The 490921-nt window shown below is 41.1% G+C and overlaps 4 protein-coding genes across 5 annotated transcripts; 2 read left to right on the top strand and 2 right to left on the bottom strand.

The window, feature by feature from the left end:
• The first annotated feature begins 48834 nt into the window (after positions 1–48834).
• On the top strand, positions 48835–124211 carry LOC126175107 (kelch-like protein 12). Its single transcript, XM_049921661.1, has 13 exons — positions 48835–48884; positions 48966–49195; positions 49282–49404; positions 53875–54176; positions 71457–71628; positions 87524–87721; positions 88360–88472; positions 91882–92036; positions 92893–93069; positions 95949–96095; positions 98806–98913; positions 113525–113685; positions 123802–124211. The coding sequence occupies exons 2-13, from the start codon at positions 49010–49012 to the stop codon at positions 123835–123837; spliced, it is 1878 nt and encodes a 625-aa protein (XP_049777618.1). The 5' UTR covers positions 48835–48884; positions 48966–49009; the 3' UTR covers positions 123838–124211.
• An 18207-nt stretch (positions 124212–142418) lies between these two features.
• On the bottom strand, positions 142419–187912 carry LOC126175110 (palmitoyl-protein thioesterase 1). Its single transcript, XM_049921662.1, has 6 exons — positions 187735–187912; positions 187536–187645; positions 187324–187451; positions 169083–169241; positions 156323–156599; positions 142419–142544 (listed from the first exon to the last, which is right to left on the bottom strand). The coding sequence occupies exons 1-6, from the start codon at positions 187862–187864 to the stop codon at positions 142419–142421; spliced, it is 930 nt and encodes a 309-aa protein (XP_049777619.1). The 5' UTR covers positions 187865–187912.
• An 18327-nt stretch (positions 187913–206239) lies between these two features.
• LOC126176724 (galactoside alpha-(1,2)-fucosyltransferase 2-like) lies at positions 206240–394445 on the bottom strand. Of its 2 annotated transcripts, XM_049923893.1 has the most exons (8): positions 394267–394445; positions 378212–378393; positions 330478–330628; positions 329970–330068; positions 326238–326566; positions 317175–317328; positions 291737–291961; positions 206240–207711 (listed from the first exon to the last, which is right to left on the bottom strand). In XM_049923893.1, the coding sequence occupies exons 2-8, from the start codon at positions 378274–378276 to the stop codon at positions 207475–207477; spliced, it is 1260 nt and encodes a 419-aa protein (XP_049779850.1). In that variant the 5' UTR covers positions 378277–378393; positions 394267–394445; the 3' UTR covers positions 206240–207474. The 2 variants fall into 2 exon arrangements, with proteins under 2 accessions (XP_049779850.1, XP_049779851.1); XM_049923894.1 differs by lacking the exon at positions 378212–378393.
• A 73783-nt stretch (positions 394446–468228) lies between these two features.
• LOC126175111 (striatin-interacting protein 1) lies at positions 468229–473177 on the top strand. The gene has a single exon (XM_049921663.1). It carries the CDS (start codon positions 468323–468325, stop codon positions 470705–470707), a length of 2385 nt encoding a protein of 794 aa, XP_049777620.1. The 5' UTR covers positions 468229–468322; the 3' UTR covers positions 470708–473177.
• The last annotated feature ends 17744 nt before the right edge of the window (positions 473178–490921 follow it).

A 490921-nucleotide genomic window follows, 5' to 3' on the forward strand; every position in this document is an offset into this window, starting at 1 on the left:
AGAAGCAGTGTTCGACCAAGTAATCCTTCACAATTGTTCTGAACTTGTTTAAGTCCATTATTATTTTTGTGGATTTGGGTATTGCATGGTACAGTTTTGTTACCAGGGTGGAGGAAGGCTTTCTGTAATAGCACTGTGTTTTTCTGTTGTACATGTACATCATTTATTTGTTTTGTGTGATAGATATGTACAGATTCATGACGGGTGATACTTGGACAGCCGCTGTTTAGATTTTCTTTAATAACAATTAAATTTTCAAGTATATAAAGACCTGAAAGTGGTAGTATTTTATTTCTCCTAAATAGTGGCTTGCATGATGATCTTTGATCTAACCCTTCCATTAATGTAATAATTTTTTCCTGCAATGTAAATGATTTCTGACTAGCTCAACAATTTCCCCACAACACTACACTATGAACATTACCAACATATGTGGTCCTGAGTTTATCATGTGACATACAGTTTCTTATTACTCTCATTACAAACCATGTTTTTCTCAATTTTTTGTTCACATAGTCCACGTGTGTATCCCATTTCATGTTTTGTTGAATCCATATACCGAGAAATTTTGTACTCTGTTTTTTTCAATTTTTTGTTCACTTATTACTATAGGAGGATTAGCTGGTGTCCTGTTCTGGGTGGTGGAAATAACCAATGCAACAGATTTTTCCAGATTTATAATGAAACTGTCTTTATCAAAGTACTGTACTATCTTCTCTCTTCAAAGTTTTCTTTGCTACTTTCTGTAATTAAGATGTGGTGTTAGGAACGAGACGTGGGCAGAAGAGGTCAAACAAGCGAGATAGGCATAATCATTAATCACCGCTTAGACAATTTGTTCAATATGTGCACCAGAGACGTCGGCGAGATGCTGTAACCGTAGAACGATGTGATCAATAGTTGTTCGCAGCAGTTCCAGTGGAATCTGAGCAACGTGTTCATGTACAATTGCCTTCACATCAGGTAGAAACCGAATGCGTTCCTGGTAAAAGTGTTATTTTAGATACGCCGAGATCTTGCAGGCCATTCATCTGGAAAACCTCGGAGATAACACGTTCGTGGAAGGTTAGATTAAACAGATCTTACATTGGGCGAGTGGCGGTAGGTGCTGCCCCATCTTGCCCGAAAACAGTGGTTTCCACACAGATGCGGTATGGCGAAGCAGGAATCGCATACTGTACATAGACAAATGTAATGTATTGTGGGCAGGCAGAAGTGGACGTGCGGTTCTAGGCGCTACAGTCTGGAGCCGAACTACCGCTACGGTCGCAGGTTCGAATCCTGCCTCGGGCGCGGATGTGTGTGATGTCCTTAGGTTAGGTAGATTTAATTAGTTCTACGTTCTAGGCGACTGATGACCTCAGAATTTAAGTCGCGTAGTGCTCAGAGCCATTTAATGTATTGCGAATACGTAGAAAGAAGGATCCTTTACTGTATGATTATATGATAGCGGAACAAGCAATGGTAGCAGTTACTTCCGTAAAATATCTGGGAGTATGCGTACGGAACAATTTGAAGTGGAATGATCATATAAAATTAATTGTTGGTATGGCGGGTGCCAGGTTGAGATTCATTGGGAGAGCCCTTATAAAATGTAGTCCATCAACAAAGGAGGTGGCTTACAAAACACTCTTTAGATCTATACTTGAGTATTGCTCATCAGTGTGGGATCCGCACCAGGTCGGGTTGACAGAGGAGATAGAGAAGATCCAAAGAAGAGCGGCGCGTTTCGTCGCAGGGTTATTTGGTAAGCGTGATAGCGTTACGGAGATGTTTAACAAACTCAAGTGGCAGACTCTGCAAGAGAGGCGCTCTGCATCGCGGTGTAGCTTGCTGTCCAGGTTTCGAGAGAGTGCGTTTCTGGACGAGGTATCGAATATATTGCATCCCCCTACTTATACCTCCCGAGGAGATCACGAATGTAAAATTAGAGAGATTCGAGCGCGCACGGGGGCTCTCCGGCAGTCGTTCTTCCCGCGAACCATACGCGACTGGAACAGGAGAGGGAGGTAATGACAGTGGCACGTGAAGTGCCCTCCGCCACACACCCTTGGGTGTATTGCGGAGTATAAATGTAGATGTAGATGTAGACGGTACATCTGACAGGGCCTCTAGACGTATTCTCGTCAAAGAAGAACTGACCGAGAATAAAGGAGCTTCTGAATCCACACCTAACAAAAAAATTCGGCGAGTGCAATGGCTCTTCGTGCACAACATGCAGTTTAACAATTCTGTGTACTCGCTGCACACTGCAGGGTAAAATGTTCCACATCAGTCTACAGAATATTGCCCAACCACATGTCAACTCCGATCCGTGTCAGAAAACGAAGAGTGAAATCAAAGCGTTGCAGCGGATTATGAGGTTTCAGTTGTACCGTCTGAATCTTGTGCGGGTACCGGCGTAAAATAGACCGCAAAACTTTCCGTACTGTTGACCCTGGGGGTGGACAATTTTCGTGACGCTGCGCGAGCACCAGCACTACTCGGGGCACGAGCTGCATGGTCAGTTACAGGAACAGTGACCTCGTCACAAATGGCTCAAATGGCTCTGAGCATTATGGGACTCAACATCTGAGGTCATCAGTCCCCTAGAACTTTGAACTACTTAAACCTAACCAATCTAAGGACAGCAAACACATCCATGCCCGAGGCAGAATTAACCTGCGATCGTAGCGGTCGCGCGGTTCCGGACTGAAGCGCCTAGAACCGCTCGGCCACATCGGCCGGCCGCGACCTCGTCAATAACTTCTACCGGTACAGGACGCTATCCTCTTCCAGGTGCCATACAAAGCTCACCTATTTTTTCGGATTTCCTTATCACCATTATTAGACAACTTAATGACATCGGGTCTACTCAGAACTTTCAATCGTCGATATCCTCTGAATGAAGCACTGTAATTCCTGTCGTTCACATAAAACATATATAAATGATCTAGTAGAAAGTGTCAGATGCTCTTCAAGGCTACTCGCAGACGATGCTGTTGTCTATAGCAAAGCAGCAATGCCGGAAGATAGTACGAATTTGCGGAACGACCTGCAGAGAATTGATGGATGGTGCAGGCTCTGGCAGTTGACCCTGAACGTAAATAAATGTAACATATTGCGCATACATAGGAAAAGAAATCCATTACTGTACAGTTACACTACTGATGACAAATTGCAGGAAACAGTTTCTTTCTTTCTCTCTCAGGGCCTCTGACCCGCTTCAACGCGGGATCAGCTTTGTTACGACGGAATTGGCAGTGTTAATTGCAGAGGGTGGCCGGATGCCCTTGCTGACGCCACGGCGAACCCCCCGGGACGTAAGTAGTGTTCCCCAGCTGTCTGCGTCTACTGTAAATCGTGAAATAGTGCCAACGTTTGCAAATGTCTGTGAGTCGTGTAACTGAGGCGGAACCTGGGGACCAGCCGGGTATTCACTTAGCGGGATGTGGAAAACCGCCTAAAAATCACTTCCAGGCTGGCCGGCATACCGGCCCTCGTCGTTAATCCGCCGGCGGATTCGATCCGGGGCCGGCGCGCCTGCCCGAGTCTAGGAAGCAGCTCATTAGCGCTCTCGGCTACCCAAACTGCCGGAAGCAGTATCTACCGTAAAATACCTAGGAGTAAATGTCCAAAGCGACCTTCACTGCAATGACCACAGAAAACAGATAGTGGGAAAAGCAGACTCACATTCATAGGAAAAATCTTAAGGAAATGTAATTCATCAACGAAAGAAGTGGCTTATAAGGCGCTTGTTCGCCCGATTCTTGGGTATTGTTCATCTATGTGGGATCTCTGTCAGGTAGGACTGACAGAGGGGATAGACAAGATCCAACGAAGAGCGGCGCGTTTCGTCACTGGACCGTTTAGTTGGCGCGAGCGCGTTACGGAGATGCTAAACCAACTCCACTGGCAGACGATACGAGAGAGGCGTTGTGCATCACGGAGAGATTTACTATTCAAATTTCGGGGCTTCACTTTTCAGGACAGGAGTCGGACAACATATTACTTCCCCCCACATACGACTCGCGTATTGACCACGAGGAGAAAATTCGAGAAATTAGAGCCAATACAGAGGCTTAACGACAATCAGTCCTGCCACACACTATTCGCGAGTGGAACAGGGTTCGACGGTTCAAATGGCACTAAGCAGTATGGGATTTAACATCTGAGATCATCAGTCCCCGAGACTTAGAACTACTTAAACCTAACTAACCTAAGGACATCACACGCATCCATGCCCGAGGCAGGATTCTAACCTGCGACTGTAGCAGCAGCGCGGTTCCGGACTGAAGCGCCTAGAACCGCTCGGCAACAGGGTTGGAGATATCAGATAGTGATACCGAAAGTACCCTCCGCCACACACCATTAGGTGGCTTGAGGAGTACGATGTAGGTGTGAAAACAATTTCACCATTTGGAAGAGCGCACGGCCCCTCTTCTCGACATCCACACTGTTCACGCAACTTATGGCTTGTCACATAACAGCGTGGATGTCATACAAACTGTGTACACCGCCAAATTTGGACCTGGTGGTCAAAATCTGAAGAAATGTTTTTTCCAGTTTTGATCGCTTCCGTGTTAACGTGTGAGCATATTTATCAAATTTCGCTGCCACCCGATAGTTACAACCCATGCTAGACGTCCGTGAGTAACTTCACTTTAATTATAACCGTCCGCTACCTGGGTGTAATGCTTCGTAGCGATCTGAAATGGAAAGATAACATAGGCTCAGTCGTACAAGGGTTGGACAAAAATATGGAGACATATTCGAACATACATGCAGATGCTAGTTAAGCCTGTGTTTTGCGCTGATGTGTTTGATCACGGACGGCATCTGTGCGATCACCTCAGTGCTCAGGACAGTTTTCTGTGTAGTTGTGAGTGCACTATCTCGCAGCTAAGTGAATTCGTGCGTGCTCAAATTGTTGGTGATCGAATGGTGGGTACTTTCGTTAGCAAGGTAGCCAAAGTGTTCGGTGTTTCAAGAGGCACCCTATCGAAGAATTATACCGCATGCAGGGAAACCGAATAAACTTCATCTGCTAAGTCACATGGCGGACGAAAGCGGGTGTAGAGCCATCATGACGGACGGCCATTGAAGAGGACTGTGACGAAAAATAAGAGGACGGCAGCTGTAAAAGTCAGTACAGAACAGAATGTCCCACTCGCGAATCATGTCAGCACCAAAACAACCCGAAGAAAGTTCTATACGGTGGGCATTGCAGGGCGAGCAGGAATTCCAAAGCCACTCACCACTGATCCAAATGACAGAAACAGGAAAGCGTGGTGACGAAGCCGTAAGACCTGAACTATGGAGTAATGAAAAAAAAACTTGTTTGGTCGAATGAGCCTTTTTTCACACTGCTTCTAACTTCTGGCTGAGTTAACGTCCCAAGACTGAAACGTGGCGGTGGTTTGGTGATGATATGGGCAGCCATATTCTGGAATTCCACGAACCCTTGGTTCCACTGCAAGGTCGCATTACTGCCAAGGGTGATTTATTTATTTATTTAACCAGGCAAAATTAGGGCCATCTGGCACTCTCTTACACTTAACAAACACTACTGGCCATTAAAATTGCTACACCAAGAAGAAATGCAGATGATGAACAGGTATTCATTAGACAAATATATTATACTAGAACTGACATGTGATTACACTTTAACGCAGTTTGGGTGCATAGATCCTGAGAAATCAGTACCCAGAACAACCACCTCTGGCCGTAATAACGGCCTTCATACGCCTTGGGATTGAGTCAAATAGAGCTTGGATGGCGTGTACAGGTACAGCTGCCCATGCAGCTTCAACACGATACCACAGTTCATCAAGAGTAGTGACTGGCGTATTGTGACGAGCCAGTTGCTCGGCCACCATGGACCAGACGTTTTCAGTTGGTGAGAGATCTGGAGAATGTGCTGGCCAGAGCAGCAGTCGAACATTTTCTGTATTCAGAAAGGCCCGTACAGGACCTGCAACATGCGGTCGTGCATTAGCCTGCTGAAATGAAGGGTTTCGCAGGCATCGAATGAAGGGTAGAGTCACAGGTCGTAACACATCTGAAATGTAACGTCCACTGTTCAATGTGCCGTCAATGCGAACCCTCATGATGCTGTAAACAGAACCTGGATTCATCCGAAAAAATGACGTGTCGCCATTCGTGCACCCAGGTTGGTCGCTGAGTACACCAGGCGCTCCTGTCTGTGATGCAGCGTCAAGGGTAACCGCTGCCATAGTCTCCGAGCTGATAGTCCATGCTGCTGCAACGTCGTCGAACTTTTCGTGCAGATAGTTGTTGTCTTGTAAACGTCCCCATCTGTTGACTCAGGGATCGAGACGTGGCTGCAAGTTTCCTTACAGCCATGCGGATAAGATGCCTGTCATCTCGACTGCTGGTGATACGAGGCCGTTGGGATCCAGCACGGCGTTCCGTATTACCCTCCTGAACCCACCGATTCAATATTCTGCTAACAGTCATTGGATCTCGACCAACGCGAGCAGCAATGTCGCGATACGATAAACCTAAATCGCGATAGGCTACAATCCGACCTTTGTCAAAGTCGGAAACGTGATGGTAAGCATTTCTCCTCCGTACACGAGGCATCACAACGTTTCACTTGGCAACGCCGGTCAACTGCCGTTTGTGTATGAGAAATCGGTTAGCAACTTTCTTCATGTCAGCACGTTGTAGGTGTCGCCAGCGGCGCCAACCTTGTGTGAATGCTCTGAAAAACTAATCATTTGCATATCACAGCATCTTCTCCCTGTCGGTTAAATTTCGCGTCTGTAGCAAGTCATCTTCGTGGTGTAGCGAATTTAATGGCCAGTAGTGTATTTTACACTGTACATATTACAGTAAACATGTTACGCTAAATCTGTTGTTGTTGTGGTCTCCAGTTCAAAGACTGGTTTGATGCAGTTCTCCATGCTACTCTATCCCAAGCAAGCCTCTTCATCTTCGAGTAACTACTGCGATCTACATCCTTCTGAATCTGCTTACCGTATTCATCTCTTGGTCTCCCTCTACTATTTTTACCCTCCACGCTGCCCTCCAACACTAAATTGGCGATCTCTTAATGCCTCAGAACGTGTCCTGCCAATCGCTGCCTTATTCAAGTCAATTTGTGCCACAAATTTCTCTTCTCCCCAGTTCTATTCAGTACCTCCTCATTAGTTACGTGATCTACCCATCTAATCTTCAGCATTCTTCTGTAGCACCAAATTTCAAAGGCTTGTGTTCTCTTCTTGTCTAAACTGTTCATCGTCCATGTTACACTTCCGTACATGGCTACACTCCATACAAATACTTTCAGAAAGGACTTCATAACACTTAAATATATATTCGATGTTAACAAATTTATCTTCTTCAGAAACGCTTTCCTTGCCATTGTAACCCTACATTTTATATCTTCTGTACCACGGCCATCATCACTTATTTAGCTGTCCATATAGCAAAACTCATCCACTACTTTCATCTAATTCCCTCAGCACCACCTGATTTAATTCGACTACATTCCATCTCCTACTTCAAGTGTCTAATATAATTCCCTCAGCATCACAGCATCATCTGATTTAATTCGGCTACAATCCTTTATCCCCGTTTTGGTTTTATTGATATTCATCTTAGTTTCCTTTCAAGACACTGTCCATTCCGTTCAACTGCTCTTCCAAGTCTTTTGCTGTCTCTGACAGAATAAGGTCAGTGGCAATCCCTCTAAGTTTTTATTTCTTTTCCCTGGATTTTAACTCTTACTCCAATTTTTTCTTTTGTTTCCTTTACTGCTTGCTCAATGTATAGATTGAATAACATCGGTGATAGGCTACAACTCTGTTTCACTCTCTTCCCAACCACTGCTTCCCTTTCATGCCCCTCGACTCTTATAACTGTCGTCTGGTTATTATATATGTTGTAAATAGCCTTTTGCTCCCTGTATTGTACCCCTGCCACCTCCTGAATCTGAAAGAGGGTATTCCACTCAACGTTGTCAAAAGTTTTCTCTAAGTCTGCAAATGCTATAAACGTACGTTTGACTTTCCTTAACCTATTTTCTAAGATGAGTCGGAGAGTCAGTACTGTCACGCGTGTTCCTACATTTCTCCGGGATCTAAACATAGGCGGCTTCTACTAGTTTCTTCGTTCTTCTGTGAAGAAGCGTGCTAGTAGCAATGGACATGGAGAAAGGAATGGACGAGGAACTGAAAGATGAATGTGATAACACACAGTTAAATAATATGAGGGAGGAGAAGGTGGCGTGATTCGTAGAGAAAGGAAAAGAAAAAGAAGCGTTAACTGGGAGAAGAGGGGAGCGCCGGCTTTGGTTTTTGGCACAGACGAAGTTGGCCATATACATCAACCTGCACAGCCCTGTGTCCTCAGTTCCTAACCGAATCCAGGCGGTTATCAGGTCCAGGCGCAGAATTGCTTGTAATGATGCTTATAATGATTGCCCTAGGGGTGACTAATTTTTTGTGCAGCGAGCTTACATCATTAATGGCGCTTGTACACATTACAAAGGTTTCAAGAGTCCACACAGCCAAAAAATCCGAGGGTATGAAGATCGTGGGACCGAACTGACCAATCAATTGAGCACTAAACGTCTGTGTGAGACGTTCTCGGTCATTCAGGAAAAAAATGGGCCGGTGGTTCATCATGGATGAACCACGTCTTCAGCCATTGTTAGAATCGTACCTCCTCTAGGGGGACAGGTGAGGATCTTTCAATGCCATGCACCAGCGAACCTGTTTGCTAAAATGTAAAATCCAGTAATCTATGCCCATACAGTAACTGAATATCAGCGCTGATGTCTTGCTTCTTCAACTGCGTGTGATTTTGCTTCAGCCCACACATTTTTGTTCGTTATGAAATTTGTCAGTCTCATCTCAGGTGAAATGACCATCGTCTGTGAACAGTATATTTGTTGTGAAAACTGGACCTTCAACACATCTTTGCAACAGCCGTTGGTAGAACTGCATTCTGGCAGGCTGATCTTGTGGCCGAAGAGTTTGGACACACTGCAGATCAGGGGTGCCCAAGAATTAGGCTCGCGACCCATGCCCCAGCACGAGTGCCACAACACTCACAAGGGGAATGTACGTACTCTCCCTCACCGATTAATTCTCGTTGACAGTGTGTGTAGAGCATGGCTAGAACTTCAGTTAAGTAAAGAGGAAGCGGCAACTCTCAACCGTTTTCGAGAAAATCGAGTATGAAAGTTTTAGCTATGCTTATGTGTACTATTGTGTGGTCACTAATACGCAAGGAGTCCGTAGCCAAGTCTTAGTTTCATAAGAGCAAGGTCTCTGGAAAGAATCTCACTGCTGCCCTTTTTTTTTTGTTACTACGCAGCACTAGCAACAGCCTTGATATGGCTGTCCAAATTATCAGTATTTAATGATTCATTTATTATTTAAATAATATTTATCCTGAAAAAAGGAAAACAAAATATTTTTGTAAGGACATTGGAAATAAAAAAGGACACACGACCATTTTGAATCAAATCAGTATAGTCTTTGTATTGACATTGCTGCACATGCATTTGTGTCACGTGTGGAGCACTAAACGATGATAATGATCGTAGAAACATGTAAAACAATAATTATTTGGTCATACAGAACACGTAATCAACGCCAAGTTTTTGCATGAGCATGGTTTTTTTCAAAGATTCTGCTGCACAACAAACTTAGTTTACTTTCATAAACGTTTCATGGCGGAGTACCACGCATATATGAATTTATCACCGAATATTGGTGCAGATAACTGATGGTGTACGATTGATTGAATTTTTATGCAGTTTCCTCTTGAAGAAGCGACCTCTCTAATGTGTTCGATGACGTACTAGCAATTTTTTTAGTTACTTTATAAGGTTTTTCATCTGTCTGTAAAAATAAACGTCGCAGGATAGCACCAACGAAGTACAATTTGGAGGAATTACTTTAATACTGCTCGCTAGCAGACCCGCTCTATCTTGAATAATTTTGTCGTACAAAACCGGCTTCCTTTGCCGTCACCATGAATCGAGGAGCAAAAGTTGTTATCTCTCACGTATGCCTTCATGACGTCAGTTAGAAATTTCCTGTATAGTGCTGTTGTGAGTTTACCGAACTTTGAAGATGTTATCAATATGTTTTCGTATTTGCGTGCGTACTCATCAGTTGCTTCTTGCACCGTTGGCCCAAATGAGCCAGTGGTCTCTTGCAAACAGACGAAGACCATTGGTAGTAATTTTCCAGATAAGGCGACAGCATATTGCCCAGTGTGCGAATGTGTCACCCTGTACATTCCTTCCACAAGAATCAACTTTCTCATGCGTTCGGTGAGAGTTTGGTCACAAGTTGATTGATACTGGCACCCTAGAACAAACATTCACAAGTTAGCGTATTATAGTCTGTAAAAATAGTAATGCTATTGATGTAAATGAATCAGGTACTTTTATGCTGTTCCTTATCTATATAAACGATTTGGGAGACAATCTGAGCAGCCGTCTTAGGTTGTTTGCAGATGATGCTGTCGTTTATCGTCTAGTAAGCTCATCAGAAGATCAAGACAAATTGCAAAACGATTTACAAAAAAAATCTGTATGGTGCGAAAATTGGAAATTGACCCTAAATAACGAAAAGTGGGAGGTCATCCATATGAGGGTTAAAAGGAATCCGTTAAACTTCTGTTACACAGTAAATCAGTCAGATCTAAAGGACGTAAATTCAACTAAATACTTAGCAATTACAATTATAGACAACTTAAATTGGAAAGAACGCATAGAAAATGTAGTGGGGAAGGCAATCCAAAGGCAGCGTTTTATTGGCGGAACACTCAGAAAAATGTAACAGATCTACTAAAGAGACTGCCTACACCACGCTTATCCGTCCCCTTTTGCAGTAACTTACTGCTGCGCTGTCTGGGATTCTTACCAGGCACGATTAACGGAGTACATCGAGGAAGTTCAAAGTAGAGCAGCACGTTTAGTATTTTCGCGAAACAGGGGAGAGAGTGTCACGGACATGATACAGGATTTCGGATGGACCATTAAAACAAAGACGTTTTGTCATTGCGATGGAATCTTCTCACGAAATTTCAATCACCAACTTTCTCCTCCGAGTGTGAAAATATTTTGTTGACGGCGACCTACACATGGAGAAACGACCATAATAAAATAAGGGAAATCAGAGCTCGCACGAAAAGATATAGGCTTTCGTTCTTTCCGAGCGCTATTCGAGAGTGGAATAATAGAGAATTATTGTGAAGGTGATTCGATGAACCCTTGCCAGGAACTTAGATGTGATTTTCAGAGTATCCATGTAGAGGTACATGTAGAGGTCTGATCAGAGTTAATAAGAGAATCTTTGTCGTATTTTGTCACGAAGGCTCGAGTCTGCATTCGAAAATTTGCTTCTGCATTAAGGACTTCCTGCAGTGGAGCGCTTTCCTTCGCGGATATAAATCTTTTTTTCTCTCTCTTTTTGTCCTCTGACGAATCCGCTGTCTTCGTTTGAGAGCACAATTCACGAATCAGAAGCTTGAAAACTTAAATCAGGAAACTGACTGGCTGCAGCAAGAGCGCACTGTTGCCGGTTTCTCGTCGTCACCTGTTGATTACATTCTAAGCTCCTGTGAAATGATTATAGGTCTACGAATCAATTGTTTTAAGTTGTTTACGCCTTGTTGCATCTTGTTTTATGTGTCCTTCCAATCTATTCAAGCCTTTCATGATTCTGAGGCGTGAAGCTCCCGTTATACGAAGAGCGGCCGAGCACCACCCTGGATGCTCTCGCTAGGTTGACGATCGTAATCTTGTAAATACATAATCACGGTCCATTTTCGACTGCTTCTCTTCGGCCTCGTAATAGTCTGATCAATATCAAGCGAGTTCCTCATTTTCCTCAGACATAATCTCTTCATCGATGTCTTGGTGGACTGTTAGTTCGCCTTGTACCACGAGTTGTTTCTCCGCTAGCATTTCGAAAATTCCTCGAAATATTTCTTCTCGAATTTCCATGTGTTCTTGTGCAGAAGATTTCGAAGCGATAAGATTGTTTTGGAGAGGGATCTGATGTTTGCACACAAGTGGCGTTTTTAATCGTACTTTTGAACTTCGCTGTCAAGCGATTCGGCTCCACAATCAAGTCGAGGTACCAGGCACATCAGTACACTTACTCGTAAAATCAGACGTCTTGGAGCATTAACACGTAACTACCTCGGAGGCTAACATACGAATGTTCTACGTGTTTGTAAATGCTGTTTCTTTTCCTTCCTCAACCAACCGATAGTTGTTTGTGCCCATGCAACTGTTTCTGTTGCGCCAAAACTTAACTGCAAGATTACCGGGAAAATGGGTTCGTACGGTGAGTCGTGCCGTACTTGTTCCTATACCGGGAAAATGGGTTCATGGTGGGCTGAAACGTACGTGCAGGAATACGGTTATGATGGTAAACTACTTCCACAATGCTAGAGAAAAACCCGAGTTTTCAAGGTGAAGATTATGTTAACAACAAATGATTCCTTAGATATGCTGCACTATTATAACCTGAAGAGCAAAGAAACTGGTACACCTACCTAATATCGTGTAGGGCTCCCGTGAGTACGAGAAGTGCCGCAACACAACGTGGCATTGTCTCGACTAATGTGTGAAGTACAGCTGGAGGGAACTGACGCCATGAATACTGCAGGGCTGTCCATAAGTCCACAATCCGCTGGAGATCTCTTCTGAACAGCATGTTGCAAAGCATCCCGGACATGCTCAATAATGTCATGTCTGGGGAGTTTGGTGGCCAGCGGATGTGTTTAAACTCGGAAGAGTGTTCCTGAATCAACTCTGTAATAATTCTGGACGTGTGGCATGTTGCATTGACCTGCTGGAATTGCCCAAGTCCGTTGGAATGCACAATGGACACGAGTGGATGCAGGCGATCAGACAGGATGCCTACGTCACCTGTCAGAGTCGTATCTAGGCGTATCACGGGTCCCATATCTCTCCAATTGCACACGCCCCACACCATTACAGAGCCTCCACCAGCTTGAACAGTACCCTAATGACATGCAGGTTCCATGGATTAATGAGGTTGTCTCCATACCCGTACACGCCCCTCCGCAACATGTTTCCAGTTGACAATAGTCCAATGTCGGAGTCGACGGGCCCAGGTGAGGCATAGAGTTTTGTGTTGTGCAGTCGTCAAGGGTACACGAGTGTGCCTTCGGCTCCGAAAGCCTATATCAATGTTATTTCGTTGAATGGTTCGCACGTTGACATTGTTGACGGCCCAGCACTGAAATCTGCAGCAATTTGCGGAAGGGTTGCACTTCTGTCGCGTTGAACGATTCCCTTCAGTCGTCGTTGGTTCCGTTCTTGAAGGATCTTTTTCCGGCCGCGTCTGTGTCGGAGATTTGATGTTTTACCGGATTCCTGATATTCACGGTGTACTCGTGAAATGGTCGTAGTGGAAAATCCCCACTTCATCGCTGCCTAGGAGATGCTGTGTTCGATCGCTCGTGCGCCTTGTATAACACCACGTTCAACCTCACTTGCATCTTGATAACCTGCCATTGCAGCAGCAGTAACCGATCTCACAACTGCGCCAGACACTTACTGTCTTGTGTTGCCGACCGCAGCGTCGTGTTCTGCCTGTTTACATATCTTTGTATTCGAATACGTATGCCTATACCAGTTTCTTTGGCGTTTCAGTGTATTTCACGCTTCTCAGCTACATAGATCAAAAATAAAACAAATTTTCACTATTATTTAATTATTTCAGACACTCTGAAGACGTAATATAATTTCTATCTCGTAGAAATTGTCGGCATACAGATAGTTTCACGGATTTTCGCAGCCACGTTGCCACATAATCGTGACTTACTTAGTGCCATAATCGAAAAAAACGTCTTTCACACTCATATGTTGGTCGCAATATTGTAGCACTTCTGCAACCTCGGCATGGAGATGTGGAAACTCTGCCTGAGGAAAGCAATGAAGATGTCCTGGGCAGTCTTAACGTTAAAGGGATTTGTGTCTGAAATCGGAATTGCCTCTCAGATCATTCAGTTACATCTACACATGGACAAGGACGCTTCCAACAGGATCGGAAAACGGTCACGAAAACAGATGTAAGACTGGCAGTGTCCTCTAGTCGTTTAGGAAATTATGCTTTTAATTCTTTCAAGACCACAATGAATTCTTCAGACCTCGAGTTTTCTTGAGTACCATTGCGTTTAGGGAACTGTACCCCGTTTTTCAGAATCTGTTCCTCCCACAACGCGATTTTCTTTTTCAATGCGTTGCCATCGAATCAAGAAGAAGCTATGTCTCACCTTGCAATGCCTTACTGTGGACAGTGTACAGTCAGGTCAATTTAAAATGCAAGGTCTGCAATCCATTTCGGTTAATTTTCGTTCCTGTAGTCCTTTTTCCTTCATAAATGCAACAATAGCGAGATCTAATTCGAAAAATCGTTCCACGCATTCCCCTTGACTTAACCAATGTACTTTGCAGTAATATATACCGGACGTCTCTCCTATCGGATGTCAGGTGCGTTTTCATGTTGTTTTGGCAGACATTTTCTGTTTGGAATTTGCAACATGTAGCCGGAAACGTAACAGCCCATTTCTCATAAGATTTAGAAACTAATTTGGATCGCTTGATTAACTGTTAAGTCATTCGGTAGGACCCATACATGTAATTTCGCCTTTTGAGCTCTGCCTTTCCAAAGTATTGACTAAGATTACGTCCATTCGTTGGTAAGAACATTTATCGTCGATTCATTCAACTGAAATTAGCACTTTAAGAGACAGACTAAGGAATGGCAAACTTACGTTAAAAGCGATTGTAGACTTAGAGAAAGTTTTTGACAATGTTGACTGGAATATTCTCTTTCAAGTTCTGAAGGTAGCAGGGGTAAAGGTCAGGGAGTGAAAAGGCTATTTGGTCGTGCGGGTTCGATTCCCGGCGGGGTCAGGGATTTTCTCTGCCTCTTGATGACTGGGTGTTGTGTGATGTCCTTAAGTTAGTTAGGTTTAAGTAGTTCTAAGTTCTAGGGGACTGATGACCATAGATGATAAGTCCCATAGTGCTCAGAGCCATTTGAACCATTTGAAAAGGCTATTTACAACTTGTACAGAAACCAGACGGTAATTACAAGGGTCGAAGGGCATGAAGGGGAAGCAGTGTTCGAGAGGGAAGTGGGACAGGGTTGTAGCCTACCCCCGACGTTGTTCAATTTGTAAATTGAGCAAGCAGTAAAGGAAACAAAAGAAAAATTTGGAATAGGAATTAAAGTTCAGGGACAAGATATAAAAATTTTGAGATTTGCCGATGACATAGTAATTCCGTCAGAGAAAGCAAAGGACTTGGAAGAGCAGCTGAGCGGAATGGACAGTGTCTTGAAAGGAGGATATAAGATGAACACCAACAAAAGCCAAACGAGAATGATGGAATGTAGTCGAATTAAATCAGGGGTTGCCGAGGGAATAAGATCAGAAAATGAGACACTTAAAGTCGCAGATGAGTTCTGCTATTTGGGAAGCAAAATAAGTGATGATGGCCGAAGTAGGGAGGATATAAAATTTAGACTGCTAATGGGAAGAAAAGCACTACTGAAGAAGAGAAATTTGTTCGCATCCACATAGGCTTAAGTGCTTGGAAGTTTTTTGTGAATGTATTTGCCTGCGTGTAGCCATGTATGGAACTGAAATATGGACGATGAACATCTTAGAGAAGCAGAGAATGAAGCTTTCAAAATGTGGTGCTAAAGCAGAATGCTGAAGATTAGATGGGTAGATCACGTAGCTAATGAGGAGATACTGAATAGAATTGTAGAATTAGGGGAACAAGAAATTTGTGGCACCAGATGACTAAACACGTTTTCGGTCCATAGGACACTTTTTGGGACATCACACGAATTTAGTATTGAGTGAAGTGCGCGAGGGCTGGAGGGGGGGGGGGAAGGGGGTGGGGGTAAAAATGGTAGAGGACGACCAAGTGATGAATACCGTAAGCAGATACAGAAGGATGTAGGTTGCAGTAATTGTTCGGAGATGAAGAGCCTTACACAGGATAGAATAGCATGGAGAGCTGCATCAGACCGGTCTTCGGTCAGAAGATCATAGAACAACAGGACTTTTCATTTACAAACAATTGTGTAACAAAAGACGCACCAGATATAATGTATTTTATGATGTTAGAAACCTACGACAACTGTATTTGTTACACTGTCAACTTGTCATACTATTACTTAACGTACTGGCTTCTAATTGATTCGTAATTACTGTAATTCACAATATGAAGCTAATTAACAATGTAAACAAAGGGTTTACTTATGCTGCTGGGTTATATAGTGAAATTTCCGCCTACACTAAAATATAGAACACTCATATTTGAAGCAATAAACATGATAGGAATACTTGGGATAATGTTGTTTCAGTGCTGTTAACAAAAATGCAATCAATATTGTTTATCTGAATCATTTCACTTATTTTTCCATGAAAACGACAAATATTTATTTGACTCTGTATTCTACACTATGTGATCAAAAGTATCCGGACACCTGGCTGAAAATCTTCGTGGCACCCTCCATCGGTAATGCTGGAATTCAGTATGGTGTTGGCCCACCCTTAGCCTTGCTGACAGCTTCCACTCTCGCAGGCATACGTTCAATCAGATGCTAGAAGGTTTCTTGGGGAATGGCAGCCCATTCTTCACGGAGTGCTGCACTAAGTAGAGGTATCGATGTCCGTCGGTGAGGCCTGACACGAAGTCGGCGATCCAAAACATCCCAAAGGTGTTCTATAGGATTCAGGTCAGGACTCTGTGCAGGCCAGTCCAATCAGTACAAGGATGTTATTGTCGTGTAACCACTCCGCCACAGGCCGTGTATTATGAACAGGTGATCGATCGTGTTGAAAGATGCAATCACTATCCCCGGATTGCTCTTCAGCTGAGGGAAGCAAGAAGGTGTTTAAAACATCAATGTAGGCCTGTGCTGGGATAGTGCCACGCAAAACAACAAGGGGTGCAAGCCCCTTCCATGGAAAACACGACCACACCATAACACCACCGCCTTCGAACTTTACTGTTGGCACTACACATGCTGGCAGATGACGTTCAGCGGGCATCAGCCATACCCACACCCTGCCATCGGATCGCCGTATTGTGTACCGTGATTCACACCACAAACAACGCTTTCCCAGTGTTCAATCGTCCAATGTTTACTCTCCTTACACCAAACAAGGCGTCATTTGGCATTTACCGGCGTGGTGTGTGGCTTATGAGCATCCGCTCGACCATGAAATCCAAGTTTCTCAACTCCTGCCTAACTGCCATAGTACTTGCAGTGGATCCTGATGCAGTTAGGAATACCTGAGTGATGGTCTGGATAGTTGTCTGCCTATTACACATTGCGACCCTCTTCAACTGTCGGCGGTCTCTGTCAATCAACAGACGAGGTTGGCCTGGACGCTTTTGTGATGTATGTGTCCCTTCACGTTTCCACTTCACTATCTCATCGGAAACAGTGGACCTAGGGATGTTTAAGAGTGTGGAAATTTCGCATACAGACGTGTGACACAAATGACACCCAATCGCCTGACCACTTTCGAAGTCCCTGAGTTCCGCGGAGCGCCCCTTCTACTCTCTCACGTTGTTTAATTTCTACTGAGATCGATGATATGGAGTACCTGGCAGCAGGTGGCAGCACAATGCACCTAATATACAAAACGCGTGTTTTTGGGAGTGTCCGGATACTTTTGACCACATAGTGTATTTCACACAGTTCAGTTGTAATCTTCGAATAATAAAATGTTCTGTGGTAGATTGGAACAACTTCTGTGGTTGTAATTAACGGAATTACTAGGTGCAAAATTATTTGAAATGTTAGTGAGAGTATATAAGACACGCGAGAAATCGTGCAGGAGAGCCAGTAGAATGTGAGTGCTCGAGCTGAACTGCGTAACGTAATGGCAAATAAATTTGTATACACCTGAAATTTTCTTCGAGTTTTCCCATTATTAGAGAATCGTGGTGTTCTCAGGCCCGCCATCGCTGAAGAAATTTACAGGAGGGATCAACTGCAGCAGAACAACAGAAAGAAGCTAAGTCCTCGCCAACAATTTTTGTCTCAACAATCTGAGTTATACTCGTTCACCTGCACGAACTTTTATTTCCTCTACGATTTTCAAAATAAACATTCGTAAAGACTTTTACTTTGATTTACTTTTATTTGACAATTATTATTCGCAGCAAGGCGGTTACACAGCAAGCTCGAGTCAGCCAAAAAATTCCTGTTCATCATGTCTCAAATACGACGCCCAGCATCAGCGGAAAGAGACGGTTTGTTTCGCAATGAGAACAAAATGATTTTGAAATCGTAACTTTACGTGCCCATTCGATACAACGGTCCAAAATTAGTCCATTGCGATATTCGTTTTATCGATGTGTATTAACAGGGACAGTAAAACTCAAAGAATAATTACTGTGAAAAGGCAAACAAAGTGGTATAGGCATACGTATTAAAATACAGGGATATGTAAACAAGCAGAAGACGGCGCTGCGGTCGGCAACGCCTATGTAAGACAAGTGTCTGGCACAGTTGTTAGATCGGTTATTGTTGCTCCAATGGCAGGTTATCAAGATTTAAGTAAGTTTGAATATGGTGTTATAGTCGGCGCACGAGCGATGGGACACAGCATCTCCGAGGATTTTCCCGTACAACCTTTTAAAAAGTGTGCCGCGAATATCAGGAATCCGGTAAAACATCAAATCTCCGACATCGATGCGACCAGAAAATAATCCTGCAAGAATGGGACCAACGACGACTGAAGGGACTCGTTCAACGCGACAGAAGTGCAACCCTTCCGCAAATTGCTGCAGATTCCAATGCTGAGCCACCAACAAGCGTCAGGTGCGAACCATTCAACGAAACATCATCGACATGAGCTTTCGGAGCCGAATGTCCACTCCTGTACCCTTGATAACTGCACGACACAAAGCTTTACGCCTCTCCTGGGCCCGTCAAACACCGACATTGGACTGTTGATGACTGGAAACATGTTGCCTGATCGGACGAGTTTCGTTTCAAATGGTATCGAGCAGATGGACGCGTACGAGTATGGAGACAACCTCATGAATCCATGGACCCTGCATCGCAGCAGGGGACTGTGCAAGCTGGTGGAGGCTCTGTAATGGTGTGGGGCGTGTGCAGTTGAAATGGTAAGGGACCCCTGTTAAGACTCTGACAGGTGATACGTACGTAAGCATCCAGTCTGATCTCCTGCATCCACTCACGTCCATTGTGCATTCCGACAGACTTGGGCTATTCCAACAGGACAATGCGACAGCCCACACGTCCAGAATTATTACAGAATGGCTCCAGGAACACACTTATGAGTTTAAATACTTCGCTGGCCAGCAAACTCTCCAGACGAACATTGTTAAGCATATCTGGGATGTTTTGCAACGTGCTGTTCAGAAGAGGTCTCCACCCCCGCGTACTCTTACGGATTTACGGACAGCCCTTCAGGATTCATGGTGTGAATTCCCTTCAGCACCATTTCAGACATTAATCGAGTCCACGCCACGTCGTGTTGTGGCACTTCTTCGTTCTCGCGGGGGCCCTACACGATATCAGGCAGGTGTATCAGTTTCTTTGGCTCTTAAGTGTATATTACCTGTCGTTCCCTAGAGTCTGCTATTCGCTGGAAAAGACGGCCGAATGACTGTGCAGTTGGTACCCTGTGTTCTGGATTGACATCGGCTACCACGTCCACTGAGTCGATAGGTTCGATAGACACGCGCAACATCTCGTCACAAATATGGTGGCGATTGTACTGTTCTCAGGTACTGCAATCTTTTTTTCCAGCAGTCATTGTGCTCGTGTTGTTCGCTGTTTGCATCACGTTGGTGGTAGGTTAACTGTAATAACTGGTGTTTGGGGACTATGTTTATCTACAGACGATACACAAAATCTGCAGCTTTCTAAGCTCGCATTTTACAGTATAGCGAGACAGGAATGGTGACCTCTGTGAGTCTATGACTTTACACGCAGAAAAGCTTTGGTTTCTATTTTTTCTGCACAGTGACCATTGCTCAGTCTTGTTTTTTTGTGTGATATGGAGTGTCACTCATTAGTCATGCATAGACAAGTTTACGCAGCAATAATTCTTTTAAATACTTCAGGGTACCATATGTGCAGCATGTGTCATTGGCATTCTATGGATCAATCAAAATTACTTTAATAGTGACGGCCATACCGGTACTCGAATTGTGCTGTAGTTAGTATATACGAAATTTATAGTAATGTTGCGTATTCTAATAACCAGAATGAAAAATGCTCCTATCACAGTTAAAAATAGGCGAGTAGGTCCTGGGCAGAGTTGATGAAGTAAAAGAAAGGAACAAGCTTTTCGACTCATCTGGCAGCTTCAACGACATTTGAATGAAAACATCTTAGCATGTTCCCGCTTTTTTACTCGTTAGTATTAATAACCACCTCATGTAATACAATGCATCATTTCAAGTAAAGCAGCATGAAACATCATGCCATTCCCCCCTCGCCCAACCTTGCAGCTAAGAGAGCTCACTGCGCTGGGGAAGTAGGATTAACTCGTAAAAATTCGTGAATATGTCAAGATGTATCTATTTAAATGTTCTCGAAGCTGCCATGTAAGTCGAAAAGCTAGTTCCCTTCTTTTGCATCCCTAGCTCTGCCCAAGACATATTCGTCTTTTTGTGCTATGACAGGAGCTTTTTCGATTTTGGTTTCCTACTTTTACTCTAACATAATTTTGACATTAGGTTCAAAAAATGGCTCTGAGCACTATGGGACTTAACTTCTGAGGTCATCAGTCCCCTAGAACTTAGAACTACTTAAACCTAACTAACCTAAGGACATCACACACACCCATGCCCGAGGCAGGATTCGAACCTGCGACCGTACCGGTCGCGCGGTTCCAGACTGGAGCGCCTAGAACCGCTCGGTCACCCTGGCCGGCTTTGACATTAGGCTACCATAGCTTGGAAACCGATGTAAAATTTTGTTGACTTCGACGATGACTGATCCAGTATAGGTTAGAGAAACGCTCCCTTGGAATCAAGATTTGCCTGATAAATTAGCCACAATGTCGTCAGAGAATGTTCGTCGTTGCATATCAGAGATAGAAAAGGTTAATATGATTCACGTAAACTGCAGGAGCATCCAAGAACAGGTCCCAGAATTAGTATCGTTTACTGAATGTTATAATGGACATATAGTATTAGGAACAGTTGGTTTAAACCGGACTTAAATGACAAAGAAATTCTAAGTCCAGATTGGAATATTTATCGTAAGGAGAGGTTAGTCGCCAATTGTGGCGGGGTGTTTATTGCAGTAAAGAATTCGATAAAATCTAGCGAGGTTATCACGGATTCCGATCGTGCATTAATCTGGGTGAAGTTAAGTATCAAAGATCGGTCAAAAATGGTAATCGGATGCTTTTATAGACCGCATGGGTCAGTAGCTTTAGTGGTAGAGTGCTTCAGACAGAACTTGCAGAATATCGTTAGTAGTTTTCCTGACGTGCCGTTGCAATAGGAGGTGACTTCAACTTGCCAGATATTGACTGGGAGTGTCATGCTATCAAAACTGGTAGCAAAGACAGGGATTCCCGTGACATTGTTCTGGATGTCTTGTCCGAAAATTAAGTTAAGCAGATAGTTAGAGAACCAACACATGAGGGTAACGTCTTAGGCCTCCTGGCAACAAACAGACCTGAATCAGTCAACGTAGAGGACGGTATCAGTGATCATAAGGCTGTTATAGTATCTGTGAAAACGGGTCTTGCAAAGAACGGTAAGAGCTGTAGGAAGATATTTTTGCTTAGCAAGAGTGAGCAGTCAGCATCAAGTATTCGGTGATGAGAACCAAGATGTGGAGAACAAATGGAAAAAAAATTCAAAGGCATTGTGTTATATGCCTTAGACAACTTATGTTCCGAGTAAGGTCTTAAAGGATGGGAAAGACCCACCCTGGTTTAATAGCCGTGTTAGAAAACCGCTACGTGAACAAAGAGAACTTCACTTCAGATTCAAGAGAAGTAAAAACCTAGCTGACAAACGGAAGCTGAACGAAGCCAAAATGAGCGAAAGGAGAGCAATGAGAGAAGCGTTCAGTGGCTTTGAAAGCAAAACTTTGCCAGCGGATCTGAGTAAAAACGCTAAGAGGTTTTGGTCGTATGTAAACTCAGTGAGCCAAATTCATCTATTCATTCACTGAGTGACCATCGAGCGGCCTAAGGCGCTGCAGTCATGGATTGTGCGGCTGGTCCTGGCGGAGGTTCGAGTCCTCCCTCGGGCGTGGGTGTGTGTTTGTCCTTAGGATAATTTAGGTTAAGTAGTGTGTAAGCTTAGGGACTGATGACCTTAGCAGTTGAGTCCCATAAGATTTCACACACTTTTTTTTTTTTTTTGATTGATTATACTGGCACGGAAACGGAAGATAACAGAGAGAAAGCCGAGATATTGAATTGGGTCTTCCGAAAACGTTTCACCGCAGAAGATCGTAACACGGTCCCTCCTTACAATCGTCGTACGAACGTCGATATGAAAAAAAAAAACAACAATCGCCTTAGTGGTGGAAAGGCGTCAGGACCAGATGAGATACCAATAAGATTCTAAAAGATTGTGTGCAACATCTTGCTCCCCTTCTAGCAGTAATTTATCGTAGATTGCTTAAGCAACGAAGGGTACCTAGTGACTGGAAGAAAGCGCAGGTCATGCCCGTTTCCAGAAGGGCCGTAGGACAGATGCAAACAATTATAGACCTATATCGTTGACGTCAATCTGTTGTAGAATCGTGGAACATGTTCTGTGTTAGAGTATGAAAATGTCTCTATAAGAATCAGCATTGAAACCGCAAACAGAATCCTGCGAAACTCAGTTCGCTCTGTTCCTCCATGAGATCCACAGTGCTGTAGACAACGGATCTCCTGTTGATGCTGTGCTCCTTCACTTCAGGAAGGCATTTGACGCCGTCCCGCATTACCATTTAATGAAAAAAAACGAGCTTATTGAGCATAGGAGCAGATTTGTGACTGGATTCAAGACTTCCTTGCAGGTAGAACTCAACACGTTGCTCTTAATGGAACAAAATCAACATACGAGTATGTAAAAGTAATTTCCGGAGTACCCCAAGGAAGTCTGATAGGACCGTTACTGTTTACAGTATATATAAATTGTCTAGTCGAAACCGTCGGATGCTCTTTAAGGCTATTCGCAGATGATGCAGTTGCCTATAACAAAGTAGCAACGCCAGAGGATAGTAACGATTTGCGGAATGACTTCCAGAGATTTGATGAGTGGTACAGACCCTGTCAGTTGAGTTTGAACGTAAATAAATGTCAAATATTGCTCAAACATAGGAAAAGAAATCCACTACTGTGCAGTTATACTACTGATGAATAACCACTGGAAATAGTAGCTACCGTAAAACATATCCAGAGCGACCTTAAGTGGAATGACCACATAAAACAAATAGTGGGAAAAGCAGATGCCAGACTTCCATTCATAGGAAGAATCTTAAGGAAATGTAATTCATCCATGAAAGAAGTGGCTTATAAGGCGCTTGCTGGGCTGATTCTTGCGTACTGTTCATCTGTCTGGGATCCCTACCAGATAGGACTGATAGAAGAGATAGAGAAGATCCAACGAAGAGCAGCACGCTTCGTCACGCGATCGTTTAGTCGGCGCGAGAGCGTCACGGAGATCCTCAACAAACTCAATTGGCAGACGTTACAACAAAGGCGTTGTGCATCACGGAGAGATTTTCTATTGAAATTTCGAGAGAATACTTTTCCGGGGAGAGTTGGACAACATTTTACTTCCGGCCCACATACATTTCGCGTAATGACTATGAGGAGAAAATTCGAGAAATTAGAGCGAATACAGGGGCTTACCGACAATCATTCTTCTCACGCGGTATTCGCAAGTGGAACAGGGTTGGAGGGCTCAGTTAGTGGTACAAAAAGTACCCTCCGCCACCTTGCGGAGTATGATGTAGATGTAGGTAGGTTTCTGTATTGTTATTCGAACCGTGTTGTTTATATCGTGGCAACGGACAAATCTTTCACAAAAACAACAAGACGGCCATTAATTTTGTGTATTTGTCTACCTTCACACAAAATTTGAGGCGATTTACAGAAATCTGAAACACAGGCGTAAAAAAAATTCATAAAAAATTGGTAAAAATTGTGGTTTTTGCACGTAAACACCGAATGAATCTAGATTTTTGATAAGCGAGTGTTCAGTTTGTAAGTAGGCTGTTTAGGTTTTCTTATCACTGGCTGTGCTGTGTGCAGTCTGTGGCTAGTTTGCATTGTTGTCTGCCATTGTAGTGTTGGGCAGCTGGATTTTAACAGCGCGTAGCGTTGCGCACTTGGAGGTGAGCTGCCAGCAGTGGTGGATGTGGGGAGAGAAATGGCGGAGTTTTGAAATTTGTAAGATTGGATGTCATGAACTGCTATATATTTATGACTTTTGAACACTATTAAGGTAAATACATTGTTTGTTCTCTACCAAAATCTTTCATTTGCTAACTATGCCTATCAGTAGTTAGTGCCTTCAGTGGTTTGAATCTTTTATTTAGCTGGCAGTAGTGGCGCTCTCTGTATTGCAGTAGCTTGAGTAACGAAGATTTTTGTGAGGTAAGTGATTTGTGAAAGGTATAGGTTAATGTTAGTCAGGGCCATTCTTTTGTAGGGATTTTTGAAAGTCAGATTGCGTTGCGCTAAAAATATTGTGTGTCAGTTTAGTATTGATCGGAATAAGTAAAGAGAGTAATGTCTGAGTACGTTCAGTTTTGCTCAGCTGTTTGAAAATCATATAATGTAAGAGGTTTATCAGCACAGTAATTCATTAATTTTTCTAAGGGGACGCTTCATATGTCGACCCTTAGCCGAGGATACCTCACTGGAATCTTCTGATTTTCTCTTGTAGTTTGTGTGATTAGTGCAGCCTTTGTTTATTGCTAGCGCGTAATTGTAGAGAGGATTTCCTTTGTAGTTGTAGTTTTTCATTCTTGTACAGTAAAACAGTTGTGGCATGCATGTAGATTTGCACCAAGTATTTCGCAGCTGCGCTTGCAATTAACGAGATACTCTTTTCAATGCTATGTTAATGTGTTTTCTTATTTTGCTCTTCAAATTGTGCTTTTCTGTGTTGTCGTGTGAAATATCGTGACAATAATGGCGTGTGAAAAACGTAATACTAGGCTCCAAAGTAAACTGAGAAATGACAGTGAAGACGAAAACAGTGTGTTAGCGCTGCCGAATAATGAATTAACTAATGTTCAAAGTAGTAATTTGGTAATTGTGCATAGGGAAATGGAGCGGGCTGCAAATAATGGTGTAGGCAGTGAAACAATTAGTGAACAGGGAAGCATTATCGATCGATCGGTCGACAACAGCTCGCCTCAGGAATCCGAAATGACAGGACACAACCTTGTAAATACTGTAGATTCAGGTTTTGCGTCCTCGCCGTTTTCTCAAATAAGTCGAGACACATTTTCTGCTTGTCAAAATGTGAATGTTGCCGCTGCAAATGCACTGCCGAAAAGCATAGAGGAACAGATTCCAGACACTAATACATTATTATTGCAATTAATGCAACAAATGAAACAAAATCAGAGACAAACACAGCAAAAGCTTCAAAAGTTAGACACAATGGAACAAAATCAGAGACAAACACAGCAAAAGCTTCAAAAGTTAGACACCACACTTGAACAAACACGTGAAGATTTAATTACTGAGTTACATAACATTGAATCGAAATCTCAAAAAGTCTGTAATGACATAAAAACACAAATTTGTGAGCATTTTCAACCTATTTTTTCGCAGCCTGAAAATTCATTACAGAATCACTAAGCAGCCATAAAAGAACTGCAAACCATTGTTCATGAAAATCATGAGACCTTGTGGGCTAAAATTGACTCAGTTGCATCTACCGATTCGGTTACGCTACTTGCAAAAACTCAGGAAAACTTAAAGGGCACAGTAGATACTCTGAAAATTAGTTCAGAAAGACAAATGGAGGAAATTAGTTCATTATCAGAGAAAGTAGTCGAACTTTCGGATCAGCTAAATAATTTATCTACGAAGGTAGATGATAATCTGAATGACGCAAGACCGGTAGTTTTTAATGACACAGAAGAGTACGAACAAATTAGGAAATTCAAACAAAATCAGAATCAAATTAATACGCAACACCAAAGAGAAATCCGGGAAGTACAAGATCAGCTGACACAGGTAATACAAGAATTACGTATTTCAGAGGACACTCGCGCTCCAACATGGGAAGAGAGACTTAGAAATACGGAAAAGGCACAAAATAATAACACAGCACATTTCGGAAATTATGAAAGAAATTGGCAAGGTGCACCAAATTTTGAGATGGAACCGCCGACACGACGTAACAATGATCGATATGCGACTCGCCGACACGATGATTTTTACTACACGTAAATTGAAAACATTTAAGAATCCGGCAATGACATTCATCCACAAGCGTGGCTTCATCAATTCTCTCATTGTTTTCCTCCCAACTGGTCATTATAGCACAGATTAGAATTTATGTGTGGCTATTTAGAGAATGAACCAGCTGTGAGATTGCGATCGGTAATTCACGATTGCCACAGTGAAGGAGAATTTTATCATGCCTTCCTCTCAGCATATTGGTCTCAAGATACACAAGACCGAGTAAAACATAGCATCATAATGATGAAACATTTCGAACAATCTTACTTTTCCAGTCTTGTGAAATATTTTGAAGACATGTTGCACAAGAATCTGTACCGGTCAAACCCATACAGCCCCTCAGAACTCATCCGCATTTGCTTAATCAAACTACCTGAGCATTTACGACATATTATTTTGGCAGGATGTTGCAAAGACGACATTGAAGCTTTTCAGGGACTCTTACAAGAATTAGAAATTGACACTGACAATCGCGGAACGCGAAAACAGGAACACAACAATTACAGGTCACATCCGTCACAATTCCGCGATGAAAGAAATAATAACTGGACACGACAAGGCCATTCTTACAACGCAAATCGTGACCAAAACAGACACCACCCGTATGACAACCACTGGCAGAGTAAGAGTTACAGGGAAAGATCACATTTCCGTAGTAATAAATGTGACAGAGGCAATCATAGAAACAGACAATATGGCAACCAGAACTATTATTATCACGGGAGACAGAATAACTTCAGATGCAACGGTCCACCATGCAGTGATAATTCAGGGAGAAATTCTCCACCACTTAACCGACAAGAAAGAAACTACAGGAACTACCGACATGACGACGGACGATATAATCATAATGACAGACCTGAATTTCATCAGAACTGGCGAGATTCAAACAGGGCTGGGTCCTCTCGGCCAGGTGAATTTGTAGAAGTTAGGTCTCTTAATGCCAATAACGACGCACGCCAACAAAGAGATAGCAGACAATGACTCACACCGCAGGCAGCCATGTGCGCTGGCTGGCTCAGAGAAAAATAACATGAGACGCTAACCTTGAGAAAAATTTGAGCATTCTTTACCGATGTACCATATACCACATGATAATTCCGTTGAAGCTGGAGCTCTGCATAGTAGGAATAGTAAAGGCTTGCACCAAATTTCACATGTAAAACCGTTTATTGAAAGATAATCTGCTTTTTAACTTTGTCTTTGCCATATAACTTTTCACTTTACATCACTAGTATGCTTTGTCAGACTTAGAAACTGTTATCATGCAACAATGTTTTGAAGTTAACTGTCCAGTCTAGAACATAGGGAGCATTTTTAGACAGTAATTACGAATGCATTGTTACAGTGAACAGACGACACAGTATTATTGTGTGTGTACATTCTTGCTTGTTAGTTGCACGATTACGTAACGACTATAAGGCTTACAAACTTAGAACATATACAGGTACTGCTAATGAGATTTTAATGCAACATTTTGGTTTACTTGAACATACATTCTGGATTTAAAGTACTTTCTGTGAGATGCCAGATGACACAGTGGTTAGTTTATGTGACAGCTACACGATTTTATCATGACGCTACTGATGAGTGACAATTTACAATGTTGCTTTTGCGGTGTTTCTGTTTTATATCTGCACAGTTTTTCTGTATTATTCTGGAAAGGAAAACATGTTTTAGTAGTAACTTTTGTGGTATAACTACAATGAGACAGTCTTTTCCGTAGCACAACAATACGTTACAGCACAGTACTTTCTTCATCACGGCAATAAGTGCAATAACTAAGATATCTATAGGCAAAGCATTTCACTTTTGTTTATCATGAGGTAAGTACATTGACTTCTGCAGAACTTAGCTTTCGGAGGACGATAACTACGACACTTCCACAGAGATTATCTTACAGCAAGACACACATTTAGCGCTACAGGACACGCATTTGAGTGATTAATTTTGTACTTAAACCATTTATTTTTCAATATTTTTGAATTACAAAGAATGTTTTCTGCGATACATCTCATTCCATTGCTGTAATCTGTAACACCTGAGGGTATAGTTACATTAATCCTCAGGGGGTACATGCCTACATTGTGTACCATGTGTCTAGCAAGCACAAGGAGCCCTAGCTAATATGGTATTTGATTATACAACTTTACACATCGGTATCATATTCCTCTAACACAGAATTACACAGCTATCTGATTATTTAACAGAGAAAGAAACATTTTTTTTACTACGTCAGTGACAGATGTTTACGTAATTACATAGTTGGATAACTTCACACTTATGAAATTGTATTTTGTCTGTACTTTGTGAACTGTTCATATTTTTTTGGAACCATTGTGATACTATGAGAGCTTTGAATGATGTATTTGGTATGGGATCATGATTTTTAAAGTACGTTTGAGGTAGATGACACTATTGCAATGAGCAGAGAATTTTGTTTTAGGTTTTGAAATTATTGCAGAAAGCTACGACATTTTTGAGATTTGACTGAGGTGTTATGATGTTATTATTATGACGACGATGTGTATTATGCTGTTGAGGAATGTTTATTATGATATGTATTTATTATGATGAAATACTGAAGAAGTGTCGACGAATATGTATATGTGTAATAAGGTAAGGAATAATGGGTAGTGGTTAGCGACTCTGGTTTGTGAAAAAGGATGTTGGAAACCAAGAATCGTACTTTAAGAGTTATGAAATGTGTGTATATGCATAATGTGTCACAATGCCGACGAAAATTTTTTAGACACTGTTATATTTATAGAATTTTGTTTCTACACATTTGTAACGCAAATTCTCAACCTGTGAAATTTTTTTAATGAGACTGCCACTGTAGCGAAAACTGCTGTCGTAAATATTTCGGTAAGAAAGGTAAGTGACCTTGACGTAATGCGTTTTGGGCGCCCAGCTGAGAGATAGTCGTCTGACAAAAGAAAGCCATTAGGTGGAGAAAAAAAAGAGGCAATTATCCTCACTATTGACATTCCTTTGTAGAAAGCATCGCAAATACGACACACTTATTACTTGGAAAGATACTTACATCTGCCCATCTGATTATGACAAGCGTCTTTCTACGAGAGTTGAGAGAATTTCTACTAACTTATGAAATGCCAAATGATTATTGAATGATATTTTTATGCTTTACTTTGTACATAGTTGCTTATTTCATTTGATATCTGGTTTCCAGCTGTGTTGCAACATTGCTTTTATAAAATAAAATTAAATGCATTTGCTAATGTGATCACTTTCTGCCAACAGATCTATTAAATAAGAATTTTATGATCCACATTCTTCGAAAAAGGAGCACTTGGAATTGAAAGTTCTTTTCAAATACTTGGTAATTTTTTTGGTAGAGTAAGTTATCGTGATGCATCACTCTAGTGTTAAGATGTAACATAGGTATTAAACATGGCCATTTTTACTGTAATATTTTTTCTGCTTGAGCTTTGTCATGTTTAGATATAGGTCATAGCATTTGCTGCTGTTGTTTGCCAGGCATAGTTCTACTCAATTTTACCTTGTGTTAAGCTAGTTTTACTACTGATTAATTTTTCTTTTTGCTGCTCATTGCCTCATATTAGTTGTATTTGCTTTCCTAATTTCTATAATGCTGCTTGCTTTGCAAATCTGCATTTTTTGTCATGGCTGTTTGTGTTAATCGTTTTGTGCTGCTGCATTCCTTAGTTTAGAATTTGAGCTCAGTAGATTTAAGTTAGCTTAAGATGGAAGAAATACATTGAGAAGCTATAAGAAAATGGTTTGGCCAAAAAGGTATTTTGAAAGAGGATATGAACAAAAAGTAGGGTTTAGGGACAACAGTTTAGGTAGGATTTTCTTGGGTATAAACGATGAGGTAAGATAATGGAAAATAAATAACGAGGTAAGAAATATGTGAACATATAAATACAGAAAGCATGCTTGGATAGGATTTTTTGGTGGAAACAAATGTTGAAATAAGACGAAAGATCTATGGAATGAAGTTTTGGGTTGGACTGCAGTACCAAATGTTACATTGAAAACAAAACCTGGACTTTCCTCTCGTGTTATTCTGCTATGTGTTTGTGTACTCTTGTATATTTGTGTTTTTCCTGTCTTTATGTGTTTAGCTGATATGAGTTATGTTGTGGAATTTTTCTAATAATATGTTATTTTCTTTGTAAAGATGCTTAGACATCATTTATTCTGTTTTGTTTTAATGCTCATGTGTGAAGTTGATGTTTCAAAAGTTATTCTGATCTTTTATGTATTTACTTATGTCATAAGTCCTGTAACACTGATGTAACTGATGTATATGTTTATTTCTATTGATTTGTAAAGCCTGTATTACTACAAATGTTATCTGTTCAAATGGCTCTGAGCACTATGGGACTTAACAGCTGTGGTCATCAGTCCCCTAGAACTTAGAACTACTTAAACCTAACTAACCTAAGGACATCACACACATCCATGCCCGAGGCAGGATTCGAACCTGCAACCGTAGCAGTCGTGCGGTTCCGGACTGCGCGCCTAGAACCGTGAGACCACCGCGGCCGGCTGTTATCTGTATTATTATGTTTTTAATGATGTATTTTGTACCTTTGTTATTGTATTCTTATGTTATAAAATTGTAATTGACACCAGTTCATCAAATTAAGTAACTTGTAAGTCACATTTCACTGCACACATTTCTGTTGGTCATAGTATATGGACAATATGTGAGAAGTAGGGAGTGATAGTGTTTGAATGTGTGTTAATAATTCAGCAAGGGACTGGATAACAGCATTGCTGGTTCTAAGGACAATTCAAAAAACTTTGTGAGTGCACAAGTGGTGGTTTCTGGACTTGCTATATTCTCCGCAAGACTCTTCAATGGTGATTGTGCACCTGCACAGTCGCAACAGATGGCTGCTGGCCATCTCTACAAGGACTACAGCGGGTCTACACCTTTGATGACTCACCAACACCATTGTTTCTACAAGGACTGCAGTGGGTCTGCACCTCTGGTGGCCCACCAATACCGTAATCTCTAACAAGACTACAGTGGTCTGTTCTGTGATGACCTACCTACCAATATTCTTCAAAACTTCGACTGACTCTGCTGTGGGTTTGCTCTGGTGTGGCCCATTACCTGTCTGCATGTCAAGAGTCAGCACTTTCTTTCCATTGGAAGAACAACACTACTTCTTCAAGACTGCATGGAAATCCACTACTTCCGTGTGCATTTTCTTTTACTGTTCAGACTTTGAGAAAAACACTGCAATTTTACTGTGATGAACGATCAGGACTGTCTTAATGGACTGTGACAAAATTTTAGCTTTTGACCAACATTGTATCAATAAGTGTGTGCATTTGATTTCTTTGTTATTGTAATTTTGAAAAAAATTTTCAAATCTGTATTGGCCACTGCCCAAAACAATATGTAAAATTTTTTGTGGGGAATATGGGGGCTATGTAAGTAGGCTGTTTAGGTTTTCTTATTGGTAACGCCACGTAGCGCTCTGTATGAAAATCACTGGCTGTGTGCTGTGTGCAGTCTGTGGCTAGTTTGCATTGTTGTCTGCCATTGTAGTGTTGGGCAGCTGGATGTTAACAGCACTTAGTGTTGCGCACTTGGAGGTGAGCCGCCAGCAGTGGTGGATGTGGGGAGAGAAATGGCGGAGTTTTGAAATTTGTAAGACTGGATGTCATGAACTGCTATTTATATTATGAATTTTGAACACTATAAAGGTAAATACATTGTTTGTTCTCTATCAAAATCTTTCATTTGCTAACTATGCCTATCAGTAGTTAGTACCTTCAGTAGTTTGAATCTTTTATTTAGCTGGCAGTAATGGCGCTTGCTGTATTGCAGTAGCTTGAGTAACGAAGATTTTTGTGAGGTAAGTGATTTGTGAAAGGTATAGGTTAATGCCCTCCATGAACCATGGACCTTGCCGTTGGTGGGGAGGCTTGCGTGCCTCAGCGATACAGATGGCCGTACCGTAGGTGCAACCACAACGGAGGGGTATCTGTTGAGAGGCCAGACAAACATGTGGTTCCTGAAGAGGGGCAGCAGCCTTTTCAGTAGTTGCAGGGGCAACAGTCTGGATGATTGACTGATCTGGCCTTGTAACATTATCCAAAACGGCCTTGCTGTGCTGGTACTGCGAACGGCTGAAAGCAAGGGGAAACTACAGCCGTAATTTTTCCCGAGGACATGCAGCTCTACTGTATGATTAAATGATGATGGCTTCCTCTTGGGTAAAATATTCCGGAGGTAAAATAGTCCCCCATTTGGATCTCCGGGCGGGGACTACTCAGAAGGACGTCGTTATCAGGAGAAAGAAAACTGGCATTCTACGGATCGGAGCGTGGAATGTCAGATCCCTTAATTGGGCAGGTAGGTTAGAAAATTTAAAAAGGGAAATGGATAGGTTAAAGTTAGATATAGTGGGAATTAGTGAAGTTCGGTGGCAGGAGGAACAAGACTTTTGGTCAGGTGATTACAGGGTTATAAATACAAAATCAAATAGGGGTAATGCAGGCGTTTAATAATGAATAAAAAAATAGGAGTGTGGATTAGCTACTACAAACAGCATAGTGAACGCATTATTGTGGCCAAGATACACACAAAGCCCATGCCTACTACAGTAGTACAAGTTTATATGCCAACTACCTCTGCAGATGATGAAGAAATAGATGAAATGTAGGACGAGATAAAAGAAATTATTCAGGTAGTGAAGGGAGACGAAAATTTAATAGTGATGGGTGACTGGAATTCGTCAGTAGGAAAAGGGAGAGAAGGAAACATAGTAGGTGAATATGGATTGGGGGGAAGGAATGAAAGAGGAAGCCGCCTTGTAGGATTTTGCACAGAGCATAACTTAATCATAGCCAACACTTGGTTCAAGAATTATAAAAGAAGGTTGTATACCTGGAAGAATCCTGGAGATACTAAAAGGTATCAGATAGATTATATAATGGTAAGACAGAGATTTAGGAACCAGGTTTTAAATTGTAAGACTTTTCCTGGGGCAGATGTGGATTCTGACCACAATCTATTGGTTATGAACTGCAGATTGAAACTGAAGAAACTGCAAAAAGGTGGGAATTTAAGGAGATGGGATCTGGATAAACTGAAAGAACCAGAGGTTGTAGAGAGTTTCAGGGAGAGCATAAGGGAACAATTGACCGAAATGGGGGAAAGAAATACAGTAGAAGAAGAATCGGTAGCTCTGAGGGATGAAGTAGTGAAGGCAGCAGAGGATCAAGTAGGTAAAAAGACGCGGGCTAATAGAAATCCTTGGGTAACAGAAGAAATATCGAATTTAATTGATGAAAGGAGAAAATATAAAAATGCAGTAAATGAAGCAAGCAAAAAGGAATACAAACGTCTCAAAAATGATATCAACAGGAAGTGCAAAATGGCTAAGCAGGGATGGCTAGAGGACAAATGTAAGGATGTAGAGGCTTGTCTCACTAGGGGTAAGATAGATACTGCCTACAGGAAAATTAAAGAGACCTTTGGAGAGAAGAGAACCACTTGTATGAATATCAAGAGCTCAGATGGCAACCCAGTTCTAAGCAAAGAAGGGAAGGCAGGAAGGTGGAAGGAGTATATAGAGGGTTTATACAAGGGCGATGTACTTGAGGACAATATTATGGAAATGGAAGAGGATTTAGATGAAGACGAAATGGGAGATAGGATACTGCGTGAAGAGTTTGACAGAGCACTGAAAGACCTGAGTCGAAACAAGGCCCCGGGAGTAGACAACATTCCATTTGAACTACTGAGGGCCTCAGGAGAGCCACTCATGACAAAACTCTACCATCTGGTGAGCACGATGTATGAGACAGGCGAAATACCCTCAGACTTCAAGAAGAATATAATAATTCCAATCCCAAAGAAAGCAGGTGTTGACAGATGTGAAAATTACCGAACTATCAGTTTAATAAGTCACAGCTGCAAAATACTAACGCGAATTCTTTACAGACGAATGGAAAAACTGGTAGAAGCCGACCTCGGGGAAGATCAGTTTGGATTCCGTAGAAATGTTGGAACACGTGAGGCAATACTGACCTTACGACTTATCTTAGAAGAAAGATTAAGAAAAGTCAAACCTACGTTTCTAGCATTTGTAGACTTAGAGAAAGCTTTTGACAATGTTAACTGGAATACTCTCTTTCAAATTCTGAAGGTGGCAGGGGTAAAATACAGGGAGCGAAAGGCTATTTACAGTTTGTACAGAAACCAGATGGCAGTTATAAGAGTCGAGGGGCATGAAAGGGAAGCAGTGGTTGGGAAAGGAGTAAGACAGGGTTGTAGCCTCTCCCCGATGTTATTCAATCTGTATATTGAGCAAGCAGTAAAGGAAACAAAAGAAAAATTCGTAGTAGGTATTTAAATTCATGGAGAAGAAGTAAAAACTTTGAGGTTCGCCGATGACATTGTAATTCTGTCAGAGACAGCAAAGGACTTGGAAGAGCAGTTGAACGGAATGGACAGTGTCTTGAAAGGAGGATATAAGATGAACATCAACAAAAGCAAAACGAGGATAATGGAATGTAGTCAAATTAAGTCGGGTGATGCTGAGGGAATTAGATTAGGAAATGAGAAACTTAAAGTAGTAAAGGAGTTTTGCTATTTAGGGAGTAAAATAACCGATGATAGTCGAAGTAGAGAGGATATAAAATGTAGACTGGCAATGGCAAGGAAAGCGTTTCTCAAGAAGAGGAATTTGTTAACATCGAGTATAGATTTAAGTGTCAGGAAGTCGTTTCTGAAAGTATTTGTATGGAGTGTAGCCATGTATGGAAGTGAAACATGGACGATAACTAGTTTGGACAAGAAGAGAATAGAAGCTTTCGAAATGTGGTGCTACAGATGAATGCTGAAGATAAGGTGGGTAGATCACGTAACTAATGAGGAGGTATTGAATAGGATTGGGGAGAAGAGAAGTTTGTGGCACAACTTGACTAGAAGAAGGGATCGGTTGGTAGGACATGTTTTGAGGCATCAAGGGATCACAAATTTAGCATTGGAGGGCAGTGTGGAGGGTAAAAATCGTAGAGGGAGACCAAGAGATGAATACACTAAGCAGATTCAGAAGGATGTAGGTTGCAGTAGATACTGGGAGATGAAGAAGCTTGCACAGGATAGAGTAGCATGGAGAGCTGCATCAAACCAGTCTCAGGACTGAAGACCACAACAACAACAATATAGGTTAATGTTAGTCAGGGCCATTCTTTTGTAGGGATTTTTAATAGTCAGATTGTGTTGCACTAAAAATATTGTGTGTCAGTTTAGTGTTGATCAGAATAAGTAAAGAGAGTAATGTCTGAGTACATTCAGTTTTGCTCAGCTGTTTGAAAATCATATAATGTAAGAGGTTTTATCAGCACAGTAGTTCATTAATTTTTCTAAGGGGACGTTTCATAACAGGGTTGGAGGGCTCAGTTAGTGGTACAAAAAGTACCCTCCGCCACACACCATTAGGTGGCTTGCGGAGTATGATGTAGATGTTGGTAGGTTTCTGTATTGTCATTCGAACCGTGTTGTTTATATCGTAGCAACGGATAAATCTTTCACAAAAACAACTAGATGGCCATTAATTCTGTGTATTTGTCTACCTTCACACAAAATTTGAGGCGATTTACAGAAATCTGAAACACAGGCGTAAAAAAATTCATAAAAAATTGCTAAAAATTGTGGTTTTTGCACGTAAACACCGAATGAATCTATATTTTTGATAAGCGAGTGTTCAGTTTTATCGTAAAAGAGCGTTTTTTTTATTTATTTGAATCAGTTCACAATAGAATGAATTTTCCGTCTATGTTTACCTCGACTTTAAATCGTATCTCGGCAACGGATAAAGATTAGTCGATAACTAAAACTTCGTTTTGACTGTATCCATTGATCTACATTAGTGCAGAGTTTGTACCGAATAGTACAAATTTAAAGGACGTAAGTGGCACACTTCAAAAATCTCCCAGAAAAACTTTTTGTTTTTGCCTGTAATTTGTGGCATAGAAGTGTCGCTCTTAGAAGAATAAAAAACGTGTTTTTTGCACGTAAAATCTGAGTGAAGCTAGATTTTTATCGCGAATTGTCAGTTTTATAGTAAGAATGCGTTATTATTCATTTGAACAACTTTAAACCGATTTAGCGCATTCAATTCACACAGGAATGAATTTTACGTGTTACATTTAGCTCAAATATAATTTATCGTATCTCGACAACGGATTAAGATTATGGGATGACTAAAATTTTGTTTTGACTTTATCCATTTATCTACCCTAGTGCAAAGTTTGACCCGATTCATACAAGTTTAAAGTATAGAAGTGGTGTACTTCAAAAAACTCCCAGAAAAACGTGTTTTTTGCACATATTTGCATGTAAAATTCGATCGGTGCACACGCAAATTATCCCATTAGTTGAATAATAATTTCAGCCCAATTAACACCTTTTGCAAGAGGAATTCATCGATTCGTTGTTTGCCGGCCGGGGTGGCCGAGCGGTTCTAGGAGCTACAGTCTGGAACCACGCGACCGATACGGTCGCAGGTTCGAAACCTGCCCCGGGCATGGGTGTGTGTGATGTCCTTAGGTTAGTTAGGTTTAAGTGGTTCTAAGTTCTAGTTGACTGATGACCTCAGAAGTTAAGTCCCACAGTGCTCAGAGCCATTTGATTCGTTGTTTGCCTGGACACCAGCTGCGGTTTGTCTTTCAAACCTTGCTTTATATACTGTAACATAGGTACTGTAAGACATGTTCGAATGGTATGCAAATGGCCGCTAGTCCGGGCTAAACCAGAAAATTTTCATCCCGTCTTCCTAGATAAACTAGGAACGAAGCACCATTACCCGCCCCCAAATCGCGATTTTGCACATACCATATCAGACATATCTGTTATAGCGCTTCCGTGCTGTAACGAAATTGCAGGGTTTATTTTCAGACTGAAACTTTCACTCTGTAGCGGACTGTGAGCTGATATCAAACTTCCTGGTAGAGCATTTACCCAGAAAAGGCAAAGGTCCCGAGTTCGAGTCTCGGTCCAGCGCACAGTTTTAATCTGTCAGAAAGTTTCAGTCTTTTGTCTTGTTTTGATATCGTAATTATAATTAGGTGTCTTCATTCCACCTGGTAATGCTGTCTAGCTGAAAACAGCGTCGCCCACGCATAAGCAATAGTTTTAAAAAAATGGTGGTAGGGGAAGGAGGGGAATCTTGTTTCTGATTAGTCCAGAGAGAAAGAGTGGAGGGGTGAGGAGTGCTTGTCGTCGAAACTATTAGTAACGTCTAACCAAAAATGAGTCCACAGATTTCCTCTGGTGAGCGAGTATGTTCCTGCAATTTATGACTGTAGGTGTCTGCAAGTTATGACTGGTTTACCTAGGTTTTATGCTTCTTCCCTGAAAGCTTGATTTCGGTAGAAGTGTCTTTTGCGTCAGCCACCAGGGCGGAGATGATTCAAATTCCTCGGTCATTACTGCCTTCGTGTCAGTGTGTTCACGACCATATGCCAAGCATCAGTGTTCGCTGTCGCGGCTATACTCCACATCTAAGCGTGGGCTACCCTGCAGGTGATGTGTTTTGGCTGGAGTGGTTTCAGATACTGGTCAGTGGTGTATCGGAAAAGAGATACTTGACTCCCAGGAGAAGATCCATATGTCGTTCATAGACGCATTACTTTCTTGGGGAGAAGTCTGCATGGATCCTTTAGTAGTTAATAGCGGCTCAATGTAGCGCTATGCTACACACATAGCATCTTTGTTCGAAGCATCAGAATTTTACTATAATGTCACGTAATATAGTAATTTGCTGGTTACTTAGCAGGCAGTTTATCTATTGTGCTGTGTGTTTCTTATATACACAGCATCTTTGGTTAGAAATCAATAACCCTCAGAATTTTTGCTATGATATCACACAATCTAGTGCTATAGTGGTGACTTGGCAAGGGGTTTATCTGTAGCGTTGTCGTATTTCTTATGCATAAACTAACTTTGGTTGTAGAATTTACTGTAATGTCATTAATATGATGTGACTTCATTATTTCTATCTAGGTGTACACATACACTACCATGCCACACACGCTAGTAGTGAAGTGGTGGCTTAGCAATGATAAATAAATCCGTTCCATGCAGCACTGTGACTGGTTGAGAGCATCATGACATCGACAAGACATCATGTGACGTTGACGCGAAATCGTGACACAATTGTTGTTGTTGTCCACAGCAACCACAGATCCTTCACTTCGGTGCAAACCTTTGCCAGTGTCTCTAGCACCCCAACTGCTTCTGGCAGTAGAACTATTCACACAGTGTCAACACTCAACCTCACAAATCAGAGTCGACATCGACTGACAAATATTCGAGTCCTACCATACGTGACCTACTGCCAGAGATTTGAGCAGCCCCCATCCTCTTGTCCCAACCCTCTTAAGCACACGTTTCATTCTGAACTTAACTGCCGCTACAGGAGGGATTACTACATCGATCACACAATGACATGGGATAATAGCAATAATTGCTTTGTCGTCCGAACAAGACAAAGCCAGGCAAAAGCACAACAGGCCCAAAGATGCGAGCTGGTGCCAGCGCCGTAGAGACTCGCCACTTGCTCCAGTTCTACCACCGTCACGGGCGGCACTGAGGATGAAGATATCGCCTTCGCCTTGGCCAATTCGACAAGTCACAAAGATAAGTAAACCCTTTTAACTCATTTGTGTGAGTTCGTTATCTTTTTGTTGGAGTGTTTTAGAACCTTTATTCTCCTATCCCGTTACCTGACCCTCGGTCATAGCTGTGTAATAGTGGTAGGGAGAAATTGTCTTAGTGGTGTACTTCACAAAAAGCCGTTTCATGAACTCACAAATTCGGCCTACCGCAACTACAGTGGCAACTAGGCCTCCATAGCAGTAGTGACAAGGCCTGTACAAAACTGGCGACGAGTGTTTACAAAAATAATCAACATTGCAATGAATGTATAACTCCAAGTTTTGCGACAAGTAGCTCCCTCAGCATCTGTAATAGCCAATACTGATGACCACGTTTAACATATACAATATTTGTCCATCTCGTCAGTGCTTTGTTGGCTGTGTGTGGTAACATTCCCACTTATTTCTCCAGCATAAACTGCACCTACAGAAATTAATGTCTTCAGCTAGTTTGTGTTTTTTTGGCTGCTAGATTTTTTCAAGGAACTTAAATTTCCTTACATCATCTAGTGACCTACCCCATGAGAATCTTACAGTTCAAGACATTGTGTTATATTCAATTGTTATGACTCTTCTTAAGCAACCATGCTAGCATATTTATAATTCTGTGTTAGTAACAAAACAAAAATACCCACTGCAGCACAGTATGAAGTCATTTTATACATAGTGACATCACTGTTGAGGTGCAGGATCACATATAATTGGGAAGAAAAATGGTTGGAAATGAGGAACAGCTATCTTTAATCGGTAGAATCTACCAACCAGTCATTGCACAGCTCCTTCAAACCACCTAGGTGGGACGAAAACATTTTAACACGCCTCTGGATGAGATGTGTATTTATTCTCGAAGGAATAAACAAGCCGATTTGCGAACCATGGGGTGAAAAACTGTCTACAGGTTACTTATTGGAAGACTAAGTGATTTTTTCTAATTGGAAGCACATAGCGTGGTCAGGCTGATTCTCTTTTGAGTGGTGTCACTAAAACGCTTAAGTGCATTATGAAATTACATTTGACAGCACGACTCCAACTTGGAATGTTGGTTTAGCACTCCAGTTGATTCTGGCAACCAGTCATTCCGTATTTCCCATTCTGTAGCTAATTTTAGTATTTTCAGCAGGTTTTTATGTACTTTATATTTACAAACTTGTTTTACTTTATTACTGATAGTGTTTATGTAACTGATGTTATTTTTCTATTTTTTAAAATTCTATTTAATTTAATGTGTAATTTATGTCCTACAACCACATAATTACTTATGTGATGGCAGTGAAGACCGTCCTTTTTGGCTCTCTAAACTACAACACTGAAACTATCATTGCACTGTAGTGCAAATTCCTTGTCTTATTATAATCATATTATATGTTTCTCCTTTTATTTTTATGTTCTTGAAAGTTGCCTTGTTCTGTTTTGTGGGAATATTTTGATATAATCTCTCTGCCCTCCTAGTCTAATATGTCACTCAGTCTTCCATTTTCGTGTCACTCCCTTGACACTTGTATCAAATAACATAAATTGTGTCTTAGGTTACTGACTGTTACATACCTTCATAACTATCACCTTAATTAGATCATAACTCCCTTGGACACTGATTTGTAGTTGTGCTCTCGGAATGTACACCTTCAGTTGACTGTATACCAAAAGTTCCAAATAATTTCCAGGGAAAAAAATATTTCTGTCTTCATAGAATGTGATGTTCATATGCAGTTTAAATTTTAGAAAAGTTTAACAATAACAGAGTTTTGACCATAGAGAGAATTTTTCCAAAATAATGTCCCTTCACTGTAGTGGCATCTGCAGTATTTTTAATATTTTGTGTAGAATGTAAGAAACGGCTTTCCTCACAGGGGAGATTAATATTAAATAAAATATGTATATTTGACAAATCTCTTTATTGTTAGATTTCACACTCCTTGCCATATTTTAACACCTGACATAGGCAGCAGTATATCTGGATTGCAAGAAAGATTACCCATTTGATGTTTTCATTTTCCCTGTAGGTTGTGGTTCTCAGCATTCTTCCAATAATGATTTTATGTGCAGTCCTAATAGAAGGCAATCAGACATTTTTGTTGTGCTTTCTTCTCTTCTGTTGCTGGTTAATATTTGCATACTGATTATAAATAACTCTCAACCTCCTGAAGGTATAGTTCATGAAAAATTACAAATTTTGTCATGAATTACTCAGATAAGCACTCCTTACGTTACAGCTCATACAAGAAAACAAAACAGATGGCAGAACATAAAAGAGATCTAAATTGTTCAATTTTAATTGAGAATCCTTTGACCTTGTCTGTGATACTATATCTTAACTATTAACTTTCCTGTGCATCTTTATATAGTGTAATTACAGATTGTCACTAAAAATTTCTTTTTATTATTAGTCGTCATATCATATGTCATTAAAATTTTCATCTCGTTTTTCCAATACATCACATACGCTCCCATTGTCTGCTGGAAGCAAAAACCTGAGTACCTGTTGATGACAGCAGATAGTAGTTACATACCTCTCTGAATGGACAAAATTACAAATTTTTGCATGCACAGTCACAAAGCCATAATATACTGACATAGGTTTCAAGTTAGTTTTTATATTTGCAAGATATGTTTTTTCCTTTATATGTCCCTCAGTTCCACTGTGTTAGAATCACGGTCCAAGGATATAAATCTTTTGTTATTGGACCAATGATAGATATGGGGTTATCAGGGATTGTTTTTTTACTTTTTCTTCATTATTGTCATGTGCTACCCATAGTGAAAGTTAAAACCTGAATTCTACAGACACAAAATATACAAAGAACAATTATAAAATACTTGAGACTACACAAAGGTTATTGTTTTTTTGAACAGTTTTTTGTTTTTATAGGGGAGCAATTCCTGTATAAAATGTCTTTTGATTATTTATTAGGTAGAAAATTCATACATTTTCATTAGTTCTGGTTGCTGTTCCATTGGTGTACACCACACACTTAACTGCACTCATATTTGAAACTCTGCTACAAAGCCTACACTTCACTGCCAAAATCACTTTCTAACTCTTTTTGAAACTATTTACAGATATACATTATAAAATTGTATCATTTTTTTCTTTTTACTTTATCTAAGTCCTATTTATCTCTCCTTCAGTGTTGGAATAACAGTCATAATTAAGTTTGCCTTCTGTACAGACTTTACATATAAAGGTACATTGAAGTTCAATGTCTTACATTTGCATTACAATGAAAATTTTCCTATATAGTAATTACATCACATAGTTCTTCTCTGTTATCTATTTTGGGCTTTTCATTTGACCTATCAATTTATAGTGTACTCAACTGAGTAATTTTCTCTGTTATGTATGTTAATGCACGGTTTCTCATTTTATAGGGAAATGAACACATTGCATGTTACCAACTTCATATTGACTGTGACATATACAGCATCTGCAATGTTTCACAGCAAAGTAATACTCATAATTCATGCAGGACTACACTTCCACCTTTGGGAGGAGGTTCTGATATCCTATAAAATATTCTTTGAGGCATTCCATTGCCATAACAGCAGTAGCCCTATGACTTGCTGTACCATATTCTTCTCTGGAGATTTCCATCAAATCTTAACCAGTAATTGCAACAGGGACAAGAACAGGCGAATTCAGTTTGCAATTGCCAGTTAGCATACCATATTAATATGTCATATTAATGACTCCAAATTAAATAAAATAAATAAAAAGCTACAAAAGAAAGTGTGAAATTACACAAAAAATGTAAACTTAAAATCAACACATTCTCAAAAGTCTGGGATTTCCTGAGACTGATATCATGCCAGTATTGATATTGATAAAAGTAAAAAATCGTTCAGCTTCTCGATTCTCAGTGTGGCTGGGCTGCCTATATAAACAATTAAGTTTGTACAGATCTCTCAGTGTGCAAATCCTATGTACACTTACCCAGATTTTTATTTGTGATCTACATAATAAATGAAAATATTGTTTTCAATCCAAAACATCAATTTCTCCTCATTTCAATCTGTAATTACTGACAATAGCAATAAGTGTGATATACAGTTAATAATACAAATTTCTAGTAAATTTTCTTCATTAAAAAACTCTACATTGCTTTCATTACATGTCACAAAGTAGACATTCAAGTAATGTGCCAATGTACAGATCCGAGATTTAGAAAATGTTATTAGAAACATTTAATCTCCTCCAGTTTCCGAGGTGCAGTATTGAAGTTATAATGATTCTAATTTTTATTATTTTTTGTGCCTTGTTGACAGAGGTTAGCAAGTAGGGCAGAATCTATCAAATTTTAAGCTGCTTTGCATGATGACAATACGAATTAGAAGAAACTCTTTCTGGGACTAAGTAAACAATTAGTTTCAGTAATGTTGACAGAGACATTACTGGTTGTCACAGACACAAACAAAACAACACATTAACTTTGTTATCTGCTGTTGTTTTAGAAAGAAAATTTTTACTGAATAAACATACATCTGCATCTACATCTACATCAACACTCTGCAGTTCACAATTATGTGCATGGCAGAGGGATCATCGAAACACCTTCCAGCTATTTCTCTGCCAACCAACCCTCAAACAGTGCACAGGAGAAAGGAATGCTTAAATATTTCTGTGTGAGCTCAGATCTCTCTTATTTTATTATGATGATCATTCCTCTCTACATGGGTAGGCGCCAACTAAATATTTTAATACTCTGAGGAGAAGCTGGTGATTGAAATTTCATGAGAAAATCCTGCCACAACGAAAATGCCTTTGTTTTAATGATTGCCACCTCAATTCATATATTATACATGTGGCACTCTCTCCCCTATTTTGCAACAGTACAAAACGTGCTGCCCTTCTTTGAATTGTTTTCGATGTCTCCCTCAATCCTATGTGATGCAGATCCTGTGCCACACAGCAGTACACCATACACATGTACTGTGGGCAGTCTTTTCAATAGATCTCTTGCATTTTCTTAGTGTTCTGCCAATGAATCATAGTCTTTGGTTTGCTCTACCCACAGAACTAGCTATGTGATCGTTCCAACTTAAGTTAGACAACATTTTAGAGAGATAGAGGTTTTGATTACATCACCATTATATATACATATACGTACATACATACATACACACACACAGAAACACAGACATACACACACACACACACAGATATATACATATATGTTGTTGTTGTGGTCTTCAGTCCTGAGACTGGTTTGATGCAGCTCTCCATGCTACTCTATCCTGTGCAAGCTTCTTCATCTCCCAGTACCTACTGCAACCTACATCCTTCTGAATCTGCTTAGTGTATTCATCTCTTGGTCTCCCCCTACGATTTTTACCCTCCACGCTGCACTCCAATACTAAATTTGTGATCCCTTGATGCCTCAGAACATGTCCTACCAGCCGATCCCTTTTTCTGGTCAAGTTGTGCCACAAACTTCTCTTCTCCCCAATCCTATTCAATACTTCCTCATTAGTTATGTGATCTACCTATCTAATCTCCAGCATTCTTCTGTAGCACCACATTTCGAAAGCTTCTATTCTCTTCTTGTCCAAACTATTTACCGTCCATGTTTCACTTCCATACATGGCTACACTCCATACAAATACTTTCAGAAATGACTTCCTGACACTTAAATCTATACTCGATGTTAACAAATTTCTCTTCTTCAGAAACGCTTTCCTTGCCATTGCCAGTCTACATTGTATATCCTCTCTACTTCGACCATCATCAGTTATTTTGCTCCCCAAATAGCAAAACTCCTTTACTACTTTAAGTGTCTCATTTCCTAATCTAATACCCTCAACATCACCCAACTTAATTTGACTACATTCCATTATCCTTGTTTTGCTTTTGTTGATGTTCATCTTATATCCTCCCTTCAAGACACCATCCATTCCGTTCAAATGCTCTTCCAAGTCCTTTGCTGTCTCTGACAGAATTACAATGTCATCATATATATATATATATATATATATATATATATATATATACGAACCTTATTGGACATATACCATTACAGTTCAAAAGCTATAATTATGCTCATAAATCTTCATCTGGCTATATGTACAATAAATCTGTAAAACCATTATGTTGATGTACTTTTCACTGAATGTACTAATCCCTAAAATTATTAGAGGAGTTTTTACAGGGTATTTGCAAGTAACTTGAACATAGTTAGGGGCATTGTACAGACTGTAATTAATCAAAATTGGACCAGGGAAGAAAAGACATTGTAATATAAAGTTTCACTAATACTTCCTTGTCTATCTTAACATGATAATCTCAAAAAATACTAGACGGATTTTTGTGGCGTTTTCACTTGTTGTGTCAGTGTAATTAGTGACATATAGGCTACATTTCATCAAGATCAGATAATGAAAAAAAAGATATTAAGAGATATTACATAAATGTATATATGTATTTACCCTCATGCTCATAAATTGAGGATAATGCTGATACATGGTGAAACAACACTCTGGTGGGTGGTTTGCGGGTTTAAATCACCTCAGGGTATAACAATGCGGTGCATTTGACCTGCGGTCGTCGCGCGGTGGCGCTGGCAGCAGCCCACATACGCAGAGGTGTGTTGGTGCATGTCGGAGTACAGTGCAACGAGTAAGTGTTCAGACACTGCTAGACATGCTAATGGTGACTGTGCGTTGAAAATGGCTCAAAGAACACATATTGATGACGTTATGAGGGGTACAATACTAGGGCGACTGGAGGCTGGTCAAACGCAGCAGGTCATAGCACGGGCCCTCCGTGTGCACAAAGTGTGATCTCAAGATCATGGCATCGATTCCAGCAGACAGGAAACGTGTCCAGGCGCTAAAATACGGGACGTCCACAGTGTACAACACCACAAGAAGACCGATATCTCACCATCAGTGCCCGCAGCCACTGGAACATTTGTCACCAGACACACAGCCTACAGACGACTGAACAGACATGGTATATGCGCCCGGAGGCCTGCAAGGTGCATTCCACTGATCCCTGGTCACAGGAGAGCCCAAAAGGCCTGATGTCAAGAACACAGTACATGGTCATTGGAACAGTGCTCCCAGGTTATGTTCACGGACGAGTCCAGGTATAGTCTGAACAGTGATTCTCGTCGGGTTTTCATATGGCGTGAACCAAGAACCAGATACCAACCCCTTAATGTCCTTGAAAAGGACCTGTGTGGAGGTCGTGATTTGCTGATGTGGAATGGGATTATGATTGGTGCACGTACCCCTGCATGTCTTTGACAGAGGAACTGTAACAAATCATATGGCGTGAACCAAGAACCAGATACCAACCCCTTAATGCCCTTGAAATGGACCTGTGTGGAGGTCGCGATTTGATGATGTGGAATGGGATTATGATTGGTTCTCGTACCCCTGCATGTCTTTGACAGAGGAACTGTAACAGATCAGGTGTATCGGGGCATCATTTTGCATCAGTCCATCTTTTCAAGGCTGCAGTGGGTCCCACCTTCCTCCTGATGGATGATAACGCATGGCCCCACTGAGCTGTCATCGTGAAGGAGTAGCTTAAATCAGAAGATATCAGGTGAACGAAGTGGCCTGCCTGTCCTCCAGATCTAAACCCCATCGAGCACGTCTGGGATACTCTTGGTCGATGTATCACTGCACGTCTTCAAACCCCTAGGACACTTCAAAAGCTGGTGCAAGAATGGGAGACTATACCCTAGCAGCTGCTCGACCACCTGTTCCAGACTATGCCAACCCATTGTGCGGTTTGTGGTTGTGTGCATGGTGATCATATCCCATATTGATGTCGGGATACATGCGCAGGAAACAATGGCGTTTTGTAGCACATGTGTTTTGGGACAGTTTTCTCAACTTATCACCAATACCGTTGACTTACAGATCTGTGTTGTGTGTGTTCCCTATGTGCCTATGCTATTAACGCCAGTTTTGTGTAGTGCCACGTTGTGTGGCACCATATTCTGCAATTATCCTTAATTTATGAGCATGAGTGTAGTTATGTTAAACATCTCCTCTGAAACCACTGGGCTGATTTGATGGAAACTTAACACATATCTCTTACTGTCTGGAAAGAATGGGAATGGTGGTAACAACTACCTGCCTATCAAAGGAGTAATGGTGGGGCTGAAAAAAAATTTAGGGAATGATGTGCAAATATCCAGATTTGAATCCAGAACAAATGCATTTAATGACTTGTAACAACTTCACAAATAATTTTAAACCTGGATGAATTTTTTTCTCACTGGCAACCCCCTCAGTATATGCAAGGAGAAAACTTTATCACTTACTGCATTTTTGCTGTCAGTGCAGTAAATCATGCATAACATCATGATGCTAGAAATTCTTACTTCTTTGTTACTAATTCTATTTGCAACTCATTTAACAGACAGTTACCACATATGTAGCTGAATGTACCTACAAAATTATATCATTGTATGGCACTTAGGTCACAAGTTGTGAGGGAAGGAGCAGACGGGTAGAGAGAGAGGTAGAAGGAAGTGAGCAAAGAGAGGGAGTGGTGGGACGAGATGGACAGAGAGTGGGAGGGGTGGAGGAGGCAGATAGAGGAAAATGGAGAGAAGGGGGTGAACAGAGAGGGGGCAGAGAAGTTGGACAGAGAGAGGGGAAACGAAGAGATGGACTAATAAAATTGAAATAAATACATACCAGGGGACCATCAGGTATTACGTAAGTCGAAAAAAGGACAACCATTACTGTGCTTCAATTTTTCTTTGGTCTAAGAGCGATAATTACCATGTATAACTGTTTCTCCAGCTTCCCAATTTTGTGAAGTACTTGATAGAAATTACTTTATTATTACTTTCCAGAGAAAATTTTGCTTCTCCCAACTGCTTCTGTTATTGACTGATTTCAACTTGGTAACTTGTAGCACTTATATAACTAAGGAATATACGTACCCAATATAAAAACGAATTATCCCATTACCATAATAGCATGATCATCGACTTGACGATAATGTCTCACATAAATGAGTTAGGTACTTCAGTAGATAGTTACATTATTTTTCCTATGTGGACAACAGGAGAAGAAAAACTGCGTGGACGAATATATACAATGTTAAAACTAAATTGTTGGACCTAGTTACCGAAAGCAGACGTATAGACAACCTATTGTTCTCAAAAGAAACCCAGGAACAGTATAACAGCGTATGCTGTTGCTTAAAGAACTGCTGAGATTACTCTTACAGTGTAAAATTTTTCATACTATAATTTTTATTTACTTAATCACTGTAGAATATCTAGGCTTTTCTACAATTTGCTATTTATGATTGATACAATATAGAAAATAATCTTTTTTAATGCATTTTACCGGTACTTGCAAAGTATACTCTGGATTTGCTGTAATCAGGACTTCCTTGTGTGACGCTTAATTGTGGTTTCTGCGCTATCGTAACGATGCGCGAGAGCTGAATGTTTAAGTATAATAAATTCGGCTCATTCCTTACGTCTGGCTATTCGGTATAACGTACTGTGAGTCACAGAATGTGATTTTCCGTTATCATTGAACCACGTTCGCCTGTAATAGAGGTGGCCATGATTGAACGCAGAGACCCAGAGAGATGGTTGATGTAAAGTCTCTGACAAGTCCGTGTTTTTACCGGTTTGTTGTAACCCGCATACCTTATATCTTTGAGCGTAAGTGGAGGGTGGGTCGAGCATTGAATAAAATGAGAGTTGTGTTGATGTAATTTTTTTTTTTTTTTTTTTTTAGTTCTGCAGGCTGCTTTCTGCCAGACACAAGTAATGAATTAAGCTCACATTATTAATCGATATCAACAATCTATATTTGATGTCACTTTTATATAAAGACAATGGTTACAGTGACAGCAGTAGGACTCAGACAACGAATGTAGGCGTTCCACAGCATGTTATTAGTACCAATAGGCCAACCAGCCGTAGGAGGCGACGGTACTATTCCGACAAATCGTTTGCCTTACAATAATAGACAAAGGAAGCCCAGTTCTGACAGTGACAGTACGTCAACAGCTGACAATTCTGACGGACCAGGAGCAGACGAATATAAGTTCGTGGAAACCTCTCATTCTCAAGAGGTATAACCATTTGATTATACTTATTTATTGAAAGCATGCAGCGATTTTGTTTCTTATGGTGGAGTGACGTTTGTAATTGTGTCTAGGTACTTCTTGGTTTAAATGATTTAAGGAATGAGGGATATTTCTGCGACGTTAGCCTTTCAGTTGATGGTGTAAAGTTCCCAGCGCACAGAAATGTTTTGGCGTCGTTCAGTCCGTATTTTAAGGTAAGCCGGCGTAACTTGTAGTTTGTATAAATAAGATTAGAAAATTTTATAATAATAACCTACAGTAGTGTCTGTACACGTTGTTTGTTACTAGTTTGCAGTCGTATTGCGAACTTCTTGTACCTGAGATGACAACATCTTCCTTGTTTTTTCTCCCTTTATAACTTGCGTAGTTGTTTATTGGGCAGAATTGGCAGCCACTGATAACTATTATCAATGGATTCGATGTTAAGAAAGTAAAAATCTTTTTCCATAGATTAGATTAATTTTAATGGTGAAGGTAATCACGTAGTACACAAATGGTACATTGTGATACAGGGTAAGTAAGTGTGTAATAAAATTTAACATTGCGCTAAGTAGTTGTAAATATAGTATACATTGCACATCAGGAAAGAGAATATATTGCAAAAGCAGAAAGACCATAAAGGCATCTGTACAAGTGGATTGGTATTTATATTACAGTAACATTTACGTGGTAAATCATTTAAGCTACCTAAGAGCCAGTAATGTTTATATAGTATATAGCCAAGGCACAGATACAAGTATTTAGTGTACTTTCTGAAGGAACTAATGCTAGCTATAAAAGACATGGCATGAATGAAAAATATAACATTTTTGCTAATAAAGTGCTTACCTTATTCGAACACTGCTTTCCCCCAAAACTTACCAAGGTTAGAGCAAAGTCTACAAAGAAGCCATGGATTACTCGAGGAATAGGGGTATCTTGTAAAACCAAAAGAAAACTGTATCTGTCAATCCGAAACATTTCCAATGTTGATGCTATAGCACATTATAAGAAATACTGCAAAATATTAAAGACTGTAATACAGATGTCAAAGCAAATATATTACAAGGAAAAGATAGTCATATCAGATAACAAAATAAAGACAATATGGGATATAGTGAAGGAGGAGACCGGTAGAACCAGACATGAAGAGGAACAAATAGCATTAAGAGTAAATGATGCATTGGTGACAGATGTGTATAGTGTTGCAGAACTTTTTAACAAACATTTTATAACTGTTACTGAAAAGATGGGGTTGTCAGGTTCGGTAGATGCTGCTATGGATTACCTTAGACCAGACATTTCAAGTAACTTCCATAATATGAATTTGACCCTCACTACCCCAACAGAAATAATGTCCATCATAAAATCTTTAAAATCAAAAACATCTAGTGGGTATGATGAAATATCAACAAAGTTAAAGAATGTGATTCTGAGCTAAGTAACATATTAAGCTATCTGTGTAACCAGTCGTTTATCAGTGGAATATTTCCTGAATGGCTGAAATATGCTGAAGTTAAGCCACTGTTTAAGAAGGGAGATAAAGAAGTAGCATCAAATTTCCGTCCAATTTCACTGTTGCCAGCATTCTCAAAAATTTTCGAAAAAGTAATGTACAGTCGTCTGTATAACCATCTTATCTCAAATAACATACTGTCAAAGTCACAGTTTGGATTTCTAAAAGGTTCTGATATTGAGAAGGCTATCTACACTTACAGTGAAAATGTACTTAATTCATTAGACAAAAAATTGCAGGCAACTGGTATATTTTGTGATCTGTCAAAGGCATTTGACTGTGTAAATCACAATATCCTTTTAAGTAAACTAGAATATTGTAGTGTAACAGGAAATGCTGCAAAATGGTTCAAATCTTATATCTCTGGCAGGAAACAAAGGGTGTTATTAGGAAAGAGACATGTATCAAGTTATCAGGCATCATCCAACTGGGAGCTAATTACATGTGGGGTCCCACATGGTTCCATTTTGGGGCCCTTACTTTTCCTTGTGTGTATCAATGACCTTTCATCAGTAACATTACCAGATGCCAAGTTTGTTTTGTTTGCCGATGATACAAACATTGCAATAAATAGCAAATCAAGTGTAGTCTTAGAAAGATCAGCCAATAAAATATTTGTGGACATTAATCACTGGTTCCTAGCCAATTCTTTGTCACTAAACTTTGAAAAAACACACTACATGCAGTTCAGAACTTGTAAGGGGTGTCCCAAGAGTATATGTCTAACATACAATGACAAGAAGATAGAAGAAGTGGACAGTGTTAAATTCTTGGGATTACAGCTTGATAATAAATTCAACTGGGAGGAGCACACCACAGAACTGCTGAAGCGTCTTAACAAATCTCTGTTTGCAATGCGAATTTTGTCAGACATAGGGGATATAAAAATGAAAAATCTGGCATACTATGCTTACTTTCATTCCATAATGTCATATGGGATTATTTTTTGGGGTAATTCATCAAGCCAAGCTAAAGTTTTCCGGGCACAAAAACGTGCAGTAAGAATTATATGTGGTGTGAACTCAAGAACATCCTGCAGAAGCCTGTTTAGGGAACTAGGGATACTAACTACAGCTTCCCAATATATTTTTTCCTTAATGGAATTTGTCATTAAAAATATATCACTTTTTCAAACCAACAGCTCAATTCATGGAATCAATACTAGAAATAAGAATAATCTTCACAAGGATTTAAAGTCACTTAGTCTTGTACAAAAAGGTGTGCATTATTCAGGAACACACATTTTCAATAACTTGCCAGCAGCCATAAAAAGCTTAACAACCAATGAAATTCAGTTTAAGAGAAGCCTAAAGGATTTATTGGTGGCCAACTCCTTCTACTCCATTGATGAATTTCTTAGTAAAACCAACTGATTTGTATATAAGTAAAACATAACTTCTGCACAATTTCAGTGCAGTAATGTGTTCACTGAAAATTTGTGTGTGTGTGTGTGTGTGTGTGTGTGTGTGTGTAAGTATAATCTAACTTCTGCACCATTTCAGTGCAGTAATGTGTTCATTGTAAATAAGTATTTCAGTAGCTGTATTACATGTTTATTACCTTATAAATAAATAAAAAAACTTTTTTATTTTAAATTCAGTGCATTAGTATTTGTAAAATGACTACTAGTGTTCATTAAAATATGACGATCATTCCACTTGGGACCTGTGGAATGGTACATTAGCTTATTTGTTTTAGTTGTAAATATTTGTCATGTATTGTTGTTTTTCTGACATGTTCCACATCCTGGAGGACCTCCTCACTACGGATCAATTGGAATGAAAGTAAATCTAATCTAATCTAATCAAAGTGGAAAGTCAAATATCCCTCAGAAGATGGCTTGAGGCTTGGCAGGTCATTTATTGATTTAATTTCTAGGCGAGCTTAATATAAATAATGTTCTCGTAATCTAGGGTCCCTTTAAAAAAAAAAAAATTAGGTTAAGCATTCAGTGCCTATGCATAAAAATATTATGTTTCCTTGTTGTTGTCTGTGTGTGTGTGGGGGGGGGGGGGGGGAGGGGGTGAATATTTTCATTTTATTAGATTAGATTTTTCCACTCCATATTTCTTTAACATAAAGTTATCATACAGTGCAAATAGATACATGGAAGTGAGAGGATATCCACATTTTTAAAGAGTGGTCTATAAGCTGTGTGTGAGTAAATATAGGCAAGTACCATAAAATATTTGATACTTTGTTTTAGTAATCTGATTAATGTGTTCTTGTTTCATGTTAGTAGTTTACACAGAAGGGTATGTCTCAACCCAGACTTCAAAAGCTTTCTTTCTCTCTCTGCAGTTGGGTGTCCAGGATTGTTGGGAGGATGTAGAAGGTTGGTGTGCAGAGTGTCGTAGGGGTGAGGAGGAAGCAGATTCAGGGGGTGTTATGGGAAGGGCCTAAGGCTTTCAGCTGGGATTGGAGGCTATGTTGGACATCTGGGATGGGATCGCTCTGGCAAAGTTTGTAGGTGGAGTCAAACAATTGGCAGAGGCCTTTCTCCAGGTAGTCACTGAGATTCAGCACAACATTTGTCTGCAGGTTCGATCATTAGGTCATGATCCGTTTAGAGGCTGTGTGTGGCTGTCCTTTCTTCTGGTGAAAGGTTGGTGTTCTTAGGAAACGATCTGAGGAAGGATGGTGAGACCAGTTTGGAATTCCTGGAAGGTGACCAGCGTTTGGTTAAGTGGACCCCCCCCCCCCCCCCCCCTACACACACACAATGTGCTAGAAAATATTACGTGTCTTGTTGCTAATATATTGGAGTTTGACTAAATTAGAAACTTCGTTGAGCAACTCTTACTCCATTAAGAATATCTTCACAAAAACTCTTAAAATTGTTTAGGATTATTTTACAATTAATATTAGTATCGTGACATAATAATATTTCATAATTTTAAGCCATTTCATTGTATTGTGCTTAAATGATCCTAAGTTTTCTTTCCACATCCCGGAAACTACTCTCTGCAGGACCCATGGAACATGATTCATGTAGTGTAATGCAAAGGTAGGCCCAGTGCAAGAGATGGTATTGATTCCATTTTAATAAGTGGAAGATGAACTAGTTTGGTGAACAAATTAAGTTTTGCATTTAGTCCACATGAAATGTGTGGAGTAGATTTTTCCTTCTTGTATTGTTGATGTACTATTGAGAGATTTATTTATGCAGGCTATGTTTACCACAACACTGGCAGAGTCAAAGCAGTCTGTTGTGGTGGTGAATGGTGTGGAGCCATCCACAATGGCACTGCTGCTGGACTACGCATACACTAGTTCTGTCACAGTCACACGCAACAACGTCCAGTCTCTGCTCGCCGCTGCCAACTTGCTCCAGGTCCTCCCAGTCCGTGACGCTGCATGTCAGTATCTTGAAAGCCACATGGACACAACGAACTGTGTAGGAATACACTGCTTTGCAGAAACTCATGCATGCACAGAGCTGCAGGAAAAAGCTTACAACTATACGCTCAAGTAAGTGCTGTGGATTCCCTCAAAGCCAGTTTAGTGTTTCAGTGGGAAACGTGAAAGTTAAATTGCATGTCAGAGATATTAAATTATATGCTGCCATTTGTTCTACTGCTCTCTTCCACGAATTGCTGTGAAGTGTGCAGTGGATTTTTTTTTTTTTAATTGTATCATGTATTAAATTGTTTTTCTCATTTTGTTCATGGATGGAGTTGGGGGCAGACTGACTGCTTTTGTGATTCTACAAACTGGATTAAGTCCAGTGGTATATAGCATCCCCTTTCGATGCAGTCCCAGAATGATTTCCATGGGAGTTGATGGCAAATTGACTGTTTACCGATTACCTTTATTAATATCTACATTATGTGCTAGCAAAGCATAGATTCAGTAAGAGAACTTTTCGATAGTGTTTATTGTAATTAAATTGCATATTATTAACTCATATCCTATTTTGCTGGTGTTAATAAACTCACTCTCTCTCTCTCTCTCTCTCTCTCTCTCTCTCTCTCTCTCTCTCTCTCTGCTCCTCCCCTCCTTCCATCCCTTTTCTTTCTCTTTATTTTAATTTTTAGTAAGTTCCCAGACAAAACAGTACATAAAATAAGGGGAGGGCAACAACTTACCTACAGCAGATCAATGCATGTTGCAAGTTAACATGTAACAGAAAACAGCATTCACACTAGCTCTTTTTCCATCAATAAATAGCGCGCACACACACACACACACACACACACACACACACACACACACACACTGGCCTTGCTGTGTTTGCTGTTACATGTTACCATGCAGCACATGCTAATATGCTTTAGGTACGTGTTTGCCTTTCCCTTATTTTATGTAATCTTTTTCATTTTAATTGCGATACAGCTATGTTCATTGTGCTTATTTGTCACTATTTTGTATTCATTTTTCACTATTGATTTAGTATTTCAGAGGAATGACAGCTCGTCCTTCTTACTGGACTTCATTACCTTTGTTAATATTTCATAGTTTCTAACGAATACCTTTCTATTCTTTCATGTATGAGCCTCTTCACAAAACTACTCCCGTTGTTCATGCTTATGACTAATTATTTTTCAGCTATTTTGAGAGGAATAGTTGTGATGTAGTATTCATTGTAATTTTGTGTATGCCAATATACTTATCCTGTAATGTTATTTGTGAGAAATCAGTTGGTTACAAATTAACTGTTGTACACAAGCCAACAATAAAAGATATAAAAATAAATTTCTTTTTTAATGGTGAAAAGTTCATAGACAGGGATTGTTTTTGTAGTACTTATTTAGTTATAAACTGATTTTACTCGTAAGAAATAACTGTCAGGCACATCTAATATACTTTCGCAAATATCTTAGTATGTAAGCATTGTTGTTTTCATTTCTCTTTATCCAGCTTTTCAATAAAGAGGGAGGAGGTTGTGGGATAATATGTCGACACTGTAATTCTTACCTCCTCCACTCTTTGATTTGGTATTTTTGTGTATTTACACCATTCCACTATAATTCAAGAATGAGCTGTTAATAAGTAATTAAAAATTTAGGTGCAACGTACTTTGAAACATAATGCTAATTGATACACTGAAGAGCTGTCAGTGTGACACTGCTTGACAACTGTTAGACTCTGTGCAGTGTATGATTTGGGTTTTTGAGGTTCGATGATTTCATAAGCTAAAAACTGACTTTCAACACAATATGTATTGGTGGAATAATGAAAGTCTATTTTCCACCTTAACTCTTTTGCTGTTACGTGTATTGCACGCCAGTTATTACTTTTTCTTTTATCACTGTCATTTGCCAGCATGAGATGCATGGCAGCATTCCCACAGGCTTTATTGTTTAAAGGGATGATTATCTTTCATAAAGAGACTACTTGGCAAAAAGTTTGCCCTTGTTATTGATTTTGTGTGAAATATTTGAAATCGAGAAGAAACTTGAATAGTAATACCATAGTCTTTTATATTCTCATAGAGAATTTTGTTATCGAAGTTTATGGAATGGCATTGGAGGTTTCCGCAATCTTTAGAGGGATCATCTTCTTTGCTTGTGTGGTCACCACCACTCTAGATTAACTTGAACTTACTTCAGTTTCAGTTGGAAATTGGTTCTGGGAATTTTGTTGCCAACAGTTAATTTATAAAATAATTCTTTCTTCAGGGGCAGATAGATCCACCTCTTCTTGTTCTTCTTCCATGAAGTCCTATGTAGTGCCATGGATTGCATTTTCTTCTCCTACCAAAACCTTGTTATCCTTTCTACTCCCCTCCCCCCCCCCCCCTCCTCCATCTCTCCCTCTTTACCTATATCTTTTCTGTTGTGAAGTAACATATTTCTTGGTATCTACTTGCTTCTCGTTTTACATCCCTTGCATGTTGATAGCTAATTCTGATGAATCCTTCTTGAGTTCAACGTTCTTAGTTTGTATGTTTCCTCTTGATCTACCCATTGTTTAACACACACTTTCAGTTACTCCATCCACATTCAGCCGCATAACAAGCCTCACATATCTTTCCCTTTTCAGTCTGATTTCTCCTAGTGTTGTCCTCGTGCTCCTGTACAGTTCTTCCCTAGGTCTTCGCATCCATCCGTCACCTCCTGTTTCAGGGCACAGTATTTTCCTCAGAATTTTCGTAGGTGTTCTGCACCATGTCATTTTATTGTTGTAGGCCCAGTCACACACAACACTGTATTCCTCACCATTGACTTGCAATATTGAATATTTGTGTGAGTAGATACTTGTATGTTCATTTTACTCTATAAATCACTGTTGACTTCATTTTGGTCCTTTGTATTAATGACTAATTGTCTTTCTACCTGTTATATATTCTCACAGGCATTCAAATTTATCTACTTTTGCAGTGTGCCTTGTGGTGTTGATCAATCCACAGTAGTATTCTGTCTTTGCCTTCTGTAGGCAATCCTCGGTCTCACCATTTCGGCAATCTTTCTTAGGTTGTAGAGTTGTTTGTTTGTGTCTTGTGCTGTCTCACTGTTATTTTGTCCACTAGGGTTAGGCAGCCCACTTTGGAGCCCTGTTGTCCATATTTTTTCCCCACATCTCTCTTTGTGGTATTCTCATTTCCTTGTTTGTTGCTCTCCACTCTCGGGCAGTTTTTATGAATTACCCTTGTCTTTATATCTGTCAAGATTTTTATTATTAGTTTTCATGTGTAGCCCTATGTTCTTCAGGGTCATCCCAAGTGTGTTTTGACAGTGATGTATGCCTTCATGTAGTGCGTGAAGCTTACTATTTGTTGTCTGTCTTGTCTTGAAGGCCTGTGTGTTTCGAGTTGTTTCGGGGTAAAGATCCATTCTATGCATCTTCTGCTAATCCTAAAGTTGGCTTGATAGTCTCTAGCTGTACTTTGTTTGTTCTTTTTCTCTTTCTCAGGAGGAGATGTAACAGCACCTTATAGCAGGCCTCTAGTAGCGATATTCTTCTGTAGTTGTTTGCGTCCTCTTGTCCACCTTGAATGCACTTGCACTGTCGTTGCTTCTTTGGATCATGCTACTAACTTCTTTGTTCCCCCAAATTAGGCAGATAACCTCATCTCAGATGTCATTCCATCTTATTCTGTGGCCTCTCTTTAGGTCTATTATGGCCTATACAACTTCATCCCAGATTAGATGATGTGCCTTTCTCTCTCTCCCTCTCTCTCTCTCTCTCTCTCTCTCTCTCTCTCTCTCTCTCTCTGCTGTATCCAGCTACAGTTCCAGTAGTCTCTAGGTGGTTCACAATTAAACAGTATGTGAAAGTGCTCTGCAAGTCTACAGTTCTCCTATTCACATTTCTTACATACAGTTAGTTCTCTGTCCTGTATCCTGTCAGTTTTATAAGATTCCTCCCAAAAATCATGTTACTTTTTAAAAGTTTCCTTCAATCTTGTCCATTTCCTGCTTCACCCACTTCGTTGTGGTCCATCTTATTGTTGTCACTGCATCCTTCCTCACTCCTAGGAAAATGCCTATTTTTTCCATAATTGCCTGTGATTTGTACCTGTTTCCTTGCAATCCTTGTTAAGTTTTTCTTCGGCTATTGAACTTGAAATTTTAAGAGTTTTGTCACGTAATTCCAAGAATTTGTTGTCTTTGGTGCTGCACTTCGGTTTCTTATATAACTTTACATCTAAATTTATGTATACACTCTGCAAATCACTGTGAAGTGTATGTCTGAGGGTATGTTCCAGTTATTAGGATTTTCTCTCTTTCTATTCACACAAGGATTGCGGAAAGAATGATTGCTTAAATGCCTCTGTGTGTAATTAATAATGTTTCTGTCATCCCTAAGGGAGCAATATGTAGGAGCTTGCACGGAGGTGACAAGTCATGGGACACCTCTTTTTGTGCGGCATAATGCAGCAGCAGTTCAACATGGTGTCGACTCAGAAAGTTGTTGGAAGTCCCATTCAGAAATATTGAGCCATGCTACCTCTATTGCCATCTGTAATTGCGAATACGTTGCCGGTGCAGAATGTTGTGCATGAACTGACCTCAGTGATGCTCCATAAATAGTTGATAGGATTCTTGTTGGGCGATCTGGGTGGCCAGATCATTTGCTCAAATTGTCAAGAATGTTATTCTAACCAATCACAAACAATTGTGGTCTCATAAAAATTCTATGATTGTGCAAACTAGAAGTCCATGAATGGCTGCAAATGGTCTCCATGTAGCCAAACATAACGATTTCCAGTCAGTTGGACCAGGAGACCCAGTCCATCCCATATAAACATTGCCCCCATCATTATGGAGCCACCACCAGCATGCACAGTGCCTTGTTGACAACTTGGTAGGGTTCAAATGTGGCAGAGGACCCATCAGCTGTTACCGGCTGAAAACTGGACTCATCTGACCAGGCCACAGTTTTCCAATCATCTAATGTCCAACTGAACGGTCACAAACTCGGGAGAGGCACTGCAGGCAATCTCGTGCTGTTAGCAAAGGCAGTCGTGTCGGCTGTCTTGTTACCCCAACCGAGTGATGCCAAATTTCACAGCACTGTCTTAACAGATATGTTCATATGTCCCACATTGATTTCTGTGGTTGGTTCACACAGTGTTGGTTGTCTGTTAGCATTGAGAGCTCTGTGCAAATGCTGGTGCTTTGGTCTTTGTCGGCCACTGCGTTGTCCGTAATGAGTGGTAATGCCTGAAATTTGTTGTTCTCAGCACACTCTTAACTATGTGAATCATGAAATATTGAATTCCCTAATGATTTTTGAAACAGAATGTCCCAAGTTTACTAGCCTCAACTACCATTCTGTGTTCAAAATCTGTTAATTCGCATCATGTGTCCATGATCATGTTGAACACCTTTCACATGAATCTACTGAGTACAAATGACAGCTTTGCCAATGCACTGCCATTTTATACCTTGTGTACATGTACTACCACCATTTGCATATGTGCATATCACTATCCCATGATTTTTGTCATGTCCGTGCTGCTTCGTAGATTAATCACTTAAATATGTATGTAGTTCCAACATTTTGATGGGAAAGCACCGTCAACTTAGATTTCATAATATATTATTTAAAATTTTTGTCAAAGTTACATGTGATTTATACTGGTGACTAGTTTCTAATGTAGCTGTTCATTTTCAACCCAGATCTGCACTGAAGTGCTTGTCAAAGTAAAACCTTGCTAACATACTTCGGTAACATAACATAATCTTATGACAGATAGTGTGGTAAACACTGCAGCTTGATACTTTGTGCACTGTTTCACCTGTTGAAAGTATCATGGTGTAATATGTTTATCACAATATCTGTTGTAAGACTGTGTTGTTACCAAAGTATGTCAGTGAGGTTTTACTTAGATAAGAATTTCAGTGCACGTCTGATTTAAAAAGAAATGGCTACATTCAAAACTAATTACCAGCATAAAGTACTACACACAACTGTGACAGAAATTTTAAATAAAGAGTTACCATCACTTAAAGTTGGTTCTAGAAACTTTCTTAGTAGGTTTTCACAGGATAGTTTACATCTATCTTCAAGATTCTGCCAGTTCAGTTCTTTTAGCAGCTTCATGAGACTCTTTCACAAGTCAAACAAACCTATGACCATCTGTGCCACTGCTCTTTGTATATGTTCAGTATCCCCTGTTAGTCCTGTTTGGTACAGGTCCCTGGATCTAGGATGGGTCGCGCCAGTGTTTTGTGTGCAGTCTCCTTTGTAGATTCATTGCATTTTCCTAGTATTCTACCAATAAACCACAGTCTGCCACCTTCCTTACCTACATCTGAGGCTATATGATTGTCCCATTTCATAACCCCCAAATTGTTACACACAGGTATTTATATTAATTAACCAATTCAAACAGTGATTCTTTGATATTATATCTATAGGATACGACATTTTTTTTAATTATGTGAACTGTACAGTTTTACGTTTCCAAACATTTGAAGTAAGTTGTCTGTCTTGGCACCACTTTGAAATCTTATTAGGATCTGACTGAATATTTCTGTGGCTTCTCACCGACAATACTCAGTTGTAGATAACTGAACTATATGTGAAAAGTCTGAGGTTACTGTTAATATTGCAAGTGAGGTCATAAATATACAACACTGACAGGAAGGGTCCCAACACAATTCCCTGGGGTGCACCCAAAATTGCTTCAACACCTGTCAATTTTTCTCCATTCAAGATGACATGCTGAATCCTCTGCACCAAAAAATCATCAGTCCAGTCCCAAATCTGAGTTGATACCCCATATGAACTCGTACCAGTAATAAACATATGTGATACTGAGTCAAATGTACTATGGAAATCAAGCACTGCATCTGTCTGACTGCCTAGGTCCATGATTTTCAGTATGTCATGTGAAAAAAATACAAGTTGGGTTTACACGATCTGTGTTCCCAGAATCCATGCAGATTAGTGTAGAGTAGATAATGTTGTCCAAGATTATACAACAGATGAAAATCAGTGAGATAGGCTTGTAGTTTTGTGGATCACTTCTGCTACCCTTCTTTTAGACAGGTGTGACCTTTGCTTTTTCCAACTGGGTACAGTCCTTTGTTTGAAGGATGTGGAAAAGGTTATAATTAGAGTGGCTAATTCAGCTGCAGATTTGGTATAGAATCTGATAAGGATCCCATCAGACCATGAAGCTTCATTCAATTTTAACGATTTCAGCTGTTCCCCAATGCCACTGATGCTAATATCTATTTCACTCATTTCTTCTGTGGTATGAGAATTAAATTGGAACAGTTCTCTTGGGTTTACCTTTGTAAAGGAACATTTAAAAACAGAGTTAAGCATTTCTGTTTCTACTTTGCTCCCACAATTTCAGTTCCTTTCTACTCTGTGACTGCACACAAACTTTGATACCATAACAGCCTTTACAAATGACCGGAATTTCTTTATGCTGTAACTGAATCTTTGTGTTTTGTGAGAGATCCTTGGATGATATTTTGCTGGTAGTCACTGAAAGCTTCATGCATTGCTCTCTTGATAGCTAAACTTGTTTCATTCAACATCTCTCTTTCTACAGTCTTCTACTTTGCATAGTTTGTTTGCTTAGGAATTTCTTTACAGTGACTGTGTACCAAGGAGGATCTCTCTCATCATGAACTGTCATACTGGGTACATACATATCCAGTGCATGGTCATCTATTCTTTTAAACTTGAGCCGTACTTCCTTTACGTGCTCCTGTCTTGAGCTAAAAGTTCCAAGTTCCTCATTGAGGTATGGCACCACAGTTTCTTTATGTAGTTTATGAAACACACAAATCTTTGTACTTTCTGTAGCTATTCTTTGTGTTTTGGTAATCATAGTTGCTACAACTGCCCCATAGCCACTGGTACTAGCTTCAATGTGGATGTCTATTAGCTGCCATTAGGTTTAATATATTTCCTTCATGAGTGGGGTTTTGAGCTATCTGTTCTAAGTAGTTTCCAGAGAAGATATTTAGTATCATTTCATCAGATTTCTTCTCGTGCCCATCACTAATTGTAATTATCACTATTGATTGTTCGATGATTAAAGTCCCCTCTAGTGATTGTAGCATGGTTTGGGAACTAATGTACAAGCAAATGGAGGTTTTCGGTATAAAGTTTTTGGCTACATCAGGAGTTGAGTCTGGTGGTAGATGGAAAAAGCCAATTATAATTTTACTCCCTCCCCCACCATCCTTCATATTGGGTCTTGCTCAATCAATCTTGCATGTAGCTTCAATTGTATTTTTATATGTTTATCTACTGTGACAAATACACAATCTGATTCCCAGTAGCCAATCCTTTTGTAACACACTTAAATTTTCCCTAAAACTCTCACTGCTGTCAACTCTGGATTTCAACAAGCTTCTGCACCTAGTATTATGTGAGCATCATTGCCTTTTAGGAGTTTAAAATCCTGACGCTTTATTGCAATTAGTTTGACACTTAACCACTAGGATTTTAATATTCTCTCCAGTGTGGGGCATTTCTTTGGTTCTTACAGTTATACTTCTGGGTTTCCAACAGCTGTCATAATCTGGACTGGGTGGAGAGTCACATAATCTAAAAAACCTTCGTGTGCACCCTCACAGTCAGCTCACGTACCATTATGTTTGCTGAGCAGCAGTAGTTTGACGCATGACGTGTAATTGGTATCAGAATTTCTCATTTTTTCACACTATTAGAGAACCCGCAGCCTGTCTGTGAATTTGTTATGTTCTACCAATATTTGATTTTAGATTCATTTTTTGACATCTATTTCCAGCGTTCTTGATGTTGCCACAAGTACTTGCAAAATAATTGTATGTGGCAAGTCTGTTGCCTTAATATGGCTGTGGTTGTAGTAATGTACTTGCAATAACTTTTAAAAATATGCCCAGTTGTTGGCTTTTTAAAATATCCATTTTGCAGAACATTCAGCACGTGAACTTATTGAAAAGTCTTCGTTGTGGAAGGAACACTTATTTCATATGCTGTCTCCTTAAAGGGAAGCAAATCAAACATTAAGCTATGCTTTATCCTTTCAATAATGAAGGCTTTCCGATACATCAATACTCATAAGCTGAAATGTACTTCAGAATGGATATTTTAAACACCCAACAACTGGACATATTTTATACAGTCTCTATTTGGGTTTTCCCATGTTCTAGAAAAATGCATCATTTTTAGAACCAGTAAAAGTATGTCTCAAAGAAATGATTTAGAGAGAGACAGGGGTACATAAAGTAGATATGTAAACCAGTATTCATAACATTTTTTGTCTTCTTTCCCTTAATGCAGGAACACCGAGCTAAAAGCACATATAACTCCTTGAACCTTGTCATCTTATCCACTATACAAGTAAGCTTGGATGTTAGTATTCTCACTAGTGCATCTATGATTACAGTACTTTCTTCAGACATGCCATTAAAATTTTTGGAAAAAAGAACAACTGAAAAAAGTCTGTAGCTATAAATTCATTAGTGTATGTCATTTGAAGTCCAATAGATTTACATCAGGTTTTCTTTCATGTAAATTTGTTGTCACTAAAGCCTCTCCATCTGGTATGCATCTAAAATGAGACTTTCATCTGTTTCTCTTTTGATCAGTAATTTAATGAGTCTCACGAGAGTGGAGGATTTGCTTCACAAAATGAAAATGTACTGTAATAACTTGTTTCTATGTGTACAAGTTTGATTTCAAATACAATAAAAAAATCTTCTAAATCAGAATGGTTCTCTTGTACATACCTGAATGCACATGCACACTGTTGAAACTGTGCTACAGTATTGTTCTCAGTACATCGTAGTTCAGAGTCTTTATTAGATGGTAGAGCTCATGTGCCTGCCAACCGGAGCACTTAGAGCATTCTCATTGCCATTTCTTGACTGTGAAGCATGATGCTGCTGTCTTTGTGCATCATAGGTGCAAGAAAATAATTTAATTGGGTAAAAAATCTACTCACGAAGTGGCAGAAGAACACACCCTAAAGACTGTTGGGATTGGCAAGCTTTTGGAGCCAGTGGCTCCTTCGGGGAGAAGAGTTGAAGGGGAAGGAAGAAGGGGGACTGTAAAGGTCTAGGAAAAGGGGTAGATCTTGGGAAAGTCGTCCAGGTCAGGGGAGACTTAACGTATGGAATGAAAAGGATAAGTTCTTCATAGTCAGGTATGAGTGATTGTACGTATTGTCATTAAATTTTTGTTGGCAGAGACAGACAAAGAAACAAGTGTGCTTGAGAGAGTTGCAGTAACTGTTAGCTATTATAACCATACAGTAAAGAGAATTAAGAATTTGGGGGTGGGGGGAGGCATAGCTAAAAGTACTTCTCATGGACTCGATACTTTAGGTAGGAGACTGAGAAAGGAGAAGAAAATTTTATATTTAGTTAATATTGATGAACAGGTTTTCAAGGGACTGGCACACAGTTTCTATGCGACATGTTCTTCATTTTACATTGTGAGTGTCATAATAAAGGATGTTGTTTGCTATGCTACTTTTTGAGATTTCTTTCTGGGTGCCCATAGTTGGGTTAGTTTTGCTTTGGTTGAGCCTTTGTGTATGTGATTTTTTTACTCTGGTGAGAAACAAGGTAGTTGAAACATCTATATTCATTGAATAATAGGTTGTACAGACATACCCTGTTAATGTAGTCGTTTACAGACTCTCTAGCTATAGCTTAAGTTATGAGAGATGAGTTTATGCATAGGCTTCAGCTGCAACCTGGGCCTCCCCTACTGTGTGGTGGCTGTTCTCAGTGACATCCCCCACCACTACCATTGTTCCTTTTCCTGCTGCATTGTCTGTGTAAGAATGCACCAAGTTATTCTAGCGGAAGTAATTGATATGATCCACTGACAAGTTATCTCGACTTTAGCACCAGTGGCACAATTTGGTTGACAGATGGTCTCATTTATATATATATATATATATATATATATATATATATATATATATAAAATAGAGGGAAACATTCCACGTGGGAAAAATATATTTAAAAAGAAAGATGATGAGACTTACCCAACAAAAGCGCTGGCAGGTCGATAGACACACAAATAAACACAAACATACACACAAAACTCTAGCTTTCGCAACCAACGGTTGCCTCGTCAGGAAAGAGGGAAGGAGAAGGAAAGACAAAAGGATATGGGTTTTAAGGGAGAGGGTAAGGAGTCATTCCAATCCCGGGAGCGGAAAGACTTACCTTAGGGGGAAAAAAGGACAGGTATACACTCGCACACACACACATATCCATCCATACATACAAGACACAATGTCTGCTTGTGTCTTGTATGTATGGATGGATATGTGTGTGTGTGCGAGTGTATACCTGTCCTTTTTTCCCCCTAAGGTAAGTCTTTCCGCTCCCGGGATTGGAATGACTCCTTACCCTCTCCCTTAAAACCCATATCCTTTTGTCTTTCCTTCTCCTTCCCTCTTTCCTGACGAGGCAACCGTTGGTTGCGAAAGCTAGAGTTTTGTGTGTATGTTTGTGTTTATTTGTGTGTCTATCGACCTGCCAGCGCTTTTGTTGGGTAAGTCTATATATATATATATATATATATATATATATATATATATAATAGAGGGAAACATTCCACGTGGGAAAAATATATTTAAAAAGAAAGAAGATGAGACTTACCAAACAAAAGCGCTGGCAGGTCGATAGACACACAAACATACACACAAAAATCTAGCTTTCGCAACCAACGGTTGCCTCATCAGGAAAGAGGGAAGGAGAAGGAAAGACAAAAGGATATGGGTTTTAAGGGAGAGGGTAAGGAGTCATTCCAGTCCCGGGAGCGGAAAGACTTACCTTAGGGGGAAAAAAGGACGGGTATACACTCGCGCGCACACACACACATATCCATCCACACATATACAGACACAAGCAGACATATTTGGTCTTTAAATATGTCTGCTTGTGTCTGTATATGTGTGGATGGATATGTGTGTGTGTGCGCGAGTGTATACCCGTCCTTTTTTCCCCCAAAGGTAAGTCTTTCCGCTCCCGGAACTGGAATGACTCCTTACCCTCTCCCTTAAAACCCACATCCTTTCGTCTTTCCCTCTCCTTCCCTCTTTCCTGATGAGGCAACAGTTTGTTGCGAAAGCTTGAATTTTGTGTGTATGTATGTGTTCGTTTGTGTGTCTGTCGACCTGCCAGCACTTTCATTTGGTAAGTCACATCATCTTTGTTTTTAGGTATATTTTTCCTTCGTGGAATGTTTCCTTATAATAGAGGGAAACATTCCACGTGGGAAAAATATATTTAAAAAGAAAGATGATGAGACTTACCAAACAAAAGCGCTGGCAGGTCGATAGACACACAAACATACACACAAAATTCTAGCTTTCGCAACCAACGGTTGCCTCGTCAGGAAAGAGGGAAGGAGAAGGAAAGACAAAAGGATATGGGTTTTAAGGGAGAGGGTAAGGAGTCATTCCAATCCCGGGAGCGGAAAGACTTACCTTAGGGGGAAAAAAGGACAGGTATACACTCGCGCACACACACACACATATCCATCCACACATACACAGACACAAGCAGACATTTGTAAAGGCAAAGAGTTTGGGCAGAGATGTCAGTCGGGACGGAAGTACAGAGGCAAAGATGATGTTGAAAGACAGGTGAGGTATGAGCGGCGGCAGATTGAAATTAGAAATTAGCGGAGATTGAGGCCTGGCGGATAGCGAGAAGAGAGGATATGCTGAAGGGCAAGTTCCCATCTCCGGAGTTCTGACAGGTTGGTGTTAGTGGGAAGTATCCAGATAACCCGGACGGTGTAACACTGGGCCAAGATGTGCTGGCCGTGCACCAAGGCATGTTTAGCCACAGGGTGATCCTCATTACCAACAAACACTGTCTGCCTGTGTCCATTCATGCGAATGGACAGTTTGTTGCTGGTCATTCCCACATAGAACGCTTCACAGTGTAGGCAGGTCAGTTGGTAAATCACGTGGGTGCTTTCACACGTGGCTCTGCCTTTGATCGTGTACACCTTCCAGGTTACAGGACTGGAGTAGGTGGTGGTGGGAGGGTGCATGGGACAGGTTTTACACCGGGGGCGGTTACAGGGGTAGGAGCCAGAGGGTAGGGAAGGTGGTTTGGGGATTTCATAGGGATGAACCAAGCGGTTACGAAGGTTAGGTGGACGGCGGAAAGACACTCTTGGTGGAGTGGGGAGGATTTCATGAAGGATGGATCTCATTTCAGGGCAGGATTTGAGGAAGTCAAATCCTCCCTACTACCACCGGGAGTCCGCTTCCGTCAACTGCTCCATTCTCTTTCCTTCCGCTTTCCTAAAACCTTCTCGACAACTTGGGGTACAGCACCGCCTTGGCTCCGTTCCCAGATCTGCCTGCTCCGTGACCTTTGTCGATTTCCCAAGGATGGTACCCCTTCACTTGTTTATCATCGGGCATTTGCTGCTCTATGTGCACAAATGACGGAAGCCACATTTATTTACACCGATGGCTCGAAAACATCGTTAGGTGTAGGGAGTGCCTATGTTGTTGGCGACACCCCAAATCACTTTCGGCTTCCCGACCAGTGTTCAGTCTATACTGTGGAGCTTTACGCTGTTCTCCAGGCTGTCCACTACATCCGCCGCCATCAGCGGATACAGTACGTTATCTGCTCCGATTCTCTCAGCTCTCTCCTCAGTCTCCAAGCTCTTTACCCTGTGCACCCTCTGGTCCACCGGATTCAGGACTGTCTGTGCTTGCTCCACCCGGGGGGTGTCTCGGTGGCGTTTCTCTGGCTCCCGGGACACGTTGGTATCTGCGGAAATGAGGCGGCCGATATTGCAGCCAAGGCTGCAGTCTCTCTTCTTCGGCCAGCAATTCAATCGATTCCCGTCGCCAATCTCCGGAGCATTTTATTTCGTCGTGTTGTTCATTTATGGCGCGCGCACTGGTCGACACTTCCCCAAAATAAATTGCGGGACGTAAAAACTCTTCCTTGTGCTTGGACCTCTTCCTCCCGAACGCATCGTCGGGAGGAGGTAATTTTAACTAGACTCCGGATAGGGCACTGTCTTTTTAGCCATCGACATCTTTTAAGCGGCGATCCTCCCCCACTCTGTCCCCACTGCTCTCAGTTGTGGACGGTAAGACACCTTTTAATTGAGTGCCCCTATTTTACTCCGTTACGGGCCCGTCTACAGCTGTCGCCTGATATATCGTCAATTTTAGCAGATGACACGTGATCGGCCGATCGCGTTCTAGAGTTCATTCGTGCCAGTGAAATGACGTCAGTCATTTGAAGATTTTTTTTTTTTTTTTTTTTTTTTTTTTTTTTTTTTTTTTTTTTTTTTTTTTGGGGGGGGGGGGGGGGGACAACCAACCCCCTTCTGTAGTGAATTTTTAAGCCTTCCTTCTGCTTTTAGTTTCTCCAATTTTATGACTTTCGTTCCCATTGCTGCTAGTTTCCGTTTTCGTTTTTTTACTGTTTCCTAAGTCACAGACCGGGCGCTAATGACCTTAGCAGTTTTGCGCCCTAAAACCATAACAAAAAAAAATACACAGACACAAGCAGACATTTGTAAAGGCAAAGAGTTTCGGCAGAGATGTCAGTCGAGGCAGAAGTACAGAGGCAAAGATGTTGTTGAAAGACAGGTGAGGTATGAGTCGCGGCAACTTGAAATTAGCGGAGGTTGAGGCCTGGCGGATAATGAGAAGAGAGGATATACTGAAGGGCAAGTTCCCATCTCTGGAGTTCTGACAGGTTGGTGTTAGTTGGAAGTATCCAGATAACCCGGACGGTGTAACACTGGGCCAAGATGTGCTGGCCGTGCACCAAGGCATGTTTAGCCACAGGGTGATCCTCATTACCAACAAACACTGTCTGCCTGTGTCCATTCATGCGAATGGACAGTTTGTTGCTGGTCATTCCCACATAGAACGCTTCACAGTGTAGGCAGGTCAGTTGGTAAATCACGTGGGTGCTTTCACACGTGGCTCTGCCTTTGATCGTGTACACCTTCCGGGTTACAGGACTGGAATAGGTGGTGGTGGGAGGGTGCAGGAGACAGGTTTTACACCGGGGGCGGTTACAAGGGTAGGAGCCAGAGGATAGGGAAGGTGGTTTGGGGATTTCATAGGGATGAACTAAGAGGTTACGAAGGTTAGGTGGACGGCGGAAAGACACTCTAGGTGGAGTGGGGAGGATTTCCCACGTGGAATGTTTCCCTCTATAAAGGCAAAGAGTTTCGGCAGAGATGTCAGTCGAGGCAGAAGTACAGAGGTGTATAATCTCTGTGTGTGTGTGTGTGTGTGTGTGTGTGTGTGTGTGTGTGTGTGTGTTTGTTTGTTTTACGAAATTTCCATCGGTTGAATTTTGCCTGTGGTATACCTTCCATGGGATGGTATTCCTTGTCTTGTTTCTTAATAAGAAGAGAAGTAATTGTCTGTGTCATAGATTCAGCATCTAGGGCTCAGTTGTGCTCCTCCTTTTTGTCTGTTTCTAATGAAAAAATAATTGTGTTTTGTTGGTAAAAGACTCAACATTTAAAAATAGAAGTAGGAAAGAGTTACTAGCAGACTGAAGCTTTTTAGTTGTACAATGAAATTGGTATGACCCCCAGTTAGTTTCATGGGAAAAGTAAGAGTCTGTGTGCAAGCCGACCTCTACATAAATATTCTGCAAATCACAGTGAAGTCAGGTCATAATCAGGTGGTAAGTTTTAATCTCTGTGCCAAGTAACATATATTATTTCAATGTACTCACCGGCTCACAGATCTATGCAAAATTTTGTGTATCTGTACGGGGAATGCTGCATAACAGAAAACTGAAAGCGAGGCAGTATTACCTCTACTCAATGTTGATACTGATCTCTGCTTACTCTTCTTGACTATCAAGGCACTGGCAAAAGATTGTAACAACAGTCATGTCCCCTATTACTCAGGAAAGCCAAAAGAGGTGGTATGAGGAGGGGAGGAATATTGTGAACGTTGGTATTCTACGTAAACATTCATTTATTTCACATGAATAATCATTCCTGAAAAATGCTTGATACTGTCTACTTAGTTGGACTTTTAAGAATGGTAGATTACTTGGATCTCATTAAAATGGGGTACGGGCTATAACTTACCAGTACGAATATTGTTTGAGAAAGTACTTGTGCCACTGTTTTATGAGAGGGATCCCTTATGCCATCTTAGCGTATCATTGAGCGTGGAAATTGTGACCTGTAAGGGGCATGACTGCAAAACAATTTCTTACCTGTTAGCAGCATGTTCAGATCATGCCCCACCTGAATGGTGAGCTGTGGGGAGTTGACAGTGGAGTTCGGTATTGTGGCGTGGGAGACTTCATTTGTTAATGATTGGCTCTGTTCTTCCCTCCCGGTGCTTGGCTCTAGTACTAAGTAAACTTTTCAGCCCTTTGTTGATTTTACATTCCTTTCTGTATCATATTTTCCTGTGTTTAATCATAGGTCCAAAATCTCTTCCTAGTGGAGGAAATCGTTTACAGCAATACTTCGTTGTACATCATGGTCGTACTGGTACAGAAGAGAAATAGGTGGCACTGACTGGGTACAAGGTGAACTCATCCTTTCCTACAGGTGTATAGGCAGAGCAACTACATGTTATCTTTACCTCCAGCTTGTATCATTCCACCAGGGGCCTGCAGAAAAAGGTCCAATATGCTAAGCTGTCCTGCAGATTGCCACATTGTCTCTTTATTCATTAAGCCCATCCTTCCAAATGGGACAATGAAAGTTTGTCAGTGGGTTTTATCCATCAACATGGTTATCTTTGTGAGGATTTCAATTAACCTTTCATGTTAGCTTCATATTTTAATCACTTGTTCTTTAAGGTATATGGCTCAAAGGTTAACTACTTAAGTGTTGGACTAAACATAGAGACATTTGATCCTTAGTCAATCCTAGTACTTTTTCCTGGCTTATGTCATTCACCTGTGGCAGCAATTTGTTAATGTGATAAAGGCCAAATAGCATCAGGGTTTAGAATCCATGTGCACTTAGAATGGGCTGTGTCAGTCAATTCAAAGTTCAGCTGAAGACAAAAGTATACCACCTCCTCCAAAAGGACCATGCCTAGCAAAGGACCGTAATGTTCAAACCAACCTCTGGATCGAGGACAACATTACTTGGTATAAAGTTAATCACAGTTTGAGTGTAAACATGGATGTTAGATAGGTTTGATGCACACTAGAGAGTGTATGATTAATTCTGAGTGTAACACCACAGCTATATTTGAGGAAAGTTGTCTGAATGTTTTTACTTCTGTAGAATGAATATGTGACTTTCCTGGGCTTCATGGTAAAACATTGTGTCGAGTTTGGTGTTAAGGCTTCAAGAAAATGTGAATACTGTAGTAATAATTTAATATGTTCTTCCTGACAGAAATTTTCGTGAGGTCAGTCGTAGTGAAGAATTTCTAAACCTCTCTGCAGCAAAACTGGTGGAATTTGTGAGCAGTGACAACCTTGAAGTGGAGGGAGAAGACACTGTGTTCCAGGCGATCATGCGGTGGTTCAACCATAGTCCAGAGCTCAGGAGACAGGAGTTTCATAAGGTCTGTAATGCTCTGAAATATTTATCCAGAAATTATATAATTCTGTTTGCAAAACAAATAACTCTGGTACATAGCACTTGCGTGTGATCCATGAAACTTGTACTATTTACTTTTACACAACATTTGTAATATGCTTTGGGTCTTCACAAAGCTGTAATGGCTTTTATTGACAATTGGTAGATACTGCAGTTAAAGGTCTGTCTCACAACTTGTGCTGTACAGTATTAGGAATGCAACTCCATTTGGTTCTATGATAATTTATTAGACAAGAGTATGCGTGCCCACCCACCCACTCACACACACTCACACCCACACCCACCTTTTGTTAAATGTAATATGTGAGTTTTCCTCTCCTGTGCCAAATTCCTCATTCCAGAGAAGCTCTTACATCCAGTGCCCTCATTTATTTGTTGGAAATATTCCAGTCTCTGTTACCATCTGCAACTCCCTTGATGCAAGGCATGTCTCGTTACTCCAGCCCTTCTTGTCAATGTTATTGACACGTTCCTCCTCTTGTCGATCTGCAGAGAACCACCTCATTTCTTATCAGCCCACCTAATTTTTGAATACCCTTCCATAACACCACATCTCTATAACTGATTCTCTTTTCCAGTGTCCTGTACATAAACATGTTAAGTAGTGAGACAATTTGCTGTTTTCCGTTGCTTTCTATCTGCATTGTATGTTCACCTCTTCTCAATACTTTATGCAGGACGGAATACGGTGGTTGTGGCGGAAGTAATGCATCTGTTTGTAACACCGTTTGGGGCGGAGCTTGGCCTGCTGCAGAACATACATATGGTATGTGGCAGTGGTACAGCAAAATACTCCGCCAGCAGTCTTAGTGCTTACAAAGCTGTTCTGTTTGCCAAGTGATCCAAGGATAAAACAAATTGTTCCGTCCTGTTTCAGCATGTCTGCTTGAACACTAAATTATTATTGGCCTTTATTACCATATACAGTATGTCCCAAACCTTTAGAGTCAAAATTATCTATATTAGAGGATCCTAAACAGAGTGCTTTGAGATAAGAGACTAATGGTCAAAAATGAATATTTAGTTTCTTATTGATATAAACAGCTTGCACTTTATAGCAACAACTAAAGCTCATACCAACTGTTGACTGTGATGACCATCAGTTTTAACGTATGTATTACTACATAATCCATCAGTGGGACTGGACACTGGATTCAAAATGATTTGGTTCCATTGCTAGCAAATATTGTTCACGAGAATGTTGTAATTGCTGCTCCACCAGCGTTCTCTGTACTGCACCCTAGGAAGTGTGTATTTCAAGGAAAAGTTGACAGCTGTTTATTGATGAATATTACCCCACACAGTACTATACTTCTTCTCAAATTTTACTGTATTAACAGCTCCATTTCTAATTTCAATGATAAATTTCTTACATTTTGGATAACTCCTGTTACAAAACATTTCTCTGTTAAAGATTGATTAGATGTCTGTGCACTGCATACACTGCACAACACGTTAAATGTGTGTCTAAAAGTCCCTGTGCCCAGTAACACCCTATCTTTGATAAGCAGTCACAAAATATAAACAATGGTAAACTCTAATATGGACACATTAGATGGACATGTAATTTGTTTTAAATGGCACTTGTTTTTTTAATAAGCATTTGACACACACACACACACACACACACACACACACACACACACACACACACACACAGCTTAATCACTAAAGATGTCAGTGTTAAGCTGAGCATATTACATTGCATGTGTCGTCTACGATGTATGTTGAAGTAAAGGAATGGTATCTGTATAGACATTGATGCTTACTGGCTATTCACCATATGGTGGAGATGTTGACTTGCAGACACACAACAAAAGGACTGCTGCACAAGTAAACTTTTGGCCAGAAGGTCTTCTTCTGAATTAAACACCACACACACTGAGATGGCTGCTGAGGCCAGACTGGGAGCAACTGTACATAATGGAAGAAGCAATCTTGGGTGTTAGGCGGATGGGGAGGGATACTGTATTTACTCGAATCTAAGCTGCACTCTAATCTAAGCCGCACCTGAAAAATGAGACTCGAAATCAAGGAAAAAAAATTTCCCGAATCTAAGCCGCACCTGAAATGAGACTCGAAATTCAAGAGGAGAGAAAAGTTTTAGGCCGCACCTCCAAATCGAAACAAAGTTGGTCCATTTTAATATGAGATACAATTTAGGTCGAATGAATGACGATACAACTACAGTAGTTTGGTTCGAGTCGTAAGCTTAGCAGTTAAGCTTTACAAGGTAGCCATTGCTATGCGATAGGCGCTCCGTCCATATTGATATGGGTACCCTTCCTTTTTCACGTGCTTCATCTGGTTTGAATTGATTGCTTATTTTTCTTTGATATGATAAGTGCCATTTTCTTTGTTATAGGTGTTAACGTCACTCTAAGCTGAAAATGCATTACTGTACTGTGTCGTGCATTGTTTGTCGTATTCTGATAGTGCGTGTTCACGGCCTGTCGCCGCTCGCGGCATGGCTTGCTTTTCTGCGCACTACCGCGGCTTAAAAGAGAGAGAGGAATTGTCTCATTAGCGAAACAATGGCAAGAGACTGCTATTTATTGTTACTTACACTGCTGCTTTCTTTGATAATGATCAACAAGAACTAAATAATAGACTGCGTATGATAGAAGATGTTCTGAATGAGAGTTTAGCAAAAATGTTTCCCCGTTTGAAAATCTGTGCAGACGCCGCTTTAGTACATTACATTACATTCTGCACAGAAATTAGTCATCTTAGATTTAAAAATCTAGTCAATTGTCGTGCTTCATTTCTGAATGTATCACTATTAGCCATAATAATAATACAAATATAAACAAAACATGATATGTATATTCTACCGCGTTTGCTGTTGTCTCACTCTAGTTTCGTACTTTATTAGGCAGATAGGATTTAAATAAGACAGCAGCAAACACGAAAGAATACATCGCAAAATGTTTATATTCGTATTATTCTTTGGCAAAGAGAATACTGCATGTGATTCACAATTCATAAAAGTTCCTTTTAGCAACCATCTCTTCTCACAGGTAGAAAAAAATTCAGAACATAGTTAGCCATATTGACAAAAACCCCGAACAGTCTTGCCAGTCGGATTTTCGTACTACATTGAAATGCTGCTACATTCGAAGATGAACAATACGGAATTTGTATTTACTTCGTTGTTTCGTTGGATAATGTGTAATTTCTTTTTAGTGCCGCAGAGGTTTTGGCGCCAGTATTCATCTTTGTGCCTGCAAAGCAAGCCTGTGTAGCGCTACATATTTTCAGCGGCAGGGGTTAGTTGTGGTGGCACCTTCCGCTTACTTTGCACTTGATTCTAAGCCGCAGGCGGTTTTTGGATTACAAAAACCGGAAAAAAAGTGCGGCTTAGATTCGAGTAAATACGGTAGCAAGAGAAGGGTGGGGGACAGTAAGTGTTGCTTGTGGGAACATACAGGTACGAGGTGATAAGAAGGTGGGGCAGCTAGATGCAATTGGGAGGTTGTATGGATGGCAGAGGGAAAGGGGGGGGGGGGGGGGAGTGGAAAAGGAGATAGGTAAAAAAGACTTGCCTCCACCACCAGGATTGCTTCTTCCATCCTGCACAGGTGTTTGCAATCTGGCCTTGGCAGCCAGATACAGTGGTTTTTGTGTGTGTTTTTTTTATTTTTTTCTTCTTCTTCTACTACTACTACTACTACTACTACTACTACTACTACTACTAAAGCTACTGGCTCAGCAGTCTTGTTGTTGCACCTGTCTGCGAACTCAACTTCTCCACTTGGTGGCGAGTAGCATTCTATCCTTTTCATAATTTGTCCTTATTCCATCGTATTTGTTTTCATTGTTTGGTGCTTACTGGAATATTTGAAATTGATCATCACTTTTCATTTGGCAGTGTAGTGTACCAAGGAACAGCTGCTGAAAAACCAGAGTGAAACACAAGCAGTTATTGCTTGTTAGGAGGTGTTAGTCTTCCTGTGGATATGGTAACGTCTGTAGATGTTTTGGGAGACGGGAGGGTCGTGGAGAAGTGGCAGTCTGTCCAGTAGAGAACATATACACAGTCCTTTATTCAATTATTCAACTTAATTCCTCCATGAAAATGAAAAAAATCTTTAATTATCCCATGCATCTAGTACAGTCATTCATTGCTTGAGCCACAGTGTGGTTGCGGCATGGAGCGAAGCCAGGCAGCAGTCTTCTGTTTCTACGGCTGGCTGCAGCATTCCCAGTGGCATGGAGATGGCATTGCCTGGATTCAACGTGTGGATCGACACTGAAGAGCAAGGCCGGTGGCTGGTCCGGTGTTGGTATCAGGGCTGAGTAGACAGGCAGAGATCCTTTTTTCACAATCTGGTGGTGGCAGAGTTCACTATGGAGACTCCCAGCCAACGTATGGCAAGTGTCATGCATGGTCCTGCCGTGCTGAATGTGACGTAGTCACCTGGGCTGACGTTTAAATGCTGATGCTGAGCACTGAATTTGCAGAAGGGCTGCATTTGTGGGCCACTGTGAACCATCTGGAACAGCCCGTGGTCTGCTCATTGAGGACGCGTAAGTCAGTTGAGCCGGATTGGCTTCTCAAAAGCTGGTCCCGAGACACTGGTACCTACAACAGTGTCATGGAAGTCGTGCTGCTGCTGAAGGATGCTGATCAAGCACAGGTGATGGCCAGCTGCGGCTGATGTCTGTGACTTTTGACCCAGTTTCAGCACAGTTGGTATGATGATATGGGAGCTTATAACGCAGTTCGAACTGTGGCCTCCTTGCAGTTCTATGCTCCGACTTCTGTTCAAAATTCTTCTATAGTTTTGTCCCATTACAACAGTATTGCATTTAAATAGTTTAATGTTGCAGACATTGAAGCAGTTGTCATTGTTAGGCTATATACATTTACTATCACATCATCTAATAAACTACAAGTTGTCAAATGACTTACAACTACAATGAAATTAAATATTCTTTCCTCAAATATCAGTGCTGGCAATTTACAGTAGGAGGCAGCCTTTCACGGCAGGTGTTTGCAGTATGTGTACCGGGTAGTGCAGTGCGCGCTGTGTGCATCTCAGGATGCTGACACATCATGGGTGTGTTTATTAATCAGTGCACTTGGAGTAGCCTTCAGTTTCTGCCACCAGGTGAAAATATGATGCTGTAAGCAGTCAAAATGTAAAACGTTTTCTGTTTTGATGTCGATATGCTGTTCGTCACTTGACTTCTTTTGTGAAGTGACTATTGGTGTAAAGGGTTCAGAAGGTTGAGGTTTTTTGTATGAAATGGAGTAGCTATTGAGAAGGCAGTGCACTGCTGGTAAAGTTTTTATCAAAATGCCAGCAATAGCAGTCAGAATAGGAGCAATAGTAGCACTGAATTGCAGGAATATTGCCAACAGAAATAGCTGTAGACAAGTCCCATGTCAATAAATGAGCAACAGAATATAAAGAAGAAAGTTGAAGAAACAGGTGAATTAGGTGGTGCAGCAAGGAGGAACTTTAGCTCATTTTCCATGGCAGTTATTGATGAAGCTGCTGTAGCTACAGCCACTGAGCAGCAAACGTTTGAAATCCTGCAGTTAGTGCTAGAGATGTCACGAGAATTCTCTCTTTCCCAGTTAACAGTTCAAAAGATATTGTGGCGCATTTATACTGTCATCTCTACACAAGATTCAAAATGTGCACTAAATGAAGCCCCAAATAGACTGTCATGCTGTGACTGTGCCCTTAATTTTTGACATGCATGTAAATGGAGAACATGTGGCTGAGGAATATTCTTTGGGAAGGAGAGTCACATTTTACTCTGGTAGGGGCTGTGAAAGGGGTTCCACTCTGCCACATGTTGTGCAGGAACATCCACTTCACTCGGCTTATGTGAATGTGTGGTATGTTTTCACAAGCTCCCTCATTCTCGGAGATGACACATCACTGGCCTGTTAGATGTACAGTGATATTTGCACGATACAAGGACTGTCTTGTGCCGCATACAATTCCAGCTTTGCAAGAATGCAACTGTGTCCACACCACTATTTTCATGCAAGATCGGGTGACACCACACGTCGCTTGGGAGGTGAAAGATTTGCTTCTAGAAAGCTTTTGTAATGATTGTCATACCTAGGCAATTTCAAGATGTGTGACCTTCCAGATCCTGTGACCTAAATTGTGGTTGTGGGGGTACCTGAAAGATTGTGTCTATCAGGGATGTATCCCACCTCTTCTTGATCTGAAGGCTACTGTATGATGACATGTCACTCTGATGACAGTGGATATGCTGTAAGCAACTGTCGACAGTGCCGTGTTATGGGCACAGCATGTTGCTTAGTCAGGAGACACGTATTGAATACATGTTGTAACTTGTGACCAAAAAATGCCGGAACCACCATTATCAAGTGAGTGATTGTTCCTCCCCTTTTACTGCACCCACACCGCCTGTCTGCATACAGTGCTATATCCTCACCTGGTGGCAGGAAGTAGAACCTTTTTTTCCCCTCCCAGGATACTCCTTGAGCGTACCGATTAATGGACATAACAATGATGTTTCAGTTCCCCACACTGCAGCACTCTTAATACTGTCAGTTTAAATATAACCACCCAGTATTATGAGCATTTGGCCATGGTCCAAGGCATAGCTTTATGCCTAATGTTTCATCCTCCAATGCTGGAGGCATCATCAGAGGCTTTAACAACTCAGAAAGCGAAGCTCACCAGGCCAAGCTGTAAATATATACACAACGGTCAGTTCGTGATATCGACTGCTGCCTAAGATCACAGAGTTGCCCTGACATGTACTTTGGAGCTTGTTGTGGGGTAGAGTCGGTGCTGTTTGTTTTCTTTAGCACCAAGGCCCACAACTAGTCTAATTTCAGTCCTCCTCCTTTGCTGTTGAAATTGTTTTTAAGGGTCGTGTTTCTGTGGCCTCTCTGTACATCTTAGCGTTTTGATTATTAGATCTTGCTGAAACCAGTGTGTGAGAGAAATGAATTTGACAGTTTTCCATGCTAGTGCATGATCTGCTACTGCTGATTTATCCATCTTGCCCAAGCAGCTATTGCTCTCGTGTTTAAAGGCAGGTGTTAACACTTCTTTGTGTAGTCCCTCTGTACATTTGGCTGCAAGTTCAAAGGACTCTGTATACTACTAATGTGGCAAGCAACGGAACTTTCTTACTGGTTTAAGCATTGTATCAGTACTGTGTTTTCTCGATGCTTTGCTGATGCTATCTGTGACAGTTTTTACAAATTGAAGAAAACTTTCTTTTTAGTTGGTTCCTTTTTGTTAGAAGCTCTAGACCCTTTAGGATGTAGTGCCTTATTTATCTCTGCCAGAGTTTTCATTTTTTCGGAATGCTGTTCGTAAGTGATTGAGCTCATCTTCAAAGTACTGTGGTTCACAGATTCATTTAGTCCAGTCCATCATTGTTTTGGGCACTCCTGTTCTCTGCTTGGGATGGTAATTGGAATTTCTGTGAAGGTATCTCTCTGTGTGAGTGGTCTTTCCGTAAACATTATGTCCTGAAGTTCCATCACATTTTCTAGGTACCTGTACATCAAAACACCAAATTTGGCCTTCTTTCTCTTTTCCTCTGGTGAACTTAATTTTAATATCAATATTATTCAGAAGATATAGAATGGTCTCATGGAAGAAGGTCCTTTGCAGTAGTAAATGTAATCTAGAAGTAAATGTACATTGTATAAAGATTATACCGTATTTACTCGAATCTAAGCCGCACTGATTTTCCGGTTTTTGTTATCTAAAAAACCACCTGCAGCTTAGAATAGAGTGCAAAGTAAGCAGAAGTTCTGAAAACGTTGGTAGGTGCCGCCACAACTAACTTCTGCCGTCGAATATATGTAGCGCTACACAGGCATGCTTTGCAGGCATAAAGATAAATACTGGCACCAAAAACCTCTGCGTCAGTAAGTAAATTAAAAAAAAAAATTTGGAAGATGAGCTTTTTTCTCAGCCCTGAGTTTTGACCACTGCATTTTCATACATAATCCAACGAAGTAAATACAAATTCCGTATTGTTCATCTTCGAATGTAGCAGGCTAGCAGCATTTCAGTGTACTACGAAAATCCGACTGGCAAGACTGTTTGGGCTGTTTGTCAATATGGCCAACTCGACGTTCTGAATTTTTTCCTACCTGTGAGAAGAGATTGTTGCTAATATTAACTTTTATGAATTGTGAATCACATACAGTATTCTCTTCACCATAAGAATAATATGAATATAAACATTTTGCCATGTATTCTTTCGTATTTGCTGCTATCTCATTTAAATCCTGTCTGCCTAATAAATTATGAAACTAGAGAGACAACAGCAAACATGGAAGAATATACATATCATGTGATGTTTATATTCATATTATTCTTATGCCTAATAGTGATACAGTTAGAAATGAAGCACGGCAATTGACTAGATTTTTAAATCTAGGATGACTCTTATTTCTGTGCAGAATATAATGTACTAAAGAGGCGTCTGCAAAGATTTTCAAACAGAGAAAATTTTTTACTAAACTCTCGTTCAGAACATCTTCTATCGTACACAGTCTATTATTTGGTTCTTGTTGATCATTATCAAAGAAAGCAGCAGTGTAAGTAACAACAAATAGCAGTCTCTTGCCATTGTTTCGCTAATGAGACGATTCCTTTTTTTTAAGCGATGGTAGCATGCACAAAAGGAAGCCATGCCGCGAGCGGCGAAAGGCCGTAAACGCTCATTATCAGAATGCGACAAACAATGCATGACATAGTACAGTAATGCATTTTCAGATAAGAGTGACGTAAACAACTGTAACAAAGAGAACGGCACTTATCAGATCAAAGAAAAATAAGCAATCAATTCAAACCAGACGAAGCACGTGAAAAAGGAAGGGTACCCGCGTAAATACGGATGGAGCGCCTGATGCATAGCAATGGCTACCTGGCAAAGCTTAACTGCTAAGCTTACGACTCGAACCAAACTACTGTAGTTGTATTGTCATTCATTTGACCTAAATTGTATCTCATATTACAATGGACCAACTTTGTTTCGATTTGGAGGTGCGGCCTAAAACTTTTCTCTCCCCTTGAATTTCAAGTCTCAAATTTCAGGTGCAGCTTAGATTCGGGAAAATTTTTTTTCCTTGATTTAGAGTCTAATTTTTCAGGTTCGGCTTAGATTCGAGTAAATACAGTAGGCCAAAAAATACATGTAACTGCTTTCCACATTGGTGTTAATTTGTCGCAAATGGTGTTGTAGGGATTTTTCGCCCATAACAACCATTTTCATCATAAGCACTGGTTAATGTTAGAGAGAGAGAGAGAGAGAGAGAGAGAGAGAGAGAGGGTGTGAGAGTGTGTGAGTGTGAGTGTGAGTGTGTGTAATTACGTTGGCCACACAGATAGCTGCTGCTCCCCTTAATTGTTATTCATATGTACTCATACGATCAGTATTTTGGAACATTGTTTAACATCACAAGAGTAGGTGCAGGATGGTACCAGCCATACCTTTTAAGTAAATATGTCATACTTCATGGGGAATGGCTGTTGTAGACAAATATGGGACTCCAATACTGCTGCCCTGGACAAGGTCCTAGTAGAATTCGTTTGACATTGTCGTCCTCCGATCTGTTATGAAGTGTGGATGACTGTGGCATGCTTCGCTTGCCATGCACGAGATGAACAGAGAGAGTGAATTTCAGCGCCCTTACTGCCTGCTCTTCTTGAATAGCACCAATGTGCTGCCACGCTAACATCGCCCTACAATAGATGGATCAGTGTCAGATTCTATCATATTGTGAGGCACATTAGAGGATTGGAAATTAGTCAGAGAAGTGGCTCAAAGTGTGGCGATTGGGAACTTTCTCTTGCTGGTCATCTTCCCATTTCAGTACTTGTTCTGGCTTACCTCAGTCAGATGCCAATGCCCCAGTATATGAAAGCAACTTTGGCTATGAATATTTGTTTTGCATCATGTATCAGTAAACATTTGTCGTCTTGAGTTACAGAAAACTTGACTTGATTTATATACAAAAGGAATAGTTTGAATCAGAGTAGTTGGCATTTGACATCTCTCAGGCTGGACTACTGCCGTTACTGTCCCTCACTGTGCTGCCGCTTCCGTCATGCAGAGGGTGGTGCCTGCCAGTTTACAAGTAGCATTCTCAGAAGTGAAAATTTCACGTGTATCAGGAAAGTGTGTACCTCCATTTTTAATTAAAACTAAGAAGAGATTTTTGATGTGCCTAGAAAAACTAGAGATCTATGCCACACATGAATTTCAAATGATAGAAACTCCTGGTTGGAAGATCAACAATATTCGGAAAAGAATAGACAGTTGTGAAGCAGCCATTGAAATCAAGCATGTTATCTTCAGCTGCATGTTGTGCCACGAGGTGGGCTACTTCGCTCTTGGCCACAGTTTGGCAGTGGTCATCCATCCTGTTGGACGGCTGGTTGGTTGTTATACTGTGCCTAAACCATTCAATCTCTCCCAAAGGCGTAACCATAAAAATTTCTTTCTCTAGATCCCACCCCTCCTCTCACAATGACCTTCACCTTTTTCGATTCCACCAGTCCCTGTCCCTCTCAAACCTGGCATTGCAAAAACACATTTTCGTGGCACAAGCATCTTGGAACCATCTCTCCCTCTGCAAGATACTTCTACTCTGCAATCTATACTACATACGTCACATCTTCAAAATTGAATCCTTCACTCTCCAGGACCTGGAAGAGTATGTCAGTCACCATCTCTGTAAGTTATTGAACCTGCCGACATTCTGCTGCTGCCTTGGGGCACAACTATTCATCCCCTGTCCTACCCAGTGTGTTCCTCCTCGTCAATCCCTCATAGCACCCAGACTCTATTTAGTGGGTCTTTTCAAGTTACCACATCCCCCCAAAACTCTCTACCAGCACATCAAATCTGGAATCTAAACAATCCCCTAACACTATCGTGAACCTTTCCACCAAAATCCTCAACCCCACAGAAGTTTGTCTTATCCAAAGGCCCCACCTTTAGCCCTACTTCCAAATTTAACCATATTGGACTTGTCAAAGATCTACTCTCCTCCTGAACCCTGAAATGGAAATACTGCTTTGCCACCAGTCCCTCCAACCCAAGCCAATCTATTTCCAACATTGAATCCTGCCTATCCCAGTTCATAGTACCATCCAACTGTGGTCTGAGGTCCTCCCCCTCCTCCCACCTAACCACTCCAGTGTCAACTTCCATGATTTCCTTATCTCCAACTTGGCCTCATCATCATTACCCAGGTTCTTTCCTAAGAACGCTAACCTTGAGCAGAGGAAAGGACAGCCATAAAGTCTCAAAACCAATCCTCACATAATCATCCACCCTGCAGACAAAGGCTCCTCAACTGTTGTGATGAATGACAGTGACTACCTGGCAGAAACCCTCTGCCAGTTGTATGTCCTGTCCACCTCTAAACTGTAACAGAGTTATCCCATCCCATAGGTCCAATATAACCTCCAGTCCGTGCTTAAAGCCTTAGGCCCTTCCTAGAACCTCTCCCCTGAATCAGTTTCCCTCCTCACCTTTACAACACCCTTCCTACCCACCTTCTACATGCTCCCCAAAACTCGCACACCCAACAATCCTGGACACCCCATTGTTGTTGGGTGTTGTGTCCTCACTGAAAGAATTTCGGTCCTCATTGACCAACACCTCCAACATGTAGTCTAATCTCCAACTTAAGATCCCAACTGACTCTCCTCCATCCCCACCACTTTACCTCCTGGTTTCCTACTGGTCACTATTGACACCATTTCCCTATACGCCAACACCCTTCAATGTCCATGGTCTTGCCACAGTTGAATACTACCTTTTCCAATGTCCTTCAGACTCCAGACGCACTACTTCATTCCTCATTCACCTAACTACATATATCTTTAAAAAAATGCTTCTTCTTTGGATGGAAGATACACAAAAAGTCTCAGCCATGGGCATTCGCATGGCACCCTCCTATCCTACCTGTTTGTTGGCAATCTAGAGGAAACCTTCCTAGCCTCCCCAAACCCTGCTCTGATTCAGGTTCATAGATGGTATATTCATGATCTGCACTCAGGGCCAAGACACCCTATTCTTATCTCTTCACAGACTCAACATCCTCTCCCCCATTCACTTCACCAGGTTCCCTGCTTGCCATCGACCTAGACGTTGGCTTCCTCAGACCCGGAGATGATGGGTATCTTTGCCAATATGCTGGAGGTCTCACCGAAGCCTTCACAGACAGGCACTGTCCCCTGCCCTGGACCTGGTCTGCAAACAGACACTTCCCATGCCATTTTTGCCCCCCCCCGCCCCCCCCCCCCCCCCCACCATGAGCTGGCTACAAAAGAGAGCCCATTATGTCACCCAACCCACCTCAGACTGGAACAACTGAACCACATCCTTCATCAGGGGTTTGATTATCATGATGCCCTGAAATGAGGGACACCCTACCAGGATCCTTCCAATACCTTCTAAAGTGATGTTCTGTCACCTACCCAACCTCCACATCATCTTAGCCCATTCGTATGTTATCCCCAATCCCAACCACTTGCTAGAGGGATCATATCCCTTTGGATGACACAAGTGCAAAACAAGCGCAATCCACTCCCCCCCCCCCCATCCCCCCCTCCCCCCCCCCCCCCAGCATTTCCTATCCTAGGCTTATCCTATCCAGGCTTATCTTACCCACCCCATTGAAGGCTGGGCCACCTGTGAAAGGAGCCATATTGTGTACCAGCCCTGATGCAACCATTGCAAGACACAATATGCAGCTGGATATAACATGCTTGATTTCAATGGTCACTTCAAAACCCAGGCCATCTGGATTCTCCCCTCCACCACCAGCTTTTCCAAATGCTGCAGATGGGAGCTATCCTTAAAACACGTTCTCCACTCCTGAAATTATCGTGGCCTTGGCCTACAGCAACTTACTCTTCCCACACCCTCCACGCAGCAATTTCCACCCCTTTGTCCAATCTCCTCCCCCTTTTCACATTCCATCACCCTCTTTGTGTGCCACTCTCTGCCAGTGTACTCACCTGTCCTTTCTCCTTCCCTGCTCCACCTCCCCCCCCCCCCCCACACACACACACACACCACCTCCTCCCAGTACTGCACTTGGTAGTCTCTAGTCTCTGCACACCTCACTAGACAGCACTCTTTTCTCCTCCCATCTGTACCCTACTATCTCTCCCCCTTCCCTGCCCCATTCCAGACTGTTATTTATGTGACAGTCGCATTCTGGTCAGAGCTGCTGGTGGTAGCATTTTGTGTGTGTGTGTGTGTGTGTGTGTGTGTGTGTGTGTGTGTGTATGGGGTGCATGAAGTTTTCTTTCTCTCTCTCTCTCTCTCTCTCTCTCTCTTTTTTTTTTTTTTTTTTTTTTTTTTTCCCCTGGAAAAGGCTTTGGTCAAAAGCTATTAATGTGCAGCAGTCTTTTCATTGTGCTTGTCTGCAACTCAGTTCTAAGTAGCAATCAGTCCTCTTCATAATACATGAATTTGAGCTTTTTGTGTGACTCTTCTGCCCATCAAACCATAGGTTAGGTAGGTTAGAAAATAAAAAGTAAAATCTGTAAGTTGCATATTGTGAGGGTTAGTGAAGTTTGGTGGAAGGATGATCAAGATTTCTGGTCAGATGAATACAAGGTTACAAAACAAAATCATATAGAGGTAATGCAGGGATTGGTCTAATAATGAATAAGAAAATAAGGAAGTGGGTAAGATACTATAGGAAGCGTAGTGAATGCATTATCATAGCCGAGGTAGACGTGAAACCAGCACCCACAATAGTAGTACAAGTTTATATGCCAACTAGCTTCACTAATGATGAAGAGATTGAAAGGATGTATGATGAGATAAAAGAAATGATTCAGATCGTTAAGGGAGAGCAAAATGTAATTGTGATGGGGGCTAGAATTTGGTTGTAGGAAGAGGAAGAGAAGGAAAATTGGTAGGAGAATATGGAATTGAGGGGGGGGGGGGGGGGGGAGGAATGAAAGAAGAAGCCTCCTGGTAGAATTTTGCACAGAGCGTAATTTATCACTGGTTTAATAATCCTGAAGAAGACTTTATACATGGAAGAGACCTGGACGGACCAGAAGGTTTCAGATTTATTATATAATGGTAAGATAAAGATTTCGGAACCAGATTTTAAATTTTAAGGCTTTTCCAAAGGCAGGTGTGGTCTCTGACAATTTATTGGTTATTAAAACAAGAATAAAACTGAAGAAATTGTGGAGAGGTAGCAAATTAAGGAGATGGGACCTGGATAAACTGAAAGAACCAGAGGTTTTTGACAATTTGAGAGGGAGCATTAGGGAACAATTGACAAGAGGAGGGGAAAGGAATACAGTACAAGAAGAATGGGTAGCTTTGAGAGATGAAATAGTGAAAGCGGCAGAGGATCAAGTAGGTAAAAAGACAAGGCCTGTAGAAATCCTTGGATGTCACAGGAGACATTGAATTTAATTGGTGAAAGGAGAAAATATAAAAATGCAGACAATGAGGCAGGTGAAAGGAAATACAAACTTCAAAAAAATAAGATTTACAGGAAGTGCAAAATGCTTAAGCAAAAAGCTGTATGAATGAATGTCAAGAGTTTACATGGAAAATCACTACTAAGCAAAGCAGGGGAAAGGTGAAAGGAATGTATAGAGGGACTATACAGGGGAGATGAACTTGAAGGCAGATTTATTGATATGGAAGATGAAGATAAGATGGGAAATATAATATTAAGGGAAGAATTTGGCAGAGCACTGAAAGACCTAAGTTGAAACAAGGCCCCTGGAGTTGATAACATTCCCTCAGAACTGCTGGTATCCTTGTGAGAGAAAACCGTGGGCAAAACTATTCCACCTGATATATTAGATGTATGAGATGGAAATCCCTGCTGACTTAAGAACGAATGTAATAATTCTAATTCCAAAGAAAGCAGATGTGAATATTACTGAACTATAAGTTTAACAGGTAATGGTTGTAAAATACTGGCATGAATTATGTAGATAAGAAGGGAAAAACTGGAAGAAGCCACCTTGAGGATGATCAGCTAGAATTCCAGGGAAATGGTGGAACATGAGAGGCAATTATGACCTTATGAGTTACCTTAGAATGGATGTTAATTATATCTTTTGACAGTGTTGACTAGGATGCTGTTTGAAATTGTGAAGGAAACAGGAGTAAAATACTGTGAGTGAAAGGCAATTTACAACTTGTGCAGAAATCAGATGGCTGTGATAAGAGTCAAGGGGCATGAAAGTGAACTGGTAGTTGAGAAGGGAGTGAGACAGGGTTGTAGCCTATCCTGATACTGTTCAATCTGTATGTTAAGAAAGCAGTACAGGGAATCAAGGAGAAATTTGGAAGGGGAATTAGAGCTCAGAGGGAACAAATAAAACCTTTGAGGCTTGCTGATTACTCTGTAATTCTGTTAGAGACAGCAAAGGACTTGTAAGTGGTGTTGATCAGAGTAGTTAGTGTATTGAAAGGATGTTATAAGATTAATGTAAACAAAAACAAAACAATGATAATGGAGTGTAGCTAAATTAAATCTGGCAATGCTGAGGGAATTAAATTAAGAAACAAGACACTAAAAGCGGTAAATGAGTTCTGCTATTTTGACAGTAAAATAACTTGTGGCATTTTTCTGGAGTGTAGCCTTGTACGGAAGTGAATTGTGGATGATACACAATTTAGACAAGACGAGAATAAAAGCTTTTGAAATGTGGTGCTACAGAAAAATGTTGATTAGATAAGTAGATTGTGTAAGTATTGGAGGCCAACTGCTTAAATCAAACTATAATTGTGCGACGTGATTAATAATTATTTCCTAGATATAATAAGCTGTAAGACTGAAGTTCAGTGGACACTAAGACTGTAGGTTTTTGCTATTCCTATTATAGGTTCTGGAACATGTTCGACTACCCCTCTTGAGCCCCTACTTCCTACATGACTGTGTGGAAAGCCAGCCAGTGGTGCGGCAGTCTCCAGAGTGCAGAGCACTGGTCGAAGAAGCCAAAATGTTCCATCTCTTACCTGACCGCCGCTCCGAGCTGCAGACACCTCGCACACGACACCGCTCTTGTGCCGGCACAGTACAGGTATGGAGGTGTAACATGTGTTCAGCAGAAGCAGTTTTGCTACTCCGGAAGGACTACAATTGTAAATGAATGCAACTCAGGCTCTCGTATTGCTTGGATTTGAAATATCTGCTTAATGGAGAAGCTGAATCACTGATCCTACAGAACTAGATGTATAAAATAAAATGATTTTTGTGACATTTACAAGAAGAATGTTGTACAAAAGACAAATGACCTTCTTTTATAAGAATCTGTTGTATATATGTGGTAATAAATTAATCAAGAAGTTTATTGTCATAGCAACTGGGTTAGGGTAAATCATAATTTTTTGTTAGTGTACTTTTCAGAAGTTGCCAGAAGTAGCTACTTGTGCATATTTGTAAATAATTTGACCCTGTCCACATAGCTAAAGGCTTTTTTCTCATAATAGCATTCGTGGAATATGATGTGTAAATGAATGAATATGCTGAGAAATCTCTCTCTCTCTCTCTCTCTCTCTCTCTCTGTGTGTGTGTGTGTGTGTGTGTGTGTGTGTGTGTGTGTGTGTGTGTGTGTGTGTGTGTGTGTTACCATCACATTTTCCTCTGCTTCCTATCTTTGCTGTAGAATATTCAAGAAGTGGCATGCTGTTGCCCTACATTGTCAGATATTTGCTTCAGGTGATTGTCGCAGTTGGTGGTGAGGATGACAAGGTTGTCTTGAGATCAGTGGAATGCTACAACCCGGCATCGCACGAGTGGCGCACACTAGCATGCTTGCCTTTTGCTGTCAGGTATGTTCCTCCCACTGCTGCCATTCTTCCCAGTGCTGTTTGTGATCTCTTCTGATTATAAATTCTGTAAAAAATTTGATTGTAACAAAAGGTGGCTACCCACTATCAGTTTCTAAAACAGGATTTTTAGGGACATTCTAAAGCCAACAAATAAAAAATGCAATTTCATTTCTAGTTTGCACTAATTTTATAAAATTATTTCATGAGCAATAAAATGAAGCTGCGCAAAAATGAAATGGTGTGTGCACATTTGTTGAAGGAAAGCAAAAGCCTTCTCAAGCCCTGTATGGGAGTACACGAACCATAACAAGCTATTTGGAAATATCAATTGATCAACAACAGAGGTTCAGATTTAAAAGTCATTCTCTTACATTTCAGAATGTGAACATTTGACAAGAAACCCAATAGCATAAAGTTTTTCTTGTGGTCTTGAGATCAAAAGACTGTTTTGATGCAACTCACCATGCTAGTCTGTCCTGTAAAAGTCTCATCATCTTTGTGTGACTGCTGCAACCTATGTCTTACTGTAGACAAGCAGTCAGCCATTTCTTGAATATAAACTGAAATGCACGTACTCCCAGTATGTCAGTACTGGTGGTGAAGTTTATTAGAATGGTTCAGATGAACTTAATTTTTTTTAAATGCAGTTTAATAGGTGTAAATTTTCTGCCATTGTATATTTATTTTTATGTATATTGGCTGGAGATGATTTGTCACCAAACATTTTGTGAATAGTGATATATTCATCACATAGCATACATTTTCCTGTAATTTGATTAGGGTACAGGAGACTAAAAAAAATAACTTCATAGACATAAAAATACAATTTATAACAGATGGAAGTGTTCTATCATTGATAAGAATTTTTACTTTGCTAATGATAAACAACACTGTTTCTTATCAGTTTTACACTTCATGAATTCTTGTAAAGAGCAATAATATTACTATAGTGAAGTAACACATGGCCCTAGTCTAGTTACAGATCCACTTCATATCAGTGAACATGAATATTGAGTACTGTTTGAAAATTAAATGCACATCTCTCATGGATATTAATTTAGAATGTTTGTCTCTATTTGCAGAGTGATGGCAGGTTGAAACATGCTAACACACATCAAAATGTTTATTGTTATTTGTTTGAACCCTTTACTCATGAGTGACTGAGAGATATCAGTTTGTCCAGTGATGTGTTTCATTAGATTTTTCAATGTTTAAGTGAGTTGTGTTGGGAAGACATTAAATGTATATGTAGTTGTGAATATGGACAACCATCACTTGTATGATCGAATAATGACAATGAAAATTTGTACGACACCGGGACTCGAACCCGGATTTACCATTAGGCTATCTGAGCACACCTAATGGCCAGAGTCAAACCTTCATATGTCATCAACCATGTGTCTACAACCTGCACTTGTACATTCTTGCATGCATATCCAAAGGTACATTGCATCTTAATTCTGAACAACAGAGGCTCTGCAATACCATATTCTTTTGGCTGGTTTGTGGTTTAATGACTTACATACACTTTCCATAGTAAATTTTCCCATTTAGAATTAGCACCTTTTTTGCCCAAAATGCTGCACCATTTTAGTAACATTTTACACCTAAAAATCTAGGCCTACTAATGAATGAATTTCAAAAATAGAGACCTTTGGAGAAAAGAGAACCTTCTGTATGACTATTAAGAGCTCATGGAAAACCAGTCCTAAGCAAAGAAGGGAAAGCAGAAAGCTGGAAGGAGAATGTAGAGGGTCTATACAAGGGCATTGTACTTGAGGGCAATATTATGGAAATGGAAGAGGACACAGATGAAGATGATAAGGAAGATATGATACTGCGTGAAGAATTTGACAAAGAACTGGAAGAGCTAAGTAGACAACATGCCGTTAGAGCTACTGATAGTCGTGGGAGAGCCAGCCATGACAAAACTCTACCATCTGGTGAGCAAGATGTATGAGACAGGCACAGGCGAAATACCCTTAGACTTAAAGAATAATATAATAATTCCAATTCCAAAGAAAGCAGGTTCTCACAGGTGTGAAACTTACCAGACTATCAGTTTAATGAGTTACAACTGCATAATACAAACACAAATCCTTTACAGAAAAATGAAGAAACTGGTAGAAGCCGATCTTTGGGTAGATGAGTTTGGGTTCAGGAGAAATATAGGGACATGCAAGGTAATAGTAACCCTCTGACTTCTCATAGAAGATAGGTTGAGGAAAGACAAACCTACGTTTCTAGCATTTGTAGACATAAGAGAAAGCTTTTGACTATGTTGACTGAAGTCTTTGAAGAGAATACTCTCTTTCATTTTCTGAAGGTGGCAGGGGTAAAATACAGCGAGCAAAAGGCTATATATAATTGGTACAGAAATAAGATGGCACAGGGAGTTGGTGGTTGAGAAGGGAGTGAGACAGAGTTGTAGCCTATCCCTGGAGTTATTTAATCTGTGAATTGAGCAAGCAGTACAGAAAATGAAAGAAAAATGTGGAGTGGGGATTAAAATTCAGGGAAAAGCAATAAAAACTTTGAGGTTTGCCGATGACATTGTAATTCTGTCAGACTTACAAGGACTTGGAAGAGCAGGTGAAAGGAATGGACAGTGTCTTGAAAAGAGGATATAAGATGACCACAAACAAAAGCAAAATGAGGATAATGGAATATAGTCAAATTAAATCAGGTTATGCTGAGGGAATTAGATGAGTTTTGCTATTTGGGAAGCAAAATAACTGACACTCGAAGTAGGGAGGATATAGAATGTAGACTGGCAATGGTAAGAAAAACTTTCCTTGAAGAAGAGAAATTTGTTAACATCGAGTATTGATTAAGTGTTGGCAAGTCCTTTCTGAAAGTGTCTGTATGGAGTGTAGTCATGTATGGACGTAAAACATTGACAATAAACAGTTTAGAAAAGAAGAGAATAGACGCTTTTGAAATGTGGTGGTGCAGAAGAATGCTCAAGATGTATAGATACGTAACTAACGAGGAGGCACTGATTAGAATTGGAGAGAAGAGAAATGTGTGGCACAACCTAAGTAGAAGAAGGGATTGGTTGGTAGGACACATGCTGAGGCATGAAGGAATCACCAATTTAGTACTGGAGGGAAGTTTGTGTGGCAACAACATTAATCTACATTTATACTGTAGACCTGATTCAGTGTCAGTGAGGATGTTCAGTTGTTATGAAGATTACTGTAAAGGATTCTGAGTTCGTTGTTTCCTCATCTAAGTTCTGCATGGTTTTGCATTTACTGAGTTATAACATTTTCCCCCTTCATCTTATACCAGTGTGAGTTGACGATTCCTTATAATTTTAATAGAACTGTTCATCTAAGTAAAGAGACTTAACTACCAAATTTATATTGTTATCTATGGTGTGTGTGTGTTATTGAATGTGTTTCAGTAAGCATGGTTTGGTAGCATCTGGCAAGAACACTCTCTACCTGGCTGGTGGAGAATTCCCTGATGGCAATGCCTCTCGTTCTGTGTGGAGATACGACCCAATTCTTGACCACTGGCAAGAAATGGCACCGATGCTCGTGCCACGTTCAGAGTTAGGTATGTCATAAACTAAAATAATGATGACAGTTAGCAGAACAAAGTTGTTACACGTGGGCACATTTTTACTGCTGATCAGTGAGCATGCTGATGACTGTTGACGTGAACGTGGAATGACGTGAGATAGGGTTTGTGTGTGTGTGTGTGTGTGTGTGTGTGTGTGTGTGTGTGTGTGTGTGTGTAAAAATTAAACGTGTGCAGAGCTACTGAGTAACAGGGGTTCCTCACACACAGAGCATCCTAGGGCGCCCCAAGGAGCTATACCACGAAGAAGCATTGCTTCTTGGCTTTTGGCAAGATCCTATTTTATTATTATTATTATTATTATTATTTAAATTGTGGGATGCCGTAAGGTTTCGGATTCACCTGATACAATAAAATTTTCACATCCACGACCCTTAAACCACAGATTTACACATTCATTACCCTCCAATCTATGTTTATTATGCACACTATATATTATGGTAATTGCACTGAAAATTGTTATATTTTTCAACAAACTAAGATATAAAGATTTAATACAAGTGCTAAACAAAAAGATGGCAAGTGCCCATAAAATGTCGTCATCATCATCATGTCTACAGGTTAATGATCTTTACTTTTCATGTCAACCTCTTCATATGTGGAGGACATTGTTTATTTATATTCTTACTGTTGTGTTGAGGACAGCAGTAAACTGGTAGCAGTATGTAAATTGTGTCCTCAGAAGATTAGTTGTCGCCATTCAGCAAACGTAATGTAATCAATGTGATCACTTGTCAGTTATGATGAACTGGTTTGAACTAATATATCCCATATTGTTGATGAGGTCAAGGTGTTGACAAGAGAATGTATCGGTGCTTTAAATGTATTACAGGGTTAGCTATGCTCGATGGATGTGTGTATGCTGTCGGTGGATGGGAGGGTTCCTTCCGCCTCGATTCCGTAGAACGGTATGATCCAGAAAGCAATTCCTGGCAGATGATAGCGCCTATGAAGATGGCTGTTACAAGTCCAGCTGTTGTAGCGCACGAAGGCATGCTGTATGTTACAGGTAAATTTATAATTTTATTTGTCACGGGCTCTGTTTCATTCACTTTGTGAGGCAGTGTGGGCTGTTTTGGCATGGCTTTTTACTTGGCAGTAGAAAACCTGTGGCTGGGTTAGCAGAAAATGTTGTCAGAGGGTGATGCAAGAATTGTCAGAGTTGGTGCAGATGGAAGCCAGCAAGGCATACTTCCATAAAAAGCTACGGGCAGATTCTGATGCTACCGCCAGAATTGGGGTGGGGCGAAGAAGAAGAAGAAGAAGAAGAAGAAGAAGAAGAAAACTGCTAGATCAGAGCATCCTGTGCAGACATTGTCTCATATGCCATATGATTGACAGCTATTGTGAGTAGTACTAGAATTGTATTATATTGGATTCTCATTATTTTATTAGCCCACTAAAAGGACATAGCTGCATTAGTGACAGATACTGCGCTGTGGTGACAGGGTATTAAACAGTTGGAGTGTGTGGTGGTGGTGGTGATGATGATGATGATGATGATACTTCATCAAACTGTTGAATTAGAACCATGTAATAAATTTGATTATTTATCGCTGAATAGTTTGGGATACCATCAGTTTGAAATCTAGGCAACAAGGAATTTAAGTGTTAATGAAATCATGATAGAAAGTAAAAACAGTGAAGTCAGTAGTTGTTGCTGATGCTTAAACCAGCATCATGATGGAACTCCCTAAACGTAATTGTTTCAAATTGCAGTTGATTCCAGTTTCATATTAAAAATAGACAGTTCTGTTTATAAGCATAATCATTAGCATTTGAATTGGAGAAAGCTGATTTGTTAGACAGAGAGGAGAGGTTTGTTGCCACAGATATTGGACGTTTGTGTGTGTGTGTGTGTGTGTGTGCGTGCGTGAGAGAGAGAGAGAGAGAGAGAGAGAGAGAGAGAGAGAGAGAGACTTGGGATGCCATCAGATCTTGTACTGGCCATTGTACAATGTGATAGAGCAAAGAGTGGGAAGTTGCTTGATGAAAGTGCATTTGATCACGCTAATATCATTAATAGCTGGCACATGGGATACTCCATTTCATTGATCATGTTTTTCACTGCACCCACGTCAAGGATATATGAGTGCCTCAGCTGGAAGAAAACCACCACTGCCAGAGTCACCTGCTGTGGTTGATGTGTTGACAGTGGTCATTGTTAGTTATTGTGGAATTTAAGAGCAAATTCACCAGTCACACAAAGTGCAGCGGAGTACTTTTTGATTCAAAACTGGACAAAAATAATTGCTGAATAGATGTACTATCCGGTACCACCACCCTGCTAAAGCATACAAAGGCCACCACCCACATGCATCATCCCTCTGTGCATTACGCATCATGAGGCAAATATTAGGATTGGTGTAGACATCACAATGCAGTACTTGAAGTGTGGGAAAAGTCTCTTGAATGGTTGAGTCATGTCACATGTTGGCACATACTGGTATCTCGACAATATCACCAATTTGGAAAAACAAACTCATATCTTGAGCTTTCAAAACGTACATTTGCTTTGTTGACAGACAGTGGCTGTTAAAGGAAAAAAATGTTAATAGGAAGATGCAAAATAAAAAGAAATGGCATTACTTAGTTCAGGATTGTATGACTGGTAGTGCTGAGCTTTTTATGTATTTGCGTGTTTGAGGGTTGCTGGTTATCACCTCTCACTGTGATGGGGAATATGTCAACATGTTTATAGTAGTAACACTTTCTCAACAAAAAATTATCTTAAGTTATCTTTTTTTTCTTTAAAAATTCTGCTAAGATCTTCAAAGCAAAAACATGAGTATAGTAGTGGAGCCTTTGTGTGTAGGTAGTAGTGGAGCCTTTGTGTGTAGGGAGGTTAAAAATTTCTGGGTTAGTTTTCAGGGTACGGATAACTGTGTGTTCCATAGGCCTGATGTTAGACTCTCTGGAGAAGGGTTTAGGGAAGGAATGTGAGGCCAGGTTAGAAGTGAGGAATTCTTGAAAGATTATCAGGGGATGATTTGGTGGAAAGAGAGGAGGATCACAGTTTGTGGGGAGCTTGGAAGTGTTTTAAACAAGGTTTGATGTGAGATTTTGGTTGGCTGTTTTCAGTGGGGTGTGTGACAAAGAAAGGTCTCCACTGAAGAGAATGAACAAAGAAAATCCTTTACGAGTCGAGCATGGCTGGACTTGATTTTTGGGCTAAAGGTGAGGCCTTTAAAAGGTACTGAGACTTCTACAGCGCTTAAAGTTTTGGCAGAAAGGTTGGCAACTCTGTTACAGGATGGGTGTTCATGAGCAGCGTGTTTCACAGAGGGTGAAGTAGGTTTTTGGAACCTGGAAGACGGACTAAGTCATAAAGACATGCTCGGGGAGTTATGAGGGGTTGGATCAGAGTGGTAGGCTCATGTTCCACTCTGTATGTCTATGTGCAACCCATAAGTCAGTTAAAAGTGAGTTAAAAGGTGTGTTTGATAGTTGCAGACTTCATTTGGCAAGCGTATGCTCTTCGCCCGTGCTGATGTTCTTTTATGTCCTCCTCGCATTTGCCAGTAATTTACTATTTGCGTTCTAAGGCAGCAGAAATCTTTCACTTTATTTACTAGTAGCCCCCAATAATTTGTTGCTAATTTCATTTTTGCTACTTCTCAATACTTCGATCTTTTTTATTTTTCAGATCTTTTTGTATTTCCTTAATTACTTTGTGATTCACCGATTTAACAGTAGAGATAAAAGATTGCATAGATTGCTTACAGAGAGTGAAACCTGGTAACATTCGTGCTTCTGTGACAATTTTGTCAGTGATGGTGTTGAAAATTAATTAGTTGCATTGTGAGAAACAGAATAGATTTATATTTTTGTTACACTTTTAGGTGTATTCCTGTTGCTCTAGACCTTGTTCATATTTTACTTTGCTAGGTGGAGCTGTATTGGAAGATGGTGATGGAATTGAGTTAGTCCAGAGATACGACCCAAGGACAAACACCTGGACAGAACTTGCACCCATGTTAATTCCTCGCAGTGGGTCTGCTGCTTGTGTTCTCGATGGTCACATATATGTTGTTGGTATGTCAAATATATTCTTTTCTCCTTAATAATAATTAACATGTTTTCATATAATTTTGCAGTGTGTGATTCCTGTATATCTTTAAGGTTTCCTAGATCATTGAAATTCCATTTAAATAATCAATTTAAGAATTGTTACTAGATAATGTTGACTGTGTGTCTTGATATATTTGCTGTTAACCAGGCAGCCATCTTCAGTTGAATTTAAAGAAGGTGGGTGATGGGGGACAATATGCAGTGGCAAGGAGCAGTGTACCATGGAATATTTCAGCCAATAGCATCACTTAGCTGTGTCTGATTGTAGCTGGTTCTCCGTGGTGCACATGGAGAATTTAGCATTGATTTTCATGGTAGTTTACGCATGCTGAGGTTACATAGCCCTTAGGTTGTTAATTATGTGTGGTGTAACACAAACATAACATTAAGAAGTGACAGTAATAGTTTTCCAGGCTTATAAATACCACTAGGGAGAGAGAGAAGCAGAAACAGTGGCCCATTGTAGTGCTTACCCCGGCATGGCCACTTGCAGGGTAGGCAGAGGCTGGAGCTTTAGACATGGGAAAGACACAGAGGGCCCTTGGGCTCTGCTACCAAGTAGTTTCTCTCTCTCTCTCTCTCTCTCTCTCTCTCTCTCCCTCGGCAGAGTGTACCATGTTGCCTTATTCTTCCTTACACACCACTATAGTGCGCATCACAGTGTTTATATAAAAAACAAAACTTGGGGCTTCAATGAGATCCTGTTGGGATCAGTGGAAATATATTTGGCAGAAGACCTTATTAAACCAGATGGCAGCTTTCAGCTATATAACTTCATCACTCTTTAATTTTTCAACAAAGGCAAAATTATGTGCCTAGTGCTCCATCCAGCTGCAGTATCTGGGAGTAACTGTCCCAAGAGATCAAAGTGGAATAACCTCATAAAACTAGCAAATGGCAAGTCTTCTATGGAAGAATCCTAAGGAAATGTGATTTTTCCACAAAATAAGTGACTTGCAAAACCCTCAATTGATCAATTGAGAGAGAGAGAGAGAGAGAGAGAGAGAGAGAGAGAGAGAGAGAGAGAGAGAAATCCAAACAATAGCACTATGTTGTATCATGGGTTCATTCAATAAGCAGTAGAGCATTACAGAGATGTTTGTCAAATTCCAGTGGCAGATGCTTCAAGAGGCACTGTGCATCATGGAAAGGTTCACTGTTAAATTCAGAGAGCAGATGCTCCAAGAAGAAACAAACAAACGAATAAATAACATATTCCTTGAAACTTCCGGCAGATTAAAACAGTGTGGTGGACAAGACTTGAACTCGGGACCTTTTCCTTTTGTGGTCAAATGCTCTATCACTGAGCTACCCAAGCACGACTCACAGCATTACTTCTGCCAGTACCTCATCTCCTACCTTCCAAACTCCACAGAAGTTCTCCTGTGAAGTTTGAAAGGTAGGAGAAGAGACACTGGTGGAAGTAAAGCTGTGAGGATGGGTTGTGAGTCATGCTTGGGTAGCTCGTTGATAGAGCACTTGCTCACGAAAGGCAAAGGTCCCAAGTTCGAGTCTCAGTCTGGCACACAGTTTTAATCTGCCAGGAAGTTTCATATCAGTGCTCACTCTGCTGCAGAGTTAAAATTTCATTCTGAAAACATATTCCTTCTTGCCACACAGATTTTGTGAAGTGACCACAATAGGAAAATTGGAATTACATGTTCTTCCCCACTTTCATGTTCCATTAATGGATGGTGTTGGGAATTATAGTGCTACAGAGAACACCCTTTGCCACTGAGCAGGCTTGTGGAGTATGTATGTAGTTACAGAATTCCTGCCCTCTTACTCACTGAATAAAAGCTGTATGTGATACCCATTGCATTATAATTTTTGTGTGTTCCAGATTTCAAGAAGATTTATTAAACTTCACATTTCAGCAATCCACAGAGTGTTAATCTGAAATCTTAATCCATTTTCAGTTGAAGTTGAAACTACATGATTGGAGACTAAATCATATGAACTTCCATTGAGAGATGTACTTTGACAATAATTAAATCATCCCTAGTTAAACACTGTGAGACATCCAAAAATAGAATGGGAAGGAGATACACTTTGCCGTACATTGTGGGTTGCTTCTGTAGTAGGAATGTAGAGAAGTGTAACTTGGATACTTTTTGAGAGGTGCTCTGGTATTTCAGTAATAAACTTAGATTTCAAAATGTGTTGGAGTACAGCTACCTAACAATGTTTCAGATTTTTTGTGTTGGTAATGAACCATAATCAGATAAAGTTGCGTAAATTTTAACTCTCTTAATATGCTCAGATTTTTATTTAATATGAGCAGATGGTATTTATTATAATAAATGGTCAAAGCTTGTACTTCAGACAGTAACTGCTCCAGTAACAAATTTTCATTGATAAAATACTACACAATTTTCAAGGAGAAATTCCTATTGTAGACTGGAATAAAACTCTGAGTACACAAAATTACAAATTCTATTACTGTAGTGTAGAGTGTAAACTACACATCTGTACATTGTTAACAAAGTGAATTGGTTTCTATTTCTGGTATGTGGAGGACGTTGTGTCTCCTGTAACTCAGCATACCCTGTTTCTGTGGTGATGGTAACAGGAAAAGTTCGTCCACAATAGTGAGTGAGTGTGTGTGAGGAATGACTTACTTTGTAGTGTTTATATTGTGATTGCCAATATATAGTCATGTTGATCTATACAGGAGGGTGGCATGCATCTACAGAGAACACCAACAAGGTCGAGCGGTACGATGTTCAAGCAAACTGCTGGGAATTTAAGGCATCAATGATTGAAAGAAGATATAGACCAGGTAAGTGCTCAGCTTGTTTCGTTTTTCTTCACTTTTTGCATGCTTTTTGTTATATTGTTTTATCAAAATGTTAGGAAACAACTCAACCATGCAATGAATCACTCTGCAGCAGAGTATGTACTGTCCTGAAACTTACTGATGAATCAAAACTGTGTACTGGACTAGGACTCAAACCCAGAACCTCACTTTTCATAGACATTGCCTTACTTACTGAGTTCATCTACATCTACATGATTAGTCTGCAATTCACATTTAAGTGCTTAGCAGAGGGTTCATTGAACCACAATCATACTATCTCTCTACCATTCCACTCCCGAACAGCGCGCGGGAAAAACGAACACCTAAACGTTTCTGTTCGAGCTCCGATTTCTCTTATTTTATTTTGATGATCATTCCTACCTATGTAGGTTGGGCTCAACAAAATATTTTCGCGTTTGGAAGAGAAAGTTGGTGACTGAAATTTCGTAAATAGATCTCGCTGTGACGAAAAACGTCTTTGCTTTAATGACTTCCATCCCAACTCGTGTATCATATCTGCCACACTCTCTCCCCTATTACGTGATAATACAAAACGAGCTGCCCTTTTTTGCACCCTTTCGATGTCCTCTGTCAATCCCACCTGGTAAGGACCCCACACGGCAGCAATATTCTGACAGAGGACGAACGAGTGTAGTGTAAGCTGCCTCTTTAGTGGACTTGTTGCATCTTCTAAGTGTCCTGCCAATGAAACGCAACCTTTGGCTCGCCTTCCCCACAATATTATCTATGTGGTATTTCCAACTTAAGTTGTTCGTAATTTTTACACCCAGGTACTTAGTTGAATTGACAGCCTTGAGAATTGTACTATTACTATTTATCGAATTCCAACAGATTTCTTTTGGAACTCATGTGGATCACCTCACACTTTTCATTATTTAGCATCAACTGCCACCTACCACACCATACAGCAATCTTTTCTAAATGGCTTTGCAACTGATACTGGTCTTCGGATGACCTTACTAGGCGGTAAATTACAACATCATCTGCGAACAACCTAAGAGAACAGCTCAGATTGTCACCCAGGTAAATTATATAAATCAGGAACAGTAGAGGTCCCAGGACGCTTCCCTGTGGAACACCTGATATCACTTCAGTTTTACTCGATGATTTGCCGTCTATTACTATGAACTGCGACCTTCCTGACAGGAAATCACGAATCCAGTCGCACAACTGAGACGATACCGCATAGACCCGCAGCTTGATTAGAAGTCGCTTGTGAGGAACGGTATCAAAAGCTTTCCGGAAATCTAGAAATACGGAATCAACTTGGATCCCCTTTCGATAGCGGACATTACTTCGTGCGAATAAAGAGCTAGCTGCGTTGCACAAGAACGATATTTTCTGAAACCATGCTGATTACGTATCAATAGATCGTTCCCTTCGAGGTGATTCATAATGTTTGAATACAATATATGCTCCAAAACCCTACTGCAAACCAACGTCAATGATATAGGTCTGTAGTTCGATGGGTTACTCTTACTACCCTTCTTAAACACTGGTGCGACCTGCGCAATTTTCCTATCTGTAGGTACAGATCTATCGGTGAGCGAGCAGTTGTATATGATTGCTTAGCAGGGAGATCTATACGCCACACACATTCCTTCAGGATGACCACAGCAGCACTTTTTAGTCATTAAGGTAGACAAAGACTATAGCAATGACCTTCAACAGGAAAGGAACAAGTCTGAACTTATATTTGAAAGAAACAAAATTAGAATCAGTTTCCCATTTCAAATGCCTCAGATGCACAACATCCAAAGATAGCACTGTTAATCAGGAAATACTCAGCAGGACAGAGAAAGCATTCAGTTTTTACAATCAGTTCAGAAACCTTTCATGGGCCTACAAAATACAACAATAAGCAAAACCAACCATGTACCACACATACTTCTGGTTTGGAGATACATGTATACCCTACTAAAAAAAGACTACAGCAGAATTCATATGACAGAAATGAGATTCACAAGAGCTATGAATGAAATTACTAGAAAGATAAAGATCAAAACTGAGGTGAATAGGAATTTAGCCAGCATTAGAGTCCCTATTACTATTGCAGTAAAAAACACACACTGAGTGGTTTGGGCAAGTTAAGGGAATGGATGAGAAAAGATCAGCCAGAAAATATTTCAAAATAAATCTCAGATGAAAGACAGTGAGGGAGGTCCAGAAAACACTGGGCAGATACAGTGAAATCGTACATGGAAAGAGAGGGTTCCAGTGGGAAGATGTCCAGGAACCGAAGATCTATGAAGGAAGGAGGAGACAGTAAGCACTTGTACAGCACACTCAGGAAAAATGGAGCTGGGATGATTAGTAGCAATAACTATATTCCATCATTTTGAGGAATGTTGCTTGGATATAATTAACTCTTGTACCAATATTTCAGCTGACAACCTTTGTCATTCTCAAGGTGAGCAGCTAGCAAGATTTTTAAAGCACTTTACCCTGTGGAGCCAACACACATGTCAGAGATAACACTGTTGGTAACAAGAGGGTCATAGATAAAACTTGACGCCTCTAAGAGCACAACAGTGCAAGTGCAGATTCAGCAAAGCCACAGTGCTTACAAAGTATTTGGTTGATCATTATGGACGACATACATGGGAATGCCAGCCAATATTTCCTTTGATAGTGCAAATGAAATGAGAGGTAAAGTGCTTTAAAAGTCTAGCTAGCAACTCACATGGACAATGTGAGAATGATAAAAGGTTGTTAGCCAAAATATTAATTAATAACATCTTGGAGCATTCCTGAAAAAAGATGGAATATTTTATCTCTCCTGAAAACTTAAGAAACAGTAGCAATAACCATTTTTTGCCTCCTTATACCTACCAATTACAGCTGTGGCCTTTGTAGTTGTTGAAACGGTGTTTCTGCCTCAATTAATTTGTAAACCAAGGAGCATTTCCTCCTCTTCCTTCTCCTCTTTCTCATCATCTACATCTCCTCCTCCTCCTCCTCCTCCTCCTCCTCCTCCTCCAGTAACATCATCAGTGATGTGGAGAAGTCAACTGTGGGACTTTAATAAAAATTGTGGTATATTTAGAAACAAAACAATACACCAGAATGTTGACCAAATTCAGAACATGGAGCAAAAAGTGCTTCTTAGAAATTAATCTTATTGTTAACATATTAGCAGAATGGGTATAACCTTTTAGTCTTTTGGTGCTTCTGGCTGCTTCTTCTTACCTGCTCACATGGAAAAAGTTGGTAACTGCTAAAATTAAGGATTCATATTATGCTATCAAATATGTATTTCTTTCTCATTAATTTATGCATGCAGTAATGTACAATAACCAGTATTTCCGTACTGCTGTTAGCAAATAATGGTGTAGCAGCATAATATATCAGAACTTACATAAGGAGAGGGAGTAGTGCTCCCACCAAAGTTGGTAAGGTATAGTTGGCCATTGTAAGGAGAACAGTGAAATGTTTGATCAACATGCAAGTATTAAGGTAACTATGGACTCAAATGGAAATTCCTGGAGGGAAGATGACTTTTTTGCATAACATTATTGCAAAGTTTAGAGAATCAGTATTTGCAATTGACCTCAGTAAGATTTTACTGCCTACAGTGTTCATCTCGTGTAAAGACCACGAAGACAAGAGAGGTTAGGGATTGTATGGAGACTTGTAGACAGTTGCTTTTCACCCCTGTCCTTTTGCTAGTGGTACAGGAAAGTGAATGACAGGCAGTGGTAGAAGGTACCTCCCTCCATGCACTGTATGATAGCTTGCAGAGTGCGTATATAGATCTACATCTGCATGACTAATCTGCAATTCACAATTAAGTGTTTGCATCTTCTAAATGTTCTGCCAAATTGTAATCCATACATATTTAGTTGAATTGACAGCTTTATATTGGTGTGATTTCTCATGTAATCAAAATTAAGATTTAATACTTGTGTGGATGTCCTCACACATTTCGTCAGTTGCCACTTTTCACAACATACAGGTAACTTGCCTAAATTGTTTTGCAGTTGATTTAGATCATCTGATGATTTTATTAAAAGGTAAACAACATAATTTGCAAATGTTATAAGAGGGCTGCTCAGAGAGTCTCCTGAATCGTTGCTATAATTTATAGCAATGATAATAATCAATTTTTGAAAATATAAATTGGATGGATAAAAAAACCTACTCACCATGCGGTGGTAGGATACACATGTACACTGATCAGTCAGAACATTAGGACCAACAACTTACTGTCAATATAACCCTGTCCAGGTGATAGCAGCATTACCTGACGAGGAATGGCTGCTGGTCAGATACACACACAATGCATGTAGTATCAGTGAGTATGCTGTCCATGTGTAGACAGGGGAAGACGCATGATCTATGAGAGTTTGACAGAGAGCAGATTGTGATGGCCTGGAAGCTCGGTATGAGCATTTCAGAAACTGCACGACTTGTTGGGTGTTAGTGCTATGGGGAGTGTCTTCAACAGGTGGTGAAACCACATCCAGACATCGTCGGGTTGGGCAGCCACCCCTCATTACAGGTTTTGGACATAGTAGGCTGGGCAGACTGGTAGAACAGGACAGGCGGTGAACTGTGGCAGAACTAACATCAGACTTCAATGTTGGGCAGAATAAAAGTGTATCTGTGAGCACACAGTGCACCAAACACTCGAACTTGTAACGAGCGGATGACCCATACATGTTCCAACATTAACACCACGATATTGGCACCTACGATGGAAAGGGGCACGTGACCATCGGTACTGGACATTGCATAGTCTAATGAATCCCAAAATCTTCTCCTCCATGCTGATTGGAGGGCACAAATCCATTGTCTTCCAGTGGAACAGCTCCTTGATAACTGTAATGCAGGATGGAAACAAGCTGGCAATGGCTCATTTATGCCCTGGGGAACATTCACGTGGACCTCCATGGGTCCACTATACCTCGTGCAAGACACTATGATGGCCAAGGAGTATCGTACATTAATTGCAGACGAAGTACAGCCCTTCATGATGATCAAATTTCCAGATGGCAGTGGCATTTTTGAACAGTATAATGCACCATTTCACAAGGCCAGGAGTGTTGATGGAGGGGTTCGAGAAACACAGTCGCGTGTTCCAATTGCTGTGCTGGCTCTCCAACTTGGCAGATATGAACCCAATCGAACAAATCTTGAGGTGTTACCAAATGTGGCATCAGAGCTCATTGCACCCATCCCCAGATTTACGGGAATTAGGTGATTTGTGTGTGCAGAGGTGGTGTCAGTTCCCTCCAGCGGCCTACAAAGGCCACATTGCCTCCATGCAACAATGCGTCGCCACTGTTACCCATGCCAAAGGTGGGTGTGCCGGCTATTAGGTAGGTGGTCTTCATGTTGTGATTGATAAGCGTAAAAGGTATTAATGCTTGCTAGCTTTTGGAGCCAGTGGCTCTGTTGTCTGGCAGAAGGGTTGAAGGGGAAGGAAGAGGGGTGAAAGAAAAGGACTGGTGAGGTATAGGAAAAGGGTAGAATTCAGGAAAGTCGATTAGAACCCCGAGTCGGGGGAGACTTACCAGATGGGATGAGGAGTAAAGACAGATTGTTGAGGATGGCACTGGATGATATTTGAAATATGAGAGCTTAAATATGAAAGAGATGGTAATACAAAATAGAGATAATTGCTAAAACATCAAGCAGGAGCTAATAAGAGCGAAAAGCTGAGTGCATTGTCTGTGACAGAGGTGGGAGGGTGATGACAAAAAACGAAATATGTACAAAACTGAAATGGAATAAAGAAAGTAGTAGTTACTGTTAGAAATGCTGAGATGACAGGAATTGACGTAAATTAAGGCCAGCTGGGTGATGAGAGCCGAGGACATTTTGTAGTGCCAGTTCTCACCTGCAGAGTCCTGAGAAACTGGTGTCTGGGGGAAGAATACAGAGGGCACACGTGGTGAAACAGGCACCGAGGTCACGGCTGTTACATTGGGCTCTGCCTATGCTCATTCATCTAACTGATAATTTGGTGGGAGTCATGCCAGTGCAAAAGGCCAAACAGTGTTTACGTAACAGCTGGTATGACATGTTGTTTCACAGGTGGCTCTCCCTTTGATAGAATATGTTTTGCAAGTTACAGGGCTAATGTAAATTGTGGTAGGAGGGTGCACAGGGCAAAACTTGCAGCAGGGACAGTCACAGGGCAAGGAATGAAAGGGTAGGGAGGTGGGTGCAGAAGGAGCATTAGGGCTTGACAAGGATATAGTGGAGATTGGGAGGGTGAAGAAGAGTTATTCCAGATGTGGTGGGCAAAATCTCTGACAGAATGTACCTCATTTCAGGGCATGATTTTAGGAAGTTATAGCCTTGTTGAAGTAGCTAATTAATACATTCAAGACCAGGATAGTATTGAGTGACAAGAGGTGTACTCATAAGTTGTTTTTTGGGAGGAATCAACATTACCAGGATTAAATGTGATGAGCTGGGAAATCTGCTGTTGAACTAGGCTGGTGGGGCCATTAAGTCCAGTGAAGAATGATGTGAGAATGGTGGTGTATTGCTGTAAAGGGACTACAACTGAACAAATACATTTACCTTGAATGCGAAGGATGTTTGACATCAAATGGATGGCAACTGTCATAATTTAAGTACTGTTGTTTGTTAGTAGGTTTAATATGAGCAGAAGCGGGTAACTGACCTTCAGTAAGAATGAGATTAACATCAAATAAAATGGCATCGTATTTGGAAAAGGACCATGTGAAGTTTAGTTGGGAGGATGTACTTTATTCTAGGAATATCCAACAGGTCAGCCTCATCAAGAAGTCATGTGGCAAAAGATATCAATTTATTTATTTATTTATTTATTTACATGTCAAGTTCCGTAGGACCAAATTGAGGAGCAAATCTCCAAGGTCATGGAACATGTCAGTACATGAACTTACAACATAAAAGTAATAACAGATAAAAATAAATGCTCATGAACCTGAAAAAAAAGTCAGTCCATAAGTTTAAGCAAACGCTATCAGAAATATAATGAGAATCAGCTTAATTTTTCAAGGAACTCCTTGACAGAATAGAAGGAGTGACCCATGAGGAAACTCTTCAGTTCAGACCATGAAGGCTTATGGATCCCAGAAAAGCTCTCTCCAAGTGACCACTGAAAAGGTTGGCATAGGAAGAATCCATCCTGGTTCCCATGGCTTTACGCTTGGTCTGTTTGTATGTCTGCCCCTCTAAAGTGAAGTAGTTGTTGATAAGCATAAAGTTGAGCAGGAAGGATGTCACATGTGGAGTCAGGTGGGCACCAACTGAGGAAGTGTTCAGCAGTAGACAGACCATGCACATTAGGGGATGTCGGTATAGAAGGAGGTGGTGTCAACGGTGACAAGCAAGGTTTGTGGTGGGAGTGGGCTGGGCACAGTTTTCAGTCAACATAGGAAATGGTTGGTGTCTTTAATGTAGGAGGGAAGTCTTTGTACTGTGGATTGCAGGTGTTGATCAGCTAAGGCAGATATGCATTTGGTGTGTGCTTTGATGCCAGCAACTACGGGAGGACCAGGGTGATTGGGTTTGTGGTCCTTAGGAAGAAAGTGAAAGGTGGGGTTTGTGGTTTGGGTGGGGTGAGAAGTTATATTGATTAGGGTATTAGTCCTTGTGAGGGCCCTGAAGTATTAAGGAGAGACTGCAGGTCAGCTAGAATCACAAGGATGGGATCTTGATGTCAGATGCTGTATGTAGAGGTGTCAGACAGCTGGTGTAGACATTCACTTACATACTCCCGTCGGTTAAGTACCACAGTGTCACATTTCTTGTCCACTGAGAGGATAAAGATGGGAGTCATCAGGTTAGGGTCATGTTGTAGGGACCTGAGGAGGAGTTATGAAGCAATACTGGATGTGAGGAATTCTTGGAAGGCTTGTAAGGGATGGTCTAGAGATAGTGGTGGTGGACAAGTTGGGTTTGTGATTGGAACTGTTCAAGGCAGGGTTTAATGTCAGGTTCACTGTTGAAATGGTTTTGGGATTGGGTTTGCAAATTGATGTTTCCAGTTGATGTTATGTGTGAAGGAAAGTAGGGCCTCCACCAAAGCAGCATGATGAAAAGCAGGTTAATGGCTGAAACTGATAGCCTTGGATAATACAGGTAACTTAGAAAGGGTGAGTGCTTTAGACGAGAGGTTGAGAACACTGTGCTGTTTTGACTAGTTCTTATGATTCAGACTTGTTGTTGGTCTGAAAGGGAGTGGTGAAGGCTGGGGAATGTTAAGGTGGTTAGACAAGTTCAGTTTGCTAGAGAGGGGTGGTGCTTGGTGGTGTGGCTGTTCAGGGAGTTGCAGAGGGGCAGGAAGGGAAATGCCGCCATTGAGGTAGTTCAGGGGAAGGTTGGGTGGCCATTTGAGGTGAAGTCTGGCATGTTGTTGCAATTTGAAGTTGGCTTGACGAATGGTATGATCCAAGGAAACGTGAGGGGTAGATACCTACAGGATTTTGTAGAAGGGGAGAAGTCTGGTGAACTGGAAATTGGCAGATGAGGCAATAGGTCATGGATTAGCCAGGTAAGTGCAAGAGATTGCTGTATTTGAAATTGTAAAAGAGACTGATGTGGAGTAGGATTACATTCAGAAACAGGGACTTTCAATGTGAGGCTTTTGGGAGTAATTCACCGAACATGTATCTGCCTTAGTTGATCAAAAGTGCAACCCTTAGTACAAAAACTTCCCTCCTATATTAAAGATGCCAATAATTTTGTAGATCATCTGAAATCTGTGCCCATCCGACTCCTACCACACAGCTTACCATCTCCCTCTATACCAACATCCTCCAAGTACATTGTCTGTCTGCTGCAGAACATTTCATCACTCAGTGCCCACCTGATTCCAAACGTATGACATCCTTCCTGCTCACTTTAATCAACTTTATACTTACAACTACATCTTTGGGAGCTGACATACGAACAGAACAGCGTTATAGCCATGGGAACTGGGATAGCTACTTCCTATGCCAACTTTTTCATGGGTCACTTGTAAATGGCTTTCCTGGGATCCATGGCCTGATTTAGATACATTGATGACATCTTCGCCATATGGACTCATGGTGAGGCTGACATGTTAAAATTTCTGGAATCTTTAAATACATTCTCCCAATTAAGTTTCACATGATCCAATTCCAAATTCAATACCATGTTTCTTCACGCTGATCTCATCCTCACCAAAGGTCAGCTACACATTTGTTCACATTAAACCTACCAACAAACAACAGTATTTACATTTTGACAGTTGCCATCTTTTCCGTGTCAAACATTTCATCCCATACAGCCTTGGCATTCGAGGCAAACATATTTGTTCAGATGCAGAGTCTTTACAGCAATACAACACCATTCTCACCTCAATCTTCACTGAATGTAATTACCCCAACAGCCTAATTCAAAAGCAGATTTCCCAGGCAATCACATCCAATCCTGGCACTGCTGATCCCTCCAAACACAACTTAAGAGTACACCTCTTGTCATTCAGTATTATTGTGGTCTTGAATGTATTAATCAGCTACTTTGACAAGGCAACGACTTCCTGAAATCATACCCTGAAGTGAGGTACATTCTGTCAGAAATTTTGCCCACCATACCGAGAATAGCTTTTTGTCGTCCTCCCAGTCCCCACAATATCCTTGTCAGACCATATGCTCCTTCTGCACCCATCTCCCTACCCGACAGCTCCTACTCCTGTGAACGTCCCCGCTGCAAGACTTGCACTATGCGCCCTCCTACCACTACCTATTCCAGTCCTGTAACTGGAAAAACATGTTCTATCAAAGGGAGAGCCACCTGTGAAATGAAATGACATGACATGTCATGTATCAGCTGTTACGTGAATACTGTCCTTTTACATTGGCATGGGTACCACCAGATTATTAGTAAGGATTAATGGCATAGATAATGGATGTATACCAGCAGCCACACTATCATGTTGCAGAGTGTGCTCTACAGTGTGACAGTCGTGACCTCGGTGCATGTTTCACTACACGTGCCATCTATGTTCAACCCCGGACAACAATTCCTCAGGTCTGTACAGGTGGGATCTGGCACAACAACATGTCCTTGGTTCTCGCCACCTGCCTGGCCTTAATTTAATGTCTTTAGTCTCAGCATTTCTTCAGACCAACTGTTTATTTCTTCACTCCCTTTTAGTTTTCTATATCTTTCATTTCCTGACCTATATTTTTCGCTGTCCCCCTCTCCCACCTCTATCGCACACAAAACCTTTAGCTTTTTGCTGTTGTTAATTCATGCACGATGTTTTAGCAGTAATCTGTCTTTCATATTACTGTGTCTTCCTCCTTTAAGCTCTCCATGTGCGATGAAGCAAGCTGGGATTTTTTACTTCCCCTCTTGTTTTGGCATCTGCCTCCTTAAAATTCATTTTTGCACTTCTCTAATTGCCGTTAATATAAGTGAGTATAATCTGCATTTTCATAAGAGAAAGGTTGGCCCTCAGTTTTAAAGAATATAACATGAGATCTAATTTTGTGCTTAGTTTTATGTATGTAATTGATTTTCTAATTTGACTATTCCTAGTTAATACTTTCATCATAGGGCGAAATCAGTAATTGTTTCAGAACTTAAATTCTGCTGTTGACATATAAACAAATATAAGTTCTATAATAATTATAAACATTTGGAAGATGAAATACTACTAATATTAAAGTATATTTTTACCTCTAATCGAAAACATGTTAGCAAATCCAGCTCTTAATTAATTCCCAAGTAATTTTCAGTGTAATGATATCTCTTAATTTAATCATTTAAACAAATAATTCGGCCTAACCCTTGTAGTAGAAGAAACTGTTAAAAGGAACAAATTTTTCGATGTATTCAGTTAATTTAATGAGTTAAGTTTTAATTGTAATTTCTGTAAATTAAACATCGAACAATGTGAAGTTTCAGTACCTATTATTGTGAGGATATATAAGGGCCTGAATTTTGGTCACGACACAGTTTCAGACGAAGAACCTGTGTTGGTTAGAATGACAACAATGCATCAACTTAACAGTGAAATAAGTGTTACACCAATAGGCCGTGTGTTAAAACATTGACAGTGTCTGCTGCGTAAGTACCTTTCTATTCTTCAAGAACTATGAACTTTGTGGTTAGGTTTTTACTGCTCGTACATGTTCTACAGGAAACTATTGTAGCCATATGTAGATGTTTGCCTGCAAACCTATTAATGAGGCTTATCGAAAGTTAAACAGTAGTGCACTATTGTTTAACTTTCGATATATATATCAGGCAAGCACCGTCATATGTTTTCAAATCTCACCTTGTACAGTCCCCAACAATAAGTCTTCCTTCTTGTTGTGTCTAGTAAGTCTCTCCTGACCTGGGATTCTGGACAACCTTTTTGACCTAGACTCTTTTTCCAAAACCCCACCAGTCCTTTCCCAGCACCTCTTTTCCTTCCCCTTCAACCCTTCTGCCAGGAGGAGGAGCCATTGGCTCCAAAAGTTAGCGAACTGTAACACCTTTTATATGTGTGTGCTCCTGCCATCACTTGGTGAGTAGATTTTTTTTATCTATCCAGTTACTTTTTACAGATAACTTTATATGAATTTGGAACAGCAGAGGTCCTATAACATTTCCTTGTAGAATGGCAGATATTACTTCTGTTTTATTTGATGACTTTGTCAGTTGCTACAGACTGTGACCTTTCTGAGAGGAAATCACGAATCCAAGTGCGGAGTTGAGACAATACTCCAGAGGTAGAAGCCGCTTGTGAGTGTTGGTGTCAAATGTCTTCTTGAAATCTATAAATGTGGAATCAATTTGAGCTCCCCAGTCAGTAGCACTTACTACTTTTAGTGAATAAAGAACTACTTACGTTTGACAAGAGTGAAATTTTCTGAATCCTTGTCGACTGTCAGAGTATAGATCATTTTCTTAGAGGTGTTTTGTAATGTTTGAACACAGTTTATATCCAAAGTATTACTAAGTCTAGAAAGGCACTTATTCTTCAGCTTGATATAAAACTTACTACTCCTATTTATATTCAGAGCAACCAATGTTGTTGGCCAAGTTAACCATACAGGACAGTGTCTCTCCCACTTCACAGGGTGTAACACAGAATTTTAATTGTAAAACTCTGTTTTGAAGTGTTGGTCATTTGCTGAAAGTTCTGAAGTTTCAAAGCAGATTTTTGGCAACAGGTTATTAAAAAAATGGGACATATTGATGAATTGTGACAACACAAAAATGCAAGTATCATTTATTGCACACACTATATATATTTCTTGTCACTGAGCAACAAAACTTAAACTGTTTGCATTAAGTTGTGAGCTGGGTGTGATTGGTAACAAGTGCCTTGAAAGATTAACAGGATCAAAATATTGGATACATGTGTGTTAGACAGTGACTGATTTTGGAAACACAAATGACAGCAGATAAAAACCTCTGAGATTTGTGGCACTGCAGCAATGTTTGTTGTATTAGTGGCTTGTAGCGAAGTGTAAAATCACTTGTAGTAATTTTATTCCTATGATGGACAGGACAGCTGTTGAAAGCACAAATTTAGTGAAAAATGATGCGGCTAGAAAAGAGAGATGATTTTCAGTTAAAGGCTATGGAAATACACTGAAGTGTCAAAGGAACTGGTACAGGCATGAATATTCAAACACAGAGATATGTAAACAGACAGAATACGGCACTGCAGTTGTCTTTGCCCATATAAGACAAGAAGTGTCTGGTGCAGTTGTTAGATAAGTTACTACTACTACTACTACTACTACTACTACAATGTAAGGTTATCAAGATTTTAGGGAGTTTGAATGTGGTGTTACAGTTGGTGCACGAGCGATGGGACACAGCATTTCTGAGGTAGTGATAAAGTGGGAATTTCCCGTATGACCATTTCGACCATTTCACAGATGTGAATCTCAGGAATCTGATAAAACATCAAATTTCAGACATCGCTATGGCCAGGAAAAGGTCCTGCAAGAACGGGATGAAAGATGACTGAAGAGAATCATTCAACATGATAGAAGTGCAACACTTCTGCAAACTGCTGCAGATTTCAAAGCTGGGCCATCAGCAAGTGGCAGTGTGTGAACCATGTGATCTTTCGGAGCCGAAGGCCCACTCATGTACCCTTGATGACTGCATGACACCAAGGTTTATACCTTGTCTGGGCCTGTCAATACTGACATTGGATTGTTGATAACTAGAAACATGTTGTCTGGTCGGATGAGTCTCGTTTCAAATTGTATCTAGCTGATGGATGTGTACGGGGATGGAGACAACCTCATGAATCCATGGACCATGTGTGTGAGCAGGGGACAGTTCAAGCTGGTGGAGGCTCTATAATGGTGTAGGGCATGTGCAGTTGGAGTGATATGGGACCCATAATACGTCTAGATATGACACTGACAGGTGACATGTACATAAGCATCCTGTCTGATCACCTGGATCCATTCATGTCCATTGTGCATTCCCATGGACTACGTGCATTCCCACGGACTTGGGCAATTCTAGCTAGGACAATGTGACACCTCACATGTCAAGAATTGCTACAAATTGGCTGCAGGAACACACTTCTGAGTTTAAACACTTCCACTGGCCACCAAACTCCCCAGACATGCACATTATTGAGCATATATGGGATGCCTTGAATCATGCTGTTCAGAAGAGATCTCCACCCCCTCGTACTCTTATGGATTTATCGACAGCTCTGCAGGATTCATGGTGCCAGTTCCCTCCAGCCCTACTTCAGTCATTAGTCGAGCCCATGCCACGTCGTGTTGCGGCACTTCTGCGTGCATACACAATATTAGGCAGATGTATCAGTTTCTTTGGCTCTTCAGTGTATTATAAAGAACTAGATAGCCACCAAAAGTAATTGAGAATATGATGGAAAAGGCTTGCTGCAGCTTTTAGCAATAAGTGTCAACAATGGAAGAAGGTACAGGGATTATGGTTTTAATTCTCTTTGACAGAGTGGTCTTGAGAGATGGTCAGTGGGGGAAGCCAGATACTTGCCTTTACAGTACACCAATGCTGTTCTATTTGTATATTTTCTTCCAGGAATCACATTGGAGCTCAGTTTCAAAAGCACCCTTATATGATGGACTAGTTTGCCAGTAATTTATCATGACTTCGAAATGTGACAGATTATTGACTATAAACTACATAAGGAAATAAATGAGCTATGGGATTTTTGTCAGTATACCCAACTCCTTAGAGCTATCTAGGGTATGGACACACACATTATCCTTATTACTCATTTCTGTAAATGGTATAAGAAATTGAGGAGGCTCCAGCACGTAAGTTGATCAAAAAGCTCATTTGTGTGTAGTTTGCCCTAGGTAATATCCCTTGCTTAAGTCAGGGACAATGCTACTTAGCTAGCTAAAAAAAAAAGTCTACTATTAATTTCAGTGCACAAGCTGCAGAGTTTTAAACGTGTAAGATGATCTGTAACATGTGACTTCAAGTTCAGATTTTAATTTAATAAATATAAACATCTAAGAACTTACAACTTTGTATCATTTGTTGATTTACCTAGTGCTTTATTTCTGATGGTGCGACCAGGCATTGTGCAGTACAGAATTGCATGTGTTGTGTTTTATCTAATGTCACAATTTTGTCAAAGGTATTGCTGTAATTGATGAGCACATATACGTCCTGGGTGGCGAAGAGGGCTGGGACCGCTACCATGACACGATAGAATGCTACTCAGCTGTGACTGACACGTGGCAGCTGACGGGTGACATGCCAACCTCTCGCTCCTGGCTCAGCTGTGTGTCTCTGCAGGTTAGTGCCAGATACTGTGTATCGTGCAAGCTGGTAGCCACGTGCCTTGATGTAGCTGGGTGTTCTCATTGATATTGGAAGGAAAAATTGTCATACAACCTTATGTAACAATGAGACTCAAATGTTTATCAGCGACTTTTCCCACTTTCCAAAGAGTAAAATACAGCTTGTTGAGTTACTTTGTTTTATTTATTACCATCTGCAATGCATTGTTTTCGTGGTATTTGATGGGTAGAAAAGTTCTTCTAGTGTCATGATACTTGAAGGCCATTTATGATTTTATCTGTGAGAAGCAGTTATATGATCAAATAAGAACACTAACTTATTAACATGAACTTGGCAGTGAGAACATTGCGCTTGATGCCATCTTGGCAGCCAGAGATGGTGGTGTGTGTGTGTGTGTGTATCCTGATGAAGGCCTCTTTGGCTGAAAGCTTTGTTTGACGGTCTTTGTTCTGACCAACTCAGTATTTCTGCTATATGGTGAGTAGCAATTATCCTTTTCATAATATTGTCAGAGATGAACATGTCATTTTTTGTGCAGAACACGTGACAGGATGAAAGTACGACACCAACTGGAAGAATAAGATTGGGTGTTTGATGAAAAGTGCCGATACTGGAAAATGTTGTAGTGTGACAGGATGACACTTCGCAAAGATTCAACAATTCATTCCTAAAAGAGGGTGTTAAGAGTTTAAACTTTGTGGGTATCATATAACATCAATAATTAATAAGAAAGTAAAATTGACATATATATTACTTATACATTTCCACAGAATCAAAGTTTTAATCTTTCCACATTGCGGAAGTCATCCTTCAGAGTTGGCAGATCTAAACTACCTAGTGGCCAGGTCCTTCGGATATGTCAGATAGCCAGTCAAACTCAATAAGACCATCATCACATTGGTCTACCCAAAAGTGTCGCAAACATTAGTTTGACAGCTGAAAGTCTATGTCCACAGAGCAAGATATTTTCAAGAAATTAACATTAGTCCATAAATTCCAAGAAAGAAAGATGTTGAGCAACAACAGTTGCATTATGATTAATTATTTGAATGACTCCAAAATAAGTGCTCGTCAGGCAACTAATAAAATATCTGCAGTAACTTACTCATTAGATGATTATTTATGTTAGTGTTAATCTTTCATTTCAGAATAAAATTCAGTTGTCAGTTGCAAATATGTTTTTTTTCTTTGGTTTACCAATTTTGGTGAATTAATTTGTCATCTTCAGAAGCCTAAAAAATTAGGGATATTTTTAAATATTTAGCCTGCAGTTGCTGAAAATTACAACTTTGAATAAAGTAATTAATCTTATTTATTTCCAATGATGAACCCAATAATACTTATGAGTCATACATGATTGTCAGTTATCAACAGTTTCAGAACAACATTCATTTTTCATCGTGCTGTTTTTAAAAATGAGAGAACATTGTATTGAAAACTTGGTGTAACCAAATAAAATAACTATCCAGTGTTAGAACATATTAAGTTACAATTTAGTTGGTTAAATCAGTAAGCATTTAGACAACATATAAAAATAAATAAATAGGTAAATAAATCAAATGAGAATGATGGAAAAGAAGAAAAGACACTGCAAATCCTGAATGAAACAATGGTGGAGGAAATGGCTGCTAACAGCTAGTATTCAGATTGGGTACTCACTGTTCACCAGTAATCATATTTTGCAAAATTTGTAGTTAAAACTGAAAATAAAATCAATTTGTAGATAGAAACTGAAAGTAAACAAAGAAAATCTGTTTTTATTATAGGCTACAAGAAGACATACTAAACTTTCTGAAACTAGTCTAGTCTAGCCTTTTGTATAAATGGAAATATTGTTAGTGTGACAGTCTGATGGTTCTTTACTGTGATGTTGGGTGGTGAAGTAAAGTATTTTAGAGAGCCAAGACTTCATGTTATTTAATCTTGCTCACTTTATTATTTGAGCGCACTCGCCAACCTCTTCTGCTCAAACTTCTTTTCTTGAAGTACTACAGTTACTGCTGGAAGTTAATAGTACAAATCCATCATGCAGCTCGTAAAATAAATGAGAGGTTTCTCATTAACAGCCTCTCATATATGGTACTCTTGTTTACAATAATTGTGCTTTACAAAGTTGTTGCATTATGCTGAAAATCACAAAAACATTGATAAGAACAGTCCAAAAATATTTCTGTGTAATAGGTATTTTCTTGAACCTGTGAAGTCACAGGCATTGTCATGACCACTTTTCCTCTGTGGCATGCACCATATCTCCAAGGCACGGAATAAGCTGCCTGACCAGCAGATACTGTGATCATTGTACAATGTTTGTCATCGTCTCAGCATGCAGATAGGCTGTGTCCATCTATCTCATGATACATGTGCATAAATAAAACATACATCCAAACAATATATTATCTAATACATTATGAAAATCAACTTTTTATAGTGGCGTCATCATTCATTGGTTCGAGAAATGCGTGTGCAACACATGTCATCAAAGTGGTATATTGCACTACAGATTCCTCCCCTTATATGGATGATGTCATCACTACATTGACCCGCTAACCAAACAACAAATAATTAAAGTACAACTTCACTACAAGTGTTAAAAATATTATAGTTGTAATTATATCTCATTTTCAATTAATTTATTTATTCATGTTTATTAACTGCGCAAAACTCCACAGTAGTGTGGAACTACTAATCGTAGGTACATGGTTCACTTTGATTAAGTTCCATAACATTTCTACCAGATACTCACCCTTACTATGAACATGAGATCTCAGGTTACAAACATTTATTACCCATAAGGGTCAATAACAGGTTTTTTCTACAACATGTTGTGGTTTCTGCTCTTGCACCAGTCATTAATAGGACATACAGTCCAGCCGTTTAGTCAAATTGTTCATTTTTCATGTAATTGAGTACGTTTATTCCAGAATCCAAGCTTTTCTTGCCCAGCTCATAAAACTATTGGAAATCATTGGGTATGTACTATCCAAACAGAGATAGGAAGGGTTCCACAGCAGAGACTATTGGACATGGTAAAGAGGAGAACCCCAAAGATTGATACCCACCCCAGGATTCCCTTCCTGGCAGGTTCTGTGCCAGGGAGAAGGACGATGATCACCATATCCTACAGAACAGACTTCCCCAGTTTCACCCTAATGGGCCCTGAAAAATGGTCCTAAGACATCACTGTTGACGCCAAGTGGAGAAGTTAACAACATGACACAATAATAACCTTTGTGTGCAAATTCCTCCCACAGAAAATTCTTATAAACCCAACCATATTACTTACCTCCAACAAAAATTTAAAAAAAATAAAACTCCCTCTAGAACCATTTAAACCCTTTATAAACTGCCACTGAATCCGAACAGTTACATGTCTTGAACAGTTAAAAAAGATTTGTCAGCAGACATTCTGTAGTTGGTTTCCTATTTATCCGAACATGGAGAATGGCATACAAAAGTGGGACATTTGTCTCTTTACTATGTCATCTTTAAATTCGCTTATGGAACAGACCAACACGGGTAAATTCACCTACTTTGCTACTTTGGAGAAATTTTGAAAGTCATGCTACCAACATGTGCAGTAAGTGTAAAGATACACCTCTTTCCACAGATACTACTCTCATGTAAATATCCACAGTGGTACTGTCCCTTTTATGTATCTTTCTTTTCTCTCAGGAAAAGGTCATCATTTTCCTAGGTCCACCTATCTTTTGATCACACCATAAATACAGATTAGGGTACAATATACTGTTAATAACATTTACAACTCTACCTCCTCCTTTTATACATATATGTTCAGGTAACACACTCGTGCCCTAACCCTTATTCACACCAGTTTTTTAATAGTCTTTTGGTGCTATATTTGTCCTATAGCTCTTTACATACTCACTACTGTAACTCTGAATGTCCTCGTGTGTTAGAATGAATGTACTCCTATTAGATGGCACAACAAACAATATCTCAATGTTTGCCTGTTGTCTCTACACTTCATATTTAAGGGCATATCCTCCTTCATTTCCTCCATTCAATAGTGGTGGATGTAACATCCAGCTCGATGTAGAAAAAGAAAGAACTCCTCTAGGCCCTGCAGTCTCTTTGCTGTTTAAAGTTTGTTAATTTTATTGTACTAGATGTTTCTTAAGACACATTTTTTAATCATATCTATATTGTGGAAGCCTTTTTCTTTACCATTCAGTGGGTCTACTAGGAAAGCAGTTTTCTGATGTGGAATCCCTATAATTTTGTATGGACCCTCATAACAATGGAAAAACTTGCTTGTTTTTTTCTTTAATTCTGAACTGTGATGATGACCTTTACTAGCCTCATATTGTAGTTTAAAATTAGGGGCACTTGCTTTTAAATTATATTGTACTTGACATTGTGTTTGTCTACTTAATCTAGTTTTTATCTGTTCTTGTACCTTGCTAGTTGGTATTCTTCTGTTAGAGGCCAAGAAAAAAGTTTAAACAATGATGCTCTTATGAACTTTGTATTCAGAATTTCTACCAGGTAAAGTCCAGTTGACATGTAACATAATTCATTAAGGATAACATGAAACTCCGAAATCCTCTATGCCCAAGTTGTGTATTTCTTGGAACACTCAGATCTTGCATAATTCTTTTAGAGGGATTGGATTTCAGATGATATTTTGAAATGAGTACATGTTTTACACCTTCTCATGCCAAAAACCCTTTAAAATTGCTACTTATAAATTGAGTTCCATTATCGGTAAGTAAGAGATTTGGTTTGCTTACATCCACAAAATAATCTCATAAGCAACTGGTTACTGTTGTTGTCTTCAGTCCAGAGACTGGTTTGTTGCAGCTCTCCATGCTACTCTGTCCTGTGCAAGCTTCTTCATCTCCAAGTAACTTCTGCAAGCTACATCCTGCAGAATCTGCTTAGTGTATTCATCTCTTAGTCTCCCTCTACGATTTTTACCCTCCATGCTGCTCTCCAATACTAAATTGGTGATTCCTTGGTGCCTCAGAACATGTCCTACCAGCCAATCCCTTCTTCTAGTCAAGTTGTGGCACAAATTCCTCTTCTCTCCAATTTTGTTAAGCACCTCCTCATTAGTTACATTATCTACCTATCCAATCTTAAGCATTCTTCTGTAGCACCACATTTTGAAAGGTCAGAGGCTGGAAGGTCTCTTGGGGAATGGCAGTCCAGTCTTCATGGAGTGCTGCTCTGATGTTCTTTAGGATTCAGGTCAGGACTCTCTGTAGGCAGTCCATTACAGGGATGTTATTGTCCTGTAACCACTCTGCCACAGGCTGTGCATTATGAACAGGCACTTGATCGTGTTGAAAGATACAATCCCCACCTCCGAATTGCTCTTCAACAGTGAGGTGCTTAAAATATCAACGTAGACCTGTGCTGTGATAATGCCATGCAAAACAACAAGGGGTGCAAGCCCCCTCCATGAGAAATATGACCACACAATAACACCACTGCCTCCGAATTATACTGTTGTCACTATATACACTGGCAGATGATGTTCACTGGGCATTCACCCTGCTATCGGATCTCCACATTGTGTACCATGATTCGTCACTCCACGCAACATTTTTCCATTGTTCGATCATGTAATGTTTATGCTTCATACACCAAGCGAGACGTTGTGTGGCTTATAAGCAGCCACTCGACCATGATATCAAAGTTTTCTCACCTCCAGCCTAACTGCCATAGTACTTGCAGTGGATCCTGGTGCAGTTTAGAATTCCTGTGTGATGGTCTAGATAGATGTCTGCCTGTTACACATTATGACCCTCTTCAGCTGTCAGTGGTCTCTGTCAGTCAACAGATGAGGTCGGCCTGTACGCTTTTGTGCTGTATGTGTCCCTTCATGTTTCCATTCACTATCACATTGAAAACAGTGGACCTAGGGATGTTCAAGAGTGTGAAAATCTTGTGTACAGACGTACAACACAAGCGACACCCAATCACCTGACCATGTTCGAAGTCTGTGAGTTCTTCGGAGCACCCCATTCTGCTCTCTCACAATGTCTAATGACCACTGAGGTTGCTGATACTGAGTACCTGGCAGCACAATACACCTAATATGAAAAACGTATGTTTTTGGGGGTGTCCAGAAACTTATTGATCACATAGTGTACATTCAGAAGAGACTTCCTGACACATCTATACTCAGTGTTAACAAATTTCTCTTCTTCAGAAACGCTTTCCTTGCCATCACCAGTCTACATTTTATACCCTCTTTACTTCAACAGTCATCAGTAATTTTGCTCCCCAAGTAGAAAAACTCCTCTACTACTATAAGTGTCTCATTTCCTAATCTAATTCCCTCAGCATCACCTGATTTAATTTGACTGCATTCCACTATCCTCGTTTTGCTTTTGTTGATTTTCTTCTCGTATCCTCCTTTCAATACACTGTCCGTTTTGTTCAACTGCTCTTCCAGGTCCTTTGCTGTCTCTGACAGAATTACAATGTCATCTGCAAACCTCAAGGTTTTTATTTCTTCTCCATGGATTTATATTGGATAGTTTAATGGGATATAGCTTTATATATTTAGGCCAGCAAGCTATCAAAACAAAAATATAAGAAAAATCACCTCCGCCCTTTGGCAGAGAACTGAAAAAAATCATATCATGAATATCTTATTTGTCCATTATTTTCTTTAACTTTCTGATTAAGATCACAACCACATACCCTTTTTATTTCTCTGCTACTCAAATATGTTGGACACACTTTCGTAGACCAAGATGTCCATATCCCTTGTGTATGAACCAAATCAGATTCTGGACTAGTAGTTTAGGTATACACAACTTCCAATGCTATGAGTATTTATGTTGCCTTCAAAATAACGTATCCCCGTTGAAAAACATTTTATTCTAATCCCTGCCCTTCTTAAAATATCCATCTTCAGCTCATTTTGTATTTTCTTAGCTGATATCCTTACTTGATTGTTCGTCTAACTTATAGCTAACAATTTACTCTAAATATAATCCCAGGGCATCCCTTATTCATCCTCAAAGGTAGTCGTGAGAGCATATTGGCCACTAAAGTTTATGAACCCTTCACATAATTTAACTTAATCTTAAAAGATTGTAAAAAAAAAAAAAAAGTACCCATCACATTAATTTACTGTGTAATAGTCTTACTCTCCATTAAAATAATAAAGCTTGATGATATGTATATATTTCAGTCTATGATTCCCAGCTAAGGGTTTTGGAAACCACAAACTATGGATAATAATACTGTTTCTGTAGCTGCACAATTTAATTCGTGGTTATTGAGACATTGACTGGTGCAAGATATTGTATTACATTCTCCCTTATTGGTAGCCCATTCCCCCTGAAAATTCACATCCATGTCCACATTCTGATACATATGAGCCAATTTAAAGGTTTGGTGCATCAGAGGATGGATCAGAATTTTGGCTTGCAATAAAGCTTGCTTAGGAGTATATAGAGGGTCTATACAAGGGCGATGTACTTCAGGACAATATTATGGAAATGGAACAGAACGTAGATGAAATAGGAGATGTGATCTGTGTGAAGAGTTTGACAGAGCACTGAAACACCTAAGTTGAAACAAGGTCCCAGGAGTAGACAACATTCCATTGGAACTACTGACAGCCTTTGGAGAGCCAGTCCTGACAAAACCCTACCATCTGGTGAGCAAAATGTATGAGACAGGCGAAATACCCTCAGACTTCAAGAAGAATATAATAATTCCAATCCCAAAGAAAGCAGGTGTTGACAGATGTGAAAATTACCGAACTATCAGTTTAATTCGGGGATGATCAGTTTGGATTCCATAGAAATGTTGGAACATGGTAGGCAATACTGACCCTTCGACTTATCTTAGAAAGTAGATTAAGGATAGGCAAACCTACAATTCTTACATTTGTAGACTTAGAGAAAGCTTTTGACAATGTTGGCTGGACTACTCTCTTTCAAATTCTGAAGGTGGCAGGGGTAAAATACAGGGAGCGAAAGGCTATTTACAATTTGTAGAGAAGCCAGATGGCAGTTATGAGAGTAGAGGGCCATGAAAGGGAAGCAGTGATTGTGAAGGGAGTGAGACAGGGTTATAGCCCCTCCCTGATGTTATTCAATCTGTATATTGAGCAAGCAGTGAAGAAAACAAAAGAAAAATTCGGAGTAGGTATTAAAATCCATGGAGAAGAAATAAAAACTTTGAGGTTCGCTGATGACATTGTAATTCTGTCGGAGACAGCAAAGGACCTGGAAGAGCAGCTGAACGGAATGGACAGTGTCTTGAAAGGAGGATATAAGATGAACACCAACAGAAGCAAAACGAGAATAATTGAATGTAGTCGAATTAAATCGGGAGATGCTGAGGGTATTAGATTAGGAAATGAGACGCTTAAAGTAGTAAATGAGTTTTGCTATTTGGGGAGCAAAATAATTGATGATGGTCAAAGTAGAGAGGATATAAAATGTATACTGGCAATGGAAAGGAAAGTGTTTCAGAAGAAGAGAAATTTGTTAACATTGAATATAGATTTAAGTGTCAGGAAATCTTTTCTGAAAGTATTTATATTGGTGTAGCCATGTATGGAAGTGAAACGTGGTCAATAAATAGTTTGGACAAGAAGAGAATATAGGCTTTCGAAATGTGGTGCTACAGAAGAATGCTGAAGATTAGATGGGTAGATCACATAACTAATGAGGAGGTATTGAATAGAATTGGAGAGAGAGAATTTTGTGGCACAATTTGATTAGAAGAAGGGATTGGTTGGTAGGGCATATTCTGAGGCATCAAGGGATCACCAATTTAGTATTGGAGGGCAGCGTGGAGGGTAAAAATCGTAGAGGGAGACCAAGAGATGAATACACTAAGCGGATTCAGAAGGATGTAGGTTGCAGTCGGTATTGGGGGATGAAGAAGCTTGCACAGGATAGAGTAGCATGGAGAGCTGCATCAAACCAGTCTGTGGACTGAAGACTACAACAACAATTTTGTTTAACACTTCCATTGCCCCATCATCCCAGATCCATTGAGATTGCTTCAAAAGTCATTGGTTGTTCATAGACTGATCTTTTGTAAATTGGTTATAGAAGCCAGCTAATCCTATAAATGAATTCAACTGTTTTATATTTCGAGAAACTGGACAACCTTTTATTGCCTGAATTTGTTCTGGCTCACGTTGTGCGTCTTTTAATCTTACAAAACTTTTAATTCCTCTCTTCTAAAAATGCGAGTTACTTAGTGTTATTGTTAGCCCACTCTCCTGCAACCTTTTTAATGTTTAATAGGCAGAGTGCAGTGTTCTTTCTGTGTTTTAGAAACAGAGTATATTGTGATTCTTGAGTTTCTCCCGGCGTATTTGATAATCAAAATATCCATGGGTGTACTCCCGGTCTACAGTGTCCAACGGGCACAATATTTCGGCGATCATATATGTCGCCATCATCAGACCGGCAGTACACTTGTGGATATTTTGATGAGAGTATATTGTCCACTTACGCGATTATTAAATAAGTCATTGCCCAAAGCTTTAACTGAGCCCCATTTGAAAACTTCTACAGATATATTTAAACCAAAGGGAAGTAATCTGTACTGGTAAGGCTTCCCATCCAACAGGAATGTCGTGCAGGCTCTGAACCCTTGTGGAGGGGCACCTGCCTTGTATCTAGCTGTAAAATCCACTGAACTAAAAAACTTCCCTTATTCAAATTTGGACAGTAATTCTTATGTACTGACAAGTCTATCCCTTTCCATCTCGGATTGTTTATTCAGTCATAGTGTCTAAAACCAAATGAGTGTCTCCATTCTGTTTTCTAACTACTAATAAGGGGCCATTATATGCATTTAGGCTACATTCTATAATACAGTTTTCTGTATTTCTTCTTGTACTGCTATGTGTAGACTCACAAGAATAACATACTGTATAGGAAAAAAAGAAAAAAATCAAGAGGCCTTATTTTCTATTAGCCAGTCAAAGCAATAATCAGTTAAAAAGTATTGTTAAGGAAAGCAAAATTGGGACAGCCTAATTGTTTGACATTGTAGACAGCAACTTCAGGGCAATGAATGAGCAAGCTTAAGAACATTAGTCATGTTGACACAGAAATATCACATCACTTGATGACTGTGCATTATTATTGTTTGCAGGTGAAGAAGTATAATCCGGTTAAAGATGGATCCTGACAGGTGTTGAAGAGGAAGACTAGTATAAGACTGAAGAGTGAATGAAGGTCCTTGGGTCTGGTATCCCAAGTGCCTGTACTCTGCTGCCTAAGTACAGGTGTAAAATTGACAGTGATGACTTGAAATGCTTTCAATACAGTATTGCTGAATTTATTTCATTGTATTCTGTATACAATCTACTAACGTTTTTCATCATATTGATTGAATATTAGTTACCAAAGTGAAATCGAGTATGTATTCACAGTAGAATAAATGAATCTGTAATGGTAAGAATGAAGAAGTGCATGCGCACATTGCTCTATTTATTCTTTCTATATTTGTTATGTGTTCTTGTCTGTTGTGGAAGATTGTATTAATAAATGCAAAAACTACAATGTGTTGTTTGCAATGTGCAAGCAATGAGATTGTTACATATTTTTTTATGTAAACATTTGTACCGTGTAGTATACATAATTGATGTTACTTTTCACATGGCTCTCTCTCTCTCAGGAAATAAATTGTTGGAGCCAAGATATGATATCTGTACTGGAAAATTTGCCTATCATTTACAAATTAAAAATTGGAGAGATGGCAGTGGTGAGGTCCTGGAAGGTTGTAATGCTGAATGAGTCAAGTGAAATATTTACCTCAATCATTTTTTATGGAGATAAATATTATGCACAATTTTTAACATCAAAGATTTCCACTTTTGTATATATCAAATGCCCCTCAGGAGCCTTTTTTCTATGTTTGTTTCTTAAAATTAAGAGATTGGATATTGATATTATCTGTGAGTGAACAAAAGACTTGGTGTGGGGGCTAATGGAAACAGCAGGAGCACCGGGACAGTGTAGAACTCTGCACTGATTTTCCCTTGTTTCTGGTTGCTACAAACCTTAGCTTAGCACACACAACTTTGTACACTGGCCTCCTTGTCACCATTTGGACTTTCATTTCATATTTTGTGGTTGTTTGTGTACCTTTTTTGAGTCATTCAAAAATAAGTAATGACAAATTCCCCACACTTATCCTGCTGTCCCTCCCACCTTGCCTGTTCTGTGCCTCAACTATCCATCCCCAACTGAGATCACTACTCACAGCAGTCATGCCTCAGTGCACAAAAAAGACAGAGGCTCGCTCTGTGTGTGTGGTTTTTTTTTTTTTCTCTTTCTTTTTTAAGGAAAACTTAGCCTACTTTTAAATATGCCTGTCTGCTGTTCAATGACTGATGACCTCAGATGTTAAGTCCCATAGTGCTCAGAGCCAGCCATTTTGCTGTTCAATCTCTCATCTGTGTGGTGAGTAGCCATCTATCCTAATCCATATTGCTTTGCTTTAAATGTGTTGCCTAAAATTCTCTTCCACAGCAGTCGTTATATTTTGGCAGAACCCTTCATTCTTCTGAAGCACAGTAGTATAAACAATGCACAATTGATAGTATGGTGTTGCCTGTAAGCTTTTTGTTATATGTTGACTGAGGGAGAGAACGATGAACAGAGTAACCACATTTGTGAAAACTGGCAGAGTAGACATTGTGGACACTATTTCTTTTCTGAGAAGCCATTGATAGTGACAGTGATAGACAATGACGGGCCAGGAATGTTTTCATTCTAGCACTAAGAGCCTAAACAAGGCAAAGTGAAATCGAAGAGTATTCAGCAATGGCTGCTACACAGCTGCTGCACAGTATTGTTTAATTGCTGTGGCTGGATACACATGATGATCTGCTATAGGGCCAGTTATTCACCAGAATAATTTTAACAGATAACGGGAATTTACTTCATATCACAGACAAGGGTAAGAGTTCAAGTCAGAGGCAGTGCCATTGGTCCAGAATAAATGTAGACACTCTTTCGTAGTTAATATGTTAATGACATTGTTGCAGTTTTGCACAGTAGCATAGTCCAATGTTTTCTCAACAGATCTTGGCGCACATTTTCCAGTGGGTGACAATGCAGCAATGAATTAAGTAAAAGTGTTGTTTGAGCAACACAAGGCCATATTGGAGTGATACTGAAGGTATGAAAACATTATGGAACCAACCCACCAACATGTACAACAATTAATCATATTTGGGATGAATTTGAAGCTGGCCATACTGTTCAGGAGGTGCATAAGGAGAGGTCTGGCCAACTGAAAACCTCAATAAGTTCAGCTTCCAATGCTGCTGTGTTGCAACATTTTATTAGGTAACTTCAAAAATCTGTGAAGCAGGGTACACATGAAAGCATGGTAAGCTGATCAAGGGTATGACAAATTCTGAAGGCTGCAAATTGGGAAGTTTACATTCAAAGATTGCTGCATGCTATGAATGAAGATGACTGACCCGGATCGAAGGATGGAGTACTGGGAGTTGTTTGAAGACATTCTTCACAAGGACGTATGGTGTGCAGGGATGGTTATCGCTCTGACGATATGCAATTCAAACTAAACGGTACTGTAAACTGCCACACCTGCATATACTGGGCTCCTGAAAATCCTCACATTCACATGGACAAACATGTAAATCTACCGGGTGTTAATGTGTTTAGTGGTCTGTCATATGCTGCAAACATAGATTTTACCTGCCATTTGTTTAAAATAAGATTTTACTTTCAAGATGATGGCACTTATGAATACCACAGAGACGTCAGAGCTTACTTGGATGGATGATGGACAGGTCGAGGAGGAGCTGTTGGATACCTACTACAGTCTCCAGACCTTACACCTCTTGACTTCTACCTATGGAGGACCTTGAAAAATAAAAGTTTATCAACAGAAACAAGCTACGAGAAACCACAAAGGTGCCTTGTGCTGCTATCACACCAGTCACACTGACAGTTGTAGCTCGGTCAGCAGTTAAGCTGCATCGACATTGTTTAGCTGCTGATGGGAGGTCACTTCGAACACACAAAATAATCTACTGCCCATGCAAGAATTGTATGGTATGTCACTTTGTTCCATCAATATTGACTATTTTGTGTACTCCTCTCTCTATTTTGCCAAGGCAGTAAAAATAATGATAATCAGCCAAAATCACTACTTGAACTGTTCAGTAACAATAGCAGATTTTTCCCGTGGAATAACTAACAGCTGAACTTTTTCATATGACATCACATCTATTGGCTTCCCCAACTCGCATCTCTCATCTTCTGACCTAGCATTGACCTCGTGCAGATCCGTCTTTCACCTTAAACTTCATTTACATAAATTAGAAGGAACCATAGAAGCTGTGGCAGTGGAAAGTTGAGCCAAACTTTCATGCTCCAGGGTTGTTAACAAAAACAGTGAAAGATAATCTCTCCTTTGTACAAACATTTTACTGTTTCTCAAAATATTTGTGTGTCAAATTTATGCACATTTGCATGGGTTCAAGACAATTCTGAAAACTTTTTCCTCTTCAATGTTAGTATCTCAAAAATATAGTTTTGGTAGGGTTTGACAGGTTCTTGATGTGACTAAAATCACTCAAGGGAACAGAAAAGTTATTCGGCGATAGACACATATATTCATTGTTTTCTTTGTCACATAATCAATCGTTCAATATGTTTAGGCAACTTGCATTGTAAAAATAACGAACGATATGAATTTTGGTTACCTTTTCCTGACTTTAATGATGACTTGGGGCAAACAGATTGCTTTGGTTCTCAAAAGCACATGGCTGGAGTACTCAAGAAACAAGCCACTGTCTTCTTGGAAAGTGCTTTGGGAATGAAGCACTTTTGATGGTTTTGCTTCTTCTTGTAGCATTCAAAACAAGAGTTACCGCTCAATTTCCAGCTTGTATCTTCCTCCACTGAAATTTTTTTTTTTTAGTGTGTCCATAGACCAGGGGTGCTCAACCCATCGAGCGTGGTCATCTGGTCGATTGACAAGGCTTTGAGTCGATCTTTCAAAACCTATGTCCAAAATCTGTTTAAATGAACTGTTTTCGAGACATACCAGTTTGCTGACAATGAGTGATTCGCATGGTATTTGTAGGTGGTAAATCTGACAACACATTCATCTAATAGTCCCACTCATACAAACTAAGGAGTCCACATGCCAAGTTATAATTTTCACTCAGTGTTTGTGAAATGTGAATGTAGCTAAACACAGGAAAACATGCCACTTCTGTGGTGGGTGGAAAGAACAGTTTTATATACACTGCATAAAGACAGGTGTATGTATTTGATAAGTAATACCTGAAAAGGGAAATAATGAATGTCAATTTCGAACAGTTCACAAAGACTTCGAATTGGAAGCAGCTGCTGGTAGTTAGCTGAGAAGGTAGACACTTTCTAACCTTAAAATCTAACCTTCAAAGTAAATTACAATTGCAGCAGTATTTTTGTAAAGCCTGTATAAAAAGTCTCTCATCAAACATAGGATCATTTCGTGATCAGAAGTATTGATGAAAATGTGCAAAACAATTTGACAACGGCACAGTTGTTAAGGAGTGCTTTCTGGCAACTAGCGAGTCCGTTTTCCGCATTGAAAAACAAATTGGAGATAGTATTGGCAAACAGAGACTTGTCTGTCAAGACATACTGTGACAATAAAAATAGAATTAATGGCAGAAAATATAAAAAGTCAACTGATAACAGGTTTGCCGTCATGCTTGTGTTTCAGATTGTAGTTAGACGAATCAGTAGATAGTCGATTCACCTGAACTTATGATTTTTGTAAGGTTGATTTTTCGGATTTCAGTGTAAAAGACCTGCTTACAGTTTGACCTCCAAAGATGCTACATGAGGAGGGAATGTTTACAATGCATTCAAATCCTTCATTTATGAATATGATTTGTCTATTCAGAAACTTGCATCTATTACTACTGATGGCAAACACAAAAGATGTCACATTGTGTGTGAATGGCGTATCTTTATCGCCTTCAAGTTTCATTGTAACATGCATAAGCAGATGCTTTGTGGACATATTCAGTAATACATGTTATGAATAGTGTTACAAAAATTGTGAATTCAAAATTCTTGCAATCACTACAGAGAAGAAAGTTTAGAGTGCTATTAGAAGAGCTGGATACCCAGTCTGGAGACCTGCAGTTGCACACCGCAGTTCAATGGCTTTATAGAGGTATGGTTCTAAACAGATTTAGAGGACTTCACCAGCAATAAAATCTCTCGTGTCTGAAAGAGAGGAAGATTAACCACAACTGCATGATTTGTGCTGATTGTTGGATATGGCATTTGTACCTGAACTAGTAGTTAAACTTAATGAGCTAAACAAATAGCTTCAAAGGTAAAATGAAAGCTTCATAATTCTTGCTGTTATAACCCAGGAACACCGTAACTTTATTTCATGAATAAGCATAAACACATGAGAGGCAAAGTACATACAACAGGCAACATAGAAGAGACCAGTGGAGCCTTGTGTCTGACATAGGTAGCCATTAGTTCTAACAGGGGCCACAGCCAGCAGGCTGCACATGCAATTGCTGTCATACTAGCAGACCTAGTGGCCAAATTAAGCATGAACTATGAAGCAAAACACACACACACACACACACACACACACACACACACACACACTCTCTCTCTCTCTCTTAGTAGTTAGACTCATCTTCCTTTGCAAAGAAGTGAGCACTATGCTCAAATAAATTTCTTCCGCCATTCACATTGTTTGCTGAGTCACGCGACGTGCTGCCACCGGCATGTAGGGTCAGAAGTGGCATGAGAGTGGACAGATGTGGTGCCGCCCCCTCCCTCGCGTCCCGGGCTGCAATGGAGGAGGCAGTGGTGGAGGTGTTGGCTGTGACAGCGAGGGAGGCAGTATTCTGCCTTGGCCCCCGACAGCTGAAGGGGGCACCCACAGCAGAGGAGACAATTGTGAAAGCGGCAGCAGAAAAGGCGAGGGCGCTGGTCATGATGTAGGGAGACTGCCAGATGGACAGAGGATGCCAGGGCAGCAGAAAAGTCCATGCAAGGTTGAAGTGTTGTGACGCCGTCCCCTCAGCAATGCGAATGACACAGAGGCATCAACAATGGTGACTCTCGATGACTGCAGGCACCCATTTCAGTCTTCCAGTCTGGTGTCAGAAGTGTGAGCCCACAAAAGTGTTGCGACACCAGTGTAGGCGGATGTTGTGGCATTGGTTGAAGCAGATGTAGCAGAGTACAGGGCTAATGGCTACGCAACAACCCTGCTGGATTCTTTACCTCCAACTGGAGTAAACCTGTAAGAACCGAGGAACCGGCCAAGAGCCACTTGCGGTGACACACACGAAACACATTTTTTCATCTGAGTCTTCAATGTTTGTACTAGTCATTCTGCTTCCCCAGTTAATTGGGTTGGGAAGGAGGAGCTGTGACATGGTGAACACCACTTTTAGACAGAAAATGCACTGCATACAGGAACCTAGAGTACACATCAATCGCAAGGAGCCAGGTCATATTTAAAAAAGTCCCGTAAAATCTACGTGAACTATTTCCCAAGCTGACGGGGAGTTGGCCATGGCTACAAGGATGCACGCTGGAACTAGTCACACAATTTCCCCAACAATGCCTGGGGAAAAAAAAGTGTCTTTGTGGAGCAGTTGTGCCACAGCAGCAGCGTCCGGTACGAATTTGTGGTAATACACAATTTTGCCTAAAATGCCTACAATTCCTTGACGGACATGAGGGTGTGGCAATGCTGCCATAGATTCAATATGCTGGTGTAATGGCAGCACACAACACTTAAAAGCCCAAATAGATAATAGATGGTTGAAAAAACCGTGTCTTGTCCAAATTGCACTTTAACCTTGCAGACTGTGAAACAGAAAACAGAGCATGGAGTTTCTGCAAATATTTTTCTGTAGAGGCACCAGAGAGAACTATGTCCTCCAAATAGTTGATGCAGCCTGGAACTGATGCAATAAGTTGTTCTAAAAGGCTGAAATGCCTGTTGGACTGCTGCATCTTCTCCGTTTCCTTGTGAACTGAAGGCTGGGAGGAACAATTTATGAAACTTTGGATCAGGATTCTATCGGACTACCTGCAGCCTGTGAAACTTCAAATGACTGAGCTATGTTTAATACTTCTGTAACCATAGGATTTTCATACTTGTAGAGCTTCCCTGTCAGGAGTAAAACGTATGATTGCATCTCAAACCATTTGGTCTGCTTAGCGTTCCTTATGAAAATTTGTCACAAAATTATGACGAAGACAAAGTCCATGCAGTACTGCTGCCCCTGCCCTGTATGTTTTGGCAGCTTTTGGCAATGGTAAAACTCCACACGAGCAGCAATAATGGAATAATTTTACTGAGATAGGTAGAAAGTAACTTGCACATCTGACCAAAAGAAAGACTTGAAGGTTCTTGTAAGAGGCGAGCTGACAACTGATACACATGAGGTGAGATCCATGACAAAAAAGAGCCTCACACAAGTTTACCACTGTTACCCCAAATTCCTGGAAATGATGTTGCATGCATTTTTCACAGCCATCCCAGTCTTCTATTGCATCATCATACGCAGGGAATGGCGGCAAGTATGTCGTCTGTGAGGCTGCATGTGGTCATTAAAAGGGAAATAGTAACTGTCAGTGCCTGCTGTTGCTTAAGAAGAGATTTAAGCACTGCCTCCATGGAAATTAAACTCAAAGAAACGATGACCGAAGTGGAGCACATGAAGTCGAATACTGTACTCATTGCCAAAGTGTTCTACCCCAAGAACATTGTAACTTTTACATTGTTGTTGTGGTCTTCAGTCCTGAGACTGGTTTGATGCAGCTCTCCATGCTACTCTATCCTGTGCAAGCTTCTTCATCTTCCAGTACCTACTGCAACCTACATCCTTCTGAATCTGCTTAGTCTATTCATCTCTTGGTCTCCCTCTATGATTTTTACCCTCCTCGTTGCCCTCCAATACTAAATTGGTGATCCCTTGATGCCTCAGAACATGTCCTACCAACCAATCCCTTCTTCTAGTAAAGTTATGCCACGAACTCCTCCCCAATCCTATTCAATACCTCCTCATTAGTTATGTGATCTATCCATCTAATCTTTAGCACCCTATTTCAAAAGCTTCTATTCTCCTCTTGTCCAAACTATTTATCACCCATGTTTCACTACCATACATGGCTACACTCCATACAAATACTTTCGGAAACCACTTCCTGATACTTAAATCTATACTCGATGTTAACAAATTTCTCTTCTTCAGAAACGCTTTCCTTGCCATTGCCAGTCTACATTTTATATCCTCTCTACTTTGACCATCAGTTATTTTGCTCCCCTAATAACAAAACTCATTTACTACTTTAATCGTCTCATTTCCTAATCTAATACCCTCAGCATCTCCCGACTTAATTCGACTACATTCCATTATCCTCGTTTTGCTTTTGTTGATGTTCATCTTATATCCTCCTTTCAAGACACTGTCCATTCCGCTCAGCTGCTCTTCCAGGTCCTTTGCTGTCTCCAACAGAATTACTATGTCATCGGCGAACCTCAAAGTTTTTATTTCTTCTCCACGGATTTTAATACCTACTACGAATTTTTCTTTTGTTTTCTTCACTGCTTGTTCAATGTACAGACTGAATAACATCTGGGAGGGGCTATAACCCTGTCTCACTCCCTTCCCAATCACTGCTTCCCTTTCACGCCCCTCCGCTCTTATAACTGCCATCTGGCTTCTCTACAAATTGTAAATAGCCTTTCGCTCCCTGTATTTTACCCCTGCGACCTTCAGAATTTGAAAGAGAGTATTCCAGTCAACATTGTCAAAAGCTTTCTCTAAGTCTACAAATGCTAGAAACGTAGGTTCGCCTTTCCTTAATCTATTTTCTAAGATAAGTCGTAGGGTCAGTATTGCCTCATGTGTTCCAACATTTCTATGGAATCCAAACTGATCATCCCCGAATTAAACTGATAGTTCGGTAATTTTCACATCTGTCAACACCTGCTTTCTTTGGGATTGGAATTATTAAAAAATGGCTCTGAGCACTATGGGACTTAACATCGGAGGTCATCAGTCCCCTAGAACTTAGAAGTACTTAAACCTAACCAACCTAAGGACATCACACACATCCATGCCCGAGGCAGGATTCGAACCTGCGACCGTAGCGGTCGCGGCGTTCCAAACTGAAGTGCTTAGAAACGCTGGTCACTCCGGCCAGCTTGGAATTATTATATTCTTCTTGAAGTCTGAGGGTATTTCGCCTGTCTCGTACATTTTGCTCACCAGATGGTAGAGTTTTTTCAGGACTGGCTCTCCCAAGGCCGTCAGTAGTTCTAATGGAACATTGTCTACTCCCAGGGCCTTGTTTCGACTTAGATCTTTCAGTGCTCTGTCAAACTCTTCACGCAGTATCATATCTCCCATTTCATCTTCATCTAAATCCTCTTCCGTTTCCATAATATTGTCCCCATGTACATCGCCCTTGTATAGACCTTCTATATACTCCTTCCACCTTTCTGCTTTCCCTTTTCTTTGCTTAGAACTGGGTTTCCATCTGAGCTCTTGATATTCATACAAGTTGTTCTCTTTTGTCCAAAGGTCTCTTTAATTTTCCTGTAGGCAGTATCTATCTTACCCCTAGTGAGATAAGCCTCTACATCCTTACATTTGTCCTCTAGCCATCCCTGCTTAGCCATTTTGCACTTCCTGTCAATCTCATTTTTGAGACGTTTGTATTCCTTTTTGCCTGCTTCATTTACTGCATTTTAATATTTTCTTCTTTCATCAATTAAATTCAATATTTCTTCTGTCACCCAAGGATTTCTACTAGCCCTCATCTTTTTACCTACTTGATCCTCTGCTGCCTTCACTTCTTCGTCCCTCAAAGCTACCCATTGTTCTTCTACTGTCTTTCTTTCTCCAATTCCTGTCAATTGTTCCCTTATGCTCTCCCTGAAACTCTGTACAACCTCTGGTTCTTTCAGTTTATCCAGGTCCCATCTCCTAAAATTCCCACCTTTTTGCAGTTTCTTCAGTTTTAATCTACAGTTCATAACCAATAGCTTGTGGTCAGAGTCCACATCTGCTCCTGGAAATGTCTTACAATTTAAAACCTGGTTCCTAAATATCTGTCTTACCTTTATATAATTTATCTGAAATCTGTCAGTATCTCCAGGCTTCTTCCATATTTCTTGAACCAAGTGTTAGCTATGATTAAGTTGTGCTCTGTGCAAAATTCTACCAGGTGGCTTCCTCTTTCATTCCTTACCCCCAATCCATATTCACCTACTACGTTTCCTTCTCTCCCTTTTCCTACTGCCGAATTCCAGTCACTCATGACTATTAAATTTTCGTCTCCCTTCACTATTTGAATAATTTCTTTTATTTCATCATACATTTCTTCAATTTCTTCATCATCTGCAGAGCTAGTTGGCATATAAACTTGTACTACTGTGGTAGGCGTGGGCTTCGTATCTATCTTGGCCACAATAATGTGTTCACTATGCTGTTGGTAGTAGCTTACCTGCATTCCTATTTTCCTATTCATTATTAAACCTTCTCCTGTATTATACCTATTTGATTTTGTGTTTATAGCCCTGTAGTTACCTGACCAGAAGTCTTGTTCCTCCTGCCACCGAACTTCACTAATTCCCACTATATCTAACTTTAACCTATCCATTTCCCTATTTAAATTTTCTAACCTACCTGCCCGATTAAGGGATCTGACATTCCACACTCCGATCTGTAGAACGCCAGTTTTCTTTCTCCCGATAACGACATCCTCTTGAGTAGTCCCCGCTCGGAGATCCGAATGGGGGAATATTTTACCCCAGAGGACGCTATCATCATTTAACCATACGGTAAATCTGCATGCCCTCGGGAAAAATTACGGCTTTAGTTTCCCCTTGCTTTCAGCTTTTACATGAAAAAAGCATTTATAGATGAGGAAGAAAGTACATACAACAGACAACACACAAGTGGCCAGCAGAGCCTTGCGCTCTGTCCCGTATAGTCATTAGTTCTAACAGGGGACACAGGCAGCAGGCTGCACAAGCAACTGTTGTTGTACTAGCAGGCCAATTGGCCTCTAGTGGCCGAATCGAGCACAAAATTCACACGCGAAGTATGAAGCGGCAAGCACACTAATTTGGTAGTTACAGCACCTATTTCTTCTATAATGTGTTTCACATAAAAATTGACCTTTGAATTGCAAAGTTACAGAAATTAAATGTGAAACAGTTTCCTTGAATACAGTCTGATCAAAAACCAGCAATGGGTCAAGAAGCTGAAAAGAAGTAAACGGCCAGCTTTACAACAATCAAGAGAGTTTAAAATGGATTTTCAAATTTCAGGGCAATGGAACCTGTTCTAGATTTCATATCACTATCTTTCCAAATAATGGGTGTGGAAACTACCGTATTTACTCGAATCTAAGCCGCTCTTTTTTTCCGGTTTTTGTGATCCAAAAAACCGCATGCGGCTTAGAATCGAGTGCAAAGCAAGCAGAAGTTGCGAAAAATATTGGTGGGTGCTGCCACAACTAACTTCTGCCGTCGAATATATGTAGCACTTTCCTATCTGTGAGAAGAGATGGTTGCTAACAGGATCTTTTATGAATTGTGAATCACATGCAGTATTCTCTTCACCATAAGAATAATACGAATATAAACATTTTGCAATGTATTGTTTCGTGTTTGCTGTTATCTCATTTAAATCCTGTCTGCCTCATAAGCTACGAAACTAGAGTGAGACAACAGCAAACGCGGAAGAATATACATATCATGTCGTGTTTATATTCGTATTATTCTTATGCCTAATAGTGATACAGTCAGAAATGAAGCACGGCAATTGACTAGATTTTTAAATAAGATTTTCAAAGGGAGGAAAAATATTCGCTAAACTCTTGTTCAGAACATCTTCTATAATACGCAGTCTATTATTTGCTTCTTGTTGGTCATTATCAAAGAAAGCAGCAGTGTAAGTAACAACAAAAAATTGTAAGCGGCGGTAGCGCGCATGAAAGCAAGCCATGCCACGAGCGGCGACAGACCGTAAACACGTAGTATCAGAATGCGACAAACAATGCATGACACAGTACAGTAATGCATTTTCAGCTTAGAGTGATGTAAACACCTATAACAAAAAGAACTGCGCTTATCAGATCAAAGAAAAATAAGCAATCAATTCAAACCAGACGAAGCACGTGAAAAAGGAAGGGTACCCGCATAAATACGGATGGAGCGCCTGATGCATAGCAATGGCTACCTGGCAAAGCTTAACTGCTAAGCTTACGACTTGAACCAAACTACTGTAGTTGTATCGTCATTCATTTGACCTAAATTGTATCTCATATTACAATGGACCAACTTTGTTTCGATTTGGAGGTGCGACCTAAAACTTTTCTCTCCCCTTGAATTTCAAGTCTCACATTTCAGGTGCAGTTTAAATTCGGGAAAATTTTTTTTCCTTGATTTTAGAGTCTAATTTTTCAGGTTCGGCTTAGATTCGAGTAAATACGGTATTTCAAGTAAAATGAGTACTCTTCTTTTTTTGTAGTGAGAGTGAACTTGACGAGGAAATAAATTGATTTAAAAATGACATTTCCCAGCCCTAAAAGTGTAAAAGTGGTGTCGTATGTTTAATCATTTTTTTGGATCAACTTATCAGTATGAATGTGTTTTCAGTGATGAACTTAGAATAAAAATAAATAAACTGATTGATCCTCATCTTTCAGACTGTATAAGGTTGGCTCTGACAAATTACTCTTCAGGTTATTATAAACTTGCCAACAATACGCAAAGCTATCTCATTAGAATTTTTCAGTATTTATTATGGTTTATACTTTACATCTACATCATACTCCGCAAGCCACCTAATGGTGTGTGGTGTGTGGTGGTGGTGGTGGTGGGGGGGGGGGGGGGGGGGTACTTTCAATACTATTATCTGATCCCTCCAACCCTGTTCCACTTGCGAATAGTGCATGGGAAGAATGACTGTAGGTAAGCCTCTGTATTGGCTCTAATTTCTCAAATTTGCTCCTCGTGGTCATTATGTGAGGTATATGTGGGGGGAAGTAATATGTTGGCTGACTAATACTGAAAAGTGCTGTCCCGAAATTTCAATAGTAAATCTTTTTGTGATGCACAATGCCTGTCTTGTAATGTCTGCCAGTGGAGTTTGTTTAGCATCTCTGTAACAAACCTCGAAAACACTCAAAAGTTATACTGTGTGACAGTTCTATTGCAGCAGAAATGAATCCTACATAAGTTAAAGGTGTTAGATTTGCTCCAGTTACCTCTCTAGATGCAGTGAGATCATTTTTTCAGACAAAAAATGTGCTATCTGACACCCAACATGGCTACAGAAAATTTTAAAAATTTTCAGACTTTGCAATCATATACACCTGCTTACTTACTGTAAGTTCAACACCTAAAGATTGTAAAGTTGCTCAAGTCACACCAATACTCAAGAAATGAAATAGGAGTAATCTGTTGAATTGCAGACCCATATCACTAACATCAATTTGCAGTAGGGTTTGGGACATATACTGTGTTCAAACATTGCAAATTACCTTGGAGAAAATGATTTATTGACAAACGGACAGCACAGATTCAGAAAATATTTTCCTTGTGACACACAACTAGCTCTTTATTCTCACGAAGTAATGAGAGCTATCAACTGGAGATGTCGCATTCATTCCATATTATTAGATTTCCAGATGGCTTTTGCCACCATTCCTCACGAGCATCTTTTAATTAAATTGTGTGCATATGGAATATAGCCTCAGTTACGTGAGTTCCTTTCGCAAAGGTCACATTTCATAGTAACTGATGGAAAGTCACTGAGTAAAACAGAAGTAATACCTGGCATTCCCCAAGGAAGTGTTATAGACCCTCCGCTCTTTCTGATCTACATACACGACATAGGAGACAATCTGGACAGCCCTCTTAGATTGTTTGCAGATGACACTGTCATGTACCATTCTTTAACGTTATTAGATTATCAAAACCAATCGCAAACTGAAGTAGACAAGATATCTGTATGATGCAGAAAGCAGCAACTGATTCTAAATAATGAAATGTGTGACGTCATTCACATGAGTACTAAAAGAAACCTGCTAAATTTTGTTTACATGATAAATCACACAAGTCTAAAGGCTGTAAATTTAACTAAGTTCTTAGTGATTACGATAACAAGTAACTTAAACTAGATAATGCTGTGGATAAAGCAAACCAAAACTCCGAACACTTAGAAAATGCAACAGATCTACTAAAGAGACTGCTTAAACCACACATCTGCCCTCTTCTTGAGTACTGCTGTGCGGTGTAGGATCCGCATCAGATAGGACTGAAAGAAATTGCCGAAAAAGCTCGAAGAAGAACAGCTCGTTTTATATTGTCGTGAAATAGGTGAGAGAGTACCACAGACATGATATGTGAATTGGGGTGGCAATAATTAAAAGGTTTTTTCATTGTAGTTGGACCTTTTTGTGAAATTTCAGTCACCAACTTTCTCCTCTGATTGAGAAAATATGCTGTTGATGCCTGCACACAGAGGGAGAAATGATCACCATGGTCAAATAAGAGATTACAGCTCTCACAGAAAAATTTAAGTGCTCATTTTTCCCACATGCTGTTCAAGAGTGGAATGGTAGAGAAATAGCTTGAAGGTGGTTTGATGAACCCTCTTCAGGCACGTAATTGTGGATTGTAGAGTAATCATGTAGATGGAGATATAGATGTGCAACCAGTAAGTCAATAAGGCACTGTAATGCATAGGCTTTCAAGAAACATTTTCATTTTTTGGTCAAGTACAATTAGCATTTTGTTTCAAATTTCAAAGTTACCTTAAAAATAAAACATGATCTTAATATAAATATTCTGATTGTGTGATTGCCTGAATAATGCAGTAGTGGTAGTGATAGTAGTAGTAGTAATGGTTGTTGTTGTGGCTGTGACCTTCAGTATGAAGACTGGTTTGATACATCTTTCTATACTGCTCTATCTTGTGCAAGCCTTTTCATCTCCAAATAAGTTCTACAACCCACATCCATTTGAATCTGCTTACTGTACTCTTCTCTTGGCCTCCTCCTGGAATTTTTACTCCCACACTCCTCACCCTAATACTAAACTGATGATTCCTTGATGTCTCAGAATGTGTCCTAACTACTGATCTCTCCTTTTAGTGAAGTTACACCACACATTTCTTTCTCCCTAATGCTATTCAGTACCCATCTAATCTTCAGCATTTTTCTGTAACACCATATTTCAAAAGATTCAGTTTCCTTTTTGTCCAAACTGTTTATTGTCCACATTTCACTGCTGTACAAGGCTACACTCCAGACAAAAGCCTTCTGAAAAGAATTCTCAGCACTTAAATTTATATTTAACAGTAACAAATTTCTCTTGCAGAAACATTTTCCTTGCCATTATCAGCCTACTTTTTATACCATCTCTACTTCAGCCATCAGAAGTTATTTTACAGCCCAAATAGCAAAACTCATTTACTTCTTTGTGTCTCATGTCCTAATCCAATTCCCTCAACATTGCCTGATGTAATTGGACTACATTCCATTAGTACTGTTTTGCTTTCATTGATGTTCATCTTATATCCTTCTTTCAAGACACTGTCCAATCTATTCAACTGCTCTTCCAATTCCTCCGTTGTCTCAGACAGTATTATAATGTCATCTGCAAACCTCGAAGTTTTTATTGCTTTTTCCTGAACTTTTAATTCCTTCCCCAAATTATTCTTTGGTTTCCTCACCCTGTGTATACATTTAATAACAATGAGGATAGGCTTTGACCGTATCTAACACTCTTCTGAACTATTGCTTCCCTTTCATGCTCATAGAGTCTTATAATTGCTGTCTGGGTTATGTACAAGTCATATACAACCTTTCAATACCTGTATTTTACCCCTGCTACCTTCGGAATTGCAACATTGTTGAAAGATTTCTCTAAACCTACAAAAGCTGTAAACGTAGATTTCCCTTTGTTTGAGCAATCTTCAAAGCTAAGCCATGAAGTCAGTATTGTTTCATGTGTTCTAACATTTCTCCAGAACCCAAACTGATCTACCAGTTCTTTTATTTTTCTGTAAATAATTCATATCTGTATCTTGCAATCATGACTCAGATGGAAGAGTTTTGTCATGGCTGGCACTCACAAGAACATCAGCAGTTCTGAGGGAATGTCAATCTACTCCAGGGGCAGTGATTCGGCTTAGGTCTTTCTGTGCCCTGTCAAATTCTTCCTGCAGTATCTTATTTCCTATCTCATCTTCCTCTTCCATTTGCCTTCAAGTTCATTTCCCTTGTATAGTCCATTTATATATTCCTTCTATCCTTCAGCTGTCTATTTATTGCCTATTTTAGCTCTGAGATGGGGTAGCAATATGCACATAAAGGGATGGTGGCAGTATTGCCTAGACAAGATATAAGAGGGCAGTGCATTGGTCGAGCTGTCATTTGTACTCAGGTGATTCATGTGAAAAGGTGTCTGACAAGATTATGGTCAAACGATGGGAATTAGCAGACTTTGAACGCAGAATGGTAGTTGGAGCTAGAAACATGGGATATTTCATTTAGGAAATCATTAGGGAATTCAATATTCCGAGGTCCAGTGTCAAGAGTGTGCCGAGGATACCAAATTTCAGGCATTAGCTCTCACGACAGACAATGCAGTGGCTGATGTCCTAAATTTAACGACTGAGAGCAGAGGCGTTAGCGTAGTTGTCAGTGCTAACAGACAAGCAGTACTGCATGAAATAACTGCATAAATCAATGTGAGATGTACGATGAACATATATCCATTTGGACAGTGTGGCGAAATTTGACGTTATTGGGATATGGCTGCAGATGACCGATGTGAGTGCCTCTGTACCCTTGACAACTGGAAAACAGTTGATAAGAGCTGACTATAGGATTAGAGTGTGGAGCAGGCACCGTGGATCCAAGTTGTGATTTTCAAACTACAGCTCTTTAGTCAGTGAATAGTAATGTAAAATGTACAAAGGCTGGTCTAAGACATGGGTTAATTTATGCCCCAACTGTTCAAAAGTGTGTATTAAATGCCAGGCTTCTAATTGCTTCGGAACTACACAAGCGAATAATTTGAGGAAGCTATCAGAATTCAACATTTCTGTTTCCACGTGTTCTCATATGTCAGGAAATTATGCATGTCTTGGACAAAGTGGAGTACGAAGATGTACAGTAAAATAGTGTAAGAATTGCTACAAAAAATGTGTATCCAGGAACAGTGAACTACGACATTACACCTCAATGTTTGTATGCAGATGTAAGATAGACTGGCAGTATCAAAAATGAGAAAAAAAAAATACTTGAAAAATAAGTATCAACAGTTATTTCTCAAATAAGATCACTCTTTAATCATAGCTTTACACAATGACTGAGAATACACAAATCCTCCTATGTCTCTCTGAATAGATGCCACAAATGGCCCAGATTAGGGAAATTAAGAGGGTCTAGAAAGACATTTAAGTCCAGTTATCTCGCATTACTTTGTAACATACACAAAAAATTCAGAATGGAAGTTCAGTTGTGCTCCTAGGACCAGCAGATGGTATGTATGGCCTATTTTCCAACATAAAAAAATAATGCAATAAATCACCTGCTGTACACCCTTAATTAATCACTTTATATATGTTATTTGTAATTATTAAAGAGTAATAATTATTATCTACACTTTTATTACATGCAAAAACACAGGTTACAAAGTCTGTTACAGCTTTTCAGATAGTGGGCTGCAATTGTTAATAAATGAATAAAATAAATAATACATAAATAAACCAATAAATAGTATTTCTACACCAGCGTGTTACATCATATGCATAGAATACTCAATTGTATTCAAACATGTATATACTCAACAGTGACATGAAACTTATCTAAAGATGTTAATTTTTTTCTGCTGCCATATTACAAAGCAGAAACAGTTCAGTCTGTGGCTGCTCTGTCACTAGTCAGTCTTCATTTCTTCCATTTCACTAAGCCTTTAATGTCCAAAACAAAAGCATAAAGCAGTGCTTTTTCATAGTTTTCATTACATTATTATTTTCATTTTCACCAAATTACAAAAAGAGTATTGACACAGAAGCACAAAAAAATCTGATATCAGAACATCACATACCACAGCCACTAAGGAATCCAGAAGGGCCAATAATAAAACTACAGAGGATTACAAAAATCTTGAGATTAGACTACGCAATGTCTACACTGAATTAAGATGCATACAAAGTGTGCATTCATCTGCCAAGATTAACACACAAAATTTGTTCAGGATTTAGAAAACAAGTCTTGTAAATAATGAGGATTGACGTGTTCCCAAAAACAGTACAAGTACAAACTATATTTGCTTTGAGGGTGATTCTCTGGATTGAAGCAGACAGTGTTTGGGCATAGTTAATAAAATAATAAATACAGACAACATTCAATACGCATATCAGAAGAACACACACACACACACACACACACACACACACACACACACACACACAATCCAAGTTTGCACAATTATTACTGTTTTTAAAATAAAGTATACCAAACAGTGAAGTTAACTAGTTTGTTAGAAAATGATATGCATATGTGTTGAGTTTTTTTGTCTACTATTTCTCACATTCATCATTCTAGCATTCATTGGCAGTTAAAAATAAATATTTTTAGTCTACTGTACTTTTTCAGAAACTTGCAGGAAATACATCCCCCTATACTCATCAATATTTCCCTGTATCATTCCAGAAAACCATGAAGAATTGTATTGACAAACCATTCTTCACTAAACTGCAGATGATTACCATCAATTGCAATCAGTTTCAGGCGGCCCTCTTTATCCATCTGTTTTAGGCCTATACGGTCCTGTAACAATTTAAAAACAAGTGATTACATCCCACACACTACTCCAAGTAAATGTTATCGATCAGGGAAAGTTCTTAGTGGAATATACATAATGAAACGAGTAAAGGCAACAGCTCACTGTATAGTTAGAATGGCTACATTGTCCCACATGACTATGTTGTACCAGCCACGAAGCTTGAATAGGATGAGTGCTTTTATCAGGCGAACTGGCTCAGGGCATAAAGGAAGTGGGGAGAGGTACAAAAGATCGGAGGGAAGAGTGGCTAACATCTGAGAGGGGAAGGCAAGTGCACAGGACTGGACTCCAGCACTGGAGAGTTTGCTCATGTGTAGGCAGACGGAGGAATGGACAAGGAGGGTGAAATGGCAAACAAAGCAGTAGTTTTTTTAGAGGAAGAAGTGAGTGGAGTGGAGCGGGAAATGGTTCATGGGGATATGAGTGGAATTGGATGTGGGACAGGAGCTAACAGGGATCGAGACTAGGAGGATTCTGGGATCAAAGGATGTGATGTAAAGGCAATTTCCATACACACAGTTCAGAGACACTAGTATGAGGGATGAGGATGCAAATGTTAAAGGTTTGAAGCAGGCATTGTCAAGCATGCTGCGCACAGCAGTATTTTCTATCACTGAGTGGTTAACCCTACTCTTGGCCGCAGCACATCACATTAGAGTTCTATCACATGAATATCCTATTCCAGGCGTGGCTCATTGTTTCCATGCTGGGGAAGGTTGCAACGTTTATCGACTGGCGCTAACCTAGATGTTGGGCTATCCTACAAATCAGTCTGTCACCACAACCAAAATTACAGGAGGAGTGGGAGCAACATCATCATACTCTAGCCAAGCATTTACATGCCATATGTTTTTTTCCATTTCATAATGAACTACTAAATAACATGAAAAACTAAATGAAAGATAAAATATATAGGAAGCTAACTTATCCCCCAACAAATCGAACTACAAGACGCGTTTTGGAAAGATCATTAATGCAGTGTATATATTAACTTTGCTGCATGCTTGATGTTTCTTGTATTTTCATTTCTAAACTTCAATATTTTGTGTGGCCAAATCGTGGCGTTCTGATTTTGTGTGATGGAACAGGGATGTTTCCATGATGTCGCAAATCCTGTGCTGTGACTGGCTGACATGAGCTACCGGAGCATTCACCATTGTAATTTACACACCGTATTTGCCGTATTTATACTTGTGTATTACAAAAACATTCATTTTAAGTGGCATAGCACATGCAACCATCCAGCTGCATTGTACACTGCTGTGTTAAAATTGCATGTATACCGTAGCCTGGATTTACACTAGTTTGGTCCTTGATTCATGTTTACATTAGGTCTGGGCAAACCAAGTTCCTTAACTTTCTTCCTAATTACAAGTTTCAATATTTTACTTGATACCTTGCACAATGGATTCATATTGCATTGTTTCCAAACACTGATTAATGACACATCACAGCTAACAGAGATATAAAGACACAGGGATTCAATAGCAAAGTTTCAGCAACTTTGATGTAAGCAATGGAATGTGAAAATTGTGTGCTGGTTGGCAGGACACCCTTAGACTGAAATACCAGAGCCTTAGACACACCCATAAGAGCTGTACTCTGAGGAAGCCACCTCCCCCCAAACCTATGCCACGCAGAGCTAAGCCCTGTTTCTAGGTGCAGCCTTAAGATTAGCTACTACCTGTTCAAAAAACACTGTGTGAAATCGCATACCAACAGTTCTTAAAATGTTGACTGGCAATATTTAAATCCACATGGGAAATATGCAAAATGGCTTTTGATAATTTAAATTCTGTAACACGTTACTGAGAAATTTATTTTAATACATGTTTTGGGTTGGGGTGGCTCCACATCAGAGCCTGTCCTTTTCCATAGGCAGGGGGGGGGGGGGGGGGGGGGGGCGGCATGTGTACCGTATTTACTCGAATCTAAGCCGCACTTTTTTTCCGGTTTTTGTAATCCAAAAAACCGCCTGCGGCTTAGAATCGAGTGCAAAGCAACGGAAGTTCGGAAAAATGTTGGTAGGTGCCGCCACAACTAACTTCTGCCGTCGAATATATGTAGCCCTACACAAGCATGCATTGTGGGCACAAAGATAAATACTGGCGCCAAAACTTTTTTTTTTTTCCTTCTCCGCCCCGAGTTTCGACCACTGCATTTTCATACATTGTCCAATGAAGTAAATACAAATTCCGTATTGTTCATCTTCGAATGTAGCAGAATTTCAATGTACTACGAAAATCCGACTGGCAAGACTGTTTGGGATGTTTGTTAATATGGCCAACTCTACGTTCCGAGTTTTTTCCTACCCGTGAGAAGAGATGGTCGCTAATAGGAACCTGATGAAATGTGAATCACATGCAGTATTCTCTTCACCATAAGAATAATAGGAAAATAAACATTTTGCCATGTATTCTTTCATGTTTGCTGCTCTCATTTAAATCCTGTCTGCCTAATAAACTACGAAACTAGAGTGAAACAACAGCAAACGCGGAAGAATATACGTATCGTGTCATGTTTATATTCGTATTATTCTTATGCCTAATAGTGATATAGTCAGAAATGAAGCACGGCAATTGACTAGATTTTAAATGTAAGACGACTAATTTCTGTGCAGAATTTGATGTACTAAAGAAGCGGCCGCAAAGATTTTCAAACGGATAAAAATTTGCGCCTAACTCTCGTTCAGAACATGTTTTATCATACGCAGTCTATTATTTGGTTCTTGTTGATCATTATCAAAGAAAGCAGCAGTGTAAGTAACAACAAACTGCAGTCTCTTGCCATTGTTTCGCTAATGAGACGATTCCTCTTTTTAAGAGGCGGTAGCGCGCACAAAAGCAAGTCATGCCGCGAGCGGCGACAGGCCGTACACACGCACTATCAGAATGCGACAAACAATGCATGACACAGTACAGTAATGCATTTTCAGCTTAGAGTGACGTAAACACCTATAACAAACAAAACCGCACTTATCAGATCAAAGCAAAATAAGCAATCGATTCAAACCAGACGAAGCACGTGAAAAAGGAAGGGTACCCGTATAAATACGGACGGAGCGCTTGACGCATAGCAATGGCTACCTGGTAAAGCTTAACTGCTAAGCTTACGACTCGAACCAAACTACTGTAGCTGTGTCGTCTTTCATTCGACCTAAATTGTGTCTCGTATTACAATGGACCAACTTTGTTTCGATTTGGAGGTGCGGCCTAAAACTTTTCTCTCCCCTTGAATTTCGAGTCTCAATTTTTAGGTGTGGCTTAGATTCGGGAAATTTTTTTTTTTCCTTTATTTCGAGTCTCATTTTTCAGGTGCGGCTTAGATTCGAGTAAATACGGTAACCAGTCATATCATACAGCAAATTTGCTGTAACTTTTGCCTTTTGCACGGCCTTCTATATGGACATGACTATCAATCAGATGTTCATCTGAATTAATGACGAGCTCCAAATTATGGCCAAGACCAGAGTTGATCACTCAGTGGTAGAATACACTGCTGAGCACAACATGCTTACTTCAATGGCTGCTTCACTAACCTTGTCATTTGTACCTATTTTTGACACTGACACCAGCTGCTCCACACTATGTAGATGGAAATTGTCTTCATGACACAGCCTTCAATCTCGCTATCCTCTTGGCCTCAATGCCTGCTAGCCTCTTCCACACCCACTTCCACCTTTGTCCCTATGCTCCCCACTTCACTCACTCCACACTCTCACCCTACTCTACACAGTTTCCACCCTCCATGCTGCTTTTTGTAATGAATTTTTAACCACAAAAATGTTCCATCATGAATTAACATAAAAGAAACAGATCTATAGTTCTGGCACCCTGAGGGGACAGTCAAAAGTATGAAATGTTTTGTGACAGTCTTAAATGAATAATACCTTCTAGCAAACAATGATGTTAAAATAACACTGTGGTTACCAATTCCTTTCTTAAGATATACTAGCAACTGATATACTTGAGCTTTTTAATTCAGTGCACTGAATGTTCTCTTCATGTATGGGTCATGTAATCCACAATGCAAGGAAATTTTCGCAAAATGTATTTAGTGTAATGTGACAAAACATTCCCATATTCAAATTTCTTCCTATTGTTACACACACAGTCAACCAATATTCATATTAAGAATTTACATTAAATTACAATTTGTAACTATCACTCTCAATTCATCTAGTTACCCTTATCATAAAGTGATATAACAACTAAAAAAGGTAAAAATAATTCCATTAAAGTCTTTCATTTCAAGTTCATTGCCAGTATGGCTGTCATCTACATTTACATCTACATTCTGTAAGCCACCAATACAGTGTGTGGTGAAGATAATTTGAGTACTACTATCATTTCCCTATGTTCTTGTTCCATTTGCAAATGGTGCATGGGAAGGATGACTGTGGTTAAATCTACATATGAGTTCTAATATCTCTGATTTTCCTGTCATACTCATTTTACATTATGTATGTAGGAATGTACACAATCAGATTTTCAACAGCAAACCTCTACATGAAGGAACACCATTTCTCTTGTAGTGCCTGCTCGTGGAGTTTGTTGAGCATCTCCCTAACACTCTCGCATTTATTAAACAAGTCTATGATGACCCCCCCCCCCCCTCCATATTACTCCTATCTGTGAGGGACCCAAACTGATAAACGTTTGAAGATTCAGTGAAACGAGAGTTCTTTAAACCACTTCTTTCACAGATGATTTCATTTCCTTAAGGTTTTTCCATTGGATCTAGACTGTCATCAGCATTTTCTACAAGTAGTTCTGTGGGATCATTTAGATCATTCTGGACATTACTCTTAGATATTTTACGGTTGTTTCTGTTTCCACTGACTTATTGCCAGTGGTGTTGTAGCACTGGGTCTCTTCACCAGGTTCTCAGTAATATGTTATGTTTATTTACAGTCAGGATTAATTCCCAGTCCAAGCAACAATAGCTAACCCTCTGCTTTTGTTCCCGTAGTTCACTACAGCCTGCCATTGTGACCTTCCTGTAGATGACATCATCATTAATGAACACCTTCACAGAGAGTCCAACATTATCCACTACATCATTTATTTATATCATGAACAGTAACAGTCATATATAACGCCTCCTTGTGGTACAGCTGAAGCTATTTTCACGTCTCATGATTTTTTTATTGTGAAGAATGATGTGATGATGTCTACCAACTAAGAAGCCCTGAATCCAATCACATAACTGGTCCAGCACTCAGTAAGCTCACATTTTGTTCACTAAAGAACACTGTGGAACTGTATATAATGGCTTCTGGAAGGCAAGATAGATGGTATCAAACTGGATAATGTTGTCTATGATACTCTGTATTAAATAAACAAACACTACCAGAATCACAACATTTAATTTAACAATAATGGCTTTACAGAAGTGCAATATAAAGAAAATTTGTCTCAGGGGTAGTAGAAATAAATACAAAATATTATGAACTCACACATACCTGGCACTGCAAAGTGCAGTTTGTCAACATTGGTGTAAAACTAAAGTGAAAAATAAGGATGTGGTGGGGAAAAATTCTCCTATCACATGACATTTGCATCAGTTATAGTGGAGTAAGTTAAAACAGTGTAAAACTATTTCTCCATGTGGTATATAATAAAATAAAAAAGGAAATTTTAATAAAAAAATTCAAACTTACAGGACATTTTAATATAGTACATTTTAGCATGAATGATGGATGCATTATACAATATTTTAAAAAGCCAGTGCAAAATTACTGTACAAATCCTAGACTAAGAATTTACTTTCATTTTAATGAATAAGAATAGGGATATGCTGACAACTCTTACTATAAAAAGGTAATAAAGGGGTGAAAAGAAGTAGTCTAGTTACAAAATAAAAGTGCATTAATGTGGTAGATTTCAGCATGAATGATGCGTAATAGATAATAAATAAATGTTACAAGCACACTGTGTATGATACATTTTCATTCTTGTTTACATATTTTAAAAGAATGTAAAATAATCAAACAGATCTGAACTAATGAATTTGCCTTCATTCAAATGAATAAGAATAGAAGTACACTGAGCACTCTTACTGCAAGTTAGAAAATGGAACGATAAATGAAATTAGTTATAAAATGAAATTAGTTATAAAATAGCCACAGAAAAACTGATGAAAATGGAACTTAGTTATGAGATAACCACAGCTATTTCTTAGCTTACTATTAATACAATTAAATGAAAGTGTTAAGTGTCAAATGGTTCATACTGAACTTACGAAATAAAAATTAAGGAATTTTTTAAGCACTTTTTCTTTACTGACAACATACTATAGTGAGGTCAAGAATAAAACAAAAATGCACAAGCAGATGATAAATTCAATATAGTATTACTATAATAAAGCTGAACAGCCTCAGGTCTGCCCCCGGTAGCTGAGTGGTCAGTGCGATGGACTGTCAATCCTAAGGGCCCGGGTTCGATTCCCTGGTTCGGAGATTTTCTCCACGCAAATCGCCGAAGTGGCGTCAAATCAAAAGACTTGCACCAGGCAAGCGGTCTACCCGATGGGAGGCCCTCGCCACATGCCATTATTATGAACAGTCTCAACTTAACAGAAATAAGGGAAATTCTTTAAAACCTTACCAACAATATTCTTCACTGCACATCTGCTTCATCTTCGATAAATGCTTTTCTTATTAAAGCAGTTAAAGTAAGTATGTCACATTTTATAGTCCTCTCTGCAGTTTCTATCATGCAACAACACACAAAAGTAATTCCAAGTGTGTGAGTTTTAATGACACTGAGAACGAATTATCAATAAGAAAAACTTATAAGAACTAAAAAATAAATTAATTAAAAAAGCCACAGTATAGACAAAAAACAGTAATTCATATCATGTTTTTAAGGTCATTTATTTTTTCCTTACTCTGGCAGTCTAATGCTTGAACCACTTCTTTCTTTTCACGAGTCTTTTAATGTCAAAATCTCTACATTCTTGATATAGAATTTTCTGTACAAAATCTACAAACTCAATATGAGGGAATCACAATTTTCCACCAAAACATGACCACTTTCGAGCAGATTATTCAGTATTAATTTCATTTTTTCTTTCAAGCATCTCTATTTTCAAGAATAACTTCTGGATCAAGATAGACTGAACTACGTACAAAGTAATATTGTAATGGAGATTTCTCAGGAAAACTTTCAACCATTTTCAAAATAAATGACTGTGCTTCATGATTAAGGCTAGGACATTTTTCTTGGTAATCTTTTCCTCCTTAACCGTGCTAGACAAAATTTTGCCTCCAACAGAGCCTAAATCTACCTTATTTAATTCACTGAGTGAAGATGACCCCACTTCATAAGTAACAAGCTTATTTGAGAAATCAATTTTCTTGACATTCTCATTCTTCAGTAAACGAAAATTGAGAAGATAATGATTTACTTTGTGAGATGTAAAAAAATGAAGTTTTCTTTTTAATAATTTATCCTTTAGTGCTGATGAAACAACCCTATAGGAATTGGAAACTGGCTTGGCAATTTTCCGCTTTTCTACAAGCAACGAACAGAGGAATGTCATCCAAAACTTCCAGAGCATGTAATCACACACCCACTTTAATCTACAAGCCTGAGGCAGGGAGAGCCTTACCCATCTCACCCTACACGTCAAGCATTTGAACAAGCCTCATAACTGCTTTGGCCTTTGACCTATACATGCAGCCTTTCTTTTTCTCCTTTTAAGTTTGATACATTAAGTGATTTTTAAGTTTGAATATAACTGCCAAGGCAAAAACAAGAACTTGGAAGGACAGTAATTTAAAAATAGGACAAAATAAGGCATATATAAGGACTTTTATAGCACAGTATAAAAATTAAGTATCTTTAAGCACTTTTAAGATATGTATGAATCCTGCGTAATATCAGTCTGAGGAGTGAGTGGCCGCTAGAGTGCACCACCTACCAAAGCAGGCCGAGGAAGGGGCGATGCAGTAGTGTGTTTATGCATGTCACAGGCTGCAATCTATGCCGACCACCTTCCATTGCAGCCACATAACATAATAAATACGTTCATGTTCACGGAACAAGGAAGAACATCAGGCATTATACAACTACTGGACAATGTCATCATAAACATTACAGTAAGTGCAATGGGAATATTCATTCTGTCCATTAACATTCTGGTAAAGTTCTTTTCTCTTGGCAGTATAGATTTCAAAAGAACCTGACAAGAATACTAACGAACAGATCGAATTTTTCAGCTTGATATAGACACAGTTACAGTTGGCAACATTAACTTATTATTTAATTGATAACTAGTTTCAGATTACACGAACCGATTTTCAAACTGTCAAAACAAACGAAACAGTATTTTCCAAAATAGCATATCAACCATGTTAAGATTATACATAAACGTATAAGAAAGTAAAGTTTAACAATGAGCACTGCCAGAACAAACATATACCTCTGTTCACTGTTCATAGTTAAACTTGACTCTGTTACAAGTAGGTGTATAATCTCGACATGGTTTATACGCTATTTTGGAAAATACTGTTTTGTATGTTTGGACAATGGATTCAGGTCACCCAAAACTAGTCACCAATTATGTAAAAAGTTAGTATTGCAACTTTGGCTGATTCTATATCAAACTAGTTAACACAATTTGCTGTCCTGCAATTAATCCAGCATGCTGGAAATCTAGAATGAATTTTCTCATAACACTTAGTTGAATATTTATGATGATATCCTCCAGTACATGCATAATGCCTGATGTTCTGCCTTGTTCCACAAACAGGAATGTATTCATCATGTTAACTGACCTTTACAGAAGGTGGTCAGCACAGACTGTAGTCTGTTACATGTATAAACACATTTCCCCCCCCCCCCCCTTTTATAACTTACAGTAAGGGTCCTGTGCATTTCTATTCTTATTCAATAAAGCGAAGGCAAATTAAAAAGTTTCAGATATCTTCCATAATTTTACACTGCCTTTTAAAATAAGTAAACAAGAACAAAAATGTATGATACACAGTGTGCTGTCTAATGCGTCATCCATGCTGAAAGGTACTGCATTAATGCAGTTATTGTTCCTCCCCCCTCCCTCTTCCCTTTTTACCTCACAGTAAGAGTTCCGAGTGTATTCCTATTCTTATAAAGGTTGAGTCACTAACTATTGCCACCAAGAATAACTCCAAAGGTATGATAGTAGCTGAAAGGTTTGTGGGACAAAAGTTGCATGGGACAATGGGGGCCATAATATGACGTTGGTTTTTTTGTTGCTAGGTAGGGTCGTGTCAGAGATATGAAAGTCAACCTTTTTTTTTTTTTTTTTTTTAAATGGGATGCTACAGTGTGGTACTTATTTTCTGATAGCGGCCATCGTGACGAATCCAATGATGTGTAACAGTAAGGTCTTTGAAGTTCAAAAAGGTGGCATGAACATCCATTTACAGGTGTCCGAAGTGGTTGACCATTGGTATCAATGCAGTGCTGCAATCTTCTTATCATGGATTAAGTGGTATTGCTTATCACTTCGACACTTATTACAGCACATGCTCCGACAATTCTCTCTCGTATATCGTGCAAATAGTAAATATTCGCCAAATACAGCGTATCCATCTAACGTGCCATTGACATGTAAACACCATTCAACAGTTTTGCAATATAACACAAATAGGAACGGTAAGATCAGTATCGTCAAATCAAGCGAATGTGAATGATGCATTCCGTCTATTCCTTCGAAGTTCAAGTCGGTATGTTTCTCATTTAAGGAGAATGCCAACGAAATTCAGTGAGAGCTAGAGACTTATACGCTGAAAGATATCCTCAATGTACCCACCTTTCACTTCGTACATTTAAATATGTGTATGATAAATTGAGAACAACTGGATCTTTATCGCATCGGAAACATATCCAGCAAAGGAAAGTTACTAACGAGGAAACAGAAATTGGCACTCTTGCCGCTGTGGTTTGAGATCCTTGTGTTAGTTCGCGTCAAATCGCAAAGGAATCTGGCATGAGCCAGAGTAGTGTTGTTTGTTTTCTGCATTGCCATAAATATCATCCTTAGCATATCAGTCTCCATCAAGAATTAACTGGTACAGAGTGTATGCGTCACATTGAATTCTGCTGATGGGCTCAACTTCAGATTCAGAGGGATGACACATTTATTAATTTGATTTTATTTAGACAGACTACATTCACAGACTGATGAGACTACATTCACAAACTATAGAAATGTTAATTTGCATAACATGCACTATTGGGCAACTGAAAATCCATGCTGGCTGCGGCAAGTTGCACACCAAAAACCATGGTCGCTAAACGTATTGTGTGGGATTCTGGAGGACAGAATTATAGGCCCCTATTTCATCAAAGGAAATCTTATTGGTAGGAAGTACACCACATTTCTGCAAGAAACATTAGGTTTGTTATTGGAAGAAATACATTTAGGATCAAGGAACAGAATGTGGTATAAACACGATGGATGTCCAGCACATTTTTTGCTGATGGCTACAAATGTGTTGCAGAGACAATTCCCAAATCGTTGGATTGGATGCAGAGGAGATGTGTCGTGGCTGGCTCATTCACCAGACTTGATGCCTCTGGACTTTTTCTTGTGGGGTTTCGTAAAAGAGATTGTTTATAAAGACGTTCCAACTACACCTGAAGATATGCGAGTGAGAATTGTCAGAGCATAATGTGCTAAGGAATATCTCTCAATGTGATAAGGAATACCACTCAATCCATGATAGGAAAATTGCAGCACTGCATTGATACCAATGGTAATCACTTCAAACACCTTCTGTAAATGGATGTTATGCCACCTTTTTGACCTTCGTTGACCTTACTGTTACACACCATTGGATTCGTCTCAATAGCCACTATCAGAAAATAAGTACCAAACTGTAGCATCCCATTAAAAAAAAAAAAAAAGCTGACCTTCATATCTCTGAAGTGACCCCACCTAGCAACAAAAAACCAATGTCATATTATGGCCCCCAATGTCCCATGCAACTTCTGTCCCACAAACTTTTCAGCTCCTATCATACGTTTGGAGTTATTTTTTGTGGCAATAAGTTAGTGACTCACCCTGTATATTAAAATGAAGGCACATTCTTGGTCTCAGACATTTTCCCCTGGTTTTTTAAAATATGTAAACAACAAAAATGTATGAAGTACAGGGTGCTGTCAGTAAGTTTATAACTTTTTTTAAAATATATTAAAGTATGATGCACCACTTATGCTGAAATGTACTAAATTAATGTCTCCTGTAAGTCTGATTTTTTATTAATTTTTCTTTTTCATTTAATTATACATGAAGATATAGTTTTATACTGTTTTAACATACTCCTATATGACTTATGTCATGTAACTATAAAAATTGTTTTCACTGTCACATTTTTTTTTTTTACATTAGTTTCAAACAGCTGTTGACAGAACTCCACTTTGTGGTGCCATTTGTGTGAATAGTGTTCATAATATTTTGGTGTCATTTCTACTATCTATGAGACAAGTGTTCATAATATTGCACTTCTATAAAATCGTTGTAACTTTCTTTTTGTTCCAACCGAGGCCTGAAGATGATCAGCAGCACAGATTGATATTGGTAGACAGTAAATAAAGTTGTTATCCAGATGGTATGTGTGTATTAAGGGCCACTGTTCCTAAGGCATGGTGCCAATTATGAGGTACCCTGTATCACATGAATGAACACAGCAAGCCAGGTTTCACAAGATCTCTCTTTATAGAATCGATGTTGATAACTATAGAGCTGACTTTCATTCTCCAACAAGACCACAACACAAACAAAAAATGTGGTGTGAAAGTCTACAACAGACAGATGTCAGTAATATAGGGCTATAATTGTGTGTACCTGTCCTACAACCATTCCTGAAAATAGGAATGAATCGCCTTTCTAATTTCTTAGTATTTTTTGTTGCTCCAGCAACCTAAAATAAACTGTCGCTATAACATTAGAAAGTTCTTATGCATAATTTGTACAGAATATCACAGATGTCCAATCAGGTCGAGCTGCCTTTCCATTGCTAAGGAAACACAGATAACTGCTTCTAATCGCCAGACATTTGTGACACTTGCAACAACAGATTAAAATGAAATGCAACACCAGGTTTCTTTAATGCAAGTACACCAATGGACCAGAACAGTGTCATTCTTTCAAAATGACCCATGACTTCCTGAGATTCTAGTGAAGCTAGTTGGTTTTATAAACCTATATATGGCGTAAATAATAACTTTACAACATATCACAGTGGTGTAGGGGATACTGAGATGAACAAATAAATATAAGACACTTGTGGTCTAATAAGTTGGAGAAACATCCTTAAATTGAACAAAAAAAGCCACCCAAGGGAGAAATTTTACAAGGTCTTCTCACCCTTTTATGCCCCTGGCTTAGTTGTGCATTTAAAATTGTGAAACTGGTGTTCGTGTAACTTTGTATCTCGCAATTTTGTGGATTTTAAGCACAAAAAATTAATAGTTACATCTTTTGTTTCTCTTGCCTTCTTACTACGAGACTACCGTGCTTGTAAGGGTTAAGTTTAGATGGAATTTGAAACCTAATTAGTTTTTGCATAATATGTTCAAAAGTATTCTACTTTCATTACCCTCACAGGAAATATTAACGAATTAATGTTAACAAAAGCTGGCAGCTGGCAGGGTGAGAAGCTGATTTTGATTTTTGGGTCACTCAACAGTGTGGTTATCAGCGCCCTTACAAATTTCCAATCTTTTCACTGCCCACTCTCACTATTTTCCTGAATGATGAAGACAACACAAACACCCAGTTCTCAGGTAGAGAAAATCCCTGACCTGGCTGGGAATCAAACCTGAGACCCCTGATCCAGAGGCTGCAATGCTAACCACTAGACCACGAGCTGCAAGAAATCCTTGCCAAACATGTTCTGTCCAGCTGGTGGGAATGTCTTCACCATCTTTGGAGCAGATTCACCATACACAGTCCATTGACTTGATTGCTGGTTGGTTTCTGGGGTATAATGATGAATTCAGGTATCATAAACAGTGACAACTTGACACAAAAAGTTCTTTGTATTGAAAGCCATATCTGTTGTTCACTCAACAACAGCAGTACACATCGTGCTCATATTTTTTTCATGGCCAACTACCATGTAAATTATTAACTGCCATTCCTGGCAACAAATCTATGACTTTCGCTACTTTGTGCACCCTTGGTCAATAATTAGGAAAAATCATGTAATGGACTACATCAATTATTTCTCAGTTCATATGTTCAACATTCTGTGTGATTCTCATCAAAAGCTGATGTTCGATTCTGTTTAAATTTGTTGAACCATTATGTAACTGTTGTCACTGATGACAAAGTGTCACCATGAACAGCCTCCAATTTTCCCTTCATCTTGTCACGTTTTCCCATGCAAAAACAAAACATAAATCATTGAATGATACTGCACTTCTTTTGTCTCAGCAAAAATCATGAAACGCATTTTACTAAAATGGCTGCAAAATCCAAACTCAGTTATGAATTTTGTAATTTTTATTTTAGCGTTGTATGCCAGATGGTGACACACAGTAACAACACCAAGTTGGTTTAGCAATAACTTCTGTCTTTAAACACATGAGCTTTATGAACCGCTCTCATATGCTTCAGGGGAAGGGCTTAACAAGAACTACAGCATGTAATACCTAAAGTATTATGAAATTCAGAAACTATTTAGTTGAAACTGTGTACCTGTTACAAGTGAAATTAAATTCTTACTCTTTGTAATATCCTGCAACAGTGCATGTATCAGGCTTACCTCAATGTACAGTGGGCTCTCCCTCAACGAGTACACTTCTTTGGCCTGTCCTGGACGATAGAAGCCAAACCATTCTGTCTCTCGGGGCTCCACAATTGTGTCATTGTTAAAGCGCACCAGGATAAGGTTCTTTAACTTCAGTAAATTAGTTCTGTAGGTCTCGTTCAGTTGTCGTTCATTGTTTATGTCAGCCAGGAAGATACTTCTCTGGCGATACTCTTCTTCGTTCAGTGGATCATGCCAGTATTCTGCCTGTACTAATTCACGCTGCACCCAACTGTGAAAACATTTAATTGTTCAGTACCTCATCAACATTGTAAATATTTCTGACAATGATAATTATTAACAACACAAAAAATGTAAGACATTATGAAATAGTGCAGACCTAATGCATAATTGCCAAAACATTCTCTGAAAACACAAGTTTTGCAATATTAACATTTGTAATACCAATTTACTGTGTGAAGAAAAACATATTCAAAAGATGGTCTTTGGAACACTCCATTGTGACATATTTGGTGCCCACCTCTTACAATGAAAATGTCAGTGGTCCACAACATCAATGGATCTAATTAGCCACTCTGCTGTCTAGAAAAAATAATTAAAATATATTTGTACTCTACGATGAAACACATTAATGCCTAATTAGGATATATTTGAGTACTAAAATACCCAGTAATCTATTGTTTACCAGAAAATTACAAGTCAGCAACATTTTTTGCTCTGAATGCATGCAAATGATTACTGAAAAGACTGATAGTGCATAAGACACTCCAAATCTGCACAGTATTGTCATCCTGCTCTACATGGCATTTTACTCCATCATCAATGCCAAATTTTTAATTAGCCCAAGTAATAGTTCAATTCCCTAACATTAATGATAATGGTTAATACTTTGTAACCACCAATTGTCTGGATGGAAATATGTTTAACCAGTGCCAGAAGGAAAAAGACACTACAAACGTCCTGAACTAATTAACAAAAGCATTGAGCACCAAATGGAATGATCCAATGTAGACACATACATACCATCAGCAGATATATGAATGATTAGAGATGGATTGATCTATGACAACTAGAACAGCCACCAGAGTGCACCATTGTTTCACCATGTCATCACCCCAACAGGGTATATAATGGGCATGCACTGCATCAGACAGATAGTAAGTAATACTAAGAATCATGGAGGATACCACATGGGCTTGTGAGTCAATCTTACAAGAACTGGACAGGAAATGGAAAGGACATCATAGTGTGTCTGCATACAGTCAGTCGATCAAATTAAACAATATCCAGGAGTGTGGCACGTGCAGAGGTCTCATATTGGACAGAGTGGAGTTGTGGTGAATATCACAGGCATTGTCACGACTCTAGCTGATCCAAGCCTGACCCCCGTCAAAGGAGGATTGCTGTATTGTTTGTATCTCACAGCCCCTTCATATCTGCATCAGCCATTCAGGCACGTGTAATCAAATTTATATAATAATTCCATGACATTCTGTACCATTTGCCAGGGGCCACAATAGTGTCATTTAAAGTGGTGCTGTATCTGGGAAACATGAAAGGCTGAAGAGTGGTGTCACACCATTTCCCATGATGATATTTGGTTTGGTGCTGAACTACATTGGATGACTGTCATCTACAAGTATTGGTGACCTGATGTGAGGGGACACATTCTGCCAATGTTTTGGAGACACACACCAGTGTTAACCCTAGTGTCACAGTGTGGGAATCCATCATGTATAAGTTCAGGTCATAGCTGGCCATTAAAATTGCTACACCAAAAAGAAAAGCAGATGATAAACGGGTATTCACTGGACAAATATATTATGCTAGAACTGACATGTGACTACATTTTCACGCAATTTGTGTGCATAGATCCTGAGAAATCAGTACCCAGAACAACCAGCTCTGGCCGTAATAACGGCCTCGATACGCCTGGGCATTGAGTCAAACAGAGCTTGGGTGGCGTGTACAGGTACAGCTGCCCATGCAGCTTCAACACGATACCACAGTTCATCAAGAGTAGTGACTGGCGTATTGTGATGAGCCAGTTGCAAGGCCACCATTGACCAGACGTTTTCAATTGGTGAGAGATCTGGAGCACGTGCTGGCCAGGGCAGCAGTTGAACATTTTTGTATCCAGAAAGTCCTGTACAGGACCTGCAACATGCGGTCATGCATTATCCTGCTGAAGTGCAGGGTTTCGCAGGGAACGAATGAAGGGTAGAGCCACGGGTCGTAACACATCTGAAATGTAACGTCCACTGTTCAAAGTGCCGTCACGAACAAGAGGTGACCGAGACGTGTAACCAATGGCACCCCATACCATCACGCCGGGTGATACGCCAGTATAGCGATGATGAATACACGCTTCCAATGTGCGTTCACTGCAATGTCGCCAAACATAGATGTGACCATCATGATGCTGAACACAGAACCTGGATTCATCCGAAAAAACGTTTTGTCATTCGTGCACCCAGGTTTGTCGTTGAGTACACCATCGCAGGCGCTCCTGTCTGTGATGCAGCGTAAAGGGTAACTGCAGCCATGGTCTCCGAGCTGATAGTCCATGCTGCTGCAAACGTCGTCGAACTGTTCGTGCAGATGGTTATTGTCTTGCAAACATCCCCATCTGTTGACTCAGGGATCGAGACGTGGCTGCACAATCCGTTACAGCCATGCAGATAAGATGCCTGTCACCTCGACTGCTAGTGATACGAGGCCATTGGGATCCAGCACGGCGTTCTGTATTACCCTTCTGAACCCATCAATTCCATATTCTGGTAACAGTCATTGGATCTCGACCATCACGAGCAGCAATGTCGCGATACGATAAACCGCAATTGCGATAGGCTACAATCCGACCTTTATCAAAGTCGGAAACGTGATGGTACTCATTTCTCCTCTTTACATGAGGCATCACAACAACGTTTTAACAGCTTTTTGTGTATGAGAAATTTGTTGGAAACTTTCCTCATGTCAGCACGTTGTAGGTGTTGCCACTGGTGCCAACCTTGTGTGAATGCTCTGAAAAGCTAACCATTAGCATATCACAGCATCTTCTTCCTGTCGGTTAAATTTTGCGTCTGTAGCACATCATCTTCATGGTGTAGCAATTTTAATGGCCAGTAGTGAATTTGGAAAACTATGGTGGCACAACTGTACATGACACATATTGTATTCTCATGAGACATATCTTGATGCTATCTTTCCACAGTATAACACTTACTGACGCATGACATGTCTTTATGAACTGTTACACAATGTGGGGGTATTCCACTGGCCAGCAAGAGCCCACAATTTGTATTAAACAGAAAACGTGTGGAACAAAACTGGCGATCAACCGCATTCCAGAGCCAATATCCATTGTACTGAAGGCCAGTTACAACAGCTCTGGGCCAACTCATGGCAGCAGAGCATACAACACACTTCCTAACAAAATCATTGACTGCATCTATGCCCATAGGGAAGCTACATTCTACTGTCAAAGGATCAGCCAAGCACCAGTTTTGTGAATGGTTTTTCATGTCTATTGTGTTCTTGGTACTCTGTTGCATGTCCCTAGGCTTGATCCAGGTGCCAAACCATTGGGCAAGTATTTCAAACATTTGTCGATAGATGGTGCACGGTCTTTGTGCCAAGCTACATTTTCCTCTGGAGTTCCAAAATTTAAAAGATATGAGAAGTGGTTTTTGTCAGCTTGAGTTGTACCAGTAAAAAACTTAATGCTGTATTTGTGTACTTGTATTATCAAAAATAAAAATTATGTCAAAAACAGACATTTTTGAGACTGTGACTGTGCACAAAATACAAGTTCATTAATGTGAAGAAGAATGCAGCAAACAGCCATTGTAAATAATACTGTTTATTTACACAAACAGTGTCGGCACCAGTTTCCAAATGACAGGTTCACCTTCAGATGGCTGTTGACATTTATATTACATTTACTGTTGTTTACATTAGTTGTTGCGGAGAAAAACAGCCAACAACTAATGTAAACAACACCAAAAATAACTTAATATTATTATACTAATTGTATGGTACAACAAACTGAAATCTGATGTGGCATAAAAAAGATGAAGATGAAGAAGAATAAGAAGAAGAAGAAAGTGTATTATTAACCAGTGTTGGCTGCATTGCTGTCTGCTTTGTCACTGGACTGTGCTGTCACTATCCATATTTTGTTGCACTTTTTTCCATTGTTTTTTTGTTATTAAATATGTCAAACAAACAGTGACCTCAATTTCTATATCACAACGCATGTCCCCCCCCCCCCCCCCCCCTCCTCCCAGCACTCCACTTCTTCCTGCATCAAACTTGTGTACTCTTCCCACTTCCTCCACTCGACAGATGCTACGTTATACCTTGCAAGTACTACTAATGTGGGATGGGAAATGTTTGGCTAGCAGATCAATTTTACTCGGATCGTACCTAACACCTTTTAAAATGAGATTATTTACAAAAGTTTTATAAGGAAATGTCTGACCACCCATTAATTTTCATTACTTTTTCGTGACTTTGATGACCTGTTGACATCCTGTAACAGAAATGTGACATGTCATCTGAAGATGAACATGGTGGTTAGAAAGTGATTATAGTGCTATCTGTGTGAATATAGAATTATTAACAGTGGTTAGTCACTGCTTTCTTCTTTGCAAGAATCAACTTGTAAAAACTTCCTTATTGTATTGGCATCAGTTTCCTGGTATGGGACTTGGAAGTTCTTGATAAAGTATTTACTTTTTTTAATGTGTCTCATTATTTTTTGCAGTGATGTAGTGAGCAGCATAATCCTATGGTATCAGAATAACTTCTCAATTTTTTGTTACAAATAGTTTATATACGGTTTTCATTCTCCTGTCAAATGCTTGGTTTGGCACTTAGAACATTTTCCATTTCCACTCTTCAGTTACTGCACTTAATTTTGATTCACTTTTATGTTAACTGATACTATGTTCACTGGATGAATGTTGCAGTTTCTTTTGTATGAGTCAGTATTGTCAATAACAAATCCCATAATGGAATATATGTACAGGGAGGGCAGAGTTAGAATCTTGAGATACTTGCCTGAACAACGACCTATACAAAGTTCATGAAATGATATTGCAGGTCAGTCTCGCCATCCTAATTTGGCATGAGTGTACTTTTGGTGAAAGACAGTTGCCTCAGAATGTAACACTGTAGAAAATAACAGGAAGGAAGTAAGCAAAGTAAACAAGCCTTCACGTGGAGATCATTCTAACAGTGAAGATAAGAGCATCCAGTTTTGCACAAGATCTTCAATGTCATACTACCAAGAAAGCCTTCTGCCTAACCTAGGTCCTAAGAATTAAAAATGTTTGACTTCGACTGTTTAACCACCTTGGAATAAAAAAATTTCACTTTTATGACTGTTCCACGTCAAAAACTGAAAGCATTAAGTTGTGTTGCAGCTAAACATTAATCTGATTTCTGAAAACCGTGTGCCAATGTTACTGAATACTGTATTTGCTACATCAATTATAAACTATATATTAAAGACACAAAAAAATCATCCACAACAAAGGAATTATGCGAATGGGATGGAAATTGGTAGATGTACATGTAATGACAAACAAATGATTATAATTTCAGAAAAATTGGACAACTTATTCAACAGAAAGAGCTTCATACTGAGCAAGTCAATAACATGTTGGTCCACCTTTGGCCTTTATGCAAGCAGTTTTCTGCTTTGCATTGATCGATAAGATTATTTAGATGTCATTCTGAAGGATATCGTGCCAAATTCTGCCCAATTGACACGTTAGATCATCAAAACCTGAGCTGGTTGGAGGGCCATAATGCTCCATATACATCCTCAACTGGGAAGAGATCCGACGACGTTGCTGGCCGAGGTCGGGTATGCAAGCAAGAAGACAAGCAGTAGAAGCTCTCGCTGTGTACGAGTAGTCATTATCTTGCAGAAATGTGAGCCCAGGATGGCTTGCCATAAAGGGCAATAAAATGGGTTGTAGAATGTTGTTGACATACCGCTGTGGTGTAAGGAAGCTGCAGATGACAACCAAAGGGGTCCTGCTACAGAAAGAAACGCTACCTCAGACCATCCATTTCTGGATATAAGGCAGTGGGGCAGTCGAACGTCACGTTGGTATCCTACTGTTGTCCAGAGTGTCTCCAAATACGTCTTCGGCCTGGAATCTCATTGACTCGAAAAGAGTTATCTTCAGTGATGAGTCCCACTTCAAACTGAGCTCTGATGGCAATGAAGACTTGTCTGGGGATGCCTCGGACAGCAATGCGATACCATCCTAATTGTTGTCACCATGTGGTCCGACAACCAGTAGTGATGGTCTGGGGTGCTATTTCTTTTGATAGCAGGAGCTCTTTGGTTGTAATCTGTGGCAGCCTCACAGCACAGCAGTATGTCAATGATATTCTACATCCCATTTTGTTATCCTTCATGGCAACCCATCCTGGGCTTACATTTTCAGCAAGATAATGCTTGCCCATGCATAGTGAACATTTCTATCAGTTGTCAAACCCTACCTTGACCAGTAAGGTCGCTGGGTCTCTCCGCAACTGATAACGTTTGGAAAGTTATGAGCTGGGCCCTCCAAACAGCTCAGCAAAAGTATTGTGTGATACACACACAATCAAATGCTTTTGTTAAATCAGGGAACATACCTACTGTACTCAACACATCATTCAGCCCTCCCAGTGCCTCACATACAAAAGAATAAATTGCAATCTCTGTGTATACTCCCGGAAGCTAAACTCTGAGTCTAGCAGCAAATTATGAGATCTGCCACAACAATGTTATACAATTCTTTCTCAAAAACTTTTGAAAACACTGCCAACAAAGAAATTGGCCAATAGTCTACATTATTTCTTCCACCTGTTTCATAAATGACTTTCAATCCGCCAGGACACATCATACACATGACTGAGTACAGAATTAACATAGGGCACACTGATCTTCATATTCCTACTTGAAAATTTTATCATACTCATGAGAATGTTGTCTTAAAAGATTTAATAATTGATTCAATTTTCATCTCTGCTTGTTTCCCGTGTATGTGCTGTATTTGCCTTCAAACACCAGATTTCAAGAGTTTTGCATATTTAGCTGTGCAAAGAAAATTTTGATTTAAACTGCTGACTACTTACATAAAATTATTATTAAATATTTCGCACAATGTTGGTGGATCAGTAAAAGTTTAATTCTCACACAAAAGAGGTTTCACATGTCGAGCACCCACATTCTGCCCTGATATCTCTTCCACAAGTGATCTGTACAGTAGTCTAGTACCATTATTTATCAAAACCAATTGCTAATGTTATCACTACATACCTGCCTGCATTTTTAAAATGGGAATGAGACATCAAAGAAAGGGATACAAGTTCGAAGAAATGTATTATATTTGTCATAATTTGTATGTATGTAGACTACTACTTCAAGACTGGCTTCAAATGTCTGCAGTGCAAGAGGACTCACATCTCTCAATATTTTGTTTATGACTTTGGGATATGGATCTGCCTTGATTCTCTTCAATGTTACTAGGTGTGAATCATCATATGACAGGCCATTACTAATTTGTCTCACACTGTGCCCATCAACTAGAGAATGATCTATGAAGATATTGTCTATGACCATGCAGCTGTTTCCTTGAATTCCAACTGGAATGTATATTGTCTGTACTAGGCTGTATGATACAAGCAAATCCAGTCACTTTTTTCCCTGGGGAATCAATCACAAATGTTACATTGAAATCCCACATAAAAACCACCTCATGTCTTTGTTAAGAACATAGCCTAGCACAGCATCAAGTCTGAAGAGGAAATCTATAGTCTGAACAGGGGAGCTGTAGTGGCCACTAAGACTAATTTTCTTCCTGAGTATCCAGACTCTCCTGCCCAACATTCAAATATTTGGTCTTTACATATTTTGGTATGTCAACACTTTTGAATGAAACATTACACTTGGTATAAATGGGCACACCTCTCTTCTGCAAGTACCTTAAATAGAACACAAAGGAAACCTTAGCATTTCTTCACTACGTAAATTATGCTCTGAGATAAAAGTAATACCAGTGTCAATAATTATTAGCAATTCATCTACTCTACCTTTAAGCCCGCTAGTATTTTTATTAAATAAGCTTACTGCTTCTTCCGATCTGCATTCCTCACTTTTTTAACTAACATCTAACATTAAAGGAATCTCCCTCAAGCAAAGATATCTCCAACCTGGCTACATTCTAATAAATAATAATTCTTTTTATGTGTTATCACCATAATTTGGCCCTCAGTGACCCCAGATCCACCTACTATACTGTCACTTGTAAGCTTCACCAATGATCCCTTCCCAGTCCCATTCAGGTGCAGGCTTTGTCTACTACAGACTAACCTACAGATACTCCCAACTGAGTCCAGGTTTGAGTACCAATCCAGTCCAACTCACAACCTACATCACAAGTCCAGTCCCTATCAAGACTATTCTCAAACTCTCACACTGTCAGTGCCTGATTCTCTTTAGTAAAATCCTTACACAAAGCCTGCAAGCATTCTGTCATCTTACTGAGCCCATCACTTGCTTTTAAATACTGCTGACTTGTTACTGCGTACCTAGTGTCTCCTGCAACCATGGGCCTACACCACATCTATGACTGCTACCTACCAGCAGAATCCTCTTCTTCTTAGTTCCTATTTAACTTAGGTTTCCTAACAACTTGAGTTGTCTCCTTCATCTTACTTGCCCCTACAGTTACTGAAAGCTCCTCTCCACATGACTGACAGCTGGCTAAATCTGCTGTCAACATTCAAAAGCAAACTATCAGAGTACATTTTCTTCCTAAGGCCTCATTGCTGAATGTCAGTTCCCATTTCGCCACCGTCTCCTCTGTAGCATGTCTAATTATTGTCTAGCATCCTCTAACTACACCTGAATAGCATAATATTCTCAATTCCTGAACTGCTAGTGATTTATTCCTACCACATGTCCTGCAGATACAGGAGAGTAATTGCACATCTAGTTTTCTCCCATTCACATCCAATGACTTCTCCAGCTCACAATCAAACTGTCACTTTTCAACCTAACCAAGGCCTTGAGCTACATTACGGGTCAGTCTGCAAGAACATCTAGTTTCCTTTCTGCTCTCTGTATAAAAAACAAATGTAATCAATGTAACATCTGCTGAAAGAAATCATTAGATTCAGCATGCAGCTCAAGAGCTGTGGACACCATAAGTGTACTTTAGTTCAAAAGTTTATTATTATTATTATTTTTAAGAATTTGTGGCTTAGCTAAATAATAATAATAATAATAATAATAATAATAATAATAATAATAATAATAAGTAGTAGTAGTAGTAGTAGTAGTAGTAGTAAGAGGAGAAGTAGAAGAACATCCAAACCTATTACAGTTCTCGAGCTACTGCTTTCTAATTATTTCATGCACCTAATGTGTCTCCATATACATATACAGGAATAACTATGACTTCCTATGAGCACCTTTCTTTTCTCTGCTTCCACATGCACACTGGTTCATTTTTCAAAAATACTGAAGCTATAAATGCAAATACATTTTTAAATTTCTGTGACTGTTCCTTTTCAATGTCTACAATCATTTAACTGTAGTTTGGCTTCTCACTCTACAGCTGAGCCAGGGACCTACACACAAACCACGGATCTGGCCAATAATTGCTACTAAATCCATTCTGTCCAAGTTTTCCTTTCTCAAATGGACAGTCTGAACTACCAGGACAACAGCCTTTTGTTGGGTTCATATTCAGCAACATTAACTGATCTCCAGTTATGGAACTGTATTTATCTTCGACAGTTAATTCAAATTCAGAAATCTATTTGATGATGTCTTACTTTCTAGATCTCAGTCTTCTTTCCTGACGTTCCGGGTTCAATTCCCAGCTGGGTCGGAGATTTCCTCCACTTAGGAACTGGGTGTTAAGTTGTCCTAATCATCATCACCACCACCACCACCACCACCACCACCACAACCACAACCACCACTACCACAACCACCATCACCACCTCATCCTCATCGACACGCAAGTCGCCGAAGTGGCGTCAACTCAAAAGACTTGCAACAGGCAAACGGTCTACGTGATGGGAGGCCCTGGCCACACAACATTTAATTTCATTTCACCTCATCAGTATAATAATTGATTATTTTTGACATTATTACCTTGGACAGATTATCAAATTACAGCTGTGTGTATTGTTCAAAAGTGAATGAATGAAAGTCTGTGGTGAACATTCCTAAATGCTTATCTCGATTTCCAAAAAGCACTTGACTCAGTGCCACATCTACACTTATTTTCAAAAACATAATCTTACGGAGTACCAAGTGAAATTTGTTACTGGATTGCGAATTTTATGGTAGGGAGGATGCAGTATGTTACCTTGGACAGAAAGTCATTGACAAAGGTAGAAGTAAATTTGAGTGTGTCCATGGAAGAATATTGGGATCTACATATACATCTACATCTACAGAGATACTCCACAAGCCCCATACAGTGCGGACCGAAGGGTAACCTGTACCACTGCTTGTCATTTCCCCTCCTGTTCCACTCGCAAATAGAGCGAGAGAAAAACGACTGTCTATACACCTCCATATGAGTCCTAATTTCTTGTATCTTATCTTCATGGTCCTTACACACAATGTTATGTTGGTGGAAGTAGAATCATTCAGCAGACAAATCCAAATGCTGGTTCTCTACATTTTCTCAAGAGTGTTTCTCGAAAAGAACTCCTCCTTCCCTCCAGGGATTCCCACTTGAGTTTCCGAAGAATCTCTGTAACACTTATTTGTTGCACAAACATACTGGTAACCACCCTAGTCGCCCGCCTCTGAATTACTTCGATGCCTTTCTTCAATCCAATCTGGTACGGAGCCCAAACACTCAAGCAGTACTCAAGAATAGGTCACACCAATTTCCTATATGCAGTCTCCTTTACAAGTGAACCACTCTTTCCTAAAATTCTCCCAGTAAACCAAAGATGATCATTTGCCTTCCTTATTACAGTTTTCACACGCTTGTTTCATTTTACTTTGTCTTGCAATCTTATGCCCAAATATTTAAATAACTTGACTGTGTCAAGGAGGACACTAGTAATACTGTATCGGAACATTACGAGTTTTTCCTTCCTACTCATCTGCATTACCATACATTTTTCCACATTTACGGATAGCTGCCACTCATCACAGCAATTGGAAATTTTGTCTAAGTCACCCTTGTATCTCCCTACAGTCACTCAACTCCAATTACTGTAATCATTTATGTATATAGACAATAACAGCGGTCCTGTCACACTTCCTTGGGACACTCCTGACGATACCCATGTCTCTGAGGAACACTTGCCGTCAAAAACAACATACTGGGTTCTATTATTTAAGAAGTCTTTGAGCCACTCACATATCTGTGAACTTATTCCATATGTTGAAACCTTTGTTAACAGCTTGCTGTGGAGCACCATGTCAAATGCTTTCTGGAAATCCAGAAATTTTCAAATTTTTGTACCTTTATGTGTGTGTTCTCCTGCCATTGCTTGGTAAGTAGATTTTTTTATATATCCAATTACACTGCACAAATATGAAGTCATATCTTGATAAGATTTCCCAGTGGTGTAAGATTGGCAGTTTGCTTTAAATATTCAAAAATGTAAAATTGTGAGCTTCACAAAACGAAAAATAGTAGTGTCCTATGACCAAAGTATCAATGAGTCGCAGCTGGAATAGGTCAACTCATATAAATACCTGGGTGTAAGGATTTGTAGGGATATGAAATGGAACTATTACATAGGCTCAGTAGAAGATTAAGTCATGTGGCAGACTTCAGTTTATCGGTAGAATATGAGGGAAATGCAATCAGTTTGAAAATGAAATTGCTTACAAAACACTCAAGTCACCTATGCTAGAACATGTGTGTGGTCCCTGTACCAAATAGAACTGGCATGGTGTATCGAACATACATAGAAATGGGCAGGATAAATGGTTACATGTTTGTTTGACCCTTGGGAGAGAATCTCACAGATGCTGAATAAACTGAACTGGCAGACACTTGAAGATAGATGAAAACTATCCAGAGTAAACCTGCTTACAAAGTTTCAGAAAGAGCTGTAAATGACACTCTAGGAATACACTGCAACCCCCTACATAACGTTCCCATAGGGGTCATGATGGTAAGTTTAGATTACTTACAGCATGCACAGAGGCGTTTAACCAGCCATTCTTCCTGCATACCATGTGTGAATGGAATGGGAAGAAGACCTCATAATTGGTACAATGGGAATTGCCCTCTGCCATGCACTTCACAACAGTTCATAAAGTACGAATGTAGACACCTGCAGGATATTTGAGTGTGTAAACCAGTACATAATCGTAACTACTTTTCTTGTACAATGGAAATGTTTTGTTTAAGTGAGCTGCTGCCCCAGAATGTTACCCTGTTGGACTTCAGTGAATGAAAATATATAAAATTGTTATCACACTGGCTTCTATGTTCCCCAAGTTGGCAGTTCTTCTTATGGCAGTAGTACCCAAGCCCAAACCTCTGTGAAATAGCTCCACAAATCCTTTATGTATTAAACCCTCAAAGAGTAGAACTTAAGAGATTCCAGAGTCTTCATCTTTTTATTTGAAACCTCCCTTATTTTGCAATCTGTCTCCACAAGGGAAAATTTCAACTGCATCAAATCACTTAACAAAGATAACACCAGCTTTACCTTTATGAATTCTTATAAATACTGCAAAAACTGAATTTACCTCCAGTATGCCCCTACGTTCAATATTTTCCGTATGTAATCACACCATTTATGTGCCGGGTATCCACAGTTTGGAAGACCATATACTCCTTGATGTTGCCCTCCCAGTGACACAAGATTAATCATAGGAGGAGATGGGCAGCGTTGAGCAACAGCTCTCCTGTTGGCAGGGAACATAAAAAGAAAGATTATTCATAACTACTCAGGGACTGGTATTTGATGCAAGTCATGTTATAAAAAAAGAACAAGAATTATCAGATAACCTGACAGAATATTTTAAATGACATTTTTCTTTATTACATTCAGCTGGAATATACATAATGGAAGGAGTAACAACTCACCAAATCATTGAGCTATCAAGAGGCACATACAAAAGAGTAAGGCCTTTGCTGAGCTTTTGGATAAATCTTCCTTCAGAGCAAACAGAATAATCATACACCTGCACACTTACACGTCCCAGCCAACAACACTGAACTGGTATTGCAGCTGAACTATATGGTAAGTCATTACATTTACTCATTCCATTATATACAAGTCAATGACCTTTTAACTGAATACATAAGAGGTAAACATTTTGCACAAACTTTTAATCAGTCCTAACAGACATACAACAACAGAGAAAGATACATATTTTTAAAATAGTCCTCCAAAGAAATCCTGCTCCAAGATCAGATAGAATACCTTAGTGCATCAGGAACCAGGTGGAAAGGCATTCAAGACTTTACATTTGATGAAATCAGTATTACTTTTGCTGTAAAAGAAAAATCAGAATCTAATCAAGGGATTATCTATTTCTCTAAGATGAAATAGAAGTACAAACAAAAATTTATACCTGCCATGTCAATGATTATTGATGATAAAACTGACGGTGTCTCTGGTTGCTCTATGCATAACACAAGCTTACTTTCCAACAAACAACAACAACAGTTAAAAATACACAGATAGGAGTGATCTAAAATAGGAACTGTTTAGAATGATAAAGGAAACATTACAACATGATGCTTTAATGCCTGGGCAGACAACCACCAAAATCCAAAATGGGTCAGTAAACTTGTATTAGGGAACACGAATAAGAGAGAGAGATGGAAGACAAATTGAATTTAGTGAACACTGCGAAATTATCTTAAACATACAGATCAAGGTTTCCAATAGAAAAGCACCATATGTTGTTATGCAGGGTGAAGAAAAATTTGTGCATTGGAGTTTCACAGAGCGATCCCACACGTACTAGCAATACAACAATGTCTGTCACAAAATGTCATCTGACACATATTTCGGGCAGTAAATGGATGTCAAAGATTAGCAATCTGGTACCACTGTAACCAAATGTACGGTAACCATCTCTGTCACCAAACAGAGCAGTGCTGTGCGCTTGGTGCAGTGTATAGTGTTTTGGGTTAGCATGCGGGAGGTCGAGGGTTCAGTTGTGGGTTGAGGCTTATTTGTTTTTATTTGCCAAAAGTAGTCTGCGCGGTATGGTATCTGATGTCTTAATCGTCATACAGTGATTACAGTGGGTCTTCAACAAAACATTTGCAGTTATGTAGTACGTCACAGGAATGGAAGTACAATCGTTTTCACTGGTCAGCTTTTAAAGAAGCCTTTTGTGCATTGTGCACGAGAACTGTTTCATGCCACTGCATTTACTAGATTCCAAAGCTGTTATCTGTGTGCCCTACCCCAATAATCCCACAAAATTATTTGGAAAGCATGCTGCTAGCCCTAATGGTGACATAAGACCCTAACTAAATGTAATGGGCCTGAACGTGGCAATAATAACAGTTAGTATTAATCATTAATCGATGGGACTATTGGGGGAGTGTACACACAAAATAAGTTTGAATCTAGTAGATGCAGTGGTGCGAAAGAATCCACATCCATGAGGTACAAAAGTTTTCTTTAAAATCTGACCGACAAAAATGATTGTATTTCCATTTCTGTGTTCGTAGTATGCAACTGCAAATGTTTTGTAAAACATCTACTGTAATTGATGTATGACGATTAAGATGCCAGATACTGTACAATGCAGATTATTTTAGCAAATAAAAATAACTAATCCATGTCCCAGAATTGAATCCTTGACCTCCTGCAAACTAACCCAAAATGCTATCCACTGCACCAACTGCATGGCAATACTGCTGTATCCTGGCAAAGGAAGTTGCCATATATGTAATTACACTGTTGCCTGATTGCTGATCTTTTAATGTTCATTTACTGCCTGAAATATGCACAGGACAAAATTTTATGACAGACATTTTTGTACTGCTAGTACGTGAGGAATCGTGCTGTGAAGTCCGAATTTTTCTTCAGCCTGTACATGATGTGGATTATATTATCACAAGCGAGTGAATCAGATGTACAGGCTTATCACTTCCAATACGACCACAGAGCTGTATCTATCTCTGTCAGTCTTGTGGAAGAGTAACTGTGGAGTATGAAAGGTGTAGAAATGAATGAAAGGCAAGCTGACACTCCGAGTCTTCCACTAGGCATGGTCAAACAGCATTATCGGTAGTGCACTGCTCATAACAGGCATGTTCTGGCACTCACTTTTAACTTGTCACAAAAAACACGAATTGTTAAAATGCAGCCTTACTTTCTGGCAGATCAAAAGTGTGCACCGGACTGACACTTGAACCCGGAACCTCACATTTCATGGACTATGCTCTTACCAGCTAAGCTATCCAGCCACGACTTGTGATCCACCCTCACTGTTTCGCTTCTGCTAGTACATCTTCTCCTGTCTTCCAAACTTCACAGAATTTCTCCCATATACCTTACAGGACTAGTACTCTAACAAGAAAGCATATTATGGAGAGATGGCTTTGGCACAGGATAGGAACTAGTTTCCAGAATGAATCTTTCATCCTACAGAGAGGTGTGCACCATTTTGAAACAGCAGCAGAGTTTCTGTGATGTTTGGAGAGTATGTGGCAAATACTGGCACAAGTGAAGCTGAGAGAGCATACATGAGTCTGCTTGGATAGCTTCATCAGTTAGAGCACTACAAAGTGCATCTTGATAGGCATTGTTCATTGTACTGGATTGTTTAGATATAGTTATCTGTGGTCAATGTCAATGGTCTTCCTACTCAATCAGCATCACCAAAGTTACTCTCCTACAAGATATAGCGTCCCCAGTGCCATATTACGAAAAGACAATAAAGAAGACATTCATAATTTGTAAGAGATTTTTTTTCATGTAGCCGTAAAATAATAATTTCTCTGTCCAGGTTTCAAATGCAAAGAAATAATTTATGACAAAATGATCTAAAGAGGTGACAAGATACACTCTTTTGTTAATTTTTTTAGTCGTCTTTATTACTTCTTCTCTTGTTTTTTCTTGTGTGTCGACGGACATCTTGCGTGTGCTGACAAATGTAAGTATATTTGTATGAGTTAAGCATATAATATACTGATTTAATATTATTGTGCACTTTTAATTTGTAAGAGGTGATCCCGATTTCATGTCCGCCTTCCTTGAATTAACCTGCATTCAAGTAATTTACAGCTCAACAATTGCAGCGGCCGATGCAGCCAACGACGCCATTACGTGGCGATATTAACTTATGAAAAATTAGCGGAAGCGGAAAACTCGCCCGCGATTAGCATAATATTAATTTTTCTCCACAGCCGCACGACGTTGCAGAAAATACTTAGCTTTAAGATTCTTATTTTCAGTACCATAGCCGAGACCCAGAGCCAGGACTCCGACTACAATACAATGGTTCACGGAGGTAAGGAAAATACTCTCGCGCGTGTGTGGGCCGCAATTTTAATTAATAACTGAAGATTTCTTGCTTTAAAGTGAACTGACTAGCCGAGGAAATTAATATGCAAAGTTTATTACGTTGTTCAGCTTGTATGCTCATGTTTGTAAGATGCAGCGAGTCTAACATTCATTAACGTAACAAATAATTTGAGATTAATATTGTTAAAAAAGAGAACTTCAGGAAAGCATTTAACCGTAAAATCAAAATTAAATGAAATATCATTTTTATTAAGGCCCACCACGTAAGTCGGCAACAATCAAATAATAATAATCACAATAATAATATATATATTAAATTACGACGGCCGACGGACGCGAGAAAGACTGACAGAGATAGATACAGCTCTGTGGTCCTATGCAAAAGGCAAGATCCTTACTTCAAGTTCTGGTCAGGCATACAGTTCAAAACTGCCATGAACTTTCAAAACTTCACAGAGTAAAAGATTCTTTATGAAAAAAACTGTTATATCAGGAGACAAACCAAATTTGAACTAATCAGCTGTTCTGCAGCACCATGTGTGTCATAAACTAATATTTCAAATAAAGTACACAAGATAGAAAATTTGTTTACAGGTAAGAAGCAGTTGAACAAACATTTTGTGCATAAGATCTGTTGAGAGGGGTTTCAAAAAATAAGTTATGCATTGTTATAGTGGGCAAAGTAAATTTTATTTAACTCTACACTACAGCTCCAAGTGACACAGATACGTGACATTATTTTTCAACATAGCCAACAGTCTCTCTATACAACATTCAGAATGTCCTACAAATCATTCAATTCCTCAATGCTAGAAATCAGCTCCTTTCTTGTGCAGTCATTCCAGAACCACTGTGTGAACATCGCCACCGTTGGAAAATCTTTTTCCTATCCAGATGTTTTTTCACCTTTCTGAAAAGGACAACATGGCACAAGAAATGGACTCTATGGCAATGCTGCACACATTACTGAGGGTGTTGCATTGTTCTGCAGGAGAACATTGCCTTTGCTCAATTTTCCAAGTCTGTTGTTCTTTCAGGTGCTGTGCTGCAATGCCAATGTTGCATTGCACAAACTGGCAGTAATGGTTATTTTCTTCGGCGTAAACTCTGTGTACACAACTCCTTCATTGTGGAAGAAAATGGAGGCCATGACCTTCCAAGTAGGTCGCACAACTTTGCATTTCTTCTGTGGAAGCAAAGAGGTGCTCCAATCCACAGGTACACTCTTTGTTGCAAGCACAAAATGATGGACACATATCTCATTGCCCATAATGATGTGGCTTAGGAAATCATTGCCTTCCTTGGAGTAACCTTCAAGACAGTGTAAAGCTTGCATTTTTGTGTCCAGGTGACAGTAATCACGGAACCCAGCATCAGCAAGAAATCCGATACTGCAGATTATCTAAAACAGTACAATGAACAATGCCTATCGAGATGCTCATTTGTTGAGCAATGTCTGTGACAGTCGCATTTGGATTGCTGCAGATCAGTTCCTCGATTGTTTAGGCATTGTTATCTGTGTAAATATCAATGGTCTTCCTACTCAGTCAGCATCACCAATATCTGTTTGGGCTTGGTCAAACTGTTGGCAGCATTTCACTACAGCTGGACATTTCATTGCATTTGGTCCATATACCACCAGAATTTCACAGTGAATCTGCCTGCAGGTTAGACGTTTTGCGCATGTATTTCAACTCTGAAGGACATTTCCAGTTGCCATGTCATTTCATTCACACACTGTGATGCATCTGTTATCTGTACCGCAGCAGAACTGTTTCTGCATGAAACATAAAACATGTACCCTCTTCTGATAATGCACCACTCTTGCTACGCAATGGTCTTAGCACAGGATGACACATGTAACTTCGTCTCCAAAGTCCATGCATACATGTGTACTCAAAATGCTGTCTTATGTCGTGCAGTAGAGCTAACTTCTGCAAAACTATATTTTACTGTTCCTATTCTACTCATGAATGGTGCATTACAAGAATGACTGTTGGCAAGCATCTGTATGAGTTTTATTTTCTCTCATTTTCCCATCATGGTCATTTGGTGAGGATTTTTTTTTTTTTTTTTTTTTTTTTTTTTTTGTGTGGGCATGTGTGTGTGTGTGTGGGGGGGGGGGGGGGGGGAGGGGGGGATTACCTGCATGCACGTGCAATGTAAGCAATAGGGTACCCTAATCATCTTGGAATGTATACTTTCAGAATTTCAGCAGTAAATCTCTCTGTGATGCATGGCACTTCCCTTGTAGCACTGCCACTGGCATTTAGTGAGAATCTTCCTAATACCGCTGTGCTTAGTGGCAAAATTCAATTGAAATCATGTCAGGTGAATTAACAAATGGATAAGTTCTTTTGAAGAATACAGTGTTATGTCAAATATTATCTTGCTGGAACAAGCTATGTGACTGTTTTGAAGAATTAGCATCATGTTGGACATCAAATCTTTGCTGTTGGTAACACCCATGATCACTAGAAACTTATGGCAGGCATAGATTTCAAATTACACTATGTAATGAACAGTTGGAGATGATTTTCACTTTTACAGTGGTTCGCATATACTAGGCAATCACTGTTAACAAAATTAGACAGCCCCACCAGAAAATATAATTGCTATCAATCAACACACCTTCTGCTGCCCTCATGAGTCTATTTAATTGAAGTTATCTTTGATTTGTTATCAGGTGCACCCTGTCCAAAGAAATCTCTAGATGATATCTTTTGTGCAGCAGACACTAACAGAATACAAGTTCATTCAGTGGTATGATACCTGTAGCAGAGCTATGGAGTTGTGGCAACAGTCAGGATGATGTCCTAGACCTGCCAATGGTATGAGGGCGCCATGTTCCATAGTCCACTGCTGGGTTTGCAACTTCTCTTTGTTCCATATCTTCCACATGTCCATTACTGTAACAGCATTTTGCCCCAGATGGACTACAATTTCACAATACAACAGATTATATAGATAAAGGTCAGTCATCTGCCCATTCACAAGCCTTACTCAACTCTGAATGTAATATACATATATTATCATGGCATATGGTGAAGTCTACACTACTACTATAGTCCTTTGACCATTGACAGTACAATTTTTTATTAGAGGTTTTTGTAATCAACCGATGTGTAGTGTAGCATAACATCTCAGTTGGATTCAATAGATAGTTTGCTTGTGAGAAGGTAAGGCTAATAAATATGTCATGACAATAACTTTTTTTTTTTTTTCATCCACTGTGCATTCGATAGTTGGATTTATGTACCAGCTAAAACCTGTATTTTCCAAAGTTAACAATATGTTTGCTGGTTTGGGGAAGAGAATGAAACAGTGAGGTCATAGGCCCCATCAGATGAAGGAAGAATGGGGGAGGAAGTTATCCATGCCCTTTCAAAGGAATTAGCCCGGCATTTGCCTGAAGCGATTTAGGGAAATCACGGAAAACCTAAACCAGGATGGCCAGGCGCAGGTTTGAACTGTCATCCTCCCAAATGCAACTCCAGTGTACTAACCACTACACCACCTTCCTAGGTCTTTCAATATGTCTGAAGAGGTTAATTACAAGAATGTCCCTGTCCAAACCCCCACATTCTTGCAGGGGTCCCAATGCTTCAATGTGTGATCGTATCATGTGACAGTCACCATAGTGTTTACATATTACCAACAGTCACCTTGTTGATAGCATCACAGGTTAAAACTGAAAGCTCGAATCTATTTCTACTACTACTACTACTACTACTACTACTACAAGCTTCCACCATGGAGTGATGATTTTCACAAACAGCAGTGAAGTTTGAGATCTGGGTAATGTCTATCATCCCTAGATTTATTACAATGAGGATGGGTTCTTTCTTTCAGTTATAACCTCCACAATAAGTATTAAACAAGGACGAGTGTAACACCACGAGGAAAGAGCACTTCCATCCTTTGGGTCTGCTGCAGCAAAGGACTGTTCTATGTCTATGTCTACATCTGTACTCCACAAGCTGTTTTATGGTATAGGGCAGTGGGTACAAAGTGTTGCAGTATAATCTTTCTCCCTTCCTATTCCACTGAATGGGTGGTGCATGGGAAGAAAGATTCGCAGTACACCTCTGTATCACACCAAATTCCTCTAATTTCATATTTGTGATCACTAAGCAAGACTTATGTTAGAGGAAGTAATATGTTTCTTTACTATTTTTGGAATGAGAGCTTCCAGAATTTTGTGAGTAAGGCATGATGTGATGCACAGGGTCTTTCTTGTAATGTCTCCCACTTGCGTAGGCTGACCATTTCTGTGACATAGGAGTTGATTAGACAAACCCGCAATGAACTGTGAAGATCTTTCTGGAATCTTTTCTATCTCTCCCATTAATCCAGCTCATTAAGGGTCTCTGACTCAGGAACAGTAGTCAATAATTGGCTGAATGAGCATTTTGTAAGTAACATCTATCGTAATTGCAATTACACTTCCAGACGAAGTTTTTGATAGTTCCCCCTTGTGACTAAAGGGCACTTATGGTGTTTGTGCCTCTTACATTACTTGTGGATGTTGGTAATTAATTGACAATGGTCATAGTCAAAAGAGCGATAGTACATAATAGGCAATAAAAAATTGCTGAATCTTTTGGCATAAGATCCAAATTGATTGTTTTTGACATGGAGAGCACCACAATAACTTTTGCTGATCTGGTTATAATGAATTTTGTAGCTAGTTACAGATTTTGGTATTATTTGGTGAATTGAAACAACTAGATGTGCTTGTAGACTGATCTGTAGTGAAGCCCAAGGCCTAGGTCAGTTTGGGAATGTAGCAGTGTGGTCATGAGCTGGAGAAGCCAATAAATGTGAATGGAAGACAGACAGACTGGCCTACAGTTAGCATGAGACCTAGGTTATGTAGGAATGTGACAATCTGCTTGTGGGCTGGCGAAGCCAACATATCTGAACATGACAATACAATTGTTGTAACAGATTGCTATGTAGTGTAGCCCAAGATAAATATTCATCATTGCTGTAGCATACAAATGTCGTCGTAACTGCCATTTGTGTCACGTATGCTGTGCAGCGAGCTACGTTAATTTAAGTATTAACTGCATTTTTCTTACTTGTCACTTCTTCTTCTGTGTGTTTTTGCTTTTAGGAAGCTTTAATTGTCAAGTGCTAGTAATAGTGTTTCATAGATTTCGTGTTTTGAATACAGTCAGAGTCCCTTTAGTCAGCCACAGGGCCAGTAGTGCTAGTATTTGTTTTGAATAGAGTCCAGAGACAGGTAGTGCTATTTTCATTGTTTTCTACAAAAAGTGTCTAATAACCACAGTTTAGTCAACTATCAGCCACCTTTAGTGAATTAGCAGTCTAGTTAAAAGTTGATTAACTCTCTACAGTAAATTGATTTCTTAGGATGGATAGGATGTGTGACTGCTTTGTACGGATGCAGGAGGAGCTGGCCACTGTTCGCAAACAGCTGAACGTGTTGACGGCCGCAGTCAGCCATCTTCAGGCTGCTGCCTCGGAGTGTAGCGGCAGTGGGGAGTCTGGTGTGTTGCATGGTACACCCCAGGTGTTACATGCTTCACCCCCTGTCCCTGCTGTCAAGACATCTTTGCGGGTACCGGGCGCGGTTGGGCCACCCTCTCCCCAAGGGGAGTGGCGGGTTCAGCAGCGTTCGCGGCACACGAGGCAGAGGGTCAATGTGGAGGCTGACCATGTGGCATCGCCCGCTCTGCCTATGAGTGGACATGTCGCCGCTCCTTCTACAAGGTCCGAGCAGGCACACAGGGGGAGGGGTTTATTAGTGATTGGGAGCTCCAACGTTAGGCGGGTGATGGAGCCCCTTAGGGAAATAGCGGAAAGGTCGGGGAAGAAGGCCAGCGTTCACTCTGTCTGCTTGCCAGGGGGACTCATCCGAGATGTGGAGGAGGCTCAGCCGGCAGTGATAGAGAGCACTGGGTGCACCCGACTGCAAATTGTTGCTCATGTCGGCACCAATGACTCCTGCCGTCTGGGTTCAGAGGTCATCCTCAGTTCATACAGGCGGCTGGCGGAGTTGGTGAAGGCAGAAAGCCTCGCTCATGGGGTGGAATCTGAGCTAACTATTTGTAGTATCATTCCCAGAATCGATCGCGGTCCTCTGGTTTGGAGCGAGAGGAAGGCTTAAACCAGAGGCTCAGACGATTCTGCGGAGATCTGGGGTGCAAATTTCTCGACTTCCGCTATCGGGTGGAGAAATGTAGGGTCCCCCTGAATAGGTAAGGTGTGCACTACATGCAGGAAACGGCTACAAGGGTAGCAGAGTACGTGTGGAGTGCACATGTGGGTTTTTTAGGTTAGAGAATTCCCTCCCTAGGCCCGAAAAGACGCCTCCTGAGACGCGGCAAGGTAGCAGTAGGCAAAATGCAACAGGGAATAACAATATTAATCTGCTAATAGTAAACATCAGAAGCATCTATAAAAAGGTCCCAGAACTGCTCTCATTAATAAACGGTCACAATGCCCACATAGTACTAGGGACAGAAAGTTGGCTGAAACCAGATGTAAACAGTAATGAAATTCTAAACTCAGATTGGAATGTATACCGCAGAAACAGGCTGGACAGTGAAGGGGGAGGTGAGTTTATAGCGATAAGAAGTGCAATAGTATCAAAGGAAATTGACGGAGATCTGAAATGTGAAATAATTTGGGTGAAGGTCACGGTTAAAGCAGGCTCAGACATGGTAATTGGATGTCTCTATAGGCCCCCTGGCTCAGCAGCTGTTGTGGCTGAGCACCTGAAGTAACATTTGGAAAACATTTCGAGTAGCTTTCCCCACCATGTTATAGTTCTGGGTGGAGATTTTAATTTGCCGGATATAGAGTGGGAGACTCAAACGTTCATAACGGGTGGCAGGGACAAAGAATTCAGTGAAATTTTTTTAAAGTGCTTTATCTGAAAACTACCTTGAGCAGTTAAACAGAGAACCGACTTGTGGCGATAACACATTAGACCTTCTGGTGACAAACAGACCTGAACTATTTGAAACAGAACAGGGAATCAGCGATCATAAAGCAGTTACTGCATCAATGATTTCAGCTGTAAATAGAAATATTAAAAAAAGGTAGAAAGATTTTTCTGTTTAGCAAAAGTGACAAAAAGCAGATTTCAGAGTACTTGATTGCTTAACACAAAAGTTTTGTCTCAAGTACAGATAGTGTTGAGGATCAATGGACAAAGTTCAAAACCATCATACAATATGTGTTAGATGAGTACGTGCCAAGCAAGATCGTAAGAGATGGAAAAGAGCCACCGTGGTACAACAACCGGGTTAGAAAACTGCTGCGGAAGCAAAGGGAACTTCACAGCAAACATAAACATAGCCAAAGCCTTGCAGATAAACAAAAATTACGCGAAGCAAAATGTAGTGTGAGGAGGGCTATGCAAGAGGCATTCAATGAATTCGAAAGTAAAGTTCTATGTACTGACTTAGCAGAAAATCCTACAAAATTTTGGTCTTATGTCAAAGCGGTAGGTGGATCAAAACAAAATGTCCAGACACTCTGTGACCAAAATGGTACTGAAACAGAGAATGACAGACTAAAGGCTGACATACTAAATGTCTTTTTCCAAAGCTGTTTCACAGAGGAAGACTGCACTGTAGTTCCTTCTCTAGATTGTTGCACAGATGACAAAATGGTAGACATCGAAATAGACGACAGAGAGATAGAGAAACAATTAAAATCACTCAAAAGAGGAAAGGCCGCTGGACCTAATGGGACACCAGTTCGATTTTACATAGAGTATGTGAACGAACTTGCCCCCCTTCTTGCAGCGGTGTACAGTAGGTCTCTAGAAGAGCGTAGCGTTCCAAAAGATTGGAAAAGGGCACATGTCATCCCCGTTTTCAAGAAGGGACGTTGAACAGATGTGCAGAACTATAGACCTATATCTCTAACGTCGATCAGTTGTAGAATTTTGGAACACGTATTATGTTTGAGTATAATGACTTTTCTGGAGACTAGAAATATACTCTGTAGGAATCAGCATGGGTTTCGAAAAAGACTATCGTGTGAAACCCAGCTCGCGCTATTCGTCCACGAGACTCAGAGGGCCATAGACACGGGTTCCCAGGTAGATGCCGTGTTTCTTGACTTTTGCGAGGCGTTCGATACAGTTCCCCACAGTCGTTTAATGAACAAAGTAAGAGCATATGGAATATCAGACCAATTGTGTGATTGGATTGAAGAGTTCCTAGATAACAGAACACATCATGTCATTCTCAATGGAGAGAATTCTTCCGAAGTAAGAGTGATTTCAGGTGTGCCACAGGGGAGTGTCATAGGACTGTTGCTATTCACAATATACATAAATGACCTTGTGGATGACATCGGAAGTTCACTGAGGCTTTTTGCGGGTGATGCTGTGGTATATCGAGAGGTTGTAACAATGGAAAATTGTACTGAAATGCAGGAGGATCTGCAGCGAATTGATGCATGGTGCAGGGAATGGCAATTGAATCAATGTAGACAAGTGTAATGTGCTGCGAATACATAGAAAGAAAGATTCCTTATCATTTAGCTACAATATAGCAGGTCAGCAACTGGAAGCAGTTAATTCCATAAATTATCTGGGAGTACCCATTAGGAGTAATTTAAAATGGAATGACCATATAAAATTAATCGTCGGTAAAGCAGATGCCAGACTGAGATTCACTGGAAGAATCCTAAGGAAATGCAGTCCGAAAACAAAGGAAGTACGTTACAGTACTCTTGTTCGCCCACTGCTTGAATACTGCTCAGCAGTGTGGGATCCGTACCAGATAGGGTTGATAGAAGAGATAGAGAAGATCCAACGGAGAGCAGCGCGCTTCATTACAGGGTCATTTAGTAATCGCGAAAGCATTATGGAGATGATAGATAAACTCCAGTGGAAGACTCTGCAGGAGAGACGCTCAGTAGCTTGGTACGGGCTTTTGTTGAAGTTTCGAGAACACACTTTCTCTGAGGAGTCAAGCAGTATATTGCTCCCTCCTATGTTTATCTCACGAAGAGACCATGAGGACAAAATCGGAGAGATTAGAACCCACACAGAGGCATACCGACAATCCTTCTTTCCACGAACAATACGAGACTGGAATAGAAGGGAGCACCGATAGAGGTACTCAAGGTACCCTCCATCACACACCGTCAGGTGGCTTGCGGAGTATGGATGCAGATGTATATTAGATTTTTGCGAAAATTGTGACAATGTCATTAAATTTTAACCTAACAGTACAAAACAGTAGCTACCTTTATTTATCGACCATAGAAAATTATGGCTGAGCATTCTGACTCACTATTGACAACCAACTCACTATTTGTTGCATTCAGTTCCCATCGTTCAGCACGTGAGTTGTTACCAACATCAGCACAACAGCTGCCAACACCATAAGTGCACTTTTCCTGATTAGTGACTGATCGCCAGCAGCATAGTGAATGATATTAAATCTTTTATTTAATTTTATGTGTATTAGAAATAATCTCCTTGCACACTACTGCATCATCTGCAATAACCTCATAAGGCTACAGGTGTTATCCACCAGACCATCTCCCTGTATTTATACATTACATGCCATGAACAGTACCGTAGTCACACTATTAAACTACCTAAAGGTGCACCAGACATCACCTTCGATTCTCACAGTGCCTGGGTTCTGTTCACCAGAAGTCCTAAACTCGATGGCATTTCTATGCAGATATTCCACATGTATGTATTTTGTCGACTACACGACAGTGTGTAACTGTGACAAAGGTTTTCTAGATGTCAAGAAACACAGTACGAACATGAACTCCACAACCTAAGGTTTCTGGATTTCAACCACGAACAGCACAACTTGGGTTTCACATATCTGGTGATGGTGGGAACAGTGACTATGTGGTATTTATTTGTCCTTGAATTTGGAATTTAAGCTGTACTATGAGGTTGGAATAAAGAAGTCATTTTGCTACTGCACAAAAACATTCACAATATATATATTGTAAGAATGTTGTTAGGTACATCACTTACTGATAAAAAGACTGTAAAGATGACATGTTAAGTTGTAAAAGGACACAACGAAAAGACACTTACACATTACCTTTCAGCCACAGTCTTCATCAGAAATGCACACACATTCATTCACACAATCAAGCACACCTCATGCACCTCCGACATGGGTCCAAGTTGACAGAGATGGCTAATGTGTAAATGTCTTTTCATTGTGCCTGTCTGTAACTTAATGTGTCATCTTTAAAGTAAGAAGCAATCTATCTTATCCTTACATTGCTGATATACCAACCTTGACTTTCCATTATCTGAATACACATATTCATTATCTAAACCGCTTTAGTATGTTTCTCACGTTTTCACTGGTGCAGTATAACAATTTTTAGATGTCTAAAAGCCACTACTTTAATCTTCTTTGAAAGAACCCACCTGTCTTTCACTGAAACTGAAACTGAGCCAGTAGGCCTCATTTCATCTATTTTGGGGAAACCTGTTTTGTACGGTGTCAGCAGGAGGCAAACACAACAGGATAGGGGTCTATTACACATCAGCAGTTCAAATGTACAGTGAACGCTGGCACCCCTTGGGGAAATGGCAGCAAGGGGCAGGAAATGACACCAGGTGCACTCTGGAGGCCTCATTCAACATGTGGAAGAGGCTATTCCGGCAGCCACTGAGGGAACAGGGTGCAACCAACTGCAGATTGTGGCACACAATGGAACAAATGATGCCTGTCGTCTCGGCTACATGGTCATTCTTGGGTCATTCCAGCGAGTGGCAGAGTCAACTGAGAAGGCCAACCTAGTGCGAGGAGTTTCAACAAATCTCACAATTTGCAGCACTGTCCCCTGAATTGACTGTACCTTTTGGTTCTGCACCGAGTGTAAGGACTGAACCAGAAACTTCAAAGGTTCTGGGATAAGCTCGGCTGCGACTTCCTGGACTTGCAACACAGGGTTGAGAACTGTAGAGTCCCCCTAAATAGGCGAGGTGTGCACTATACATAAGAGGCTGCTACTCAGGTAGCTGATTATGCATGGGGTGAACACAAGGGTTTTTTACATTAGGCAACTCTCCATACAATCCAGATGATGATAATACTAAGGGTAAACTGCTGATCTATTGACAACAAATGGCCAGAGTTCGAAGGGCTCATGAAAAACAGTGAAGCTCACATTCTACTAGCTTAGGAAGCTGGTTGAAATCAGAAATTGACAGTGAGATTTTTGGGAAAAATTGGGTGTGTATCGAAAGGATAGGTAAATGGGAGGTGGAGGTGATGTATTTGTTGCAGTAGACAAGAAACTGAAATCCATCAAGACAGAAATTGAAGCTGCAAGTGAGATAGTTTGGGCAACACTCAGTATGAGGGGTTGGCACAAAATTATAATTGGATCCTTCTATCACCCACCAGACTCATCCCCTGATGTAACCGAAAACTTTAGAGAAAACCTCAGTTCACTTGTACATAAGTTCCCCACTCATGCTACAATCATAGGTGGAGACTTTAACCATCCAAGAATTAATTGAGAGAATCACAGTTTTGTTAGTGGTGGGCGTGATGAGACATCCTGTGGAACATTACTAAATGCCATCTCTGAACAGATAGCTAGGAACCCCACTCACAATGGAAATATATTGGATCTAACGGCAACAAATAGACCTGATCTTTTTGAGGATGTCCACACTGAAACTGGTATCAGTGACCAAGACATGGTTGTGGCAACAATGATTATCAAAATACAAAAGACAACTAAACTAAGCAGAAAGATATATATGTTCAGTAAACTAGATAAAACATCAGCAATGTCAAATCTCGAGTGAGGAACCTGAAGCTTCAACAAACGGCAGGAGTATGGACAGGAAATTTAAAAGAATAGTTGACCATGCACTGGATAGATATGTACCAATGTAGAATTTATTTATTTATTTACATGTCAAGTTCCATAGGACCAAATTGAGGAGCAACTCTCCAAGTTCATGGAATGTGTCGTACATGAAATTACAACATAAACGTAATAACTGATAAAAATAAAATGTTTATGAACCCGAATAAAGTCAATCCATAAGTTTAAGTAAACGCAATCAACAATACAACAAGAATCTGCTTAATTTTTCAAGTAACTCCTTGACAGAATAGGAGTGACCCATCAGGAAACTCATCAGTTTCGATTTGAAAGCGCATGGATTACTGCTAAGATTTTTGAATTCCAGTGGTAGTTTATTGAAAATGGATGCAACAGTTTACTGCACATCTTTCTGTACAAGAGTTAAGGAAGTCCGATCCAAATGCAAGTTTGACAGAGAGAGAGAGAGAGGGAGGGAGGGAGGGAGGGGGGGGAGGGGGAGAGAGAGAGAGAGAGAGAGAGAGAGAGAGAGAGAGAGAGAGAGAGAGAGAGAGAGAGAGAGAGAGAGGGGCCAATGTCAAAAGACCCAGCCTTCTAAACAGGAGTCGACAAGAGGTTCGTGAACTTACACCACTTATTGCCTGAACCGCCCGTTTCTGAGCCAAAAATATCCTTTTAGAATGGGAAGAGTTACCCCAAAATATAATACCATACGACATAAGCAAATGAAAATAAGCAAAGCGGACTAATTTTCGTGTCGAACAATCACTCACTTCAGATACCGTTCAAATAGTAAAAATGCCAAAATTAAGTCTTTTGAACAAGATCCTAAATGTGGGCTTTCCACGACATTTTACAATCTATCTGAACACCTAGAAATTGTTACAAACTGAGTCTTACTGTCGTTTGGTGTTAGTTTATTATCTACAAGCCATGACGTTATGTCATGAACTGCACTATTTGAAACCGAGCAAATGTTGCACACAACATCCCTTACTACCAAGCTAGTGCCATCTGCAAACACAAATATTTTAGAGTTACCCGTAATACTAAGAGGACATATCATTTATATAAATAAGGAACAGGAGTGGCCCCAACACTGAACCCTGAGGCACCCTCCACTTGATGATACCCCACTCAGACCCCACATCACAGCCATTCTCAACATTGTGAATATCGACCTTTTGCTGCCTGTTTCTAAAATAAGAGATGAACCAATTGTGAGCTACTCCCCGTATTTCGTAATGGTCCAACTTCTGGAGCAATATTTTGGGATCAACACAATCAAACACCTTAGTAAAATCAAAAAATATGTATAGAGTTCGAACATTTTCAGTTGTTATACAACTTCTAAAGCCGAAATGTACATTTGATAGCTAATCGTGTGATATAAAATGATCAATTATCCTTACATACACAGCCTTTTCAATGCCTTTAGCAAACACTGATAGCTAGAAGTAGGTCTAAAATTGTCTACATTATCCGTTTCTCCCTTTTTATAAAATGGCTTTACTACTGAGTACATTAATTGTTCAGGAAACTGACCATTCCTAAAGGAAAAATTACAAATACGACTAAATACAGAGCTAACATGTGCAGCACAGTACTTTAACATTCTGCTAGGCACATAATCATATCCATGAGAGTCCTTAGTCTTCAGTGATTTAATTATTGGCTCAATCTCCTCCTTGTCTCTATCACAGAGGAGTATTTCTGACATCAATCTCAGAAAGGCATTTGCCAAGAGAGTTATATGATACCCTGTAAAAACTAAATTTTTATTTAATTTACCTGTAATGCTCAGAAAGTGCCTGTGTATCTTGGTTGTTCATCATATATTATACTGCAGTGATGTGCCACATAAAAAATTTACCTCTTTGTACTCCCCAATGCTCACCATGAAAAGCATCTCCAGAAGCGTTTACACTTACATTTTGAGGCAGTTCCGAGATATATTTAACAAACAAGAGTTATTGGGTAAATATTTAGCTCATGTCATAACTCTGAAGTTTTCCTGTGGGATCAAATAGTCCATCATTTTTTGGGCATTCATCCATAATATTTTTAATTCTTCTTCTGATATTTCGAATGACAATTTTTCAACTACTCTCAAGGTGAGTCACTTACAAGATTTATACATCACTTTACACTTTGAAATGGCTGAAAGGTTGTCAACTGGCATATTGGAACAAGAATTAAAAATCTCCTGGGGGCAGGCCAGAAAAATGACAGCATACAGGCCATAGTTGTTAAACACCAGTAATGTTGTCAACTATTCTACTTTATATTCCAGTTAGGTAACATGGTTATTTGACTGTAGTAAATTGGGTTTTATTTTGAACTTATTTACTCATGCACAGCACATTTAAAGAGCAAGAATTAGGAATTCCTAGCACCAATGCACTTATGATGAGTCATTCTGTTATAACTTGTGGGATTCTTTTACTTCTCTCCATTTTAATAATGATCCAATTCAATTTGAATTTTCTCGTCTATCCTGTAAAGTTAAGAGTATGTGAACAATATTACATTACATATTGCAATGCGGAAGTGACTCATACAGAAATATTTCCGAATCGTTCAAAGTGTGTTACGTACTATACCATTATTTAAACGAGTTTTTTGCCATCAAAATTGTAAAACTTAGCTCTTGGTGTGATATAACTTACAAAAACTGCGCTCCTTGGGAAAAACCTATCGCATTGTATCCGTCTGCTAGCTTACTGTCATTTGCTAGCTGACTGCACACTTCTTCAATTTGCACATTTGCATTTAAAAAGAATCCGTTTTCCGTGTCCTAGAGATAAAGCGTTCATTTTAATAATGTCGTGAAGTACCATCTGTTTACAAAAAGGGGTCAAATATACAAGCCGTAACATACCTCAATTATATTGGCACCAATTTTGATACTCTTCACATAGACACCTGGAAACGTGTCTTCGATTACTAATTTTATTCTCCCTAAGCTAATCGGGTTACAGCAGCTGTCACCTGAAAAAAAATTACAAAAGAAGAGAAACGTCAATTTATACAAATATCTTAATTTTGCTCGATAATAATAGCTGAAAATTTATTCTCACCCATTCCATGCCACATTACAATTGGTTTTATTGTTGTGCCAGACACAATGTTGCAAGACGCTACTATTACTAGTATTAGCAACATATTTAAAATTCGCGTCACTGTGGCTTTCAAAAACAAAACAAACATTTAACGCAGGTTGCTTCACACCAATGATGTAACAAAATTACATACACTCGCAAAGATAATAAAGTCGTATGAGACGTGCTTTATTTTAATGATCGGTCCTCATGCAACGACTTATTTGCCCAAGTATCTCGTCACATACCATCTGCGCAGAAACTTGTTCGGATTGTAGTCGTGCGTTCTGGCACAGTTAACTTAGAGAATCCCGTTTGAGTGTTTGTTTTTCTTTCTAACAATTAAATGCTCTGCGCCACTATGATACATGGGCAAACGTTGAGATTTGAGCAAAATTGCTCAAGTCTCTAGATGCAAATCATATCTGCGCTGGCATTTTGTGTAGCGAGGAGATCGCCGCGTATCTGCTGCGCGTAATGTCTAAGTCAGCTGTTGCTCGATCAAGAGTTGATCCTTTACCTTGTTACATGTGTGAGTACATTTATTTGTGGTGGCTAAAAAGTTTGTATGCTAGAAGCCAATAAATAAAATATTGATCCTCTTTGTATACACGCTGAATTTTAAAATGGTTGATACACGTCAAAGAAACCTTGCGCCAGGCGAGATGTCCAAGTTTTTGCGCTTTAGTAAAGATATGGTATTTAGATTGCAATAACAGTTAGTGGACTACAAATTACTCAGGTATTAGTGCATTTTTAAGTTTACTATTAAAGGTATCACTTTCCTTTGTGTATTAGTCCAGAAACCGCCAAAAGATCGTATGTTCGGATTGTAGTCGCGCGTTCTGGCACAGTTAACTTAGAGAATCCCGTTTGAGTGTTTGTTTTTCTTTCTAACAATTTAATTTGAGCTTGTCCATTCACTATTAAGTTCATATTTCCGGCAAGTAGGGTAAATCTTAAGTTGTTTGATTTACAAACTTTCGCAACAGTCGTTGGTTTATATACAGTTTGCGTATTGTAAAATGTCATTCTGTTGTGATTAATTAATGGATACTGCTGTAAAGTGAGTGCGAAGTTCTTATTGGATGCGAAAGTAAACAACTTTTTACGTCATATCATACACATTAAGCTGTAACCTGTGGGCCTCATTTTTGATGCTCGTAAATAACGAAAATTCGTGTAATGTAAACAGTGTTAAGAAATTTAATTTCATTTTAAGTGTGTAATCTGTGTTACAATGCTGGCTAAGTGTTGATGTTGCCAAAGGATAGTGAAAAAGGGAGTGGTATGTGTAAACTAGGGGATACTGAAGAACGGGATACAACTGCTTTGAACAATGACATCACAAGTTACCACAGATGATGCATTGCAAATATTTAAAAGCATGGACGGATGTTGAGAAACTAATGATTGTAGTATAGAGAAAGAAGTTCGCGGACATGCATCATATGCCATGTACATCCACATTTCGAACATAATGTGACGTATATCGCTTTTTTCACAGTATAAAACTCTAGTATAAAGCGATGTACGTTACAATGGCGTGGAGTACCGAAGCTGACACTTTACAAATTTTATGTTTGTCGACTTTTCGCTAGTACTAGTATCAACTGAAGAATAGGATTCTAGTAGTAGAGAAGGCGAAAAAAGCGACAAATGTAAAATTTGTATCCTGTACTTCAGTTGACCTATATAGGTCAAATGAGGAGTAGGATACTAGTACTAGCGAAGGCGAAAAAAGCGACAAACCTAAAGTTTGTACCACATATTTCAGCTGACATATATAGATCAGCTGAAGAATAGGATACTAGTTCTAGTGAAGGTGGCAAAAGCGACAAACGTTTTTAAATTTGTATTCTGTATTACAGCTGACATTTACAGCTCAACTGAAGAATAGAATACAACTTTCATAGTTCAACTGAGGTACAGGTTGCCACTGCTACTTATGTCGCTTTTTTTCTTTCGCTAGTAGTAGTATCCTATTCTTTGCTTATAGATGGCGTTGACATGCACAATCGTTAAGTGTCGATGCAATAGTTCTGTTGTGCCGGTCTGAAGTTAGAGTTATATGAAGCTAACTGTTCTAACTGTGAGTTAACGTCTCTGATGTAGGGTAAACACTGAGTAGCGATGTAAGTCACTGTACTGTTAAGTGGCTCCGTTGGCGTCGATGTGGACTACACTGGCTAGTAACTGGAACTGTCGCTGCAGACGGCGCTTCTATAAGCGGTTGAGTTTCAAGATCTGGTGGCGCCCCATTGCAGCAGCGTTTGTGGACAGCCGCTGCACTTGTGCTGCCAATTTCGGAGTCTTCGAGGATGATGGTACCTCGTGTGATACCGAGTGCGTAACAATACCCCACCTATTATGATGCCCTCATGACCGAGGTGGAGCTACTACGCGCGCTGGTCAGCACGTTATTGTCACAGAACAGTTCTGAGGACGATCCTAGGCGCTATCACAGACTTTTTAGGAGTCGGTCTGCCAGTAGTACCACGTCAACTCATAGAAAACGGCTGGTGTGCTGGCACCATCGTCGTTTCAGAGAGAAAGCAAGGAAACGTATCCCCACCCCCTGCAGTTATGCTAAATGCCCAAAACTGGCAGTTCCATAAGTACCTGGCAGCTTGTCTTCGAAGTGACTGTTTATTAATGACCACGATTCTGGTTTGAAGTTTCTTGTTGATACTGAATCTGACTTGAGCATTCTCGCAAGATTTTGGAGGTATCGCTGCAGGCCATCCACTGTACTCTGCCTAACGACACACAACAACTCCAGCATAGCTACACTACTGGCCATTAAAATTGCTACACCAAGAAGAAATGCAGATGATAAATGGGTATTCATTGGACAAATATATTATACTAGAACTGACATGTGATTACATTTTCACGCAATTTGGGTGCATAGATCCTGAGAAATCAGTGCCCAGAACCACCACCTCTGGGCGTAATAACGGCCTTGATATGCCTGGGCATTGAGTCAAACAGAGCTTGGATGGGGTGTACAGGTACAGCTGCCCATGCATCATCAACACGATACCACAGTTCACCAAGAGTAGTGACTGGTGTATTGTGACGAGCCAGTTGCTCGGCCACCATTGACCAGACGTTTTCAATTGGTGAGAGATCTGGAGAATGTGCTGGCCAGGGCAGCAGTCGAACATTTTCTGTATCCAGAAAGACCCGTACAGGACCTTCAATATGCGGTCGTGCATTATCCTGCTGAAATGTAGGGTTTCGCAGGGATCGAATGAAGGGTAGAGCCACAGGTTGTAACACATCTGAAATGTAACGTCCACTGTTCATAGCGCCGTCAATGCGAACAAGAGATGACCGAAACGTGTAACCAGTGGCACCCCATCCCATCACGCCGGGTGATACGCCAGTATGGCGATGACGAATACACGCTTCCAAAGTGCGTTCACCGCGATGTCACCAAACACGGATGTGACCATCATGATGCTGTAAACATAACCTGGATTCATCCGAAAAAATGACGTTTTGCCATTCGTGCACCCAGGTTCGTCTTTGAGTACACCATCGCAGGCGCTCCTGCCTGTGATGCAGCGTCAAGGGTAACCGCAGCCATGGTCTCCGAGCTGATAGTCCATGCTGCTGCAAACGTCGTCGAACTGTTCGTGCAGATGGTTGTTGTCTTGCAAACGTCCCCATCTGTTGACTCACATATCGGGACGTGGCTGCGCAATCCATTACAGCCATGCGGATAAGTTGCCTGTCAACTCGACTGCTAGTGATACGAGGCCATTGGGATCCAGCACGGCGTTCCGTACTACCCTCCTGAACCCACCGATTCCATATTCTGCTAACAGTCATTGGATCTCGACCAACGCGAGCAGCAGTGTCGCGATACGATAAACCGCAATCGCGATAGGCTACAATCCGACCTTTATCAAAGTCGGAAACGTGATGGTGCTCATTTCTCCTCCTTACACGAGGCATCGCATCAACTTTTCACCAGGCAACGCTGGTCAACTGTTGTTTGTGTATGAGAAATTGATTGGAAAGTTTCCTCATGTCAGCACGTTGTAGGTGTCGCCACTGGCGCCAACCTTGTGCGAATGCTCTGAAAAGCTAATCATTTGCATATCACAGCATCTTCTTCCTGTCGGTTAAATTTCGCGTCCGTAGCATGTCATCTTCGTGGTGTAGCAATTTTAATGGCCAGTCGTGTATGTAGGTATGAAGAATTTGGAACTGAATCTAGGACTACATCGCCAAGTCAGCTGGAACTTCACCATCGCAGACGTCCCAGAGGCGATCATTGGCGCTGATCTTTTGTTTCACATAACCTCTTGCCAGATGCGACAAACGCTCGGCTAGTTGACAGCGTCACGAAGCTTGCTGCCACTGGGTTCCACTGCAGAAAAGCTGCTGGGTTCTACTGCAGAAGCACCTGTCACAGTACGAAGCTAGTCCAGACAGAATATGGCGTGTACACTGCTCTGCAATTACCCGAATCCAACCAGGCTGCCAAGCGCTTCAAAACAGATGTTGCACAATATGGAACACCATGTAGAGACAACAGATGCCTTCCCATTTCTTGCAGGCCAGGTCATCTGGTGCCTGATCGACTCGCGATACTGAAAGCAAAGTTTAATACCATTTTGCGCGAAGACTTATCAGACTGTCCAGCAGTCCATGGTCCCCCATTTTGCACCTTGTGACTAAAAACAATGGGATTTTGCGTATTTGCAGAGATTACCATGCACTAAATGCGAGAACAGTACCTTATAGATAGCCCACACCATTGCTGTGAGATTACAACCATGTTCTGCAACGCAAAATCATCTTTAGCGTCCTGGATTGTACTAAAGCGTATGCGCAAGTACGACTGGCCGAGGTGGACATTCCGAAAACAACTACAATGATAGATTTTGGACATTTTGAGAGTATATTCATGACATTCAGCTTGAGGAATGCGGGGCAGATTTGGCAGAGATTTGTAGATTCGATCCTTCAAAGCCGTCCATTCTGCTACGCGTATCTAGAAGATGTGCTAGTGTTCTTGGCTGACAAATAGCCATACCGCCAACACCTGCAAGACCTATTTAGTCGCCTTCAACATTATGGCATTGTTTTTAACACAGCAAAGTGTGTTTTCAGACTGCCAGAAGTCGCTTTTGTGGACAAGATACCTTCACCTCGTTGTCTGCTTCTGACGGAAAAAGTAAATACAATAATGCACATGCCTAAGTTCTCTTCAGTCAAAGAATTATGCAGATTCTTAGGTATGTTAAATTTTTACCACCATCACTTCCTGCACCCTACCAAATTTCATGAACCATTGAAGGCAGCACTCGCAGGACCAAAGAGGAAAGGCAGCTGTTCGATAAAATGGAAAGAGGAAATGACACTGCTTTTGACAATGTCAAACAGAATATGGCTGACGCAAAACTGCTCGCACACTCGAAACTTGACGTGCCCTAAGCTTTGATCATCGACGTGAATCAGACAGCTATTGGCACAGCACTTCAACAGTACATAGAAGGCACTGAGCAGCCGCTAGTGTTCTTTTCAAGGAAGCTATCATTATCGCAAACAAAATGGAGTGCTTGTGACTGAGATTGTTAGCAATGTATGGACCCATTAAGTACTTCTGACCACGGATCGAGATTCGTGTTTACTCTATTTCTAGATGATAATTCCTCGATCCATGTATTCAAACAGAACAGCACAGGTTGCTCACCACACCACTTCAACCACCTCGAGTTCATGCATCAGTTCTGCACAGATATTCGACACATATCTGGTATAGATAATATTGTAGCAAACTGCCTTTCATGTATCAGCAGTGTGACAAGCCATATAGATTTTATGGCATTGGTGCAGGTGCAGCAGACTGATGATGAACTTCACACTCTCATAGAAGACGCCAATTCATCACTCCAGTTGTAATTGGCCGACGTCTCTGGGACAGAGATGAAACTTTACTGCGATGTCTCCAAATGAAGACATTGTCCATTCCTTCCACTGGCATTCCGCGGGCAAGCAGAGAAGCAAAATACCCTGTCATGTCCATGCCACTCTCAGTAAGTTCTCAGACACGACAACACGCTTCGCCCACATATATCTGGACATCGTGGGACTACTGCCGCCCTCAAACAGGAACAGATATCTGTTCACAATGATTGATCAGTGTACACAATGGCCAGAAGCAGTTCTTCTAGACAATAATACTGCTGAGAGTTTAGCCTCTGCATTTGCCTCTACATGGTTAAAGAGATTTGGTTGTCCCCACTGACTGGGAACTACAATTCGAGTCTGAACTGTTCAATCAACTCGCAGGTTCGAATTCTGCCTCGGGCATGGATGTGTGTGATGTCCTTAGGTTAGTTAGGTTTAAGTTCTAGGGGACTGATGACCTCAGATGTTAATTACCATAGTACTCAGAGCCATTTGAACCATTTTTTTGTTGAATCAACTAGCCAAGTTTTGCAGATATAGGTATCACAAGACCCCGAACTACCACACAGTGAATAATGAAGTGGTGAAGTCCTGGCACCATTCATCGAAAGCAGCAATCATGTATCACAACATGTCTTGGACAACTGCCTTGCCATTAGTTCTGTAAGGCCTGAGGACAACATACAAACCGGACACTAATTCCTCAACCAGAGAGCTGATACATGGAGGAACATTGCGTCTCCCCAGCGAATCTGTTGATACAAACACGCTAAATATCAATGAGGACCAACTGAAATTCTTGCTCGAGCTTCATGAACACGTTGCACAAGTCCATCCATCGCATGCTTCTCGACATGACATGCCTTAGTGTATGTACCCCATGATATGGAGATGTGCATGCACATCATGCTATGCATTGAAGGAGTGAAACGACCATTACAGCCACCTTACACTGGTCCACATTGTGGAATACATCGAGGTCCACACACCTTGGATATTTTATGGAATGGCAAAGAGTCTACAGTCTTAGTAGGGTGATGCCAACAATACTCCATGAGGCACCACTGTCCACAGACAATCATGGACAGCTGTTAGATTGTGCATTCATCAGCACTGCTCGGTAGTCGTCTTAAGGCTTTTATACCATATCTGTGACTCGATCAGTCATTGCTTAAGCTTCAGTGTGGATGCGACCAGTAGCAAATTGTGGCATGTGGATTGAAATGCTCAATGTTATCAAAAGTGATAATTTTTACTGACTGTTAGAATTAATTATTATTTTTGACCCCTTAACAATTGATGTTATCACTTGAAACAGTCATCATAGTATCCCTGGAGGAATTATTTAATGAGATTAGCTGTATGGAAAGTTTGTTGGAAAAGTAAGGAGAGACTGTGACCTAATGTAGCGGGCCAGGAGTAATACAGGGTCGTTATACCCCATACCCAATAGAGTTTGTTGAGAACTTCAAAGAGTGGTTTACAGCTACGCCACTACCCAATCAACAGAAAACCTGCAGGTGCGAACAACACCTTATGGGAGAAACAAAACTGGTGTGGTGGGACATTACAGGAAAATACTGAGTCTTACCCAGTGCTTAAGCAGATATTTTTGGCACAACACTGTAGGTAAAACCAGCAACAATGTGCCAACTGCCAGAGGACAAGGCCTGACTGCAACGCTAATTATGGTAATGGAGCTTGCAGTCTCATTAGCATGTCTCCTAGATACCCTGTTTGAGCCAGAGGCACTTACAGCTGTGATATGCCATAGAGTACCTAACTGGGTGCATAGACAAATAATTACAGTCTTGATCTAGATGCAGCACCTCCATTCTAAAAGCTGTGCTAGGGTAGCTGGTTGTAACAGCATGTCAATACAATGAGGACTACAGTTGGATGCATGCATCTTCAGGCATACACCACAGGATTCTAACTGCTCACCTTGTGTCTCCTGAAGTTGATGTCCTTGCAGAAGATCATGCATGACCATGGTTACATTTATGAAATAGTGGCTCAAATTATCTGGGAAGATGCTGGTTTGCTTTCCAGTAAAGACCACATATATTCGTTTTAAGGATGACATTAATTTGTTCAACATTGCAATTCTTGCCACAGCTCTGTCAAAAATACAATCATGATATGTTACACTATATTCCCCATGACTAACTGCTTAGTAAGTCACAAACTTAAATCGCTAATTACTATGTCAGCCACAGTAGTTCTTAATACAATTACTTCTTAATAATTGTCATCTGGGACCTCGCACACACGATAGTTCACATTGATGGACACCACCTAACCCTATCATAAGCAATAGTGAAGTAGCTGTCTCGTACGTTTTGGCCAATAAGCGACTTGGAAAATCAACACTACCATATTAGGTCATGTTAAGCTCAGCTGCCAATGGACTTTGTGCAGTGGTAACACCAGTTCCCACCAGAACACTGAAGTTAAGAACTGTTGGCTTGGATAGCACTTGGATGGATCTGCTGAGCACTGTTGGCAAGCGGTGTGTACTCAGACTTTGTGAGGCCAATTGAGGAGCTACCTGATTGAGAAGCAGCGGCTCTGGCCACGAAAACTGACAATGGCTGGAGAGCAGTGTGCTGACTACATACCCTTCCATTTCACATACAGTGACGCCTATCGCCTGGGGATGACCAGGTGGTCGGTCGGTACCGTTGGGCCTTCCGAGGTCTGTTCATGTGGAATATGTGTGTATACACTCAGCCAGTGAGAAGTCAAAATGGTGTCTCCAAGTAAACTGGCGTCTTAGCAAGTTATCAATATTGATGTAATATGCTATCCACAGTAGGGCTTCAGACATATTGCACAACATTTCGATTTGTCCTGTGTCTATTTGCTACAAACGTTACACAGTGTGTAGAAGAGTCACTCGACCTTCTGTTGGCCTTGGACGAATTCGAAACTGATAGAGATCAGCGGGGCACATGGCATAATAATGAAGCTGTTTGCCCTGTTAGTAGAAATGACGTGGCAAGAAGCGATGAGCAACAATCTACTCCACGATACAGAGCAGTTAGCATATTCAATATGAGTGGTGGAGTGAGGCTACCCTTGTGCCACTGCTCTAATCCTGCATATGTGACAACAAGGGACAGTCCAGCGAGACACAAATTTGTGTAATGCTCCATTCTTATGGGTGGGGAATAGTAGGTAAGAGGTATTCCTCTCCTATCCAGCGGTTTTGTTCCTAGAGAAATTGTGGTATCAACGATCGATACCACACTTGTTAGGAGCTGCAGATGTCGACCGCGGTCCGTAATAGATATCGCTGGACCCGCGAGTCGCGCTAGCGCTGCTAGCGTGCTCCGCGGCTTCTGACAAGTCTCTAGCGAGCTCTCACCCACTCTTGCTCGGGACGTCAACTAGGAATGTAGCATAGCCTTCAGCTGAGTGAAATCAATCTCTAACAAGGCGCTTAGTCAAGTATGGCATAAGTAATGCCTCTCTAGATATCTGTTTGTAATTATATGTACGCAGCATATGAAGAAGCCAGTAACACAAGTTAAGTACAATATATATTATTTTTTACCAACGACTACTAGTTATTCCAGTAGTTGCAGATACAGTTTATGCAGCCAGCTCCTTACCTACTTCACTGCCAAACCCGCAATATATGTTTCTATTTAGCATTGGCCACCTGTCATCATAACAACTGACGACAAGAATTGCAATTGACCAAATACAGTGTGTCCCACATAAAACCAATATGCCTCACTTACCGGTTAACCATCTCTAGTAAAACCGCTTGTGAAGTAGCAACACTGCCTAGAAAGTTGTCTACACTGCATTTTATTTGAAAGTTAATTGCAGGTGCGTGTTCGTGCGTCAGTTGTGCGAAGCTCGTTTTGTTGATTTGTTACAGAAATGGGGTAGTCTGCATTATAACAGCAAATCGATGTTGTGGAGTGTTACATAAAGACAAGCTCCATCAAGAAATGTAAACAAATGTTTCAAGCGAAGTATCCTGGTAGGAAACTCCCCACGACCAGGTCTATTCAAGATCTGTCTGAGAAATGGAGGACTTAAGGAACCGTTCAGAAAGTGCAGAGGAATACGTGACTGACCGTGGGGACCCCTGAAACTATAAAAAGATTTCACATGGACATTATGAGCAGTCAGTAAGGAGGTTACTGGAGCAAGTTGATGTATGTAGTACATAGTGTCATCGTGTAATGAAATTTATGAAATTACAAGCCTATCATACGAGTGTGGTGCAAGAGTTGAAATTTGATGGCACGAAGAAAGAGAACATTATTGTAACTAGCTGTTAATATCAGTTGCTAACCCCTTGCTTTACTTCATGTCAGATGAGGCCTGGTTTCATTTGTCAGGTTATGTAAACTACCAGGATTGCAAATACTGGTCGCAGGACAACCTACATATTGTGCACAAGGAAGGTATTCTTTCACAGAAGACAGCTATTTGGTGTGCGCTATCCAGGATGAGCATTATTGGCCACATATTTTTCAATTGCACTGTAAACAGTGCTGGATATCTAGAGATCTTTGACTCTCTCCACGCACAATGAACAGAGACAGAGGAACTGTACGCAGTTTTCCAACAAGATGGAGCAACTGTTCACACATACAACTAAAGTGTGTTCCAATTCACTAACATGTTCCTTGAAGACAGCCTTATCAGTAGAGGCTTCTGGCCCACAAGGTCCTCAGCCTTTGCATTGTATAATTTTTATTTATGCAGCACACTAAAAAACAAAGTGTATGCTGTCACTCTTCGAACAATAGACGATCTTAAACAGAACATTACCAGTTAGCTCACTGCTACTTGATCCCGGGTGTGAGACGTACTGGTTTTATATACAGCACCCTGTAGTAAACATTCTGGTGCCAGGGCAGTGGTTGATATGATGTTCTACGATATGCACTCTTACATATGAATATTACGCTGATTCTAGTTATTTTAACGTTTAAAGCATGCAGTTCCTTCTTTTATGATGTGTACTGTGTCCTAATCCAAAAAATCCTGGTATGCATTATCAGCGTAAGGAAATATATTTTGTCATTATATAAGTTATTTTATGACAACCATCTGTAGTTTCAAAGTACATCTTTCTTAATATACAACTTTATAATGGTCATATACCTTCCAATTGCCAATACTGGCAATGATATGCACAATTCGAATTACAAGGAAAATTGTTTTTCTTTTTTTTTTTTTGAATCCACAAATAGAGAACGCGCCCATGTTGAGCTAGAAGTGCATGGAGAAGCTGAGTATAGCTTATGTGGTCTAGTTAATATGACAGCATATGTTATGTACAATATATGGTTCAAATGGCTCTGAGCACTATGGGACTTAACATCTGAGGTCATCAGTCCCCTAGAGCTTACAACTACTTAAACCTAACTAACCTAAGGACATCACACACATCCATGCCCAAGGCAGGATTAGAACCTTCGACCGTAGCATACAATATATGCACCATATGATGATTCTCATGTGTGGGCCTGTTTTATACTTATTTTAAGGTACGCTTTGCCAAGTAAAAGAGACATGATTTTTAAAATTCGTGTTTCTAATTTGGTTTATATTTCCTGTGTACATCCATTAATAAATAAAAAATATTGCGACTGCGGCAGATAGAAATAAAATAAATGGTGATCACTTCCGACTGAAATTTTTTTTGGCATTACTGCTGTCGTTCTAGCATCTCTAGTCCTCTTCATCAGTACGCCACATAAGAGCCCTCGGCTTTTCTACCTGCCAGCCAAGTTCGGGCAGGTGGATTACTAAACCTTTCGTCGACCTTTTCTGGGTACAGTTTACAGGACACCAGTAAAGTGCCTACATCAGCTATTTAAAAAAAATTAAGTCAGTAATACTAAGGTACTCTTGCATTACCGTATACTTTTGCGAAGTTTCCAACACACTGAGATACGCTTCAGTTCACGTCATTACGTGTCATCAGTAGGAAATCCGATTGGTTAGATGGATTTGTGGATGGTTTGCTGTAACTTGTGTTTCGTGTAATGGATGTCAGTGCAGATGTTTTTGAATGAGATAGCTTAATGTGTACAACATCAGTGTGCTGGTCGTTTTTTCTCTGCATTAAACAGTCTTCCTGCAAAGACATAACATACGAGGGTCGTTCAGTAAGTAAAGCCCAATTTTTTTTAAATATACGTAGACAAAGGTCCTTGTTGGTGCTTCACATTTGGTATTTGTTCTGTGCGCCGGTGAAGTTTCGAACCATCCTGGCAGATGGCAGAACCGTAGTACAGCGTCAAAATCGTGCCTACATACGACTCACATTACAAGCAGCGAACTATTATTGAATTCTTGTGTGTAGAAAAAGAAACCGTGGTGAACATCCATAAACGTTTGTGAGCCGTGTATGGCGATGTTGCAGTTGATAGGAGTACATTTGGGCGATGGGTAAAGAAAGTTACAATCTCGGGAAATGCAGAAACAGAGCTCTGTGATCAGCCACGCTCTGGATGTACTGGCACAGTCACTGCTCCAGACATGCTGAATCGTGCGGTTGCCATTATTCGTGCCGACTGGCGCATCACAACTCGACAATTTGCTCTACAGTTGTCGGTCAACATTGGAAGTGCGTCTGCAATGATCGAGACGCTCGGATATTCTAAGATGTGCTCATGATGGGTTCCACGAACGCTCACAGCGGACCACAAGATTCAAAGAAAGGTCATTTCATCTGAATTGTTGGAGCGTTTTGAAACCGACGGAGGGGTCTTTCCGCCACGGATCGTTACGGGGTACGAAAGCTGGGCGCAGCACTTTGCACCAGAAACAAAAAGGCAGTCCATGGAGTGGCATCATCCTCATTCACCACAAAATAAGAAATTCAAAACAACACCCTCCGCCGGAAAAGTCATGGTGACAGTCTTCTGGGATTGTGATGGCGTCATTCTCGTGAATGTGATGCCAAGAGGGTCAACTATCAATTCAGAGGCACACGTGAAGACTTTGAATAAACACGAGAACCGTCTCCGACGTGTTCGATCGGACAAGAATCCAGCAGAAATCTTGCTCCAACACGATAATGCACGGCCACACACAAGTCTGAGAATCCGGAAACACATCGCCATATTGGGTTGGACAACATTGCCTCATCTACCCCACAGTCCAGACCTGACACTCTCGGACTTTCATCTCTTTGGGCTGCTTAAAGATTCTCTATGGGGAAACACTTTGAAGATGACGAGAGTGTTAGTCAGTGAGTGAAAAATAGGACGTGGACGTGCTGATGTATATTGTCACCAAATTCTTAGTCATAACAATAAATACGAGGGTTGGAACTTAAATAGTGGCATCTATTTATTCACAACCGATACAAAATAATTACATGTTTTCACCTGTTACTGTCCTTCAGAGTAATCACCAACGTTGTGTAGAACCCGTTACCAGCGATGTGGAAGGCTTAGTATACCGTCAGCAGAGCCTGTTCCGTTGATTGCGCGGACTGAGCGGTCTAAAGTTATGGTGATTCTCGTGTACGACTGTGATGGTGTTATCCTAACGCATTACGTTCCTCCACGGTAGACCCTCAATTCACACTATTAATGTTCGTTTTTGGAGCATCACCTGCGACCAGCTTAGCGAAATAAGTGGCGACACTTTCTGTGCAACCCACCCATCATTTTGCACGACAATGCGCGGGCGCATACAGCGCAATCTGTGGCTGCTCTGTTCGGTCGATGGGACTGGGAAATACTGTACCATCCAACATACTCCCCGGACTTAAGTCCTTGTGACTTTTATTTGATTCCGAAGATGAAGGAACCATTTCGTGGCATTCGCTTCAGAACTGTTCCAGAGATTCGACAGGCAGTAGACCGCTCCATTAGCACCATCAACAGAACAGGCTCTGCTAACGGTATACTACGCCTTCCACATCGCTGGCAACGGGTTCTACACAACGCTGGTGACTACTTTGAAGAACAGTAACAGGTGCAAACATGTAGCTCTTTTGTATCGGTTGTGAATAAATGTCCGCAGCTCGTGGTCGTGCGGTAGCGTTCTCGCTTCCCACGCCCGGGTTCCCGGGTTCGATTCCCGGCGGGGTATGGGATTTTCTCTGCCTCGTGATGACTGGGTGTTGTGTGCTGTCCTTAGGTTAGTTAGGTTTAAGTAGTTCTAAGTTCTAGGGGACTGATGACCATAGATGTTAAGTCCCATAGTGCTCAGAGCCATTTCGTGAATAAATAGTTGCCACTATTTAAGTTCCAACCATCGTATGTTCTGAGAAAAAAAATGTCGGGCATTACTTATTGAACGACCCTCGTAATTGTACCAATATTTTCTGCGCGTTCATAACTGAACTATGCCTGCAGTATAGACTAACCACTTTGCGTCTATGCGAGCATACTTCAACATCTGACATGCTAGCCAGGGTAAAACAAACATTAATGGCTTGCTATTCTACATCTTATTTGTAGATACTAATCAACCCAGAAACATACTAATGCTAATAGCTATAAGTATAAGTCTGTAAATGAGGCAAATACTGATGTAATGTTGTTCAGTACACCATAATCAGTTAGCAATTTTATATATATATTTGAGTGCTGGGCTGGACTACGTCTGTATGAAAACCCCAGTGATATGTCAGCTGAGCTACAAGTTTACATTACCCACAATATTCAGTCAGATTTTCGAAAAGGGTCACGTAGTTGGAGGAAGGATGTGAATTCCCTTCCACTTCGGTTATTAGTCAGAAGCAAGTGCAGAGTAATTTTTTTGTTGTGATTCTAAAGAAAACTGTGAATTGAAAACGGAGAATTTCTTTCAGGTATCTCTGTGCATGGCCTGTTTGAACTCTCACCTGAGTTACGTCTTTACAAAAACCTCAGTGACAAGTTAATTGAGCTGCAAGTTTATGTAACTGACAAGATTCAGTCATATTACCGAAAGTCACATAGTTTGAGGAACGATGTGCATTCCCTTACACTTCAGTTATTACAAGTGTTACGTATCTTTTTTGGTGGTGGTTCTCATAAAATTGTGAATCGGAAACGGAGAATTTCCGTCAGAGATCTCTGTGCATGGTCTGCACTAGCTCACCTGTGTGCATAGAGTAAGGACAGACCAGCGAAAGAGTGAAAAGTGGCGGCGCCGCAATTCTAGCTTATTTGTGAAAAACATTGTAGGCAGTCTGGGGCCGTTGTTTTTGCGATTGAATTCGGGGAGAGTATAACAGGTAAATCAGGAAAGACCTCCATCCTGAGATACACAAATACTGGTTTGACTAGATATATATGCTGACACAGTTTCGATTCTTGGCATGTTCGTATTTCCTTTTTATGTTTGGGATTGTTTCTCAACGATTCAGATTATGATATGGTTACAACTGAAACATAACTCTTTGCTCGGAAGTTCTCAATACGGTTACTGGCTCTATCACATTCTTTGAAGCATATGAAGGAGCGATGATTGTCGAGTTTATTCATTAATTCAGTCGCAATGACTGCAAGCTGCTGCTAGTTGAGAGTCTCTGGGACTGAGTCTCAAAGAAAAACGTCGCAAACATTGCATGTTCGGAATGTGTCATCTGTAAAGGAATAAAATATTTAAGAGCGAGTCGCCCAAGCATTTGTGCGCAGGTAGAAAGGAACGAAGTAAATGACATCGTGGTTCCCTTGTCAGCGAGCCGTGGATTGCAATTCACTGTACGGGGTTACGAATTTGTTTTTGTTGAGGACCTAGTCCGGTCACAAAAATATGGCTCTAAGCACTATGGGACTTAACATCTGAGGTCATCAGTCCCATAGACTTAGAACTACTTAAACCTAACCAACCTAAGGACATCACACACATCCATGCCCGAGGCAGGATTCGAACCTGCGACTGTAGCAGAAGCGCGGTTCCGGACTGAAGCACCTAGAACCGCTCGTTCACAACGGCCGGCCACAAATGTGAACTTTCCATTGAAACTTCTCTCGCTATGTCTGTTTGTCAGAGAGTGTGTAAGAACTAATAGTGAGAACAAATTTAAATCTGTATTGAGTACAGTAACGCTGTACTACCATTTTTATTATTGTTTTGGAAGCAAGTACAGGAATCGTTACAGTCCAGTCGCACTGACTCAGAAGAGAAAAATAAATTTCCCGTTTGAGGAAAGCTTGTTATGGTCTGTCTGTTCAAGACAGTGACGCAAATAGAAGTATCCCATGTAAGTATAAACGAAATTAAGTGAAATTACAGAAACAAAAAGCTGAAATGGACTGCCATTTATTTGCAGTGAGAAATACAGTGAAAAAAAAACTTTTATAGAAGATGCTGAAAGTGACCCCCTGCAAGATCAAGCTGTGTGCATCTAAGCATATTCAGATACACCCAGGGTAAAATTCGGATTTCGATGGTGGCAACTTCACGACTGATGCTGTCTTTCAGTTCCTATATTGTGTATGGATTTGTTTCATAGACCTTGTTCTTCAAGTGCCCCACAGGAAAAAATCACATGTTGTTAGATCCGAGGAAGGTAGTGGCCATAAATGTTTGTTGACAGAATGTTCCTCAGCGAAGACATCATGGATTCGTTCCAGGGATACCTTAGATGTGTGGCATGTTGCTTAGACATGTGGCACGTTGCGTGAAAAAAAAAAAAAAAATGGTTCAAATGGCTCTGAGCACTATGGGACTTAACTTCTATGGTCATCAGTCCCCTAGAACTTAGAACTACTTAAACCTAACTAACCTAAGGACATCACACACATCCATGCCCGAGGCAGGATTCGAACCTGCAACCGCAGCGGTCGCGCGGTTCCAGACTGTAGCGCCTTTAACCGCTTGGCCACCCCGGTCGGAGCACGTTGCGTGAGTTGAGCACAAAAATTATCAAATATTTCCATATTTGCAATCGTGTTGAGGGCAGTGTCAAAAAATATCGGTTCAAAGATGCGTATGTCTGTTACACCGCATCAAACGCCGATTTTTTCACAGTGGAGTGGTTGCTGACAGATAGTGTTAGGATTCTCCGTTACCCACTATTTCGTGTTCTGCGAATTCACATGAGCGAAAGCTGAAACCATGTGTTATCACACATGATGTAATGGAAAGGGTCTAACAAACCGTCGTTGACGTTATTTAAAAGCCACGTGCAGTCATCTACACGTTTCTCACTGTCATTCTCCCATCACACGCTATGGCTTCAGATTACGATTTTTCAATATCCGCTGGCAACTTTTCGTACTTACCTGTACATGCGGCTGTTGGGCCAATTTACTTGAGACTTCTTCGGACTCTGAATAATTTTTAGGTGAATGTCTGCAATAACTTCTGGAGTGCGAACGGGAAGAATTTTTTGTCGTTTTACATTTTGCACTGATTCGTAGTTGCGCTAATATTTTTACAGACTTTGTATTGCTCTCTTTGTTTGTAGTGCTTTTTCCGTATACTTGACACCGAAAATTTCGCGAGTTTCCTCACTCGAACACGTTTTCACACTTGCTTCCACAATTTCAGTTCTTCCTTCTATCGAGAAAGTCATTTTGCAGACAGCAAAGAGGAACGTCTAACTTTAGCAATGAAATAAACTGAAATGCTCACAGAAGACTGCCAACTAGACTTGGAAACTGTTTCTATGCTTCGATACAGTGTATCGATACGTGGAACTGTTTCAGTGTTTCGGAACGGCTGTGGTTCACTGTTTCGAAACAGTGGTGTTTCATTCCGCCCCTGTCTCGGATAACCGCACCAGATTCGATCTCGAGCCAGACACAGAAACTGTATCGTTGTTTCAAAATAAGGCTGTTTCAGTCCACCTGTGCTTGGAACGGACTAATTGTATCGAAACAGTGATGTTTCATTCCGCTCTGTGTCGTACGAGATTCGGGCTCGGCAGGTACTGAAACGCAATATAACACTTCATGAAACACTTTCAAGATTGTCGAAATCTTTTTGACAAGCAATAGCATGAAGCTTAAGATATCCGAAAATAAAGCTTCGTTTCTAGCTGACTGTCCTATTACGAAATGGCGTAACATATGCTTTATAAACACTAACCAAACAATAAAACAACGCATACTATTCACATTCAAAATAATACATATGTGAAAATCATTAGATTAAATTACACTTTTTTTATAACGTACGCTTCTCTTTTCAAGTACAGTAATCATAATAAGAAACGCAAGTAAGCCTACAACATTTTGAATAAAAAAAGGCACAGAGTGACAGTTATTAGACATATACATAAATTTGTCTATTGTCAACTGTCTATTGTTGTGGCTGTTTACTTCGAGAAATACTGCATTCGCATTCAAGTGCTATTTTTAACTCGTCGGTCTGTACTGCAGGAGCACGCGCAGGAATGGAGAGGATTTGCCATTAAACACACATAACACACTCGTGATATTACGTTTCATTCATCTCGGTCAAAGTCATCAAATATTTGAAGTGCATATATGGAACTGGCATCAATGTGTTGTGAAAGTACTGCACCAGGTTTTTGTTTTAGTTTCATTTGGGGAAATAAATTATGAAACCGATACACAAAAATCTATTTATTATTAATTTAACGTGACCAGATTAAGACTTCCAGCCCCTCTCTTTGATCGGACCAGGAATAAAACACACATATACATAATAATAATAACAAGAATAAATGACATTATGATTAAGAAGAATACTGATTGGCTTAGCAATATCGAGCAACTTCATGTAACAGGCACAATATAGTTCCTTCACACAGTTCTGAGAATGAATTGTAAAGGTCGTCGAAAAACTCTACTGAATAGAGTTTATGTAAATGGTAACATGTGTTAAACCCATGTGTGTGCACATAGAGAGATGGGTTAGAAGCGCCAAGTAATATGAAACTTTCGTAGTCAGCTATTTTCATGGTCTGTGAATTATGTCTCCTTGTTCTGGAGCATGTCTACTATTTACGAAAACGGTACTTTTTCTAGGTGCAAATTTGCGTGCACTCTGCACACTTCACATGAAGTTTTAAGCCGTATTTACATATTATTAATTAAATATTGACATAAATTAACGAAACACACAAGCACACATACTCCAGAATGTATTATTTGTTCAAAAACTGTTGTAGCCAATAGAAACGATTGTGGAGGAGAAACGACTTTTTAAGTAAAGTGGTTTCTATGAAGTTGGACGATTTCTGTTCCAGTTTATTTGCAAATGTTGGTTTACATCTAATAGCTTCTGATCGTCTAAATTTCATGGCATTAGTCTCGATGTTCAAGTATTATCCTAGTGCTGTTTTGTCGAAACCTGCATTTTCTAACCGTGGCTGTGCGAAATTACAGGTTCTTATAATAAAATAATCTTTGTATATAAATATTCCTTGGCTGAAATATAAAGTGTGTGTGTGTGTGTGTGTGTGTGCTCGACACTATCTGTGTTTTCAAAGTTCAGATATTGTGAAAAGTTTCCTGGTGTCTGGAGCAATGTGTACCTCGCCGAAGGCACTCAACAGTGCTACACGAGGACACAGGATGATGAAAATAACACAAAATTAGTTATTATCTTAGGAAGTTGTTTACATTATTATAAAGCACTGTTAGTTTTATTTACTACAACATAGTCCATCGTTTTTTGCTGTAGGGCACCACTGAAACAGTTACTGTCAGTGGTGAAGCTGTAATGCCTGGTCATGAGCCATGCCTCAACAGCTCAGTCAGTGTGAACGTTGCCCTTGAAACACAAGGATTCAGACTTTAGAAAAACTTGGGCCTAATGTCGCAGATAGGAGGTAGGTACAACACCAGTCCGCTAAGAGTGCTCTACTTTCAGCAGTAGGTTGCTGCAGTGTTACGCGACGAGTCGCCATCCAGGCACCATGGTCGCCATCTTGTGGGCTGAGGGCCCATCCTTGGCGCCGTGGCTGGGCGCATCATATACGATGGTCCTCCCGCCACACAAGATGGCGGCTGACAGTCCAAAGGTGCCGTAGGTCATGATGAGGTGCTGGCAGGAGGACAGGAGGCACAGGTCATCTCCTGGGGAGTCCGAGGTCATCAGGAACCCCACACTGGCTGGCGAGTCCTTCTGAAAAGAGATGGGTCTCAGCTTGGTTTCTTAACATCGCTCTGCGCTAAAATGTGTGTGTGAGTGTGTACATGGGGCACGATTCAAAATCGATAGAAACAATACAATATATTTTGTGCAGGTGGCGCTACACAGTTCATATATGAAAATTTCAAAACTTTCACGAGCTTCTGATAATATAAGTCTCCATTAACTAGCAGTTTCGAGCATCTGATCATCTTCAGCTATCATAAAATTATTTACAGTAGGCTACATGGCAATGATCTTACAAATGAAATGAAAGCAGTTCTGGGTCACCACTATCAAAAGTAAAATATACTATACAGTCAATAGCAAAATGAACTCACAGAGTTAACCGATCTTCATATATTATCATAATCAGGTTCCATCCTTTTGTGTGGAGTGCACTCTACATACTTAGTACTAAAGCTCCAGCAGAACATTTCACTATTGAGTGTACTGAGGGCAAATGGCTTTTATTTAATTTGAAGCCACAATACAAATGTTGCTATATAGGCTGATGTAAATAACTTTGTAATACCTGAAGATGATTTGAGCTGTTAGTAGATAAATAATTACTTTATCAGCAGCTCACAACAATATTGAAACATAACTTTTTTAAAATAATACAAATGAAAGAAACAGCAAGAAACAAAACAGAATGTGACTGAAATGGAAACAGCAGAGAATGGAAATGGAAACACACCCAAAAAAACCTTATCTCCTATCAGCCGTTTTAATGACTGATGGGGGCCAGATTGTTGATAGTGACTAACAACGAACAAATTTATGGAGTTGGTAGCAGATTGCTTCTGTATCTACATCTATACACTGCAAATGACTGTGAAGTCCATGGCAGAGGACACGTCCTACTGTACCAGTTGTTAGAGCTTTTTCCCACTCCTCTCATGTATGGAGCACGAAAAGAATGACTGTTTAAATACGTCTGTGGTCAATATGCTGATGTATAGGAAAAACAATTACTGTTGATAGCAAAAATTTTTGTTTAAGAATGAGTACAGGATGTGTTTAAAGTACAGGTAACAGATTAAAATAAAATAAATGAATCAATACTTCCATGCACACTGCAATTAATCTAATATTGTCCTCATGATCCATATGGGAGTGATATGTAGGGGGTTGTAGTATATTCCTAGATTCATAATTTATAGCGTTTTATGGAACTTTGTAAGTAGGCTTTCTCGGAATAGCTTGTCTATCTTGAAGAGTCTGCCAGTACAGTAGTTCTTCCAGCATATCTCTGACACTCTCTCATAGGTCAAACAAACCTGTGACCATTCGTACCACTCTTCTCTATGTGATTATGTTTGATATCCCTTGTTATTCCTATCTGGTACAGGTCCCATCCACTTGAGCAATATTCTAAAACAGGTTGCACGAATGAAGCTGACTGCATTTTCCTAGTATTTTTTTTTCTTTTATTAAAATGTTACAAGTTTCACAGGACCAAAGTGAGGGGTAAACCTCCATGGTCGTGAAACGAGGCAGTACACGAAATTAACACCAGAAAAGTTAGTAATAAATAAAATAAATTTACCTAAATCCTATGTAGACGACAGGCTGCTAGTATAATTGCCACAATCAACAATATAACACAGCACTTAGCTTAATTTTTTCCAGGAACTGTTCGACAGAATAGGAGGGGTGAGCTTTGAGGAAATTCTTCAATTTAGGCTTGAAAGTGCGAGAATTACTGATATGATTTTTTTTTTAAATTCTTGGCGTAGTTTACTGAAAATTGCCGCAGCAGAATACTGACACCTTTCTGCTTATGAATCAAGGAAGTGCGGTCCAAATGCAGATCTAATTTCTGCCAGGTACTAACTGATTGAAAGCCGCTAATTCTTGGGAATAAGTTCACGCTGTAAACAATAAATAACATTAGAGCAAATATATACTGGGAGGCCAGTGTCGGGATTCTCAGAGCCCTGAGCAGTGGACAAGAGGATTGAGAAATTATGCCACTTATTGTTCAAACTGTCCGTTTCTGAGCCAAAAATATCCTTTGTGAAAGGGAAGAGTTATCCTAGAATATAACGCCGTATGTCATAAACGAATGAAAAGATTCTAGCAACAAACCGAAGCGTGCACCTGATTTGCCTACAAGAGAGCCAATGTCATCGTTCCATTCGGTATCCCTCTCTCTCCCTCTCTCTCTCTCTCTCTCTCTCTCTCTCTCTCTCTCTATATATATATATATATATATATATATATATATATATATATATATATATATGAGGCGACTGATTCCAACCGTGACGTGTTGATACGTAGTTGTAGTATACAACGTTTTTTCGTTTTGTGAACTGCACAATTTTACACTTCTGAACATTTGAAAGAAGCTGGCGACGTTTGCACAACTATGAAACCTTAAGAACATCAGAGTGACTATTACTCCAGCTTTTTTTCAGACATTACTTTGTTATAGATATCATTCGCAAAAAGTCTGAGGTTACTATAAAGTTGTCTGCAAAGTCATTAGTACACAACATGAACAACAAAGACCCTACCACACTTTCCTGTGGCACACTAGAAGTTGCTTCTTCATCTGCCAATAACTCTCTATCCAAGATAACATGCTAAGTCCTCCCTATCAAGATATCCTCAATCCAATACAAATTTCGCTTGATACCGTCGTAAGATCGTATTTTTGATAATAAGCATAGATGTGGTTCTGTGTGAAATACTTTTAGGAAATCGTGAAATACTGCGTCTTCCTAATTGCGTTGATCCAAGACTTTCAGTATGTCATATTAAAAAAAGAATCCATGCTGGTTGGAGTGGAGGAGGCCGTTCTGTTCGAGATACCTCATTACGTCTGACTGTGAGCTCAGAGTACGTTCTAAAATTCTACAGCAAATATCTGTCAAGAATACTGAACCGTCGTTTTGTGTATTACTTCTACTACCTTCTTCTAAATGGGTGTGATATGTGCTTTCTTCTAACTACTGTGCACGGTTTCTTGTTCATGGGATCTACGATAAATTAGAGTTACAAGAGAGGCTAACGCAGCCGCGAATTCGATACAGAATCTGATAGGGATTCCAACGAGCCCTGGAGTTTTGTTCTATTTTAGCCATTTCAGCTGCCTCCCAACAAGGCTGACATTAACAATTATATCACTCATCTTTCCAACAGTGTGAGAATTAAATTGGGAAAATGCCCTTAGATTTTCATTTGTAAACGAACATTTGAAAACCGAGTTCAGCGTTTCTGCTTCTACTTTGCTACTGTCGATATTAGTCCCTGTATCGTCCACGAGTGACTGGACACTACCTTTGGTACCACTGACAGCCTTTACACACCACCAGAATTTCTGTGGGTTCTGTAGGAGATAGTTCTAGAACATCCTGAAACGTCCCCTTAGAACAATTATACAAGACTGTGCTTAACCTGACACACAATATTATTTAGCGCAACGCAATCTGACTATCAAAGATCCCTGCAAAAGAATGGCCCTGAGTAACATTAAACTATACCTTTCAGAAATCACTTACCTCACAAAAAACTTCATTACTCGAACTACTGCAATACAGCGAGCGCCACTACTGCCAGCTAAATAAAAGATTCAAACTATGGAAGGCACTAACTACTGATAGGGATAGTTAGCAAATGAAAGATATTAATAGAGAACAAACAATGTATTTACCTTAATAGTCATAATATATATAGCAGTTCATGACAAATTACAAAACTCCGCCATCTCTCTCCCCACATCCACCACTGCTGGTGGCTCACCTCCAACTGCGCAACGCTACACGCTGTTCACATCCAGCTGCCGCTGCCCAACACTACAATGGCAGACAACAATGCAAACTAGCCACAGACTGCACACAGTACAGCCAGTGATTTTCATACAGAGCGCTACGTAACGTTGCCAATAAGAAAACATAAACAGCCTACTTACATAGAGAAAACATAAACAGCCTACTTACATAGCCCCCACGCTCCCCACAAAAAATTTTACAAATTTTTTTGGGCAGTGGCCAATACAGATTTGAAAATTTTTTTCATAATTACAGTAAGAAAGATATCAAATGCACACACTTATTGATACAATGTTGGTCAAAAGCTAAAATTTTCTCACAGTCCATAAAGATAGTCCTGATCATTCATCATAATAGTTTTTTTTACAAAGTCTCATTAGTAAAAGAAATTGCACACAGAAGTAGTGGATTTCCATGCAGTCTTGAAGATGTAGTGTTGTCCTTCCAACGGAAAGACAGTGCTGATTCCTGACATGCAGACAGGTAATGGGCCACAACAGAGCAAACCCCCAGCAGAGTCATTCGACGTTTTGAAGAAGATTGATAGGTAGGTCATCACAGAGTAGACCCACTGTAGTCCTGGTACAGATTGTGGTATTGGTGGGCCACCAGAGGTGCAGACCCACTGCAGTCCTTGTAGAAATAGTGGACAGGGCCACTGTAGTCCTGGTAGAGATTGTGGTATTGGTTGGTCATCAGAGATGCAGACCCACTGTAGTCCTTGTAGAGACGGCCAGCAGCCATCTGTTGCAACCATTTTGTGGCACTCACAAAGATTTTGGAATTGTCCTTAGAACCAGCAATGCTGTTATCCAGTCCCTTGCTGAATTATTAACACACGTGCAAACACTAACAGTCCCAACTTCTCACATATTGTCCATATACTATGACCAACAGAAATGTGTGCAGTGAAATGGAACTTACAAGTTACTTAATTTGATGAACTGGTGTCAATTACAATTTTATAACATAAGAATACAATGACAAAGGTACAAAATACATAATTAAAAACATAACAATACAGATAACATTTGTAGTAATACAGGCTTTACAAAAGAATAGAAATAGACATATACATCAGTGTTACAGGAATTATGACATAAGTAAATACATAAAAGATCAGAATAACTTTCGAAACATCAACTTTACACATGAGCATTAAAACAAAACAGAATAAATAATATCTAAGCATATTTATAAGGTAAATAACATATTATTAATGCCAATTATATTTGAGGATAACAGTATTCCTCATCATAGTGAATGTAGCTTAATATTAAAAGAAGAAAAAATTCTATGAAACTACACAGAGACAGGAAGAAAACAAATACACAAGGGTACACAAACACATACTGGGATAACACAAAAGGAAAGGACAGGGTTTATTTTACTGCAGTATTTTGCATGGAGATCTCCCTTCGTTCATCATTATTCCCAAAAGTCCTATCTAAGCCTGCTTTCTGTATTCTGTTCACATCCTCTGTCAAAAATAGTTTTTCTCCACTGTACAGTATCCTTTTTTTTTTGCCCAAACCATTTTCATAGAGCTTCTCAATACATTTCTTCCAAGTCATCATAGTTAGTTTCTTATATAGTCTACCCCTCTTAAGCTAACTTAAATCTACTGAGCTCAGATATATATACCAAGGGACGAGGCAATGCAGCATACATAAAACAATTAAGATAAACAGAAATGAAAAAAAACGCAGATTTGCGAAGCAAGCAGCATTAAGAAATTAGCAAAGCAATTGTAATATTACAACTAATATAAGGCAATGTGCAGCAAACAATAAAAATAAATCATTAGTAAAACTGGCTTAACAGAATAATACAAAGTCAAATTCAATAACACTATGCCTGGCAAACAGCAGCAGCAACTTATATCTAAACATGACATAGCTCAAGAAAAAAAAAACATTATACTAAAGACAACAATGCAGACAAGGGAAATGCATATTCACATCTTAATGTCTATGTAATTAAAGTGGTGCACCACAAAAACTAATTCTACAAAAAATTACCAAGTACTTGAAAAGAAAATTATATATGCAGTTATTGTTATCAGTCCCTTCTTACTATTCTTTCCATTCCAAGAGCTCCTTTTTCGAAGAATGTGGATCATAAAATAATTATTTAATAGATCTGTTGACAGAAAGTGTTCACATTAGCAAATGCATTTTATTTTATTTTATAAAACCAATGCTGCAACACAGCTGGAAACTAGATATCAAATGAAATAAGCAACTATGAAAGGCAAAGCATAAAAATATCATTCAATAGTCATGTGACATTTCATAAGTTAGTAGAAATTCTCTCAACTCTCGTAGAAAGACGCTTGTCATAATCAGGTGTGCAGATGTAAGTATCTTTCCAAGTAATGAGGGTGTCGCATTTGCAATGTTTTCTCTAAAGGAATGTCAATGGCGAGGATAATGGCCTCCCTTTTTTTTCTACCTGAGCGTCTGAAAAGGCTTGTTCTCCAGGTGTCTGACACAGCTGTGTGCCCACGACACACGTGCAGGTGGTCACTTAACTTTCTTACGGAAATATTTACGACAGCAGTTTCCGCTACAGTGACAGTCTCATAAAAATATTTCACAGGTCAAGAATTGGCGTTACAAATCTGTAGAAACAAAATCCTATAAATATAGCAGTGTCCAAAACATTTTTGCCGGGATTGTGATACATTCACGCATCTACACACACATTTCATAACTCTTAAAGTACAATTCTTGGTTTCCAACATCCTTTTTCACAAGTCAAGAGTCCCTACCCACTATTCATTACTCCTTACCTTATTACACATATACGTATTCATCGACACTCTTCCATATTTCATCATTATAAATATGAAGCATAATCAAATAACTCATATAGCCTCAGCCTATTAATCATAAACATACCTCAGCAGCATAATACACATCGTCGTCGTAAAAATAACATCATAACACGTCAGTCAAATCTCAAAAACGTCGTAGCTTTCTGCAATAATTTCAAAACCTAAAGAATATTCTCTGCTCATTTCAATAGTGTCATCTACCTCAAACGTACTTTAAAAATCATGATCCCATCCCAAATACATCATTCAAAGCTCTCATAGTATCACAATGGTTCCGAAAAAATATGAAGAGTTCACACAGTACAGACAAAATACAATTTCGTAAGTGTGAAGTTACCCAACTGTGTAATTGCGTAAACACGTGTCACTGATGTAAAAAAAAGAAGTTTGTCTCTCTCAGTTAAATGATCAGATAGCTGTGTAATTTGTGTTAGAGAAATATGGTACCGATGTGTAAAGTTGTATAAGCAAATACCATATTAGCTAAGGCTCCTTGTGCTTGCCAAACACATGGTACACAAAGTAAGCGTGTACCCCCCTGAGGATTATTGTAATTATACCCTCAGCTGTTACAGGTTACAGCAATGGAATGAAATGTATCACGGAAAACTTTCTTTGTAATTCAAAAATCTTTAAAAATAAATGTTTTAAGTACAAAATTAATCACTCAAATACGTGTCCTGTAGCGCTAAATGTGCGTCTTGCTGTAAGATAATCTCTGTGGAAGTGTCGTAGTTATCGTCCTCTAAAAGCTAAGTTCTGCAGAAGTCAATGTACTTACCTCATGATAAACAAAAGTGAAATGCTTTGCGTATAGATATCTTACTTATTACGCTTATTGCCGTGATGAAGAAAGTACTGTGCTGTAACGTATTGTTGTGCTACAGAAAAGGCTGTCTCCTGGTAGCTCATACCACAAAAGTTACTACTAAAACATGTTTTGCTTTCCAGAAGAATTCAGAAAAACCGTGCAGATATAAAACAGATACTCCGCAAAAGCAACAATGTAAATTGTGTCACACATTAGTAACGTCGTGATATAATCGTGTAGCTGTCACATAAACTAACCACTGTGTTATCTGGTATCTCTCAGAAAGTACTTTAAATCCGGAATGTATTTTCAAGTAAACCAAAATGTTGCATTAGAATCTCATTAGCAGTACTGGTAAATGTTCTAAGTATGTGAGCCTTATAGTCGTTACGTAATCGTGCAACTAACAAGCAAGAATGCACACACACAATAACACTGTGTCGTCTGTTCACAATAACAATGCATTCGTAATTTCTGTTTAAATAAGTTCTCTTGGTTCATGACTGGATATTTAACTTCAAACATTGTCGCATGTTAACAGTTTCTCAGTGTGACAAATTGTACAAGTAGCGTGAAGTGAAAATTGCAAAGACTAAGTTAAAAAGCAGATTATGTGTCAATAAATGGTTTTACATGTGAGATGTGGTGTAAACCTTTACTCTTCCTAGTACGCAGAGTTTCAACTTCAACGCATTTATCATGTGGTATACGTCGGATTCTGTAAGGTCCATTGTAGACTAGAAAGAATTTGTGACTCAAGTGTTTCTTCTTATGTGACAATGAATGAGCTTTAATGAGAACTTTCTGACCAATACATAATTTCTTTGCATTTGCTTTACCGTGTAGTTTTCTCCTTTTGTCTGCTGCAGATTTTATATTTTTAAGAGCCAAATCAATTATGTCTTTGTGTCGAAGTTTACGTGTATTCGGGAAAGGTACAAGCTCTCTGATTCTGTTCGGAGGTTCTACATTCTTCAGTACAAGAGTAGGTGGTAAAGCAGTGGAATCATGAGGCATTTCATTCAGCACATTTTGAAATAAGTGTAAATATCTGTCCCAATGCTGATGTTTTCTGTGACAATAAAGTCTGCAAAGCTTATTGATTTCTTTCATAATCCATTCAGACGGGTTACAATGTGGTGAATACAATGAAATAAAAACAGGTTTGATTTTATGATTCCGAAGCATGCGTGACCAAACAGCAGATCTGAATTGCGGTCCATTATCTGAAATGACTTTACTGACGTGTCCAACTTCACGTAAGAAATTTTTAACAAAGGCGTTGGATACAGACCGTCCAGTGGCATTACGTAATGGTGTGAAAGAAACAAATTTTGAAGTAAGTTCAACAGCGACTAGAACGTACGAAAATCCATTCGATGTTCTGACAAGGGGTCCCAAGAGATCAACAGCAGCAAATTCTTTTAATTTAGAAGGAATAATAGGAAACAACGGAGCACGATGTGAGATAGTAGACTGTTTCGCCTTTTGACAAAGTTTACAAATAGACAAGACTCTTCGAATTCTTTTTTTCATATTGTTAAAATAACAAGTCGTTCGAAGAATATGATAACATTTTCGTGGATCAAAATGTGCGTAGCTGAAATGAATATACCAAATGAGCTTATTAACAAAATCGTCTGGAATGCAAAGTACCCATAGCTTGTCATCAACAGTGCAGCGTTTGAAGAGTATGTTGTTTCTAACCAGGTAATAATGCCGAATCTGAGTGTGTGTCTTTTCATGCCATTTACTTTTGATGTCTTTCCAAATCGGATCTTTATCTTGTTCATGAGCAATGTCCTTTAAAGATGTGGTGATGAAGTTTTCAAAGGCGACTTTCTGAATGTAAAGAATACTGAAATTTTTCTCGAGGTTGCCTTCTGTGTTACTTTTCTCAAGCCCCGCCGGTGCGCGTGAGAGCGCGTCCGCAACAATGTTCTCCTTGCCAGGAATGTAGACTATTGTGAAGCAGAAACAATGCCCAACGTTTTAACCTGTCATGATTTAATTTTGAAGACATAAAAAATTGTAATGCACGATGATCACTGTATACTTTTACGTGCTTACCAGAAAGAAAGAAACGGAATTTGTTAAATGCCCAAACGATAGCTAAAGCTTCTAATTCAGTAACGGAATAATTTTTTTCAGATTTTGTTAGCACTCGGCTAGCAAAAGCAATGGTTTTCTGAACAGTAGTGTCATTTTCTATGGCTTCTTGAAATAAATGAGCACCTAGACCGACTTTAGAAGAATCCGTGCTAAGGCAGAAATCTTGTGACAGATCTGGATGAGCTAGTATTGGCGCGTTAAGTAGCGATTCTTTCAAAGAATTGAATTCCAACTGTGCTTGTTCGTCCCAGTTCCAAATAGTATTTTTTCCAGTGAGAGAAGAAAGTTTTGGTGTAACTAGAATTTGCATATTCAGAAAACGACGGTAAAAATTTACGAGACCTAGAAAACTGCGGACTTGTCTTTTTGTGGATGGAACTGGAATGGCTCTGATTGCTTCTAACTTTTCAGGATCCGGCTGAATGCCTTCAGAAGAAATAATATGTCCCAAAAACCTCACCTTTGACCTACCGAATTCAGACTTTTCCAAGTTAACTGTAATTCCAGATTCTGCAAAAATACGTAACAAACTGTTGAGGATGCGGTTATGTTGTTCCCATGAAGCTTCTGCTATTAGAATATCGTCCACATATAAGGTGATGTGACGTTTTAAGAACTCAGGTAATATGGAATTTAGCCCGCGAATGAATGCTGCTGAAGAAATGTTCAAACCAAAAGGAAGTTTCCGAAACTGATAACAAACGCCGAAGCAAAGGAAAGCTGTGTATTTTCTACATTCTGGATGAAGTTCGATCTGATAAAAGCTGGATCTGAGATCAATGGAAGACAACACTTTTACACCATTAAAATTTTTAAGAAGTTCTTCCATCGTCTGCGGCCTGTCTGTTTCAGGAATAATGATAGTATTGATTTGTCTCGAATCTAAGACAAGCCTGATCGATCCATTTTTCTTCTCAACAACATGTAATGGATTGTTGTATGAGCTTACTGCAGGCTCAATAATGCCCTCATTAAGCATAGATTGTATTTCTGTTCTAACACGGTCCCTATAATGCGCCGGAATTACGTATGGTCAAACACAAAATTTAGTATGCTCACGAACACGAAATTGGTATTGAAATCCCTTGATTGTTCCTGTTTTGTGAGTAAAAACTGTGGAATGTGCTTGTAAAATCTCAAAAAGGTCCTGCCTATCAGTGTCATTACAATTCTCAATTGTTTGAATTTTATTCTGAATTAACTCATTAATTTCAAATATGCCGTCGATATCATCCCTGTCAGTACTTGCAGAGTGATTGTTAGTGTCTAGTTCCGTAGAAAATTCCGAACTGTTGTCTAACAGAAGGTAAAGCCGATTAATTTCCTCATCATGGTTTGAGAGCCAGTCTTCAAATTTCAAAGCTATTGACTTACCTTCTTTCTCTAAACTTATTTCAGCATTGTGAAAGCTTAAGTTTGCTTTGTATTCATTCAAAAAGTCTACTCCCAGTATAATTTCCGTCGACAATAATGGAACAATAAGAAAGTTCGTAGAGAAGCTGTGGCTTTGACAAAAGAATTCTAAGTTGGTTTGTTGGCGTACATCTACACTTTTTCCAAAGATTGCACCTTGTAATTTAATCTTACGTAACGGAAGTGTGGGACAATCGTTCGATTTGTTGCATTTGCTAAAAGCTGTTTCACTAATTACTGAAATGGGACTGCCAGAGTCAAGTACTGCCGTAAATTTTACGTCATTTACAGTAATGTGAATCACAGAATATGCAATGTTGTTATGTTTTACGTCATGTTCCTGGAGTAAGATGTCTCTAATGTCTTCCATTCTTACGTAATTACTAGCTACGGCAGCTGTGTCGTCAGGTTCATAAGTACGTTTTGTGGCTGCCAGCGGTGTGAGTCATTGCCTATTGTCTCTTTGTTGGCGCGCGTCGTTATTGGGATTTGGAGACCTAACTTCTACAAATTCACTGTGACGAGAATCCCGCCAGTTCTGATGCAGTTCAGGTCTGTCGTTACGATCATATCGTCTGTCGTCATGTCGGTAGATTCCATAGTTTCTTTCTTGTCGGTCACGTGGTGGAGAATTTCTCCCTGAGTCGTAACTGCTCGCTGGACCGTTGCGTCTAAAGTTATTCTGTCTCCCTTGATAATAATTGTTTTGGTTCCCATATTGTCTGTTTGTCTGATTGTCTCTGTGATAGTCATTACCGCGGAGAGGTGATCTTTCCCTGTAATTATTACTACTCTGCCAACGGTTGTCATACGGGTGATGTCTGTTTTGGTCATGATTTGTGTTGTGAGAATAGCCTTGTCATGTCCAGTTATTATTTCTGTCATCACGGAATTGTGACGGATGTGCCCTGTAGTGATTGTTTTCCCATTTTTGCATCCCGCGACTGTCTGTGTCAATTTATAATTCTTGTAAGAGTCCCTGAAAAGCTTCAGTGTCGTCTTTGCAACGCCCTGCTAAAATAATATGTCGTAAATGTTCAGGCAGTTTGATTAAGCAAATGCGGATGAGTTCTGAGGGGCTGTATGGGTTTGACAGGTACTGATTCTTGTGCAACATGTCTTCAAAATATTTCACAAGACTGGAAAATTCAGATTGTTCGAAATGTTTCATCATTATGATGCCATGTTTTACTCGGTCTTGTGTGGCTTGAGACCAATATGCTGAGAGGAAGGCATGGTAAAATTCTCCTTCACTGTGGCAATCGTGGATGACCGATCGCATTCTTACAGCTGGTTCATTCTCTAAGTAGCCACACATAAATTCTAACCTGTGCTCCACTGACCAGTTGGGAGGGAAACAATGAGAGAATTGATGGAGCCACGCTTGTGGATGAATGTCGTTGGCAGAATTCTTAAACGTTTTGAATTTATGTGTAGTAATGAACAGCTTATAGTCAAAATCATCGTGTCGGCGAGTAGCATGTCGGTCATTGTTACGTCGTGTCGGCGGTTCCATCTCAAAATTCGGTGCACATTGCCAATTTCTTTCATAACTTCCGAAATGCCCTGTGTTATTATTTTGTGGCTTTTCCGTATTTCTAAGTTCCTCTTCCCGTGTTGGAGCGCGAGTGTCCTCTGAAATATGTAATTCTTGTATTACCTGCGTCAACTGATCTTGTACTTCCCAGATTTCTCTTTTGTACTGTGTATTGATTTGATTTTGATTTTGTTTGAATTTTCTTATTTGTTCATACTCTTCTGTGTCAGTGAAGGCTACGGGTCTTGTGTCATTCAGATCATCATCTACCTTTGTAGATAAGTTAGTGACCTGATCCGAAAGTTCGGCTACTTTCTCCGATAGTGTACTTATTTCCTCCATGTGTCTTTCTGAACCAATTTTCAGGGTATCTACTGTGTCCTTTAAATTTTCCTGAGTTTTTGCAAGTTGCGTAACCGAATCGGTAGATGCAACTGAGTCAATTTTAGCTTGCAAGGTCTCATGATTTTCATGAACAATAGTTTGCAGTTCTTTTATGGCTGCTTCGTGATTCTGTAATGCATTTTCATGACGCGAAAAAATAGGTTGGAAATGCTCATAAATTTGTGTTTTTACGTCATTACAGACCTTTTGACATTTCGATTCGATGTTATGTAACTCAGTGGTTAAATCTTCACGTGTTTGTTCAAGTGTGGTGTCTAACTTTTGAAGATTTTGTTCCATTGTGTCTAACTTTTTAAGATTTTGTTCCACTGTGTCTAACTTTTTAAGATTTTGTTCCACTGTGTCTAACTGTTGCTGTGTTTGTCTCTGGTATTGTTCCATTGTGTCTAATTTTTGAAGATTTTGTCCCATTTGTTGCATTAATTGTAATAACAATGCATTAGTGTCTGGAATCTGTTCCTCTACACTTTTCGACAGTGCATTTGCACCAGCAACATTCACATTTTGACAAGCAGAAAATGTGTCTTGACTTATTTGAGAAAACGGTGAGGACGCAAAACCTGAATCTACAGTATTTGTAATATTGTGTTCTGTCATTCCTAATTCCTGAGGCGAGCTGTTACCGACCGATCGATCGATAATGCTTCCCTGTTTACTACCTGTTTCACTGTCTACACCATTGTTTGCAGCCCACTCCATTTCCCTATGTACAATTACCAAATTACTACTCTGAATATTAGTTAATTCATTACATGGTGGCGTTAACACACTGCTTTCGTCTTCACTGTCATTTCTCAGTTTACTTTGGAGCCTAGTGTTACGTTTTTCACACGCCATTATTGTCACAATATTTCACATGACAACACAGAAAAACACAATTTGAAGAGCGAAAATAGGGGAACACATTAACATAGCACTGAAAATAATATCTAGTTAATTGCAAGCGCAGCTGCGAAATACTTGGTGCAAATCTACATGCATGCCACAACTGTTTTACTGTACAACAATGAAAAACCACAACTACCAAGGAAATTCTCTCTATAATTACGCGCTAGCAATAAACAAAAGCTACACTAAATACACAAACTACAAGAAAAAATCAGAAGATTCCAGTGAGGTATCCTAGGCTAAGGGTCGACATATGAAACGTCCCCTTTGAACAATTATATAAGACTGTGCTTAACCTGACACACAATATTATTTAGCGCAACGCAATCTGACTATCAAAGATCCCTGCAAAAGAATGGCCCTGAGTAACATTAAACTATACCTTTCAGAAATCACTTACCTCACAAAAAACTTCATTACTCGAACTACTGCAATACAGCGAGCGCCACTACTGCCAGCTAAATAAAAGATTCAAACTACGGAAGGCACTAACTACTGATAGGGATAGTTAGCAAATGAAAGATAGTAATAGAGAACAAACAATGTATTTACCTTAATAGTCATAATATATATAGCAGTTCATGACAAATTACAAAACTCCGCCATCTCTCTCCCCACATCCACCACTGCTGGCGGCTCACCTCCAACTGCGCAACGCTACACCCTGTTCACATCCAGCTGCCGCTGCCCAACACTACAATGGCAGACAACAATGCAAACTAGCCACAGACTGCACACAGTACAGCCAGTGATTTTCATACAGAGCGCTACGTAACGTTGCCAATAAGAAAACATAAACAGCCTACTTACATAGAGAAAACATAAACAGCCTACTTACAATCCTACTACGGTATCATTGAAGACTCCACGCCTTGTCCTCTCAAGAGCCAAGTTTGTTTCATTTAGCATCACCCTGTCTATAGCCCCATACCCTGCTTCACACGTGTTATACAGTAGTCTTATTTGCTTAGAAGCTTCTTTACAGTGACTGGAGGACCCCTCCCATCATGAACTGTCCTATTAGGTTCATACAGGATGAAAATTATTGAACTACGTAGAAAAAACGTAAATTAATTCCAAAAATTACACTTTATTTAACATGGAAACGTCTCTGCAGATAACCGGATTTAGGTTACGACATGTTTGATATGCCTGCCATTATTACCGATAATGTGTCGTAGACGAATAGCGAAATTCTGCATGACCACTAAAGTGTTGGAACGTCGATGCTGTCGATGCCTCCTGATTGGTTGTTTTCAGTTCAACAATGGTCTTGGGGTTATTGCTGTACATCTTGTCTTTAATATAGCCCCACAAAAAGGAGTCGAGATTGTTCAGATCTGGAGAATATGGCAGCCAATAGAGGCCCATGCCAGAGGCCTCAGGGTACCCCAGAGCCATAATGCGGGCCCCAAAGTGCTCCTCCAGGACATCAAACACTCCTGCGTCAATGGGGTCGAGCTTCATCTTGCATAAATCACATCTTGTCGAAATCAGAATCACTTTGGATAAAGGGGATGATATCATTTTCCAAAATCTTCACGTGCTGTCAGCAGTCATCGTGCCATCAAGAAATGTCGCACCGATTATTCCGTGACTGGACATTGTGCACCACAGTCACCTGCTGAGGGTGAAGTGATTTCTCGATCGCGAAATGCGGATTCTCAGTATCCCAAATGCCCTAGTTTTGCTTATTGACAAACCAATCCAAATGAAAGTGGGCTCCGTTGCTAAACCGAACCAAACAGTGAGAGGTTCCATGCCCTCTTTTGCATGTCACCTCTCATTTTCATCAATTTGATTAATGTTCTATGTCATTGCACGTTAGTAGCAGACTGAATAGGGTTATTGTAATGAATTTGTACCGAGAGCTCAAAAAATACTTTTCATTTGATTCCTATGCTTGTTGGGTTACTTTCCTGGGTGGCCTGTGCGAGGCAAGCATCGGAGGACGCGGCATACTGCATTTCTGGTTGGGGATTGCACTTCCCTGAATTCTGAGGGGTTCGTACAATGGACTTAAGTGCCCGGCGGAACGACTGACGTCAGTCGAGTTTCGCCTATTGTGTGCAGGGTGAAACGACCTGAGAGACGTCTGAATGTCGCCCCAGTTTATGTGTTTACCGTTTCGGTGCGTCCGGAATGAAGACTCCTGGCACCAACTGACTGCATTGTCCTCTTGATTCTGAGAATACTTGTGGACTGTGCCCTGCTGGGTGCGACTGTCTGGTGCCGGATGTCCGGTGGTCTAGGCAGGTTGTTTTCATATCTGGTCAGACGGCAAGTTCAGTGTCCTCAGCTGAATAGCAGAGGCATGATTGTTCAGCTTAAACTGAGGCTAGTTGACGTCATAAAGCCCTGTTCGAAATTGGAGGGAACGGTCGCTATTGGCGCGAATGATGTTCTGAGACAGTGTGGGTTAATTTTGGAATCAGAACTGAATGCTGGTTCGCGGTTTTCGAGGAGAGTAGGGATTTGAGCAATGTTGGCTTCGCTCTTGCGTTGCGCGGGCAGGGGGATTCGGGATCTGATCTTCGTCAGAGTCAGACGGTCCTGCGACTTGGTCGCTCTTTTTTGGAAGAACTTAAAATTCTCGGACAGCCTTCGAGGCCAGGGGTTGACACAGAGTTGCTGCACGGTAGAAGTCGGCGCCTACATCATCAGGACACTGCCTACCGACAACGTGCTGCAGATTTCAGTATTGGTACAGTATTTTGCGGCTCTGGCATTGTAGGACCTTATCAATGAAGTGAATCCCTGCAGCACGCGCGCTCGCCGTGCTACAAGTCCACCTTGCTTGTTTCTCCATGTGATCCCTTTTGAGCTCTCACTACTAATTGCGATACTGCTATATAGTTGGGAGATTAATATTTGATTAATTAGGACCTCCAGTCATTATCGTCAATCTATTGCATCACAGAGAGTAGGAGCCCCTTGTTCTCAACCCAGTTCTTGTTCTGACAATGGTTCAGTATACCCTACCCTTTAACCTACTATTTGTGTTGACAATCATGTGCATTTACGTTCTGATGTATAATAAATCTCACTGTAATATTTAATCCGCATATCATTTCGTAGATATATGCAGAATCCCATTTCCTGTTGTTTATTATGTTACAGTTCTCTTTTTTTGAGTAGATTACTATTTTTGTTAAATTATTGTGAATGTGCACTCCTTATTTTACCAACCAGCAGGTTCCACCATCATTTCCTTCCGTTGCCATTGTGCGCATAATTAATTAGTTGCTTGATAAGGCGAGGGTCGAGTACATGTCTCGTTCTCATGCAAAATTCTTCTGGATTAAAGAGGTACGAACTCTTCTCCACCCTGGCACCTCGCAACAGTGTATACTAATTTCCATCATGCCCCGTGGCCAAATGTGCAGTTTGAACGTCCTGACGCATACCTTTCAGAAGCTATGACGCTTTTGTTTCATATAGTTGAATAATTGTTACCCTAACCTATCAAGTGCACAGTCAACGGTTCTTCCAGACCTGAACCATAGTTCTTCTACATGCTCCTCTCCAGCATTGGATGTTTAGAGTTCCTTATTGAGATATGACACTACTGCTTCTTCATATACTTTTCTGAATATGCAAATTCTTCTATTTTTTAGTTATCTGTTGTACTTTCGTAATCATTGTTGCTACAGTAGCTTCATTGTCACTGATACCTATTTCTATGCGGACATCCTCAAAGAGATCAAGTCCATTTTTGGTGAAATGTAACAGTGTAACTAAAACATGACTTCCTATACATTACACAGTTTGTTTTTGGCAGAGCTTTCATAGCCAAATGAAGAATGGGAAACTGGGAAATTGGGTATCAGATTGATCAGTCTGAAGTCTAGATTTGCTTGAAGGTAATTAGCGTAAGGGAAACTATTTGTCCGAATTTCCATAGCTAAACAAAGAGTGGGAAATGGACAATCGTGCTGTCAAACTGACCAGCTAGAGGTCTAGCTCTGCTGAAAGAAATTCAGTCGTTTGAAAGTAATCTGGATAATTAAGAAAAATATAACTATCGATTCGAGGGAAAATTGAAATATTTCACCAACAGCTGCTATTATCTATGTCAAAGATGTGTCAAAAAGTTCATCTCTTCAAGGTATAGCCATTTTGTACGTAAAAAAGCTGCGTTGGTGTGACATGTAACATTCGAAATGTACCAGGTAATAAATTCAGAACATTTCGAGAACAGAAACCACCAGGATAGCTATTTTGTAGACGTCTCTTTGCCAATGCCTGTGTTGTCGCAGCTCTACCGAGGAATATTGTTTCTCCGACAGCTGTGAGGCCAGCCCCATTCAACACGCAGTGGTCTATAATGTCGGCGTGAACGCTTGCAGAAACGCGCGTGAAAAAAAAAAAAACGGTCGTGTGACCGTAGCCTAAGCCCTCACAGCTGTTATTTGTTGTTGTTGAAGACCGCAACAAACAACAGCTGTGAGGGCTTAGGCTACGGCCACACGAGCGTTTTTTTTTTTCACGCGCGTTTCTGCAGGCGCTCACGCCGACATTATAGACCACTGCGTGTTGAATGGGGCTGGCCACACGAGGCGTTTTTGCACGCCGCGGGCCCGCAAACTTCGGCGTTCACGCTGAGCGAACGCTCTCGGGTGCATTCGTTCTGCGTGTTTTTCACGCTGGGCGCTGGCCACACGGGCGGGAGACACGCTGCGGCAGAGTCCGGAACCTAAGCCCTTTCCTCCGACGCTTACCGTCAATTTCCGAACTGAAAACGTAGCGATGCCAACATGTGCAACACTGCGTGGAGCGGTATTATTTCAATAGGTATTTCATAATAAAGAACATATGCAATCTAACAATGCGTGGTGCGATATTATCAAAAGTAGGTATTTCATAATGAAGTAGCCACACATGTCTTATTTTTGGTTTTATAACATGTTGTGTTCCTTTTAGAAATTTTCTCTCCAATCATATTCATAAGCATTTCAAATGAGTTAACCGACATCCTGTAGTATTCAAAGAAGTTGTCTGGATTTGCCTTCAGTTTGTTGTGTAGAAGCACGAACTTTCCTTTAGTTGATCTGTCGCTTAATATGGGATGAATCCAGTATTTTTTTTTCCTCCCGTCGTTTCCGTAACTGTTGAAACCTGGTAACAGTGGCGCTAACTTTCAGGGATCAAGTTATGGCGACTCGACTGTACAGGGTGCTAGAAAACGATACCGATGGACGTCGAGCGGTCTTAGGGGGTGTCGTCCGGACAGGAACCCGTGTCCAGAAATGTCATGCTGTCCAGAAATGTCATCCAACGACGCTGTAAAACGTCAAAGAAGCTACGTTTTCTTATACTCTATTTATCATAAGAATAAATCTGATCTAAACATTACGCCATGTATTCTTCAGCGTTTGCTCGAATCTCATTGGATTTCGTTTCCCTTGGAGCGGAATCCAAACTGTGACTAGTACAACCATGTAAATTCATAGGTATATGTTTTATGGTGTGTAACACGCACATAGACTGAGCGATAACGCGGGCCAACAGCTTTACCGGTGCATTACATTTTGACAGCCCTGGCCAGCCAGCGGTCCAACTAACCTACAGCGGTGTGAAGAGTTGCAGTTCAGACGTAGAAAGAGACGAACAAAGAAACAATATAGCTTCAAGTGTCATTTGAGTTTTAAAAAGAATGAAATAATATTTGGCAAAACTCCAGTACCTGCTACCGCGCGCTTCTTAGGTGACCAGACGGAAAGTATAAAGTGCTCTCGTTCTCACCTGATAGTATGCTAATTACAAAAGAAAGAGATGAAAACTCCTAACTTAAATAGAGGGTAATTTTTCTGAGCGAGCTATGTGTGATGCAAAAGCAGACTGCAGGGATTTCACCTATTGTTGAATGCTGACAACACTAGAGCTATTACAGTCAGTCGTCTGGTAATCTCTCAGCTCCTTCCTTATCCGAATCCGAGAAATACATTTCAGTTCTGGAACAGTCATCTGATACGTTGATAACGAGTCGATCAACGGCAGAAGCCACCCAGGCGGCGCATTTTCTCCTGTTCTCTTATGAGGTACTTGCTGTTCTATGTCCCGCCAGCGTTTGGCAGTGACACGTGAAAAAGCTGCCTGCGTTAGTTCCAGTACGTCTGGCAGTTGAACAGTCTTGTTATTTCTCGGGCCAAATCCCTTAACTTGGCTCCAGATCAGTTCTGTTGGGTTCATATTGTATTGCTACTGTGGCAAGTGTAAAAATACAGCATCTGTATGAAGTGCTCGATGCTGTGTAAATGTTTGTTTCCCATGTTTCCACGACACTTATCTACATCTGTGGTATAAAACAATGGACAAAGTCCAAATAAAGACTATTTGGTTTCTCATTTTTGCCTTATAAATTAAACTGTTATATTTTCTTAATTTAAGCAACCTTTATTAACAAACTTTCATAAAATATCGATAATTAAGAATTTATGTTTTAAATGAAAACAGGAATGTCGCGTGAATACGTAATTAGAAACAAGAAGATGAGCATTATTCATAAAAATTATGACGAATTTTACAATTACGAGATTTAGGTATTTCAAATTGAACGAGAAACAAATGTGACTCAGGTAAAACCTGAACCAGCGAACCACGAACTGCAGTAAATTATCGATCTACAGCACTACCGATACCGATATTCATCCAATGTGAGTCAGTGTTTCAACTGTATGTAATACAGTCCCTCGAAAAACTTCAAAGGCGATTATCTCTGTGAATTTGTGAAAAACGTTAAGAACAACATATTTCTCGGCATTTTGTAACCGTGTTCCACACGCGTGTTACACTACGGAAAGGGAAGCAGCCTAGCCATTTTGATACTGCGTATTAACAGCGCGACAATCAGGGCGCAACAGTGCAGAGGCTGTGGCTATACACGATTTTTTAGTTAAAAACTAGATAACTAAAGCGTGAATACAGGGTTATAAATACAAAATCAAATAGGGGTAATGCAGGAGTAGGTTTAATAATGAATAAAAAAATAGGAGTGCGGGTAAGCTACTACAAACAGCATAGTGAACGCATTATTGTGGCCAAGACAGACACGAAGCCCACGCCTACTACAGTAGTACAAGTTTATATGCCAACTAGCTCTGCAGATTATGAAGAAATTGATGAAATGTATGATGAGATAAAAGAAATTATTCAGACAGTGAAGGGAGACGAAAATTTGATAGTCATGGGTGACTGGAATTCGAGAGTAGGAAAAGGGAGAGAAGTAAACATAGTAGGTGAATATGGATTGGGGCTAAGAAATGAAAGAGGAAGCCGCCTGGTAGAATTTTGCACAGAGCATAACTTAATCATAGCTAACACTTGGTTCAAGAATCTTGAAAGAAGGTTGTATACATGGAAGAACCCTGGAGATTCTAAAAGGTTTCAGATAGATTATATAATGGTAAGACAGAGATTTAGGAACCAGATTTTAAATTGTAAGACATTTCCAGGGGCAGATGTGGACTCTGACCACAATCTATTGGTTATGACCTGTATATTAAAACTGAAGAAACTGCAAAAAGGTGGGAATTTAAGGAGATGGGACCTGGATAAACTGAAAGAACCAGAGGTTGTACAGAGTTTCAGGGAGAGCACAAGGGAACAATTGACAGGAATGGGGGAAAGAAATACAGTAGAAGAAGGATGGGTAGCTTTGAGGAATGAAGTAGAGAAGGCAGCAGAGTATCAAGTAGGTAAAAAGGCGAGGGCTAGTAGAAATCCTTGGGTAACAGAAGAGATACTGAATGTAACTGATGAAAGGAAAAATACAAAAATGCAGTAAGTGAAGCAGGCAAAAAGGAATACAAACGTCTCAAAAATGAGATCGACAGGAAGTGCAAAATGGCTAAGCAAGGATGGCTAGAGGACAAATGTAAGGATGTAGAGGCTTATCTCACGAGGGGTAAGATGGATACTGCCTACAGGAAAATTAAAAGACCTTTGGAGAAAAGAGAACCACTTGCATGAATATCAACTCAGATGGAAACCCAATTCTAAGCAAAGAAGGGAAAGCAGAAAGGTGGAAGGAGTATATAGAAGGTTCAAAATGGTTCATATGGCTCTGAGCACTATGGGGCTTAACTTCTAAGGTCATCAGTCCCCTAGAACTTAGAACTACTTAAACCTAACGAACCTAAGGACATCACACACATCCATGCCCGAGGCAGGATTCGAACCTGCGACCGTAGCGTATATAGAAGGGATTATGTTCTCGAGGACAATATTATGGAAATGGAAGAGGTTGTAGATGAAGATGAAATGGGAGATATGATACTCGGTGAAGAGTTTGACAGAGCACTGAAAGACCTGAGTCGATAGAAGGTCCTGGGAGTAGACAACATTCCATTAGAACTACTGACAGCCTTGGGAGAGCCAGTCCTGACAAAACTCTACCATCTGGTGAGCAAGATGTATGAGAGAGACGAAATTCCCTCAGACTTCAAGAAGAATATAATAATTACAATCCCAAAGAAAGCAGTGTTGACAGATGTGAAAATTAGCGAACTATCAGTTTAATAAGTCACAGCTCCAAAATACTAACACGAATTCTTTACAGACGAATGGAAAAACTGGTAGAAGCCTATCTTGGGGAAGATCAGTTTGGATTCCGTAGAAATGTTGGAACACGTGAGGCAATATTGACCCTACGGCTTATCTTGGAAGAAAGATTAAGAGGAAGGCAAACCTACGTTTCTAGCATTTGTAGACTTAGAGAAAGCTTTTGACCATGTTAACTGGAATACTGTCTTTCAAATTCTGAAAGTGGCAGGCGTAAAATACAGGGAGCGAAAGGCTATTTACAATTTGTACAGAAACCAGACGGCAGTTATAAGAGTCGAGGGACATGAAAGGGAAGCAGTGGTTGGGAAGGGAGTGAGACAGGTTGTAGCCTCTTCCCGATACTATTCAATATGTACAGTCGTGGACAAAACGAGCGAGACCCCTCGCCTTTTCGTTATGCTGATCCGCACGGCTTTAAAGTCTGCTACACAGCATAACAGGCAAGGCGACGAAGTGCTACCAACATACTATGCACAGGCGTGAAATTGACAAACTATCTGAACTTTTTTAGGCTGTTTTCAATAATTTGTAAGACTATATTAATGCTGATTAGTGTGTTAAATACAACACGTAAATATAAAACAGAACTGAAAGAAGAAACGCTAATTGGTATGAACTGTACCAAAAAAAAAAAAAAATGAATTTCAACTTATCGAGATAACATAACTGTTTTAGTAAGACAAAGAACCCCAGATAGTTACGAATTAGCAAAATATTATCCGCATTTGGCCGCGAAACGGTCTTTGTCAACCTTCAGACCAGTCATACTGGATTACCGTTGCTGACCTACCATGAAATTGTGCAAATTTAGCAATGCGTGAAGATTTATAACGAAATTCAGTTAAAAATCATTCAGTGCCACACTTAAGTCAATTCCATTATTGACAGAAGCGGAAAAAGTAGGCAGTAACATGTATGAAATTCTACAAGAGTGTCATATTGACATCCACAGGCTGCCAGTACAGAATAAAGGTAACGATAAAACGTATTGGGGGCACGAGAATTTCTTGAAATTGCTTTACTGATATTCTACCTGCCTACATCGAGAATAGAACCGAATACAAACCAGACCTTTCTTTCACTGCGCTAGCAGACAACCCAGGCAAGCAGCACTCTATTATTACTCCAGACATGAATAAGCCGGCAATTTCGCAATGAAAATGGCAAAATGATCTGCAGTTACTGTTGCATAGAGCTTTCTGGACTCAAAAACATAAATTTTCTTCTTTTATGTCACCGCTTATGTGACAATCATTCGGGATGTTTATCGAAATAACAAAATACTGTTATTAGAGAGTAAATTTAGTAGGATAATTTTGTACCACCCCAGGAAATAAACAGCTACATAGCTGCCAAACGTATTCTACACTGTTTCGAATTCTCCACTAGACTCGCCACAGCCAGAAAACGGTCATTAGCCGAAGTGTTTCTTAAGCTAGCTAGCAATGGGAGTGTTCGCACTTCTAAAACGCGGTGGCATTAATACTGGGATGTGAATTACCACGTGTATAGGCAAATGGATTCCATTTGCATTCCTGTAAACGTGATTTGGATCAAAAGCGTGGCTACGATTAATATGCTGATGTATCGACTGCAACTAGAACATTTCGAATAGAGAGTAGGGGGTGTTATTTTTGCGGCCCTTATCTTCAGTAGCTGTCGTAGCTGTTTTCGTTGTTAGGATTTCGTCACCTAAACCGGTAAAAACAGGACCCTACTAGTCTCACTATCTTGACCGTCTATCGGTCTATCCAAACCTTAAAACCCTTTTACCTCCAGAACGGGTGGACATAATAAGTGGAAATGTATCGCACTTCTTGCGGTAACAGGTCCCTTGGTGATGTAAAAAAGTGAGCTTCTATGCCAACGAAATCTAAAGATACGGCCGTTTATGTAAAGAAAATTTACGCGAAAGGTCAAAAAATGGCTTCAAGAACTATGCGACCAAAGTGCTTAGGTCATCAGCCTCTACACCTAGAACTACTTAAACCTAGCTAGCCTAAGGACATCACAGACGTATATGCTCGTGGTAGGATTCCAACCTGCGACTGAAGCAGCCGTGCGGTTCGTGACTGAAGCGCTTGGAACCGCTCGGCCACCGCACCAGGCGAAACCCTATTCACCTCATGTATAATGATAATATATACTGTCTAGTGAGGATAAACTGTATTCCCCAGCAACTCAGATCGTTTGATCACGGAACTTTTACGAAGCTACATTAAAACTTTGTTCGAAGTCGTCTGCAATATCCATTTATAAACACCCTAGGAACGTCGTATGCGATATCTACTTCTGAAACGCTGGCAGATATTGCAGTACCATAACAAGTAGGTAAGAATTTATTGTTATTGGTCCATGCATGACACTTTATTTCAATATCAATTTAATGCGCCTAGGTGTTCGTATATGGCTGAAACTAATGAACAAAAAGTAAATAAACAGCAAACTACTTCGATGTTCAAATCAAATGAAAGTCATATGTTGCAATTACAACATAATTTCGTTGTTACATCTACATGACTACATCAACAGGATTTCTTTGCAATCCAGACTTATGTGCCTGGCAGAAGGTTCGGACTATTTCTCTACCGTCCCACTCATTAATAGTGTGCGGGAAAAAGGACCACTTAAATCTTTTCTTGCGAACCTTGAATTACAATATTACTATGGTTTCTTCGTGTGTAAGTTCCCGAGGAAATAACGTTTTAGCATTCAGAACAGATGTTGGTGAATGAACTTTCGTGAAAAGATCTCGCGGCAACGAGAAACGCTTTTGTTTTCATGAATGTTACCCCAACTCGATTATCAAATCTGGGACCCTCTCTGCCCTATTTCGTGACATTGCAAATCGTGCTACCGTTCCTTGGACGTTTTTGCGTGCACAGTCAATCACGTCTGTCAATGATATTACAGCAGTGGACGGACAAACGTAGTGTATTCTGAGTGTGCGGCCAATAAAACGCAGTCTTTGGTTTGCCTTCCCCACAAAAGTATGTTTTCGATCGTTCCAGTTTAAGTTTTACTCGGTAGTGAGATGAACTGACAGTGCTTCGACTTGTGTTTTGCCATGTAACCGAAAGTTAATTATTGTTATTGGACGTAGCTTTCGTGTTTAGTGTATTCCTCATTCAACAGAGTACACTCCTCGTACACCACACATAACTGTTTCAAAGTATTAAGTAGTTACTGATGTTACCAAGTTGCAGTGGTCATCTTAACTTGCCGTTTTGAAACAAAGGAAAATATTCTAGCGAAATGTAGCAACTAAGAAGCGGAGTATCCAAATAAACAAACATTTCCGGTTTAAGTAGTTGCAGTAGGTCTACTACACAGTAACGTAAATTAGGAGCAAAGTCCATTAGTAGATCGTTATCAGGAAAACCAGCCCTCATAATGCAAAGTGCCACTACAAGAAAGAAAGTTTCCAAACATGTAAATGAATAGTCGAGGAAAGTGGACGCATTCTGTCTACTGAATCCCAACGCCCGTCACTTACGAGGGGACACGCCAAGTGTCATACCCCGATCTTGCTGAAACTTCGCTCAGTGAAAGAGGGGACAAAATAAGCGAAGATGTGTCTCGGCTTATCTGCTTACACTCTACCGCTTCTGAGAAAACGACGGTCAAAGTTTTCAATGCGCTGTTGCTTTAGTGTAGATACCTCTTAGCGGGTAAGGATTCAACTGAAGCGGTGGCTCTGCGGCTACCATAGCGACTTCGGAACTTTGCGCTGCGAGTTCGAAACCCGGTTTTTCCTTTTTTTCCCCCCTCACTCTCTGAATTATCTACGGATGTTTATTCCAATTTATGTTGAAACACTGTTGTCGTTATTCGTCAGTTAATTTACTGTGTAAAGAAATAAGTTAAAAAGGGAACACACAGTGCGTAGTGGGGCGATCACTCTGTTGTAGAAGTAATTCAGAAGCCAAGATCGCTTAAATATTGTTTACTGGATAACCGGTTTCAACACACTAAAGGTGCCATCATCGGATCTGAATGCAGATTAACATTTATAAACCATTTGGATATAACGATACATGGGGCAGACCAGATGATTTTAGATCAGCTTGTCTCATTCGTTTATTATTTTTTAAATTCATTAATTACATATTAAGTTAATTGGCGAATAATGACAACATTATTTCAACATAAATTAGAAAAAAACGTTCGTAGATAATTCTGATAGAGAGGCGGGAAAAAATAATATAAAAAAAGCCAATATGGTCTCGAACACGGGAATCAAAGTTAAGAGGGAACGACGGTAGCCACTGAGCCACCGCTTCAATTGCGTTCTCGGCTGCAGAAGGTATCTACACTATAGCAACAGCGCGTTCATAACTTTGACCGTCGTTTTCTCGGAAACGGTCGAGTGTCTGCAGGTAAGTCGAAACACATGTTCGCTTATTTGGCCTCTCCTTCACTGAGCAAAGTTTCCGGACAATCTGCCTATGACACCTGGCGAGTTCCCCTCGTTAGTCGAGTCGCTTCTTACGCCCGGCGAGAATCATGTATGCCTCAGAGTAAACTGCGCCACTTGGAAACACGGCGAGCGGGTATAAACGTGTTTTCCTTCTTACAAGGCAACCTTCTACAGCTAAAATTCACGAAGTGTTCTTCAGGTTGCCTCAGATATTTCAGAAATGTTTCTTGCGTTAGGCCTGCCGCATATGCAAAACGTAAACATTTCATTTCATGTAATATTTATTAGGATAAGACATGACAAGAGTGGACCAGACCCTTCTGAGAAAAATTACAGATTCTAAGTTGCTTCACTATGTGATGACACGGGTACGGGCTTGCGATCTCTCGTTTATGTCATCGATTTCCGTGTTACACATACTTGGCCACTGCGTTGTGGCTGCCGCGTGGAGGAGGCAGTCTGTTTCCTGCTAGCGCTGTTTCTGCAGCAGATATTAACCGCGACGAATCATTCAGTCAACCCTAAATGGCCCATCTGGCTGAGACAGACAAGGGCGCTATAATAGCACTCCATGCAGAGGGATCTTCAAATGGCTACATATCAAGAACTATGGGTCTTCACAAGTCGACGGTAGCCAGGTGGATCAGATGAAAGGAAGAGGGTGGTATCCTGAATGGAAGGCCCCATGGCCGTCGCCTCAAAACAACAGCAGCTCAGGATCAGCAGATACGCCGTTTCAGTGAGAACCACCCATTTGTCAACGCACGACAAATTCAGGAGACTATGGGTCTCAATGTTAGCAGTAAGACCGTCACTCGTCGTCTAATGGAAGGTGGACTGAGAGCAAGAAGCGCTGCTGTGAAAGAGACATTGACTGTTTCCCACAGAGAAGCTCGCCTTGCTTTTGCTGCTGAAAATGTCGACAAACCTCTCCAGTTTTGGAGGCGAGTGATTTTCACGGACGAAAAAGATTTTTCTACGGCATCAACCGGAAAAGTACTTGTTTACCGGCCTAAAGGTGCTAGGTATAATCGAAAATATATTTGCAGTTGCCGAAGGAGTGGCAGGGAGTCGGTAACGGTATGGGCATGGATATCGGCCGAAGGGTGTGGGCTCCTGTGGGAAGTGGAAGGAAGATTCGATGTGCGCTACATAATCTAACTTAAACTAACTTAAAAACACACCCATGCCCGAGAAAGGACTCGAACCTTCGACGGGGGCAGCCACGTGAACCGTGACAAGTCGTCTTAGCCCGGCCGGCTATTCCGCGTGGCAATAGAGTAAGATTTTATGAAAGCTTTTAAGAAAAGTTGGTTTTCCCTTGCTGGTAGTACCATATCTCCTAAACTATGTGTCGTACAACAACATAATTTTAGAGTTGACTTCAGCAGCATAAGTCGTTAGCTTGTGCAAGCTTTCTGGCCAATAGCGTCAGTAAGAGTGAAGTAATAAATTAAAATTTCACGTATGACGCAGAATTTTTAGCAAACCAATATCCGAAATGTAGTAGAATCAAATTTTTTCCCTTTACACTTTTTGCGGGAGGGTGAAAGAGAGAAGAAATTTCAGAAAGGTTTGAATTTATTTCTACAGTTTGCTGAAAGTCAGTAGGTGCTACAGCTTTCCCTGGACGAGAGCAGTATTGTGCGGTTGGTTGGCGCGACGAGATTTCCGGCGCGCTGTGAGAAATATTTTGCTATTGGGGCAGTGCAGTGCAGCGCGACAGTAGTGGCAGAGGCGAAACATGAAGCTCACGCAGCGATCTATCTAAAAAAAAGTATGTTACTTTTGGTGTTCCGGAAGTACATAGAAGTTAGGGGAGTGGAGGAAGAGTGAGAGCACTCAGGAAGAGCAAAGCAGTCACACTAATGTTCTTACACTATGAAGAAGGAGCGTATAACATTTTAGTAAACAGTCGCCCGACGATGTGGAGGAATGCCTTATAACGCAGACGTATCGATAATTACTGAACTGCTCAGGGACAACGTGATACCCTTGGTAGGCGTCGTCTCTTACGCCGATGCAGTAGGATTCACTGTGAGAAGCAGATTCACTGATTACTTCAAAGGGCCGAATTTGAATCGTCTTTCACAGTACTGATCACAATAACAACAACACCCAACACTTTATAACTGTGGTTAAAGGCTAAGTACAAATATACACTGAAGCGCTAAACAAACTGGTATGAGCATGCGTATTCAAATCATAGTTATATAAACAGGCAGAATACTGCGCTGCAATCGGCAACTGCTATAAAAGACAAGTGTCTTGCGCAGTTGTTGGATAGGGTACTGCTGCTACAGTGGCAGGTTATCATGATTTAAGTAAGTTTTAACGTGGTGTTATAGTCGGCGCACGAGCGATGGGACACAGCATCTCCGAGGTAGCGATAAAGTGGGCATTTTCCCGTACGACCATACCATGAGTGTACCGTGAATATCTGAAATCCGGTAAAACATCAAACCTCCGACATCGCTGCGGCCGGAAAAAGATCCTGCAAGAACAGGGCCAACGACGACTGAAGAGAATCGTTCAACGAGACAGAAGTGCAACCCTTCCGCAAAACGCTGCAGATTTCAATGCTGGGCCGTCAACAAGTGTCAGCGTGCGAACCATTCAATGAAACATCATCGATATGGGCTTTCGGAGCCGAAGGTCCACTCGTGTACCCTTGATAACTGCGCGACACAAAGCTTTACGCCTCGCCTGGGCCTGTCAACACCAACATTGGACTCTTGATGACTGGAAACATGTTGCCTGGTCGAACGAGTCTCGTTCAAATTGTATCGAGCAGATGGACGTGTACGGGTATGGAGACAACCTCATGAATCCATTAACCCTGCATGTCAGCAGGGGACTGTTCAAGCTGATGGAGGCTCTGCAGTGGTGTGAGGAGTGTGAAGTTAGAGTGATATGGGACCCTTGACATGTGTAAATACGACTCTGACAAGTGACAGGTACGTAAGCATCCTGTGTGATCATCTGCATCCATTCATCTCCATTGTGCATTCCAATGGACTTGAGCAATTCCAGCAGGACAATGCGAGACCCTTCACGTCCAGAATTGCTACAGAGTGGCTCGATGAACACTCTTCTGAGCTTAGACACTTTCATTGGCCACCAAACTCCCCAGACATGAACAGTGTCGAGCATATCTGGAATGCCTTGCAACGTGCTATTCAGAAGAATTCTCCCCCCCCCCCCCGCCGCCCTTGTACTCTTACGGATTTATGGACAGCCCTCCAGGATTTATGGTATCAGTTCCGTCCAGAACTATTTCAGACATCAGTCGAGTCCATACCACATTGTCTCGCAGGGGCCTTTCACGATGTTAGACAGATGTACCAGTTTCTTTGGCTCTTCAGTGTATTTACAAATGTGTTACACTGGACATTATCAAAGACATTTCTTCTTACTTGCTTCATTCATTTTACTCCCGATTTCTGAGGTAATTAACTCCTTTTCCATCCAGTTTTTCAACTCTACGTCAGCCATATTCCACAAAACATGCTGTTCGGATACCATCCTGATAATCTGTTCATCATCTCAGGCAGAGAAGCGGTAAGACGACATTTCTGCTGAATGTTTCAATAATTACATCGGTAGCATTACGTACTCTCTAGCTGCCCGTGCACATGAAACAAACACTGCAGCTGTCGCCGTAGTAGGGTCGTACCAAGGCTGGTAGATGTGCAGTCGGCAGGGCACATGTGGGGAGTGCGATAGTGGTGGGGGTTATGGGCAGCGCTGTAGGGGAAATTCCGAGCACTGGAGGGGAAGCACCGTTGTAAACTGAAGCTCACACTTTCTGTAAGTGGAGCCCCTCCACACCCACACTTGCACGGTGACCATTCAAAAAGATCTCTCAGTTGTGCTTGGTTACTATCTAAAAAGAATTCCGCTAAAAATGAAGTGATTTATTTTCGTTTGGCTTGTTAATCATTTGTAACTTTCAGAGAGGTGTCACAAGTGGCGAATCTGGAGTAAAACCTACACATTTCTCTAGCTGCCATGTCAAAATTTGCTTCTTTTGTCAAAACACAGCGGAGGTTACACAGTGTCACCTCACTAACATGTTGTACAGACAAAACTGTGAGAGAATCCTGAGACAGTGGTTGATTAAGTTACTTGAGCAACTGAGGAAAAGCAAGGTGAGTAGCTTATGAAAAAGCACATCCTAAGCACAAAATAAACGTGTAATGTCTTCACTTATGTTGTTCCAAAACCCAAAGCATTTCTCGTTTCACCAGCTATCGATGACACCTAAAAACTACATTCTTTCATGGGAAAAGACTGTAGATAGTGAAATGACGTGGTAGAAAGTGAAGATTTGCATAACAACCATATGGCAAAATACTCTGCTTTTTGCGTGCTATCATTTGCCAAAATCTATTATCGATGCCTCAAACCGTAAATGACACATGAGGAATGTTGTGGATATTTCACTCTGATTTTATCGCTGGCGCGGCAAGATCGCAGATGAGTGTGTTACATCAGTTCGACTTTCTGGAGATTGGTGACAGATACACTACTGGCCATTAAAATTGCTACACCACGAAGATGACGTGCTACAGACGCGAAATTTAACCGACAGGAAGAAGATGCTGTGATATGCAAATGATTCGCTTTTCAGAGCATTCACACAAGGTTGGTGCCGGTGGCGACACCTACAACGTGCTGACATGAGGAAAGTTTCCAACCGATTTCTCATACACAAACAGCAGTTGACCGGCGTTGCCTGATGAAACGTTGTTGTGGTGCCTCGTGTAAGGAGGAGAAATGGGTACCATCACGTTTCCGACTTTGATAAAGGTCGGATTGTAGCCTATGGCAATTGCAGTTTATCGTATCACGACATTGCTGCTCGCGTTGGTCAAGATCCAATGACTGTTAGCAGAATATGGAATCGGTGGGTTCAGGAGGGTAATACGGAACACTGTGCTGGATCCCAACGGCCTCGTATCACTAGCAGTCGTGATGACAGGCATCTTATCCGCATGGCTGTAACAGATCGTGCAGCCACGTCTCGATCCCTGAGTCAACAGATGGGGACGTTTGCAAGACAACAACCATCTGCACGAACAGTTCGACGACGTTTTCAGCAGCATGGACTATCAGCTCGGATACCCTTGACGCTGCATCATAGACAGGAGCGCCTGTGATGGTGTACTCAACGACGAACCTGGGTGCACGAATGCCAAACGTCATTTTTTCGGATGAATCCAGGTTCTGTTTACAGCATCAAGATGGTCGCATCCGTGTTCGGCGACATCGCGGTGAACGCACATTGGAAGTGTGTATTCGTTATCGCCATACTGGCGTATCACCCGGCGTGATGGTATGAGGTGCCATTGGTTACACGTCTCGGTCACCTCTTGTTTGCATTGATGGCACTTTGAACAGTGGATTTTACATTTCAGATGTGTTACGACCCGTGGCTCTACCCTTCATTCGATCCCTGCAAAATCCTACATTTCAGCAGGATAATGCACGACCGCATGTTGCAGGTCCTGTACGGGTCTTTCTGGATACAGAAAATGTTCGACTGTTGCCCTGGCCAGCACATTCTCCAGATCTCTCACCAATTGAAAACGTCTGATCAATGGTGTCGGAGCAACTGGCTCGTCACAATACGCTAGTCACTACTCTTGATGAACTGTGGTATGGTGTTGAAGCTGCATGGGCAGCTGTACCTGTACACGCCATCCAAGCTCTGTTTGACTCAATGCCCAGAAGTATCAAGGCTGTTATTATGGCCAGAGAAGGTTGTTCTGGGCACTGATTTCTCAGAATCTATGCAGCCAAATTGCGTGAAAATATAATCACATGTCAGTTCTAGTATAATATATTTGTCCAATGAATACCCGTTTATCATCTGCATTGCTTCTTGGTGTAGCAATTTTAATGGCCAGTAGTGTAGATACTTCCACCCAAGGGTAAGGACAAATTCGATATGTTAGCTAAGTTTCGGGTGCAGCAACATATTATGTAATATGCACCAAACGCAAAACTATAGCCATCCTATTTTTCATTGCGAACTTTTTCGTACATAGTGCAGGGTCTCACCTCCATACAAATATCACAATAACTGTGAGCATTAATGAAATGATTGGCACATTATCATGAACCCGACATATAAAGGTATAAGTAACGCAAAAATCAAATTTCTTTACCCAATAGTTTTCGTAAAATCGTTCGAGAAAGACTACTGGATGTGTGCGTCGATTCTATGATCACCGACGGGCCGAAAGATGGAAAAACACTGTCGGCTTCCCCTTCTGAACAAACGAGCTTCCCCTTCTGAACAAACGAACATGTCTGAAAGAACAGATACCATCTTATATATGGGCAGGGTCACTACGGATATAGTGCGGGACAATAAGCTGGGAATTTGCGTCTCACGGGAGGCGTGCCTGCAGTCGCAGTATCCTCTGTGTCTTCGGTGGCTCAGGTGGGTAGAGCGTCTGCCACGTAAGCGGGAGATCCCGGATTCGAGTCCCGGTTGGGGCGCACATTTTCAACTATCCCCGTTGACGTATATCAACGCCTGTATGCAGCTAAGGGTATTCATTTCACTGTATTAATTTAATTGTAATTTAAATACAATTAGAGAAGATGTTCAAGATGCCTGCAGGGCCACCGAGATGGCTAAGTTACAGAGCCACCTAGCTCACTCCAGCGATCTGGAAACAGATGTCCGATTTGGGTTCTGGCAGCTAAACCCAAGTGTGTGTGTGGTCTCTCGTGCTAGAACTGCGTATGTAAATGGATTGTAAGTGTCACTTCCTCCAGTAATGCTGGCAGCACTTCTCGAACAATAGTTGCATAGCTAACACCTGTGAAGCAAAGAGGAAGCATTTAGAGGCCAATCAAGTAAGCGTGTTCCATGCCAGCCCATAAAATATAGTAAATTCTCGTTTACAGGTGGCGTGCAGTTCTCTTCTGCCCAAATATGACAGTTGTAAGTGTTTAAGACACCCCTACAGTTGAAGAACGCCTTGTCTACGGACGAAACATACGCAGCATAATACGGATGAGTGGCACAACGATGCAAAAACCACTGCCTGAACTACACACGTGGAGCAAAATCATGGGCTACCAGCACCTGTGTCTTCACCAAAAACCTGAAAACTGCTAAGTGATCGCTTTGCAATGCACGCGCCATGGCACGAATGCTTGTGGATGATCCACTGGATCTGCCTAATCAGTCCTCTTCAGATCGTAGTGTGAGTATGCTTCGCATGCCACATACTTTGAAACCATCTGATGCTGATGAACAGCCGCAAATGTAGAATAGTGTTGCTGATGCCTATACGGATGCCTTTGCCAGTAGAAGCATAAAGCTGCATGCACATCTAAGCTGACCTCACTATTTGTCTTTCCTGTATGCCATCACTGCTGTTAGCGGTCTCTACAGTGTTGTTACAAAAGGTGTGGACATGTTCAGCGCCATCTAACACCCAGAATACTGTCAGGTAAATTGCGAGACATTCCACCTTTAATTTGTCACTACATGGAGTCACATTTCCTGCCAAAGGGATGGCCTAGCGGCAGGCGCTGGTGCCTATTAATTCGACACTCTGTAGCATCTTTGGATGACGCTTCGGCGCACAGATTCCTGCCTTCAATTTGTTCCTAAAGACACCCTCTATGACCCCCCCCCCCCCCCAAAGTTTTTCCGATGTCATTTTGAAATACCCTGTAGCATGTCTCAAGCAGTCTGGTCGACCACCAAAGATGCCTCATAAATTTGGAATGACTGCCAGCAACATTGAAGGCAGAGATATTTGTTTTTGATGAGGATGGAACCATGACTGAAGAAAACGTTCTGCTCGTGAATAAACAATTCTAGCCACCAGTCATTGAAGGAGTGTTTGTAAAATGGAACTTGAAAATAAAAAAAAAATGAAAAAACGGTCAAATGTGTGGTGAAATGATTTCTCTACAATTAAGAAATAAAATAGATAACACATACATTTATGCACGTTTGAGTAATGCTCGAAATCATGTACACCAAATGAGATGCCAACTAAGCATGTAAAGTTCAATTTCTGAATGAGAAGCATAGAATTTTAAAGAGTCAGTACTGCCATTCTGGCCGTAGATGAGCCGATGGAATGGCCAGCCATGCTATCGTTCTCAGCCAATGGCCTCATCTGGATGCAGTAAGGGCAGGCGGGGGTCAGCACACCACTCTACCAGCTGTTGTAGTTTTAACAGACCTGGGGGCCGCTAATTCTGTTTCAAGTAACTCCTCAGTAACCAATACAAGGCTAAATGAAACTTGTTCCAGTCCTCCCACCGATCAGAAATCCCTGGCAGTACCACGATTCGAACTCAGATCTAACTGCGTAGCAGCCAGCCAAGCTGACCGCTCAGCTAATGAGCGGGTAATTCTAAAAGATACTGGAGAATATTTGTCTGGTGGGTTATGTAGACCATGGAGTTTACAATTGTGTGGCTCTGACATATTTCTATTATCTTTGATCGAGAGTGTAAAAAAGTTCCAACAATTTTTTAGCCTAAATTTTTTTTCAGTGGAGAATTCTTCAAATATCAGGCAAGAGAATAGGCAGTCTCAGTTGCCAACACATTTGCTGTTCGTAATTTCGTGAATTATTGAAAAAAAAAATGGTTCAAATGGCTCTAAGCACTATGGGACTTCACATCTGAGGTCATCAGTCCCCTAGACTTAGAACTACGTAAACCTAACTAAGCTAAGGACTTCAGTCACATCCATGCCCGAGGCAGGATTCGAACCTGCGACCGTAGCAGCAGCGCGGTTCCGGACTGAATTGCCTAGAACCTCTCGGCCACAGAGACCGGCTGAATTATTGAAAGGCACATCAAATATTTCTCTAATATACTATATTTCTTGCTTTTAGACAAATCATTTCATCATACATTTGATTGCTGTTTTCCATTTTATATGTGTTCCTGTCAGATCCAACACATTTCCATCACAAATGGGCTTCCAAACAATTTGTTCGTGGTAGTTTTCAGGTAACGCATTTAGTTCTTTTTGAAGGATGTCTTGTCACACCAAACCAATTACAAAATTGTAATTTTCCAAGCTGGTTGTTGAATAATTATGATCCGTTCCAATGATGAGAGTGAAATTATTGAACTGAGGTTTTCTCTAAGTTTTTGTTTCATCTGGAACTGAGTTTGGCGGTCAAAAGAAGGACCTGATTATAAATTTATGCCCTCCCTTGATACTGTGTCATCCCCAGACAATCTAGTATGCAGTTTCTATTTCTATCTCGATGGATTTGAGTTCCTTGTCTCCGGCGATCAATACACAGGGTCCATTTCTCATTACCCTGTTCTTTCGATACATACTTAAATTTCCCCCAAACACCTACTGCTATTGGTTTCGAGTTTGAAACAGCTTTCTGTACCTAGCATGATGTGATCTCTACAGCGTTTTAGGTGTGCTTCAAACTCTGACACTTTGTTGCGAATGCTTCAGCAGTTAATCGCTATGATTCTAATACTCGCCTGTAGGAGGCACTCCTTTGCTTCTTGCACTGAAACTTCCGGGGATAGACACATCTTTGGCCAGTAAACTAATTTACTGGACTAGAATTGTCTTTAGTGATGAGTCCCACTTGGAACTGAGCGCTGATTATCAGCCAAGACACGTCTGGAGACGCCCGGACAGTAGTAGGATACCAAACTGACTATTGCCCACCATACGGCACGACAATCATTTCACAGCAGGACCTCCTTGGTTGTCATCCGCGATACCCTTACGGCACAGGGGTATGTCTACGAGCATAGCGGTACGACGACGATATTCTATGCCTCATTTCGTTGCCGTTCATGGCAGACCGTCCTGGGCTTACATTTCAGTAAGGTAATGTCCCCCCGCACATGGAAGGAATTTCTACTGCTTGTCTTTGTGCTTGCCACCTGCCTTGGCTAGCAACGGCGCCAGATCTCTCGCCAATGAAGAACATTTGGAGCACTATATGCAGGGCCCTTCCACCAGCTCGGAATTTTGACGATCTAACGCGCCAATAGGGCAGAATTTGGCATGATACCCTCAGGAGGACATCCAACAACTGTGCCAATCAATGCAGAGCCGAATAAATTATTGCATAAGGGCCAGAGGTGGACCAACGCATTATTGACTTCCTTAATTTGTGGAGCTCTTTCTCTTCAATAAATGATCTAATTTTTCTGAAATTGCAGTCATTTGTTTGTCTATACATGTACGTCTCATCTACCAATTTCCATCTCATCCGGGTAGTTTCTTTGCTGTGCGTCGTTTTGTGTCTTATGATGTACTGCTGGCCTGTGTGCCGAGCGGTTCTAGGCGCTACAGTCTGGAACCGCGCGACCGATACGGTCGCAGGTTCGAATCCTGCCTCGGACATGAATGTGTGTGATGTCCTTAGGTTAGTTATGTTTAAGTAGTTCTAAGTTCTAGGGGACTGATGACCTCAGAAGTTAAGCCCCAGAGTGCTCAGAGCCATTTGAACCATTTTTAGACCGGTGTATTGACACATAGTAAACACGGATTTAGAAAACATCGTTCTTGTGAAACACAACTAGCTCTTTACTCACACTAAGTTTTGAGTGCTGTTGTCAAGGGATTTCATATTAATTCCGTATTTCTGGATTTCCGGAAGACTTTTGGCTCTGTACCACACAAAGCGGCTTGTAGTAAAATTGCGTGCTTATGGGATATCGTCTCCGTTATGTGACAGGATTCGTGATTTCCTGTCAGAGAGGTCATAGTTCGTAGTTATTGATGGAAAGTCATCGAGTAAAACAGAAGCGATTTCTGGCGTTCCCCAAGGTAGTGTTGTAAATAAGCCCTTTGGTGTTCCTTATCTATATAAACGAGTTAGGAGATAATGTGAGCAGCCGTCTTAGGTTGTTTGCAGTTGACGCTGTTGTTTACTGTGTAGTAAAATCAGCAGATCAAAAAAAATTGGAAAACGATTTAGAAAAGATACCTGTATAGTGCAAAAATTGGAAATTGACCCTAAATAACGAAAATTGTGAGGTCATCCACATGAGTGCTAAAGCGAATCCGTTAAACTTCGATTACACGATAAATCAGTCAAATCTAAAGGCCGTAAATGCAAGTAAATACCTAGGAATTACAGTTACGAACAACTTACATTGGAAGGAACACATAGAAAATGTAACGGATCTACGAAAGAGACTGCCTACACTACGCTTGTCCGTCTTTTAGAATACTGTCGCGCGATGTGACCCTTACCAGATAGGATAGACGGAGTACATCGAAAAAGTTCAAAGAAGGGCAGCACGTTTTGTATTATCGCGAAATAGGGGAGAAAGTGTCACTGAAATGATACAGGATTTGGGGTGGTCATTATTGAAACAAAGGCGTTTTCCTTTGCAGCGGAATCTTCTCACGAAATTTCGATCACCAACTGTCTCCTCCGAATGCGAAAATATTTTGTTGTCGCCGGCCTACATAGGGAGAAACGATCAACATAATAAAATAATAATAATGATTGATAAATAAGTAATAAATAATGGAAATCAGAGCTCGCACGGAAAGATATACGTGTTCGTTTTTTCCGCGCGCTGTGCGAGTTTGGAATGATAGAGAGTTGTTGTGAAGGTAGCTCGATGAACCCTCTGCCAGGCACTTAAATGTGATTTGCAGAGTGTCTATGTAGAGCACATATTCTTATGTAGTGTTATCACCAGGCCTTTTGTGAGATAGCATCATCAGCACCTGACAGTGTCTGAATGGGGTCTCGTTGCTCATCTGCACACACTGGAGTCGCATTCGGGAGGACGACGGTTCAATCCCGTCTCCGGCCATCCTGATTTAGGTTTTCCGTGATTTCCCTAAATCGCTTCAGGCAAATGCCGGGATGGTTCCTTTGAAAGGGCACGGCCGATTTCCTTCCCCATCCTTCCCTCACCCGAGCTTGCGCTCCGTCTCTAATGACCCCGTTGTCGACGGGACGTTAAACACTAATGTCCTCCTCCTCCTCATCTGCAATTGGCTGGCTGGTCGAACTGCGCAGTGTTCAGATTTGTGAGGCATTCAGATGTGACAGCGGCACTCTGTTCGTCAGGTGTACTTATCGTCAAAGTTCTATCCACCAGAAGGGAGGATCGCCGTACTGTGCGTCAAGCAGATCGTAATCTCTTCACATCTACAGCTGCCATCCGAGAACACCTAGTGGACTATCTGCAACATTCTGTGTCATCCCGGATCACAGGTCTGAGATTAGGAGTAGCTGGACCAGGGAATTACTGTCCCACGCGTGAGCTGCAGTTAACGCCACAACACAGATGGCTGTGTCTGTACAGTGCCGTGCCCGGGAAATACGGACTGCTGACGAATGGTGTTGCATTGTGTTCAGTAGAGATGGCAAACTGAAACACTTAACTGTTTCGAAACAAATGAAACAGTACAATGTAATGTTTCGATACGCTGTTTCGACACAGTGAAACAGTTTGTGTTTTGTAATCTGATAAACCTACACATTTTATCATCTTGAATGTCTACTGTATAAGTATGTCCATATAAACAGAAATGAGGTGCGAGAGCGCTAATCATATCGCACAAAGTACGAAACTATCTCTTAGGCGTATTGGCAGTTTCATATTCCTGCAGCAGATGCACTGCTTTCGTGTCGTGTGACTTTCATACTTTTCGGTTGGCTGAGGACAGCCATAGCTGAAGACAGAAGAACCACCACGAACGGAACTGGAGATAGGAGCAAACTGCAGAAACAACGGATATGCTACTGGGATTCCCACATTCCGTTAGTATGGGTAATATACCCATCCTGCTAATTTACATGTACACAAAGGGAATCATTGTGGATAATAGGCACAGTGACTATAGACTCACAGATAACACCAAATAATTCGAATAAATAACAAAATATAACAGAAAAAATTTTGTCTTTCAAGGTGTTTCGAACCGTTACTATAAAGTCACCATGCTTCCCAGCCCTTCCCGTTCACAATTACAATATCAGTGATACGTCAAACAGATTGCTTGCAATTATACCTAGATCAAATTTATGTATATGTCTAATAACTGTCACTCTACACCTTTTTTTATTCAAAATGTTGTAGGCTTACTTGCGTTTCTTAATACGATTACTGTACATGAAAAGAGAAGAGTATGTTATAAAACAGTGTAATTTAATCGAATGATTTTCTCATATTTATTATTTTGAATCTGAATAGTAAACGTTGTTTTATTGTTCGGTTAGTGTTTATAAAGCAGATGTTACGCCATTTCGTAATAGGACAGTCAGCTAGAAACGAAGCTTTATTTTCGGATATCTTAAGCTTCATGCTATTGCTTGTCAAAAAAATTTCGACACTTTTGAAAGTGTTTCACGAAGTTTTATGTTGTGTTTCAGTATCTGTGCCGAGCCCGAATCTCGTACGACACAGAGCGGAATGAAACATCACTGTTTCGATACAATTAGTCCGTTCCAAGCGCAGGTGGACTGAAACAGCCTTATTTTGAAACAACGATACAGTTTCTGTGTCTGGCTCGAGATCGAATCTGGTGCGGTTATCCGAGACAGGAGCGGAATGAAACACCACTGTTTCGAAACAGTGAACCACAGCCGTTCCGAAACACTGAAACAGTTCCACGTATCGATACACTGTATCGAAACATAGAAACAGTGGCCAAGTCTAGTGTTCAGTGATGAATCGCAGCTCTACGCTATGTACGGAGTGTGTGAGAACTCTCCACTACACTGAAGACAATATAGCCAACTTAACGCTACTCTTTGTATTGTGTATGATTGGAAGTAAATAAGCACTCAGATATTGATAGTAACAAGCTGAGGGCGAAACAAGGGAGCGCGATTCTAAGCATTGTTGTGAGACGAGGTCTGCCTGCTAGAGAGGAAGCAGTAGTTGAAGCAAAGCAAGCGCTGTATCGTGTGTAAGATACAGAGGCGAACGAGTGTACTGGGACTTAGCCCAGTTCACTGCTAGGAGCTCCACGTCACCTTAACGTCTCCGCGTAGCGCGCAAGTATTGTACCACAATTAAGTATGAAATTAAAAATCAAAATTTATGTTTAAAACGTTGTTAAAATACAGTTTAGTGTTATAATGTTCCAAGTCTTTATGCTCTAGAATTAATAGTTTCCGTAAAAATCCCGTTTTAAGAGAAAAATAAGGGGCACTAAATAATGAAGCTAGAAAGCCAGAATTTGGTCAGAATGTGCAGTCAGAGCTCATAAATAAGTGGTGCAGGTTTCCAAAACCATATAACAAAAATTAACACCGGAATCCACATTTTTAGGGAAAATCAGAGGCGCTAAATAATGGACTTAGATACATGAAAATTTGTTTTATGCTTCAGTTCACCCCAAAAATAATAACTGAAAGACCACGTTAAGCTACCTTTTATAGTTTTTGAGTAATTAAGTAAAAAACCAATTTTGTAACTAAAATGTATCCAATTGTTGCAGATTAAGTACCTGTGATTTTAATGATAGAGAACTTTAGTTAAAGTGCATCATAAAATATACCAAGTGATAATGCTGTAGCAAATTTGAGAGTTGTAGTATTAATAACAGCCGATGTAAGTTTTAGTAAAAATATGGTTCAGAGGTAACGATCTACCGTTAGTTCCACTATAAAAATTCTAGGAGGCGAAGCTTTCATTCTGGTGAGCTGAAACTTTTTCGGTGATTTCAAGCAACTTAACTGTATAGAGGTAAAAATTAAGAAGATTCTGAAGTAATTTGTAACAATATTATTAAAGTTTATGTGCCCGAGAAAGCGGTCGTTCGGAGGCGCTGCAGTATGTAGACAGCCGTAGACAACGGATGTTCCCTCGGCCGTCCACACTGGCACCTATACAGGGTGTTACAAAAAGGTGCGGCCAAACTTTCAGGAAACATTCCTCACACACAAATAAAGAAAAGATGTTATGTGGACATGTGTCCAGAAACGCTTACTTTCCATGTTAGACCTCACTTTATTATTTCTCTTCAAATCACATTAATCATGGAATGGAAACACACAGCACCAGAACGTACCAGCTTGACTTCAAACACTTTGTTACAGGAAATGTTCAAAATGTCCTCCGTTATCGAGGATACATGCACCCACCCTCCGTCGCATGGAATCCCTGATGCGCTGATGCAGCCCTGGAGAATGGCGTATTGTATCACAGCCGTCCACAATACTAGCACGAAGATTCTCTACATTTGGTACCGGGATTGCGTAGACAAGAGCTTTCAAATTCCCCCATAAATGAAAGTCAAGAGGGTTGAGGTCAGGAGAGCGTGGAGGCCATGGAATTGGTCCGCCTCTACCGATCCATCGGTCACCGAATCTGTTGTTGAGAAGCGTACGAACATTTCGACTGAAATGTTCATGAGCTCCATCGTGCATGAACCCCATGTTGTGTCGTACTTGTAAAGGCACATGTTCTATCAGTACAGGTAGAGTATCCCGTATGAAATCATGATAACGTGCTCCATTGAGCGTAGGTGGAAGAACATGGGGCCCAATCAAGACATCACCAACAATGCCTGCCCAAACGTTCACAGAAAATCTGTGTTGATGACGTGATTGCACAATTGCGTGCGGATTCTCGTCAGCCCACACATGTTGATTGTGAAAATTTACAATTTGATCACGTTGGAATGAAGCCTCATCCGTAAAGAGAACATTTGCACTGAAATGAGGATTGACACATTGTTGCATGAACCATTCGCAGAAGTGTACCCTTGGAGGCCAATCAGCTGCTGATAGTGCTTGCACACGCTGTACATGCTACGAAAACAACTGGTTCTCCCGTAGCACTCTCCATACAGTGAAGTGGTCAACGTTACCTTGTACAGCAACAACTTCTCTGACGCTGACATTAGGGTTATCATCAACTGCACGAAGAATTGCTTCGTACATTGCAGGTGTCCTCGTCGTTCTAGGTCTTCCCCAGTCGCGAGTCATAGGCTGGAATGTTCCGTGCTCCATAAGACGCCGATCAATTGCTTTGAACGTCTTCCTGTCTGGACACCTTCGTTCTGGAAATCTGTCTCGATACAAACGTACCGCGCCACGGCTATTGCCCCGTGCTAATCCATACATCAAATGTGCATCTGACAACTACGCATTTGTAAACATTGCACTGACTGCAAAACCACGTTCGTGATGAACACTAACCTGTTGATGCTACGTACTGATGTGCTTGATGCTAGTACTGTAGAGCAATGAGTCGCATGTCAACACAAGCACCAAAGTCAACATTACCTTCCTTCAATTGGGCCAACTGGCGGCGAATCGAGGAAGTACAGTACATACTAACGAAACTAAAATGAGCTCTAACATGGAAATTAAGCGTTTCTGGACACATGTCCACATAACATCTTTTCTTTATTTGTGTGTGAGGAATGTTTCCTGAAAGTTTGGCCGTACCTTTTTGTAACACCCTGTATAAATACAGCTCTAGAGGCAGTAGTAAGGTTCACTTCGCATTTAGCTACTGTAAGATCCACATCTGTCGAACGTCAGAATGCGCTCTGCCTCGGATGACGTCAGAGTCTAACTGTGACAAAGCTCGTATTTTGCGGTAAAAACGGATAGTGAATTCGCGAGGACTGTACACCACCCTGGATCGCTTAGAATTCGCCCGAGTAACTATTAGTGTGCGGGCCGTGTGAATTACCAATTCCGCGTGGCAAGTGGTGACTTTATTTCCACTTTTATGACGAGCATTAATTTTGAACATTTATTGCAAACTTTCATTGAGTAATTTTAGTCAGGGCGAAAGACAATCTGGTGGGAACGTACCGTAGAGGTCGCCTCTGAACTGCTAAATGTGCTGTTAGAATAGAAAGACTTGCTTTCAATTGAAAATAGTGAATTTCCAAGTGTTGTATGTGAGAAACTTTACGCAATATAATTTTGATTGGAACTTTATACTTTTATTTAAAATCATAGTCCTGATCCCGCAAAGAAACTTTTCTTTGAGTGGGCTGGACCAGAATGTGGCCGTGCAGACTGGAAACTAAGGTCAGTATGTTTCCCTTCGCTTTCTGGCTGACCAAAAAATTAGTTGCCAGGCTCGCGTGAGAAAAACGGTGAACAAACAAATGATTAACTTTTACCCGCCGCCCCACATAGTGTCGGTCGAGAGCCAGGAGACAGAAGACGTGTCATGCTGCCATCACGCCGGTGATGGCAGATCTTACCATACACTAGGTCTGATTTCAATTATACAGCCAGGAGATATTTAGATGGCTTAACTACGCTTGAAGATGGAATTCAAGGTAAAATTCGCAAGCATAGCGCAAAAGTAGTTGTAGGATTAGGCTCGTGATTGTTAGTCCGATTTTGCAATAATCCCATGTTTTGCTTGTCAGTTAAAGAAGCCTCCTTATCCTCCAAAATCTAAATAATATGCTGTGATTATTAAATTTAAATGTAACTCTGAAATCGAAATAATTTGTTAATCTGGCACTCAGCCTTTATTGATACTTACGTAATTGTCATTTTCTATTACTGGTCATGATGATTTCTGAAGTTTTTAAATAGACTTAATTTATGAAATCCCTTCTTACAAGTTATTTAGTAGTTAACACGACCCAAGCAAATTCCTTTGTAGTAAATTGATTCTTAGTAACAATAAGCTTAGCCGCTGCTGCTGCGAAATTCTGTAGACCACATGGAAAAAGGCAGTCATTTAAAGAGGTAAGTGCAAAACTTGGCGTCAGAACAGAGACACTGACACACCACAACATGTCATGTACTCTAATACAGTAAATTCCGTTACACAAGTCAGATTCTGTATCACTTGTAACTTTTTGTTCAAAAACGCAATCAATTAGCTTAGGTATTAATTGTTACAGTTTAATTTCTTCCAGCAGTTTTTCATATTCAAATACGCAGCCAGGTAACTTATCCAAATGTTAGTTTCAAGTTTTTTACGTGACGATCTGTTGAGGACTTTAATGACAGTGAAACTGACACTCGTACAAAACGCACAAGTGTTATGCAGGTTACATTCCGATTACTGATAGCTCAGGTTGCTTATCGAGTCCATTTTCACAGACGAGCATAGGTATATGTTTGTTGTAGTCACGTTACATATTACCTGCATATAAGTTACAGGTATCCTAGATGTTCTTCTGAATAATCATCGATACAAACGTAACTTCCAGGAGTTTCTGTCGACGGTAGGTATGACAGTGATCTGGGAAGAGTTTTAGTTAGTTAGTTATGTGTTCCATTCATCATTCTCATGGTAACGGTTATAATGTGGAACGTGTCAAGTGCATAAGACATGCACACATGAATCAAGGTTCTTTTTTTAGCTTAAAAATTTTATTACCTACCCTATTCCCTTCAATGGCACAAAATGCACATATTTTACCTATAGATTTATTCACCTATGGTACAGAATGAGTTGTCAATCAGATATGATATCAATTTATTTTTGAAACAGTTACTGCTGTCTGTCAGACATTTTATTTCATCTGGTAATTTATCGAAAAATTTTACAACATCATATTTTACACCTTTCTCTGCCAAAGATAGGTTGAGTAGAGGATGGTGTAAGTCTTTCTTTCATCTGGTATCATAATCGTGAACGTCACTGTCGCTTTGAAAATGGTCCATGTTGTTGAGAACAAATTTCATTACTGAGTAGATGTACTGTGAGGCTGTTGTAAGAATTCTTATGGTTTTAAACACATGCCTACAAGACTTGCGATTGTGAGCCCCAAACAATATTCAAACCACTTTCTTTTGGGCAATGAATACTTTTTGCCTAAGTGTTGAGTTACCCCAAAATACACTCCTGGAAATTGAAATAAGAACAACGTGAATTCATTGTCCCAGGAAGGGGAAACTTTATTGACACATTCCTGGGGTCAGATACATCACATGATCACACTGACAGAACCACAGGCACATAGACACAAGGCAACAGAGCATGCACAATGTCGTCACTAGTACAGTGTATATCCACCTTTCGCAGCAATGCAGGCTGCTATTCTCCCATGGAGACGATCGTAGAGATGCTGGATGTAGTCCTGTGGAACGGCTTGCCATGCCATTTCCACCTGGCGCCTCAGTTGGACCAGCGTTCGTGCTGGACGTGCAGACCGCGTGAGACGACGCTTCATCCAGTCCCAAACATGCTCAATGGGGGACAGATCCGGAGATCTTGCTGGTCAGGGTAGTTGACTTACACCTTCTAGAGCACGTTGGGTGGCACGGGATACATGCGGACGTGCATTGTCCTGTTGGAACAGCAAGTTCCCTTGCCGGTCTAGGAATGGTAGAACGATGGGTTCGATGACGGTTTGGATGTACCGTGCACTATTCAGTGTCCCGTCGACGATCACCAGTGGTGTACGGCCAGTGTAGGAGATCGCTCCCCACACCATGATGCCGGGTGTTGGCCCTGTGTGCCTCGGTCGTATGCAGTCCTGATTGTGGCGCTCACCTGCACGGCGCCAAACACGCATACGACCATCATTGGCACCAAGGCAGAAGCGACTCTCATCGCTGAAGACGACACGTCTCCATTCGTCCCTCCATTCACGCCTGTCGCGACACCACTGGAGGCGGGCTGCACGATGTTGGGGCGTGAGCGGAAGACGGCCTAACGGTGTGCGGGACCGTAGCGCAGCTTCATGGAGACGGTTGCGAATGGTCCTCGCCGATACCCCAGGAGCAACAGTGTCCCTAATTTGCTGGGAAGTGGCGGTGCGGTCCCCTACGGCACTGCGTAGGATCCTACGGTCTTGGCGTGCAGGCGTGCGTCGCTGCGGTCCGGTCCCAGGTCGACGGGCACGTGCACCTTCCGCCATCCACTGGCGACAACATCGATGTACTGTGGAGACCTCACGCCCCACGTGTTGAGCAATTCGGCGGTACGTCCACCCGGCCTCCCGCATGCCCACTATACGCCCTCGCTCAAAGTCCGTCAACTGCACATACGGTTCACGTCCACGCTGTCGCGGCATGCTACCAGTGTTAAAGACTGCGATGGAGCTCCGTATGCCACGGCAAACTGGCTGACACTGACGGCGGCGGTGCACAAATGCTGCGCAGCTAGCGCCATTCGACGGCCAACACCGCGGTTCCTGGTGTGTCCGCTGTGCCGTGCGTGTGATCATTGCTTGTACAGCCCTCTCGCAGTGTCCGGAGCAAGTATAGTGGGTCTGACACACCGGTGTCAATGTGTTCTTTTTTCCATTTCCAGGAGTGTATTTTTCCATATGACATCAGAGAGTGAAAGTATGAAGTATGTTAGCTTGCTAATTCATACATCCTCAAAACTGGCAATTATTCTGATTTGCAAAAATTGCTGAACCTAGTCGCATTAGAAGATCCAAAATAGGAATTTTCCAATTAAGATTCCCCATCTATATGTGTACCCAAAAACTTACTTTGCTCTACCCTGGCTACTGATTTCTATTGATGTGTTATATTTATTGAAGGAACTGTACTCCTTGCAGCAGAAAATTGGATGTACTGTGTTTTTTCAAAGTTCAGATCAAGCCCATTCGCAGAAAACCAATTAGTAACTTTTCCATAGTCATTATTTGTATCATTTTCTATTGGAGTTTCTTCCACTGGATTAATAATGATGCTTGTGTCATCCGCAAACAGTGTCAGTTTAGCTTCTTCTTTCAGGTAAGAAGTATATTCACATATACTGTACAAGAAAAGAAGTGGACCCATGATCGAACCCTGTGGAACACCTAATGTAATTTCACCACACCTAGATGAAGTGGCAAACTTCCTTAAATCACTTAAAGTATATTCACATATACTGTACAAGAAAAGAAGTGGATCCATGATCGAACCCTGTGGAACACCTAATGTAATTTCACCACACCTAGATGAAGTGGCAAACTTCCTTAAATCACTTAAATCATATAAAGAAACTGTTTGCTTCCTGTTGTGTAGATATGACTTAAACCACTCATGTATTGTAATTCTTCAGGCTTTCCCGGCGAGATCTTGACGTGGAATAATCGGGTCTACTGCCGGATGTTTGTGTCTCTCTGGCACAATATTTTGGCCACGTAACTCGTTACCTTCTTCAGGTGCGACCTGAGACTGCCGTATTGGAGGATCTTGTCCAGTATTTATGCCCAGAGGGCGCTGGGTGCTCTCTCTGCCGTCCGCGCCCGCCTGGCGCTGCCTGTAACGTATTGTCTCTTCCCCGGTGCTCCCTTAGACGTCCGCACCCGACTTGGTCACCGTCTGTGGCAGCTGTCTGAGGCCCGTGCTGTGTCGGGCGTTCCGTTCGCGGTCCGCGTCCGCCTGGTGCTGCTCCTGAGGTTTTGGCCCTTCCCTGGTGCTCCCACGGACGTCCGCGCCCGCCTCGTCCACCATCTGTGGTCATGGCAGCTGTGGGGCATGACTAGGCTACAGCTGGTAGTGATCGAGCGAACTCTGACGTCAGAGTGGTACGTCACGGACATCCAGCGATCTCATGTATTACCTCCTGTGTGACAGTATCGTGGAGCTTTCTTCAGCAGGACAGTACACGCCGACGCCTTTCAGTTGACTCTGTGAACTGTCTGTGTGATGTTGAGGTAGTCCCATGGCAATTAAGAACACCAGATCTGTCCCTGATAGAACACGTATGGGACCAGCTCCGATGTCACCTCTGTCCCAGTACCAGTATCTAGGACATAAAGGACCATTTACAACATTTGTGGGCCAGATTGCCTCAGATTAGGGTATAACGGCTGTATGACATCCTTCTTAACCGAATCAGTGCATAGGTCAGAGGGTGTGCAACGTCGTACTGCTGGATCCTTTGTCAATTTCGTTTGATAATCACATCACGCATCCTCCCCATCTGCGACATTTCATTACGTATCCTTCCCCGCCCCTCCCCTTTCTGCTGCTCCACTGTTTTCTTTTTTTTTTTTTTTGTCCGGCAGTGTATATATCAAAATATTGCGTTTTAATAATAGATTACAAACCTTGTATTTTCCTGGCCAGGAAAGTTATCAATACTTTAGCTCGTTAGTATTAATTAACACATAGCCTTATAGATGAAACAAATTACCCTCTGTCAAAGTATGATGGTTGCCCAGAAAGTAATACACCGCATTTTTATTCTCAGCCAAAAACATTGCATTGCTGCGAATGCGAAACGTTATGTAAGTATTATTTGAAGTCTCCTGAGTGAGCGCCAAGTTTCCGTCACTTCTGACAGAAAACATAGCTGCAGGACAGTTTCGAAATGGCGTCTGTAGGTGGTGTACGTAACATGCAACGTACCGCCATTGAATTTCTCACTACAGAGGAAGAAACTGTGGAGAATATTCGAAAACGCTTGTGCAAAGTCTATGGAGCATCTGCTGTCGACAGAAGTACAGGTAGTCGTTGGGCACGGAGGGTGAGGTCATCAGAAGGCGGTTTGGCGGAGCTCCACGATTTGCAGCGGTCGGGGAGACCATCCACGTCTGTCACACCTGGCATGTTGCAGTGAGCTGATGTTGTCATTCGCGAGGGCAGACTCATTACGTGGAAGACATTTTGAGGACGATGAGGAGGTAGTCACACAGTGAAGCACTGGCTCCGCCACCAGGACAAAGGTTGGTACCGACAGGTCATACACGCCCTTATTTCGTGCTGGAGGAAGGCCATAGAACGGGATGATTACGTGGAAAAATAGGGTGTGTAGATAAAACACCATTCTTTCGTGTGTGTAATTCTAATTATGTTCAGGAAAGAATTGTTGAAGAAAAAATGAGGTGCATTACTTTCTGCTCAACCCTCGTATTTCGACCTTGTACATCACCTGTAATACTTAGTTATTCCAGAATCTTATTTCAGAATGATTTTCAAGGAAACTGTCTAAAAAGTAAGTTGTACAGTGCTCTGATATCGGGCGACGGCCGAAAATTGGTACATGGAGTCTATCCTGCACAAAATACACTCCTGGAAATGGAAAAAAGAACACATTGACACCGGTGTGTCAGACCCACCATACTTGCTCCGGACACTGCGAGAGGGCTGTACAAGCAATGATCACACGCACGGCACAGCGGACACACCAGGAACCGCGGTGTTGGTCGTCGAATGGCGCTAGCTGCACAGCATTTGTGCACCGCCGCCGTCAGTGTCAGCCAGTTTGCCGTGGCATACGGAGCTCCATCGCAGTCTTTAACACTGGTAGCATGCCGCGACAGCGTGGGCGTGAACCGTATGTGCAGTTGACGGACTTTGAGCGAGGGCGTATAGTGGGCATGCGGGAGGCCGGGTGGACGTACCGCCGAATTGCTCAACACGTGGGGCGTGAGGTCTCCACAGTACATCGATGTTGTCGCCAGTGGTCGGCGGAAGGTGCACGTGCCCGTCGACCTGGGACCGGACCGCAGCGACGCACGGATGCACGCCAAGACCGTAGGATCCTACGCAGTGCCGTAGGGGACCGCACCGCCACTTCCCAGCAAATTAGGGACACTGTTGCTCCTGGGGTATCGGCGAGGACCATTCGCAACCGTCTCCATGAAGCTGGGCTACGGTCCCGCACACCGTTAGGCCGTCTTCCGCTCACGCCCCAACATCGTGCAGCCCGCCTCCAGTGGTGTCGCGACAGGCGTGAATGGAGGGGCGAATGGAGACGTGTCGTCTTCAGCGATGAGAGTCGCTTCTGCCTTGGTGCCAATGATGGTCGTATGCGTGTTTGGCGCCGTGCAGGTGAGCGCCACAATCAGGACTGCATACGACCGAGGCACACAGGGCCAACACCCAGCATCATGGTGTGGGGAGCGATCTCCTACACTGGCCGTATACCACTGGTGATCGTCGAGGGGACACTGAATAGTGCACGGTACATCCAAACCGTCATCGAACCCATCGTTCTACCATTCCTAGACCGGCAAGGGAGCTTGCTGTTCCAACAGGACAATGCACGTCCGCGTGTATCCCGTGCCACCCAACGTGCTCTAGAAGGTGAAAGTCAACTACCCGGGCCAGCAAGATCTCCGGATCTGTCCCCCATTGAGCATGTTTGGGACTGGATGAAGCGTCGTCTCACGCGGTCTGCACGTCCAGCACGAACGCTGGTCCAACTGAGGCGCCAGGTGGAAATGGCATGGCAAGCCGTTCCACAGGACTACATCCAGCATCCCCTTCCTGGGACAATGAATTCACGGTGTTCTTATTTCAATTTCCAGGAGTGTATATTGCTTCACTGCGAATAAGACGTAGTTCTAACTTCCAGTAGATGTAACTGGGGATGATTTATGGAAGAGAAAACAAATATGAAAACTTGAACGATTTGAAGAAAGCTGATAAGTGAATACAAGTGAAGAGATCCTTATGGAAATGGAAGGATAATTTCAAGCAATTTTATGTAGTGGTCAAATTGTCAACAAATCGAGACCAACATCTACTATGCGAAAATTTAAGGTATAATAAACACAAGGGCTTCTTTCCGAACCAAACGTTTAGAAATAGACTGACAGGTCACATACGAACTTTGATTTATGAAAAGAAAATTATATTGACACGTCGTAACCACAATCAAGGTGCAAATGCGAAAGCAGGTTAATCAGTGAACTGCAACACGTAGCACTGAAGGCACTTTTATTGCGGACACCAACGTGAAGCCAGAATAAAACTGCCTCCTTCAAGGAGACTGCAGTTATTTATACATGCATCGAATAGTCCAGAAAGCTAGTATAAGAACAAACACTGAAGACTCCAGAAAATGCATACATTACAAACATAAGAAATTTCGAGAACCTTCTAGAAGTGAAATATGCTAATTAAGACAACTAAATATCTCGAAAACGACGCATCGCGCGAAAAAAAAAAGTGTTTTGGAAACATCCGTCTGTGCTATAACTGGCTATCTCCTAAACTCTTCTCCTGCGTGGGCGAGGTCAACGTTGTATTTTCAGATGGGAAACCTCATTTCTATCCATATTCGGGTTACAGGCCATAAAGCGCTTCAAGTTTCCCTAACCATTGTTTCCCATTCGTGGTAGATAGAGCATGTAAATGTAAACTTGTGTGCTAAAGGTTTATACACTGAAGCGCCAAAGAAGCTGGTATAGGCATGCGTATTCAAATACAGAGATATGTAAAAAGGCAGAATACGGCGCTGCGGTTGGCAAAGCCTATATAAGACAACAAGTGTCTGGCGCAGTTGTTAAATCGGTTACTGCTGCTACAATGGCAGGTTATCAAGATTTAAGTGAGTTTGAACGCGGAGTTATAGTCGGGGCACAAGCGATGGAGCTCAGCATCTCAGAGGTAGCGATGAAGTGGAGCTTTTCCTCGTACAACCATTTCACGAGTGTACCGTGAAATCAGGAATCTGTAAAACATCATATCTCCGACATCGCTGCGGCCGGAACAGAATCGTTCAACGTGACAGAAGTGCAGCCCTCCCTCAAATTGCTGCAAAGTTCAATGCTGGGACATCAACAAGTGTCAGAGTGAATCATTCAACGAAACATCATTGATTTGGGCTTTCGGAACCGAAGGCCCACTCGTGTATCCTTGATGTCTGCACGACACAGAGCTTTACGCCTCGCCTGGGCCCGTCAACACTGACATTGTACTGTTGATGACTGGAAACATGTTGCCTGGTCGGACGAGTGTTCTTTCAAATTGTATCGAGCGAGTGGACGTGTAGGGTGGTATGGAGAGAACCTCCCGAATCCAAAGACCCTGCATGTCAGCAGGGCACTGTTCAAGCTGGCGGCTCTGTAATGATGTGGGGCGTGTGCAGTTGGAGTGATATTGGACCCCTGATAAGTCTAGATACCACTCTGACAGGTGATATGTATGTAAGCATCCTGTCTGATCACCTGCTTCCATTCATGTCCATTGTATATTTCTACGGACTTGGCATTTCCAGCAGGACAATGCGACACCCCACAAGTCCAGAATTGCTACAGAGCGCTTTCAGGAACACTCTTGTAAGTTTAAACACTTCCAATGGCCACTAAACTCCCCAGACATGAACATTATTGAGCATATCTGGGATGCCTTGAACGTGCTGTTCAGAAGAGATTTCCACCTTGTTGTAGTCTTACGGATGTGTAGACAGCCTTACAGGGTTCATGGTGTCAGTTCCCTGCAGCACTACTTTAGACATTAGTCGAGTCCATACCACGTCGTGTTGCGGCACTTCTGCGTGCTCGCGGGTGCCGGGGGCCCTACACGATATTAGGCAGATGTACCATTTTCTTTGGCTCTTCAGTGCATCACTTTACTACAATGGTTGTGGCTCGTATTCCGCCGGTACCGACGTAGCGGCCAGCGCAAGAGTTATAGCTGTTGGATGGAAACGCGCGCCGAAATGATGGAGAAGGTACGGGATGATCGAGGGCGGCCACCGAAATCGAGCATTCCAATGGTTTGAGGACTTACCATAGTCAACCCCACACGGAACAGAAATCTACGTCATCATACAAATAACTTATTTCGAGTATTGTCGATGTGTAGATCTATTGATTGTATTGTAGAATCACATTTGCAACACTCAAGTAACATTTGAACATCAGTATCAACTGTTAGAACTCATAGATTTACTGTTATATTGTAAATGAAATGTAGAATCCAATGCTTCGGTTCTTTATTACAAAAACAGGCACACTTGCTGTATGACGACTGCAGTGTCACCTACAAGGAATGTGAAACAATGGTTTGTGTACTCAGCACATATATTTTGGCGTAGGATCCGAATATGCGATAAAAATGAGGGGTTGCCCATTTGAAAATACGAAGTTGGCCCCTGCCAACAGCCGGCCGGGGTAGCCGAGAGGTTCTAGGCGCTACAGCCTGGAACCGCGCTGCTGCTACGGTCGCAGGTTGGAATCCTGCCTCGGGCATGGATGTGTGTGATGTCCTTAGGTTAGTTAGGTTTAAGTAGTTCTAAGTTCTAGGGGACTGATGACCTCAGAAGTTAAGTCCCATAGTGCTCAGAGCCATTTGAACCCTGCCAACACAGGAGGGGTGGTCAGGAGGTGGCCAGTTGTAGTACAGACAGATGACCCCTTTAATTATATTAAAATTTTCAAGTATAACATTTTTTTATAATACGATGCGTCGTTACCGAGATTTTAGGTGTCTTAAGTTAAAACAAACACTGTGTGTAGTGGTGTCCTGGTCTGAACTGGCGTCCGGACGCACACTAGACAGTTACGTTAACTGCTGCTTCCTGTTGCTGGAACCATAGCTTGCGGCTTGCTGGTTCAGAAATTCTCATTGGAGCCACCTATACCCTCCCAGAAGTAGATCTGGGACCATCATAGGAAGTGCATCGTGCTTCAAAATGACGTTTACTACAAGTAATCTTGCGATTTCCAGCACTTCGGCCGTCGGCACGTCTTTGGTGACATCGCGCTGGGTAAGGTGGCCAATGCAGAGTTATTTATCGTCTCCCGTTTGTCGACTTCAGGGACCTCCATGAGAGATCGAATAAAGTCTGGTGGAATCGTGCTGCTGCAGGCAGAATTGGTATCGGATTCCCTAGAGTTAACTGAAGCACTTGCTTTCGTAGTTGGCATTCTTGAAAGTGGCTCGCGGTAATTATGTACTGCAACTCTGAAGACAACTAAATATCGGAAGATGCATCACTTCCGGTGATAAGACAGCACTGTAACTGATAAGTAGTACTTATAAATGGCATGTTCTTGAACAGATCACGATCTTATCTGAAGGTCACTGGTAATGACTTCTGGTGCCAGGTTACAATCTTGGGCTCGGTATATTCAAGGTCATCCTTCCCCCACTCCTCTCACCACCTGGAGAAAGCACTGGCAATTGTGTGAGTTACATGCAAGTTTACCCATGGGAACCCTCGCCCTATCCATGCACCTGAGGTGGTACAAGACATAACCTGATACCAGTCATGTGGTCACCAGGACCTTGTGTGTAAAAATTGGCGAATAATCCCTATCTCTCTCGATCAATGGGAACACATTAAAGTGATGGGAAATCTCTCTCTCCCTCTCCCCCCCCCTCCCCTTGAACAATTATCTTCAAGTTCCTTCTCTCACTCCTCATCCCTTATAAATAGGTTAATAGCATGGGTGGCATCAGTTTCTGCTAATCACCATAGGGAGAAGACTAGGTTTCTTATAAACAAAGTTTTATTAGCAACAATATTTGTCTGTACTGAAAAGACCATGAAACAATAACAGTGCTATAGGAAATGAACTCAAGTTTTATTAATAATTTTTTTCAGTACAATTTTCTTACATTGATTTTTTGTATTCTTTATTAGCAATAATTTTTTCGTGGATATAGTTACAAATGAAATTTACACAAATAGTTTTTGATTGAACAACTTAAATACAACGTTTCTCATTAAACTAGTAATTGTTTTCTTCATCTCTCATACGATATTTACATTTTAATCGTTTTTCTGTGTACAATATATATCATAGAAGAACACCAACAGCAGCAGTCGAAGAAAAACTACTCACACGCACGAATATATACAATATTTACATGTGTGCACAGTGCACAGTCTTGTACATATACACATAGCGACCAATCAGGCAAGCATCCTCAAACACACAACTATAAGTGGTTCATCCAACTATTCTGCACACATCACCAATATTTACAAATAAACAAATACACAGCCACACAGTCAATTGTTCCATCAATAACCTGAGTATGAGAGGGTCTGGATCCCGTCCTCCCAGATGAACCGTGTGTCACCATTAGATGACAGCCTAACATTCAGCTACAATCCAGCATGTACCTTGTGGTCTTGGAATTGAAAGACTATCTGGCGCACCAAACGCCCTTGAACAAGCACCTCTTGTAATGCTGAACTCCTTCAATGACTCATCACGTGTTCGAGCTCTGCATCCATTATGTCAGTGCCTCTTTGTTTACTAGAATATGCACATATGTCGGGCAATGTGGTTTCAAGGAGTCTCTCCACTGAATGCTGGTATTCATATTGAAAGACCACTCTCTTCATCACAAGCTGAAACTTAGCATCATAGTGATATGCAGTTCCAGTGATATGCAAATCCTCCTGACGCACTGTCACAACAAATTTTTGAAGAAACTCATGCATTAGGTGTAGCAAATCACGAAAGCAGAGCAATATTTTTGGCTTGACTCGCTTGAAAAATGAAATGTACTCAACGGTGTCAGGATTGGTACTGACCGTATCCAAGCCAAAATCACCCAAGTGCTCAACAAGCAAGTAAGCATCATTGTTGTTGTGATCTTCTGTCCGAAGACAGGTTTGATGCAGCTCTCCATGCTACTCTATCCGCTGTGAGCGTCTTCATCTCCGAATAACCATTTCAACCTACATCCTTCTGCATCTCCTTACTGTAACTGATCCATTCTTTTGGTCAGTTGTGCCACTAATTTCTTGATTCCCCATTCTCTCCGGCACCTCCTCGTTATTTATGTCATCCACCCATCTAATATTGAACATTTTTCTGTAGCACAACATTTCGATAGCTTCTACTCTCTTTTTGTTTGAACTATTTATTGTCTATGTTTCACTTCCCTACATGGCTACACTCCAGACTAATAGTTTCAAAACAAACTGCCTAACACTCAAATCTACTGCTTAAACTAATTCCCTCAGCATCGCCTGATTTAATTCGACTACCTTCCATTATCCTTGTTTTGCTTTTGTTGGTGTTCATCTTACATTCTCCTTTGAAGACACTGTCCATTCCGTTAAACTGGTCTTCCAAGTCCTTAGCTGTCTCTGTCTGAATTACAATGTAATCGCAAACATTAAAGTTTTTGCTTCTTCTCCCTGAACTTAAATTTCTACTCCAATTTTTTTTTTATTTCCTTTACTGCCTTTGCAATGTACAGATTAAATAGCGCCTGGGATAGACAACAACCCTGTCTTACTCCCTTCACAACCATTGCTTCCCTTTCACGCCCCTCGACTCTTATTAATGCCGTTTGGTTTCCGTACAAGTTGTAAATAGCGTTTCTCACCCTGTATTATACCTCTGCTGTCTTCAGAATTTCAAAGAGAGTAGTTCAGTCAACACTGTCAAAAGCTTTCTCTAAGTCTTTCCTTTACCTACCTTCTAAGATAAGTCGTAGGGTTAGTATTGCCTCACGTATTCTTGCATTTCTCCGCAATCCAAACTGATCCCTATCAGTTTTTCCATTCTTCTGTAAGAATGCGTGTTAGTGTCTTACAACCATGACGTATTAAACTGAGAGTTCGATTGTTTCCACGCATGTCACCAAGTGTTTCTATGGAACTGGAATTATTTCATTCTTCTTGAAATCTGAGGGTGTTTTTCCTGTTTCATACATCTTACATACCAGATGGAATAGTTTTGTCTCCCAAGGTTATCAGTACTTCTGACGGAATATCGTCTACTCTCGGCGCCTTGTTTCGATTTAAATCTTTCAGAACTCTGTCAATTTCTTCTTGCAGTATCATATCTCCTATCTCATTTTAATCTACGTTCAATTCCCTTCTATAATACTGCCTTCAAATTTGTCTCCCTTGCATAGATCTTCTACATACTCCTTCCACCTTTCGGTATTCCCTTCTTTGCTTAGTACTGGTTCCCCATCTGAGCTCTTGATATTCATACAGCTGCTCCTCTTTTCCCCAATGGCCTCTTTAATTTTCCTGTAGGCGGTACCTGTCTTTCCCCTAATGAATTATGCTTCTAAACCCTCACATTTGTTCTCTAGCCATTCCTACTTAGCCGTATTGCACTACCTGTCAGTCTCATTTTTTAAAAGTTTGTATTTCCTTTCGTCTGCTTCATTTGCTGCATATATATATATATATATATATATATATATATATATATATATATATATATACTCCTGGAAATGGAAAAAAGAACACATTGACACCGGTGTGTCAGACCCACCATACTTGCTCCGGACACTGCGAGAGGGCTGTACAAGCAATGATCACACGCACGGCACAGCGGACACACCAGGAACCGCGGTGTTGGCCGTCGAATGGCGCTAGCTGCACAGCATTTGTGCACCGCCGCCGTCAGTGTCAGCCAGTTTGCCGTGGCATACGGAGCTCCATCGCAGTCTTTAACACTGGTAGCATGCCGCGACAGCGTGGACGTGAACCGTATGTGCAGTTGACGGACTTTGAGCGAGGGCGTATAGTGGGCATGCTGGAGGCCGGGTGAACGTACCGCCGAATTGCACAACACGTGGGGCGTGAGGTCTCCACAGTACATCGATGTTGTCGCCAGTGGTCGGCGGAAGGTGCACGTGCCCGTCGACCTGGGACCGGACCGCAGCGACGCACGGATGCACGCCAAGACCGTAGGATCCTACGCAGTGCCGTAGGGGACCGCACCGCCACTTCCCAGCAAATTAGGGACACTGTTGCTCCTGGGGTATCGGCGAGGACCATTCGCAACCGTCTCCATGAAGCTGGGCTACGGTCCCGCACACCGTTAGGCCGTCTTCCGCTCACGCCCCAACATCGTGCAGCCCGCCTCCAGTGGTGTCGCGACAGGCGTGAATGGAGGGGCGAATGGAGACGTGTCGTCTTCAGCGATGAGAGTCGCTTCTGCCTTGGTGCCAATGATGGTCGTATGCGTGTTTGGCGCCGTGCAGGTGAGCGCCACAATCAGGACTGCATACGACCGAGGCACACAGGGCCAACACCCGGCATCATGGTGTGGGGAGCGATCTCCTACACTGGCCGTACACCACTGGTGATCGTCGAGGGGACACTGAATAGTGCACGGTACATCCAAACCGTCATCGAACCCATCGTTCTACCATTCCTAGACCGGCAAGGGAACTTGCTGTTCCAACAGGACAATGCACGTCCGCATGTATCCCGTGCCACTCAACGTGCTCTAGAAGGTGAAAGTCAACTACCCTGGCCAGAAAGATCTCCGGATCTGTCCCCCATTGAGCATGTTTGGGACTGGATGAAGCGTCGTCTCACGCGGTCTGCACGTCCAGCACGAACGCTGGTCCAACTGAGGCGCCAGGTGGAAATGGCATGGCAAGCCGTTCCACAGGACTACATCCAGCATCTCTACGATCGTCTCCATGGGAGAATAGCAGCCTGCATTGCTGCGAAAGGTGGATATACACTGTACTAGTGCCGACATTGTGCATGCTCTGTTGCCTGTGTCTATGTGCCTGTGGTTCTGTCAGTGTGATCATGTGACGTATCTGGCCCCAGGAATGTGTCAATAAAGTTTCCCCTTCCTGGGACAATGAATTCACGGTGTTCTTATTTCAATTTCCAGGAGTATATATATATATATATATATATATATATATATATATATATATATATATATATATATATATATATATATTCCTCAGTTAAATTCAATATCACTTGTGTTACCCGAGGATTCCTGCTAGCATTGTCTTTTCACTTATTCGATCCTGTGCTGCATTTACTATTGCATCTCTCAAAGCTACCCTATCGTTTTCTATTGTATTCCTTCCCCTTCTCCTAGTCAACTGTTGCCTAACTCTCCCTCTGAAACTCTCAACAAACCCGGGTTCTTTCAACTTATCCAGGTCCCATCTCCTTAATTTCCTACCTTTTTGCAATTTCTTCAGTTTTAATCTACAGTTCATGACCAATAAGTTGTAGTCAGAGTACGTATCTGCCCCTGGATATGTTTTACATTTTAAAAACTAGATTCTAAATCTCTGTCTTACCATTATATAATCAATCTGAAACCTTCCGATGCCTCCAGGTGTCTTCCACGTACATAATCTTCTTTTATGATTCTTAAACCAAGTGTTAGCGTTGATTAAATTACGCTCTATCAGCCGACTTCATCTTTAATTCCTTTCTCCCTAGTCCATATTCATCTAATATTTTCCCTTCCCTTCCTTTTCCTGCTGTCGAATTCCAGCCTTCCATCACTATTAAATTTTCGTCTCCATAAACTATGTGAATAATTTCTTTTATCTCATCATGCATTTTTTCAACCTCTCCACCATCTGTGGAGATAGTTGGCACATAAACTTGTACTATTTGGGCTTTGTGTCTATCTTGGCTACAATAATGCATTCACTATACTGTTCATAGTAGATTATTCATTATTAAACCTACTCCTGCATTACCCATATTTGATTTTGTATTTATAACACTGTATTCACCTGACCAGAAGTCCTGCTCCTCCTGCCACTGAACTTGACTAATTCCCACTAAATCTAACTTCATCCAGTCCATTTCCATTTTTAAATTTTCTAACCTACCTGACCAATTAAGGGATCTAAAATTTCACACTCTGTTCTGAAGAAGAACGACAGTTTTCGTTCTCTTGATAACGACGTCCTCCTGAGCAGTCCCCGCCTGGAGATCCGAATCGGGGACTATTTAACCTCCGGAATATTGTATCCAAGAGGACACCATCATCATTTAACTATACAGCAGAGTAGCATGCCCTTGGGAAAAATTACAGCTATAGTTTCCCCTTGCTTTTAGCCATTCGCAGTACCAGCACAGCAAGGTTGTTTTAGTGAAGTTACAAGGCCACATCAGTCAACTATCCAGACTGTTGGCCCTGCAACTACTGAAAAGGCTGCTGCCCTTCTACAGTAGCCACACGTTTTACTGGACTTTCAACAGATACTTCTCCATTGTGGTTGCACCTACAGTACAGCTATCTGTATTGCCGAGGCACGCGAGCTACCCCACCAATGGAAAGGTCGATGGTTCATGGGGAGGGATGGGGGGGGGGGGTGGGAGGTCAGCATCATACCGACAAAAATATTATGGAGCAAGATGAGCATGTGTCGTGACAATTGGTTTTTCAAGTAGCATATATTGTAACCTTGTGCTACACAACTTCTCTGTTGCATCACAGCGGTGTCTACATTGAGTGTCTCCTTTCCTATACAACTGCAGCCCCAAACTGCCTTCTTGTAAAATACGTCACTGTCCTGCCTGTCGGTAATGGGAGTGTTGTTGCGACAGGTGAGACCAACTTGACTCAAGTTATTTAAATTCAGAGAGCAACAAGCTCGCAGGATTATCCCCAACATGTGATTCGAATCTGTGGCTGGAGTCATATGAAGATATAAGGCCGTTCAAAAAGAAACGAGCCGGAATCTGGAATGCGCAAACCGGTGACAGGAGGGTAATATCGTGGCGTGTTTAAGGAGGCGTGGTTCCGCCTGTCGCTAGAGGGCACACGTGCACGTCACGTGGCTATACAGAGCTAGCAGCAGCATTCATCAATCGTCCATCGCTGCCAGTCTGACGTTCTTCTTTGAGCAAAATGGCCCCCTTCCGATTCGCTTCCTGCAGCACAGGACAACAGTGAATGCCCAGCGTTACTCGCAAACCTTGACCACCCTTTGCCAAGTGATCGAATCTAAACGACCAGGCAATCTCACCAGTGGGGTCATTCTGCTCCACGACAATGCAGAGCCTCATACGGCCAACACAGTCACGGCACTACTGCATAAATTCAAATGGGAGGTTCTCGGCCACCATACATACAGTCCAGACTTCTCTCCCTGTGATTACGCCATTTTTGGACCCCTTAAAAAGGCTCTGAGGGGCAAACGATTCACCTCGGACGACGACCTCCAGCTGTACGTGCGGAACTGGTTAACATCGCAGCCCTGGGAATTTTAAGAGAGAGCCATTCACCGCCTTGTGTCACAGTGGGACAAGTCTCTTTAACAGCCACGGTCAGTGCCTCTAACATACAGGTACTGGTTTCTGTAATTATGCCTCTGGCTCGTTTCTATTTGAACGCCCCTCATACAACCTGATATGTCACTGCATACAGCAAGTGCCATTCTGTGAACGAAATACGAGATGCATTGGGGTGGCCTTCACAACAAGCCGCAGGAGCTAGAATACACTGAAAGTCAGCGTATATGGCGAAGGACAGCGCTCCTGGTGACGGGAGTTTTTAAACTCTAGGAACTATAAGGAGCATTCAGTAAGAAATGCCACATATTTTTTTCTCGTCCAATTTCCACTGAAAAGGTGCAGAATTTGTTGCGTAACGTTGTGGAATATTCCTGCTTGAGCCCATAAAGTATCATGAAGTTGCAATAAGTTGCAGCACTACATGCAGCTTTCAAAATGGCATCTGTAACAGAGGTGATTTGCAAGCAGGGACCTGTCATAGAGTTTCTCTTGGCGGAAAAGCAGAACACCACAGACATCCATAGCAACCGTGATACCTTGCAGCATGGTAACAGTTGGATAACCGTAGCCCTCGTCCGTGGACCTAAAAGTCGACAAAGTTCCAGGGCTAGAAAGTTTTAACAGCCGGGACGTCATCGCTTATCGGACATTTCACATCGCAGAGGTCTACGATAGAGATATGGGTAAATCATGTTACCTGTCGACCATGCATTTCGTTCTCAGGACCAAGAATCATCGTAAAAATGTCTGTGGAGACCTGGCAATGAACAAAAGCACAGTGAGTCGTCGAGCCAGGCATCTGTCATCATTGCAACAAGAGCACGCAAACGTGTCCAATCTCCTGCGTGCCAGCTGGCTGCACACAGCAATGACACTTGAAACGTTAGAGCGTGTGGACACTCTCATCTGAGGTGATTGACGGATCACAGTCCAACACCTTGCTACACAAGAGAACATCTCTGTTGGGAGCGGTGACACATTTGTCCACCAGCTGGGGTCCTCACAGGCGTGTCCCCACTACGTTACGAGTATATAGGCAAGTTGTTCGTACACATAGGGCTAGTACTAAGGAGAGCTGAGTTTCCTTGCTTGGTTGGGTACGAGTCAGTGGAACGAAGCGAGCTCAGTGCAGAGACAAGGAGCGCCTCGACGGAAATGGGTAAATCCCAAAGCTGGGAATTTGGATGGCTGTTGCTAGCATGGTCTTTCTGCAGATGATGCGCTAAAAATGGTGGAGTGTCAGACAAGCTAAAAGATGGCTTCTGGCAGCGCTTTGAGAATCCATGGTAATTTACGGTCAACTATTAAAGCAAATTAGTACACACTTGCGATCTCAGAAAAATGAGGCATATCCTGTGACACAACAATATTTACAGCATATTTAGAGAAGTTAATATTTCGCAGTGACCAACATTTTCACAGTGAACTTCTGATTAACAACTTTTAAACGTTTCCTGCCATTTCAACACACCTTATCTCAGATGACAGTATTGCACTATAACTATCACCTCTGAATGCTACATATCTTTATATATTTATTTATTACTTACGACGTCGTTTATACATTTTTTTATTATGCAAATGTTTGTCAGAACATTACAGTCTCCACAGTTACACAACTAACGGATACGTCATGAATTGCTCAAATATTGTTCTAGTTGTTTAGTTATTTTATGAACAGTTTACTGTTTTGCAAGTAACTTTATTTAAATATTGAGTGAAAGTGCTATTAAGAACCTGTGCTAATTTAAAAGTGGTCAATTGCATGTGTTAGCGGATTCCACCTTTGAAATGAGAAACCAAAAGACGCTTATGTCAAAAAAGTATCAATAATTGTTTAATCAAAGTTAACGACAATTCGTTGTTATTTATTGTGAGCACACTTGCGCGAGGATGCTGGCTTATTTATTTATGAACCAACTAAGTCTTAAATCTGTTGTAAATGATCTATGTTCAACCGAATGTTTATGACAGTTCTTCATTTAAATATAGAGGTTACATATTAGTTTAGTCTGAGAAGTGATCATGTTGAGTCATTTGGTGTCTGCAGAGCTTACGCATGATTATGTTTGCTGTGGACGGTCTTCAGCCAATGGAAAAGTAGACAGTAGCGGAAGGCTACGGGAGTCGAGTAGAGATGGGGACTTTTCGAGTGAGGAACTCAAAGAGAGCGATTCTGGACATTCGGATAATCGTTCTGGAAGTAGGTGGGCCTACCTGTAGTATCGAGTGATATTTGATCAAGTGGATGGTAGATTGTGGGCGGTCAATGGCCGCTATGAGACTTTAGAGGGCACTTTTTTAGGTTTGTGCTTGGAGGACGCAGACCTGCCAATGGTAATGAGTGGTATGGGATTGTGTAGGTGATTGATTCTTAGTGGTGAACAGCCACTTCTATAACTTGTGAAGGGACTTTATAATTCTAGAGGTCTAAATGCACTCTAGTGTAGTACTCTGTCTTTTTCCGCTTGTATTACGGAGCTGAGATAGACAGGGTATTAGTTACTATTCTTTATACTGCGTCTGATAATCTGTAAATCGTCATATTGAACTCTGAACTGTGGTTCGCCGGTGAATGTTTTGAGTATTGTGATTACAAAACTGATTTAGTTATTGTGAATCTTTGATTACAATTTAGTTTTAGGATTCTGCTACCATTCTTGTAAAGCTCTCAATGTAACTTTACTGCATTTCATAAGCATATTTTCTGTCTGTACTTTAACTAAATATTGTGGGACCATTTCCCGTTTATTTGAGATGATATTTCTTGAACAACGTTAATCACCATAATTCTCTGTCGTCTACATCAATTATAGACGTTAGGATAGAATCATTTTTAGTTTATTTTTCATTTATCTTTTATTTTATATTTCAGTGTATTTTATTGATTCGTAGTTCTAGCCAATGCATAGACTGTTTGACTGCAGGATCACAGCTACAAGTAATTATTTGCAGCGAATTAGCTGTGGAGCATGAAAGCAGACATTAGCAGCTCGACCCTGTCAATACATCGAGCTGTTCTTTTAAACAGAGCCTTAAATAGCTCAAGTGCCTAAAGTACGAGTAACTGCAGGTAAATCGCCAGGTACCATCGCACTACCTAACAGATGACCATAAAGAATAACGATGGACCATTTGTGCGGAATTACTTGTGCCTTACATGCTTGAACATGACAATTTTTTTTGTCAACCATTGTCATTAAACTTCATTGGATTGTTGTTCCTCATCCGCCCTACAAGACAGATATTGCACCTTCCAACTTCCATTTGTTTTGCCGAATGAGGGATACACTCTGCGGGAAGCACTATCTGGATGATGCAGAGCTTATTGATGCAGCAACACGTTGGCTCTGAAGTCCACCAGCAGAGTGGTTCAATGTGGGCATACAGGGCGTCCCACTAAGATGACATAAGGCTGTGGCACTGAAAAGAGATTATGCTGAAAATAGGGGTTTGTAGTCAAAAGACTAGGGAATAATATGGTGCATTGGAATCCTGAATATAACCAGTCCACTTTCCGAAAAAAATGTGTTACATTACTTATTGAATGCCCATCGTATTTTCATGCTCAGTACACAATTTAACATGTACCGGCTCCTGGCTCGAGCAGTCAATGAATTCCTTTCAAGATACTCTCTCTTGGTATAAGAGTTGAGGCATCTACAGCAAAAATACATTGCCCCTTTCTGGTTTTGATCCAGACTTCACATCCTCAGAGATGTAAACAAATCTCCATGTGTTGGGTGCTGAGCAGCTAATTTTTGAGAGGTAGAGGTATCCAACTACTTTATGCTTTACTTCTTTCTGCACGGTGTGCTCCTGGTCATTTCTTCTGGCTTGTTATCATCACCATCCAGGCTGTATATGTGAACAGAATAATTAAGGTTCTACCTGTCGAATTTTGGTACATCCTGATGTTTTATGAGGAATTATATGTCTTTGAGGTTATAATACCCACAGACATTTTGATGTTTGTAGTATACAGTTGCACACTCAGGATGAACACTATAATTTCTATCACAGTCCAACAGCGACCATGCAAGGCAGAATTCATCATCATCTTCATACATGCCTGTTTAATGGCTTCAGCTTCCAGAAGAGAGGTGAAACTGGACACACCATTAAGTGGATCAAAACAAACTGGTATACACTGAGATGAGTACATGGTTGAGTGCCTTAGTCTAAGGCGCTGCAGTCATGGACTGTGCGGCTGGTCCCGGCGGAGGTTCGAGTTCTCCCTCGGGCATGGGTGTGTGTGTTTGTCCTTAGGATAATTTAGGTTAAGTACTGTGTAAGCTTAGGGACTGATGACCTTAGCAGTTAAGTCCCATAAGAAGTCACACACATTTAAACATTTTTTTGGAGCACTTTAGCAGACCCTCATTCCCACACTTTGGAAAAATGGCCCCATATGACATTAATGGTAAAAGTACCAAACAACTTTGCAATTGAATCATTTTATGATATCACACCGTTAGCCTGCCAAATTTATACAATGCTCTTTTCCTCAACAGCATCACTACATTCTTTTGGGGGTGCATGAGTTTGCAATACCGAACTGCTTTACACTTTGTGGCAGGGTACTGTATGTCATTAACCAATGAAGGGAGCTCCCTTTACAACACAATTTCACGAGCATTGAGGAAAGTCGCAATATCACAATACATCACATTAGTATTGTCAATGTGAGCTTGTGAAATCTCGCCCCTGAAAGCACCAGCAACCACAGATTAGTCCATTGTGGCTGTATGATTTACCTCATGATCCATAACAGAGCGTGCTCTAGGGCTGCTGCCACTGGACCCATTGCAATGTTATGGTGACGACTGCGAGATGATCCAGGGGTGTGGAGAGTATCGCTGTATTAACAAAGGAGCTGGTGTCAACAGTCCGTACCATGTTGATGATGATGAACAGGGCTGTGGTGATGATTCCAAGTGAAGTAAATACTTGATCAACGAACTGAGCTGGGGTGACGAATGCATCATCATGATGTCAGGTCATGTAGTTGCCTTTGCCTGCGCAAGCATGAGTCCACACATGCCCATCACATCAACAAGGAAAATAAAAATGGATAACTGTTGTGCATAAAAACGATATGTGCAGCCATCTATAATAATTTGTAGCCATTCTTTAGTTACATACGAAATTAGCAGCATCTGAATAAGGTCAACGAGCCTCTATCACAATATTATTTGCCGTGATGTCTTGTAATATCTTATCCTGCAGGTCAACACCATGGCAGTATTATCATTGAGGGTATGTAAGAACAAAAGTCCATGATGACTGTGAGGTAGTCCAGAGTGTGAGAATGTGGCTGTGCCGGCAAGTGAGCTGGTGTCACCAGTCCTTACCATGCTGATGATGACAGATGAGGCTGTGGTGGTGTCTGCAGGTGTGGCCAATACATCTTCGACAAATCATGACTGGGCAATGGATGCATCATCATCATGGTAGGTCATGAGGAGGTGGTGCAGGTGCAACCCAACTGCATGCATCCATCAGATCTGGAAGAGAAGAAGAAGAGGAAGAAGAAGAAGAAATGAACCATCAGATTCCAGCTACAACGATAACAGACAATCATGAAGAAAAAATCACCTTAAATACATACCTGTAGGATCGCTGGCCGCAAACTGGGCTTTATTAGTCGCTGATGAACCACCATCATAACTGTTTCCATTATATCACCTCATCTCTGCTGAAGCCATCAGTACTGTTGATGTTGTTGCTGGCACGTCTCAGACTGGAATTACTTTTTGGATCAAAACACCACTCATTTGTAGCAGAAAATCGTTTTCCTTTGTTTATTTCAGCCAATAGTTATATAGTCACGTGCTTTTAGGCAGGACGGCACCAACTCGCAGCTGTGCATAGGTGACACTATCTTACCCCACTCCCACCACTGTTCTTAAATATAGGATTGTATTTCAGGACATGTACGCACGCTGGTCCATCACACGGACAGTGGTGGAATGCAACATATCCAGATACAAAAGAGAAGAAGATTTTGCCAACGCTTTGACACCTGCAGTGCGCCACGACCATTATCTGCTAGTCCCAACTATGCCTCAGATAGCACTGTCAGCTCTGTTCAAAGAATTCCATACATATTTTACTAATGCGTCTTTGCAGATGTCTGCTAGTTTAGAAGCCATCAATGGCATGTGTAAGCATCAAGTATTGCTCAGAGTTTGGTAGCTGTCACAGTATGCACTGCTTCCACAATAATAGTAAGGGACGGCGGTAGGAATAATTTGTACTACACCAACAAGACCACTGCACAACGTCCAGTAACAGCGGGCAATAGCTATCACACACAGCTCTCCCAAGAGCCTGTGTGCACTGCTCGCTATTTGGAGAAAAATCTGCATGTCTGCATCAATGCGTAAATAAGCTCTGGCATGTGCTACAATATGTTAAAAACCCAAATATCGTACCAGTAGCACTCTGTGAGGAGTGTTCATAAATCTTTGTGTACACCTACAGCACGAGTTTGTGAAATCGGTTTTCACGTTGAGTAGTTACAATTATAGACATAGAGATAACATTTTGCATTAGACTCCCGCCTGTCAAACGCAGCCTAGTCGATTATTCGTACCAGTAGGAAAAGCCTCTGAGTAAAGACCCAAGATGGCAGCACTTGTGGTCATAGGCTTTAAGTGTGAATGTACTTGCAATCCAGTTACGCTATTGTGTGTGTGTGTGTGTGTGTGTGTGTGTGTGTGTGTGTGTGTACTGTGATGTGGATGCCAAATGGCCAGAAGTTAGGTGTGACGTAATTTCTTTTTGCATGCATAGTGTTACTTTATAAAGCAAAATGCATACTAAGGGAGAAAAAGCAATTAACGTTGTCCAGATACACTTTAAAACAAGAGTGTAATTGCTTATTTTAAGATTAATGATGCATGATGATGAAATGTTACACATAGGTCTGTGGCAGGAATTTGTAGACTGGCAGATAGAGCTATCGGGAGGCCTTGTCAATTCAATAGTAGCATACCTAACCTTCCACATGCCCGCATCTCGTGGTCGTGCGGTAGCGTTCTCGCTTCCCACGCCCGGGTTCCCGGGTTCGATTCCCGGCGGGGTCAGGGATTTTCTCTGCCTCGTGATGGCTAGGTGTTGTGTGCTGTCCTTAGGTTGGTTAGGTTTAAGTAGTTCTAAGTTCTAGGGGACTGATGACCATAGATGTTAAGTCCCATAGTGCTCAGAGCCAACCTCCCACACACTAGTGGTGAGACATGGTCAGCACTCGAACTCACAGTATCTCCAGATTTCTCTCTCTCTCTCTCTCTCTCTCTCTCTCTCCAGTTTGTTAACTCTCTTCCTAAGTAGTCAGATACATATGTGCTGAGAGCTGTAATTTTCCGCAACTGACACTGCCAAAGGGAGCAATCGAAAGAATCGTTAAAAGTGAGATAAATGGTTTAAAAACATTAGACAAACACCGACAAACAGTATTAGGTGGTAGTCTAAGTAACGCAGATAAAATGCATGCTGCCCATGCTTGTGCAACTTATCGTGATTTCGTTTGTACTAGAGTCAATAAGTGATCCACGTGTATCACTTTGCGTTGAGGGAATCATGTCAAAATACAGCACAATTCCAAATACAAGCGACTTGCAGCTCCCATGTATGTGGAGAGAATACCGCAGCATTCAGAATGCAAATAAAGGGTGTTGTACAAGTCACATTCCACAATAATAAAACAACCGATGATGATGATGATGATGTTTGGTTTGTGGGGCGCTCAACTGCGTGGTTATCAGCGCCCGTACAATTACCCAATCTTTGCTCAGTCCAATTTCGCCACTTTCCTGGATGATGATGAAATGATGAGAACAACACAAACACCCAGTCATCTCGAGGCAGGTGAAAATCCCTGACCCCGCCGGGAATCGAACCCGGGACCCCGTGCTCGGGAAGCGAGAACGCTACCGCGAGACCACGAGCGGCGGACTAAAACAACCGAAGTTAAGAAAACTTAGCGCACGTCAGAAACTTTTTTTTCCACGCTATATTCCTATGTATAGAGCTAAAAGTTTGGAGACCGAATGGATGCCTACAGTTTACGTCACAGTAGAATCTTGTAGCTGGGAACGTATTGTAAAACCGAGCGAGGTAGCGCAGTGGTTAGCACACTGGACTCGCATTCGGGAGGACGACGGTTCAATCCCGCGTCTGGCCATCCTGATTTAGGGTTTCCGTGATTTCCCTTAATCGCTCCAGGCAAATGCCGGGATGATTCCTTTGAAAGGGCACGGCCGACATCTTTCCCTAATCCGATGAGACCGATGACCTCGCCGTCTGGTCTCCTTCCCCAAACAACCCAACCCCAACCCAACCCGTGTTGTAAAAATGCTGCTAGGTAATTTTCAAAAAATCAGTTTTTTTAGCTGTGGTGAGGATTGGGAATATTATTACTGGTTCTTCACACACACACACACACAACTATTGGGAATATGACAATTTCGTTTTGTGACTATGTCTCTATTAACGCAGTTGTAGTCCCATTCTCTCTCCCGTATCCAGTGGTTACATTAAGGACATACAGTCTCTCTCTACAACATATTCCGATTACTCTGTCTGTGTGCTGCTTTTTTTTATTTCTAAGTGTATCTGTGTGAGGTCACATATCTCCCAGATACAGTCAGTTGCATAAGAAAGTGTGCGCCACGATTTTAAATGTAACGCCCGCAGCGAAATCTCTGGTAATGGTGTCGAATCTGTAATCAGTGCGCTTTTGCACAGTGTATAGATAAACAGCGTCAGAGTTGAATGTTTTGTTGGTTGCAGTTGAAAATGGGTGCAAAATATAGGAAGCGTCACTGATTTATATTCATATTGGTATATTTATCCAAAATGCCTTCTGAGGTGTTTGGTTCGAACGGGGCAAACTGGGTGCTACTGTACAGCGTGGAAACAAGACAACGGAGTGTCCACGATGGATTGGCCTGCAATGTCTCCGGATGCAAATCCGGTCGAAAATGTTTTGTCGCATATTACCATGAAGCTTAAAGGAAAGCCGATATATTACCTGAAGCAAATGTCATATCAAATCAGGACGATATGGAGATCATTTCCGAGAGAATATGCAGAAAATCTCGTGAAAATCATGCCAAAAAGGCGCCAAGCTATAATCGATAATGTCGACGATTGGATTAACCATTACATAATTGTGCAATTAGCAATAGCACCTATTTACATGTAAACATATATTTATAACAATGTCTTTTATTTCATACAGATAACGACATATTTTACTGTGGAACTGACTGTATGTTTAGTGTTTATGCAGACAATTTCGACTACTACCTCTGCATGAATAACAAACTACATTGATTTTCAAGTAGTCTGCAAATTCTCCAATCTTTGTCTCAGATCTCTGTCATTTTGGGAGCAGATTGTGCTGTGATTCTAATAGTTCACTTCCTTGGTACAAACTTGTAATCTTCTAGGAAAGTGTCCTAGAGATCTCCGGACACTTTCATATACTGTTTATGCCACAAATTTCAACTACTCCCTCAGTATAAATACAGATATCCTGTACCAATATTTTGTATCCGGGTTTTACCCTTTTTTACACTTTTTTACCATTTTTCCGTATTTTCCACGATTTTCTGTTTTTTTTCCGTTTTCCCCGTATTTCTCAATTTTCCTGACTTATTTTCATATTCTGTATGTAAATGTACAAGAGTATGTAAGCTCTTACTGCCAGATGTGAGTTGTTATATTTGCTATCCAACTCTGACAGAGAATCCCAACCCAACCCGAGTTTCTGCAAACTACAGTTATGGTCAGAATAAACAGAACACCATGAATGACTAGAGATAGAGCGGTCATATTCATAGGATATGAACATTAGTAAGGTCTGCAAAACGATTAGCATTCGAGCCATGTTGCCCCACGGGTTCGAGGTCAACGCAACACCAGCTGTCGGTAAAATGGCGCTGCAGCTCTCGTTGTCGCTATAAACCGAAGGTACCGGTAGTCGATCAGTGTGACTTGAGCAGACGTGCAGGATATCTTGCAGAAGGAAGTGTGCGCTAACCGTACCATCAAAATCAGCGAGTTTGAAATAGGGAACATTATTGACATGAGGAAATGTGATGCATCCATCCAGGGAATTGCTGCTCATGTGGGATGAGGCGTTTCGGCAGTGCAATGGGTGAGTACAGAATGGTTCGTGGAAGGCAGTAGAACACGACGAGATGGGCCAGGTCGTGTCATCAGACCATCCCCTAAGAAATTAGAATTATATGAATACCTTCAGCTGCTAACGATTGTTGATGTATATCAACGGGGACAGGTGAAAATGTGTACCCCGAGCGGGGCTTGAACCCGGGATCTCCTGCTTACATGGCAGACACTCTATCCATCTGAGCCACCGAGGGCACAGAGGACAGTGCGACTGCAGGGATTATCTCGCGCACGCCCCCTGCGAGACCCACATTCTCACCTTGTATGTCCACTCACTACATTCGTAGTGTCCCACCCGAACACACTCATTACTCGTGGAAGACATTCTTACCAAGTCCCGTAAGAGTTCGGGGAATATGTGTGCATCCACACAGAAGAAGATCATAGCCGGTATTGCCAGAACTATATACTATATGGATATGGTGTCTGTTCTTTAGGATATGCCAGAACGAAAAGACACCATTGATGACCTGCAGCCGTCTGGAACCTTTCTGCACAGCACTCCAGACGCCATTTTTCAGCCCGCATCTCGTGGTCGTGCGGTAGCGTTCTCGCTTCCCACGCCCGGGTTCCCGGGTTCGATTCCCGGCGGGGTCAGGGATATTCTCTGCCTCGTGATGGCTGGGTGTTGTGTGATGTCCTTAGGTTAGTTAGGTTTAAGTAGTTCTAAGTTCTAGGGGACTGATGACCATAGATGTTAAGTCCCATAGTGCTCAGAGCCATTTGAACCATTTTTTGAAGCCATTTTTCAGCAAGACAAATACACGACCACATGTTGCTGCATGAACACGTGACTTCTTGGTGTCACAGGATATCAGCCTTTGTTCCTTTACCGCCAGATCACCAACCTTGTCGCCAACCGAAAATGTGTGGGATATGGTGAAATTACAGAATTACAGTGTCACCGGCAAACCTCAACGTTTTTATTTTTTCTCTCTGAACTTTAATTTCTATTCCAAATTTTTCTTTGGTTTCCTTTACTGCTTGTTAAATGTACGTATAGAATAACATTGAGGATAGGCTACAATCCTGCCTGACTCAACCACTGCTTCCCTTCCCTTTCATGCTCCTCGACTCTTATAGCTGCATCTGGTTTCTGTACAAGTTGTAAATAGCCCTTCGGTACTTGTATTTTATCCCTGCTGCCTCCAGACTTTCAAAGAGAGTGGTCCAGTCAACATTGTCAAAAGATTTCCGTAAGTCTAGAAATGCTATGGATATATGTGGGCCTTTCCTTAATCTATCTTCTAAGATAGGTCGTAGGGTCAGTATTGCCTCGCGTGTTCCCACATTTCACCAGAATGCAAACTGATCTCCCCCAAGGCCGGCATCTATCAGTGTTATCATCCTTCTGTAAAAAAGTCGTGTTAGTATTTTGCAACCATGACTTATTAAACTTATAGTTTGGTAATTATCACATCTGTCAGCAACTGATTTCTTTGTAATTGGAATTACTACATTCTTCTTCAAGCCTGAGGGTATTTCACCTGTCTCATACATCTTGGGTGGAAGAGTTTTGTCATGGCTGGCTCTCCCAATGGTATCCATAATTCTGACGGAATATCATCTACTCTCGGGGTCTTGTTTCGACTTAGATCTTTTAGATCTTTGTCAAATTCTTCTCGCAATATCATGTCTACCAACCTTCTCTTTCTTTTCCTACTATTGAATTCCAGTCCCCCTTAACAATCAAATTTTCATCTCCTTCAACTATTTAACACTAGGTACAGGATCACTAACAATCTACAACGATTATTGAGACATATACTACGGAAATCACAGCCTTTCCCCCATCAGGAATCTACAAAATTAACTGTGTAGAATACTCAAACTTTTATATTAGATGAACAGGAAAGAAAGTTAGCACACAATCTGAAGAACACACAACAACAAGCAGCAATAGCTCATCGACCTTCGCTTCACACTTAAAAGACACAACCACAAAATATCTAACACTGATGAATCACTACAAATATAGCATAAGTTACAGAAAGGTAAATTCATGGATGTAATAGAAGAAACTGAAACTTACATCCTTCTAAAAGGCCATTCAGAGTTTCTAATGAAGAAATAGATCTGTGAAGTGGAAAATTTCTATACAAATTTTTACCAGGTCTATAACGAAGTATTATACAGCTATATAATGTATAATTATCGCTATACTCATTAATAAATATGACTGTAATGCGGAAGATCACGCAACCATAAAGCAGGTCATGAAGGATTTACTCGATTTTTGTGGTTTTTCTACTGTTTCATTAGAGGACTGTGATCGACTCAAGCAACTATTCAAAAATGACATGCTCCCACAATAACAGAACAAATATTTATAATCTGTTTTAAGGAAATTACAGACAGTCATATTTATAGCAATGATGAATGACAAATAAATGTAATTGAGGACAAAGACGTTTATACTGAAACCAAAAAATTCTGTAAAATAATTATATATATATATATATATATATATATATATATATATATATATATATATATATATACGAGCTTGGAAACAACTGCCCAAAAATAAGATGTTCCTAAAATAGAGGAAAACTATTTCTAAATTAGTTTGTGACAATTACATGCAGCCTAAAGAGCAAAGACATACATGGCATAATTCACCATTGCAGAATCGTTCATAAAGTAAGTTATAATCCTCCTAGTGTATCTTAGGTTTGAATTGTTCCTGAGTTAAATTTATGAGTGAGACTAAAGTACCCAATGTATATTGCTTCTGTTTCAGATATCTGAAAACGGTCTAAGGCCAAAACTGTACAGTCATACATCAAATAGAGGGAATGGCAACTGAAGACATCACAAAAACAATAAAAAGATTAACATAGTGAGTTTAAACTTTAGGGAGAGTCCATTTTCAGAGAAGCGTTTAATAATTCTTTAAAAAATATCATTACATCTACATCTACATCTATACTCCGCGAGCCACCTTACGGTGTGTGGCGGAGGGTACTTATTGTACCACTATCTGATCCCCCCTTCCCTGTTCCATTCACGAATTGTGCGTGGGAAGAACGACTGCTTGTAAGTCTCCGTATTTGCTCTAATTTCTCGGATCTTTTCGTTGTGATCATTACGCGAGATATATGTGGGCGGTAGTAATATGTTGCCCATCTCTTCCCGGAATGTGCTCTCTCGTAATTTCGATAATAAACCTCTCCGTATTGCGTAACGCCTTTCTTGAAGTGTCCGCCACTGGAGCTTGTTCAGCATCTCCGTAACGCTCTCGCGCTGACTAAATGTCCCCATGACGAATCGCGCTGCTTTTCGCTGGATCATGTCTATCTCTTCTATTAATCCAACCTGGTAAGGGTCCCATACTGATGAGCAATACTCAAGAATCGGACGAACAAGCGTTTTGTAAGCTACTTCTTTCGTCGATGAGTCACATTTTCTTAGAATTCTTCCTATGAATCTCAACCTGGCGCCTGCTTTTCCCACTATTTGTTTTATGTGATCATTCCACTTCAGATCGCTCCGGATAGTAACTCCTAAGTATTTTACGGTCGTTACCGCTTCCAATGATTTACCACCTATGGCATAATCGTACTGGAATGGATTTCTGCCCCTATGTATGCGCATTATATTACATTTATCTACGTTTAGGGAAAGCTGCCAGCTGTCGCACCATGCATTAATCCTCTGCAGGTCTTCCTGGAGTACGTACGAGTCTTCTGATGTTGCTACTTTCTTGTAGACAACCGTGTCATCTGCAAATAGCCTCACGGAGCTACCGATGTTGTCAACTAAGTCATTTATGTATATTGTAAACAATAAAGGTCCTATCACGCTTCCTTGCGGTACTCCCGAAATTACCTCTACATCTGCAGATTTTGAACCGTTAAGAATGACATGTTGTGTTCTTTCTTCTAGGAAATCCTGAATCCAATCACAAACCTGGTCCGATATTCCGTAAGCTCGTATTTTTTTCACTAAACGTAAGTGCGGAACCGTATCAAATGCCTTCCTGAAGTCCAGGAATACGGCATCAATCTGCTCGCCAGTGTCTACGGCACTGTGAATTTCTTGGGCAAATAGGGCGAGCTGAGTTTCACATGATCTCTGTTTGCGGAATCCATGTTGGTTATGATGAAGGAGATTTGTATTATCTAAGAACGTCATAATACGAGAACACAAAACATGTTCCATTATTCTACAACAGATTGACGTAAGCGAAATAGGCCTATAATTATTCGCATCTGATTTATGACCCTTCTTGAAAATGGGAACGACCTGCGCTTTCTTCCAGTCGCTAGGTACTTTACGTTCTTCCAGCGATCTACGATAAATTGCTGATAGAAAGGGGGCAAGTTCTTTAGCATAATCACTGTAGAATCTTAAGGGTATCTCGTCTGGTCCGGATGCTTTTCCGCTACTAAGTGATAGCAGTTGTTTTTCAATTCCGATATCGTTTATTTCAATATTTTCCATTTTGGCGTCCGTGCGACGGCTGAAGTCAGGGACCGTGTTACGATTTTCCGCAGTGAAACAGTTTCGGAACACTGAATTCAGTATTTCTGCCTTTCTTCGGTCGTCCTCTGTTTCGGTGCCATCGTGGTCAACGAGTGACTGAATAGGGGATTTAGATCCGCTTACCGATTTTACATATGACCAAAACTTTTTAGGGTTCTTGTTTAGATTGTTTGCCAATGTTTTATGTTCGAATTCGTTGAATGCTTCTCTCATTGCTCTCTTTACGCTCTTAAGAGCTCTTCTATGGCTTTCTCCTTAATGGAATTTATTATGGCACTAGTATCACCTGTAAAAAGAACCAATCTGGTTGTTAAATGTTTAAGTGGAAGGTAATACATACAGATAAGGAATAGAAGTAGACCCAAAATTGAACTGTGTGACCCTGAAATTTTCTGGCCATTCAATATTGTTTGAATTTTTCAGCACTTTTTTGCATTCTGGTTCATATACATTAGTTTCTATTAAGTTCTAGTAGATGTGACCACCATTACTCTCTTCCATTGGTTCCTGCATAGTCAAAGACAGCAAATAGAGAGCAGCAATGAATATTGGAGAGGTGGTAATATTGCAATATTGGAATCCAGTGCACATCATCAGTCTCACAGGAAAGATTTATTCATAGGAGTGAATGTGCATACCTTGTTTTAAGTTTAAGAAACCTCTGAAATCCAAAGTGTGCTCTCTTGGTTATCTCAGAGATACTAACAAACTTTTTGAATGAAAGCCTTTTTTAGAGAGACACACGCTACTATGTTAACAAAAATGATGTATCACTGCCATTGTTTATAATTAACAAACAGAATTTTTAAAAAGGCGTCTTTGTCGAGATAGTGATATACAGTTTGTAATGTAATAGGCACGTAGGCGATTTATTTGACCAATTAGAATTGGTATGAAGGGAGGTGAATTCATTTGTGCAGAAGAATGCTGGGTGGAATGGCCTGACGTATAGTCCAGCAGAGTGACTGGTATGGTCCGGCTCAGGTGCAGAGACGTGAAGCGAGTAACAGGAAGCAGGTAAAACCTGAAAACCTGGACAGCAGTCGCTCCCTTAAGAGGGCCACTGACACACCAGCAATATCAAACAGTCTGAAATACAGCTACTTACAGTTCTTATAAATTCTGTAGTAAATCACAGTTAAATAATAGAGCAAAACTGAACACATCAGGAATCTCAGGATAATGAGATGTACCCAATGACACCAAAAATATTTTCAGTACCTTTAAGACTACAGACGTTAATATTTCACAGTGACTAAACATTTTCACAATGAATCTTACCATTAATAACCTTTAAATATTTCATGCGATATCAACAAATACTAGCTCAGATGATAGCATTGCACTATAGCTATCATCCCTGAAGGCTATGTATCTGTATCTATTTTATTTATTGACATATTGTGGCTTTTACATCATTTTTACTATGCAAAAATTTGTCAGTGCATCGTATTCTCCACAATAACACACAAAATTAATGCAGTATGAACACTTCATATCTTGTCATACTGTCATATTTGCTTAATGAATATGTTTCTTATTTTGCCAGATATTTATTTAAAGACTGGTTACAATTGCTAATATACAATAATGGTAATGTAAAAAGCAGTCAACCACATGTGTTAGCTGACACTACTATTGTAAAGAGTGCCAGAAGACGATACTAACAAGCACATGTAAGTAATTGTTTAAAAAATGTTTAAGGACAGTTTGTTGTCATTTAATCTGAGTGCACTTATGCAAGAACGTTGACTTATTTATTTACGAACAAACCTTTATTTATATTTCTCCTGCATAGTCTGAGTATGACAATGTTTATAACATTTCTATATTTACATATTGGTGTAATATATTAGTTTACCCTTGGAAGTAGTCAAGTTGAATCAAATTACGTCTGTAGAACTTAAAGAACAATGAATTTTGGTGACAACAGCCTTCAGACAGTGGAGAAGCAGAGAAAGGCGCATCATTACTGAAGTCAACAGGAGGCGGACACTTTTCGAGTGAAGAGCTCAAACGAGCGATGCTGGACAATTTTACGTTTGTTCTTGAAGAAGGCAGACCTGCCGGTGAGATAGTGCGTTTTTTGGATGAGTGGGTGACGGATGTTGGGCGGTGAATGGCCAGTACAATACTTCAAGTTTTGGAGAGAATTAGCGTATGCAACATCTGAATGTGCTCCAGTGCAGAACTCAAACTTTTTCCAGTTGCAATACGGAACTGAGAACAGAAAGAGTGTGTGTTTTTCTCGTTGTCTCTCATATGTTATTGTGTAAATATACAGAATTAGGAATTTTTTGAGCTGGCGTATATTTCGTGCATTGTCATCACGAAGTGGATTTAATTTTCGAGCATCTTGGATGACTATTTAGTTGGGGGTTCTGCTACCATTCTCACCATGTTCTTTTCGCCACACTTACTTAATTTGATAAGGTTATTTTCTGTCTGTATTGTAATTAGATATCGTAGGACCTTATTCTGTTTATTTGAGATGTACTGTCTTCAACAAACATTATTGAATATATTTCCCTGTCATGTACTTCAAGTACAGACATTAGAATATAACCCTTTTTAAAATTATTCACTTATTTAATATGTCTGTTTATTTTACTGATTTGCAATTCTAGCTGATGCATAGACTATTTGACCGCAGAATCACAACTACAAGTTATTATTTGCAACAAACTAGCTGTTGGGAATGAAAACAAATGTGTGCATCTCCACCTTAAGACACTATCGATCTATTTTTTTGCTAAACAGAGCTGTTTATAGCCCAATTACCTAAGGTAAGAGCAACATCAGGAAAAGTTGCAATTGATTTGCCCGTATGGAATGCAGATTAGAGAGCAATTATTTAGCAGAAAATTTTTAGGTAATGTCACAAGAACGTACACTATTTCATTATAATTTAATGGAGGACAGCATTGTTGTTGTATTGAGATGTTTTAGACACAATCTTTTGTTCCCATTGCGATGTTTGAAGTATTTCTGCAAGAAATTTCTTGATGTATCTCCATCAAAATCGAAAGAGGGTTTGATTGCAGTACCTTGCGACGCTACGTAGCGGTTTTCTCTTGCTGAGTACTTGCTCTCTAACCAGCACTATATACGCCTTTACCTCATGCTGCTCCCTCATTAGATAATTGGGCAACGCACAACTACGTTTAAAAAGAATAGCAGGTCTGCCTTCTTCAAGAATGAATGTAGAAGTGTTCAGTATCGCGCCATTGAGCTCTTCACTTGAAAAAGTGTCTCTCTTCACTTGACTCAGTGGAGTTCCCCTACTGTCTGCTTTTCAGTTGGGTGAATGCCGTCCCCACCAAACAGACGTCTTACTTAAGTTCTACAATATGATTTGACCCTACTTGAACACTTCTTGCGCTAAAATAATATATTGTAACAGTATTTAAATTAAGAAATGTTACAGACATTCAGTTACTCTCAGACCACGCACAATAAATATAAATGAAAGTATTTTCATAAATAAATAAATCAGCATTTTTTGCGAAGGTGTGCTCATGTTAAATGAGAGCGAATTGTCACTGAATAGTGCTGAAACAATTGTGGCGACTTTCTAGTATGCTCGAACTATAGAATAATACGGAGTTGTTCAGAATAACTTTTATTACTTTAACACTCGAAAAACAACGATAAACATAAACAACACTGAGTCACTATCCAACAGCGGCAAAGATTGTGCTCTAATATGCAGCTTCTGATGTCCACGGTATTACACGGTTTCCTGTAGTATTTTTCCCTGTGAGTAGAGCCGTGAGTGGTTCTTGGGCTGTCTCTAGGTGAAGTAAATGGGGGCGGTAGTAGTTGAGCATGCCGAGGACTCGGCGAAGTCCTTTGTACGTTATTGGGAGGGGCATCCGTTGAACTGCCTCCAGACGTTCAAGCTGCAGTGGCAGACCTGCTGCCGAGACCACATATCCGAGAAATTTGACTGCCTGTTTGCCCAATGCACACTTTGCCTCGTTAACTAAGACGCCATAGCGTTCAAAACGGTGTAAAAGCAGCTGCAGGTGTTCTTTGTGTTCTTCCGTCGATGAGGAGAAAACTAAAACATCGTCCATGTAGCAAAAAACAAATGGCAGCTCTCGTAGCACTTCACGCATAAACCGCTACCAAGACTGGGCCGCGTTTCTAAGGCCAAATGGCACAAAGTTGTATTCAAACAGGCCAAACGGTATGATCACTGCAGTTTTTTGAACGTCTGCTGGTGCCATTGGAATTTGTAAGTACGCTTTCGCACAGTCTATCAAATTGAAGATGGTAGTATTGCCGATATTATAATTGAAATCCATCACATTGGGAACAGGATACCGATCCGGAATTGTTCGAGAATTGAGTGCCCTATAATCACCACATATCCTCCAAGAACTGTCTTGCGAACCATATGGATGGGTGAAGCCCACGCACTGTCTGACCTAGTTACTATAACTATCACCAAAAGACGATCAAACTCCGCCTGCGCCGCAAGTAGTTTCTCTGGAGACAGACGCCTTGGACGGAATGCAACTGGTTGGCCGGGCTTCGTGCGGATGTGATGCTGTGTCTCGTGAAAGCACTTCCTGGTGGCGTTCGCCGGGCGAGTGATTGCTGAAAAGCGTTGAAATATGCTGCGAAAAGATGCGTCCTCCTTTGATGTTGTCATATTGCCTACAACAAACGAATCGTTGCATTTGAGAAACTTCCTCTTGCGTGGCTCACTCATGTGCGTCCCGTATTGTTGTAAGCACGAATTCGTAGCGACGCGTTCTGGCACGGAGGAAGTGTTAGAATGACCGGGCACTTCGCACTGCATTTGCCCCGATGCGGTAGTGAGGGGACACAATGTCTTTTCCTTGCGTATCGGAACCAGTCGTCGATTGACAAGGTCTGGCTTAACGTGATGTTTGCACAAGAAATCTGCAACAATAATAGGGTCCGGTACATGTGCTATTATGAAAGTCCATACCAGTTTGTAATCAGGTTCGAAATGTAACGCCAATCGTTTCTCGCCATACGTGGGGATTGCAGAGTTGTTGGCGGCAGTGAGCACGTGATGTGACGTAATTCTTTGGATATCACTATTACTTCTAGGATACACACTAACCTCTGAACCTGTATCAGTCAGAAACTTCTCTCCGGATGTAAAGCATTGGATGAATAGTCTATCCGATTTGCTAACCATAGATATCGTTTTCTTAGCACCGTTTCGTTTTCCTTCTGTCTCCGGGCTCCTAAAAGACTGATGACGAACATTTGCACCCATTAATGTCTGTCTCCGAAGTTTGGGAAGCTGCAGGGTTGGGCACATTGACGAGCAGAATCGCGGAAGCGTTTGTGATGCCAGCACCAATGTTCTGACTGGCTCTGAGGAATGTTATTCCTGCGTCTTTTCCGGCGACGGCTTTGTAAATGTTGTTGGTGCTTGGAGACTTGGACGTTATATTGCTGTATACTCCCGTGCTTCTAATGTGGTTTGTATTGACCGTTGCATAAGCAGAAGAGTCTCTTAAATTATTTGCCACGGTGTCTGCCTTCTTTGCCAATGTCGTTAACGGTACATCTGTTTGTGCGGCGATGATGGCGCGGATGTTGGCTGGCAGTCCATGTAGCCACAGTACCCGTAAAGATTGTTCTGGCAGCATATCTGCCCGCCAATGTGCGTAATGACCTGAGGACTTGCGACGGAAGCTTGTGTTCCACATATTGTTCAGTGAATATTTTTTTAGGATGTAGTTCTGTCGGTAAAGTGTAGCGTTGTATTAGAGCCTCTTTTGACGCTGCGTAACTGCGTTGTTGGTTGGTTGGTTGGTTTTGGGGAAGGAGACCAGACAGCGAGGTCATCGGTATAATCGGATTAGGGAAGGATGGGGAAGGAAGTCGGCCGTGCCCTTTCAGAGGAACCATCCCGGCATTTGCCTGGAGTGATTTAGGGAAATCACGGAAAACCTAAATCAGGATGGCCGGACGCGGGATTGAACCGTCGTCCTCCCGAATGCGAGTCCAGTGTCTAACCACTGCGCCACCTCGCTCGGTCAACTGCGTTGTGACAAGGTATCTTCCATTTCTTCTGTCACTTCCAAGTCTAGACGTGAAAGCAGAATGTTGAGCTTATCACTATCACAGGCTACCTTGCGTTGTTGAAATATACATTCCGCCTGTGTGAACCACAGCTGTGGCCTCGTTGTCCAGAAAGCAGGGAGTTTGACATTTCCTTGGCCTATAGGGGTACTTCTATGTTCTCCTGTGGAAGAGCTTGCGGCAGGCGACGTACTTTGTACCTCCTCGAAACTGTTTTCCGCTGCTGATGTCGGTGTAGTCATTATTTCGACTTGATGTGTGTGTTGTTGCGTCTTCTTCGCAGGGTCACCACTTTGGCGACTTTCTAGTATGCACGAACTATAGAATAATACGCAGTTGTTCAGAATAACTTTTATTACTTTAACACTCGAAAAAAAATGATAAACATAAACAACTCTAAGTCACTATGCCAACAGCGGCAAAGATTGTGCTCTAATACGTCAGTGATACGATCGCGCTAAACTCACGTGGCAAAGAATGTCAAAGTATTGCCACACAATTATTTATGGCTGCTCGATAGTCATCGTTCGGCACTCTCTTCAATAGTGGTGTCAGTTAACATAAGCGATAGGCCACTTCTTAAATTACCATGATTTTACATTATCAGTTATAATTATATTTAAATAAAGTTAACAGCAAAGTAGTGAACTGTTCATTAAGTAATACACAAGTATGACCAAATATGAGGTATTCATGATGTATTCATTTGCTGAGTTATTGTAGAAAGTATGGTATTCTGACAGACATTTGGGCAATAAAAACGTATAAAAAATGTCATAAGTCAATAATTAAAACAGACACAGGCATGCAGCCTTCGGGGGTGATGGCTATAGTGCGATGCTATCATCAGAGATATTGATCGTTGAAACTGTGTGAAGTTGTTAATTCAGAGGTTCATTGCGAAAATATTTAGTCACTGAGAAATACTAACGTTTGTAGTTTTTAAGCTATTTAAAATATTGTTGTGTCATTTGATGCACCACATTTATCTAAGATCACAGATGTTTTTAGATTTAATTTAATATTAGACTATGTTTTATTGCCGAATTTCATAGAGATCGAAGAAGAAGCCATCTTTCATCTTGTCTGATACTTCACTATTGCTGGAGCATAGCTGGCCCTGTTAAGCAATAGACATGTCCAAAATTCCCCGTAATGGGGTTCTCCCAGTTTCCACAGACAGATTCACCTCACGTCGTACCAATTCTAGGCAGCCAATTAGCTCACCATCATAAGCATAACGTTCCAACCTGACGTTCGAAAACTGATGTCTGATTCCAATCAAAAATGACTGCGAGTGGGATGGAGTGACGGGTACAATACAAAGCGGTTGTTGCTAATTTCTTAGGCAACGAAAACTACTCATAATTCTGTTACGGCCAAAATGCAGGATAATTTCAAGAATCTGTGCTTTATGATGAGCTTCACAACGTACTTTTTGAAGGGTAATTTTGATTTATCTCGGAAAATTTGGGCTACATCAATAATGAAGAAGGTGAGAACTTTCATCAAGATTCCAAAGTGATGGAAAGACAGTACTGGGTGCACAGGAGTGCCAACGTAATGGTTAACTAGAGTTAGTTACTTCAGTGGGACATGAGCCAATGGATACAAAGATCCTCTCTATTAAGGAGCTCTTAAATAAGATCTTTGTCTATATTGAAAAGCTAAATTACTTCTCATTTCAGTAACAAGTGTTTAGCAAGTTTCTTGGTTTATAGCGAAGCCACATTTTGACAAGACTGTACGCTTTAGAAAAGAAAAAAACGAGATTAGATGTGGAATCAATGCCCAGAAAACCATAAGACCAACTTATCACCCAAAAGAAGGCAATGAAGAGTATTTTTCGTTCACAGGTGTTCGTACTGCCAAGGTATCCTAATAATGAAACGTGCAGAAAACTCACAGACGCATTCCTGGTGAGAGTGGGCAGCAAGTTCTGTTGGCACCACTGGTTGTCGTCGCTCGTTACGACGAAAGCGACGGCAGCGCACTCGTGGCGCAGGTCTGTCAACATGGCGTCCGCCGCTGCCTTGTAGTACGAGAGGCCGGCCGGTTGCTTCAGTTGGAACATGTTCTGCATGAACTCTTTGTAGTCCGTCCTGCGCACATGCACCCCCACCGTGCACACCTGTCAACAGGGCCACGCTCTGACTGCCACGAACTGACGTCACTTACGCCCACTTGTGTGTAACAACAGAAATATGGGTGGAAGAGCAGTGTTTTCATTTGAAAATAAAATGTTCCCTTTTTTTCTTTGTGTGTTCATTCGTGCATTTTTATTTTGTTACTCTAATATCTTCCGCTCTCCCGCCCAATAACAGCATTTAATACTGTGACATAATTTCATAATCAATTATCGAAGCAAGGTCAATCGCGACACTTAAAAACAATCTATTTTAACATAGAAAAAAAATCTCTTTTAACTTAGAAAAATGATATATCATGTGAATTCTACGCTTTTACATGAAGAGGCTGAAAAATCAGCCACCAGTTGCAAATAAGGGTTTATTAGCCCTTGACCTAGGTTTCGATATTTGTAAAAATATCTTCTTCATAAGTAGTGGGCCTTGTTACATCACATGGCGGTACATTAGATTAGATGAAGCCGAGCGGCTCTTGTCATAAATAAAATTGCCAAAACGAGAATTATCGGAAGCCATGACTTTAGATAGCAGCCAGACTACATATATCGTACTTCAGAATAAATTTTCAATAGTAAATGCCCACAGGTAGAGGCTCTTGTCAACATAAAATTGTAATAGACATTACAGGATAAAATATTTGCATAAGTTACGTCTACCTTATGCCAGAGGCTGAGTTTTCTTATATGTCCGAGATACTTATGACATATTAGAAATTGCTTCCTGATTCCATTGATATAATGCAATCCTTCCAAAATTTGTGTATTAGGATTCCTGTAAGAAGTCCATAGTTTGTATATTGAACCGACTTTAATACATTACTCCACATTTTATTACCATGAACTGTGGATCGTTTGTAACTAGAGACCATAGTAGGATAACAGGTTTCATGAAGAGTCAACTCATTTGGCTAATTAAAAAATGGAAGTTGTTGCGTAATATTCACATTCAATTAATCGAATTTTGAAAAGAAATATTCAGTCAGCAGATACCAGAGGATAAAACATCATGATTTAAATGTACAACTGTAATCTATACACGTCAACTGAATCAATATAACCAAAATATAAATCGAAATGTTACATCACCCATAATATTGAAAATATTACAATCTCACAAAATCTAAGAGCAATTGTGGAACCATTAACAAAATTGCTTTGAGATGAGACACTTTATATATATTCTCATTCTTTTTAATTTGGTAAAAAATTACTTGTTTTGGAAATATGGCAGACAGGTTCAGGATATAATAGTTGACTCAGGTATGATTTCTACCACATTAACTTATATTCCTGCACATGTAATATGGAGTAGAAAAACTCTGTTATGTTTATTCATACATAAAATAAGAAAGATACAGCCTTCAGATATTGTATTTCTATTATTACAAATATTTTTACGCTTCGTTTCGCGACATCACTTTCCATAAACTGGTAGGGAGAGTGAGATATTTAAATACTCTGATTTGCTAAACTTGAGGACAAAAGTAACTTTTTCATGATTCCATCAAGTAGCATAGCTTGACGAAACTTGGATCGTACATAGAAACAACTACTACAGCATAGTACAGAAGGTAACTGAAAGAAATACGATGATCACACTAAAGTCACCGTGATTTATGATGGTCCCCAGGGCATTACATAAGACCACATATGGCTCGTAATAGTATGAGTGATCACCATGGATGACAATGCATGCTCTGCAACTTGCTTCCACGCAGGCCACAAGCTTAATAAGCAGTCTTGTGGTAGGGCTTTCCATTCTCTACCAGTGCAGCTGACATCTACTGGATGGCCGTTGGAGCATATGGACGTGCTGCAATACATCTCCCCAATGCCAGCCACACGTCCTCAATGGGATTTAATTGGGGAAACGGGCAGGCCAGTCCATTCGCTGAGTACCCTCTCATTCCAAGAGTTGCTCATCTGCCCTGACCGTGCAGTTGCACAATGTCATCCATAAAAAGTCAGGGCTGAATGCACCCCTGAAAAGACGCTCATGAGGAAGGACTGGAGTGTCACAATAACTTTGACTTACGAGCGTACCGTATTCAAAAATCTGGAGGTCAGTATGCCCATACAACGTTATACCTCCCCACGCCATAACACCTGCACTGCCAAAGTCATTTGTTTGACAAAGTTCCTGAGGACAATACTTGTCCTCACCTCTCGTCATAAGAAGGTACTTCCAGAATCACTACTCAGACTGAACCTATTCTCATCCAAAAACAGCACACAACCTCACTCTTCATTGGTGCTCTTGGCATCATCAGATGCCGTGCTGGCAATGTCCAGGTGTCAATGGAAAACAAAGCACTTGTAGTCGGGCAAAGAGACCACCCTCATGCAGTCGCCGTGTCACTGTGGAGCATGAGATTGCAGGCCTTCCAATACTGTTAAATGTGGTTGCAACTGCACCTGCAGTTTGACGTGAGTCCTTCTTCATTGCTAGGCAATGTAGCGGCCATCTTCTGCGGTGGATGTCTGTGGTCGACAACTGTATCGCCTTTAGGCAGCAGTGCCTGTGGTTCAGAATGCTCCCCACACAAATGAAAGAATAAGTTTCCTTTAATTTACGTCTATGGTCACAAACTTTTTGTTAACAGATTACCGGTTTTGGTCTTTAATGACCATCATCAGATCTGCAGCAAAAATGGCAAAAACCTAAATACACGAGCAAACTGTATACAGCTTAAGAACAATACATAGACCATAATGAAAAGCAGTACTGACGAAATTTACATATGTGCGCTTTAAATATGAAACGGGTATGCCTCTTCATATTTAAATCGCACATATGTAAATATGGACTGTGGGAAGCAGGACTCAAATATAAGAAGCCACAGCTCAGATGTGTAATTGACGCCGGCTGGAGTGGCCGAGCGGTTCTAGGCGCTACAGTCTGGAACCGCGCGCCCGCTACGGTCACAGGTTCGAATCCCGCCTCGGGCATGAATGTGTGTGATGTCCTTAGGTTAGTTTGGTTTAAGTAGTTCTAAGTTCTAGGGTACTGATGACCTCAGAAGTTAAGTCACATAGTGCTCAGAGCCATTTGAACCATTTTTTTCTTTTTTTTTTTTTTTTTTTTTTTTGTAATTGACAATGCCCCCCATGAACCATGGACCTTGCCGTTGGTGGGGAGGCTTGCGTGCCTCAGCGATACAGATGGCCGTACCGTAGGTGCAACCACAACGGAGGGGTATCTGTTGAGAGGCCAGACAAACATGTGGTTCCTGAAGAGGGGCAGCAGCCTTTTCAGTAGTTGCAGGGGCAACAGTCTGGATGATTGACTGATCTGGCCTTGTAACATTAACCAAAACGGCCTTGCTGTGCTGGTACTGCGAACGGCTGAAAGCAAGGGGAAACTACAGCCGTAATTTTTCCCGAGGACATGCAGCTCTACTGTATGATTAAATGATGATGGCGTCCTCTTGGGTAAAATATTCCGGAGGTAAAATAGTCCCCCATTCGGATCTCCGGGCGGGGACTACTCAGGAGGACGTCGTTATCAGGAGAAAGAAAACTGGCGTTCTACGGATCGGAGCGTGGAATGTCAGATCCCTTAATCGGGCAGGTAGGTTAGAAAATTTAAAAAGGGAGATGGATAGGTTAAAGTTAGATATAGTGGGAATTAGTGAAGTTCGGTGGCAGGAGGAACAAGACTTTTGGTCAGGTGATTACAGGGTTATAAATACAAAATCAAATAGGGGTAATGCAGGAGTAGGTTTAATAATGAATAAAAAAATAGGAGTGCGGGTAAGCTACTACAAACAGCATAGTGAACGCATTATTGTTGCCAAGATAGACACAAAGCCCATGCCTACTACAGTAGTACAAGTTTATATGCCAACTAGCTCTGCAGATGATGAAGAAATAGATGAAATGTATGACGAGATAAAAGAAATTATTCAGGTAGTGAAGGGAGACGAAAATTTAATAGTCATGGGTGACTGGAATTCGTCAGTAGGAAAAGGGAGAGAAGGAAACATAGTAGGTGAATATGGATTGGGGGGAAGGAATGAAAGAGGAAGCCGCCTTGTAGAATTTTGCACAGAGCATAACTTAATCATAGCTAACACTTGGTTCAAGAATCATGAAAGGAGGCTGTATACATGGAAGAAGCCTGGAGATACTGACAGGTTTCAGATAGATTATATAATGGTAAGACAGAGATTTAGGAACCAGGTTTTAAATTGTAAGACATTTCCTGGGGCAGATGTAGATTCTGACCACAATCTATTGGTTATGAACTGCAGATTGAAACTGAAGAAACTGCAAAAAGGTGAGAATTTAAGGAGATGGGACCTGGATAAACTGAAAGAACCAGAGGTTGTAGAGAGTTTCAGGGAGAGCATTAGGGAACAATTGACAGGAATGGGGGAAAGAAATACAGTAGAAGAAGAATGGGTAACTCTGAGGGATGAAGTAGTGAAGGCAGCAGAGGATCAAGTAGGTAAAAAGACGCGGGCTAATAGAAATCCTTGGGTAACAGAAGAAATATTGAATTTAATTGATGAAAGGAGAAAATATAAAAATGCAGTAAATGAAGCAGGCGAAAAGGAATACAAACGTCTCAAAAATGAAATCGACAGGAAGTGCAAAATGGCTAAGCAGGGTTGGCTAGAGGACAAATGTAAGGATGTAGAGGCTTGTCTCACTAGGGGTAAGATAGATACTGCCTACAGGAAAATTAAAGAGACCTTTGGAGAGAAGAGAACCACTTGTATGAATATCAAGAGCTCAGATGGCAACCCAGTTCTAAGCAAAGAAGGGAAAGCAGAAAGGTGGAAGGAGTATATAGAGGGTTTATACAAGGGCGATGTACTTGAGGACAATATTATGGAAATAGAAGAGGATGTAGATGAAGATGAAATGGGAGATAAGATACTGCGTGAAGAGTTTGACAGAGCACTGAAAGACCTGAGTCAAAACAAGGCCCCGGGAGTAGACAACATTCCATTAGAACTACTGATGGCCTCGGGAGAGCCAGTCCTGACAAAACTCTACCATCTGGTGAGCACGATGTATGAGACAGGCGAAATACCCTCAGACTTCAAGAAGAATATAATAATTCCAATCCCAAAGAAAGCAGGTGTTGACAGATGTGAAAATTACCGAACAATCAGTTTAATAAGTCACAGCTGCAAAATACTAACGCGAATTCTTTACAGACGAATGGAAAAACTGGTAGAAGCCGACCTCGGGGAAGATCAGTTTGGATTCCGTAGAAATGTTGGAACACGTGAGGCAATACTGACCTTACGACTTATCTTGGAAGAAAGATTAAGAAAAGGCAAACCTACGTTTCTAGCATTTGTAGACTTAGAGAAAGCTTTTGACAATGTTGACTGGAATACTCTCTTTCAAATTCTGAAGGTGGCAGGGGTAAAATACAGGGAGCGAAAGGCTATTTACAATTTGTACAGAAACCAGATGGCAGTTATAAGAGTCGAGGGGCATGAAAGGGAAGCAGTGGTTGGGAAAGGAGTGAGACAGGGTTGTAGCCTCTCTCCGATGTTATTCAATCTGTATATTGAGCAAGCAGTAAAGGAAACAAAAGAAAAATTCGGAGTAGGTATTAAAATTCATGGAGAAGAAGTAAAAACTTTGAGGTTCGCCGATGACATTGTAATTCTGTCAGAGACAGCAAAGGACTTGGAAGAGCAGTTGAACGGAATGGACAGTGTCTTGAAAGGAGGATATAAGATGAACATCAACAAAAGCAAAACGAGGATAATGGAATGTAGTCAAATTAAGTCAGGTGATGCTGAGGGAATTAGATTAGGAAATGAGACACTTAAAGTAGTAAAGGAGTTTTGCTATTTAGGGAGTAAAATAACCGATGATGGTCGAAGTAGAGAGGATATAAAATGTAGACTGGCAATGGCAAGGAAAGCGTTTCTCAAGAAGAGAAATTTGTTAACATCGAATATAGATTTAGGTGTCAGGAAGTCGTTTCTGAAAGTATTTGTATGGAGTGTAGCCATGTATGGAAGTGAGACATGGACGATAACTAATTTGGACAAGAAGAGAATAGAAGCTTTCGAAATGTGGTGCTACAGAAGAATGCTGAAGATAAGGTGGGTAGATCACGTAACTAATGAGGAGGTATTGAATAGGATTGGGGAGAAGAGATGTTTGTGGCACAACTTGACTAGAAGAAGGGATCGGTTGGTAGGACATGTTCTGAGGCATCGAGGGATCACAATTTTAGCATTGGAGGGCAGCGTGGAGGGTAAAAATCGTAGAGGGAGACCAAGAGATCAATACACTAAGCAGATTCAGAGGGATGTAGGTTGCAGTAGGTACTGGGAGATGAAGAAGCTTGCACAGGATAGAGTAGCATGGAGAGCTGCATCAAACCAGTCTCAGGACTGAAGACCACAACAACAACAACAATTGACAATGCAGTACTGACATTTGAAGAACTAACTGCAGTGTTAACTTAGACAGAAGCTTGTCTGAGTTCAAGGCCGTTTGGTGCTCTCTCTGATAATATATTCTCGATCTGCTCTCACTCTTGAGTATTTCCTCTTTGGACAGCCACATGTTTCTCTTCTTAATCATCAGCTATACTTTCATATCTCTTATACACTGATAAGGGGTGCTAACCTTCTCGACATGCGCACATCTGGCAAAATCTCGTGCACTTGGATGGGTGCCTTGAGTAAGATTGGTGTGGAACAGCAGTTACAGACTCGGATCTGTCTGTTCCTTCCTGAGACATGGAACGCAGCCTCCTAGTTCTGGTCAGCTGCAAATTAAATCGGTGACAGTGTTGCAGGAAGAGTTAGTCAAGGACAATGTGGGGAGATCTTTCAGCCTCTAACTTTATCCTAAGAATGCGACAATGCGAGGGAGCGAGGGGCAATCATCGTAAATTACGTACTACGATCGAAGTGCTATATTTATGTAGATCGGTATAGCATGCTATCTGGTATACTTAGGAATATAGATGTTCGAGAATTGACGATGAATGGACGTACTGCACAGTCATCTATCTATATTCGCAGTCTAGTTATGGTGCTCGCAAAGTGGTGGAGGGATGGTTTAGTTATGATACAAAAACTGGGAAGCATGCTACCATGTCATTGGTCGGCGCTGAAATTACGGAGATACTGGTAAAATTGATAAAATTGATCGCACTATCAACTGTGGTCCCATCTGTCTGTATGCTATTGATTACCACATAATGATTGACTGACATCACTTGTTTGCGATGGAGAGAAAGTCTTAGTGGATGGACAATACCTTCCAGGGATGGCTTGCACCGAAACAGTGATTCTGTTCATCACTGAAATATGAGGAATCATTCGAAACGGGACACCTAGACATCTGCTACCCCACCACTGTGAAAGATAACTTTAAGGCGGGCCGCAAGATGAGACGCACGCCCGTGAGATGACGCCGGGGGGGGGGGGGGGGGGGGGGGCTCACACCAAATTCCTCACGGCAGCGTGAGTCACGGCGACAATCATCGCAAGTTGGGTCGCAGTTTCAATACGCAGTTCGCTGAAGAACATTAGCTCTGGCAGAGATGGCGACTAATTCTGCTATGTTAATAGATATATCGGATTCCGATTCTGAGTTCGAAACGGTGTGTTACACCGCTTTGATGAAACAAAAAGCAAAAAAAAAGTGCGTACATGAAAAGAAGACTAAGTCATGGGGAATTCGCTTTAACTAAGGAATTTGATGATGAAAAATTCACGAACTATTTTAGATTAAACCGTGATCAATTCCAAGAAGTGCATGGTCTCATCAAGAATGAAATTGACAGACAGGGATGCAACGCTACAGGGCTTGTATCATGCAGAACTTTGCGAACACGTACGGCTTCAATTAGCTTTTCCCCCATTTCGAACCACCGACAGCCAGAACCACCGTGAGCCTCGCAGTAAACTGCGTATAGGAGACTGCGGTCCGCAGGGTCACCAAGCGCAGGAACTGCGTCACATCACGCTGCGCTCAAACTTGCGCAGCCGGCCGGAGTGGCCGAGCGGTTAAAGGCGCTACAATCTGGAACCGCACGACCGCTACGGTCGCAGGTTCGAATCCTGCCTCGGGCATGGATGTGTGTGATGTCCTTAGGTTAGTTAGGTTTAAGTAGTTCTAAGTTCTAGGGGACTTATGACCACAGTAATTGAGTCCCATGGTGCTCAGAGCCATTTGAACCATTTTTCTAACGTGCGCAGGACCATTCAGTTGTGTGGTTCGCAAAAACTCACCGTGAGTCACCCTGCGTCACCTCACGGACCTGCGTCTCATCTTGCGGCAAGCCTAAATGTAGAGGTCATCAATCACTCTCGGACAGCTGTTTGAAAACGCCCCACAACTCAGGAAAACTCTTCCAGATTCTATATGTCATGAAGTCTTCCGCATTTTATTATCAATAAGAAACACCGTCCATATCTTTTATTTCAATCATCGTGTGTATTGTGAAAGCAGCAGCGTAATTGACATCGTGAAATGTCCAGTTTTCTGTTAGAGCCACCGGATCAAAAGGTGTTAATGTTAGTTTAGCACCTGACACAGACCTGGAAGTCGTGGTGGAAAAACGAAATGATGGCAGTCATACACTACTTGGGTTTGTTCCAGAAGAAAAAAAAAGTATCAGACGACAACACAGGGACCCTCTATTGCAATTAATAGTTTGTGGGATATGATCCTCCTACAGTACCACCGAGCGAGGTGGCGCAGTGGTTAGCACACTGAACTCGCATTCAGGAGGACGACGGTTCAATCCCGCGTCTGACCATCCTGATTTAGATTTTCTGTTCAAATGGTTTTAAGCACTATGCGACTTAACATTTCAGGTCATCAGTCCCTTAGGCTTAGAACTAAAACCTAACCAACCTAAGGACATCACACACGTCCATGCCCGAGGCAGGATTCGAACCTGTAACCCTAGCAGCAGCGCGGTTCCGGACTGAAGCACCTAGAACCGCTCGGCCACAACGGGCGGCAGCTTTTCTCTGATTTCCATAAATCGCTCCAGGCAAATGCCGGGATGGTTCCTTCGACTTCCTTCCCTAATCCGATGAGACCAATGACCTCGCTGTTTGGTCTCCTCCCCCAAACAACCCAACCCCCAACATACAGTACTGGTGACAAAACTGTACACTGTTCTGTGGAACGGCTTCGACCACTGGTCATCTGCTCCAACGAACCAATACCTGCATATTTAACAGAGTCGCCACATATGTTCGACATCTGCATGCAGACGGTACTTATTTCCGATATTTTTGAAGAGAGGGATGTGGTAGCATGTTATCGAGTTCTCTATCGGATGCGATAGCTAAATTTTTATAGTTCATAGCTTATCTCTGTTGGACGGTAGAGCTACGACAACATGTTCCTATCTCCACCGAGTGGTCAAAACACAGTCCTGTTGCATTAACTCATCTCATCCTATTTCCTCAAGCGTTGCAGAAGAATGGATATAGCACTTTTCGACTTCTGCTCAGTTCCGACTTAAATTGGAACGATCACGTGGACAAAAGTGCAGAGACTGAGGAACAGTTAAAAGATCCAGAGGGGCTGTCTAAAAAACAGTGCTGTCGTTTTGGTGCAGCAGATAGTTCGAGGAAAAAAGGTGATACGTTTCGAGATATGAGCGTGTCACGAATATGATTCATCAGTGATTGTAATCATTAAAATACATCTCCGTAGGATCCAACGCAAGTATGTGGTTGAATGGATAGACTTGATTCCGAAACATAGATAGCATTTCTACGAGAAAGAATAACACTATCAGCGACTCTTGCGTTTGCCTGTAGAACCAAGACCGCCTCTTATGCAGGGTGTCAGTAATATAATCGTTGTATTCGTATTTTAATAGCGCAGTCCTTACGCGAAATGTGTGTTGGCAGTGGTAGAATCCTTCTGCGGTCAGCTTCAAATGCCGGTTCCCAGTAGTGTTCCTCGAAAAGCACATCGTGTGGCCCTCAGGGATTCCCATTTGAGCTATCTGGTGAATGTAATCCGACTGTTGGAAAAAAATTACTCGCCATGCAAAGTGACTCCCATGATCAATTTAATTAATTAACTATCAATTTGATATCCATGACGTGCTGCCTGGTGGGTGGAAATGATGGCTAGGGTACAGAAGGTATGATTCTTGACTTGGAGGGTAAACAGGCGTTTTTCCGTTGTGGCGACATCTTTTAGCGATATTCCAATCTCTCACCTACATAGGGGGGGGGGGGGGGGGACTACCATCGTAATAAAATCATGAATTTATAAAGTGGTACGCAGTATAAACCTGATTTTTACAACTTCTCTGTGCTGTGCTCAATAATGTTCCTGTCTGGGGAATTTGATGGCCAGCGGAAGTGTTTAAGCTCAAAGCGCTGTCCCTGGAGTCACTCTGCAGCAATTCTGGACATGTGGGGTGTCGCATTGTCTACTGGAATTGCTTAAGTCCGTCGGAATGCACAGTGGACATGAATGGATGCAGTTGAGCAGGCAGGATGCTTACGTACGTATCACCTGTCAGAGTCGTATCTCGACATATCAGGGGCCCCATATCACTACAACTGCACACGACCCACACAATTACAGAACCTCCTCCAGCTTGAAAATTGTAAATTGGTGGTAGGGACTATAGGACCAAACTGCTGAGGTCATCGGTCCATAGGCTTACACACTACTGAATCGAACTTAAACTAACTTACGCTAAGGACAACACACACACCCATGCCCGAGAGAGGACTCTAACCTCCGACGGGAGGCGGGGGGGGGGGGGGGGGGAGCCGCGCCCACCAGCTTGATCGGTTCTCTGCTGACATACAGGGTCCATGGATTCATGAGGTTGTCTCCATACCCGTACACGTCTATTCCTTTCGATACAATCTGAAACGAGACTCGCCCTGTCAGGCAACATGTTTCCAGTCATCAAGAGTCCAATGTCATGACGGGCGCAGCCGAGGCGTAAAGCTTTGTGTCGGCACTCATCACGGGTACACGAGTGGGCCTTCGGCTTCGAAAGCCCACATCTATTACGTTTCGTTGAATATTTCGCGCGCTGACACTTGTTGATGGCCCAGCGTTGAAATCTGCAGCAATTTGCGGAAGGCTTGCACTAGTGTCACGGTCTCGTTCTTGCAGGATCCTTTTTCCGGCCGCAGCGATGTCGGAGATTTGATGTTTTACAGGCTTCCTGATATTCACGGTACAATCGTGAAATAGTCGTACGGGAAAATCCCCACTTCATCGCTACCTCGGAGATGCTGTGTCCCATCGCTCCTGCGCCGACTATAACATTGTAGCTGCAGTAACCGATCTAACAACTGCGCCAGACGCTTGTTGTCTTATATAGGCGTTGCCGACCGCAGCGCCGTGTTCTGCCTGTTTACATGCCTCTGTATTTGAACTTGCATACCTATACCAGTTTCTTTGGCGTTTCAGTGTATATGGTACTTAAGTTTTGCAGATCAGTCTACTTTCCCAGCCCCGTAACGTTCAGCACCGCTACACGTGCTTTGGCCCGCCAGTGTTCTCATATGTTTGCAATGAGAGTACTACTTGTCAACTTTAGGGAGTTACAGTTAGGCAGCGATTTTTTAAAAAAAATGGTTCAAATGGCTCTGAGCACTATGGGACTTAACATCTGTGGTCATCAGTCCCCTAGGACTTAGAACTACTTAAACCTAACTAACCTAAGGACATCACACACATCCATGCCCGAGGCAGGATTTGAACCTGCGACCGTAGCAGTCGCGAGCGATTTTTTCCAAAAAAAAATTTGAGGGTACTCCGACATGGGATATAATGCAGCGAAAATTAGTTATAACTGAAGCATGGGATACCACCCGTCTGCTTTTAGCCGTGACGTCATCAGCATGTCGAATTACAAAAAAATTGTTATCGGACTCTTCAGTTGACTTTGCTCAAATGAAGCAGGCGATACCGAGATACCCAAACATAAAAGAGAAAGTAGTATCGAACACTTCAGTTAACATCTCCTCAAATGAAGCATGCAATTTGAGGGTACGCATATCCGTTTAGCACTACCATCGCCCACTATTAGCGGGCGAAGGCACTACATGCTCGTCGAACTGGCTGCCAGCGATTCAGTTATCGAGAATGGTTGCTGCAGCTTCGAAATGTTTGAAAGGGTCAATGACATCGATTTTCCCACCAAAAACTGCACTGGTATCGTTCATATTACAATTACCAACACGAAAAAATGAGATAAAACATTTACGTCCGTGAAATAAATCTTTGGCACTCTTCCAAGTTCTCAACATCGTAAAAAAATTACTTTGTCGACGAAAAAGTTTAGGGATACGCATCACCCAGCGTTCCCCCAGAAGAACAGCACTGCTGTTAGGTATCTGCTTGCAGTATATTTTCATATTTTATTTAAAAATTTCCTTTGTGGCTAACTTTGGAACACGACAAATGTTCCAGTTTCCTGTCAGATGCTACGGAGCAAGTCTTGACGTATAGCAGCAACTGCTTGTGTTATCCCCTGTCGCAGCTCTTCGACGTTTCCCGGAAACGGAGGAACAAACACCCTGTCTTAATATAACCCCATACACACAAGTCCACTGGGGTTAAATCAGCTAATCATCGTTGCCAGGATATTATTCCATCACGTCCAATCCAAGTCGGCACCTTCAGGCGGAGATACGCGTCAGTTTTACGATGTTAATGTGGTGGCGCGTCACCTTGCTGGAAAATAAATTCTGTGCCCCTATACTGTTGTAATCGAGGCATTAGATAATGTTTGGGCATATCAAGGTACGGCAGGTCAGTTACAGCTGATTCGACAAACAGAAAGGACGGTAAACCTTGTTACGGCTAACAGCGCAAAACACATTAATCTAAAGCGAGTCCGTACATGTTGCATTACGTGACGTAGTTTCTATTAAGTTCATATCCGAACATTACGCTGATTCACTTTGCCGCACGTATGGAAGGTGACTTCATCACTGAACACAATTTTATTAAGAAAATATCTTCAGTCTGCATTCTGTTAACCATTTCTACTCAAAACTGAGCTCGTTTTTCGTTGTCGCTTTTTCTTAAAGTTTGCAACTGTTCCGATTTATGGGGTTTGAAAGATAGGCGTTTCCGTAATGCCTTCCACACTGTAACACTAGACGTAATTAATTGTAAGCTGGCACGTATCGCTGGTTTACCCGGACCACGAATGTAAGACTGCCAAACTTGCCCAACCGCTGAGTCAGAGGGTGCTGCTCGACCCTGACCAAGTGTCATAGATTAGATTAGATTAGATTATACGTGTTCCAGAGATCATGATACGACACTTCGTAATGATGTGGAACGTGTCAGGTTAATAAAAGGTATCTATACAAGATATTACATTACACAAAATATTACATGACACTTAATATTTTTAATTTTTAAATTTTTTTTCTGGCTGTTGGGGAAATTACCCACTTACTATATCAAAAATTCATCTAATGATTAGAAGGAGTTGCCATTGAAACATTCTTTTAATTTCCTTTTAAATGCTATGTGGCTATCTGTCAGACTTTTGATGCTATTAGGTAAGTGAGCAAAGACTTTTGTGGCAGCATAATTTACCCCTTTCTGAGCGAAAGTTATTTAACCTTATATATATATTGTGAGGCTACAGTGAAGATCTCTAGCTCTTTAAATAAGTGTCTGCAGGATGATCTTGGATGAGCTCCAGCACTTACTCTGATTACACGCTTTTGTGCAATGAACAGTCTTTTACTCAATGATGAGTTACCCCAGAATATGATGCCATACGAAAGCAGAGAATGAAAATAGGCGTAGTAAGCTAATTTACTGAGATGTATATCGCCAAAATTTGCAATGACCCCAATAGCATTCAGTGTGCTTTTTCCAGTTCAACCCCTCATCAATGCATACACCTAGAAATTTTGTATATTCTACATTAGCTACCGATTTCTGATCGAAGTCTATATTTATTAATGATGTCATTCCATTTACTGTGTGGAACTTATGTACTGTGTTTTGTCAAAGTTTAATGAGAGCCAGTTTGTAGAGAACCACTTAATGATTTTCTGAAAAACATGGTTTACAATTTCACCAGTTAATTCTTGTCTGTTGGGTGTGATAGCTATATTTGTATCATCGGCAAAAAGTACCAGCTTTGCATCTTCGTGAATATAGAATGGCAAGTCATTAATATATTAAGAGCAGCAGAGGACCCAAGACCGAACCTTGCGGCACCCCGTTATTGATTGTTCCCCAGTTTGAGAAATCACCAGTTTTTTGCATATTATGTGAACTGCTTATTTCAACCTTCTGCACTCTTCCAGTTAGGTATGATTTAAACCATCTGAGCGCTGTCTCATTCATACCACAGTACTTGAGCTTATCTAGAAGTATTTCATGATTTACACAATCAAAAGCCTTGAGTCACACTCAGTTTCAGTGAAACAACTGTACCTGTTAATAACAATTTGAGTTGGTGGTTTGCTACATTTAATCGTGAATAGTCCCTCTGAACTGTAGTAGCGGATTTACAGTCATGAAACCATAAACAACACTGCATAGTCTCTACACCATTATACGTCATTAGACTCTTGGAATGACTCATTCGCGCATGGTACCCAGCGAGAACGTCGGGAACGAACAGTTATATGAATGCGTGGTGTCTATTATTTTGGACGTGTCCGAAAGAACAGACACCTCGCGGAATCCATAGCTGTGATACATTATATGTAAATTGAAGGTGGAGTAGGGAAGATAGGAAAGGAAGCGGAAGAGATCACCGCTGTCAACTGCATCAGGGCATTACGCAGAATCGGCGGCAACGAGTTACAATGTGTACTGGACCAGGATTCGAACCCGGGATCTCCTGCTTACAAGGCAGATGCGGTAACCACTCCGGCATCAGGGACACAGAGTTACTTTTTTTTTTAGTGCTGACCATTACATTTTTTATTTTTGCCGTTTTTTCGCGCTATCCTCTGCGCCAATTTTTCTTCTTTTTTTTCCTTTCTTTTTTTAAAGACTTTCAGCACGAGGCAGGCGGAGTCAAAGAGGGTAGGGGTCGAAAATCCGAGGCTTGGCCACAATGCCTCCCCCATACCTGTCACTGAGCAGCTCCATTATTCCCATGTATTCCCATACATACCTTAAATAAAAGAACAAAACGGAAGTAATAATGAAGGTAAGATAATAATCAGATTGCCACTTCCAATGGCGTTCGAGTGCATGCCAGGCAGATGGTGGCAAAGAGGGCAGGGGTCAAGAATTCTGAGACCTGGCCACGATGCAGCCCCCGTACCTGTCATCCACTCACATTTTGTGTAATGCGAAGACTATCAGCACCAGGTAGGCGGGGGCAACGAGGGCAGGGGTCAAAGATCCGTGGCTTGGCCACATGCCAGATTGCCACTTCCAATGGCGTGAGCACCTTGTAGGACATAACTCATAAGAGGAAAATAGGTGACAGAAAAATCCATATCAAACATTCATTCAAAAACATTTCACAATATAAGACATTATGCACTGGAGACATATGATGTCTGTAAGGAAGCCACATACTTTTCATCAAATGAAAGTAAATTTGGAGTCGGAGGGGATTGCCAAATTAGAACAGTCTCACTTCAGAGCCAACATAAAAAGTGTGCAGCGGCAAGCTGGCGCCAGTCTTATTTTGTTCATGTATCGTTGAGATCGATTGTGGTTGAGGTAAGCTATCTCTGCTTTCCGCGTGTCTTATCTTGTGGCTTCCCAGGTGAAGCGAACTGGTGCAATTTGGAATTGTTTGAGTTATGAGTACGTTGGATTTCTGATTGTATTTGCAAAGTTTTATCGAGTGGCTTGTCCACAATTTGTAATTTTCAAATTATTTTTTTAAAGGCGTAATGCCAATAAAGTGTCTTAATTATAAAGTGTGACTACGAACCATGATTCCATCACGCTTCCTCTTTTATGGTATTTAAGATATACTGTGCAAGTGGGGTATGACTAAGGAAACGCGTATCAAAAAGATTCCAGGAATAATAGAGAGGAAAGAATAAGTATTCTGCTTCTAATCAATAAAACTATCGTCTTTGTAGCTCACATAAAGCAATACGTAAAAAATTTTGAAACCAGTACTTATATTTGTTATTCTTCTTCAGCTTAAAATGCTCTTCTGCAATACAAAACATGCACTCTTCTAAGTTCGAAGTTTTGTTTGCTAACACGTAAAACACTAACTGTCCCTGAAGCCACGAATAACTGTTATTCTTTGCGGACGGGTAGCATTTCCAGTCGGGTTGCAAAGCTTCAGTTATCGGTATATGACTTACTGCATTTCTGTTATAATTGCTAATTTCTTCCTAGTCCAGTTCCAAATTCTGATTTTATTTCCACTTAAGAACATGTGCGCTACAGTTTCTACAAGCTGACATTTGTCTCAGTATGGAGATGGTCTCAATTTGATTTTCCATAGTCCCACTGTGGGTATGGTTTCGTTTACGTCGTCATACCACACGGCACTGGCTCTAGTGGGTAGAATTTCACTGTTGGCATTGTTCCAAATGTTCATCCAGTTTTTAGCACGATATTTTATCTGAATTGGGTTGTGAGGATGCTTTCTGGTAACATTCATAGACTGTTCTTGTGTTGGTTTGTGCTGGTGGAAGTCTTACATAGCTCCAATCGACATAGTACTTTCCGACGTAATCTAGGCTGGCATCGATATGTGTACATTAACAGGAGCGTTCTTGTCCCCATGATCTAATGAGAGGAATAGAAGTTTCGTAATGCCTGTCTTAGTTGCATGTGTTAATTTAAAAACACGAGTTAGAAACAGTGCGTCACATCTAGATTTAACGTCTTTAATTCCAAGACCCCGTTGCTCCTCTGCAATGTTGCCGTGTGGAAGGATACTTTGAAGATATTTTGTTTCCACACATACCAACACGCTGCAGCTAGTATTTTTCGTGCGGTGATGTGCGGTATCGGTAAGACTGCTGCGACATGATGTATTTTTCTAAGTATGTATGTATTTATTAACTGAGCTTTCTGCAATCGGTCTAACGATCGCATATTATGGTCCTTCAGCAAGGCTCTGATGACATTAATTTTCCGTTCCCAATTGTTCGTAGCCATGAGCTTGGGATTCGCCCTTAACCACAAGCCTAGTTGGAGTCTCTCTTCAGTTACATCCAACCAGTGCGCAGCTGTTGCAGCTGTTTCACAGAGGAAGACTGCACTGTAGTTCCTTCTCTAGATTGTCGCACAGATGGCAAAATGGGAGATATAGAAATAAATGACAGAGGGATAGAAAAGCAATTAAAATCGCTCAAAAGAGGAAAGGCCGCTGGACCTGATGGGATACCAGTTCGATTTTACACAGAGTACGCGACGGAACTTGCCCCCCTTCTTGCAGCGGTGTACCGTAGGTCTCTAGAAGAGCGTAGCGTTCCAAAAGATTGGAAAAGGGCACAGGTCATCCCCGTTTTCAAGAAGGGACGTCGAACAGATGTGCAGAACTATAGACTTATATCTCTAACGTCAATCTGTTGTAGAATTTTGGAACACGTATTATGTTTGAGTATAATGACTTTCCTGGAGACTAGAAATCTACTCTGTAGGAATCAGCTTGGGTTTCGAAAAAGACGGTCGTGTGAAACCCAGGTCGCGCTATTCGTCCACGAGACTCAGAGGGCCATAGACACGGGTTCCCAGGTAGATGCCGTGTTTCTTGACTTTCGCAAGGCGTTCGATACAGTTCCCGACAGTCGTTTAATGAACAAAGTAAGAGCATATGGAGTATCAGACCAATTGTGTGATTGGATTGAAGAGTTCCTAGACAACAGAACGCAGCATGTCATTCTCAATGGAGAGAAGTCTTACGAAGTAAAAGTGATTTCAGGTGTGCCACAGGGGAGTGTCGTAGGACCGTTACTATTCACAATATATATAAATGGCCTTGTGGATAACATCGGAAGTTCACTGAGGCTGTTTCCGGATGATGCTGTAGTATATCGAGAGATTGTAACAATGGAAAATTGTACTGAAATGCAGGAGGATCTGCAACGAATTGAGGCATGGTGCAGGGAATGGCAATTGAATCTCAATGTAGACAAGTGTAATGTGCTGCGAATACATAGAAAGAAAGATCCCTTATCATTTAGCTACAACATAGCAAGTCAGCAACTGAAAGCAGTTAATTCCATAAATTATCTGGGAGTACGCATTAGGAGTGATTTAAAATGGAATGACCATATAAAATTAATCGTCGATAAAGCAGATGCCAGACTGAGATTCATTGGAAGAATCCTAAGGAAATGCAGTCCGAAAACAAAGGAAGTAGGTTACAATACACTTGTTCGCCCACTGCTTGAATACTGCTCACCGGTGTGGGATCCGTACCAGATAGGGTTGATAGAAGAGATAGAGAAGATCCAACGGCGAGCAGCGCACTTCGTTACAGGATCATTTAGTAATCGCGAAAGCGTTACGGAGATGGTAGATAAACTCCAGTGGAAGACTCTGCAAGACAGACGCACAGTAGCTCGGTATGGGCTTTTGTTGAAGTTTCGAGAACATACTTTCACCGAGGATTCAAGCAGTATATTGCTCCCAGCTACGTATATCTCGCGAAGAGACCGTGAGGATAAAATCAGAGAGATTAGAGCCCACACAGAGGCATACCGACAATCTTTCTTTCCACGAACAATACGAGACTGAAATAGAAGGGAGAACCGATAAAGGTACTCAATGTACCCTCCGCCGCACACCGTCAGGTGGCTTGCGGAGTATGGATGTAGATGTAGATGTAGATGCTCTCTACTCTTGAGATTCCTGCAGGAGGTCGGACGTACTTGTGCATCGGCTCTGAAGAAGGTGGATCCATTGCCCATGTGAGGAAAACACGCATTCATAGAATTAATTCGCTTTGATGGGCAATAGATCTACCTTCTTCAGTGCAGACACACAAAAACGTCCGACCTCCTACAGGAATCTCAGAGTAGAGAGCATGGAGAAAATGGGCAGTGGCTCAGGGTAGGTGGCACTTGGTGGGAATGTGGGTCAGCCAGGAGGCGTGCCGAGGTAGCCCGTGCAGTAGCAGTAACACTATGTCCCAGATGGCGCTATGGGTAACGCACCTGCCTAGTAAGCTGGAGATCCCGGGTTCGAATCCTGGTCCAGTACACATTTTAACACGTCGCCTCCGATTCTACGTAATGTCCCGATGCAGTTGACAGCAGTGATCCCTTCCGTTTCCTTTCCTATATCCCCTTCTCCCCTACTCCACCCTCAATTTACATGTAAGGGATCTAGCACTCTTAGGCGGGAATAAAACTTGAAGATATACCGCATTCTGTGCTGTATCATACATTTCTGCACATTATTTACCCTTTTCAAAATTGGAGGTTACTTTTGTATAACGAATTTACAAACGCCCTTTACATGAGTGAGTTCGGCTCTTTGTACCTTCAGAGTGGATGCTCCATGTCTTGCGAACCCGAGAATTTGGGGCAGACAGAACTTGTGTCCGGATCGTCAAGGTGGTTAAGGAAACCTTTCTAGAGAAGCAGAGCATATGGGTTTGAGTCCCGGTTCGACACAGGTCTCCGACCTTCGCCATTCATTTATTTCAGTGCCTGCAGGTGGATGAAATCCTGATATCTCGTAATACAGTTTCCTTACGGCTGCTGTATCTCTAGTGATGTCAGGTCTGTCGGACATGTCCGGCACAATAGACACCACAAATCAGTATTTTTGTAACACTCGCAGCAGTGACTGGAAACTAATGTGATACCTGTCATCAGAGCAGCTGAAGTAGAATCGACAGCGTTTAAAATCCATTATGCAGAAATAAATATTTAGTGGCCAGAAGCTGTTTTGGGTTGGATGGATGTTTGTTCGGTTTGGGGAGGGGACCGAGCAGCGAGGTTATCGGTCCCATCGGATTGGGGAAGGATGGAGAAGGAAGTCGACCGTGGCCTTCCAAAAGAACCATCCCGGTATCCGCCTGAAGCGATGTAGGGAAATCACGGAGAACCTAAATCAGGCCGGCCGCTGTGGCCGAGCGGTTCTACGCACTTCAGTCCGGTACCGCGCTGCTGCTATGGTCGCAGGTTCGAATCCTGCCTCGGGCATGGATGTGTGTGATGTCGTTAGGTTTAAGTAATTCTAAGTCTAGGGCACTGATGACCTCAGATGTTAAATCCCATAGTGCTTAGAGCCATTTGAACCATTTGAACCTTAATCAGGCTGGCCAGTCGTGGGTATGATTCCTCGTCCTCCCGAATGCGAGTCCAGTGTGCTAAGCACTGCGCCACCTCGCTCGATGAGGCTGTTTTTATTCAGCTTTGGAGTATCAACTACAGTCCTACTCGTAAACGTTCCAATCACATAAACAGACTACCTTATGGATATCAGCACCATCTGTGTGCCAGATTGAAAGTGGTTTGCCGTTGGATACTGTTTTAGCTAGTTGTTTGCACTGCTTTGTTTGCCGCTGATCGGCCTAATAGGTGGAAACGGGGAACGCCGGCAGGCACAGAACAGTTAAAGCTCTCTCAGAATGAATTTTCACTCCCTAGCGCAGTGTGCGCTGATTCCAAACTGTCTGATGGATTAGATCTGTGTGCTGTGCCAGCACCCTAACCTGTGACCTCTGTCTTTCGCGGGCAGTTGCTCTGTCGACTGAGATATCAACGCACGAATCGCTTCCCGCCCTCACAGCTCTTCTTCCGATTGTATTTCTTCTCTTAGGATCGCGGGTCACGTGTCGTACTTGGATAGCTCAGTGCGTAGATCACTTGCCGGCGATAAGCATAACTCCAGGCCTCCAGACAATTTTAATTTGTCAGCAAGTTTGAAATCAGCGCAAGTTACAATACAGAGTGAAAATTTATTCTGCAAACAATCATCTAAGTTATGACTAAGTCATTTCTCCAGCGTATCCTTTTTTCCGGGAGAGGTACTCCCTCAAGGCATGCAGAAGAACTGTGAAGTCTTTAAGGCAGGAGAAGAGGCGGAAGTACAACTCTTAGCAGTGGAATGTGGGATGCTTGGATGACTTGATCGGCACAGCTCTTGCCCACGAAAGGCACAGGTCACAGGTTCGGGTCCCTGTTCGAAACAGTTTTAATGTGCGAAGAAGTGTCAATTACAGATAACAGAAATATTCAAATTAAAAAAAAACTATTAAAATCTTCTAAAAAAAACTTCTGCTAGCTGCATCAGCTGCTAATAGCTCTTTTATTATAGGGTCATACACGACCGGTTTCGCCATGATTTAATCGCGCCCTCTGTATAAACACTATGGCAAATATAATCAGAATTAGGAAGTATAATAATGGGGAAAAATAAGGCAATTAAATCAGAAAAACGGAAGAAAAAATACTCACATGAAGCTTCCTGGTAGATTAAAACTGTGTGCTGGACCGACATTCGTACTCGACACCTGTGCCTTTCGCCGACAAGTTCTCTACCGACTGAGCTACCCAAGCATGACGCACGAGCTGTCGTCACAGCTTCATTTCCACACATACCTCGTCGTAAAGCTTCCAAACTTCACAGAAATTCTACTGCGGACATTGCAAGACCAGCACTCCTGGCGGAAAGGATAATGGAAGCTAGGCGACGAGGTACCGGCGGAAGAAAAGCTGTGTGGACAGGTCGTGAATCGTGCTTGGGTAGCTTAGTCGGTAGAACACGTCAGCGCACACTACGGCGCAGAGTGAAAATTTCATTCCAAACTCTCACTGACCTAACTTACCAACGGGTTATACACTGAAGAACCAGAGAAACTGGTACACTTGCCTGATATCGTGTAGGGCCGCCGCGAGCACGCAGAAGTGCCGCAACATGACGTGTCATTTAACGTCTGAAGTATTGCTGCAGGGAATTGACACCATGAATCCTGCAGGGCTGTCCGTAAATCCGTAAGAGTCGGAAGGAGTGGAGATCTCTTCTGAACAGCACGTTCCAAGGCATACCATATATGCACTATAACATTCATATCTGAGGAGTTTGGTGGCTAGCGGAAGTGTTTAAACTCAAAAGAGTATTCCTGGAGCCACTCTGTAATAATTCTGGATGTGTGGGGTGTCGCATTGTCCTCCTGGAATTGTCCAAGTCTGTCGAAATGCACAATGGACATGAGCTGATGCAGGTGATGAGACAGGATGCTGATCGTCATCTGTCAGAGTTCGTTTATGGACGTTCCACCAGCTTGAACAGTCCCCTGCTGATATGCAGGGTCCATGGATTCATACGGTTGTCTCCATACCCGTAAACATCCATCCGCTCGATACAATTTGAAACGAGACTCGTTCGACCAGGCAATATGTTTGCAATCAACAGTCCAATGTCGGTGTTGACGGGACCACGCGAGGTGTAAAGCTTTGTGTCGTGCAGTCATCAAGGGTGGACGGGTGGACCTTCGCCTCCGAAAGCCCATATCGATGATGTTTCGTTGAATGGTTTGCATACTGACACTTGTTGATGACCCAGCGTTGAAATCTGCAGCAATTTGCGGAAGGGTTGCACTTCTGTCACGCTGAAAGATTCTCTTCAGTCGTCGTTGGTCCCGTTTTTTGCAGGAGGTTTCTCCAGCCCCAGTGATGTCGGAGGTTTAACGTTTTATCGGATTCCTGATATTCACGATACATTTGTGAAATGGTTGTACAGGAAAATCCCAAGTTCATCGCCACCGCGTAGATGCTGCGTCCCATCGCTCGTGCGCCGACTATAACACCACGTTCAAACTCACTTCAATCTTGATAACCTGTCATTGTTGCAGCAGCAACCAATCTAACAACTGCGCCAGGCACTAGTTGACTTACATAGGCGGTGCCGACGGCATCGCCGTATTCTGGCTGTTTACTTATCTCTGTATTTGAATACGCATGCCAATACCAGTTTCTTTGACTTTTCAGTGTAAGACAAACGGTCTCCCAACGTTTGGATGAGGTTCGAATTGTCAGAGCCGCTTAAATTGGATGGTTACAAAATGAAACATCCAAAATTTCGGAGGGTAGCAGGTACATGAGCGCTGTGAGTCACGGGCAGTGATCTACAAAGAAGTCCGAATAAAGTCCCCGGAAGAAAAGTATACGGAATGAACATACGTTGGAAAGAAAAATATGAAGACTCAGCAGTGACGAAAAATCAACGGATGACCGCAAAAGGCACTTGGTGGAGACGTGACTTTGCGTGAAGGAGGAAGGCCGGGCCACCAAACAGCCCACTTGACGTGGTGTTATCGAAACTGCCAGAGCGTGGCATCTTCCGTAGAGAGGTGGCCAACAAGAACAAGAAGTGTGGTTCAAAATGGTTCAAATGGCTCTGAGCACTATGGGACTTAACATCTGAGGTCATCAGTCCCCTAGAAAATAGAACTACTTAAACCTAACCAACCTAAGGGCATCACACACATACATGCCCGAGGCAGGATTCGAACCTGCGACCGTTTCGCGCGATTCCAGACTGAAGCGCCTAGAACCGCTCGGCCACAACGGCCGGCTAAGAAATGTGGGAATATGCTGCTAGAGGGTGCAAAGATGTAGACAGAAGAATCACGATTACGTACCAACAGAAGGCTGCAGACTGTTAAAACATAAATTAAAGAAGAGAAAGACAGTGAGTAGTATAACAGTATGTAGAGGGAAATTACAGGGCTCGCGCTAAGAGCTGCTAAGGTAAAATTAAAAGTACAATATAAAAACTTCCTGCGATCAAACATTAGGTCACCTAATATAAAAAGATTAGCCGGGTGACCTATAAAAATGATTAAAATTGCAACAAAACCCATCCCCCATCCAAAACACGTTCATTCCAAACAGTTTTTTCCGGGATTTTATTTGAACTCCTTTTTAGATCAGTAACCCCATCTCCAATAATCATGCACACTGCTACCCACTGGAATTTTGGATGTCCTCTTCTAGCATTACTTTTCCTCAACACTAGTTGTCGATACCAGTATTATTTTTCGTATTTTGGGCAGGTCAGTATTACCTCAGCTCCTTTCCTGAAAACTTTCGTATAATTTTATACACAATATGTTCTATTTCAACCTAAAATTTAAGAAAAAGAATTACTTTTTTTCGGTATTACACTCTGAATGTACAGTTACAATCATTTTTTAGAAACATTTGAAATTGCGAATTATTTGGCACACTTTAGATTTCTATTATTAATTAAGCAATATAGTACTGTTTACTATGTTTATTTCTGGATTCGTTTATGAAATAATAATCGAAATTAACAGAAATTCATTTGTCAAGAAAAATTGTAAACCCTTTGGAATATGGTTATATCCGCTGAGTGAACAATACTAAGCATGACTTTGATGTGATCGGAAATATTTTTGTATTTTGGGCGAATAACGTAATTTCGGCTTTGTTAACGTGAAAATTCAAAAGACTGTGTGATATACTAAAATGTGACGAAATATATTAACGTAACAACAAAAATTCTGCAACAACAATCTTAAAATTTATTTAGATCAATTGCCGGCCGCTGTGACCGAGCTGTTCTAGGCGCTTCAGTCCGGAACCGCGCGACCGCTACGGCCGCAGGTTCGAATCCTGCCTCGGGCATGGATGTGTGTGATGTCCTTAGGTTAGTTAGGTTTAAATAGTTCTAAGCTTAGAAGACTGATAACCTCAGATGTTAAGTCCCATAGTGCTTAGAGACATTTGAACCATTTTTTATTTAGATCAAGTCAACCATGACGACCTAAAATGTGAGAATTTCAGCTTCAAGAATCAGACGACTAGACAAGAAGAACTGGAGCTACCTGTAACCGAAAATGTAAGTAAACTAGAAAGTTTATTATAATCTTCACTCCTCTCAAATTTATCATAAAAGGCTTTGCTTATTGTGGGCAATAACAGAAATTAGGAATGAGAGGGGAGATCACGAACACCATCCGAACGTTAGGAGACCGTGCATCTTCAATGAACCATAGTTAAATTAGTTATGTGAGCATTTGCTCCCCTGTTTTTCTGCTTTAATTGCATTATTTTTTCGCATTATTATACTTTCTAATTCTCATTATATTTTTCATAAATGTACACACCTGAGGATACGATTAAATCATCAGGAAACGAGTCGTGTATGATTCTATAAATAAAGGAACTATAAACAGCTAATGCGGCTACTAGCAGTTTTTTTTAGAAGATTTAAGTTTCTAAAAAAAATGTATTATGTATCTAAACTATGGACGCCCAACTGTAAAATCATATGAGTGTTCCCTTTACAAACACTTAGTTACCTGGGTGTAGTTCGTGCCAGTGGCGCTCGCTGTCTCCAGTCTAATCCCGTGCAACTTTTCGCTTGCGACACTCTGTAATTCCGGCCGAAAACGGAATTCTTCTCGCAAAAATTCCATGGAGGTTGCGAGATACTCTGGTAGAATCATGTACCTCCTGAAAAAACACAACATAAGAAGATTCGTATTAGTAGTAGCATAGATCATTCATAAAACGACCGATAACAAAATGCAGGGTGATTACAAATGATTCATCAGATTTTGGCGTCTTAATAGCTTCAAGTATATAATGCCTCTTTGTACCTCTTTGTACTAACAAGCAATCGAAAGAGAATATTTTAATGTTTTGACATCTCATAGCTTCTTATATGCACAACTGGCCATTAAAATTGCTACACCAAGAAGAAATGCAGATGATAAACATGTATTCATTGGACAAATATATTGTACTAGAACTGACATGTGATCACTTTTCCACGCAATTTGGGTGCATAGATCCTGAGAAATCAGTACCCAGAACAACCACCTTGATACGCCTGGGGATTGAGGCAAACAGAGCTTGGGTGGCGTGTACAGGTACAGCTGCCCATTCAGCTTCAACACGATACCACAGTTCATCAAGTGTAGTGACTGGCGTATTATGACGAGCCACTTACTCGGCCACCGTTGACCAGACGTTTTCAGTTCGTGAGGGATCTGGAGAATGTGCTCGCCAGGGCAACAGTCGAACATTTTCTGTATCCAGAAAGGTCCGTACAGGACCTGCAACATGCAGTCGTGCATTATCGTGCTGAAATGTAGGGTTTCGCAGGGATCGAATGAAGGGTAGAGCCGCGGGTCGCAACACATCTGAAATGTAACGTCCACTGTTCAATGTGCCGTCAATGCGAACAAGAGGTGACCGAAACGTGTAACCAATGACACCCCGTACCATCACGCTGGGTGATACGCCAGTATGGTGATGACGGATACACGCTTCCAATGTGCACTCACTGTGATGTCGCCAACCACGGATACGACCATCACGATGCTGTAAACAGAACCTGGATTCATCTGTAAAAATGACGTTTTGCAATTCGTGCACCCAAGTTCGTCGTTGAGTACACCATCGCAGGCGCTCCTGTCTGTGATGCAGCCACAGCCATGGTCTCCGAGCTGATAGTCCACGCTCACGCTGCTGCAAACGTCGTCGAACTATTCGTGCAGATGGTTGTTGTGTTGCAAACGTCCCCATCTGTTGACTCAGGGATCGAGACGTGGCTGCACGATCCGTTACAGCCATGCGGATAAGATGCCTGTCATCTCGACTGCTAGTGATACGAGGCCGTTGGGATCCAGCACGGCGTTCAGTATTACCCTCCTGAACCCACCGATTCCATATTCTGCTAACAGTCATTGGTTCTCGACCACCGCGAGCAGCAATGTCGTGATACGATAAACCAAGTCGGAAATGTGATGGTACGCATTTCTCCTCCTTACACGAGGCATCACAACTACGTTTCACCAGGTAACGCCGGTCAACTGTTGTTTGTGTATGAAAAATCGGTTGGAATCTTTCCTCATTTCAGCACGTTGTAGGTGTCGTCAACGGCGCCAACCTCGTGTGAATGCTCTGAAAAGCTAATCATTTGCATATCACAGCATCTTCTTCCTGTCGGTTAAATTTGGCGTCTGTAGCACGTCATCTTTGTGGTGTAGCAATTTTAATGGCCAGTAGTGTGTAATGCCGTATAACTGATAACCAATCGAATGAGCATATTTTATAGTTTTGTTTATGTAATTGCAGGTTTAATTTTGACTCACCAGATGGCAGGGCGATAATAGCTTGCGAAATGGTGACTAATCAACAGAAAGCAATTTTTGTGTTGCAGTACGTGAGAACAGAATCCGTCACTAACTTGCAGCGTGCGTTCCGAAGACAGTACAACATAGAGCCACTGACTGACCAAAGTATTCTGCGATAGCATCGACAGTTCAAGGACACAAACTGCCTCCGTAAAAGGAAAAGCTCTGGGCCACCACCTGCCAAAGAGTAAACAGTGGAGAGGGCACGAGATGTATTCCGTCGTAGCCCAAACGAATCGACGTGGCGAGCAAGTCGTGAACTGGGCATTCCTCAGACAACTGTGTGCAAGATTCTGTGGAAGCGATTACGTCAGGAACCGTATCGCGCACAACTGCTGCAACGTTTACGGCCGAACGGCCGCACCATTAGATTCGAATTTTAGGGACGTTCCCAGAAAGCAATGGAAGGTGACGTGTTCAGTGCTGAGGTGACGTTCTGCCTAAACGGTAAAGTGAATCGTCACGGCGACCTCACAGGGAGTACGGAAAATCCCAGTGTTACAGTGGAGATTGAAAGAGGTCCTCCAAAGGCGAATGTCTTCTGTACTGTGTCATGTAGCAACGTTTAAGAACCCTACTTCTTCCCTGGGAAAACTTTCACGGATATGATGCACCTACACATGTTACAAGACTGGTTGCAATGCACACTTCATATTCCAACAAGACGGAGCTCTGCCTCATTGGCATAGAGTACTGCGTCGCCATATGAGCAATGAACTTCCGAACAGGTGGGTTGAACGATGTGCCCAGGATGATTTGACACCCTTCAGGTAGTCCGCAAGGTCTCCCAACCTCACAGTTTGTTTTCTTCATTGGGGATAAGTGAAAGGCAATGTGTACGTTCCACCTTTTCTGACAATATTGGCTGAACTCCAAGATCGTACACTGTTGTGCTGGGGAACATTGACAGGTATGTACTCGAAAGTGTATGGACTGACCTTAGTAGTAGTACAAAGAGAGCACCACCCCACATTGCATTGTTGGCAAATTTATTCAAAATGGCGTATTCAAGATGGCGGCCATACTGTGGCAATGTCGCAATGACGTCATGGCGGGAAGTTCAAATTTTGGCAGGAGAATAGGTCAATTGGGCTACCTCCACTAAAATAACCCCCTCCCCTCCCCTGGAAAATGGCGGGAAGTTCACATTCCAGCACGACAATGCAACACATCAAGGATACCTCCACTAACCTAAGAAAATGGTGGGAAAATAGGGCACTTGGGCTACCTCCACTAAACTAAGTCATCCAACTGCCACCTCTTCCTAGGAATTGGCGGAAAAAGGACTCAGCCTGTGCAGGACAGGATGGACATAAGTCTTTATTTTCAGTTTAGAGGCAGTACCACCATCAAGTGCGTTCACCACGAGTTCCGGAGTCCAACTGACCTAGTACACAGTACCACCACCAGAGGGCACTGTCATCCCTCCTGGGATGTAATCCAAGATGGTGGTCTGGAGGGGAAAATGGTGGGAACATGACTCAGCCTGCGCTGGGCTGCTGGAGAGAGGAAGGAGTGTACTTTATTTATTTTTGGAACCATTTGATTTGGGACAGATTTGACATAGTATATTTATTACTCTGATACAAAACACTCGTTCTGAGAAAGCAAGTGTTCAAAGACAAGTTGAAGCAGACCACCCATGTCTGGTTGGGATGCCGTCACTCATCCACCACTGTGGCTTTAGGACATCTCCAGACCAGTAGCTGTAGGATACCAAAAAATCCCGCCAGTTTTCTCTTCTGTAAGACAGTGCTTCGAATTCTGTTTGCATAATTGTTCTGATTTCCCCCTGTCTGTGCTTAGAAGAATGATTCTATGATTAATGGTGTTTTTGCGAGTGTGCACAGACATGATGAAAGCTTTTAGTGGTGAGAACGTTTAACGTTTCTGAGATGTATGTTGACAGCAGGACGAACATTTTGCGGCGATGCATCAGCCACGCTGGGCAGATAAGCATGCGTGCATGCTCACATGTTGGTTAGGATCGCTAGGAACAATGCACCCCGTGCTATTCTAGGAATCATTGGAACAGATTTCTATAGCACAACCTGTGATGTCAGTAACCACAGGTCGAGAGGTATTGCCCCACCTCCCAGAGGGTGACCTGGTTCTTATTTACATAGAGATGTGATGTCAGTACAACACTCGAAGAATTCTAACTGTATATCCGAAAATAGACGTCACTTTCACCTGCTGGCTGTAGGCGATAATGGCGTGAGGGCAGTTGCTCACACTCCAGCGTTCATCACTTTGCAGCAACCGTAGTGCCTCCCGACTCCTAGCAGTGTGTGCGGCGTTGTCGGCGTCGACGTCGCGTGTCAGGTGTGGGGATGTGTTGTTTAGTAGCGATCTTTTGTTGAAACTATATTCCATCGATTTCCCCTACCAGTATGATGCCGGGAGTTAAAAAAACTACCCCATACATGTGAAGGATATCAATTTAATTAATTTGCATAAAATTTTTATATCAACATGGTGTTAGTGGTACATAAGTTAACGGGAGGGTGTGGGTGGTTGTGTGACATGGAGCAGAGGAGCAGGTTAGGTGCAGACCACTAGGTTAATTTGCATAATTTTTATGAAAAATGCGGTACAATAGTTTAAGAGGGTGGGGGTGGGTGACAGAGAAGAGTGCGCCAGAAATGGCGTTCAGAAGCGTGTGAAATTCGAAAAGTGTACAAGAAAATGGTGGGAGAACATAACTAATAATTTAATATGGTATCAAAGGGAGTAATATAGTTTAAGGTTATGGAGGTGACATGTAAATCCAGTTAACAGAACAATAGGTTAAGTGCTGACAAAGGGCCAAACATTTGGTTGAGGCACCCAGAGTGCAGTGACAAACATTAGGTTATGCAACATGTTTGCCCCATTAAATTACTTCTTACAACATCTACATCTTTCCAAAAAGCTGAGAATGAAGAACAATAGATTTCCAACCTCTGCAAACTGAATTGTTTATAGATAAACAATATGTCCTTGAATTTCCTGTTATGAGACCCTTCCTCTCTACCACAGGGCCACCATTTTCCATATATTTCATACATTGCTTTGAATCCCATAAATTGTTTAAATGAAAATATTCCATACATTGTTTAAATTATTTAAACAATATTCCATACACTACAATCGAATTCCCTCCAAATGACCAATCAACTGATTCTTTTTCCCACCAACTTCTGAGAGGGAGGGTGTGATGAGTCTTTTTCCCACCAATTACTAGGAGGGAGGGTCGGAGGTGAGGTGGTTTACCAGAAGGGGAGAGGTTAATCAACTGATCAATTTAATTAAATAGTCAATCAAATTGATAAGAGTGAGAAGGGCTATTCCAATAACTCAGACCTGAAAGTGTACCTGTAGCAGCGAGGGGGGAGGTTTCTTGAGGGGGGAGGGGAGTGGAGGGGGTGCAGAAACAATAGGATAAATGCCTGTCAATCAAAAGAAAGTATCCTTTTAGTAGAACAATGGGTTAAGGAGCGGTCAATCAAAGGAGAACAATAGATTATGTACCTGTCAATTAAAGGAGAATGATAGGTTAAGTACCTGTGAATCAAAGGAGAACAATAGGTTTGCCCCTGAGTGCATACCTGCCTGTGATGTAGGCAACCTACACTAACAAAATGCGCCAGAACAGACCTCGTCCCCCTACTGACAACAGTTCCATGCATGTCCGCAGGGGAATGTTCAAGCTGGCCGGCCAGAGTGGCCGAGCGGTTCTAGGCGCTACAGTCTGGAACCGCGTGACCGCTACGGTCGCAGGTTCGAATCCTGCCTCAGGCATGGATGTGTGTGATGTCCTTAGGTTAGTTAGGTTTAAGTAGTTCTAAGTTCTAGGAGACTGATGGCCTCAGAAGTTAAGTCCCATAGTGCTCAAAGCCATTTGAGCTGGTGGAGGCTCTGTAATGGTGTGGGGCATGTGCAGTTGGAGTGATATGGGACCCCTGATATGTCCAGATACGACTTTGGCAGATGACACATAGGTAAGCATCCCATCTAGTCACCTGCATCCATTCATGTCCATTGCGCATTCTGACAGACTTGAGCAATTCCAGTAGGACAATGCGACACCCTACATGTCCAGAGTTGCCACAGAGTAGCTCCAGGAACGCTCTTCTAAGTTTAAACACTTAAAGACATGAATATTATTTGCATATCTGAGATGCCTCGCAATGTGCTGTTCAGAAGAGATTTCTACCCCCTCATACTCTTACAGATTGACAGCCCTACAGGATTCATGGTGTCAGTTCCCTCCAGCACTACTTCAGACATTAGTCGAGTCCATACTACGTCGTGTTGCGGCACCTCAGTGTGCTCCTGGGGGCGCTACACGATATTATGCAGACATACCTGTTTTTTGGCTCTTCAGTGTAAAATACTGTGTTGGTGTGGGCAGCTTTAGGTCGGACATACTGTGAGTCCTATTAAACAGCGTTGCCTAGAACGAGAGATATATTTTCCGCTTGACTACCACGAGAAATCAGTGGTAGCAGAGTACTCTCTAGAAAATGGAAATCGTGTTACATTCGGCGAAACGCCTGTAATTACACGGACAAATACGAGTAGTTTCTGGGGTTGAGTAATAATAGAAGCGATCGAGATAACAATTTATGACTACATCCTCAGTAAAGGTGGCTTCCTGCAGCTACGCGTCCGCAGCTCGTGGTCGTGCGGTAGCGTTCTCGCTTCCCACGCCTGGGTTCCCGGGTTCCTGGGTTCGATTCCCGGCGGGGTCAGGGATTTTCTCTGCCTCGTGATGACTGGGTGTTGTGTGATGTCCTTAGGTTAGTTAGGTTTAAGTAGTTCTAAGTTCTAGGGGGCTGATGACCATAGATGTTAAGTCCCATAGTGCTCAGAGCCATTTGACCCATTTTTTTGCAGCTAAGCACGACGGAAGGTTGAAGCTGGCGCAGCGAGCGACAACGGATACGCTGCTTTATATGGCGCTGGATCGAGCATCAGTGACGTCACAGAAGGCAGTGCGGCTGTATTGAAACCAAACGACAGTCACCAATCGACAACGGCCGAGGAGTACTCGGCTAGAAACTCGTGGATATTGAACCACTTGACGCCGCTGGCAGCTCGAGAGTATTTTATCAAAATAATATTCAATTGTAATAGTCGAGAAGTAATTGTTCTTACTGAGAAAGTAAACAAAAGTAATTATTGAGGAAGGATGCTTGCCTTTTTACAGACATAACAAAAGGAAAAGAAACAGGTCATGAATAGGGTATACTTCCAAAGACCTTACAACTCCTAGTCGATGAGCGTGGAGGATCTCACTCCGGCCAGGCAGCTCAAGGTCATTTGCCCCGCTCTCCCCACCCCACGCGACCATCCCTCCACAGTAGCTTTTGCACTCTCTCCCAGTGCAGTAACCATGCCTTCTGCAGTTATACAACAAAAGTGCGTGAGTGAATCTGTGCGTTTACATTCAAACTGTGCATGATGTCGAGCCTGAGAGGTATTAGGCGCCAGTCTAAGGACACTGGGCATAAGGTGTTTAATTTCTTCAAAGTGCTGGAAAACTGCCAAGGAATAGGTTTGTGTTTTTTTGAGAGATAGCATGTCAGGTCTCGGTAAGAATAGTGCAACGTATCTGTGAGGAATCCAATAAAAGTGTAATCGAAAATGAAGCTGACCTAGGGCAAAGTAAAAAACATTGCACACCAAAAACCTGTCATAGGGTTGGATTATTTCCAGAAATACGAAATCCATTGCTCAGATCACGAATTTTATGATAATAGTGAATACCCAACACTTAAAAAACTATTATCTGGCAGGATTCTAACAGAAACTGTGGTCTAAATGTCCTTTTAGGTAAAGGACCATGTCTGATAATGTGCCATGCCCGATCGGCCAAATACCTTTTCATAGAGGGGCGGAATTGGTGTTTCAGTCCAAAAGCAGCGCTGATTATCATCAAGAGATGAATAATGTAGTATTTGGGGAGTGGTTTACCGATCTCCTTCAAAGCCTGGAAGAAGGGTGTGTGATAGTCATGAACAATGCAAACTATCGTTCCATGCTTAAGGAAAAAATTCCCAACACAAATTCCAATAAAGCTGACATTTTGGAATGTCTGCAGAGCAAAAGCATACCCCATGATCCCACACACATGATGGGCGAATTGATTTCCTTGTTAGGCATCGCAGCTGCATTTGTAGGCGATATGAGTTTGATGAGCCTTGCCGCTTTGGTAACACCGGTTCCCGTCAGAACACCGAAGTTAAGTGCTGCCGGGCTGGGCTAGCACTTGGATGGGTGACCATCCAGTCTGCCGAGTGCTGTTGGCAAGCTAGGTGCACTCATCCCTTGTGAGGCAAACTGAGGAGCTACTTGATTGAGAAGTAGCGGCTCCGGTCTCGGAAACTGACATACGGCCAGGAGAGGGGTGTACTGACCACGTGCCCCTCCATATCCGCATCCAGTGACGCCTGTGGACTGGGGATGATGACACGGTGGCCGGTCTGTACCGTTGGGCCTTCATGGCCTGTTCGGGAGAAGTTATGAGTCTGATGATCTAGCTGCAGAATTGGGACATGAAGTAATATGGCTTCCTTCATATCACTGTCAGTATAATCTCATTGAACTGATATGGGCTAAGATAAAGTGAGAAGTAGCAAACAAGAATTGTGCATTTAAATATGGAGAAGAGAGAAAATTATTGAAGGACGCCATTAAACGCGAAACAACAGAAGATTGGCAGAAATGTATTGCCCGTGTGGAGCGACTGCACGAAGAAGGATTCGTGAAGGAAGAACTTCGAGATGAATGCATTCAGAAGATTGTAATAAGTCTACGTGAAGACAGTGACCACAGTTGCAGTGACTACACAGTGAAGATGATGTCCGCCTGCTATAATTTCCGTTGATAGGTTAAATTTAAACTTTTCCTTTTCTTTCCCTTTATTAATATGCGAAACAAAGTTCCCTAAAATGTAATGAATTAATTCTACACACCGACGATGCTTATTCTTGTTGGTACCTTGCTTATGCACCAAAAGCTGTTGACTGTAGCGTGTTCTTGCAAGGAAGTAGAGGGGAGCGTATAGAGTGGGCATAAAGGCACGTGACCTTGAGCCGCCTGGTCAGAGTGAAAAGAGTGTAGTTTACACAAGAGGTGAACTCACGAGGGATACATTGTAGTCCCTACACTTGAGGCAAGCCTTATAAATATCTGCGAACCACACTGTATAGGAAGGCACTTTATTTGACGCACTTGAAAATGAGTGGCAAGTGTTTGCTTCTCAGGTGGCTCAGTGTCTTCTCTACAGATCCCCACGTCAGGAGCTGGTGCTTCGGGTCGTCCAGGAACCCCTCCTCTGTGAGGTTTCCTTCACATGGCGGCTGCTGCAAAACTCGGCCCAGCGGTTCTGCACTGAGGTTGTGGAAGATGGCGGACAGTGGCTCGAGGATCCTGGCAGGCATGGCCAGCCGCAGGTGGTGCCGGTTCGCCAAAACGGCGGAGCACGCATACTCCATCAGCAGGTTCCCCAGTCTGCCACCAGGCTGCGCTGTCACCACACCGTCCATGCAGGCTCCTGTTACCTATAATACATAAAGCATAAGATGTTAAATATGACATATTACTGCAATTATGATTGCCTGTAAATGGTGATGACACTGGCCGTATGTACACTGATCAGCAAGAACAGTAAGACCACCTACATAAATCGAGTATGTCTGCATCTTGGGCACGAATAATAGCAACGACGAATCGTGGCATGGAATCAATGAGGCCTTGGTAGGTGACTGAAGGGAGTTGGCACCACATCTGCACACACTAATCGCCCAATTCCCATAAATACGGGAGGGGGAGGCGATCAGCTCTTGACTCCACATTCAGTCACAACCCAGATGTGCTAGATCGGGTTCAGATCTGGCGAGTTGTGGGGCCAGCACATCAATTGTAACTCACCACTGTGACATGACACATTATCTTGTCGAAACATACCATTGACATCAGAAAACATAATCGTCGTGAAGGGTTGTATGTGGTCTGCAACCTCTGTACAATAATCGTCGATCGTCGTGGCCCCTTACGCGAGGCCTACTGGACCCATGGATGCCCACGTGAATGTTCCCCAGAGCATAATGGAGCCGCCGCGAGCTTGTCTTCGTCCTGCTGTACAGATGTTGAGGAACTATCACCCTGGAAGACGATGAATTCGCGTCCTCCTATCGGCGTCATGAAAAAGCATCGGGATTCATCTGACCAAGCAACGTCCTGCGACTGAACCAACATCCGGTGTCAATGATCACGTGCCCATTTCAGTCGTAATTGCCGATGTTGTGGTGTGGCACATGCATGGGTCGTCAGATATGAAAATTAAGGAGATTGTAAATTGTTAAACGACAGAGTTATTAATTAATACATTTCCAAGAAAGGGGTCATTTAGATACTTCTACCTACACCTAGGGCAGTTGATAGCAGATGTTCCATTTGGCGGTCCGCTGCACCCCTATATAAATACAGTTAGGGATGCAATAGGAGGAAACGCTTTGCACCAAGATATCAAATTGTCCACGTCAGTCAAATGCCCACGTATGTTGTGCCTCGGATAACGTCGCAGCTGGGTAGTGTTGAATGCGTTTTCGGTAAAAGTAGGAAGTGAACTCGCAAGTACTGTGCACCATCTTTGATTTCACGGGAGTACCTTTTAGTGTGTCGCCCGTTATGTTGGCAAAACCACGTGCCAAGTGGCGAGATTATTTTCCACTTTTAAGACGAGCAATTAACTTTTGGTGGTTAGAAGTCAGGGCGATAGACCAATTTATTTGGAACTTCCCATAGAGATCACCTCTGAACCGTTAATAGTGCTGTTTTCGATAGGGATATTAGTTACAATATTAAGACTTATATTTTGTGCATGTGAACGTTTACAGAATATATCAATCAGGTAAAACTCAAAAATTTTATTTATAGTCATAGCTGACGATCCCGCTGAGAAAATAGCAATATTGTATTTCAGTAAACGCAAAGAGTAATGGGGACTTGCAGACTGGTCAGTATGTTCTCCATCGCATTTTGGCTGACGGCGAAAATAATTTTCAGGCACTTGTAGATGGCAAAGGTACGTGGAAAGCACGCACAGACTCTTAGTCTTTTCATAATGACATAACAAAGTAATGATCATTTGATTGTTACCCGCCGCCCGACAGTGTGTTAACATATTAGGGAATAACTTCCGTGGCGTTAGAATGAGTTCGTGAAGGGTGAAGAACGTACGGGAGAAAAGCGTTTGGAGCACATCCAACAAATAATTGAGGATGTTCGGCGTAGGTGCTGCTCTGATTGACAAGATTTGCGTAGGAGAGGTAGCCGTTGTGAGACACTTCAAATCAGTCACAGGACTGGTGAAAAAAGGTTTAAAAAATAAATAAAGGGTACTCAACCTTTTAAACACAAATCGATTCCAGAAGGAACTGAATTTATACTATGGAGAATAAGGACTGCTTGTTATGTTCCTTTTTTGTCTGCTTGCTACCGATTTAGAAGCTCAAAGAGTTCCTCTTTGGGTGCTTTAGGTTAGCAATCGATGACTAGCACCACAAGTATATCCGGTATCTTTAATGCAGCATCCACGACTCACTGAGTCGTGTGGTGACTACGCCATACGATTCTGGATTACATTAATCGGATCTACAGGGGATAGGCAAAATAATGTGAACACCTGTACTTACTTGGGAATGGTTTATTAACAAGGGGTTGGACCTCCATTTTCTCGTAACACAGTTGCAATTCTTCTTGGAATACTGGCATATAGTCTCCAATAGAATGTTAGGCCACTCTTCGATCAGAACCTTTTCTGACTTCTGTAGCGAAAAGGGAGGCGGATATCTGTTCCGGAGTCTACGCTCCGATACCGATCACAAGGGTTGGATAATTTTCGAGTCTGTGGACTATGCTGGCCAGGGAAGTCGCTGCAGTTCAGTTGCATGCTCCTCATACCGCGATTGTACTGTCCTGACTATGTGAATGGGTGCATTATCGTCCTGAAATATAGGATTATTGTTGGGAAACAACATTTCCATCATAGGGTGCGCCTGATCATCTAAAATGTTTACATAAACTTTGGCAGTAATGATGTGACCAGCAGTATACCATCATATGGCTGCCCACACTATCAAACATCCACCTCCACGCTTAACAGCTGGAATGAAGCAATCAGGATTGTAGGCTTCGTTTAGCGTTCTCCAGGCGTAAACCCGCCCCGATGTTGGAAATAACGGAAACGTTGACTTGTCGGACCATATGTCATGTTTCCACTGATCATCCGTCCAGGATTTATGCTCCTGACACCATGTCTTACGCTTCTTTGCGTTGGTTGTCGTCACTTATCATTTCGGTGTAGCAGGCCGTCCATGAACATTCGCTTTATGGAGTTCTCGGCGAACAGTGTCGACAGATACAGGGTCTCGAAGATGGATATTGAGCTCTGAAGTCACTTTAGCCGCCATGGTTTTGTGTTGTTTTGGCACAATTCGCGTCAGCATACGACTATCTCTGTCATTATTACTATTACGTTTACACGATGGTGTCTTTCCATGTTTTGTGTAGGCTGTCACGACTGTTGAAACTGTTGCTCTTGAAACATTCAATAAGTTGGCCGTCTTGATTACTGATGCTGCAGCTAATGGGGTCCCCACAATCTGCCCTCTTATGGAACTCTGTTAGGTCTTCCATTGCACGTCGATCTCGGCTTCTAAATGCAGATACGAAGTGTGCACTACTCGTAAACAACCTGCACTGTTGCCTAGTCCGTACTGAACAAGCACAGTCGAGCACGACACGTGCCTTACCTGCGTTGTTGATCGGTAAACACAACCATCCCATTACTAACACTGTTCACATTATTTTGCCCATCCCCTTTCAAACGGCTCTAAGCACTATGTTTAATAGCTGACGCTAATATTTGCATAAGTATGGAAGCAACATGAAGGAACTGACCTTTATTTGGGGCGACCTGACGAACGCAGTGACGGTATCAACACGGCTGCCACGCGCCACCAAACTCGGCGAATATACGACGTGGTCGGTGGCGGCATCCTGCAAGGAGACAAGGAACATCTGAGGTCATCAGTCCTCTAGACTTAAAACTACTTAAACCTAACTAACCTAAGGGCATCACACACATCGATGCCCGAGGCAGGATTCGAACCTGCGACCGTAGCAGCAGCGCGATTCCAGACTGAAGCGCCTAGAGCTGCTCGGCCACAGCGGCCGGCCCCCTATCTCCTTTACTTACGGTGGTACACAACACTGATTACTAACCTAAAGCCCCTGATGATCAAGTCTCAAAACTTCGCAATTGATAGTGAAGAGACAAAAGACGGTTAACATAGATGACTGGTGACAAAACAGTAAGAGGATAAATAGTTTTAACTCTTTACAATAAAATATTTAACAGCTGACGCTAATATTTGCAGAAGTATGGAAGCAACATGAAGGAACTGACCTTTATTTGGGGCGACCTGACGAACGCAGTGATGGTCTGTGTGGTGTCTCCTAAATTGTAGCTGACGATCAACAGTAGCAACAGAGGTATCAACACGGCTGGCACGCGCCACCAACCTTGGCGAATATATGACGTGGTCGGTGGCGGCATCCTGCAAGGAGACAAGGAAAATCCTGCATCGCTGGTCTGGCAAGCTTCAAGTGGATGGATACCTGTCTCCAAATTGTTACGAAACACCAGGTGTTCAGACGTGCATACCATGTTGACAGGTGTGATGAATATTGCTGGTTGTTAAAATTGCAACACCATAATTGAAAGCGACTAACGAAACTACTTATTGTGCGTGCGCCGAACAGTAGCAAGAATATGTGGTTAGATTTGAACGGGATTTGGGGATATATACAGTTCTGTACATAAAACTGTCACCTGTAGCAACAAGAATGACTGTAGCTCGGTTAGGAATCGACTCCAAATGTGCCTTGATGACAGATACGGGTACGTCATTCCATGTAGCTTCGACACTGTGCCAGAGTTCAACAGTCATAATGGCTGACGTAATGTGAGTGTTAGTCTCTACACTACCCGTGACCAGATGCCTTTAGTGGATGAAAGATCTGCAGAATATGCTGGCCAGGCTAGATGTCGGCCACACTCTGTATCGAGATAGGTCGGGGCAGCACGGGCAGCATGCGGTCTTACATTATCTTGCTGAAACGTATAATAGTTCACCTAGGCCGACCATTCATACACCTTCTTTAATCCCTCTGATAAATCAATTATTCAAAATGACAGTCACAATTGCATTATTTATCTTGCCGCCAACCGGTTTCAACCCGCGATGAGGTCATCTTCAGGGCAATTTACACTGTAAAGTTATAATATTAGTAAGTAATCATGTACGTAATCTACTTGCAATTAGACAAAGTTACATAAATAAACAGATTTTTATACCCATTTCGTCGCTCGCTGGAGTCGTCACGCTGCCTGTGTACGGTTGGTAACTATGCATAGTTGGCTCTCTGCATGAGATTAAATAACGGCCAACAACACGTGGGCAGACGGTAAACGCCCTCCACGGTGACCAACGGTAGTTACATGTTTAAGCAAGAAATCGTAAATTTTAAAGTGTGTTCCAGTTGTAATATAAAACAAGATAAATAATAATAGTAAATATAGCTAATTAGACTTCGAGAAATTTACAATTATTTAAAATTCAGGTAACTGTTGTCCCATTCATTTTTCACATCATTTGTGGATAGAGCAGAACCCCCTATCTTTTGTGGTAGGGACGCCGTTGCCATGGGCGATAGTATATATCAAGCGCCCCCTAGCCTGTGTGGTTGGGACTCTGTCGTCATGGTAGCCGCTTCGTATGAGTCGTCTGCTGTAATACCATCTTTGTGTGGCGTTCGAAGTTATGGTGACAGCGTACCATAACCATTCTTCCACCATGTTTTTGTCAATCCATGTGGTCTTCTGCTGCTGCTGTATTTATTATTATTATGTATTATGTTTTATATTACAACTGGAACAAACTTTAAAATTTACGATTTTTTGCTTAAGCATGTAACTACCGTTGGTCACCGTGGAGGGCGTTTGCCGCCTGCCCACGTGTTGTTGGCCGTTATTTAAGTTCATGCAGAGAACCAACCATGCATACATCTACATCTACATCTACATGATTACTCTGCAATTCACATTTAAGTGCTTGGCAGAGGATTCATCGAACCACAATCATACTATCTCTCTACCATTCCACTCCCGAACAGCGCGCGGGAAAAACGAACACCTAAACCTTTCTGTTCGAGCTCTGATTTCTCTTATTTTATTTTGGTGATCATTCCTACCTATGTAGGTTGGACTCAACAAAATATTTTCGCATTCGGAAGAGAAAGTTGGTGACTGAAATTTCATAAATAGATCTCGCCGCGACGAAAAACGTCTTTGCTTTAATGACTTCCATCCCAACTCGCGTATCATATCTGCCACACTCTCTCCCCTATTACGTGATAATACAAAACGAGCTGCCCTTTTTTGCACCCTTTCGATGGCCTCCGTCAATCCCACCTGGTAAGGATCCCACACAGCGCAGCAATATTCTAACAGAGGACGAACGGGTGTAGTGTAAGCTTTCTCTTTAGTGGACTTGTTGCATCTTCTAAGTGTCCTGCCAATGAAACGCAACCTTCGGCTCGCCTTCCCCACGATATTATCTATGTGGTCTTCCCAACTGAAGTTGTTCGTAATTTTAACACCGAGGTACTTAGTTGAATTGACAGCCTTGAGAATTGTACTATTTATCGAGTAATCGAATTCCAACGGATTTCTTTTGGAACTCATGTGGATCACCTCACACTTTTCGTTATTTAACGTCAACTGCCACCTGCCACACCATACAGCAATCTTTTATAAATCGCTTTGCAACTGATACTGGTCTTCGGATGACCTTACTGGACGGTAAATTACAGCATCATCCGCGAACAACCTAAGAGAACTGCTCAGATTGTCACCTAGGTCATTTATATAGATCAGGAACAGCAGAGGTCCCAGGACGCTTCCATGGGGAACACCTGATATCACTTCAATTTTACTCGATGATTTGCCGTCTATTACTACGAACTGCAACCTTCCTGACAGGAAATCACGAATCCAGTCGCACAACTGAGACGATACCCCATAGGCCCGCAGCTTGATTAGAAGTCGCTTGTGAGGAACGGTGTCAAAAGCTTTCCGGAAATCTAAAAATACGGAATCAACTTGAGATCCCCTGTCGATAGCGGCCATTACTTCGTGCGTTGCACAAGAACGATGTTTTCTGAAACCTTGCTGATTAAGTATCAATAGATCGTTCCTTTCGAGGTGATTCATAATGTTTGAATACAGTATATGCTCCAAAACCCTACTGCAAACCGACGGCAATGATATAGGTCTGTAGTTCGATGGATTACTCCTACTACCCTTCTTAAACACTGGTGCGACCTGCGCAATTTTCCAATCTGCAGGTACAGATCTAACGGTGAGCGAGCGGTTGTATATGATTGCTAAGTAGGGAGCTATTGTATCAGCGTAATCTGAAAGGAACCTAATCTGTATACAATCTGGACCTGAAGACTTGCCCGTATCAAGCACAGGCAGGGTGACGACTCCAGCGAGCGACCAAATGGGTATAAAAATCTGTTTATTTATGTAACTTTGACTAATTGCTGTAGATTATGTACATGATTACTTACTAATATTATAACTGTACAGTGTAAATTGCCCTGAAGATGACCCCATCGCGTGTTGAAACCGGTTGGTGGCAAAATAAATAATGCGATTCTGACTGTCATTTTGAATAGTTGATTATCAGTACATTAATCGCTCTTTATCTCCATACAAATATGTTGTCCATAAAAAATTCTCTGATAAACAATAAAGATGAGAGAAGTGAAAAGAAAAGTTGATGGTGAACTAGTCGTATATTAATTTGTATTAAAAATGTTCTATAAACAATTGTGTTACGACGCCGGACAGTAGCCGGAAGCGGCTGGTAAGAAAGTACCATGCCACGCCTCCGTGTGTCACGACACCAGGATGACCATGCAGCAGCAGCCAAGAAGTGTTAGGATGCCACTGCCGCCAGTCAAGAAATGAATTAACTACTTCAAACGCCTGTCTTTGTCTCGTATAATTTTCTGCCTGGCTCAATGTTCTTGTGTAGCAGCAGGCCAGGGCCTCTATAGAAGTCAATGTTTGGATTAACTGAATACTTAAAGGATAGATACGAAAAATATAAGGAGCAGTGTGGTTAATATATAGTTGAGACTATATTCCAAGTGTGTTTCAACATTTATTTGTTCTTATTGGTAGCGTGAGGTTAGTCGCTTGATTAGCAATGTGGTTATTGGTTTGAAGAATGATTTACAGTGCAACATTTAATTCGTTTGAAAATATTTACTTAAACTGAAACAAGAAATTATTCTTTGAAAGTGAAGAATCTCTGAGAACTTGAATTCTAGGTTTCGTGTAGGGAGAAAGATATCTAAGCACGCTGTCAGGCATAATCCAGAGGCGACACACTGACAATTTCAATTAAATATTCGTTCCGCTTTTCCGGTTTTCGCAGATTTGAATATTAGGCCTTTGTTGTGGCTCCGTAAGATTTCCCGGCGCAATAATTGGTTGCATTCATGTCTGATCTCCAGCAGGAACATATCATCTGGGCACAATATTTCGGTGGCCCACTTGGCCGTCATCTTCACGTGAGTAGGCCGTCGCACTGTCCCGCGCCGGAACTGAAATCAAACGCGGTGGCTCCCTTATACACCGACCGCGGGTCCATAGTGCGTAGCGAAAATAACTGCCCTCTAGCGACACACAGCAGTTGGTGAAAGTTCGCGGAAACGATGAATCAATATCAAACACTACTGAGAGTTTTTAATGACCGAAACAAGAACCGTTGTTTCTTAATGTCAAACAGAACAAGGTTCCAACTCTTACTAAAAGGATACCCCTTATCTCTGTTTATAATATTGTCAGACAGCCGGATTTGAATGGCTTCTTTCACTGCACAGTCCCAGTCCCACGACGCAGGGGCAACCACTTGTGGCTCATCGCATAACATTATAAGTCCTTGAGTAAGACAAGGACTTTTCTGCATATATTTCTGGCTGAAATAAACGCTTGTGGCGATGATGCTCCACGCAACGATCCTGGACCGTATGAATCGTTTGTCCAATATAAGCTTCCCCGCAGTGGCAGGGAATCTTGTAGACCTCGGGCTTTCTCAAACTCCAGTTATCCCAGCAGTGCTCTGGTCTTAGCTGGCGGATGGAATAGAGTTGTAATACCAAATTTCTTTAAATTTCTTCTTGTTTTCGAAGATACGCTCCCCGCGAAAGTCAGAAATGCCACCGATTTGCTTGTATCTTCTGTCGGTTCCCGCGAAGGTCCAGTCTGTAGAGCATTGACGTATCTGATTGTCAGTATAACAGCTTTTAGATGCTCCAGTTCTTGTTTCGAACTATCTGCATCCGAGATGGTGTAAGCTCTTTTTACCAATGTATGTAGGATCCCTTTGCATTGATGAGATGGATGACATGCATGAAGATATTGAACCATATGCGTGGGCTTACGATAAACAGTAGGTCATCATGTCCCATCATCCCTCTTGTAGACCAAGACATCTAAAAATGGAAGTTTTCCATCCTTTTTAGCTTCCATTATGAATGGATGTGGATAGTTTCACCCGAGTTGGAGATGAGTTATCCTTTTGCACTCAGGATTGGGAATGTGGAAACAGTTTAAATTATATCCCTACAACCCAAACGGAAGAAACACCAGAAGGATAACGACACGAAGAACTGGAAGATAGGGCACAGCCAACGGCCCTAACACGTCAGAAGCGCAAGAGCTGCTGTCCAAACTACTGACTTTGCAAAGCAGAGGTGACGGTCCTGTGTATCCATGATACTCTAAACTATCGCGCCCGATGCTGGTCCCGTGTGACAATAAAAACCGCAGTCTGTTAACGTTCACTCTCACTGGGGCCCGCATGCTTGGGTACGTTCATCGGGATGCTTCACTTAGAACCGGTACTCGCCTGAGAAGGCCACGTGAGTCCTGTGTTCAGAGCTGTCGTTATTGGACCTCTGTCGCCGCACCTCTGTCTTCCACTAAGCAGAGGGAAGCCGCAGCTGTGGAAGCTGTGATACACCAGACGTCTTCGTACTGTCATCTGTCTGTATCAAAGTCTTGCCGCAAACAAGCCCATTCCTGTATCGTCCTCTATGGCCAAAAAAGAGATTTCGCTGTCCTCTCAGGCGATAGTCGCGTGGGATCGATGTGGAGAGGAGCTTTTCTAGGTATGAAACTATTCTCAGCGACAACCGTTGATTTTTGAAAATAGGAAACCTAAAAATGCACCTTGTGATCTAGTGCAACTCTGCAGAAACTGCAGATTGACAGTACATGTTAACTAATCTGGATTACTTTAAACAAGTGGTATAAAGTAGGTGAAAATGGTTTTATTGTTTGGATATGTGTTATTGTTATCACTATAGCTTGTGTTTTTTTAGACACAAGCAGACATTTTTAAACACTGCAAAAAGTGAGTACTACACTCACAGTTTATTCAGAAGAGAATTTTTTATTACATGATATATAAAAAAATCAACAGGAGTGTTATTAAATAAACTTATACACCGAAGAGCCAAAGAAACTGGTACACCTACCTAATATCATGTAGCGCCCCCGCGAGCACGCAGAAGTGCCGCAATACGACGGGACATGGACTCGCATAATGTCTGAAGTAGTGCTGGAGGGAATTGACACCATGGATCCTGCAGGACTGTCACAAATCCGTAAGAGTAAGAAGCCGTGGAGATCTCTTCTGAACGGCACGTTGCAAGGAGTCCCAGATATGCTCAGTAATGTTCATGTCTAGGGAATTTGATGGCCAGCGGAAGTGTTTAAGCTTAGAGGACTGTCCCTGGAGCCACCCTGTAGCAATTCTAGCCCTGTGGGGTGTCGCATTGTCCTGCTGGAATTGCCCAAGTTCGCCGGAATGCACAATGGACATGAAGAAATGCAGGTGATCAGACAGGATGCTTACATACGTGTCACCTATCAGAGTCGTATCTAGCCGTATCAGGTGTCCCATGTCACTCAAACCTCATATGCCCCACGCCATTACAGGGCCTCCACCAGCTCGAATAGTCCCTTGCTGACATGCAGGGTCCATGGATTCATGAGGTTGCCTCCATACCCGTACACGCCCATCCGCTCGATACAATTTGACTCATGCGATCAGCCAACATGTTTCCAGTCATCAACAGTCCAATGTCGGTGTGGACAGGCCCAGGCGAGGCGTAAAGCTTTCTGTCGTGCACTCATCAAGGGTACACGAGTGTGCTTTCGGTTCCGAAAGCCCATATCGATTACGTTTATTGAAAGGTTCCCACGCTGACACTTGTTTATGGCCCAGCACTGAAGTCGGAAGGGTTGCACTTCTGTCATGTTGAACGATTCTCTTCGGTCGTAGTTGGTTCCACTCTTGCATGATCTTTCTCCGGCCGCAGCTATGTCGGACATTTGATGTTTTACCGGATCCCTGATATTCACGGTACACTCGTGAAATACTCGTACGGGAAAATCCCCACTTCACCGCTACCTCGTAGATGCTGTGTCCCATCGCTCGTGCCCTGACTGTAACACCACGTTGAAACTCACTTAAATCTTGATAACCTGCCATTGTAGCAGCAGTAACCGATGTAACAACTGCGCCAGACACCTGTTGTCTTATGTAGGCGTTGCCGACCGCAGCCGTCTTCTGCCTGTTTACATATCTCTGTATGCCTATACCAATTTCTATGGCGCTTCAGTCTATGAAGTAATATTCAGTTTTTAAGGTCATATTTACGTAAGTTTTAGATCATAAATGCTTGATAATTCGTTGTTCTTGAGGTCATTAAAATCTGGGCCGTAGTGATAATTACACAGCAGAAATACAGAGCCAGTGTGACACAGTGGTCTGACAAATTCACACCTGAGATTCACGTTCTGCTTGGGGCTATTTGACAAGTATACTGCTCATTTTTAGATGGCTGCATGCAGTCCAGCTGCTGCAAGCTCCGAGAGAAGCCCACACCAGTCTGCAAGTCGACACAAATCAATAAGATGCCACCACGCGACGTAGCCTCCACTAAATGCAGACCTATTGCTGGCTCTGAGTCCGATGTTGTGGACTTAGTACTGCCCAACCAGTGGACTACCATGCAGGTCTGCTTCCAGTCACTGCCAGCCTCCTAACTTGGAGGCTGGATGTTCGAGGCCAGGACGGTCTACCCGCCCAGCCACCTTTGCCTCTGTGGGCATATTGTCACTGTCCGACTGTCCGCCTCTGTTTGCAATGATGGGCACCATTGCTGAGAGCTGTTTTGCACTACAGTGTCCACAGTAGGGTTCCACACCTTCTGATGTCTTCTGCCCTAAGCTGGGAAGCGCCCATGAACACTGCAGTCGAGAAAGCGTAAGAAGATTCCTGGCAGTTGCAGAGGACTGGGTGTGGCAGATTCGCACGCCTACCTCAATCACACGCCTACCTCAACCACACGCCTGCCTCAACCATTCACGTAACACGATTCTGTAAAAGTCTCTATGGCAGCGCCGCAGCGTTGTCACAGGTCTACAGAAGGTTGTTGTCTCGCCTGGAGCCGTTTGCACTTCATAACTGAAAGCTGGCAACAGCGTCCCCAGCTGTCGGAGTTCTGCTTACGCCATCTCGATTACAGGCCGCCACAGGTACCTCACATTAGGATTGCCACTGAGCCGCTGGTATCACCATTCTGTGTGTGTGTGTGTGTGTGTGTGTGTGTGTGGTGGAGGGGGGGGGGTGACACAGATAATTGCTGGAGACCACAGGCAGACAATTTAGGTCAGTGCTTCCACACCCACTGTCCTTAGCATACAACCAGATGGCGTTGCCACCTCAGGGTATAGTTAACGATAGTTGCAGTGTGCTGGCTAATAAAATGTATTTTTAATAAATGATGTTTTCACGTTGATATGTCAGACAGCTACCAGGCTTCTACACACCGCTCCGCTATTACCCCGCCGAGAGTGGTGAACTACTGATTTCTGACGCTACCACCTCAGTTCCACCACACATAGTAGTGGCCGCCCACCCCCTAGCCATAAAAAATGTGAGTTTCAGGCAGTGACCACCGCTGTTGTGAGCCAGGCGTCCCAGGTTCGAGGCCAGGGACCACGGATTTTGCAGTAGCAAGCTACAGTCCAAGAGCTGCAGAGATCAACGCATTACAATGTGCAGCGACACAGCTCAACCCAGTAGAATTTCTAGTTAGTGTCATGAGTCCAGGAAAATATAAGTTAATGCAGATGAGTAGGTAGAACAATTTTGTGATGTTCGAATACAGCATTAGTAATGTGCTGCTTGACATCGTCACAGTTGGTTGTAGGGAAAGCAAATGGTCGACTTCGTTTTATTGGGGGAATTTTGGAAAGTGTAGTTCATCTATAAAGGAGACGGAATACAGAACACTAGATCGACCATTCTTGAAAGTGCTCAAGTGTTTGGGATTTCCATCAGGTTGGATTAAACGAAGACATTGAAAAAGATCATAAGCGCGGTGCCAGATTTGTTACTGAAGGGTTTAATCAGCATGCAGTATTACGGAGATGCTTCATGAAATCGAATGGGAATCCCTAAAGACGACGTTCTTTTAGCGAGGCACTGGCAAGGAAATTTAGAGAACTGGCATTTGAGACCGACTGCAGCACAATTCAACTGCCGCCAACTGCATTTTGCGTAAGGACCATGAAGACAAGATAGGAGAAATTAAGTTTCTTACGGAAGCTTATAGATAGTCATTTTCCCTCACTCTGTTTGCATGTGGAACACGAAAGGAAACGAGTAGTAGTGGTATGTCGTATCCTCCACGAAGAACTGTAGGGTGCCTCGCGGAGTACATACACTCCTGGAAATTGAAATAAGAACACCGTGAATTCATTGTCCCAGGAAGGGGAAACTTTATTGACACATTCCTGGGGTCAGATACATCACACGATCACACTAACAGAACCACAGGCACATAGACACAGGCAACAGAGCATGCACAATGTCGGCACTAGTACAGTGTATATCCACCTTTCGCAGCAATGCAGGCTGCTATTCTCCCATGGAGACGATCGTAGAGATGCTGGATGTAGTCCTGTGGAACGGCTTGCCATGCCATTTCCACCTGGCGCCTCAGTTGGACCAGCGTTCGTGCTGGACGTGCAGACCGCGTGAGACGACGCTTCATCCAGTCCCAAACATGCTCAATGGGGGACAGATCCGGAGATCTTGCTGGCCAGGGTAGTTGACTTACACCTTCTAGAGCACGTTGGATGGCACGGGATACATGCGGACGTGCATTGTCCTGTTGGAACAGCAGGTTCCCTTGCCGGTCTAGGAATGGTAGAACGATGGGTTCGATGACGGTTTGGATGTACCGTGCACTATTCAGTGTCCCCTCGACGTTCACCAGTGGTGTACGGCCAGTGTAGGAGATCGCTCCCCACACCATGATGCCGGGTGTTGGCCCTGTGTGCCTCGGTCGTATGCAGTCCTGATTGTGGCGCTCACCTGCACGGCGCCAAACACGCATACGACCATCATTGGCACCAAGGCAGAAGCGACTCTCATCGCTGAAGACGACACGTCTCCATTCGTCCCTCCATTCACGCCTGTCGCGACACCACTGGAGGCGGGCTGCACGATGTTGGGGCGTGAGCGGAAGACGGCCTAACGGTGTGCGGGACCGTAGCCCAGCTTCATGGAGACGGTTGCGAATGGTCCTCGCCGATACCCCAGGAGCAACAGTGTCCCTAATTTGCTGGGAAGTGGCGGTGCGGTCCCCTACGGCACTGCTTAGGATCCTACGGTCTTGGCGTGCATCCGTGCGTCGCTGCGGTCCGGTCCCAGGTCGACGGGCACGGCACGTGCACCTTCCGCCGACTACTGGCGACAACATCGATGTACTGTAGAGACCTCACGCCCCACGTGTTGAGCAATTCGGCGGTACGTCCACCCGGCCTCCCGCATGCCCACTATACGCCCTCGCTCAAAGTCCATCAACTGCACATACGGTTCACGTCCTGTCGCGGCATGCTACCAGTGTTAAAGACTGCGCTGGAGCTCCGTATGCCACGGCAAACTGGCTGACACTGACGGCGGCGGTGCACAAATGCTGCGCAGCTAGCGCCATTCGACGGCCAACACCGCGGTTCCTGGTGTGTCCGCTGTGCCGTCCGTGTGATCATTGCTTGTACAGCCCTCTCGCAGTGTCCGGAACAAGTATGGTGGGTCTGACACACCGGTGTCAATGTGTTCTTTTTTCCATTTCCAGGAGTGTATGTACACGTAGATGAAAGCTGCTCAGCGTGACTCGTCTAAAGACGACACAGTAAGGAGGTAACATAAAAAGTGGTAACTTGTCGGAACACTATTTCGTCTGATCGAAATGGCTCCTACTAGAGAAGTAAGCTCGTCAACAGACGATGGAATTAGTGTTAATGATGTATTGTGTATCATAGCGAAATCTTTTTATGGTAATAAGAGGGCCTTAGAGATTGTTGATTCCGCATTTGACCTATTGAAGCCGATGGAACACAAAATTTTGTTCAAATTCATAAAGGCAAAAATTGCCTCAGAGGGGAGGGAAGTATTACGACCAGATGAAACTACAATTATCCGAACATAACTACAGGTTCTCTGCTTGCTTTGGGAGATGACTCATCGGAATTACAACATATGAAATATTATATATAACTGATTGAAAATTCATACTGTACATAAGGTGTTTAAATACAGGCATTAAAACTATTAAAATATAGAACTGAATGAAAAGTCCAGTAGACTGCAGCAGCTGTATTTGTTGAAGTTGATTTAGAGTCCCACGCAACACGTTTCGTAAATTTTCAGTTGCATCTTCTAATGTATATGAATGCTATGTCATATGGTATAAAGAGTTGTTACAGAATGCCACAGAGTAACAGGTGGCGTTTCTAGGCAAAGTTCTCAGCTTCCTCAATTGATGAAAACCATCATCAATGACAAATGTCCAGTCTGTGTTAAAATCACGAACTGACATCGCTTTACCGATTAAAATAGCTTTTTGTCAGCCTGTGTCAAGCTACAGAGAATGTCCCTCGTAAATGTTATCCAGGTAAGTACTGGTCCCGAAAGCCGACGCCCTTATGTGTGTTTGTCACCAACAAAATAATAATCGTAGCAGCTAACAACACAATCCTGTGTGTTGTTGGAGCGTGTGCGGTGGCTACCATCGGGCTACTGAAATACTATATACGAAATATTAGTTCACTTTATTACAAGAATGATAAAATAATTTACTTAACTTGATACAATCCTTTGCCAGAGGAGTGCTTGATATTTTACAACTGCCATCTCTTGATGCACTAATTAACAAGCTGTTCTCTTGAAGTACATTACTCAACATTTACAAAGGTACATGTCCATCAGAGGTTTGAGTAACTCTTTAGTCCTACTCGATGATGTTGACTGCTTCAGCTGAGTTCACGAACTTGGAAGGACACTTCCAAGCTCAGTTCCAAATTGCCCTCCATGTGAGGGTGCTGCAGAACTCAGAGAGGGCATGCATTCTTCAGCCACTGCCATTCGTCGTTTGCAGATTGCAGCGAGACATCGCTGATTTCTGTGGTACCGACGTGTATTGCAGACTTTGGCGTGGCGCCGCGATCTTTGGACTATACAACAGTAAGGGCTGCAAGTACTGGAATGTACGGGTGCTTGGATTGGAGTGAAACAGATTATTGAGTGAACAAACAAGACTGTCGAAATGTAAAGAGAAATCAAAGAAGCTGTCCGCAGACTGACAAGCAAGGAGGAGGAGATCAGTGTTTAACGTCCCGCCGACAATGAGGTCATTAGAGACGGAGTACCAGCTCGGCTTAGGGAAGGATCGGAAAGGAAACCGACCGTGCCCTTTCAAAGGAAGAATCCCGGCATTTGACTGAAACGATTTAGGGAAATCACGGAAAACCTAAGTCAGGATGGCTGGAGACGGGTTTGAACCGTCGTCCTCCCGAATGCGAGTCCAGTGTGCTAACAACTGCACCACCTCGCTCGGTGACAAGCAAGGAGGGTCTAAATGGACAATGAGGTAGTTGACTGTCTAGACCGAGCTTGTTTCGTACAGGGGTTAAGTAACGATGGTGTGCAAATAGTCGTGAGATATTTAGGACATGATTGAGTCGTCGGCTGCAGTGGAACAACAACTACAAGAAGAAAGTGCGTTAGTCCTCCCAACAAAATTTGGGCGTGAGAACGCTAAGATGCAAGTATTTTACATGTGGCGAACGATGGAATTCAAAAAGAGTCATCTGATTTCGCAGGTCTGCATCTCTGAAACTAATGAACATATACAATGAATTTTGTATTTCGATGTATGGAAAACTCAATTTTTATTTTTCATATCTTTTCACAGGTGTTCAATATGCCCCCCTTGAGATGCAGAACATATGTCAATGTGGTATTCAAATTGTTCCCCCACTGTAGCGAGCATGTCTCGAGTTACAGCTTCCACAGCTGCTGTTATGAGATGTCTCAGTCCATTAATTGTTGTTGGTAACGGAGGCACATAAACAGAGTCTTTTATAAATCTCCACGAGAAATGTTAATGGAAATGAGCGTTATCGTCATTGGCCGTGAGGCCCCTTGGGGGTCAGGTCTGGTCGCCTTGGTGCACGTCTTATTACATTCGATGCTACATTGGGCGACCTGCGCTCCGGATGGGAATGAAATGATGATGAAGACAGCACAACACCCAGTCCCCTGAGCGCAGGAAATCTCCGACCCAGCCGGGAATCGAACCCGGGCCCGTAGGACGTCAATCCATCACGCTGACCACTCAGCTATCGGGGCGGACACCACATGAAATAATCACACATAGTCAGGTCCGGTGACCTTGGAGGCCAGTAATGTAAGGATGAATCATTTGGTCCAGTGCGACGGATCCATCGTTCAGTAATCCTTTGATTTAAAAAATCCCACATTTCCAGATGCCAGTGTGGCGGTGCTCCATCCTGTTTGTAAATGAAGTCGTTCGATTCAGTCTCCAACTGTGGGAAAAGAAAGTTCTCAAGCATATCGAGATATGTGCTTCCTATAGCAGTGTTCTTGGCAACGATAAATGGGCCATATATCATTTCCCGTGAAACTGCACAAAACACATTAAATTTTGGAGAGTCCCTCTCATGTTGTACAACTTCATGTGGTTGTTCCAGACCCCATATTCCCACCTTATAACAGTTCACCTCTCCATTTAAATGAAATGTTGCCTCGTCACTAAACAGTAAGTGTGGAAGAAAACTGTCATCCTCCATCTTGCAAAGAAAGAAATTACAAAACTCCACACGTTGTTGTTTGTCACCTTCGCGAAGAGCCTGCAGTAGCTGAGCTTTGTATGGTTTCACGTGTAAACGTCGACGCAGTACACGCCAGACGGACATCAGGGGGCATGTTGAGCTGTCGAGCTGCACCGCAAAAGGATTTTTGCGGACTCCCTGTAAAACTATGGCGGATGCGTTCGAGGTCTGTGTCAGACACTTGGGGACCGCTCGGCGATTTGCCTTTACACAAACAGCCTGTTTCTCGGAATTGTTCATGCCATCGTATAAAGGTCTGTGCTGTAGGCGGATCCGCACCATACCTAGTACGAAAGTCACGCTGAACAGTTGTTACAGACCAGCAGTACCCAAAATATAAAACACAAAAAGCTTTCTGTTGTTCCGACACCATTTTTACTAGAACTGAAGTTGGCGCACACTGCTGCTACCTAGCGAGAACCATATAAAACTCGATAGTTTGCTCTTTCCAAACAGTACGTGGTTCACGCACGTATCTTAAATAACATAATAGTTATGATTTTTTTAAACCGGATGATTCTCGTTGATACACCCTCTATCGTCAGAAAGTGCCGAAGGAATAAGCTGGAAGACCGAGTCCACGTACTGACAGCCAGAAAGTTCTCAGATTTTTATCATCGTATGGCAAGATAGGGCACACTGGCGAAGAGCGTAAAGTGGGATGAACGGAAGCGACTGGTATTGATCTCACCACTTTCAAAGGGAACTGTAGGCAGAGCGACGGATAACGGATGGTAAGATTCTCCCAGTGCAATCTGCAGGCTTATAGTGGAATGTGTATGAGAATAACACATGTCACATGCTTTAAGTGTAAGCGAACAGGGCACCAAGCCAAAGACTGCAACGATGGTACGTGGCATGCACTGAGAAAAACGAAGGTGCCAGTGCCAATCAGAAATGGAAAGAATCAGGGGCAGGTGACATAACTGTGCAGTCGGGCATTTTCGCGTTAAATAAGCTCACGTAAGGTAGGGTAATAGACAATGCCACAGGGATATATTAATAATGTACTATATAGAAACAAGGAAGCAACTAAAGCTATTAACAGACAAATTGGCACAGATATGCCTATTAAGGAAGACGAGTATTCCTGTAAATACTGTAGTAATGTAACACTAAATGAAGAAGAAGTGCTTCGTCTGAAAGTCGTCATCAACTAAGCAGTTTGTTCTACACGTGCAGTGAACACATACCTAAGTGTGGAAGGGGCCGGGAAAGCAGGGCACACGTTTCTTGTGTAAGGGTCCCGATGAAATATGCCATTCGATGGGTTGATCGGTAGAGATTTTTTAACACACTGTAAGGTCAAGTTAGACTCTTTGGGTAAAATATTAAGGACCAAGGGACCCGTGCGAAACTTTGTGACTTTTACTGTGTAAAATACTGATAGTGTTTGGAAGAAGTATGATAGGGGTAGTCGTGGTACAGTCATACATTACCAGACTGGCAGTACCGTATACAGTATAATTGGTGTCAATGAAGCCAGTACTGTAGAATCGTAATATGGCATCGAGCGCAAAGGACGTGTAAACAGCTGTTTATTTATTGTTAAAACTGTCGTAAGGAATTGAAGAAATGATATAACTAAGTTACCTAGTTTTGACACAATGGTCAATACATGCGCCGTGTTTCGCTGTAATTTTTCGTACAGTAGACAGTACTTAAACGGAAAGAAACATGTCTCAATGCAAGCATAACAAGAAGCATCCTATGTACTTTTGCTCTCGTACTGTGACTGAAATGAAAGCCGCGCGGGATTAGCCGAGCGGTCTTGGGCGCTGCAGTCATGGACTGTGTGGCTGGTCCCGGCGGAGGTTTGAGTCCTCCCTCGGGCATGGGTATGTGTGTGTGTTTGTCCTTAGGATAATTTAGGTTAAGTAGTGTGTAAGCTTAGGGACTTATGACCTTAGCAGTTAAGTCCCATAAGATTTCACAAACATTTGAACTGAAATGAAGTCCCTTGCTTCTTGACAGAGCGTAGGGGAACGGTGCGGGAGACCCGCACCGCCGTACTAGGCATGTTGTGTATTTCTCCGCGAACTGCCTGAAGCATGGATTCTTCAGCTCCTCCCATGGGATGTTGTAAAACAGCATCATCTCAACCAAGTCCTTGAAGAATGACTGCACTGTTGAAGAAGGACCTGTCTGCTCAAATAACAGCATTTGTCTGCTGTCATTTTCGGCACTTCTCTCAGCTGCTGTGTTTGGCGGTATTGCACTGTTGTACATTAAAGAGCTTTTCTGCACTAACTTTAACTTCACGTAGTGTGCAAAATAATACATCCTCCCCAGTACTGAAGAACTTCGCTACAAAATCACGAACAAATCCTAGCAACTTCATGCAATACTTTCCTTTCGGCATGTTGAACCAGATTGAGTTCGTATTCAAACTGAGTAGCGTGCGATGTTTATTACGTCGAAAGACCCCTTTGTTGCGCAGGGTCGACTAAGCGCTCTCGAAGCCAATAATGTCTTAAGTCAGCCAAGCGACTGGTCTGTTTCGTTCTTTGTCTACTATAGTCCTAATGAATAATTGTTGTGTTTATTTGTGACAATATCCCCTGAAACATTGTCATGTGAGTAACATTTTCGTGTCTTTGTTCTTGTGTATGTAAAGGTACGACAAATACATGCGTCATTTGGCAAAAGTTGGCCGAAATACCATTACTAAAAAAAAGGTGTAAATAATTATGACTTATAGGTGCAATAAAAATACACTTTTCTTCACTACGTGAGCTGTGGAAAAATGTCTGTTTTGAAGGGCGCGCTGCAGCGCGTAGTGTAAAGCAGTCGCCCTCCGTTTCTGGCAGTGGCGCCGCTGTGGCAATCGCAGCTTTGGTGTCTCCCTCTGGTGGGAAAGGGGAAAAGTTGCCTGTTCACGTGCATTTAAGGGGCGCTATGAGCTCGGCGGTGGTTAGTCTGTCAGTCTCAGGCAGTCTGGTCAGTCGGTCAGTCTGGGAGTCGGTGTAGTGAGGCGACAGAGTCAGTCTGAAGGCAGACACTCGCATGTTAGTCGGCCGGCTCTATGTTTCAGTCGCTGTTGGGTTGTGGACTGAGTCGGGTTCGTCGTTACTCCGCTGCTGGACGAGATGGCAGTCAGCAGCAGGCAGGTCAGCACTGTGCAAGTACGCGCCGGGGCCGTGGTCGACGCAGACGGAAGGCCGTTGGTCTATCGGTCGGCTGGTCATCGGATGGCAACATGTGGGCTGCTGAGCACGGACACCAGTATCAGTCGGGAAGAGTTGGCAGCCAGCAACCGTCGGGTCCGTACGGTGTTAGTATTCGCCAGGACCACTGTCGGCGAAAGCTGACAGCCGTTGGTCGTTTCCTCGGCCGATCGTCTTAGTCGACGACGTCTCGGATCCTCAGGATGAACACCATTTTCCGAGTCGGTATGTGGTTGGACCTGGTTGGTTCGTTGTTCCTGAGCAGCGACGTAGTCTCCACAGCGCGAAGCCAGGCCAGGGCTTTTGGCGGCGGGCACGCGCTGTTGCATGTGGAGGCACTAGCTGCGAGAGCGACACTTCGCTTTCCTCCGAAGCAGGATCCTCAAGTTGAGTAATTAGTGACTTCTTTTAAAATCTCGACTGTTACGATTTGTTCGTTATTTGTGGATTGTTGTTTCCTCAGCAGTTCACGCGTGTGGTAACGAGTGGTGGGTGTTGCTGTCTAGAATCCACAGCCTTCTTCCGTAGTGATTTGACAGTTGTGACTTGTGTTTTCTGTATTTTTTTAAGCTTGTCTTGAGTGGTGTTTGATGCCTTGATCTTGGTCAGGACAAGTTAGAAAGTGTAGGTATCTTGGTTTACTCGATATCGGCCGATATTCTCTGTTGTTTGTGCAGTTGGATCTGACCGTTGGAAATCGGTCGAATTGTCGGTCGGAGTGCTAATATGTCTGTCGTTCGGAGCTGCCTCTGTCATGTTTGTTGGATTCGGTGTTAACGAATTTATTGCTTAAAGGCCGAATTCTTTTGTGTTTCTATCTTGCCTATCATCTTGCGAGGTGGTATATATGTAATGTAGAGCATGTTGTACATTTTATGTAAGTCTGCATTTTATGGGTTTTATTTAAATAGTCATTTTTGGTTATAAGCTTGCCTCCCCTTCCACCGTAAGAATCCTTAAAAAAAAGAAAAAAAAACAAATTGCTCTTTCGGTGGCAAATAATTTTGAAAGGGTACAGTACTGCCCGACATTGAAAATAGGTACAACATTCTTCGTTATTCTTGTCAGAACAACATATTTTTGTAATAATAACTCAATTTCTCTTAATACACCGAAGCCAGTTACCAGTATAGGAAAGAATGACAGTTCATTTATTTAATTGATCACATGTGCACTCCCACAAAATAAATCCCTATATCCAATTTGGTGAGATCTGTGAAATGAATGAATGTATGGTCGTCTGCTAACCGCAGATAGTGAATGTGCAATATAGGATCATCTTTGAGACGGTCCTTTGGTCACCTTCGGTAGAACCAAAGAGATGAAATTTACCTGAGCTTTGAGCGCCTGAAATGTGGCTGACCAATATGGTAGCAAGGTGCTGCCCACTTCGACAGAGGTGCGAGAGGACCTGAAGAACGGCCATGTTTTCAGCACTCTGCCGCTGGATCTAGTGTTGGTAAGACCTGTCTTAGGTGTGCTCCGTAAAGACAAAAGGGTGGAGACATGGTATGCATGTGAAATACTTAAGAGTAGTTTGGAATAATAATTTCTCTATTTCAGGAACTTTCGTGGAGAGAATTAAATGTCAGGCAGGTAATATTAAGGGGATCGTAGTAATATTCGGAAGTGACCAACGGTCACAATGAAACCACGTGTAGCAATAAGTTGAAATACTTCCGAGTGATTAAGTTAAGCTGAATTACTAGCGTGTGTACTATAAGTTGGAAATATTTAAGAAATGGCGTGTGCAGGACTTGAAAGTAGAGACGAGTACTTCCACATGGTGAGTACTGTGTGAGTCTCAATCTGTGTATGAGACAAAGGATAAAGAGCAGTACTCGTCCATGGTATCAGTTGAGGACTCGCGTGTGTGATGAATATGTTCTTAATATTACTTTGCATGTTATGTTTCCGCGTGACGCTTAATTCAAACTATAATACTCTGAGAGTGAAGCAAGGTGAGTCAGCCGTCTATCCAGCAACGCCACTTTGCTTGCATTGCACAGGAAGACGTGCATGTATCCTCCAGAGTTCACAGTAGGAAAGAAAAGTTACGAAGTGGGGCAGTGTCGTGTGAAACTGGGATGAATACGAATTGAAGTGGGAAAACTGAAAGTGATGTGATTATAACATTGTGACTATTCTTTGTATTGTATGTTGCCAGTGTGATATATTTCATGAAATTTAAGTATGTGTGGTCGGCACGGGAGAGTAACAAGATAGTTTCAGAGGCAGTGGGTTATGCATGTTCCTTTTTGTACCGCTCGGTCTGGAGGAAAGTTTCGTGATGATGGTTGTGAGAGTCGAAGTGTGAGATATAGCAAAAGATCCACCATCCTATCCAGAAAGTGCACTGTAGTGTTAGATAATTACGAGACCATAAGATAGAGAATCAACAATGTACAGCCATGCCCACTGGGTGGAATTTCTCATGTGTTATTGTTGTAGGTTATAGAATTTGTGTGTTTAGGTTATAGAATTTATCAGAATAAAAAAAGACAGTGAAAAGAAAAAGATTGGTGGCCTTTTCCTTCGAATAGTACGTTGTCATGATATCCAGGATTTATAATGTGTGCGCCATTCATATTCAGTGCGATGGCCACGTGTTGATCAAAGCCGTTAAATAAGAAAGAAAATGTGGTATTGCCAGTGCATAGTGAACAGCCAGAGTTGTGTAAATTACTAATAGTCAGGTGTGCGTATCCGTTTCCGTTGCCTAATATTCATACAGGAGAATAATTTGTAACTTAATTGTGAGTACTAGAGCTCATGTTACTCGATAAATAAGAATGAATCAACTCGCTTGGCAGACCACTCATCTTGCAGGCCTGACTGCTTGATGCCACAGTATGAGCAAGGCATGTGGGTGCCTCTCAATTTGAGGGTTGTACCATTTCCATTCCTTTTACGGGGTGCATAGTTTACATGTTTGTGTGAGTCGTTAAAAATTTTTTTGTGTTGCAGATTTGCACCAGTGTACTGTTTCAGAGATTGTTGTGAGCGGTCATGACTACGGCCGTGTTGAAAGGGAGCAGGCAAGCTTCTCAGCCCGAAGGCTCATACTGTCAATATTGCTCTTTCTGCCTCTAAATAAAATTGTAACTTGATATTTCGAAGGTGCTTCTCTGCTTATAAATTTTAAATCTGTTTTTGAAAAGGCTTTTATGAATAAAATTCCCATTTGTTAAAGGTAATTTCTTTTTCATCAGTTACTCCCTGGCAACTACTTCCATGCTTAAATGTGTTAATTTTCTTGATGAATCGCTGGTCAATAAAGTAAATTCTTTAAGAAAAGATTTTGAAAGTAAAAGTCACGGTTCAGTAAGTTAATGTGAATGCGTAGGAAAAATAAACCCGCAATGTTCGGATACAGCATTAGTTGTGTCCTGCTTGACACAGCTATGTCATTTAAATACTCGTATCTGAGCAGAACGATATGAAGTGGAACGCGCATGTAACGACTGTGTTTGGGAAGGCGCATGGTCGACTTCGGTTTATAGTGAGAATTTTAGGAAAGAGTGGTTCACCTGTAAAGGAGAACATATATAGGACGCTGATGGGACCTGTTCTTGAGTACTGCTAGAGTGTTTTGGAACCGCATCAGGTAGGATTGAAGGAAGACATCGATGTAATTCAGAGGCGGGCTGCTGGGTTTGTAACCTGTAGCATCGAACACGTAAGTGTTACGGAGATGCTTCGAGAACTCAAATGGGAATCCCTGGAGGGAAGAAGACATTCATTTCGAAGAACCCTACTGAGAAAGTTTAGAGAACCGGCATTTGAAGCTGATAGCCGAACGATTCTACTGCTGCCAACGTACATTTCACGTCCGGTCGACGGAGATAAGATATGAGAAATTAGGACTCATACGGAGGCATATACACTCCTGGAAATTGAAATAAGAACACCGTGAATTCATTGTCCCAGGAAGGGGAAACTTTATTGACACATTCCTGGGGTCAGATACATCACATGATCACACTAACAGAACCACAGGCACATAGACACAGGCAACAGAGCATGCACAATGTCGGCACTAGTATAGTGTATATCCACCTTTCGCAGCAATGCAGGCTGCTATTCTCCCATGGAGACGATCGTAGAGATGCTGGATGTAGTCCTGTGGAACGGCTTGCCATGTCATTTCCACCTGGCGCCTCAGTTGGACCAGCGTTCGTGCTGGACGTGCAGACCGCGTGAGACGACGCTTCATCCAGTCCCAAACATGCTCAATGGGGGACAGATCCGAAGATCTTGCTGGCCAGGGTAGTTGACTTACACCTTCTAGAGCACGTTGGATGGCACGGGATACATGCGGACGTGCATTGTCCTGTTGGAACAGCAAGTTCCCTTGCCGGTCTAGGAATGGTAGAACGATGGGTTCGATGACGGTTTGGATGTACCGTGCACTATTCAGTGTCCCCTCGACGATCACCAGTGGTGTACGGCCAGTGTAGGAGATCGCTCCCCACACCATGATGCCGGGTGTTGGCCCTGTGTGCCTCGGTCGTATGCAGTCCTGATTGTGGCGCTCACCTGCACCCGCGCCAAACACGCATACGACCATCATTGGCACCAAGGCAGAAGCGACTCTCATCGCTGAAGACGACACGTCTCCATTCGTCCCTCCATTCACGCCTGTCGCGACACCACTGGAAGCGGGCTGCACGATGTTGGTGCGTGAGCAGAAGACGGCCTAACGGTGTGCGGGACCGTAGCCCAGCTTCATGGAGACGGTTGCGAATGGTCCTCGCCGATACCCCAGGAGCAACAGTGTCCCTAATTTGCTGGGAAGTGGCGGTGCGGTCCCCTACGGCACTGCGTAGGATCCTACGGTCTTGGCGTGCATCCGTGCGTCGCTGCGGTCCGGTCCCAGGTCGACGGGCACGTGCACCTTCCGCCGACCACTGGCGACAACATCGATGTACTGTGGAGACCTCACGCCCCACGTGTTGAGCAATTCGGCGGTACGTCCACCCGGCCTCCCGCATGCCCACTATACGCCCTCGCTCAAAGTCCGTCAACTGCACATACGGTTCACGTCCACGCTGTCGCGGCATGCTACCAGTGTTAAAGACTGCGATGGAGCTCCGTATGCCACGGCAAACTGGCTGACACTGACGGCGGCGGTGCACAAATGCTGCGCAGCTAGCGCCATTCGACGGCCAACACCGCGGTTCCTGGTGTGTCCGCTGTGCCGTGCGTGTGATCATTGCTTGTACAGCCCTCTCGCAGTGTCCGGAGCAAGTATGGTGGGTCTGACACACCGGTGTCAATGTGTTCTTTTTTCCATTTCCAGTAGTGTAGATAGTCGTTTTTCCCTCGCTCTAGCTACGTGCGGAACAGGAAGGGAAACGACTGGTTGTGGCACAGGGTACCCTCCACCATTCACCGTATGGTGGCTTGCGGAGTATCTATGTACGTAGATATGCAAATGTAGATGTAGCTTCTCTGAGATACCTCCGCGCTCACTTGACGAAACTGTGACGAATCGCGCTGCTGTTCTTTGGATCCATGTCAGTTATCAATCCCAGCTGATAAACACTCCACTCTGAAGATCGGTGTCAAGTATCATTGGAACGAGGGTTTTGGAAGTTATCCCCTGTGTGCGTAGGCAACACGTACTGAAAACTTTTCTGGTTAAATGTAAATGTCGTGTGACTAGGGCCGCCCGTCGGGTAGACCGTTCGCCGGGTGCAAGTCTTTCGATTTGACGCCACTTCGGCGACTTGCGCGTCGGTGGGGATGAAATGATGATGATTAGGACAACACAATGCCCAGTCCGTAAGCGGAGAAAATCTCCGACACAGCTGGGAATCCACCCGGGCCCTTGGGATTGACATTTTGTCGCGCTGACCACTCAGTTACCGGGGGCGGATACTATTCAGGTTAATCAGTTTGACATCATCCTCTCGATATGACCGTCCCATTTTTAACACTCCATATGTGTACTCCCACATATTCCATGGAAGCTATTGTTTCCAGTATCTGTTTACCAATCGTATAATAAATTGTAACGAATATCTGCATCTATTTGTGCGCAATGTGTCAAGACTAGTTCTATAGTATAGAAGCAGTTGTCAGGGACAAGCAACTTAACCTATGCTTGAAATCACTTCTCCTGTCAGACATTTTATTTCCGTGGGCGTTTTGTGAAAGCACTTTATTACCTTTTCCTTGCAAAAGTTAGATTCACTGAAGGAAAGTGCAGAACGTTTTTCTTTGTTGACGGAAAAGAATCGTGACACCAAAAACGAATTGATGTAGAGTAGCGAAATTCCGGGAATAAATTTGTGCGGGTAACATCTTTAAGTGATTGACACTCCAAAAACACATGTTAATGTAAGCGCGAGATAAGCCGTTGCAAATGTGAAATGCTGGTACATTAATAACCGATGTAACCGCCAGAATGTTGAATGCAAATCATGCAAACGTGCATCCATTGAGTTGTACAGGTACCGAACGTTAGTTTGTGGGATGGAGTTCCATGCCTGTTGCGCTTGGTCGGTCAGTACAGGGACATTCAGTGCTGTTTGTGGATGATGCTGGAGTCATCCAATGAAGTCCCCAAATGTGCTCGTTTGGAGGCAGGTATGGTGATCGGGTAGCCTAAGGCAACGTGTCGACACTGTAGAGCAAGTTGAGTTAAAACAGCGGCATGTGGGTGAGCATTATCCTGTTGGAAAACACCCTGTGGAGTGCTGTCCTTGAATGGCAGCACAACATGTCGAATCACCAGATTGACGTCCAAATTTGCAATCAGGGTGCGTGGGATAACCTCGACAGTGCTTCTGCTGTCAGATGAAATCGCACCGCAAACCATAACCTGAGCTGTATGTCTAGTGTGTCTAGCACGCAAATAGGCCGATTGTAGGCCCCCAAGCAACACACCTATCATCACTGCCATCAAGATAGAACCAGCTTTCATCAGAAAACACTATAGACCACTCTCCTGACATCCAATGAGCTCTCGGTTGACACCACTGAAGTGGCAAATGGTGGTCGTTTGAGGTCAGTGGAACGCATACCACAGGGCGTCTGGCTCGGGGCTGTCCTTGAAGTAACTACTTTGTAACAGTTCGTTGCGTCAGTGTGGTGCCATGTGCCGTTCAATTTGCTGCTGCAGATGCAGTACGACGCGCCAGAGCCATACGCCAAACACAATTGTCTTCCCTCTCGGTAGTGTCACGTGACCTTACGGAACCTGGTCTTTTTGCTAATTCTCGTGACCACGGCTGCCAGAAATCATGTAAAGTGGGTACATTCCTGCCAAGCCTTTCAGTAATATCGTGGAAGCTTCTTGTGGTGCCATTACAAGACCTCGTTCAAACTCAGTGAGCTGTTGACAATGGCGTTTTGTCGCCTGAAAGGTATTCGTGACTAAAAGTAACTCACCACGCCCTGTCTCAAAGGTAACCTTCGCTGAAGACTGTTACAGCGTGTATTTAAAGCAGTCCTAATATGCAACTGGCGCGAAATTTGAATAATCATCATATTTCAGATGAAGAAGCAAGCCTACCAACTTTCGTTTATGACGCGCAACTCCTTCTTGCTGTATCGATTTTTTTTCCGGTCAGTGTACTCTTTCAGATATATACTTTTGTAAACGATACGCAATAATTCTAAGCGGTTTCTTTCGTACAATCAGTATTTTTTCCCGAAGTGAGAAATTATGCCAGAATATTTTCACGTAGTAAATTAGTGAACCGCAATATGCAAAGTAACTTACGAACTTGAAAGTGTGCGTGGCTGGCAACATTATTCTTGTGGCAAAAGTAACCGAATACAAACGTAATGACGCGCCTACTATCCGTTTTTTCTCAGTTCAAGTTTTCATCAATGGCACATCCAAGAATTTTGAACTTTCTGCGGCTTTTATTTTTCAAGATTTATAGGAGATGTGGTACTTTTGACTCCACAAAACTGTATGAACAGTGGATTTAAAATTTAAAGCTAGTTCATTCGTGCAAAATCGGTTAATAAATTTGGAAAACAAGAACGGCATTTACTATTTTCCTTATTAATGCTCCTTTGCTGTGCTTGATAATAACACTTCTATTTTCAGCACGAAGGACAAATACTGTGCCCGGATTCAAGTAAAAGGGTGTATGATTAACACAGAGCGAGGACGGAAACATTCCACAGAATATCCAGGTAAAGACTTAACTAGTGGCCTAGAAACATGGCTTGCGACTTGCGAAGTGCTGCTACGAAGACTAATAAAACATACTGGTTACGGACAGTAGCGCAAAGAAAAACTGGAATGATAAACATAAGCACGAAAGGTCTACTAAATAGCTGCAGAATGCATTGCGAACACTTAAATTCAGAGACGCAAAGTGTGCGGTATCATCTGCAACAATAGAAACAGCTGTACAAACCGGGACACGTGATATGCGACGAAGGACGTAGCTGCGCGGAGAGGGAGACAGCGATGTGAGAACGAAGGCACATCAGTCTCTGACACTGCCGTAACCAATAATCCCGCGCCGTTTCGTAACAACACTAGCGTTGCCTGGTTACTTCTCCCCTAAGTAATGAGTAATGGATCAATGGAAAGATGTCGCCTTGCCGGATGCTTTACGTTTCTCGTTACAACAGGTCGATGGTCGCTTTCGGATGCGCCGTCATATGATGCTCACCTGGATCTCCGTGAGGTTTCTCTTAAGTCCATTGTGCTTAATGAACTTCACGGAAATGACCATCAATTAGTACTGACGATGAAACAATCCGTCAGCGGCAAGAATTGGAAAAATTATCAGCAAAGTGAGCCATTATTAGTTTATTACGCCCTTAGTCGAAAGGTATTATTGAATTATAGCAACAAAATCAAGCCACGAGATCGGAATAGTACTACAATTTTCATGTATGTTACAATATTGGGCGACATTCCCTACTTGCGAATTACTGTTCAATATTCTTCCGACACGCGAACGTAAAATTCAGTGCACCACTTCAACCGCGCACGCTGGAAACCAGACAAACATGAAATCCATCGTTGAGTGCAGAGAGGCTTAACCGCGCATTGTAGCTCACCGCATAGTTGTATTTGTTCTCGTATCGATCGAGATGCATCAACGGTCACGGCACAAAAGAGGGGCACTTGAACCCACCCGCAGGAATCTGAAGTACAAAGTTTTTATTCCTTACTAGCTGTTAACGGACACGTGTTGCTGTGCCTGATTCTGGTAAATCGAAAAGAAAAAAAAGGAAAGCACACGTTTCTAATATGTACGAAAATTGGATGTACATACTAATCTTCTCCTCCCCCTATCTCTCTCCATCTCCTCCTACCTCTCTCTTTCTCTCTCTCTCTGCCGATATCCTCCTTTCCGGTTGTATGTCCATTTAATCCCACCGTTAGCTGTTTCCTGCTCCCCCATCTCTCTGACTGAGCTTTTTTATTGCTACTGCAACTTCACATCTAATCATAAGCCGATAAGCCTTAAATACAACGTCCTGTTTGCCAACAACGTTTTGCTATTATGTACACTCTAAGACAAACAAAAAACGACGCACCACGAAGGTATGGGAGGGAAACCTGTCAATGTCATGTACATGTACAGACAAACAAATGATTGCATTTCCAGAAAAGTTTGATAATTTATTATTCAAGAGGATGACGTCACAAATCCAGCAAGTCAATAATGCGTCGGTCCACTTCTGGCCCTTAGCCAAGCAGTTATTTGGCTTGCCATTGAACGATAGAGTGATTCGATGTCCTCGTGAGAGATATCATGCCACATTCTGCACAACTGGTCCGTTAGATTGACAGAGGACCCTGTCCATAATGCTCCAAACGTTCTCAATTGGGGAGAGATCCGGCGACCTTGCGTACCGAAGTAGGGTGTGATGAGCACGTGCGGGCGGGCTGTATCTTGCTGAAACATAAGCCCAGGGTTGTTTGCCATGAATGGCAACAAAACAGGGCGTAGGATAACGTCGACGTCCCACCGGGCTGTACAGATGCCGCGAATGACAACCAAAGACGTCCTGCTATGGAAAGAAACGGCGCCCCACACCATCACTCCGGCTGTCGGGTCGCATGGTGAGCGGCAGTCAGGTTGGTATCCAGTGCTGTCCGGAGCATCTCCAGACACGGCTTTGATGGCCATCGGGCCTCAGTTCGAAACGTGACTTATTCTGAAGAGTCCTCCTCCTGAGGCAGGTATTACACTATCAAATATTTTTGTCCAATATCTTTGTCAAAGAAATTTGATGGTGTAATAGGGAATTTGTCAAATGTCGTCAATATTTGATCAAATCTAGGGCCTCGCTGTAGTGTTTTCATGAACATTGCCAGTAAATACAATTGGTGTGTACTGACAACTACAAAATTAAGAGAGATGTTAAAGCTGATGAGGCGCTTTACAACGTGAGGCACCCTGAATACAAAAATAGATTAAGAAGATTGGAGACCTGACCGACCTAACCTAACATAACCTAACATATCTCTCTCCTGTAGCAAGGAATCTGAGTTACAGTGAGCCTGTCTTCTGCAGATATAGCAGTTCTTAAGCGAGTTTTGTGCTTTGTGCAGCTGCCCCCCCCCCCCCCCCAGAAGATATTCGCAGTTTTTCACCAGTTTAATGTTTTATTTAATAAGAAACGCTGCACGTTTTCTCGGATTTTACAAGTGCATTCTTGTATTTAAAATGTTTATTAAAAGCAGTTTTTCACTGGTTTACTGTTTTATTTAATAAGGAGAGCTGTATGTTGTCTCGAGTCCTTGTTTCCTGAGACTAGTATGACCTGCCCCCCCCCCCCCCTGTTCAGATCCTGGGTACGCCCTTTAGCACATGCAGAAATGTATGCTCATCCATTCTTAAGTAACTGATGTACGACTTGACGTCCTCCACTGTAGGCTCACGCAGCAAGTTTTGTTGAATGCTTTTATCGTGTCGTCGAAAACCCTCGGCTTCATCCAGGTACGTTTCCTTTTTTTCCCTGCTTCTCTTCCGCATGTGCGCACATTGCAATTATGGAACATGCAACTGCTGCGGTTAATAACAAGTTTTTGTTGTTGTAAGCCATCTTGAACTTTGACGAAAAATATGGTGGCAGTCTAATACCCCTTTTAGCGCCACGTCAAAGAATTTTGTCAAATGTATTTGACGAATATTTGATCACATCTTTGATCAAATCTTTGACAAAGAAATTTGGTAGTGTAATACCGGCCTAATTGTCCTAATTGAGCCCCGATGGCCGGCGACCCAGGAACATGTCACTAAGGAGTCCTGCTTCGAACTGAACCCCAGTGACCAATGAAGACGGGTCTGGAGACAATCTGGAGAGCGGTGGGATGCTAACCTTACTGTCGCCCACCATACGCCGCGCGGGATTAGCCGAGCGGTCTTAGGCGCTGCAGTCATGGACTGTGCGGCTGGTCCCGGCGGAGGTTCGAGTCCTCCCTCGGGCATGGGTGTTCGTGTTTGTCTTTAGGATACTTTAGGTTAAGCAGTGTGTAAGCTTAGGGACTGATGACCTTAGCAGTTAAGTCCCATAACATTTCACACACATTTGAACATTTCACACAAATTTGCCCACCATACAGTCTGACAGCCAGGAGTGATGGATGGTCTGGGGTGGCATTTCTTTTCATAGCAGGACCCCTTTGGTTGTCATCCACGGTACCCTTACAGCACAGCGGAACGTCGACGAGTTTCTACGTTCCATTTTGTTGCCTTTCACGGCAAACAATCCTGGGCCTACATTTCAGCAAGATAATGTCTGTCCGCACACGCGAGAGCTTCTACTGTTCGTGCTTGCCAAACCCAACCTTGGCCAGGGAGATCACCGGATCTCTCTCCAATTGAGAACGTTTGGAGCATTATGGACCGAGCCCTCCAACTTGCTAGGGATTTTGACAATCTAACGCACCAGTTGTGCAGAATATGTCATGACATCCCTCAGGGGGACATCCAACAACTCTGAAAATCAACTGAATTTTCTCATTACGAGAGTACTGAAGGGCGATCTGTTTTAATTGTCAAAAACCATTTAAAAGATACCACTATTTCAACCATCTTAGCTATCATCTTCAGGTCTTAAACATCTTTTTGCAGTAAAATTGTAAGTGGGCTGCTTCTGTGTTGGCAGCGCTGTGTAGCGCTTTGCATTGGATCTCTGACTGAGCTTTCTTTGTAAGAGAATCTGTGGCTGGTTGGACTCGTTGTTGGAAGTTAGTCGCCAACAGTAATTGAAGTACTGTTGGGCAGTTGAAGGTGAACAGCCACCAGTGATGGATGTCAAATGTGAGAAGTTAGCATTGATGGAGGGTAGAGGTCTGAAATGTTAGCGTAGGCTAACGATCTGGAAGTATCCGACTTGGAGAATGAAAATTATTCATGATTATATATCTTTCTACTGGATGTCAATGACGATTTATATTCGTGTTTGAACTGGATGTCACATTATTAAGGTAAAAAAATACATTATTTGGTTTGCAACAAAACCTTTCCTTTGCTAACCACATGCCTTTTAGTAGTTAGTGGCTCTAGTAGTTAGAATTTTTTATTTAGCTGACAGTATTGACGCTCGCTGTAATGAAGATTTTAGTGAGGTAAGTGCTTAATGGAATGTATAGGTTATTGTCAGAATTGCTTCTTATTCAGGGTCATTCTTTTGTATTAATTATTTGAAGTCAGGTTGTAATTTTTTTTTGAGCAGTCAGATTGCGTAGCACAATAATATTGTGGGTCAGTGTTGACTTGATAAGATAAAGTAAAGAGAAAATAGGCCCAGTACGTTCTGTTTTACTCAGCTGTTCCAGAATCAAAGCCGGCCGGAGTGGCCGTGCGGTTCTAGGCGCTACAGTCTGGAACCGAGCGACCGCTACGGTCGCAGGTTCGAATCCTGCCTCGGGCATGGATGTGTGTGACGTCCTTAGATTAGTTAGGTTTAATTAGTTCTAAGTTCTGGGCAACTGATTACCTCAGAAGTTAAGTCGCATAATGCTCAGAGCCATTTGAACCAGAATCAAATAACGTAGAAGTTTCATGTTCTCAGTCATTCAGCAATTTAAGTACAGATACACACATTTAAATAAAGAAGTTTCAAAATGTGTTGATTTTCGCTGACCTCATGCAGAAGATGTCAAGTGGATAAAATTCAACACATCATAAACGTTTGTTATCGGTAAAATATTTAAAAACACGCAGCATCTTGTCCAAAAGGCCACGTCCATAGGCATATTGCTTACAGATGCTTGTTACATGCTGCAAATACGGAACACAATAGAAATCTGTTGATATATGCTTTAGTATGTGTCTAGTATATGTAAACATATGTGTTGTTGTGTACCGTATTTGTATTATGTAACAAATGGAATTATGTAACGATTCTCTTCAGTCGTCGTTGCTTCCGTTTTTGCAGGAACTTTTTCCTGCCGCAGCGATATCGGATATTTGATGCTCTACCGGATTCCTGATATTCGTAAAATGGTCGTACGTGAAAATCCCCATTTCATCGCTACCTCGGAGATGCTGTGTCCCATCGCTCCTGCGGTGACTATAACACCACGTTCAAACTCAGTTAAATCTTGATAACCTTGTAGCAGCAGTAACCGATCTAACAAATGCGCCAGACACATGTTGTCTTATACAGGGTGTTACAAAAAGGTACGGCCAAACTTTCAGGAAACATTCCTCACACACAAATAAAGAAAAGATGTTATGTGGACATGTGTTCGGAAACGCTTAATTTCCATGTTAGAGCTCATTTTAGTTTCGTCAGTATGTACTGTGCTTCCTCGATTCACCGCCATGATTTCATACGGGATACTCTACCTGTGCTGCTAGAACATGTGCCTTTACAAGTACGACACAACATGTGGTTCATGCACGATGGAGCTCCTGCACATTTCAGTCGAAGTGTTCGTACGTTTCTCAACAACAGATTCGGTGACCGATGGATTGGTAGAGGCAGACCAATTCCATGGCCTCCACGCTCTCCTGACCTCAACCCTCTTGACTTTAATTTATGAGGGCATTTGAAAACTCTTGTCTACGCAATCCCGGTACTAAATGTAGAGACTCTTCGTGCTCGTATTGTGGACGGCTGTGATACAATACGCCATTCTCCAGGGCTGCATCAGCGCATCAGGGATTCCATGCGACGGAGGGTGGATGCATGTATCCTCGCTAACGGAGGACATTTTGAACATTTCCTGTAACAAAGTGTTTGAAGTCACGCTGGTACATTCTGTTGCTGTGTGTTTTCATTCCATGATTAATGTGATTTGAAGAGAAGTAATAAAATGAGCTCTAACATGGAAAGTAAGCGTTTCCAGACACATGTCCACATAACGTCTTTTCTTTATTTGTATGTGAGGAATGTTTCCTGAAAGTTTGGCCGCACCTTTTTGTAACACCCTGTATAGGCGTTGCCGACCGCAGCGCCGTATTCTGCCTGTTTACATATCTCTGTATTTGAATACGCATGCCTGCACCCGTTTCCTTGGCGCTTCAGTGTAGCACATACAGTTGGCCAAGTGGTTGTCAGATCCCTGACTACTAATTCACTACTGGCAGCTGCAATTATTCGCGCTGTTCAGGGGCCACTAACTCCAATGCACCGCCGCAGTTATCAAGAAATTCATTTAACTATGCTTTATTACCATCATGGCAGAGCATCACTGAAACTAACTGGTGACGACTGCGCGACATTACTACCACTTATTTATGCCTGCGCGTGTGGCTGTATGCTGTGTCAACAATTTTTCTTACCGTACTTGGTTTTTCTTTTCCTTTTCCTGGAATCCCCGCTGACTTCTGCGCCGCTTCGCTCTTGTTGGGTCGCCTCCCAGCCGTACTGTTAACGCTGCCGGCCCATACGCGGCCGCCACCCGCCCCCGATTACGCTATCTCCTTCCTTGCAGCTGACGGACGCCTCTGGCCCGTTTGTCGAGTAATGCCGCCGCCCTTCTGGTACGGCGTTCTCCCTTGCCTGCCACTAACTCCCCCCCCCCCCCCGGCGCCGCAACGAAGGCGATCCTCGCGCCGTAACGGACCTCTCTGACTTGCCAGAATCGTCTTCTTCGTTCTTTTCCGCCTCAAGAGTTAAAGGAGCAGTCCGATATGTCACCCTGGCATTTGGATGCATTATGCACTCGTCTCCGCACTGAATTACATGAATTCCTTAAAACACTCTCCGACTGTCTCGTAAATCTCTCCTAGACTGTAAAATTCGGTCCTCCTGTTCTTCAGCCGTATCAGTGGATGTGCGGTACACTTCACTTTTGAGATGATCCCAGACAGAAAAATCCAGAGGTTTCAGTTCATATGACCTTGGAGGCTAAATCAGTCCTCTCACGGGACGTGAAGACGCCGTATTGAATTGCGTTAGACTACGTATTTGGTAGTTTTTCTTTATCATAAACAGCGTGGTATGAGTATAAGCTGTTTCAGAGCATCAGGAAACTGAGGATCTCTCGAAAACGCGTCGTTTCAGCTACGATTTGTCACAGTAAAGTAACATATAACTACACTACTGGCCATTAAAATTGCTATACCAAGAAGAAATGCAGATGATAAACGGGTATTCATTGGACAAATATACTATACTAGAACTGACATGTGATTACATTTTCACGCAATTTGGGCGCATAGATCCTGAGAAATCAGTACCCAGAACAACCATCTCTGGCCGTAATAACGGCCTTGATACGCCTGGGCATTGAGTCAAACAGAGCTTGGATGGCGTGTACAGGTACGGCTGCCCATGCAGCTTCAACACGATACAACAGTTCATCAAGAGTAGTGACTGACGTATTGTGACGAGCCAGTTGCTCGGCCGCCGTTGACCAGACGTTTTCAATTGGTGAGAGATCTGGAGAATGTGCTGGCCAGGGCAGCAGTCGAACATTTTCTGTATCCAGAAAGGTCCGTACAGGGCCTGTATCATGCGGTCGTGCATTATCCTGCTGAAATGTAGGGTTTCGTAGGGATCGAATGAAGGGTAGAGCCACGGGTCGTAACACTTCTGAAATGTATCGTCCACTGTTCAAAGTGCCGTCAATGCGAACAAGAGGTGACTGAGACGTGTAACCAATGGCACTCCATACCATCACGCCGGGTGATACGCCAGTATGGCGATGAGGAATACATGCTTCCAATGTGCGTTCACCGCGATGTCACCAAACACGGATGCCACCATCATGATGCTGTAAACAGAACCTGGATTAATCCGAAAAAATGACGTTTTGCAATTCGTGCATCCAGGTTCGTTGTTGAGTACACCATCGCAGGTGCTCCTGTCTGTGATACAGCGTCAAGGGTAACCGCAGCCATGGTCTCCGAGCTGATAGTCCAGGCTGCTGCAAACGTCGTCAAACTGTTCGTGCAGATGGTTGTTGTCTTGCAAACGTCCCCATCTGTTGACTCAGGGATCGAGACGTGGCTGCACGATCTGTTACGGCCATGCGGATAAGATGCCTGTCATCTCGACTGCTAGTGATACGAGGCCGTTGGGATCCAGCACGGCGTTCCGTATTACTCTCCTGAACCCACCGATCTCATATTCTGCCAACAGTCATTGTTTTTCGACCAACGCGAGCAGCATTGTCGCGATACGATAAACCGCAATCGCGACAGGCTACAATCCGATTTATTTTGACCACTCTAAATAATTGTTTGCAAATTACAAAATGTTTCAAGCAAATGTTCTTTAGCCATCAGGGGGATTTCAATCAGCATGATTGCCTTCGTTGTAGCTTTGTTTTTTACGAAGATATTAACAGCGGTATGACTTTTTTAAATGGCACCCTGTATTTTTTATTCGGTAATTCATTTCCTCTCCTAAAGACCTATTCAAAAATGTATCACAGTGTCCCATTCACTGAAATACAACGTTATTAATTACAACATTGACTTTGAGCCTGGGATCACAAACTCGTACACTTGCTGCAGTTGTCAGAAAATAAATTAAAACCAAATAAAAACATAACACAAAATTGACTTTGACTCTCCTGTGTCATTGCCCAGGAGTAGAACATTCAAAGGTGCTCAAAGTGGTGACCCTGGACACCAATACACTGGTGAATTCGTTGAGTGTTGCCTGCTGAAGAGAATTACAAGTAAGCGCGATACGTTCCTGCCTGGCCTGTATAGTTGTTGAAATATCGCAAGAGACAAAGTCTTTAATGCATCGCCAAAGAAAAAAGTCCAGAGGGTTTAAATCAGGAGACTTAGCAGGCCAAGTAACTGTTCCTCCTCGACCAATCCATCTGGCAGGATACCTTCGGTTCTCAACATGGCGTGCACGCAAGGCATCCATCTTGTTGATGCCACATAAGCATTCTAGTTTTTAGCGGCACTTCATCGGGAAGAGGAGGAAGAATTCGTCTGAGGAAGTTGGCATACGCTGTGCCCTTTAGACTACCATTGATGGAAAAAGTGCCAATAATTGCAGTACTAAGCATCCCACACCAGACGTTAATTCTCCATTGACGCCGGTGTTCCACCTATCTAAGCCATCGTGGGTTGTCACTGGACCAATAATGCATGTTCCTTGTATTTACCTGTCCTTTGTTTGAGAAGGAACATTCATCGGTAAATAGAACACTGGAGAAGAAGTTCGGGGTGGCGAGTATTTGCTGCTGTGCCCACTGACAGAACTGTACACGATTCTGGAAATAATTCCCATGCAGCTCTTGATGTAGGTGTACATGGTAAGGATGGAACCGGTGACGTGTAATAATACGATGTACACTGGTTTTAGGAATGCCAATCTCGTGTTTAAGCTGTCGTTTGCTCACATGTGTACTCATTGCAACGGAAGTGAGAACAGTAACTTCTGCAGCTTTGTCTGTGCGAGTGCTACGACGATTGCGTTGTCGTGGGTTGAAATTTCCCGTGTCCTGAAGCATCGCAACAAGACGAGAAAACATCAGTCGGGAAGGTGGGTTCTTGTCAGGATATCGCTTTCTGTGTGAGTTGCATTCAAGTTCTAAGGCCTCCTATTTTTTTTCTCCGGACTGGAAAGAGATAGAAACATGCGCATTGTTTTAAAATGAGGTCGCGTTCATTGTCAATACCTCCCAGAGATGGCAGCGCCGAACGGCAGATGGAATTTTACCGCCAGCGGCGAGATTGAGAACTGTTTTAAATACTTAAAATGGCGACGTTTTCCTTACTTGAACAGCATGCAATCATTCGTTTTCTGAATTTGCGTGGTGTGAAACCAATTGAAATTCATCGACAGTTGAAGGAGACATGTGGTGATGGAGTTATGGATGTGTCGAAAGTGCATTCATGGTGCGACAGTTTAATGAAGGCAGAACATCGTGTGACAACAAACCGTAACAACCTCGGGCTCGCACAAGCCGGTCTGACGACATGATCGAGAAAGTGGAGAGAATTGTTTTGGGGGATCGCCGAATGACTGTTGAACAGATCGCCTCCAGAGTTGGCATTTCTGTGGGTTCTGTGCACACAATCCTGCATGATGACCTGAAAATGCGAAAAGTGTCATCCAGGTGGGTGCCACGAATGCTGACAGACGACCACATGGCTGCCCGTGTGGCTTGTTGCCAAGCAATGTTGACGCGCAACGACAGCATGAATGGGACTGTCTTTTCGTCGGTTGTGACAATGGATGAGACGTGGATGCCATTTTTCAATCCAGAAACAAAGCGCCAGTCAGCTCAGTGGAAGCACACAGATTCACCGCCACCAAAAAAACCGCCAGTGCTGAAAAAATGATGGTGTCCATGTTCTGGGACAGCGAGGGCGTAATCCTTACCCATTGCGTTCCAAAGGGTACTACGGTAACAGGTGCATCCTACGAAAAAGTTTTGAAGAACAAATTCCTTCCTACACTGCAACAAAAGCGTCCAGGAAGGGCTGCGCATGTGCTGTTTCACCAAGACAACGCACCCGCACATCGAGCTAACGTTACGCAACAGTTTCTTCGTGATAACAACTTTGAAGTGATTCCTCATGCTCCCTACTCACCTGCCCTGGCTCCTAGTGACTTTTGACTTTTTCAACAATGAAAGACACTCTCCGTGGCCGCACACTCACCAGCCGTGCTGCTATTGCCTCAGCGATTTTCCAGTGGTCAAAACAGACTCGTAAAGAAGCCTTCGCCGCTGCCATGGAATCATGGCGTCAGCGTTGTGAAAAATGTGTACGTCTGCAGGGCGATTACGTCGAGAAGTAACGCCAGTTTCATCGATTTCGGGTGAGTAGTTAATTAGAAAAAAAATCGGAAGCCTTAGAACTTGAATGCACCTCGTACAGTTCCGATGCCTGCGTAGCATTTCTCCTACCTTCAACAACAACAACAACAATAATAAAAGAAATGTTATGTTGATGCAGTTTGTAGGAAGGGCAGCCTTTGCTGTATGACTACTCTACACAACAGTATGTAAAAGGACTAAACGACTGTACTAAATGTACCTGTACATAAGAAAACAGTATTGCAATTACTGTTCTGCTAACTTACATTCCCCATAGATCAGTAGCATTTCTACTCTCTCTTCGTTCGTGTACATTCTACTCACACACCTCTTCAACTGCCGGCCGGGGTGGCCGAGCGGTTCTAGGCGCTACAGTCTGGAACCGCGCGACCGCTACGGTCGCAGGTTCGAATCCTGCCTCGGGCATGGATGTGTGTGATGTCTTTAGGTTAGTTAGGTTTAAGTAGTTCTAAGTTCTAGGGGACTGATGACCTTAGAAGTTAAGTCCCATAGTGTTCAGAGCCATTTGAACCATTTTTGAACCTCTTCACCTGATGATGGTTGACAGAATAACGGGCGTGCATTCTACTTATGTTTACATTTGTCCTCTGTCAACGTCAACACGTGGATGTGTTTCATTACCCCGATTACCTGCACTAAGTGCTGGGAGCGTCAACGTCAATGTTGTGTTACGTAATTAATAACGTTGTGTTTCAATGAATGGTATACTGTGATACATTTTTGAATAGGTCTTTAGGAGAGGAAATGAGAGGAAATGAATTACGGAATAAAAAATACAGGGTGCCATTTAAAAAAGTCATACCGCTGTTCATATCTTTGTAAGAAACAAAGCTACAACGAAGGCAATCATGCTGTTTGATGTCCCCCCCCCCTCTCCCCTTCCGACTACTAAAGAACATTTTCTTAAAAATAGTTTGTAATTTGCATTTGGACAAACAGTTATTTAGGGTGGTCAAGATAAATGGGACACCCTGTATATGGAAACCTCGCTCTTGTGTTGAAGCCCTAGCTCCTTTGATAGAGTTGTATCCTGGGAAGAGGAAGGTAGCAGGTTCACATCCGCCTCCTTTCAACTTTTTTCACCTTTTGTTTTCTCAAAGATTCTGGGTCCTTCTTATTCATTTGATAGAAGTACTGTCTCAAAAACCGATGTTGTTTGTTATAAATAATGTACTCGTGCAGTTTTTGTTGGGAACGCCAACGAGTGGAATGTTTTCCCCGTCGTCAGAAATCTTAAAGTGACTGCCAGTCTGTGTCAGAAAGTAAATACAAGTTAGACAGTGGGAGTTTTTGCTATTATGAAACTTTCTGTAAAATATATCTATCTATCTCGTGTTCACATATTGCCGGTAAAATTTCCAGTTGGTGCGAAGAATGGCAGCTAGTTCTTAATGTGAAAAATGTATTTGAGGACTGTGGTAGGGAAGGCGAATGGTAAACTTCGGTTTAGTGGGAGAGGCTCAGCTGTAAAGAAGACCGTATTTAGCACGCTGGTGCGACCTATTATTGAGTACTGATCGAGTGTTTGGGATCCGTACCAGATCAGACTGAAGGAAGATATCGAAACAATACAGAGGCGGGTTACTAGATTTGTTACCGGTAGGTTCAAAAAACCGTGAGTGTTGTGGAGTTGCTTCGGGAAATGAAATGGGTTATCTCTGGAGGGGAGGCGATGCGGCTAAACATCGACACAAACGGCGTCCACCATCTTATCGAATTTTCTGTCAGTCAGAATTTCTGGCAAAGTCGTCAAACACTCTGATGTTTGACGAATACATCAAATAGCACTTTTCGCGTTCAGATATTTGGCAAAGATTTATTGATCATGTACGGGCGCCTTTGCGTAAAATTGCACACCAACCATTCTGCGTAGCGTAGAATCATTCGTGAAAAACTGCGCCATGTAATCGTCGCCTACCACAATATACAATACACAATACGCAATAAACGTACAGAATGCTGCAAGCAGTGACTTACTAGCAGCAAACGTGGTCCTTAGTATAACTGCGGTGAAACTCATGGCATTCTGGTAGGATAGGCCAGTACTGTGGTTCGCCCAGCTTGAGAGCCAGTTTGTCTCGTCCCACATAGCCCCAGACGAAAGTAAATATAATTATACGCTGGATTCACTTAATGAGCAAATGGCTACGGAAGAACAAGACATTTTAGCTTCATCGTCAAGCTCTGAAAAGTACACCTCCATCGAGCATGGGTTTGTAACGTGTTTATCGCAAGCAGAAGAAAAGCGACCTGAAAAATTGCTTCACATTGAGGAAGTCTGCGACCGCACTCCATTTCAGCTAGTTGGTCGTCTTCGCACACTCTCAGGCAATTAATGACAATTTTCTGTGGAATATATGCAATACACCTCAGAAATATTAAGTAGCTGCGATGTTAATGTTGTCAGTAGTGTTTGCGTGCAGTCACAACAGAGCAACACATGTAACTACAGGGTTATTACAAACGATTGAAGCGATTTCACAGCTCTACAATAACTTTATTATTTGAGATGTTTTCAAAATGCTCTGCACACACATACAAAAACTCAAAAAGTTTTTTTAGGCATTCACAAATGTTCTATATGTGCCCCTTTAGTGATTCGGCAGACATCAAGCCGATAATCAAGTTCCTCCCACACTCGGCGCAGCATGTCACCATCAATGAGTTCGAAAGCATCGCTGATGCGAGCTCGCAGTTCTGGCACGTTTCTTGGTAGAGGAGGTTTAAACACTGAATCTTTCACATAACCCCACAGAAAGAAATCGCATGGGGTTAAGTCGGGAGAGCATGGAGGCCATGACATGAATTGCTGATCATGATCTCCACCACGACCGATCCATCGGTTTACCAATCTCCTGTTTAAGAAATGCCGAACATCATGATGGAAGTGCGGTGGAGCACCATCCTGTTGAAAGATGAAGTCGGCGCTGTCGGTCTCCAGTTGTGGCATGAGCCAATTTTCTGCGGGCTACGCGTGAAACTTGCCCGCACGCGTTCAACCGTATCTTCGCTCACTGCAGGCCGACCCGTTGATTTCCCCTTACAGAGGCATCCAGAAGCTTTAAACTGCGCATACTATCGCCGAATGGAGTTAGCAGTTGGTGGATCTTTGTTGAACTTCGTCCTGAAGTGTCGTTGCACTGTTATGACTGACTGATGTGAGTGCATTTCAAGCACGACATACGCTTTCTCGGCTCCTGGCGCCATTTTGTCTCACTGCGCTCTCGAGCGCTCTGACGGCAGAAACCTGAGGTGCAGCTTCAGCTGAACAAAACTTTATGAGTTCTTCTACGTATCTGTAGTGTGTCGTGACCATATGTCAATGAATGGAGCTACAGTGAATTTATGAAATCGCTTCAATCATTTGTAATAGCCCTGTACGTCACTCCACAAGAAACTTGCAAGGTCATGCAATGACAATGAAAGTATATATTCCTAGAGCTCAAAAGTATTTTCTAATTGGCATAGCTTAGATTAGATTCAGTTTTCGTTCCATAGACCCAAAACTGAGATGATTCTTGTGGACTTGGAACATATCAGAAACTATAGAAAAAAAGCATTTAAATGTAATGCTCATTACCCTGAGCATTTGTCAGGAGGTCGTCAAAATAGGTGAATTCATTACAATAAAGTGGAACTGCCAAAATTTAAAGAATTAATACCCTGTTAGAATGAAACATAGTTAAGCACTTTTAATAAATTTATCATACGCAAAATACCTAATCTTGACTGTTGTAACCAAGTGCTGTCAAAACTAAAATCTAACAGACATTTTTTTACTTAAACTGATCTAACAGACCCTGATTAGATATTCATCTATAGGGGAGAAGGAATTGCCTATCAAAAAGTCTTACAAACATTGTTTAAACTGCGTTTTATCTGAAACCAACTTTTTAATGGTTGCCAGCAATTTATTGAAAATGTGTGTTCCTGAATATTGGACCCCTTTTTGGTCCAAGGTAAGTGATTTTACGTCTTGATGTAGATTGATCTTATTCCTAGTACCAATATTATGTATTGAGCTATTGGTTTGAAATAAAGATATATTATGTACAACAAACTTCATTAAGAAATAAATATACTGAGAAGCAGTGATTAGGTTTCTACATGATGTTCTTGAATTTACACCAGAAATGATCCTATTACATGCTAAAAACTTTTGCACAGTTTCATGAGTTATCCCACGATATAAACCGTATGACATAATAGAGTGAAAGTAAGCAAGTTTTTTATATTTATATTTCCTATGTCTGACATCATTCTTACTGCAAATAAAGACTTGTTTAGGCATACAGATTTGTTTAGGTGGTTCAAATGTTCAAATGTGTGTGAAATCTTATGGGACTTAACTACTAAGGTCATCAGTCCCTAAGCTTACACACTACTTAACCTAAATTATCCTAAGGACAAACACACACACACACACACACACACAGCCATGCCCGAGGAAGGACTCGAACCTCCGCTGGGACCAGCCGCACAGTTTAGGTGGTACGGCATTCATTAACTATTGTTACCTACGGCTTCAGACAGTGTTCGTTTGTTAGCAGAAACGACGATAAGCATGCCTAAAGACAAAGAATATTCGGCTGATGTGAGAAAAGCGGTTCTGCATGCTTTGAAGAAAGAGAAGTCGCAGTCTAACGTTGCTAGAGACTGTGCCATACCACAACAACTGATAATGGTGTGGACTCGATGGCAGAAACAGGAAGGAGCAGTAACCAGTAAGGCAAGGTGAGGTCGCCCTCGAAAAACAACAAGGTGCGAGGGTGGAATGATTTGTAAACAACCAGCTGATGATCCAAGAAAGTCGGCTCGACAAATTGGGGATGATACCGAGTAGCCATCATGGACTGTACCAACACGTATCTACTGTTAAACGTCCACTAGTAGCAGGTGATTTAAATGGTTGAAGACCATCACGTAAACGACTCATGACTTCAAAAAATAGGAAAACAGGACAGAATTTGCGAAGAAACGTCAAACTTGGAATGTTACAGATTGGTCTAAGGTTGTATGGAGTGATGAAAGTAAATTTAATGCATTTTCTCCTCCAGGTGTGTAGCATACACGTGAACTAAAAAACCAAAAGGTACAAAAAAATCCTAGGTACAGACCATCGAATACGGTAGTAACAGCGTGATGGTGTGGGGAAGCTGTTACTCTAGTCCAAATACACACATCAAAAAAGTTTTGCATCACCTCGGTTCCGAGAGTTTCGGAACCTGTACAGAAAATTGGAATAGAGATCAACATAAACATCATTTCCGTTCTTTTTATTGCTCATGAAAACCACACTTTAGATGTTGTACCACCATACAGCGAGACCTTCAGAGGTGGTGGTCCAGATTGCTGTATACACCCGTACCTCTAATCCCCAGTAGCACGTCCTCTTTCATTGATACATGCCTGTATTCATCGTGGCATATTATCCACATGTTCATCAAGGCACTGTTGGTCCAGATTGTCCCACTCCTCAACGGCGATTCGGCGCAGATCCCTCAGAGTGGTTGGTCGCTCACGTCATCCATAAACAGAACTTTTTAATCTATCTCAGGCATGTTCGACAGGGTTCATGTCTGGAGAACGTGCTGGCCACTCTAGTCGAGTGATGTCGTTATCCTGAAGGGAGTTATCACAAGATATGCGCGATGGGGGCGCGATTTGTCGTCGACGAAGACGAAGACGAATTCCTCGCCAATATGCTGTCGATATGGTTGCACTATCTGTCGGAGGATGGCATTCACGTATCGTACAGCCGTTACGGCGCCTTCCATGACCACCAGCGGCGCATGTCGGCCCCACATAATGCCCACCTTGCTGCACTCGCTGGGCAGTGTGTCTAAGGCGTTCAGCCTGACCGGGGTGCCTCCAGACACGTCTCCGACGATTGTCTGGTTGAAGGCATATGCGACACTCATCAGTGAAAAGAATGTGATGCCATTCCTGAGCGGTCCATTCGGCATGTTTTTGGACCCATCTGTACCCCGCTGCATGGGGTCGTGGTTGCAAAGACAGACCTCGCCATGGACGTCAGGAGTGAAGTTACGCATCATGCAGCCCATTGCGCAAAGTTCGGGTCGTAACATGACGTCCAGTGGCTGCACAAAAAGCATTATTCAACATGGTGGCGTTGCTGTTAGGGTTCCTCCGAGCCATAATCCGTAGGTAGCGGTCATCCACTGCAGTAGTAGCACTTGGGCAGCCTGAGCGAGGCATGTCATCGACAGTTCCTGTCTTTCTGTATCTCCTCCATGTCCGAACAACATCGCTTTCGTTCGCTCCGAGACGACTGGGCGCTTCCCTTGTTGAGAGCCCTTCCTGGTACAAAGTAATTATGCGGACGCGATCGAACGACGGTGTTGACCGTCTAGGCATTGTTGAACTACAGACAATAAGAACCGTGAATCTCCTTCCTGGTGGAATGATTGGAACTGATCAGCTATTGGACCCCCTCCATCTAACAGGCGCTGCTCATGCATGGTTGTTTACATCTTTGGGCGGGATCAGTGACATCTCTGAACAGTCAAAGGGACTGTGTCTGTGATACAATATTCATAGTTAACGTCTATCTTCAAGAGTTCTCGGAGCCTTGGTGATGTAAAACTTTTATTGATGAGTATAGAAGGCAAATCGATCTGTAAAGCGAAATTTTAGAAAAGAATATAGTTCCACATGGTGAAACACGTATGTGTTCAGTGTATTCAGTACAGCGATGGCGAGGCATGACAGAATCTCTGACCAGAGAGTTATTTATCGTTGCTAGTCTGCGCTTGACCGCGCGGTAGTTCAGTTGCGTGTAGCGAGCCGGCAGGAACAGTTGTTGTACGTAGCGAGTCGCGAGAGCATGTAGTTCAGTTGCGAGATGTACTCGGTCGGAGTCGGCGGGCGTCGACATGGGTCTCTGGTCAAGATTCAGGACAAGGTATATTGTTATATAAGGTAATGAAGCAGCATTGCGCTCAGCTAATGATGTATAGTAATTATAATTAATTTGTTCAAGAAATGCCCCAATAATAATTCTGTTTTCAAAATAATCGTTATTAAAAAGAGAAAAATCATTACAATTGAATGTTCATTTCTCAATTTTCGTGTCGAGTTTACATTGGGCCATTATTTTTCAATATTTTTGTAGCGAAGGTACAGTCGCTTTTATTTCAATTTAACGATGTTTTGTGGGAGCTTAACAACATTTGGGTCATTATTATTCAGTAATCTTGTGGGGAAATAACTTTTGGCACGTTTTCATTATCATAGACTTTTCTTTTTATTTTTGCTGGGAAATCACACTTGGCTCTGTTCACATTAACATTTGTATTGTCTTGTAAGAATTTGCTGGGAGGTTACATTTAACACGATTCCCATTAACATTTTATTATTGTCATTTTCAAAATTTTGTGGGGAGGTTACAATGGGAGAAAGAATATGCCACGTAACTGGATATTTCATCAGGATAAAGATTCAAAACACACTGCTGGCTATTTAAAAATAATATTTTTCAGATAAAAATATCAAACTTTAGAAGTGGCCAAACCAGAGCCCGTATCTGAATCCAACCGAACAACTCTGGGATGCACTAGATCGACGTGAATGTAGTAGAAAGTATTCAAATAGGGACCGGTTTGCTACTGCCTTATCGAACGAATAGACGAAACCCCCGATTTGGCCTAGAAATGTTACTGTATAAAAAGTAGTCCCAATTTTAATTATCGCCCGAAAATATTATAAATAGTTTTACGTATATAAAATAAATTCGTATACTAATTGAAAGAAACAATGTACTAATGAGAGGATGTATTTTTCATTATTCATTAGTTATTTTATAAGAAAAAGTATTTAAGAATTAAAATGCGTAAAAAAAACTCTGTGAAACAAAGTGCAGTAAGTACTTTCATTTGTCTAGCGATATAAGGAAGCGGAATGCGATTAACTGGCTTTCTATCTATCTCTCTCTCTCTCTCTCTCTCTCTCTCTCTCTCTCTCTCCGTCTCCCTCCCTCTCTCTCTCTCTCTCTCTCTATTTTGTACTCCGCTATCGAGATGAACTGTGTAAGTGTGACTTGTGCTCTTTCATTGAATAATTATGTTAATTTGATGTTAAGTAACCGTGTTGGTATTCATGTTATATTTTATTTTATGAAGCATTTTTTTAGTCCAGTTTCAGGCTGCATCGAAGAGCTGCATCGAAGAGATGTTGGTTGCGCATTGTTTGGTGGGCACGGCCGAACACTGTTAGTGTACATCCGCCGTTTAATCCATCAGATTATAATCCATACGTCCCTGAGATAATTTTTTACCGAGCTTTTTCCCTCAAAATCCGGACTATGTCGCTACGCGAACCGCATAATATTCAGATCGGTCATTCGCCTCCAAACAATGTGTTCTACCAACGCACTCGCTGGTTCGTTGTACTTGCGATGCTCTAAGCGTAATTAGAAAAGGGAGCAAAATTTGTCTGTGTGATGTTTAATCTTTTCAATAGCGTTGCCTCCATCAAAGCAAGAAACATTCATGTAGTCTTCTCAACAAGTACTTATTAATTATTCAGTGGTATCTTAAAAGTCATGTTTACTAGCAGAAATAAAATCTATTAACATTCCATTTTAATTAATTAATTCATATCTAACTAACCAAAGAATAATTATGTAAAAATATCTCATCTCTTATTTTTTATTATTTTTTTAACTGAGAGCCCGCATCTCGTGGTCGTGCGGTAGCGTTCTCGCTTCCCACGCCCGGGTTCCCGGGTTCGATTCCCGGCGGGGTCAGGGATTTTCTCTGCCTCGTGATGGCTGGGTGTTGTGTGCTGTCCTTAGGTTAGTTAGGTTTAAGTAGTTCTAAGTTCTAGGGGACTGATGACCACAGATGTTAAGTCCCATAGTGCTCAGAGCAATTTGAACCATTTTTTTAAACTGAGGAACGCTACACAGTGTATCAAAAGCTTGTGGATTCAGAACCAGACAGATGTGCAGCCCACTGTTATGCAACGAAATACTGATTTATTCTTTAGATTCCAATATAGTTTCGTTTTTTCTTGCATACTCAGACCCAAAAATTGCTTTTGAGCAAGAAGGTCTGTTATTTCAGTTTTGATGTAAGATAACTTTGTTCAAACTAAATGTAATTTTCTACTAAATGGGTTATAATTACATACTTTTCAATTATCCATGGCAGTTTTACACCCTTATCTTTATCTAATTTTAACTACTACCCTCAGACTTCAAGAAGAATGTAATAATTCCAATTGGAAAGAAAGCAGGTGCTGACAGGTGTGAAAATTACCGAACTATCAATTTAATTTGACATTGTAATTCTGTCAGAGACAGCAAAGGACTTGGAAGAGCAGTTGAACGGAATGGATAGTGTCTTGAAAGGAGGATATAAGATGAACATCAACAAAAGCAAAACAAGGATAATGGAATGTAGTCGAATTAAGTCGGGTGATGCTGAGGGAATTAGATTAGGAAATGAGACACTTAAAGTAGTAAAGGTGTTTTGCTATTTGTGAAGCAAAATAACTGATGATGGTCGAAGTAGAGAAGATATAAAATGTAGACTGGCAATGGCAAGGAAAGCGTTTCTGAAGAAGAGAAATTTGTTAACATCGAGTATACATTTAAGTGTCAGGAAGTCGTTTCTGAAAGTATTCGTATGGAGTGTAGTCATGTATGGAAGTGAAACATGGACGATAAATAGTTTGGACAAGAAGAGAATAGAAGCTTTCGAAATGTGGTGCTACAGAAGAATGCTGAAGATTAGATGGGTAGATCACATAACTAATGAGGAAGTATTGAATAGGATTGGGGAGAAGAGAAGTTTGTGGCACAACTTGACTAGAAGAAGGGATCGGTTGGTAGGGCATGTTCTGAGACATCAAGGGATCACCAGTTTAGTATTGGAGGGCATCGTGGAGGGTAAAAATCGTAGAGGGAGACCAAGGGATGAATACACTAACCAGATTCAGAAGGATGTAGGTTGCAGTAGGTACTGAGAAATGAAGAAGCTTGCACAGGATAGAGTAGCATGGAGAGCTGCATCAAACCAGTCTCAGGACTGAAGACCACAACAACAATAACAACAATTTAATTAGTCACGGCTGCAAAATACTAACACGAATCCTATACAGAAGAATGGAAAAACTGGTAGAAGCCAACCTCGGGAATAATCAGTTTGGATTCTGGAGAAATGCAGAAACACGCGAGGCAATACTGACCCTACGACTTCTCATACAAGACAGTTAAGGAAAGGCAAACCTACGTTTATGGCACTTGTAGACTTAGAAAAAGCTTTCGACAAAGCTGACTGGAATACTCTCTTTCAAATTCTGAAGGTGACAGGGGTAAAACACAGGAAGCGAAATGCTATTTACAATTTGTACAGAAACCGGATGGCAGTTATAAGAGTCAAGGGGGCACGAAAGGAAGCAGTGGCTGAGGAGGGAGAAAGGGTTGTAGCCTATCCCCGATGTTATTCAATCTGTATATTCAGCAAGCAGTAAAAGAAACAAAAGGAAATTTAGAATAGGGATTAAAATGCTGGGAGAAGAAATAAAAACTTTCAGGTTTGCCGATGACATTGTAATTCTGTCAGAGACAGCAAAGAACTTGGGAGAGCAGTTGAACAGAATAGACAGTACCCTGAAAGGAGGATGTAAGACGAACATCAACAAAAGCGAAAGGAGGCAATGGAATGTAATCGAATTAAGTCAGGTGATGCTGAGGGAATTAGATTAGGAAATGAGACACTTAAAGTAGTAAATGATTTTTGCTATTTGGGAACCAAAATAACTGATGGGCGAAGTAGGAAGGATATAAAATGTACATTGGCGATGGCAAGAAAAGAGTTTCTGAAGAAGAGAAATTTGTTAACATTGGGTATAGATTTAAGTGTCAGGAAGTCCTTTCTGAAAGTGTTTGAATGGAGTGTAGCCATGTATGGAAGTGAAACATGAACGATACACAGTTTAGACAAGAAGAGAATAGAAACTTTCGAAATGTGGTGCTACAGAAGAATGCTGAAGTTAAGATAGGGAGATCACGTAACTAATGAGGAGGTACTGAAGAGAATTGGGGAAAAGAGAAATTTGTGGTACAACCTGACTAAGAGAAGGGATCGGTTGGTAGGACGTGTTCTGAGGCATCAAAGGATCACCAATTTAGTATTGGAAGGGAGCGTGGGGGGTAAAAATCGTACAGGGAGATCAAGAGATGAATACACTAGGCAGGTTCAGAAGGACGTAGGTTGCAGTAGCTAGTGTGAGATGAAGAACCTTGCACAGGATAGAGTAACATGGCGAGCTGCATCAAACCAGTCTCTGGACTGAAGACCACAACAACAACAATAATGCTTTCTACAAAATACTTTTGAACGCCACTGCAGCTGTCGCGTTTGCCTGAAGATGCACAGAAAATACTCACAGTTTGCGCGTTTGATCTAGACACCTATCCCCAAACTGCTGACGGGATACTGCAGATGTGTACATCGACGGGCGTGACAACCGTCTCCTCCAGACTTCTATGGAAGCACTGCAAGCCCAAGCACCTGGACCACATGTGCGTCGCAATGTCGACGCCCTCCCAGCAGAATGGGAGAATGTCAGCTTGTCAGCTGCTGCCGCAAAAAAAAAAAATAAATAAATAAATAAATAAATAAATAAATAAATAAATAAAATAAAATAAAATAAAATAAAAACAAATCGAGCTGTAACTCGGCAACGTCACCTATCCTGTAATAAGGAAATGCTGCCGGCAGTTAACAGCAAATGCGAACGATTTATAACCACATAACCGTCGACTGCTTATAGCAGACCACACTACCGAGCTGCAATTTCTCGCTAACACAGGTGGCTGAGTTCTCAGTTTCCCCTTCTCCTTGTCTCCCACGGCGGAATACTAATGGAAATAAAATGTAGATTTCAAATGGATGTTTCCTCAAGAAGGCTACCGGGAGGTGTCATTCCAGACGTGGAACGGGTCCTCCCAAATGCCATGATGAGCACATGGTGCAGCCAACTGCAGGTGGTGGCTCACATCGGTACCAATTATGTGTGTCAGTTTTGGATCAGAATAGGTTCTCTCTGGTTTCGAGCGGCTAACAGAAGTGGTAAAGGCTGTCAGTCTTGTTTGCGAGATGAAAGCAGTGTTGACCATTCGCAGCATAGTCGACAGGACCGATTGCGGACCTCTGGTACAGGGCCGAGTGGAGGGTCTGAATCAGAGGCTGCGACAGTGTAGGCTGCAAATTCCTTTACTTGTGCCAAAGGGTGGTTGGGTTTCGGGTTCCACTGAATAGGTCAGGAGTCCACTATACGCAGGAGCCGGCTACACGGGTGGCAGGGGCTGTGTGGCGTGGACTGGGCGGTTTTTTAGGTTAGAGGGTCTCGTTGAAACACATAAAGGGCTTCACACTACCGAGCTGCAATTTCTCGCTAGTACAGGCGGCTGAGTTCTCAGTTTCCCCTTCTCCTTGTCTCCCACAGCGGAATAATAATGGAAATAAAATGTAGATTTCAAATGGATGTTTCCTCAAGAAGGCTAAGAAAACCAATTTTCACTCATTGTGCATACTGGGAGGAGTCATTCCAGACGTGGAACGGGTCCTCCCAAATGCCATGATGAGCACATGGTGCAGCCAACTGCAGGTGGTGGCTTACATCGGTACCTCTGGTACAGAGCCGAGTGAAGGGTCTGTATCAGAGGCTCAGACGGTCTGCGACAGTGTAGGCTGCAAATTCCTTGACTTGTGCCAAAGAGTGGTTGGGTTTCGGGTTCCACTGAATAGGTCAGGAGTCCACTATACGCAGGAGCCGGCTACACGGGTGGCAGGGGCTGTGTGGCGTGGACTGGGCGGTTTTTTAGGTTAGAGGGTCTCAGGGAAACACATAAAGGGCTTCAGTCACAAAGGGTGCAGGCCGAACCAAGGAAGAACGTAGATACAGTAACCATCGGTATAACAGTTGTAAATTATAGCTATGTTGGGAAAGTACCAGAGCTCCAAACGCTAATAGAAAGCACTGATGCTCAAATCGTTATAGGCACTGAAAGCTGGCTAAAGCCGGAGTTAAGCTCAGCCGAAATTATTGCGAAGAACCTAACGGTGTACCGAAAGGATAGGCTAAACACGGTTGGCGGTGGCATGTTTGTTGCTGTTAGAGGTAGTTTATCTTGTCCCGAAATTGAAATAGATAGATCCTGTGAGTTAGTATAGGCAGAGATCATTGTTAGCAACCCGAATAAAATAATAATTGGATCCTTTTACCTACCTCCCAACTCAGATTATACGATTGCTGAAAGGTTCAAAGAAAACTTAAGTTTGATTTCAAACACGTGGCCGACTAATACGATTATAGTTTGTGGTGACTTTAATTTACCCTCGACGTGTTGGCGAAAATACATATTTAATTCCGGAGGTACGCAGAAAACATCATCCGAAATCGTGCAAAACGCATTCTCTGAAAATTATTCCGAGCAGTTAGTTCATGAGCCCACGCGAATAGCAAACGGCTGTGTAAACATACTTGAGCTCTTAGCAACAAATAATCCTAAGTTAATAACGAGCATCAAAACAAATACAAGGATTAGTGAACAAAGGTTTGCCATAGAGAGATTGAATATTGTAAGTCCCAAATCCTCCAAAAATAAAAGAAAAATATGTTGTTGTTGTTGTGGTCTTCAGTCCTGAGACTGGTTTGATTCAGCTCTCCATGCTACTCTATCCTGTGCAAGCTTCTTCACCTCCCAGTACCTACTGCCACCAACATCCTTCTGAATCTGCTTGGTGTATTCATCTCTTGGTGTCCCTCTATGATTTTTACCCTCCACACTGCCCTCCAGTGCTAAATTTGTGATCCCTTGATGACTCAGAACATGTCCTACCAACCGATCCCTTCTTCTAGTCTTGTTGTGCCACAAACTTCTCTTCTCCCCAATCCTATTCAGTACCTCCTCGTTAGTTATGTGATCTACCCATCTAATCTTCAGCATTCTTCTGTAACACCACATTTCGAAAGCTTCTATTCTCTTCTTATCTAAACTATTTATCGTTCATGTTTCACTTCCATACATGGCTACACTCCATACAAATACTTTCAGAAACGACTTCCTGACACTTAAATGTAAACTCGATGTTAACAAATTTGTCTTCTTCAGAAACGCTTTCCTTGCCATTGCCAGTCTACATTTTATATCCTCTCTACTTCGACCATCATCAGTTATTTTGCTTCACAAATAGCAGAACTCCTTTACTCCTTTAAGTGTCTCATTTCCTAATCTAATTCCCTCAGCATCACCCGACTTAATTCGACTACATTCCATTATCCTTGTTTTGCTTTTGTTGATGTTCATTTTATATCCTCCTTTCAAGACACTATCCATTCCGTTCAACTGCTCTTCCAAGTCCTTTGCTGTCTCTGACAGAATTACAATGTCATCGGCGAACCTCAAAATTTTTATTTCTTCTCCATGGATTTTAATTCCTACTCCGAATTTTTATTTTGTTTCCTTCACTGCTTGCTCAATATACAGATTAAATAACATCGGGGAGAGGCCACAACTCTGTCTCACTCCCTTCCGAACCACTGCTTCCCTTTCATGTCCCTCGACTCTTATAACTGCCATCTGGTTTCTGTACAAATTGTAAATAGCCTTTCGCTCCCTGTATTTTACCCCGGCCACCTTCAGAGTTTGAAAGAGAGTATTCCAGTCAACATTGTCAAAAGCTTTCTCTAACTCTACAAATGCTAGAAACGTAGGTTTGCCTTTCCTTAATCTAGCTTCTAAGATAAGTCGTAGGGTCAATATTGCCTCACGTGTTCCAATATTTTTACGGAATCCAAACTGATCTCCCCCGAGGTCGGCTTCTACTAGTTTTTCCATTCGTCTGTAAGGAATTCGCGTTAGTATTTTGCAGCCGTGACTTATTAAACTGATAGTTCGGTAATTTTCACATCTGTCAACACCTGCATTCTTTGGGAGTGAAATTATTACATTCTTCTTGAAGTCTGAGGGTATTTCACCTGTCTCATACATCTTGCCCACCAGATAGTAGAGTTTTGTCAGGAATGGCTCTCCCAAGGCTGTCAGTAGTTCTAATGGAATGTTGTCTACTCCCGCGGCCTTGTTTCGACTCAGGTCTTTCAGTGCTCTGTCAAACTCTTCACGAAGTATCATATCTCCCATTTCATCTCCATCTACATCCTCTTCCATTTCCATAATATTGTCCTCAAGTACATCGCCCTTGTATAGACCCTCTATATACTCCTTCCACCTTTCTGCTTTCCCTTCTTTGCTTAGAACTGGGTTTCCATCTGAGCTCTTGATATTCATACAAGTGGCTCTCTTTTCTCCAAAGGTCTCTTTAATTTTCCTGTAGGCAGTATCTATCTTACCCCTAATGAGATAAGCCTCTACATCCTTACATTTGTCCTCTAGCCATCCCTTCTTAGCAGTTTTGCACTTCCTGTCGATCTGATTTTTGAGACGTTTGTATTCCTTTTTGCCTGCTTCATTTACTGCATTTTTATATTTTCTCCTTTCATCAATTAAATTCAATATTTCTTCTGTTACCCAAGGATTTCTACCAGCCCTCGTCTTGTTACCTACTTGATCGTCTGCTGCCTTCACTACTTCATCCCTCAGAGCTACCCATTCTTCTTCTATTGTATTTCTTTCCCTCATTCCTGCCAATTGTTCTCTTCTGCTCTCCCTGAAACTCTCTACAACCTCTGGTTTCGTCAGTTTATCAAGGTCCCATCTCCTTAAATTCCCACCTTTTTGCAGTTTCTTCAGTTTTAATCTACAGTTTTTAACTAATAGATTGTGGTCAGAGTCCACATCTGACCCTGGAAATGTCTTACAATTTAAAACCTGGTTCCTAAATCTCTGTCTTACCATTATATAATCTATCTGAAACCTTTTAGAATCTCCAGGGTTCTTCCATGCATACAACCTTCTTTCATGATTCTTGAACGATGTGTTAGTTATGATTAAGTTATGCTCTGTGCAAAATTCTACCAGGCGGCTTTCTCTTTAATTTCTTACCCCCAGTCCATAGTCACCTACTACGTTTCCTTCTCTCCCTTTTCCTACTACCGAATTCCAGTCACCCGTGACTATTAAATTTTCGGCTCCCTTCACTATCTGAATAATTTCTTTTATTTCATCATACATTTCTTCAATTTCTTCGTCATCGGCAGAGCTAGTTGGCATATAAACTTGTACTACTGTAGTAGGCGTGGGCTTCGTGTCTATCTTGGCCACAATAATGCGTTCACTATGCTGTTTGTAGTAGTTTACCCGCACTCCTATTTTTTATTCATTATTAAACCAATTCCTGCATTAACCCTATTTGATTTTGTATTTATAACCCTGTATTCACCTGACCAGAAGTCTTGTTCCTGCTGCCACCGAACTTCACTAATTCCCACTATATCTAACTTTAACCTATCCATCTCCCTTTTTAAATTTTCTAACCTACCTGCCCGATTAAGGGATCTGACATTCCACGCTCCGATCCGTAGAACGCCAATATATCTATTCAAAAAAGCAGATAAAAATTCACTTGGCGCCTTCCTCAGAGACAATCTCCACTCCATCGATATTAAACATATAGGTGTAGACCCGATGTGGCATGAATTCAAAAATTAGTATCGGCAGCAATTGAGAGATTTATACGAAATAAATTAACAAACGACGCAGTTTATCCTCCTTGGTACACAAAACCGGTCAGAACACTGTTGCAGAAACAACGAAACAAACATGCCAAATTTAAACAGACGCGAAATCCCCAAGATTGGCGATCTTTCACAGAAGATCGAAATTTAGCGCGGACTTCAATACGAGATGCTTATAACAGTTTCCACAACGAAACTTTGTCTCGTAACATGACAGAAAATCCAAAGAGATTCTGGTCGTATGAGAAGTATGCTAGTGACAAGACACAATCAACTCCTCCTCTGCGCGATAGAAATGGAGATACTATCAAGACAGTTCTGCCAAAGCAGAATTACTAAACATAGCCTTCCAAAATGCCTTCACAAAAAAAGACGAAGTAAATATCCCAGAATTCGAATCAAGAACAGTTGCCAACATCAGTAACGTAGAAGTAAATATCGTTGGAATAGTGAAGCAACTTAAATCACTTAATAATAGCAAGTCTTGTGGTCCAGACTGTATTACCAATTAGGTTCCTTTCAGAGTATGCTGATGCAATAGCTCCAGACTTAGCAATCATATACAACCGATGGCTCGACGAAAGATCCGTACCCAAAGACTGGAAAGTTGCACAGGTCACACAAATATTCAAGAAAGGTAGTAGGAGTAATCCTCTAAATTACAGGCCCATATCATTAACGTCGATATACAACAGCATTTTGGAACATATATTGTGTTCGAACATTATGAATATTACCTCGAAGAAAACGGTCTATCGACACACAGTCAACATGGATTTAGAAAACATCGTTCTTGTGAAACACAACTAGCTCTTTACTCGCATAAAGTGTTGAGTGCTGTTGACAAGGGATTTCAGACTGATTCCGTATTTCTGGAATTCCGGAAAGCTTTTGACACTGTACCACACAATCGGCTTGTGAAGTTGCGTGCTTATGGAATACCGTCTCAGTTATGTGACTGGATTTGTGATTTCCTGTCGGAGAGTAGTAATTGACGTAAAGTCATCGACTGAAACAGAAGTGATTTCTGGCATTCGCCAAGGTAGTGTTATAGGCCCTAGCTGTTCCTTATCTGTATAAACGATTTGAGAGATTATCTGAGCAGCCCTCTTGTGTTGTTTGCAGATGACGCTGTCGTTTATCGACTAATGAAGTCATCAGAAAATCAAACCAAATTGCAAAACGATTTAGAAAACAAATCTGTTGGAGCGAAACATAAGTGTTACAACGAATCCGTTAAACTTCGGTTACACGATAAATCAGTCAAATTTAAAGGCCGTAAATTCACCTAAATACCTAGGGATTATTAAATTGGAAGGAACGCATAGAAAAAGTTGTGGGGAAGGCTAACTAAAGTCTGCGTTTTATTGGTAGGACACTTAGAAAATATAACAGATCTACTAAGGGGACTGCCTACACTACGCTCGTCCGTCCTCTTTTAGAATACTGCTGCACGCTGTGGGATCCTTACCAGATAGGATTGACAGACTACATCGAAAAAGTTCAAAGAATGGCAGCACGTTTTGTATTATCGCTAAATAGGGGAGAGAGTGTCACTGAAATGATGCAGGATTTGGGGTGGACATAATTAAAACAAAGGTGTTTTTCGTTGCGGCGAAAACTTCTCACGAAATTACAATCACCACCTCTCTCCTACGAATGCGAAAATATTTTGTTGACACCAACCTACATAGGGAGAAACGATCAGCATGCTAAAATAAGGGAAATTAGAGCTCTTACTGAAAGATATAGGTGTTCGTTCTTTCCATGCGCTGTACGAGATTTGAACAATAGAGAACTGTGAAGGTGGTTTGATGAATCCTCTGCCAGCCACTTAAATATGATTTGCAGAGTATCACTGTAGATGAAGTTGTGGATGCTACAGCTACATCAACTTACATCTAAAGTTCTTTTATAAGTACATATAATCTGCAACCAGACACTTTTTCAAAATAGCTGTTTATTCCATAAACAGGTTTACGAAGCTTATCTAGCTCATTTTCAGATGTTACACACCACTATTTCGAAGCGTCATGCTGGCTGCTGGCTATGTGACAAGAAGATGGAACATTCCTTAATGCATCGCCATTGTGATTTGTATCAAAAAATGAACATACTGCAAAAGTATATGTGGCTTTGTTGTTGTTAATATCCATCTCTCAGCTTCCACTGTGATGTAAAGTTGGTAACACATCATCACTTTTCACAGGATATGTATGTGCATACACTGTAGTTACGAAACTTTGCCAGCATGTAGCATGTGCTGTCCAACGATTCCTTGTTACACAGATCTTCAAACGAAGAAATAACATAGGCCTACTTTGTTCAGAGACGTTGCTGGGTTTTGTTTGCATGTAATAAAGCCAACGCTTGGACAAATACTTTAATCAATATTGGCGTTAACGTGAATTCCTAAGAGTTAAGTAAGTTAACAAGTTACTAAAAGAAGTAATTGCAAACGATCTGGTGTCTTATTTCTATTCTTACATTAACGTATAATACAGTCAGTTTATTGGTAAATACTTTACCCAAATACATTATATGTATTCGCAGTTGCGAACATGGATATCCATCAGCTGTACAATGTAATGAAGACATTGAAAATTTGTGCTGGACTGGGACTCTAACTCGGAATTCCCATCTGCCTATTCATGCACGACTCACAGCCGAAATTAAACTTCCATATGTCGTCAACCATGCATGTCCGAAAGAACTTCGCATCGTATTTCTGAAAACACAGAGACTGCAGTATCGTATTTATGCGCCTACTCTGGGAAGCGACTTCCAAGTAAATTGTCTCCCCTGTATGGAAATATACATAATGGAATTACGAGTACAGGATATAGACGCATGGTTGACGACACATGGAAGTCTGCAACAGGGTGTGAATCACCGAATTGCTTAGCCGATAAGCGGGAGATGCGGGTTCGAGTCCTAGCAATAAACGGGAAATCCGAGTTGGAGTTCCATTGCCTTTATTCCACTGTACAACTGAGTATTGTCCATATTCAAAACCGTGAATACATTTAACGGATTTCATAACGGCTGTAGTGGCCACAGTGCCTGTTCCTTTGGACATGCATGCATGTATCTCCGAAAAAACGTTGCATCGTATTTCCATATAACACATGTCCTGAAATATCGACTTTACCCAAAACTGCCGTTAACGTTAACAGTCGAGAGCTTGGACATTAGGACATATAGTACAGGATTTATTCTGTTGTGGGATATTTATGTTGAGGTCAGTGTAATTAGTACATGAAGAGAGGGAGAGAGGTGAGAGGAGGGGAAGCATTGGAGGGGTCGAGGGGTTCGTTGACTGATTAGCTGTTTTGAACTGGTAACTCTTCGAAATTCAGAAGGACAAATTTGTTTCTCAGTTTAGTCTGATCGTCGAGTAGGTAGTCATGTGCTGTTTTTTTATTTTTGGACATTCATATAAACGCCGGATTTGACTAAAATATGTGCCCATACATTGACTTTATTACATCCAAAGAAAAACAATTAATGAGTATAAGCAAAGTAGACATGTGCCAGATGCTGGCATAACTATGGAGTATATACATATACATCCTGTGCAAAGTGGGCAATATATTACCAACTGTCCATCACAATGGAAGCTGATTGATGGGTACTAACAACAAAGCCACCCATACTGTCACAGAATGTACAGAATTCATTTTTGGATCCAAGTCGCAATATAAGCGACACTCATGGCGATGCATTGAAATGTGATCCACTACCTTGTAACAGAGTCAGCATCTAGCATTTCGCTTTCAAACAGTCATGTAACTTCCAGCGCCCCAACCGAAGATGCATCTGAAGAGGTTCGAGAACTGGGTTATGCAATAAATAACTATTTTGAAAGAATGACTTGTGGCAATTTTCTGTATTTATATTGGAAAAACAGTCGCGGGTTCTTAAACATCCATTATGCCTGTTGAGAAAAATAGTAATGAATAAAATCAGATATCATTATACACTCAATTTTTCAATTTAAAAATTCTCAGTTAATATTCTGTGTTGTGCATCAAATGTGAGATTCTTGTTTCCATACACAATTACTTAGGCGATTGTGTCCTTCGGTATTTTATTGTCGAATGTTGCACATAATTTCTTAGTAGTCCTCTTAACAGCAACAATATTGTTTCTGTTTCATTTAATCACATAGATAGGTAGTTCGTTACGAAATTAAACAGAGTGAAATTCACATTGCCCTTCAACTGTGTAGCTACTTTAAGATCAAGAAATGCATTATATGCCTTCAGATAATTGTTTTTTGGATCGAAATTATACGAGGGCTGTTTTTTTTCAACCTCCGATTGGCTGTAAATAAAAGAAAAATGTACAGAAAATAATAATTTTATTTGCAAAAGTACAGTAAAGTCTTAACTTATTTTTCTACATAATCGCCAAAACGATTGAGGCACTTGTCATACCGTAACACAAGCTTTTCGATGCCTTCCTCGAAGAATGTTGTCGCCAATGAGGACACGTAAGTCTTGATGGCGTCCTGAAGTTCTTCGTTAGTAGCGAAGTGCTGCCCACCTAACCATGACTTCAGTTCTCGGAACGGGTGATAATCACTTGGTGCTAGGTCCGGGCTGTATGGTGGATGTTCAAAAACTTCCCATTTAAACTTTTTGAGGCGGTCTTATGTCATGTTGGCACCGTGTGGTCAGCCGTTGTCATGGATCAAAACAACGCCAGACAAAAGCATTCCTCTGCGTTTGTTTTGAATGGCTCTGCAGAGACGACATCAAGTTTCACAATAAACTTCCTTGGTTATCGTCAGAGCTTGCTCCATAAAGTTCACCAGCAGCACTCCTTTATGGTCCCAAAACACAGTGGCCATTGTTTTTCTTTTCGTCAGTGATTGTTTAAACTTTTTTGGCTTGCTTGGGGAAGCTGTGTGCATCCACTACTTTGATTGTTCCTTTGTTTCAGGATTGTCATAGAGGACCCACGTTTCATCGCCAGTAACAATCGACTTCATAAAAACGTTTCCCTCATTGGCATAACGTGTGAGAAACGATAATTCTGACGCCATCCTTTGCGTTTTGTGGTCGGTACTCAGCATTTTTGGGATCCAACGTGCACACAATTTCCGATTGCCTAGGTCTTGAGTCACCATTGTGTACAAAGCAGACCTTGAAATGTCTGGAAATTCATTGGACAGTTCGCTAATTGTAAACCTTCGTTTGCATCTCACCGCCTGATCAACACGCTCAACGAGGCCTACAGTGGCGACAGACTTGCGACCTTGTCCACCTTCATCATGGACGTCTGTTTGTCCTCCTTTAAATTTTCGACACCATTCCCGTACACTACCATCACTCATAACGTTGTTACCATACACGATGCTCATTCTGCGATGGATTTCCGCAGCACTACATCCTTCTGCTTGCAGAAAACGGATTACACTTCGTAACTCACATTTGGTGGGAGCATCGAGCGTAGCGGCCATGTTTACACGGACATAGCTCGGCCACGACTGACACACTGCAGCTGAAAACGGCAGAGGTTGTGGTGAGGGAGCTGCGCAATCGCATGACGATCAGGTCCGGCTCCTCCCTACCTCTTACTTGCTTAGATGGACGATCGGAGGTTGAAAAAAAAAAAAAAAACAGCCCTCGTACATTTCTTGATTAAATATTCATTCATTCCAATTTTAATTAAGTATTCTGGAGCTTAACATGATCATATAATTAAGAATCAATTAACTGATTATTTTTCGATTAGTTTGGAACCCAACAAAAATAAAAGGAGGCATATCAAACTCTACTGAATTACAGTAATTTGTGGTGTCTAGCTCTAAATTTTTCTGCCCTGTTAATTCTGCTACTGCAACTATTTGCAGTTCATAGAAAGATAATTAAATTTTAGAATTTGTCAGTAAATTTTCTAGATTTTCAAGCTCATACTTCGGTTCATGTTTAATAATAGGCACAAGAGTTGCTATAGATTCTACTACAATTTCACCTTCTTTTGGAAGTGTATCTTTTACTTCAACTCCAGTACTATTGTAGTCAGGTCATCTAAGAAGAGCATCTCCATCACTTATACTCCAAGTAAAAATCATAGTAAGACCTCCTTCCCATAAAATTTCTTTATGGCCCTAAAGAAACCACCAAGAATATTCATATGGATAAAGCACGTTAGTTTTCTTGCTTTTAACGTTACCATTAATGTGTATATGCACCTCCACACAAATTTTATGATTAACAGATGAAGTCAAATACAACAAAACTGATGATGAAATGAAAGGATGCTCTGTTCTAGATGTAACAGTATTTCCCTCGTTTGTGGAAGGAAATAAAATCGTTTTTCCACATAAATCAACAAATTTTTCTTATATTTTCCTTATAGGTTGGATAAACTATACCATCAGTTCCTATAATACTGAAACTCATGTACAACTGAGCATGATTAGGAGGAAGTCATCCATCTCCTATATTTATGTTAATTTATGTAGCCTTGTTAGGAATATTTAGATTATTTTTTTGATTTCTCATTCACAGGGAATGAGTAGAACTGATAGGTCCTATTTTGTCTGTTATTTATTAAAGACAAAATTTATTAAACCATTTCTAAAACAACTGTCGCAGTAACACCATTGAAGTCAATCAAATTATCATATTCATGAGTTACAGTTATTTCTATTTCCTGTGTATTATTTAAATTGGAATATATGCAAGATAATATCGTTCAAGAATTATCAGTCCACCGAATTCAGCATTACATTTGAATGAAGCAATAATATTGGTTAGTCTATGAAAACTATCAGTATGCCTCACAAACATTCCATCAGCTAGATTAAAATTTTTATTGATGAATTCAAATTGATTAAATTTAGGAATGTCATTAACAATAGTTCTTTTTTCAGCTTCAATAATTTGGTTACTAAATCGATGTGCACTTGAAATACTGTCTTTTTCCATATATAATTTAACATCACTCTCAATAAAAATTCTATTTAAAATTTAGCTATAATGAAATAATAAGCAACCAATTGCAAAAAGGAAGTTTAATTTCTTCAACGGTTTCAGGCACTTAGTGCCCTTCCTCAGGATATTATGCCTATTGCATTATTTGCGAGCGTCAACAATAAACTGAATTAATCAGAATGCCATGGTCTCAAACAAATATATGCAGGAGCAATAAGTAATACTATACTGAAGCTATTAATACAATAACAGCTCTTAGATGCCCACATGGAGTTCACAACGTCTGCAATACTAAATTTTCTTTGCTTTAATGTGAATATTTTACCTTTTTGAATCAATTAATGTTTTCAACCTTTTCAGCTTCATTGATGAACAGAAATTCATACCTTTTCTCCCTCAAAATACAATTTATCATTTTTTGTGCTACTGCTGCAGTGGATGACCGCTACCTACGGATTATGGCTCGGAGGAACCCTGACAGCAACGCCACCATGTTGAATAATGCTTTTCGTGCAGCCACAGGACGTCGTGTTACGACCCAAACTGTGCAAACAGGCTGCATGATGCGCAGCTTCACTCCCGACGTCCATAGCGAGGTCCATCTTTGCAACCACGATACCATTCACGGTACAGATGGACCCAAGAACATGCCAAATGTACCGCTCAGGATTGGCATCACGTTCTCTTCACCGATGAGTGTCGCATATGCCTTCAACCACACAATCGCCAGAGAGATGTTTGAAGGCACCCCGGTCAGGCTGAACGCCTTAGACACACTGCCCAGCGAGTACAGCAAGGTGGAGCTTCCCTGCTGTTTTGGGGTGGCATTATGTGGGACCGACATACGCCGGTGGTGGTCATGGAAGGCGCCGTAATGGCTGTACAATACGTGAATGCCATCCTCCGACAAATAGTGCAACCATATCGACAGTTACTAGCGAGGAATTTGTCTTCACGGATGACAAATCACGCCCCCATCGCGCACATCTTGTGATGACTTCCTTCAGGATAATGACATCGCTCGACTAGAGTGGCCAGCACGTTCTCTAGACATGAACCCTATCGAAGGTGCCTGGGATAGATTGAAAAGGGCTGTTTATGGACGACGTGAGCGACCAACCACTCTAAGGGATGTACGCGATTTGCAGTTGAGGAGTGGGACAATCTGGACCAACATTGCATTGCTGAACTTGTGGATAGTATGCCACAACAAAAACAGGAATGGGTGAATGCAAGAGGACGTGCTACTGGGTATTAGAGGTACCGGTGTGGACAGCAGTCTTGACCACCACCTCTGAAGGTCTCGCTGTATGGTGGTACAGCATGCAATGTGTGGTTTTCATGAGCAATAAAAATGGCGGAAATGATGTTTATGTTGGTCTCTATTCCAATTTTCTGTATAGGTTCTGGAACTCTCGTAACCAAGGTGATGCAAAACTTTTTTGATGTGTGTATGATCCAACCTGTACCTTTCTTTTTTACATCTGATCACATAATAATCATACACAAATTGACTACCAAATAACTGTAGAATAACGAACGTATTTCTCAAATCAGAATTATCAGTTGGTACAATGACACTTGGCTGCATTTCGATAATTTGTTCAACAAGCAATTCTTCTTGTATCCTTAAGTTTTGAGTTTCTTCTCTTCTTTTCTTCAAGACACACATACTCATTTCTTTATCAATTTCTAAATCTTCAATCTGCTCTTGAAAATTTTCAATTCTTCCTTTAGTTTCTACTGACCATGTTTTCTAATCCATGGTAAAACTTCTTAGGTTACCCAATGTAGAGGGACCACTCAGTTTGCTGAATTTTTGATTTCATGATCAACGAATATAAACTTCATTCATTAATAAAAACAGAATGAGGATGCCAGTTTGATAATTTGGATGAATAGTTCACCCTTTAAATTTTCATAAATATTACGTGTTTTTCTCCAGTATAGTGTAGAATATTTTTGTGGATTTTCATATCCCAATATCTCTGCAGCATCCTTACCATTAAACCATGGATTATTCTCTTTGTCAGATATCACAAACACTTCTGTATTGTATAAACCATTGTGTTAAATGTATTCGCTAATGGTGTGACAGCTGAAGCAGATGTATTTGGAACTTGTTCCATTTAATAAAAAACAATATTTGATAAAATTCGAATACAATATGAATGAGAAAAGTAACACTTCTGTATTTTCTATTCTATGTTATCCTCATGATGGTGTATCATCATTCCTAGATCAATTAACTGATGAAAATGTGAATTATTTATACTATCTAAGTGAAGAAGAAATACGTATTGTTTCGAACTAAATTTTGTATTCCACTCTATACCCAAATATTTCTTTGGTAAAATTAATGACTATTTATCATTAACAATCAATATATTTTTCACCAAATAAGAAATAAGACAGTTTTATATTTTTCTGACAAAAAATATTTCTTATAAATGACCAGGCTAAAAGTAAGTGAATTAAAATCTAGAGCAAAACAATTAGGAATAAGAGGTTACTCTAAATTTAGAAAACAACAAACTACCGATCTTATCCATAATAACATCAACAATTTGGAGGATACACACTGTGCAGAGACAGCTTCTAATATAAAGGAACTAAAAGCTAAAGTGAAAGATCTAGGAATTAAAGGATGTTCTAAACTAGGAGAGGAAAAATTGATGCAGTGATTATTTATAAATTTGAAAATTAGCTTTTGAGGAATTATATAAATTATATTCAACAACAACAGGAACATGTAGAAAAAAGTTCTTGATTATATTGAAAGGAGATGCACCTTTGGCTGTAGATGGGTTCACTTTCAAAACAGTTGACTGCTGCAAGTACTTAGAGAGTTTGTTCTGTAACAATAATGGAACTGATATAGGAGTAGATGCCCGTCTAGCAACAGTGAACAAAACGCTCTTTAGTTTTATCAAAATCATACAGAGAAGATCACTTAGTACTAACTTCAAAATCCGCTTGCATCAGTAGACCATTATACCAGTAACATTATACAGATGTGAAGCATTAATATTCAGGACAAAAGATGAAGAAAAACTGTTAATATTGGAAAGAAAAATACTAAGAAAAATTTTTGGTTTAGTATATGATGAAGATAACATGGGATGGAGGATAAGAAAAAAATGAAGAATCAAGAGAGCTGCATAAACACTGTAACATTGTAAATGTGCTGAAGAAGAGAAGGTTGAACTTGGCAGGCCATACAGCAAGAATGACAGAAAACAGACTACTTAAAATAGCATTCGGAGAAACCATAGAGGAAGAGGAAGACCCAGAAGTAGGTGGAGAGATAACAGCCAGGAGGACACAACTGGATGAACACAAACACTGAATGGACGAACAGTGCACTCAACAGAAGGAAATGGAAGAAGCTTGTAGATCAGGTGTGTGGTCGATAAGGTCCTTACACGTGTAAAATAAAAAATTGACAAAATTTAAAAAAAAATTCTTGAGAAACGCTACATCTCGTCACGAAAGCTTGTGAATTAAGTGCAAAAAGATGTGCAGCTGTGATCAAAGCCCATTGTTATGCAACGAAATACTGATTTATTCTTTATATTCCAGTATATTTTCGTTTTATTCTTACATACTCAGACCTAAAAATTACTTTTGAGCCAGAAGATTTGTTATTTCTGTTTTGAAGTAAGATAACTTAGTTTTAACTAAAAGTAGTTTTGTACCAAATGGATTATAATTATATTCTCTTCAATTATCCACTGGCAGTTTTTTCGTATGACACATTTATCTTTACGTAATTTTAACTAATGCTTTCTACAAAATACTTCTCAACGCTACTACAGCTGTCACGCTTTCCTGAAGATGCACAGAAAATACTCACAGTTTGCGCGTTTGATCTCGACACAAATGCTCAGATTGTTGACGGGATACTCAAGACGTCTCCATCGACAGGCGTCGCAACCGTCTCCACCAGAACAGAGACTGGAAGCACTGCAAGCCCAGGTAGCTGAACCACGTAGGCAACCCGCGGCCCTACAAACACAGCACTCCAAATGAGCGTCGCGACGTTTACACTCTTCCAGCAGAAAGCGGCGTTGGCCCACTGAGGAGATATCAGCTGCTGTCACAAAAAAATTGGCGCTGCAACCCAGCAACGTCACATACCCTGTGATAAGGGAGATGCTTTTCGCAATCAATATCTACGGTGAATGATTTATAACCATACAGCTGTCAACTGTTCTTAACAGAGCGCACAACCGAGTTACAATTTCACATTGACACATGCTGATCTCTCAGCTTACCCTCTATCTGTCATTACTTTTATTCTGAAATTTCATTTATTGACTCGTTCCATAACCGTGGATATTTGCTCCTCAATTTAGTCCTACGGAACTAGACATGTAAAATAAATAAAAGAAAACCTTCTTCTCTTCTTCTATGATGGAATACTAATGGAAATTAAATGCAGATTTCAAACGGATTTTCCAACAAGACTGCTACATCAACTTACAGCTAAAGTTCCTTTATAAGTACATAAAATCTGCATCCAGTACTTTTTCGAAATAGCTATTTATTCCATAATCAGGTATAAGAAACTCATCGTGCTCATTTGCAAATGTTACACAAGTAGTTACACGACTATTTCGAAGCGTAATGCTAGCTGCTGGCTCTGTGACAAGAAGATGGTACATTCCTTAATGCACCGCCATGAGTATTGTTTATATTGCGATTTGGATCAAAATATGAATTACTTAGTGCAAAAGCATGTGCGGCTTTGTTGTTGTTAATATCCATGTCTCAGCTTCCACCGTGATACACCGCAGTTACGAAACTTTGCCAGCATCCAGCATGTGCTGTCCAATGGTTCCTTGTTACACAGATCTTCAAACGAAGAAATAACATAGGTCTACTTTGTTCAGAGACATTGCTTGGTTTTGTTTGCATGTAATAAAGCCAACGCTTGGGCAAATAATATAATCAGTATTGGCGTTAGCGTGAGTGCCTAAAAATAAAATATCTAAACAAATTATTACAAGAAGTAATTGCAAATGATCTGGTGTCTTATTTCTATTCTTACATTAGCATATAATACAGTCAGTTTATTGGCAAATACTTTACCCAAATACTTAAAATATATTCATAGTTGCGAATATGGATATCCATCAGCTGTACAATGGAATGACGACATTGAAAATTTGTGCCAGACCAGGATACTAACTCGGATTTCCCGTTTATCGCGAACGGTCGGCTTACCATCTGGCTATCAAAGGACAATTTACAGCCGGAATTAAACTTCCATATGTCGTCAACCATGCAGGTCCGAAGGAACCTTGCATTGCATTTCTGAATAATGCAGAGACTACAGTATCGTATTTATCCGCTTACACCGGGCAAACGACTTCGAAGAAATATTTTTTGAAGGACACATCTCCCCTGTATGAGAATATACATAACTGGTGTATGAGTACAGGATATATACACACAGTTGACGACACATGGAAGTTTGCATCTGGCTGTGAATCGCGAAATGCTAAGGCGACACGTGGGATATCTAATTCGAGTCCCAACGATATTCGGAATGCCTGGTTTGGGTCCCAGTCTAGCAGAGTTCTCATTTTCGTTATTCCATTGGAATATCGCCTCAGTTGTGCGATTTGATTTGTGATTTTCTGTCAGAAAGGTCACAGTTCGTAGTAATAGATGGAAAGTCATCGAGTAAAACAGAAGTAACATGCAGCGTTCCCCAAGGACGTCTTATAGGCCCTCTATTGTTCCTAATCTATATTGATGACATAGGAGACAATTTCAGTAGCCATCTTAGGCTGTTTGCAGATGATGCTGTCATTTACCGGCTTCTAAAGTCTTCAGATGGCCAAAACGAATTGGGAAACGATTTAGATAAGATATCTGTACCGTGGGAAAAGTGGAAATTGACCCTGAATAAAGAAAAATGTGAAGTTATTCACATGAGTACTAAAAGAAATCCGCTAAATATCGATTACACGATGACTCACACAAATCTGAAGGCTGTAAATTCAACTAAATACTTAGGGATTTCAATTACAAACACGCAAAATTGAAATGAACACAAGTGGGGGACAAGGGCGGTAACACCACCTCTGCACTGTTGCCACATTTATTCAAGATGGCGTATCCAGGATGGCGGCGATAGATATTACAATGTCGCAATGACGTCATGGCGGGAAGTTCACATTTTGGCTGGAAAACAGGTCAGTTGGACTACCTCCACTATCCTAACCCCCTTCCTTTCACTCGGGCTACCTCCACTAACCTAAGACAATGGCTGGAAAATAGGTCACTTGGGCTACCTGCACTAACTTAAGTCTTCCACCCGCCACCAGTTCCTTGGAATTGGTGGGAAAAGGACTCAGCCTGTGCTGGGCTGCTAGATATGATGGACCTAAGTCTTTATTTTGCAGGCATTCTTTATTTAAACAGTTTGAGGCAGTAGCTCCATCCATTGTGTTCACCATGAGGACCGGATTACAACTGACCTAGAACACAGTACTGCCATCAGAGGGCACTGTCGTCCCATGGTGGTTTGGGGGAAAAATGGCAGGAAACGGACTCAGCGTGTTCTTGGCTGCTGGAGAGAGGAAGGAGTGTACTTTGTTTAATTTCGAATAATTTATTTAGGGATTGATTTCACGTGGTTCATTTATTACACTGATACAAAACTCTCGCCCTGACGTGCTTTGGTTCACAATGCACACTACAGAGAGCTGAAAACTACTCGTGAATCACCGAAATAATGCAATACACTGATGTGCAGACACATAAACAACTCGCAAATTACCGAAATAAAGCATTTCACACCCTACAGACCTGCAAACTACTCGTAAATCACCGAAATAATGCAGAACACTGATGTACAGACACACAAATAACTCGTAAATTGTCAGAAAATAGTGCGTGTAAAAGGCTCTGGAAACATGCTCACAATGCTTTAACAGTCGAAAATAATACTGTGCACAAACACTCAATGCACATAAGAAACGCTTTCGAACTATCGTCAACTGCAACATATCAGAGGCTCCAACCCGTGCACATGCTGACTCCGCCAACATCGCACAGGCACCATGCAGCCCGCAGCCAGCAAGTGTAAGTTACGTCTATTTTTAAGTATACAGTTAGAATTCTTTGAGTATTATACTGACATCATTTGTCTGTGTAAGTAAGAACCAAGTAACTCTCTGGACGCGCACGTATTTACCGTTGCAGGCGCGATGCCTCTCTACCTGCGGTCCAGCGAAGACTTAATTGCTGAGCAACTCACCCTTGCAAACGCAGCTAAAAGGTTCTCAATGTTATACTTACATCACAGGTCGCGCTTAATTTCCATGTTAGAGCTCATTTTAGTTTCGTCAGTATGTACTGTACTTCCTCGATTCACCGCCAGTTGGCCCAATTGAAGGAAGATAATGTTGACTTCGGTGCTTGTGTTGACATGCGACTCATTGCTCTACAGTACTAGCATCAAGCACATCAGTACGTAGCATCAACAGGTTAGTGTTCCTCACGAATGTGGTTTTGCAGTCAGTGCAATGTTTACAAATGCGGAGTTGGCAAATGCCCATTTGATGTATGGGTTAGCACGGGGCAATAGCCGTGGCGCGGTACGTTTCTATCGAGACATTTCCAGAATGAAGGTATCCCGACAGGAAGACGTTCGAAGCAATTGATCGGCGTCTTAGGGAGCACGGAACATTCCAGCCTATGATTCGCGACTGGTGAAGACCTAGAACGACGAGGACATCTGAAATCGACGAGGCAATTCTTTGTGCACTTGACGATAACCCTAATGTCAGCGTCAGAGAAGTTGCTGCTGTACAAGGTAACGTTGACCACGTCACTGTATGGAGAGTGCTACGGGAGAACCAGTTGTTTCCGTACCATGCACAGCGTGTGCAGGCACTATCAGCAGCTGATTGGCATCCACGGGTACACTTCTGCGAATGGTTCATCCAACAATGTGTCAATCCTCATTTCAGTGCAAATGTTCTCTTTACGGATGAGGCTCCATTCCAACGTGATCAAATTGTAAATTTTCACAATCAACATGTGTGGGCTGACGAGAATCCGCACGCAGTTGTGCAATCAGGTGATCAACACAGATTTTCTGTGATCGTTTGGGCAGGCATTGTTGGTGATGTCTTGACTGGGCCCCATGTTCTTCCACTTACACTCAATGGAGCACGTTATTATTTCATACGGGATACTCTACCTGTGCTGCTAGAACATGTGCCTTTACAAGTACGACACAACATGTGGTTCATGCACGATGGAGCTCCTGCACATTTCAGTCGAAGTGTTCGTACGCTTCTCAACAACAGATTCGGTGACCGGTGGATTGGTAGAGGCGGACCAATTCCATGGCCTCCACACTCTCCAGACCCCAACGCTCTTGACTTTCATTTATGGGGGCATTTGAAAACTCTTGTCTACGCAACCCCAGTACCAGATATAGAGACTCCTCGTGCTCGTATTGTGGACGGCTGTGATACAATACGCCATTCTCCAGGGCTGCATCAGCGCATCAGGGATTCCATGCGACAGAGGGTGGATGCATGTATCCTCGCTAACGGAGGACATTTTGAACATTTCCTGTAACAAAGTGTTTGAAGTCACGCTGGTACGTTCTGTTGCTGTGTGTTTCCATTCCGTGATTAATGTGATTTGAAGAGAAGTAATAAAATGAGCTCTAACATGGAAATTAAGCATTTCCGGACACATGTCCACATAACATCTTTTCTTTATTTGTGTGTGAGGAACGTTTCCTGAAAGTTTGGCCGTACCTTTTTGTAACAACCTGTATAAATGTATTGCAATGCTTCCCAGGACAGAAGAGGGTGCATTGTTCCTAGTGAGCCTAACAGAATATGCGACCTGCGTCTAGCCGTGCACGCATTCACCTGCCCAACATGGCTGACACAACACCGTGAAACGTTCACATAGCGACTCACCATCGCAGGTGCATATAAAACGTTTTCAATGTTATACTGCCTTCACATGGCTATGTAAATAACAGCCAAGTCTACCTCTCGGAAATTGTAAAGTGTTGCAGAAATAGTTAATGGTCGCTTTTGTAGGAGCTTTCATGATGTCGCAGCTTGTCCGCATGGAAATTCTTGTCCTAACAGAAACTGTTTGCGAAAATAGCCCAGAATAACGCCAAATGCATTTCTCCTGATGCTCCTAATGTGGCACCACGTCCGTCACGTCCTACCCTTTCTGGAAATTGTGATGTCCCGCTTTCAACATACGTCTCAGAAACGGTAAACGTTCTCACCGCTATGTTCAGGCTCCTACATTCCAGTGCAAAGGATGTATTGTGAATGAATGGAGCATTCTGATTGGCTCTTACTGAATTTACCCGCCAAACTGCTGCTGCTGCTGCTGGTGTGGAAGCGCTGTCCAACATTTTTTGTTCCTGCAAATGTGTAATAGGATGACCGAAGCGGGTGACATGGTCAGGATTGTAGGGCATGGCTGGGTAGAAGAAGGTGGCTGTTTTTGGCAATCTTCCTCTTTATTGTTGGTTCTTCCAATACATTTTCCGGTAGCTCAGCCCCACCGCTCGGGTCGTGGTGGAGACGAGCTGATGCACGCAGCCCTGGGGAACGCGACACCACGCTCGGTCAGCGGCTGCACAGGCGGTAGGAGGTTAGTGGCACGAGGCCCGGCCAGGCTCGCAGACCCTGCGGCTCGTGACGACGCCGGGAGTCGCCGGTGCAGCAGCGGGCAACGCCCTCCACTGGCCCGTCCCCAGAGACAGCGTCACTGAAGACGACCATGTAACAGCGACCGAACGCCCAATCGGTCGAACCGAATGCCGACGTCCACCTCTGATGCCCTTAAATCGTGCAGACCGCTGCTGAATCCGTCGGTTACGCGGCAGCGTGTTTATTAGAAGGTTCTCGATGAGTTGGCTAACGCAACCGTGCCACACGCGGCCCGCGCCTGCGTAATTCTGCTAATGCTGCGTTCTGATGGCTGCAGCGCACGTACCCACATACCGACGCTCGTTGCAAAACTGTGTCACCTGCACAACGCGGCGGCCAGCCTTCGTCCACAGTCTGCCGTGAGGCTGGCGCATCGCGCACTGATACACACTAAATCACAATTTCGCACCATATTTCCTAAAAATAACCCCTTGTCCTCTACAATTCCTCCCTCGTACGAAAAGAATGAGTTCCCGAATTCAACCAAAAAGTCAAAACAACTACAGATCACTTCACAGGCACCACAAAATGCGATTGATTCACTATTTACACTGTGTTCATTCACTTCTATCCTCAGTCTAATCTTTGTCCATAAACATTACTCAATGTTCTGCTCCAGTGCCTCACAACTGTTCAGTGATTTTATCTGGACCCTTAGGTTAAAGGTTGGAAGGGGCGGCATTTGGGCGACCTTCCTCTTGAGCCGATAGTACACTAATCCTACGACAAAGATAAAAATACAGGTGGCGGTGGTTGATGATCCAATAACTAGTAAGCGTTGCTTATGCTCATTACGGTACTCATGCACTCGTTGAAAAAGATGTTCCATAGTTACACGTCCATCCTGAGCTGCTAGCATCCGGTCCAAAGAGGCGAGCAAAGTCGGGTTTAATGTGCTATTCAAAGGTTTTCTTTCCTGACGAATTGCACTGGTTGGTTGGGTATGTAGATCAATGTGCGTGTTATGTTCATGATTGTAGCTCCAGTAATCACGGCTGGTAAACGGAAAGTTGGTCCTGAAATGTCACTCTGTGTGCCGTTAATTAACAGTCCCTGCCCCTGCAATTCTATTCTTTGCGTACTCTCTTGCTTACCCTGCTCGTAACAAACGCAAATAGCGACTGTGTTTTCCATTACTGAACGTACCCAATGTGGACACACTTGCTGAAAGAACTGCACCGTGCCTGCTATAATTTCCTTAGGGCACTCCGCGGGGCACTCCGCTCGTAACAAACGCAAATAGCGACTGTGTTTTCCATTACTGAAAGTACCCAATGTGGACACACTTGCTGAAAGAACTGCACCGTGCCTGCTATAATTTCCTTAGGGCACTCCGCGTCTGGTTCTTGAGAGCGGAATACAGAATACTCACAAGATTTGGGAACAATGTGTAACAATTTCGTGGGGCAGATGGTAACTGGACCAGTTCGACAATGCAGCAAGTCTTGTGCAGTGAGGAACGCATTAGCTTATCTGTTAAGTGCCACTAACAGTATTTCCTGTACGGTTAATTGTACGAATTTCTGCAAAATTTCCCACTTCACTGGATACGTATGCAAGGCGTAACATTCAAATTTACAATCCTTACACGTTAATGGTATTATGAATACTCAGCAGGGTACCCGTCCGCGTACTGGTAATAGTTGCCATTTTGTAGTACACAGATAAGTGTTCGTCAATTAATGTCGTCAGTAGCTCCAGCGATGGGGGCAGTTTCGATTGAACTTCCCGTAATCCTTCCTGAAGTTGTTCCGAAGGTAACAGTACTGGGGTTAGGTGCCGGCGCATTGCGTGCAACAAAGCCTCCTGTAGTTCCACGGCTTCTATGCGTGCATCCGTAATACTATCAGCAAGAAAACGGATTAGCGATTATCAGCTGTAAATCGATGTTATCCAACCGGTACTTGATTGTACCCAAGGACTGATTGGTTGTGTCAGCTGTGGCCTTAATGTGGGACATCAAGGTCGTGGCCAAAGCTCGCAATTGGCGCGTATTATTAACTACATCTTTCTCCAAACTCTGTAATTGGGTTGTGTGAGGATCTAGCATTCCCTGGTTGCTATTCACATTATCCTTTAATACTTTTAATATCTTCTGTATAAGCGGTCCCAAAAACAGTTTTTAGGATACGGCCACCTGCGTCTAACCATTCTCTTTTCCTAAGGACATGCGAGATTAACCCTGCAGTTTGCCGCAACTGAGCTTGTAAGCGTGCAAAAGCTGATTGTAGTAGCTGATATTCCCCTTGTGTGTCATTACACCTTGACTGATTAGCCACCCTGGAATGAAGTTCATTAAATGTATCCTCTAATTTACAGATTTCGTCTTCAACCGCCCAAATATTACAGTCCACCCTTAAGGTCCATTGATGTCTGGACGTAATTACGTCCCCTTGTCGCGAGAACAAAACACCACTTCACATTGGACATACCTTCAAGGCTTCAGCTAAGTTGCAACAGCAAAACAGAATAAGTATGCTGAGAGATACTGCACACCTTCCCCTCATATCTCTTCAGCGCAACCCATGATGCTGGAACTACTGGTCTTACCAGAACGTCAGGCCTCCTGAGAAACAAAAGAAAAACAGCTCACATTAGCTCTTCCTTTTTATGCGTGGCCTAAGAGCGTAATAGCATGTCTGATCGCTTCCACAATTAACTTGGTTCTCTTGTTTATCTACTCCTTTCTTATTCTTTTTCTTAGATTCATTTTTCTCTCCACTAGAAGTTACTGCATACAATGAAGGAAGTTCCTCAAAATTCCACTTGAAAGGCCTAATTCGGCTCACATGGACAATAGTAGGGCGAGTTGGAAGCTGTAATTTTACATTCACCGGCGACGTCATCTCGATCACCTGGAAAGGACCTTATCAACGGTATAAAAATTTTTTCGTTGTGCCTTTTGGCACATACGGATTAGTCATCATCACCCATTGTCCTACACGATATTTGGGTAAAGCCGTGGGTAAAGCCGCCTTTCTGTTGTGAACTTTGTCCTGTCTCTCTAACACTTTAGTGTTCATTTTTTTCACCTGCCGCCAGATTCGTTTTGAACTGTGGATAAATCCTTAACAGCCGAAATATCGGTTCCTGGTGGGGTCTTGAGCAATTCAAACGGAGATGGCATCTTCCGACCGAACAGTACTTCATACGGAGATAATCCTGTGTTTTCATGTACTTTTGAGTTATACGCCGTGGTTGCTAACGCCAATAGGGCATCCCAATTGTTGTGTTGCGAATTTACATAATAACTTAACATCTTAGCTATTGTACGATGAACTCTCTCAGTCCAACCATTAGCCTGTATGTGTAACGCGCTCGTTCTCAATTTCTTTACATGCAACAACTTGCATAATTGTTTCATCAAATCGGACATAAAGTTTGACCCTTGATCTGTAATTATAGTTTCAGGTATTCCGAATTTCAATATCCATTGATGTACCATGGCGTGAGCCACTGTTTCGGCTCGCTGGTCCAGAATAGCTGTCATAGACACATAGCGCTAAATATGATCTATTATTGTTAAAACATAGCGATTACCCGCTGGTGTTTGCAGAAAAGGTCCCAAGACGTCTATGCCCAGTAAATTGAGAGGTCTATCCGCTTCCGGGAGTCGTTGCAACACAATTTTCGGATGACTCAATTCCGCCCATTGAGCACACGGAATGCAGTTCTTCACGTACTGATCGACATTTTGCCTACGCATTGACCACCAATAACGCTGTGTTACCCTCCTTTCCGTTGGTCTTCGACCCTAATGACCAGAACACACTGAATCATGTGCTTGCCTTAAAATTTCGCTTTGCAATTTTTCTGTTACGTCTATGTGTGGACCGTTCCTAGTTTTACGACACAATATCCCGTCTTCCACGACGAACTGTCACTGCGAGATAAATCGTTGACAATCTGTGTCGGCGGTTTGTCCCTCCACCCATTCGTTCTCATTTATTCCTGTGCATTCCATGGTGCATACTTTACGACTCAGACCATCCGTGTTTCCGTGCGATTTACCCGGTCGATGAATCACTTCAAAATCGTACTCACTAAGACGCAAAGCCCATGGGTCTTTAAGCCCTAACAACCACTTCAGTGCTGCATGGTCAGTAATCACCTTGAAACGTCGTCCATACAAACAACACCGGAAATTGGTCATTCCGAAAATTAATGCTAATAACGCCTTCTCGGTTGTTGAGTAATTTTTTTCTGCATTGTTTAGCTGTCTGGAAGCATATGCTATCAGGTGTCCCTGCCCATCTATTTCCTCAGATAATACAATACCCAAAGCAAAATTGCTAGAGTCACAAGATAATATAAACTGTTTACTAAAATCTGGAAAAGCCAAAACGGGACTAGATGTTAACAATTTTTTCAACTTTTGAAAAGCCTCTTCGCATTCTGCTGACCAGTGAAATTTTGCTCCCTTCTTCAACAACTGTGTGAGGGGCCTTGCAATTTCCGCAAATTTTGGAATATACCTCCTGTAAAAAATGGCGAGACCTAAATAAGACTGCTACACTGCTTTCGTAGGTGTCGGAAAATTCATTACGGCCTCTACAAGTTTTGGATCCGTGCAGACACCCTCCTGTCCTATAATATGACCTAAATAACGAACTTCTTGCAACATAAAATGACATTTTTCCATGTGAAGAGTTAACTGCGCTGCTTTCAGAAGATCGAAAACTTCGCGCAAACGGCGCACATGTTCTTGCATGTCCTTTGAGAAAACAATTATGTCATCCAAATATACCATACACTGATTAGGTTTCAGCCCTCGTAACACGCTATCTACTAAACGTTGGAAGGTTGCCGGAGCCTTTTTGAGGCTGAAAGGCATTCGCTGATACTGAAAATGACCTGTAGGTGTTGAAAAAGCTGTCTTCGGTCGGTCTTCCGTGGCGACCTCCAACTGGTGGTACCCACTTCAAAGATCCAAGGTCGTGAAGTACCGACACTGACCCAAATTATCCAGAGCTTCAGTGATATTAGGCATTGGGTATGCATCCGATACAGTTTTTTGATTCAGGAAACGATAATCACAACAAAAACGATATGCCTTGCCCCATCAGGTGATTTTTTTATCCACTATTACGACAGGAGCGGACCAGGGACTACTACTGGTTTCTATTATCCCATCCCTAAGCTGCTGATTAATAAATTCTTCCATAACAGGCTGTAAACTTTCTGGAACACGATATGGACGTTTATGCACCGGTGCTTCATTCCCAGTGGGGATGTAATGCTGAACTAACGGTGTGGCGGGCAGTGGACCATGAGAATTAAACAACTCTATATATTCCGTCAAGAGGTTCTCCATGACTTCTCTGTCTTGCCCTTCTAAATGTGCTACTTTACCCCTCAGTGCGGGCCAGCTGACAGACTCTTCCGGCATTGTGTAATCTGCAGCGAAATCCATATCCAGTTCATCTTCCCCTATTCTCTCCAAATTCGCTATTACGGTACCCTGTGCTAACTGCACCACTTAAAGGCCAAAATTATCCATACTGACAGTCACAACATTTTTTCCTTTTATCTCCCGCACGTAGGACACGCTACGGCGCGTAAAACACTTCATTTTATCCAGCGGCTCATTCTCAGACAAAGGTTCAACGACACACCACGAATTTACCGGCACGCTAGCTCCAACATCTGCCCAGATTATTTTCCCTGTACCCTTCGGTATAGTATCCCGCAAGTTAACCCTAAGGGACCTTGTACGCTGTTTAGGTGGCCCACCTGACGTCTGGGCGGTTCCTTGCGACAGTAATGGTTTTTCGGCCGTAGAACCTAAGCGAAATTGTATTCTGTCCAGTTCTACTGTAGGCCGTTCCAGGTTAACTTTTGCGTAATGCGCAACCAGGAAATCCAGTCCAAGTATGACATCACAGCTGCTGCAAAACAACTGAAAGAACTTCTACCTTCTCCTGGAAGATCCTCATTTCCACTCGGAAGTTTAACGCCGCTAATCCGAGTGACTTCACCTGTCTCCCATCCACGCCACTTAACGCCCAGCTTGGTGGTTTTAATTCTACTTCACCGGGTACATTTCTACTTTCCACAGATACCTGAGACCCGGTATACAATAAAAATTTGCACAGTCTGCCCCCCACCAAGCCAGTCAGAAAAGAGTCTGCCACTGATACTGCACTAGCATTAATCCTTACTGGGGGTGATGCACAGTGGACACACCACCCCCTGCCCCATTTAACTGAGGGGGGTGAGGCCCACATTGCGGTTTCCTATCATGTTTCTGCCAGAACCCCTTGCAATTACACTCCCGATGACCCCAACGTCTGCATTTCCTGCGCTGATCTTACTTCCAATCGCGTCTAATGTATCCCATCCGACCACATGTGAAACATTTTATTTTTGCATTAAATACTGCTTTCCTGTCCCGCGTCTTTGTTACTGCTTTAACTTCCTCTAACGCCACAGCGATTCCGACTGCCTCGTTGAGAGTCTTAGGGAATTCCATCCTAATCTTGCGGGAGGTTTCGGGTTGTATTCCCCGCAAAAATGGGTCTAGTGCTCTCTGCTCAGCTTCCTGCAGAATGGCTTCATTAACCCTACCGGAATCTGTTAGCTCACAGGTATTATCATTAATTTTTCGAATTCGATCTACAAAAGCTTCTATTGATTCCCCATTCTTTTGATACATTCTATTCAATTGTTCCCGATAATATCTAGACGTATTTTTCCTCCGATATCTTTCCAGCAACCCTTTTTTGAATACTTCAAATGTCCGAGCATACCTTAATTCTTCATGGCATGTAACGTATGCTCTGGCATCCCCAGTTACTTTCAACTTAGCCACATGCAAAAGTGTTTCTGCATCCCAATTTCCCAATTTAGCGGCCGTGCTAAGGTTCTCAAAAAAATCATAACATCCTCCCCAGATTTTCCCGAGAAAGGGGTGACCAAAGACGCAGCGTTAGTGTCACCAGCAAACCGTTCTTTGCTCTCTTCTTTCGACCGAGCAAGCTCTATCTCTAATTCCGACACTCGCTCAATTAGCTGCTGAATAGCCACCTCGGCTGACACAGACTGCTCCATCACTACCAGTTATCGAATCAAAACTACAGTAAGCCCAGAAAGAAGAACAGCAATGGAAGACAGACTATGCCAAAGGTTCAGACAACCCACCAAACGAAAAATTGGCACTTACTTCTCATGTTGCAGGAGTTGCTGATCCATTGTTGCCCTTCTCAGTTGCCACATATCCTCGTCGATTACCAGCGACAATTTCTTCCAAATCCAGGGAGAAGACCACTACTGTCACCATTTGTAACAGGAGTGAGTGATGCACAGGTTGCCCAACTGACGCCACTTGTAATAGGATGACCGGAGCAGGTGACGTGTTTGGGGTTGTAGGGCGTGGCTGGGTAGAGGTAGGTGGCTGTTTTAGGCAATCTTCCTCTTTATTGTTGGTACTTCCAATACATTTTCCGGTTGCTCAGCCCCACCGCTTGTGTCGTGGTGAAGACATGCTGATGCACGCAGTGCGGGGAACGTGACACTTTGCTTGGTCAGCAGCTGCGCAGGCGGTAGGAGGTTAGCGGCATGAGGCCCAGCCAGGCTTGCAGACCCTGCGGCTCGTGACGACGCTGGGAGTCGCCGGTGCAGCAGCGGGCAACACCCTCTGCCGGCCGGTCCTCAGAGACAGTGTCACTGATGATGACCATGTAACAGCGACCGAATGCTCAATCGGTCGACCCGAATGCCGACGCCCACCTCTGATGCCCTTAAATCGTGCAGACCGCTGCTGAATCCGCTGGTTACTCAGGGGTGTGTTTATTAGAATGTTCACAATGAACTGGGCAACGCATCCACGCCACACGCGGCTTATGTCTGTGTAATTCTGCTAATGCTGCATTCTCATGGCTGCCACGCATGTACCCACATACCGACGCTCGTTGCAAAACGGAGTTACCTGCGTAACGCGCCGGCCAGCCGTCGTCTGCTGTTTGCTGTGAGGCTGGCCCATCACGCACTGAAACACACTAAATCACAATTTCGCACCATATTTCCTAAAAATAACCCCTTGTCCTCTAAAAATGAGACTTTCAGTGGCCAAATTATTTTGTGCAGATCGCTATACTGTACTGATAGTTAAACTCTGCGAAAGTGGCCTACAGATCGTCAGATACGGAAATACTCTTACTTAGTTACATTTCTCTGCCACTGAGGAAGGAAGATTGAATATTAGAGCGTGAAACTGATCTCCAACCCAGCAATATATAGCTGCATACTATGTTGATGAAGTAAACATACAATTCGTATTCTGCGCCATAGAAACTTGCCCCTTTTGCATCAGTCATATAGCTATCGACCACCAGACACTCGTATGTATACCACAAAGACAGACAGCATAACCATTTGTGCCATAGGTATACTCCTCATTGCACTAGATATTTTCCCACAAGGTTGGGTAGTCATCCTTCGCAGCCAATGGTCACAAGTCAACCACTCCCGGCACATGACCAGAGTGCCCTCAGCGGAATGAAGTCAGTCTCCAAACCGTTGTACAAAGTTGGGCTCGTTTTCCCTTGTCGCAAAGATGTTACTGTTTGTGGCCCTGACCTGCTTGCTTGCTTGCTTTCTACACAGATCTCCAGACACTAGGATTAAAAGAATATATGTAATTTCACATGATTTGCCAGAGTATCATACCATTTTTTAATGTATTGTGGTTTATAAAGCGGATATGCCTCTCTTTCTAAGACACAATGGTACCACTCGCAAGAAAAATTTATGAGCCATTTCCACCCATAGCTGATTTTCTCTCTGTATTATTTCGTATTGCCTGCAATCAGTTGTTGGTGGAGTATTATACTTAGTAGTAGGGGATGCAGGAGCAGTTCGCCTTGAGCATCAGGCTTATAAAGTATGTGTGTGTGTGTGTGTATTCCAAAATGTATAAAGGGAATGACTGTGTCCAGTCGTAAGGAAGGTACGGATTTGACATGGGATACTGTGATAGCAAAGGAGAAACATGTCAAGTCATAAGAATGGTACCGATCTTGCTATTTCCAGAGCCACAGCCGTCAGGAGGGTGTATTTCTGATACTTCGCTCATTGTCGAATGTCGTCCGATTGAGACCGCGATCGTAATTTTTAATTGTAAGTACAGTGACATATGGATATGGCCGGTTTCCTAGGATGATTCTGTCTGTGCTGGTGGCCTGTGGCTGGAATGATTTCGTTTCCGGGTAATGGTAGCAGCTGTCCAAATGGGGGGGGGAGGCCTCTTGGGATGCACGAATGTAGCTGACTTAACCGTGTCGTCGTCTGGACGGCAAAATAGCAAACTAATACATAGTATGTGTTGGTTAGCCTTCGATATTGCAACATCGCGTGGAAATTTGAGAAGATTCAATATGGACGTGTGTTTGCGAGGGAGCATTATTCCCTCCCCTGTAAAGTGTCCAGTTGACTGCTTCTATGCATTTTGTGCCTTTATTTATTTGAGGGGACATCGATTGTGGTGTGTGCATCTAGCATTTGAAAGATGGGTGAAGCCGTGCAGGATTAGCCAAGTGGTCTAAGGCACTGCAGTCATGGACTGTGGGGCTGGTCCCGGTGGAGATTCGAGTCCTCCCTCGGGCATGGGTGTGTGTGTTTGTCCTTAGGATAGTTTAGGTTAAGTAGTGTGTAAGCTTAGGGACTGATGACCTTAGCAGTTAAGTCCCATAAGATTTCACACACATCTGAACAGTTTGAAAGTTGGATGAAGGACATGTTTGCAGGTTCTCTAGACATAAGAAACACCTTATTTGAATTTGTAAATTATAAGGATGATTTGGGATCTGTTATATCACCAACATCAGTATTTGTGAATGGAAATATCAGTTTCCTCTACATTTTTCGATGTTTCACATAAAGGCCTTCACAGATGAGATCAGTTTCTAGTTACTCAGTGGTTTACAGCAAGCTCCACCTCGCTAATGTTTCGAGTTTCTAGAGAAATAATTTCCGGTCTGTATCTTCAAAATTATACTGTGCAAGCGATACTGCTAAGCAAGCGATATTTCTATGTATTTGATATCGAGAAGTATCACGAAATTGTATGATATTCTGGCAAACTATGTAAAATTACTTATGATCTTGTAAACCCAGAGTCTGGAGATGGGTGTAGAAAGCAAGCAAAGTAGTAGGTCAGAGTCACAAACAGTAACGCCTTTGTGCCGAGGGGAAACGAGCCTGACTTTGTACAACAGTTCAGAGACTGACTTCGGTCCGCTGAGGGCGCCCTGGTACACCCGAAAATAGATGTGACTTTCACCTGCTGACTGCGGGCTGCCAAGCACCAGTGTGGTGTCGACGGTGTAGGCATGTGCGTGCGTTGGAGCCTCTGATATGTTGCAGTTGACGATAGTTCGAAAGCGTTTTTTATGTGCACTGAGTGCTTGTGCACTGCATTGTTTTCGATTGTTTAAGCGTTGTGAGCGTGTTTGCAGCGCCATTTACACACACTATTTTTTGACAATTTACGAGTTGTTTGCATGTCTGTACATCAGTGTACTGCATTATTACGGTGATTTACGAGTAGTTTGCAGGTCTACAGGCTATGTACTACATTATTTCGTCAGTTTACAACTAGTGAGCGGGTCTGCAGAGAGTTTTACATGCATTAGATAGTTTATCTACGGGTAGTTTGCAGGTCTGTTGGGTGTGCAATGCATTATTTCTGTAATATACGAGTTGCTTGTTTGTTTGCATATCAGTGTATTGCATTATTTCGATGATTTACGAGTAGTTTGCAGGTCTGTATGCTGTGTATTGTAACCCGAAGCACGTCAGGGCGAGTGTTTTGTACCAATGTAATAATGAACTATGTGAAATCCGTCACTAAATAAATTCCTTCCTCTATCCAAGAGCCCTCAACAGGCTGAGTCCGTTTCCCGCCATTTTTCCCCAAACCACCATGGGACAACAGTACCCTCTGATGGCAGTACTGTGTACTAGGTCAGTTGGACTCTGGACCTCATGGTGAACACACTGGATGGAGCTACTGCCTCAAATTGTTTAAACACAGACTGCCTGCAAAATAAAGACTTATGTCCATTCTATCCAGCAGCCCAGCACCAGCTAAGTCCTTTTCCCACCAATTCCAAGGAACAGATGGCAGGCAGAACACTTAGGTTAGTGGAGGTAGCCCAAGTGACCTATTTTCCAGCCATTGTCTTAGGTTAGTGGAGGTAGCCCAAGTGACCTTTTTTCTGCCAAAAGTTTGAACATCCCGCCATTTTCTTGGGGAGTGTAGTGGAAGGGGAATGGGTTAGGATAGTGGAGGTAGCCTAATTGACCTATTTTCCCGCCCAAATTTGAACTTCCCGCCATGGCATCATTGCGATGTTACCGTATTATCACCACCATCCTGTATCCACCATCTTGAATACCTGATTCCGAAAACATTCTGTTGGCACCCACCTACATAAAGAGGGACAATCATCACAATAAAATAAGAGAAATTAGGGCTCGCATAGAAAATTTAAGTGCTCATTTTTCCAGTGCGCTGTTCGAGAGTGTCACAGTAGAGAGACAGTTTGAACGTGGTTCATTGAACCCTCTGCCAGTCATTTTATTGTGAATAGCAGAGTGATCAGATAGATGTAGATGTAGATTTGTAAGACAGAGAGGTAAAAATAGGGGTAATAATTTACTCATAACATTAGGTACATCTGTTGTGAAAAAATTATCAAACACCTAACAAAAAGAAAGACAGTCCAGGACTAACAAAACATGAATGAGGATTTCTTCCTTTATTATTGGCACCATCACCATATTTAGCAACTATTAGTTCGCTAGCTGGTGGAGCAGCTGGTACTGCAACAGTAGTAGTGGACAAGATAAAAGGTGATGCAGAATCAGAAGAACAAGAAAGACATAAAGCAATGGAGAAGGAAGCTGACACTAGAATTAAAAAAATTCAAAAATTAATTCATCTGTATCCTAATTAATTATGTAATTTTCATATACAAAACCTTGCTAAACAAGTCAAATACTTTCATGATGTTTTTATGATGAACTACCTAATCATCCTAAAGAGTATGAATCTAGAATAGACAACTTTGATATATCTGATAATGTTGGCTCACATTGAATCTGTTGTTACGAGAATAGAGATAAAAAATTGTGTTTGTTGCATTTGGAGGAAATATTCCTCAGCAATGGCTTAAATATCCTGGCTCAAGGGAGTTGTACTGTAATAGACAACGAATACAAAATTTTAATGAAGTCATTTGTGTTCGTTTTGTGTACATTTGTTTTAAATCTCTTGTCAGATAATCACAAAATTAATTATATTTTGAATCTAATAAATGAATATTTTTTGAACTAAGGCTCAGCCCAAGACAGCTGCAAAAACGAATTTCCTTTCAGACAATCACATTTGGTGTCTAAAATATAAAAAATTGACTGACACACATCATCCAAATAGAACAAGAACAGAAAATGAAAGGCAAAGAATTGAAGGAATTTGTTTAATATGTAAAACTACCAGGAGCAAATTTGTTAAAAAAATTGCTAGGTGATGGTATGAATATTCGTGAGACAATTGTTAATGAATTCTTGTAACAATCAGAAAAAATTTTGAAAAGAAATGTAATCTCTGTAGGTGGAGATGATCTATGGCAATCTGATGTATAGAAATGGATCCTGATAAATTGAAAGGAATTTCAAAAATAAATAAAAGATATATATATAACTGTAATCGATACTTTTTTCAAAATATGGGGCCCCATTCTAGTTAAAGATAAAACTAGTATAAATGTAGTTGATGCATTTGAAAAAAAAACATTTAGAGAGAAAACTCCAAGAAATTTTCTAACGGATATTGGTAAAGAAACCTATAACAAAATTTTCAAGAACTTATGAAAAATATATTAAAGATTATTCTTTACTGAAATAAAAGCAAATGTTCTAGAAACATTTAATACAATGATTCAAGCAAAGATGTGGAAAAAATTCGCTCTTAGAGGTAATTACAAATGGATTGGACACAGTCAAAATGTGCTCACATGATGCTGAATTAGTTGAAAAATTGGTTGAAGTATACAATAATACAAAGTTTTCAAATGCTGAGCATAAATATCAAGTTAGAATCATCAAATTTAAAGCAATTTTTGGAAAAGGTTACTTTCTTTCTTGGGCAACATAAATTTTTGAAATAGAAGATGCTATTCATTCCAGTCCAATCACATAAAGTTAAAAGCTTTGGATGGAAAAAAAATGAAAGGAAAATTTCGTGGCTACGAACCACAAAAGACGAAATATCTAAATGTATATTCTAGTTTTATGGAAAAAGGTGACGAAGTATATGTTAAATGGTTAGGATATAATAATTCACATAATAGTTGGGTCAGTAAGAACCACTTTACCTTATAAGAGATTTCTTACAGTTTGTAAAAGTTTTTGCTCAGTATATTCATCATCTAATGAAAAGTAATTTCTGTAAAAATTAATATTTCGATTCAGTTCCTCTGTCGTTTTATTGTACAAGTTAAGGGGAGACGGTGGCAGTCTTGCACTGATATTTTTGTAAATCGATATCTTTGCCATTTTTTGTTCAATCTCATTGAAAATTTGCACACTTGTGAATAAAGATCTAATATGATTTTTTTTTTAAATTCTGAATTTTTAATAACAATCTAATACAGTGAGATAATTTTGAATTTGTTATTGCATTATTATTTTAAAGTACACTCTTTCATTATTTTGAGGCAAATTTGACAAATTTCTATAATGGTAAAATAATCTAAACTAATAGGTGTACAATTAAGTGCAGAAACATTTTGGTAAATTAATGCTATTATTTTCTGTGATATATTGGATTCGAACATTTTTTTACAAGCAAACTTTTTAATATATTATCAACCACAAAACTGTGCATAATATCTCCATTAAAATTTTGTTCCACTTAAGTATTCCTTCAAAGTAAAAGAATAGGTGTGCCAAATTTCATTGCAATCCTTCCAGTAGTTTCCTGAAAAAAGAAAACCTTAAGTTGCAGAAAAATCATTTTAAAGTTTGGATGAAATGAAAAAAAAGAAAAAAAATCTATCATACCTTAGCTAAAACTGTCCATATCCATATTCCATTTCTTCCTCATCATGCTCTACAGCTCTTATAGCTTCTCTGCTCCTTTGCCTACAAATATTTTGTATGTTCTGGACTGAAGTCTCCGCCTTCGCGATTCTTGGCTTATCGATGATCTGCAGTATCTGCTCAGTGAAGACTCCAGGTGTGAAGCCCAACTTGCTGAGGCTGTGAAGTCTTGCCACATTCCCATCATTAAACACTGCTGCAGCTTCCAAAGCAGAAATCTTCACCACCAAATTGGAAACAAACACAGTCTTTGGACATCTTTTCCAAATAAGAGTATTGAAACTTTCATTTGGATTCTGTGTTTTCCCATACAGACATTTTTCTACCAGTTCTGGTGAAGCCAGTGCTCTCAAAGTTGGTTTAATGGTCATTGAAACCTCATAAGGAAAGTTATTTTTATGGGTATAAGCTTCCCCACTTTCCTTACTTTTCAAAAATTTGCGCCGTTCATTAGAACAGAGGCAATGTTGAGGTGTCATGTTTGTCGACAAGTAATGAAACCAAATAGCCCGTACTGCTTTCCTCATACTGTCCAAGCTTGTGAGGTTACTTCTAATTGCAGCACCATAACAGATTTGTAGGCTGTCAATTCTCTTTTTTGTTAGTCTGTTTTTACCTCTCAGTAGCTTCCCACCCTCTAGTAGCTTGCCTTTATTGTCTGCAACAAGTCTGCAGAGTCGTCCAACCATCCTCTTCTGAATATGGCCTAAGCACTCCAGTTTCTCAATAGTGCAATCTTTTCCATAGGATTGAATTTCAACTACATTCCTGAAAGCACTAGGGTGTCCATCTCCTAAATACTGTATGTATCTTACTCCATACGTTTGCAAAGATCTATGGAAAATGAATTTCATATCTGCAGCTTCCATCCCGCCACTGGAGCCTGCATAATTTCTGCTACAAACAGCTTTATGGGCTTCTAGCCATTCTGTTTCTTTACCTGATTCAATATACACTCCTGGAAATTGAAATAAGAACACCGTGAATTCATTGTCCCAGGAAGGGGAAACTTTATTGACACATTCCTGGGGTCAGATACATCACATGATCACACTGACAGAACCACAGGCACATAGACACAGGCAACAGAGCATGCACAATGTCGGCACTAGTACAGTGTATATCCACCTTTCGCAGCAATGCAGGCTGCTATTCTCCCATGGAGACGATCGTAGAGATTCTGGATGTAGTCCTGTGGAACGGCTTGCCATGCCATTTCCACCTGGCGCCTCAGTTGGACCAGCGTTCGTGCTGGACGTGCAGACCACGTGAGACGACGCTTCATCCAGTCCCAAACATGCTCAATGGGGGACAGATCCGGAGATCTTGCTGGCCAGGGTAGTTGACTTACACCTTCTAGAGCACGTTGGGTGGCACGGGATACATGCGGACGTGCATTGTCCTGTTGGAACAGCAAGTTCCCTTGCCGGTCTAGGAATGGTAGAACGATGGGTTCGATGACGGTTTGGATGTACCGTGCACTATTCAGTGTCCCCTCGACGATCACCAGTGGTGTACGGCCAGTGTAGGAGATCGCTCCCCACACCATGATGCCGGGTGTTGGCCCTGTGTGCCTCGGTCGTATGCAGTCCTGATTGTAGCGCTCACCTGCACGGCGCCAAACACGCATACGACCATCATTGACACCAAGGCAGAAGCGACTCTCATCGCTGAAGACGACACGTCTCCATTCGTCCCTCCATTCACGCCTGTCGCGACACCACTGGAGGCGGGCTGCACGATGTTGGGGCGTGAGCGGAAGACGGCCTAACGGTGTGCGGGACCGTAGCCCAGCTTCATGGAGACGGTTGCGAATGGTCCTCGCCGATACCCCAGGAGCAACAGTGTCCCTAATTTGCTGGGAAGTGGCGGTGTGGTCCCCTACGGCACTGCGTAGGATCCTACGGTCTTGGCGTGCATCCGTGCGTCGCTGCGGTCCGGTCCCAGGTCGACGGGCACGTGCACCTTCCGCCGACCACTGGCGACAACATCGATGTACTGTGGAGACCTCACGCCCCACGTGTTGAGCAATTCGGCGGTACGTCCACCCGGCCTCCCGCATGCCCACTATACGCCCTCGCTCAAAGTCCGTCAACTGCACATACGGTTCACGTCCACGCTGTCGCGGCATGCTACCAGTGTTAAAGACTGCGATGGAGCTCCGTATGCCACGGCAAACTGGCTGACACTAACGGCGGCGGTGCACAAATGCTGCGCAGCTAGCGCCATTCGACGGCCAACACCGCGGTTCCTGGTGTGTCCGCTGTGCCGTGCGTGTGATCATTGCTTGTACAGCCCTCTCGCAGTGTCCGGAGCAAGTATGGTGGGTCTGACACACCGGTGTCAATGTGTTTTTTTTCCATTTCCAGGAGTGTATTTCTTGCGCAAGGAACATGCAGAGCAATATTTAGACATCACCTCTAAGTCTAATACTTTTCCAGTGTCGACACTAATGATTGTTGAAACTTCATGCAGTGAAGTATGCCCTCTCTTCATCCAGGAACTGTCACAGGAAACTGCTATATCGTTGCTATTAGTTGCTTCAAAATTTTCTTGAATTTCCCCCAGGACTGCAATTTTCATGCTCTCTTCACTTACTTCAGCAACTGTATTGAGGAGAGCAGTGTTCATTGCAGAAATTTTAGGGGAGGACCAGGCATGTTCATAATACCACATAAAAGGTTTACACCATCTCTTCCAATCCCTATACATCTTAGTCCATAAGCAAATCTCATATTGGCTTCATAGATTCTATTACTGACCTTTGATGTCGTGAATGGTCTGTCAACATCACAGTTTTGACACAAAATGTGCAATGTGCAAACCAAACCTTCTCTCTTTCCATCATCATCCAAATCCACGTTTCTTCCACAAACAGAACACTTGCAGCCTTTTGTAAGTGCTTCTGCCCCCATTCCAGATCCACAATTCTGAATCCTATATTTCTGTCATGATTTGTTTCTTCTGACACAATCCCTGTCCCAAGTTTTATTTTAGATGCACTTGGAGAGAAGTTAATGTTTGCATCTGCAGGCCTGACCCTAACCTCAATGTCAGTTTTTCGCTTTATATTGGAGATATGGTACTTACTATATTTTTTAAATACTTCACCAGGCCTAGGCGTTGTAAAATGGGAGCAACAGATTCAACCTTGCACAAAGAATATATCAAGTGTCACTCGAATTCCACTGAACAGCACAAAACTTGTTTACAACACTCCACAGCCTTCTATACCACACTGATTGAACTAGAGAATGGCTCCACAGCCTTCTTTACAATACTGATGTTATGTATACAAAAAATCACAGCCTCATAAAGCTATAATTTCTAGGTTCACAGGCCAAGTTCTACAATAAAATTTTTCCTCCATTTGGTACATTGAAAAGCGGGCTTTGCGCATTACACTACTTAGGGTTTTAATTTTTTTATGCCATTTGTAGTTCGAATTTCAAGGAAAAAATTGGGATAATAATCTCAATTATATTTACTATCAAATAAGCAAATAAAAATAATTTGTAAATTTTTCATTATTTCTGCCACCATCTCCCCTTAATCTCTTAGTTTTTCATAATTTGGATGTTGTCAAGTACATATAATGAAGTCTGTAGCTCTCTTCTGTCACATCTGGTCACATTTCAATGATACAGAAGTTCACTATAAGTATCATAAAATAACAAACATATTTTTCAAATCAGAATATTCAGTTGATGCAACAAAATGTTGTTGCATTTTGAGAATTTGTTCTTCAAGCAATTCTCTTTTCTTCTTAAGTTTTGAATTTATTCACTTCTTTCCTTCAGCACACACATATCCATTTCCTTATTAATTTCTAAATCTTCAATCTGTTCTAGTAAACTTTCAATTCTTACTTTAGTTTCTGTTGACCATGTTTTCTAAGCCATGGTAAAACTTCTTTGGTTACTCTATCTAGGAACTGCTCCTTTGAGCTATTTTCGATTTCATGATCAACGAATGTAAACCTGATTCATTAATAAAAACTGTATGAGGATGCAAATTTGATAAGGTGAATGAAATGTTCACCTTTAAATATCTATAAATATTACAATGTTTCGTCCAGTATGGCCAAGAATTGCTTTTTGCAGATTTGCACATTGCTATAACATTGCAAAATCCTTGCTTTAAACCATGGAATATTCTCTTTTTCAGCTATCACAAACACTTCCCAACTATATAAACAATCCTGTTAAATGCATTCATTAATAGGGTGACAGCTGAAGCCGATGTGTTTGGGATGTGTTACATCTAATAAATAACATTGTTTAATAGAATTTTTTTAATTAATAAAAATTTATATATATATATATATATATATATATATATATATATATATATATATATATATATATATATATAAATAATGCATCATGGAATACAAATGGGAAAATTAACATTTTCATATTTTTGATTTGTATGTTATCCTCATGATGATGTATCTGAATTCCTAGACCAATTAACTGATGGAAATATGAATTATTTATACAATCCAAATAGAGGAGAAATATGTATTGTATATGGATACTTTAAAAATCATAACTAATCTTTATGTTCAACTCTTCTCTCAAACATTCCTTTAATCAAATGGAATGTCTATTTATCATTAGTAATTATTACATTATTCCCCAAATAAGAAATAAACAGTTTTATATTTTTCTGATAAAAAATATTTATTACATATGCCCAGCATAAAAGTAAGTGTATTAAAAGCTAAAGCAAAAAATTAGGAATAAAAGGTAATTCTAAATTTAGAAAACAACCACTTATAGATCTTATCCACAGTAACATTAACAGTCCAGAGTTTGCACACGTAGCAAAGACAGTTTCTAAGTAAAAGCTGAAGTGAGAGAACTAGGAATTAAAGGATATTCTAAACTAGGTGAGGAAAAAAGTAATGCAGTGATTAATTATAATTTCGAAAATTTGTCTTTTGAGGAATTATGTAAACTATATTTAATAACAACTGAAACATTTGGTAATAAATCTCTTGATTATATTAAAAAGAATATCTGTATAATAATACAGAATGGAAATAGATATTGGGACATTTTCTATTAATTGAAGTTTTTGTTAGAGAATTCGAAAATGAAATAGGTTCAGAACTTATATCAATACTACTCTGTGATTTATTTGAAGATTTTATTAGAGAAGTTCAAGTTAAAATAAATTGGCATACTTTATCATGCACGCAAAATTTATCTGAAGGTTTTATGAGAGAACTTCAAGATAAATTAGACTGGAAAACAATATTATAACGAAACTTAAATGAAAATTTCATGAGAGGATTTCGAGATAAATTAGATTGGAGTATTACATCAAATAAAAAAAATTATCTGTAGATAGTAGAAGAGAATTTCAAGACGAAATTAAATGGAGTATTACATTAAATAAAGAAAAATTTATCTATAAATGTTATTAGAGAATTACACGATAGGATAAATTGAAATAAAATACCAGAACATAAACTGACAAAAAGTTTCACATGAATATTTCAATGTAAATTAGATTTGTCTTATACAACTAGGAAACAAATATTATCTGAAAAATGTATAAGACAATATCAGATTAAAGTAGACTGGAATAATACAGAAACATATCAAGAATTATCCAAAGACTTTATGTGAGGATTACAAGATGAATTAAATAGAGAATACATGTCAGCTGATCAAGACTTAAGATTTAATGTGACAATATCAAGATAAATTAGAATGGGATAATATAGTATACAATCATAATTTATCTGTAGATTTTCTGCGAAAATTTCGGGATAAATTAATCTGGGATGTTGTATCACATACACAAAAAATATCTGAAGATTTTTAATTGAATTTAAACCTAAAGGTAACTGGGAAATATTTTAAGTTGTCAGAAATTATCTGAATCATTCATACAAAAAAATTAAACCTTTTGAAATACTATCTACTACAGAACAAGATTGTACTATATGCTTAACTGTTCAAGATCGTCAATTTTTAAAAATTAAATTTAATCATGTTTTTAATAAAGAATATATTAATAAATGGTTAGCAGAAAAAGATCAGTTTACTTGTCCATTGTGTAGAAATGATATTAAAAAAATTGTATGTGATGAAGGCTAATTATATAATTAATTAATTGTTCTTGTGTATATTTTGTAGTGGCACCACCATTTTGAATAGGGAAAGTTAGTTTTGTGCGATATCCGGAGCACGAACTACAGCCAGGTGTACAGTAAGTTATGGATACCAGTGAGGCTGGCCGCAGTGGCCAAGTGGTTAAAGGCACTACAGTCTGGAACCGCGCAGCCGCTACGGTCGCAGGTTCGAATCCTGCCTCGGGCATAGATGTGTGTGATGTCCTTAGGTTAGTTAGGTTTAAGTAGTTCTAAGTTCTAGGGGACTGATGACCTTAGAAGTTAAGTCCCATAGTGCTCAGAGCCATTTGAACCATGGATACCAGTGAAGGCAAATACAGGCCACAGGGGCGTAGAACTGCCCGAGAGGGAGCACACAGCAGTTTCCATGGCGCAAGTCATAGGCAGAAGAGGGCCACTAGCCAACCTAAGTGTTATGCGTACCTGATGCGAAGCGGTGCATTAGCGAAACAGAGGCCAACCGAAGTGTTACGTGTACCTGATGTGAAGCAGTGCGTTAGCGAAACAGAGGCATGCAGCCAAGTATAATTACATCTTGTTTTCTAATGGGAGTCATTCAAGTGTGGCAGCTCTCCTGGAATGGCGGGCCATGTCACACTGCCGGGCTACACACAGCAACAGATGGGGCATCAGTGTCCCAGTCCACGGCAGGTCGTTGGTTCGACCCTCTCAGGCCGACACGGGGTCTGATGCCAGCAGGGCGGACAACTCTTTGGCTCACTACCGCAGGCAGTCGTCTCGGCCCCCGATACACACTGGAGACTTCCCAAGGCGAGGCCCACAGATTCGGGCGCCGGATAGCGGGCACTTGTTTGACGCCGCATTCCCAGCTACGTCAGCGAGGAAAGAAGCAGCAGGCCGCTCGGCGGCCCACGGCGGAGCAGCGCTGAGTCAGTGGGGAAGAAGACCGCTGAGACTCAGCCCTGACAACACGGTCCTACAAGGCCAACACACAGCAGAGCATTGCACTGGGTCGCGCGTCAGTGGCCTCAGCATTGCGGGACCCTGCGATGCGGACCGAGGTGAATGGAGCACTGTAGTGGGAACGAATAAATCATTTGGAAAGTTCTCACCGAGTTTCAATACGCCACATTTGGTGACTGATGCGTCTACATTTGGTGTCAGAATAGGGGACATCGTCTGCCCAGTAGGACGTTCAAGCCCACCACCTGCAGTACAGTCACAAGATGTGGTGAGTGCTGTCAAAATTGTTCTTTTGAGTGTTGGACGTTTTCTTTCTTTTTTGATTGTGTTTTGAGTATGAAGTGTCAAAAGCCGCATTGTAGATGTTTTGCATTTTTTATTGTCAGATTAAGTGTTAGTGTGTTTGGGGCAGTAAAATTTATTATTTTTTCGTAGAATTTAATCACTTTTGTATTGGTTTATGATGATACTGAGCATCATGATACGGAGATGTAGGAAGTCAGGTTGTTCTTGTACTTAATCCCAAAACAAAACGACTAACTGGGAACGAAAGCAACACAATGGCAGAGACAGGGACGCGAGGGGTGTCGGAACCAGAAGCGGCACTCATTTTGTTGGAAAACGTAGCACAATTGACAGCAGACAATAAGCAGTTGAGAAATGGATTAACATCTAGAAGTGAGCGGGAAACCGCATCTTATCAGTCATTGTTGCCTAGTGTGCAGGAGATTGAACCAGCTGCCGCGAGTCTGATTATTCCGTTTTCTGGCAAGGAATCTGAGGACGTGCGATTGTTTGTGGAGGACTTGGAGACTTCAGCAGTGATGAATGGTTGGTCTGATGAGCAGTTGTTACATATCGCCAAGATTAGATTAATGAGTGAAGCGAAAACATATGTAAGGTGTTCTGAGGCCTTAAGGAAGGCAGGGCAGTTTAAGCAGTTAAAGGAAGGGCTTTTATCAGCGCTGATTCAATGGCGAAGAAGATTGCTGAGCAGCCTACAGGGAGAGCCTTGATGACACGGTCCTACAAGGCCGACACACAGCATCTCGTTGCACTGTGTCGCGGGGGTTGTGGCGTCAACATTGTGGGACTCTGCAATGTGGACTGAGGTGAACGAAGCACTGTAGTGGGAATGAATAAATCATTTGGTAAGTTCTCACCGAGTTTTAATATGGCACCTCCTGGCACCCACCCACTACATTTGATGTCTTCCCACTATAGTTGGTCGGCCTGATATTTCGGTGGCAGAAGTAGCCACAACAATATATTAAAAGTATTGAAATAATTATGCGAACAAACAATTTTTAAAGTTTCTTTCATTCTTTGGTATAAAATTACTGAATTATCATTATAGTTAAGTCTTAAAATTTATTCATAATTCGGTTTTCTATCCTTGTTTCTATACATTTACCTTTGTAATTTTTTCATTTTCCTCTAGAGACATAATAATGATATTCAACGTCTTCATCAAATAATTTTACTAGTACAAAAATTGTTCTTAAATTCTGATCGAATGTCTGAGGAACAACATGAGGCAATAACGTATCTATTTCTATTTTACTTTCTTTTTCTATTTTTACAGCATTGTCAATGATTCCTTTTAAATTTTCTGTATGTTAATCGTTAATTTTGTTTATCTTTTCGAAGTGAGTAATTTTACCTTGATACATCTCTTTTACTTCATTTTTAATATTCATTCTCCATGTTAAAGAAAGAATGGTAAAACCTCTTTATTAACCCAATCTTGGAATTTTTCTGCAAAAATCATTTTGGAACTCGTAACTAAATTGTATGGGTCAGGCACACTGATAAATTTTGATGATCTATATATATATATATATATATTTAGGTATCATCGTTTTGCTGCTACTCAAATTTTCGTAAATTGTTCAAAATTTTTCCTTAACATGGTTTTTAATTGCATTCCAAGGACATTCACATCCTAAAACATCACCAACTTGATTTGCATAATACCATGAATTATTCTTTTCATCAATAACCAAAAAGACTTGTTTATTATTGTATGTAAGCTTGTTATTGATGAGATCTATGACTGACTCCATTTAACAGAATAAATTTATGTTAGAAATATTGTTTATTCATCTCTACTTGTTTTGAAATATTTTATGTATTCTATTGGCGGCTTCATAGATATTAAATGTTTCCTAAAAATGATTTAAAGTGAATAAATTTACAAGCTAGTTGCTGTTCTGTGAATTTCAATCTTATAATTTCTTCTGTTATATTTTGAACATTATGACCACTTTCTGCACTTTCAGCTGTAGCTCTGTATTCTCTAAAATATAGATCAGTTTTATACTTTCCAACAGAGGACAGTATTTTTCAGTCTTCAAACAATTGATGATGATGCCAATAAATTCTTGTTCCTTTGTTTATGTGATTAATTTTAAATCAAAATTATTCATAAGGTTTTCAATGTCTCTTTTTGACAAAATTGTTCTCGATTTTTGTACTAGTGAAGTGAACACATTTTTGCTAATGAAGGCTGTATCTGTTTGAATATTTCTTCTAAATGTGTGACAGTTTTCAATTGATTATACTTTTTATCTTCATTATCTACATGATCAGTAATTGCTTTCCTAGGTCAAGCATATTCTAAACGATCAGCAACTTGATTTGCATAAAACCTTGGATTAGTAATTACATCAATAATCATAAACACTTGCTTATTGTTATAAGCAAGATTTTTGTTGACAAGATCGTTGACTGACTCCATTTAAAAAAATAATTTTTATTAGAATTTTTCGAAATTCAAGCAATAAATAATGAATTGCTTCCTAAAACTAAAAAATTTTACCTTTTCATAATAAATTTTTTTTATATATAAGTGGAAGCCATCCAGTCTTAGCTTTGTAAATATTATAAAACCAAGAAATTAGTTGATAATTTTACATCACAGAAATACAAAAAAGATGGTTATAGGACAATGTGTAGATGGTATAAATGAATGTCATTTAAGAGTATACAATAGTAGATGAATTCTTTGTATGTGTGTGGAAAAATCTTTAGCTTATTATACAAGACATTTACAATGAATTACAAGTGAAGAGACAGATAGCACACATAAATGTGTTGTCAGAAGAAATAAAATATTTTTACTCAAATCCATCTTGTAAAGACAAACTTATAAGTAGATGTAAGAAATATATCAAAAACAAGAAATCTGGCTGAGCTTTTTTTCAAACTCCTATAAAGGAACATTTATATTAGATAATATACTAAAATGGAGCGATTCACATATTCCCAACTTTGTGGTTATTGTGGAAGAAATAAGTTAGCGGGATATAGTACATTAAATGATACTTGTTTATTTGTATTCATTAATAGACGATAGGGTTGAAATCTCTGGAAACAATTACCTTATTCTAAAACTGGAAACTATGATCTTTTTCAAAAGAATGAGGTGAACCACTGAAAGAAATATTTCCTTTTCTAATAATGTATTTGAGAAATAAACAGAAGAACAATTGAAGGCTGTCTGGTTGAAAAAGTTTGCAAACACACTACAAACTAAAAATTTTGATAGCAATCGATACTTTCTTGACCCAAACTTCTTTTTGAATGGTTTTATTCCAAAAATTACGAAAATTCTGAAGTATTATCTAAAAGGACATGAAATTTAATTTCAGTTGTTTCACAACTACAGGATTCAGGCAAATCATAATATTACAGAATATATATTTCAAACAGAAAACTATAGAATTACTAGAGAGACAGAGTTTATTGAAAAATGTAAGAATCATAAACAAAATGCTTTATAACAAATTTCTAATTTTCAAGTTTGTAGGGCTGGTTGATCATAAATATAATTATCAGATTTTTATTAGTATTTAATAGATATGTACCAGTAAGAGTGTCATCTTATGTTAGAAGAAACAATAAAAAATATGAAAGCTTATATTAATGTAAACAATATAGATCAATAATATTTTATATCAGCGATAAAATCTGTAAACAAAGTTGTGGATATGATCATAAAATACAGAGATATTGGTCTTGATCTTGATCAGAAACACGAAATTTTTATTTTCCTGTAGTGCTTGACAACATTACAACAATTGAAAATGAAATTAATGTTTCATTTGATGAAAAATAATAATTGTATCCATTAAAAATAACAAAATCTAAAAAAAGAAAATCAGGAACTCTCCTTCATTATAAGAATGAAACTAATTAACAGAACTCTTATTTAATAAATTTGTCTAGGGTTGTTTTGAGTCAAATTACAAAATATGAAGAAGTAAAATTTATTTGTGGTATGTGTTTACACTTCTGCAACAGTAAAGAAAAGTTAGATATCACGCAATAAACCAGTAAAAGTCAAATTGCCATAGGAAGGTAAATACATGAGTTTTAAAAATAATAGCATACATAGACACTTCAATTTGTTATTTATGCTGATTCTGAGAGTTTGCTATTATAGATGGATACTACACAAACTGATCCAAAATATCATATACAATAAAATATCAAAGTCTTGAGCCAAGTGGTTTCTGTTATTATATTAAATATATGAATAGGCACTATAAAGATACAGTTATTTACTATGGGCCAACTTGTCATAAAAATTTATCGAATGTATGAAAGTAGAGACTGAAGAAATGTGGAGGAGCTCTTCTGAAATTGAAGAAATGAGACCTTTAACATCTGGAGACCAATCAAGACGCCCAAGATCAAAAATTTGTTCATTATTAGATGTCATTATTCATGAATAAAAAAATAACTTCATCATGATGATCATTTGGCTCGAAAATTTACAAATTCTTTGTGTAATTACTGTAATTTACAATTAAAATACACAAATTTTGTACCTATATATCTGCATAATTAATCTCGATAGGTGTCACATTTTTTGTAAAGGAACTTGTTTATGGTAAAAACGATATATATATTTAACATCAAATAATGAAGATAGAGTGTTAGTTTAGGAAAGAAGACAGAAAATTTAAAGATGAGGTTTATTAACACATTTAGATTTATGGCTGCAAGTTCTGATAAGGTTCCATCATATTTGAAAAAGGATCAAACGAAAAACATTAAAGAGTTTTTTTACAAACTATAGTAAATCTAGTAATCAAGAAAGGTGTCTATCCCTATGATTACATAAATAGGTGGAAGAAATTCGAAAAGAACACAGCTTCCTTCAAGGCAGGTATTTTACAATAAACTGGATGGCTGTGAAATAAGTGATGAGGATTATAAACATGGACAGTTAATTGAGGAAAAATTTAATATAGAAAATCTTGGTGAATATCATAATTTATATCTTAGAAACGATGTTGTTGGCTGATGTACTGGCAAATTTTAGAAAATCTTTTATAAAAGCTTGTAATTTAATTACAGCTTGGTATTTTACTGCCCTGGATTATCTTTTGCTGGTATACTAAAAATGACTGTGCAACCACTTGAATTTTACATAATTGCAGTATGATTTTAATGACTGAAAAGGGAACTGCGGGGGTATATCCCAATGCTGTAAAAAGATACATGAAACCAAGTAATAAATATATAAAGATTGTGGCGTAAGAAAGATGTTGAATTATTTAGTATAATCAGTCACAGGTAATTTATATGGCTGGGCTATGAGTCAATATCTAATATCTGGAGGGTTTGAAAGGGGTGATTCAGATTCATTTAATTCTAAAAAAAATTAAGTGAAGTCTCGAACACAGCATCACTTGGATACATATTTGAATTAGATCTCGAATATCCAAAAAATTTACATGATTTAGATAACGATTTACCAAGTGCTCCTGAAAACAAAATTATGCCTGGAACTGAAGAAAACAAGTTATTGTTTAGTCTGGAAGACAAGAACTAGTGTATAGTTCACTATAGAAGTCTTGAACAGTATATATCTCTAGGAGTGAAGGTAACAAAAATACACAAGTTTTAAAATAAAAGCGCTCTTGTAGGGAAGCAGCCTACTCATGCCATATAGATTTTGCATGCTTTCCATTGTGTGCCAGCCTAGTCCGCTGTAACTAGGTATGACATCACGAATATTGTGCAATACCTTAAAAATAAAATAATCTGAAAAGTTAATAGCATGTCAGGAGTGATGCTAAAATGATAATGTGTTACGTTTCAGTTTAGTAACTTCAACTGTTTTCGAAATTTTGATGTTTTATGTAAAAATCATTGGCGCAACAGGAAGGAGCTAGAAACTTCAAAATTTGTATTCAGATTCCTTTTTCATTTCAATTTAATGGAAACAACATGCTGGATCTCACAAAGCAATATTTTGGTTGAAATTCATGATTTTCTGTTTTTGTGTCCTAAAAGTTCAGAATCAAGATAGATTAAGTAAGTAAGCTAGGCTGTTTAGATTTAGGTAGAATGGAGATACGCGATAATAACAAAGATGTGAGAAGTTTCAAAAAGGGAGCTATAAAACTGTAGCTGTAGTGTCTCTCCAAAGGGCAACGTCAGATCTCATCTACTGTGTGCAGTACAACTAAAATAATTCTATGGCCAAAAGTATTTAACCTAGCCACATTAGAATTTTATTATAGATACTTACTTATGTGCTGATTGCACAATTAAATTGACAACTTCATTGTCCTTCAGTGAATGAAGCAATTAATTATTTAGTAAATTGAAGTGGTGTTTTGTTAGCCCAGCTGCTAACCAGGAAGCCAAATGTTGTCGGCCGCGCCTTCGGCGGTCCGCACCGCGGCTATATAAATGAGAGCGTGCGAGCTAGAGTAAGGCCCAGTTTTCTTCTATATTCATATCAGCGCGCGCTCTGTGTCGGAAGCCACGTCACGTTTGTGCAGTTGTCAGGAACAGCCTTGGATGCCATATTACGTAACTCGATATGCACTTAACAATGAGTTCGCATTGGGGTAAAGAGTTAATAGCAGAATGACTCCAGTGATTTTTTCTCAGTTTGTGTGTGTCGTAGTTTCACGTGTCAACGCAGGACAGACTTTCTACCATTACTAGTGTGGCGTTTGATCAGTATTAACATCAAATTTTGGCGAGCATTCACTTTGAACATTTACATCGATAACAGTTATTGAACAGTTTCTTTATCTAGGGATAATAGGATCCGCGCAATAGACTCTGATTGTACAATAGCTGATATGGGTAATCATTTGTCTGGAATTTTACGCTTTATCGTTTTCAGAATATAGTGAAAATTGTTATAGTAAACTGCGTTTCCTATTAATCCCAGACATCATTCTAAATCCTCTGAGTAATGAACCACAATAATCAATAACTCTAATTCTCCATCAGAGTGGTCACAGTGAACTCTAATTACAGGCATCACGTTTTTGCTAATCACTTTCTGGTTGCCAACATTGTAGTTAGAGAGCCTGTGTTGAGAACGGCAACGAATGATAGGAATAATACTTTATTTTCCACCTGCCACCCCACATATGGTGCATCGGCCGGGAAAAACTCTGTTAAACTGAGTGAAAGTGATTTTAATTATCCGAATTCGGGAGTGAAATGCGACATGCAACTGAACAATAGGACAGTGATGAACAGTGTTACATGTGCACATTGACGACGCAATTGGGTTAACGACGCCTTGGTTTACAACGCATCTGGACTGACGAAGTTGCCGCTGAATCTAGCTGTGCCGCCGGCGTCGCAAGAAGCCAGTCTCCCCCCTACAGTCGGCCATTGCGGCCGGACCCGCGCCTGCTGTTGCGGGCCACTCACATACACACACACACACACACACACACACACACACACACACACAACAGCTGTTGAGGTGCCGTCTGCAGTTCAACTCGCCACGCCGCATCAGTAATCCTGGTACACCGCACCGGCATCGCCATACGTCGTGCAGAAGGAACTAAGTTAAGTGAAAAGCTGTTCAACTTTTTACTAACCTTCGCTACAAGACTGTTGGCAATGGAACCACCAAAAGAATCTCAGGTTAAAATTAAATCAGAATCAATGTCTGATGAAGAAAGTGGAAACCAGACAACAGTTCGAATATAAATCTGCTTGAAAATCGTGATGTTAAAGTGAAATCCAAACCATTTTCCCCTGACAATAATGTAAAAAGAGGCAATGATTCAATAACTGAAGCCCTGTAGTAAAGCAGAAATCAGATTGTTAATTTACTGGATGAGAGTTTCTCTGATGATTTAAAAATGAAACAGTCATCAGAGATGGTAAAGTTTAAAAAGGAGAAGTTGGATATGACAGATCAATCAGATGTTTCATTTTGTTTTGATAATTCTGGTATTGGGTCTAGTCTTTCGTCACCCGAGTGTGATAAGAAACCAGCTAATGAGCAACTCAAAGAGACTGGGGCAATTAATTTGAATGTAACATTGCAGGCAATATCAGACAGTAATGCTAAAATGACACCCAATAATGCTAAAATGGTGGCTGAATTAAAATCTGATATAACTGAGGTAAATAACAGGATTGTGGCCAGCCAAACTAATTTTAATAAACGGTCCGAAGTAATGGACAATAAATTAGAATCCACTAAAGCAGAATTAGAAACTTCCTTCAAGACTGGCTGCAATAAGTTGAAAGACGATTTAAATAACAGAATTTTGGCCAGCCGAACAAATTTTAATAAAATGTTTGAGGTAATGGACAATACCTTCAAGACTGGCTGCAATACGTTGAAAGAGGATTTGAAAGCTGAGTTCAAAGCAGATCTGGACAGTTTAAATTATAAGATTGAGGGATAGGTTGCTCAGCAATTATCTGAGATGCATAAAACGGTAAAATCCGAAGTTGCTGAGGTTCTCAAAGACTTCCAAAAGGAAGATGCGAAACTGGAGCAAAAGTTAACAGAAAAGATAGAGGAGGAATCTGAACTGTGCTCGGATAGATTTAAAGATATTAATGTAAAAGTGAACATATGTCAAGCAAAGGTAGAAGCAATTAAGACTGATACTGCTCATGTTGTGCAAAGAGTAGGTAATGTTGAAATGAAAGTAGAAACTATTAGCACCAACACAGCTAAAAATGAGAGTAAATTAGCTTCAGTAGCTTCTGGTAATGGTAGTGTACAACAAGCTGTAGCTGCAAACGCCACTTTTATCAGGTGTCGGCATTTCTTACAGTTCGATCCAGACAAAAACATTCATACACTATATTTCTGGAACGATTTTGAAGATGTGTTTCCATCAGTTTAGTCGGAATGCGAGAAAATTTCATTTGTTAGAAGTAATATGGCAGGCGATGCCATGCGTTGCTCAGCTGATGTCATGTTGAAGTGTAGCACACTACACAGTAGTAGGTAGATCGTGGTAGTTCAAACAGGTTTATGCCTAAATTATGGATAATATAAATTTACTTAGGCCTAAAGAGTTAACCAATCATGGGCTGTTTTTGGGAAGAAACGCTGCATTCATAGACCAAGTGTTCTATCATCACTAATGTTTCTCAAACTTAAGTAGTGTTGTGTCACACTCAGTGCAGTAAATACTTCTGATAGCCTCAGATGGTCCACAAATTCACCGCCCGTTTCTTCTGGTTCCTCAGAGCTTTTGTTTTCTTCTGGTAGTGGCACAAGTTATTTAATTATTTCATCATGATTCTGCACACAACACAAGACAGTATCAGCATCACAGTCAACAAAATCATCAAGATCAGTTCCATTTGAAATACAAGTTTAGCCATTGTCTTATGGTACATAGAAATGTACATCAAAATTTTTGGGTTCAGCTTCAGATTCATTTTTTGTGGCATCAGCATTTTGAAATCACTATCTTATGCTGTTTCACTCCAGGTGATCCCAAGCTGTCCTTATGTATTGCATTGCCTAAATATGTAAAACAAAAAGAAATCACTACATATCACTGCTCTGTATTGTTATTGTTGGATCGCAGACCGCATTCCTCCTTCTCATCTCTGAACTGACCGCTATCAGGTCATGAACAATAGTGCCATCATGTGGTTATGGTCATATAGTGCCATCATGTGGCTATGGTCAATAACAGTGACCAAGTTTGCATGTAGGCAGCAAACCAACCATCACTGGCTGCCCCATATACAAAAGGTTTTGTGACGACTTCTTGGTCTTTATGATGTATAAATGCGACGAAAATGACTGTGGGGGAGTAAAAAAACGTAAAAAATAAATAGAAAACGCGAAAGTGGAGTAACTTTGCGTCAGAAATAGGAAAAGTTCACTATAGATAACGTACAAATATGGAGCTCGTTTCCAAACGGTTCCAAATCTAAATAATTCAAAAAATGATTTAGAGATGGCATCCCATACATAGCTTGTTGGATCCAACAAGTAAATATTTTCTTGCAGAAAGTACCAAACCTCTTGTATAAAAGTCGTTGTATCCATCATTTTACACCAAAATATACCAAATCCCTTTAAAATTTCAAAGCAAAATGTGCCAAGACCTCTTGCATTGATCTAGCTAAGTTCTGTTCCGTCACAAACACGGTGAACCAATATAGAGCGTCTGTGCAATCACATGATAACAGTTTCAGTATTGGATGTCTTCAGTTTGTTATTGTATTATTTCATATAATAATCTTGTACTTTCGATTGTGTTTGTTTATGGTGGACACTTAAAATGAATTATTATATGTCTGATGAATGTGCCACTGTGCCTGAATTTACAGAAAAGCCAGGGAAAAGTAACAATTCTGTAAACACATGAAAGGAGTGTTTTAAAATACAATAAATATAATGCTGCTCCAAGTGAAAAGCCTCAAATCAAGTACAAACATAATGAAAGCTTTTGTAAAGCATTATGCATATATGAAGATGACGTGATTTATGAAAATATCCGATATTGGAACAATACAGATCCTGTGAATCAGGGAAACTTTTTAATGGGATGTATTAAGTGAATTATACAAAAACGTAGAAGCCCAAATCATGGTAAGTAAGAATGTTCAAGCAAAAAGAAAACTGTAAGCTGTAGCATACAAATTGCTCTTCAGGGAAAGGTCCCCATTTGTAGTTTACATTCATAGGTATATTTAACGTTGGGAAAAGGAAGGTTGAGCATGCAGCTGATGAGAAAATAAATATTGGAGCTGTAGTTTCTTAAACAAGAGGTAGTGCAAGGCTTGGTGATAATATGAAGAAACTGCAGGCTGAAATAATAGCTCACATACCAAGACTGTAACGTAGAGAACAGCACTGGGGGAGAAAAAGAACACCATTAAGAAAATACTTGCCTCCAGAATTAACCATCCGAAGATGTGGTATTTATTTTGCAAAGAGACAGCAGCTTGCAGTACAACTCCAAAACAATCTACTTACAGAGTGTATTATAAGATGAGCAATAAAATAATTATCTAGCAGATACAGTATGATCAATGGATTGTAAACAGTTAGATTCACATTATGTGTAAAATTTCTATTAAGATCACTACATACTAAAAAGCCTTTTCTAATTATACCTTTTTTATTTTCTTCAAATTTTTGTCGCCAAAAATCAATCTGGCGTGTGGGAATATAAAACAGGATATCTACAATGACTGCCAGCGTTCAAAGTTCATTGTAAAGCTGCTACTGGGGAGGATATCAACAAACTGTTTGCTGTGGAAAGATTTGTCCATAAACTATAAACAAAGGCTTTCATTTAGAACCTTCCTAAATTTACAGATGGCAGTATTACTTTGATTTGATGTAGAATAAGCCTTTACCAAAGACACAAATTAATAGGCAATAATATTTGCGTCAGTTATGGTATAATGTGCTGAGAATAGTCATTTATGAGGAGAGCAAAATTAGTCTGGGGTACTTTTTTCAAATCAATCTTAAAAGCATGCTGTGATAAAAATTACATTCAGTATACTTGATTGCTTTGTGACAGTTGTGCACTTCAAAATAAAAATTATTTATTTTATTTCTGTTCTGTATGATTCCATCACAATATGGATATCAGATGGAGTGGTTCTTGCCTGTTTGTGGTCATTTGTACATGTCTGCCGATATGTCTATTGGTATTATAGAAAAGAAACTCTGAAAACTGTAATGCTCTCAGAGAAATGCGATAGTTTAATTTTTTTTAATCATATGGCTAGGGCCCCACAGCAGGCAGACCATTCGCCAGGTGCCCGTCTTTCAATTTGACGCCACTTTGGCGACCTACAGTCGATGAGGATGATAGGATAATGATGAGGACAGCACAGCACCCAGTCCCTGAGCGGAGAAAATTCCCGGGCCCAGCTGGGAATCGAACCCAGGCCCAGAGAACTGACTATCCATCATGATGACCATTCAGCTACCAGGGGCAGTACACGGTAGACAGTAGACAGTCAACAGTACAAGAGCAAACATTCTCTGACTCATGATTTCTCCTGTGTCAAGTGGGAAGAACTCAGTCAAGCATCAGTTCCATGCCAAAAACCTTCAACATTAATGAAGCTAAATGCCTCACTATTTATCATACATCAGCATTCTTTGGTCAGGATGATGCATATGCAATGACATCAGTGTGCAAACACAAAATGATCAGAAGTAGGGTAAGGTATATAAGTATTTTGACTCAATAAAAGGTTTACCAAATAGTAGTCATGTGCAACAGATAAAGAAAATGGCTTCTCATCCTTAACTTCTACAATGGGGTATGAACTGAAAAAAATTCCTTTCTACAAACGTGTGCTAAAGGATGATGATATATGAGTGGTTAATGAGACATTCATTATGATGATTCATGTTTTGAATCAAATATCGGTAATATAAGGAATTTGTTCCAATAAGCATAATCATTACCAACATAGTGTCTCAAACAACTCAAACAAAATAATTATGTACGAATTAAATTAAATCCCATTCTAGAAGGTCCAGAGGAGAATTAATAAATGTAAAGTTATGCTCAAAGTAGGACAAAGATAAGTTACATTTTAAATTTTTGATTGCTAAACATGTCCTCTAAAGTCATTTCCAATAAAGATCACAAAATATATTAGTGTTGAGTGTTATTTGTTGATGATGCATAATTCGTACATATTTAAAATAATTTTATGTCAAAAAGTAACAAATACAAACTCAAATTGCCAATACTGGTACAATAGAAATGAGCAATACCTTAAATTTTTCTAAAAGACATATCAGAGAGCCCCAGGCAAACTGTTTATCAGCTATGGCTTGCATAGCTGCTGGAGGGAATTGTGACTGGAGAGAATTTTTCTGCTCCACTAAAAAATTTGGCCCATTGGATTTGGTACCTGATTGGAAACAAGCTCCATAAACGTGGAAAACGCAGAGGTGAGAAATGAATAAATGCAGTTTCACTATATTAAAAATTATTTAAATAAAAACTTCACCAAAAGGACTTATGTGTAATTAATATATGTTTTATTTACAGCTTGAAACGTCTCCATAGAACAATTATACACGACTGTGCTGATAAACCTCTTACACTATTTGCTTTTCAAACAGCTGAGCAAAACTGAACGTACTCAAACATTCACTAAAGTGACACACAATATTTTTAGCGCAACGCAATCTGACTATCAAAGATCCCTGCAAAAGAATGGCCCTGAGTAACATTAAACTATACCTTTCAGAAATCACTTACCTCACAAAAATCTTCATTACTCGAACTACTGCAATACAGCGAGCGCCACTACTGCCAGCTAAATAAAAGATTCAAACTACGGAAGGCACTAACTACTGATAGGGATAGTTAGCAAATGAAAGATATTAATAGAGAACAAACAATGTATTTACCTTAATAGTCATAATATATATAGCAGTTCATGACAAATTACAAAACTCCGCCATCTCTCTCCCCACATCCACCACTGCTGGCGGCTCACCTCCAACTGCGCAACGCTACGCACTGTTCACGTCCAGCTGCCCAACACTACAATGGCAGACAACAATGCAAACTAGCCACAGACTGCACACAGCACAGCCAGTGATTTTCATACAGAGCGCTACGTGGCATTACCAATATCAAAATCTAAACAGCCTACTTACATAAAGAAAACATAAACAGCCTACTTACATAGCCCCCATGCTCCCCACAAAAAATTTTACAAATTTTTTTGGGCAGTGGCCAATAATGATTTGATAAAATTTTTCATAAATACAATAACAAAGAAATCAAATGCACACACTTATTGATACGATGTTGGTCAAAAGCTAAAATTTTCTCACAGTCCATAAAGACAGTCCTGATCATTCATCATAAGAGTAAACCTGCAGTTTGTTTTCTTAAAGTCTGAGCAGTAAAAGACAATGCACATGGAAGTAGTGGATTTCCATGCAATCGTGAAGAAGTAGTGTTGTCCTTCCAACGGAAAGACAGTGCTGACTCTTGACATGCAGACAGGTAATGGGCCACAACAGAGCAAACCCACAGCAGAGTCAATCGACGTTTTGAAGAAGATTGGTAGGTAGGTCATCACAGAGTAGACCCACTGTAGTCCTTGTAGAGATTGTGGTATTGGTGGGCCACCAGAGGCGCAGACCCACTGCAGTCCTTGTAGAGATAATGGTATTGGTGGGTCATCAAATATGCATACCCACTGTAGTCCTTGTAGAGATGGCCAGCAGCCATCTGCTGCGACTGTGCAGGTGCACAATCACCATCGAAGAGTCTTGCAGAGAAGATAGCAAGTCCATAAACCACCACTTGTGCACTCACAAAGTTTTTGGAATTGTCCTTAGAACCAGCAATGCTGTTATCCAGTCCCTTGCTGAATTAGTAACACACGTGCAAACACTAACAGTCACAACTTCTCACATTTTGTGCATTATTGTGACCAACAGAAATGTGTGCAGTGAAATGAATGCTTACAAGTTAATAATAGGACGAACTGGTATCAATTACCATTTTATAACATGAGAATACAATTACAAAGGTACAAAATACATCATTAAAGAACTTAACAATACAGATAACATTTGTAGTACAGGCTTTACAACAGAATATAAATAAACATATACATCAGTGTTACAGGAATTATGACATAAGTACATATATAAAAGATCAGAATAATTATTGAAACATCAACTTCACACATGAGCATTAAAACAAAACAGAATAAATAATGTCTAAGCATCTTTACAAGGTAAATAACATATTATTAATGCCAATTATATTTGAGGATAACAGTATTCCTCATCATAGTGAATATAGCTTAATATTAAAAGAAGAAAAAATTCTATGAAACTACACAGAGACAGGAAGAAAACAAATACACAAGGGTACACAAACACATAGTGGGATAACACAAAAGGAAAGGACAGGGTTTGTTTTACTGCAGTATTTTGCATGGAGATCTCCCTTCGTTCATCATTACTCCCAAAAGTCCTATCTAAGCCTGCTTTCTGTATTCTGTTCACATCCTCTGTCAAAAATAGTTTTTCTCCACTGTACAGTATCCTCTTTTTTTTTTTGCCAGACCATTTTCTGATAGCTTCTCAATGCATTTCTTATAAGTTCATCATAGTTAGTTTCTTATATAGTCTACTCCTCTTAAGCTAACTTAAATCTACTGAGCTCAGATATATATACCAAGGGACGAGGCAATGCAGCATCACATAAAACAATTAATATAAACAGCAATGAAAAAAAAACGCAGATTTACGAAGCAAGCAGCATTAAGAAATTAGCAAAGCAATTGTAATATTACAACTAATACAAGGCAATGTGCAGCAAACAATAAAAATATATCATTAGTAAAACTGGCTTAACAGAATAATACAAAGTCAAATTCAAGAACACTATGCCTGGCAAACAGCAGCAACTTATACCTAAACATGACATAGCTCAAGCAAAAAAAATATTACAGTAAAAACAACAATGCAGATAAGGAAAATGTATATTCACATCTTAATATCTATGTAATTAAAATAGTGCCCCACAAAAACTAATTCTACAAAAAATTATCAAGTACTTGAAAAGAAAATTATGTATACAGTTACTGTTACTAGTGCCTTCTTATTGTTCTTTCCATTCCAAGAGCTCCTTTTTCAAAGAATGTGGATCATAAAATAATTATTTAATAGATCTGTTGACAGAAAGTGTTCACATTAGCAAATGCATTTAATTTTATTTTATAAAACTAATGCTGCAACACAGCTGGAAACCAGATATTAAATGAAATAAGCATTTACGCAAACCAAAACATAAAAATATCATTCAGTAGTCATGTGACATTTCATAAGTTAGTAGAAATTCTCTCAACTCTCGTAGAAAGACGCTTGTCATAATCAGGTGTGCAGATGTAAGTATCCTTCCAAGTAATGAGGGTGTCGCATTTGCAATGTTTTCTCTAAAGGAATGTCAATGGCGAGGATAATGGCTCCTTTTTTTTTCACCTAATGGCTTTCTTTTGTCAGACGACTACCTCTCAGCTGGGCGCCCAAAACGCATTATGTGCAGGTGGTCACTCAACTTTCATACGGAAATATTTACGACAGCAGTTTCCGCTACAGTGACAGTCTCATATAAAAATATTTCACAGGTCAAGAATTTGCGTTGCAAATGTGTAGAAAAAAATCTTATGAATATAACAGTGTCCAAAAAATTTTCGCCGGCATTGTGATACATTCACGCATTTACACACATTTCATAACTCTTAAAGTACGATTCTTGGTTTCCAACATCCTTTTCATAAATCAGAGTCCCTAACCACTATTCATTACTCCTTACCTTACTACACATATACATATTCGTCGACACTTTTTCAATATTTCATCTTAATAAGTATGCAGCATAATCAAATTCCTCATATAACATCGGCTTATTGATCATAAACATACCTCAACAGCATAATACACATCGTCGTCATAAAAATAACATCATAACACCTCAGTCAAATCTCAAAAAAGTCGTAGCTTTCTGCAATAATTTCAAACCATAAAAAATATTCTTTGCTCATTTCAATAGTGTCATCTGCCTCAAACGTACTTTAAAAATCATGATCTCATACCAAATACATCATTCAAAGCTCTCATAGTATCACAATGGTTCCGAAAAAATATGAACAGTTCACACAGTACAGACAAAAATACAATTTCGTATGTGTGAAGTTATCCAACGGTGTAATTACGTAAACATGTGTCACTGACGTAGTAAAAACGTCTGTCTCTCTCAGTTAAATGATCAGATAGCCGTGTAATTTATGTTAGAGAAATATGGTACCGATGTGTAAAGTTGTATAAGCAAATACCATTTTAGCTAGGGCTCCTTGTGCTTGCCAAACACATGGTACACAAAGTAAGCGTGTACCCCCCTGAGGATTAATGTAATTATACCCTCAGGTGTTACAGATTACAGCAATGGAATGAAATGTATCACGGAAAACTTTCTTTGTAATTCAAAAATCTTTAAAAATAAATGTTTTAAGTACAAAATTAATCACACAAATACGTGTCCTGTAGCGCTAAATGTGCGTCTTGCTGTAAGATAATCTCTGTGGAAGTGTCGTAGTTATCGTCCTCCAAAAGCTAAGTTCTGCAGAAGTCAATGTACTTACCTCATGATAAACAAAAGTGAAATGCTTTGCGTATAGATATCTTACTTATTACGCTTATTGTTGTGATGAAGAAATTACTGTGCTGTAACGTATTGTTGTGCTACGGAAAAGGCTGTCTCATTGTAGCTATACCACAAAAGTTACTCTTAAACATGTTTTACTTTATAGAAGAATTCAGAAAAAACTGTGCAGATATAAAACAGATACACCGCAAAAGCAACATTGTCAATTGTCACTCATTAGTAACGTCGTGATACAATCGTGTAGCTGTCACATAAACTAACCACTGTGTCATCTGGTATCTCTCAGAAAGTACTTTAATTCAGAATGTATTTTCAAGTAAACCAAAATGTTGCATTAAAATCTCATTAGCAGTACTGGTAAATGTTCTAAGTATGTGAGCCTTATAGTCGTTACGTAATCGTGCAACTAACTAGCAAGAATGTACACACACAATAACACTGTGTCGTCTGTTTGCAATAACAATGCATTCGTAATTTCTGTTTGAATAAGTTCTCTTGGTTCTTGACTGTATATTTACCTTTAAACATTGTTGCATGGTAACAGTTTCTAAAGCATACTAGTAACGTGAAGTGAAACGTTTTATGGCAAAGACAAAGTTAAAAAGCAGATTATCTTTCCATAAACGGTTTTACATGTGAAATGTGGTGTAAACCTTTTGCTCTTCTCAGTACGCAGAGTTTCAACTTGAATGCAATTATCATGCAGTATTCGTCCGTAAAGAATACTGGAATTTTGCTCAAGGTTAGCGTCAATGTTATTTTTCCCTGAGCCAGCGGGCGCAAGTGGCTGCCTGCGATGTGAGTCATTGTCTGTTTCTTTGTTGACGCGCGTCGTTACTGGGATTAGGAGGCCTAACTTCTACAAATTCGCCTTGCCGAGAGGGCTCTGCTCTGTTTAAATCCCGCCAGTTCTGATGCAATTCAGGTCTGTCCTTACGATCACATCGTCTGTCGTCATGTCAGTAGTTCCTGTAGTTTCTTTCTTGTCAGTTAAGTGGTGGATAATTTCTCCCTGAATCATAACTGCGCGCTGGACCGTTGCGTCTAAAGTTATTCTGTCTCCCGTAATAATAATTGTTTTGGTTCCCATATTGTCTGTTTCTATGAGTGTCTCTGTCATATTCATTACTACGGAAATGCGATCTCTCTCTGTAACTATTACTCTGCCAGTGGTGGTCATATGGGTGGTGTCTGTTTTGGTCACGATTTACATTGTAAGAATAGAATTGTCGTGTCCAGTTATTGTTTCTGTCGTCATGGAATTGTGACGGATGTGACCTGTAGTGATTGTTTTCCTGTTTTCGCATCCCACGACTGTCTGTGTCAATTTCTAATTCTTGTAAGAGTCCCTGAAAAGCTTCGATCTCGTCTTTGCAACGTCCTGCCAAAATAATATGTCGCAAATGTTCAGCCAGTTTGATTAAGCAAATGCGGATGAGTTCTGAGGGGCTGTATGGGTTTGAAAGATACTGATTCTTATGCAACATGTCTTCAAAATATTTCATAAGACTGGAAAATTCAGATTGTTCGAAATTTTTCATCATTATGATGCCATATTTTACTCGGTCTTGTGTGGCTTGAGACCAATATGCTGAGAGGAAGGCATGGTAAAATTCTCCTTCACTGTGGCAATCGTGAATGACCGATCGCATTCTTACAGCAGGTTCATTCTCTAAGTAACCACACATAAATTCTAACCTATGCTCCAATGACCAGTTGGGAGGAAAACAATGAGAGAATTGATGGAGCCACGCTTGTGGATGAATGTCGTTGGCAGAATTCTTAAACGTTTTGAATTTACGTGTAGTAATGAACAGCTTATAGTCAAAATCATCGCGTCGGCGAGTAGCATGTCGGTCATTGTTACGTCGTGTCGGCGGTTCCATCTCAAAATTCGGTGTACCTTGCCAATTTCTTTCATAATTACCGAAATGCCCTGTGTTATTATTTTGTGGCTTTTCTGTATTTCTAAGTTCCTCTTCCCATGTTGGAGCGCGAGTGTCCTCTGAAATATGTAATTCTTGTATTACCTGCGTCAACTGATCTTGTACTTCCCGGATTTCTCTTTTGTACTGTGTATTGATTTGATTTTGATTTTGTTTGAATTTTCTTATTTGTTCATACTCTTCTGTGTCAGTGAAGGCTACGGGTCTTATGTCATTCAGATCATCATCTACCTTTGTAGATAAGTTAGTGACCTGATCCGAAAGTTTGGCTACTTTCTCCGGCAACTGAGTCAATTTTAGCTTGCAAGGTCTCATGATTTTCATGAACAATAGTTTGCAGTTCTTTTATGGCTGCTTCGTGATTCTGTAATGCATTTTCATGACGTGAAAAAATAGGTTGGAAATGCTCACAAATTTGTGTTTTTACGTCATTACAGACTTTTTGACATTTCGATTCAATGTTATGTAATTCAGTAGTTAAATCTTCACGTGTTTGTTCAAGTGTGGTGTCTAACTTTTGAAGATTTTGTTCCATTGTGTCTAACTTTTGAAGATTTTGTTCCATTGTGTCTAACTTTTGCTGTGTTTGTCTCTGATTTTGTTCCATTGTGTCTAAGTTTTGAAGCTTTTGCTGTGTTTGTCTCTGATTTTGTTCCATTTGTTGCATTAGTTGTAATAACAATGCATTAGTGTCTGGAATCTGTTCCTCTACGCTTTTTGGCAGTGCATTTGCGCCAGCAACATTCACATTTTGACAAGCAGAAAATGTATCTAGACTTATTTGAGAAAACGGTGAGGACGCAAAACCTGAATCTACAGTATTTGCAAAATTGTGTCCTATCATTTCGGATTCCTGAGGCGAGCTGTTGCCGAGCGATCGATCGATAATGCTTCCCTGTTCACTAATTGTTTCACTGCCTACGCCATTGTTTGCCGCCCGCTCCATTTCCCTATGCACAGTTACCAAATTACTACTTTCAACATAAGTTAATTCATTACTCGGTCGCGCTAACACACTGCTTTCGTCTTCACTGTCATTTCTCAGTTTACTTTGGAGCCTAGTATTACGTTTTTCACACGCCATTATTGTCACAATATTTCACACGACAACACAAAAAAAACACAGTTTGAAGAGCAAAAATAAGAGAACACATTAACATAGAACTGAAAATAATATCTAGTTAATTGCAAGTGCAGCTGCGAAATACTTGGTGCAAATCTACATGCATGCCACAACTGTTTTACTGTGCAACAATGAAAAACCACAACTACCAAGGAAATTCTCTCTATAATTACGCGCTAGCAATAAACAAAAGCTACACTAAATACACAAACTACAAGAAAAAAATCAGAAGATTCCAGTGAGATATCCTGGCAGGGTCGCCATATGAAACGTCCCCTTAGAACAATTATACACGACTGTGCTGATAAACCTCTTACACTATTTGCTTTTCAAACAGCTGAGCACAACTGAACGTACTCAAACATTCACTAAAGTGACACACAATATTTTTAGCGCAACGCAATCTGACTATCAAAGATCCCTGCAAAAGAATGGTCCTGAGTAACATTAAACTATACCTTTCAGAAATCACTTACCTCACAAAAATCTTCATTACTCGAACTACTGCAATACAGCGAGCGCCACTACTGCCAGCTTTATAAAAGATTCAAACTACGGAAGGCACTAACTACTGATAGGGATAGTTAGCAAATGAAAGATATTAATAGAGAACAAACAATGTATTTACCTTAATAGTCATAATATATATAGCAGTCCATGACAAATTACAAAACTCCGCCATCTCTCTCCCCACATCCACCACTGCTGGCGGCTCACCTCCAACTGCGCAACGCTACGCGCTGTTTACGTCCAGCTGCCCAACACTACAATGGCAGACAACAATGCAAACTAGCCACAGACTGCACACACCACAGCCAGTGATTTTCATACAGAGCGCTACGTGGCATTACCAATATAAAAATCTAAACAGCCTACTTACATAAAGAAAACATAAACAGCCTACTTACAAGCTTGCATACAAAAGTGTTTCACAATTTAGATTCTAGTAAATAAAAATTAAAAAATCTTTTCTTCAATTGACCTTCAATTTTTTATGGAAATGAGCATACAGAATTCTGGGCTGGGTCCCCCATTCAGGGAAGTTCGGCCACCAAGGGCAAGTACTTTTGCATTCGACTCCACATTGGGTGACTTGAGCATTGGAGATGGGGAAGAAATAATGATGAGGACAACACAACACCCAGTCCCCGAACAGAGAAAATCTGCCCCAGCCAGGAATCGAATCTGGGTCACTTGGCGTGGCATTCCGCCTTGCTCATCACGCAGCTAATGGGAGCGGACTTATTTTTTATACTTGTGTATGACAAGGAGAAATTAAGCCAGAAAATAGTAATGTGCTAAATACATTTATTTTACATTCATGGAGTTTATGTTTTGTCTCTTAGTATCTATCTTGCCAAGATACTTTTCCCTCCCCCAATCCACAATATATCAAGAAATCACTCCAGATGTATTTTACATCTTCTCCTGCTTTTTGTGGTTTGCACTATAAAGTCACCAAACCTGCTTCATCCTCAAAGACTGTCCTCCATGTTCTTGGAATAACAGTTCCATTTGTGTATCAGTATGTAATGCTCCATAAGGTGCCCAAAGAGTTCTTGAATTATTGCTTTTATTTTAAAAAATTGTGTAGATATACACATGCAGCAGTGATAGTGTCTGCTTTTTCAACATTTACCATTAAAGGTTTTCACTACACACCATATACTGATGCTAATAATTTGATGATATTTTCCACTACATTTCTTGCATGTGCCTGTCTACAAATGTAAATTCTATTCTAGAACCTTTCTCTTGATGTTCTGGATAAGGCTTCGTATCATGTATGTGTAGTGGAAATGCATCATCAATCACTAAAACGTAATGAGATAACACTTCACTCCCAGGGAGATGTTGAGGAGTCAATAATGGGAGTTCTTTTTTCATTAGTGTTTGGTAAAATGAAGTTTGGCGAAACACTCCTCCATTAGAAAGCCTCCCTTGACAACCAGTATTAGCATACTAGAAACAATAGTTAGTATCTGCAATACATATAAAAACAATGCTGCATGACCCCTTGCAATTAAAGAAAAAACTGCCACCATTCTTTCACCTCTGAAGTACTGTGTGTTTTCTATCCACAGCACCAATACAACGTGAATAGTTGCAGGTTTTGTCAAAATCGTTATCTGTTACCTTCCATTCATCTTCATTGTTGGAATCTGTAACATAAATAAAAATAGCACTGTATTATTTTATGGAAACAGATTAGCTTGGATCTTTATTTCATACTTGTTTTTCAGAAAGAAAACGATTTGGTGCCAGCTTGGTACCCCACCAATTCCCAGCCAACAAGTTCAGTCTGATGATGTTACAAACTTGTCAAGTAGTGAAGAAAGCTTACAGCAATTTCTTTCATCCAAGAAGAGTGCTAAGAGATATGCACCTGCTTCACTGTATTCTAAACATTAAGAAGAAGCCTACACTCTATTATAACAAGCAATGAAGAGGAATGAATGTGCAACTTATGGTGAACATGTCACTAATGAACTGTCAAAAGAAAATGAGCGATCACCATTTCAGTTAGCTGCACTGTCAGATAGACACATAAATACATTACAAATAAAACAACCCTTCTAGTGTCTTAACGATAAAAAGTGATAACTTTGATTAGTTATTTCAGGTTGGTCAGTTGGTTGGAGCAGGGGATCAAACAGTGAGGCCATTGATCCAATCGGATTAGGGAAGCATCGAGAAGGAAGTTGGCCATGCCCTGTCAAAGGGACCATCGCAGTATTTGCCTGAGATGATTTAGTGAAGTCACTGGAAACCAAAATCAGGACAGCTGGATGCAGAGTTGAACCATCGACCTGCCGAATGCGAGTCCAGTGTACTAACCACTGCGCCACATCGATCGGTAGTTATTTGAGACTAAAGTAATAACAAAATGTTTAACCGTAATAAGCTCACTAATCATCCATGATTTATTATTGTACATGAGATATATGTAGCTCTACTAGTTTTTTCTCATGCAGACATCAGGAGCGAGTGAAAAAAGAAGTGCCAGAAAGATTCAAATTACACATGCAAAGTATCTCTGGATGCTTACATTAGCAAGAGCATGGATTACTGCTATTATCGCAGATCATGAAATGCTTCACTTGATATTACAGACTCCAAACATGCACCACAGCAGAATGCATTGCTTTATTCAAAGTAAGGGAGGGGATACACAGATAAAGTGCAAAATCCTTTAAGAAATTCTAGGACTAAAACAAATGTAAGTAGGAAACACACTCCTAGAAATTGAAATAAGAACACCGTGAATTCATTGTCCCAGGAAGGGGAAACTTTATTGACACATTCCTGGGGTCAGATACATCACATGATCACACTGACAGAACCACAGGCACATAGACACAGGCAACAGAGCATGCACAATGTCGGCACTAGTACAGTGTATATCCACCTTTCGCAGCAATGCAGGCTGCTATTCTCCCATGGAGACGATCGTAGAGATGCTGGATGTAGTCCTGTGGAATGGCTTGCCATGCCATTTCCACCTGGCGCCTCAGTTGGACCAGCGTTCGTGCTGGACGTGCAGACCGCGTGAGATGACGCTTCATCCAGTCCCAAACATGCTCAATGGGGGACAGATCCGGAGATCTTGCTGGCCAGGGTAGTTGACTTACACCTTCTAGAGCACGTTGGGTGGCACGGGATATATGCGGACGTGCATTGTCCTGTTGGAACAGCAAGTTCCCTTGCCGGTCTAGGAATGGTAGAACGATGGGTTCAATGACGGTTTGGATGTACCGTGCACTATTCAGTGTCCCCTCGACGATCACCAGTGGTGTACGGCCAGTGTAGGAGATCGCTCCCCACACCATGATGCCGGGTGTTGGCCCTGTGTGCCTCGGTCGTATGCAGTCCTGATTGTGGCGCTCACCTGCACGGCGCCAAACACGCATACGACCATCATTGGCACCAAGGCAGAAGCGACTCTCATCGCTGAAGACGACACATCTCCATTCGTCCCTCCATTCACGCCTGTCGCGACACCACTGGAGGCGGGCTGCACGATGTTGGGGCGTGAGCGGAAGACGGCCTAACGGTGTGCGGGACCGTAGCCCAGCTTCATGGAGACGGTTGCGAATGGTCCTCGCCGATACCCCAGGAGCAACAGTGTCCCTAATTTGCTGGGAAGTGGCGGTGCGGTCCCCTACGGCACTGCGTAGGATCCTACGGTCTTGGCGTGCATCCGTGCGTCGCTGTGGTCCAGTCCCAGGTCGACGGGTACGTGCACCTTCCGCCGACCGACAACGTCGATGTACTGTGGAGACCTCACGCCCCACGTGTTGAGCAATCCGGCGGTACGTCCACCCGGCCTCCCGCATGCCCACTATACGCCCTCGCTCAAAGTCCGTCAACTGCACATACGGTTCACGTCCACGCTGTCGCGGCATGCTACCAGTGTTAAAGACTGCGATGGAGCTCCGTATGCCACGGCAAACTGGCTGACACTGACGGCGGCGGTGCACAAATACTGCGCAGCTAGCGCCATTCGACGGCCAACACTGCGGTTCCTGGTGTGTCCGCTGTGCCGTGCGTGTGATCATTGCTTGTACAGCCCTCTCGCAGTGTCCGGAGCAAGTATGGTGGGTCTGACACACCGGTGTCAATGTGTTCTTTTTTCCATTTCCAGGAGTGTAGTACTAATGAACTAGAAGGAATTCTATAAGACACCGCAAAAAAACTTCAGATGCATTTCCTAAAAACAGATGTGAGCTGTTTTTGGGCACGTATAAGGAATAGAGAAAAGCAGACTAACTAAACAAAGATTTCAATACTTCAACAATAAAACAATTGTATTTCTGAATCTTAAGAGTCCTAAAAGAAATGAGTGTCTGAAGAAGCTATCCAAAACAGACAAAATTTCAAGACTAACACTAAGAACTTTGATAGTTTAAAGAGAAAGAAAATAAGCAAGCACAAAAGTACAATTTTGGTAAACATTTTTGGAAAGCAGTGATCAATTAATTGTTATATTTTGACTAAAGTTCAGTCTTGATCACTCATGTATGTTTTAATGATATAGGTAACCGGTTTCGGTTCTTTCTACAGAACCATCATCAGACCCATGGCTCCCTTAGGATGGTAGGCGGAGCTCTCCTCGCTGCTACGCAGTCAACTGATCAGTTGACTGCGTAGCAGCGAGGAGAGCTCCGCCTATCATCCTAAGGGAGCCATGGGTCTGATGATGGTTCTGTAGAAAGAACCGAAACCGGTTACCTATATCATTAAAACATACATGAGTGATCAAGACTGAACTTTAGTCAAAATATAAGCACAAAAGTACTTCGCTGAAAACAGGTGAAACAACAGGCAGAAAGAATAAAAAGTATTGTGAAGTGAGAAAAAAGAAACTGCACCACACATACGAAACTATAGGTTATTATTGTGTGTTATCCATACGTGACGGTATTAAACAAAAGACAAAGGCATCTTCTGTCAGGCAATTCACACAGATTTTTAGATCATATAGATGCAACTATTAATAAAATATTATACGTGATAGTTGTTCCTTTACTGATACATTTCCTAAATGTTGTCAAGAACTCTAACAGGATTGTTAAACGTTTAGTAGAAATTATTCATTATTTTAGTAGATACTATATATGTACAGTGCACAATACCATGTGTGCAGTGTACTTGCCTCTTTTAGAACCATACTTACAGTATGGAATTATCCCAGTAGCAATAATACTCATGCAGAACGGCCTTCCATATCTAAATACATTGACATTTCCATCCATGTGCATATACAGAACAATAATTTCATTAATCAAAGATAAGACATTACTAGAAAAAAAATGAAGATGTTGAGATCACTTCAATACTCAAGAAATGAAGTACAGTAGAACCTCGATTATCCAGTCTTCAATTAATCGAGTCCTCAGAGTACCCAACCACATGTCAGACCATCCGTCTGCACTCCATGTTGAAGAGCATGGCAGCATTAATGGTCGATTTTACTGCTGTCATACATGTGTCCAACTGAGTCAGGTTCCTCATGCATGCTCAGTTGGCAGGCTACTGTACTGACGGAGAATCTGGTTTACTGTACTCATTAACCTACTTCACTTTTTCTGTTTATCACTGTATTCCTGTTAACTATAAAACTGCAGTATATTTTTCAACTGTTCATTAAGTTGCGATTAAGAAGTGTAAGGGATTATAAAACTGGCTACAAATCAGAAAAGGAAACGTACTGTACTCACAATCGAATAGAGACTAAGACCTGACAGAGGAGAGTCAGTTCCTAAATTAGCATCTGAAATAGGTGTTGGAATGACAATCAGTAAGGACTGCATAAAGAACCAAAAAGATCATAAAGGTTTTTCATTTAGACGGAAATAATGCTTTAATAACTGAAAAAGCATTGAAGAACCGCGAACTTAAGCTCCCTGATGACGCTGTGTGGGTTATATTTCGTCAGGAAAGGCGTAAGGGATGGCACTTTCACGCTCTATCGTGAAAGATAAAGCTTTTCACTCATGTACCAAAAGCTGGATGGGGGGAGGGGGTGAAAAAGACGCTTTGTTGGAGAAAGCAGAAGAGGGTTGTGATCTTTTTAAAGCAATGTAAGGCGTCAACATAAAAAAGGAAATTTACACGGTTCCCTAAGCTTGGGAAGAACTTAACAAAACCACTGTACAAAAATCATGGAAGAAGGTTTGTCCTGGCCTAAACCAAGAGCAAGAAATTCCAGAAATTAATGACAGACACTGCAGGTTTAATCAGTGATTTGCAGCCTGCTGGTGTGGAGGAGTGGCTAGTAGAATTTGACGTTGCTGCTGTTACCAGTGAAGAACTTGAAACTGACCAGATCATCAACCTTGTTTTGCAACACTATAGTGTTAAACGAGAGGAATCAGATGATGAATAAAAGAAAGAAGACGAAAAGATCAGCTGCTCTGCAACAAACGATGTGTTCGAAACTGACCTTAAATATTTGGAACAACCTCTGTTGATCCATAATCAGCTGATTTCACTTGTGAAACGGTTTTGAATTTACGACATACAGGAATATATGGCACTGTATGACAATGTCGTTTATTTTTGAGAAATGTATATGGGGCCTGAAGATGGCATAGTGGAATGCCGAAATTGGTACTCGGAATAAAATAAAATAAAATAACATCTCAATCACATGGCTGCTGGAGAATTTCATTGATATAGATAGTTATTTGGAACAACAGCCAGCCACTATAACTATGGTGAAAAGAAATGGCGTGCTGCAACTGGTTAAAGAAACTGAAATAAAAAGACATTTTACTCATTTTTAAATAGATTTCCGGTGCTGAAATTTTCTTTTTCCTTTTTCTTTATTAGAACTGTAATTTTCTTATTTAAGTTTGATTTACTACGTTGCTTTTGGCTCTGTAAATTAGTTTTTCCTTATACTTTGATTAACCGATCTTTTTAGAGTTCCGAATACCCCAAGGTCCCATAAGTGATGGTTAATTAAGGTTCTACTGTACGAGTTATCCGAAAGATTACAGATCCATACCACTGACGTCGATTTGCAGCAGAATTTTGGAACATGTACCGTGCCTGAGCGTTGTGAATTACCTTGAGGAAAATGATCTGTTGACACACAGCATGGATTCACAAAATATCATTCTCGTGAAGCACAACTCGCTCTTTATTCTCACAAAGTAACGAGAGCTATCGACAGGGGACTCAGATTGATTCCCTATTTCTAGATTTCCAAAAGATTTTTTATACCATTTCCCACAAGCAGCTTGATGTTATCGTTTACCATTTAGTAAACTCATCAGAAGATCAAATCCAATTGCAAAGTGATTTAGACAAGATACCTGTAAAGTGCTTTAAGTGGCAGTTGATTCTAAATAAGGAAAAATGTGAGGTGATCCACATGAGAGCTGAAAAAAAAATTCGTTAAATTTCGGTCAAATTATAAATCACATAAATCTATAGGTTATCAGTACAGGTGAATACCTAGGAATTACAAATTCGAATCTTGCCTCGGGCATGAATGTGTGTGATGTCCTTAGGTTAGTTAGGTTTAAGTAGTTCTAAGTCTAGGGGACTGATGACCTCAGATGTTGAGTCCCATAGTGCTTGGAGCCATTTGAACCATTTTTGAACACTTATTCCTGGTTCAGAAAAATAAAGTGATTGACAGGGAACCACAGCTGGGTGTGGAAGGGGGCGATGTTGACAGTTCGCCATTACGTGCTAACACAGCATGGTTGCAGCAGCAACAGCGCCGCAGTTCTGCATGTCGTTCTCTCCTGCCTTTCAATGTGCAGTATTAAATTCATTTTACAGGACTGTGCTGTCCTTGTCGCTTGACGGGCGCACTCCTGTGTATCAAATGAAGCGTGTTTCTGTTATTTATGTATGTCAACAAGAGCAACAAGGCACGCACTATCTTTTACAATAATCAGACTTACATTTAGTTGACGCATTTCTTACGAAAAGTGTGCTGAAATGGATATGAATCGTTCAGGTAAATACAGTTTCACACAACATTAAAATGATACAGACTTCATAACAACTTACCAACTCCTGCAGTGTGCGTGTAGATCATCATACTTGTGCAGAAGGGTATTCGTTAATAACAAGACGACATTTATTGTGGAAAGTGGTAGACACCATTCAATCAAAAATGTGACACACAAACACAAAAATAAAGGCGAATTATGGAGAAAAGCAAATGTCATCTACTTCCGAGACACCTTCTTCCTTGACACGGTCGTTACTGTTCTCTAGTCACTGGAATTTCCCAAAGATATAACTATTTTTTTGGGATTACTTTCTACACCTGCTTCACTTCTCCATGCTTTTTTAAGAACCGTTTCTGTGGGGTATACAATATTACTCCACTTCGCTGGCAATATTTGTGCCATTGCTTCCTCTAAGAGTTCTTTAATTTCTATCACTGTGAAGCTTTCATTGTTTACTTCCACATAGTATCTGATCTGCGCCCAAATCATTTCAATAGCATTGAAGTGGCAGTTGTATGACTAAAGCTTAAGGACCATGTGGCCATGTACTTTACCCACGTCACACGCTACATACTGTTGCAACTGTAACTCATTTCTTCGCTATTTACATGAGCTCCACCTTACATAAATCGCCCTGAACTTCCACATTATGGCGTTTCAGCAAATTAGTAACGTCGGCTTTTACGGTCGCCATCGTCGGAGCTTCATTTTTAATAACTAAATGGTGTGGAGTATTATCCATTTCCATGGCGGGCGACCTAGTTAAGTTTTCCAATACTTGCACCTTGAGCCTCTTCAGAGAGCTATCATGGTTCATTTCCTTGTGGTAATCGAATGTTTTCATCGATCTGTAAACGAGGAGACAGTTAGGTACGAAACCATATGAAATTCCAGCATGCTAGCCAATAATTCTTGTGCCCTTTCCCATGGCAACAGCAAAAATTCTAGATATACTATCATCTGTCCAGTCTTATCTGGCGTAATGACCAGCATTTATCCATGTTTCGTCGAGCCACACAATGTCTTCAGTCATCACGTTAACAATTTTTCTTGAAAATCGACAACGCCACATTATCTCCATTATAATTTTTCATCCACTATTTTTTTTAATCGAAAACCGAGGCCTGTGAAAACTTTTAACAAAGAAGTCTTGATGCCACTGAATAATTCCGTCTCACAAAGAGTTACACACAGTTTTTTATGGTTGGATGTTCTTTTCTCTCATAATATCCATATATGTGGCGACGAAGCGCATCTTGTTGGAATGAGTCCAAGTTCGTTATTCGTAGTTATGTCCATAATGAAAAGTGTTACTGAAAAAATTTACATTTGTGCGCTTTAAACATGAAGAGGCATACCTGTTTCATAAAAGCAAAGTCCTAATGTACTGCAGCCATAGTGGCATCATCAAATGTTAAATGCGGAATCAGCACCAGCATCGTCAAATACATATAAATAACATCACATGCACGAGTCATGTTGTCAGTAGTACTACTGTTTAAAAGAAGCTGCCACACAGTAGCCACAATATGTTTGTGTTGTATGTTCACCAGATATCGCTAATGTCAGCATACAGTAGTTTTCAATGATTAATTGAAACAGCGGAAATAAAGGGGGCTACAATAGTTGAAGTCTGTAATAACCCTGTAACGTATAAAAGGCATTACAGCATGTGGTGTGCGTACTGTAAGACCTTCGGTACACACACCATCAGATTATTTGACTTGTCACTCTAACGAAGTAGGCGAGTGTCAGCAATATGTCTCGTGGTCTTATCATGGCGTGTTTATCTTCTGCCGTTAGGTCAGACGATAGAAATGCCACTTCCACACTTAGAGTTGCAGATTGACGGTGACCAACTTTAAACAGAACTTGATTAATTTTCACACACATTTATTAAAATAATAACAAGCATAAAAATAACTTAACATGGTTCTGGATGCTATTTACAGTGGACAATCTGAAGTTCCTTTGGTCTTGGTACGTTAATCTTATTCTCACATATCTCTGATACTTGACAAAGTGTCTATACATTTCTCCTCATGGCGATGTACAGGAATATGGTAATCTTATTAGGCGCAGACTGAAACTTGACTACAGACTAATGCAGACTGATGCAGACTAATGCAGACTGACTAATCGGAGATCTGTGCACTCGTTATAATACCTCGAGTGTTCAGGTATCACTGCGCGAGTGCGATCCGCAAGAAGAAAAGGTTCTACGTTAGCAGCAATCTCATTGGCTGCGTTACATATTAATACGCAGATCGGCGGAAGCAGAATTTCGTCCGTCTCTAAGGTAGCGCCATCTCGTAGTGCGGAGACGGACGAGCGCTGCGCCTGCGCTGTTGTGCTTAGAGGGGCGCACTCTAGTGGGAAAGTTGTGTACGCGCTGACTACATGGAACTATGTACACAATACAGCAATAAAAAGAAGAACATGGCAAAAGTAATATTGTTAAAAAGACGAAGAGTGAAGAAACAGTGGTTGACATGTGGTCAAGTGCCAATATTCTAGATAATGAGGTAAATATTAAACACCGTTGACAGTGCATCTGGTAATATTAAACAACCATAAAACAAATCGCTAAAGGAGCCACAAATGAAAGAAAACAGTGCTGTACATAATCAGAGCCCTCTGTTAGCGCTAACGCCAGTATTCCGCACAGGCGGGAAGTGGTTGGAGGAACGTGACCGGCAGAGAACCCTTCGTACCCTGCGGCACTCCGATGCAAGAAAATAATGATAAAATTCCGTAACAGCGGATGATCCACATTATCTGATTAATGCAGTCTATGAAATGAATTAACGCCCTCCGCCGGCCGGTCCTCGGGGACAGCGCCACTGATGACGACGACGTAACAGCGACCAAACGAACAATCGGTCGAACCGAATGCCGACGCCCACCTCTAATGCCCTTAAATAGTGCAGACCACTGCTGAATCCGCCGGTTACGCGGCTCCGTGTTTATTAGAAGGTTCTCGAAGAGTTGGCTAAAGCAACCGCACCACACGCGGCCCGCGCCTGCGTAATTCTGCTAATGCTGCGTTCTGGCTGTTGATGGCTGCCGCGCACGTACACACATACCGACGCTCGTTGCAAAACTGTGTCACCTGCATAACGCGCCGGCCAGCCTTCGTCCGCCGTCTGCCGTAACGTTGGCGCATCGCGCACTTAAACACACTAAATCACAATTTCGCACCATATTTCCTAAAAATAACCCCTTGTCTTCTACAATACCTCCCTCGTACGAAAAGAATTCGTCCCCGAATTCAAGCAAAAAGTCAATAACAACTACGGTTCATTTCACAAAAACCACAAAATGCGATTGATTCACTATTTACACTGTGTTCATTCACTTCTGTTCTCTCATAAACATTACTCATTGTTCTGCTGCAGTGCCTCACAACTGTTCAGTGATTTTGTCTGGACCCTTAGGTTAAAGGTTGGAAGGGGCGGCATTTGGGCGACCTTCCTCTTGAGCCGATAGTACACTAATCCTACGACAAAGATAAAAATACAGGTGGCGGTGGTTGATGATCCAATAACTAGTAAGCGTTGCTTATGCTCATTACGGTACTCATGCACTCGTTGAAAAAGATGTTCCATAGAGATACGTCCATCCTGAGCTGCTAGCATCCGGTCCAAAGAGGCGAGCAAAGTCGGGTCTAATGTGCTATTCAAAAGAGTGAGATTTTCTTTCGTGACGAATTGCACCGGTTCGTCGGGTATGTAGATCAATGTGCGTGTTATGTTCATTATTGTAGTTCCAGTAATCACGGCTGGTAAACGGAAAGTGGGCCCTGAAATGTCACACTGTGTGCCGCTAATTAACAGTCCCTACCCCTGCAATTCTATTCTTTGCGTACTCCCTTGCTTACCCTGCTCGTAACAAACGCAAATAACGACCGTGTTTTCCATTACCGAAAATACACAATGTGGACCCACTTGCTGAAAGAACTGCACCGTCCCTGCTATAATTTCCTTAGGAGATTCCGCGACTGGTTCTTGAGAGTGGAATAGAGAATACTCACAAGATTTGGGAACAGTGTGTAACAATTTCGCGGGGCAGATGGTAACTGGACCTGTTCGACAACGCAGCAAGTCTTGTGCAGTGAGGAACGCATGAGCTTGTCTGTTATGTGCCACTAACAGTATTTCCTGTAAGGTTAATTGTACGAATTTGCAAAATTTCCCACTTCACTGGATACGTATGCAAAGAGTAACATTCAAATTCACAATCCTTACATGTAATGGTATTATTATATGAATTCTCAGCAGGGTACCTATCCGTATACTGGTAACAGTGGCCATTTTGTAGTACAGAGATAAGTGTTCGTCAGTTAATGTCGTCAGTAGCTCCAGGGATGCGGTCAGTTCCGATTAAACTTTCCGTAATCCTTCCCGAAGTTGTTCTGAAGGTAATAGTACCATGGTTAGGTGACCGCACATTGTGTGCAACAAAGCCTCCTGTAGTTCCGTGGCTTCTATGTGTGCTTCTGTAATACTATCAGCAAGAAAACGGAGCAGCTTAGCGATTATCAGCTGTGAATCGATGTTATCCAACTGGTACTTGATTATACCCAAGTCGTGATTGGTTGTCAGCTGTGACCTTAATGTGGGACATCAAGGTCGCGGCCAAACCTCGCAATTGGCGCATATTATTAACTACATCTTTCTCCAAACACTCTAGTTGGATTGTGTGAAGATCTAGCATTCCCTGTTTGCTATTCACATTATCCTGTACCTGCCGTAGCGTTTCATTAATACTTTTAATATCTTCCACGTCATCAGTAGAGATGGGCAAAACTGTTCTTTTCAGAGATTGGATCTGAACTGTTCACTCCCTGAAATGAATTAGCTCTTTTTCATGACTCACCACTCATTTACAATAGAAAATAAATGGAAGGCACATTGCCCTTTAAACTTGGTTTATTCCAGTACTATACCTGTATTTTGATCTTATTTGATCCTATTTTGAAGTAACACAGATAATGAGTAAGAATTTTGTATTGTTTATTGAAATTTCCACGATATGACAAAGTTTTTGATTATTGATTTATTTTGCACTATCGTGGTTTTTTGGGTGATCGGAAAATGTTGTAACTTGAGATTTACATTAACAATATATTTGGCTATAATGTATTAAAATTTCATTAACCTCATACAAATACATCTCAAGCCATATATTTTTAAAGTGAACATTTCATTCCGAAGACGCCTAAAATCGCAAAATCCGTACCAGAATAAGAAAAAAAATATAAATTTGACTGTAAAACGAAAGTGCTGCATATAGCCTTACGCAGAATAAAACAAGGAAAATATTGGTGTATCACATTTTGCGATACGTTTATCGGTTCGCTCGTAATTAAAGCGTAAATTCGAGTGTCCATAATAAAAATCCTATAGTAAGAGGAGTCATCAGGAACCTAATCTAATCAGTTTAAACAAATAAAAATAAAATAAAAACAATTGATGTATACATAACATAATAATGTAATATACATAGCGGTATTACTACGAAGAACAATATCCAGTAGGGACGAACTCCGATGCAGAGGCGCTGAGTCGAGCAGGTCGAGCCGTGAGCTGTATTACTGCGTGAGCTGAGACCGCAGAGACCACAGTGACACCTGAGTCGCTTTGCTCAACGCTCTGGCTAGAGTCGAGACAGTGGGGTGAGCGTTGAGCGGGCGAGTTCCGAGGGTGGGGGGAGCGGTGAACTCACCCGCTCCGAGACAAATCGTCCGTTCCCTTGCGAGCAGGTTGTTGCAAGTAGTTCCTATGTTATCCGCTAGGTGGCTCTCTGTCCTGTTGCTCGCATCAACTGCCCAGAGGGCAGGACGTGCGACTGAAACGATCGCCAACAGAGTGCGATGCGAAGTTACGCTGCGTCAGACACTGCGTGGCAGACGACGCACAGAGACGGCACGGCATATGTGAAACACAAAATCCAATGGGGCACTGCACAATGCAGGCAGCCAAGGTAGAAGCAGGGCAGAGGCCGGCGCTGGCTGTGTTGTGTGGCGTGTACTGTGCTCTGACCAGCAGAGGCGCTGCTGATATGCTCCGTCTCTCTCTCTCTCTCTCTCTCTCTCTCTGCCGTGGGAAACGTTTGGAGCTACCGTTCTTTTTTTCTGAATCACTGATTGTTCACTCCTTTGAAAGATTGAACTCTATGAATTAGTTCAAGAGCGGATCCCCCATGTCTAGTCATCAGTCCCAAAAACAGTTTTTAGGATACGGCCACCTGTGTCTAACCATCCTCTTTTCCTACGGACATGCGGGATTAACCCTGCAGTTTGCCGTAACTGAGCTTGTAAGTGTGCAAAAGCTGATCGTAGTAGCTGATATTCCCCCTGTGTGTCATTAAACCTTGACTGATTAGCCACCCTGGAATGAAGTTCATTAAATATATCCTCTAATTTACAGATTTCGTCTTCAACCGCCAAAATATTACAGTCCACCCTTAAGGTCCATTGATGTCGGGACATAATTATGTCCGCTTGTCGCGAGAACAAAACACCACTTCACATTGGACATACCTTCAAGGCTTCAGCTAAGTTGCAACAGCAAAACAGAATAAGTATACTGAGGCATAGTGCACACCTTCCCTCTTCCCCCTTCAGCGCAATCACGATGCTGGAACTACTGGTCTTACCAGAACGTCAAGCCTCCTGAGAAACAAAAGAAAAACAACTCACATTAGCTCTTCCTTTTTACGCGTGGCCTAAGAGCATAATAGCATGTCTGATCGCTTCCACAATTAACTTGGTTCTCTTGTTTATCTACTCCTTTCTTATTCTTTTTCCTAGATTCATCTTTCTCTCCACTAGAAGTTACTGCATACAATGAAGGAATTTCCTCAAAATTCCCCTTGAAAGGCCTAATTCGGCTCACACGCACAATAGTAGGGCGAGCTGGAAGCTGTAATTTTATATTCACTGGCGATGTCATCTCGATCACCTAGAAAGGACCTTGGTAATGGGATACAAATTTTTTCGTTTTGCCTTTTGGCACATACGGATTAGTCATCATCACCCACTGTCCTACACGATATTTGGGTAAAGCTGCCTTTCTATTGTGAACTTTGTACTGTCTCTCTAATGCTTTAGTGTTCATTTTTTTCACCTGTCGCCAGAATGTTTTCAACTTTGTGGATAAATCCTTAACAGCCAAAATATCGGTTCCTGGTGGGGGTCTTGAGCAATTCAAACAGAGATGGCATCTTCTGACCGAACACTACTTCACACATAGACAATCCTGTACATTCATGCACTTTTGAGTTATACGCCGCTGTTACAAACGCCAATAGGGTATCCCAATTGTTGTGTTGCGAATTTACGTAATAACTTAACATCTTGGCTATTGTACAATGAACTCTCTCGGTCCGACCATTAGCCTGCTGGTGTAACACGCTCGTTCTCAATTTCTTTACATGCAACAACTTGCATAACTGTTTCATCAAATCGGACATAAAGTTTGTAGTTACAGGTGTTCTGAATTTCAATATCCATTGATGTACCATGGCGTGAGCCACTGATTCGGCTTAAAGGTCCGTAATAGCTGTCATAGACACATAGCGCGAAAAATGATCTATTATTGTTAAAACATAGCGATCACCCGCTGGTGTTTGCACAAATGGTCCCAAGACATCTACGCCAAGTAATTGGAGAGGTCTATCCACCTCCGGCAGTTGTTGCAACACAATTTTCTGATGACTCAATTCCACCCATTGAGCACACGGAATGCAATTCTTTACATACTGATCGACATCTTGCCTACACGTTGACCACCAATAACTCTGTGCTACCCTCCTTTCCGTTGGTCTTCGACCCAAATGACCAGAAAACATTGAATCATATGTTTGTTTTAAAATTTCGCTTCGCAGTATTTCTGGTACGACTATGCGTGGACCGTTCCTAGTTTTATAACGCAATATCCCGTCTTCCACGACGAACTGTCACTGCGAGGTAAATCGTTGACAATCTGCGTCGGCGGTTTTTGCCTCCTTCCATTCGTTCTCATTTATTCCTGTGCATTCCATGGCGCATACTTTACGACTCAGACCATCCGCGTTTCCCTGCGATTTACCCGGTCGATGAATCACTTCAAAATCGTTCTCACTAAGACGGTAAGCCCAATTAGTTAATCTACTCGTTGTGTCTTTAAGCCCTAACAACCACTTAAGTGCTGCATGGTCAGTAATCACCTCGAAACGTCGTCCATACAAATAACACCGGAAATTGGTCATTCCGAAAATTAATGCCAATAACTCCTTTTCGGTTGTTGAGTAGTTGTTTTCTGCATTGTTTAGCTGTCTGGAAACATATGCTATTGGGTGTTGCTGCCCATCTATTTCCTGAGATAATACAATAACTGAAGCAAAATTGCTAGAGTCACAAGATAATATAAACTGTCTACTAAAGTCTGGAAAAGCCAAAACCGGACTAGATGTTAACAAATTTTTTAACTTTTGAAAAGCCTCTTTGCATTCTGCTGACCAGTGAAATTTTGCTCCCTTCTTCAACAACTGCATCAGGGGCCTTCCAATTTCCGCAAATTTTGGAATATACCTCCTGTAAAAATTGGTGAGGCCTAAATAAGATTGCTACACTTTTACTTTTGTAGGTGTCGGAAAATTCATTACTGCGTCTACAAGTTTTGGATCTGTGCAAACACCCTCCTGTCCTATAATATGACCTAAATAACGAACTTCTTGCAACAAAAAATGACATTTTTCCATATGAAGAGTTAACCGCGCTGCTTTCAGAAGATCGAAAACTTCGCGCAAACGGCGCACATGTTCTTGCATTTCCTTTGAGAATACAATTATGTCGTCCAAATATACCATACACTGATTAGGTTTGAGCAATCATAACACGCTACTTAGTAACCGTTGGAAGGTTGCCGGAGCATTTTTGAGTCCGAGAGCCATTCGCCGATACTGAAAATGACCTGTAGGTGTTGAAAAAGCTATCTTCGTTCGGTCTTCCAGGGCGATCTCCAACTGGTGGTACCCACTTCGAAGATCCAAGGTCGTGAAGTACCGACACTGACCCAAATTATCCAGAGCTTCAGTGATATTAGGCATTGGGTATGCATCCAATACAGTTTTTTGATTCAGGAAACGATAATCACAACAAAAACGATATGCCTTGCCCCCATCAGGTGATTTTTTACCCACTATTACGACAGGAGCGGACCAGGGACTACTATTGGTTTCTATTATCCCATCCCTAAGCTGTTGATTAATAAATTCTTCCATGACAGGCTGTAAACTTTCTGGAACACGATATGGACATTTATACACTGGTGCTTCATTCCCAGTGGGGATGTAATGTTGAACTAACGGTGTGGCGGGCAGTGGACCATGAGAATTAAATAACTCTTTGTATTCCGTCGAAAGGTTCTCCATGACTTCTCTGTCTTGCCCTTCTAAATGTGCTACTTTACCCCTCAGTGCGGGCAAGCTGACAGACTCTTCCGGCATTGTGTAATCTGCTGCGAAATCTTTACCCAGTTCATCTTCCCCTATTATCTCCAGATTCGTTATTATGGTACCTCGTGCTAACTGCACCTCGTCAAGGCCAAAATTATCAATACTGACAGGCACAACCTCTTTTCGTTCTATCTCCCGCATGTAGGACACTCTATGGCGCGTAAAACACTTGATTTTATCCAGCGGCTCATTCTCAGACAAAGGTTCAACGACACACAACGAATTTACCAGCACGCTAGCTCCAACATCTGCCCAGATTATTTTCCCTGTACCCTTCTGTATAGTATCCTGCTACTTAACCCTAAGGGACCTTGTACACAGTTTAGGTGGCGCACCTGACGTCTGGGCGGTTTCTTGCGACAGTAATGGTTTTTCGGCCACAGAACCTGGGCGAAATTGTATTCCGACCATTTCTACTGTACGCCGTTCCAGGTTAACTTTTGCATGATGAGTAACCAGGAAATCCGATCCGAGTATAAAATAATAGCTGCTGCCAACAACTGGAAGAACTTCTACCTTCACCTAGAAATTCCTCATTTCCACTCGGAAGTTTAACACCGCTGATCCAAGTGACTTCACCTGCCCCCCCACGCCACTTAACGCCCAGCTTGGTGGTTTTAAATCCACTTTACCGAGTACGTTTTTTCCCCCCATGGATACCTGAGACCCAGTATCCAAAAAAAATTTGCACGGTCTGCCCCTCACCAAGCTGGTCAAAAAAAAGTCTGCACTGATTCTGCACTAGCATTAATCCTTACCGGAGCTGTTGGACAGTGGACACAACACCCCCTGCCCCATTTAACTGAGGGGGGGTGAGGCCCACCTTCGGTTTCCTATCATGTTTCTCCCAGGACCCATTGCAATTACGCTCCCGATGACCCCAACGTCTGCATTTCCTGCACTGCACTTCCTTGCAATCGCTTCTAATGTGGCCCATCTGACCACATCTGAAACATTTTATTTCTGCATTAAACACTGCTTTCCTGTCCCGTGTCTTTGTTACTGCTTCAACTTCCTCTAACGCCACAGCGATTCCGACTGCCTCATTGAGAGTCTTAGGGAATTCCATCCTAATCTTGTGAGAGGTTTCGGGTTATATACCCTGCAAAAATGCGTCTAGTGTCATCTGCTCAGCTTCCTGCAGAATGACTTCATTAACCCTATCGGAACACGTTAGCTCATAGGTATTAACATTAATTTTATGAATTCTTTTGATACATTCTATTCAATTGTTCCCGATAATATCTAGATGTATTTTTCCTCCGATATCTTTCCAGCTACCCTTTTTTGAATACTTCAAATGTCCGAGCATTCCTCAATTCTTCATGGCATGTAACGTAAGCTCTGGCATCCCCAGTTGCTTTCAACTTAGCCACATGCACAAGTGTTTCTGCACCCCAATTTCCCAATTTAGAGGCTGTGCTAAGGTTCTCAAAAAAAATCATAACATCCTCCCCAGCTTTTCCTGAGAAAGGGATGACCAAAGACGCAGTGTTAGTGTCAAGAATTACTGCAATAACAGGAAACCGTTTTTTGCTCGCTTCTTTAGACCGAGCAAGCTCTATCTCTAATTCTGACACTCGCTCAAGTAGCTGTTGAATAGCCATGTCGGCTGACACAGACTGCTCCACCAGCTATCGAATCAAGACTGCAGTAAGCCCAGAAAGAACAGGAAGGGAAGATGGACTATGCTACAGGTTCAGACATACCACCAAACGAAAAATTGGCACTTACGTGTCATGTTGCAGGAGTTGCTAATCCATTGTCGCCCTTCTCAGGTGCCACATATCCTCGTCGATTATCAGCCACAATTTCCTCCAAATCCAGGGAGAAGACCACTACTGTCACCAATTGTAACAGGAGTGGGTGATACGCAGGTTGCCCGACTGACACCACTTGTAACAGGATGACCGGAGCGGGTGACGTGGTCGGGGTTGTAAGGCATGGCTGGGTAGAAGAAGGTGGCTGTTTTTAGCAACCTTCCTCTTTATTGTTGGTTCTTCCAATACATTTTCCGGTAGCTCAGCCCCACCGCTCGTGTCGTGGTGGAGACGTGCTGATGCACGCAGCCCGGGGAATGCAATGGCATGCTCGGTCAGCGGCTGCACAGGCGGTAGGAGGTTAGCAGCGTGAGGCCCGGCCTTGCACGCCTCCTCCAGACGCTGCAGCTCGTGACGACGCCAGGAGTCGCCGGTGCAGCGGCGGGCGATGCCCTCCGCCGGCCGGTCCTCGGGGACAGCGTCACTGATGACGACGACGTAACAGCGACCAAACGGCCAATCGGTCGAACCGAATGCCACCGCCCACCTCTAATGCCCTTAAATAGTGCAGACCACTGCTGAATCCGCCGGTTACGCAGCGCCGTATTTATTAGAAAGTTCTCGAAGAATTGTCTTAACGCAACTGCGTCACACGCGGCCCGCGCCTGCGTAATTCTGCTAATGCTGTATTCTGGCTGTTGATGGCTGCTGCGCACGTACACACATACCGACGCTCGTTGCAAAACTGTGTCACCTGCATAACGCGCCGGCCAGCCTTCGTCCGCCGTAAGGCTGGCGCATCGTGCACTGAAACACACTAAATCACAATTTCTCACCATATTTCCTAAAAATAACCCCTTGTCCACTACAGCAGCTTAAAGCACTTAATAAAGGCAGGACCTCCAGTCCAAGTCGTATACCACTCAGGTTCCTTTCAGCATACACTGATGCAATAGCTCCATATTTGTCAATCATATACAACTGCTTGCTCGTTGGAAGATCCTGAAATTTGCACAGTGCGCAACAGGAAGGAAGGTAATAGGAGTAATTCGCTGAATTACGGACCCTTATCGCTAATGTCGATTTTCTGTTGTAAATATTTGCCATGTATTGTTGTATATATTTGTCATGTATTGTAATTTTTCTGACATGTTCTACATCCTGGAGTACCTCCTCACTACGGATCAATTGGAACGAAAGTAAATCTAATCTAATCTAATCTGCAGTAGGATTTGGAAAATATACTGTGCCCAAACATTGTGAATAATATTGAAGAAAATGATTTATTGACAAACAGTCAACACAGGTTTATCTATATCTACATGGATACTCTGAAAACCACACTTAAGTGTCTGGCAGAAAATATCATTCTTGTCAGACTCAATTATCTCTTTATTCTCACGAAGCAATGAGTGCTATTGACAAGAGATGTCTAATTGATGGCATACTTTTAGATATCAAGAAGGCTTTTAGCACCATTCCTTACAAGCGCCTTCTAATCAGATTTGTGCCTATGAAGTATAATATCTGTTGTCCGAATGGATTTGTGATTTACTGTCAGAAAGGTCACAGTTCACAGTAATTTATGAAAAGTAAAACACAAGTAATATCTGGCGTCCTCCATCAAAGTGTTATTGGCCCTCTGCCATTCCTGATCTACATAAACGAGTAGCTGTCTTAGATTGTTTGCAGATGATGCTGTCATTTGCCGTATTATAAAGTCATCAGATGATCAAAACAAATTGCAAAGCGATTCAGACAAGATATCTGTGTGGTGGGAAAAGTGGCAATTGACTCTAAATAATGAAAAGTGTGAAGTCGTCCTCTTGAGTACTAAAAGGAATTAGCTAAATTTCGGTTACAGAATAAATCACCCAGATCTAAAGGATGTAAATTCAACTAAATATTTGAGGACTGCAATTATGAATAACTTAAATTGGAACGATCGCATAGGTAATGTTGTGGGGAAAGCAAACCAAAGACTGCAATTCATTAGCAGAACACTTAGAAAATGCAACAGGTCCACTAAACAGACTGCTTACACTACGCTTGTCCGCCCTCTCGTGTAGTACTGCTGTATGGTGTGGGATCCGCCTCAGTTAGGATCGACAGAGGACATAAAGAAAGTTCAAAGGGAGGCAACTCGTTTTGTGCTATAGTGAAACAGCATAGACAGTGCCACGAATATGATAAGCCAATTGGCTTGACAATCATTAAAACAAAGGCGTTTTTTGTTGTGGCAGAACTTTCTCATGATATTTCGATCACCAGTTTTCTCTTCAGAGTGTGAAAATATTTTGTTGGCGCCACTTTCATAAGAAGGAATGATCATTATAATAAAATAAGAGGAATCAGAGTTCTCAAAGAAATATATAAACGTTTGTGTCCCCGCGCGTTCTTCGAGAGTGGAACGGTAGAGAAGTAGCTTGGAAGTGGTTCGATGAACCCCCTGCCAGGCACTTAATTGTGAATTGCAGAGTCATATGTACTGTAGATCCTGTACGTAGTGCACACAAATGCGTCTATTTTGTCAATGGAAGTCATGATGAGGATACTGTGGTTGTATGGTACAATAACTATCAGCCACTATATTGACATCTTTAAAAACTATATTGTTATTTCCCAAAACCATTTCTGTGCGAGACTATCGGAATCAAATTGCTGCAGTACACTAATATGAAGAATTATTGTCAGTGAAATCTACTTGAAAATTATTTTTTCCACAGATCACGCTACGTAATACTTGGCCTTTTCAGTGTAATAACAGCCTTTTCCCCCCCATGAACCATGGACCTTGCCGTTGGTGGGGAGGCTTGCGTGCCTCAGCGATACAGATAGCCGTACCATAGGTACAACCACAACGGAGGGGTATCTGTTGAGAGGCCAGACAAACGTGTGGTTCCTGAAGAGGGGCAGCAGCCTTTTCAGTAGTTGCAGGGGCAACAGTCTGGATGATTGACTGATCTGGCCTTGTAACAATAACCAAAACGGCCTTGCCGTGCTGGTACTGCGAACGGCTGAAAGCAAGGGGAAACTACGGCCGTAATTTTTCCCGAGGGCATGCAGCTTTACTGTATGATTAAATGATGATGGCGTCTTCTTGGGTAAAATATTCCGGAGGTAAAATAGTCCCCCATTTGGATCTCCGGGCGGGGACTACTCAAGAGGATGTCATTATCAGGAGAAAGAAAACTGGCGTTCTACGGATCGGAGCGTGGAATGTCAGATCCCTTAATCGGGCAGGTAGGTTAGAAAATTTAAAAAGAGAAATGGATAGGTTAAAGTTAGATATAGTGGGAATTAGTGAAGTTCGGTGGCAGGAGGAACAAGACTTCTGGTCAGGTGACTACAGGGTTATAAACACAAAGTCAAATAGGGGTAATGCAGGAGTAGGTTTAATAATGAATAGGAAAATAGGAATGCGGGTAAGCTACTACAAACAGCACAGTGAACGCATTATTGTGGCCAAGATAGATAAGAAGCCCACACCTACTACAGTAGTACAAGTTTATATGCCAACTAGCTCTGCAGATGACGAAGAAATTGAAGAAATGTATGATGAAATAAAAGAAATCACTCAGATAGTGAAGGGAGACGAAAATTTAATAGTCATGGGTGACTGGAATTCGAGTGTAGGAAAAGGGAGAGAAGGAAACGTAGTAGGTGAATATGGATTGGGGCTAAGAAATGAAAGAGGAAGCCGCCTGGTAGAATTTTGCACAGAGCACAACTTAATCATAGCTAACACTTGGTTTAAGAATCATGATAGAAGGTTGTATACATGGAAGAACCCTGGAGATACTAAAAGGTATCAGATAGATTATATAATGGTAAGACAGAGATTTAGGAACCAGGTTTTAAATTGTAAGACATTTCCAGGGGCAGATGTGTACTCTGACCACAATCTATTGGTTATGACCTGTAGATTAAAACTGAAGAAACTGCAAAAAGGTGGGAATTTAAGGAGATGAGACCTGGATAAACTGAAAGAACCAGAGGTTGTACAGAGTTTCAGGGAGAGCATAAGGGAACAATTTACGGGAATGGGAGAAAGAAATACAGTAGAAGAAGAATGGGTAGCTTTGAGGGATAAAGTAGTGAAGGCAGCAGAGGATCAAGTAGGTAAAAAGACGAGGGCTAGTAGAAATCCTTGGGTAACAGAAGAAATATTGAATTTAATTGATGAAAGGAGAAAATATAAAAATGCAGTAAATGAAGCAGGCAAAAAGGAATACAAACGTCTCAAAAATGAGATCGACAGGAAGTGCAGAATGGCTAAGCAGGGATAGCTAGAGGACAAATGTAAGGATGTAGAGGCTTATCTCACTAGGGGTAAGATAGATACTGCCTACAGGAAAATTAAAGAGACCTTTGGAGATAAGAGAACCACTTGTATGAACATCAAGAGCTCAGATGGAAACCCAGTTCTAAGCAAAGAAGAGAAAGTAGAAAGGTGGAAGGAGTATATAGAGGGTCTATACAAGGGCGATGTACTTGAGGAGAATATTATGGAAATGGAAGAGGATGTAGATGAAGATGAAATGGGAGATACGATACTGCGTGAAGAGTTTGACAGAGCACTGAAAGACCTGAGTCGAAACAAGGCCCCCGGAGTAGACAACATTCCAGTAGAACTAATGATGGCCTTGGGAGAGCCAGTCCTGACAAAACTCTACCATCTGGTGAGCAAGATGTATGAAACAGGCGAAATACCCTCAGACTTCAAGAAGAATATAATCATTCCAATCCCAAAGAAAGCAGGTGTTGACAGATGTGAAAATTACCGAACAATCAGTTTAATAAGCCACAGCTGCAGAATACTAACACGAATTCTTTATAGACGAATGGAAAAACTAGTAGAAGCCGACCTCGGGGGAGATCAGTTTGGATTCCGTAGAAATACTGGAACACGTGAGGCAATACTGACCTTACGACTTATCTTAGAAGAAAGATTAAGGAAAGGCAAACCTACGTTTCTAGCATTTGTAGACTTAGAGAAAGCTTTTGACAATGTTGACTGGAATACTCTCTTTCCAATTCTAAAGGTGGCAGGGGTAAAATACAGGGAGCGAAAGGCTATTTACAATTTGTACAGAAACCAGATGGCAGTTATAAGAGTCGAGGGGCATGAGAGGGAAGCAGCGGTTGGGAAGGGAGTGAGACAGGGTTGTAGCCTCTCCCCAATGTTATTCAATCTGTATATTGAGCAAGCAGTAAAGGAAACAAAAGAAAAATTTGGAGTAGGTATTAAAATCCATGGAGAAGAAATAAAAACTTGAGGTTCGCCGATGACATTGTAATTCTGTCAGAGACAGCAAAGGACTTGGAAGAGCAGTTGAACGGAATGGATGGTGTCTTGAAGGGAGGATATAAGATGAAAATCAACAAAAGCAAAACGAGGATAATGGAATGTAGTCAAATCAAGTCGGGTGATGCTGAGGGTATTAGATTAGGAAATGAGACACTTAAAGTAGTAAAGGAGTTTTGCTATTTGGGGAGCAAAATAACTGATGATGGTCGAAGTAGAGAGGATATAAAATGTAGACTGGCAATGGCAAGGAAAGCGTTTCTGAAGAAGAGAAATTTGTTAACATCAAGTATAGATTTAAGTGTCAGGAAGTCATTTCTGAAAGTATTTGTATGGAGTGTAGCCATGTATGGAAGTGAAACATGGACGGTAAATAGTTTGGACAAGAAGAGAATAGAAGCTTTTGAAATGTGGCGCTACAGAAGAATGCTGAAGATTAGATGGGTAGATCACATAACTAATGAGGAAGTATTGAATAGGATTGGGGAGAAGAGAAGTTTGTGGCACAACTTGACCAGAAGAAGGGATCGGTTGGTAGGACATGTTCTGAGGCATCAAGGGATCACCAATTTAGTATTGGAAGGCAGCGTGGAAGGTAAAAATCGTAGGGGGAGACCAAGAGATGAATACACTAAGCAGATTCAGAAGGATGTAGGTTGCAGTAGGTACTGGGAGATGAAGAAGCTTGCACAGGATAGAGTAGCATGGAGAGCTGCATCAAACCAGTCTCAGGACTGAAGACAACAACAACAACAACAACAACAACTGCCTTTTACCAGCGCAGTCACAGAACTAAAAGCGCCTCTCTCGTCATCAGTTTATGTTGAAACATGTGACACTGTGAGCTTTTTTTCAGTTTTGAACTACACATAGAACGCAGTTTGATATTTTACACTGTGACTGTGCTGCTAAAAGCAGATGTTACAGTATAAATGTAACATAAATCATATTTTAAGTTATACAAAAACGTTTCTGGTAAAGAACTGGAAGACATCGCTGGCGCCATGGCACTTAAATACGTACAACAGAAAACCAGTAATTCGTCTTATTAATGTACCGTTCCCTAATTTTATTAAAACCTGGTGATGACAGAGAACAGTAAACAATTTAAATATGCCATCAATTTATTAACTGTTAGCCGTTGCACAACTTTTCGACACAAATATTTTTCTGTGATAATAATGAATTCTACGCTTCTGTGAAAAAGGAAGCTGTACACTTAAATAGATTTTGACAGTTTTCTGTTGAATTAAATCAGCAGTATTTACGTCGGTATGGTGAAAATTTTACTGAATATCTTACGTTATTTCTGTTCTAAATTTAAAGTCTCTTATGAAAAGTCGATTTCTCGACAGTCAAACTCTTTGGCAATGTTTTGAAGTATTATGGAGTGTCAAGATCCTAAGTTAATGTTTTGAATTGTGATTGTGATTGTTTGTATGTATTAATCGAGGCTATGGATGCAAATGGTAATGGAAAACGCATAGTTACGAAGTTTAGAGACTTGCTAAATAGACAACGGCAAGATTCAGAGGGTGGTCCTGAATGTCCAGATCTTGATTTTGTGTACGACGATGCGGATAATATGATCAACGAAATCGCGGAACTGTACAGCTACACAGAACAACCCGAATTTCAACATAATCTCAAGGCGTTTGAAGATCAAATGAAGGAATATAAGTTATCTCCATTTTGGCAGAAGCTATCGGAAGTCCAGCAAAGATCTGTTGTAATGAAACTGCTAGACCAGTTGGAAGTGTCAAATAAATCTTTGCGTATGAAGGCTGCACGATGTATACTGTATTTGGCGCAGGGTTGCTGGGCAGAGCTACAGTCAGACGCTGAACAGCAAGAGTGGTCTTTGAAGAACATCATGTTACTCTATGAATGTGGGGTTTTAAGCACGTTTGTGGAACTATTAAATATAGAAATAGAAAACTGTACTTCGGCTGCAACGGACTCCAGAAAACTTACAGTAAGTTTAGCGGATTCAACAGATTTGAGAATTATACTAAGCGTTTTGTATTTAATGATAGAAGTTATGCGTGTGGATCAAGATGACGATTGTGAACAGTGGAAAATAAATCGTGAAGCATTCAGAGGTGAGTTGGGAAATCCCCTGGGGGACGAGCTGCTTGTTGTAAAACTTCTTGGTATGGTGACACGTTTCTGTAGTGGCTCTGCACCACATTTTCCTATGAAGAAAGTACTCCTGGTGCTGTGGAAAACAATACTAGTTTCGTTGGGTGGTATGGACACATTAAGGCAACTTAAACAGCAGTATCGTGAGCAGGCTGGCCTAAGTGCAACACAAGATACAATGGAAGTAGTTCGCACAATGAGAGCATCGTCACCACCTGCTAGTGCTGCAGACTTGCTGGAAGCACAGAATCAAAAAAGAAACAATCGACCATTCCGCAGGAGTCTAATGAAACAGAGTTCACTTGATGAAATATCCGGGATGGAATTTGAATCCTCATATCAAGCAGACGAGGAAGTACGTGACTTTGAAGAAAGACAGGCAATGGAAGAAGCAGGAGAAGTTCCACAACCACCAAGCCCAAGACCGAGCACACCAATTCCATCAAAGAACAAGGGCCTTCCGTGGGCACCAAAAGCTCGGCAGAAGGATCTCGATATGTTTCTTGAAAATACAAGAGTTAAATTTGTAGGTTTCCCATTACAAGGCGATAGAGAATCACTAGCTGGACTGCCCCATCCAATACACGAAGGTGTTGAGGTTCTGAAACATAACATGTATACTTCGCTGGCGGAGATACAGATACAGAAAGAAGAAGAAATTGCAAGAAATCCTTTATCAACTGTGGAACCCCCTATTCCAATGACACCAACAGAGGTATTATATCAAGGAATGTTACCAAATTTGCCCCAGTACATGATTGCATTACTTAAAATTCTGCTCGCTGCAGCTCCAACATCAAAAACCAAAACTGACTCTATAAATATTTTAGCAGATGTTCTTCCAGAAGAGATGCCAATGACTGTGTTGCAATCCATGAAACTTGGCATGGATGTTAGTAGACACAAAGAGATCATAGTAAAAGCTGTTTCAGCAGTACTCCTTTTGTTATTAAAACATTTTAAAATCAATCATATCTACCAGTTTGAATTTATGTCACAGCATTTAGTTTTTGCCAACTGTATACCTCTCGTATTGAAATTTTTTAACCAAAACATTATTGCGTATGTAAGTGCAAGAAATTCAATTCCTATTTTGGACTTTCCAGCATGTGTCATTGGTGACCAACCAGAATTGACTATAGAGAGTCTTGAAATTGGAGAGAATCAGCAGTATTCATGGCGCAATATATTTTCGTGCATCAATCTCCTCAGGATACTTAATAAACTAACAAAATGGAAACACTCGCGTATCATGATGCTTGTCGTGTTTAAATCAGCACCAATCTTAAGGCGTACCCTAAAAGTTCGCCATGCAATGATGCAGCTGTATGTTTTAAAATTGCTGAAGATGCAAACAAAATATCTGGGTAGACAGTGGAGAAAGTCAAACATGAAAACAATGAGTGCAATTTATCAGAAGGTTCGACATCGGTTAAATGATGATTGGGCGTATGGGAATGATCAAGATGCACGTCCCTGGGATTTTCAAGCAGAAGAATGTGCTTTACGCTCTTGTGTTGACAGGTTTAATAGTAGACGATATGGCTCAGGATCAAGTGACCCTGAATTTGAACCCATGGATCACTGTGTAACAAGTGTGCTTGGACAGCCCTTTGAACTCACTGACTATTTTAAGCAGCATTACGAAGTGTGGCTACAGAGTGAAGTTTTTGACAGATCATTTGGAGATTTCTTCTGACAGCAAAGAATTATTCTGTGTCATAATAGAATCAAAATGAATGAAATTGAAACATCATGTTAAAAAATATATACATTCATTTTTCCATTAATATGTCGTTATGTGTTTGGAAGAAGCATGGTAATTAGTTTTCAAATTTCTTTTTGAAATGAGGGAAATGAAGACCAGTGATGGATTCCAAAATTTGCAATCTTACTGCACTGATATTCATATCAAGTTTGCCATGTCTGTTATACTGCGTCTCAGGTAGGTTATATCTGTTTCTACTGCTCTCGCATTCGACATGTTCATTCACATGTGCCATCTGGAGAAGATTCAGAAAATGTTTTAATATTATTGGAAATTCATTGAATAATAATAGTGATTAAATTTATTACTCATGGGCACTTCCTTGCAATAGTTCATACTACCAAGCTTTCTTTCGGATGCATGACATGTGCATTTAGAAGAAACTTTTTTTTGATAATGTAACTGTGAACAAAACTGAAATAATACTGATACTGTTTTATCAATCAGTGAACATTAACTAAGTGACACATGCAGTGATCTCTAGATACCCGTTCATGATACTGTAATGCAGTATTCTCCAAATACCATCTAACAGTTGATGATTGATTGCCCCCCTTGGAAACCATAAATATTTTCTTACGAATGGCTATTGAGGCTAACCACAAAAGGAAGTATTTGTTTTCCTTTATCGTAATTTTACCTGACTGTGGTTTTATGATGAATTAAACCCTGTCATGTAACATGGTAAGGATTATATTAAGATCATTAGAGCAGTTATATTTCACTCTCTGACCTACTCTTTAAGTTGAGTCAGTCATTGTTTTGTGCAGGATCAAGTTTGATTTGATTCTGATCACATCCACAAAACGTAATGTGAAATGCAGACATAGGTGTAGCCTGATGACCATGATGCCACATGAAACTCTTTCTCCCCCCCCCCCCCCCCACACACACACACAAAAACCTCATCACATGAAATTGTGGAACACATGTTGTATGTTTCTCTCTTTCCATTTCTTACACTGCAGTCTCAGTACACTACAGTCTCAGACAGCAGTAATTGAACAGCAAGTTTTTCTATAACATGATTATTTATTATCTGGTGGCAACAGAAAAGTGTAGATGTGTGAAACTATACCACATTCAAGCCAATAATTTTTTTCTTTGCATTTTGTGTGGCTGTATTCCTGTAATGTAGCTTCTAAGTCTTACTTTTGGGTTTCCTGATTTTTTTTTTTTTATCTTGATCTCTGTCGGGCCTAGTGGTCTAGCAGTAAAGCATGTGCCTTGAACTTCTTCACTTTATTGCATTACTTTATTTAGCCATTTGTTTCTCAGATATAAATACAAAAGTGCGCAAAAATCACATAAGTGATACTCATGAATGTACCTGGCAGGGACATAGGCCTCCTCAACAGCATTTGTAACTGATATATCTTCGGAATGAAGACATTATGATTGGAAGACTACATATAAGAAATATAACAAAATGGTGAGAATGTCAAACAATGGGGTGCTAATCAACAACAAAAAGGAAGATGTAATGCATATGTGAAGCAGCCGCAATGCACAAGCTGTACTCGCTATCAACTTTCTGTTATGTTTTTCCTGGGACTGTGTTGATTTTACATCTCCAGCTGGTATGAGGAGATATTGACTGCTGTATGTTTTTAATAGTATCACTATTTAGAAAACATGTAAAAAACTAAAACTATGTATAGTTTCTGTTAAAAAAAGTACTTGATACAAATTTCAATACAGGTTCCTTTGTATTTTAAGCAAAATTCTGTGTTTATTGCCTCACATTTGTTGTAATTGAATTTACATTTTAGTAGACTCTAATTTAAACCATTTTATATGGGTCATAAATGACATTAGAAAGTATGCAAAAAATAGAGTACAAAATACATTTAATAAACATTGTTAAGACCAACACTTTGATGCACATGGAGATTAATATCTTACACTCTTGAAGGACCATACACAAACCGTCTGTTTTACTCTTTAAATCAACAAACATTTGCAGGTAGCATATGTAGACTTCTTCGTTGCTTATATGATTTTTTAAGTGTATCATAGACAAAACACAGTAGCTCACTGGTGAGCAAAAAAGTATTTTTAAAGGATGTGTCCACCATACCTGCAGGGGCAAACGTATCAGTTTCGTAATGTTTTCTAAATTTCTCTGTTATAAAATTTCTCCTATTATATAAAATCTTAAATTTGTGGAAAAATTTTACTTTTCACTTTAAAAAAATCAGCTGAAATAAGCTAAAATTTACACCATGGAGAACTATAGAAAATAATCTGAGATCCTAACTGTAATCCTTGTAATGATGTTTTATATGTATAGATGGAATCTCATGTTACTGAAGTAATTGTAACTGTTGCATTCAAGATTGTAATATATTTGTAAGATTGAGATTTAATTTATTGACAAGCATTAAAGCAGCACAACTTACATTGCTCTTTGTTTTATTGTCTTATGAATCATACATGTTGAGGGGAAAGTTCTTCATCCAGAATTATTGGTTAAAGTAGTAAATGGTGAATGGGTGGTATTCCAAACTTCATCATAAAGAAATAATTATAAATATTACAAAACACATTGCACAGGCAATAAGCTCATTATTTTCAACAGGAACCTTTCCAGACTGTTTTAAAATTGCCAGAGTGATCCCTGTTCATAAAAAAAGGTGAAAAGCAAAGTTAAAAACCTATAGATCAATCACTTTATTATCAGGTTTTGCCAAAATACTGAAGGAGTCATGTTCAGCAGATTAATGAAATTCCTGGCCAAGAGCAAAATCCTCACTGATAGTTTCTAGAAAAATAAATCTGACTTGTGCCATCTACAATTTTCAAAATGCTTTAGAAGCAGTGGACAAAATCTAAGCAAAGCTTTTGACATCTTGTACTACAGAACCTTCTTGGAAAAGCTCCAAAAGTATGGCATTTAAGACACTGCATTAACATGGATCTCTTCATACTTAACAAATCAGAAACAGAAAGTAGTAATAACACATGAACTAAATGATAGCACTAGAACCTTTTTCTCAGATTCAGGTATAATAAAAAGGGGAGTCCCCCAAGGATCCATTGTTCAGCATATTCTTTTCCTCCTGTACGTGATCAACCAAGATCTAAGCACTGAGTCACAAATAAATACTTTTTTTGCAGGTGACAAGAGCATCCTTCGTACAGGGAGAACCTCAGGACAACTACAAGCAGAGATAAATAAAGCTACAGACTAGCTAAATGACTGGTTGAAGGAAATAAGCTAGTAATAAATAATCTGAAAAAAGTTCTCTAAAATTCTGTTTAAAGGGGGAAGCCTCCTACATCTCCATGACAATAAACTGCAGCATTATTAGCAGCCTGACTGGAAACAATTTTTAGGCATATGACTTCAACATGATTTTGAATGGCAGACACACATTACAAAAACAAATGCAACACTGAAGAAAGTATGCTACAGGGTACATTAACCTGCACACAAAGCAAGCTTCCACAGTGTTGGAACTGCAGACTTTGCACATTTCCACATCATTCTGCAGTATGGTATTGTATGCTGGGCTAGAACAACTGCTAGCTCAGTCATAATCTTGAACCAAGAAAGAGCAATGCACCATGCATGACAAACAGATTCCTGCAGGCCTCTCTTTCAGAAGCCTCATGAGCATGGTACCAGACAAAGAGAGAAACTCTTATGTCCAGTCAGTAAGGACAACAGCTTTAAAACCTCCATTACAGATAGTGCCATACAAATGTACAATGATCTGTCTCACAACCTAAAAGTTATTTCCTACTTTTCATTGTTTCAAAAATCCCTAGGGGCATTCTTATTAGGTCACTGGTTCTTTTAAGTGAAGTACACCATACTTGAAGCAAAAACTAGCACTGCTCTTAAAGCAAAATCTAAAATAATTAATTTATTGTGCCATTACAGTACATTTTGATGTTATGTGTAACTATTTTATTTATTTTATCTAATTTTCCACCCCCATGAAAGTAATAATTTTTTGTTATGATATACTTCATTGTTTTAAGATGTAATTTGCCTACCAGTTGTATTTCATTTCTGATGTTTTGCTGCAGATCTGAAGATGGTCACTGCTGACCAAAACTGGTAGTGTAAGGACCAAATGTTTTGTGATCATTGACAGAAATAAAGGAAATTTATTCTAATTTAGTGCTTGTGTGTGTGTGTGTGTGGGGGGGGGGGGGGGGAGGCACACACATGCAAGGCACACCAGTGTGCATGGTCAGGTGCAAATAACATCCCACAATCTGCAGAGATTTAGTAAATGAACAAAGAATTTCAATTAAATGCCGCCTCGTCTTGAGTGGAAATAAATCTTCCATTTAGGACACCATGGGATTGAAATTTGTATTGTAATAATACCTACTCGTGTTTTATTGGGTGTAATTCTTCCTGATGAACCAGTTATATAAAGGTTCTTGGTTAAACCTAGGATTTTGTTGTAAACACTGCTCAATATTTCACAGGATCATCTATCTGCCATTATCAGATGGTGACATAACTGTTGAGCTGCTGCACATTACTGTTCAAACACATTCAGGGATGCATAGGCACATGGTGGGACAGTAACGTTGCTTTTACAATGCAAGTGGATCATACAGTAGAATGTAATAGAACTAGAACTCTGAAATAAACCAAAACATTGTGATGTTATTTTTTGAAGATGTTGAAATATGTAATGTGGATATAGTTTTTTAGCGGGATTTGGGCTTTAATCTTGTCAAAGCTTGGGACTCTGCTTAAAATAACAGCTTGCCTTAAGGAATGACATGACAGCTTTAGCTAGTATTGATAGTTCTTTCAGCAGGTCATAAACTGCATGTGAACATGCATTGCAGGATCCTGAGTGAAACCTAGACACAGGTGGACATTCTCTAACTGACATATTAGAAACAATCTTATTGGTGTGCTTACATATCCACAAAAGAGTCTGAACGATAATTTGCAAAAGTTTGTGCCATTCCTTTGCATAAGAGCCTGATAACTGCAGACATACACAATCCTACACCTAGCACAAGAGCCTTTTAAATCAGTTCCATAGCTTCACTTGATGAACTCGACTTGTTGCAGTGAGGCCTAGTGGTATAAGACATCAATAGCTAATGAAAGGACATAATTTTGATGATATGCTCATAATTTCCAACAGCTTAAGTCAAATGTCTAGGTTTTCATGTGGGGTTCAGGAAAATGGCAAGACTGGACAGTGAAAAGATTGGGAATTTGTACGGGCACTGATAATCATGCCGTTGAGCATCCAACAAACCAAAATCATCATCATGAAAGTGTATGGTAAACACAAAAAAAGACAAATAGAGGTTGCCCTGTCACACATCTATACTTGTTTACTAGCATTTACCATGTTAGGTGAAGTGTCTCCCTACTGTAGACCAGGTAGTACATCAGACTAACAGATCATAGGTTGAAAATGAAAGCTCCAAAAGCAGCTGCAATAAGGTAATATATTTTTAATATTTTACATGACAGGCCCGTTTTGGCTAATTGCCACTATCAAGTGACCTGCGAAAATAACATTGGTAAGGTTATCCACACACAGATGGTGGCTGTTTTATGTTTACATTTGGATTGGTACTAATTGGAAATGGTACTAATTGGAAATGATGACCATATTGCATTTATAGTAATTTTTTTCTGTCAAATCTTTGTAAGAATAATATTTGACTTAACAATGGCAATCAGCTGAAACATGCCAAAAAAATATTCCCTTATTGCAGCTACTTTTGGAGCTTTCCTTTACATTATTTTGTACACTAACATATACTATGCTGCAAGTCCAATGGAAAATAAAACTTCAAAGGTTCAATGAAATTGAAAATAAATACCTAGAGAGAGAGAGAGAGAGAGAGAGAAGTTACGTCAAGAGTTGAATCTTGAAAATGAGAAGTGTAAACCACGGGAATCAAGATACCAGAAACAGGGGCAGCACATTGGAGCTCACTGCTTTACTGTAGTTACTAAAGTTCCTGAGCACCTACATTGTCACCGAGTGAGGTGGCGCAGTGGTTAGCACACTGGACTCGCATTCAGGAGGACGACGGTTCAACCCCGCGTCCGGCCATCCTGATTTAGGATTTCCGTGATTTCCCTAAATCCCTCTAGGCAAATGCCGGGATGGTTCCTTTGAAAGGGCACGGCCGACTTCCTTCCCCGTCCTTCCCTAATCCGATGAGACCTATGACCTCGCTGTTTGGTCTCTTCCCCCAAACAACCCCCCCCCCCCCCCCCCCCAGGTGCCTGATGCCAAAATAACTTGGAGAGGAGGCGCTAATGATTCTTGTCGCCCCAGACCGGCAGAGTGGCTTGGCCATTTGAAGTTAGTCTGGGTACCAATTCTTCCAACTCATGGACAGTTGGTGCCCTTAAGCACCTGTATGCTCGATTTGAAAGTAATGGCTCCAACTTTAAGAAACTTTGCCATCTTGAGTGATATTAATATTGATTGAATGGTGAATCTGAACAATGTTTATCCCCCTCCAGCTGATAGTCTACCGAAAAGGCATTCGTTGGCTGAAGCAGATTAGTTTTGACACTCAAATTGATTGATTTAATTGGTGTGAGATATTTAATTATGCAGTTAGCAGCTTGGAGCTCAGTACCAATAAATTCATCACCTCGTCAGCATTATGAACTTCGTAACTGGATTTACTATATTAATTTTATTCCACTCACATTCTTTGTTTGGTTGAAAGAGCATTCTGAGTGGCTTCACCACTTGCAATCTCTGTCCACAAAAGCCGGCTGGTGTGGCCAAGTGGTTCTAGCGCTACGGTCGCAGGTTCGAATTCTGCCTCGGGCATGGATGTGTGTGATGTCCGTAGGTTAGTTAGGTTTAAGTAGTTCTAAGTTCTAGGGGACTGATGACCTCAGATGTTAAGTCCCATAGTGCGCAGAGCCATTTGAACCATTTTTTTGTCCACAAAAGTTCTATGGGCCACAATCTCTTATTATCTCATCCTAGATGTGTTATTGAATTCTACCTTTAATTTTTAGGTATCAGCACCTATGCTAGAGGAGATAATTTTTTGGTGAAGCACTTGGTTTCTGTCCATGACTCAGAACATTTTAGGTGCAGGGATGTTTTCCAGTTATCCACATGATCAGGAATTTAAAATACTTAAATTCACAGATTATGATCAACTTATAATAGTAATATGTTGTCTTTATAAGAGCTTTGTATGAAAATAGCATATGTTGCTGTGCTAATCTGTTTACTGGATTCCCTCCAGCTCATTTCCTTAATCATTTAAATTTCATCCCATGATATCAAAGGGGCATATCTACAAATCTAATTAGTCCCTCATTTGTTGATCCTGAACCACAGCTTTGTATTTTCTGTTGTCTAGGCAAGAAATGAGTAATTGATGAACTTTTCTCCTAACATCATAAAATTCTAACATAACCTGGAGTACAACATGATGCAAAAAATACTAAACTCTCAAGTTGTGAACATTGTTGATCAGCTGTGTTTTTGTTGCCAGTGATTATGTTGAGTGTTAGTGAGATAAAGTGTGCATGTGTGTTTGTGCCATTAGTAAGAGATTACTTTGGAATCTTCAAATTTATTTTCCCCACAATAACAGTCATATAACAATAATGATTGTGATGATGTTGATAATAATAATAATAATAATAATAATAATAATAATAATATCTGTTCCAAAAAATATAAATATGGCTTTTGGAACAGACAAATGTAAGAAAAATAGCATGGTCAAGGGAAAACACACTAAACAAGAAGATTACATATTGGATAACCACAGCGACTGCATAGAAGCGATGGAAAAAACAGATGCCTATAAATATGTAGGATACAGACAAAAAATACGAATAGATAATACAAATATTAAAGAAGAACTAAAAGAAAAATATAGACAAAGACTAACAAAAATACTGAAAACAGAATTGACAGCAAGAAAAAGACAAAAGCTATAAACACTTATGCTATACCAATATTGACCTACTCATTTGGAGTAGTGAAATGGAGTAACACAGACCTAGAAGCACTCAATACACTTACACGATCGCAATGCCACAAATATAGAATACATCACATACATTCAGCAACAGAAAGATTCACATTAAGCAGAAAGGAAGGAGGAAGGGGATTTATTGACGTAAAAAACCTACATTATGGACAGGTAGACAATTTAAGAAAAGTCTTTCTAGAACGAGCAGAAACTAGCAAAATACACAAAGCAATCACTCATATAAAAACATCGGCTACACCACTGCAATTTCAAAACCACTTCTACAACCATTTAGATCTCATAACATCAACAGATACGAAGAAAGTAAATTGGAAAAAGAAAACACTACATGGCAAGCACCCGTATCATCTAACACAGCCACACATCGATCAAGATGCATCCAACACATGGCTAAGAAAAGGCAATATATACAGTGAGACGGAAGGATTCATGATTGCAATACAGGATCAAACAATAAACACCAGATATTACAGCAAGCATATTATTAAAGATCCCAATACCACAACAGATAAATGCAGACTTTGCAAACAACAAATAGAAACAGTAGATCACATCACAAGCGGATGTACAATACTAGCAAATACAGAATACCCCAGAAGACATGACAATGTAGCAAAAATAATACATCAACAGCTTGCCTTACAACATAAGCTTAAAAAACAACACATTCCCACATACAAGTATCCACCACAAAATGTACTGGAGAATGATGAATACAAATTATACTGGAACAGAACCATTATAACAGATAAAACAACGCCACATAACAAACCTGACATCATACTCACCACTAAAAAGAAGAAATTAACACAACTAATCGAAATATCCATACCCAATACAACAAATATACAAAAGAAAGCAGGAGAAAAAATTGAAAAATACATCCAACTGGCTGAGGAAGTCAAGGACATGTGGCATCAGGATAAAGTTGACATTATACCAATTATACTGTCAACTACAGGAGTCATACCACACAATATCCACCAGTACATCAACGCAATACAGCTACATCCAAACTTATATATACAACTACAGAAATCCGTAATTATTGATACATGTTCAATTACCCGAAAGTTCCTAAATGCAATATAACATATACCGTACAGTTAAAAGGAAGTCACGCTTGATCAAGGTCCACGTCACTTTCCATTTTTTACCAGAAATAATGTCTGAGAAAAGAAAGAAATAATAATAATAATAATAATAATGCTTTATTAAACAAATAATGTATCTGATTATGCCCAAAAGCAGAAAATATGATGGACACATTAAAACACACACATTAGAAGCTGCTTTTCTGAATACCAGTACATTTCTTAAAAGTGTTATTTTTAATTTACTTAAAATTTCTCTTTTAATTTATTTCATATATGTACGATTTATTGTTATTTTTTATTGTTGTAATAAAATGACACGTTTTACTTCATAAGATACTTTTATTTACTGTGAATTAAATAATAATACTTGTCAATAGGGTAAAAAGGTTCACTGATAAATAGTATTTCTATTGTTGTATATTTGCTATTCTAATTTTGCAGTGCTGTCCTGTACTATTAATAAGGCACTTAATATTTTAAGGTAATGTTGGTGTAGACTGGAGTTAACATTTTATCAAAATGGGACAGAAATTGGTAGATGTGATAATGTACATGTACTGAGAAATGAATGATTGCAATTTCAGACAAAATTGGATGATTTATTCAAGAGAAAGAGCTGAACAAATTGAGCTAGTCAGTAACGCATTGATCCACCTCTGGCTCTTATGAAAGCAGCTGTTTTGCTTGGCATTGATTGACAGAGTTATTGGATGCCCGCCTGATGGGGTATCATACCAAATTCTGTCCAATTGGCATGTTAAATTCTCGGTCTTAATGGCCGAAAGCTATATTTGTGTGAATCTTTTTGTTGTGCCTATCGCGACTCAGCATCTCTGCTATATGGTGAGTAGCAACTTTCCTTCTCTGGTATTGCCTCAAAATCTTGAGATAGTTCTAGGCCCCTGCCCATAAAGCTCCAAACATTATCAGTTGGGGAGAAATCTGGTGATCTTGCTGGCCAAGGTAGGGTTTGTCCAGCACGAAGACAGGGAGTAGAAACTCTCACTGTGTGTGGGGGAGGCTATTATCTTACTGAAATGTGAGCCCAGGATGGCTTGCTGTGAAGGGCACTAAAACGGCACATAGACTATCATGGATGTACCACTGTGCTGTAAGGTTGCTGTGGATGACAACTAAAGTGGTCTTGCTGTGAAAAGAAATGGTACCCCAGCTCACCACTCCCGATTGTCAGGCCATATGGCAGGTGACAGTCAGCATGGTATCCCACTGTTGTCTGGGGTCATTGGGTGTTTGGTGGTCATTGGGTCACAGTTCAACATGGGGCTCATTGCTGAAGACAATTCTATTCCAGTAAATGAGACTCCAGGCCAAAGATGTGTGTGCAGATGCCTTGGACAGCTGTAGAATACCAACATCACTGTCTCTGGTCATATGGCCTGACAGCCATGAGTAATGATGTGAGGTCCCATTTCTTTTCCTAGCATGACCGGTTGTCATCCACGGCACCATTACATCGCAGCAGTAAGTCAACAATATTCTTCACGGCAGGCCACCCTGGGGTTCCATTTCAGCAAAGTAATGTCTGCCTGCACTCTGTGAGAGTTTTTACTGGTTGTCTTCATGCTTGCCAAAGCCAACCTTGGTCAGCAAGATCGCTGGATCTCTTGTCAATTGAGAATGTTTGGAGCATTATGGGCAGGGCCCTCAAACCAGTTCAGGATTTTGTTGATCTAAAATGTCAAGTGGACTGAATTCGGCATGATGTGGCTCTTGACGATGTCCAACAACTCTATCAATCAGTAACAACCAAATAACTGCTTGCATGAGGGCCAGAGGTGGACTAACACATTATTGACTTGCTCAATTTGTGAGGCTGTTTCTCTTGAACAAACCATCCAATTTTTTCTGAAACTGTATCATTTCTGTCTGTACATGTACATGACATCTACTGATTTACGTCCCATTTGGATGAATCCTTCATGGTGCATCATTTTTTTTTTCTTTTGTCTTACAGTGTATGTTCATGTTTATTACTGTGGAAATATCAGTTTCCAAGAATAAACTTTGGCAAAACTCTTTGGGTTCCACTCCACTGATAATTCTCATAACTCTTTTTTTTGAGAACCAGTGGTATATTTAAGTTATCACAGTTTGTTGTAGCCTACACAGTATTTGTTTTCTGTCTTCTAATTATAACTTGAGAAAAATGAAGAGAATAACATGCAGTCTTAAGTATAACAGAGGCTTTACTCTATTTACATAATGTAGTTATTTAAAAAAAATATATGTTCTCAGATAGTTTTCTGTCAAAGAATCTTCCAGCAGGTCATACTTCAGGTTGTCTTAAGTAGTTATTCCTGTAAATTTTACACTCTATTCCTTTAGTATAATTCCACTGCCTATGTATACTTCCTCACAGAGCCTTCATGTGTTTTTATTTTTAAGTTCAAGATAAGAGGTTGCTGTGTACTCTGGTATGGCTTTCAGTAAAGTACTGTTCTGTTTGACTTACAACACAAACTGCAGATTTCGTAAGTCATTGTTTTTGTATTTGCAAACAGCAGACATACCATCTTTATGCAAAGCTGTTTAGGAAATTACAACAGCCTTGAATAACATGGTAGTAAAATAAGAAAGAGGCGTGGTATCGGTATCAGGTGTTAAGGCCTATCATGTTTAAAGTTAGTGGTATCAGATCTATATAAGTCAATTTCAGTTTTAAGAACTACATACTATCTTATTAACTAGGCAATATTTTATTAAGTCGCAACAGTACCTCTAAACCCAATATTTCATAATTTATCTGTTGTATATCTATGACATGTTCCTCATTTTCCATAGCACTTTTCACTTCTTAAGGAACTAAACACTATAACAGTCCTGAGGGTGGTTGGCTCCTGCACCATCAGTTACAATGGGGTTTCCAGGATGGCTAGTTGTGGGTTGACGTTCTCTGCTGAGGAAGGATGGTGTATGCAGCCAAAGAAGGTTCAGTCAAAGTTACAATAACTCCTTTATTGCAGTTTGTTTACAATCGTTGGCTCAGAATTGCCAGTAACAATAGCGAGCAAACTGAATATCATGGATTTTCCCAAAGCATTGGTGCCTGGCTGCTGACCACACACCCTGCTGATGCTGATGCATTGTTGGAGTCCACATTTTGACCGGCTGTGGTTGCTGCCAGAAGTTCTGGCTGCATCATACTCCAGTGTCCAGAGTGTGGAAGTCTTCTGTCAATATCTGGTGAGGGCAGGGTTGGCCAGACCCCCACATCATACTCCTGGGGCAGCGACAAAGTGCAGGGCCGCCCAGGCAGCCAGAGGTTTAGGCGGCAGGCAGCAGTTCGCTTGCTGGCAGAGGTAAATGCATCCGCATGATCGATATATCACTGAACAGCACAGGCTTAGCATCTCATAACAGCTCAGCTGTTTGAATGTCGACGGGTTGGTTTTGGCAGGGTTTTGTCATGGTGATTGTGTGTCACACCAAATTATCTTGAAAAGAGACAAGGTTGTAACTGGCAGCGGGTCAGCTGTCGTTCATCCTGGTGACTGGCTTGGTCTTATGACACAGAAGACTGTGACGTGAAAGAGATGTTGATCCGTTCAGCATGAGTGTTGCTTTCTGGAGTGGATTGACTCCGCTATGACCTGGCACTCCATTGCTGGCCCCAAGTCCTGTTGTAACTTTTTCCCTTTACAGCTGCTACACTGATGGACATAATAGTTTACAAGCTATTTTGTTTTCAAGAAAAAAACTGGTGGTTCAGAAAATTTTCGTTATATTGTGGATCACCTTTTCTGTTATATTGGATAAGATTGAAGATCAGCCTGAAATTTCTATTCCCTGTGTGGCAGCTGTCTTAAGAACTGAGATTCGCTGGGCTATGTTTAGTATAGCTGGAAAGGCACAAGTTTCAGTAACATTGTTAAGTGCTGAGGGGTTTCTCAATTATTTTGTATACATTTATGTATGTTGTCACTGCTTAGTCCAACCTGATGTGCAGAAGTACTCATTAGACTGTTCATGCCATTCAGCAGATCATGCGATTCTTCTTCACTTTCACTCAGGATAGCAATGTCATCAGCGAATCTTGTCATTGATATCCTTTCACATTGAATTTTAATTCCCCTCCTGAACCTTTCTTTTATTTCTATCATTGCTTCTTCGATGTACAGATTGAACACCATTTTTAATCCGAGCACTTCGTTCTTGGTCGTCCACTCTTATTGTTCCCTCTTGACTCTTGTACATATTGTATATTACCCATCTCTCCCTATAGTTTACCCCTATTTTACTCAGGATTTCGAACATCTTGCACCATTTTACACTGTTGAATGCTTTTTTCAGGTCAACACATCCTATGAATGTATCTTGATGTTTCAAACAATGGAAAATCCAGGATGGAATGTAACAATATTATGAAAAGGAAATTTGCTACTCACCATATAGCGGAGATGCTGAGTCGCAGATAGGTACAACCAAAAGACCGCCACAATACAAGCTTTTGGCCAATAAGGCCTTTGTTGAAAACACACACACACACACACACACACACACACACACACACGACTGCAGCCTCTGGCAGCTGAAGCCACTGGTTGATTTAATCACACTTTGTTGTGATAGGCCACACTACTGTACACAAATTGAGAGAAGTTTTTGCCTTTGAACTTGCAGAGATTGGCTTATGGTAGCTGATGGATCAAAGCATAAAACTTTATTGTAAGTTGAACAAAATCCAAAGAAGGAAATGAATTTTCATATCATGCATAAACCTGCACTGAACAGTGATTGAATTTTTCTTCCATTTGTCGATGTCCCTATGCTTTTTCTTTTGCACAACAGTATCAAAGAATGCCAAGAACATCTTCCCTGTGTACTAAAATAATGATCACATAGTGGATATTGTTTGTGAGTGAAAACGTGAGACTATGTCTTGAACAATAGTCTCAGATGCCTTCTGAACTGATGAAGATTTTTCCTGGTACCAGGAATTCAACTGATAGTTTTTTTCAACTTTTGGATTCCAGTATGTTACTTTCACACTTTTTATGAATCTGGGCTTTCAAAGTTTTTATGCATGGATGAAGGTCTTCTTTAATTGTGCCCATCTGTTTGTCCAATGATGATTAACACTTTTGCCATTGTTTTTGAGAGAAGAAAAATTAATATCTGCTTCAGTTTCATTTCCAAGAGGTCTAGTTTCTTTCCTCTCTTTACCCTGTACTTAACTATAAAGGCTTTTTTCCAAAAATAATACTTCCCATTTGATTCTATAAACATCCAAACAGGTTAACATGTATTATGGCTCGTCTAAACTCACCTGTTGTGGTCACCCCTTGGGTCAGGATTTTTAGTGAGCTTGGAGGCTGAGCAGGTGAGGTGGTCATACTGCAGGTGCAGGGAGCCGATTTCAGGACCTGGTGCAGGTGGCTGTCATGCACCCTAAGGCATCAGTGAAACAGTGTTGTCCGCAAATATATTTATTACTTGTGCTTTTATAATATGGATTGTCTTCTTCAGTGTGGCAGAAGGCATGCTGATTCACACACTCAAAAGGGAATGTCGATAAGGAATGTCAACACAGCACTTTGTCAGCTGCAGCCTTGTGGGTCACCACATGCAAGAGTTCAGTCAATATGTGTGTCACTAGTAAACATCTGTTCTGTAATAATTGTCAAACTCCTGACTAAATAAAATCTTTTTAAATCTTGATTCAATACCGACATCTACTAAATCCTTATTCCAACAACATGGAGTTACAGTCAGAATTTATTATATATTCACTATACATCAAACAAGAGATTAGTCATTAGCCTCTCTGTCTTCATGTTCCAGTTCAGACTCAGATGTTCCACCAAGTAAGTTAAATGCTATCACAAAAAGATTCAATATACAGGGTGTTCAGAAATTAACTCATCCAGCTCTGTTTGAGGAAATGAATTAGGTATGACACAGTACAATTATTAGGTAACAATTCAGAAGGAAACATAACAAAACATCCATTAATTAAGCTCATTTGTTTGTATTAACTCTTAAACATTATTTGTTTACATTATTACAAAACAAAAAAGAACCCAGCACACTGTAAGTACAGAACAGTACTGATGCATTACAGCAGCACCTCGATGTGGTGACCACCAACATTATTTTGTTATGTTTGCTTTCAATTTGTTACCTAATAATTGTACTGCATAATGTCTAATTCAGTTTCTCAGGAAGGAGTGGATGAGTTAAAAATCTGAATTGCAACCATTGTAGAATGGAAACAGTGTTTCTGGACATGGGTTCCTATTCAAAATTTAATGTATTCATTCCCCTCTATAAGACCTAGAAGTTTGTAATGGGAATTTCCGAACACCCTGTATATTGACATTATTGCAATATATCATGTTTCAGTCACTGATACTCCCTGGAGCTGCATATGGCACAGCAGTTTCTTTGCAGCACTTGCAATGATGTCAAGTGCAGCACTACAGCTCTCGTGTCACACAAAGCCCATGAGGAATACCTTAGGCAAATTAATAGAACAACCACAACAAAAAGTGCTCCATAACAAAACTTTGTATATAATAAGTATAGTTCTAACCATCAAAATGACCTGTCTGTTCAGCTTCCCCAAAATGGACAACAATGTACACTTCTCCATTTATACTAGGGTTATTCGGATAATACGGTCTGATTTATTATAAAATATAAACTACCACAGATTTTTTTCAAAAAACTATTGTAATTTAATTTCTTACATGTTTCTCTATTTCTTGACATAGTTTCCATATTTGTTTCACTTGCTGCTGAGAAATTGCTTTAGGTAGTAGAACAAGTGAAAATCACTCGGCACCAAGTCTGAACTGTACGGTTGGGGACAGTCTATTCCCATCTAGTAGATCAGATCAGATTTTGAGTGTGAATGGCAAAACAGCATCTGGCATTGTCATGCAGCAACAAAACTCCAGATGTCAGAAGGCCATGTCGCTTATTCTGTATTGAACATCAAAGTTTAGTCAGGGTTGTGTCGTAAGCAGTTGCATTTATTGTTGTCCCTTGCTGTATAAAACTGACTAACAAGACGCCATGTCTATCCCAAAACATGGCTGCCATTACCTTGTTTGTTGAGATTGTGTGCTTGGCCGTGAAACTGACGGTGAGTCGTGTGGCAGCATTTCACTGAATGGTGTTTACACTCTGAAGTCATGTGAGAAACGCATGTCATCCTCTGTGACAATGTTCTCTAAAAATTTATCCTCTTCCTTATGATATCAGTCTAAAAAATCAAGAGCACAAGCCATTGTTTACATTTTACTTCTCTCAGTAAGCAGCCTGGGAACCCGCCATGCTGATAATTTGCGAAATTACAACTTTTCAGAAACACTTTGTTCTATCAGATTGGGAAATTCCAGCACTAAAGTTGAAACTGTGAATCACCGGTCTTCACAAATCTTTTCGTCCATTGCTTTGACCGAATCTTCTAAGGTTACTGGTGGTTGGCCTGACTGCATTTCATCATTGACATTTCCCATCCATCCTTGGAAGCTTATAAGCAGTTTGCTTTACTCATCACGTTGGGATCATACACCTCACTTATCTGTAGGAATTTCTGGTGCTGCAACATTCCTTGCTGTCAAAAACAGAATCGCTGACTGTATTTCACAGTTGGTGGGCTAGTCAGTTGTTTCAAAGATTTTGAACTGACACTGTAAACAGCATGCTGCGACATACCAGTGAAATTAGTGTTGTTTTGTGGGCAAGGCATGCTGGGAGTCTGTCCACATCTGTGCTTGAATGTTGATACCACATTCCATTAACTATAGGTATAGCGATTTGGATCTTAGTTCCTGAATAACTAACCCTCATACATCAAGCTAGTATGGAATTTTTCTATTAATAAAATGGCCTTTTTTTAAATTCTTACTGATAAAATAGCATAAAATCTCTTACTCTCTCAAAAGGAGTCTGTAGGTGCAAGCCTTCCATGGCTCAGCAATAACTCGTGTGACCTGCCCCAGCACTCTCAAAGACAGATGTGCACTTAAGCAGGTGCCGAACAGCATATTGCAGATGGCAGGCATCTTGAAGGTGGAAGTCCAGGATCCCAGTCAATGACACAGCGTACAGCTAAGGTGGTGGTACTATGTTCAGCAGGGGAGACAGTACAAACATGTCTCACCAAACAGGTTCTAGGTGGTAGTTTGGGTCACTTGGTATGGCTCTTAATCATGGGTCCACATTTTCTATGAGCCACAGAGGTGACCAAACAGCAGTGGCAACTTGAAGTGGCTAAGTTCTATCACAGGCAGCTGGCTGTGTGTTCAGAGGTGAAGTCTTTTCTTTGGAACAGGCAGCACATCACGATTCGCCAGCCACATTATCGCGTAACTAGCAAAGCTGTCATTCTGTTGGAAGCAGAGATGCAGATGGGATGACCAGACACTGAGACTGAAGCTTTTGAAATGGGGGTAATCAAGCTGGATGTAGTGTCATCCTGGGCTTTTACCCACTGTAGTGCTCTCCTTGCCTTCACATTTCCTGTCACTGCTAGAATGCTGTGGGACAGGTGAGTTTGGATGCTACATGTTATGGCTCTGAAGTGCAAGGCTCACAGAATGATATATTAGGTACTGTCATACTGCACAATTTGCATTCCTTGATTATGGATCAGCTTGGTGTGGTAATATGTCACGAGCAGATCCCTGCCTTCTTTGACAGTGGCGTTCTTTTTGTGCCCAACTTATTGATTGTCAAATGGTATGGACCGGATCTGATTCTTTGCTGTATGTGCACCTGGGAATTGGATCTGCTGTGCAACACTTGTTCCAGTATGTTATTCTACACTTTCATTTTCCAAACACTATACATTAAATCACTTTTAACCATATGGAGCTGACTCTGATCATCCAGAAACTGCAGTATTATTGCCAAACTACACAAAAGCTAGTGTTGACTGCAATATCAGATATAGATGAGCAGAACTGTTGGCCCTAATCTCTTGGGTGAATCCCTTTTACATTTGCAGTATAATCTACTTTTCATTGATATGTTGATTGTGAATTTTGTTGTATACTATTGTTAATGTTGACTCCTTAGGTGAGCACTGTTAACCCCTCTTTTAACTTACTTTATAACATGCTTCCAAAAATTTTTTTCAGTTTTGTCACTTTACTTCCACTCTTCAACCCACCATCATCCTGCAACACATTACCACAAGTAAAACACATCAAAATTAGCACTTTTTTCAGAACTACCTTCCAGAAAAACCAGTGAATGTAAAACACTGAATAAAAGAACAAGAATAACTAATGAGAATTCATGTTCACATGGTAGGACTGGTAGCAGATGATGAAGGGGAGAAAGAATTTTCATAACTTTTCCCAAACTTTCTACCAAGATCCCTTCCTGGACATTGCATGAGCTACAGTGAAGGATCAGTCCAATACACTGTTGTGCAGAGTTGGTCAGAAATTCTGTGACATTTTTGTGTTCCCTCAGTAACACAAGTAAATGGCGGCAATTTACTTGACCATCACCCAGCCTCAGTTTACTCAAGGATACCTCCTCTCCATGTTGCACAGCTTAATCAACACTGGAGCTTACCTTTTGTCTGTGGAGATGCAATGATTGTGGTGGCTCACTTGACCACATTCAGTTTTATTCATAAACTGCTTGTAGCTAAACCTGAAGAAAGTGATCAATTTACTCTGTACTTGCACTCAACTAAGCTATATTTGTGGACCCAAGTGCATCATTCAGAAAAAGAAAATGCCATTTTTATTTAGAACAAAAAAAAAAGTGTGAAATTTTGTGGTTGAAAAGACATCCTCTCCAGCTATTGGCATCTTTTCACTCCTTACAGCTATATCTATACTCTGCAGACAACTGAAGTGCATGGCGGACGATACATCCCACTGTACTGGTTATTAGGATTTCCGCCCAATTTCACTCATGTATGGAGTGTGCAAAGGATGGTTGTTTAAATTCCTTGTGTGTACCATAATTAATCTAACCTTATCCTCACAATCCCCAAGTGAGCAACACAAAGGAGGTTGTAGTATATTCCTAGAGTCATCATTTAAAGATGGCTCTTTGAAACTTTGTTCAGTAAGCTTTCTTGGGATAGTTTACACCTACCTTCAGGAGTCTGCCAGTTCATTTTCTTCAGCATATCTGTGACACTCTTCTGCAGATCAAACAAACTTGTGAACATTCAGGCTGCCCTTCTCTGTATACATTCAATATCCCCAGTTAGCCCTATTTGGTGTGGATCCCACACACGTGAACAGTTTTCTAGAATCGGCTGCACAAGTGATTTTTAAGCAATCTCCTTTGTTGACTGATGCATTTCCCCGGTATTCTACCAATACATGGCACTTTACCACCTGCTCTACTCCTAACAAAGCCTATGTGATCATTCCATTTTATATCCCTAAAAGCTGTCACAGTCAGGTATTTGTATGAGTTGGTTGATTCCAAATGTGACAGGATACTGTTGTGAATGAGCAGCAAGGGTCCCAACAAACATCCCTGGGACACCCTTGAAGTTACTTCTACACCTGACAATGATTCTCCATCCAAAATAATGTGCTGCATCCTCCCTACCAAAAAATCCTCAATCCAGTCACAAATCTTGTAATTTTGACAGTACGCATAGATGGTGGTACTGAGTCAAATGGTTTTCAGCAATCAAGGAACATTGCACCTACCTGACTGCCTTGATCCAAAGCTTTCAGTATGTCATGTGAAAAAAGTGTGGCTGGGTTTTGGATGATAGATTTTTTCAGAATCAATGCTGGTTAACATGCAGGAAATCACTCTGTTTGAGATACCTCATTATGTTTGGAGTCAGAATAAGTTCTAAGATTCTACAGCAAATCAGTGTCAAGGGTACTGGATGGTAGTTTTGTGGATCACATCTACTATCCTTCTTGTAGATGACTGTGACCTGTGCTTTCTTCCAATTATTGGACATGGTTTTTTGAGGGATCTACAATAGATTATAATTGCAAGAGGGGCTAACTCAACTGCAAATTCAGTACAGAATCTGACAGGCATTCCATGGGGCCCTGGAGCTTTGTTCAGTTGTCAGTGTGTGCAACAAGGA

Source organism: Schistocerca cancellata, chromosome 3 (assembly GCF_023864275.1).
Source record: "Schistocerca cancellata isolate TAMUIC-IGC-003103 chromosome 3, iqSchCanc2.1, whole genome shotgun sequence".
NCBI lineage: Eukaryota > Metazoa > Arthropoda > Insecta > Orthoptera > Acrididae > Schistocerca > Schistocerca cancellata.

What these genes read in the sequence shown, in the direction of transcription:
- LOC126175111 (XM_049921663.1), top strand. Translation starts at nt 468,323, where the DNA reads ATGGATGCAAATGGTAATGGAAAACGCATAGTTACGAAGTTTAGAGAC.
- LOC126175107 (XM_049921661.1), top strand. Translation starts at nt 49,010, where the DNA reads ATGTTATTAGTACCAATAGGCCAACCAGCCGTAGGAGGCGACGGTACT. An exon ending in CGTGCCACGTTCAGAGTTAG is followed by an intron (nt 92,037 to 92,892) that starts GTATGTCATAAA and finishes AATGTATTACAG; the next exon opens with GGTTAGCTATGCTCGATGGA. An exon ending in TGGTCACATATATGTTGTTG is followed by an intron (nt 96,096 to 98,805) that starts GTATGTCAAATA and finishes TGATCTATACAG; the next exon opens with GAGGGTGGCATGCATCTACA.
- LOC126176724 (XM_049923893.1), bottom strand. Translation starts at nt 378,276, where the DNA reads ATGTACACATCTGCAGTATCCCGTCAGCAGTTTGGGGATAGGTGTCTA. An exon ending in CTAGATCAAACGCGCAAACT is followed by an intron (nt 330,629 to 378,211) that starts GTGAGTATTTTC and finishes GTCTCCTTGCAG; the next exon opens with GATGCCGCCACCGACCACGT. An exon ending in TCAGGTCGCCCCAAATAAAG is followed by an intron (nt 330,069 to 330,477) that starts GTCAGTTCCTTC and finishes GTCTCCTTGCAG; the next exon opens with GATGCCGCCACCGACCACGT.
- LOC126175110 (XM_049921662.1), bottom strand. Translation starts at nt 187,864, where the DNA reads ATGTTTGTTTTGTTTTTGAAAGCCACAGTGACGCGAATTTTAAATATG. An exon ending in TGTAATGTGGCATGGAATGG is followed by an intron (nt 187,646 to 187,734) that starts GTGAGAATAAAT and finishes ATTTTTTTTCAG; the next exon opens with GTGACAGCTGCTGTAACCCG. An exon ending in AACGTAGGGGCATACTGGAG is followed by an intron (nt 156,600 to 169,082) that starts GTAAATTCAGTT and finishes ATGTTTTCACAG; the next exon opens with TTGGGTGCAGCGTGAATTAG.